The sequence below is a fragment of the Eupeodes corollae genome, chromosome 2 (assembly GCF_945859685.1).
Source record: "Eupeodes corollae chromosome 2, idEupCoro1.1, whole genome shotgun sequence".
Classification (NCBI taxonomy): Eukaryota; Metazoa; Arthropoda; class Insecta; order Diptera; family Syrphidae; genus Eupeodes; species Eupeodes corollae.
Genome location: NC_079148.1, coordinates 41,111,739 through 41,688,454, shown reverse-complemented (window position 1 = coordinate 41,688,454; position 576,716 = coordinate 41,111,739). Strand labels below are relative to the sequence as shown.

General features: G+C 33.5%; 9 protein-coding genes across 17 annotated transcripts; 5 read left to right on the top strand and 4 right to left on the bottom strand.

Annotated features, from left to right (window-relative positions):
- Positions 1–6,757: 6,757 nt before the first annotated feature.
- LOC129946918 (uncharacterized) lies at positions 6,758–12,201 on the bottom strand. Of its 2 annotated transcripts, none has more exons than XM_056057297.1 (4): positions 11,552–12,201; positions 7,686–7,847; positions 7,507–7,629; positions 6,758–7,076 (listed from the first exon to the last, which is right to left on the bottom strand). In XM_056057297.1, exons 1-4 carry the CDS (start codon positions 11,955–11,957, stop codon positions 6,847–6,849), a joined length of 921 nt encoding a protein of 306 aa, XP_055913272.1. In that variant the 5' UTR covers positions 11,958–12,201; the 3' UTR covers positions 6,758–6,846. The 2 variants fall into 2 exon arrangements, with proteins under 2 accessions (XP_055913272.1, XP_055913274.1); XM_056057299.1 differs by having other exon boundaries at positions 7,686–7,832.
- A 6,591-nt stretch (positions 12,202–18,792) lies between these two features.
- LOC129946344 (uncharacterized oxidoreductase SAR2567) lies at positions 18,793–108,043 on the top strand. 2 transcript variants are annotated; one of them, XM_056056490.1, is made up of 4 exons: positions 18,793–18,961; positions 19,277–19,490; positions 106,959–107,710; positions 107,788–108,043. In XM_056056490.1, exons 3-4 carry the CDS (start codon positions 106,969–106,971, stop codon positions 107,994–107,996), a joined length of 951 nt encoding a protein of 316 aa, XP_055912465.1. In that variant the 5' UTR covers positions 18,793–18,961; positions 19,277–19,490; positions 106,959–106,968; the 3' UTR covers positions 107,997–108,043. The 2 variants fall into 2 exon arrangements, with proteins under 2 accessions (XP_055912465.1, XP_055912464.1); XM_056056489.1 differs by having other exon boundaries at positions 18,793–19,490.
- A 763-nt stretch (positions 108,044–108,806) lies between these two features.
- Positions 108,807–115,943, bottom strand: LOC129946343 (molybdenum cofactor synthesis protein cinnamon). The gene is made up of 8 exons (XM_056056487.1): positions 115,816–115,943; positions 114,964–115,730; positions 113,949–114,127; positions 113,616–113,885; positions 113,394–113,552; positions 113,160–113,328; positions 109,276–109,377; positions 108,807–109,208 (listed from the first exon to the last, which is right to left on the bottom strand). The coding sequence occupies exons 1-8, from the start codon at positions 115,844–115,846 to the stop codon at positions 109,065–109,067; spliced, it is 1,821 nt and encodes a 606-aa protein (XP_055912462.1). The 5' UTR covers positions 115,847–115,943; the 3' UTR covers positions 108,807–109,064.
- A 2,439-nt stretch (positions 115,944–118,382) lies between these two features.
- Positions 118,383–118,985, top strand: LOC129945784 (N-alpha-acetyltransferase 38, NatC auxiliary subunit). The gene is made up of 2 exons (XM_056055705.1): positions 118,383–118,571; positions 118,631–118,985. The coding sequence occupies exons 1-2, from the start codon at positions 118,524–118,526 to the stop codon at positions 118,928–118,930; spliced, it is 348 nt and encodes a 115-aa protein (XP_055911680.1). The 5' UTR covers positions 118,383–118,523; the 3' UTR covers positions 118,931–118,985.
- LOC129945786 (cytochrome c oxidase assembly factor 6 homolog) lies at positions 118,942–119,530 on the bottom strand. The gene is made up of 2 exons (XM_056055706.1): positions 119,396–119,530; positions 118,942–119,322 (listed from the first exon to the last, which is right to left on the bottom strand). Exon 2 carries the CDS (start codon positions 119,293–119,295, stop codon positions 119,029–119,031), a length of 267 nt encoding a protein of 88 aa, XP_055911681.1. The 5' UTR covers positions 119,296–119,322; positions 119,396–119,530; the 3' UTR covers positions 118,942–119,028.
- A 10,828-nt stretch (positions 119,531–130,358) lies between these two features.
- On the top strand, positions 130,359–131,350 carry LOC129946085 (uncharacterized). Its single transcript, XM_056056115.1, has 3 exons — positions 130,359–130,507; positions 130,572–130,887; positions 130,951–131,350. Exons 1-3 carry the CDS (start codon positions 130,496–130,498, stop codon positions 131,259–131,261), a joined length of 639 nt encoding a protein of 212 aa, XP_055912090.1. The 5' UTR covers positions 130,359–130,495; the 3' UTR covers positions 131,262–131,350.
- Positions 131,351–138,610: 7,260 nt separating this feature from the next.
- LOC129947534 (leucine-rich repeat-containing protein 58) lies at positions 138,611–142,479 on the top strand. Its single transcript, XM_056058127.1, has 3 exons — positions 138,611–139,287; positions 141,753–141,969; positions 142,034–142,479. Exons 1-3 carry the CDS (start codon positions 138,794–138,796, stop codon positions 142,394–142,396), a joined length of 1,074 nt encoding a protein of 357 aa, XP_055914102.1. The 5' UTR covers positions 138,611–138,793; the 3' UTR covers positions 142,397–142,479.
- A 4,421-nt stretch (positions 142,480–146,900) lies between these two features.
- Positions 146,901–151,002, top strand: LOC129947757 (uncharacterized). The gene is made up of 3 exons (XM_056058435.1): positions 146,901–147,909; positions 147,983–148,039; positions 149,752–151,002. The coding sequence occupies exons 1-3, from the start codon at positions 146,964–146,966 to the stop codon at positions 150,882–150,884; spliced, it is 2,136 nt and encodes a 711-aa protein (XP_055914410.1). The 5' UTR covers positions 146,901–146,963; the 3' UTR covers positions 150,885–151,002.
- Positions 151,003–158,391: 7,389 nt separating this feature from the next.
- On the bottom strand, positions 158,392–402,539 carry LOC129948552 (protein sidekick). 7 transcript variants are annotated; one of them, XM_056059619.1, is made up of 18 exons: positions 401,173–402,538; positions 232,648–232,749; positions 206,596–206,772; positions 199,877–200,624; positions 199,689–199,816; positions 199,235–199,477; positions 180,146–180,265; positions 179,435–179,590; positions 174,949–175,377; positions 174,536–174,733; positions 170,066–170,083; positions 168,460–169,969; positions 166,677–168,397; positions 166,329–166,607; positions 165,971–165,994; positions 162,584–162,904; positions 162,097–162,428; positions 158,392–161,979 (listed from the first exon to the last, which is right to left on the bottom strand). In XM_056059619.1, exons 1-18 carry the CDS (start codon positions 401,327–401,329, stop codon positions 161,737–161,739), a joined length of 6,906 nt encoding a protein of 2,301 aa, XP_055915594.1. In that variant the 5' UTR covers positions 401,330–402,538; the 3' UTR covers positions 158,392–161,736. The 7 variants fall into 7 exon arrangements, with proteins under 7 accessions (XP_055915594.1, XP_055915595.1, XP_055915597.1 ...); XM_056059620.1 differs by having other exon boundaries at positions 174,536–174,721; XM_056059622.1 differs by lacking the exon at positions 165,971–165,994 and having other exon boundaries at positions 401,173–402,539.
- Positions 402,540–576,716: the final 174,177 nt, after the last annotated feature.

Here is a 576,716-nt window from a genome sequence, read left to right as displayed (position 1 = left end):
GATGTCATCCTCCCAATCTTCTCTGGATGGGAAAATAACCTTAAAACCCTTACTAAGGTTCAAAGTAGGGTGAAGTAGTCAGTGTCTACCGAGATAATAGCTGAGGCAATCAATATCGTAGTGTTGATGTGATCATAAGGTTTTGATAACCAGCTGTTCGATTCCTTCAGCCTAATAGCGCTGCAGGAAAATATGTATTTAATAAAAAAGTCGATTTGTAGAAGATCCAAAATAACGTTTAAGGCGTCCGTTGGAATAGTACGCATGGCCCCTGTGGTGCCCACGCAAGCTGTTCTCTAAACCTTCTTTAGCTTATTAATATTATAGGATTTGTTAAGAGCAGGCCACCACACAATCGCACCATATGTTAAGATTGGGCGTACTACGGCTGTGTACGTAAAAAAAATCATCTTTGACTGAAGTCCCCACTTTTTGACGAAAATTTTTCTGCAGGCGTAGAAGGCAACACAGGCCTTCTTAACCTGTACTTCAATATTTAGTTTCCAGTTTAGTTTAGGGTCGAGTATAACTCCCGAATATTTTGCACTGGAAGACAATGATAGGATTTGACACCGAACTTAACGAGCGATTCTTCTATGGATTCTGTAAGGACGTTGTTAAAAGCACCTTCTATGTCTATGAAGGTGGCAAGAGTAAATTCTTTATAATGGATTGTTTGCTGATTCTTACGGTTGGTAAAACTTATGTTTGTGACCTTGTCATTTTCCTAAGACTGGACAGTTCTGCATTCCACCAAGAAGGAAGGGTTTTACGGCTATATTTAATTAGGCAAGAAGCTCTAAAAGCTTTACTTATAGAAGTTTCAAAGGTTTTGAAAGATATATCAAGCTTCAGCATAAAGACAACAACTGGATGGTAGACTAAAAGCATATCAAAGACCAGACTTTCAAATGTTGGAGCAAACCATAAAGGAATCTTACCCCCAACAGCAGCCTCACGGAAAAGGATGGAATTCAGGAAATAAGCATTGGTTTGATCAAGAATGTCGAAAAGCTAGGAAGATTTCTTTTGCATGGTTGAAAAATGTTCGCAGTTCATCCCAAAGCTCATTCAGGATTAACTACTAAGAGGCCAATAAGGAATTTAATACGTTTGGAATGGAGCAGAACTTTCGGATTGGTTTGCAACTTTGTCAGGAGTGAGGCAAGGATGCACACTGAGTCCTACCCTCTTTTCGCTCTTCATAAATTTAATGATCTAATTGATTTCCTTTCTGGAGGAGTTGACTTTGCGGGAGAGCTTTTTAAAGCATTGATGTTAACTGATGATACAGTCTTGTTTGCTTACTCCCCAGAAACACTCCAACTTATGATAAACAAGATTTACAATTACTGTTGTTTATGGAATTTTGTTGTCAGTACTCAAAAATGTGAGTGATGATTTTTAAAAGAGGAGGTGGACGGAACGCCTCGAATGATAAGTGGGTGTTTATCGGTGAAGACATTGAATGCGTCAAGGAGTACAAATACCTAGGCGTTATCTTTTCGAGTAACCCCATTAAAGCCCTGCGATGCCAAATGGCATCGCAAAAGAAACCGAAATATATCCGTTATTTTTTCCAATTCTTTTGACCCGGTTGATCTAATTCCGTTATTTTCTTATCAGGTGAGTATGTAAGAAGTGTTATTTTCAACATTAATAGTTCGAAAGTGATTCAGTGAAGTGTAAGCTAATTTTCAAAATGGAACAATGTGTGGATCTAGAGTCTCTGCGAAAATCGCTTGCGTAAGTAACCAAAACTTGCATCTACGGTATATTTTTTCATTATTTTATTATCTAAATATATTATTTCACCTAACACAAGATAAAAACATCGAGTATATTGGTTTTTGTGTCGTGGGGAAGACCACATTTATGAGTGATGCCGTATGGCATCACTGGGCCAATATGGATGTGCTATTATTTTGCATGTTTTGTATGAGAATTTATAGGTATTATTCCAATAAATCTTTGCAGACCTGGATTTTCGCTGCAGGATGCACTGGATATCTTATTTTCGGATGCACCTGAGAGCAATGCTCCTGTTGATATTTATATCGAACCTCCTGAGCCTTGTGTTCTCACCGATGAAGAGTCTGGCAACGAGGAAGATGAGGTCCAGGACAGTCGACACTTACCTGGAAAACAACTGCTAGCCCCAGCGGAAATACATTTTGCTAACCAAATAGTCGGTGGCACGGATGAAATTATTCAAACAGAATTTCAGGATGAGCCATCAACGTCAACACCGGTGCAAAATCTCTCTGATCAGAGTTCAAAATGGTTGAAAACTCGGATGGAGAAAAAGGAAACGGGACTGACTTCCTCGTGGGTAGAAGGTGATTTTGAAAACTTGGAAAGCACCGTATTTCCGCTCCCAGATTATTGAAGCCTATAAAAACAAAACACCAACTGAAGTTTTTGAGGAGTTTTTCTATGAAAAAGTATGGGAGCATTTACGAGAAGAAACACAAAAATACATGTGTCAAAAAAATGTAAGTGATGTTGCTCCCATAACAGTCGAAGAACTCAAATGTTTTGTTGGAATTTTAATTCTAAGTGGCTATAATGTTCTGCCTTCCTGTCGTCATTATTGGGATCAGAAGTCTGACATGTATAATGAAATGGTCAGCAACGCTATGCGCCGAAATAGATTTTTATCCATTTTGAAATATATACACTGTGCTGACAATGATGCGGATTTTGATTCTTCCGACAAGGTTTGGAAGCTGCGTACACTAATCAACACCGTCAAAAAAAAGTGTATGACACGTGCCGAGCCAAGATATTGATTATGACGAAAGTATGATCAAGTATTTTGGCAGGCATCCAATGAAGCAATTCATCAGAGGTAAGCCAATCAGATTCGGATTCAAAGCCTGGTGTGTGAATTCTCCCGACGGGTACCTGGTAAATTTTGAAATCTATCAAGGAAAATTACAGAAGGTTGATCCAATACATGCATCTTTGTTTGGAAAAGCAGCCGCACCTCTGACGAAGATGCTCACAGAATTGCCAAACAGTGTCCGCGATCTTTCTTTCAACATTTTTCTTGACAACTTGTTTTGCGGGCCAAGCCTTTTTTGTTATTTGAGAGCACACAATTACTCTGCTACTGGAACTTTTCGAGAAAACAGAATATACAAATCATCATCCGGGAAAAGTTTTGCAGAAAAAAAAGTAAATTCTAAGCTCACTAAAAATAAGAAAAAAACAAAGTCCTCAAAACAAAAACAAAAACAGCAGCTTATTTCGCATAAGAAAACTTCACAACTTACCCTTCCTAGTAGATCTGAGTTTGAAAAGCAGCCAAGAGGTAGCATCGCCAGTGCAATGGAACAAAACGATGAGATTTTGTATGTTCGTTGGAGAGACAATGGTGTTGTTACGGCCGGATCTACAAAATTTGGAGTGAATCCAACAGTCCCTGTAAAACGTTACTCTCCGGAATTGAAAAAAATGTTACGGTTGAAATGCCTTCAATGATACACCGCTACAACAAAGGAATGGGAGGAACAGATCGAATGGATCAAAATATAAATGTATATCGCATCAACATCAGAAACAAGAAATGGTGGTATGGGATTTTTTCTTGGATGATCGATGCAGTCATTCAAAATTCTTGGATTCTTTCAAAAAAAACAAATAAAATAACGCAACTGAATTTTAGACGTGCTATCGTCGAAACGTATCTGACAAGGTATGCTGTGTCACGAAAAAATCCCGGACCTTCTGGAAGGTTTATTTCATCGGCAAGGGTCTTGGATGATATAAGATTTGATCGTTATGACCATTGGATTATTTCCACACCAGACAAAAAAAGGAAGAGATGTGCTGCTCCAAACTGCAAGTCTCAAACCAGAACAATGTGTAAGAAGTGCAAAGTTGGTTTATGTGTCGAATGCTTCTTAATTTTTCATTCCAAAATGTAAATTCTTTTGAAAATAAACTTTGTTTGATTTATTGTAACACAATTTGATTTTTTGTTAAATATTTATTTTCCGTTTTTAGCGAAAATCTATAGATAGCAGATAAGTGGAATGCCACCGATGCCATATGGCATCGGGCATTTCCAAAAAAATGGGTGAGCATAAATTTAAAAAAAAAAATTTTTTAGGTTCTAGAACCTATCTACAACACTCTGACCAAATATTATACAAAAATGTTAACATAAAAAAATACGGGCGCTAATGGGAAACATGGAAAAGCATCTAGTAGAAAAACTGCAAAAAAAAACAGCTATAAATATAGCATGAAAAAAAGTTTTTATGAATGTCAAGATAGCACATAGTATTAAATATAAAGTATTTGAAGCTGCAACGGAGAGTATTCTTTTGTACGGCGCCCAAGTTTGGGGATGTGAAAGGTTTCTCACTTGCAGAAACTACTAACTCACTACGTGAAAAGAGTATTTCGTCTGCCATTGAACACACCAAACTATGTTATTATGCTAGAGACAGGACTTTCACCTCTATTCGTCAAAACCCTTAAACTGCAAGCGGATTATTTACTGAAAGTTGTCAAGATGCCTGATTCCCGACTGGTCAAGAAAGTAGCACTTAAAGCAGTACCTACTTAGTAGACTTAACTACGCTCGTTTGCCAACCAGGGCTGTCGAAGTACATCAATACTGACGTACTGCTCACATGCCAAAAGTACTGCTTTTTTAAATTCACCAAATTTCTTTGATTACTGAACTCATCCATCTTAGATTCCCAGAATTTTTTTCTTTCAACATTTTAAGTAAAAAGATGAGTCCGATCACTATTCATACCTATCAGCTATCGTCATTCCGTTCTATCTCCTTTATGTTTTGGGATTTTCTGCAACGGTAAACTTAAATACAAAAACTTCATTATCATTTTCAATTTCAAGTCCATTGCATATTGTTTGTATCGTTTTGCAATTTTTTCGAAAAAAAACTCATATATAACTGATTAGACCTATATCTATTTAAAATAAAAATATCATGTACAAGTAAGTTTCGTTGTATTTTATATATTACTTGATACATTTCATTGAAAATTCTTAGATTTATAATCGAGATGAAAAAAACCACGAAAGCAGCTGAAATCAATGATTTACAATCGTCGCAGCCGTCGTCGAAGCCTTCGTCCTCGAGGTCGGTATTGTAGCCGCTGGCGTCGCGTCGTCGCCAGAAGAAACGACGTAAATTTGTCCAATAATTCCGTAGATATTGATATGAAATCAATAAAATCAAATTAATACATATCTAAGGCAGTATGTATACGTACATTATGTATTTCTTCTATTCTAAATGCAAATGATTTCGAAGGGGATTCTGAATTGAAAAATCAATTAATTCCGAACTTAATGACACAAACAAAATATATTTAACTTATTTCAGTTATGTACTAAGACTAGCAAACGAAATAAATACGGAATTTCAAGCTGAAAATCCTAGAATTCATACTTTAATGAGCACTGTAAAAGGTTTCTACAAAAACCTTATGTCAAACTTCATCAATCGAAATATTTTAATAGACCGCTCTATTGACGTTGACTTCAATGATACAAATATTCATTTTAATGTTGAAAATATCTATATCGGCCCTAAAGCCGAAATACTGATGAGAGCAAACGATAATTCTAGTATAAATGTTTTTGAAATTAAATCTAATTGTTTGAATTATTATATAAGTCTTTGTAAAGCTATTAAGAAACAGTTGGATTTTGATGACTTAGTGCTTAATGAATTGCAAAAACTTAACCCTAAATATGTAATTTAAGAATTCTTTCAGCAAAGTCTTTGTTAGGTGACTATAGCACACATCAATGTCAACCTTCACCAAATTTATTAAAAAAATATTCGAAAACTTAATGAAATAAAAAATATAGTAATTTACTGAGTTTTGCAGTACAATTTTATTTTTTTCTTAAAGAATTCAAAAATCCTAATAAATGCGCTAGTATGTACCTAATCAAAAATATATAAGTTTTTAAAAATAATACTAATACATATGTTTTAAAAAAAATGTAAAACATTTTAAAAGCCTTGTCAAAACTTGTTCCTTTAATTTAATTTTAAATTGTAAGCTTTATACATAAGGTATTTGTTTTAAAATTGAAACATAATGTACCTACTTAATTTAACTAAAAAACTGAATTCTTGTTGCATTTTTTTTAATCTTTTATTATATAATAAAAAAAATGTATACAAATTTCCTGTTTTATTTGGTTTACTGCCCCGTACTGCTATATTTTTCTGAAAGTACTGCAGGATCAAAAAGTGAAACGACAGCCCTGTTGCCAACACCTTTAATAAGAACAACTAATTTTGTTCTTATTTTGACCAACAAAAACTTTTGTTAATTGTACTACTTGTTTCATTTTTAATGAACCGTTATGAAAAATATTTTCTCCTGTGGTCTATTTAAAAGTAAATACACAAGATATTAAATTTTAGAAAAAATATAACATGATTTGTTAAAGTTATTATTTTTGAATGGCGTAAAGATGAAGGTATTTTTAGTTGCTAATGTTTTGGGCAACACTGTAAATATAATAAAAGGGTAAATTGTAATTTTAATCGTTGCTTTTAAATATATTTTTGTTTTCATAATGCACCGTTAATCATAGTTCAATTTTCAACAAGTAAGGTTCACATCACCACCCTACAAAAAAATCCTCAGCAAACAGTGTCACATTCAGCAATCATTCTAAGTTTGACGAGGAATTCACAAAAAAAGGAGTTTCCTTAGAAGTGACTTCCTCTTACTGCAGTAAACTTTTTTTCTTAAATTAAATTGTTTTTATTTATTCTTTTTTGTGAAACTCTAAATACTAAGTACATTTAAATATTTTAAGTTCTTGCACACATTTTTACTATTTTTTAGCATTGGCAATCTCTGCTCTAGTCAATTGCATTTTAAGTATTAAATGCTGTCTTTCCAATTCCTGGAATTGTTTTTTATGATCTAATTCTTGTTGAAATACTTTCGTTTGGGCTATCTCCTTTTTGATTTCTTGTTGAAGGAGTTGTTTTTGTAAATTTACAATTTCTAATTTTGCATCTTTTAACGCTTCTTCGACAAACCTTTGTTTTTTAAGTTTATCTGTGAAAATAGAAATGTAAATATTATGATTTTTATAATTGTATGGTAAAAAAATAGTTTCGAAAAATGTCTCAAACATTCAAAACTCTAATTAACAAGGATTTACTTCAAATGTATTAAAATTTAATCGTTTTAAGATACCCTTTTGAAGAAGTTCAGAAAAGTCGGATAAATACTGATATTTCGAAATCATTGTGAAATAAAATTTTCACTATCCAGCTGTTCTTTTACACGTAAGACACTATCAATAAGGTATCCGAACCGGATACCCTATCAGTTTGAGATTGAACGCAGCCGTTCAGTGCTTACACTTTACTTTTTTGAGATGACTCATTTTGACAGAACATAAATTTATGATGAGTTCCAAATGTGAACACCATAAAAACAACTACAATGACATTGCCACAAATTGGTTCCTAATCTTACTTACTTTTATTTTTGATTACTGGACCTTTCCTTGAATAATTTCCAAATCTTGAATGAAGTTTAATTGTATTTTTTGTAGGTTTTGGTAACGGACTTTTTGGTGATGCAGAAAAACAAACTTCTGGAACTATATTTTAAAATTTTAACGTAAAACCTTTTAGATATTTCAAAACTAAAGTATACCTTCAAGGTTTTCAGATGTAAGATTTTGAAATGGTTTTTCTTCGAATTCTTCATATTCTTCATACTGGATTTCATTATTTCCGAGATCTTCGTCTATGGCAGACTTATCTTCATTAGGTTCGGGTAGGGGGATTAAATTTTTGACATCTGAAATGATTGTGTCTGTTAAAAAAAAAACAGTTATTACAAACAAATTTTTATGAACTCAAGAAAAGTTTTTGATTCTGTATTCAAAAATTTTCTTAAAAAAATCGATAAGCTAATTTATTTTGATGTACTAAGACTTGAGACGATTACAATAGCGCTTGAACGTTAAACCCTGTGTGCCACCAAAAGTAAAGTTCCATACCATAAAAGTTTAATGATTATGGTCAATTCACATTCACTTGAATCTGCACCGCATACTTTTAAGAAAATACATATACTTATACACTTTCAAGCCACACAAATATTACCCGTGTTATGTTGGAAAATCTATATATAGTATAGAAGGATTTTACACGAATAACAAAAACAATATCCATAGTATGAATAACACCGATAAAAGTTGGAGGAGAATCTTACTATGGATGGGTTTTTTGAAATTTATACGAGTCTCAAATGGATCTTATGTGATTTCGTTTTCAAATGTTGGTACAATTGATATTGCATTTGTATCTCGATGGCTGTGTTCGTTGAGTAGTTGTGCATTTGGAATTATGTATATGTTTTCCATTGGGGAAACAAATCAATCTGTTATTGTTGATGTTATTAAGGTTTGTTAATGAAAATAGACTAACTGGGCTTATTTTGCAACAGAAAATAATAGGAAAGATAATTAAGCTTTTCACCAAAGATCTTTCTTAGTTTAGATTAAATAAATCTTTTTGGTGTTTCCACCGAACAAGAAGATTTAAAAATAAATAAGTTTGGCAGAACTTTCTCTAATGCAAATGGTGTTCCGATGTTTCTTATCAAGTGCAATTTAGTTTGATTCGTCTTAAACAATGAAGAACTGAATAGTTCAGCACCATATAAGAATATGCTAACTACTCCATGTCCAATTTTTTTTGTAATTTGATTTAAACAAAACTATATTTTTTGCACACAAACATGCTATTTGAAACAGACCATAATGCATTATCTGTTAAACCAACTCCTCTACAGAGGTTTTTCTTCTCAAATTTTGACTCGACTCCGATGTCTAACGGGAATCGAGTCAAATCAAGCTCATTTCAATTCGATCCAGATATATAGAGAATTAAGGAGATCTTTAAGCTCGCTTCAACACCACATGTTTATGTAGTCTACGAACAAACCCCCTCCTTGAAGCAATTGTTAATTGAACTTTTTTTATGGAATATCAATTTCCAGTTGTTTTCTTACCATTTCTTCTTGAAAATTGTCCATTTTATTAGTTTTCGTTAGTTTTTTTGCTAAGTTAATTTAAACATTTGATTTTCACAATACTTTAGTCTATTTGTGTGTTTTTTTATTATTATTCTGACAGATCTTCTTTCAGTTGTACCAAAAGGGTTTAACTAAAGGACGTTCTTATCCATCTACCTTCCCAAAATCATCATCCATTCCCACATAAACAAGGCACACCAGCCTACGTTTATGTCACCAACTTCTATCCCACCTCCCACGTTGGTTGTAATGCCTTAAAAGCTAGCAGCGGTCCTATCACCTATGCTCCTTTTCACTTTAGGTAACCTAGCTGAATTACTGTTACCGAATCCTAATCTTTTCCTTACACATCAGAATGATGAATTAACATCAACTGACTCCTCACCCTTTCTCTTCCTCCCCAACCACCTCTCATCTTTATTGGGCTGGATCTAAGGTGTTAAACGACCCGTGCCGATGATCAGACTGGCTGGGGGCCCAATTCAAAAATAGCCCAGTCTCTAACGGAGTATCCGGATACCTGGCGACCTCCGGATTAACTAGCCTTATCTGTACATGCGATTCTCTGTGCAGATGGACCTTTTTTCTTCCAATCTCGTGGGACCAAAATAAACAAATTCAACAGCAAAAATAAAATAACAAATGATACCGGTATCATTTCAGGACCGGGCGGTAGCTTGGTGTCAAAGCCTGCTGTCGTATCTCTTGCGGCCAACACAGAGAAGAGAGTAGTGGCTAACCATGGACCCTCCCTAATAAAGGTAGGTTGGCTTTAAGGCCATGTCAAACTCATGGTTTGTGGCGACCAGAGGTTTTGTGACCTATACAAGCTTGCTGTCAGCCGGTTAGGTGAAGTTTGGCCAGGTGCGAAGCTCGAGGTTGTCGCTGTGGAAGACATTCCTAGCAGACTTAGAGCCCGCATTTGGATACCGATCAAACCTGCTGGTATCGAGGACATTCTTGGAGGATGAGTCAATCCATTTTTACACCGATCGATGGGTCAAAAACAAAAGAAGGGGTTGGTGGAGGTGTGTACTCTGAACGACTGAAATTAAATTTCTCATTCCGCCCTGACCAATCATTGTAACGTGTTCCAGGTGGAACTTTTGGCGATAAAAGAAGTCTTGTCTTGGCTCAAAGAAACGTGAACATCTGATATCCGTATTTTCTCTGATAGCCAGGCCGCTATTAAATCTCTAGATTCTGTCTCTACAAACTCTATAACAGTCCATAACTGTCGATCATCTCTAATAGAGATGGCGCAACAGTTTAATAGTCACCTTTGCTGGGTGTCGGGCCATAGAGAATTTCCAGGTAACTGTAAGGCAGATGAACTCCCCAGGAACGGTACAGTACAGCTCATGCTACCACGTTTGGCAAGTACTGGCATACCAATCGCTACTTGTAAACTGCTGCTAATGCAAACGTTCAAGGTGCTTGCTCTCTTCAAGCAGATCGCATGTAAGCTCGTAAATAGGTGTCATAACCGGACACTGTCTAATAGGAAAGCCCGCCACGAGACTAGGCGTATTCTCAAATGACTTTTGCAGAAGCTGTATGGACGAGGAAGAGGAAGAAACAGTTCTTTATTCTTCTCTGCACATGCCCTGCTCAAGCTCGAAAACGCAAGAATTACCTAGGAGAATTCTTCTTTAACGAACTAAACAATCTAAATCATATCGGTTTCATCAGCCTCTCACGTTTCGTAAGGGACTCAAGCTGGTTCCATTGAGCTTAGGAGGAAGCCTCAAGATTCATGTGGTATCACAATGGGCCATTAAACTGGCCTAAGTGTGTCTGTTTCCATCTTGAACAGCCACTATAACCTAACTTAACCTGGACCAATTTTTAAATACAAAATTCTGGCTACTGCGGATCGTTTTGTTGGCAATTTCTCTGTACTGTATTATACATGGAATATCAAAAAAACGCCCTTATTTTCAACACTTTTGACAATCTTGATAGTTTATCATCTGTTGAAAATGCAGTCTAAGTAAAATCATATTCATGAAATGTCATTGGCGATTTATTTTAATCGAAATCAAAATTTGACAGATTTGAATATTGTTCAAAACAAGAACATATAAAATAAAATGAAATAAATTTTAGTATTTATCAATTTAAATAAATACATATTTTAAATAAAAAAGCTTTGTTTTCGAACTCGCGTCACAATTCCAAAAGTGGAATTGTCAAACCTTCCATTTCACACTCTTGCTATGTCAAAAGCATTCGAATGTGGAACGTTTGTTTGTACAACAATGTGGTAGCGGCACTGATGATTATTTTCTTATAACATACATTTGTTTTACAAATTGCTTTTTACCAGTCAAAAACTGTGTCATTTACATTTGACGTTTCCATAATATTTACGAGTAACTAATGTATTATTTTTTGTTCAACGAAAATTATTATCGATTCCAAGCTTAACGTACAAAAATAACCAACTATTTTTATGGGGAAGTTTCTCTACATACCACTTTGACTATGATCCGAATCAGGTGAACTATCTGGAACCGATGGAACTATCATTTCCTTAATCCTTTTTTCCAAATCCGTAAATTTGTGTGTAGTATTTATGTTTTTGCCACAATAACTTCCCAAATTATAACGTTCATACTGAATAATTCGCTCTTTTTTCCTAGTATCTCTTTTAAGAGAATCAAATTTTAATCGAAGACATTTTGCATCACGATAAACTTCTCCACTTGTATTTAGATTATTGAAATCTGTTTCAATTGTTTTCCATGTGAATTCCTTTTCTTGCCATGTTATTGCATCACATTTTTTCGACTCTACAATATTTATTTTTGACTCTATCAGAGAAATTAACAATTCAGTTTCTGGAATAGTAAAATTAACACTGCGAACACGTTTCTTCATTTTGTTATATAACTTTTCAATATTTGTTTGCGTATTTTTTTAAACTCCACTCAAAAGTACTTTAAACAAAACATACTAATATGACGGCACTGTTCCAATGAGCCTACCTGACAGATAACATTAATTTCAATCGTTCTGAAAGATACCACACGCAAAACCTCTACCACATGAATATGTTATGATTTAAAAATAATAATTTTAGCGGAAAATACGTATTTATCTGGTGATTAATTCTATTTTTATGTTGCTTAAGGTACAAACTTGAACTATATTTTAATCAAAAACACGTTGTATAGCAACAATAATCAATACAGAAAAACAAACAAAGCTGCAACAAAAAAAGTCTAGACTGAAACTGATTTTCTATACACAAGTCACAACACTTAAACATGTTTATCTGTCAGATAAGTATTAGCATGGAATGGGATAGAATGGCAAATATTAATATAGGAATGAAACAGAAAAACTTGATTTGTGGATGTGGATTGTGGACTGTAGACTATTAAATAAAGGTTCACTCACATCATTGTGTGCAACTAAATTTTGTTTTTGTTCTTTTGTAAACATGCGTCCACATACAAATGTGACGGTGCCGGTAGACGTTGTTGGATTGTATGCAATCCAGATAAATATTATTATACACAGGAATGATGTGCGTATTTTTGTTTACTGTTTTAAATTGAGTGAGGGAAGTATGTAGAGACAGGGTGGTTGCGTTTTGATTGTTGTGATTGTTTATTTATTAATTGGATGTGATTTAACTTTTATTTCGTTTTTTACAAAAATTGTTGTTATTAATTTAGTATTATTGTATACAGTTGTGTTTATAAAAATAGCAGTGCTGTTCACATTTTATTAGATTGTCAATTATTTAAGTAATGGAAATTCTTACAAAAAAAATTACGTTGTAATTTGCATCTAAGGGTGTTTCGTTTTCATATTAGAGACTTTTAGCATGAAGTTATACTCTACTTCTCCCGGTGAACACACATTATTTCAAGCTCTATGGATATAAAGTGTTCATAAAAATAGCAGTGCTTTTCATTTTATAGATAAAAAGTGTTAAAAATTCAATTTTTTTATTTTTCGGTAAGTAAATATTTCACTATTTACAGTTTTAAGTATTTGTAACATACTAGCATACAAAAAATTAATAAATATTAGCTCAAAAATTAACAATGGTACGGTTAAGACTTTGCACCGAAGAAATTCGAAAACGTATTCGAAAACTGCGTTTCGAGGAAAAAACCTACCAAAATATTCAAGACATCCTAGGCTGCTGAGCAAAAATGGTCAGTAACGCCTTAAAATAGCAAAATAAACCGAAAACGCGAGGCCCAAAAGGGATGACTACTAAAAGACCTGACAGACAAATTGTTCAATTAGCAAAACAGAACCCTTCCATAGGCTCTAGGAAAATACAAAATTTAGTTCAACTGTCTGTTAGCGCTGTCACAGTACGAAGACGTCGTTGGAAGCGAAGTTACCAGCCCGAAGTCCACGCAAGGTAACATTCTTGGCGAAAAGGCATGTGGCAAAGAGAATGGAGTTTGCCAAAGTGCAGAGAGAACAGGCAAAAGAGTTCCAGGCAGAAAGGGTTCCAAGGGTCGTCGAGAATATGTGAGAAGACCCCAAAATGCAGCAAACGATTTACGGTACACTATAAAAACAGAGAAGCATGGTGGGGGAAAATTTATGATATGGGTTTGTTTCTCATACTACGGGGTCGGGCCTATTTATCCCATCGGGGGTATAATTGATGCAACCGAGTATGTGAAAATTATCGAGGAGGTTATGTTACCTTATGTTGAAGAGGAAATGCCGTTGGTTTGGGTAAACCAACAAGACTACGACCCAAAGCGAACGTCAAAAAATGCGAAATCATGGTTTGCGCAGATGAAGTTATCCGTTATGGAGTGGCCCGCTCAATCCCCCGACCTTAACCCCTTCGAAAATTTGTGGAGGGATGTTAAGAACGCAGTTCATAAATTAAAACCCTAGAATTCGAAACATATGTGGAAAGCAGTGTGTGATTCTGGGAACGCAATACCAATCTAGATGTGTCAGGTTTTAGTGGACTCGATGTCACGTAGAAGCGAAGCAGTCATAAAAAACAATGGTTATTCAACAAAGTACTAATTGTAAGCTAACATTATTTGTATACTTTTATAAAAATTATTACAGATTTTCTTACTCCATAAGTAATAAATCCAGTACTTTGTCATGCACTGCTATTTTTGTGAAGAGCCATATAATTAAAAAACGGTTTTTACTGTGACAAAGCTAACGGTAAAAAATACTTATTTTCTGTTTTTATGAATAAAATATTTTAGTTTGTTATTAGAAGTTTAAAGATATTATAACGTTGATATTGAAGGACTTTTTGTTTTATTTGGAGAGCACTGCTTTTTTTATGAACACAACTGTATATTATTATAGTATAGTATATAGGGCTCAAAATATATGGTTGCAAATTTCACAATTTGTTTTATGGTAAAAAAAAATTGCAAGATATAATGATGACCTTTAGTTTACACTGTTGCAAAATTTGTATATACATAAGTAAACTTTGACAGGACAGCGCACAGAATTCTATACATTTTTAGAATTATTACTTAGTAGTAAATACCTTACAGAAACCATCAATTCGGGAACGTTTTTCTAAGTTTGATAAAATCAGCAAAAACAAAACAAAGCACATAATTTAAGTCTTGTTTAATAACATGGGTAAATTTTGTATCTATATTAAATAAGCAATGATGAAAACAATACATACAAAATCTTCTACAATTAAAATACGTCAAATCATGTCCGGGTACTTTCCCGAAATGACCGTTCACAGATGACGATTTCAAATAAGCGCGCCCTTTGATTATACGGCGGCCATCTTAAATGCGATCTGACTTTGTCAGTAAGAAATATTTGAGGTTACTTTGTTATTTTGCGTCATAAAAAATAATTTCATCAATAATTAAATGTAATAAATACGTTCACGAATTGACAGACTATTGATGTATGCTCTACGAATAATGAATTGAAAGGTAACTACCATTTAGATATAATTTATTTGACGTTAAACACTAGGACAGTCGGCGTTGTTATTCTTCTCTTCCTTGATTGACGTTTGACACCGAATGGCTGCATTCACTTGAAATTATTTTTGATCGATTATCGATGTGTTCACTGAAATGACTTGACCATTACGGGACAAACTTTTTTTTTCATGTAGCTAAAAATATAAAATCTTTTAGTATCCTTTGTAAAAATAGATTTTGTATAAAAAATACGGTGTATTAAGTAATGACAGGGGTTAGATAATTAAATAATATTTTGGACTTGTTCTTGAAGATTGTACATTGTACACGTTCCCGAAATGATTTTCTAAGCGTGTACATTGATTTCATTTAAAATTCACCTTATTAATAAATCATATTGTTTGATGGACCCACAAAACAGGTTAGTTTTAGTATTTTATTCATTTTTTGTTTCAATTAAGACAAAATTTAAGGCATTAAATTTCTAGCAAAGCCAATTCTGCACCTTGGTGATTTTGGGCCAGACCATTACAAAATGAATAGTTTAGATTCAGAAGCGTTCGTGTAATTTTTTTTAAAAAGGGTAATTTGAGATTCTTTCTGGAATGAGAAGATACCAATTAATATGTTTTTTTTTTTAAGACAAAGAAGAACTGTAGTTCTTATTTATCAAATTTATATCAGACGCAAAAAGGTCCTCACAGAAATAATTATAATCACCCAAAGTTTGTACATTTCCTCATCAACCATCGAAATGAAGTTGTAAAAAGTATTTCTACATTCTTCTTTGTTTTTTGCACTAGATTCATTGCTAAATTATGTGCTGTGGCAAGAGCATGGCAATTTCTAAAAGGAGAATATCCAGGGATGGGTTCGAAATCTTGTATAGATCATAATACTGTATCTCAAAATTCTGTATTTCAAAATATTGTGTGTACAAAATACTGTATGATCAATATACTGTAGCTCAAAATTCAGTATCTTAAAGTTCTGTATTTCAACATGCTCTAAATAGGTTGACAATAAAAATCGTTTGGATAATGTAAAAAAGTGCGCATTTTTGGAAGCTTAAGAGCGGAATTTTGCAAAAATACAGTATTTTTAGACTATATATTTTACTCATACACCATTTTAAGAAGAAGAATTTTGAGATACAGTATGCATGCTACGTGGCAGCCGGAAGATTCCTTTGAAAAAGTATCTTTGAATAACTTCCATATCCTCTTGAAATTGTTATCCATACATTTGATTCCCATAACAAAGCAACTGTTCACGGTAGGCTCAAAACCCTTAAATTTCGATGTAGCCTCCACGAAGCTTCTTGGAAAAAAATGTGACCACATCGAGTTAATAGCTGATTTGGCTAATACCAGTTACTCTTTAATATGATTTTTGATGTTCAAATTATGAGTGATAGTAAGATCAAGATATTTATACTCTCTAACAACTTCAATAGTGGTCCCATTTCGTACATTATTACCTGAACGGTTTTGAGGTTTAAAAAACACATTTTTAAATTTAGAAGATCCCACGAATCGCAATATTGTTTAAGTTTATTTATCTGAAGCTGCAATGGCACTGGGTTATCAGAGAACACCACTAAGTCATCATAGAGCAAAATATTCAAAGATAAATCACCATAGTTGACGCCTCCCAGTAATTAATTTTCAATATCATTGATAAAAAGAGCGAACATCAGCGGAAGGATTTTGACATAAATATACCATTTTAAAACATTGCAGACGTGTGTAATAAAAGTTCTTCATAAATCCGAATAAATTTGGAAATGAACATTTGAATTCTATATGCATCTTTTTTTGTTTTCATAATATTTGAGTCCTAAGTTAATTTTTTGTAAACAAAAATGTTAGTTTAATGTTGTTAAAAATTATCAAAAAAGTTATTTTTCGTTACATACAATTATTTTGGGGGTAACATCATTTTGTCTTAGTTTTTTGATTTAGAAAAAAGTTGTTAATTGTTCTTTTTTCAAAATTATTCTATCCATTTTGCGATTTCAAAAGTATACGGCCGGAATTCGACATCTATCAAACCATTTTTGTTTCACTTGAAAGTCTGACATTAATTATTTATTTATTTTCATCAATATGAGATTTAAAAATCTCAATTAGACTACTAGTTAAAAAATAGGCTGGGATGCGACCCACACTGATAACTTTCAATTCCATCTGTCGATTTGTCTTGCTTAAAAGTTTGTCCATATGTACTCGTATTAATTTTAACCAAATTTGCGTACTATTTTTTGTAGATTTAATTTTTTATGAAAAAACGGACTGTTGGATTTTTATATAAAAATCACTGAATATCGAAAACAATATTTTATGTGAATAAAATAAGTTTGAAACCAATATTTTTAATTTTTGAAAAGCTATTTGAGTAGAAAGTAAATTTTTACCAAGTTTTATTATTATTTTTCTTAGAGTTTTAATTTTTGTAAAAAAAACTGTCAATTCGATTTTTCTCAAAATTTTACTGAATGTTGACAACAATATATTTCGAAAGATAAAAGTAAATTAAAGATAATATCTCAAAGTTTTGAAAAGATATTTGAGACGAAAATCAATTTTTACCAACTATTGTTAAATTTTGTTTCGGTTTTTAATTTTTTGTAAAAAAACTGTCAAGTCGATTTTTTTCAAAATTTTATCGAATGTTAAAAACAATATTTCTTATAAGATAAAATTAGTTTGAAGCCAATATTTCAAATGTTTGAAAAGATATTTAAGTCGAAAATCATTTTTTACCAACTTTTGTTAATTTTTTGTAAAAAAACTGTCCATTCGATTTTTTTCTAAATTTTACTGAATGTTGACAACAATAGTTTTTGAAAGATAAAAGTTAATTAAAGCCAATATATCAAAGTTTTGAAAAGATATTTGAATCAATATTCAATTTTTACCAACTTTGAATAATGTTTTTTCTTTAAGATTTTTATTTTTTATAAAAAAAACTGTCAATTCGATTTTTCTCAAAGTTTTATCATATGTCAAAAACATTATTTTTCGTTGCACGAAGTTGTTTTGGAGATGGAATCATATTTAAGTCGTACAATTTTGGAGGTGACAAATTTTTTTTCATTTTTTTTGATTTATAAAAAAACCGTTGAATGGATTTTTTTCAAAAAATATACTTCTTTGATATCACGTTACAATATATTATATATAAAATTTAATTCAAGTCTCTAGCGTTTTTGGTTCGTAAGATATTTAGGGTTGACCAAAATGTTCAACTTTTTTTCAAACTGCTATGGTAAAAAAAAAACAACCCACGCAATTTTCTTGAGAGCCCTTTCTGCATCTTTCTGCCTTATTATCTGTATAACAAAATTTATTTGAAATCGATATCTCTTCTGGTTCTTGAGATATGATCGACGAAAAAACGTCGTGAACGTACGGACGTACGAACGTACGTACACACGCACGCACAAACATCTTTCTAAAAATCTTTTATTTCGACTCTAGGGACCTTGAAACGTCGAGAAGTGTCAAAATTTTCAATTTGACAAATCGGACCCATTACAATAACCTCCTATGGTAAGTTAACAAGCAATTATCTTAAACACATTAATGACATTCTAAAGGGCTACATACGACTCAAAAACCCCACAATAACCTCCACCACTGCTTAAGTTTATTTAAGTAAGCATAATGTATATAGATACAACAAGAAACTGGTAAGACAACTCCGAGCATACTTAGACTGACTGACAACGCTTTTTGCTGTACGCTGTTGCCGCTGTCGTGCGTTCGTTCATTCGTTGTTGTTAATTCAAAATCTACGAGACTCTGAGTATTCTTCGAAGACGGCCTGAGTCTCAGTCTCCACGTTGAATTCAAACGACCAACAACCATAAAACGTGTCCGGGTATATCACGACGTGCGACGTTATTCGCGATAGATTTGAAATTTTCTATAAACCTGGCATCGACAAAAGTTAACTTCACCTGACGTATGATTATCATTCAATTTACATCCCTCCATATTACCCCCTTCTGTTGGCACTGTCTTACCTTAACGTAGATTTTCAAAGAAGATTTACGAACTACAAAAAAGTATCTAGCTTGAAAGATACGACGACGACGCGGTTGTCGTTTTAATTGTGATAATTACTCGCTACCGCTTACAACTTAATAGGGTGTTTCCTGTGCCGTGTCAAGAATCGTTTTTGTTTTGTGTTTTGTGTTTTTATTTTTCTTAATATCTTTTTTTATTGTTTCTAAAACAATTTACAGTTTTTCTTTATAATTATTCTTACTCCAGGCAGTGCTGAATAAAAGAAAATAATTATTGAATTATAAAGTATTTTGAAAGTGTGATTGATTTGAGCTTGTATCTTTGGAATAATTGGCAAGCTCAAGCTTTTTATACCTATACATAATTAATTTTAATTAAAGGATTTCATTTATACATATTTGGAATTACGCAAAAGACAAAGTTGCATATTTGGATTTATCTTAAACCGACTTAGAACGAAAAAGGTGAGACACAGTTTGTTTACTCCATTTATTTTTAGCTAATTGTAAACAGGGTTAATTGGCATTAGGCTTACACTGATGTTTGGTTAACTTGTTATTCTAAAAGCATTCAAAACGATCTACAATGTAAGAACGCAAATGATGATGGATCGTTTCATTAAAAGTGAGGTCACCTTATTAAAAAAAAAAAACAATAATTTCGCCGGTGTTATGGTTGAGATGATATTTCATCACTCCCTCGAACTTCTCTACCGACTTCATATGGTTCGGCAATAATTTAAAATCCTTTTTAAGACAGACCCAACTCCAAAAGTTGAAATATAATTTCTTTGTCGTTTTTGATGTTTATTTCATTCATATATAAAAAATAAATTGAAGACGAGACGTAGAAAGATGGTTAGCTTTGTCACGTCTCTCTCAAAGCCGCACCCTTGACTTGAAAGGAAACATACCTAATTTTAATTTTTTATTTTTGCAATGACGAGAAGTGATGCAAAAAAATGTTGTTGTTTTTTTTAATTTTATTCAAGCATGCAAATATGGCGGTGATTTATTTGATAGAGTCATTCGTAAAAGGGTTGGTTAGACTTTTGAGATTCTCGAAGTGAGTTGATTATTTTATTATTTTAAAGATCGCTTTTGGTAGAATTTCATTTGATTTTTAATGTGTATGGCAAATTTTTTTTTGACAGGCCACATTTTATTGTAGGTACAGTCAAACTTCCCTACAGCGAATTTATACGGGACCAGAAAATTATTTTGTTCTATAGAAAATTCGTTATACAGAAATGTTTTGGTTTTACTTTTATTTAAAGAAGTCAGTAGTTTTTGTTTGGATAACATTCTTCAATTTTTGTTTTTCAACAAAATCGTCTGAAGAATTGAGAGATTCAAATAAAATAAGTCAATACGTTACTCTTCATCATTTAGCAAGCTATTCGCCTAAAAGCATTGTCGCAGTAATTCTTAGCTATTTAGAATCAATTCCAAAGCACACATACTACACCATCCCCCAACTGCAATTCGACAGAAATTTCCAGATTTCTATACCTCTCAGATCTTTTTTGGGAGAATAGGACATTCGTGGAGGATGAGTCAATCCATTTTTACACAGATGGGTCAAAAACAAAAGAAGGGGTTGGTGGAGGTGTGTACTCCGAACGACTGAAATTAAGTCTCTCATTCCGCCTTCCCAATCATTGTAGTGTGCTCCAGGCGGAACTTTTGGCCATAAAGGAAGTCTTGTCCTGGCTTAAAGAAAACGAGATATCAACATCTGATATCCGTATTTTTTATGATAGCCAACCCGCTATCAAATCTCTGGACTCTGTCTCTTCAAATTCTATAAGATTCCATAACTGTCGATCATCTCTAATGGAGATGGCACAACAGTTTGATATTCACCTTTGCTGGGTGTCGAGCCGTAGAGACATTTCAGGTAACTGTACATTACAGCCCATCCTACCACGCTTGGCACGTACTGGCATACCAATCGCTACTTGTAAACTGTTGCTAATGCAAGACGCTGTGAGGAGGGCAGGCACCAGGTAGAACATCAACACCACGTGTCAAGTCACAAAAAACATCTGGTCAACACTGGATTTAAAACGTTCAAGGTGCTTGCTCTCTCTAAGCAGATCGCATATAAATTCGATAATAGGTGTCATAACCGGACACTGTCTAATAGGAAATCACGCCACGAGACTAGGCGCACTCTTAAATGACTTTTGCAGAAGCTGTATGGACGAGGAAGAAACGGTTCTTCATCTTCTCTGCACATGCCCTGCTCTAGCTCGAAAACGCAAGAATTACCTAGGAGAATTCTTCTTTAACGATCTAAACTATCTAAATCATATCAGTAAAATCAGCCTCTCACGTTTCGTAAAGGACTCAAACTAGTTCCATTGAGCTTTGGAGGAAGCCTCAAGATTCATGTGGTATCACAACGGGCCATTAAACTGGCCTAAGTTTGTCCGTTTCCATCTTGGACAGCCACTATAACCTAACCTAACCTAACCTACTCTTCATCTTCAGGAAGGTTTGAAACACGTCAATAGCAATATCTGTTTTTAGTCAATCGTTCTTCAACTTTATTAATTATCAACAACTTTTTCTCAAATTAGATTCACTGAAGCCTGAACATAGAATGCTTCCATTTAAAATCTTGGGGAAATCCTCTTATAAGATTTTTTTTTCTCTGCATACTTAATGGAAATTCGTTATAAGGAGATCAAAATACACCAAACTTACTTACTTTACTTAAGGTGGCGCTACAGTCCGGGGCGGACCTGGGCCTCAACCAATATTCGTCTCCAGCCAGCTCGATCCCTAGCTAGCTGCAGTTTCGCACGCCAAGTTGGTTGAGGTCTTAACCCACCTGAGTGCGTCACATGAGTCGCGTTTTCCTCTACTGCACCGTCCCTCGGGATTTGTTTCACAGACCTTCCGGGCTGGAGCGTTGATGTCTATTTGCTTACATGACACAGCTATCTAAGCCGTTGGACTTTAATTCTGCTGACGAGGTCAGTGTCGCTGCACATTCTCCATCTATACGTCCGGGACCAAAAATCACCTGAAGAATTTTTCTCTCGAAGCATCCTAAGACGCTGTCATCTTTCTTTGACAGGGTCCAGGCCTCAGCGCCATAAATAAGAACCGGGATGATGAGCGTCTTATAGATGGTGATTTTAGATTTTCGAGAGAGGACTTTACTTCTCAACTGCCTTCTTAGTCCAAAGAAGCAGCGATTTGCAAGAGTTATTCTTCGTTTTATTTAGGCGCTGTTGTCGTTGTCTGTGTTAAAAGCGGTCCCTAGGTAGGCAAAGTCCTTAACTACCTCGAAGTTATAGCTGTCCATTGTGACGATTTGTCCAAGACGTCGTTGTTCAGTGTCCTTTTTTGATGACAGCATATACTTGGTCTTGCCCTCATTGACCACTAAACCCACCTTTTTCGCTTCCGTCGCAATGCTCAAAAACGCTCCACTGACATCACGATTTGATCTTCCAATTATGTCAATATCATCTACGTATCTGAGTAATTCGATGGACCTTTGGAAGATTGTGCCTCTAGTGTTGACGGTTGAGTTTTGGAAGATTGTGCCTCTAGTGTTGACGGTTGAGTTTTGCACAATTCTTTCCAGAACGATGTTCAAGAAGTCACATGACAGTGCATCGCCTTGTGTAAAACCTTTGTTGACATCAAATGCATCGGTGAGATAATTTCCGACCTTGAAAGAGCAGCGTGCATTCTCCATCGTCATTCTGCACAAACAGATAAGTTTGACAGGGATGCCAAAACTAGACATTGTTCTGTAGAGCTTTCCCTATGGTGCTGTCATACGCGGCTTTAAAATCAATAAAGAGATGATGAGTATTGATTTGAAGTTCCTGGGTTTTTTCCAAGATCTGCCGTAGTGTGAATATTTGGTCGATAGTGGACTTTCCTGGTCTAAAGCTACACTGATAAGGACCAATCAGGTTGTTGACGAATGGCTTCAGACGTTCACATAATACGGCAGAGCGGATCTTATACGCAATGTTAAGGAGACTTATGCCTCTGTAGTTGGCGCAGTTTAGAGGGTCTCCTTTCTTATGTATCAGGCACACTATGCTGAGATTCCACTCATCGGGCATGCTTTCTTCCGACCATATTTTGCAGATTAGTTGGTGCATGCTCCCTGTCAAGCCATCGCCTGCTGCTTTGAATAGTTCGGAAGCGATGCCGTCAGCTCCAGCAGCTTTGTTCGACTTAAGTTTAGATATAGCTATCTTCTCAAGGTCGGGCAGGCGGAATTTTTGATCTGCGTCGCCGAGGTTGAGTGGTTTTATCTCCCTTACAGCGGAATTCGGTTAGTCATCGCCGTTATATAATTTGGAGAAGTGGTCTCTCCATATTCTCAACATAGACTGCGGTTCTACTACGATGTTCGGAGCGAAACCGACGGTGAAAGAAGTTTCAATAAAAGATTAAGTCTTTGAATTAATTTTTAAAATATTTATTGTTAAGTAAATTGCCTGGGAAACCTTGCAATTAAGTAGGGCTAAAACCCAGGATCTTTTAAACAAAGAAACAAATCGTTATTCAAGGAAAGATAAGATGGACCGGTAACGTTTAGTCCCAAAAAAAAAATGTTAACGGTTAACGTGACCCGAGTTCGCCAAAGTCAAACGATAATTTTTTTTTTTTGAACAATGTCTCGACAACGAAATAATGTGATTCAACGGAAATAATTTTTAATCAAATAAACCAAACTATTATACTTAGCTTATTTCTCCTGCCAGATTTCCCTTCCTTCCTTAACCAATTTTTCTTCTTTTCCTCTCCTGTATCTCAAAAAGTATCTTCCAACAAATTTCCAAAATTATTCTCCTTTTTCCAAATTTTTAAAACACTTCCTCAAATTAATTTTTTTTTCCAATCAAATTTCTTTCTTCCAAAATTTACTTTTATTTCGATCTATTCGATTTCGTAGCTTATAAAAAAGTGAGTTCCCAGGCTTTTTCCAAGCCTGGATGAACCCTTTTTCTTCAAATACCCAGTGCTTTCAGCAACTCAGTGACTTGGGTTTCGGTCGCGTCATTTTTTCAGCAACGCTCAGCTTGTTTGCGTGAGTGTGCTAACGCAGTTGCAAACCCAGTAGTCTTCTCTTACTCGCACTTTAATCTCCCCAGCTTAATGCAAGTCACCCCTGAATTCGCCGCGCTCTACTCTGACTTGTAGAGTGCGGGAATGCAGTGGGTGCATTCAGCCACCTAACATCCCCGATTCAATTTTGAATGAAAGAAAAACCTTGGAACTCAAGAAATTTGATTGTTCACACTTTGCATTTTTCCCCACCGATCTTTCCCAGCAAAACAAATATAATTGTGGAAACTTGATGGAAATTAGTAAGTTTCGATTAAAAACAATTGTGGGAAGAGAAATGTGGCAGAAGTTCGATACACGCGTTTTAAAGTTATTTCGTTTGACTTTCGCGCAGATTTGGAGAAATAGAGACTTACGTTATCGTTCCATCTTGTACATTTAAGTATAATGGGGGTGTAAAAGTTGGGCTTGAAGCCATTCTCCCATGTAGTAACTTCGGCATTTGGAGACCAAGTGTCGACCGTGCCAATTTTGGTTTGCTGGAGTCAGACCATCCGTCTGACACTTATGGTGGTAATTATGCTCATTTTTTGGGAACTGGCTGTCACCCGTTCTTAGTATTTGACAAGACCGCCCGTCTGTCACCTTAGTTAAAGTGGAAAATCGACATCAATGATTATGTTTCTTTCCAAAGTACTGAGAGAGTGAACCGATGGCTGATGGACCATGGCTGCCCCTCTCTCTCTCAGTAGATTGAAGGAAACACCTGTAGGAATGGAGGAGGGAGGAACAAGTATTTGGATGACGGAGAGAATGGTTCTTGTCGCGGTAATTTTTACAAAATGTCGGTATTGCAGCGTATGTTACCGACAGTCTTTCGAAGGATTTGGTAATAGCAAAATGTCACTTTAACTATTCGCCGGATTCTGTAAAAATGTTGATTACAATGCTAAGACTAGTCGCATGCATTCCTAGCTTAAATATAAATTTTATTGACACCGAATTTTTTGGATATCAAGCGTAACTTAACAAAAATATAACATTCTGGCTTAAATTGTGATAACTTTGATAAAAGCAATCATATTTGAACGTCTGGGGCCTTTGTAACATTAAATGGCTTACGATGGTTCACAGCATCTTCGAAATTGAATTTTTCAAAACAATTAACAATAATTTATTAAATCAACTCTTGCGTACTCCTACTTATCGAGATTTACTACTTTATAACAAGTTAAATGGTCTGAAAACTAATTTACATTTAGAACTATATCTCTATTATTTTTGTTATTGTTGAAAGATTGTGCTTACTTTTGAGTCTGTATTAATTTCCCATAAGATAGTGAAGCTGTTTTCCACCTTGCGTGGGCACGAAAACCATTTTAGATAACACAACGATTTTTAAATTTAATCTAAGAATTGATAACAATTTCAGTACAAAACTGCACAAATTCGCTTGATTTTGTATTAGGAAATGATGCTCCGATCTTTCAAAGTATAATCTTTTAAAACGTACGTGGTAAAGGTAGTCCAAACAGTTCAAAACCTAATTGATTGGTAACTGTTTGTCTCTCAATGCTTTGATCGTAAAAGAAATACAATCACACGTTTTATTTTCATTTTATCAAATTATGTGACCTACATACCAAGATTTGCAAACAAAATAAACTCAAAAACATAAAATATAGAGAATATTACCAAGAAATCATAAGCTTATATATTTTTTTTAACTTTAGAAAACTACAAACAAAATTCATTGTGAAGCATGTATTTACGTACGTCAAAATTTATGTTTGACAGCTAAAATTGTGTGTTATAAAGAATGTAGAATTATAATCAGTTGACTTCAATCATATTAACTTAACTACTATAAAGCAATATGACAGAAAAAATGCCTTCCAAGAAGAATAATCTTAAGTTCTTTTTTTTGACGATTTTAGATGTGTCAATCTAAGAAGAAGTCAAGAAGTTTGACCAATCGACTACGATAGAAAAATACCAATTTAACGTCACTATTAATGACATTTATTTAAATTTGACAGTTGACATTTCAGTTGTCTTTCAGTTACAAGACCGGCTGGGTTATCATTTATCGGTTTCACTTGTTGGCATATACTGCATTTCCTAAAATATTTAGTGACGTGAACTCTCATTTTAGGCCAATAATATTTAGCTCCTACTCTAGCGAACGTTTTTCTAACCCCCATGTGCTCATCAAATGGACTATCTTGACACTCTTTCAGAACTCCTATCCTATCTTTCTTTCCGACTACTAACTTCCATTCTTCTTTATTGTCACGCAAGATCACATGATTTAACTTTACAAATTTGTATAACCTGCCATTGTCTACTCTCCAATTCGAAAAAGCTAATATGTTAGAATCAACAGAAGAAACCATCTTAGCAACCCAAGGGTCCTTATCCTCATCTGAAATCCCAGCTAACTCTGGAACTCTCCGAGATAACATGTCTGGTACTACATGTTCTTTTCCTTTCCTGTGTATGATTTCAAAATCCAACTGTTGGAGCCGAACTGCCCAACGTGCAAGTCTACCTTGTGGGTCTTTGAGATTGATCAACCAAATCAAAGAATAATTTCTTTTCCGTAGAGGAATAATTTCTTTCACTTCTATTAAGTGACCTACTTAAATAGCAAATTACTTTTTCTCCCTCTTCGAATGTTTGGGTGAGTACGGCCCCAAAGCCGTAGTCGGATGCATCTGTCTGGACATGTCAAAATTGGAGCCGTGATTAAGCATTCCTTTGCTTTTCGAAAACTATCTTCACATTCCTGTGACAAAACGAATTTCCTACTCTTTTTCAAAAAATCTGTTAACGGCCTAACTAGTGTTGCGAAATTCGGTACGAAGCGTCGGTACCATGAAATTGTCCCCATGAAACTCCTTACTTGTTTTACATTTTTAGGTGCTGGTATTCTGACCATACCATCAACATTTTCTGGGTCTACGTGTAACCCGTTTTTGTCGACTACATAACCTAAAAATTTCAGAGAAGGTCTACAAAAATTACAATTGTCGCGGCCTACTTTCAACCCGGCCTCTCGTAATCTCCTAAGAACCTCACCTAAAATCTCTAAATGTTTTTGAACTGTACCTGTGACGATAATGATATCATCCAGATACACGAAAACGAATGGCTCCAACTCAGGCCCTAACACACTATCGATGAAACGCTGCCATGTGTAATTCAAAAGAATGCCTTTTGAAAGGCACCCCTACCAGGTACCGTAAACGGTGTACTTCCGCGATTCCAATGCCATTAAGCCAGTAAGCGGACTTAATGTCTAACGATGTTAAAAATTTAGCATTCTTAAGTTTATCTAAAATAGCCGAAATTATTGGAAACGGATACACATCCCTTTCTGTGACCTGGTTAACCTTCCTAAAGTCGACACAAAACCTAAAACTGTTATCTTTTTTCCTAATGAGAACTATTGGGAAAGCCCATGGACTATTTGATTTCTTAATGACGTCCTTTTCCAACATCTCCTGAAGTTATCTATCTATGTGTTCCTATCTATGAGTGATCAGATGAAGTTTCAATGCCATGTTCTACCATTGTTGTTACTCCTAATCCTTCTGGCATATTCTTAAAAGCATTCTGGACTAAATGTTTAAGTTTCCCTTTCTGATCCTCTTCTAGTTCAGACTCCTCTGTAATAGAAGTAGTATCTATCGAGGCCAGTATCTCCTGGCACGAAAAACTCCACATGTTTGAACGTATATCTGGGACTTTACCTGATAATGCACAAAAATCGGCACCTTAAATCAAACAATTCGGTAGGTTGGGAATGACTAAGCATTCCATCAAAATTGACCTACTCTCTAAAACAATGGGTATTTTAACTATTCCTAAAACTCCTACACCTTCACCATCTGCTAAATGTACTTCCCTAGCATTTGAACTATCTTATTGTTATCCTAAACCTTTTAAAACATGTCATGCGTCCCTACAAATAATCGTTCGCGATGCCCCAAAATCTAGTAATCCTAAAAACCTAATACCATAAATATTAACTCCTACAAACGGACGTCGATCTATACCGCTTGAATCTAATGTGAAACCTAACCTAACTTTGTAAGCCAACTGGTCGCCAGCAGGCAACCTTCCTAATTCTGACGCCGGTTCTCTTGCCCTACTGGCCCAAGAGTCCGTTGCCCGTTTCCTGACGAGCAGCGTCTACAATTTTGCCTTGTGGTCCCTACATTAACACAAACAAAACAGCATATTATCGAAATGGCCTTCCCTGTTACACTTATAACAAAGATTGTTTTTATTCGGAGGGGGATCAGGATTAACCGCAACTCGAGTTTCCGAGGCGATATAAGCAACATCCGGCTCCAAAGCCGACCTGCTGCGATAAGAGGGTTGAGGAACGAAAGACTCGACATTTGCCCTAAAATCATATCCAGCTACGTTCCCGAAATTGTCATTCACGAAATGACGAATTTAAATAAGCGCGCCCTTTGATTATACGGCGGCCATCTTAAATGCGATCTGACTTTGTCAATAGGAAAATATTTGAGGTTACTTTGTTATTTCGTGTCATAAAAAAGAATTTCATTAATAATTGAATGTAATAAATACGTTCACGAATTGACAGACTATTGATGTACGCTCTACGAATAATGAATAGAAAGGTAAATACTATTTAAATATAATTAATTTGACGTTAAACAGTCTGACAGCCGGCGATGTTATTCTTCTCTTCTTCGATTGACGTTTGACACCGAATGGCTGCGTTCACTTAAAATTATTTTTGATCGATTATCGATGTGTTCACTGAAATGACTTGAGCGCTACCGGACAAACTATTTTTGCATTTTGTGGCTAAAAATAAATAATCTTTGAGTATCTTTTCTAAAACTAGATTTTGTATAAAAAATACGGTGTATTGAGTAACGAACGGGGTTAAATATTTAAATAATATTTTGGACTTGTTGTTGAAGATTGTACATAATTTTGTTCACAATTGAATCAAGACTTAAGACATTAAATTGCTAGCAAAGCCAATTTTGAACCTTGATGATTTAAGGCCTTATTTTGTGGCGTTCAATGTTGAAGATGCTTGAAAAACTCCATTTTGACTTCTTTTGATCAATTGAATTTGACACAAGAAACATGTTAAATACTAACTCAGCTATCATAAGACAAAGCAACTAAACTAAAACTAAAATAAAAACAATACAAGACCAAAAAAGTTCTTAAACATACATAATTTACTTTATGTATGTTTTGATCTACTCTTAAAATAGATTTTCAACTTATGCTTAAACTGTACATTTTTACACATAAATCAATATCTTTTAATTAAATCAACATGTTTATTGTCCATGTCCAGTCTATTGTAAATGTCATCCAATTTAAAAGTCACCCAATTTAAAACACTAACCTTTTAATCTTTCCAAGTAATATTGCTGCACCTGCATCATCATATCACGGTTTTTAAATAAAAGTGCTAGTTTGCAAACATGTGCGGTTCATAAAAGTCTTTCATGCTCCAAATTAGCCTAGTTTCCAACATTCAATATAGAAGAAAAAATCGAAAGCAAAATAATTGCAATCCATGTTATTCTTTCTTTAACCGCACCAATAACGAAAATAAATGCATGCAACGCATATGAACATCTATGTACTCTGCTAGAGCTAGTATTGTGCCTTCTAGAGGAACCATCGAAGATGGAGGCTTCAGTAAAAGCACCTAACTAACTTACCACTTAAAGATTTCAGTTGCATTTAGAGTGCTTCAATCCACTGCACCATGACCGGTACATTCTCCTTTTTAGAAAACTTAAGCATCTTATAAATGAACAAAATAAAACAACAACAATACACATACATACATACAAACGAACCATACTCTTTAATGCATGTGTATGTATGTAAATATATAAGCTCTGTTCGTCCAGAATACAAAAATGTGCAACCATTTGAAAGTCGAACAATTCTTGATTATTTTGCTTAAACGTTAGTTTTATGAGTTCATTGTGTTGTATTTTATTTCCCTCAGAGAAGTTGAATAAAGAAAAATATCAAAAATATCAAAAAGAAAAAGTCAAACGAAAGTTCTTGTTAAAAAAATATTCCCTATTAGCATTGTGTTGACATTCTGGATCGTGCTAGATTTTATCGACGTTAGCTGCCGAATGCTTGACTGAATTTTATAATTAAGTTTAAATTATGTGTCAACTGCAGTGCGAACTAACGCAGGGTTTATTTACATAAAATAATTGTACATTTTAACATTTTGATCCTATCTATCCATGAGGACATGGCTAAAAGCCGTCTTCCAAGAAGTATCAATTTTTGAGTACATTTACATAAACAAGTGGCCGCTGCATACACGATGCGAGGAGCTGTTTATATCAAACGTCATCTCAGCGATACAGCTTTTCTAATAGACTGCTTGCAGACATTGAAAAAAATTGCCAGACCAAACACTTTATGATTAATTAATTTATTCCAAAAAAGGGGTGGCAATTTTTGTAAAGAACATTATTAAATGTAAATTGCACTGTGTTTCCGCTTCCGACAGTAAAATTGAGTATGTGTTCGTAGACTTGATAGGCTCTGAAAACAAACTTCTTGTCGGAGTAGTATTCATACCAAACAATAGCACTATCTTTTTGCCTTTAATAAGCCTTTTGGAAGAAGTTTCTCTTACCTGCTCTGATGTTTTATTGTGCGGAGACTTTAACAGTAATATTTTAGTTGATACTAGTCTTCCTGAAGGGTTGAATATTTTTGGTTTGCAATCAGTAAATACTACCATGCCAACACATTTCTCAGGAAGCAGTTCAACGTTGCTCGATCTGTTCTGGATAAGTGATATTCAAAAAGTTGCACTTTATGATCAACTTTCTGCACCAGGCTTTTCAAGACATGAAATGATATTTGCATTCGATTTTCATATTTCTTCATATTTAAGAACATTCCAGTACAGGGACTTAAGAAATATTAATTTAAATGCATTGGAACACCAAGCTAGAAATGTAAACTGGGAAGCTTTGTATTATATGCATTCAAAAACGGAACAAGTATAATTCCTTAACGAAAATATTAAAAGCTTGTACGATGCTCATGTTCCTTTAAAAACAGTAAGAACTGACGTTTATAGGCCTCCTTGGTTCACTTCCAAAATACGATTTCTTATACAGAAACGTGATGAAGCTTATAAATGGTGGAAACGATATAGACTACAGGAACTAAGACAAGTTTACTGCTCCCTAAGGAATAAAGTAGTACAAAAGATAAAAGCTGCTAAGGCCACGTTTTGTTCTACACGTTTAGGTTTATCTTTGAACAAGCGTCAGTTGTGGAAGAATTTAAGAGAAATAGGCATTGGTAAACTTAAAGGTGACGCGGTTGACAATATCGATGGCAACGTCTTAAATCGTAAATTTGTTTCGTTACCATCCATACCCGTTTCCATCAACGTTGAAAGCTCAAACGATGTAAGACTGGGCGAGAGGGCCATAACCACAACCACAACATTAAGTTTTGGTTTCACCACCATAAACGCCACAAATATAGTAAAGAGCCTTTTATCTTTAAAATCTAATGCTTCTGGCGTTGATGAGATTTATCCCACATTTTTAAAATATATTTTGCCGATTCTCTTACCATACATAACTCATATTTTTAATTACATTCTTACAACAAGTGAATATCCTCCTTAAAGGAAACTTGCAAAAGTCATCCCTATCATAAAAAATTCAAAAATGAATGAATTTAGGCCCATAGCCATTTTGCCTTAGATCTCAAAAGATTTTGAAAGATTGGTACAAAGACAAATGAATGCGTATCTAAGTCGTTAACGCCAAACCACTCTGGTTTCCGTAAGAGGCATAGCTGTATTACCTCGCTCATAAATGTGACAGAAGATTTGCGACAATCGATGGATTAAGACAAAATCTCGTTTCTAGTTTTACTAGACTTTTCCAAGGCATTCGATTCGGTAGACTTCTCTGTTCTGTGCAAAAAACTTCATAGTGAGTTTAGTTTCTCATCTAAAGCTGTAGATTTAATCAAATCTTACTTGAGTGGAAGAAAACAAGCAGTTGATATAAATAACAATTTATTTGAGTTTTTGTCAACTACTAGGGGCGTTCCACAAGGGTCAATTTTGGGTCCACTCTTGTTTTCATTGTACATTAACGCACTTCCTAGTATTGTAAAGTACTGTATAATCTGTATGTACGCTGACGATGTGCAGTTGTACCTAAGTTGCAGAGTCGGTCTCATTGAACATCATGTAGCTGTTGAACTATATTTATAAAATTCCATTCGTGTTCGGTCTAATCCTGCAGCTTTTAGATCCTTCGCCCTAAGTAATGCTTCCTTCTTCTTCTGAGGTCTAGATTGGCTTATCTAAGGTTTCATTAAAATGGTTTGGTCTACTGTAGAGAAAGTACGAAAGTTTTGGAAGTGACATTTAAGAGTTTCGACTGTTAACTCAATGTTTAGCTTTGGTTTAATTCCTTTTATATTATTTGCTGCTTTCCAAAAATCTGAAGGATTGTTGCAGTTTGCAAGTTTTTTTGCTTCCGATTCAAAATGTTCCTTTTTTTTGCTCGAAGTAACTTCTTGTAGTGACTGTTGGCTGTATTGTATAGTTCCTGGAAAGTTGCGGTGTTAAATTTTCTAAACGACCTAAGGTAAGCAAATGTCTTCTGTCTCGCTTTTAAACACTCATTCCTTCCATTCAAACCATTGATTTCTGAAGTTTGTTTTTTGACTTTTATTTCCTGAAAGAGTTCGGTTTGGAATAGAGAGTTTAATTACTTCTTCTAAGTTTGACATATTACTTGTAGATCTCTCCTATAGGTTTCACCCATCGAATTGGCCCACACATATTTTGGCAGTAGCTTGAGCACACGCATGTTATCACCTTCGACACATTATGGGAAAAAATCGACTTTAAAATCTGCAATAAGGGAGCACCAGTCTACTCCTATACAGCAATAGTCAATTAAAGTTCGATGATTGCCTTTGACGTAGGTAAATTCTCCTTTTTGGTCTGACTTTGAAGTTCCATTCACTATTCTCAAGTCCAAAGAGTCCAAGAAATCCAACAGCTTACGACCACATGTGATAATGGTTGAATCTTTCGAGTTTCTTTTAATTCCTTGTCTCATGTTCGATTCACCTTCCAAATTACCAATCCTTCCATTTAAATCTCCTATCACAAGTATATTTTGAACAGTTATAAAAATATAAATCTATAACTTTGTTTATTAATAAAATAAAAACAACAATAGTTATTTTTAATTGTTAAAATCAATTTTGGATCTGGATTTTTCCGCAGATCTACAAATGTCACTTAATTTTTACATTTTTGACAGCTGTCAGTATAAACACTCTTTTCAGCGAGAAGAAAAAAAAAAGCAATATACTGAACTTTTCAATCAAAGATTCAGTCAATACAATTATATTAACAATTGAATGAAGGTAAGGTTTCTGATAAATTCATGCAGTGCTTGAACTTGAAAAATATCTTAAACCAATCCAACACACACTCTTATAATGTACAAAACTATGCATGTTCAATGTTCAAGCATACTCGTTTATACTATGTACGTACATTGGTTTCAATGTTAAGTTGTAAGATAGAAGAAAGGTTTAAGTTTCTTTTGAAAAAAAACCTGTTAAATTAATTGGTTTGTTTCAACGATTAATACTTTTTTTACTTGGCCTTACGATAATCATTGTACCCTTAGGTGATAATCGACCTGTTTTTAGATGAAATACAACCTTGTTTTAAGATCTGTTGATGATGTCTATATGTATACATTCTACATACATATTATATGTATGTAAATACAAAATTTAATTTCTACATATTAAAACGTGTGTGTTTTCGAAACATTCTAGACTCGAGAAAATTCGTCCTTTAGTGGATTCTCCTGTGTACCTACAGCTTTTTGGTAAGCTTATTTTGTCATAGACAAAGAAATTATAACTACCCATGACTGTAATTAAATCAATATAAATTCGAAACGATGTTTTTAAAGTTTAAAAAAAATCACTCTACCCGTACAAATCTCTTAAGCTTTTAAATAATTATTAGTAACTTCTTACGAATTGCACATTTCAAACTTACAATTAAAATACCTTAATTTACTCTTAAGTTTTACAATACTTAAATTGTAGGTTGATACCTTACTTACTTAAGGTGGCGCTACAGTCCTGTGTAAACTAGGGCCTCACCCAACAAACTTCTCCGTCTAGCTCGGTCCCTAGCTAGATGTCTCCAGTTTCGCGCTCCAAGTTGGGTGAGGTCACTTTCCACTTGTGCGCACCACTTGATCCGTGGTCTTCCTCTAATGCGCTGTCCTGTGGGTGTGGAATCGAAGACTTTTCTGGCCGGAGCATTTGTTTCCATGCGCTCTACATGACCCAGCCATCTTAGTCGTTGGACTTTTACCCTTCTGGCTAAGTCTACGTCACTGTACAGCCCGTACAGCTCATCGTTCCATCTTCTCCTCCACTCCCCTTTGATGCCTACGGACCGTAGATCACACGAAGAACTTTTCTCTCGAAGCGACCCAAGGTGCTTTCATCTACTTTTGTCATAGTCCACCGTATAGTAGGACGGGGATGATAAGGGCCTTATATAGCGACTGTTTGGTCCCTCAAGAGAGGATTTTACCACTCAATTGCTTTCTCAGTCCAAAGAAACAGCGGTTAGCCTAGGTAGACGAAGTCCTTGACTACCTCAAAGTTACGTCTGTTGATGGTGACGTTTTGACCAAGACGTCGGTGTTCTATGTCCTTTCTTGACGACAGCATGTACTTTGTTTTGCCTTCATTAACCGTTAAACCCATTTTAGCCGCCTCTGCCTCAATACTCACAAAAGTCCCATTGACATCACGCTGAGTTCTTCCGATTATGTCAATGTCATCAGCATATGATAGTAATTGGACTGACTTTTGAAAGGTAGTGTCTCTAGTGTTGACGTGTGAGCTCTGCACTATTCCTTCAAGCACGATATTAAAGAAATCGCATGACAGCGCATCACCTTGTCTAAATCCTTCTTTGACGTCAAAAGGTTCTTTTAAGTTGTTTCCAACCTTAATGGAGCAGCGTGAATTTTCCAAGGTCATCCTGCACAAACGAACGCGTTTGGCAGGGATGCCAAAACTAGACATGGCTTTATACAGCCCGTCCCTGTAGATGCTGTCATATGCGGCCTTGAAATCGATGAAAAGATGGTGGGTGACGATTTGGTGTTCTTGGGTTTTTCCAGGATCTGCCGTAATGTGAATATTTGATCAACTGTGGACTTTCCTGGTCTAAAACCACACTGATAAGGATCTATCAGGTTATCGACAATGGGCTTTAGACGTTCACATATTACGGCAGAGAAGATTTTATAGGCGATGTTAAATAGACTAATTCCTCTATAGTTGGTGCAGTTTGGAGGGTCTCCTTTTTTCAGGATCGGGCAAACAATACTGATGTTCCATTCATCGGGCATGCTTTCTTCCGACCATATCTTACAGATAAGTTAGTATGCTCCTTACTAACTTATCTCCACCTGCTTTAAAGAACTCGTCATTCAAGCCATCCGCTCAAGCGGCTTTATTATACATCAGCTTAGATATGGCAATCTTTACTTCGTCTAAGTCGGGAGGACGAGATTGTTGGCTTTCGTCGTCTATGTTGAATGGATCATACTGCCTGACAGTGGAATTCGGTTCGTCATCGCCGTTATACAGTCTGCGGTTCCACTATGATGTTTCCACTTTCGTCTTTGCAGCCTTCGGTTCTAGGTTTATGTACCTGTGGATTTCGTTTCACCTGTTGATAAAACTTTCGAACTTCATTCCTGCTTTTAAACCTCTCAACATCTTCTCATGCCCTCTCTTTTTCCTTCTGAGAAGTCGGTATTCCTCTTGCCTCTGCTGCTCATAGGGCTCATGAGCAGCTCTCGTCTTTTTATGCAGCGCCGCTTTGCTTGCCTGTTGTTTGGCTGCATTGGCCTGCCGACATTCCTCATCAAACCAGGGGTTCCTTGTTGGTGGATGCTTGAAACCCAGCACATCAGAAGGGGCTTCTCTGATTACCTCTTGGCAATGTTGCCAATGGTTTTCGATACATTGTATTGGCGGCAGAGAACTTCGAGAGAGGTTACTTGTAACTCGGTCGGAAAAGGATTTGGCGATCTCTTGCGATTGCAGCCGTTCGACGTTGTATCTTCTCCCAGCAACTCCCTGTTTTGCATTGGGTCTGGAAACCCAAAGTGCTACCTTGGCTACAACGAGGTAGTGGTCCGAGTCGAGTTTAATAGCTGTCACGATACAAATGCGATATTCATTGTCCAAGCAATGTGACGTCGTTTTAAAATATTCCTTCATTCCTTCAACTAAAAAGAAAAACTTGCTTCAGTTGACAGACAAAGTTAACGATTTAAAAAAAAAGTGGGACCACTATCTCACGACATCCAATTTCATACTTTTAGTTCAATATATTATTGGAACTATTGGAACCACTTCAAAATTTAACCATAGAAATCATTTTTTTGGAACTTGTTCAAATGAATTTAAAATTCGGTGATAATTGGTCTGATAATCATAAATATGACAAACTACTTGTCACCTTAGCCGATTCCACCCCAAAATAATTACGAAACAATAGATTAAACTTATACCTGAACGAGTATTAAGAAACAAGTCTCAAGACCTTCTAAAATTCAAGTTTCTTTTTAGTGATTTTTTAAAACAGTTTTTCTTTTGACTTTTGTGTTCTATGTTATTACGATAACATTTGTTTTATGTTGTTTTCTGTGTTTGTTAACTGATGTTAAATAACGCTGGTCAAAAAGACAATGCACTAAAAATGAAGCTCATAGGTAAAGTTATAAATAAATGTGCTCTTCTAAAAAGTTCTTGTACTGCACTTTTTTTCTAAAGAATTTTTATTGCTAACAATGCTTAAAGTATAACATTAAAAGAAAAACTGCAACTTTTCCATGATTTTCAAGTACCTTGACCAAGAAATTTCTCAGATTATTCTTGAGTTGCAAGAAGTGTTAGGTGAAGTACCTACATAATATAAAACACTTATACTTTTATTGAGAAACTATGAATGAAAAAGTGGCTACAGTAAGTATATTATGTATTAATTATTATTTCATTTAATTCAAATCAGAGAAATGAATTAAAGAAAATATCAGCATATACCAGAAAAAATACAACAAAAACTATTGAAAACATCGCGTGTGTACCTGAGCAAAAAACTTTCTGGCCAAAGGTCACAAAGAAACAACTTATTAAATGCAAAGGTTCAAATGTTTACATTGAATCAAGACTGGTAGATATAATATTAATGAGCTTCTTCGATCTCATTTATTGTTTAAATTGGTCATCATAAACAATAAATTAGATACTTTCGTAGACGGAGACACAGCTACTGCTACCTAGCTTAGTAATTTTGTTTTTAATAACATGATTCTTGGTATTAATATTTTTATTGAAATATAATATTGACAGAATTTGAATCCGACAGAATTACACAGCATTTATTTTTTTAATTGATGAAATGCGAGTATCAATATCTTTCGAAACAATGTTTACTTTATTAAAAGCAAAATGATATTAACGACCAGTTTATATTTCGAACACAGTGAGTCATGATATTTTAGTTCAACAACTATTGGACCATCAAAATTACAAAGAAAGTTTTTATTTTTGATATTTACCAGGTAAAAATGTGAAGGATTTACTTGGAAAGATTCTTTGATACACTTACATACACTGCCGCTCATTTGAATAGGTTGACAAATATTTTCACCTAACTGTTGGCCTGTCTTCATATGTATTACAATATTACATCTTTTTTGTTTTGTGCTTGTTTTTGGAGAAAAAAATGTGTCTTAAAGCTTACCGTTATCCTCCTATGGTAGCTAGACTAAATTTAGTCAAAAAAACAAGCATTTTTTGGCTCATCTGAATAAATTCGACAGCAAAAATTGCCGTTGGCGTTGAGTTGCGAGTTAATTGTAATTGAAATTTTATCTGTCAATAAAGTTAGTAGGTTTTTACTATTAACGGTAAAAATGGGTCGCGGAAAATCTTTAAGCGAGGAAGAAAAAGGCAAATTAAAAGCATTTCGGGAATCAGGCCTAAGCCAACGACTTATAGCGACAAAAATTAAAAGAAGTTAAAATTTGGTAGGCAGTTACTTGCGAAAATTTCCAAAATTATGGAAAAACCATGAAAGGAGGCACTTATACCGCCACATCAATGGCTGATAGACGTGCTATCATCAGAGCAGCTTCTAATTCTCATGACTCAGCGTCAAAAATAAAAATATAAACTGGTGTCAATTGCAGTTAAGCTACGGTAAAACGCGTGATTAAAAGTGCTTCTCATTTGAAGGCAGTGTTATGGTGTGGGGAGCCTTAGAGCTCCAATTTGTTACATCGAGAATGAATGGAAATTCTTATAAAGGTGTGCTAGAAAAGGCCTTCCTACAGATTTTTAAACTGTTTGCACCAATATCGTGGAAATTCCAACATGATAATGCCCCTATCCATACAGCTGTGACAGGAAGGCAGTGGATTGAGAGTCAAAATGTGGCGATGCTGGTGTGGCCCCCATACTCCCCTGACCTTAACATAATAGAGAATGTGTGGGGACTTCTCTCACGTAAAGCATACGAGTCAGGTAGGCAATTCAAAGACAAACATTCATTAATCGCAGCCATTAAAAAAGCATGGTCAGAAATTTCGCTTCAATACCTGGAAAAATTCTATAGTTCATTCCAAATCGAATTTACGAGACTATACTAAAAAGAGCTGGCAACGCTCACTATTAACTTGTGTTAAATAACCATACAATACAAAAAGGTAAAAAAAATCTTTGAATTCAAATAATTTGTATTGTTTTATTCCATTTCATCCGTTGAACCTATTCAGATGAACAAAAATAATTGCTTGTTTTTATGAATACATTAAGTCTAGCTACCGTTTGAGGATAACGGTGAGCTTTAAGACAAATTTTTATCTCCAAAAACAAGCACATATATTGCTCTTACATTTCATTTATAAAAAAATGTACCTGTTCGGATGAGCGGCAGTGTAGATATATTTTTATTTATATATTTATCAATAACAATATAAAACACTTTACTAGTTGGAGAGAGTGATCTTGAATTTGGATTAAGTTCTATTTAAAATACATTTAAAACATATCTGATCGTTTTTATACTTAACCTTTTTTTGACATTGATGTTAGGTGTGCTCAATGATTTGTTTATAGAATCTGTAGTACTCTCATGGAGTGGAACGACCGGAGTGACACTTTGGATAGGTGCTTCTACTAACAATATAGTCAATAATTTTTAGCTAATGTAAATCAAACGCTGAAGAGGCTTGACTGTCCTTCCATACCGGTTGCCGTCTAACACCCTTTGGTGGATAATTGACGTTTTGCATCTGTCATATTTTGATAATGACATTTAAGATGGTTACTTGGGGTCTGCTCCCATTACAGTTAACTAACGTAACATTAACTTTACCAGTCGTTCTTAACTCTTCGTGCCTTAACGTATTGTTGTCACATTTTGTAACAATCTACAACTTTTTTATTAGAGAAGAATTGAATGTTTAGAACTGTCAAAGTTTCAAATATTAACGTTTTGTAACAATCAACAACTTATTTATAAGAGAAGAGTTGAATGTTCAGAACTGTCAAAGTTTCAAATAGTTACGTTTTGTAACAATCTACAACTCATTTATAAGAAAAGAGTTGAATGTTTAGAACTGTCAAAGTTTCAAATATTTACGTTTTGTAACAATCTACAACTCATTTATTAGAGAAGAGTTGAATATTTAGAACTGTCAAAGTTCCGTTTTGTTACGTTACGATTTGTAACAATCTACACCTCATTTATAAGAGAGGAGTTGAATGTTTAGAATTGTCAAAGTTCCAAATAGTTACGTTTTGTAACAATCTACAACTCATTTATAAGAGAAGAGTTGAACTGTCAAAGCTTCAAATAGCTACGTTTTGTAACTATCTACAACTCATTTATAAGAGAAGAGTTGAATGTTTAGAACTGTCAAAGTTTCAAATAGTTACGTTTTTTAACAATCTACAACTCATTTATTAGAGAAGAGTTGAATGTTTAGAACTGTCAAAGTTTCAAAAAGCTACGTTTTGTAACAATCTACAACTCATTTATAAGAGAAGAGTTGAATATTTAGAACTGTCAAAGTTTAAAATAGTTACGTTTTGTAACGATCTACAACTCATTTATAAGAGAAGAGTTGAATGTTTAGAACTGTTAAAGTTTCAAATAGCTACGTTTTTTAACAATCTATGACTCATTTATAAGAGAAGAGTTGAATGTTTAGAACTGTCAAATTTTCAATCTAAAAAGTGAAATAAAGGATTTACATATATTTATGTATATTTCTAAGATTTATGCAAATTTTCTCAATCAGTTTGACAGAGCAGAAGAAAGAATGAAATATATATATAAACACAAGTCATACCCACTTAGCAATAAATTAGCATGGTTCGTTAGAAATTCTCTCATCTTAGAAATATAAACTGACCAAATGTAAAAACTTCAACAATTTGTAACAATGACACTTGAACAATTATTTTTGACGTAATAAAAATAGTTAAAGACTACTAAGCCGCCGTCAAGTAACTTATTTTGAGAAATTTGAAGTTTGGGCAAATCACCGGCGGCACTGCAGCGCCACCTGCACACCCTTCAATGTACTAAATTTCATATTACATGACAGTATTACAGATTTTATTAGGACTGACACGACTACAAAGCTTTGTATGCGGGCTGTCATATAAACCGATTTGAATACAAGAGAAATGATAACAGAGTTACCAGATATCGAAAGTTTAAATATGTCACAGCTTTGTACAAAAATTGTTTTAAAATAAAAATAAATATACAAATTTTAGATACATCATCGTAGTTCACCTTAAATAACAATTGTAATTACATAACAATTTATGTCTAACTTTGTAGTTTTAAGTAAAAAGTGAATGGTGCCCGTACCATCATTAACACCTACATTAAAAACCTGCTCGAAATTGTTTGTTAATAATATTTAGAGTGCACTGTCATTTCAAGTAGTCTTCATAGACATACTTACTTTAAAGCTGAGGTGTACAATTGAACATACACTGTTAAAATGTACATCAAATTGTATGTTTATTATGCAACGTTAACATCGGTTTGAAATGACTTGAGTATAGATATATGTATAAGGATGACGATGAAACATGCAATAAGACAATAGTAGAAAAGAAAGTAAAGCTGAAGGTGAAATTTAAACCACTAATATTGAAAAGACAGGTATTATGTTGGGTTTAGGCAGGTATAATAGGTAAAGGTATCGAGTTTTACTTCTGGAGATTGATCAATGTAACGACCGTCCGTCTCGGCGACGAAGCGCCTCGTCAAGACAAACGCATTCGCACGTTGAAGGTGGGATTAGAAAAAACATCAAACAGAAACATCACACAACATGTATTATGTTTCCAAAAGTCAGTTTTGTAAAATACATATAAATGTTTATGTCTTCAAGATATACAGTACTGTGCAAAGCATTTGCATCTAGAACCTCGAATATTTTTCATTAAAAAAAAAAGTTAAGAAAATCAAACAGCAAAATTCTTTCTTTAGTTTTGTAAACTTTTTTGATATTACGTTTTAATTGTTGGAAAAAAATTAACACTCTTCACTTTAACAAAAAATGAAAAACCAAATATTTTAATAGTTGGTAAAATTGCAGTGCAAAACGTTTGCAACTTAAATCTCACAACGAAATTCCAAACTCTTTAATTTAATTGGGTACTCTTTATTTTTTATAACGGATGTATATTTTCTTAGCATCGAAGCTAAACGGTTATTAATACCCGATTTTGAAATGTCATTCCACTGCCTCTGAATTCCAGTGAATAGGTCACTTTTGTGCTTAAAAATGTTGCTTTCAATTCCTCTCTTCACAATTTCCCACAGATTCTCTATTGAGTTTAAGTCTGGGGATTGGGGTGGCCATTGTAAAACCACAATCTTTCTTTCTGTAATCCACTTTGTGTCCAACTTCGAATTTGAGTTTGAGATCATTGGCGTGTTGTTACGTGTATTTCCCATTGGGCATAAGGCAAAGTGGTGTTACAAAGGATATCTACATAGTCTTCAGACTTCATTTTGCCCTCCACTTGTCGAATTGGCCAGATTCCTTGGCCAGAGCAGCAGCCCAAGACCAAAATTGAACCACCTCCATGTTTGACCGTCCCTTTAGTGTATTTTGGATTTAGCCTCTCACCTCTTGGCCTCCTGACATATTGTTTTCCACCTGATACCTGCATATTGAACTTTGATTCGTCAGAAAACAAGACCGTTTCCCATTTTTGGGGACTCCAACTAAGATGGCACTTTTGCTGAAAACCGCGCAATCTGGCCTGCAGTGCGTGGCGTCTGATTGGTGATGGGTCCATGGGTAAATTATTTTTTTTTGCTTCCCTGGATGATGCCGTGGCCCGTGGGGTTTCATTGGAAGAAATTTGATATTTTTCTAACATATTTTACTGTGGTGCTTAGAAGCCTTCTTCCTCTTTGATGGCATAACACATTTTCACTTTTGATGATTCTAAAAATAGTTCAGTCGTGAATAAAATATCTATTTTAATTTTTTGTTGTGATGCTCCTTTTTTGCAATCACTAAAAATTCTGTATTTTATATCCGATATTTCATTATCATTATCATTATTGCTTTTACAAAAAGCAGTGCATTTTTAGAATTTGCCTGTGGATCATTACTATAAGATTATGAGCCGTAAGTTGAATTATAAAAAAAAAAACAATAAAAATAATTTGATTGGAACAACTTTTATATAAACGAATGTTCGTTTTTTTGATAGGCGATGATAGTTGCAAAAGTTTCGCACAGTACTGTAGTAGATATTTTTATATCCCGAGGGTGAATTGCAGTAAAATATAGAGATAAGTTTCATTTGAAAGGTATTTATAGCCTGAAGACGTACATATACCCTATCGAGTTTTTGATAGAAAAGCTTAGAAGATATTCACATTTTTATGGCGCAGATTAGTGAACGTTTTTCTTTAAAATTTTAATAGAAAGCACACATTTGAAATGAGAAGTGTAAGTGTACCATAAAACTTTTATGCATTTACGTTCGTAATAATTAATTAAATATGAAATATTTAGTACTTTAATTCAACGCAGTTTTCACTTCGTTGAGCTGTCAGATTTGACGTATGGCGTTCCGAGGCATTTAATGTGCATAATATCTTAATGCAATAATAAGTAAAGAATGTAAAATGTAAATGTTTAAATATACAATAAAAATTTTAGTATGTTGTAATCTAACTTATATGTTTTTTTTTGTAATTTTATATGCAACAAAATTCAATAAGAGCATATAAAGTTAGCATTACTTACTTACTTAAGGTGGCGCTACAGTCCTGTTTGAACTAGGGCCTCACCCAACAAACTTCTCCATCTAGCTCGGTCCCTAGCCTTGACTACCTCAAAGTTACGTCTGACGATGGTGACGTTTTGACCAAGACGTCGGTGTTATATATCCTTTCTTGACTACAGCATGTACATTGTTTTGCCTTCATTAACCGTTAAACCCATTTTTGCCGCCTCTGCCTCAATACTCACAAAAGTCCCATTGACATCACGCTGATTTCTTTCGATTATGTCAATGTCATCAGCATATGCTAGTAATTGGACAAACTTTTGAAAGATAGTGTCTCTAGTGTTGACGTGTGAGCTCTGAACTATTCTTTCAAGTACGATGTTAAATAAATCGCATGACAGCACATCACCTTGTCTAAAACCTTCTTTGACATCGAAAGGTTCTTTTAATTTGGGTTTGGATTCGGTGTTCTTGGGTTTTTCTAGGATCTGCGTAATGTGTACTGTAGACTTTCCTGGACTAAAACCACACTGATAAGGACCTATCACGTTGTTGACGATAAGCTTTAGACGTTCACATATTACGGCAGAGAAGATTTTATAGGCGATGTTAAGTAGAGTTATTTCTCTATAGTTGGTGCAGTCTAGAGGGTCTCCTTTTTCAGGATCGGGCAAACAATACTGAGGTTCCATTCATCGGGCATGCTTTCTTCCGACCATATCTTACAGATAAGTTAATGCATGCTCCTAACCAACTTATCTCCAGCTGATTTAAAGAGCTTGGCATTCAAGCCTTCCGCTTCAGCATCTTTATTATACTTCAGCTTAGATATGGCAATCTTTACTTCGTCTAAGTCGGGAGGACGGGATTGTTGGCTTTCGTCGTCAATGTTGAATGGATCATTATCCTGAATGAGAGCTCAATTTGGCTCGTCGTAGCCATTAAGCAGTCTGCAGAAGTGGTTCTTTCACATCCTCAGCATTGACTGCGGTTCCACTATAATGTTTCCACTTTCGTCCTTGCAGCCTTCGGTTCTAGGTTTATGTGCCTGTGATTTTCGTTTCACTTGTTCATAAAACTTTCGAACTTCATTCCTGCTTTTAAACCTCTCATGCCCTCTCTTTTTCCTTCTGAGAAGTAGGTGTTCCTCTTGACTCTTCTGCTCATTATGCAGCGCCGCCGTTTGTAACTTGATCGGAAAAGGATTTGTCGATCCCTGGCGATTGTAGCCGTTCGACGTTGTACCTACTCCCAGCACCTCCCTGTTTTGCCTTGGGTCTGCAAACCCGAAGTGCAGGCTGTTCTTCCCGATTATTCCACCAAAGATGTTTTCCCTTCCTAGCTCGGCATTTAAATCGCCCATTACTATTTTAATATCGTAGATAGGACACTGCTCATATGTTTTGTCTAGGAGCTCGAAGAACATATCTTTGGTGTTGTCGTCTTTTTCTTCTGTGGGGCGTGCGCCCATATCAGGCTAATGTTGCCGAATTTAGCCTAAATGCGTATGGTCATAAGGCGCTCATTGATGCGCCTATAGCTCAAGACTTCTTGCCTAGGTCTGGCTCCAATGACGAAGCCGCATCCAAATAAATGCTGTTGGATGCAATCATCATTGTAAATATTGCAGTTTTTCATCCTAGAAATAACTTCAAGGATGGGTTGCCGGATAAAACCGCTCCTTAAAGGCCTGGTCTCCGAATAAGTCGAAGAAGCCCTATAACGTGTTCACAAAGTAGTTCAACCTTACTGGAACTTTAGACTCCACCGTTGATTCCATCTCGGGAATTCCTCCGCTGCCGGCTGGATAAGGAAAGGTGCCTTAGTGGAAACACCTCTTCCCCCGTCTGTTGTTTGCTGCCCCCAACAACTTTCCACTGGTATTGGAACCCAATCTCCAGTTGAGGTACTAGGCACCCGATGTTCACCACGGGGAGGTGAGAGTAGGAGTTGATAGACAGAGGTGGGTTTTGAGAAAAACCTGTGGACGCTTGTGTTCTCTTGAATGCACATGTCTACCATTTGAACATGTGCAAACTAACAGCTGATCAAAACAGCTGAGATGTTAAAAAAAAATAATCCAAAGATATCCAAGAATTTCGGGGGTATGTAGGTATCTGACAGAACAGCTGATTCAACGCATGGTTGAAAATTTAATTCAGCCTTTTGTATTTGTTGGTAAACAAAAAGCTACAAAATGTTAGTTGATGTTGTAGTTGAGGATGTTCTGTACATAAAAGACGATGAAGTTGCTATTTGCCTCCTAATTTTAGAAGGTAATTATGATCTATTTTGACTTCTAAGCTTAAATTTGTATCTGCTTTTTGTGAACAGCGGAAAGTTGTTTTTATTTTTTGACAGCTATCTATCTATCTATCTTTCTATTACCTTCACGTTTTCAAAAAGTTCTAAGTGAACACAATGCCTCTGTTACTTAAAAGTTCTCCCAATTTTTTCTTAACCTCAATTTATTTATTTTCGACGAGTAGAATGAGATGCACGCCATCATCTTTTAAAAAAAGAAGTAAGCATGAGCGACAAGTACCATAATTTAAACTAATTAGCGAAAGGTAAAGATGGTAAACGTATTTGTTACTATTTTTCAAGCAAAGAATAGTTGAAAGGTAGTAATTAGCTATTTATACTCCATTAACTATAACCAATCTTAATGTTGTGCTTTCTTTAAAAACAAACGTGCACAAAACTAATTTAATTATGGCTTTGCAGTGTGGCCGGGGGCTGCAGCCGTATGCCGGAGAAATCGGTCAACATATAGAAATTCAAGTCTACCTTCAGTAACTTTTGAATTCCTCTTAATTATTTATTGTGTTTTTGACTTAATGAGTATTTTTAAATTCAATATTTTGTATATCTTGATTTTTATTTGGGTTGATCACTTTCGGTTTTTCATTGTTTGCAGGCAATAATTTTTTAAATTTCTTTGAAACTCTAAAAACCCCACCAAGTCAGCCAACAACGTATATCAAACATTTATATGCGTTTGTACGTGGAATCGTCGAGTTGCATTATTAATAAGAAGTAAGAGAGTTTTTAATTATTTTACTTTGGTAAGACTAATTATGGCGAAGCTATGTGTACCGTACACATACGCAACAAGTAACATTAAACAAAATAAATAATAAAATTATTGAGGCTTCATAATATATTGCAATCACGATTTATGAAGCAATGGCGTTCGGCTTGAAGGCTTCGATGGTCTTATGAAGTGGAGGTATAGTATTTCAATTCAGATTCACCTTTTATTAATTCTTTGTTTTACTTTGTGACCATAATTTTTGTGGCTTAAAGTGTTTGGTCAAGCGATGGCGAAGACGCACGGGGTAAATAACTTAAAAAATTTGTATCCATGCCAATTTGAGGTCTTGACGAATTAAAATTCATTTTATTTAGGGCAATTAACTAGATTTAATGAGCATTTAAAATGCACTATGCGACACTTTCGGTTTACAGCAGTGGTATGTATGAATAATTTCCTGACCTTCACTTTTCCACTTAATACATATAGAAAAAAAGAACTTAACCAAGAATGGGTGTATCAATATTAGCGTCTTTTTAAAGTGGCAGCAAAATATCAAAAAAAGTTTAAATTGGTAAAGCAGTCCAGTAGCCTTTAAATACAAACTTCTTTTTGATAAAAGCAATGCTGCTTTCTGAATTGATTGAGAATCACTTTAACTTAAACAAAAAAAAACATAAGAAACAAAAACTTCAGGATCATTTTTTCACCATAATAGATCAATTATAGACTCATTTTATACACAGAACATAGTAAGCAGTTTAAGTGACAGTTTGTGCTTCAGGATATATTTTGTTTAACAGGTACGTCTAAATCTTTCTTCCATAGAGAAATTCACGAATCTTTCAACGAAAAATGGCATTTGACATACACATATTACATTTGACGTTAAACGAATGAAAGAAAATTTGCTTGAAACTAGAGAATTGATTAAAAGTATAATAACGTCAGAATGAAGGGAGCAGGCATATAAAAAATCCCTTCTGCCGCTTCATGTAATCATCGTTATAAGTAATTAATTGAGAGTCAAAGAGTGGTGCCAAATCTAATGGAAAATGGTTTATTATACTATCGGATTCTCTTGCAATATTTTGTCACTAGAGGGACTGTCTCATACAAATTAAAAATACAAATGTGTAAATATGTGGGCAAAGTTTTATATCTCAGACCTTTATGGCTGAAAAACAAACACGCTTTAGCTTCTACTTCACCTGACGTTTACGAGTTCAGCCATAATAATTCAATGCATGCTATCATAATGGAGCTTCGACCTTACGTTTCATTTGACAATCGTAAGGAAAAGAACGTAATGTAACGTAATGTGACTCCAAACGGAGACTCTATTTCAATTATCTAAACATTCCCTTTGTCTGACAGCTCAACAGCTGTAAAAAAAGTCAACAAATAAAATATTTGCTCTTTGGAGGGATAAAATAATAGAAATGTCATTCATACCAACCTCGAAGCAGGCCCACCGTAACGCAGTCGAAGCCGAAGCTGAAGTAATAGGTAATAGATGTCATCGATTCACCTAGACCTCCAGGGTCCATTGTGATACCACTAATGAGGTAACTCATGTAAGAGTAATGAACTTAAACAAACCATTTTGTACTTTTAATAAAGTTAGAGAGACATTTTGTATCAATCGTTGCCAGTTCACTGGTATTATCGAAGAAGGGATTACCGAGAAAGTTATTCCTTCTAATGGAAAGTGCTGGACATGTACATAGAAGGTGTTGGACCGTTTCCTCTTCCTCCTCGTCGATGCAGCTTCTACAGAAGTCATTTGTATAGACCCCTAGCCTCAGAGCATGTCTTCCTATTAGGCACTGTCCTGTTATTACTCCAATTGTAGAGCTTATACTTTGTCTGCTCAGGGATATCAAGCCTTTTGACCGTTTTAAGTTTATGCTAAGCCATATTTGCTTAGTTGCTAGGCAGATGGTATTCTGTGACCATCTAGCATTTGTTGATTCTAGAGCATATTGTTTGAGAAGATATTTTCATGTGGCAAGTGGTGTTCCTATGTTATGTTTTTATCTAACATTAGGCAGAAGTGTTCCGTTTTTGGCGAGCTCATCGGCTTTGCAATTTCCCGGAATGTTTCTGTGGCCCGGCACCCAAATGAGGTGAATATTAAACTGTTTAATCATCTCATTCAGAGATGATCGACAGTCATGGACTATTTGAGCGTTTGTAGAGACAGACGCGAGAGATTTAAGAGCGGCTTGGCTGTCCGAGAAGATTCGTATATCCTTGCAAGTTATAACGTTTTCTTTGAGCCAGGATAGTGCCTCGCCATTACTTCTGCCTTGAATACACTACATTGATTGGGAAGTCTGTATGATAGACTGAGATTCAGATGTTCCGAAAAGATACCACTTCCAACTCCGTAATCGTTCTTTGAACCGTCTGTATAGAAGTGTACCGCATTATCTTCCAGGGGTCTCTCTTCTTCCCAGGAGGATCTTGAAGGGATGGACATATGGAAGCTTTTACCGAAAACCATTTTCGGCGTGGTATAGTCTAAGCGATCTGGGATAGATCTGAAACTGTCTAAAATAGTACTATGTCCAGTATTGTTACTATTCCATTAAGAGGTGGCTCTAAGCCTCACACATGAGTTGGCTCCCACGATTTTGGAGAAGATGTCAAGAGGTGTTAGGTTTAAAAGCACTTCCAGTGCTGCGGTTGGTGTTGAGCGAAGTGCTCCTGTGATGCACATACCTGCTGACCGCTGGACTTTGATGAGCTTATTTAGATTTACCATCTTGTCCAGTGCGGTCCACCATACGACAGCTCCATAAATGAGTATCGGTCTGATTACCGAAGTGTATAGCTAGTGGGTTATTTTTGGGGAGAAGCCCCATTTTGATCCTATGGCCTTTTTACAAGTAAAAAGCGCTACCGTAGCCTTTTTTACTTTTTCGTCAATATTTCCCTTCCAATTTAGTTTTTTGACGTTGTTGAAAGCTCCTTCAATACCTAAGAACGCTACTAAGTTATATTCTTTGTATTCGAGGGAATATTCAATAATACGTACCAGCGAATGAAGTGCTGATTCTACTGATTTTCCCCTAGAGTAAGCATGTTGAGCTGTGGAAATGAGACATGGTTTTAAGTTATGTCTGATGTAAATTTCAATCAATCTTTCCAAGGTTTTAAGAAGAAAGGATGATAGGCTGATTGGTCGTAGATCTTTAGGGTTAACGTGGGAAGGTTTCCCTGCTTTAGGAATGAGGACTATTTTTGCCATTCTCCAGGCTTTGGGAATATATCTCAACCTTCAACAGCTTTTCAGAATGATTTCCAATGGTGGAATGATCATGTTTGAGCATTTTTGTAGTTCGGCCGGAATGATTCCGTCTGGTCCTGGAGATTTATATGGATCAAAGTTGTCTATGGCCCATTGCAGTTTTTCCCGCGTTATTAGATCAACTAAATCGCTTGTAGAAGCTTGAGACTCTGATGTTAAGTCGTTGACTATGTTAGAGCTGCCTAGAAAGTGTATGTCTAATAACAGATTAAGAAATTCTTCATCTGTGATAGTCCAAGTGCCTGCTTCTGTCTTTAAATCACTGGGTATTGTTGGACTTTCTGAGAGAATTTTCCTGAGTCTTGAGGCTTCTGAAGTATTTTCTATTTTACCACAAAAGTTTCTCCACTTTTCCTTAATTCTTTTTTATTTTGCTTTAGAGCTTGTTTTTATAAGTCCCAGTCAGAAGGAGATCTAGTGTACTTAGTTCTGTTGAAGAGTTTGCGACAGCTCTTTCCGAATGGTTCTGGTTCTTTACGTCACCAATAAGGTTTCTTTTCACCCTTTAAACCCTAAGCCGAAGCTGAAGCTTGTTTGTGATTCAGCCATTACGAACGCACCTCTTCTGTAAACATATTAAGCCCAAGAATACAAATGCATTTTTTATTAATGAAAACGAAAGTTTTATTTACCAAAAACACGCTAACAAAAAAAAAATAAACATAATAAAACAGTTTAACAAAAAACTTTAATCTAAAAATTATTGTTTTTGAATAATTTATGAGATAGGTATTGAATAAACTAATTCATGTTATTTACTTTGACATACCTACATACAGCTTAAAAATTTATAAATAAAATGTATCTTATCTTAACCCACAAAATGGTTCATATTAATTTGTATTAATTAAAACCGTGGGAACTTTCATTCTCGTTTGCCCTTCTTATGCGAATAATATGTAGAGGATCACGCTCAGCTGGGCGTCTGAGCCGCTCCAAGTGCCATCATATCATAATCTATTCAACTAATTAAAACCATTAATTATTATATCACTAGGGAAAATTTAAATACCTTGGCACTACTATCTTTTTCTCAGTTAATTTGTTTAATTTTTCTTTTCATAGAAGACAACAAAAAAAAGATGACTGACAGATATGAACGCATACTATAATTCCGGGCGAGGTTATGTCACTCGAGCAACCTGACTTAACCATTTGTTTTTTTTTTTTTACGTCAGTCGTGCTTCACTATTTTTGCACACCATCTTTGGCATTAAGTTACTCATAAGAAATAGTGTTGATTTGAATAGAAGAAGAAAAACGCAGCTTCAATATAATATTCGCGTTCGCTATGTAATCGCACACTCTTTACAGGTTATTGAGTTCATGTGCATGTGGTGCGGATGACAGATCATCGTCTAGTCTATACTTTTCCTACACACATAACTTTTGTTTTTGCTTGAATTGACGTTTTGCAGCTTAACTTTGCATTGGTTGTCATGGAATTATGTAAATGAGATTTGTGGAAAACATTTTAGCGTACAGTTTAAGCTCGTAGAGGATAGATACATTTGATACTTGTATATACAGATTCTGTAAGCATTTAAAAATTTGCAATTAGTTAGAAGTGAATGCTTCAACTGCAATGGAATGCAATGACACAATGAAAATAAATAATAATAATTGTTGAGTGTTACTAGGTTTGTGATTAATAATGGCCGGCATTCATTTACAAGGTTTCGAATCCACTTTGATAATCTGTATTTTAGTATGGATTGCAGCAGATTTGAATTAGGCCGTAGTTTTGTTTCCTTCAGTCTAACACCTATCGGATACGATCTAGCATTGGATAAGTTACGGAACGCAGCTATTTATAGTCAAAAATTCAAGTTGAAATAGGGTTGAATATTTATCTCAGAAAAGGAATTTTGGGTCAAACTAAATCATTTCTCGAATCAGGTTTTTATTTTTGTAAAATTTCGGCTCGAATAAACTTAAAACCAGGTAAACAGCGCCCCCATTCTTAATTCTCCCAGATTAAGTTCTTTGACATCTGCCCAGCCCCAGATATCGCTTCGGTCGTTCCTCTCCATGTGAGTAAGTACTTAAGATTTTATATACCTACAAAGTGCTAATCTTGTTGAAGAATCTTATTAAAAACAATTCAAAAATGGAACACTGATAATTTATTTAAATTGTTTCCTCGAACAGAGCTCACTCAGATTATTTATAAAATTATCGTTCCCCAATACTTCAAAAATATCTCATCAGGGAGTGGTGGAAACCTTAAAACAGAGCTGTTCGTCATCCATTTTAATCTCAACACAACATACATATTTGTTTGACAACCTGAACAACGTTTGACAGTTTCTTCCATTTATTGACAGAAAAAAAGTCATTCATACAAAAATTTCACCTTTGTCTTCCAAAAATATGTTTGCTTTAGATAGGCAAACTTAAATGCGTAGATTCGACAAAATTACAACCAGATATTTATTTATTTATCTCAAAACAAACAAAAAATTCAAGTTTAAAAAAAAGTTGATTCGCAGATACTAGGCCACCCGCACGCTACCAATCACCATCGACCAAGAGAACGACGACGACGACGCAACGCGACGCTAGCCACCTGCTAAAACCAAACCTGAAACCCACTTAACGCGATGCGAAATCAAATAAAGGTCGGATCTTGACGTGGTTTTTTGTTGGTTTTGTTTTGTTTGGTTTCGGTTTTGCTTTAGCAGCATACGTTATGGAATGCAGAAGATAGGTGTACGACAAAACCAGTTAACCGATATTTTCTCCATAAAGATTTTTGTTGTTCTTGGATAGCAAATGTATTTGTGTGTGTTTTGGTGCTTCGTTAAGAAGCGATATTTTCACTTTGCCTTTATGGAAGACAAAAATATATAAAAATTCTTTTTAAAAAAAAACAGGGTAGGATTATTTTAAAGCGTCTTGGGCCCAGAGGAAAACACATTTCGACAATGTGGTTTTTCAAAATCGGTACAGACTCTTAAAAAGTGTGCTCATTTTATTTTGTCCAATTTTGAATTTAGAAATTATATAAATTAAAAAATAAATTTTTTTAAGAGATTTTTCCCTTTTTGATCCGATTCGCCATTACAATTTGTATCTGTCATTTTAACTAATGTAGTTTTTGAAATGTTTGATGTTAAAATAAATCAAAATTGAATACAAATGTGACATCTATACCGGCGCTAGTGTTTTCAATCTTTGACTAGTTTATATGCCTAAGATTTTTGACAGAACTGCAGAATGAAATATAAATACAATTCACTATTAACTCTCACCATTTCTTCTCGTCATTTTTGAATTGTGCGGTAGAAAATATTTGAGAAATCAGATCATACAAAATAGGTCCGTTCGCGTACCCTACTAAAACATTCAAATTTTACGAAAAAATATGAAATTTAACCAAATCATGTTGGCGTATTCAAACATTTTGTATTTTTCTTAAAAGAGAGCGCCCACGAAAGAGTCAAATATTTCCCCAACCTAGGAATTTTACAGCAAGAAATTTCTTTCAGCTGATTTGTGAAAAGTGTCAAATTTGATAGAAATTGCTCGCTTTTGCTATTAGTTATAAAATTTAAAAACAAATTTTCAAAGAACAGCAACAAGACAGTAATATTGTGTGAAAAATTTGTTGTTTTCCCGTTCGTTTACTTTTTCGTAGTTTTTTTTTTGGTGAGAGAATTCTACCCCCTCTCTTTAAAATATGTCTTTTTACGAATTTTAGTGCAGAAAGTACGCGAACGGATATATTATGAGATCAGATTTCTTTCAGTAAAGGTGTGAAATTTGTATGAGAATCTTAGAGATATGAACTGGCCAAATAATAAAAAACGACATAAGGTCATGTATGACAGAACGTCAGATCTTGACAGTAGTAATAATATCACGGGAAGTTTTTCAACCCTTTAAAGACATGATGAATTTGTTCGTTCATACATACGAAAAAAACAGTCTTGTTTGAAGTGAACGCCAGAACAGAAAATTTGAAATTTAATCTTATGGCTGAAACACAAACAAGCTTCAGCTTCGGCTGACTTTTACGAGTTCAGCCATAGGAATTCAATGTATGCTATTACAATAAAGCTTCGACCTCACGTTTCATTTGACATTCGTAACGAAATAACGTAATGTTACGCAATGTGACTTCAAACGGAAGCTCTAGTTCAAATTTGCTGAACAGTTGCTTTGTCTGACAGCTCAACAGCTGTAAAAATGTCAATAAACAAAATACATTGACTTTGGAGGCTGTGAAGTGTGTAAGCTACTTTTAACTTCCCATAGGAAGTTATTGTAATGGGTCCGATTTGTCAAATCGAAAACTTTGGCACTTCTCGACGTTTCAAGGTCCCTAGAGTCGAAATAAAAGAGTTTTAGAAAGATGTCTGTGTAACGTGATATCAAAGAAGTATATTTTTGAAAAAAAAAATCCAGTTAACGATTTTTTTTGTAAATCAAAAAAACTGAAAAAAAAATTTGTCACCTCCAAATTTTACGACTAAAATATGATTTCATCTCCAAAACAATTTGGTGCAACTAAGAATAATGTTTTTGACATCTGATAAAATGCTGAGAAAAATCGAATTGACAGTTTTTGTACAAAGAATTAAAAACCTAAACAAAATTTTAAAAAAGTTGGTAAAAATTGAATATCGATTTAAATATCTTTTTAAAAACTTAAAATTAAGGCTTCAAACTTATTTTATCTAATAAGAAATATTGTTTTTAAAATTAGGACAAATTTTTGAGAAAAATCGAAAAGACAGTTTTTTTACATAAAATAAAACCCTGAACAAAATGTATAAAAGTTGGTAAAATTTTATTTTCGACTCAAAACTCTGAGATATTGGCTTTAATTTACTTTTATCTTTCAAAAAATATTGTTGTAAACATTCAGTAAAATTTTGAAAAATCGAAATGACAGTTTTAGTGCAAAAAATTAAAAACCTAAAAAAAATTTAACAAAAGTTGGTAAAAATTGATTTTCGAATCATATCTTTTCAAAAATTTGAAATATTGGCTTCAAACTAATTTTATCTTATAAGAAATATTGTTTTCAACATTCAGTAAAATTTTGAAAAAAATCGAATTGGCAGTTTTTTTTACAAAAAATAAAACTCAAAAAAAAAATACTAAAACTTGGTAAAAATTTACTTTCGACTCAAATAGCTTTTCAAAAATTAAAAATATTGAAAATATTTTTTTTCCATATTCAGTAATTTTTATATATAAAAATCCAACAGTCCGTTTCATAAAAAATAAAATCTACAAAAAATAGTACGCAAAATTGGTACGAGTACATATATGTAGATACAACTTTTAAGCAAGACAAATGGACAGATGGGATGGGAAGTTATCAGTGTGGGTCGTCCCAGCCTCTTTTTTTTTATTTTGAGAAAAAATAACCACTGCTAATGACCGAAGTGCCATTTTAGAAATGTCATATTTTAACTTTCAATGAAAGTGTCATTCAAAGCAAGCTCAAAGCAGGCCCAACGTAACGCAGACAAAGCCGAAGCTGAAGCGTGTTTGTGTTTCAGTTAAAGTGGCTGTCCGTGATGGAGTAGGACACATTCAGGCGCGTTTATTGGCCCATTGTGATAATGATAACGCATGAATCGTAACCCTTTCTTCTAAGCGCAATGGAACCAGTTTGAGTCCCTTACGTACGTAGAAGACTAATTATGTGAATATCAATTGAGATCGTTATAAGAACAATTCTTCTAGGTAGGTCTTGGGTTTCAGAGCTTCTTTTCCTTCTGCAAACCTCATTTGAGAACACGCCTAGCCAGGTAGTACGCTTTCCTATTGGACTGCCCAGTTATGGCACCGATTATCGAGCTTATATGCGATCTATTTAGAGATAGGTAACACCTTAAGAGCATTAAATCTACCTCCTTTATGCTTACCTCTTACGCTATGCATAAACAATAGTTTACATGTAGCATTAGCCACGTGGTAGAATTGTTACTCTAATAATTCTGTCGATTTCATAATTAGTGAGAGTGGTCTTGAAATACAAATACATCATTATCATTTAAAACCCAAAAACTTTATTGACAAACAAGGCTTTTAATCATCTTAGTCCGACTCTGAAAACAAAATAATCTATTCAAGTCCAAGATGAACAGTCTTCTTAGCTAGGTATAATTTTTCCACAACCAGAAGACAGCTAACAAATTAAATGTTAAAAACAAACAAGGTATTGGTTTTACATATTAACGTAAATTGTCTTCGGTATAGCACCCAGTAGCATTGAAATTCCACTTCCACCTTGTCCGTTCAAGAATTTAAGTTATGAAAAGATTCTTTCTAAACCAGTCTTATAGAAAATTGTGGTTTACCTAAGTCTAAACAAAAATAAGTTTAAATGGTATTGAATAGAATGTGTTCTTTCTCTTCTTCAATCTGTGTGGATTTTAAAACTCGTAAATAAATATTTTTTTATTAGGTTTTATTGAGTTCAGTGGATGTGAGCAATAATTCGGTCAATTACCTTTTTATATAGGAAATCAATGGTCAGAAAGTGGGTCATATCCACATGCGAGAATAAGCAGAAGCACGCTTATTGAAATCTTGCTTTAATTGTTGCATAATTAATCAAGCACTAATCGAGTGAAATCTGAAGAAATAAATTAATGGCTTTTGTTTCATTGAGTGTTTCAACTGTTATTTTATTTTTAAGAAGGCGAATTAAGTACAATTAAAAGACTTAATAATTTTTAATTTGTTTTATAAAATAAACAAAGCAAAGTGTTAGTATATTTAATTGAATCTTAGTTGGGAAATATCGACAAACTCATTGGAAATACGCACAAATTATAAACTAAAAACACTTTTCACTTCAGGGGGCCAGTTATAGTTTTCAACATTGAAACCAATCATTCCAATTTTTTTGACAAGTTGGTTTTAAGCTATCATTGAAAATGTCTGCCATTGGCATGTCATGATAGCCTGATTTGAATGAAGCATTTGAGGCTACAGCTTATCATTGAAACCAGAAATGAAAGGAACGCTTTCAGTAGAAAAATCTGCTGTTCGTGAAAATGATTCTATCACTGAAAAGTTAAAGATTAATTATAACAATGTTCTGGTTTAAATAACAACATTTTTAAGTAAAAAAATTAATTAATAGCTTAATTTTATCACCAAATATAAGAAATTTGACTCTATAATCGCTTTTGAATCTTGAAATAAAATGTTCAATGATGAAAGTCAAAGATAGTTATTTTTTTATTTAATAATGTTAACTTCATGATGTTCAAATGGTAGACATGTGCATTCAAGAGAACACAAGCGTCCACAGGTTTTTCTCAAAACCCACCTCTCTATCAACTCCTACTCTCACCTCACGGCAGTGGAGGAATTCCCGAGATGGAATCAACGGTGGAGTCTACAGATCCAGTAAGGTTGAACTACTTTGTGAACACCTTATAGGGCTTCTTCGACTTATTCGGAGCCCAGGCCTATAAGGAGCGGTTTTATCCGGCTCCCCATCCCTGAAGTTATTCTTAGGATGAAAAACTACAATATTTACTATGATGACTGCATCCAACAGCGCTTATTTTGATGCGGCTTCTTCATTGGAGCTAGACTTAGGCAAGAAGTCTTGAGCTATAGGTGCATCAATGGGCGCCTTATGACCATACGCATTAAGGCTAAATTCGGCAAAATTAGCCTGATATGCGCGCACGCCCCCATAGAAGAGAAAGACGACAACACCAAAGATATGTTCTTCGCGCTCTTAGACAAAACATATGAGCAGTGTCCTAGCTACAATATTAAAATAGTCCTGGGCGATTTTAATGCCAAGCTAGGAAGGGAAAACATCTTTGGTGGAATAATCGGGAAGAGCAGAATGCACGAGAACACTTCCGACAACGGATTCAGGCTCATAGATTTTGCTGCGGGGCAAAACGTCATGGTAACCAGTACGCGTTTTCCACACCTCAACATCCACAAAGGAACTTGGACTTCTCCAGATCAATCTACCGTCAACCAGATTGACCATATTGCGATCGACGCCAGACACGATACTAGCATCATGGATGTCCGAACTTTTCGAGGAGCTAACATCGACTCGGACCACTACCTCGTTGTAGCCAAGGTAGCACTTCATGTTTCCAGACCCAAGGCAAAACAGGGAGGTGCTGGGAGAAGGTACAACGTCGAACGGCTACAATCGCCAGAGATCGCCAAATAGTTTTCGGACCGAGTTACAAGTAACCTCTCTCGAAGTTCTCTGCTGCCAACAAAATGTATCGAAAACCATTGGCAACATTGCCAAGAGTTAATCAGAGAAGAAGCCTCTGATGTGCTGGGTTTCAAGCAGCCACCAACAAGGAACCCCTGGTTTGATGAGGAATGTCAGCAGGCAAATGCAGCCAAACAACAGGCACGCAAAGCGGCGCTGCATATAAGGACGAGAGCTGCTCATGCGCTATCTATGAGCAGAAGAGGCGAGAGGAAAACCGACTTCTCAGAAGGAAAAAGAGAGGGCATTAGAAGCGTGCGGTAGAAGTGTTGAGAGGTTTAAAAGCAGGAATGAAGTTCGAAAGTTTTATGAACAGGTGAAACGAAATTCACAGGCACATAAACCTAGAGCCGAAGGCTACAGAGACGAAAGTGGAAACATCATAGTGGAACCGCAGTCAATGCTGAGGATATGGAAGGACCACTTCTGCAGACTGTATGAAGGCGACGACGAACTGAATTCCGCTGTCCAGGCAGGATGATCCTTTCCACATAGACGACGAAAGCCAACAATCCCATCCTCCAGACTTAGACAAAGTAAAGGTTGTCATATCTAAGCTGAAGTCTAATAAATCCGCTGAAGCGGATGGCAAACTCGTCCGTTTGCGCAGGATGACCATGGAGAATTCACGCTGCTCCATAAAAGTTGGAAACAACTTAACAGAACCTTTCGATGTCAAAAAAGGTTTAAACAAGGTGATGCGCTGTCATGTGATTTTTTTAACATCTTGCTTGAAAGAATAGTGCAGCTCAAACGTCAACACTAGAGGCACTATCTTTCAAAAGTCGGTCCAATTACTAGCATATGCTGATGACATTGACATAATCGGAAGAACTCAGCCTGATGTCAATAGGACTTTTGTGAGTATTAAGACAGAGGCGGCAAAAATGGGTTTAACGGTTAATGAGGGCAAAACAAAGTCCATGCTGTCATCAAGAAAGAACATACAACACCGACGTCTTGGTCAAAACGTCACCATCGACAGACGTATCTTTGAGGCAGTCAAGGACTTCGTCTACCTAGGATCCGCTGTAAACGCAAAAAACAACACCTGCGCTGAGATCAAAGGCAGAATAACTCTTGCTAACCGCTGTTCCTTTGGACTTAGAAAGCAATTGAGTGGTAAAGTCCTCTCACAAGGAACAAGTGTAAGGTGACCTCACCCAACTTGGAGCGCGAAACTGGAGACATCTAGCTAGGGACCGAGCTAGATGGAGAAATTTGTTGGGTGAGGCCTTAGTTCACACAGGAATGAAGCCCCACCTTAAGTAAGTAAGTAAGTTTGTCTACACGTAAAACACTAACAAAAAGGTATCCGTATACCCTATCTGTCTGAGATTGAACGCAGCCAATTAATATTTTTTTCAGAGTTAAAGGCTCTGTCAGAATTCAAATGTCATAAGGACATCTTCTTTAAAGCATTGAATTAAAAAACTGCAAAATATAACATTCGAAAATTTAAATCAAAAAGATGTTTAAAGTTTAATTTTTGTGTGTCCAGTCCAGCCTAAAGTTTTCTCAATAAATATGTTGAATGTTAACAATTACAAGTGAATTAAATGTCATACAACTTATTTCATAAGACTACCAAACAAAATGTCATTGCTCTTCTGTGGCAGCTATTTATCTCATTTAATTTGCAACTTTCCAATTCCAAATAAAAAAATGTTAAAAGATCTAAAAAAAGTAAGTTGCAAATAAAATGTGTTGATTTGAAGTGTGACTAGATTTTTGAAACGCTATACTTGTCACTCTACTTAACTGTTTCTTTTTTTTGCAAAGTCCTAACCTACCTATTTTGCTACTGCACATTCAGCAATAAAATGCATAGTATATTATACACATGAGGCTAAACGCTAAACTAGGCTAATCAACGCAACGTTTTTCTGTACACATTTGTGAATGTGACGAAAATGCTAAACATAGCCGAAAGGAAAACAGACGTGTAAACAGACAATCTCGTCTTACAAGGTGGTGAAACAGTTGTCACCTCCGAAGAATTATTTAATAATAAACTCTATAAAAACATATCGATTGTCCAATTTGTTAAAGTTGATATTGTTTGTGTTTGTCTCAGAAATGTCAAAGTAGATTTGACATTTGCCGCCATTTGCAAATATTATTGAATTCTCCGATTGTGGGATAACTTTTGCAACGAGTGAAAACTTTTGCACCATCTTGTATTAAGGTTTTGTTTAGACTCGTAATACATTATCTTTGGACATCAGACTAGGTAACATAGTCTTATGGGGCAAAAACCTAATGGAAAAATATGCTTGCAGTCATTGAATTCGTAAATGCTATAATATACCAATCGACCGGCTTAAAGTGAAATCTTGTTACTAGTAAACTGGCAAACATGTACTAATAAAAGGTGTTTTTTTAAGACGTGTGGTTTCTAGGAAGAAATAAAACCCGCTCAATTTTATGTTATGTCCAAGAGTTTATGGCTTTGTTTTTAAAAATAAGGGTTTGCTATCATGTTTTAAATTTGATTTTGGACTGCTTTGGGTTTTAATAGTTTCCAGCCCCAGTTCTTGTAAGAGTTGGCCTTTGTAAGTACGTAAACCAAGAACCTTCACCAAAATTTTTCATAAAGTGGATGGGCACAGTTCCAATTGTAACGCACTCATAAGGGTCTTTTTCGATACTCTGCTCAACAGGAATAATAGCTGCTGGAATTAACAACTTTACTGGGCGATTTATGTCTATCGAATGTGATCGGAACCATTATTTTAGATTTGAAAGCTTTGTTAAGGACTGAGTGAATTCATTTTGCAATGGCAAATAAAACTAAGCATAAATCAATTGACAACTTTTATATACCAGATTAAAAGCCACACGTTTAAAAAAACACCCGTTACATTAAATACAATTCATACAAGCTAATAATATGCAATGCTTGAATACTTTTAATACTGGAAGTTATAGGGACGGATTCACATACAAATTATTATTGATGTATTATTATTATGGTAACCAATCACGTTTATCAACTTAGACCTCGAAAGTCAAAACTAAAATGTTCATACATCAAAAAAAAACTTCAAAATCTTAACAAGGTTCATCTTTTGCAATGATTTTTAAACTGAAATTTCTTTCCATTAACTGAATTATCAAAATTTATTTGAACTAAAATAAATTTGAGAAAGTTTTTGAAATTATATTGTAACAATACAATTAATGGATTTTTGATTATCATTGTTTTAACATTTATTTTAGAAAAATGGTCGAAAAATGGTTATTTAAAAATTATATTTTCATTTGATTATTAAAATTGCAGAACACATTCTGATCAATGTAAATTAACTCCAGTGGTTGGCTGGGAAATTTGGTGATGAATTAGTAGCAAATTTGTGAATAGCAACAGAAACAGAGACATTTTAAATTTTATGTAAATGGAAATAATTTAAAAAAAAAAAACTTAACTAGGGAAACTTTTTATACGCGCATTAAGAAAAGTATTGTTCCAATAGTCTATGAGCGGAAAAAATTTTGTTAACCTCAAAAAAAAATCCAACAGTTTTGAAACTTGGCACACTTACTAAGGAATGTCTGGTGATGACCCAAAAAAAAGTCCCCAAGAATCCGACGTGAGCTCTAGCGGCAGTTAAGAGAAACATGGAGTTTGTTTCAGTTTTTCACGGTTATCTCTAAAACTATTTGTCGTATCAAAAACTTTTCTTCGACAAAATTAAAGCTCATTAAATTTTAGGAAAAAAGCTTTTATTAAAATGTTCGTTTCTCTTACAGCGTTATTACAGTTATTATCAGTGAAGAGAAACATACGATTTTTTCGGTTTTTCGGGTTTATCCCAAGGCGGGCAAATACCTTTCATCATTCATTCTCAAAAGTCTGGAACGATTGATCGATATCCATATACGTGCAACAACGTTGACACATCCAGTGTCACATGGGAACATCCTGATACACTGAGAGACCTCCTCCAAAATGCACTCAATATGCTCACTAGATGGGATCATCACTACGGACCTGTTTTTAATCCCCAAAAAAACAGACCTCGTCGTTTTCAAACGAAAATACAACATCCCAGTAATTGTACCTCCTTCAATAATCCCTCCACTAATTTTAACCAATGAAGCCAAATATCTTGGTCTGATATTGGACAACAATTTTAGTTATAAATCTAATATGCAGGAAAGAGTTAAAAAAGCTACAGCACCTCTTTTCCTTTGCAAGAAAGCCATAGGAAGCAAATGGGGTTTTAAACCTCGCATAACCTACTGGCTATACACATCGGTCATCAGACCAATACTTATGTACGGTGTTCACATACTACGACAAACTCAGCAGGGCATTGAGAACCACGCCCTCAGCAGCGTTAGACACTCTCCTCCATCTGACACCCCTCGACATCTTCAATAAACAAGTGGCAGCGAGTAATGCGATAAGACTCGACGCCTAATCTCAATGGACCAACAACAACGTGGGGCACATTTTGAACCTCTTTGGTTCTATACCAAAGTACATAGACTACACTATTCCTAAACCCCTATTTGGAAAAAACTTCCAGGTATCCATTCCATCCAGAGATGAATGGGAAGACAAAAAACTCCTGGATAACAAAAGTATTCATTTTTATACATATGGATCCAAGACAAATGAGGGAGTTGGTAGTGGTGTGTACTCAGAAAAGCTTAATCTAAGCATCTCATTCCGCCTCCCTAATCATTGAAGCGTCTTTCAAATGGAAATTTAAGCGATCAAAGAAGTCCTCTCCTGGCTTAGAGAAAACGTGATATAAACTTCTGATATCCGCATCTTCTCTGACAGCCAGGCTGCTATCAAATCCCTTGACGGTGTTTCAACCAAATCTTTAACGGCCCTCGATTGTCGATCGTCTTTTATGGAGATGGCGCAGCAATTTAACCTATGTTCTGTGCCGGGCCACAGAGAAATCACGAGAAATTGTAGAACCCATGAACTCGTTAAAAATGGAACCCTCATGCCTATTTCACCTAAAAGGGAAGAGATAGGTATACCGATAGCTACATGTAAACTTATGCTAAAAGAAACAGCTTTTACGATAGCAAATTCAAGGTGGCACAATTTACCAATATGCGCAGACACAAAACTCATATGGCCTTCACTGGACCTAAAGCACTTCAAAGACTTATTATCTCAAAGCAGACTTCATATAAGCTCCCTAATAGGTGTCCTTACGGGACATTGTCTAATAGGCAGACACGCAATACGACTTGGTGTAGCCTCAAATGACTTCTGCAGGAGCTCTATGGACGAGAAGAAGAGGAAACAATCTCTCACCTTCTCTGCACTTGCCCTGCTCTTTCACTAAGACGCAAACTTCATCTGGGAGACTACCCTTTTGATAATCCCAGTGAACTAGCTAAAAAGGATATCAAATATCTTCTTCGCTTTATAAAAACCTCAAAATGGTTCGACCAGTAAGAAGTAATTATCTATATTCATGTTTTATCACAATGGGCCTTTTCTTTTGGCCTAAGGGTGTGAATTCTAATACGCAGCCACGTTAACCTTACCTTACCTATACAAAATAAATTTCATTCTTTGAGCGGAATAAGATGCATCGCTGCATCTACTTTCATATTAAAAGAAACGGACACACGAATGCAAGAGCAAACAATTAAGTGGTTTACATTTTTTTAAAGCCAACACTCTGATCTATTAGTCAATTTTTAAATCAAGTCAAAACTATGCGTTTCGGTGGGTGCAAAAAGATGTGCATGCAAAGTTTCTTTTGCATTTAAAAAAGCTGGGTTAAAGAAAAATATATCTTAATCCATATTCGATTATTACTATCAAAATAAGACTAAGTAAATACTCAAGCAAGAAAATCAATTTTATTAAAATATTTGTTTTTGGTGATTTCGTCATCATAGTTTTCAGTTTTTTCTTAAAAAAGTTGAGTTAAAAAACAGTTCTTTTTTCAAAAACTATGCATATTTTTGGCTTAATTTAAAAACCAGCTAATAGACTAAAGTGTTGGCTTTAAAAACAATGCATAAAACTTAGTTGTATGTATTACCAATATTTTTTCCCTCATTCAACGTACATATTTTTTAAAACTGCCCCTACCGCCTAAACGGGGGGAGATAAACCCCATGCTTGTTTTGAACTGTTCTATACAAATCCGTCATTACAATTTGCCGCCTGAATTGTCGTACTCTCCCCTTTTTTTAAATAAAACGCAAAGCATTTGGAACATTTCAAAAACTTTATAATTTTCTTGAACTTAAATCAAAACATGTATGTACATATGTACTTATATGAATAGAACTAGGGTTTGTTAATATGGCGACCGCACGTTTGCAAGGGTCGACTCCTTGGACCTAGATCACGTATTTTGGCTGAAACGGCAGTTATTTCTCGTTCAGTGTTTGGCTTTGAGGTTTACCAACGTCATAATCGGCTTTTTGGTATAAACCAATAACGAAATGTAACTCCGAAGAAAATAGTTTACAGACTTCAATATATTGGCTCATTTTTTAAGAAAGCTCGGTCATCAAACTTAATCTTCAAAAAATAATTTGTAAAGTGTGCTGAGTAGCTTCTGGTACCATTCTGTTAAATCCACATGTCATACAAGTGCATATCTTCCAAGTCGAGTCAATACTAATCGTCATCACAGTAACGTGACGACCGTTATTATCGACAAAAAAATAGGGCCCAATAACGGCTTTGGCACTCAAATTGAGTGGATTAAACGATGATGCATGAAGCAAATGTAGATTTCCACCCGACCGTTTCCATACCACCATTTTGCGATAAAATTCAGTTAGCTTGATCTTGTATAGACGCATTACGAAAAACACGCCATAATATAGTCTGAGCGATGTCCTTTGCTTGGAAACTTTAAGCATAATCTGGCTATTGACACTTGTAATTGCCTGAAGATTAGGACGAGAACATTGAAGTTAGGGCTCCTAAAGTTGCGGTCACCAGCTCCAAATTTCATAAGAAAATGTTTTTAATGTACTCGTTCGTCTACTTTCGCGTAATGAAAGTTTTAACTTTACTGAACACATTGGCAATGACAGTTCCATAAGAATAGTGAAAGGGTACTTTTATAAATTAAATTCAAAGCTGTCAAGTTCCAATTATGAAACTCAATAGTATGACATAAAGCCTCTGCCTAAACGGAACACTGGATGGTTCGTCTTCAATCCATAAATATTGTTGCTGTTATATCCGCAAATGAAACTTAACCGACTGTGAACAAACTAGCCCTAAGTGGAATTCGAGGGCCGCTTAAAAAACATACTCGTACATATGCAATAAAAAAAAGTACGTATACACCTGAGTGTGCATTACCGTTTCTTTATTTCCTGATAGATGTTTATATTTCTTATTTTAAGACGATTTTGTTTGAACATTGTGTTGAAATCGAATTTAGTTTTAAACAAGTAAGAATTGTTTGATTTATTTCCGTCGGGGAAGAAGCTTGAAAAAAAGTGTTGAATACCATGAATTATTCCACTTTAAACTAACTTTTATGATTGCTAATCCGTAGTTTTATTTCCTTATTCGTATTTTGTTATTTTTTTACGATTTTACAGTTTAGTTAAATAATATTTCAACTAACGCACCTAAATACCAAAAATAACAACCAACATGTTGCGAAATAATAAAGAAAACAAAGCAACATAAAGGTAATGAGTTCCTTTCTTATTTTCTTTGGAGTTAAAGTCATTCATCTACCCAAGAGTACATAACATAACACGCGTTGCACTTTCATATCGCACAAAAGGCGGATATGTACTGCAATGAATTGTATAGATTTTCTTATGTTTTTACCGCGTCGTCTACCGTGTCATTCCTAATGACCACTTGGCTTTGGTTAAACCGCATACGGGCAAACAAACGTAGATAAATAACCGTCCCGTATAGTGGTGGCGGTTTCTCTCTTAACAAATTAAAACCGCAATCAACGTTTTCATAAAATTATATATACGCTATTTTTGTGTTGAAGTTAAAACCATTTTGCGATGGCATTGTGATTGATTGTAGAGTTGCCAGAATGCATTTTTTATTTTAAGTCAATCAAATACTGTTTAAGTATGGCCAACAGAAGAGAATAAAAGGTCGTGATGCTTTCAAGAAAAAAAATATAATTTATTACTGTAGGTAATATTATTTATGTTATATTTCACCTTGTCATTGCTTTGAAGTAGGGAATATAAAGTGATGGGGCTCTGCATTGACCGGAAAGTTTTCGTTGTTGAACTTAAATGGTTATAGATACTGATCTATTAAGTAATTAAAAACCATTTATTACCCTTGTTGAGTTGAAATTTTGAAACACTTAAAAGTTTTCTTTGAAAAAAAGCTAAGGTTGTTGTTTTCATTATTCATTTTAAATAAGCAGATGTTTGGACAGCTGTCACTTTTGAAGTTGTCATCTTTTGAAATTTCACATGCTAAAACTACGCCATTACTAAAAATGGAATAGATTGAAATTTTTAAAATTTACTACATGACAGCGCTGCGCAATCACAATTGTAATAGAAAAGTTTCCTGACAGTGTTGTTTTTTTGAGATCTTGTTCGGAAGAAAGCATGCCCGATAAGTGGAATCTCTGCATAGTGTGCCCGATACATAAAAAAGGAACCCCCTAAATTGCGCCAACTACGGAGGCATCAGTCTCCTTAACATTGCATACAAGATCCTCTCTGACGTATTATGTGAACGTCTGAAGCCATTTATCAACAACCTGATAGGTCTTTATCAGTGTGGCTTCAGACCAGGAAAGTCCACTATCGACCAAATATTCACACTACGGCAGATCTTGGAAAAAACCCGAGTATGACAGCATCCATAAGCAAGAGCCCTACAGAGCAATGTCTAGTTTTGGCATTCCTGTCAAACTTATCCGTTTGTGCAGAATGACGATGTACAATACAAGCTGCTCTATCAAGGTCGGCAAAGACCTTACCGATGCATTTGATGTCAAAAAAGGTTTAAGATAAGGCAATGAAATGTCATCCGACTTCTTCAATATCATTCTGTAAAGAATTGTGCAAAACTCAACCGTCAACACTAGAGACACAATCTTCCAAAGGTCCATCCAATTACTCGGATACGCAGATGATATTTACATAAATGGAAGATCAAAGCGTGATGTCAGTGGATCGTTTTTGAGCATTCCAACGGAAGCGAAGAAGATGGGTTTAGTGGTCAGTGAGGGCAAGACCAAGTATATGCTGTCATTAAAAAAGGTTACTGAACAACAACGCGTTGGACAAAACGTCACCATGGACAGCTATTTTTTTGAGGTAGTGAAGGATTTTGCCTACCTAGGGACCGCTATTAACACAGACAACGACAGCCTGAAATCAAACGAAGAATAACTCTTGCAAATCGCTGCTTCTTTGGACTTAGAAGGCAATTGAGAAATAAATAAAAGAAATAAAGTCCTCTCTCTAACATCTAAAATCACCATCTATAAGACACTCATCATCCGGGTTCTCATTTATTTCGCCGAGGCCTGGACCCTGTCAAAGAAAGATGAGAGCGTCTTAGGATGCTTCGAGACAAAAATTCTTCGGGTTATTTTTGATCGCGTACGCATAGATGGAGAATGGAGGAGAAGATATAACGACGAAATGTCGACGAAGGTCTTCGAATCCGATCCCGAAGGACGGCGCAGTTGTGGAAGATAGCGACTCAGGTGGCGCATCCAGGTGGGAGAGGAAATCAGCCAACTTTGCGAAACTGGAGACACCTAGCCCGAGACCGAGCAAAGAAAAGAATTCTTATTTTCAATAATTTGACAAATCTTATCTAGACGTCTATCTTGATAACCTCAAAGTCTTGAGAAATTCTCTAAACGTGTAATGATAATCTTGATAAGTCTTCAAGGTATTGACGCTTTCTGAAAGTGAAATAAAGCCAAACATATATAATACGCTTCCTTGAAGTTGCAAATTTTTGGCGATTTGACATTTTTTTTAGCTTAAACTCAAAATGTCGAAGCGCCCAAAAAAAATTTTTTCAGAATGCCAAATTTTGAAACACATGACATTTTATGGGTGATATGTGAGTAAGTAATTAGGGCGTTATGATATTTTAAAATTTATTTGGGCAAATTGGCATCGATTTTCGGATTTTCTTTAAAAGTTTTTGGGCGATATGACATTTTTAATATTTTGGCGTTATTTTAATAGGCAATAAGACCAAACGCTTCTTTTAATTTGGAATGTCATAAAACCAAAAAAAGTTTTAAGGCCCAAAGGTTTGGTAGAATTGTCCAAATCGTACAAAAACAAAGTGTTAATAAAATTATTTTGAGCATTATGACATTTTTTAATCTGGTGATATGGTTTTGGGCGAAAAGACCTAACGCCTTCATAAATAAACATAGTTCTAATTTGACTAATGATTTGACACAGCCTATTTCCACTTCTTTCTCTTCTACAGGTGAAGATATTCTCTCGCAATCAGGTTCTGGTTTTAATAACGCAGAAAGTGTACCTGATAAACAAAAGAAAAAGTCTAAGAAAAGAAGCCGAGAAAACTCTGAACTTGCTAGAAATTCTACTTAATCTAAATTCTAGAAAATCTACTAAATTCTTCTAAATCCTCCCCCCCCCCCCCATCAAAAAGAACAAATGTCAACATAACCCCAATACCTACAGATCCCACCGGAACTGCCCATATACCTCAAATTGTTGTCTCAGATTTAGCTTCCAATAGTTACCCCGTTACAGGAATTGTTATAAGCAACTTCATCCCTATCAAAGCTGTCTCGAAACCAAAAATAATTTGTATATCTCGTCTGGACCCAGTTACAATGCCAGAAGATATAACTTCCCACTTAGTATCTACCAAGAGCATACCTTCCAGCTCATCCATCAGGTGTACTAAGATCAGTAAACAAAAAAGATTTGTTTCCTCTTTTAAATTAACAACGAATCCCACTTACCTTTATTCTATTTGCAACCCAAACATATGGCCCGCAGAGACTCTAGTCAAAGAGTTTAATCAAAGTCAAAAATAGGGTGTTTCTTTGAAAACCAAGTCAAAAAAACTTAACAGGCTTGCGCTCTTCTACCAAAACGTAAGGAGACTTCGTAGCAAGACTGCCGACATTTTTCTTAACTCCCAGAAACGTGGCTTAATTCAAGCTTTTCCGACACAGAACTTTTCAGTCAAGAGTTCGAAGTTTACAGAACAGTCATGTTGGTAATACACAGGATTTAGGTGAGGTGTTCTAATAGCGGTAAGAAATACATATTTCTCTTCTTCTGTATCTTTCCATTTGGATTATCAATTGAACTAGTATGTGTAAAGATAATGATACAGACTAAGACTTTTTTCATTTTAAACGTTTACATTCCTCCAAATATTTTGGAGCCTGTTTATAACGATCTCTCCTTGGCATTAGACTATCTTATAAATTTGTCCAGCTCTGACACCAATATCTTACTTCTAGGTGATTTTAATTTACCACACATTGACTGGATTCCATCCGAAGACGAATATTGCATTGAAGCCTCTCCTTCTTCTTTACAAATGGAACTATCTCTTCTCGATAAAGTCCTTTTTACTGAGTAACAGCAAACAAGCTGTAAAAATCGAATTCTCGATTTAGTCTTTTCTTCTAACGCTATAAGTTCTCTTGTTCTAGAATCAAGATCAGGAATTACTAATATTAACAAATATCACCCCCTTTTGGACATTTTTTTTTAACTTAAGTAATCACCTTACTGATCACAGTAATTCCTTTGATTGAGTATATAATTTTGATTTCAGAAGAGCTAATTTCCAGCAGTTGTCAGAAGATTGAACCATTTCTGGAATTGCTGATACACTAGGATTTTCTAACATTGACTAAGCAGTTTCAACTTTTTTTAAGATCTTTAATTATTGTTTTCAAAAAAATGTACCCATAAAGAAATCAAGAAATACAAACTTTAGCCATCCTTGGTACACGAAAGAATTGCGTTTACTGCGTAGCAAAAGAAATAAGGCATGGAAAGCGTATCTCAAGACTCTGTCTCCAAACAACTTCTCTGTTTATGTGGAATTCTTTAATGAATTTAAGTCTCTTTCTAATTTTGTATAGGCTTGTTATGTTACTGATATGGGCACCTCTTTGAAAGAGAATCTTAAAAAATGTTGGAATCTTGTAAACTCAAAGAAAAAATCAGGCTTTCCAGTTAACTTCACTTGCAAGAACCTTTCGTTAGATAAAACTTTTGATATCTCTAACGCTTTCGCAAGGAATTTCCGTGAGTCATTTGTTAATAGCCCTCAAGAAGTTGATGAAGTATATTTTGATAATCTTCACATTTTTTCGCAAACTAGCTGTAGTCACATACCTGTGCTACAGAGTAGGGTCCTTGATCTTTTATCTGCGTTGAATGATGACTGCTCAGCCGGTCCTGATGGTATTCCCCCGATAGTACTAAAAAAATGTAGAAATGCTTTAGTTGAACCCTTTACGTCTTTATTCAAACTTTCTCTAAAAACAGGCAAATTTCCCAGTATATGGAAGAAGTCATTTCTAACACCAATTTTCAATAAAGGTAACAAGTCGGATATAAGCAAATACAGGCCCATTGCAAAGCTTTCTTGCATTCCTAAATTATTTGAACAAGTTGTTTGTAAAAGTGTCGCATTTTTTAGTAAAAATCTTATTTGCGAACAGCACCATGGTTTTGTGAAAAAAAGATCAACCGTTACTAATCTCCTCACATTCTCAAACATATGTTCAAACTCTTTAGAACAAGGTTATGAAGTTGACTGTGTATACACTGATTTTTCTAAAGCTTTTGACCAACTTAGCAACGGAATTATTTTATTTAAACTTAAGGCTCTTGGTTTTCCACCATTTTAGCTTTAGGAGCAAAAGATAAGATAATCGCTCTGAAGAACCAGTTCTGCAAGAAACGTAAATAGAAGAGGTAACTGAGCTATTTATGGAACTAAACAAAAGTTACAAAAATAAAAACAAATATGGCAATGAGTAAAACAAATAGATATAATACCCCAGGTGGCAATCCAGATAAACTGGTAAATCCACTCTCTTCGGAGATCGGTCCTATGGATTCTGGGGAGGACCAATTATTGCTTCTAGGAAATAGACGGAGTTCAAAAACACTAAGAACTCCACCAAAAATATCACCAAGGGTTACTCCATCGAAACCCCCAACGCAAAAATCAAATGACATAGAAGTCATTAACGAAAAAGGAACCATCCATGAAAAGATCGAAACAAAAGATCAGCAGTGTTTCACAAAAAACAACGAGATCCACCAAGTTGAATCCGAAAATTATTTCGGTAAATGGCAAATAGAAATCTTAGCCAGAAAACAACTTGAAGCCCTTGTTGAAAGTCTTCAGCAACAAGTGAAGAGACTCGAAGAAAAAGTCAGCTTGCTCGACAAAAAGTCCGTGAAAGACAACATATCAAGTCAAAAGTCACCAGTAGTGAAAAGCCCACAAAAAACTGCTAATGAGTTTCATACTGATGAGGAAGAGCTCCTCCTTGAAACTGAAGGAAACCGAAATAAACGTAAGTCAAAGAAACGAAAAGCAGAGAGTAGCCCAGAGGCTGTTATAAAATGTCAGCAAACAGGTTCAAAATCAGATACTGCTACAAAAATGAGAGCATCCAATAAAGAAATAAGAGATTTACCCCAAAATAAGTCTCACGTTAAAGGTACCAGGCAAACTGCCCCACCCCCAATTATGATCTCCGGATTGGCAATGTTTGGCGAGCTAAAGAGCATAGTAGAAAAATGCACGAATAAGGCATGTAAATATACATCATACAATAAAGACAATTGGAAAGTCATTGTTGAAGACGCCGATGCGTATAGATCTGTCACTGAAGAATTGAACAAAAAGAAAATTCAGTGGCACTCGTACGAAAATAAAGCTACAAGATCGATAAAAGTAGTAGCAAGAGGCCTTCACTCTTCATGTGTTGCCAAAGAAATTGTCGAAGACCTTATACAAAAAGGCTTTCAAGCTCTCGATGCCAATAACCTTATTAAAAATGAGATAGTAAAAGACTCCACTGGGGTATCAACGACAAAAAAGAGATCTCTACCTTTATTTATGCTCACGTTTGAAAATAAAGAAAGTCTCGATAAGATTTATAGTATTAAATCAATTATGGGCATAGTTGTCAAAATTGAACCACTGCGAAAGTCGAAAAGTGTTCCACAATGTAAGCGCTGTCAAGCCTTTGGGCATACACAAAAATACTGCAATCGCGAGTTCGCTTGTGTTAAATGTGAAGGCAGACATGCAACCAAAAACTGTCCCATGGGCAGAGAACAGAAAGCGAAATGTGTTAATTGTCAAGGCAATCATCCTGCAAGTTACAGAGGATGTCCAGTAGCAAAAAAGTTCCAAGACACAAAAAGAAAAAACAAAACTGGGAACAAGTTTAGAAACTCAACCAACACAAAACCAGTAGTTGAAAGCAAAAAAGTAACGGTCGATAACATTACTAAAAATCAACCGGGAAAAGCAATTGCACTAAGCAAAAGTGATGAAAATAAATCCTATTCCCAGATTGTAAAAAATGTGCGGAAGAATGAGGAAACTTCTATAAAAGAAATGCTGGAACTCATCCTGAAAAGGATTGACCAACAAGATTTAAACATAAAACAGCTAAGCGAAGAAGTCGCTCTTAAAAAACAATGATGGACAGAACACTCAAAATCGCAACATGGAATGCAAATGGTCTCTTACAGCATGTATCAGAACTAAACATCTTTTTAGACATAGAGCATATAGACATTTGTTTGGTGTCCGAAACCCACCTCGCTATTGAACAAAATCTTGATAATAAATTACCAAACTATACATGTTATCACGCTCCGCACCCAGCTGACAAAGCTAGGGGAGGATCAGCAATACTTATAAAAAAGTGCTTAACACACTTTGAAGAACCAAAGTTTACTAAAGAAAACATGCAAGTAACAACAATTAGTATTGGTATAAAAAAGAAAGAATTCAAAATAGCAGCTATATACTGCCCTCCGAGGCGCTCTCCAACTGAAGAAGACTATGCAGAACTCCTACATTTGTTAGGACATAACTTCCTTGTTGGTGGCGACTTCAATGCTAAACACACCCAATGGGGATCTAGGCTCATAACAACAAAAGGTAAACGGCTATACCAAGCAGGCCGAAAATACAACTGCGAATTTTATTCTTCTGGTTCGCCAACATATTGGCCATCTGATACTAACAAAATACCAGACCTTATAGACTTTTTCGTAGTTAAAGGTATTAAACGAAATCATATAAGTGTCGAAGGTAATTATGATTTATCATCAGATCATACTCCAGTAATTTTATCACTGAGCGAAACAGAAATAATAGAAAAAAGTAATCCCAAGCTCGTGAATAACAGAACAAACTGGAACGAATTCAGAGACAAACTTGAAAATTTTATAAACCTAAGATCCCCTATGCAAACAATTGAACAAATTGATCATGAAGTAGAACAATTTATTGCTGATGTGCAGCAGGCTGCAGAAAAAAGTACTCCAACTATTTCGAATGCGAGAGAAAAAGAAATAAAATATCCTATCGAAATAAAGGAGTTGATATTGGAAAAAAGAAGAGCTAGAAGAAAATGGCAATCCACGAGATTCCCAGATGATAAGGTAGTTTTTAACCGTCTTAACAACGAATTAAAAAAAAGAATCTGTGAGTTTAAAAATGATTCACTAAGTAGATTCCTGAAAAGTCTGACGACGGATGCTTCTACAGAATACTCCTTATGGAAAGCAACTAAGCGTCTAAAAAGACCTCAGACACAAAACCCGCCGATAAAATCTCAAGATGGTAAATGGATCGGAAACCCGAAACAAAAGGCTGATCTCTTTGCTGAACATCTCGCGAATGTTTTCAAGCCATTCCCAGCAAGCACAGCTACAGATCCCTTACAGTTTGTTGACAGAAACGACGAATGTGAAATACCTTTTGTCACGCTCAAAGAAGTAAGAAGCATGTGTCAACATAAGCTGTCAAACAAAAAATCACCAGGGTACGATCTTATAACTGCTCAGGTTCTGAAAGAAATGCCTCTTATAGCCTTCAAGAAACTCCAATTTATAATAAACGCATGCCTTAAACTAAGATATGTGCCACATCATTGGAAAATTGCGGAAGTCATTGTTATACCTAAACAAGGTAAGCCACCAACAGAAGTTACATCTTACAGACCAATATCGCTTATACCAATCATGGCAAAAGTTTTTGAAAAACTGCTACTTAAAAGGCTTAACAAAATAATTGAAGAAAGAAGACTAATTCCGAGCCATCAGTTTGGATTTAGAAATAAACATTCCACGATAGACCAAGTGCATCGAATTACGGATGTTGTGGAAAAGGCACTTGAAGAAAAACAAGTATGCTCGTCTGTATTCTTAGATGTTGCTCAAGCTTTTGACAAGGTTTGGCACTTGGGACTTGAGTACAAACTGCATAGGGACTTCCCCAGGCAGTACTACGAAATACTGAAATCCTATATTACGAACCGACTCTTTAGAGTACGGTACGACCAAAATTACTCGGAACTTAAGAAAATTGAAGCCGGTGTACCACAAGGAAGTGTCCTAGGACCAACCCTGTATCTGTTATATACAAGGGATATTCCAGTGGACATCAACGCTATCATGGCCACCTTTGCTGATGATACTGCAATATTGGTGCCAGATAAATCCGTTACGAAGGCTACACAAAAATTGCAAAATGCAGTCGATAAAGTTAGTGATTGGACGCACAAATGGCGTATCAAATTAAACGAAACAAAATCGACGCATATAAACTTTACAAACAAAAACATAAACAATGTTCCAATTTTTATAAACAGTACAGAAGTACCTTACTCCAATACCGCCAAATACCTTGGAATGAATTTGGATGCAAAGCTTAAATGGAAAGAACACATCAAAAAGAAAAGAGAAGAACTAAACTTGAAGTACAGAAAAATGTACTGGTTAATAGGAAAGAACTCTGACCTTTCTATCCAGAACAAACTAATGTTATATAAGCAAGTATTGAAACCCGTTTGGACATATGGCATCCAACTATGGGGCTGTACAAAGAAAACAAATGCTGAACCCATCCAAAAATTCCAAAGCAAGGTCCTTCGTGGAATAATAAATGCCCCTTGGTATATAAGAAATAGCGATCTACATCGTGACCTTCAAATTGAAATGGTTACAGAAGTGGTTAAGAAACACGCTGTATCACACAATAAGCGGCTGCAAAGTCATACTAACTCTGAAATGGAGACCGTATTAAATGTACGAGACAATGTTCGGAGATTAAGAAGAACCAAGCCTCATGAGCTGATGGGCTAAAAGCTACGGGAAAGTGTTATAACCTTAAACTTCCCCCAATGCGATTTTAAAAATTAAGAAATAAAAATCATTTGTCGATCTTTCATAGATTGGTCCTGATTCACCGGTGGTTTTAGTGCGGTAAGAGTCCCACACTACTCGGTACCGATTCTTACCGAGTGTCTTTTGAAGATTTCCATCGGATATAAAAAAAAAAAAAAAAAAAAAAAAAAAAATTTTAGCTTTGATTAAGTCATACCTTGAAAACAGATCCTCTGAGGTAAGATTTAGAAATTGTCATTCTGAACCTTTTGTTGCTCAATCTGGTGTTCCCCAGGGAAGCCATCTTGGCCCTTTTCTGTTCATCCTGTCTATTAACAATGTATCATGTCATGTCTACGCTCAAGTGAACTTCTCATTTTTGTTGACGAAATGAAGATTTTCAAAATAATAAAGTCCACCGATGATCGTATTGTTTTACAAGCCGACATTGATTTGATAAATAAATGCGGTTCTAGCTTTTAGCTCTAATTCAATTAATCTATTTTGATTATTAATACCATATAAACATTAAAAGATATATGTCATAGACTCACAATAAACAACTTTATAGACCAAGTCTTTATTCCAACAGCATATATCCCCCTTAAATGGAGCTGCGTAGAATGTGCATTATAATAAATAATTGTTCAAATTTATTTCCTCGTCTAAAATGTTGCAATAGAAATCGTTGTGAGAATGAGTATGAGGTGCAAGTACAATGACGACGACCGAGTAATACATATCCACTAACATTACGAATAGTAGTTATTATATAGATATGCATTAAACTTTTAAAATCCCCTGAACGATCTGAAATAGTTTAAAATTAAGTTCGATATTCTCGCACAATTAAATTGTTGCGTTTATTATTTTCCACCATTGGACCAATTTCCACATCCATTGTCCATTATGGTTACGTTGATAATGTGAAACAATTGCAAATTTCACACCATTTTAATATTGAAAAGAACAAATGCAGTTTAAACGCGTAAAGCAAAAGGAATGTAAGTTTTTAAGTCAATGAAAAGTATGCAGATATACTCTCAGATTCAGATACATATAATTGGTTCCATAGAGCGATTGTGTAATATAGAGGTTTAAAGGTTGTAATTACATTCAATTTCCTTAGTTAAACGTAAATTGTTAAGTTAATAGTGTACAGGAATAATAATTTTTAACAATATTGAAATGAATATGTCCACAAATAGATTTCAATGTTATTAAAGTTGTCGTTGTCTATTGTTGAATAAAATCTTGTTTCAATATTATTTTTTCTAATTTTGTATTCAATAACATTTTATACATTTAAATTTTGTATTAAATTAGCAAGCGTAAAGATGTATATATTTTAGTATTAATGAACCAGTTATGACCTTAGAACTTTTTATTCAAACCGGATAAAAAACGAAAATTATACGTTAAGTTTAAGGTTAAAAAAGAATCTTCTTTTAATTAAAATGTATCATTTTTTTTTAAATTGAAGTGTTACGTTGACATAACTATATTTTATGAAATGTCAAAATCATGAAACCGAAAATGACTGCATTATCAATATACTGACTGGCAATCTGCCAAAAAAGAATTTTGACACGATAACTTGATTTATTGTCATGGCGAATGAGGTAATTGATAGTTATGGCTGAATCACAAACACGCTTCAGCTTCGTCTGCGTTACGGTGGGCTTGCTTCGAGGTTGCTTTGAATGACATTTCTATTATTTCATCCCTCCAAAGAGCAAATATTTTGTTTGTTGACATTTTTTACAGCTGATGAGCTGTCAGACAAAGCAAATGTTCAGATAATTGAACTACGAGTAGAGCTTCCGTTTTGAGTCACATTACGTTACATTACGTTCTTTTCCTTACGATTGTCAAACGAAACGTGAGGTCGAAGCTGGTGGTGGTAGCATGCATTGAAATCCTATGGCTGAACTCGTAAACGTCAGGTGAAGCCGAAGCTGAAGCGTGTTTGTGTTTCAGCCATTAATTTCCTGACATTGTATTGGCGTTTAAACGAAATTTGTAAAAAAAAATATGGTATGTGTTGTCAATGACGTAACATTTCACAAATATGTTTGATTTGCTGTCATAATCATAATTATGCTAAAATTCACGAAGTTCAACCGATATGATGTAAGTTCAACAATCAGCCGATATTATACCAGTTGCAATAGAATAGACATACGTTAAATCATTTTCTGTCAATGCCGTCTGCAACTGACATTTAAAAGAATCCAAAAATGTCATATTGTATTTTGTTTTATTGCTTTTTATTTTAATTCATAAACATTTCATTTTTATTCTGTAAGTTAAAAAAGCCACAATAAACTTACACATCTATTCTCCATTCAAAGTCCGCCATCAAAGTTATTCAAATCACTTGTTTTTGTTGTGTATAAGCTTTTAAACATATTTTTATGCTAAAATAAAAAAATTTGCATGATAATTAAATGCAAATTTGCTTATTAAAAACTGTGATAAATAGTTCCGCCGATATAATACCGGAATAATTATTATAACTGTTTTACCTATACATAAAGAAACTGGTCATCATCTTTGTTATTTATGCGCATAGGTGCGCACACATTAAAATGCGTTGTTTTTGTATCGAAAAATATAATTTTTAAGTAGGGTAACATAAGACACGTTTGAGTAAGGGTCAAGATATTTTTTTTAAAGGTCATCAAATTTTATTTATGATAGATTTTTTGTATGTATGAATTTTTAAGTAAAGGATGTTAAACAAAAATGTTTTCAGCTTAAAACGGCAGTGGAGGAATTCCCGAGATGGAATGAACGGTGGCGTCTACAGCTCCAGTAAGGTTGAACTACTTAGTAAACACATTATAGGGCTGCTCCGACTTATTCGGAGCCCAGGCCTATAAGGAGCGGTTTATCCGCCTCCCCATCCTTGGAGTTATACTTAGGATCTGGCACTCCAGGTTGGGGGTTGTGCTGTTGGAGTGACTTCCTGGCTACGTAAAAACTCCATAGTTGCGAAGCCTGGGATACGGAAGGATTTACTGTTGACAATGCAAACGAATTAAAGACAACGAAAGCATATCCGAAATATGCACGTGGAATGTTAGGTCCCTTAACAGACCACGTGCGGCCGAAGAATTAGCGGAGGCCCTGGACCGCTTTAAAGCAGACATCACCACCATCCAGGAAATACGATGGGATGGGCCAGGCTAAAAGAGGATGAAAAACTGCGATAGGACTGTTACCACGAAAACCAACAGCGCTTATTTGGATGCGGCTTCGTCATTGGAGCCAGACTTAAGCAAGAAGTCTTGAGCTATAGGTGCATCAATGAGCGCCTCATGACCATTCGCATCAAAGCTAAATTAGGCAAATTTGCCTGATATGCGCACACGCCCCAACAGAAAAAAAAGACGACAACACCAAAGATATGTTATTCGAGCTCCTATAGGCAATAGGCAAAACATATGAGCAGGGTCCTAGCTACGATATTAAAATAGTCCTGGGCGATTTTAATACCAAGCTAGGAAGGGAAGACATCTTTGGTGGAATAATCGGGAAAACCAGCCAGTGCGCGTTTTCCACACCACAACATCCACAAAATAACTTGGAGTTCTCCAGATCAATCTACCGTCAACCAGATTGACCATATTGCGATCGACGCCAGACACGCTTCCAGCATCATGGATGTCCGAACTTTCTGAGGAGCTAAAATCGACTCGGACCATTACCTCGTTGTAGCCAAGATAGCACTTCGGGTTTCCAGACCCAAGGCAAAACAGGGAGGTGCTGCGAGAAGATATGACGTCGAACGCCTACAATCGCCAGAGATCGCCAAATTCTTTTCCGATCAAGTTACAAACGGCGCTGCATAAAAGACGAAAGTAGCTTATGAGCTCTATGTGCTCATAAACTCTATGAGCATGAGAGCATGAGAAGCGTGCCGTCGAAGATGAGAGGTTTAAATCAGAAACAGGTGAAACGAAATTCACAGGTACTTAAACATAGAACCAAAGGCTGCAAAGACGAAAGTAGAAACATCATAGTGGAACCGCAGTCAATGCTGAGGATATGGAAGGATCACTTCTGCAGACTGTATAACGGCAACGACGAACCGAATTCCGCTGTCAGACGGGATGATGATCCATTCATAGACGACGAAAGCCAACAATTTCTTCCTCCCGACTTAGACAAAGTAAAGATTGCCATATCTTAGCAGAAGTATAATAAAGTCACTGGAGCGGATTTCTTGAATGCCGAGCCCTTTAAAGCAGCTGGAGATAAGTTGGTTAGGAGCATGCACCAACTTATCTGTAAGATATGGTCGGAAGAAAGCATTCCCGATGAATGGAACCTCAGTATTGTCCTAAAAAAAGGAAACCCTTTAAACAGCACCAACTGTAGAGAAATCAATCTACTTAACATCGCCTATAAAATCTTCTCTGCCAAAATATGTGAACGTCTAGATCCCATCGTCAACAACTTGATAGGTCTTATCAGTGTGGTCTTAGACCAGGAAAGTCTACACTCGATCAAATATTCACATTACGGCAGATCCCAAAAAAAACCCAAGGACACCAAATCGACACCCACCATTTTTTTATCGATTTCAAGGCCGCATATGACAGCATCTACAGGGACGAGCTGTATAGCGGCATGTCTAGTTTTGGCATCCCTGCCAAACTCGTTGGTTTGTGCAGCATGATCATGGAGAATTAGCGCTGCTCCATAAAGGTTGGAAACAATTTAACAGAACCTTTCGATGTCAAAAAAGGTTTTAGACAAGTTGATGCGCTGTCATGCGATTTTTTTAACATCGTGCTTGAAAGAATAGTGCAGAGCACACACGTCAACACTAGAGGCACTATTTTTCAAAAGTCTGTCAATGGGACTTTTGTGAGTATTAAGGCAGAGGCGGCAAAAATGGGTTTAACGGTTAATGAGGGCAAAACAAAGTACATGCTGTGGTCAAGAAAGGACATACAACACCGACGTCTTGGTCAAAACGTCATCATCGACAGACGTAACTTTGAGGTAGTCAAGGACCTCGCCTACCTAGGCTCCGCTGTGAACTTAGAAAACAAAACCAGCGCTTAGATCAAACACAGAATAACTCTTGCCAACCGCTGTTTCTTTGAGCTAAGAAAGCAATTGAGTGGTAAAGTCCTCTCTTGAGGGACCAAAGTGTCGCTATATAAGACCGTCAGCGCAGTAGAGGTATACCGCGGACCAGGTGGTGCGCACAAGTGGAAAGTGACCTCACCCAACTTGGAGCGCGAAACTGGAGACATCTAGAAGTTTGTTAGGTGAGGCCCTAGTACACTCAGACTGTAGCGACACCTTAAGTAAGTAAGTTGCAATAATTCACCTTTTTTGAACAATGGGCAGGTTCAGACAACATAAGTAAATTTGAACGTAAATTTTGACCAAGGCAACTACTTAGTTTTTTAAGTGTCATAAATTTCAAATTCAGAACTTTATTTCACAAACCTCTAATTGAAGTTTATAGTACAAAAACTACCAATATCATTATTGTCTACAGAACACTCCTCAGGCAAGCTACAAGTTCATCACAATTTGTATTTTGTATTGCAAAGATAGAATTCTTATTTCTTTTCTAAATTTACAAGGAACTTTTTTACAGAAAGCATTAAATTAAAGTGTGCAGAAAATAAATAAATGATAGAGTTATAAAGTTCAGCTTTTGGTTGAATTAAAAAACATGATCAATTGTCATTTTGACATAAATTGACTTGATAGTTAGGGAGATTTTTCATTTACTAACTTTAAAATAAAGTTGACTTGATTGGAAGTCAATTTTTTGACAGCTGGCCAATCAAATGCCAGAAACTTGCCTTACTTTCAAGTCCCTTAAGCATCTTGCACATGATCTACGAACTGCGAACTATGGATGTTCGCATATTTTGACTTTTCTTTCACATGAACTTTATTTCTATTTGCAGACATCGAAGAATTGTCAATTTATAATCACCCTTTTCAACAAACAAAACAAGAGGGGTATAATTTTGAGGTTAAGTTGAGCGCGAACAATTTATTCGTTGCAATGTGGATTGTATGTGGAACGCGAATAGAGATTGACAGTTCGTAGCAACCACACCGCAATTTTTTACAAAATTGTCTTGGTTCAGAGAACAAAATGCAAATTTTATTGTCCTAACATGAGTGTCAATTGGTTTCTTATAATTTAAATGTGTTTTTGTTTGAAATTGACTTTTTGAAATGTTTAAATTCACGTTTGTTCGTCCATTCTTTCATTCGTTGTTCGCTCTCATGTGCAAGGCCCTTTATGTCGTCTGAACCTACCCAATTATTAACTATTGTCATTGTTATGAATAATTGGAGTTTGTTAGAATCATTTAGGAAAAATTATTGTTAGAAATTGTTGAAAAAAATTGTTTTTATAATTTTATTTTTATGGTGCTATTTTTTAAATTAAAATAACGAAAGAAAAACTAAAGCTGCACTTTATTTGCTTGAGAATTTTAATTAATATTGATGAGACAAATAAAAGCACATGAGAATCAAATAAAGGCTTCAACGAAAACATTGTTTGATAGTTAAATGCAAATTTGTGATTTAGATAACAAATGGCTTTTAAATTCATTGTTTTATCTCAAGCCAAAAAAAAACATTACTTGTTTATACATTGTCACTTTTACAATTCAAAGCCTTAAACTCACTTCCCAAGTTGAGTTGTGGATTGTTACAAATTGTAACTATTTGACATTTCCACGATGTTATTGGAAAGTTGTGTTGACACCATCTTGTTGCAAATCATAAAAAACTTAATATTGAGGAACGACAGTAGTTACCTCAGGTTTTTTTGATCAGATGTTATTTTCATGTAAATCTCTAACAAAAAGATATCCGGGTACCCTATCTATATTAAATTGAACCCAACCACTATATGACTAATTCTGTAACTACCATTAATTTGACATTAAAAATATCGCTGTCATTGTGCAGGTTTAGACGACATAAAGGGACTTGAAAGTAAGGCAAGTTTCTTGTATCTGATTAGTCAGCTTCTAAATAATTACCTACCAATTAAGGCAACTTAAATTTAAGGTTGACTGGAAAGTTAGTACCTAAAAAAAAATCTCCCTATCAAGTCCAGTCTACTTTTGTCAAAATCCAGTTGATCATGTCTTTCCATTTTTTTAAATTTCGAGTACTTTTCTAAAAAAATGTCGGAAACCTTGAATTTTGTACTCCTTTTCGGATACAAGGGCAAAACCTATGAAAGTACGGCCATCATAAAACAAAAACCATTAACGTCATTAATTGAGGCGTCATCTCTGAATCATGCCATCAAGATCAATTCATCAAAAGTCTTTAACTTTATATCAAACATCAGATCAAGATTTTAATTTATAATTACGCATGAGCACGATTCAAATATGCTTTCAAGTGCAATACCCTTTTTTATATCTCATTCCAACTGCTCGAGCCGCAAATACAAGTCCATTCAAACAACCAAACAATGCATCACTGAAGCCACACAAAGATTGTAAAGCTGCATGGGCATGGGAAGATCAGATTAAAGTCAGGTGCATGAGATTCCAACATCAACAAATAATGGAAGGTCTTAGATACCATGCTAAATCTTTCAATAAAGATATTTTGCAGAGCTATGTACGTACGAGTACATAGGTACATACTTTGATGTTAAACATAAAAAGAAATGAAAAGTTTAGTTAATGAATAGCTACATGCTCCTCAGCAATTTGTTGTTGCTATAATTGTTGTTGGGCATCTACTATCACGGGTTTAAATCTAATATGACATGAAAGTGAAATTCAAGGTAACACCAGGCCATGGTACTTTCAAGACAAATGAGCACCTGCACTTGCACTAGCTTCATAAACAAGACTTATATATGTATCTACTGTCACTTTGAATACAAATTATGTTTAATGATATAACAAAATGGTGATTCCCATGTACATGTAACTGTGCTCGCTCAATAACTGGATATGACTTCGAAATAATTTTTTACAGGAAATGCGATCAGAATATGGCTACGATGTTTGGATACTTCCGTTTGAAGTCGCTCAACCAAATAATAGTGCTATTGAACTCTCAGCTTTCAAGTTTTTGATTTTCTAAGCCTACCATACTTTTAATTTGCAGTCTGAATAGATTTGTTTTTATATTTTTGTTTGCAAGTACCTACCAATGGCGGATCCAAGGGGGGGTCGTAGGGGTCATGACTCCCCCCCTGGGAGATAATTTGTTTGCTTTTTCGTAGGAATTCCCTTGAATTCAAAACTAATCGTATTGCGTTGATGGATATGACCCCCATTATATTTTGAATCATTTATTTTTGTATATGAAAACAACATTTATATTTTACTTCCTTAAATTTTTTTGCTAAAAGTACTACTTTTGACTGAAGATTGGACCAAAAACATAATATGAATCGGATACTCAGCCTTATTCCAAAAGCACAGCACAAATTCATCAACTTTTGATCAATTGACGATCCAGGGGGGTGTCACATGAGCCAAAAAGCTTATACAGTTAAGTTGTATAAATAAGGATTTTATCTATAGATTTATTAGTAATTTAACGACAAGCACCAAAGAGTGGTTTGCGGTCGAAAACAACTCAAATTTTAATTTTCACTCAATTTAGAATTTGAAAAAACTTTAGTCATGCTTTAAATTATTTCATAAAAATTGTTTCTAAGAAAAAGAACAAATATTCCGGTTCTTAAGAAGAAACCTTGAATAAGTGATCATGAATTTTATATTAAGTTACCTTTGAATTCCTTAAACTAGCCTTCAATTTTATTATTACATTTTTTTGACACACATGAATAGTGATTTTTGAAGTGATTTTTACTGCGACATACATAAAAGAACTATATAGCAAGCCTTGTATTAGTAAACAATTTTAAACTAGAATTTTTAACCAAATATATCATTAGGTGGAGAAGCCGAAAAAAGTGGGTACCCCGATTCCTTTCATCTGCCTGTCTTTCCTGACCCATACAGTCCAAACAATTGTGTTGATTGAAATTAAGATTTTCAGCCGATTAGATTATTTTTTGGTTCAACATGCGATTTTTCTAAAACTTTCTCTAAATTTTGTGTTCTTAATTTGACTTCTTTCTACAAGAAAAGCATATTTTCGTATTGCTCCAAAAGGGTACCATTCAAAAAATCTTAATTTTGTTTTTAAGTTTTCTCAAGAACTAATGGAACCATTTCAAAATTCTTCTCTTTCTGTGCAAGCTCTTGTCAATGATCAAATTGATGATGATTTTTTATGAAATTGATTTTTAATAAAATACTAAACTAAAAACTCGATATTTCAGGGCCAACGTTTTTTGACGAAATTTTAATGTAAAATGTTCATATAAGCGCTTTATTTAGTGCTTATACCAAAAATATTTTTAAGACAAAATTTAAAATGATTTTCGAAAAAAATAGGTTATTCTAGATTTTTTGACATTTAAATTTTTGAGAAAAACTTATTTTGCAGGTACAATTTTAAATCTTAAAATATAGGAAATATTTAAACACTCTTTTTGGAAAAAATTATCAAGTTCGTGCGTTTCATTTCTTTCAAAATTAGTTTTCTTACAAAAGATTTTAAAATGTTAATTAAATCTACTTTTGTTTCTTTGGATGCTCTAGAACTAAGATTCAAATACGAATTTTAATAATACAAATATCCCAAAAAATCAAGTGGCACTTTTGTTAAATGGCTAAGTGAAACACATAATAAAAGTTTCATTTCTATTGATATAAAAGCTTTGAAACGTGTAATTTGTGAGTACTACAAAACTTTTCTTCCCAACTTATTTGTTTACTTACCTTACTTTTTTTTAATCTAATTTTTTTAGAGAATTTATGTACTTAAATGCAAATATTTTCTTGAATTCAAGATTAATTCAATTAAGTTTTGTTGACGCCTTTATAAGATCAAAATACGAGCAAGCAGATTGATAACGATAGTAATAAGAGACTCCCGGAGATTGATTTCAAAAAAACTACATCAAAAAAAGCCCGACATTTTTTATCAGATCCTCTCTCATTTTCTGGATTTTTAAATATTTGTAGCGTTCTTTGCATTAATAGAAATGAAAACAAGAAAAGTGCGTTTTGTTTTTGGAAAAAAGCAACGTTTCTTAACAATTTCCTAAATTTCTGCGCGAAATGCACCAAAAACCCTCTAAACTATTGTATTTTAATTTTTTCTTAAATATGGCATATTTAGAAGCTGTTGGAATCTTGGAATGCTTTCATATTTGTCATCCAAATTAAATAGTAAGACTATACCTTGCTGGACAACAGTGTTCTAAATAATTTGATAACTAAAGTGAGCATTTTAGCAATTATTAAATTATGTTAGGATCCTTTACAAAACATTAAAGGACATTTTTAAGCGGTGACTAAAACCTCATCTAAGTGTGTGACCCACCCTGATGAAAAGTCTGGATCCGCCCTTGGTACCTACTTAAAAAAAATATACACTCCTTGTCAACTGAATACGCACAAGCATTTTTAAATCCTTCGTAAATTCGATCCGGCATAAAATCGTTTAGCTTTTTAATGTAATTTAACGAAATTTCGCTCCACGCCAATTTGATTGCAGAAATTAAGGTTTCTTTGTCTTCGAACTGACGACCACTCTCATAAACTTTGGGTACTAACCATCCCCAGACATTTTCTATGATGTTTAGATTAGGTGAGTACGGCGGCCATTGAAGCAACTGCACTTGTTGCTCCTCTATCCATGTTTTTATTATGCGTGCTGAGTGAATAGGCGCATTACAACGTTGGTAGGTCAAGTTTATGGGTCCAAAGATGTTAGAAAATTTAGGAAAATTTCTTTCCAAAATTACTTTATACCCAACTGTTGTCGTTTTTGATAGTACAACCTCGAGTTCAACTGTTCCATAATAACTGACTGCTCACCATATCATGACACCTTCTTCACGACTATGATGGCGCTTTAAAAATCTTTTTTCTTTTCCTAAAAAGTGAAAATAGAAGTTGAACCCATCAGGGCCATTAAAATTAAACTTTTTTTCATCTGAAAAAACTACGTGATACCATTCTTTTTTCGAACTCATGTGATGTCTTGAAAAATCTAATCGCAAAATTTTCCATCTCTCCTCAAGTGGTGGTATTTTCTTAAGTTTCATTCGTTTAAGATGGCTCGAGTTGTTGATTACTCTTAAAACTATTGAGCAACTTGCGTTGACGCCGACTTTTTGTTTTATTTTTGCCACAGAATCAGAAGAATTTGATGCACATCTTAAAATTCGTCTCTCAGCTGCTGTTGTTGCTGTTTTCTTACCTCCCTTCATGTTTTTGCCGTATGCATCTTTATTTTTCAAGTAAGAATAAAATACATTGAAACTTCGGCCAACTTTATCAGCTATTGCACATCCAGTTAGGCCTTGGTCTCTAAGTAAATCGATTTTAACTTTTTCAACACTGTTAAGACACGTAGGTTTACCCATTTTTCTTAAACTTTGAAATCAAGAATTAAATTTTACTGAAAACACTATAATCGATAATTTAAATTGTCAAGCACTTCAAAAAACTTATAAACAACGAAGAAAATGGCGTTGTACTTATTCAGTAGACTTAAAAAAAAAACTCCTACTTTGCATATAAACGGTGATTTTTTTAGAGCTTGAGAACTTTTTAAAAAAAAAAACTCATAAAATTTGCAAAATCTCATCGATTCCTTATTTGAAACGTTAGATTGGTCCATGACATTTACTTTTTAAAGATAATTTCATTTAAATGTTGACCGCGGCTGCGTCTTAGGTGGTCCATTCGGAAAGTCCAATTTTGGGTAACTTTTTCGAGCATTTCGGCCGGAATAGCCTGAATTTCTTCGGAAATGTTGTCTTCCAAAGCTGGAATAGTTGCTAGCTTATTTGTGTAGACTTTAGACTTGACGTAGCCCCACAAAAAATAGTCTAAAGGCGTCAAATCGCATGATCTTGGTTGTTGCAATTTATTTCCTTTTAAATTTACCAAAAATAAAGAAATTAAACTTTAAGACAAAACACCCGCGCGAAATATTAAAGTATGAGAAATGAATTATGCCGAACTGTCAAACAACAGCGGCGAATAAGCGAAGAGGCAAAATTGCAACAAGCAGCAAATTAAGTGCTGCCACCACGACGAGCTCAGTGAGGGGTGGGTTCAGCAATTAACAATCAATCGATGAATCGATTGATAAAGTTGCATGGAAATGTGATATCACTTTGATATCAAAATTATTACTTTAATTATAAATTGCCACAGGGGCGGTCTTACGTTTCGTAAGAAAAAGGGGCGCCAGCAATTTTTTTTTGTTCCTGAAATAAAAGAAAAGGAAATTGCAAACCCTTTTTTTTTTAAACACAAACCAAGAGAAGAAAAGAACCAATAAAACAGTACAACCAAGAAAAAAAACAAAATGGCTATCTTTTACGACAACTTTATTGATATGATGTGCCTGAGAAACCTTGCAAAGGCAGGATAAAAACTCAGGATCTTTTCAAAAAAACAACGACAAGTTTTATGGATAATGGACCGTTAAGGTCTTAATTCCCACAAGTAAAATTGGGACAAAACGAATAAACAAGTTTAACAGAAATAAACAAAATTTTACTTATCTTTTTTTTTTTTTCTCTGCAGAACCCCAAATCGATATTCCTCCTTTCCTTTCCTTCCTTTCTTTTTTTTTCCTTTTTCACTTTTCCTTTTTTTTTCTATTAACACGACACTATTAATTTTTCTGGATTATTCTCAATTTTTTGTTTCTGTCTAAGTCCGAAAGTTATCTTCACGGTTTCAAAGCTCAAAAAGAATTGACGGCCAGATTCCAAGATCTGTCCTATCTCTTCCTTTCCATCTCCCAACATTTTAGCTTTCAGCCAATGTGGAGTGGCGGATTTCAATCACTTCATCAACAGCCAATCGGAGATCGGCTTGTTGATCTCAACTTGTGATGAAATTCTCGCGATCCCGCTTACTTGCTCTTCTCTCACAGCTAAATGCAAGTCATCCTGGAATTCGCCGTCCGCTGGATTCACTTCCAGGTAACTTCGATTCCAGGAGCTGCATTCAGCCACCCCCACTTTCTTTTTCGATATCGGACAAAGACCGAGAAATTAAAAATCGAGAAAAACCTTTAAAGCAATCAACTAAACTTTAATTTTGACTTTAAGACCGCGCGAAAGGAAGGGAAAAATAACTATACTTTAAAATCTGTTACTCTACCCCCGAGTTAAGTTGCCCGCAACTTAACCGTCCATAAGTCCATAAAACTTGTCCCGTATTACATTATTTTCAAAATATTATTATATTACAATTAATCGTGAAACAAAAAAAATTAACTCTAAAAAGACAAGAATTTTACCAAAAAGATTACAAAATTTACAATTTTAAGAATTAGGTTGGGCCGTGGGCCATTCTCCAGTTGGAGTAACTTCTGATGAAACTTTACGTATCAACCAGACCGTCCATCTGGTTTGGTTTCACTTCCATGGAAACCATCCTTCTTTTGAAACCTGAAACGAGACTTGGTATTTTTTTCCTCACGAAAATGACAGAGAGAACCATGGTCAGAAGGACTATGGCCGTCCCGCTCTCTCTCATCCTCGTGTAGAAGGAATATGACAAGTGTCAAATCGAAAGTTGTAAACAAAACACAAGTGGGAAAGTGGATGCAAAATGCATCATTTTTATTAATTAAAATTAAATGTGGAAAGACATTGTTGCGTTCATTTATAACGCAACAAATCCCACCCTTTCTTCCTTGAAAAGGTGTTTGTTCATAACACAAACAAGATTACAAAAAAAAACTCTTCGTTTAAACATCACGAGATGGAAAGACTACTTACAATGGGACTTCCAATATTCATTCATTCTCCAACAACGACGTAAACGGCTTCAGATCTTTAATGTGCCAAGTGCCACGATCTTTACCGGTGTCATCTACCAGAACATAAGTCCAGGGAGATAACTTTCTAGATATTTTAAAAGGGCCGACAAACTTTGGTGCCAATTTAGCTGCGTAGTAGTTTGCAGCATCGGACAACACAAAATTTCTTCGCCATACGAGGTCATTCGGGAGATATTGAGTATCTCTCCTCCTGAGATTGTATGTCTCGGCGGATTTCTTAACCGCTACTTTTAATTTTGCAGCTATCTCTATTCTCAACTTCCTGAACCGTTCTTCAATGGTTCCTCCTTCGACTCTCCTATTCCCTTCAATACTCTCACTCCTAATACCTTCGTAATTCCCACTCGTTGACATCTCTTTCCCAAAGTTCGCATAGTACGGACTAACACCTAGAACTTCATGTTGGGAAGTGCGTATAGCACAAGCTACCTTAGCTAACTGAGAATCCCAGACTCGGTGATTCTCTGAAACATACGCTCTTAATGTTGTTTTGATAATTTGGTTAATCCTTTCGGCAGGATTAGCCTGTGGATGGTAATGCGGAGTAAACCTAATTTTCGACGAGTAACCTTCACAAAGTGTCTTCAACTCCCTACTCTTGAACTGCGGACCATTGTCACAAATGACAATTTTGGGAACTCCAAATAACAGAAAAACATTATCTTCTAACTCTTTACATACCGCCTTTGCGGTGGCTGTCCTAAGTGGAAACAATAAGGGAAATTTGGTAAGATAATCTACTACAGTTAAAATATACATAAATCCTCTGTTGGACTTAGGTAAGGGCCCTACTAAATCGACGCTAATCATCTCCCAAGGAGATGATGCTCCTACTCTCTCAGTCATAAGACCGGCTGGCTTGTCATTGATCGGTTTCACTTGTTGGCATATACTACATTTCCTAACATATTTGGTGACGTCTACTCTCATCTTAGGCCAATAATATTTAGCTCCTACTCTCGCGAACGTTTTTCTAACCCCCATGTGTCCCGCTAGTGGACTATCGTGACACTCTTTCAACACTCCTAACCTATCTTTCTTTCCGACTACTAACTTCCACTCTTCGTTATTGTCGTGCACGATCACATGATTTGACTTCACAAATTTGTATAACCTGCCATTGTCTACTCTCCAATTCGGAAAAGCTAACGGATTAGACTCAACTGACGAAACCATCTTAGCTACCCAAGGGTCCTTATCCTCATCTGAAATCCCAGCTAACTCTGGAACTCCCCGAGATAACATGTCTGGTACTACATGTTCTTTCCCTTTCCTATGAATGATTTCAAAATCAAACTGTTGGAGCCGAACTGCCCAACGTGCAAGTCTACCTTGTGGATCTTTGAGATTGCTCAACCAAATCAAAGAATAGTGATCCGTTACGACCGTAAACCGAACTCCTTCGATATAAGGTCGTAACTTCTCGACCGCCCATAAAACTGCCAAACATTCCTTTTCCGTAGTGGAATAATTTCTTTCACTTCTATTGAGTGACCTACTTAAGTAACAAATTACTTTTTCCCCCTCTTCAAATGTTTGGGTGAGTACGGCCCCGATGCCGTAGTCGGATGCATCTGTCTGAACGACAAATGGAAGCTTGAAATCTGGACATGTCAAAATTGGAGCCGTGATTAAGCATTCCTTTGCTTGACGAAAACTATCTTCACATTCCTGTGACCAAACGAATTTCCTACTCTTTTTCAACAAATCTGTTAAAGGCCTAACTAGTGTTGCGAAATTCGGTACGAAGCGTCTGTACCATGAAACTGTCCCTATGAAACTCCTAACTTGTTTTACATTTTTAGGTGCTGGTATTTTGATCATACCATCAACTTTTTCGGGGTCTACGTGTAACCCGTTTTTGTCGACTACATAACCTAAGAATTTAAGAGAAGGTCTACAAAAATTACATTTGTCGCGGCCTACTTTCAGCCCCGCCTCTCGTAATCTCCTAAGAACCTCACCTAAAATCTCTAAATGTTTTTCAAATGTACCTGTGACGATAATGATATCATCCAGATACACGAAAACGAATGGCTCCAACTCAGGCCCTAACACACTATCGATAAAACGCTGCCATGTTGCAGGCGCATTGTGTAATCCAAAAGGCATTCTTTTGAATTGAAATAGACCCCTACCAGGTACCGTAAAGGCAGTGTATTTCCGCGATTCCATTGCCATTGGAATCTGCCAGTAAGCGGACTTAATGTCCAATGATGTTAAAAATTTGGCATTCCTAAGTTTGTCTAAAATAGCCGAAATTATCGGCAACGGATACGCATCCCTTTCTGTCACCTGGTTAACCTTCCTAAAGTCGACACAAAACCTAAAACTATCATCCTTTTTCCTAATGAGAACAATTGGGGAAGCCCATGGACTATTTGATTTCTCAATGACGTCCTCTTCCAACATCTCCTGAAGTGATTTATCTATATGTTCCTGCATTGCCGGTGAAACCGGATAATACCTTTGTTTGATCGGCTCGGATGAAGTTTTAATGACATGTTCTACCATTGTTGTTACCCCTAATCCCTCTGGCATATTCTTGAAAGCATTCTCGACTAAATGTTTAAGTTTCCCTTTCTGATCCTCGTCTAACTCAGACTCCTCTGTGATAGACGTAGTATCTATCGAAGCCACTATCTCCTGGTTCGAAAAACTCCACATGTTTGAACGTAAATCCGGGACTATACCCGATAATGCCCAAAAATCGGCACCCAAAATCAAAGCATGCGGTAGGTTGGGAATGACTAAGCATTCAATCAAAATTGACCTACTCTCTACAACAATGGGTATTTTAACTATTCCTAAAACTCCTATACCTGCACCATCTGCTAAATGAACTTCCCTAATATTTGAACTATCTAATTGTAATCCTAAATCTTTTAAAACATGCCATGCGTCCCTACAAATAATCGTTCGCGATGCTCCAGAATCTAGTAATCCTAAAAACCTTAAACCATAAATATTAACTCCTAAAAACGGACGTCTATCTGTACCGCTTGAATCTAACGTGAAACCTAACCTAACTTTGTAAGCCAACTGGTCGCCAGCAGGCAACCTTCCTAACTCTGACGCCGGCGCTCTTGTCCTGCTGGCCCAAGAGTCCGTTGCCCGTTTCCCGACGAGCAGCGTCTACAATTTTGTCTTGTGGTCCCTACAGTACCACAACCAAAACAGCGCCTAGGAGCGGAACAGGAATTAGCGAAATGGCCTTCCCGGTTACACTTAAAACAACGATTGTTTCTATTCGGAGGGGGATCAGGATTAACCGCAACTCGAGTATCCGATACCGAGGCGATATAAGCAACATCCGGCTCCAAAGCCGACCTGTTGCGATAAGAGGGTGGAGGAACGAACGACTCGACATTTGCCCTAATGGTTTCCAGCCTTCTGCCCAAGGCCACCAAATCATTGACTGACTTAATGTCAGCTAAACCTAGCTGTGTCTGGTAAAATGGAGCGATATTCTTCATGAGAATAGCCAACTTCCTATTCTCACTCAGAGGCTCCGAAAAACGTTTGAAAAGAGTCTGCATGAGCGCAACGTACATGCCTATTGACTCTTCCTTACCCTGGGTTCGACGCCTGACCTCATCCAACAAGAGATCATCGTAGTTGGAGGGCAAAAACTCCAACTTCAATTCCCTAACCAACTCTTTCCATGTTGAAGCCGTGTCCCTAATCGCCCTAAACCAGAGGAGCGCCTTCCCAGTAAACAAATCCACCGCTGACCTGTAAATTGCTTCTTCCGAAACACCGCGAGCCTCCCTCAATTCTTCGATTCTTTCGATAAACGAGTTCACTGATGAACCACACCGTTCACCAGAAAACTGCACGTTCCACTTGTATGGTCGCTCGGGGTTCCGGTCACGGGGTGAATCACCCTGTATTTGGAACCCACTAGAGCTCGTTCGTTGGCCGACTGACGCAGCTGGCGCTTCCAAATCTGCTGTCGACATTGTTGATTGATTATTATTATCGTTATTATTATTCAAATTTTTAGGAGGTTCCATCACCTCCTCTACCTCAGACAATTTCGCCATCAAAAGCAAAATTTCCCCCCTTAAATCAGCTACCTCGTTAACCTCATCCGAAGATTCGGCCTTAGACCTAGAAATCCTACCCAACGACCACTCAATTTTGGTCAACACTTTCTGATAGTCCGACGACTTCGGATTTTTCGATACATTCGGAAGCAAATCCCTAATTTCCAAAACCTTCGCCCTAACCGCCTTTGAATCCTCTTCAAATGAATATGGATAGTGAGGACTATCCGAAGAAATTGAACCAGTCCGTTCCAGCATACGACTAGCCCTGAGAGTCATCCTCATCTCATCCACCTTAGACCCTTCCTTTAGGCCCCTAGCCCGCAACTCATAAACGAGTTCTTCTTTAGAAAGCCTATTTATATCCATCCTGACTAAGAAAAGTATAAATCAATTTACAAAACAAGTTTTTAATTTAAGACCGTTGATAACAAAAAATCACGACGACTATTATGCCCAATCAAACTAATAAAACGATCGATGTTTAAAACCAAGAAAATCTCAACCTCAACTTGAACCAATAAAAAAAAATAGTAGTAGAAAAAAAAATATGGTAACACCAAGAGAGTAAATTTAAATAAAATTTCCGATATCCCACAAAAGTAAGATTGTAACACCAAAAGGGTAATATTGAAATTAATTTAAAAGAATAAAAAAAAATTAATATGGTCACACCACTAAAAGATCAAATAAATTTTAATAACACCCAAAATGAAATCAATATGGTAACAATAGCAAAACCAATTCTTTTTTTAAAATTAATTTAAAGAAACGAAATAAAATTTAATATGGTAACACCAAGAAAGATCAAATAAATTTAAAAAAAAAACGTATGTAAAAAAAATTCAATATTATGGTAATAAAACAGAAGAAGAAAAAAAAAATTATATTAAAATTTATTTCAAGGAAATAAAAGAAGTTAGTATGGTAACACCAATAAAAATCCACTAAATTTTAAGAGGAACTATATAAAAAAAAATCAATATGCTAATAGCAGCAAAGAAAAATTATTTTAAAATTAAATTCAAGAAATCGAAATAAATGTTAATGTGGTAACCCCGATAGAAATCAAATAAATTTTACGAAAACCAAAAAAAAATCTGTATGGCATATAGCAAAGAAAATGATTTTAAATTTAATTTTGAAGAAGACAAGTAAATTTGATATGGTAACACCAATATAAATTATATTAAAATTATATTAAAATTAAAACAAATTCAAAACCGCACTAAAAGAGAAGAACCGCCAAAAAAAAACTTGAAATTATTAACACGCAAAAATTCTAATTGAATTGCATATGTACGAATATATATGAATTTTAATTGAGTTTTCTCAAAGATTCAAAAAAAATCTTTCTTCCTGTTCTGGGAACAGGGCAACCGAAATAAAAGACCGTTTTATTTTAATTAAAAACACTTTTATTTAAGCGTCAGATCCCTTACCGTTGGTCGGGGGAAATCATCGGCTATACGTTGATAAACTTGTGAAAAAACTAAACTAGAAAGAGATCTGGAGATCCCTTTTATATTATTAATATGCTAACGCAGCAAACCTTTGTTTGACTGCGGATGATGCAATGATTCAATATTGTCAAATACTTTTGATATCCATTTGATACTCTTGCACAAGGCTGAAGGCCAAGAAGTGCTGATATGCAATTTATGTTTATTATCGTTGCATCATCTTTGAAGAATTATTACAATGTGTTTAATTGAATTTGAAGTCAAGATTTTGCGTGGGTTTATCTTTGTTTGAAATTTGTTGGGGCGCACAAGTGTGCTTGGATATAACACCCCCCTCTTTAGATTCTTCTAAGGGTCGGAAATTGACCGTTGGAAGATTTACATTATTTATTATCTTCCTTTTCTTACTTTTTAATTTTAGATAAACATAAATTATTACAATTATTAAAATGAATGAAATGATAAAATATATTTTGAAACTTGACTTTTTATGACTATATTTCAATTCTTGTATTTCTTTTAAATTGTTTATATTTTGGTATTTTAATTCTTCAAAAGTTAATTCTTCAATTTTAGTATAATTTATATCCAATATTGTATTAGGAATTAAAAGCTCATGCTTATAATTTTTCCTTTCATATGATTTATTGTTTATTTTAACTTTACAATTTTCAAATCTAATAAGGTAGTTACCTTTAATTTTAATTTTTTGATTATTACAATTTTGATTAAGTTCTTGTAATTTTACATTAATTAATACAAGATTATTATTTCCTATTTCTAATACTTGTTCATTTATATTTTTTATAAGTTTACAATTCATTGACTTTTTAAGTATATTTTCTATACAATCATCATTTATTTTGGTTAAATTTTGTACATATTTAGTACTGTCATATATTATTTGATCTTTTGTCAGATAAAGGTGTTTGTGTATTTTTAATTGGGAATTACTATCCTTATTTGGAATGGGTTGAACGTATATCTTTTTATACAGTTCATTTGTATATTTGGGTACTTTAATTATAAATATAATATTTGTTTTATATAGGGCTAAACTGAGTTTTAACTCTTCCAAGTTATTTATATTAATGCCGTATTTATCTATTTCTTCTACAGTTAAAATATCTCTGCTGAGTATTCCTAATCTTGAAGTCATTATTATTTCTTTTATTTTTTCTATGTCTTCATGTAAATATTCGAGGTTTTCTCTTAACTTTATCTCGTACTGTATTTTAGCTATATCTTTTACGTAATCGTAGCTTTCTACAAATGTATTGATTCTTTTAATTATGTTATTAGTTTCATTATTTAAAGTTTCAGTAAGTATTTTGATTTGTTTATTAAATTTTTCATTTATTATTATTTGTTTGTTTAAATTTGTTATCTCATTATGATTGTTTGTTTCTATTATTTTTAGATGTTCTTCGATATCTTGGCGATCATTGTCGTCCATGGTTCCGTATAAAAATTTCATACCTGTTCCTAAAATATTTATTAATCCTCTTTTTTGTCTATTTGATTTAGGATGGGGTAAGAGTACTTCAAACTCTTTTCGTATTTTTGACATTTTCCTAATAAAGCTGTCATTTTCTTCTGGAATTCTTTTAACATTCCTTTCCATAATTTCTATATTTTGTTCATATTCAGTTAAATTTATTATATGAATTATAGTATCGTAACTTTCTATTAGTGGATATTCTTCTAGTTGGATTAAAGTGAATCCATTTCCCTTATTTAAGTCAATGACTTCCAATTCTGCTCGTACTTGTTTGAGGGTTATCGTAATCATCATTATTATAATTATTTTCTGCATTATCGCCATGGGTTGCAACATTTGATGCAATATCCTTATTGGATCTGAAACTGGAAGATTTTATTTGTTGATATTTTTTCTTCTTCCTAAATTGATCTTTATGAAGAATGCGATTAGGAATTTTTTTAAATCTATTTCCTTCTTGTAACGTGTATTTTTTATCAGTTTTATTAATAACTTTCACCTTTTTATGTTTAGGTACGATTTTGTTTTTTATTTTCTCTTGTTCTGTTACCTTCGCATAATTTTCGTCTATGCTTACATCTTTTCTATTTATGTTTAATTTATTTAATATTTTTATTTTATTTTCTTCAATTCGTTTATAGATTATTTCGTTGTCAATTTTATTAAAGTGAACGTCGAATGGTTTTTCTTTGGTAGTTAAATGGATTACGTTATTGTAAGATTCAAGTGCTTTTGTAGCGTGCTTTATTGGTATATCTTCTTCATTGGATAGTTGTAATTGCTGTAAGATTCTCATATGTTCATTTAGACTGCTATGAAGTCTTTCTACATCGGAATTTCCGGTGTGTCTATTAGCTGTGCAATAATGTATGATTATGTTGTTATTTTCTAAAAAGTTCTTAAATGTTTCTGATACAAATGCGTTTTCATTGTCGAGAGTAATTTTATTTGGTTTCTTCATGTATGAAAATATTCTAGTGAGAGCGTTTATTACGTCTACATAAGTTTTTGTTTTGATTGGTTCAATTGCTGCAAATTTAGAGAATTTGTCAATACATGATAAATATTTTTCTTTTTTATTAACAAACCATATATCGATATGATAGTGTTCGTTAGGACTCTTTGGAGTCTCTGTTTTTTCGTAAGGTAGTTTAATTGGGTTTCTTTCTGCTTTTGCCATACATGTTGAGCAATTGTTTATTATTTTATTAATTAAATTTTTAAGGTTCGGCATATAATATTCTCGTTTTATTTCTAAGAATATTTTTTCGATTCCTGCGTGATTATGATTTTTATGATTTCTTAATATAATTTCTCTTGCTTCTAACTCTTTTATATCTTTTAATATAATCATGCTTCTTTGTAATATTTTATTACTTAATTTATTTTCCTTTTTCCATATATCTTGGAATTTTTTAAATATTTCGTCATCTTTGACATATATGCAATTTAGTATTGTTGTATCTACTTCTTTTATTATGTTTATAAAGTCTTCTTCTTTATATTCTTTTCTACTGAATGTTATTCTTCTTTTTCCAACATGTGGGTACAAAATTTCTTGATGATCATTTTCATTGATTTCAAGAATTATTTGTCGATTAAATAAATTAACCGGTTTTTCACTAATAGGAATAAGATGTGAACTATCTGATTCAGCACTATGCTGTGTTGCTAACTCATCTTGGTTATGTAATATGACTTTATTGTCTTCTATTTTGATTCTGGAAAGTGCATCTGCTACTTTATTCTCTTTGCCTTGGATATATTCAATTTTAAAATCGTATTCTTCTAATTTTATTTTCCATCGTTGGAGTCTGGTATTTGGCTCTTTTAAATTGTGTAACCATACTAAAGGTCTATGATCTGTTTTAATAATGAATTGTCTACCGTATAGGTAATGTCTAAATTGTTTCGTTGCCCAAACTATTGCTAATAATTCCTTTTCAATTGTACTGTAATTGCACTCATGTTTATTAAGTGTTCTTGAGGCAAAACTGAGAGGTCCATGTGTTTGACTTAACACGGCTCCAATAGCAAAATTGCTGGCGTCAGTTGTTAGTGTAAATTCTTTTGAGAAGTCAGGGTGTCTATTTATTAAATCGTTAGTCATTAAAGTTTTCAGTTTATGAAAAGATTCTTTGTAATCGTGATCATTTATATTTATTTTGCTGTTTTTCTTTAGGCATAAAGTTAAAGGTTTAATTATTTTTGCATAGTCATCTATAAATTTTCTATAGTATCCTGTTAATCCAAGAAAGCTTTGTATTTCTCTTACTGTTTTTGGGATAGGAAAATTCTTTATAGTTTCAATTTTCTTTGGATTTGGTTTTACACCATTTGGGGTTACTACATGCCCTAAAAATTCTGTCTCTTTTCGTAGAAACTCAGATTTATTTAGTGATACTTTAAGATTTGCATTCTTGAGTGTCAATAAGATTTTATGGAGTGAATCCATATGTTCTTGTAGGCTAGAGGAGAATATTATGATGTCATCTAAATAAACGTAACATATTTTTCCTATGTAATCTTTCAAGACCTCATTCATGAGTCTTTGGAAAGTTGCAGGTGCATTCTTTAAACCGAATGGCATTCTTGCGAACTCATAATGTCCCGTTAATGTACTAAATGCTGTTTTTTCCCTATCTTTAGCTTCAACTTCTATTTGATAAAATCCTTTTGTAAGATCTAACGTTGTAAAATATATTGCTTGTCCTAGCTTATCTAATATCGAATCCATGTTTGGAATAGGATATTTATCTTCTTTAGTAATATTGTTTAACTTTCTATAATCTATTACTATTCGCCACTCTTTATTACCAGCGTGGTCTTCTTTTTTAGGAACGACCCAAATTGGGGCGTTATAAGGCGAAGTAGAATGTTGAATTATTTTTGATTCAAGCATCTCTTTTATTTGCCTATCCACTTCTTTTTTGTGGACCTCAGGATATCTGTATATCCTTGTATATATGGGAGAGTTATCTTCCGTTGGGATGTTATGTTTTACATGATTTGTAAAAGTTAAATCATCACCCTTTTTATAAAATGCTCCGTCGCATTCTTTTATTAATTTATATAATATTTGTTTTTCTTCTTTGTTTAAGTGATCTGTTCGCAGATCCTTTTTCACTTCATTATTTAATATGGAGTCTACAGGTTTTATTTCATTAAAATAATTGATTGTCTTTTCATATTCCTTTTCTTCATTTTCGCTGAAGAATAAAGGAATGATTTCGTCATTCAATTTCAATGTTTTATTTTTGTAATTTATTTCTCCATCATTTGGAATCAAAATATTGTTTCCAATTATTCCATTATACTCTTCATTGAAGGTGTGCACTTGGAATTCACAATCATTTTTTACAGATAGTGCAAATCTGTTTTTTGGTATTAATACATCTTTTTTTACTACTATAGGGTTTCCTGCTGTCCGTATTGTCATGGGATTGGTACGCCATTTTGTAAATTCTTTTGGAGAATCTTGTTCCCTCAAAAGGCTATTAGTTGCTCCGGTGTCAATAAGGAGTCTTAAAATTGTATTCCCCTTTTCTAATTTAATATAGGGAAGTGAGATTCCGAGGCAAAATGCCGAAAATTTGCTTGCGTTTGTTCTTTTTGTTTGTCTACGTAGTTAGCTTCATGTGCTCTCCTTACTTGGGATGAACTTGGATCGATATCCATTGGTTCAAATCTTTGAGGATACTGTCTATTTCTGTTATTATTGTTATTATTATAATTATTATTATTTGGTCTATTATAATTATTTTGATTGTTCGGCACATAAGGTTTTGGTTGCCAATTTTTATTATTTTCATTATTCCTAAATGGATTATTAGGATTTTTAAAGTTATTATTATTATTTTTATTCTTATTCTCATATCTATTTTCAAATTTTTTATTAGTATTAGTGTGCTTTTGTTTTTCATTATTAAAATCATTATTTTGTCGTGTGATAAATCCTGCTTGAGTTATCTCATGAAGTGCTGACTCCATGGTTGGGGGTTTTAATGCATATAGAATTGTTCGCATATGCGTCGGTAATCTTTCTTTGAAGATTTTAAGCGCTGTTTCGTTATTACGAGGGATATCAGAAATATTATTTTCTTGTAAACTTTTTTGGTTTAATAAGGAAAGGGTATGTTGTATGTAGTTATAAAATTTAATCGGATCGCCTCTATATTGAGAAGCTCTGAGATCCTCATATAATTGGAACGAATTTTTAAATCCACCGAAATTTTGCAAAAGCATGTTTTTTATATCAATCCATCTTGTAAGATGGGTATGAATTTCGATAGCCTGTCTGGCTCTTCCTATAAATTTACTCTTAAGAATGTTTATACACATTTTTTGAGAAATGTCATTATAAGTTAATAATGTGGGGATTATATCATCCACATTTGAAATAAAAATAGGGAGGTCTTCGGTTTTACCGTCAAAATTTTGTAATCTTTCTATATATTTAAGGGGATTTAATTCCAAAGATCTTAAATTATTATTACCTCCTACTAATGGTGGTTGTTGCGGCTGCTGTTGCTGCTCTTGCTGTTGTTGTGCTACTGATGGTTCCATGTTGTCTGCTTGTTCTTGAAAGTTTCTTTGCTGGTTATATTTAAGCTGCCTTAATTCAGCTCGTTGCGAATCTCTTCTGATTCGGTTCATCAACTTGATCTCGTTGGGGCTTTAGATCATGCCACTTACATCCACGTTGGATTCAAGTGGATTTTCCACATATAATTTGAACCATAAATTTTAAAATTTTTTTAGGTAGGTATATTTTTTTCTTTTAGTTGCACTATTTGTTGCATTTAACCTTTTTGATTTTGCTTGTTATCGTTCCTTTTGGTTTATTTTTTTTTTATTTTGTTTTTAATTTGTTTGCACATTTACTTTTATGTAAAAAAATTATATTTTTTTTTTTTATGTTCTTTTTATTTATTTATTAATTTTTCTTTTTTTCACTCACTCATTTTTTTATTTTTACTCAATTTTCAGTATAGGTTTTTTTTTTTCAATTAATTTATTAATTATAATTGTTCATCCGCCTTTAATTTCACTTCTACTCTTCCACTTTTCACTCTTCACTAAAAATTATTTCCTCTCTATGAGGCTTCGCAACATTAACCATATTCACTGGCGTTGGTTACTAAATAATTTTTCTTTTTTAATAATTTTCGATTTTCGTTCGAAAAATTATTATTTTTTTTTTTTTTTTTTGTAATTAAATTTAGTTAAATGAAATTCACGATTTTCGTTCGAAAATTAATCACTTTTGCTTTATTTAATTTGCATTTATTTTTTATTGTTAACTAAAACACGTTTTTGCATTTATTAATTTTCACAATAAAAACAAATTTTTTGGGTCGCGAAAAAAAATTTAATTCCGGTTCGACCACTGGATTACCATGTCTCTTATAATTTTCACTTATAATCTGACTGGAATCCTACCGACTGCGCCAATTTTAATTGAGTTTTCTCAAAGATTCAAAAAAAATCTTTCTTCCTGTTCTGGGAACAGGGCAACCGAAATAAAAGACCGTTTTATTTTAATTAAAAACACTTTTATTTAAGCGTCAGATCCCTTACCGTTGGTCGGGGGAAATCATCGGCTATACGTTGATAAACTTGTGAAAAAACTAAACTAGAAAGAGATCTGGAGATCCCTTTTATATTATTAATATGCTAACGCAGCAAACCTTTGTTTGACTGCGGATGATGCAATGATTCAATATTGTCAAATACTTTTGATATCCATTTGATACTCTTGCACAAGGCTGAAGGCCAAGAAGTGCTGATATGCAATTTATGTTTATTATCGTTGCATCATCTTTGAAGAATTATTACAATGTGTTTAATTGAATTTGAAGTCAAGATTTTGCGTGGGTTTATCTTTGTTTGAAATTTGTTGGGGCGCACAAGTGTGCTTGGATATAACATATGTATATAGGTAGGTAGAAGGTCACCTTCAAAATGTACCCTTAAATCTCGACTATCACGATTATAGTAAATGTATATATATATACGTTTAATATAATTAATTTTTTTAAATTTTATCAAAGAAAATATAAAAAGACTCACTCATGAAAATACCGAAAACCTTTCCAACCAACTGCACAATTTCCACCGCTGCTTCCACTCCAAGTCAAACAAGTTTTTCCGTAATTTATCTTCACAAAAATCCTGTATAAAAAGGAAAAAAAAAATTAGCAGTACCAATTGCAAATAAAAGAACAAGGAAATCACAAACTTATCTAAGCAAACAGACACCACGACACAGCACAAAATTTCCAACGCAAAGGAAACAATTTTCTTTTTACAAGCCCCACGTTGGGCGCCAATTTGTTGCAATTTATTTCCTTTTAAATTTACCAAAAATAAAGAAATTAAACTTTAAGACAAAACACCCGCGCGAAATATTAAAGTATGAGAAATGAATTATGCCGAACTGTCAAACAACAGCGGCGAATAAGCGAAGAGGCAAAATTGCAACAAGCAGCAAATTAAGTGCTGCCACCACGACGAGCTCAGTGAGGGGTGGGTTCAGCAATTAACAATCAATCGATGAATCGATTGATAAAGTTGCATGGAAATGTGATATCACTTTGATATCAAAATTATTACTTTAATTATAAATTGCCACAGGGGCGGTCTTACGTTTCGTAAGAAAAAGGGGCGCCAGCAATTTTTTTTTGTTCCTGAAATAAAAGAAAAGGAAATTGCAAACCCTTTTTTTTTTAAACACAAACCAAGAGAAGAAAAGAACCAATAAAACAGTACAACCAAGAAAAAAAACAAAATGGCTATCTTTTACGACAACTTTATTGATATGATGTGCCTGAGAAACCTTGCAAAGGCAGGATAAAAACTCAGGATCTTTTCAAAAAAACAACGACAAGTTTTATGGATAATGGACCGTTAAGGTCTTAATTCCCACAAGTAAAATTGGGACAAAACGAATAAACAAGTTTAACAGAAATAAACAAAATTTTACTTATCTTTTTTTTTTTTCTCTGCAGAACCCCAAATCGATATTCCTCCTTTCCTTTCCTTCCTTTCTTTTTTTTTCCTTTTTCACTTTTCCTTTTTTTTTTCTATTAACACGACACTATTAATTTTTCTGGATTATTCTCAATTTTTTGTTTCTGTCTAAGTCCGAAAGTTATCTTCACGGTTTCAAAGCTCAAAAAGAATTGACGGCCAGATTCCAAGATCTGTCCTATCTCTTCCTTTCCATCTCCCAACATTTTAGCTTTCAGCCAATGTGGAGTGGCGGATTTCAATCACTTCATCAACAGCCAATCGGAGATCGGCTTGTTGATCTCAACTTGTGATGAAATTCTCGCGATCCCGCTTACTTGCTCTTCTCTCACAGCTAAATGCAAGTCATCCTGGAATTCGCCGTCCGCTGGATTCACTTCCAGGTAACTTCGATTCCAGGAGCTGCATTCAGCCACCCCCACTTTCTTTTTCGATATCGGACAAAGACCGAGAAATTAAAAATCGAGAAAAACCTTTAAAGCAATCAACTAAACTTTAATTTTGACTTTAAGACCGCGCGAAAGGAAGGGAAAAATAACTATACTTTAAAATCTGTTACTCCACCCCCGAGTTAAGTTGCCCGCAACTTAACCGTCCATAAGTCCATAAAACTTGTCCCGTATTACATTATTTTCAAAATATTATTATATTACAATTAATCGTGAAACAAAAAAAATTAACTCTAAAAAGACAAGAATTTTACCAAAAAGATTACAAAATTTACAATTTTAAGAATTAGGTTGGGCCGTGGGCCATTCTCCAGTTGGAGTAACTTCTGATGAAACTTTACGTATCAACCAGACCGTCCATCTGGTTTGGTTTCACTTCCATGGAAACCATCCTTCTTTTGAAACCTGAAACGAGACTTGGTATTTTTTTCCTCACGAAAATGACAGAGAGAACCATGGTCAGAAGGACTATGGCCGTCCCGCTCTCTCTCATCCTCGTGTAGAAGGAATATGACAAGTGTCAAATCGAAAGTTGTAAACAAAACACAAGTGGGAAAGTGGATGCAAAATGCATCATTTTTATTAATTAAAATTAAATGTGGAAAGACATTGTTGCGTTCATTTATAACGCAACATGGTGGCCAACTTACCGGTCCATTCCTTGAGATGAATTGTTCTCCGAAGTTTTCCCTCAAAATGGCCATAGAATCGCGAGCTGTGTGGCATGAAGCGCCATCTTGTTGAAACCACATGTCAACCAAGTTCAGTTCTTCCATTTTTGGCAACAAAAAGTTTGTTAGCATTGAACGATAGCGATCGCCATTCACCGTAACGTTGCGTCCAACAGCATCTTTGAAAAAATACGGTCCAATGATTCCACCAGCGTACAAACCACACCAAACAGTGCATTTTTCGGGATGCATGGGCAGTTCTTGAACGGCTTCTGGTTGCTCTTCACTCCAAATGCGGCAATTTTGCTTATTTACGTAGCCATTCAACCAGAAATGAGCCTCATCGCTGAACAAAATTTGTCGATAAAAAAGCGGATTTTCTGCCAACTTTTCTAGGGCCCATTCACTGAAAATTCGACGTTGTGGCAGATCGTTCGGCTTCAGTTCTTGCACGAGCTGTATTTTATACGGTTTTACACCAAGATCTTTGCGTAAAATCTTCCATGTGGTCGAATAACACAAACCCAATTGCTGCGAACGGCGACGAATCGACATTTCACGGTCTTCAGAAACACTCTCAGAAACAGACGCAATATTCTCTTCTGTACGCACTGTACGCATTCGTGTGGTTGGTTTAATGTCCAATAAAGTAAACTGAGTGCGAAACTTGGTCACAATCGCAGTAATTGTTTGCTCACTTGGTCGATTATGTAGACCATAAATCGGACGTAAAGCGCGAAACACATTTCGAACCGAACACTGATTTTGGTTATAAAATTCAATGATTTGCAAGCGTTGCTCGTTAGTAAGTCTATTTATGATGAAATGTCAAAGCATACTGAGCATCTTTCTCTTTGACACCGTGTCTGAAATCCCGCGTGATCTGTCAAATACTAATGCATGAAAATCCTAACCTCAAAAAAATCACCCTTTACAACACTTTGCAAGTGGTTGAAGTGCTTAACATCTTAAGGGAATAGTTAGCATCAACAGATGGCATAATAACCATCACTGTTTGGAAAAAATGGATAAGGTATATTAAAAAATGTTTGTGCAAATTCAATTGACGAGGAGTGTATATTATGGTCCGTCATCCAACGTTTTTTTTTTACTTGTGCTTATTTCGTGAACATAACGTAACACTTAGCTGATGTCTGATTTGACACATAATTAGTTGTATCCTTCCGCTGAACGAATATGTTTGTGTATTTGTGATTTTGCCAAAAAATCACCTTTTCATATGAAGCTCATTTTGATCTTGGTGGGTATGTAGACAAGTAAAATTGTCGCATTTAGGGCACAGAAAACGGCCCGCATGCATAAATTCAAAAAACGAGTCACTGTTTGGTGCGGATTTTGGTCCAGAGGGATAATTGGGCCATTTTCTTCTAAAATGAGCAACGAGTGGCCGTTATAGTCAATGGCGATCCATATTGGGCCACGTTGAACGAATTTTTGTTCAAAAAAGGAGGAGGAGGATATTGGACTTTTGGTTTGAACAGAACGAGCGGCGGCGCTATGTGCCACACAACCAAAGCTTCACTCGATGTTTTTCAAAAAAAAAAGTTATTTGGCGGACCCTTAGTTTGGGAAACAATAACTCTGGAGACATGAATATGATCATCATGTCCATGTCCAATTTTTATATTTTATTGTCGGTGGAACAAGTGTCAGCTTAGTTGTCAAATAATTCCTCAAAAAAAAATTAGCTTGTTTGCACCTGTCAAAGAACAAAAAGAAAAGGAATTGATTCTCAAATATTTTAAAAATATTGTTTATGATCAAAGAAACATTTATTAAAAGAGAAGGAAGGAGATTTTTAAAATTCAGTTTTATGTGACTTTCCATAGGTAAAATAAATCAATTTATTCTTGGTCAAGATCTGTCAAAACACAAATTGTCTCTGTTTTTGCATTCCATAGGGCAAAATAAATTAATTTATTTCTGATTTAAGAACAAATCTGCTGATCTGAATTTATCGACAGATTTACCCGTTCGCAGCAATACTAATACCCTACAATTTTTAGAAAATGTTTACTTTTGAATTTGACAGCTTTGCCGCACTCGTTAACACGCACACAAAGCTGCACTTATGCAATGACAGAAAAAAAAATAATTCGAAATTTGGCGCAAGGCCACGAAAAAAAATCAATTTTGAATTAAATCTGAATTTACCCATGGAAAACTTCATTAGATTAAAAATAAATCAATTTATTTTACAAAATGGAAGTCATATAAAAGAAGAATTGAATATTTGACAGATTTGAATACAAAATGCATGAATATACATATTTTAATAAGTAGACACCCCCATTAGAATGTTTTTGAATTGAATATCATTTTTATTAATTGCAAATTTCGTAGATTTAAACATTCAAACTTTAACGATTTTTGTTTTATTTTCAGACATGCCATAATGGAGCCTATGACCGCTCTTGTTCTAGCATTTCAACTTATAGCCTTATTCTCAATAGCAGGAGCTCTAGTTCTGTACCTACTTTGTAAGGTCCGCAGTACACAGGTTAATCTCTCTGAACCACAAAGTGGCACTGTTCTAGTTACAAGTGCCGACAGTGCTTTGGGACTGCAGCTATGCACACATTTGGCTAATCGGGGATGTCGGGTATTTGCCGGAATGAAAGACTCTGTGGATTCGATTCCTGCTAAATTGCTTAGAAATTGGATTAAAATGAAAGAAGTCAATGTTGAACCTGTTCAAGGATCAATTATTCTAATGCAACTCGATGTGACACGTGAAGACATTCTACGGGAAGCTACTGAAGCTATGGGATCTCATTTGAATGCTGGTGAGCGTGGAATAAGTGCAGTGATAAACACCAGTGGATGCATTTATCGGGGAAGAATCGAGAGTCAAGATGTCCAGCAATGGGAAACAATGCTTAAGACCAATATTCTGGGATCATTGAGAGTTGCCAAGGCTTTTGTCGGTCTATTGCGACCAACTCGTGGTCGTCTTATTTATCTTGGTGCTGGGAATGATGGTGAGGAACTCGTAGCATTCAATGCATCTCGAGTTGCTGTGGAAAAATGTGCAGTTGAACTTCGCAAGGAATTACAACCGTACGGTATAAGTGTAGTAGCTTTGGACACAAATGGAATAAATGCTGATTCTCTATTCCGAGCACCGATACCGCATGGTAAGTAAATTCATTTTTTCTTTTGCCAAAACTTAATAGAACTTAATTTTATATTTTTTCTTTTTTAACTTTCTAAGTCATATCGGACTGCGAAGGAGCTCCAACACAATATTCAGCTGAAGTACTGACATCAAGTGCCTTAACAGCCATCGAACACGCTCTCTGGGACATCCGGCCAAATGAGAGATACCAATTAGCGGTGCCACAAAACAAATATAATATAACGTTGCCATGCAGGTCATCATTCCGTTTAAAAATGGACATGGGTGCCGTACAGAAGGTCTAATTTAGTTTTAGACTTTTTCGTGTTGAAAAGAAAAAACAAAAATAATTTATTATTGATAGACAAGAATTTTGTGCCATCTGTTGGCAATCGATCAAATTGATTGCAAAACAAAAGTGAAAGGCAAAATTCTTAAACGAAAAAGTTATAATTGATTTATTATTAATATTATCTTATTTAATTCATAATTTAAAAACAAAACTAAAAATATTGTCTGTTGGAATTTGTATATATCTATTATATTATAGCCAAAACATTATTTGTAAATATGCTCTTATTATAAAAACGTTAATTTTATTATTATTATTATTCTTTAAAACAAACAATTGTTTTCTTCTTTTTAAACTGTTTATTGGAAAAGTAATAAAAGACTAATAAATAAAAAAGCTGTATTACTTTCAACTAATAAAATAAATATTCCATATTTAAGTTTCAGAGGAAAGCCTGATGTTCCGTTTTCATTCTTAGAGCTTTAGTTCTTCCTATGCAAATTAGTTCATACCACAAGATATGTTTATTTTTATTCTTAAGAACGAATTGTAGGATTGTCATGTCATACGTCTTGGTTTTACCTTTGCATATACCAGCTTAACGCCTCTTGCTAGGAATTAAAAATCCTCCAAGTTTGATTACAGCATTGAAACCGTAGGCCCATCCCTGAAATTCTCGTACACAGAATTGGTTGGGAATAGTAAGCCACAAGGGCCAGTGTCTTCACAAATTCCAAGATTTGTAAGACGTGAATTTTAAGAACTTGATCAGCAGGCTTCTTATTCAACTACATACTTCTTTCATTTTAATTAAACAAAATACTTTTATACATTTGTGTTATAATTATATTGCTTTTATTATTTAAATTCTATATTCGCCTTGAATGGTAGAAAAATAATTTTGTTTTGTCTTTTTTTTCTTCGTAAATTTTATATCTTAATTATGCACTTTAGCATTACAGTAAATTCGATTGTGTACTTAAAAGTTAGAACCAATAAAGCCAAATACGTGGATGGAGATGGAAATTAAAATATTATTTTGTTTGCATTTTATAGATGCATATTTATAGATTGTTAAAAATTATTCATATTTCGATATGAAATCATAACGCAAGACAGAAGCTCTTAAAATGTCACCAGCTGATGCAACAGGTTTCTCTGCCGTTTTGCCTGGTAAATGTATAAGAACGTCAGCACCAATTATACTTTGCAACCTGCTGCTTATCTGTAAATTAATTGAGAATGTTAAATGTTATTACAAGTGGTAGTTAGATTTATTATGTATAATTAACTTGATTGCCATTGACTGAAGCATAGAGACGTCCATTTTTACTTGTCACTGAAGCACGAACATATTCTGGCCTGGGGTCAAGGTCGATGTTGTCGTTTTGAAGCTGGAAAAGTATTTTAAATAAATTTATCTGTACTCATAATTCGGGAGTATAATTAAAAAACGAGTTTATTCTTTCTTTCAGCTCTGTATCTGAGCATACTTAAAATTATAGTGAATTCGTTATGCACTTCGAACTTATAAGACGTCATATAAGTGTAGGTAAAACTTAAAAATAAGCTGAATTTATTTTAAAGGTTTTTTAGTAGGTAGAAAATTAAATTTCCAGAAGTTTGTGTCCAAATTAAAGCAAAAGAGAACAGTAACTTCACACTTCTTAAAGCTATTGGTTTTAAATAGATTTGAATACATTAAAAGCGACATCAATCTAAGACATCGAATTTAGGGTTTATTCGATGTCGCTGTGCGAATTGTTAACAACCTTTGAGGCGACATTTTTGAAGTTTGTTTCGTTTATATATTTTGGTTTTGACAATGGAAGATGGTAATATAGAATTAGTTAAACCAAATTAATTCTGCACTTGCAAATTTTTCAATTATTTTCTGTATTCGGTGTTAAGCTGTAAATTTGGCATGACTTTTGAAATCAAAGTTCTTGTTGCTGTCGAAGTTTCTGTAAGGGACACCGCAAGGTGATGTTCTATGCTCTCTCCTGTGGAACCTTGTGGTGAATGAAATCCTAACTAGTCTAGATGCGGGAAGCTTCAGAGTGATAGCCTATGCGGACGACGTTGCTATAGCAGTTTCAGGAAAACATCTTAACACCCTAAAAGAACTCTTACAAATTGCTTGGACAGACTAATACTTTGGGCTGATCGGTGTCGACTGGGTGCTAACCCTCACAAAACCGATTTGGTCTTATTTTCGAGGAGATACAAAATTCCATTTGTCAACCATCCCTAAATTAAAGGAATCCAATTAAAATTCTCAGACGAGGCTAAATACCTGGGTCTTGTCTTAGATAAAAAACTAAATTGGACACGCATCGTACAGGAAAGAGTCAAAAAAGCTACTGTAGCTCTCTTTTCTTGCAAAACAGCTATTGGTAATAAATGGGGTTTAAAACAGAGAATCAACCGATTTTAACGTAAGGTGTGGCAGTATGATGGACTGCTTTAGAGGTATAAACAGGGATAAGCTAAATAAAGTCCAACGTTCAGCTTGCCTATGTATAAGCGGATCGATTTGCACGACCGAATCTGCGGCACTGGACACCTTACTCTACCTAACACCTCGTGACATATTTAGCAAACAAATAGCTGCAAGCTCTGCTATTCGCCTCAAAGCTTCGTCGCAGTGGACTAACAACAACATTGTCCACTCCTAAATTCTTAGGTATCAATTAATTCCAAAGCACACAGACTACACTATCCCCCAACTGCAATTCGACAGATTTTTCCATATTTCTATACCTTTCAGATCTTTTTGGGAGGATAGGACATTCCTGGAAGATGAGTCAATCCATTTCTATATAGATGGGTCAAAAACAAAAGAAGGGGTTGGTGGAGGTGTGTACTCTGAACGACTGAAATTAAGTTTCTCATTCCACCTTCCCAATCATTTTAGCGTGTTCCAGGCGGAACTTTTGGCGATAAAGGAAGTCTTGTCCTGGCTCAAAGAAAACGTGATATCAACATCTGATATCCGTATTTTCTCAGATAGCTAGGCCGCTATAAAATCTCTGGACTCTGTCTCTACAAACTCTTTAACAGTCCATAACTGCCGATCTTCTCTAATGGAGATCGCACAACAGTTTAATATTTACCTTTGCTGGGTGCCGGGCCATAGGGACATTCCAGGTAACTGTAAGCAGATGAACTCGCCAGGAACGGTACAGTACAGCCCATCCTACTACGTTTATCACGTACTGGCATAGCAATCGCTACTTGTAAACTGCTGATTATGCAAGACGCTGTGAGGAGGGCAGGCACCAGGTGGAACAACATCACCACGTGTCAAGTTACAAAAAAGTTCTGGCCAACACTGGATTTAAAACACTCAAGGTGCTTGCTCTCTCTAAGCATATCGCATATAGGTGTCATAACAGGACACTGTCTAATAGGAAAGCACGCTACGAGTCTGGCTACAAAAACGAAATTAACGATCTAAATCATATCAGTACAATCAGCCTCTCACAATTCGTAAGGGACTCAAACTGGTTCCATTGAGCTTAGGAGGAAGCCTCAAGATTCATGTGGTATCACAATGGGCTATAAAACTGGCCTAAGTGTGTCCGTTTCCATCTTGGACAGACATTATAACCTAACCTAACCTGTGGCAATCCGTTTTTCCTATAAAAGTCGTTTATGAGATAATTCTACGTTTCTTATGCACCTTTGCATCTTAATTAATGTCTTTCGATGCCTTTTAATGTGTCATGTAGGTTTTTTAAGCTAATGTGTTTTTCTAATGTGCAATTGATGGTGCTCTTAAGTCTTAGGCTGGTAGAAATTAGAAAACATTAAAACCCCAAGGTTCATATTGTTTTGAACAGGCCGGCTGTTTTGGCACTAGGCGAGAAATAGATAAATGAACGCACCGATTATAACGAGTTAGCTTGTTGCTGACGTTGCCTATTAGTTATATTGTTAATATTCTCTGTGAAAAGGCGCATTAATCATACTTGATTAATTAATCGTTACAGGCCAATCTGCTAAACACTCTAGGACGAGTTTCTTACTTCTTATCCTAATAAATATGCGATAATTGTATTATCGCCTCAAGAGACATTAGACCATTGCGTCATATATAAAATTTTTCATGCCATACAAATCCAGTTGGGACGATCTTAACGACTTAAACTGGTCACTTTGCTTCCTCGATAGTGACCTAGACTCCAGGGTAATTGCACAAAATACTACAATATCAGCTAGTACACATTTCTGGTCTTTTTTAAAAAAAAATTGTACGTAACACCAAGTCATTCTTGGTTCCAACGCCCTTTAACAATAGCAATGGGTTCAGGCGACATAAGGAACTTAAAAATAAGTCAAAATTCTATTATCTGATTGGCCAGCTGTCAAAAAATTGCGTTCCAATTAAGTAATTTTCATTGGAAGGTTGTCTGGAAAGTTATTCAAGAAAAATCTCCTTAACTATCAAGTCAAGTCTACTTATGTCAAGATGACAGTTGATCATGTATTTTTTATTTAACTACACGCTGAACTTTATTACTTTGTAATTTATTTACATTCTGAACAATTCCCCTTATGAAATTGGTAAAGGAAAAAGTAATATGTATTTAAAGTGCAAAATACCAGTCGAGATGGACTTGTCTTTGCCTGAGAAGTTTTATTTATGTTTTTAATATTTTCTGCACGATTAACTGAAAGTAGAGGTTGGTGAAGTAAAGTTCCGAATTTGAAGTTGATGACACTTCATTGGCTAACTAGTTGCCTTGGTCAAGATGTACGTTCAAAGAAATCAGTATTCTACGTTGTCTTTTTACGATTGGATGAAAAACAGCATTAATTTGTCCAGCCTCCTCCTTTGCCCCCTTTTTCAAAGGTCTTGATAACACTGATCAATTTTCTGATTAAGAAATATCTTGCAGAATAAAAGCTTCTTATTACATTATTTCATCGTTTTGGATAGGCAAAGGCAATTAATAGAGTTTGGCATCAATGGCAGCGTAGGGTAAGCTCAATAAATTCTGATCTTGACAGCATTGTCCAATGAGGATTCAAAAGCCATGTAGTTTTTAAGTATGTTATGCTTTAAAAACTCTTGTCTACTATCTCTTTTCTAATCTATCTTTCTTAATGCCTTGCACTTTTCTTAATGATTATAAGAGTATTCATAAAAGGAAATTTTAAAAAGACTCACTGTTACTTGAATTGTAGCTAACTCGCACTTATCTCTTTCCCAACCAGAAGCCCAACGGACAGCTGGTAATGCAAATAAGTGGAATGTAACAAAAGCTGATACTGGATTTCCTGGCAAACCAAAGAAATACTTTCCCTTACTGGTGTTTGAAGCAAATGTCATTGGTTTTCTATAAAAAAAAGTTAAATTAAATAAAAAGGCAGATACTTGATACAAAAAAAAAAGATTACTTACCCAGGTTTCATATTAATTCTTCCAAAATTGATTTGAAAACCAAGCTTCTCTAAAACTGGTTTAATATAGTCTTTATCGCCCATTGAAACACCACCACTGCAGATAATGAAATCCACAGATTGATAAATATCTTCAACTGCAGCTTTAAGTGATTCGAAACTGAAATATTGAAAATGTCATCATATTTATTTATTTATAATAAGTCCCTTAAAATGTACTTACTCGTCTCTCAGAACACTCTTCATCATGCATTCGAAATTAAAATAAGCTAACAATTCTTCAATCATTGTTGTATTTGAATCGTAGATTTTGCCCGAAACATCCAAATCATCTGGGGCCAGCAATTCACTGCCTGTCGAAATAACAGCTATTTTTGGTTTTTTAAATTGGATCGTTTTACCAACTGAAGCTAATATTGATTTAACAACAACTTCGGAATGATCTGCACTGGGAAAGAGTTGAGTGCCTTTTCTAAGATCGCATCCAATAGGTCTTAAAGTAAAAAAAAATCTAAGGCAATTTCTTAATTTTGAATATCGTTCGTAGCTTTGGTACCTAATGTCTAAATTAGCTTGAGGATCGACAAGAATTTCGACTAAATCTTCAGCTCCTGATTTTGTAGTTCGTAAAAGTTTGGTATCTTCAATTTGAATAACACAATCTGCATGGTTGGGAATAGGAGCTCCGGTGTTTATTTTGAAACATTCATCTTCTTGAAGTTCATAGTCAGAGATCTGTAAGAGAAAAAGAACATAGGGGTACCAAATATAGGCTTGTTTAAGAAAAATCGAGGCATAGAGTCTGAAGCGAGTTTGTTAAGTAAACGGATGGAATGGAAATACTATCTGGTTTTTGTAGTACTACAGTGAACCAATTCAGGCTGTGAGCATATATTAGGAATAAGACAATTTTATTGAAAGTGGACAGTTTAAATTTTGTTTTTTCAATCTTTCATCTCATTTTATTTAAAAGATAAATACAAACTCATTTAAATACAAAAGACAAATTATTTGTTTCTGTAGTTGTCAACTGCATTTGGTTTAATTAGCTGTTATCTCTACAACTCTCGATCTTTGAGGTCATGTTCAGAAAGTTTCGAAATTCTGTGTAGCCTCAAAAGATGTTTTTCGTTATCATTTATGAAGCATTATTGTACGTCATATGACAACGATTCCAATCAGATAACAGAAGAAGTTGGCCAGAAACAAAAATTTGAATAAATTCAAACAAACATGTGGCTAGGATTTTTATGAATGAATATGAACTTCTTAGATTGATAAATTAGAATTCGACATGTGCGTTAAGCTTTTACTTGTTTTGATCGCTTTTGGTTCTTTTCATGCAATCAGTGAATTCAAAAATAAGGTAATAAAACAACACAAATGTTTACATTTTTTTTATCACAACAAGTTGTTTATATTCTACTTGATGAGTGTTTTTCCTCTCCGCTCTTGACTGCCTCAATAGATTACTTAATTAATATTTTAATTTATTATATCACAACAATCTCCCGACCGACTTTTGAAAATTTGATAAAAGAAATAAATAAATAAAAATGATTTATATGTACCTCATCTCCAGCAGCAATATAACCAACGACTTTCTTTGCACCCGAAAAACCAGATGACTTCATTGCATAACCGTCCTTAATTGATGCCCTAAATGGAGGGATATCAACAGGTGCCACATACTGGGACAAAAAGTTTGGAATGGTCCGCTGCACCACAACAATTCGGAATATAATTCCCAGAGCTTCGTGTACGGGAAGCATTGGAAATGGTGAATTTCGATCACTGGGATCGCCGGTTCCTGTTTTATGTGGACATACATGTCCTCTATCCATTCTCGAAAAACTTCCTTGAATTTCTTTGTGTGTCTTCTGGACCAAGTTAAAATCGTCGCCGATCAATTGCAACGCATGCGGCAGAACTGATCGAATAGCTTCGAAGCATTCGACTACTGCTTTTTCACTGCCTGGAAAATTAACAATCAGCGTTTTGTTAAGTATACCTGCAACGGCACGAGACAATGACCCAAACGGTGTTTTCTTGAGGCTCTCCAAAGCCATGGCCAGCACAAGTTGTGGGCATTCTTTTTGTATGACATCTTTTGTGGCTTCAGGGGTTATGTCCCTTGGTCCGAAACCAGTGCCACCAGTTGTCAAAATTGCCCGAACATTCCTAAGGGCGTATCCATTGAGTTTACTACTGATGACACTACGTTCGTCGGGTAGAATTTCAGTAATAAATTGGCATTCGCCAAATGTTTCCTTAACCAATTCCTTTAAACGCGGACCGCTCTTATCAACTGCAGTTTGCTGGTGACACGAATCACTTACTAACAAAATAAAAGAAAAATATTTACGTTTGTTATTTTCATACACTAAAATAGAATAAATTATAGTTTGTTTTTGAATATTTACTTGTTAAAACAACAAACACTGGTTGATCCATATTTGTCTTTTAATTTAGTTTTAATTTAAATTTGTATGACAGAACTGGTTTTAGAAGAAGGGCAAGGGGGTTGTATGCCATAAAAACATATGACCACAATAGGACTGTTTGCTTGCAATATTCAGAAGTCTACCGAAGTCGAGAGAGATGTTTCCTATAAAATTCTTAAGTGAATGAATTAATAATGGCCGCGTTCAACACAATACAATATATAAATCAAGATTATAGCCTTTCCACACCAAACTGAAAACCCGGTTTTCGGCGAAAAGTTTTCGAAAACTCATAAAGTGTTCACACCGAGTATTTACAAGTTTTCGTTTGACATTTAAATTTGTTTAACACCGGCTGTAAAATTTCGTATTGATGAAAAAAAACACTTCAGAATGATCCGCAGAACTTTCGATATACTCTGCAATGAACTAAAGGATCTGGAAATACAAACTTTAGCCTTATGTAGGTACTTATCAAGTTGATTTTCAGGAAGAAAAGGATCTATACGAGCTCCAAAAGAACGAATGGCATCCAGTCATTGAGTGGTTTAACATGTTATGAATTTTTTGTTCTAGATGTAAGCTACCCCTATTATAATTTGTTGTTCTAAATGTAAGCTACTCCTCAATGTTCGAAACGTCAAACATCATCGATTCATGTTCGAATAGTAAACCGTAATCGACGATTGTTTGACGTTTGGGACAGACAGTATTCCCTTCTTTTACACATTCTTTTTCTTCTTTTAAACGAGACTAGACATGCCAATAAATTGTTAAAGAGATAAAAATTCAATTAAAAAAATTAAAATAAACCTAAACCAAAAGAAATGTCGTTTTAATAAACAAACTTTTCGATACGAACCTACAAAAAACTTCCAGTATATCACCGCCCAAGATTAAATGAAAATATCCAAGTACTTTCTTTCACCAAGTGAAGATGTTTCATATGGTATGTTTTCTCTCAAGATTCAATTTTTTGAAAATTCTTGAGGTGCGAAGCTAATTGTGTAGAAAATATACGGTCAAATCAATAAAAAAAACTAAAGTGTTAGAAAAAAAATTAATTTTATTCGAAACATTTTCTTTTTTCTTGACAAACAAATTCAATCCAAAGTACTGAGCTTATGATTATTGCTTCTGCTGACCAAATGTACCTTGAAAATCACCATGTATTGTGGCCATCCAAGCAGCTTATAGGCTGGGTTGAGAAAATTCTGAACGATTTCGTGTAGGTCCTAGCCCGCTGCGACATAGCCTCCACCAGAAATTTTTTTTCATACTTATTCTTCTCCACAAATGAACTAATCGCCTTTCCCATACCTCCCAATTCCTTGTGATTGAACGGAGTTACCGGAAAGCTCTCTTTCAGGTAGTAAGCGAAAGCGTTGAACTTATTTGTGGCGACGAGTTGGAAGACGCATCGCTTGGAAACATCATTACGAACTATGAGCAAGTCTTCCTCGTCCTTCGGGTCGTTACGCCAGTAGCCATAGTGACTTTCGGTTCCTCGCTTAACAAAGAGCGTTTGAAACTTTGGAGTATCATAAAAGAACAACCAGTGCCGCAAATAGTCACCAGGGCTTTTATTCTCGACCTTGGAAAATTTTTCATATTCTGTAAAAAAAAAAACAAAAAGCAATAATTCTTGTTTTGTAAGGAAACTGTACAAATAATATTACTTACCACGACCAAATTTATTCAAAATGAAATATTTGTTTTGATAACAGCCATCAGCTGTTTGTTTACATTAATATGAGCGCTGAATTTTTCGAAAGGTTTGTTTGTTTAGTTCTAATTTGAATTGCAACTACTTTTCGAGAGGTTTTATATAAAACTTGTGGTTTACGAAAACTTGTCGTTTACCAAAAATGTATGACAAAACTTGAGTTTTCGATGTAGGTTTCGGCGAAAATCGATATTTTCGTGAAAACCGGGTTTTGGGTTTGGTGTGAAAAGCCTACTATGGTCAGTTTGTTTTGGAGATGTTCTGAAATTTGAGTTAATAAATGTATATCCTATAATAAATAATTATAATTGAAAGTACTTTCTTCTTTTGCAAAAAAATAATGCAATTACTTCGTATATTCACAATTTAGAAAATATTCCAATATTTCTACAACTTACAAATTTATTAACACATCTTTAGCAGGTTTGGTATCATTTATAAGCATTTAACTGCCTCCTGAATATGATTCCTTTTTTTTATTTACACATTCTTTGATTTTTTTTTGAAATTTTTGTAATAAATAAACATTTATCATTATATTATATGTATCGTGTGTTTAATGGCAGGAAAAATTATTTTAATTGTCTTTTAAATTGTTGTTATGAACTTGCTTACACTTACAATATTTTGTATAATGCGTCCATATTTTTTCCAAATTCAATAAAGAGAATATTTCGATTAATTTCTTAAAACAAGGTATTTATTATATTTTAATTTCTTATACCATCATGTTTTCTGCACTGAATGATTTAGAGTACGAGTTCGATTGGGGACAATTCTGTGTGATAACCTGGAACGCATCCAATAGATGACAGATGTCAAAATTTGACATTAAAAATCTCTGGTTCGTAAATTGTAATCGTTCGCTGGTCAAATTTTTATAAACAATTAATATATTTTTAACAATGTACTAAATTTCCTCCCCGTATGTGTGTATAAACTCTCGATATAACCAATAAACATGAGCAGCACCAGTTCCGAATATAATGCCGAACCCCTACAAAGAGAAGTATGTATCTGAAATTCGTTTTTATTGATTTCTCAATAGCCCCGTCTTTAATTTCTTAGCCAATAGTTCAGCGTCCCCGACCACCACCAGAAGCTCTTACCAAGGGTCGAGCAAATCTACGCAAATGGCTAGGTAAGACATTTAGGGTTGTCATAACCGACGGACGTGTACTTACCGGCTTCTTCAACTGCACCGACAAAGACGCTAACGTAGTGCTATCGATGTGCACCGAATACTTGGAAGAAGGAAAAGATGCACGAGTCCTGGGAAATGTAATGATTCCAGGAAAGCACATAGTATCAATATCAGTTGACATGCCTGCCGATCCACCAATGACATCTCAGGAATTAATACAATGACTAGCACGCAATTAGATAAAACTCTTTTCTATTTATTAAACCATTTTAATAACAATTTTAATGTGTTTTAAATAACTTAAACTACAGAACTTTGAACTTTATTTGGCTTTTTCCTTGTGTTCTAGTGGATCAAAACCTTGTTTAACTTTTTCCTTGAATTGTTCGTAGGTTCTTTTACGATCGAAATGTTTGACCCATTGTGATGGACATGAGCTTTCATATAATTTTCTTAAGTCGGCACATATTTTGGGAACAGCTTCACCACTTGTGGACTGATGACCGGGTGCATGAGCATCTAGGCATGCCCAGAAATCATCACGAGCCTTCCAGCATTTTGCTCGTTCGTCTTTTGTTGGGAAACTCATTTTATCAATGGAGGAGCTTTGGAACAACTAGTGGGATAAATGATGTTTTTAAAACTTTAAACTCTGGAAATTATTAATATAAAACTATAAACTATTTTACTTTTGCAATTTTGATCACATAACCTTCTCTATTTACGAAATTCTGGCAGCTGACACTTGAAACTTGACAGCTGGTCTTCAGAGAACAAAAGTGTATGGAAAAAGCTCTGTTTGTTTAAATTTTATTCCATTGTGTGCCACAATTTAAAACCCAGCAAAATTAAAAAAAGGTAACATTTTTCAAAAATTTAAACTTTTGGCAAACAGTAAAAACTTACACAAAATTGTTTTATAGGCTCAACTTTCCATTACCGCAGCACGAATTTCGACTCGCGGTTTTTTTTATTCGATAGATTTGTGCAAATAAATAATAACTATAGCAATTTTAGAGCGAGGAAACATTTATTTCTATTTTTAATTAATTTTTAAAGTTCACTTTTTTCCATACAAAACACTCAAAAATGGTTGATTTTGACATTTCTTCCCTGTTTTTTGTTCAGTGTTGCCATACTTGTTTTTTTTTCTTGGTAATTTCTTTTATTTTAGTGCTCAAATGGAAAAGTACTTTGCATATACCCAAACTCGCACCCACCCCAAATCCTATAGTGACCCCAAGCAGGGGGGTTGCAGGGGCCAGCATGCCCCCCCTTACATACCTAGCTCTTAGTACGCCGTGCTATCAATTAAAAAAAATATGTTTTAGGCTCAAAAAATGCAATACAAAAAAAGTAGGGTTAAGTCCGAAAAAGAAAATATTTTTTTTTATGACTTAAAGTTGTTTCCTCGCCCTTATATTTAAAACATGTTCTATTGAGACCCCTACCTAACGGTAAAAAAAATCAGAAGGAAATTCGTGCTGTGGTAATGGAAAGTCACCCCGTTTTATATTTTGAAGTATGTGCCATTTGAAGAAAATAACGCACTTCACAAGCATTTAAACCTTACTCATTTGTATGCCTATTACTTTTGTAGTCTTTGAAAAAAGGTTATTTTGTAAGGGGTAAGTTATAGCTATCATTGAAATCGATCCGAAAAAATATTTGAATCGATATTTGACGGTGTTTTCTTTTGATTAGAAATGAAAATTATATACTGATCAATCGGAAATCATACAAAGAATTTGTTTTGAGAAAAAAAGTGTAATTACGTATTTATTTTTCTCCAAAAATGTTTTCTTCTATTTTCCGGACGGAAATTCATTTTCCTGATCAGCTGATACTTTTATGTTCAAAAGTGAAACGAATGCTTCCACTGAATTGTAGTCCAATTTCACACAACTCCAATTACAGATTTCTGTCAGTAAAAATATTTCGGTGGCTTTCAATCACGATATTTTGTTCACAGACATACATTTTTAATGAAAGCTATAAACAACTTGTCAAACAATTCCAATGTTTGTTTTCAATGATTAAAAACCAATGATAGCTATAACTGGCGCCTAATAATGGGTCAAATTTAAGACCCATTTTTTGTAGGGTTCGTGGGAAGTACTTCATTTAGAGTTTAGCAGAAACTGTTGAAACCACAAAAGTTGGAAAGGGTGATTTATTATGTACTAAACTACTTAAAAATAAATATAATTGATCATCCACACTTACACACTACACTGAAAACAGGATAAAAACCTTGTAACCCGGGAACATCTCTGAAAATACAGTTTATTTATTTATTAATTATTATTCTATCAATAATAAGCAATTTATGTACATTTATTTATGTACCTTAATACTTTGTACTTACCTTTGCGACTTCGCTCATTTTAAAGTTTTATGTTGTTTTCTATAATTCCTTCCTTATCGCCGCTCTTAATAAAGTGATATATTTTGACGTTTAATGTGAAAAGTAATCGACTTTTAGAGATACAGAAACCCATTTTATCGCATTTTTCCAGTATTTCTATTCCGTTTGTTCCAGTCGATAAAGTTATCGCCTGTCAAAGTTACAGAAACCCGATTATGCGATAAAATGATTTTTTTTTCAATTCTCACCGTTTCTCGACAAGTTTTATCGCTTCGCAAGTTACAGAACATGGGTCCTGCATCTAATGTTGGTCTTAATAAAACGTTGATAACATTCTAACAAAAGGTTAAAGATGGATAAGAAACGTTTTCAACAATCATCTTTATTTTCAACTTCAAACATGGCTAAACGTTTAAGACTTTTAAAAATATAACTTTAAAATATAAAAATTAATTGAAAAAAGAAAATAATAACAAAATTTAAAATAAAAACTTTAAAACATTTGTTATTTAATGATGATAAGTTTTTAAACCAGAAAAGCGTTCTTTGACTGATAATATAAAATAAATTTGTTTATATTTTTTTGTAAAATAAAATATTAATTTAATAAAATAGAGTTTTAATTTTAAGAAAGCTTAAAATCGATGGGTGTTTTTATTTTTTCTTATTTTAGTTTATAGTTGCCTAGATAATGCTTCTGGGTATGAAAATTAAAAAAGGAAAAGAGGGGAGGTCTGTTCCTCTGAGGTGGCTTTTTTTATTATATTCTTTTTTTTTAAAGATATGTAACAGAAGATGCATATAAGAAAATAAATCATATTCTTATTATATTCTGGTATTCAAAAATTACACGAATTTTGAATAAGAAATAAATACATTTTTATTTAATTGATAAGAAAAAGGTTTTAAAAGTAAAAAAAAGATAAATGGAGTTTAAGAAACTGTATATTATTATTAGCTTTACGAATTCCATCTTTAAAGTGCCTTGCACATGAGAGCGAACAACGAATGGACGAAAATGTGATTTTACACATTTCAAAAAGTCAATTCCAAACAAAAACACATCTAAATTATATAAAAACAATTGACACCAATGTAAGCATAACAAAATTTGCTTTTTGTTCTGTAAAACAAGAAAATTTTGTAATAACAATTTGGTAGTATCGAAGTGTGGTTACTACGAACTGTCAAACTTTATTCGCGTTTCACATACCATCCACACTGCAACGAATAAATTGTTCGCGCCCAACGTAACCTCAAAACTATACCACTCTTGTTTTGTTTTTATGCGAAAGATCATGGCTGAGACAAGTATAGAAAAAAGGGTAATCGTAAATTGACAGTTTGTCTCTGTCTCCGAATAGAAAAAAAGCTCATGTGAAAGAAAAGTCAAAATGTACGAACATCCACTGATCGCAGTTCGTAGCTCATGTTCAAGATGCTTAAAGTCTGAAACCAATTGTGGAGCATTGACATAAACCTTCATCTATAACATAATAAAAAAAAAATGTAAAGATGCTCAATCTCGGGATATAATATGTGTTTTTTTTTTAAACACTGAATTGTGACTGCAAAATTTTCACCATTTTTGTAAGGAATTAAAAACATATGTTTTAGTAATGTTAAGTTATTGGAAAACAGTTTATGTAAACAAATTCATAACGGTTCAATAGGGCATATCTAGGAATATTCTTTTTCGTGATTTGGGGCTTGTTGCCACACCATAAAATGATGAACAAATAAAACTGTTCAGCAAAGTCAAGGTTCTTGCACATGAGAGCGAACAACGAATGAACGAATGGACGAACAAACGCGATTTTAAACATTTCAAAAAGTCAATTTGAAACAAAATACCTTTAAATCATAAGAAACAAATTGACGACTATGTTAGGATAATACAATTTACATTTTGTTCTCTATAGTAAGACAATTTTGTAAATTTTTTTTAATTCAACCGAAAGATGATCTTTATTACTCTATGATTTATTAATTTTCTGCACACCTTCATTTAATGCTTTCTGTAAAAATCTTTGAAATCAGAATTATATCTTTACAATACAAAATATAAATCGTGATGAACTTATACCATGCCTGAGGAGTTTTCAGTAGACAATAATGATTTTGGTAGTTTTTTTTAATATGAACTTTAAGTAGAGGTTTGTGAAGTAAAGTTCTGAATTTGCAATTTATGACACATTTGTTTCCATGCGGTCTACGTGACCCAGCCGTATTAGTCGCTGGACTTTTAACCTTCTGGCTAAGTCTACGTCGCTGTACAGCCCGTACAGCTCGTCGATCCATCTTCTCCTCCACTCCCTTTCGACACGAAGAACTTTTCTCTCGAACCGACCCAAGGTTCTTTCATCCCCTTTTGTCATAGTCCATGCTTCTACACCGTATAGGAGGACGGGGATGATGAGGGTCTTAAATAGCGACATTTTGGTCCCTCGAGAGAGGACTTTACTACTCAATTGCTTTCTTAGCCCAAAGAAACAGCGGTTAGCAAGAGTTATTCTGCGTTTGATCTGAGCGCTGGTGTTGTTTTCTGCGTTTACAGCGGAGCCTAGGTAGACGAAGTCCTTGACTGCCTCAAAGTTACGTCCGTCGATGGTGACGTTTTGACAGAGACGTCGGTGTTGTATGTACTTTCTTGACGGCAGTATATACTTTGTTTTGAACTCATTAACCATTGAACCCATTTTGGCCGCCTCTGCCTCAATACTCACAAGAGCCCCATTGACATCACGCTGAGTTATTCCGATTATGTCAATGTCATCAGCATATGCTATTAATTGGACAGACTTTTGAAAGATAGTGCCTCTAGTGTTGACGTGTGAGCTCTGCACTATTCTTTCAAGCACGATGTTTAAAAAATCACATGACAGCGCATCACCTTGTCTAAATCCTTTTTTGACATCAAAAGGTTCTTTAAAGTTGTTTCCAACCTTTATGGAGCTGCGTGAATTCTCCATGGTCATCCTGCACGAGTTTGGCAGGGATGCCAAAACTAGACTTGGAGCTAAACAGCTCGTCCCTGTCAAGGGCGGTTTCAGACTTTTCATCAGGGGGGTTCACACTCTTAGATGAGTGTAAGTAAGAGTAAAGACTCACCGCTTAAAAATGTTCTTTAATTCTTTGTAAAGTAGGCTAACAAAATTTAATAATTGCTTAAATGACGACTTTAGTTATCAAATTATTTAAGAACACTGTTGTCCAGCAAGGTATGGTCTGGATGACTAATTACATAGAAAGCATTCCAAGATTATAACAGTTTTCTAAATATGCCATATTTAAGAAAAATTTAAAATACAATAGTTTAGAGGGTTTTTGGTGCATTTCGCGCAGAAATGTAGGAAATTGATTTGATACGTTACTTTTTTCTAAAAATACAATACACTTTTCTTGTTTTCATTTCTTTTAATGCAAAAATTCAAAAGTTAAGAAAATTATTTAAAAAACATTTCAAAAAGTCAATTTGAAACAAAACACATTTAAATCATAAGAAACCAATTGACGATTATGTTAGGATACAAAATTTGCATTTTGTTCTCTATAATAAGATAATTTTGTAAAAACAATTTAGTAGTATCAAAGTGCAGTGTGTTTGCTACGAACTGACAATCTCTATTCGCGTTCCACATACAATCCACATTGCAACGGATAAATTGTTCGCGCTCAACTTAACCTCAAAATTATACCCCACTTGTTTTGTTTGTTGAAAAGGGTAATTATAAATTGACAAATTGTCGCTGTATACGAATAGAAATAAAACTCATGTGAAAGAAAAGTCAAAATATTCGAACATCCACAGTTTGCAGCTCGTAGCTCATGTGCAAGATGCTTAATGTAGCTTCCGAACAAATCACACTTTTTATAGGTTGTTTTTAAAAAACCTTTTACAATTCGAATAAAAACGTTATATGTTTTTTTTTCTTAAATAAAATTCGTGACTTTTTCCACACACAATACCTTTTTTCAATATCTGTTTTAATATTTTCAGTATCTTATTTATTTTTCAAAAATTCGTCATAAGTTGTAAGCTTTCACCTGCCCTATATTAATATATGAATGCTGCAGATTTTTTGTCAAATAGTTCTTTGCGTAAAAACTCGTTGTTTAAAAGCATGGTTATTATGAATTTGAGATGGTTTAAATTGAATTCGGGATCACTAACAAAAAAATTGCTCTAAAATGAATTATTCTAAACATAAAGGAATTATGTTCAAGGTGTTCAAAAGTTTTAGATTGAGAATTAAATACACATAAGTTAACTCATACCATAAGTTATAACTAATGAGCATTTGCAAAAATTAAGTGAGACACTAAAATGATTTAACCTTTGAGAACCCTAATTGTACATCCAGTAGATTTAGGGTACGTTGACAAGAAATGCTCAAGTTATGTAAGTTCCAGTTGGAAACCTTTCTATAATTTGGTATTACAAACTGTAGGTCAACAAAATTTACGTATACATTTTATGAATCATTATAAAAGTAAAATGCCATAATAAACTAATTGGTTATAGTTAATATAGTATAATTTAGCTAAAGAAACGTTTGTGGTACGATTATTTCCCATAATTGAAGGTGCCATAAATAAAAAGAAACGTTCTCTTTGTAGCACTCTCCCGTAACATGCGTCACTCAGCATCATTCGATTTATTAAATCCACAATCGATCTCTTTTTGTAAATGTATATAGAAACAAATATGTAGCTACTTAAACTTATGTTAATAAATCCTTTAGCAACAATAAACACATGTAATAACGCCATAAATTTGAATCTTCAATCTAACAGATGTTGCATTGCATTTATTCTCATCATCAAGAACTAAAGCATTTTTGTTGTTTCTGAAGACAATGCATCATAAACAATAGCTGTATACAATATACATGTTAACCATAATGACGTAGATAAACTTATGTACATGAAGCTTTAAGATCCAAACAATACAATGCTCTTCACCCCATCTTTTTACGTCAAAATGTACCTAGGCCAACCTTAACATTTGGTCTAGGTACCTATACGAATAAAACAAGACAGACGACCACATCAGGGTAATGCGGCACAAGTTCAAAACAACAAATGCATTTTCAAAGATTACATCAATTTTTGTGGCCTAGGATAACGAATGTGACGGCGGCGCTGGCTATGGCGTTGTTGGCGCATTGCGTTGCGTTTGCCGCTTTGGAATTGTGGCATTGTACTGACTGACGTTGACAACTTAGAGGCGGACGAAAAATTTTGTGGTTTCTTTTTTAACTTGAAAGGGGAGGTAAGTTTAATTGAAATGCGTGTACCTTACCTACCTACCTAGAATATTAGCACCTACGAGTTTAGTGCTTTTACCCACAACTATGTTAAAACGTAGTTTGAATGGTTAAAATTTAATTGTGAGAAATTAGTTTTAGGGTCAATGGCAATGGTATGCCGCAGAACTTTACTTATAACTTATGTTAGTAAGCTCTATTATAGATATAAAAGAACCATTGTTCATAATCGAGTTGCCTTACCCAAAAGTTATCGTAGAACCTGTGGCTTTTGAAAACATTTTGGCATTACATTGTCTAAAAAGGTTTACAAATTTAAATATCAATCATAAAATTGATTTGATCTTTCAAGAAACCAATCAACACTTTGTTTACATTTCATTTTGGTGCGAACTTAATTTTTTTTGATAAAAACTAGGTTACGAAATTTGAAGAAATCCGTTCTTCAATTCAGTAGTGAAAAAATGTTCTTACAAAAATCAGAAAATAAAAAAATAATATTAGTAACCAAAGAAAGCTCTTATAACAACTATTTATTACATTTTAAAAAGCAAATTTTTAAAATTAACAAAGTAAATAAAATTCTCATTTATGCTCAAAGGGGAGAAAAAAAATCAATTTAAAAAAGTTGCATCATGTATTTAAAATATTACGTATTTACGATATTAAAATAGTCCTGGGCGATTTTAATGCCAAGCTAGGAAGGGAAGACATCTTTGGTGGAATAATCGGGAAGAGCAGCCTGCACGAGAACACTTCCGACAACGGATTCAGGCTCATAGATTTTGCTGCGGGGCGAAACGTCATGGTAACCAGTACGCGTTTTCCACACCTCAACATCCACAAAGGAACTTGGACTTCTCCAGATCAATCTACCGTCAACCAGATTGACAATATTGCGATCGACGCCAGACATGCTTCCAGCATCATGGATATACGAACTTTCCGAGCAGCTAACATCCAATTGGACCACTACCTCGTTGTAGCCAAGGTAACACTTCGGATTTCCAGACCCAAGGCAAAACAGGGAGATGCTGGGAGAAGATATAACGTCGAACGGCTACAATCGCCAGAGATCGCCAAATCCTTTTCCGATCAAGTTACAAGTAACCTCTCTTGAAGTTTTCTGCCGCCAACACAATGTATCGGAAACCAGTGGCAACATTGCCAAGAGGCAATCAGAGAATCCGCCTCTGAGGTGCTGGGTTTCAAGCAGCCACCAACAAGGAACCCGTGGTTTGATGAGGAATGTCGGCAGGCAAATGCAGCCAAACAATAGGCAAAGCGGTGCTGTATAAAAGGACGAGAGCTGCTCATGAGCTCTATGAGCAGAAGAGGCGAGAGGAACGCCGACTTCTCAGAAGGAAAAAGAGAGGGCATGAGAAGCGTGCGGTCTAAGATGTTGAGAGGTTTACAAGCAGGCAGGCAGGATGATCCATTCAACATAGACGACGAAAGCCAACAATCCCGTCCTCCCAACATAGACTTAGACTTAGGCTTGAATGCCCAGCTCTTTAAAGCAGATGTAGATTAGTTTTTTAAGAGCATGCACCAACTTATCTGTAAGATATGGTCGGAAGAAAGCATGCCCGATGAATGGAACCTCAGTATTGTTTGCCCGATCCTGAAAAAAAATCTTTTCTGCCGTAATATGTGAACGTCTAAAGCCCATCGTCAACAACCTGATAGGTCCTTATCAGTGTGGTTTTAGACCAGGAAAGACCACAGTTGATCAAATATTCACATTATGGCAGATCCTGGAAAAAACTCAAGAACACCAAATCGACACCCACCATCTTTCATCGATTTCAAGGCCGCATATGACAGCATCTACGGGAACGAGCTGTATAGAGCCATGTCTAGTTTTGGCATCCCTGCCAAACTCGTCCGTTTGTGCAGGATGACCATGGAGAATTCACGCTTCTTCATAAAGGTTGGAAACAACTTAACAGAACCTTTGGATGTCAAAAAAGGTTTTAGACAAGGTGTTGCGCTGTCATGTGATTTTTTTAACATCGTGCTTGAAACAATAGTGCAGAACTCTCACGTCAACACTAGAGACACTATCTTTCAAAAGTCTGTCCAATTACTAGCATATGCTGATGACATTGACATAATCGGAACAACTCAGCGTGGTGTCAATGGGGCTTTTGTGAGTATTGAGGCAAAGAGGGCAAAAATGGGTTTAACGGTTAATGAGGGCAAAACAAAGTACATGCTGTCGTCAAGAAAGGACATACAACACCGAAGTCTTGGTCAAAACGTCACCATCGACAGACGTAACTTTGGGGTAGTCAAGGACTTCGTCTAGATAGGCTCCGCTGTAAACGCAGAAAACAACACCAGCGCTCAGATCAAACGCAGAATAACTCTTGTTAGCCGCTGTTTCCTTGTACTAAGAAAGCAATTGAGTAGTAAAGTCCTCTCTCGAGGGCCCAAAATGTTATATAAGACCCTTTTCATCCCCGTCGTGCTATACGGTGCAGAAGTATGGACTATGACAAAAGCGGATGAAAGCACCTTGGGTCGCTTCGAGAGAAAAATTCTTCGTGTGATCTGCGGTCCCGTATGCATCGAAGGGGAGTGGAGGAGAAGATGGAACGACGAACTGTACGGGCTGTACAGCGACGTAGACTTAGCCAAAGGGTAAAAGTCTAACGAATACGTCCACCCACAGGACAGCGCAGTACAGGAAGACCGCGGATCAGGTGGCGCGCACAAGAGGAAGGTGACCTTCGCTTGGAGTGCGAAACTGGAGACATCTAGCTAAGGACCGAGCTAGATGGAGATGTTTGTTGGGTGAGGTCCTAGTTCACACAGGACTGTAGCGCCACCTTAAGTAAGTAAGTATAAGTAATTAAGTAAGAAATCAATTTTCAAGTTTCTTCAAATTCAACCATGTGTTGAATCAGCTGTTCTGTCAGATACCTACATACCCCAGAAATGCTTGGATACCTTTGGATTCCTTTTTTGACATCTCAGCTGTCTTTGATCAGCTATTATTCTACACGTAGAACACTAACAAAAAGGTATGCAGATACCCTATCTGTCTGAGATTGAATGCAGCCATTTGACCTTTCTTTGGATCCCGTTAGCGCGTTGAAAAACAGGCCTGTTGTTAAAATCGATATTTTGACAGATCTGTTGTTCATAATCTGCTATAAGTCCACACTCACAATTATTTTTCTTGAATATAATTGTGGAATATTATACCTTTTTAAGTTAAGTAAATTTTTTTGAGTTTCAGAAGTTCAGTTGACGGAAATATAAAATTTAAAACAAATTTTCGTCAAGGTTAATTGTAAAATGAACATTTTTATTATTGTGTGTTCAGTGGAATGTAACTGTTGTTCAATGTCATTATGTAGTAAGAGAATACAAAGTTAAAGAGTACATTTCTGTTGATAGGTTGTTAAAAAAAACTGAAACTTTAGCTGTTTTTAGCCTCTTCGTTCATCATGATACCATTTCTGTAACAGTTGATTTTTTCAAAGTTAAAATTTGAATCGCTGATTTTCTGTAATCGGTTTCTTAATTAAAAACATATATTTCAATCTTATTGGTACCTCTTTTTAGGGTTTATGGTCGTATTATATACGCTATGTTGTTATATTTGAAATGCAAATAAAAAGCATTCAGAAACATTTAACATACGCATTGAGCTAGATATCGTACTTCTTATTCTTACTTGTTTCTTAACATAAACATAGCCCATATAACTATTGGAAGATTTTGAAATTTTGACTTGTAACTTTGGTAACTTAGACATTGTAAACAAAATTAGATACAACAAAACATGAACCCGTAGCTATAGTCAAACAAAAATTCCCATATTCAATGGATACCATTGTTACCCCCTTTAAAATTCGTGTAGGTATATATATTGTGACCATCAATAGAGGTACCTATTGTAAGTTCGTTGATGTATCTACAAAATAACTTATGTACGCAACTTCTAAATGTTTAATCGTTAAGTGTTTGAGCAAAAATATATTTTCTGCAAAGTCTGACTAATAGTTTAGATTGGCTTAAAGTCATATAAAAGCCAAGCCATTGCTATTGTACAGCATCAGTTTACGATTTGAATCTCTTGGATTAACATTAACTCCTGTAATATTATATAAACTTCTATAACTATTATAAAAGTAGAAATGAAGTGCTTTGTAAGTCATCATCATATTCCTTCAAAAGATTCTGTTAAATAAGTTAAATTTTGTTTGTGTTAAGCCTATCTTCGCCATCCTAATTGTGGCTGTATTGGTGGTAAATGCTGAACAATCAGGAGCAGATTCTAGCGCATCCGCTTCAGGACTCGAAATAGTATCTGAGAATCAGCAGAAAAAACAGGAAAAACGTGGAATTGACTATAATACTCTTGGCGGATACACTAGTGGATTGGGTGTTGATGGAAACCTAGGTGGACTTGGATACAATGGCATTCCTGGATATAATAGCGGAGTTGGCTTAACTGGCACAATTGGAGGTTACAACAGTGGATATTACAATCCATATAGCCCCATACCTAGAGTAGCTGGCCTTAGCGGTGAGTGGTATATTTTAAGCACTTTCTCGTTTCAGTATTTGAGCTTTGATTTTTTGTGTATAGGTATTTCCAGTTACAACAATCCAGGATATTACAGAAGTGGATACAATACAGGATATAATGGTTATAGTGGTTATACCGGATACAATGGTGCATATGGATACCCAACAGCTGGATATAGTGGTTCTAGATTAGCAAGCCCGTATACCCGTCAAAGTTATTACAATTCATATCCATCAAGTTATTACAACAGCCAACTTGGGAGTAGTATTGTAGGCGGTGGGTTGGGACTAGGTGTTGGTCCTACTCCAGTTCCAGTTGTTGCAGGTGGCGGCTATCAATATGGACCTGGGATTTCAGGAGGAATATACTAAACTGATTTCTTTTAAAAGAACAAAAAATTGGACAATTTATTAAAATAAAATTTTTTTTATAAAGAAACATTTTACAGATAGTTAAACAATCGTTGTTTTTTTTGTATGAGTAGTCAAATATTCAACTGTGATTTTCTATTTTAATGAATTAATTCAGCCATTAACAGTGTAATGATAAGTTGTATGACATCTAATATGCCAGAATAAGCATACACTTCATACTCCATAAAATTAAAAAGCAAAGCCGACGCTTTAACTCTACATATCAGTGAAATTGAAATGTTTAAAAGGCCAACATTTTAAACCTTTTTTTCGTTTTCCTACCAAGTAATTTACTAATTGCGTTTTATTAAAAAACGTGTATCCAAATAAAAAGTGACAGATCTTGAAAATAAACCAAGCAAAACGTCGAAACGGAAATGAAATCTCCAACTTTTGACTGGACCATTCTATCCACTGCTCTTATAAGAATAATTTTACAGATATCATATGGATTTAGCAAATAGCCAAAAGTTAAAGTAGAAATTCCGTAATTTTAACTATAGCAAATTGTTAGGAGACAGTTAGATGTTAGAATCGATTAAAATTCGCTAAATCACATTTTTGGTTAGTAAATTGCTAAAAATGTATTTAACAATTATCTTCTTTATCATGTTTATTTGTGTAACTCACTACCAAGGAATACGGCTTTTGTTTATAGAAAAATCAACAACTAAATAACCCATTTCTTTCGCAAAAAAAATCAATTCAGACAGACTTGACAAAAACAACCACGACTCAGCACATTTTATTTGATAACAAGTAAAGCTGATAAAGCAAACCGCCTGTTTCGAAAATATTTGTTGAAGGGTGTTTTTTTAAGGCATAGTTCTGAGCAATTAAATTTTAAAATATTTAAATATTAAGGGCCAGTTATAGCTATCGATGAAATCGATCCGGAAACATTTTTGAATCGATATTTAATACTGATCGATCGGAAATTACACAAAGAATTTTTGGGAGAAAAAAAGTGTAAATACGCATTTATTTTTCTCCAAAAATGTTTTTTCTATTTTCCGGACGGAAATTCATTTTCCTGAACAGCTGATAATTTTATGTTCAAAAGTGGAACGAATCGTTTCACTGATTTGTGTTCCAGTTTCACACAATTCCAATGACAGATTTCTGTCAGTACAAATTTGTCGGTGTTTTCAATCAGGAAATTTTGTTCAATGACAGAAATTTTGAATGATAGCTACAAAAATTCCAATGGTTGTTTTCAATGAGGAAAACCATTGATAGCTGTACTGCCCATAATCTCTTAAAGGCCCTATCTACAAAATTTGCATATTTAGAGTTAGGGCATTGTCTCCGATTTTTCTACATTCATTTCTAAACCTTAAATCTTCAAATAAGCCAGAAAAACACAATTTCTATAAGCCCTAACTACAAATCACGTGCATCAAAATATATAAAAAGCCCTAACTACCACATAGGGCCTCTTATAATGCACTGCATAGAGAAAGCATATTCATGTTCTTTTTTAAAAAGCCCTATGTGCAGTTAGGCCTTTTTTTCTTTTAACGTGTTGAATCTTGTCGAGTTTTTTTACGAATTTAGAATTTGATTTTGTTGGAGAGTGCGTTATTGGCCTTCAGTTGAATGCAATTTTTGATACGCAAAGGTCGTAACCTCGTTTCGTGCTTGGTCCTGTTTAACTATTTACAAATGTTGTTTTGTTTTTAGCAGAGGGCTTTATTTTTAATTTTCCTTCATATATATTATTTACAATAAGTGATTAAACATGAACCGGTCAAGAATGCTTGTTAATTTAGCTTTAAATATTAATCACAGAAAAAAAATTGAGTTAATGAAAACAGAATTAAGAAATGAAAATAAAAAAAATTGGTTGAAATGGGTCCTGATTATGTTCCCGAAAATAGTAGTGATTCAGAAAATGAAAATGTCCTTGTTTCTGCTGGTGGTACAGAGACAAACGGAGTGAATCAAGAAGAAATTGTAACATTAAATATTGAAGAAGTGGAAGAGACCAACACAGGACAGGCTGCGGAGTCCAACGATGATGGCGGAAGATTGAAGAGGAAGAGAAAAGGGCTGTCAGCCAAGAAAAACAAAGTAAAAGAAGAGAAAAAGAATCAAAAAAACATCCAATTCGACTACCGTGTGGAGAAAAATGTATTAAAAAAATGCATTTCAAATATTTTTTGAGGTAGGAGAATTGAAATAAATACTCGGTTTTGGTCTTTAGATTGGCTTGAAAGGCGACATATTACATTAAATTCAACACGCAAACAAAATACTGCTCGTGATACAAAAAAAGATAAGTTATCGTCAAGGAGAAAATTTAGCTTTATCCATTTTTTTTTTATGAACAGGGTAATATCTGTGCTGTTTGCGAAACCTTCTACCATACTACCTTAGGTTTTTCCAAGGAAAACAACAGTGTAGTTTATGACGTAATTATGACAACTCCTCAAAATTCATTGGCACCCTTTAATGATAAACGTGGACGATGTGGTCGTTCGTATCCCCGATTGGATACACAAAAAATAAAGAGTTTATTGAGGCTTACAATCCAACGATTTCTCACTATCGTCGAGAGTACGCTCCTCTACGCCGTTATCTTCTAAGTGACTTAACCAGGAAAGGTATTCGAACTTCGTACCAACATTTTTGTAAGATCGTGTCGCTTGGGCATGAGGAATGTGAGCAATGTGAAAGCCACAATCTGCATATGGCTAGCAAGCATGTGAACAACAACGTGGATATACAGATCAGCGACGAACAAGTCTGTAATATTTGTAAAGACTGGGAAAATCACAAGGACCGAGTCAAATTAACAAGAGCATAGTATCAAAAAAACAGCAAACTTGATTCCAATGAAATAGCTCCGGATACACTTGTTGTGTCTGTTGATTTGCAAAAAGTGATAATGCTAGCGCGGTTGGAAGGTTTTAAGGCTGTCATCTTTTTGAAGCGCATTATAGCTTTTAACGAAAATTTTGAGCCACTTGGAGAAAAAAGCAAAGAAATCCCATTTGTTGCAATTTGGCAGAGGGTACTTCCGGACGAAAGAAAGATGACATTGTAAGCACTTTTAACGCTTTCTTTTCTCACCATCGATAATAAATTACACTTAAGTGTATGGGTTGATGATTGCGCGGCTTAAAATAAAAATTGGGTATTATTTTCATATCTTGTAATGATTATCAATTCAGATGAGACATCTGCTACATCAATAACATTAAACTTTTTTGAACCTGTTCATATCTGCTGACAGCTTTCACCATCAGGTTGAACTCTCTATGAAACGGAAGGGAAAACTATACGATTTCCAGGATTTCTTCGATTGTGTTCAAGACGCAAACTCTTTAAAGGTTTACGTTAAGCAAATGTCTGTATCGGATTTTACGACTGGCCACCAAGACCGTATTTTTCACGATATAGCATGCATAAAATTAGAGAGAGGAAGCAAACATTTGTTCTAGAAAGTATCCTTTGAGTCAGATTTCAAAACGCTTAATTTTCTAAAAAATAAATATATGAAGTCAGGATTTTATAAGCCCGCTTCAGTCGTTCGTTCTTAACCAAGAGGAATTGCCATCGAACGAAAAAATGATATTGAAAAAAATTGTTTTCTTTGTTTCCTGAAAACCGCAAGCATTTTTGGAATAATCTTTCATTGACCGAAGCTGAACCAACTTTGGATTGAGGTAATTTAAACGAATAAATAAAAATATAAAACAATATAATGATTAATTACAGGGAGAAATAAGTTCCAGATTTGTTTGTTTACTATAAATAACCAAACCAGACGCTTTTTGAATTAAATTGTGTACAAACCTCAATTATAAAACCGAATATAAAAATATGCATTTTTTTAATTTTATTTTAATAATGCCTTTAAATTTGTATGTCATAACTCATAACTTAAATGTTTGAGACAAACTAATTTAATTTGAATTCTTATTTCATGTTTTATTGAGGATTTTTAATAAAGTATAACGTAAATTATTGTACATAGGGCCTTTTTCGTCTATGTTTTCGTCCAAAGCTAAAAAGCTATAATTGGCTATCGACGAATCGTCAAAACCCCTCAAACAATGAACACATTTAAGTGCAGAACGTTTTTCTGTTTATTTAAGAAAAAATGAGCATAAACAACTTTAATAGAAATAGACTTGAGCAAACACACTCCGTTGCAAGAACGATTTAAGTTGCACATAATGTCAAAAGTAAAATTATGGTAGATCGAAACAAAATTTATAAAGATGTACTAATTTTAAGATTTTTAAGAAATATTTAAATTTGTGTATGCCTCTTAGAGTTGGCCCGGTCTTTATTTAAATATTCAATTCACCAGAGCAAGTTTAGAAGAATAGCTATTTTACCTAAAAATGCTTAAGACTTTTCTTGAGATTTTGGTGATGACTTTCGATAATAAAGTCATTTACACTATTTTTTTCTTAAATAAATTATGGCACTAACTATTCCTATTTATATATAAGCTATTAAGGATTACCATGTAGTTTTTTTGTTAATAAGAATCAAGAAAATTTGAAATTGAAATTGAAATTGAAATTTTATAGAAAGAACTTTGTGTTTGTGGTAAAATTTAGTTTGTTAGGCTTTTGTATCAACTGGTTAAATTAGTTCACAGGAAGTTAAATATCAGTACATTTCATTTGAGTTCTAGACAACTAGCTCGTCTCGTGTTTCGTTAGGTTAGAAAAAATTGAAAACTTTGGGTGGTATGCGAAATGCTTTAGCTCAGTCTCAAAACTCATTATTTTAAGCTTTTGCTATCATTCCTATGCAAAATCGTTTTGAGACAAAACCACTAAAATGTGATCGATCTCATTTTGGAGATCTATCTCAATTGAGACATTTCCGTATGCAGAAAGAAACCATTATCTCATATAAATGAGGTAAAGCTTGTAAAATGTTGAGACTGGAAATTTGTTGTCTCAGGAACCACATTGGCTGAATATTCAAATTTGTTTGCTCCTGTTGAGTCAACAGGAAATTTTAAGAATCTTTATTGGTTTACCCCAACGCAAGTTGAAATCCTAATGAATTATTTTTTGAAAATCGCGATACTTTTCGAGGCGGTCGATTACCAAATAAGACCAGAATAATGGTGTTTTTACGATTTGTTGGTGATCCTGGCTTTTAAAGCGGTATTGGCGAAGATTTTGGAATCGATCAAAGCACTGTTTCCAGGATTATCATCGAAGTAGCTGAGAAAATTGTAATTAGGAAAGAGGAGTGAATCAAGTTTCCCAATACGGTAGAGGATAAAGTAGCTGCAACAATAATTTGGCTTAGAAAATATAAATTTCCATCCTGTATTGAAGCAATTGATTGCACTCATGTGCGAATAAAGAAAAGGTAGGTAACACAAAGCTTTAGTGATTTTAAAATTATTTACATTTTTTTTAGGTTTACACTCAATAAATATTCAAGCGACATGTGACGGAGCAGAAATGTTTACAAGTGTGGACATTTCATGGCCAGAATCGGTGCACGATTCGAGAATCTTCAAGAATTCGGATATTTGCCAGACTCTCCTTGAAAGTTCAACAAGTGTACTAATTGGCGACGAAGGCTATGGACTAACTCCATTTTTAATGACTCCGTATCGGAATCCGGTCAATGCCGCTGAAGTTAATTTTAACTATATTTTAACAAAAGAGAGCGCCATCATTGAAGGGGTGTTTGGGCAGCTCAAACAAAAATGTTCATGCTTGCAGTACAAATTAAGAGTGGCAACACGTAACGCCCCAAAAGTTATTTTTCACAATATTTCAAAGCATTCCAATACCTCTCTCATCTCTTTCCCTCAAATAATACTTCGAGGAGAGATAATTTGCTCAGAGAGGCTGGTCAGAGAAAAAGAAATGAAATTGCGATTATTTTGCTTAATCAAAATGTTATTCATTAATCATAATATTTAAAAATAAATAAAAAGAAAACGAAATCTACTTTTTTCAGAGTTTTATTTAAAAATTTAAAAGCACGTTTTGATTAAAAATTTACAAAAGAAATTTCATGTTCTGAAGTCTTGCTTTCCAGAGTTTTTAGTTAAGACTAAATTTTGCTTCAGCAAAACAATTCTTTGCAAATCTGTTTGAGAAAGCTCCCTTGTCTCCTCTGTCTCTTACTGACTTAAAATTGAATTTGAATTGTTTGAGTTCTTTCTTTTTCGAGACAAATCCTTCAAAATTTCCGTTGCGCTTGCAACGGAATTAGATGATTCCTCTCTATTAACGTCCGCCTTTTCCGCTCCTGTACATAATATTAAAAATGTATTAACATAAATTAAATAAGTGCTCGCTCTTAACTTCAAGCCTGCTTAGAACGGGATTCGAATTTCCAAATAAATCCCATAACTCTTTTTCCCAATGCTCGAGTTTAATTTTTTTGTTCCCAGTTTTGTTTTTGTCGCATTTGTCTTTAAGTCTAGTTTTAATGTTTGTTATTTTTTTAGATATTTGCTTTATTTCAATGTTTTTTCCAAATTTATTTGGTGCGCTTTTTTTCTTTTTTTTTTTTAAATCCGGAACTTGGCTTTTTGTCAAAAGAAAAGTATTTTTCTTAATAAAATTAATAAGAAAACTATTAACATCTTCGTTCTTATCCGCTACCCTTTCGCTATCACTTCTTTCACATGAAGAAGCCATTTTAGAAATTAAGGTTATTTTGAGACAAAGATAGTGAGATGAGTCAAACCTCTTGCAAACCAAAATAAACTTTGTCTCATTACAAATTCTCAATCTCATAAGCTTGAGCTCAGACTCGTAGCTCATGCCCATGAGGCTGAGTAAGTTCATTTCGCATACCACCCTTTGTCTGCTAAAATCGTTTTTGAGAAAATGTTTTCCTTTAATGAACAAATTTAAAAATTCTTCTAAAATTAGTTTTATAAAGGTGAAACTAAATACTTTTGCCAGTTATAGTAATTTCTAACGAGGTAATTAATGATGCGATGCAACATCTGCCCAAAACCTTAAAAACTTTAAATTTCAGCAACCGATTATGAATAAACCTTAGAATTTAAAAGCCCTTACTCTATTGTAGGATCAAAGCAAACTTACATGTTCTTGAAAATAAGTTATTTTTACATCCAAATAAAGAAACACCCTATACATTCCATTCCCAGATGCCAGAGCATCCCTCCTCATCTTTCCTTTCCTTATCAAATCCATATTTATTTGTGTAATATATTTTCGTGCGTTTAATTGATCTGATTTCATTTTTCACTGATAACTGCGCAGCACCAACAATCATGTTTCCATTAAATGGAGGGAGAGTTACTTACGTATATTAAGATCAAGAAGCTACAATCATCTTTCGTCTTAGTTTGAGATAGAAAGCGCCGGGCTACGGATCGCGATGTGAATCAGTTTTTTTTTTTTTTTAATTTTGAATCCAACCAACCAAAAATATTTTATATAATTTCACAACTAGTAATTAAATTTTCATAAATTTTTCATACAAAACAATAAAATTATTATATTGAAACACACAAAATGGAGGTATACACATCAGATAGCAGCGATACTGATACTCGGGAATTGAAAACAATCGATTATGGTCGTATGAATTTAACCGAGATTACCCTCGAAGATGATCTCAACTCGGAAACAAAGTCCAAATTAAAAAGTCAAAAGGACATCGAAACAATGCTTTTAAATCATAATCGTTTAAAATTTATACCACCTGCTTTAAAAAATTTTGTCAATTTAAAAGTTCTGGATTTGAGTTCAAATACCTTGACCGAATTGCCAGAGGCTGTTAGCTCATTACCGTTAGTGACATTGATTGCAAAAAATAATCTGCTTACAAATAATTCATTGCCCAAGTCGTTGGTTTCGAAAAATTCAACTTTAAAGGAGCTTAATTTGAGCGGGAATTTGTTGACACACTTTCCAGACCAGATATTGGAATTGAGATATTTGAGATATCTCTATGTGGGTGGAAATCAAATATCTAACATTTCAAAGGATATATGGAAGATGCACAGGTATTTTTTTTTTTTTTTCAAATATATGACAAAAACAAATTTGGCTTTTCTTTAAATTGTTGCAAAACCGCTTCACTGTTAGAGCTTTTTTCAGCTTGAATCTTTATTAACTTGAATTATAAAAAAAATCTTTCATTTTTCATCATTTTAAAATAATAAAAGAGATAGGAAATTGATGCTTATGATGCCAGAGAGCGAGATAAAATGATATGACGTCAAAATGCTATCAAAAATGTAAAATGTAGAAGGTCGTTACGGACAATTTGTAAAACATAACCTGAAACAGTATTGATCAACGTTGTAAAATACTTTACTAAAAATCCCACGAGCACCATGTAATTGGTTGTCCTTGTCTGTTTCATAAATAACTTAAGTCAAAAAATTACATTTCATGAAGTCGTTGAAGTTTTAACGTTCTATAATTTTATATCTTTCCTGCTTAGAAGTTAAGAATCATAAAGTGTAGCCAACGGCGTCTTTCACACGAGACTGTTTCGAATCTACGGTAAAAATCCGCACGGTGTTTATCCGTGAGCCATTGATAGTAAACTTATAAAATTAACTAAAGCTTTCACACTGAACGGAGACGTATTTTTTCCGTACGGACGATTTAAGATAGCCGTTTCAACGACTGAAGTGTACGGCGACCGTGCTGTCACCGTCATATCAGTGGCGTACGTGACTACGCAAACGCATTTTCATTCGTCAACCGTCCGTTTTTAGTAGTCACTTGTACTAAAGAAATATATGTATCTAAAATATAACCAAATGTAGACGATTCACGGGGAAAATACGTTATGTGTGAAAACAAAGTCCGTATGGAAAAAAATCGTACGGATTTTAACCGTACGGACGAGACCGTCTCGTGTAAAAGAGGTCAACGTTTTTAAATTGTATGTTCTATGTAAATATGTCCATGATTGAACGAAATGCAATAATTAAAACAACTGTTACATGTTTTGACAGCTATTGGAAAATTGTTCGATTTTTCAATTATGTCAAAATGACAGTTGTGTTTTAAGAAAACTGAATCATTTATTATTAAAGGTATCAGAATTCCAGTTAAGCTCATTCACAGATTTGGAATTCTATTCGATTTTGTTGTATCAATTGAATATTCTAACAGATTAGATAGTTGTGGTTCTAACCTTAGTAACACATGATTCCACGGAAATATTGGGCATCAGTCAAGAGTACGTACCATGCGAAACACTGGGTGACTATCACTAATTCTCTAAATTCTGTTAAAATAATTGACATTGTGCTTAATATCACAATAACCTATGTTCCGCGACATGCAACGCCAAAATTCTATGTTAAACCCTCTGTCCTACAATTCACAATCACTTTTCTCAACAAATATTACATTGTCTTGATATGATTAATATTCTTGAATACGGCAATGTTCATAAGTTAATTTTGACATTTAGGCTTTTTTCAGCAGTTCTCCATTCTTTTATGTATCAATTTCTTAAATCACCATAGTGAAGGTATTTGGAATTTTGTGGTCCACACTTTGAAACCTAATGGTATATTTTAACAAGTCCAAAAATCGAATGTGTGAAGGGCGACTCATCTTCATTATGTGCATATGTAGCTTAATTTATATATTTCCATGAGTCAATTATATTCATTAAATGCAAATTAAGACAAAGGCAACTAATCCAAATTTCATTTCTCATTAATTTAAAATCTGGAACTTGCAAATAAAAAATGAACCAATAATTAATGCTATTCAGCTTACAATTGAATAAAAAACCGAATCAGATGAATTTGAAACAATGAAAATTGGGTTTTTTGACAAACTTTCCTAAAATGTTGATATTTAATCAATACGATTTTTTTGACAGATGGCCGTTTATAAACAAGAAACTATTTTTTTGAACGGACCCATTCATGTGTGGCAACAAGAACTTTTTGTATAATTAATCATTTGCTTGAGGTTGAATGTCAATGTCAGATATGTTTGCTTTCTAATTCGAGATTGTTTAAAATATTAAAATACGTAACTACAAGTATTCTTAAGAGATAACCTCTACACTTTATGTGGTTGGTTTAATAAAAAAGTATTTAATTTTTAATTATTATTAAATATTAGGATGAGTTGAGAAAATTTTCATTTTTCACTAGTATGAAACAGAAAATGATTCATCAATAAAGATTTTTGAACTTAAGGCTTTCAATTCTAATGCTTGTGTTTATTTTAAGCACAAGTAGAAAGAAAAAGTCGGCAGTATTTTTATTTGTTGTCGTTGTAACATTACATTTCTATTCTCGTGATCAATGGAATCTCACACTTATTCCTTGAACCAACGATGATTTTTAAAATGAAAATTAGACAATATTAATTATATATAAAAAGTGTTTTAAACTAATCCTTTTGGCACAGTTAATTTACCATCATTTATTTGTGTTTCTGTAAATTTCTCTGACATTGTAAATATTAATTATCAAACATTTTTTAGTTTGCAGATTCTTTCTCTGGGTGGAAATTTGATCAACGATGTCCCTGATACTGTTGGCTGCCTGGGCCAACTTCAAGCCCTGGTTCTTTGTGATAATCTAATTGAAAGTCTTCCTACAAGTATTGCTCGTTTAAAAAATCTCAAATCTTTATTATTGCATAAGAATCGTCTTCGACATTTGCCAAAAGATATTGTGGCCCTTAAAAATTTGACAGAGGTATTTTGAGAACTCATATAAGAATATGAATATTTGAATTAACGTCTTTTTTTTAATTGTTTAGCTTAGTCTTCGTGATAACCCATTGGTGGTGAGATTTGTTCAAGAAATGGCCATTAATCCGCCATCTTTAATGGAATTATCTGCTAGAGCTGTCAAAGCAACTGCAACTAAATATGGACCAGAAGACTTACCACATACTGTTTTGGAGTATCTAAATAGTGCTAATTGCTGTGTGAATCCAAATTGCAAAGGCGTTTTCTTCGATAATCGGGTGGAACATATTAAATTTGTTGATTTTTGTGGAAAGTATCGAGTACCTTTATTGCAGTATCTATGTTCTTCAAAGTGTATACAGCCTGAAACAGAACAAAGATCAGAAGCTGGTGCAAGCGGATATTTGATGAGAAAAGTGCTTCTTGGGTAGATTTAAGAGAGAATTGTTATGTATTGGAGTGAATTTAAGAATTGTGATTGATTGATTTATTAAAGTGATTTGTGTACCTTTGAGATTAGCATTATGAAATTTAAATTGAAGCAAGAAATGAAAAACAAAATTTAGTGTGAGTAATAGTCGATAGATACTAAGGTAAGAGATTTTAATGTCACTTACTTGATAGAATTATCCAAGGTATGAAAAAGTGAATATTAGTCACTAATTTTTGGATCACCACAAAGGTCTTTTTTCAAGATAGTCATCTTTTGTCATTTCTTAAGTTCAAGATTTTGTCAGTTTATATTTGTAAGATATTTTTTTTATTTTATCAAAATCTTAAAGCTAGACAAAAATTCCTAAGAAACTAGCGTAACGATGCGGGTGCTCTAAGTTAATCCATTATCTTATAACTACTGTTTTTCGGCCGAAGAACAATTTTCATGCTAAATAATGAGAACTTATTCTAAAACTAAGAAAATTAACAAAAAAAACAAACTTGGTAACAGAGATTTCCATATTTCCTGAAATATAAACAAAATTTTGTTTACAAATAAATCGCTTTTGCTGTCAGAAATCTGAAAACAATTTTTTTTTCTCAAGAATTCCCTATCCCGTGATTCAAAAAGGATGAAAAAAAATGCGAAGCTATTTTGGGTGAAAGATGAGAATGAATAGAGAATTATGCTTATATTTCATTCTCCTGTTGTGTCAATCAGTTTGAAAAAATTCTCAAAAATCTCAGAAATATAAACTGGCTAGTTGCTACGATTTTTTTCCAATATGACGTTACATCATGTCTTTACTAAGATGGTTTTTGGAGTATAAAACAATTACGTTTTGTAACTCCACAGATTTCACAGCATATTTTAAGACAAACATTATTTACCTTGTACGTTCTTATTTTCATTATATTATTCATTTTGCGATTGAAATGTAAAAATCTTGACGCAAGTAGCTTGACAGATCAACCATTTATTACATTGTTCAGGTTTCAATGACATATGGAATTTGAATGTAAAGCAGTATTCATATGAGCGCGACCAACGAACGACGAATGAATCACAAAATGTGAGTTTATATACGTTTGAAGACATATTTCGACACAAATTCTTAACAAAACTGTTGAAAGGTTCACTTTAACCATTCTACATCCAGCATAAGATTCCATCACCTGAAACATAGTGTTACACTGAACTGAGAAAGGCTGTGGAATCATTAGCAAAAACAACTATACAGTAGCAGTAGCCACTAGAAGTACTTGTCAGCTTTACGAACTCAAATTAAGTGAATAATCTCTGGCAAATTTAAGCACACGATCTGAGAGTTATGAAGTATGGCACAAAAGACTTGGACATCTTAACAATGATGGAATGTAAAACTATCAGTATAAAGTTTGACTCCTTAAGACCACCGAAAGAAGTATGTCAAGTCGGCCCTGTAACCCCTACGTCTCATGATGATAAACGGTATGTACTTACTTTCATAGACGACTATACTCAATTTACTGCCAGTTATATCTTAGAAACGAAATCAGAAGTGTTACATTATTTCAAGTGCTTTGAAGCAATGGCAACAGTCCATTTTAATCTCAAATTGAGTAGATTCCGATTTGACAACGGAAGAGAATACATCTCCAATGAAATGAAAGACTTCTGTGAGAGCAAAGGAATTCAGTTCAAGTTCACTATTAGATATACTTCAGAACAGAACGGAGTAGCGGAAAGAATGAATCGCACTATTCTTGACAAAGCGAGGTGTTTGTTGCTTAATTGTCAACTCGGTAAGACATTCTGGCCCGAAGCAGTTCAAACAGCAGTTTACCTGTGTAATAGAAGTCCAACAGCTGGTTTGAATGGTGAAGTTCCAGCTTCACTTTGGTTTGGTGAAAAACCAAACATTGGAAAACTCAAAGTGTTTGGATGTATAGCATACCTGAGAGTCCCTAAGCAACTAATCGAAGGAAAGTTCGACTCGAGGTCACTTAAGTGCTATTTCATCGGCTATTGTCCAAATGGAAACCAAATCACCTGACCACGATGAGGAAGAGCAACTTGAAAATGATGAACTTTACGCGACACCTCAGAGATCTGAAAACATAGAAGAAACACCTAGACGAACCTCACGAAACCATGTCAAGCCACGTTACCTTGAAGACTATGCTGTTATAGCCATAGAGGAAATATATTACGCGATGCTCACCACTAGACCATATTTGAGTTTTGCTGTTAATTTCTTCAGCCAATTCCAACATGGCCAAACGGAAGCGCGATGGAGAGGGCTTAAGCGAATCCTGCACTACATCAAATCAACCTTGACCACAACTTTATGCTACAAGAAGGGCATGACTGAACATTTATCTTGCTACGTGGATGCTGACATTTGAAGTGAGGATGACCGTAAATCCACATCTGGTTTCTTGATAAAAGTCTTTGGCAATACAAGGAGACAAACCGCAGTTGCCTTATCATCAACAGAAGCCGAATATATCGCCTTGGCTAATGCAGCAGCTGATGTTATTTGGCTGAATAATCTTCTGACCGATTTTTGTATAACCAGTGAAAATCCTCCAATAATCTTAGAGGACAATCAATCATGCATACACCTACTTTCAAGATGGAAGCACAAGCGTCTAAAGCACGTTGATGTTAAATATAATTTTGTCCGAGACCTGTTCGAGAAAAGACTAATTACTGTTCAGTACGTGAGCACCAAAGAACAATAAGTCGCAGACAGTTTAACAAAACCGCTTCCGAGACCATAATTTGAAAAACTTCGTTCAGGACTTGGACTCACACAAGATGTCGATGCTGTAAGAATGTAAAATTGAGGAGGAGTGTTGAAAGCAAAAACACTCTAGTAAAGATATAAATCCTTCGTACGTATCACCCTCCAAAACCCATTTGTTTACATTGTTGTATTTGTAATGTGAACGAATTCAACGAGAAAAAATTGACGTGTTTTCACGCATCATAGACACACTTCCTGAGGTTTTTGGGGAAATTTAATAAATAAGAGGAGAAATTACACGCACACTATGAAAAAGTTTATGAGGTTGATTTCCGGTTTAGCTTGTAGGCAAACCAAAATGTCTACCGGGGATTTATATCTTTATATAGAGTGTTTTTGGTTGAAAGGTTCACTTTAACCATTCTACATCCAGCATAAGATTCCATCACCTGAAACATAGTGTTACACTGAACACATTCATCGAACATGACGTTTCTTCATCATACATGAATACATTTTTCCTTCATTCCTTTTTTTAACCTCTCGTCTCGTCACTTCGTCAGAGCAATCAACCATTTTATGTTACTTGTTTTTCAACTAAATATATGTTCGTATATTTAATAAAAGTTATAAAGTTTAATCTTCGTTTTCTTTTATTCTTTCACGGTCCTCAACAAAAACGATACCAATATATTATGTAGTTTCTATTTGATTTAAGATGCATACTTTTACTTTTATTGAAAATATCATACATTAATAAATTTAAGAAAACAAATTTATTCGTCGCGAAAAAAAATGTGCTTCATACGAACTGTCAAACTTTATTCCCGTTCCACATTATCCACACTCGCAACGAATAAAATAATCGCGCGTACTTAACCTAAAAAATCATTCTTGTTTTGGTTTCGGTGGTGAATGGTGTTCGGCTGTGGCTCCTTAAAAAAATATGTATAAAAAGGTAAAGAAAATGGATGCACATGAAATATTTTCCTGGTTTTGTTTATTAACAAGGACACCAATAACTTTTTTTTTAAACAAATATAGCTTCAACCGCATTTTCTCAATCGTTTGTTTTCAAAACAAAACATACAAAAAATCAATTGTCAAAGTCAAACTTCATTCGCAACGAATTAAAAACTCTCATGTGAAAGAAATGTCAAAATCAACGAATATTCGTTCATTCGTTGGTCGTGCTCATGTGAAAAGTGCTTTAGACTAGTTTGTAGTATCTTCTTGGCCAGAAACTGTTTTCCAATCAAGCCAACTTTATGGGAAAGTTGACTGGAAAGTTAGTCAACAAAAATCTTCCTTTCTAGTTTCTATCAAGTCATATTTTTCCTTTCAGATGAAAGCTAAGCTTCAGACCTCTTTTATTTTTATTTTTACAGCACAATTGCACATAAATTAAAGTGCAAAAATGTTCCTTGCCATTTTATAAAACAAAGTTCACTTATTCGTTACAATACAAATACAATGTATTTTGAACTTGTATCTTGTACGAGTTTTTTTGTTGATGCTTCCGTTGTTTGTACTTCTGAATGATAAACTGAATAAAAAAGATAGTGCATAAAGTTACAAGTTTAATTTTCATAAATATTTTCAATTTTGAAATATTTTACATACATACAAAATAGAAATGTGCTACCGGCGTGTTTGCTTCTGATTTGATTCTAATGTGTCAACGCAGAATTTGTCAATCTGTAGTACTAAACGAACATATCCGTATCCGTACTTTTGGCCTTACATCAAATTCACAAACGTCAAAACAACTGCGATTTGCATTCGATAAGTTATAAGATAAAATAAGAAATTCTTCAATTTAATTAATATTATGAGCGATATTATTGTTAAATCTGAAAAGGACGATGATATAGATGTCAGCAAAACTCTATCCGATTTAACTGAACTTTTACAAGAGGTAAAAAAAGAAGAACAGAAGACTTTGTCCGACGTAGAGGAGGACACACCAGAAGAAAACAACAAAACCCCGGACGAAACATTACCGGAAAGTTTCTTTGACGATTTGTATAGAGATGAACTGGAAGCAGCTAGAGACGATGAAACCACGGATGCAGATATTCAAAAGCTCCAAGAAATTATTGCCAAAAAGAAGAGAATACTTAATGGAGATGTTGAAATTCCCGAAGTTAGCGTGCGCCGAAAATCTCGAAGCCAGAGTCCAGAGCGGCACAAAAGAAAAGAACACGCACAAAATGACGAGAATCAACCAAATGAAAGTCAATCAAAACGACCAAGGACAACAACCGACTTACCCCAAGATCGAAATGAATCAACAACATCCGATAGTCGACCTAATGATGACACCAGTACTCCACAACACCCATCCGCGGCAAATGATTGTGAGCCATCATCGGTTGAACAAACTACTTCCACTGACCCAGAGTTAGAACTAGAGAATCTTCTCAAAACAGAAGATTATAACTCGGACAATGAAGAACCACCCGGAATATCATTTAACAGCAACATGCAGTCAATGTACACATTCCCCCCAAATGCGATGCCAATGGTACCGTCAATGTACAATCCAGCAGCAAACCAAATGATGCCAAATATGACTACCGGAGGTTATCCCATGATGTATAATATGGGATTTCCACCTGGATTCTATCCACCAAACATGATGAACATGCCAATGATGGGCTATGGCCTTCCACCAATGAACGCTCCACAATTAAAGGATGAGACAGAAGTTCAATGTCTTCCAGTAGTTAGTAGTACTTCGGGCTTACCCAAGATTCCATTTAAAAAAATCAAATGTAAGTTGAGATAGGAGTTGTTAATTTCATTTAATCAAAAAAATAAATATTTGTTTTTTGTATGTTATTTTAGTAGAAAAGGAAAAGGACACAACTCTGACACCACCGGCTGAGGATCCTAAAAAAAAAGGTAACTTAAATATAAAACTTAAATTGTCAACCCAATTCCTAATTTTATAACAAAGCTTCGGCAGACTTTTGTTGTTTTTATGAGGACAAAGATTGAAGCTTGTTACCGTATAGATAGCATGAAAATGTATATCGAAAAACGTCTGTATCAGCAAATTCTTTGACCCAATTTATAAAGAAATAAGGTCAGATGATTCCTCCATGCCATAAGCCGCAACAAACATTCAAACTTGTGGTTTGTATTCGCTCCACTAAAATGAATTCCTCCAATAAAATGATTTATTGATCAATATCCAACTTACTTATTTAAGGCAGCGCTGCAGTCCGGGACCTTAACCAACATGCGTCTTCAGATAGCCCTATCTGGCTGTCTCTAGTTTCGCGCGCTAAGTTGGTTAAGGTCCTCTCTTACCTCCGTGTGCTACCTGAGTTGTGGTCTTCATCTATTATGCAGTCGCTCGGGATTGTTTCAAAGAACTTCTGGGCTGGATCGTTGATGTCCATTCGTTCTACATGACCCAGCCATCTAAGTCGTTGGACTTTTATTCTTTTGACTAGACCAGTGTCGGTTTACGGGCTGTATGATTCGTCGTTGTATCTTTCTCTTCACTCTATGCAGACGGGATCAAAAATTACCCGAAAAATGTTTCTCTCGGAGCAACCTAAGAAGTTCCCATCTTGCCTTGACAAGGTCCAGGCTCAGTGCGACTTAAGTTGCTCGAGACAGTACTTTACTACTCAATTGCCTTCTGAGTCTAAAAAAGCTGTGATTTGCTTGCCGTTTAATTTCAGTGCTGGTGTCGTTGTCTGAATTTGAAACGGTACCTAGACAAAGACCTTAACTGCTTCAATCGTGACGTTTTGTGAAAGACCTTGTCGTTCAATGTCCTTTCGGGATGAAAATATATACTTGGTTTTTACCTAAATCACCACTAAACCCATTTTCTCCGCTCCCATCGCAATTCTCAAAACACTACTGACATCTCACTCTGATCTTCCAATTATGTCAATATCATCGGTATATCTGAGTAATTGAACAAACCTTTGAAAAATTATGTCTCTAGTGTTGACGGGTAAGTTTTGCACAATTCTTTCCAGAACGATTTTGGAAAAGTCGCATGACAGAGCATCTCCTTGTCTATGACCTTTTATTAACATCAAATGCATCGGTGATATCTTTTCCGACCTTAATAGAGCATTTGTGTGTATCGATTTGAAGTTCCTGGGTTTTTTTTCTAAGATCATCACATTACGGCAAATGAGAATATTTGGACAATGGTGGACTTTACTTGTCTGAAGCCATATTAATGGATAAACGGTTTCAGAGTCAGACGCTCACCTAATACGGCAGAAACGTACTGATTTTGTCTGTAGTTGGAGCAGTTCAGATGGTCTTCTTTCTTCAGGATTGGGTAAACTATTCTGTGATTGCATTCACCGGGCATGATTTCTTCCGGTATGTTGCAGATGAGTTGGTGTATACTCCTTACCAAGTCATCATCAGCTGCTTTGAAACCGTCAGCTTTTTTGGACACCAGCTTCAATATAGCTGTTTTCACTTTGTTGCGGTCGGGTAGGCAGAATTTTTGTTCTGCGTCACCTAGATAGTACAGACTCTGGTTCTGTTCTGTTCCCCTGATTGTCTGACTTGACTTATTTTGTAAAATTATTTTTTCTTTCTTATTCCCAAAATTGTTCTTGTTTTTTTTCCAGTTATTGCTGCTTGCACAAGATTATTGGAAACAATGAACATTTCCCAATCAACAGGAAAGTTTGTTTACACCTCGACAGTTACCAAAAACAATAATATGCCATTCTCCAACTCGGTCCTACAGAAAATAACAAATGTAAGTTACAATTTTCAATCCATCGGTCCGAAACAAAATCTCCAAGACTGGGGATTGAAGGGAATACCCAATGGAAATGCTGAAATCGCAAAGAAAATTTCCATGAGTGCCGACAAGTATTTTAGTAAAATCTCAGAAAATGCCAACACAATTGCCCGAAAGTTAATCAAACAAGAAGTTACTAAGGATGAGCAAAACCGACTGGCACAAGAAGAAATGGAAGTTGAAGAGACAACACTTTCGTCATATTTTAAAAACTCTATGACTCAAACTGAAGCTATAGTTTGTCGAGAATGTGTTGCTAGAAAGCGTATAGTAGGGCATGACATAGCAGTTCAGGCTTGCGTTTTTACCGGTAGCATTGGCAGCCAAACAGATCCCGAGGTGCGATTCAACGAACAATTAACCAAGGGATTGAGTGATAATCAATTGAAGGCTATGTATGAGTTTTCGTTGTTAATTCGAGAGCCTCCAAAGAATACGTCGGTAGAGCTTGTGAGATTGCGAGAGCAACTTATGAACATGTACAATTTGTCGCAAAGGCAACATAAGGGGTATGTGCCATTTATAGATGCTTCCATTTCCCATCTGGGTATGGGTCATAGTTCAGCAAGAGACCCGCGCATGGACAATCATCCTACCTCCGATCCAAGAAGATTCGCACAAGCCGATGCTCAAAATCAAACTGTACATCAGCCTCCTCCAATACAAACACCGCAACAATTCATTCCAAACTATTCTCAACATGCGATGCAGACAGTAAATCAACAAGTTCTGCCTGGTCAGTACCCCGGGCGAATGAGGAATAATGATTATGAGCATTTACAAGCTAGACCCCAAGAGCGTGCAATGCAGATGCCAAATCAACCGAGGAATATAGGTCATCCAAATCATGCTGGACAATATCCTGTTCATGCGATGCCTGAGATTCAAGATAATGAATTCGCACAGCAAGATTCGCAGATTAAACGATACGGCCGTGGCGGGCTGCGCCGGTGAGAAAATCGTTGTTCTTTAATTTGAGTCCAAAGTATTTTGAAGCTTTGCTGCTAAGAAAAAATAGTACTATGGTTAACTTTAGGTTAAGTGTTTTTTCTTTTTATAAGTTTGAACTTTCATTTAATGTCTACACAAGCAATCGAAATATAATTTGTGATGGGCTGGGTCGAAATTCTATAATTTTACTTTTTAACGAATTTCGCCGAAACGAGAGCTCGCAGAACCCTTTGGTTTGCAGTTGGGGGCAGAGAATTAAAATACCTTTCTTTTAATGTGTATTTTGATTGGTGGGAAATAGTTTTGAAAATACGACTTTTTTTCGGCAAGGGGTTAGCCTACGATTTTCTCGAAAAATTAAAAAAAATCATCTTTAGGATTAATGCATCAGTTCAAAGGTGGTCGATGGTCTGTATTATGGTGAAACCCGCATCTTGTTTGGAGGCTTGGTGGAGGAAATAGAGCAATTGAAAGATAATTTGTTAAGGGCATAGTCGAAATTCTGTAATTTTTTTTTTTATAATAAGCGCACACTCAAAGGGATAATACTACTCTTATTATGTTGACACAGTGTGAGCACTAGGAAAGGGAGAGAGGTTTTGAATTCCTGAATATTGCAATGGCTGGGAAAGACGTAGTGTGGCAAGGCATTCCACATTCGCATAGTACGGCTAAAAAACGAATCTCTTTACTGACAGCACGACCGAAATTGGGCTCGAGGGTATATTGATGAGCATTCGGAGAATCGCGAGTATTACGGTTGAACTGTTTAAGGGAGGAATGCAACTGGCTATTTCTCTAGAGCATAAACCATCAAAATAACGGTAAAAGAGGGTGAGACAAGAAACATTTCGACGATGTTCAAGTGACGTAAATGATCTTATGATGGTAATATCACCAATCAATCTAAATGCTCTACGTTCAATACTATCCAAGAGGTTTAAGTAAGTTGCAGGAGCACCAGCCTAGATATGGGAGTTAGACCCAAGTTTTAGACGTATATAAGTCTTGTAAATAACAGCCAGATCAGAGGGGAAGACAAATTTCTTGTATCGCCTTAGAAAACCCAAACATCTTAAGACCGAATTGGGTTTTCGAAGCATTAAATTGCACGCGGTTTCTTATTCCCCATTGTACATTATAAATACAATGCTGTTTAGGTCGGAATTTAATGAGCTTGTCATATTTTGTCGTTTCAGTTCCACATCCGAAGAAGAGGGGTGTGAATCTGAAAGCGAATATGAAAAGCTAGGAGTACTTTCGTCAGCGAAACAATGTATTGGATTAGATGTTGCAGACAAGAGATCATTAATAAAAATGAGAAAGAGTGTTGGAGATAAAACAGAGCCCTATGGCACACCAACATTTATTTTGTGGTTTTCAGACTTGAATCCATCCAATACAACTTGTATTGAACGATTCGAAAGGTAATAACTAATCCAATGAAAGAGGGATTCATGAAAACCGAAAGAGATCCTGATGCTAAACCCTATCAAATGCTTTGGAAATATCAAGTGCAATAATCTTACTTTCTCCAAGACTATGTAAAGATTTGCTCCACTGTTCGGTGAGATCACCAGTGGGCCTGTTGCTACGAAAGCCGTATTGTCGGTCATTAAGCAGTTTTCGATCTTCGAGATATTTCTTGAGCTGATAATTAATCAGCGTTTCCATGACCTTGAAAAGAAGAGGCGTAAGTGCAATCGGTCGGTAGTTAGAGGGTGAGGAAGATTCGCCTTTTTTAGGAATAGGCTAGACAAATGCGTTTTTCCATCCTTTTGGAACGAGACCTGAGGAGTAGGACAGATGAAAAAGCTTACGCAGTGGTTTTGCCAGCGATGAAGAACACCTCTTCAGAACAATAGCGGGGATACCATCCGGACCAGCAGATTTGTGTATGTTAAGATCTTTTAGGACTCTCGCTACAGTACGAGTGCGAAAAAAGATTTGCCCCATAGAATCATTAACTCGCTCAAGCACAGGCGAAGTCATAACACTCACTGGCAGAGTTGAATTGGCGGCGAACTGCCTAGCAAAGAGATTTGCTTTCTCTAAAGAGCTAACAAATGGAGTGTCATTCACAACGAGCGTAGGAACCGAGGAAGAGGAAGAATTCCTCATATTTTTTTACAAATTACCAAACATTTTTAGTGCCTTTAGGAGTATTTTGCCGTAGTTTTTGAGCATGTACAAATTTGGTCCGTCGAATATGGGCGTTGCAGGCCTTCCTGGCTTGCTTGAACTTATTCCGGTTTTCCTCAATTGGATTGGCTTTAAAACAACGGAAACTTACCTTCTTGGCCCTATAAGCAACCTCTTTGAAGCTCGCATAAAACCATGCGTTTTCCTTACTTCTGATGCTTTTAACCCTATAGGTACGGGATAAAAGTTCTCATTCCCAGGAGAATCAAACTTGTGATCATATCAGCGCTGGCGTCAACGTCACTATCAAGGAAGCATAGTGACCAGTTAAAGATCCTAAAAAAATAATTGAGACCGTCCCAGTTGGCTTTCTCGTATTGCCAAACGGTTCTCTTAGGAGCCCTTTTTTACACGACAAATTTGCTGATATGGCACAATGGTCAGATGTGCCTAGAGGAGATAGAACACTAATAGTGTACTTACCAGGGTCAGAGGTAAGACACAAGTCAAGAGTGGGCTCGTTGACCAACTTAGTTAGGTGGTTTAACTTAGCGAAGATCTAATCACGCACTCCTTCTTGTGTTGTCTGGCCCGAAAGTTGAAGCCATGAAGAATTGTGTACATCGAAATCGCCCGTAACAACGATTTCAGTGTGAGAATAGGACGAAACAATTCTTTGCATGGAATCAGACAAAGCATCAAATTCACGAGAAGTTGACACTCTGTCTAGATTGAAGCTTCGATAAAGGAAGCAATAGTGAATGATTTGCTTATTCACGGAAAATTTAAACCACATAAAATTGAAAAAAGAATTAGTGCAGAGACCATATTGTGGAAAATTTTACTTTTTGACGAATTTCTCCGGAACGAGACCCCGCAGAACCTTTTGGTTTGCAGTTGGGGGTGGAGATTTAAAATACCTTTCTTTTAATGTGTATTTTGATTGGGTGGGAAATAGTTTTGAAAATACGACTTTTTCTCGGCAAGGGGTTAGCCCACGATTTTCTCAAAAAATTAAAAAAAAAATTATCTTTGAGATTTATGCATCAGTTGAAAGGTGGGTCGAAGGTCTGTATTATGGTGAAAACCGCATCTTATTTGAAGGCTTGGTTGAGGAAATAGAGCAATTGAAAGATAATTTGTTTTGGGCTTGGTCGAAATTCTGTAATTTTACTTTTGACAAATTTCTCCGAATCGAGAGCTCGCAGAATCTTTTGGTTTGCAGGGCCCAGGTTCTGTAATACTGCTGGAACATAATGGTGACGGAGCCGGAGTCGTAACGGGAATACTTTTCAAAATATTAAAAGTATGCAGCTGTCACTGCTTGTCGTACGTTGCGTCCCAGCAGTAAACGTAACGAAACCGATCCTTCGTTTTACAAAAACGATATAAATTACGTGCATTTTGTTCGCATTTCATATATAGTAAAGTGAGAAATTCCCAACAAAACGAACCGCAGTGGCCAGATTTTTGTATTTAGAAATTGGTACAACAATTTGTAAAAAACATGAGGAATTCTTCCTCTTCCTCGGTTCCTACGCTTGTTGTCAATGACACTCCTTTAGTTAGCTCTATTGATAAAGCCAACTTATTCGCAAGCCAAAGCACTGCGTAAGCTTTTCCATCTATCCTATTCTTCTGGGCTCGTTCCGAGTAGTTGGAAAACTGCATTTGTTCAGCCAATTCCAAAAAAAGGCGAATCTTCTTCTCCCACAAATTACCGACCGATAGCACTAACGTCCCTTCTTTCTAAGGTCATGGAAACGCTGATTAATTATCAGCTTAAGAAATATCTTGAGGAACGGAAGCTTCTTAATGACCGGCAATACGTCTTTCGTAGCAATAGGTCCACTGGTGATCTCATGGTTCATCTCACCGAACAGTAAAACAGATCTTTACATCGTTTTGGAGAAAGTAAGATTATTGCACTTGATATTTCAAAGGCATTTGATAAAGTTTGTCATCTTGCTCTCTTATCGAAAATGCGTGCTTTCGGTATCGACGAATCTCTTCTTCGTTGGATTAGAAATTTTCTTTCGAACCGTTCAATACAAGTTGTTTTGGACGGATTCAAGTCTGAAACTCATAAAATAAACGCTGGTGTGCCCCAGGGCTCCGTTTTGTCTCCGACCCTCTTCCTCATTTTTATAAATGATCTCCTGTCTGCTACTTCTAATCCAATACATTGTTTCGCTGACGATAGCACTCTTAGCTTTTCATATTCGTTTCCAGACTCACAACCCTCCTCTTCGGATGTGGAACTGCAACGGCAAAATATGATTAGCTCATTAAATTCCGACTTACACAGCATTGTACAATGGGGAATAAAAAATCGTGTGGAATTTAATGCTTCGAAAACGCAATGCTGTCTTGCATCGTTAAAGCGAGATAAACCGTCTTTGCCACTATCTATGAGTGGCACTTGCATCAACGAAACAGAAAATCTTGACATCCTCGGAATGTGCATCAGCAACCACCTATTGTGGAGCGATCACATACGCGATGTTGCCAAAAATGCCGCAAGATGTCTAGGTTTTTTGAGACGTTGCAAGAAATTTTTTTCTCCGTCTGATCTGGCTACAATCTACAAAACCTATATACGTCCGAAACTTGAATATAACTCTCATCACTGGGCTGGTGCTCCAGTAACTTATTTAAGCCTCTTGGACAGTATTCAAAAAAGAGCTTTTAAAATGATTGGTGACATTAACATCATCAACTCGTTTACATCACTCGAACATCGACGCAAGGTTTCTTGCCTCACCCTTTTTTACCGTTATTTTAACGGACTAGGCTCTAGTGAAATAGCCAGTTGCGTTCCTCCCCTTAAACAATTTAACCGTAATACCCGCGCTTCTAGGAATGCCCATCAGTTTACCCTTGAGCCCAACTTCGGACGTACTATGAAGTACAGAGATTCTTTTTTTAGCCGTACTACGCGAATGTGGAACGCCTTGCCACGCTCTATCTTTCCCTGTCATTGCAATGTTCAGAAATTTAAAACCAATGTACACCGACACCTCCTATCCAACCCTTCCCTCTTTTCCTAATGCTCACACTGTGTCTTTGGCATATTAAAGGTATAAAAAACCCTTTTAGTGTTTGCTAATTATAAAAAAAAAAACTGAAAGAAGATCTGTCAAAATAATAATAAAAAACTTCAAAAAGGGTTTTTTTCGTAGACTACTACATTAACAAGTGGTGTTGAAGCGAGCTTGAAGCTCGCCTCAATTCTTTATATACCTGAATCGAGTTGAGATTTATATATTCTAAACTGAGATAAACTTTTTTTGGAGACATAGCAAAACATAAATATATTTTCTATTGTTTTATATTGCAAAATAAGCCCAGTTAGTTCATTTTCACTAACAAAACTAAATAATATCAACAATAATAGATTCGTTTTTTCCGCAATGGAAAACACACATGATTCGAAATGCAGAACTACTCAACGAACACAGCCATCAAAATACAATATGCAATATCATAAATGTCAAAAACCTATCCATAGTGAGATTGTACTCTAACTTTTATCGGTGTTATTCTCACTATGGGTATTGTTTTTGTTATTCGTGTAAAATCCTACTTTACTTTGGATAGATTTCCCAACAAAACACGGGTATTGTGCGAAAACGATATTTTGCATACTGTATCGCTTTTCGTTTTTGTGTATTTGTTCGTTTCTGCTTCAAATTCAACAAAATGTGATTGCATACCTCTAGGATGTCGACAGCTATAAAATATCGAAAGATGGGATCTTAAATTTTATCGATATGTAAAACTTGAGCAAATCGATAGAAGTAAGTAAGACATTAAGTGATTTAATGTATAAAATAAAGAAAAACCAAGCAAAAAAACACGTAGGTTATCTTTTAAATATTTCAACTTTATTTTCGTTGATTATTAATTAAAACTACACAAATATTAAGACAACATAAATTATCGATTGAAATAAAATTAAATATAGTAAGAAGGCTCATCACTATTAATGTGACAGATTGTTTTTGAATTCTTTGTTTTAAAAGAAAGAAAGTATTTCTATAAAATTAAAATAATTTGCTTTTATTTTCTGTAATGGACTTCAAGCAAGCTTCAGGCAGCCTCACTCACCAAAAAAGAAAACAGGAACTTAAAGTTGCTATACCAAACAACGAGTTTAAGTCTTAGTTCGTTTTTGTGATCCAAGATCCAATACCATTGTGAACTTTAATAAAATATTACCTATGTACATATGTACGAATTATTTTCTTTATGTTATGAAAAGATTTTTTGTATTGTTTTCTGAAAAATGTACATATTGCTTTTACCTTGTACATAAATGCAACGTACATAAATTAATCCGCAAAATTTCTTCTTACACCTCGAAAGTTCGAATACTCCTCATTTTACTCTTCTGTATCACTCAAAAATGCAAAATATTCACGTATCATATACATAATATAACTTTTTATAAAAAAACTTTATTTTTAGTAAAATCGTTTTTAAGTTACATGAAGCAAAGAATGTCACCCCAGTTGTAAGTAGAGAATAAAAATACCTTTCTTTGTGTATTTCGATTGGGTGGGAAATAGTTTTGAAAATACTACAATTTTTTCCGCAAGGAAATAGAGCAACCAAGGATAATTTATGATGGGCTGGATCAAAATTCTGTAATTTTACTTTTTGACGAATTTCTCCGAAACGAGAGCTAGCAGAACCTTTTGGTTTGCAGTTATTGGTAGATCATTAAAATACCTTTCTTTAAATGAACTCACTTTTTTACACACAAAGAAACTTAAAAAAACCAATGAAAGATGAGAAAGCTTCGAAACCTCAGCTTCTGCACCAACATATAATGTACCTAGTCAAAAAAATTCTAAAACAAAAAACGAAAAAGAGCCTAATAAAATCTCTACGATTGCTGACTATGAGCACAATAACAGGTCACAATTGATTGCTTTACCATAAAAAGAAAATGCGACTTACCTGCCTAGTACTACGGCTCTCTAGAAACAAACTCTTAGGCAGACACTTCTCTAGTAATAATCTGAAAAATTCAGGAAACAGCCGACTAACCTTTATCAAAGCCTCTGAATGGCTGGAACAAGAAAATCATACGTTTTCTATTATATTTTCCAGGAAGTTCAATACTCCGGGTATCACAATGGGTCTACATCGAGATCCAAAATCGTTTAAGTAGTCGTGGATTTGATAAGTTGACCAGCTTTTTAATAAAAATTATATGGTTACCTACGTAAAATATTTAAGATGATCAATATCCTTATCTCTCCAAGTTCCGAGAACTGGTAACTTTTTTCCTTAGCCAAATACCATTATTCATGTGCCGTTTCTTGATCACAGCCCAAATAAATAGCCAAAACCGTATTCATAAATTTAAATGCCATTTTATTAAGTAGTTATGTATGTTTTTGTTGTTTGTTTATTTTACGCATCTCTTATTCATTTTGTTTTTCTTTTGCATTAACAATATAATTTATTACTTACTCACAAACTTAATGACTAATTTAAAATGTTAGACTTATAGATTAAATTCTTATAAATTATTAATTGCTATTTTGTCAGAAAAATGTTCCAAACATTTGTTATGATTTTTTATATTTCTTCTGTTTTATAAAGTTGCATTAATCTCTTTACAATTAATTTATGTTTTTTTTAATTATTAGTTTTGAGCAACTGGTATTTTATTAATACTTCTATAATAATCAATTTCCAACAGGATGATGATGTAGTTTATCAAATTTTGATTTAGAAAAAAATGTTTATATTGTTGATACGTCATAATTATAGAAACAGTACAGTTGTTGTAGAAAAAGTTTGGAAATTCGAATACTCCTACATACATTTACATAAATACTAAATAGCTTTTAAGGCGTGGTGTCAAGATATACAAAATTATTCAAATTTAAATTTTTGTATCTTTTTTTTTATCATAAACAATAATCAGTCGTTTTTTGTTGTTGTAGATTAAGCAATATAATTAACTACATATTATTATGTATGTAGTATGTACTGTGTATTTTAAATATATATTATGTAGTTATAAGTAGGTATATTTTTACTTAAGATTGCATTATATGGCCTAATAGTTTTCTGCTTAGAACTACGGTTTCTACTACTTATGAACATGTCCTTATAATTTGATTTCCTTTTTTTATTTTATAAATTCTATCTAAGTAGTGTTTAGTTTATGTGAAAAATTATGATGTGAACAAATGAATAATCACACGCAAGAGTTTAATTAATTTGTTTCTTTTTGAAGTACTGACGGATACAAGAATCGATATAAGATTGTTTTTCATAAAATACTTTTATTCCTTTGTAATATTTTATTCACTTTATTGAAATTGTAGTTCAAAATACCAAAGAAATTATTATAAATAATGATTTAAATGTCATTGTTTATCAATTGATAAATAATTGACAATAGTAATAATGTTAATACTTTGTATTGATAAATTCCAAACTTAAATTCAAAAGCTTTAGGGGTCTGAATTCTTTATTCACAAAATTTGTTTCAAGGGGTTACAGGTTAAATCTATGGAAAAGCCCCAGAGAAAATTTGCCAACATACATTTTGTTTCATTGAGTGGGTACAATTTTTCATAAATGAGTTAAATTTGATAGACAACATTTGATATCAATGATCAAAGTCAATTTAATTAATGGATAATTTGTTAAAAAATATTAAATAACACTTTTTTAGTTACATGAAGAGCTAATTCAAATTTATTAATTAAACCACTTGATTATTCAAATACTCTTTAAGTACTTTAAGTCCGGACACGTTATAGTTAGACTAGAAATCTTGATGCAATTCTCTAACCCTTTTAATACTTTAACACAAACTATGTATTGGCCACCAGCCAAACCAAGTTCCTATTTTTCAAATAAAGAAAGTTGGTAGGTAATTTCCTTAATGCAAAATCAGTTACGTCCTTGATTGCTATGAAGAATAAAATTCTTGTTATAGTGGTGCGATCCACAAAAATTAACTGTAACTACTTTCTTCATATTTCTTTGGAGGAATCAAGCGTCTATACAGTGCTCTAAGGCAATAGAGCCAGTGATGGAGCCGATAACTCCACGACTTAAAATTACATACATAAATCAAAAAATTTGGTGGAAATTTAGTGAGGATGCTTTCAATTCTGCGACTCTTATTAAAATAAATAGGGCCTAGTGACTTACAACTCTTAACCATTCCTGTGTGTGAGTAATGTTGTCAGGGATTGAGGTGACCTACAATTTTAAGCCGAATCCGAACGGATAATTTAAGAAAGCACTTTTCATGACAAGAATAACTCTTGGAGAATTTGTCAATTCCTCGCAAGAGGAAATACCCGTGAAAAAAAAACTTTAGATGGCATAGGCAGGGATCGAACCCAAAACCTCTGGCATGACAGTCCATGCCACGGTATTACAACTGTGACTCTTTCTATTCTATTCTTCAAAGTTAAAAGCTAATCTTTAAGTTCTTCAAGTCTTAACGTCGTGTTTGAATTGGACACATTTTACATTAAATCATTTTAACTTCTTATAATATTTCAAGTATTTTAAAAAATTTATTTTGAAGAAGTCATAGTTTTAAAATAAAAAACGGTTGTATGGCAGGAATTGTATAGAAAGTACCGTTATTATTGAAGTTAACAAAAACTAGTTTTCCATTATAATCAGTCCGTAATCTCAATCGTAAACTTTTACAAATTCCGAAAAAAATGTTATCACAAAATCCTTTCATTAAGCAAAATTGTAAAATTGTTCATTACGGAATTTCCAAAACTTGAAGAATACTAATGTCCCTTTGTGTTGATAATTAGGACTGTAAACGTTCAAGCAAGAGATAAAGTAGTTCAGTCATTAGAGATGAGAGGATATCTTTGCAAAAAAGTTCCAACTGTGTATTTAAAGTATAATCTTAACTTGACATTTATAATCTCATATTACAAAGCAATAAAAAAATATAGTAGGACTATTATTATTATAAAATATTGACTTTTTATAATTGACATTTTAAAAAATTGAATTTTGTTTTTGAACTTTATACCATCCATATCCGTCAGTACTCTTCAACTTATTTCTAATATTTACATCCGATTGTTTTATTCATTTTTTTTGTTTACTTTGAGATTATAATTTATACTTTTTGTTTGTTTGTATAGTATATTTAGTTTTTCTTTTTAATTTTAATGTGTTAAAAAACAAATATTAAACTTAACACAAAATGATACTTAGTGGAAAAAAATGTTACTAACTTAAAATATTAATGATATGAATTCGTACATTTTTTTCTTTTATAATTTTCAGTTTGAGACGGAACTTAAATAAAATTAAATTTAGGTATTAATTTAAAACTTATGCTTCTTAAACATAAAACAATTTATTAAAATATTATATATAATAAAAAAATCTAATTTTATTTTTAAATCTTTTATCACAAGTAGAAAAAGATGGACAATCGCTTCTTAAAAAAATATCGCAATTGAATTTATTTATAAATGTGTCTATATATATAAATTAATTTAATAATTAAAGAAAATTATGCTTAAACATTAACACCATGCACATAACATACATACATACACGAAATGTAAAAGTTATAAATAGTCGCACAATTGTTTTTTTTTGTTTTTGTTATTTTTAATTTTATGTTTTGATTTAAAAAAAAAATTATATAAAACTTATCATAGATAAAAACTTAAAACTCCGTTGATTGTCAAACAAATGAGGAGAAACCTGGCAGTGGAGCTCGGGACCGGGCCATGTTATTTACAATAATCTGGCCACCGTTTAGGCTCATGACCGCACTACCTTCGGGCTCCGAATCCGTGTAGCTGGAGTAGTTTCGCACTGGTTTTTGTTTCTTCCACGATTGCCGCAGTGTATCGTTCACATTGGCATAGTGATTCACAAATGAGTGAGGATCAGACCGTACGCTCTCGTTTTCACTTTCAGAATGCTAAAATAGAAAAAAAACATAACATTAAATGTTTATACAAAGTTTACTTAAAAAAAGTAGAAACAACATTTCTGGTGAAATTTCACTTTCTACTATAAACCTCTTAAGTCATTTTACCTGTGAATCTGAAGAGCTGACTTCCGATGGTTTCTCCGTAACACTACTGTCATCGGGGTTTTCATCGTAACATTTTAAGCTCTCTTCATCGCTATGATAGGCCACAGAGGCCGGCGATGGTCGGGGAGGGCTCTTGCCCAAAGTCGAAGCCGGCGGCGGACGGTGATTTGATTTTCTTCCTAATGTTCCCAAAGTTCCACGACCCAGAGTGCCGGCACTGTTTAATGTACCAGTACCAACTCCATGTCTCGAACGATAGAGCTCAAGTGCCAGCTCTTGTCGTTCATCGATAGACATAGCCATTGATTCTTCAAGGGTTTTTTGTGCTTCTTCTGATGTTTTGTTTCGTTTTGTGGTGGGAAATGAGTTGGAGGATGAAAGAAGGAAAATACTAAGTTTTAAAAAGACATCCTTTGACATGAGTCTCAACACGAGAGACATTTTAAAATGGTTGAATATACATTCATAGAGCTATGATAACACTTACGTTTGTATTTGTAACTTTTGCTTTTAACACACAACACAGCTATGACCATGATGATAATGATGATTGAAGTTGCTGCCAATGCAACCATGAACCAGGTTTGCCGATAGAATGGTTTGTGCTGAAGATAGCCATATTCCAGGTGCAATTTAGATGGGGTTAATATTGAGTCTTTTGAATAAACTGGAAAGGATATGCCATAGCGATTGTAGGCAATAACACGGAATGTATAAGCCGTTGATGGTAGAAGACTTTGATAGCTAACTGTAAAATCTTGCATTGGACCTGTTGTTGAACGTGCTATTGTTTCCCATCTAGAGTCATCTGTAAATAGCAATATTTAAATATTATTAAGAATTAAAGACAAAATAAGAATTTAAATCAAATGTATTTTAAAAATACAGTGATACATTTACTTGCAAAAATTAAAGAAAAAAATGTGTTAACACCAAAAATTTAAAGAAACTATTTATTTTTTAATAACATTTTAGTAAAAAAAACATGAATTTTGTTTTAATCAGGACATATTTGTTGCTAAAATATGAACAGTAGTTAGGTTTATTAGTAAAACACACCAAAGTAATGAATAAAAGTCTAAGGAAACATAAACAATACCACGAATCGTCTTATATTGTTAATCTCATTTTTCATTGCATTACGCATTACCGGAACCGGAACTGGCAAAATATGTCTGCCATGAGCACAAAGCTTTTTATCATAATGTAAAATATGACGGCATTTTAAAGAGAGTCTTCAAATGGTTGCTTTTAATCTCAGACAGATGGTGTATCCGGATACCTTTTTGTTCGTACTTTACGTGTTAAGGAACAGCTGATCCAAAACAGCTGGGATGTCAAAAAAAGAATCCAAAGGCTTCCAAAGCTGCTGGAGCTGACGGCATCGCTGCCGAACTATTCAAAGCAGCAGGCGATGACTTGGTACGGAGCATGCACCAACTCATCTGCAAAATATGGTCGGAAGAAAGCATGTCCCATGATTGGAATCTCAGCATAGTGTGCCCGATACATAAGAAAGGAGACCCTCTAAACTGCGCCAACTACAGAGGCATCAGTCTCCTTAACATTGCGTATGAGATCCTCTCTGCCGTATTATGTGAACGTCTGAAGCCATTCGTCAACAACCTGATTGGTCCTTATCAGTGTAGCTTTAGACCAGGAAAGTCCACTATCGACCAAATATTCACACTACGGCAGATCTTGGAAAAAACTCAGGAGCTTCAAATCGATACCCACCATCTCTTTATCGATTTTAAAGCCGCGTATAACAGCATCTATAGGGAAGAGCTATACCGAGCAATGTCTAGTTTTGGCATCCCTGTCAAACTTATCCGTTTGTGCAGAATGACGATGGAGAATGCACGCTGCTCTATCAAGGTCGGAAAAGATCTTACCGATTCATTTGATGTCAAGAAAGGTTTCAGACAAGGCGATGCACTGTCATGCGTCTTCTTCAATATCGTTCTGGAAAGAATTGTGCAAAACTCAAACGTGAACACTAGAGGCACAATCTTCCAAAAGTCCATCCAATTATTTGGATACGCAGATGATATTGACATAATTGGAAGATCAAAGCGTGATGTCAGTGGAGCGTTTTTGAGCATTGCGACGGAAGCGTAGAAGATGGGTTTAGTGGTCAATGAGGGCAAGACCAAGTATATGCTGTCATCAAAAAAGGACACTGAACGACGACGTCTTGGAAAAAACGTCACCATGGACAGCTATAACTTTGAGGTAGTAAAGGACTAGGCACCGCTATTAATGCAGACAACGACACCAGCGCTGAAATCAAACGAAGAATAACTCTTGCAATTCTTTGGACTTAGAAGGCAATTGAGAAGTAAAGTCCTCTCTCGAGCATGTAAAATCACCATATATAAGACACTCATCATCGCGGTTCTCATCTATGGCGCTGAGGCCTGGACCCTGTCAAAGAAAGATGAGAGCGTCTTAGGATGCTTCGAGAGAAAAATTCTTCGGATGTTCTTTGGTCCCGTACGCATAGATGGAGAAGAAGATATAACGACGAACTGTACGGGCTGTACAGCGACACTGACCTAGTTAGCAGAATTAAATTCCAACGGCTTAGATGGCTAGGTCATGTAGAGCGGATGGATATCAACGCTCCAGCCCGGAAGGTCTTCAAATCCAATCCCGAGGGACGGCGCAGTAGAGGAAGACCGCGACTCAAGTGGCGCACCCAGGTGGTAGGGGACCTCAACCAACTTAGGGTGCGAAACTGGAGACAGCTAGCTAGGGACCGAGCTGGCTGGAGGCGCTTGTTGGTTGAGGCACAGGTCCGCCCCGGACTGTAGCGCCACCTTAAGTAAGTAAAGGTATCCAAGAATTTTTGGTATATGCGGGTATCTGACAGAAAAGTTGATTCAACATATGGTTGAATTTGAAGGAACCCGACAATTATTTTTAAATTGATATTTTTTTCGTTTAAAATCCAGTGAATTATTAAGGTACCCATTTTTTATTTTACGATAAATTTGTGCAGCGAAATTTGTATTTTTGTGTCCTTTTTGACCATCTGACCTATCTCAATTTAGGTATTTAACTTGTTCAATAAGGTATCTTAAAATCCAAGTATCTAGGATAGCTTATTTAACTCGAGATTGAACACAGCCAATAAGGATTTTGCACCATTAACAGTTGATATAGCGACCATGTTGTTGAAGCTTCAGCTGTCAAATTAGATGTCAATCATTCCATCTGTTTTATTCAAATGATAAAATTGTTTTCTGGGAATCTTACCGCCGTTGCCATAATAGTCCCAATAAAATCGGGACGTCTGTTTGTAGCTTAATGAATAAATTTCAATAAACTGTTTTTTTTCTGTGATAAAACACAAGATCTGCCAAAAACGGCTTCAGAAGGAGTGTGCAGAAAAATCCGTAACAGTTGACTGCGTAACGTTCCCAAAAATTGAATAAAACACTGTTAAACCCACTTAAGGGAAACAAAAAATGTCTATCTATGAGGTTTTCCACTTAAGTAAAAAGTGTTACTTAATGGAGTCCTAAAAAGTGAACAAAATTACTTAATCGGAGAATTACTATAACATAAATGTCATTTTAATAAAGAAAATTTCAATTAAATTTTGTTTTTTTTTTTTTTAAAAAAGCGTTTTTAATGAATATGAAAAATCAATGTTCTGATAACATTTTTTTTTAATATCATAATATAAAAATATTGAAAAACCTTTTAATTTAAAAAAACAAATAAATGTTATTCCAAAAAGGAATCTTTTTTCTTATTATACACAAAATAAATGACAATTAAAAATTAGTTAGTAAATAAAATGAAAGAAATTTTAAGAAAACATAAAACCAAAAGATTTTTTTTTTTTTTTCATATAAGTACTTACAAATATAAGCTGGTTCACCTCTTTCTACTCAGAGAAAGCATATTTGGGGGGAAAAAAGAATGCAAGAAATAGAATAAAAGAAACTACTATTACTCAAAGCACCTTAAACCAAAATAACAAAATTTAACTATGGGTCTCGGAGAAGTTAAGTTGATTTAAAATGAATAATTTTTATAAAATTTATCGAATTTTAAAATATTTTGTATTCTTCAATATTTTTTGAATCATAGTTAAAAACTCTTGACAAGCAACCAAATTAAATCAACTTTCTTGTGAAATTTATAAGAAAAAAGTAACTTCTGCCATGCACAAAAGTCCCAAAAATATCCCATCATATATTGAAAACTTTCAAACTTACCTCTTTTCTTGCATTCAATGTAATAGCCAAGAACGGGTCCCCGTCCGGATGGTCCATTGAGCCAATGCATTTCAACATTGGCCAAAGTTTTCGATAGAATTAAATCTCTTGGAGCCACTGGAGATCCATCTTGTGGCCCGGTAGTAACATTTTCACTCACCGCTGGTCCATAGTCTATTGTCTGAGCTCGTACCGTAAATGTGTAGGTTACTTCTTCTTCAAGATTTTGAACATGTAAACTATTTCCATTGACCTTTTGTTTTACTTGTTTGCTGAATTCTGTTGGAAATGAAAGAAAAAAAGTTTTAATACTTCTCAAGAAATGTAGAAAAAAATACAACAACTTACTTTCATTCTCTTCGGTGGTCTCGTAAGTCACAAGGTAACCGAGAATTTCCCCGTTACGCATTTTCGGAGGATCCCATGAAACTTTCAAACTTTGCATGGTTATATCTTCGAACCGGAGTGAAACTGGTGGTCCGGGAAGTCCCTGTAAGGTCTTCACTGTGATGGGAGTCGATCGTGGGCCATCGCCAGCTGGATTGAAGGCAAGAATTTGAATCCGATATTCGGTGAATTTATCGAGGAAGACAAGACTGTGTGAGGTTGCGGAAGCAGCTACTACTTCGATTTCTTCTTCATACTTTCGTCCTTCTTCAAGCTCCTGCGGGGAACTTGTCACCAGATAGAAGATCTTATAGCCCAAAAGATCACCATTTTGCATGCTCTGCTTTGGTGGTTTCCATCGAAGTCGCACTTCAGTGCTTGATAGAGGAGCCGCATCTACAGCTCTTGGCTCACCAGTGGGTACTGCTTCACCTACGTACACTGCTACTGGGGGAGATGCGGGACCTACTCCTTGAGAATTGAAAGGTAACACAACGATTTCGTAGTTTCGATCTTGCTGCAAGTCACTCAGTACAATCGATGCTTGATTGATGCCCATGACATCTTGTTTAGGAGTTGCTTGTAGAGCGGCGGGAAAGTCTGATAGCTGCTGGAAGAGAATCCGATAGCCACCGGTAGCGGAATCCCCATTCCAGAGAGATGTCTCAAGGGCATTCCATTGGACACGGACACTGGTGGTAGTTATGGGTACGACTTTAAGTCTACTCACGCCTTTCGCTGGAGCTGCGGGAAGAGTACGAACTGTTATGCTCTCTCGGCTGAAAGTCGACGGACCAAGATCGTTTGTTGCTTGGATTCTAAATTGATATATCGTGTGGGGTTTCAAAAAAGTGGCAGTGTAGGAGGCTAGACTTGGATCAACACGCTCTGGGAGTGATGTCCACGGTCCCTCATTCTCACGCATCTGAACAGTATAGTACCGTAGAGGTGCGAAACCATCACGGCCTGGTGTCCAACTGAAGGTGATCTGATGAGCCTGAATCTGACTCCGTGATATCTGAGGTGAAGATGGTGCTTGTGGCCGTTCACGGTTGTTTGTTGTGTAAACGAGAACAGAAGCCGTCTTTCCCCATCCCAACCTGGTCTGAGCTGTTACGCTGAAAATGTAGTAGCGTTCAGCTAGCAGCTGTGTTGCGCGGAAAGTCCGATCTGACGGAGGAAATTCTCGACTGTAGTTGAGATTCACACTGCCATTAAGTGAGTATGTGACTTGGTAAGCTAGAATCTCTCCATTTGGGTCTTCAGGAACGTCCCAGATAATCCTTGCAGTTGAAAACGACACATCGGGAAATGAGACATTCGATGGAGCACCTGGTGTATCCTCGAAGGTCTGCACACGAATCGGGGGAGTGCTTAGAGCTCCATCTCCAAGTCGAGTGAAAGCCAGAACTTGGATGTGGTAAACGACATACTTCTTCAATTCAGTGAGGGTTGTAGTGAAAGATGAGTTGTTAGAGATAGTCTTATGTAAAACTTGACCACCACGATTGGTGGCTGCATAATACACCTTATAGCCTTCGATTTGGCCATTCCGGTGCTCCTTTGGTACCTCTCCCCATCTAACAACAATGGTGGTCGATGATGTTGCATTAGCTTGCACTTCTAAGGGTCCAAATGATGGAACAGCCTCACGCGTACGCTCCACTGCCTTGATACTATCCCTGAAATATAACAAACAAAATTCATTAATTCAGGACAAAACTAAAGATATTCAATCACTTACTTCGAGGCTCCCACATCATTACAAGCATTCATCACTATCTCATAGACCGTCCATTCCTCAAGGGTATCCAGAACATGGGAGTTTGCCGTGTGATCCTCAATCAAGACGCTTAGAGCTGTTGTTTTGCCAATGCCAGTGGCATCAACTTGACGATAAGTTATATTATAACCCCTTGGGTTTCCAAACCATTCGGTCTGTTGTAAGGGAATCCATCGAACTCGTAGTTCCGTTGCACTCATTGCTCGAACCGTCACATTAAAAGGAGGATGCATCGGTCTGGCTTGTATGGTTTGGAAGTCTTTGGTGGGCTCGGATGGTTCCGATGCTCCCACCACATTAGTAGCAATCAGTCTTAATTTATATTGAGTGAATGGCATGAGACCAATCACTGTCAATGTGGAAGCATCGGGATCTGACACTTCATACACCGTGAACCAGGTGTTATTCCGGGCTGTTTGCGCCTCAACTCTCCACTTGGTAATTGACGAGTTTCCATCAAAACCTGGGGTAAACTGAAGAACCACTGAAAATGCCTCAATATTCGACAACGCCAATTGTGTTGGGGCATGTGGAAGAACTGGTTCGACACCAGACTGAATGGTGGCGGTTTTTGTCGGGCCAGCACCAACCTGTGTCCAGGCTTTGATCTCGAACCAATAATGGGTTGTTGCCTGAAGCTGTGTAACCCTTAAGCTGGTCTCAGTCGCAGTAAGATTTATGGACTTTAAAGTCTCCGAACGATCCTTGACCTGATATCGCACAGTGTAGCCCGTCAAAACGCCATTAACATTTTTCGGTGGCGCCCAAATCACTTTCACTGCCCGATCGGATATTTCATCAAAATGCAGGGATGCTACCTCGTCTGGGACATCTTCCAACGTCTTCACTGGAACCATTCCACTGCGGATACCATCACCGGGATCAGTGAAACACAAAACAGTAACATTGTAGGCTGTGAATTTCTCAAGGCCTCCCATGATAGTTGTTTGTTCGGCCAAGGGGTCTAGTAAACTTGGTGGGACTGTCATCATCTTCGCCTCCGACTCATGCTCCTCTCCGTCGATTATTTCATATTGCCAAGCTTGAATTTTGTAGCCTTGATTTATTCCATTGATTTGTTGAGGATTTGGTGGTTTCCACGAGACTTTGATGGCTGTCGAATTCAATGGTGAGGCTTTCGTATTTGTCGGCGGGGCTTCCGGAACGCCCTCCTTAGTCTTGATTTTCGCCCCTTCCGTGTACACTCCCACTCCCATATTATTATAGGCAGCTATTTGAACAACATAATCCTTCCAAGTTATCAATTCTTGAATCAAATAATTCCTCTGAGCCTCGTTTGTGATATTTTGATACGTCCAAGGGCTATTGTTGTATCCAAAGAGTCGATATCGAATAATATAGCCCAAAATTTGCCCATTTCGATGTTCTTCCAATGGCGGCTGCCATTGGGTGATAATCTCCGACATCGATCGTGCCGATCCAACAAATCCAACTGGAGGTCCAGATGGCGCTGTAAGTTTGAATCACAAAAATAAAAACAAAAATGATTCGTTAGAAACAAAATCAAAAGTGAGTGAGAATTTTATGTGATTTGTTTCAAATATACCTCGGTTAAGCGGTAATGCTACAATTTAAGCCATTTATTTTTGTTTCGATATTCATATACATTCAAAAATGAGAGATACATAGAAATGACATTTAGATGTAATTAGTATATATGAGTAGAATATATATATTTTTAGTTTTATACATAGTATAATGTATTTTATTTTTCTGTGGCGAGAAGGACCACATAATTGTGTTTTATTTTGATTTGGTCATATGGAATAGAAATCATATAAATTAAGACAAAATCATATCATCATGTGTAAGAGAAGAAACAGAAACGGAAACCGAAAATCAAATCAAAGTTTACGAACTAAACAAAGACATTGTTTGTTTTGAAAAAATCAAAAAGATGATTATATTAAAAGGAGGCGCAATAAAAACTCAAGAATTATTATTATATGGCATTTCTATGGATGGCACATTGAACATGCAGCGCGGCAGCACATAAAATAGGAGATGCTATATCCTTTAAAATTTCATATGGATAGATATTATAATGTCGTCCAGGTAGGAGAAGAGTTTGACTTTCTAACTTTTTAGTTAAAAAAAAAACTTTTATTAAGTTTCAAAGCAATAGAGTGTCTAAACATATATATTATATATTTTTGTTTACTGTGCAGCATATGCAATGCATAGAATAACTATTCTAACGAATATCTTACAAAAGAACAAACAAATAAAACAAAAAGTTGAACTTTTTTGTAAACTCAATAAAAAGAGAACAGAGGAATTCAAATGAAAAGTTACATGTTTGACCCATTTCAAAAAGAAGAATAAGTCAAAGAAGTTCATATTTTGTATATTTCCTCCTATATTTAAACGAAAAAACTTCTCTATGAAATTGAAGATAGGGAAGTCATCAAAACAATTTTTTTCAGATACAATATTTAGTAATCAAAAGGCATGGCAAAGTAAATAGTCACTGCTCCTTTTTTACAGACAAATACGCAGCTGATTTCCAATAACTCTAACTTCAGGACAATTAAAAGGAGATCCATTTCCCAAGACTTCAACTCCATAGCAAATGTAGTTCCTATGATGCAGGGCTTCAAAAATCAAAAAAATCTTACATACATGAAGAAATAGAATCCATCAATGAGGCGTGGTAGCCACCCCCTTTTCCATAAAACCAACATTTTAAAGCGCTGTAGAATAATACAATAAATTTAATGTATAGAGTAGTTGATATCAATTATCAACATGAAACAATCAAGGGGCGTGAAAGACGCCCACTCTTAAAAAATTATCCTTATCATTCAATCGAAAAAAAACGGTAAAAGCGGACAATTCAAAAATAGACAAAATTTGTGAAAATATTAATTATTAAATTTATTTTGGTTAATTTATTCCAAGTTTTTAGATAAATGAAACTTTTATTTGAAATTTTTAGTTTATGTAGAAGTATCTGTCGAGTTAAAGATGGATGGCTTTTGGGACATCCTGTTTTATACATATTTTACGAAACTGTAATTAACAAAAAAAAGTAGTACCCGTGGCATGATGGTTAGTGCGTTGGACTGTCATGCGAGAGGTCTTGGGTTCGATTCCTTCCCGTGCCTTCTAAAGTTGTATTCACAGGTACTGCCTATTGCGAGGAATTGACAAATTCTCCAAGAGTAAATCTTTTCATGAAAAAGTGCTTTCTAAAATTAACCGTTCGGCTTCGGCAAATAAACTGTAGGTTCCCTCCATCCCTGCAATTACTCGCACACAGGAATGTTTGAGAGTTGTGCCACCTAATTTATTTATTTTTAATTAACAAAAAAAATAATATAATACAGTAGTCCCTCGATAATGTGAACAAATCAAAACAAGGCGTTTTCAGATTTTAGATGGATTCAAATTACTGGAACTTTTTTCAATCCTCATTAAAATTATCAAAATAATCTTTATACCCATTGAATACAACTAAAAAATAAAACAAGCAATTACCAGTACACTTCATTTAAAGAACTAAAAATGAATCATTAGAATCGGTAAAATCAATTCTTCCTAAAAAAACTTGTAATTTTTTATTTGCGAACAGCTTGGCTCTTAGTTTCAGCAAACTGGAAATCGTTTCTGCTGCCAGTTCATTTTAATCTGAGTACTCAAGCAGCGTATTTGTATTTCTTTTTAGGAGCTGCAGTGACTTCGTCGGTTTCACACTCCGAAATATCCTCAGTTGGTTCAGATGCAGTTTCTTCTAGGACTACCCAGCCTCTAACTTCTTGTATCGAAATGTTTTGTTCTCTATCTATAATTGCAAGAAGATCATTAATTTCTTGCAACACTCTTTGAAGCAGAGTTTCGGACAGTGTCCTTCGTTATTGTGAAAATGGAATTAAATCTTCTTCCTCCCAGTTTTCTTTACGTGAAAGTATACATTTAAAGCACTTAGCGATAGAGGAAGCGGGAAGTTGGTCCCAAGACAATTTCAGGTTTATTACAGCATGTCTCAAGGATATTTTTTTTTATCCCAGCAGCAATGTTTTCACTTTCTGATGCAATAATTTCACTAAGCAATCGTTTTTTTGTAGTGTACCTTGACTAAGTTTGTAACATTTTGGTCCATAGGTTGAATCAAAGCGGTAACGTTTTGGGAAAAAAAACATAACTGCTATGTCTCCATCAGCGCTAGTTTGCTTTTCTTTATTGAAATGACAAGTTGCATTGTCAAGGAGCAGCAGTGTCCTTTTTTTTATCCAAGCATTTTCGCTGGATCTATAAATCTTGAAACCGGAAAACGCTCTGGAGCATTTGGACTCCCCTAAAACTATTGGAGAAAGCTTATGTGTTCCAGTTGCGTCCGTACAGGCCAAAAACGTTATCCTTTCTTTGATAGGAGGAACGAGGAAGAAGCTTCCAGTATAAGCCGGTTTTATCCGAATTATATATTTGTTGTGGAGTAAGAGACATTTCACGTATTGGTTCATGCAGTTCTTCCAAAAATGGATTAACTGCAGTTTTATTACATCATAACTTTTCGCCGCATATTTTTAATGTTCGAACACCATGCCTTCGCTTAAATTTGGTTACCGAACCTTGACTAGCTTTGAAATTCCGGGATTTTTTTTAATCGCAAATTAAACTGATTTGTTTTTCAGCAGAGAAGATCTGTTGAAACTGGAACGTGGTTCTCCCTTTGTTTTTTAGCCAGTCGAACAATGCATTCTTCATTTAAAATATTTCGGATTTCTAAGCGTCTTTCTCCTGGTCCTGATTCGAATTTTTTGCATCTAGTAGCTTTTTGGAATTAAATTTTATTTCGCAATTTTTGACCTGAACACACCATATTTTTCAGCTGGTACACAACCAGGATGTCCGGCATTTAAATCATGTAAAATTTGACACTTATCTTTTATAGATAAAACAGGGGCGATTTTGGTTTAAGTGCCATTGGTTGCATTCACAAAGCTAGTGGCTATAGTACAAAAACTACTAAATTGCACTGCTCAAAATCATGTTCAAAATTTGTTTTTTGCTTGAAAACGTTGAAGCAAAGACTAAACCACTTAATTGTAGTTTTTAAAAATAACAAAATAAACTGAAATGTATGAGAAAACATGCGTTTCCCAACAAAAGTTACATCGAGACGTAGGATGATAAGTCTAATTTCAAAACAAAAGGACAAAGAAGTCTGAAAAATATCAACTGTCAACGTAAATCATACGAAAAACAACTCTGGCAATACTCTGCTTTTTCAGACCTTCAAAATAAAAAGTATTTCAGCAGCTTAATCGTCGAAGGAGTAACTTATGTTAATTACCTACTTATTACTTCAACAAAGTAGATGAAAAAGCATTTAGATAAGAATCTTTTCATTGGCATTCTGATGTAGAAAATATAATCCCATGGACTGAAATGGCTGAACCATCTTGAATGGAACAATTTCAATTCTACGACTAAAAAAACCTTGAACCCCTTTCCAGAGAATGCCAAGGTAGAGGAGCAATTTGATTTAGGCCGAAACTTTTAACCAACTTGTCTGCTTCAACAAGCCTTAAATGCAAGTATTTAAGTAAGTTTCTGTTTCAAAGCTATTCTTAAGGGAAGTATTTAAGTAAGCTTCTATTTCAAAGCTTTTCTTTTGTAGGGAGTAGTTGTTTATTAAGTGTATGTGGAAAATTTTGTGCAAATATAATTTCCGCAAATAAAAACAAAAATTATACTCGCAATGTCATTTCTGCTTTCAATATTTACAGCTTTGTACACAAACTATCAATATTTATATAGCTTCAACAAAATTTAATTTTACTGCATTTTCTTTCTTAATCATCAAAAGCAATAAATTAAAAAATTAATCAAATTAAACTTAACCAAAAAAATTAAAATAATATATACGAAACAAATACAAAATAAATTATAAACATTACGCCTCTAAACTAATGTTTTTTTTTTAACAACAAACATAAAATACACAGGGCAAACTAAATAGCATCAATATTGGAGGGTTATAGTATCTATGGAACATTATGTTGTAACTTACCTTCTTGTGGCAGCTCTATGACGTTACTTGCTTCTGATGGTGAACCTTCACCAACTCGATTGACAGCACTCACACGGAATTGATAAACTGTGGCAGCTTTTAAATTTGTCAAAAGAATCCAACGTTGATTGGCCGAAACGTTACTAAGCTCTGTTATCCAATTTAACAATGGATCTGGTACTGGACCTACGAATTGTTCTATGAGGTTAATGATTTAAAGACGTGTCGTTGAGAGGGGGAAAGTTTCAAAGGTTTTGATTTTGAAAGGAAAAAAACACCCAAAATTGAAAGACAATATGAGAGGAATGCGGAAGGAAAAGAAAGAAAAAAAAAAACACAATAAGCCAATTTAAATTTTCACCATAATTTTTTTCTTTTTTTGCATCACTTAAAATATAAAATGTAGAACTTACCAAGTTCTGAAACTTCACGTTTCTGAACGATAAATTTCAACACCGGACTATTTCCATCGAATCCTGGTGTCCAGGATACATTTATCGCTCGCTGGCTAGGTGAGTCTAAGCGGGTGACTTTAACATTGGTCGGTGGGAATGGAAGCTCTATGACACTCAATCTAGCCGATCGGGTTTCATTGCCACCGGGTGAGGTGACAACACATGAATAAGTTCCAACATCTGAAGCACGGACTGCTTGCAGTTCGAGTGTTCCATCAGATTGAACACCAATTCGCTGGGAATTGATAATTGGTGTCGGATGTCCTTCTCGATACCAATCTATGTTGAAGGGAACTGTTGGATCACTTGAAACCTTGCATTGGAGTGAAGCTGTTAGACCGAGAAGTACTGTAGTGTCCACTGGAGGCTGAATTATTTGGGTTCGAACTAAAACAAAACAAACAAAAGTTTAGTAAATGAAAAACCTTACAATTTAACATTTTTAAGATTATAATTTATATTTAATAACATCGGTAGTTCTTCAAATCGTAAAAAATCAAAATGCTTCAAGTTCATAGCATTTCGAAATATTATGAAAAAAATAATACCACATCAAAATTGAATAATATAGAAAATTCGTTTGTTTAAAAAAAACCTAAATGTAATTAAAAATTATTAACTTTAAAATATTTCGAGTAAAAATAAAATATTTTACCATTAAAAGAAGTAAGAAATTCCTGTAATGTAAAAATTATTAGAAATACAAAAAAGTAACATCAAACGAATCTGTTGGCTAAGCAATTCTGTAACATCAAGTTTTTGAAATATAAAAAGAGTGTTGAAAACGTTTTTTTAAACTTGAGTAAATAGTTACAATTTAAATATGCAGTCGAAATTAGTACTTAAAATTAAGTCCAAAATGTGTTTTTTTAACTATGAAAGTATTAAACTATAGGTTTGCTCAAAATTTTATACAGAGTCAAATAAATAATAAAAATTTCTAGAAACTATGTAAGATACTAAAATTATTTAAATTTTGTCTAAAAGAGAGAGACAGTTTTCAGACATATTTTCAGTCTTTAGTTAGCTTTAAAATCCAAGTTTTTGGTTGTTTTTAGAATTATTAAAGTTACAAACTTTAAAAACCTGATGTGGTGGAATACTTTAAATGGGAGATTCGAATGTAGGACATATTATTTCTTAAAAAAAAACTTTTTTGCTACTACGCCCAAAAAACGTAATTTTGTCGACTAGTGTTATTTCTAAGTTCAAAATGCGAGTTTCTGAAAATCATAGAGAAATAAGGTTTTAATCAACCACAAATGTTCCTCAGTACTTTAGTATTTCATCTCAGTAATGACATTTAAGAGCTTACAAGAAGTTGAAGTTGAGCGCGGAATCAGGATGTTCAATGAACAATTAAAATCTAAAAAAATATTGATTTCATTATAAAAATCCAGAGATTGGCGGGTTATGAGTAAATCAGAGAACAAATTGACTGAACTGCTTACAAAGGTCATATTCAGAAATTGCGAAGCATATTGTGAGTTTCTATTGAAACGACGAAGTCCGCAGACATAAAGCACGGAACTGAACACAAGTCAACTTTGTTTTTCTCTCATAACTAAAAAACAAAGGACCAATGATACCCTCTTGTGGTATATCACCATTTACCGGCAGGAGTTTTTATTTGTTTGTTAAATTCAAAAGATTGTCTTCGATTTGTTTGATATGTGGACAATTGTTTGACTTTAGACAACGAAAAATTAAATTGATGTAGGAACTTTTAGGAAAGAATGGCATGGTTTACCATATAAAAGGCTTTCGATAAATCAGGATTGTTTGAGTCAATTTCTTTTCTGATGTCCTCTGAAACGATTAATAGTGCAATCAAGCGGCTATTTTTCTTTTGAAATCTGGATCGTTTAAATCGGTTTAGATTTTCATTTCAATTTTTGATTTGCATCAAATGAATTGTTTTTTAATATCAATTAAATTTATTTTATTTTAAAGAATTTCAGAATTTTTAATACATTTTTGTATTTAAAACAAAAGTAATTCTGCATCTATTTTATCTTAGAAAGCTGTATGCAAATTATTTGAAAATAAACCCGGGAATTGAAAAATGCTTTCTACTGAACAAAATTATAATTTAAAAATAGAGGCCGGGATGCGACCCACACTGATAACAATCATCCCGTCTGTCGATTTGTCTTGCTTAAAAGTTTTTCGTGTTGGGTTAAAAAAGTTGAATTATTCTTACAAATTTTAAAATTACAAACAATGTTTTTCATATAAAGAAATAGTTTAGTTTGAAAATCTAGTTTTGGCAAATAGATTTTTAGTCGAAAGCAAATGTTTACCAATTTTAGTAGCATTTCTTAAATTTTTACAAATTGGATGATTGAAATTAATTTTGAGAGATATCAAGAACTGAACATCAATTTTTACCAAATATGCGTACTATTTTTTGTAGATTATATTTTTTTATGAAAAAAACGGACTGTTGGATTTTTATAAAAAAAAAAACTACTGAATATCAAAAACAATATTTTCTGTGAAATAAAAAGAGTTTGAAGACAATATTTTTAATTGTTGAAAAGCTATTTGAGTCGAAGGTACATTTTTACCACGTTTTAGTATTGTTTTTATTTTTTGTAAAAAAAACTATTGATTAGATTTTCCTCAAAATTTTACTGAGTGTTGACAACAATATTTTTTAAAAGATTAAAGTAGTTTAAGGCCAAAATCTCAAAGTTTAAAAAGATATTTGAGTCGAAAATCAATTTTTACTAACTTGTATTAATCTTTTTATTTTTTGTTAAAAAAACTATCATCTTGTTAAAAACTATCATATTGTTAAAAAAAACTATTTTAAATCGATATCTCTTCTGGTTCTTGAGCTATGGACAACGAAACAAACGTACGCACACACCCACGAAAATACATCTTTTATTTCGACTCTAGGGACCTTGAAACGTCGATAAATATCAAAATTTTCAATTTGACAAATCGGACCAATTTTAATAACTTCCTATCTATCTTATTTTTTATGCTGACATTTTTTTCTTGTATTGATTTAGTAAAAATGTAAAAAATGTACAAAATTGAACGCAAACAAGATTCGCTTTACATTCCTTCATCCTTCATCCCTGTCTCAAATGGACTTCCATTTAAAAAGGGTGGTTAGATTTTAAGGACCGATGTCATTTAACATTTCTCAATTTCAGAGTAGTTCAGTTTTAACCATGGAAATGTACGCAATCGAAGAACACATTAACGTTATTCAGGCTTATTATGAAAACGGGCGTTAAATTAAAAATGCATATAGTTGACTTCGTGTTTGTTTCGGTCAATTTAACCGTCTAAATGTGCATATCATCGGAAAAACCGTGCAAAAATTCCAGCAAATCGGGTCTATGGGAGATGTGAAAACTCCAGTGCATTAAAGTCTTCGATTTACATGCTTACAAGATGCAAATGCCTCAAGAACTCAAGAAAGTCAATGGTCAGAATGGTGGCAAGAAAATGCAACAGTATATTATCAGTTTTCGAAGAAAATCATATTTAGTAATGAGGCATATTTTCACCTCAGTGGATTCCTCAACAAGTAGATCTGCCGCTTTTGATCGAATGCTAATCCAAGAGTGATTGTCGAAATCCAATGCACTCAAAATCGCTACCGTGAGATGATAACAAAGGGCCCGAATTGTAAGATATGGATTTAAGCGACATGTGGTTTCAACTTGCCACGCAGCTAACAAAACAATGAATTTTTTACGCCACAAATTGAAAACTCGTGTTTTATCTCGTGGCAAAGATCATGTAATGACACCATTGGAATTTTTTCTATGATCTCAATTTTGAGGTGTACCTCTGAGGTCACTGCGGGCATTTAGCCAATATTCTTCGTACATAGTTAAACCGTATCAAATTATCATTACAAAAGATATAACAATAACTTCCTTAATAATTTCTGCTTTATTCAAAATCAACATCGGCCTTAAAATTTGACGACCCGTTAAAAAAATAAAATACCCTGCAAATAGCACCTTATTGAGTCTAGGATATAACTTTATTAAAGATAAAATAAAAATACTTTACTTTCCAATATTTGAATTCCTTTGTTTTAAATGTTAAGTCACTGCCAGACACAAAAAGGTGTAAGCCTTCAAGCACGTGCGACTCTATTTCACTACCAGTGATTATTATTTTTTTATAATTAAATTAAAATCACAAATTCACTTCACTCAAGTTCAATTAACCCGACGATTCACACTTAAAAACCAAGCGAGGTGCAAACAAACAAAATAAAAATAAATTACAAAATACATAATTACCAAGGTACAAGGTACCTTATACAATGTAACAACCAAAAACAGCTCAACAAAAACAATTCAAAAATAAGCTTTTAAAATGTAAAACAAAATATATAAAAAATAAAATAAAATTAAAAACAAAAACAAAAAATATGTCGTAAGTACCTAGGATATAAAACACTTACCCAGAACTCCTAAATACGCTTCCCCGTTAACAGTTCCAGCTTCATTCGAACGGACACACGTATAAAGTCCAGCATCAGATTCGCGAATATTTGATATCAGCAAGTCCCCAGACTCCAGGATCTGTACCCGGCTCGACACTTCAACTAGTTGGGTTTCTATACACACACACGTAGGTATATATGCATCACAAAACCACCCATCACGAGTGTTTATATATTTTGAAAGGGTTGTTTTGATTTTTGGGGTTTTTGTTGTTTTTTGATGTTTTTATTGTGGTAATAGTTTTTTTTTGTGTTTTTGAAGTAGAGTGCGAGTTGGTTCGTATAGACGAGTGCCATAAGTGCGATTTTGTGTTGAAAGTTGAAGTGATGGTAGAATTTTTGTTCAAACACAATTTTCCGAACAAACAGCCAAGAGAGCAAAAAACATAAAGAAAACATAAAAGTTTGTTAGTACAAAGTTAAAACAAAATCACCGTTAGCAACTCTTGTGATATATCAAGAGAGTTAATTAAGGGATATAAAGAGAACACCAACAAATAAAAAAATGCAAAAATAAAAAAAAACAAATTCTAAAAAAATCCACACAGTGCTCTCAGACAGATGCACTTGGGCTAAGGGTTGCATTTGGGGGTTGGCTTTGGTTTGGTTTGGTTTGGATATTTCCCAGAATTTTATTTTATTCTATTTTATTTCAGAGCAATCACTTACCGTTGTACACCCATGTGATATTTGGATTTGGAGCACCAACAGCCCGGCACGAAATAGTTGCATCCTTGCCATCCAATGCGGTCACATTTAGTGGTGGTTGCTCCATAATCGGAGTCGAGGCTGTGAAGATAGAAAAAGAAAGGCTTTTCATATGAGTACAAAAAAAAGAAAACACTGCCTTGCAAATATCGCAGAATCCGAATCAGTATGTTTGAAATATTTATATGAGAATGAGTGTGGGATGTCGAAATGGTGGATGTTGGTTCAGTGGTATAAAAAAAATAGAACATGCAATGGTGATGCGGTTTAGTGCGCTTTCAAAAAAAAAAATGTATTTTATTTCAGAACGCTTCTTGTTTTTTTTTTTTAAACTATTTTTTCAACTCTACACTGTGATGATATTTAGCACGCCAATTTGCGTTTATATATAATATTTTTTTTCCTATAAATAAGTTAGAGTTGAAAATAAAAGCAAGGAAATAACACGAAATTCTGACGCGAATACAAATAACGAAAAAGAAAAATAAAACTTTACTGCACTGATATACTGCGTTTGCAGAACTATTAAAGGACAAAACAAATGCACATTGCATACTGCACGGAGTACACTTATACCTTCATACCTACATACATTTATCAACATGGAACAAAAACACAAACAAAAATACAAGATGAATAAAAGTTCATAGTAATTGGACGACGAAAAAGTAGCTGCAAATGGAAACCGGAAACGACGTAATTGGCATGGATTTGTCTGAACTTTTTTTCTTTAATTAAATATTTTTATATATGCACAGCAGATACGCTATATTCTATAAGGTACATCAAAGAATTAAAAAAAAAAACAAAAATATTTTCAAGCTACTTTACAATTTTTGGTTTAAAACAGGATATAACTTCCATGTAGGCATTTACTGTATTTTAACATTTTTAAAAACGCTAATTGGTTAATATACTATCGTTGAAAAGGCCCAAAGTTTTCCTATAACCCTGATGCAATGTTGACATTAATTGGGTTTTCACAAAAGGTATTTCCATAGTTTGGGATATGATATTTATTATAAGAAAAATGTGAAATAAAGAGACATTCAAAAAAGGGGCTTAGTTGTGAGCCGATATACTTAAATCAAAGTTGAAAATCCTTATCATTTTTTTGTGGATGAATGAAAATAATGCTGAGAATTTTGAATTTGTTCAACGGAACGTTATAGGTATAAATTATTTTCATTTTGAAATATTTTTATTACGCAGAAACAGAGTGTGAGCATTAGGGGAGGGAGTGAGGGTTTGACAGGAGGTATCGGTGCACATTGGTTTTAATCTCTGAATTTAGCAATGACTGGGAAAGACAGAGTGTTGTAAGTAATTTTACATTCGCGTAGTACGGCTAAGGAACAAATATCTGCACTTGACACTATTTTTTTACACTTCAGAATTTCAGAAAGAAGTTAGCTTTTAGCAAGCTTCAAACCACGATAAGAAAATAATACAATTAAAACCCAACACACGCACAAAATACAAAACATAATTAACATTAAATTTCAAGTTTTTGAAAAGATATTTGAATCGATATTCAATTTTTACCAACTTTGAGTAATGTTTTTTTTAGATTTTTGTTTTTTGTATATTCGATTTTTCCCAAAATTTTATCAGATGTCCAAATTATTATTCTTCGTTGCAAAAATTGTTTTGGAGATGAAATTATATTTTAGACATAAAATTTTGGAGGTGACAATTTTTTTTTTCAGTTTTTTTGATGTATAAAAAACAGTTAAATGGATTTTTTTTTTTAAAATATACTTCTTTAAAAGCACGTTACAGTATATTATGTAAAATTTAATTCAAGTCTCTAGCGTTTTTGGTTCGTCAGATATTTAGGGTTAAAAAAAAGTTTAACCTTTTTTTCAAACTGCTATGGTAAAAAAACCACCCACACCATTTTCTTGAGAGCCCTTTCTGCATCTTTCTGCCTTATTATCTGTATAAACAACATTTTTTGAAATCGATATCTCTTCTGGTTCTTGAGCTATGGACGGCGAAAAAAACGTCGCGAACGTACGTACACACGCACGCACAAATATCTTTCTAAAAATCTTTTGTTTCGACTCCAGGGACCTTGAAACGTAGAGAAATGTCAAAATTTGTAATTTGACAAATCAAGCCCATTACAATTACTTCCTATGGAAAGTTAATAAAATAATATTGTAAGAAATAAAATGCACGACTGGATCGCTCAAACTTGCTTCTCTTTACTTTCGTTTAGTTCAAGATTTAAAAAAAAAAACTTCCACAAAAGATTTGTCTTCAATAATTTAAATACTCATTTATCAAAAAACCTTAGCTTTGCAGAATTGGTTTTTGAAAATCGTTAGAGCATTTTTTTTTCTATTAATTTTGTACGTCTACATTTTCTCAATTTTTGTCTACAAATATTTTTGGTACTTATTTAGAATATAGTAATACGCATTTTATATTTGAGTTTCGTAAAAAATGTTGACCCGTTTTCGAGATATCGAATTGTGAAAAAATATATATTTTTTTAAATTCCGAAGCAAAAATGTTTAAATTTTAAATCGTCTACTATTGAGACAATATGAGAGCTTGTGCAGAATATTTTTGAAATCGGTTCATTACTTACAAACAAAACAACGGTTCTATGGGGGTATCGTTCTGGATATTGAAAAAAGTTAAGAAAAAAATGTTTAGAGAAAATTTGAAAAAAAGCCATTGGTTTATTTTTGAAAAAAAAATCGCATTTGACTTAAGACTAATCTAAGAAAAACTTTATTTTTCCAATTTTGAAATCAATCGACTCAATGGTTTGTTCTGTAGGGGTGAGGACAGAGGTACAGGTGGAATCGGGGACCCACTTTTTTCGACTTCTCTACTATATCAATGTTTCGTTTGAAAAATGCTATTTTATAAAAAATAACAGTATTTACAAAATATTAGATGTAACTATTTTTGGTTAATCAAATACCTTCTATGTAAATATTTAATACTAAAAAATAAATTAATTAAGAAGGCAATAATTTATTTTTCTACTTATTCCTTACTTTACGAACTTGAAAGCAGAAACCTTTTTCACCAAACTTTTTGTTTTGCAAATTACGTTACACCAAACGCAAAATTGCAAAGAGAAAATGTATTAAATAAAAAAGGACTTGTTATTTTCTTCCAACCAATAATAAGCTCTACATAATTATATTTAGAATTTTAAAAAGCTTTAGAGTTATATGCAAAAAGAAATTTTTATTTTCAAAGATAGAGTTTCTTTTAAAAAGTTGTAGAAAACTAATAGAAAAATGTAAGAACTGATAGATATTAATTCACTAAATTTGTTCTATGCATATTTTATCTTAATAAATACAATCTAAGATTTACTTTGCAACCTGTAAAAATACGAATTAATTGCAAAGTTGTATTTGAAAGCTGTGAATCACTTTTACTTTTCACTTTTAAAATTTTGTGAAACACATGAACTTTGCAAGATATTTTTTTTTGCAAAGTGAGAAGTGAAAAGTGTTTGGTGAAACAAGCCTGAGGTCATTATTTTGTTTTTTTTTTATTTGTATTCCTGCTTTTCAAAAACCAGCTTAGTCTTATTTAGATTTTCGAAAACATTGACATTTTATTTTGAGAAAAATATGTAAAATAATTCATATTATGCTTTTTTAAATAAGAATTTATCAATTTTTGTTTAAATTGTTATGTTTCACAAATTTACTATTTGTTTTTTATGATCGTTCTGAAAATAATGCAAGCAGTTAAATTTTTAATTATTTCCAACATCATAAATGAATATTTAGTAATTCTTAAAAAACTTGAGAAACATTCAGAGTTAATAAAAATGTTGCTCAATTAATAAATTGCATTATTTTCAAATCATAAACGAAATTAGTTAATCTAGAAACTTCTAAATATAAATAATTACTAATTAAGTAAGTAAGTAACAAATTCATTTATTAATTCAATAATTGTTTAAGTTTAAAAATTACCCATGAATTTTAAAGCTATGGCTAAGCCGTCAGCCTGGTTGACAAGAATTATAATTCTTATAAACGTTTTTTATAGATAACAATTATATAGATAAGTTTACAAATTAAACATATTCGCTAACTAAAAGCATTCTACATTTGAAGATAACTTTTAAAAATGTACTTAGTATTTTCCAGTCCTACTCGTGCAGTATTTTAAGGGTGTCTTGCATTGAAAGGTTATTTTTACCAAAGAACAAACGTCGGTGTGGCTTAAATATTGGACATATACTTATAAAATGGAAGCAGTTCTCTTTTGACTTAAGGTTGCATATTGAACAGAATTGATTAAAGCTCCCGTTGTAAGGGCATCCGTTTAAGCTGAGTAGTTCACATCTCGCATTGAAAATGAAAGAAATCTCTCGGTATGTTAAGGTATCGGTAAAGTAGTTTCTTTTCTCAAGATTGTAATTAAGCTGAGAATATAACAATCTACTGTCGGATTTACGACCATTTAGAATAAATTTTTCTCGAGTCAAGTCCTCATTCTTTCTAATTATACGGTACAGCTGTTCTTTTAAGTTGTTGGAGTTATTATAGTCCATATAAAGTGTTTCAGCACAAGCAGTACCTTTACTCCTCAACTCGTATAAAAGCATTTTTTTTCCAACCTTGAGTCGTCATGGGCTAAAGTCTTAACAATAAAATCAGCCTGCGCTTTAAGGGTAATCGTTAGGAGTTTTGGTAATCCTGTTTGCAGGTAGATTGCATAGTTTGGTGTGTTTCGAGGTTGAAGAAGTTGAAGTTGAAGAGTTTTTTTATGAAATTTTTCTGGAATTGTTCAATTTGTTCATATTCATCTGCACCCCAGACTTGACATGCGTAACAGAGCGTTGACTTTACTACCGCTTCTTGTATACTTATACTTGGCTTAAAGAACTATTCTACTATTAGTAAATACTTTTCTCCATGTACAATTCAACAAGCTTTGTGAAGTGTTAGCCCTTTTCTCTTAGATGGTTGTTGAAGTTCAAATTGTGGGTAAGTTATACGCCTGGATATTTAATTTCATTGGTTACTTCTATTAGATTTCTATTGTAGCACCACCTTTTCACGTTTTGACTACTTTCTTATTACGTGCTTGGAAGGCTTTAACGATTGAAGAAAGTGTAAAAATCTGGTCAGTTGTAGAATAGTTCCTTCTAAAACCGGCTTCAAGATTTGAAAGAATACCTTTCCTCTCTACCCATTTTTCAAGTCTCTCCACAAGTATACCGCAGAATATTTTGTCTAATATGGTCATAAATGATATGCCTCGATAGTTTTCAACAATATCAAAAGCGACTTTTTTATGAATTGGGAAGATAACTGATTTTGTGAACGCGGAGGGAATTTCGGCGTTAGCCATGATAACAATAATTACTATTCTTAAAAGCAAACAAAATTATTTAAAATATGTATCAAATATCAATATCACTAATTTTAAATATTTTACATACATTTTGATTTTAATATTTTTTGTTTACAAATAAACACATCAAACAATTTTGTATGCATTGGTTTATTGAACAATTAGTATAATTCAATGGAGATTGAAGAAATTTTAATCTTCATTTACATTATTTCCACGAGCTACCCACACACTGAATTATTTTATTTTATAATTGCATCACACATTGTATTCACATTAATTCTGAGATTTAAATAAGTTTATCTTGTACTTAGATATGCACATAAATAACAAAATAGATATGCATCTAAAGTGAATTTACATAATTTTTCACACATTTCTTAACTTTGACTTTTCTCATTATTCCATCAAGGAACAATTTACCTGCTTCGAACCATTATAAAAAGAAATAGCAGGTGATGTAGGACGCAATAAAGAGTCTAACAGTTTTTCTTACTAATTGCATAAAATTGTTGCAACCATCAACATTCTTCACAGAGTTGGATTAACAAGGGAGATAAGGCTTTAGGGCCCTTCAAAAATTAGGATACCATTTTACGAAACCAAAAGAACACAAAAACAAGTTTAAATTGAGTGATAAAAGGATTCAAATTTTCAATAACTTCTTAAGTCTTGAATTTAAAAAAAAAAACACATTAGAATATTAAACACTCAGACTTATTTTTTCAGCCTTAAGTAATTTAACAAATTTCCAATAAATGAATCAATTTCGTTCAAAACAAATTTTAAATTAAAATGAGTTTCCAAGTAAATGTAAATTAGACTTAAGGGCCTCCAATCTGCCTTTCAACGACCGTTTGTCTTTGAATTCTTGAGTTATTTCTGATGCATCTCAAGAATCTTGCAAACGACACAACTAGAACAGCAAACTATAAATGCATATAAATGTTGTAGGAGTTTGTTTGAAATAACTTTTAACAGAAAGATAATAATCTTTAAAAATAGAGTCTGTTTCTATGACGTATCCCAGAGCATACTTCTCGTACTTGATCAAAATATTCCCAGACGCATTCAAATTCAAATCGTTCAACTTTTGATGCGAATGCTTTTCTCATTAAAATGTTGCTACTCGTAAGCAGCAGCGGCGGCGGCGGCGTCTTCGTACTACATAAATTCACTTGCCATTCTTGCCACCAATTTTGCTACACATCAGGAACCACCCGCAGCTTCGTCAGTCGGAGTTGCAGCCCACGACGAGTGACGCGCCATGCAATCGACTTATTTTCCCATGACGATTCTATTTTGTGGCATGACAATTATTCTTATCTAGGTACTTTGGCGTCGTCATCATCGTAAAATGTTCGCGTCTTCTTATTGTGAAGACTAAATGTAAGCAAAAGCGGGAATTCAGTGTGACTGTCACTCAATAAAACAAGAGGCGGAAAACGAAATTTTCAACTTACAAATTAGGTTGGAAATATTTTACATATTGTTGTAGGGTTCATGTTTTTTATCCACGAAAATATTTATAGAATCTTTTATAATGATGATGCAGGTGAACACTGTATAGTGGAATTATGTATAAATACTTATTATGCTGAGGACTGATCTTGTATTTGAATAAAGACCAAAGATACACAAGTACTCTTTAAGATGAATTTTGAATTATTTTGAAAGCAATTTTCAACAATATTATTATGTATTTAGAAAGGTACGTATTAAGGCATACTTAAAGGATGCAAATTGTATGTCGTTTCCGAAGCAAAGGGTGTTTCTTTTAGTGCGCTTACTTTTGAATGAAAAGTAGTAGTTGTATAGAATCATTTACAACTGGAAAAGAAAGATACTACAGTAGACAGTGTGGGAACAATCTGAGGGTAAATACATTGGGGCATATTCATAGATGTTTGCTAAACTCTTGCTAAGTTGTTATCAATCAAGTCCAGAGTTTAGGCTATTAATAAATAAATGTAAACCTAAGTTTAGGGCTTAATCTGGGGTTTAACTATAAACATAGCAATTGCTGTGTTTAAGTTGTTATTATCACAGCCAACTGTCATATTTGATTTTTGTTGACTTGAAAAATGTCGATTGATACCAATTGAAATATGGATTTCTTAGGGGAGTTTAAGTTATTTGAATTAAGCGACAAGAGTTTTTAGGAATGATATCGTTTGGATAAAGAAACAGTCACATTTTTTAACATTATTATTATATTATACATCAAATTTGAGGAATGTCAGCACAAAACAACAAGTTTGAAAATATAACAGAAGTTTTTTGCTTTGACCTGTCATTTGAACTAGGTATAATTGTAGTAGAATAAAATTGGGGTTTAGTAAACACATCAGGAAAATTGACTATGAATAAGAGCTGTGTTTATTAAATCAACAAGCCCTAAACAATAGATCAAGAAATCACGACTTAAGTAATTCTCTATGAATACACACCATTTAATTTGATCAATTTCAATTCTTTAAGAAAAAATATTCTTGAAACAGAATATATGTAAAAAGGAGCTCTAAAAATGATAGACGATAAAGAATTGTAAATGAAACTCTTAAATGACTTAAAACACCACCAAATTGTTTCATTTACTTTTTCAATTATTTTTTTTTTGAAAGCAGCAATTTTCTAATGAAATATTCACTTAAACACTAGGACTCGAATTTCCTTAAATGCACTTAATTCCGAATGCACTCAAGAAAGTGAAGTACTAAAAGAGATGCTTTTTTCAGCCGCACATCAAGAATCCAAATTCGTTTTCCTTTCTAAATTTGTATTCCGAACGAACTTTACAATCAATGTACACCGGTGTCTTAAACGCCTTCTTATTGTCCAAACGCTTGGGGAGTGAAGTCAATAAAAAATAATGTTAAATTAAATAAACTTTTTTCAAGATAATTACTTCAAAACTTTAAGCCATATTAGTGTCAAATTCAACGCATTTAATTTAAAACCTTTTGATTAAATATATTAAACGTTTGGATTTGGTGAACTGTTTAAAAATTTAAATGAAGGAGGTTTTTTAAAGTCAGTTCAAAGGTTTTGTATAGAACTTTGGAAATAGTCGATTCAATTTATGTGACAACTTGTTAACAGCTTTTCAAAATTTAGATGTTAATTATTTGAAGCAAAAACGTGAACATTTTAGATTAATTTCTGATCATTTGACAACTCTGTTTATACAATTTCCAAACTTATTCAATTGCCCCGAAAATATAATGGCTGGAGTGATAAGAAACTTCTTAGAAGATATAAATAAAGAAGATTCATGATCTTCTATCTTCTATTGACGCTATAAAATGGCAGGTTCGGTTAAAAGAAATGAAAAATTTCGTTAGTGAAAATTAATTTAAAAATATTTATTCTTTTGCAAATAATTAATAAAGTCTACCACATAGCAGTGCATTAATTGAGCGATTTTGAAATAGGTTATAGCAGGAAATCATTTAACAAGTGAGATTTAAGGATTTTAGGCAGAACGAATTAAGATATAATTTGACAGATTTAAAATATTTTTTAATTTAAAGTTATTTCTATTTAATTCCATTTTAAAGCTAAAAAAGATGTCTATATAAATTATTAAAAACTTTGATCTGTGACTTTTTCAATACAAATATTAATAAATTGCTGTTAATTTGTTGATGAAAGATTTGTTTGTAAAAATTTGGCCCCATCGTTTGTCATATGGCTTCGAAACATTTCGATTTGGCCATAACTGTTTTTTTTTTTATTTTTACCAACGCTGCTGGTAGGTTTTTAAACAATGGCTGTGTAGACCATATTTTTAAAACATCTTGAAAAGTTCACGAAACTCTCAACCAAATAGTATTTCCTTCATTTTGATATCAATAATTTTTTCTACTTATTGGAAAATTTTAAAATTAAAAAAATATGTGTACTTTTTGTAAATACAAACTTCTTAAAAGAAACTTCAAATCCCAAGTTTAGTTTTTTTTTGGACTAAATACAATTTTTCCAACTTGTTGAATTAGGAGAACGTTTTCGGAAAGTTTTTGATTTTGTAGTTTTTTCAAAGTACAATACAATGTACAAAATAAAATAAAAAAACTAGAATCTTTAGTACGTGAAAGTGAAAAATAGAGTCTTACGAAAACTACATGATATTTTCTAGGTCTTCGAAAGTTGTCAAATACCCTTCTTGATGATAAAGTTATATTTATTTTGTTTATAATTTACATGCACTCAAGGGGTTATTAGTACCCTTTATATGTTTATATTTAAACACAGTAAGAGCATTATGAAAATAGGGAATGATTAAAGAGGAGATTTTGATGAACATTTGTTATAAAGTTCTGAACATCAAAATGGGAGGCAAAAATAGAGTTGGCTAAAGCATTTCACATTCTCGATGTGCGATTTAAGAAAGAATCTCTACGCCCGAAATTGAGCTCAAGGGTAAACTGATGAGCATTCCTGGAAGTGTGAGTATTACGGCTGAATCGTTTAAGGGGTGGAATGCAACTGGCTAATTCGACAAAACATTGTCTGTAACAATATCGATAAAACAACGAAAGGCATGAAACATTGCGGCGGTGTTCTAGCGATGTAAATGTTTCGATTATAGTTCTATCGCCTATCATTTTTAAAGCCCATTTTTGTATTCTTTCCAAGAGATTTAAACTTGTTTTAGGGGCACCTGCCCAGATATGCGAATTATATTCGAGCTTTGGACGGATGAAGGCTTTGTTAATTACAGCTAGATTAGAAGGGGCTACACTTTTCTTGCAACGTCGGAGAAATCCTAAGCACCTGGCAGCATTTCTGGCAATATCAAATTTATGATCATTCCATAAAAGGTGCTCTGTGATACACATACCGAGTACTGAAAGTTGATTAGTTTCTTGGATGCAAGTGCCACTCATAGATAGTGGCATCGGGGTGTGTTACGCTTTAACGACAGGAGACAGCATTAAATTCTACACCGTTACTGATTCCCTATTGGACAATGCTGTCAAGATCAGAATTTAATGAGGTTTTCATGGAAACGAGTATGAGAAGCTGAGGGCACTGTCGTCGGCGAAACAATTTAATCGACAGACATTAAATCTTTTATAAATATAAGGAAGAGAGTCGGAGAAAAAACGGAACCCTGGGGGACACCAGCATTTATTTTATGAATTTCAGACTTGGAACCATGCAATACAACTTGTATTGAACGGTTAAAATGGTAAAGGTAGGTACGGTTAATTTCTTATCCAACTAAGAAGAGATTCATCAATAACAAAACCACGAATTTTCGATAAGAGAGCTTGGTGCAAAACTCTATCAAATGCTTTTGAAATATGAAGTTCAATAATCTTACTTTCTCCAAAATGATGTACAGATTTGTTCCACTGTTCGGTGATATAAAATAAAAGATCACCAGTGGACCTATTGCTACGAAAGCCATACTGCAGGTCATTCTCTCTTGCAACTGCACGAGTGCGAAAGAAGATTCGTCCCATAGAATCATTTACGCTCTCAAGAACAGGAGGACTCATGACACTTTCCGGTAGCGTCGAATAACCAGCAACATGTACTGCAAGCAAATTGGCTTTATCAATCGATCTTACATAGGGAGTGTCATTGTGAACGAGCGTTGGAACCGAGGATGGCGTGGTGTTTCGTACGTTTTTTACAAATGACCAGACATTTTTACTATCTTTGGGACATTGTAGTATTTGTTTACTTAATTTCTGATCATGCAAAAATGTGGTTCGTCGAATATGACCATTACAGGTCTATCTAGCTTGTTTAAACTTATTCCGGGTTTTTTCAGTCGGGTTGGCTTTATAACAACGGAAACTTACTTCTCTGAACCTAATAACCTCTTTACAGCTCGAATCAAAATATAAGTTTTCTTGGGATTTGATAAATTCTACCCTATTCGGGATTTAAGAATTAAATTTGTTACCATATCACGTCACTATCGAGGAAGCATAGTGACCAGTTAAAGTTAATGAAGAATTCATTGAGACCGTCCCAGTTGGTTTTCTCATATTTCCAAACAGTTCTCATAGGACTTTTTTCTTTAACTGTTTTTTTTTTCAAACATGAGAATTTTACAGATACGATACAATGGTCTGATGCGCCTAGAGGCGAGCATTTATTAGGGACAGAGGTATTAAAGAAGTCTAGAGTGTTGTCGGATTGACCTGCAACGTCAGGGATTCGAGTTGGGTCATCGACAAGCTGAGTTAATTGATTTAACTCAGCAAAGATCTCAACATACCTTTCTTCCGGTGTTGACTGGCCAGGATAACGAGACCAAGAAGAATTGTATGCATTGAAATTGCCCACAATGACGATTTCAGTGTGAAGATAATGGGCAACAATTCTTTGAATGGAGTCAGACAGAGCATCCAATTCGTTTAAAGTCGTTTAAAGTCGGTCCAGATTTGGACAAAATAAAAATTATAATTTTATTAAAAATATATTTTTTTTTATTGCACTGTGTCATTTGAAATTTGCAAAAATTAGAATGAGTCAAACATTTTCAAAACAAATAAAATGTTAGATATTGAATTTTGAAAATTTTTTTGACGATCTTTTTCCTTGAGACATAAAGTTTTACATTTTTACAAAAATTAAAAAATCGAAATTTTAATCAAACATGACATTACGAAAGTAAAGAAGTGGGTCCCCCCATTCCGTCCGTTCATTTGTCTGTCTGCCTGACAACGACGCTACAACCCAAACCATTAAGTAGAATGAGTTGAAACTTAGAAATTAAGGTTTTAAGCAAATTCAAGCATATTAGGTTGTTAGCATAAACAAGTTTGTCAGTCAAAAATCAACAATTGGGATTTTCTCAAAAACCAGCCGATATAATTTTCTAAAAATATGTGTCTTAACTTGGCTTTTTTCAACAACAAATATATTTTTGTAAATTTGTCGTTTTCTTATTAAATTTTATTAAATTTTGAACTCATGAACCGATAACAATTTTATTCGGCACAATAATAATTTTTTTATAATATTTGATTATGAAAAATATCAACATTTTTGTATCGGATTTTGTTAAAAACAAATAATAATTCGATATCTCAAGATAGACAGTTAAACATTTTTTTACGAAATTCAAATTTAAAATGTGTATTATTATGTTTTTAAGTAACTTCATACCAATAATATTTTTAAATCTTAAATTTTTGTGAATATTTTTAAACAAGGGAAAGTTGGTTTTTCATTCAAGCGAACTTGGCTTTTTGTTTTGCTCCTTTAAGTTCTTCTACTTTAAACAGTTAAGAATATAAGGTGTAATAATTTTCACTTAGGCGCGTTGATGTTTGATCCTTTTTCAGTCTTGCAATTTTGCAGTTTTTTTGTTAGTTAGTTTTTCTCTTTAGTGGGTTTTACAGATGTTAGAAAATTGGATTCATTCTTAAACTTAAGAGTTTGAAAATAGTGAGAGTTGTTAATTATTCTTAAGAATTTTTACTACGGGCTTAAGCCACACGCATTTGGGCCTCACACGAAAACTGTTAAACCAAATCCGGAATTTATTATTTCAATTTTTTTACAACAACCTCACAAAATCGATTTTCCTCCAAATGCTAATCACTCTAGTAACCTACTATTATCCTATTCTCCTGCTATATGTTCCCTTTGACTTGAAATAAATTCATAGGCTTAATCCATTTATCACACGGAATAGAATTAATTTCAATTTATATTGTAAATCAATCCTTTCGCACATTAAATACCTTTGCATAATACTAAATGCAATTTAAATACATATACTAAATAATGTACACACACTTATGTACGTTACCGTTGCTTTATATTGTATATCCAATCAAATCAAACCAACTTTAACTATAATTTGTATAAAACTCAATCCATCGATTTAAGTTTGTAAATTTACGGACACCCGCCTTAAACGGACGTACAAAAACAACAACAACAGTAGGACGTCTATAGGTCTCGGGTTCTCGCCATAAAGCCAGTCTTTGTACAACAACAATAACAACAATGTGTTTCCACAAATAAATGCGTGCAATTTCAGCAACACTGCCTCATAATTACCCCCAAGGAATACTCTGTGCAGGGCAGTAAATTACCTGGTCATGCTATTTCATGTAATTGAGGTCAATGAAGTTAAATCACCATAGCCTCTGGAATCAAGGCCGTAGGAGAAAATATTTATAAACAAAAATTAAAAGGAGGGGGCTATTTAACAAGGGTTAGCTTTTTTATGTGATTTAGGTTTACAAATTTCATTGGGGAAAGAAAAAACCCAAAAACTTGAAGTAAAAACTTGTCATGTTATTAAGATAAACCCCTTTTCTTTCAACTCTCTCTGTAGAAACGGCCCTGCATGTAAAACCAAACATACAGTTGAAAACGGTCCTGCCAATTGACACAGGACGAAATGTAACATTTCTGTCAAAATGCATTATACTACAATATGCACAGCTCTCGGAAACGACTCTAGGAAATACAAAAAATAATAAAACGTAGATGAGAAGAATGAATCAGATTGTGAAGCCGAAGCGAGGCGAACCAAGAGCGACTGCATATGTTTTCCATTTCAACCGCATTATACGTCAAGTAAATTGGATTTTTCACAGGACGAAAAATATTATTTTATTTTGCTCCATTGCAACTCTGGATGATTGAGTGTGAAGATTAAAAGGCTTCATGGCTTGAATGATGTTCTGTGTGTTGCTGTTCACATTCCGTGTGAATACCTATTTTGAATCGCATTACCATAAATGTATACATACGTACATGTCTCTAGACCAATTTTGTTGGCCAATTTGGCTCGCTATAAAGTGAGCCTGGACTAAGCATATTATCTACCGGATAAATTAGTTAAAATGTGTGGTGTAGCTTCATTCATTTTTCGATTGATATTGAAGTGAAAATTTTGTTTTAGCGGGCGAGTTTGTGAAATGGCCATACAACTAGCATTTAGAATTTGATATGAGTTTTGAAATGATTATATTTTTGCATGAAACAGGAATACAAATATTCCTTTTAGCGAAATAGGGAGTTTTAAAATAGATTTTAGATACTGTTTGTAGGTTTGTTCATTTTTCGAAATGAAACAATTTTTCATTGTTGTAAAAACAAATATGTTTTGGTAGCAGATTGACTTAAAATGTTGCATAAGTGTTGAAATTATGATCCAACAAGGCTTAAAGAGGGTGGTTTTCGGACATATTCACAAGCAGTATTATGCTCTTATAGAATTTAATGAAATTTAATATTAGTACACTTGGGCGTATACGTACTTTTTTTTTCTTCTATTGTGAATAATACACTAAAGTGATTTAAGACCAACCTGATGATCTTTAGGTTGAATAATTTTGTTCAATAAAATTAATTTCGTTGCAAATGTTAATGGTGCAGTTTTAAAGCAAAATATTTTCTTTCTAGAACGAACAAAAATATGCGGATGCAACACGAAACCCCTCAATAACGTCAGTTGAAATCAATTTAACTCTGTTGAAGTGCATCTTTAATTTTGAAGAACTTTTAAAAAGCCTTTAAGTAGGGATTTCTGATCTTTTACAGTTAATAACGGACATACAATAAAAACAACGTCAAAATGTTAAATGAGTTGAGCAGCTGGTAGCTAAGGTGATTTTTGATAAATGACAGTCAAAATCAAAGAATTTAATATGTTGTCAGTGTTGTATTTGTTTTTCGGGTTCTATTGTCCAAAAAAATTCTTGGGCACTACTTCATTTTTACAGAAACAGACTTAGCCGATTTAAGACCCCCTCTAACTTTAGATTTAACTTACCTGAATTTTGAGATACGGTAGAAGCACATAACTTACTGACTGAAAAGTCATTAAAATTTGTAAGAACTTTACAACACTGAAGAGTCTTAAAATTTCGTACTACTCATTCATGTCCATCTATCGACGTTTCTAAAAGTTTAACAAAATATTGATACAAATATTTAACTTACGATACGCAAAGTTTGAAGTCAATATCTTCCTTTGTTTCCAAGTTACTTTAAAAGAAAATAATTTTTTCTCGGCGTGATTTACTGTTTCGTATGCATAAAAGCTGAGTGAAGCAGAAGAGAAACGACGAGCTGTACAGGCTGTTCAGCGACTCACGGTAATTTAGAAGAATAAAAGAGGCTGGGATACGACCCACACTGATAACTTCCCACCCCGTCCATCGATTTGTCTTGCTTAAAAGTTTGTCTATATGTACTCGTATCAATTTTTACTAAATTTGCGTAATATTTTTTGTAGATTTTATTTTTTATGAAAAAACTGACTGTTGGATTTTTATATAAAAATTACTGAATATCGAAAACAATATTTTCTGTGAAATAAAATAAGTTTGAAGCCAATATTTTTAATTTTTGTAAAGCTATTTGAGCCGTAAGTAAATTTATACAAAGTTTTAGTAATGTTTTTTTTAGAGTTTTATTAAAAACTGTCAATTCGATTTTTTTCAAAATTTTATCGAATATTAACAACAATATTTTTTGCAAGATAAAAGTAGTTTAAGCCATTATCTACAATTTTTGAAAAGATATTTGAGTCGAATATAATTTTTTACCAACTTTTGTTAATTTTGTTTCAGTTTTTCATATTTTGTAAAAAAAACTGTCTATTCGATTTTTTTTCAAAATTTTACTAAATGTTGACAACAATATTTTTTTAATGATAAAAGTAAATGAAAGCCAATATCTCAAATTTCTGAAAAAATATTTGAGCCGAAAATCAATTTTTACCAACTTTTATTAATTTTTTTTTAGATTTTTATTTTTTATAAAAAAAATTGTCAATTCGATTTTTCTCAAAATTGTATGAGATGTCTAAAACATTATTCTTTATAGCACAAAATTGTTTTGGAGATGAAATCATATTTTAGTCGTAAAAATTTGGAGGTGACAATTTTTTTTTTCAGTTTTTTTTTGTTTTTTAAAAAAAACCGTTAAATGGATTTATTTCAAAAAATATACTTCTTTCATATCACGTTACAATATATTAAATTTAATTCAAGACTCTAGCGTTTTTGGTTCGTAAGAACCCTTTCTGCATCTTTCTGCCTTATTATCTGTATTACAAAATTTATTTGAAATCGATATCTTTTCTGGTTCTTGAGCTATGGACGACGAAAAAACGTAGCGAACGTACGTACACACGCACGCACAGAGATCTTTCTAAAAATCTTTTATTTCGACTCTAGAGACCATGAAACGTCGAGAAATGTCAATGGGAAGTTAACAAGTCAAACGCTTGAGATGGCTGGGTTACGAAAAGTAGGTTGAAGCTCCAGTCCGGAAATTCTAAGAATCAACGTCCAGTAGAGCAAGGCTGTGAATTAGGTGGCGCCACAAGTGGAAAATGATCTCACCTAACTTGGAATGCGCGTAACTAAAGACATTTAGCTAAAGACAGAGCTATTTGGATGAGGCCCTTGTTCACACATCCCCATAGCGCCTTCCAACGTAAGTAAGTGATATGTTTTTTGAAGCATGGTGAGGTGATAAATATTGTTGAGGAATGTCAAAAGTTTCAATTCGACAAAATGCTAAAAATAGGCTTAAAATAACATCCTAGGAAGTTAGAGCTTGAAATATTTTCAGAACTCATTACCTTTCAAGTCAAACTTTTTATTATATGAACAAATTTTAACATTTGTAAAAGGTTCATCTGCTTTGAAAAAATTCAGTTTCCTCAATTTTGTTTCCTTTTTAAATATAACTAGCTGACCCGGCCAAGCGTTGCCGTGAATAACGTTTTTTTGTCATATTACATTCTTGTCAACTATTTAAGGAAAACTGTATTAGAACATCAGAAATGTTTTGTTACAAAGAAAGATACAACCACCTACAGATAACCAAAAGCTTCGTGGGTAACACAACTAATATTGTTCAACTTTTGAAATATGATCAAATCAAAATCTAAAACAAAAAATCTGCCATTTGTAAAAAAATATGGCGATCTTTATGACTGACAATGAATTTATTATATACGAACGAAACGGAAACCTTAACGCTGGATAAAAATTAACTGGTTTAGGATTTTAAGGGGAAGGACATTCAACTCAATTTATCAAAATTTTCGTTCGGTATCAATGAAATACGTGGCAACAGGACCACTTTTCCTTTAAACTTTCCAGTTAAAATTCTTACTTTTAAGAATATTTCCGGTGAACTTTTTGATGACGAAACGTGTACCGCTGCATAATTGAAATTGATTCAAATTAAGCAGGAGAGTAATAGGTAAACCAATCTTTAATCGAAGATTATGCGTTGGCAGTGCAGGTAAATCTAGTGAATATAAAAATTCAATTGGAAAATGTAAACTATCATTTTCATTAACAACAGTATTGATTAATTGAAAAAACATCAGATCGCCACGTAACAACTGTTGTATCTGGAAGTTAATTTCGTCAACATTAACAATTTTGGCTGCCAAAATAGCCCGACAGTTATGATCCGAGTAATTACTCTGTATATCCGGAAAAATACTCTGAATTTCCTGAAGACCAATTATCCGCAACACTGCAGTAAAATTCACTGTATTTCGTTTGGTACAAAATAATTTTAATCTGTATTTATGAAACGTTTGGAAGTTTAGAATTGAGTTGGCATGAAACTGAATAATTATTCAATCCAGTCACCAGATGTTGTCATCTGTTAGAATCTTTTGAAGCTAATAAATAATTGTGACTGTCAAATAATAGACAAATAATTTGCAATAAAATAATATAACTATCATAAATTGAGATGTAAGCTATCCTATCTTTCAAGTTATATCAAACACAAATTTGATTTAAATCGGTAAAGTAGTTTAGGAGTCTTCCGCGGGCCAACAACGTGACACATAATTTATATTTATTAAGGTACAGACTTTTATAAAATGTTGAAAGTGTTCTGAGCGGATTTTTTGTTTTAATAAAATGGAAAGTAAAGTACTTGCAACAAACAAAATACCCTACAGTAAGTTGAATTAGATTACAAAATTATCGAAACCTTATTAATGTTTTGCGGCTTCTGCTAAAAAATACAAATATTCAGGTTTAAAAGCGTCAAACGTCAGATTCCATTTTCATTATGTAAATGTTTCAACAAAGTTAGAATAACAGAATTTTTTTTAATTCAATAAATACTCGCATATTAATTAAGCTAAGCGTTATTTTTTCATACTGAATATAAATAGTATTGTAAAAAATATTATTTTAATTAGTTAATTGTTAGCCTAAATAAGCAAAATTCTTTATAATAATCAGCAAATTATTCCAACTTGATTTATGCAACTACCCCATTCCATATAAATAAATAATATTATGATGAAAACTTTTCAAACTCTTTTTTTTTGGTGACGCAAAAAAAAACAATACAAATAATTAAGCTAAATTGTGCACGACTTTTCATCATAAATAAATAATAAATTGTGCACGTGTAAGGCTAAAAAATAGGTACATTTATCATAAACGGTAGCAGGTGTGAAATAAAAATATCATCCCAACAGGTCCATTTATGAAATTAAAAATTTAAAACCAAATTTATTTTTATAAACTATTCCAACACCATAAAAAAGTAATAACATCCATTTAGAAAAAATATTGTGCAATAACCAAAAACAGTGTGTATGAGTTTTTCAAAAATTTGGTCAAATTAAAAAACAAACAATTTATTTAGGGTGCATATATGAATGTGGTTAGGTTAGTGAATTTAACTACTGGTATTTCTTAAAATTATCACCCGTACCGAAGCGAAAATCCTTGCGTCTACCAGTTGTTCCAGTATGAGATGCTCTAACACGAATAATACGCGGTTGAGCTAAGCGTTTAACCCGTTTCAAAAATTCTCTATAAAAGTTAGTAGTCTGATTCTTCATAAGCACATTATTTTTTGTGTTAGTTTCGGCATAAGCATTTTTTAGAGTATTCATATTATGTATAGCATTTTCACCAACAACGACAAGAGCATCCTTTTTAGATGAACGAGCTTCTATAAAATGGGATGAGTTACAAATAAGTTTACATTGTACAGATTTTATTTTTAAATATGGATTTATTTTTGCTCTTTAAGGAGCTGTTAGCAGGAGAAAGAAAGTTAAAGATGATTTATGGAGGTTTTATCGTTTACTTGATGCATTTTAAGTCAAACAACGAAATGACCTCCAATGTTTCAAAATACAGAAATAAAATTGACAACTCACTTTTTACTCGCAACCAAGTGTATGAAGACTTTTCACCGGCTTCATTTGATGCCAGACACTGGAACATCGACGAATCATCAATTGTCAGCTTTTTGATTACCAACGAGTTGTCCTCCTTCAGTGTGTATCTAGAAGACATTTGCATACAATTTAGAAACTTATATAAATTCTTTTCAAGTCAAACTAACCTGACATCAGCTGTATCAATGGGAATGGCATTCCGGTACCAGACAACAGCTGGCGAAGGATCACCAACAACGTCGCATGGCAACGTCACTACAGCTCCATACTCTCCATACGTCTCCGATCGCATCGGCGTAAAAAATGTCGGCGGTTCTTGAACTTCAACTTTTGCAGTTGATGTCACTGTCGGAAATCCTCCCGATCGCAGCCGCACTTGACACGTATACTCGCCGGAATGCGTCAGATTAGCCGAAAGCAGTGCCAGCGTTCGATTCCATGGATCGTTGAGTGTATGCGGCACTCCAGAGTTCTCGATCAAGATGCCGTCCTTCAACCACAGTGTTTCGATCTCGTGCAATGGCCTCGCATTCGCAATGCACTGCAGCTCAGCCACTTGTTCGCCACGCTTCAGTTTCATATCCTCCGGATGAACGATTATTTCGGGAGCTACTTCGGTGTAGGGATCGCCGCTGACATTCAAATGAATGAAGGCACTGTTCTCCTCTTTGCCCAGTTGGGTGTTGATGGCCCGGGCGCGGTATGCCTTGCGATCGGATTCATCCGAACTGAGAATTATCAGTTGGTTGGGTTTGGTGAAGGCATATTTTATGTCGTAATTGAGTGGTCCTTCTTCGGTTTGCCACATTACGGACGGCGTTGGCACTGATTCAATTGGTGGCAGATCAAAAACCGCCGGATGGCCAGAGTGCACTGCCAGACGACCCTCTTGCTGGTCCTCAAAGATGCCCATGTCTGTAAGTAGAGATATGAAAAAGAAAAATAAGTCTAAGCAAGCTGCACAGGGTTGGAAGAGACTTGGGAGAATATAGAAATAAGTAGAAACATCAAGTATCATTTTAGTAAATTAAAAGATCGATTGCATGTTCCTTGGTTTGCCTTTGCCGATTCAATTGGAGGCAATTAATGTTCTTAAATAGTATAAGCTGTGCATAAGGCATGATGCAGTAGGTACGCTACCGCTGATCCGAGTCGATGAAGACAACGACCACGACGACGACGATGCGTTCGGTCGGCTGTCTGCGTCTTCGGTGCATAGTTTTGTTTTCTGTTTCTATTTTTGGGTCATGAGAAAGCCTTCTTTTATTGTGAAGGAAGAAGTAGAAACAAAAGATGCGTTATGTATATGCAAATGAGGTCAATTAAAGAAAAATTAACTGGCATATTTTTTGTTTTTTTCATAGAAGAAGAATGTACTGTGCATATTTAATTGTTTTTAAGTGAAGACTTGTGCATCCTAAGATCATTTTTTATGTGTGTGTTGTGTTATTGTTTAGGTCATGCATGCTTTGTTAAGTTAATGGTTGTCTTAAGCAGCAGTTATTTTACACTTTCTATCTAAGTCGATGGTAGATACATTCGTATGCATTTTTTGAAAATTCAAAAGAATCACAACGAGATACGATCTAAATTTTTGAAATTTAAGTTTCTCTGAATGAAAAGTTTGTGGATTGCGAAAAGTGGATAATGATAGTGAACCATGCCGAGCTAGGATTAGCAAGTGAATAATGTTTAAACAACATACACAGGAGTTTATCTGGTCTTATGGAGCTTAGTTTCATATTTGTATGCTTACAAAACAAAAATTCTTGAATAAAAACCAAACCATGTATGTATTAAAGACATTCTTTCTCCCGTTTTTATAATTTGTCTTTAATTTTTTAAGTTATTTGCTTAAGAATGAGAATTTTGCCGAAAGCTTTTTTTGGGTGTTTTTTTTTTTTCTAAATATCAATTAAAAAAAGGTGAAAATTTTAGTTAACCCAATTTTATGTCACAGATAAAATCCTACAGTCCGGTTTTTCATAAAAACAAAATATCTAGATGCATATTCTTGTTGGTAATTTTAAATATTTTAAGAATAATTCAACTGATAACTTTTTTAACAAAATACGAAAACTTACAAACGGTTTAGCAAGACAAATCAATAGACGGGATGGGAAGTTATCAGTGTGGGTCACGTCCCAGAGTTTTTTTTTTAAATTTTAGTATGGGATGGTATTTTAACAATAAAAGACACTAGATCAAGTACTTAAGTTTATTTTGGGTGAATGGGTTCGAAAAAAGGTTGCCGGTTATCCCATGAGATCACGGACGAAGCAAAAGCTCAATTTTGGTTCAATGATTAGGTCAATAAACAAAACGTCATTATTTGGAGTCATGATAATCACCAAGTGTATGTTGAGCCACCGTTAAATCTACAACAACTGACTTACTGGATTTATGGGTTAATGCAATAATTGGTTCGTACTTTTTTAAAAATGATACTGGCCACAACGTTATGGCCAATGGTGACCGCTATAGAGCCTTTAGTGATTTTCTCTTTCGTCAATAAAATAACTATTTTGTAGTATTATTCAGCTACATTTCCCACCTTAAACAATTCAGCCCTAACTCTCGCACTTTCAGGAATGCTCGCCACTTACTTTTGAGATTAATTCCGGACGTAATGTCAAGTATAGAGATTCACATTTTAACCACACATCGAGAATGTGGAACTCTGTTTTTCTCTCTCACTTTAATATTCAAAATTTTAAGACTAATGTGCACATATTTCTCTTCCTATTTTCTTAACGCTCGCACTGTGTTTAAACATAAACATGTTAATAACCCAATAACCCTTCGAATGCCTGTAAACATAAAAAACTATAATATACAAAATCTGTATAAATATAAAACAGCTATTTATTGAAGGAAGAGTTTGGTAAACGCATTGTTTCACGTTACGGCCCCGTAAATTCGCTTTCAGGATCGTTCATCTTAATGCCACCGATAAATCTGAAATTTTTCATCACTTGAAGCAGAACATTTGATGCGTTTTTGCCGATATGCTGCCATAAATGTTGGAAAGATTCTTTGAAAATATGGTCGAAATTATATTTAAATCATAATAAAGGGTGTCCCAAAATTAACGCAAGATTTGAATAAAATAGAAAACGCCGTTTTTAGTCTTTTGATAGTTATATTTTTATTGACTCGTAAAGTACATAGGATAGGGTTATGTATGCAATAACACATCGGACAAATGGCCTCCACGGCTTAGCATGCACATGCGCACTCTTTTGTTGAAATTTTCCATGACCATTCTGCATAAATGTGGCTGAATTTCGTTGATGCAGCGTTGAATCTCCTCCTTTAATGCACGGGTGGTTGTGGGCTTGTTGACATAGACTTGTGATTTCAAATAACCCCATAAAAAGAAGTCTAATGGTGTTAAATCACACGATCAAGGAGGCCAATTTTGATCACCGGAACGAGAGAGTACACGACCTGGAAATGTCTCATGCAGTAATCGAATTGTTTCACGGGCTGTATGACATGTGGCACCGTCTAGTTGAAACCACATATTGGACACATCAATATCATCCAATTTTGGCAGAAAGAACTGTGCATGTCATGTCGCGATATCGAGCACCAGTAACAGTCACTGCTTGAACAGCATCATTTTCAAAAATATGGCCCAATTATGCCTCCAGCCCAAAATCCACACCATACAGTCACGCGTTGTGGATGCATATGTTTTTTGACAATCACATGTAGATTCTCCGAACCCCAAATGCGGCAATTTGGCGATTGACAAAGCCATCAAGATGAAAATGTGCTTCATCGCTTAGGATGATTTTGCTCGAAAAATCAGGGTCCATTTGTTGATGTTCAATAATCCATTCAACGAACTCTCTTCTCTGTCCATGGTCATTAGGCTTCAATTGTTGTGTTAATTGAATTTTGTAAGCATGAAGACACAGATCTTTGGTGAGTATACGCTGTAGAGAGGTTTTTGAAATTTGCAATTCTTGTCCACGACGTCGAATTGAGGTTCCTGGATTGTCAGCAACACTCTCACGCACTGCTTCGACATTCACATTTGAACGGCTTGTTTTTGGACCATCAGTGTGCTTGGCGTCTCCAACGGATCCAGTCTCCATGAATTTTTCAATTGATCTCTTCACAGTTGACGAAGTTAAAACACTATTCCGACCATATTTTGTATGAAATTTTCGAACTGCAGCCGCCAAGCTTTCACTATTTTTGAAATATTCTTTAATAATGAAGACACGTTGTTCTATCGTGTAACGCTCCATTTTTAATAACCCTGTACTGTTAGCTGTCAAATTGCTTTTTTCAGGGTTGCCAACACTTCACTGCACAAATGGCGGCAAATTCAAATCTTGCGTTAATTTTGGGACACCCTTTATTTCGAGTTAAGTAAATTTTATGTGACTTTACAAAAAACTATCTTTGTTTTATTCAATTTCACAGTTGTATACCTCGACAAAACACTCTTTACAAATAATAAATAAATAAATTGGGTGGCGCAACAGTCCGTTGAGAACTAGGGCCTAGTGACTTTCAACTCTCAATTATTCCTGTCTGCTAGTGCTGTTGTCAGGGATGTAGCGGACCTGCAGCTTTAAGCCGAATCCGAACGGCAAATTTGAGAAAGCACTTTTCATGACAAGAATTACTCTTGGAGAAATTGTTAATTCCTCGCAAGAGGCAGTACCCGTGAAAAAACTTTAGATGGCATAGGTAGGGATCGAACCCAAGACCTCTGGCATGACAGTCCAACGCACTAACCAGCATGGGTATTACCTTTACAAACAACACTAGTTGAAAGACTTAGGTTTTTTTGTGTGTCCTACAAAAAAAACAATACTTTTTGAAATAATTTAGATGTCCTAAATTTTTTATCTCATCAGGTTTTTGAAATATGCCATTTTAAATATGCTAAAAAACCAAAAACGGTATTTTAAAGATTAAGTTAAAGCTCAAAATATCTCTTGACAATAGATTATAGTTTGTTTTTCAAAGTACTAATTCCTCTCTTCTAGATCAATTTAAATCATTTTCGTACCATAGTAAGAGTCCGGAAATTCTCGTTAGTTATTAGTCTTTGCTTGACTCTATATGATGTTTTGAGCAAACCTTCAATTTTATGCATTCATAGTTTTGATAAATACGTTTTGCACTTAATTTTTATTGCTGATTTCGAATCTTAGATTTAATTTTAAATATTTGTTGAATTTTTAAAAAATAACCGCTTATTTCTGTTGAAAACCGTTTTAGCATAAATGGTTAAGCGTTTCTTTCAAGCTTTTGATTTATAAAGATTTATTGAACATTTTATTAAATAATATTTATAAATATTTGAACAAAATATTGAAGGGATTGATTACGGATTTGAAAAAACAATCACGGATTTTATTGTTAAAAATCTACTTTATAATTTAAAATGGCCTCAAAAAGCGTAATGTATTTTGCGAATTTGAAAAAAAAATTCAAAACGCTGACGTAATACATTCATTTTGAAGTCGGATTTCAATTTAGGCCTTTAAAACTCATTGGAAAGTGGAATTTTATTGCCAGGAAGAAAATATTTTCGTCCAATGTAATCAAATTTGTATTTCCTCAGCGACTATTAAAACCAATATTTTGCAAAAGAATAAGTTTGAAGTCAACATCTTTATTCATTTCTTTATTCGTTTGAGAAATTTGACTCAAAAATCTGTTTTTACCACATTGTGATATTATGAAAAGCAAAATTAGTTCCAAGTCGATGTTAATACTCGTTTTTGAGAAAACCCTTTTTTCTTTGGTCACAAATATTGACACCTTTTTTTCCTTTTTTTAAATACTTTTAAAATAAGTTACAAAAACTACTTTTTTAAGTCTTTTTGAAAATACTTTGAAGGGTTTACATTGGTCACGAAACATTTCTTGGTATGGGCTGTGACGTAAAAACGAACCATTAATGTTCATACAATTTTGTATATAAAATTACTGTTTCAGAACTTTTTTTAAAAATCTTTTCGGTTTTGAAAATTTTGCAAGCGAACCATTGCTTTTCGGATATCATAACAACATTCGATAAACTATTTAGTGCTCAACTTTTGAACGAAATCTTATTAAAATAAAAAACACAATTTTAACAAAATTTATTTGACACAAAAGCAGCAGTATAAATGTATTGACAAAATTAATCATTAAAAAATGTAGTAATTGCGGCTTAACTTTTCGTATTGAGATTTTGTAGTGCTAAATGCTAACTTTTAATTGTTAAAAGTTCAAAATTTAGCTTTTGAACTTAATTTTTTTCTAATATTAAAAAAATAATTAAATTTAAAATTGCAATCTGTTTGCTAAGGATTAGATTGTTTATAACAAAAAAAAACACATATAAATTATGGTAATAATCAATTTTACTTGTCCAGAGATGCAAAAACATTGAAAACTAATCTAAAAATCGGAATCAGAATATTATAAACTGAATAAGTCAAACATAATCATCTAGATTGACCTTTAACATTGATTTTAGTCCAACTTCAATTATTTGCCCCCATTTTCTTTCCAGAATCAAATGAGTTATCTGTCGATTTTGATTAAAATATCCTTCTAATAGGAACAAAATTCAAAGAATTTATTGATTTGACTAAAAGATACCAAAACAAATTGACTTGTACTCAACGTCAACACATCAATTGGAATTCTAAAATATTGATAATTTACTATATAGAAGTTCGAAAAGCTATAATAAATTTTGATTTTATCTCATAATTAAAGGTCTTCCCACACTATACACTCATATATACCTAACAATAGAATTCCAATAAGTATGTGTGGCTAGGTATAAAGTATATCAAATGTATATCAATACAAAAAAATAAAAATTCTAAAGCCTTTCAAATTCAATTTGGTATTTACTCACATGCAACAACGACATCAATTTTTTCACTAAATATAGATCCAGCATCGTTCTTGGCAATGCATTGATAGCTGCCTGCATCCTCTCGTCTGGTATTGTGTATCCGGTAGTATTGACTCGACGAATAGTCTCCAACTGGTAGACCATCCTTTAACCAACGGTACATGGGCTGTGGATATCCTGCAAAAATGAACACAAAGAAAATTCATTAAATTGGTTGGATTTTTTTTTTCATTATTTATAAATCTTTTTTAAGAAGTAATCAAACAATATTACAGAACAAGAATTACAGAAGGTTGGTTATACAGATTCATTTACGAGATCCTATGTAATTTTTTTTTCCAAAGGACGATATAATTAACACACCTTTAGCTCAAATTGCAGGAGTTTATATCGTTTTTGGAATTCAAACAATACGCTTTTATGACGTATGAGATTTAATTAATTCGTTTCAAAAGGAACTAAAGATTCTTTTTGAAATGTATGAAAAGATAGATTTAAAAGTAGCTGTTGTTATTCTCTCTGTCTCTTCGGCTATCGGTAAACTTAGCTTAACCTAAGTTAGTACTAAATAATTAAAGTTTAGTATCAGAATTGATTCGAGAGTCTTAAAAGATTGAAGAAAATAAAAATCCTGAGATGTGATTTGTGGAATTTCTTCATTCAATATTAGTTTATTTGTGAATTTGATAATTGAATGATTAGTTTTCTTTTCTGGCTCAGTTTTTCTGACAAGAGGTGATTTTTATGGAAAATAACTTTGTATACTTTTTTGAGTACAAATGTTTCCAAGAAAAATAAATCATGTTTTCATAATCAATTGAAAAACCATTTTTTTAAATTACGAAATTTCAGAAAATAGCATAAGACACAAATTTTGCACTCCTTGATGTTTTTCCTCAGAATTCATTTCATTTATTTAATCTAATTTTTTTTTTAAATTCCTGGCATGGCCGTTTCTTGTTGAGATATCGAACTTTTAATCGAAAAGAATCCCTTTCCTTATAGGCGTTATGAGTTCTTTTTCCTCAAAAACCTAAAAAATCCTCAATATTCTTTAGCTATGTTTTATCCATTTTACTTGCGACAAATAGGAACTATATGGCTAGTATTGTATTCGAACAAAATTTCGAACTCAAGATTTTAATGAAACATAACAAAAAGATTTTAGAGAAGTTCAAAAAAGTAACTCTCCCGATCAAAAAATTTACTTCTGCTAAAGCTTTTATGGTGTCTTAGTAAAATTTTATGAAAAAAATTTCATTCTTTTTATTTTTGATTTAGAAAAAATTGAAATTCAATACCTTGAAAACGGGTCATAATTTTCTTACGAAATTAAAATATAAAACTTATAATAATAAGTTTTAAACAAAAAAAAAAACACTAACGATTTTTTAAAAAATGGTTTTCGAACTAAATTTTTTGTGATAAATCAAATTAAGTTTAATTGTTCTAAAACAAACTTTTTTAACTGAGCTGATTTCCAAACCCAAATAAATATTTTGGAATTACAATAAGTAAAAATTAAAAATAACGACCCTGCCTTCAAATAAGACTATTTTTTTAATTGAAATTTTTCACTTTGCATGAAAAAATAAAGTGCATGAACCTGTTTTGCGTCAAAAAACTTTGTTTAGAAAAATGTTTTATATTTAAAAATTTGCCTTTAAAATAAGTTAGCCTACAAAATTTAAATACCATTTAATTATTTTTTTTTGGATTAAAAAAAAAAATGAAAAAAGTCCTGACGAGAATCTGGCTAAAACATAATCGACCCAATACTTTGGGGGAGCACAGGATGCCGTAAAATAAAGCCAAGTGAAATGAAACTAAATTTCAAGAATTTACTTTATTTCTCTTTTGTAAAGTGTATTAAAACGAATTTCTAAGAGTTGGAATTATTACACTTAAACAAAGTAAAATAAGCCAATTTTTTTAAATTTCACTTTCAAAAAAAAACTTTCGCATCGAAAGGTGCGTCCTGCATCTAATCTTATAGGGTTTGTTTAATACAAGTGGTATTGGTAGGGTTCAAGTCTGAAAACCAGAAAATAAATGCTGGTGTGCCACAGGGCTCTGCTTTATCTCCAACACTCTTTCTCATTTTTCTAAATGATCACCTGTTTGCAACTTCTAATCCAATACATTGTTTCGCTGGCGATAGTACTTTTAGCTTTTCATATTCGTATTCAGAATCACATCCCTTTTCTTCGGATGTGGAACTGCAACGACAGTATATGATAAGCTCATTAAATTCCGATTTAAACAACATTTTACAATGGGGAATAAAAAACTGAGTGTAATTTCAAAATAAAAAAAATTGGGTGGCGCAATAGTCCGTTGTGAACCAGGGCCTAGTAACTTACAACTCTCAACCACTCCTGTGTGCGAGTACTGTTGTCAGGAATGGAAGGGACCTTCAATTTTAGGCCGAATCCGAACGGCTAATTTGAGAAAGCACTTTTTCATGACAAGATTTACTCTTGAAGGATTTGTCAATTTCTCGGAAGAGGCAGTACCCGCGCAAATTATTTTTTTTTTAATTAAATTAAGGTGGCACAGGCAGGGATTGAACCCAAGACCCCTTGCATGTTAGTCCAACGCACTAACCATCATGCCACAGATACTACCTGCGTGGAATTTAATGCTTCGAAAACGCAATGCTGTCGTGTATTGTTAAAGCGAGATATAACCCCCTTGTCATTATCCATGGATGGCACTTGCATCGAGGAGGCTGAGCATCTCGATATTCTCAGTATGTGTATCACCAACCACCTTTTGTGAAACTATCACATACGCAATGTCGCCAAAAACGCCGGAAGATGTTTGGGTTTTCTAAGGCGATGCATGAAGTTTTTCTCCCCCTTCTGATCTGGCTGTTATTTACAAGACTTATATACGTCCAAAGCTTGAGTATAACTCCCATATCTGGGCTGGTGCTCCTGCAACTTACTTAAGCCTATTGGACAGTATTGAACGTATTAAACAGCTCAATTGCAATACTCGCGCTTCTAGGAATGATCATCAATATGCCTTCGAGCCCAACTTCCGTCGTACTGTCAACTACAGAGATTCGTTCTTTGGCCGTACTACGAGAATGTGAAAAGCCTTGCGCTACACTCTGTCTTTCCCAGCCATTGCTATATTCAGGAATTCAAAAACAAAACCGACATCTCCTTTCAACCCCTCTCTCCCTTTCCTAGTGCTTATTATAAAAAAAAAATAGTGTGCCCAAGGAGGGATGTTGCAGCATGCCCTCTCTTATGTAAGAATAATTTGGTCTTATTTATCAAAGTAATTTGGAAAGTTTAACTATGGACAACACTAGTATCACCGTATTTAACAACTAGTATATGGCAACACTATACAAAGCACTAATGTTGTCGAATAATTTCTAACAAATTAAACATATGATCAAGTTTCCATTATCATTATTTGGAATTATTGACTTTGTTAAAGTGTTATATGACAGGCTGCTGAAGATTGGCCTTATTTCACTTTCGTAAAGTACAATAAGGCCAATTTTTAAACGTTGGTCTTATTTTGCGGCACCGGAGGAATGACAGACACATGGACGAAATCCGAGAACCTAATTTTGTCGACTTCGTTACCATCGCAATGTCATGATTGATTAAAGTCTTTATGTTTTTTTTGTATTGTAGAAAGAACTCTGGAACTAACCGATGTCAAAAACGTAACTTTTTGAAGTATAAACCATTTTCAAAGTAGTATCAGTTGCTGCGTAAAATGTTTGAGCTCAATTTTTTTAATCAGTTTCTTATTTGACATAAACAAAATATCAGTTTCATTTTTAAAATTGTGTAATTATTGTATATAACATCACAATTTTTAAATTTAAAGGACTTAATGTACGTGATAATATCTCATGTACCTTGAGTTCTTTAAATAATTTCATCAAAAGTCTTTGTTTTTCATATATCAATTTCATTGTCTGTTTAACAAAATTTTCTTGAAGTTCATATTTTTAACTACTTCTTGAGATGTTAAAGACGAAAAAATGTATCCTGAATGTAAGAATTTTGATGCATTATTTATTGCGAAGTCATTACAAATAGAAGTAATTTCAAGACTTAGAACTTAGCTGTGCATGAAATGTTTACAACACAAAATCAATCAACTCTCCTGCTTCTTTTATGTTTGATTTGTTTACAAATCAAAGCGCAGAATTTTTAAATTTTTTATATAAAACGTGCCGTTATCGTAAAAACATTTCTTAGGAAAACAATAATTTCTAGGAAAATAATAAATGCTAGAAGAGTTCCAAGAACTCCAAGAAATTTTCTGATATTTAAAATAAAATCATATTTATAATCCTTCATATTATTCATGATGCAAAATGCAAATTCAAAGAACTTATATTTTATTTGATTTTATTCTTAAAGGGAGATTTTATTAAAGTGCACTTTGTCCTTTCAAGAACAACTAAAAACAAAAAAAGTACCTTTCTATCATAATACTCGCAGCTATCTATCCATATAAAAGCTATATCTTTGTGTTACAAAAATACCCATATGCAGGAAGAACTTTAGTGGAAAAGTGTGGAACATAAACTCCTAGTGTTGGTTTGGCAAATGTATAGATACCCTACCAACCTTCACCAACTATATAAACGGCATCATCATCATCATCATCGTCATGGTATCAAAATCATTTCCAAGTTCTACACAAATACCCGCACCTTTGTGGAAAAATAGTACACATAGATCGAGCCATAACAATTCAGTGAACTTAACACTCGAAGCTAACGACTTTTGACATCTTATTCCAGTTCAAAGACTTTTTCCACCAACTAACTGTGTGTTTGCCTCCTCTCTAAGTGAAGGTTTGATGATTTCAAAAATACCAAAAGCGTACCTAACCTACATTCATAGATATACTCCTAAATACATATATGAATATATTTAGAATATATAAATCGCTTTCAATTGATTTCTTTTTGAAAATAGAAGAGCAAATTACGGATGTTACAAAAGGTATACAGAGGAGGACTTGAATAGAATATTATATGGAGTGCAGTAGGAGTGCTTTGTGCTTGCATCATTGTAACAGTATCACAAGCACAAGGAACATTTTTTTGGACCACCATTTATAGAGAGCTGTATGCAAAAACTAGGGGGTAGAATATTTACAAGGATATCAAAATTCTTTTAAGGATTTATTTGATATTATATTAATGAATGCTAACAGCTTCCCCGGAGGTTTTACTTTGTCTTATTATTTTTTACTTTTTCAATTTATTTTTAAGAACAAAAGTTCTCAAATAAAATCATTTTTGAGATAATGATGAAATAACAAATAAGCAAAGGTATCATCAACAGAGGGATGGCATTTTTTTAGTGGGAAATGTTTTTTTTGCTAAAGTATTTTATTTACGATCTTTTAACCATAAATGTATGTTGCTATTTTTGCACACTTAGTTCTATGGAAGTCAATAAGTATAAAATCAAATCAAGAGTTCCACCTCGGTAATTCAAATTTACACAAGATAGCAAAGTGCATCAATTTCACTGGTAATGATCATGGAAATTCTTTGCCCAGGGTTTTATAAAATCAAGCATAAAACTTGCCTTATTAACAATAAAATTAATGTGATGTGTAAACTCTAAGTTGGAACAGAAATGTACACCTAATTCTTTAAATGTGGAGTCGCGACAGAGTTTTTGCTTTGATAAACAATAATCAAATACAGTAACGATTCGATTTTTAGTAAAAGTTATCGTCTGGCATTTTAAAGGGTTAAGGGCAAGGCTATTTTTCCCACACCAAAATGTGAAACTATCAACGTCGGCTTGTAAAAGGATACGATCATAGGTGGGCTTTATAATCTTAAGAATGTTCATGTCATCAAAATGAGAACTTCACTTGAGCGAAGCATGACGATACGTCATTAATCGACAGGATGAACAGAAAAGGACCAAGATGGCTTCCCTGCGGAACACCAGATTCAGCAACAAAAGGTTCTGGAAGACAATTTCTAAATTTTAACTTATAGGATCTGTTTTCAAGGTATGATTTGATCCAATCTAAGAAAAGTGGTGGTGGCTAAGTTGGTCAAAAGCTTTAGAAAAATCAGTGTATACACAGTCAACTTCATAACCTTGTTCTAAAGCGTTTGAACATATGTTTGAGAATGTGAGGAGATTAGTAACGGTTGATCTTTTTTTCACAAAACCATTTTGCTGTTCGCAAATAATATTTTTACTAAAATATGATACGCTTTCACAAACAACTTGTTCAAATACTTTAGGAATGCAAGAAAGCTTTGCAATGGGCCTGTAGTTTGTTATATCCACCTTGTTACCTTTCTTGAAAATTGGTGTTAGAAATGACTTCTTCCATATACTCGGAAATTTGCCTGTTTTTAGAAAAAGTTTGAATAAGAACGTAAGGGGTTCAACTAAAGCATTACTACACTTTTTAAGTACTATCGGGGGAATACCATCGGGACCATCGGAATACCAACGCGGATAAAAGATTAAGGACCGTACTCTGTAGCACAGGTATGTGACTACAGCTAGTTTGCGAAAAAGAGTGAAGATTATGAAAATATACTTCATTTACTTCTTGAGGGCTATTAACAAGTGACTCACTGAAATTTGTTGCAAAAGCGTTACAGATATCAACAGTGAAGTTAACTGGAAAGCCATCAGATTTCTTCTTTAAGTTTACAAGTTTCCAAAATTTTTTAGGATTCTCTTTCAAAGAGGTGCCCATATCAGTAACATAACAAGCCTATACAAAATTAGAAAGAGACTTAAATTCATTAAAGACTTTAACATAAAACAAAAGTTGATTGGAGACAGAGTTTTGAGATAAGTTTTCTATGCTTTATTTCTTTTGTTTCGAAGTAAACGCAATTCTTTCGTGTTCCAAGGATGGTTAAAGTTAGTATTTCTTAAAAGGTAGATTTTTTTCTATACAATTATTAAGGATCTTATAAAAAATTGAAACTGATTCCTCAATATTAGAAAATGCTAAAGTATCAGCAATTCCAGAAATGGTTAAATCTTCAGACAACAACTGGAAATTAGCTCTTTTGAAGTCAAAATTATATAAGCAATCAAAGGAATTATTGTGTTCAGTAAGGTGATTACTTAAGTCAAGAAAAATATCCAAGGGGGGTAATACTTATCAATATAAGTAGTTCCTGATCTATATTCTAGAACAAGAGTACTAATAGCGTCAGAAGAAAATACTAAATCGAGAATTCGAATTTTTGAGTTTTTAATGCAGCTTGTTTGCTGTAAGTCAGTAAGAAGGATTTTATCGAGAGAAGATAGTTCCAATTGTAAAGAAGAAAGAGAGGCTTCAAGGCAAGATTCGTCTTCCGATAGAATCCAGTCAATGTGTGGTAAATTAAAATCACCTATAAGTAAAATATTGGTGTCAGCGCAGGACAAAGTGATAACAAAGTCTAATGCTAAGGGGCATTTGCTATAAACAGACTCTATACTTTTTGAAGGAATATAAACTTTTAAAATAAAAATAGTCTTGGTCTGTACCATTATCTTTACACATACCTGTTCAATTGATAATTCAAATGGAAAATATACAGATGAAGAGAAAGCAAAGGGTATATTTTGACTATATTTTTTGTGTAGTTCAAAAGACACACTAAATGAAGTAGAAGTAGCAGATATTGTATTTATTTATTAAAATGTTTAGTATAAATTTGTGAATCTTTTTTGGTATTATTATTGTAAATACAAAACTTTTGCTTCAATATTGTTTAAACTTTATAAAATGTCAAAAAGTCTTTTTTCTTAATATACAACTATTTTATAAGTTATTTAATTTTTTGTTCTTAAACTTTTGGAGCTGACATTTTTCTAACTTTTAATGTTGTGCATGCATATTGAACTGGTAACAGATATATTTTATAAGTAAACCATTATGGTACACTTGGGCATATACGCACTTTTTTAAGTTATTGATGGATATTTATCTTATATTAATTTAACTGTCTTTAGTACTCTTTTTTTAGACATTCGTTTTTAAAATTGAAGGACAAACTACGTCTACTTCGTTCGCATCGGAAGTTATTGCAATCGGTCAGATTTGTAAAATTGAAAATGTTGATATTCCTCTACGATGCAAAGTCCCTTATCTATTAAATGGTTTTATATTTTTTCATTGGCCATATTTTCAGAACATTCAAAATTATTCTGCTTAAAAATAATAACATCAAGATATACAGAAAGGCATATTAATATTAAATATAATTAGGTTGAAGAACAGGTCTAAATCATTGCTATCGGCAAGTCATTTCAAATATGGAGGGGACCTACAGTTTGTATGCTGAATCCAAAAGTTTAATTTAGGAAAGCATTCTATGACAAAATTCACTGTCTTACGAAATGCTCTAATAGAAGCTAAGGGTCAGATAAATCGACGCCCGCTTACTCATATACCGGTGGATCCTGATTCCCAAACCTCTTACACCTAACTCAATGTTCTTCGGCAATTATAATCGTGACGTTACGGCCCATCTAATTTTTCACAAAAGTGATTTTTGCAGCAAACTTTATAGGCGCCGATGATTAAACTTAATAGAGAGACCGATAAGACGCTGGTATGCCAAATATCTGCCTGTTTTCACAAGAATATCAAAATGGTTTAAGAATAAAAAAACATTAGACATTAATGACGTTTTAGTAGTTATCGAATCAAATAAAAAAAAATGTTCAAACTGGCTTTTGGGTCATGTCAAAGGGTTTTATCCTAAGTAATCAGTTAAAAGACTCGCTGTCTTTAGCTAGGATCTTGCTTTCAGACGACGCGGAGCCCAGATCTAGTCAATTTTAAAAATCATGAACTTATATAAACTTTGTTGTTAAAATACAATCGTGAGAATAAGGTTAGGAAGTGTAAGTCATTTTTTTTATAAAATTAACAATTAACAAACAACAAAATTGTAAGTAATAATAATTAATAAAAAAAGAGGCTGGGACTCGACCCACACTGATAAAAATTCCCATTTTTAATTTTTCAAAAGCTATAAATTTATAAAGCTTAAAACTGTCAATTCGATTTTTTTCAAAATTTTACCAAATGTTGAAAACAATATTTCTTGCAAGATAAAGTTAGTTTGAAGCCAATATTTGAAATTTTTGAAAAGATATTTGAGTCGAAAATCTATTTTTACCAACTTTTGTTAAATTTTTTTAGGTTTTTAATTTTTTGTACAAAAACTATCGATTCGATTTTTTTTCAAAATTGTACTGAATATTAACAACAATATTTTTTGAAAGATAAAAGTAGTTTAAAACCAATATCTACAATTTTTCAAAAGATATTTGAGTCGAAAATCAATTTTTAATAACTTTTATACATTTTTTAGGTTTTTAATTTTTTGTAAAAAAAACTGTCAATTCGATTTTTCTCAAAATTTGTCCTAATGTTGAAAACAATATTTCTTATAAGTAAAAATTAATAAGAAGCTATTATCTAAAATTTTTGAAAAGATATTTGAATCGATATTCAATTTTTACCAACTTTGAGTAATGTTTTTTTTTAGATTTTTAAATTTTATAAAAAAAAACTGTCAATTCGATTTTTCTCAAAATTTTATCAAATGTCAAAAACATTATTCTTCGTTGCACAAAATTGTTTTGGAGATGACATCATAATTAAGTCGTAAAATTTTGGATGTGACAAATTTTTTTTTCAGTTTTTTTGATTTATAAAAAAAAGCGTTAAATGGAATTTTTCCGAAAAATATGTTTGTGTGGTATCACGTTACAAGTCTCTAGCGTTTTTGGTTCGTAAGATATTTAGGGTTAACCAACATTTTCACCTTTTTTCAAACTGCTATGGTAAAAAAACCACCCACGCAATTTCTTGAGAGCCCTTTCTGCATCTTTCTGCCTTATTATCTGTATAACAAATTTTATTTGAAGTCGATATCTCTTCTGGTTCTTGAGCTATGGACGACGGAAAAACTTCGTGAACGTACGGACGTACGAACGTACGTACACACGCACGCCCAGGCATCTTTCTAAAAATCTTTTATTTCGACTCTAGAGATCTTGAAACGTCGAGAAATTTCAAAATTTTCAATTTGACAAATCGAAACCATTACAATAACTTCCTATGAGAAGTTAAAAATAGCTCAAACTTCAATTATTGATTGCATACTTTTTGAAAATCTTTCAGTAACAATTTGGCATTTTACGAACAAATCACTTTAAAGGGCACCAATGCAAGTTATCAAAGTTAATAGCATTTCAACCCTTACAGATTTTTGAGTTTGATTTTTAAAATACTCCATAAATCAAATCGTTTTTGAAATAGTGGTTTTGTACAAAAACCATTCTTTAAATATTTTTTAAAAAGTTATAGCACACGCTATTATTTTATGTTAAAATTGAAAGCAAAATAGAATTGTAAGGAAAAGGAAAAAAAAAACATCATCCAGTCAAACGATTAGCTCATGTCCAACTATTATGGAAACCAACCATAACACAAATTTGCCATTAAGATTGTTGATGAGGGTACTTAACAAATTCTTAATTTTTAATGATTCCAATGGTATCAAAAGCTAAAACACAAATTATTCGGTCACTAAAATGAAACAAACTCCAAAACACATTTTCAAAACTTAAAACGTACCTTCCTAGTTTATTTTTCGGACCATCATTAAAAATGTAAAATAACATTTACCTTTATACAAACTTTAAAGGATGCAGGAAATTAGGTCTCTTTTTTTTAACAAAAAACACCAAAAAATAAATAAACAAACCAACACAAACAAAAAAATCAAAATAATGATAACCAGAAAATAAATATGTACGTAGTTATAGGTAGGGTGGTATAGGTAACGTCGTTAAACAGGAAGTCCATATTTATTATTAATAGGGTCATTAAATAAGGTGGAAAAGGACCTTGTGTGCATTTTGCAAACAAAGTCAAAATGACGACGACGACAAGGTGATATGCGGTCATGCTTCTAGTCTTTATATTTTGCAGCAGAGCTCCTGCCAACTGTTACGTCAAAAGTTTATACTGTCTGGCATTGGCACACCTCAGTCCAACCACAGATAAAAGATCTTCCTTGCCTCCAGCTCTCTGCAACTCTGGGGTGATATCTTCTGTTGGGAGAAGTTCAAAGGCTTTAGTTCTTGTGTTTGGCCTTAGGGTAAACAAGTGGCCATAATAGGCTATGCTCTTGCAATATGAAAGACTGAGACTCTTTCATAATAACTATACTTAAACATATACATATTTTTTTTTACAATAAATGCCTAATACCCAGAAATGAAGTATTCTATAGACAAGAGTGTTCCTCGTCATTATGTTGAATAGAGTCTGACTAGCTGCGACTTCACCTCAGTTTCAATGAAAATGGTACTTGGATTTCCCAGGCTCATATACCCTAACACACCTCTTCTATGTTAATATGTATATATGTATTATAAAGCACTGGTAAATGTAACAAAAAAGGATTCTTTTGTAAGCAAGGTGGAGATGAACCTACTTCATGACCTATAGCCTTTTGACTTGGCCACATTCATAAAGGACCAAAGAATAGTTGGGTATAGGGTAGGCATACTTACTCCTCCATATAACTATACATATTTTTTGTTTTTTTTTGTTTTACTGAATTTATTATGGGAAAATGGAGAAAATTCTTTACTTATACCACTTAGTGGATTATGTTGAAGCAGGAACATTTGAGTAAGGCGAGTCTTTAAACTAAATATGTATAATGTAAAAGTAACAAATTAACCTTTTAGTATATTATCACTTCGTTTCGTTTTACAACAAAAAAAACTCTAAAAAAAAGGTTGATTTAATTTGTTTTATGGACTTTATACCGGACTCATTTATCAACTCTCGCTCTCACTGTTCCTATACATATAATTTTTTTATCGGCGGAGCTATAAAAGCATCATTATTCATTTGGAAGCACTAAATGAAATGTATGAAAATACGTATATTTTTATACTCTTGATCATTTTATAATTTTTAAATTTACTGAAGCCATTTTATTTATTGCCGTTTTTTTTGTTATGATGGGAAATACAAATAGGCAGGAAGGCTTCTACAAATTGAGTTAGGAAAAATAAGTCAATTCTATAGGCCATAGTCTTTGTTGGAAGCCACTTATAATGACAACCCGCCGAGTCATAATTAAATAACTAATAAAATAAATAAAAATAAAGTAATTTAAAATAAGATTCATGACTTTATCGTCACTTAAGCTTTTAATTTCTCAATTTTGTTAATAAAGTTAAATTTATCTAAAGCAATAAGAATGAAGTTATCTTATAAGAGATTTCATTCTGAAAGTTGTGAAATAAGATTTTTTTCAAAGTAAAAGCAATAGATTTTTATTTCAAAATTAATTAAATTTGTCATTATCAATTCACAAAATTTGGCTGAGTTCAGTCTTTAAGGATTTTCATTGATTATAAAGCATTAGCATCTTTCACGTATCTCCAAAATGTAAAATACAAAAGTCTGTAAAAAGTAGCACCTTTAATTCAGGATTTAAAAATATACCTTCAACGTTTTTTCTTAAATTATTTTTTATTTCAATTGGCCTGGATAAATTTTGACGCCCGTGGCCGCCATTTTGTTTTGGTGACATCTGTCAAATCAAATCGTTTATAGACGCGGTGGCCCTTCACAGTCTACTTTCTGATGTTTGGTGGCCAAATCTGAGACGACGGGTTCAGTAAACAATCACACAACACCCGTACGTTCAAGGAACATAAGATCGGCCGAGAACATCGCCGCGGTCTTGAAAGTGTACGGCATAATCTGAGGCAGTCTATTCCTCGCCGGGCACAAGAACTCGGCCTTTCGCAGATTTCAACTTAGCGAATTTTGCGTCGGGACTTAGGCCTACACCCGTACAACCAAATTCAACTGACACAGGAGCTCAAAGTTCATGACCATAGACAACGCCTTTTGTTCACTGACTGGGCTTCTAATCGTTGGAAGACACCAACCCACGCATCCTCAAAAAATAACCGTTTCGTGTAAATTTTTGGTTGGCAGCGTCCTCTTTTGAAAACAACGTTAGTGAGTCAATAGCGAGCGCTACATAACGATGATAACTAATTTCTTATGGCTCAAAATGCACCTATAGACTTAGACATGTGGTTCCAGAAGGACGGCGCTACGAGCCACACAGCAAACACCACGACTTCTACACACATCATCTATCCGTCCTTATTGAAAAACCCTTAATCTCATTTTTTAATTTTTGTTTTAGTTCCTGATAAAATTTAAAAACATAATAACTGTCCTTCTGGAAGATTACAAAAATATATTTTTGTATTGAAAGAAGTCGAGTTAAGAAAAAAGTTTGAGAAAAATCGAATTTTCGATTTTTGACCAATAAATTTGTAGGGCTCCACCGTTATTTCTATCTTTAAAAAAAATGATAAATAACTAATGCAAATCTTTTGAGAATGTTAATTTAAAAGTCTGAACTCAATCAACCCAATCGTTTTGGCTGTAGGGCCGAGGACAGAGAAACAGACTGACGCAGACGGACCGAATTGCGGGACCAACTTTTTCCGACTTCTCTACCATCGTAATTTTGTGTTCGAGCTCGAAATTTTTTACGAATGCAAAACTTATCAAAATGTATACGTCGTAAAAAATATAAAGTTTAAAAGTCTAAAAGTTGTTAGATCAAAATATCACCCTAGCCAAATGGGCTCACCTTTTTTGGAGAAATTACACGGTCAGGAAATTTTTCTTGTAAAATTGCAATTATTTCGTTGCGCCATTTTTTTTTCCAAAATCTACATCGATATTTTTCAACTTCGGCTACAGAAAATTATTATTTAATGGCCAGTAACGTTATATGTTCACCTTAAGAGTTGTACCACCTTCATTCTGAAATCCATTGTTACAAGTTGAAAATGGAGATGTTTACACTTTTCAAGATTAATTTTTGGATTTTGCGGGTCTCAAATCCTAAAATTCTGCTTATTACGGTGTGTGAAAGACGAAAATTGATTTCATAACTAAAAAGAGGCTGGGATGCGACCCACACTGACAACTTCCCATCCCGTCTGTCGATTTGTGTTGCTTAAAAGTTTGTCTATATGTACTCGTATCAATTTTTACCAAATTTGCGTACTATTTTTTGTAGATTTTATTTTTTATGAAAAAACGGACTGTTGGAATTTAATATAAAAATTACTGAATATCGAAAACAATATTTTCTGTGAAATAAAATAAGTTTGAAGCCAATATTTCAAATTTTTGAAATAATATTTGAGTCGAAAAACATTTTTTACCAAATTTAAAATTTTTTTTTTAGGTTTTTATTTTTTGTAAAAAAAACTGTCAATTCGATTTTTCTCAAAATTTGTCCTAATGTTGAAAACAATATTTTTATAAGTGAAATTAGTTAACACGGTATTATCTCAAATTTTTGAAAAGATATTTGAGTGGAAAATCATTTTTTACCAACTTTTTTGAATTTTTTTTTCGGTTTTTAAGTTTTTTGTAGAAAAAACTGTCAATTGGATTTTTTTTAACAACAATATTTATTGAAAGATAAAAGTAGTTTAAAGCCAATATCTACAATTTTTAAAATAATATTTGAATCGGAAATCAATTTTTACCAACTTTTATATTTTTTTTTAGGTTTTTATTTTTTATAAAAAAAAGACAATTCGATTTTTCTCAAAATTTGTCCTAATGTTGAAAACAATATTTCTTATAAGTAAAAATAAGTGAGAAGCTATTATCTGAAGTTTTTGAAAAGATATTTGAGTCGAAAATCATTTTTTAATAACTTTTCTTAATTTTTGTTCGGTTTTTATTTTTTTGTGAAAAAACTGTCAACTCGATTTTTTTCAAAATTTTACTGAATGTTTACAACAATATTTTTTGAAAGATAAAGGTAAATTAAAGCCAAAATCTTAAAGTTTTGAAAAGATATTTGAGTCGAAAATCAATTTTTACCAAATTTTATTAATTTTGTTTAGGTTTTTATTTAAAAAAAAAAACTGTCAATTCGATTTTTCTCAACATTTTTCAGAATGTTGAAAACAATACTTCTTATAAGATAAAATAATTTTGATGCCTAACTTTCAAGTTTTTGAAAAGATATTTGAATCGATATTTAATTTTTACCAACTTTGAGTGATGTTTTTTTTAGATTTTTATTTTTTATAAAAAAAACTGAAAATTCGATTTTTCTCAAAATATTATCAGATGTCAAAAACATTATTCTTCGTTGCACAAAATTGTTTTGGAGATGAAATCATATTTTAGTCGTAAAATTTTCAAGGTGACAAATTTTGTTTTCAGTTTTTTTGATCTATACAAAAAACCGTGAAATGGATTTTTTCAAAAAATATACTTCTTTGATATTACGTTACAATATATAACATTAAATTTAATTCAAGTCTCTAGCGTTTTTGGTTCGTAAGATATTTAGGGTTAACCAAAATGTTCACCTTTTTTTAAAACTGCTATGGTAAAAAAACCACAAACGCAATTTTCTTGAGAGCCCTTTGTGCATCTTTCTGCCTTATTATCTATATAACAAAATTTATTTGAAATCGATATCTCTTCTGGTTCTTGAGCTATGATGGACGACGAAAAAACCGTCGCGAACGTACGTACACACGCACGCACAGACATCCTTCTAAAAATCTTTTATTTCGACTCAAGGGACCTTAAAACGTCGAGAAATGTCAAAATTTTCAATTTGACAAATCGGACCCATTACAATAACTTCCTATGGGAAGTTAAAAATGATGTATGATGTAAAATTCACACATTTTAATGCATTTCAAGGACTCATTAATCAGAATCGATTAGTTTACGTTCTTGTATTAAGTGAAATTTAAAAGCCGTACAAACTTAATTTTGTTTTTCGAATGCTTAATTGTAAAAATTGACGAAAAATCTAAAAACCTGGGTTTTCTTAGACGCTACAACAACAATATTCTCAGTTGTTCTTAAGAGACGTGAATGATATCGATTCATTACATCGTTTACTTTTACCAAAATCTTGAACGTGTCCACTTGTTTCACTATCGTCGACCAACCCGAAAAAATGCTTTAAGACAGACTTCTCAAAATTTTATTGTAACTGCAAAGTTTTCACCGGTTTCTGTAGTTAATTTTACCATTTTTAATGCATTTTTGAGCAATTACTGATTAATTTTTTAGAAATGTCGTAGTTTTTACTGTTAAAAAGTCAAAAAGCGATAACTTAAGAATTGAAAGCCTTACAAAAACCTGGCTATTGAAGTCGAAACTTTTCATTGGAAACCCTTTGTTACTTTTTGTTTTGTCCTGATTGATGTTGCAAACTTTGTATTATATTCGGTTTCAAAAAAGGATAATGCTAATTTAACATTAGAAATACAAATACTCATCTTCCCAGATAGTCAAGCTGCCATAAAATTATTGGACTCTGTCTCAATAAACTCACCTCTAACAGCTCGAAACTGCAAATTATCTCTTGTGGAGATGGCAGAGCAGTTCAAAACTCACTTTATTTGTGTGCTGGAAATTGTAAAGCTGCGGAATTTTCAAGAAATTGTACAACTTTACCTTTGATGGGCAACAAATCCAACATCTGCATAAATCTAGCTACTTGTAAACTTATGATAAAGCATGATACCATAAAGAAAGCAAACCACAGATTGTCTAATAGAACCACTTGTCGATCAACAAAACTCACTTGGATAGTGATTGCTGTTAAACATTCTAAGCAATTAATTTCATAGGAGTCTTTGCGAAACAGTGCTTAGGGGGTATGCATGCTTTTCAACTTGGAGATCCTGTAAACGATTTTTGGGGAAGTTATATTGATGAAGAAGAAGAGAAGAAACTTTCTATGTTCATGTCCTGATGCCCTATCAAAAAGACGAAGACTTCACCTTAGAGACTTTTACTACAGTGATCTGAAAATCTCCGACATCTATTGTCTCAAATGCATCCTAGCTTGCCCTAACTGCTTAAACGAGTAAGGTAGACCTTTAGATTCATGTGGTATCACAACGGGTTAATATTATTGGTTTTAATGTGTGTTTGTTTTTTTTTCCCTCCAATAGCCAGTTTTACCCTAACTTCACCTTACATTACAAATTTAAACTGTAAGCAGTTGGTGGGTGATAAAAGATAAAAATAGACATTACACCAGTACATGAATAAAATAATTCATCAAAAGTTCACATAAAATTGTTATCCTTTTTTATTTACTAAACAGTATTTACATAAATTAAGAATCAACTTTATTCAAAATAATATTCTCAATTAAACAATATAAAATTAGATCATTTTTGAATAGAATTATGATAAGCAATAAAAATGTTATTTTCAAATGTCTCCCACATTCTTTTAAATCAATTGCCGCAAAAACACTCCATAAATATGTATGCGTATAGAAGTACTTAAATGTTAAAATATCAATTTTAATTTTAGTCTCATTAGTTGAGTTACAAATATTGTAATTCATTTCATTAGTTATGCCATAATTTTACTTTGTTTTTCCAATTGATTTTCAACTATTCAAATTCAAAATTGCGATGTGTGTTTGTTTGTAATGAAAGTGTGTATGAAATCAGCATTTATGCTAATTTTTCAATTAAAATAAATTTAGCTACACTGGGTTGATGTTGTTTGGATTATTGGTGCGATGAGGTTGGAATTTAATTGTTGAAAATATTATTTCTATTTCGGTTTTTTATAATTAATTAATTCTAATTTAAGAATTGATACATATTTGGATATTTAGGATTGAGTGGGTAAATGATTAACGATGCAAGTACACATTTTTTGTTTAGATTTAAACTGTGTTTAGTGTTACAGTTATTTTATGTTAATATCTCCATATATGTACATTTATTCAAATAACTTCTAACTGTGAAACATAATATCATTAATTATTATGATAACTTATTGACGTATGTACTTGTTCAGGAGTGGGTAGAAAATTATCTTGTTTTTTCTGTTCCAGTTCCAAATGAAAACTCAATCAAAACGAGGTTGGAATGCGACCCAGACTGATTACATCCCATTGGTGCTTTAAGTCATGAACCCTGTATTTTTCGTAAAATAAGTTTAATTGTCATTTACGGGACTTCAGAAATGTAAATACTAAGGGTTTGTAAACGGTGATTTTTTAAGAGCTTGAGAACTTTTTTTAAAAAAAAAAAACGCATAAAATTTGCAAAATCTCATCGATTCTTTATTTGAAACGTTAGATTGGTCCATGACATTTACTTTTTGAAGATAATTTCATTTAAATGTTGACCGCGGCTGCGTCTTAGGTGGTCCATTCGGAAAGTCCAATTTTGGGTAACTTTTTCGAGCATTTCGGCCGGAATAGCCCGAATTTCTTCGGAAATGTTGTCTTCCAAAGCTGGAATAGTTGCTGGCTTATTTGTGTAGACTTTAGACTTGACGTAGCCCCACAAAAAATAGTCTAAAGGCGTCAAATCGCATGATCTTGGTGGCCAACTTACCGGTCCATTCCTTGAGATGAATTGTTCTCCGAAGTTTTCCCTCAAAATGGCCATAGAATTGCGAGCTGTGTGGCATGTAGCGCCATCTTGTTGAAACCACATGTCAACCAAGTTCAGTTCTTCCATTTTTGGCAACAAAAAGTTTGTTAGCATTGAACGATAGCGATCGCCATTCACCGTAACGTTGCGTCCAACAGCATCTTTGAAAAAAATACGGTCCAATGATTCCACCAGCGTACAAACCACACCAAACAGTGCATTTTTCGGGATGCATGGGCAGTTCTTGAACGGCTTCTGGTTGCTCTTCACTCCAAATGCGGCAATTTTGCTTATTTACGTAGCCATTCAACCAGAAATGAGCCTCATCGCTGAACAAAATTTGTCGATAAAAAAGCGGATTTTCTGCCAACTTTTCTAGGACCCATTCACTGAAAATTCGACGTTGTGGCAGATCGTTCGGCTTCAGTTCTTGCACGAGCTGTATTTTATACGGTTTTACACCAAGATCTTTGCGTAAAATCTTCCATGTGGTCGAATAACACAAACCCAATTGCTGCGAACGGCGACGAATCGACATTTCACGGTCTTCAGCAACACTCTCAGAAACAGACGCAATATTCTCTTCTGTACGCACTGTACGCATTCGTGTGGTTGGTTTAATGTCCAATAAAGTAAACTGAGTGCGAAACTTGGTCACAATCGCATTAATTGTTTGCTCACTTGGTCGATTATGTAGACCATAAATCGGACGTAAAGCGCGAAACACATTTCGAACCGAACACTGATTTTGGTAATAAAATTCAATGATTTGCAAGCGTTGCTCGTTAGTAAGCAAAGTAAAAGCATACTGAGCATCTTTCTCTTTGACACCATGTCTGAAATCCCGCGTGATCTGTCAAATACTAATGCATGAAAATCCTAACCTCAAAAAAATCACCCTTTATAAAGTTAATGATTTATCCAAGATATTTGAGTTAAAAAAAATGTTTTGTAGATAGTTTTTTGAGTCTTTGTCTTCTATAAAAAAGGCTGATTGATCCCATATAAAGTATAGTTATCCTTCCGATTAGTCGAATTAAAAAATGTTGAAATTTCCCAACGTTTTAAGGTCAATATAATCTAAATTAAAAGTTTTAAGAGCGATGTCTGTATGATGCGTGTGTACGAGTACGTACCTTCTCTTCGTCGGCCTCAAGAACTCGTGAGGATAAAGAATTCCGATATATTTGGATTTACAGAATATAGCATCAAAACATGCAGAAAGGGCATTTGCACAAACTTTACAGAATATAAGGAGGCGTGGACTTCAAAAGAAATTCATTATGTATAAAATACAATATTGTTTCTAATATTTATAAGGTATTATGGTAAAGCTCCGTTTTTACTAAAATATCTCTTAAGGTGAACTTATTTAATCATTTGCTAAATATTGTTGGTAACTTTTTGCCAGGTTTTTAGAAAAATTAAAATTACGAACTTTTTTTTTTTACAAAAAACGGAAACATATAAAAACAACTAAAAACTGAAAAAATGGTTTTCCACTCAATTATCTTATTGACAAAGCAAGATATTATTTACTTCAAACATCTTTTGTGCCACACAAATGTTGTTAATAATATTTTGTAAAACTTAGAAACATCGAAAAATGCGTTTTGTTTTAATTTTGGTGGGGGCAAAACCGCCATTTATTCGGCGTATTTCAAACTATAAACTTAATCTAACTTAAGAACTAAGTAACTTATAGCTTAGGATGAGGCTGGTGAAAGGAACAATTTTGGAGACGATGTCTTAGGAAAGTAGTGCTTACATTGAAACCAAAAAAGTTTTCATTTAAATTGACAGTTTGTAGCATTTGAGTAATGGGTTCATTTGAGCCGTAAGAGGTGTGGTGCGTGGGAAGATGAAAGAGGTGAGTATTTCTCTAATTATGAGGTTTAATGTTAAGGAAGATAGAGATATTTTTCAATGGCTTTGCTAAGGTCAGTGGAGATTAAGTAATTTAACGTATATTTTCTACACATGTGGAAATAAGAAAGAAGGAAGAAAATTCTGAAGCCGAAAACTATTTTAGAAACTTGAGAGGAAGAATACCAGGCCAAAGTGAGAATGCTTCATTCAGTTTAATTAACTTATATTTGATCAAATTTGTGGGTCGCATCCAGGCTTTGTTTTTTATTTCAGCGACCCAAATCATGAACACATTTGTACTAGAAATTTGTATTTAGGTAAAACTGAGTTGCTTATATATTTTTAGTTAAGCAATTATGAATAAAAATTTCATATAGACAAATATATTTTATTTAATTCTTCAATTTGAGTAATTTCCTTTAAAAATAATTCTAAAAATGAAAACTTAAAGGAAAAATTCAAGAATTTGGGAAAAGTATCATACTTTCTTCCTCGTACTTTAACTTAGAAAAATAGTTGCTTAAAACTTGTAAAGGTTTAAATTTCTTAAAATAATTATGGGTTTAATTAAATTAAAATTAGGTGGCTCAACAGTCCGTTTGAGAACCAAGGCCTAGTGACTTACAACTCTCAACCATTCCTATGAGCGAGTAATTGCAGGGATAGAGGGACCTACAGTTTATATGACGAATCCGAACGGCTAATTTGAGAAAGCACTTTTCATGACAAGAATTACTCTTGGAGAATTTGTCAATTCCTCACAAGATGCAGTACCCGTGCAGGCAGGGATCGAACCGAAGACCTTTTGAATGACAGTCCAACGCACTAACCATCAAGCCACGGGTACTACAACGTGGGTTTAATGCTTGTGTTAATTTTTCTATCGTTTTCAAATGCAAAAAAAAAACGTATTAATTTTTGTTATGTTTTTAAATGGTCCAATGTATTTTTTGATTTAGTGCTAATTTTTTAAAGGAACGAGAACTTTATTCTTATTAGCAACTTATAAAAAACTTTTCCTTCTAAGATTTAATGTCTTTAAAATTTAAGTTCTTGGCAATGACTGCTTTTTATAAGTCATTAGAAACACTTTATGTTTTATGCTATATATTTCATATTTGAGTGGCAAAATCTAAAATAGTAAAACAAATTTAATTTAAGCTTATTAGCCATTTATTTTGGTCATTAAAATCATCATTGGATTTCTTATGCGATTATTGAACAATTCTATCACTGACAAAAAAAATCCTCATTAAAGTCAAGCACTTGAGGTTAGAAATTATTATTGAAAGCAAAACTCATACTATTTTGTTCCAAATTACAAAACCAAAAAATCAGCTCATCCTTGAAATTTTTTTTACAAAAATTAAAAGCTCATTAAATTCACTTTGATACTAAACTTAACGAATATAGCTTTGCTAAGTCAATTTCTGATCTAAAATTTAAACTTATTTGAATTCGAATTTTTATTTTAACAAAAGTAATCCTTTTTCAGTAAAAAAATATAAAATATTACTTATAATAAAATTTTTCAAGTGGGTCTTCAAGAACTTGGCTAGAGCGGTGCAAAAAAAACTGTTCGAAAACTACACGAATTAACATTTATTTATGGCCAGGGTTTTTCTATCATAGATTACTGTTTGGCTAGAGGCGATTGGCTTACTGTTATAGAGGATTTTAAGGTACAAACCGCAAGCTATTCCGCCCACCTTCCAATAGTGACATATATGAAAATTCAAAACTTCGATTCAACGGTGATCGAACCAGTCCTAAAATATAAAAGGTTTGTAAGTCAGGTAGTAGTGTACAAGCGTAAACTCGATGCGCAAGTAAATAGTCTATCAAGCCATGTATCCTGGTCTTGTGAGCAGTGGGTTGGCTAAATAATAGAAGATATTAAAAGTTCAGCCATGCCACCCAATAGGAAACAAAATTTTACTGCTGAGTGGTTCGACTGGGAATGCATAAAACTCAGAAAACAGTCCTTTGCAATGCTTACAATTTTTAGGAAAACAAAGTCTAATTTCTTTAAATCGCTCTACCTAGATGCAAATAAAACCTATAATCTAGTATGCAAAAATAAAGAAAAAACTTTTATGGCTGGTTTAGCAATAGGTTTATCAAAATGTAAAGACTCAAAATCATTTTGGTCTACAGTGAGATTTTTAGGTGGCGTTAAAAATGTTTCAGCAACTACAATAAATTTAGAGTTACTAGCAAACCATTTCAAGGAACTTCTTAACGCGTCAACAAACTCACAACTATTTCAATATGCTTCACCTTCAATCACTATTTCAGACCTAGACGACCCTATTACAATAAATGAATTGAGCAACCCTTAAAAACAAGAAAAAAAAAAGGGAGGCGGGCTAGATGGAATTCCAGCTGAATTTTATTAAAACTCATCCCCGTCTTTCCTAAATCTTCTTCTTTATTTTTTTTAATAAGCTTCTTGAAAAAGAAGATATACCTCAGTCATTTTTAATGTGTCCAATTTTTAAAAAAAAGAAGATCCTATCTCACTAGCAAACTATAGGGGCATTTCGATTCTTCCTTGTTTGAGAAAAATATCTACCCAAATTCTATACTGCAGGCTTATGAGGTGGGTAGAAGAAAACAAATTGTTCAGCACTTTCCAAGCTGGTTTTCGCTCTGGACTTTCAACTGTGGATCAAATCTTCGCACTCTACAATATAGCAAAACGTTTCATCGATAACAAAAAAAAATTTTATGTCTTTTTCATTGATTTAAGGGCAGCATTTGATACTATCAACCGGAATTCACTAATTTATAAATTATCAAATTTAGGTATATCGAAGAAATTTTTAAGACTCTATAAACTTCTCCTCACCAGTACTTGCGCTACTGTGTCAAATGGGAGTTCCATATCCAGCTTCTTTAACACTGATTGCGGTGCGCCCCAAGGTTGCCCCTTAAGCCCGATTATGTTCGCCCTTTTCATTGACTATGTCTCCCGTGATTTTCCTGGGGGCGGGTGTAAGGTTTGGAAATCAGCTTATTAAGGTACTACTTTATGCGGACGACCTTGTTGTTTTGTCGGACAACCCCACCACATTACAGTTACAAATTAATAGACTTAAAAACTTTTGTGATAAATGGAACCTGAATACAAACACCTCAAAATCAAAAATTATGATTTTTGAATGCACCCGTCGAAGAAGAAACATGGTCATTGGATCGTGAACCTATAGAGGTGGTTAACAAATTTAAGTATTAAGGTGTTCTATTTTGTGTTCTACAAGGTCGGAAAAGATCTTACACATTCATTTGATGTCAAAAAAGGTTTTAGACAAGGCGATGCACTGTCATACGACTTCTTCAACATCGTTCTGGAAAGAATTGTGCAAAACTCAACTGTCAACACTAGAGGCACAATCTTCCAAAGGTCCATCCAATTACTCCGATACGCAGATGACATTGACATAATTGGAAGATCAAAGCGTGATATCAGTGGATCGTTTTTCGACGGAATCGAAGAAGATGGGTTTAGTGGTCAATGAGGGCAAGACCAAGTATATGCTGTCATCAAAAGAGGACACTGAACGAAGACGTCTTGGACAAAACGTCACCATGGAAAGCTATAACTTTGAGGTAGTTAAGGACTTTGTCTACCTAGGAACCGCTATTAATGCAGACAACGACACCAGCGCTGAAATCAAACGAAGAATAACTCTTCCAAATCGCTGCTTCTTTGGACTTAGAAGGCAATTGAGAAGTAAAGTCCTCTCTCGAGCATGTAAAATCACTATCTATAAGACACTCATCATCCCGGTTCTCATTTATGGCGCTGAGGCCTGGACCCTGTCAAAGAAAGATGAGAGTGTCTTAGGATGCTTCGAGAGAAAAATTCTTTGGGTGATTTTTGGTCCCGTACGCATAGATGGAGAATGGAGGAGAAGATATAACGACGAACTGTACAGGCTGTACAGCGACACTGACCTAGTTAGCAAAATTAAAGTCCAACGGCTTTGATGGCTAGGTTATGTAGAGCGGATGGACATCAACGCTCCAGCCCGGAAATTCTTCGAATCCAATCCCGAGGGACGGCGGCTTAGTAGAGTAAGACCGCGACTCAGGTGGCGCACCCAAGTGGGAGAGGACCTCAACCAACTTGGTGTGCGAAACTTGAGTCAGCTAGCTAGGGACCGAGCTGGCTGGAGACGCATGTTGGTTGAGGCCCAGGTCCGCCCCGGACTGTAGCGCCACCTTAAGTAAGTAAGTAAGTATTTTGTAGCAATCTAGATTTCCGGTCCCATGTTAAGGAAAAATGCTTATCGGCTAAAACTGCAATAAACCTTATATGGAACACAATTTTCTGCAGTAAGTACATATGCATCTCAGCTAAGTTTAGAGTTTTTGAAGCTACTATAAACTCATGATTATGCTATGCCAGTCAAGTTTTTGGTTACCAAGATCTCGATGAATTTGAGATAGTGCAACGCTTCTTTTTTAAACGAATATTTAAACTTCCAAACTATGCACCAACTTACATGTGGAATCAGGGATCCCTCCAATTTTTCTAAAAAATCTTAAATTTAATACCGATTACATAATAGAAGTAATGTAAAGGTCAAATAAAAATCTTCAAAAGCAAATGATAGATTTCGCATTCAGAAGGAATTTATCGCCGTTTAAAGAATGATATGAAATAGCAAATGCGCGAGGATTTAATCTTAACCTTGGTACAACTTCTCTTGGTAATTGGAAAGATAGGTTTTATAAATGTATTGCGTTGGTTGGTGATTCATTGTATCTCAAGTTCTTGAATAGGGCTCGAACCTCTCCAAGCAGATTGGTCTATAAGCAACTCAATCACACTTTGTTTGTAAACAATTATTTTAATAGTAATATTTTTGCAAATCAAATAGGTACTTTAAAGTTTAAAGCAAGAACTGAGATGCTAAATCTGAATTACAAACCTCACAGAAATGATAATCCCAGGTGTAACCTCTGCAATCGAAATGAAATCGAAGATGTCAACAACTTTTTAGCAGTTTGTCCAATTCTACTAGAACTCTGAAGACTTTTTTCAATCACCAGGAAGCGAAACAAATTTTAAACGGAGAGTGGGGTTGGAAGGACCTTTACAATTTTATTGATCATGCCTTAGATTCCCGAAACAGTTTTTTAGAGTAATTTTAAATTTTTAAATATATGTATATTTAGGTATCATGATCTAAGATGTAAATAGGAAATATATATTATAAACTTGGATATTATGCAATATTCAATTTATTTATTAAATTGTCTACATAATCTATTTTAAACTACAATCTTAAACTTTCTTTTTTTTATTCTCGATAAATTTTCAGGCAGACGGCAAATATATTTTTTGCCATGCTAATGTTCTTATAAAATTTTTCAAATGTATTTCGAGTTTTGGTCAAATAAAGAATTTATAATAATATAATAACTACTCGAAAATAGAAAAAACTGTTTCAAATAAACAGTTTAAAATATTTTTATGTTTTCAAATTTGGTACCTCGATTCGGTAGGAGAACTTTTAGGTAGATGAGAAAACCTTAAATGTTTATATTTTTACTAAAAGATACCAACATTTAAGACTATAATTAATAATCATATGCTTATATAAATAAATTGTTGTTAACTTAAGTACATTATATAATTAATCCAAAGATTGCAACTTACCTAACGCATGGCATTGTAGAATTTTCGTCCTCCCTTCACTCACAATAGAGCCAGAAGATGAAGGTTGTGTTGTAAATCTTGGCGCTTGTATTTGTGGACCATCTGCAAAAATAAAAAAACAACAGAGAAGAATAAGTAATTAATTTCAAAACGACTTAAGCATAACATTTTTGTTTGTCTTTTTTTTTTCAAAATATGACAGTTCTAAGCTTTTTATATTGTGTATACGCTTCTTTTTAATGTTGCTCTTTGCAATATTTATGAGTTTTTAAATCCCAAGGATTCAGGTACCTTCTTCAGCTAAAATATAAAAAAAAACATGTACTTTAAATGTTTAGTTATACTTTCATTTAAAGCAGAACAAAAACAAAAAAACAGAGGACCAAATAAATTACTTCCCTTCAAAACAACGAGGTCGAGCTTGAACTTTTGTCAATATATACAAACCTATGTACGTTCAAAAATAAAAAAAAAAACCTAAAAACACTATATTCAAATTGGTGTTTTGTGTATTGTATACTATGTGGTGGCTGCACTTGAAGCTTAAGTCCGGTCGAATAAAATTCATTGCACTAGCTAGCCAAGCCAAGCCACCTAGGTAACTGCTGTATATGTAGCTATTCGTATTTTCCAAATACTCTATCTCTAAACTGCAATTCGATTGGACATTTTCGTTTTGCATTTTTGTTTTATTTATTTAGGCCAAATGACCGCAATGGAATTCCGCTCTAGGTGAAATTAAATAAATAAATAATAATGTCGAGAGGATTTAAAGGTGTTTTTCTGTACTGTGTTTATACTGTTTGTTTGAAATTCACACCAATTTTGATTAAAATTCCACTCTTGCGGATATTTCAAACCAACATGTATTATTATACTCTATGGGTATATAGATGGAGAAGCATCAGGATATTGTTTTCGAAAGCAAAAACGTGTCAAACAAAGCTTTAGAATTTGGAATATAGAAAATATGTATGTTCGGTACCCATGTTCTGTACAGTGAATATATCAACAATCTACATATTAAGAAGTATCTATGTCTAAATCGAATTGAGTAGAGTCAGGTTTTGAGTTTTTGACATTTGATTTTGATACTTTTGTGTTATTTTTTTGGAAAAATAATAATGCAATTGGTATGTTTTGTTTTGGTTTAGAGTTTAGACGTTTAGTGACTCACGGACAGCTAATTAAAACTGAATGCATGGAATCACATACTTTAGCGTTTTGATCTACCTACATAAACTTGAATTTGAAAATATTTTATATCAACACACATGATTTGATAAAATAAGGATCGAATTCGAAACATGAATATGGAAAGGGGTACAGATCGAATTATGATTATGATGTTTTTGTTTTGAAGTGTTTCCAGCTACTCACAGCACGCAATCCCCTCCCAAAAAAAGGCTAATTTTCAAATTAAGTCATTTTAAGAAAAATTGTAAGCGTATTGCTGATAATCATTACATTACATTGAATTACATCATGTAATGTTCAAATCAATTTTTAAACTCTGATTTTGAAAAATATGAGCTCAAAGAGTTTTACCATTTCGGGCGCAGTTTTTACATTAAATTAGATGTTCAAAAATTTAAGAATTGTATATAAAGAAATGCTTAAGCCGAAACTAATAGCAGAGAGAAAGGTTTCGATATTTCAAAAGAGACGACTCCAGTAGAAGATCGTGTTTTGATTCTTTAGAGCTATCGTAATGTTCTTATAAACGATCTGTGTTGAGTGAAGGTAAAAATATGTACGTCAAGCTGATTAATGAAATGACCCAAAGACCTCAAACTCATAACAAAGAACCTTATTGATCTATGTCAAGATATTTGGGACACTGTTATTGTTTTAGAGAATTTAAGTTGGTGTATATTGGAGATGGGAAAGAGAACCAAAGTAAAGACTGAGCTGTGAATGCATCTTACAGATGTATCGAAAACAAGAAATAAAGGAAGTCGCTGGAGGCTTTTACCTACGACTTCTATAAAATATATAAGAGCGCACTGTGCTAGAACTTTTCGGTGAAACTTGAAAATGCATTTTTCAACAGGACAATGTCCCTTATAGCTATCCATCCATAACTATAAGGGCCAGTGTTGCCACAAGCTGAAATGAAAAGTCGCTAGGCTAACCCCTAAAAGTCGCTAGATTGGCTGAAATTTTGCAGACAAAAAGTCGATAGAAAAATTGTAAAATAAAGTTAATTAATTTTTGAATAACTTTATTTTTGTTTCAAAAATTCAAAGTTATTTAACAAACAAACTTAGAGCTAGAGTAACAAAAAACAAATAAAGGTAAAACAAAAAATAATTCAGTCTCATCGTTAATAGGTATTTAGGTATCTAGATAATCCTTACTTAGTATTTATTCTGAATCACATACAAAAAGATCACTATCGATTTCTTCAATATTCTCAGTTGCAAGAACTTCAACAGCATTATTTTTAAATACATTTGTTTTCAAAACGTTTTCCGGTAGTTCATAGAAATGACAGTTTTTGTTAAGTATTTTAAGCTGATTTCGAATAAGAATGCTAGAATTTAAAGTTTTTGTTGACAATTTATTTCTGGTTTTATTTTTCACAAGGTTCAACGTACTACAAATGCGCTGAACTTCAGCATTAGAATGGGGAAGTGACATCACAGTCTTAATAATTCTTGATAAGTATTGACACCCGCTGCATCTTTTTACTTTGAAACTTCCATCTCCAGTATTGGAATTACGAAAATGTCAAATTAATTTAAATGCCAAGGATGTACAATGCTTGGCTTCAAAAGTCGCTACACATGTCGTCTAGATCCATATGGTTCAGTTAGGGGTTGTGTAGCGCTCGCTGTAGACGGTAATCGCCTCACTAACGCCGTTTTCAAAAAAGTACGGACAAGTTACGCCACGGCGCCGGGCGGCCCAAAATCTACACCAAACTGTAATTTTTTGAGGATGCATTATTACCTGGTGAACCTCGCTTGGTTTGGTGTGGTCTCATGTATGACAATTTTGCTTGTTAACACAGCTATTCATCCAAAAATGAGCCTTGTCACCAAAGATGATTTTTCGGTCAAAATTGGATTTCTCTTCCATACGATTTGAAGCCCAACCCAGTCAGCGAACAAACGGTGTCTTCTATGGTCATGAACTTTGAGCTTCTGGGTCAGTTGGATCTTGTACGGGTGTAGACCCAAGTCCCGATGCAAAATTCACCAAATTGAAGTCTGCGAAAATACGAGTTTTTGTGTACCGTGAGGAATAGACTGCCTCGGGTTCTGCTGTTCACTTTCACGTACCGCGGCGATGTTATCGGCCGATCTTGCGTTCCTTGAACGTACGGGTGTTCGCTTTTTGTTTTCTGAACTTTGAAGAGTCAACTGCAAAGGACCACCACGTCTACCGTAAAATGGGCGCCCATTTTTATAATAAAGTTTTATCATTTCAACGTGCTGTTCAATAGTGTAACTTGCCAATTTGGCTTAAACAACCTATTGAAGATTGGGTCTCAGGAACTCTACATTTTATATTTCAATATTGGACTTTTTCTGAAATAACCAATTTCCAAAAAAATGTATGTTTTTTAAAAAGTGAATGAATGCATCTGGAGATCGCTTATTGCACGACGAACCCCTGAGAAAATTGTCCCTGTTATTAAAGAATCGTACAACAATGCAAGGTGTTGTGTGTTGCACAATGGACAGCTTTCCGACTCTCCTTCGATGTGCGTCAAGGAGTGAGACAAGGAGATGTCTTGTCATGAATTCTGTTTTTCTGGCGATTGACGATGTGTTGACTGCCACGGTGGGTACAAATGAAAGACACGGTATCCAATGGAGTCTGTTTAACAAGCTTAGCCACATATATTATGCTGACGATATATGTCTCATGGCTAACAACACGGCAGACTTAAAGATGTGTCATTCACTGCAATTAAATGGAGAGGTGGCTGGCTTAAGGATTAACACAAATAAGACCAAAGTAATGACCACGGACCAACGCACACAAGTTATTCTAAGCCAGGGGACCATAGAAGAGGCTGAGCAGTTTAATTATCTGCGAAGTTTTATAGTTTTCTATGGCGGAACGGACCTGGATGTTAACAGTAGAATAAACAAAGCCCGTAGTGCATTTGGAATCCTTTCTCCTAGCAAAATATTGCTACGCACCAAGTTGAAACTCTTCGAATCCAACGTCAAATTAGTGCTGTTATATGCTTCTGAAACATGGAAATGCTCTGCCAACATCTCTAGCAGACTACAAGCTTTCGTTAACCGTTGGATGGGCCATACACTGAAGAAACCGGACGACAATATAGCAGAACAATCCGTCCAATGGAATCCCCAGGGTAATAGACGCGTTGGAAGGAGGCTCGGTCTCAAGGTTTTCAATAGTGGCCACAGCTGAGGTCAGTTGCGGTGAATCGGGAGAGGTGGAAGTATCTTGTTACTGCCTTATGCTCCTGGAGGTGTTAAAGCCGGACAACATATATAAAAGTCAAACAAAAATGATGACATTTGTGAAAAATTAATAAATAAATTGGGTGGCGCAACAGTCCGTAGAGAACCAGAGCCTAGTGACTTACAACTCTCAACCATGCCCGTGTGCGAGTAATGTTGTCAGGAATGGAGGGGACCTACAGTTTAATATGCCGAATCCGATCGGCTAATTTGAGAAAGCACTTTTTCATGACAAGAGTTGGAGAATTTGTCAATTCCTCGCACCCGTGAAAAAACTTAAGATGGCATAGGCAGGGATCGAACCCAAGACCTCTGTCAGGACAGTCCAACGCACTAACCATCTTGCCACGGGCACACATTTTTGATCATCAAATATTTTTTCAACAAATTGTAGAAAACTGTATCGGTTCGTTTAAACCTTAATTTTCAAGTTTGAACTGCATCTAATCAATGGTTTGGGCTGTATTGGCGAGGACAGACATTCAGACAGGCGGACGAAATGAATCGCGGAACCCACTTTTCTGACTATTCTATCATCGTTATGTCATGTTTGATTAAAATCATGATATCAAAATATGCATAGTTCATGTGTTGCAAGTAAAGATGAAACAAATTGTATTCAGGATCTTAAAGCCTTAAAGGGGTTTGATGTGCAAAATATTGTTTTTTAACTTCCCATAGGAAGTTATTGTAATGGGTCCGATTTGTCAAATTGAAAATTTCGACATTTCTCGACGTTTCATGGTCGCTAGAGTCGAAATAAAGGATTTTTAGAAAGATGTCTGTTCGTGCGTGTGTACGTACGTTCGCGACGTTTTTTTCGTCCCCCATAGCTCAAGAACCAGAAGAGATAACAACTTCAAATAAATGTTGTTATACAGATAATAAGGCAGAAAGATGCAAAAAGGACTCTCAAGAAAATTGCGTGGGTGTTTTTTTTTACCATAGCAGTTTGAAAAAAAGGTGAACATTTTGGTGAACCCTAAATATCTTACGAACAAAAAACGCTAGAAACTTGAATTACATTTTTTATAATATATTGTAACGTGATACCAAAGAAGTATATTTTTTGAAAAAAATCCATTCAACGGTTTTTTTATACACTTAAAAAAAACTGAAAATAAAAAATTTGTCACCTCCAAATTTTATGACTAAAGTATGATTTCATCTCCAAAACAATTTTGTGCAACGAAAAATAATGTTTTTAACATCAGATAAAATTTTGAGAAAAATCGAATTGACAGTTTTTTTTTATAAAAAATAAAAATCTAAAAAAAACATTACTCAAAGTTGGTAAAAATTAAATATCGATTCAAATATCTTTTCAAAAACTTGAAATTTAGACTTCAAGCTTATTTTATCTTATAACAAATATTGTTTTCAACATTTTGAAAAATGTTGAGAAAAATCGAATTGACAGTCTTTAAAAAAAAAATAAAAACCTAAAAAAAATGTATAAAAGTTGGTAAAAATTGATTTTCGACTCAAATATCTCAAAACTTTGAGATATTGGCTTTAATTAAGTTTTATCTTTCAAAAAATATTGTTGTCAACATTCAGTTAAAGTTTGAAGAAAATCGAACTGACAGTTTTTTTTACAAAAAATTAAAAACCGAAAAAAAAATTTACAAAAGTTGGTAAAAAATGATTTTTGACTCAAATATCTCTTAAAAACTTTGAGATAATAGCTTCTTACTAATTTTTTCTTATAAGAAATATTGTTTTCAACATTAGGCCAAATTTTGAGAAAAATCGAATTGACAGTTTTTTTTTTTTAAATAAAAACCAAGAAAAAAATTTATAAAAGTTGGTAAAAATTTACTTACGACTCAAATAGCTTTTTAAAAATTAAAAATATTGGCTTCAAACTTATTTTATTTCACAGAAAATATTGTTTTCGATATTCAGTAATTTTTATATAAAAATCCAACAGTCCGTTTTTTCATAAAAAATAAAATCTGCAAAAAATAGTACGCAAATTTGTTAAAAATTGATACGAGTAAATATAGACAAACTTTTAAGCAAGACAAATCGACAGACGGGATGGGAAGTTATCAGTGTGGGTCGCATCCCAGCCTCTGTTTTTATTTATGAACCAGTTAAGTGCATGAGGTTAACCGAAGGACCTTTTAGACTGGGTAGATATCGTCTGCTTGGAGGTAAAAGTCACGAAAATTAAATTTTCGTACACTCTGAGTCAAGTGTTAATTTAAAAAAAAAGGTAAGATAATTCAAAATAAGTTTAAAAAAGGAATTGAGTTGAAATTTTGAATGCTTCCAGTTTTTTTGCTCTCCGGAAAATTTTTGATTTTGTTACTTAACGACTTTTACCTCCAAGCAGGCGATATTATGACGTTATTCTTTTCACTAAATTTTTGGGTGAAGATAAATGATGCTGCACCAATAAAGTTTAAATCATTTATTATAAATTCTATTTTGTATTTGTTCTCTCATCGATATCACTTATTAGTGGAACCTGGAGCCTTTATCTCTTGCATGTGGGGTGAAACAAAATCAAAAACTCAATTAATAATAAAACGAATATTGGTTTTTGATTGAATGAATATAAATAGGAATATTGAAATATATTTTATGCACCATTAATAAAATTCTATTATGATGCAAATATCAATCAACAACACAATAATTTATCTGACCCACAATTCTTAATTGCTCTTTATTGAATGATTCTTTATTGTTGTTGTTTTATTTTGTATATTTAAATTAAATTAATTGTTTTTGAATTGATCAATTTTTGAGTTTAAAAAAATATATGTACGTTTATTTAAACCGAACACAACAAAAAACAATCAAACAAAAATTGTCTAACCATAATAATTATAACGTCGTTTTATATTCAATTAGTTTTTGTTTTCTTTTATGTTCAAGACATTGGAGCATTTCCACAAAATGTTGTGTCAGATTGTTAAGAGATTTTCTTGTACTTTTACTTTTTTGCATTTTCATATTTCAGGATGTTATTGTTATTGTCAAATTTCCATTTGTTGATGTGACAGAGTGACGGCGCAGTATCATAATCCAAGTTTCTCACGTATCAATTAACATTTTGTTCTGCTTGTCAAATTTGAAATGTCTTTTCTTGCTTCTTTCAGAAATAAAAGAAACATCAACTTTTTTTTTTGGCGGTGTGATGCTTATGGTGTGTTATGTGTTGGAAATTCTGACAAATTTAAGAACAGATGATGCCGGTTGTGGAACTGAGGTGTCATAATTTGGATCTGGCACGTTTCACTGTTGCCTTACTTTATTCTGTTTCTTTTATGACAATGTGCTACAATTATTTGAGATAGGTACATGTATTTTTAAGGAGGCAAGATGGTTTGCGTATATAATTATTTAAGGAAGAAATGTCTCATTTCGAAGGACAGACACTCAAGCTGAACATAAAACTAAAATGCACGGATGAATCGCACGTAATTATTATTTTAAGCAAATGATAGCTTCAAATAAAACTTCTGGCACTTGCATTAAAAAAAGCGTAGAAACATTTTCCTAAAAAAATATTGGAAAGTCTACAAGGAATGGATTTTTTTTTTAATTAGTTAAAATAACTAAGAACAGTTTCAGCTTAAAGCTAAGTAAGACATTTTATTACTTGCGACATATAGGAACTATATGGCAAGTTTTGCATTCGTGCAAAATTTCGAACTCGAGATTTTAATCAAACATGATATTACGATGGTAGACAAGTCGAAAAAAGTGGGTCCCGCGATTCCGTCCGGTCGGTTTTGTCTGTCTGTCCACGCTCCTACAGCCTAAACCATTGGGTCGATTGAGTTCAAACTTGGAAGTTAAGGTTTTGAGCAGATTCGCGTTAGGCGTTTTTTTCATTTTTTTTTTAAGATCAAAACTAACAGTGGCCACCATACAATATTTTTGGTCAAAAAACGAAAATTCGAATTTTCTCAAAAACAAACCGATAGATTTTCTTTAAATTTTCTTTAAAATTTTATTTTTTAACTTGGCTTCTTTTAATAAGAAAAACAAATTTTTGTATTGCTCAGGAAAGGTACCGCTCATAGAACCGTTATTTTGTTTTTTAATTTTCTCAGCCATTTATAAACCGATTTCAATAATTTTTTTTCTGAATAAGCTCTTATATTGCTTTAACAATATTTGATTATCAAAAGTGCAATTTTTTATTGTTTAGATTTTTAAAAAAATATTGAATTTTATTTTTTCAAAATTCGATATCTCAAAAACGTTTCAACATTTTTTTCCGAAATTCAAACGTATAGCGTATATTAACAATTTCTAAACAACTGCGTACCAAAAATATTTTTCGAACAAAATTGAAAAATTTTATTTATAAAAAATTAATTTAAAAAAAAACCGCTCTAACGATTTTCATAAAAAAAATTTGAAAAATGAAATGTTTTTTTATTTATAAAATGGCATTTAAATTTTTGAAGACAAACTTATTTTTCGGGTGAAATTTTGAACATTAAAATATTTTTTTTTAATATTTTTACTATGCATGAGCCCGAAAGAGCGCATTATTTTGACAAAATTGTAATTGCATTCCTATCTTTAATCCAAATTAATGCATTCGGTACACATTTATATGATATATTTAATCAACAATATATTTTGAACTGTCTATCAAGAAGTATTATTTTGGTAACTTTGTATATGAGACTTTAAAATATTATTCTTTACGACTAAGGTTGTTTCACACATGATTTACCTGCCTTCGACTATATAAAAGAATAAATACTTAGTACCTACAAGTTAAAGAAACGGGCAAGAAAGAGTATATGTATTTTCTATTAGAATCACTTTTAATATTTTTATATTTTATAGGTACACATTATATCTATTTATAAAGGTATTACGTACAACTTCTACAATTACTGCTTACTTGTCACTTCATAACTAAAATCCAAAACGCACAAGAGCCTGACTGTAAACAACGCATGAACAGCAATACAGGTACAAGTACGAGTACCTGTTCGTACTCTTGTTATTTTTTTTAAACTTTAACAAAATAAATATGTAAACTGAACGTAAAAACTTCATGTTAGCGCTGAAAACTTATAGTAAAGAAGGAATGTAGTATGTACCTTTTAGCTACCAATAACATTCCTTCATTATCATCATAAACATGGTTTTATCTATCTATCTGCATAAAGCTAAGCTCGCCAATGAACTATTCTTTATTCGTTTTAGGCATCTACCTACCTGTTACCTAACTACACAACCAATAGGCGATCGCTTTAAAATTTAAACATTCATGGTCATGCCTCTTTCTTATCTTGGTTCTTCTAATATGAAGTTACAATAAAGCTATCTAAAAGAAAAAAGCTTTTAAGGAACAAGTTGAATCTATATCGAACGCATCGTAGCTTTATACATAATAGAAACCATTTTTTATATACAAAGATCGTACCGAAGTAAAAGCAGACTTATGAATGTAAATAAAAACAAATATCGGTAAAAGATCCTAAACAGCTGACTTAAGCATGCAAAAGTTTGTTTCATCCCCTTATTAGATACAATACTAAGCCATTTTGTTTTTTATATAAAGTGCATTGATATATGTAAATAAAACAAAAACAAATTCATTAACCTTCATATGGAAGCTCTCTATGTGAAAATATATACAAGGATAGACTCAAGTAGAATGAAGGAAATTGTGTAGACTTTTTGGGTCGAAAATTAATTACCTCCCTTATTCTGCTGGCTGCTTATGGGAATGGAAATAATATTTTTCTCGCGCTTCCGCTGAATTTCTCCACTTTCGATACTAACGCCACGCCAACGACTCTACATCTGGTCGCCCTAAAAGTTTCTGCTCATGAGAGTACTATGGTTTTCACTATGTACAATTGTACATAATGGCATTTATATCTTTGAAGACAAACTTAATTTACAGGTATATTTTTAAATCCTATATAAGTACTTTTTTAAACATACTCTTAGCATACAGGAGCAAGTTCGTGCGACCCAGTCGTGCATTTTATTTGATCATTTTTATAGGTAAGGAATTTTAAGGATGCCATACAATTTCATTGCCAACATTTCAATAAGTAAGTGATTGTTAAAAATAATAAGAAAACTGAATAAAACTAAAACTTATTATTAAAACCTTAAAAAAAATTTAAAACTTTACAGAATACAAAAAAAAAGAATATTTTGGAACCAAAAGTTTGCATTACGAAAAGGAAATTTTTTAGTAACGACATAAGGAACTACGTAATGTCAATTCAGGATATTAATCAAACATAACATTTTAATGGTACAGAAGTAAAAAAAAGGACTTCCGATTCCGTTCATCTGTCGTCGCCCCTACGGGCTAAACCATTGGGGAAGTTGAGTTAAAATTTGGAAGTTAAAATTTTAAGCAGAACCGTGCTACTTAGGCGTTTTTTAAATACAAAATAAGAGTAGTCACCATTAAACATTTTTTGGCCAAAAATCGATAACTCAAATTTATTTAAAAACGAACCAATAGATTTGTATGAAATTTTCTCTAACATTTTTCTTTCAACTTGGCTTCTTTCAACTAAAAGGTTCCCCCATACCGTTTTTTTGTTGTTATTAAATTTTCGCAGGTACTTGTTAATAGATTTCAATAATTTTTAATTGTTTTTTCCCACAAGCTTTTATATTATTATAACAATATTTGACAATCAAAAATGTCAACATTCTTTTTGCGATTTTTAAAAAATATTTTATTTTTCAAAATTCGATATCTCAAAATCGAGTTGTAATTCGGGTTTAGGTGTTTAGGGATTTAATCAAGAAACGAACTTCTACCTTCTCAAACCTAGGTTAGGTTAGGTTAACGTGGCTGCGGATTTAGAATCCACACACTTAAGCCAAAAGAAAAGGCCCATTGTGATACCACATTAATCTAGAGAATTACTTCTTACTAGTCGAACCATTTTGAGCTTTTTATAAAGCAGAGAAGATATTTGATATCCTTTTTAGCTAGTTCACTGGGATTATCAAAGAAGTAGTCTTTCAAATGAAGAATTGCGTCTTAGTGAAAGAGCAGGGCAAGTGCAGAGAAGGTGAGAGATTGTTTCCTCTTCTTTTCGTCCATAGAGCTCCTGCAGAAGTCATTTGAGGCTACACCAAGTCGTATTGCGTGTCTGCCTATGAGACAGTGTCCCGTAAGGACACCTATTAGGCGCTTTAGGGGTCCAGCGAAGGCCATATGAGTTTTGTGGCTGCGCATGTTGTTAAATTGGGCCACCTAGAATTTGATATCGCAACAGCTGTTTCTTTTAGCATAAGTTTACATGTAGCTATCGGTAAACCTATCTCCTCCTTTTCAGGTGAAGTAGGCATGACGGTTTCATTTTTAGCGAGTTCATCGGTTCTACAATTTCCCGTGATGTCTCTGTGGCCCGGCACCCAACATAGGTGAATGTTAAATTGCTGCGCCATCTCCATAAGAGACGATTGACAATCGAGGGCCGTTTGAGATTTGGTTGAGACACCGTCAAGAGATTTAATAGCAGCCTGACTGTCCGAGAAGATGCGGATATCAGAAGTTAATATCACGTTTTCTTTTAGTCAGGAGAGAACCTCTTTGAACGCTAAAATTTTCGCTTGGAAGACGCTTCAATGATTAGGTAGGCGGAATAAGATGCTTAGATTAGCTTTTCTGAGTACACACCACTACCAACTCCCTCATTTGTCTTGGATCCATCTGTATAAAAATTAATACTTTTGTTATCCAGGAGTTTTTTGTCTTCCCATTCATCTCTAGATGGAATGGATACCTCGAAGTTTTTTCCAAATAGGGGTTTAGGAATAGTGTAGTCTAAGTCTATATATGTATAGAACCAAAGAGGTTCAAAATGATGGAGTGCCCCACATTGTTGTTGGTCCATTGAGATGAGTCGTCGAATCTTATCGCTGTACTCGCTGCCACTTGTTTACTGAATATGTCGAGGGGTGTAAGATGGAGGAGAGTGTTTAACGCTGTTGAGGGTGTGATTCTCAATGCCCCGCTTATGCGGAGACATGTGACTTTCTTCAGTGCAGTCCACCATACTGCAACCTCGTACATAAGTATTGGTCAGATGACCGATGTGTACAGCCAGTGGATTATGCGAGGTTGAAAACCCCATTTGCTTCCTATGGCTTTCTTGTAAAGGAAAAGAGCTGCTGTAGCTTTTTTTACGCGTTCCTATATATTAGATTTCCAACTTAATTTCGTATCTAATATCAGACCAAGATATTTGGCTTCATTCTGTTTTTTGAGGATTAATACTAAGTCCGCAGTGATCAGCCCATCTAGTGAGCATTTTGAAGGAGGTCTCTCAGTGTATTAGGATTTTCAAACGTATGCCAAGACTAAAATTCTACGTCATTTAGCATTTCAAATGGATTTGCTCAGGACTTATAACTTCACGCTTTTCTACACAAAACAAAAGGCTTTAAATATTATAAATTTTAGTCTTCTTCCTCTAATTTAAAATAAAACAGTTGAAGCTCACGAATTATACAAAACACACATATTAAATCTTTCCGGTAAAAATGGCAAAGAATTTTGTTGCGGATAAAGGCAGATAGGTAGTGCGTAGAAATGTCATACTAGAGGTCTTGGGTTTAATGCAAGCCCGTGCTACTCAATACTTTACAAGGGTACTGCCTCTTGCGAGAAATTGACAAATCGGATTTTCATCGAAAAATCATCTTCAGCAACGAGGTTCGTTTCTGGCTGAATGGCTTCGTCAATAAACAAAATCTGCGGTATTTGTAAGGTTATTGGTTTGGTGTGATTCATGGGCAAGCGGCGCCATTGGGCCGTACTTCTTCCTCGATGATCAAGACTCGCACGTTACTCTGAATGGAGATCGTTACCGTTCAATGATAACTGAATATTTGTAGCCCCAATTGGATGATATGAACTTGGAGGACAGGACGGCGCCACAAGCTTCGAATGTCACAATCAATTTATTGGAAACCAAGTTTGGAGAACGTGTTATCTCACGAAATGGTCCAGTCGCTTCGGCCGTGCGATTTGACGCCATTAGACTATTTTCTGTGGGTCTACGTCAAATTTATGGGCTATTCCAACAAGCCAGCGACGATTGATGAACTTCGTTCAAATATCGAACGTAATATTGCAGCAGTATAGGCCTATTTATTGTTGTACCCGTGGCATGATGGTAAGTGCGTTGTACTGTCATGCGAGAGGTATTGGGTTCGATGCTTTCTCAAATTAGCCGTTTGGTTTCGGCATATAAACTGTAGGTCCCTTCTATACCTGCAATTACTCGCACACAGGAATGGTTGAGAGTTGTAAGTCAGTAGGCTCTGGTTCACTACGGACTGTTGCGCCACCTGATTTACGTTAACATTAATAAAGAATTGTATTAATATCAAGACCCGTTTTTGTTTTATTTAAAAAAATACTTTTGTAACGCTCTTATTTGAAAAACCCAATATTTCTTTGACTTCTTCATCATAAAAACAGAATATTTTTGTTGCCACCTTTAACTTAATACAAACACTAAATACTTAAATATTACTGTTTAAAAGTATACGATAATCATAAAATGAATCTAAATGGATAAAATTCATCAAAAAATGGACCCGAAATACCACTCTTAAAACAATAAACCACAAAGTTCCCACATAAATGATTTTCATAAAATTTCGCAATTTCAAGGACGAACCTTTTAGCCGTATTCCCTTGTAATTCTACCCCATCTCAATTCGAGCTTTTATTTCCCATGGAATCTTCTTTTATTCGAATGCTCGAAGTCTATAAACAAATTTCAAGGGCAGCAATAACTTTTTTTTACAGTACCCACATAAGTACCAGAGATTAAAAGGAATCGAGTAATATTCATGAACATGAAATTCATATATTTGAAAAACCTAGTTAGAGCTAAACAGTATCAACATGGTCGTATTAAGTACCTAGACCTACCTAAGTTCTCAAGAAACAAAATAAAGATTCTTTTGTTGCTAAAAAACAATCAAAATATACTAAATATACATTTCATTGCGTATGTGTAATTGTAAAGCATGGATTTTTACTTTAGTAAAAATAAAATAAAAAAATAATAAATAAATTGTTGTGTGCAGGTACCTACTTAGGTACTTATACCTAGGTTCGTTTTTATGATGTTCACGTGTCAAAAGAAAATTTACTAAAACTTTTCGATCTTAGCCATGCAGCTACCGACGACGGCGACGATAACAGTCATGCAACATACGTTTGCTACATTTTATTTTAAGTTACATTCAAATCGACATAAGAAAAAAGGAAATAAGTTTAATAGCTCAAACGAATGTTGGAAGTAGTTAACTTAAACAAAAATGATGCATTGATTTTAACGAAAGCAAGGAAATGAAAAAAAGTACGTATACGCCCAAGTGAACCATTCAAATAATACTAAGGTGTTTTTGGTACTTTATTTATAGATTGACTGTATATTTTTTAAAAGACAGCAGATCAACATTAAAAGCCAACAAATAAAGCAAAGATATTTCCAATTAATTCAAAGATATTTAATTAAAAGGAAGATTTAAAATAGTATTGATGATTCTAAGAATGAAATAAAATATTCTTAAACATTTTTTAATCAATCAGCATCAAAGTTATATGAACAAATTCTTATCACATACAATTTCCAAATAAATGTACCAACAATACCAATAAGTTCCAAAATTAAATAAATACTTTCATTCTTTTGAACACAAATATTAAAAAATACTTTATTCAGACTTTTGGAATTACAATAATTTTCATTGATTTCAACGTTATTAATTTTCTCTTTGCTTCTTTAAGCTTTCATTGAAAATGGGATAATTTATACATATGTATGTATGTACAAACGTGTAGGTAAAACGTTCCTGGCAAATTTATTTATATATAATTTTTATAAATGCACAAGTTGTTGGAAAATTTTTATTTTTCCAATTTTCATTTTTATAATCATCATCATGATGAGGTATGCGTGATGCACGGATCCTGTTTCATGCAATAATTAACACGTGGCTCAATAAAAACAAAGGAAAGTCGTTAAAATTTTATGTGGTGTTGGTTCATTAACACTCTACATCGATTGATTGATTCCCATTGTTTCTTTAATGTTCTTTTAATCGATATTTACACTATTTTTAATACTTTACTCAATGAATTTTACATTTACAAAGTTTTTTTTACAAAGCTTTTTGTAAATAATGAGATTTTTTGATAAATTGAAACTTCTGACTATCGAACCAATCTGTTCTGATCACAATCTATCGATTAGAACTGTAGTACATATGAATATGTTTCTGAATTAAAGGAAGCTCATAATACTGGTAGAACGTCGTAGAACGCACTGTGTGTGTATTATGTAGTCCACACCAAATTAATTATTTTTATTACTCTGTGAATTGTATAATGAAGTACCCGAAGATGAAGGAAATAAAATCCTTTTAATTTCTTTCCCAGCACACTGCACAGATTTTACACTTTCATATATAATTTTTTGAGTTGAAAAGAAAAATACAAAATAAAATGAGTACCTTCCTCCACCTTACTTGATGCCTTATTAACTATGCTGTGTGAGCTTGAATAATATTTTATTTGTTAATAACATGCAGCAAAAATAATATATTATAAGTTCATTATAAACGGGTAAAATAATTTACTGCGTATGAAAGTTGAGAGTAAATATTTGGGTTGCTTTATTGAATCAATGATGTTTTTTAAGTTCAATATTTATAGATCAAATGTGAAAATATAAAAATATTTGATGAATAACAACAAAGGATTCGAAATATCCTTCTTTCAAATAAAAGTGTAGTAAAGGGGAAAGTACCAGAATCCGAAAATAGGCCAAACTTCTCACAAAGAATTAAAAGTGTAATTTTCTTGCTTTGTACTAAAGAACTAGGTCATTTTATGAGACTTATTAAAATAATCGAACTCAAGATTAAAATAATGTTTTTTTTTTTGTATTGCACCGGCACTCAAGGGGATATGAATACCCTTATAATGATTAAACACAGTGCGAGCATTTACGAAGGGAGGATTAGAAAGGAGATACCGGTGCAAATTGGTTTTGAATGTCTGCACATTGTAATGTGTGGGAAATATTGAGTCTGGTAAAGCATTCGACATTCGTGAAGTGTGACTAAATAACGAATCTCTGTACTTTACAGTACGCTCGAAATTGGGCTCAAGGGTGAAGTGATGAGCATTCCTAGAAGAACGGGTATTACGGTTGAGTTGTTTGAGGGAAGGAATTCAACTGGGCTATTTCATTAGAGCATTGCTTATGGAAGTAGCGATAAAATAATGAGAGACATGAAACCTTACAACGATGCTCGAGAGATGCAAAAGTTTCAGTTAGACAACGGTCACCTTTCATTTTAAGAGCTCTCTGTTGAATTCTGATATGGGAATTGTACTCAAGTTTCGGACGAATGCAGGCTTTGTAAATAATAGCCAGGTCAGAAAGGTTAACTGGTTGCATCGTCTGAGAAAACCTGAATCAAAAATGTGATCACTCCACAGCAATTGGTTTGTAATGCACATACCTAGGACTGATAGCTGTGTAGTCTCCTCGATGGAAGTACCACTGATGAATAGTGGCATTGGAGGAGGGTTACGCTTTTTCGACAGTAGACAGCATTGATTTTTTGAGGCACTAAATTCTACACGGTTTTTGATTCCCCATAAGACTATGCTGTCAAGATCAAAATTTAATGAGCTTATCATACGCCTCCGTTGAAAGTCCACACCCGAAGAACATGATTGATAATCTAAGAACTAATATGAAAACTGGAGGTACTGTCATCTGTTATCAGCAAAACAATTTAGAGGGTTAGAAATTTCAGACAAAAGATCATTTATAAAAATAAGAAAGAGCTTCGGTGACAAAACGGAGCCCTGAGGCACACCAGCGTTTATTTTGTAGATATCAGATTCCAATACTACTCGAATTGAACATTCCGAAAGGTAATTTCTAACCCAACAAAGAAGAGATTCATTAATACCAAAAGCACACATTTTAAATAAATAACAAAGCTTGACGCCGAGTTCTATCAAATGCCTGACAAATATCAAGTGCAATGATCTTGCCTTCTCCTAAGCGATGTAAAGATTTGTTACACTGCTCGGTAAGATAAACCACGAGAACACCAGTGGATCTATTGCAAGGAAAGCCATGCTTTCGGTTATTCAGAATATTCCGTTCTTCAAGATATTTCTGAAGCTTTTTCATTTATTTCTTAAACTTAATTTAATCAACGTTTCCATGAGTTAAGAAATGAGGGACTTAAGTGCAATTCGACGATAGTAAGAAGGGGATGAGGATTCGCCTTGTTTTGGGGCAGGCTAGACAAATTCAGATAAAAAAGATTACGCAGTGTTGAATAACACCCTTCAGAACAATAGCGGGGATATTAGCCGGGAAAGCGGATTTGTGAATGTCAAGATCTTTTAGTATTCTAGCCTTTGTACGAGTGCGAAAGAAGATTCGTCCCACAGACTTGTTTACGCTTTCAAGTACAGGAGGAGTCATGTCACTCCTTGGAAGCTTCCAGCAAACTATATGCCGCAAGTAAATTAACTTAATTAATCGAGCTTACAATGTGAGTGTCATTAAAGACAAGCATAGGAACTGACGAAAACGTAGTTCCACATATTTTTCACAAATGACCAGAAATCTTTACTTTAAGACATTGTAGTATTTTTTGCCATAATTTCTGGTCATACAAAAATTAAATGATAAAAGAGAATGCTAAAAAAGTGAGTCCCGAAGTTCAATCGGTATAAGTTTATTAACTTCATATAGGAAGTTATTGTAATGGGTCTGATTTGTCAAATTGAAAATTTTGACATTTCTTGACGTTTCAAGGTCCCCTAGTGTCGAAAGAAAAGATTTTACGTTCGCAACGTTTTTTCGTCGTCCATAGCTCAAGAACCAGAAGAGATATCAATTTCAAATAAATTTTGTTATTTAGATAATAAGGCAGAAAAATGCAGAAAGGGCTCTCAAGAAAATTGCGTGAGTGGTTTTTTTACCATAGCAGTTTGAAAAAAAGATGAACATTTTGGTTAACTCTTAATATCTTACGAACTTAAAACGCTAGAGACTTGAATTGAATTTTATATAATATATTGTAACGTGATATCAAAGAAATATATTTTTTGAAAAAAAAATCCATTTAACGTTTTTTTATAAATCAAAAAAACTGAAAAAAAAAAAATTGTCACCTCCAAAATCTCTATCTCTAAAACTATTTTGTGCAACGAAGAATAATGTTTTTGACATCTGATAAAGTTTTGAGAAAAATCGAATTGGCAGTTTTTTTTACAAAAAATAAAAACCTAAACAAAAATTAATAAAAGTTGGTAAAAGTTGATTTTCGGCTCAAATATCTTTTCAAAAATTTGATATATTGGCTTCAAACTAATTTTATTTCACAGAAAATATTGTTTTTAGTATTTTACAAAAAATAGTACGCAAATTTGGTAAAAATTCATACGAGTACATATAGACAAACTTTTAAGCGAGACAAATCGACAGACGAGATGTGAAGTTATCAGTGTGGGTCGCATTGCAGCCTCTTTTTTTATTTTACTTTAAGCCTAAAATTAAAGTGAGTATTTTTATGTTTTTGAACTATTAAATTTTTAAAGATTTTCAATAAGAAGGTACATTTTGAATAGTCCATTTTGTGAGAAAATGTCAGTTTTGAAGCTGTCATTTTTTGACATTTGACAAGTACAAACTACGCCATTACTCAAAACGGAACCATACACACTTAAATAACGCATTGAAATTGTAAACATTCACTACAAAGGCAGTTTTTCAAGAAGTCAATATCTTTAACAGAGATCTGGTAATTTAACTAATTTTTCTTTTGGAGATGAGTGAAAGATAATGTAAAAACCTTTACTATAAAAGTACAACCATTGCCGCCTTTTTAAATATATATCATTTTTTAATATCAAAGTAAAAGCTTTTATTGGACAATCTTTTATGTTACAAATTCTTCGTCTGCTTATAAATTTGACGTTTTTCCAATACTCACCCCTTTTTCTTTTCAATTGCTGTTCCAGTAATTAAATTGTTTGCATGTGTATCTAGATACATTTGTTGTTCCTAATCATGTAAATCCTTAATCATACATTTCTATACACATCAGCAGAAACAAATGTTTATATGTATGTAAATATTTATTAGAGGTTTACAACCTCTTCTTATTTTCTCTCTTTTGTTCATGGCACTAATCAGCCGATTAAGTATTTAGCTTATTGTGTCTCTTCTTTTTGTTTGTATGGCAGGTACCTACAGGTCATGACTTTTACATTGCAAAATAAAAGACAAGTATCTTAAAAGTAGATATACATATACATATACTTGTTTCACCCTATTTATCTTGTTGCTAATTAACGGTCATTGTCGTAAACCATGTGAATAAATGCAATGTCAGTCACCGTCACACTACCTTTAAGAAAAAACAACTTCGAAGACATGTGAATATAAGCTGGAAAAAGGTTTATCTTTTCATAAGTTCTCGAAGGGGGTATGAATTTCGAAATATTTAAAAAAAAACAAAAAGCTTTAATTTTCTTCGTTTCAAGCCTCTGATAGTGGAATTTGTTGTAGGTATAAAAACTTGTTAGTTTTATTAATAATTTTAAACGTGATCAATTATAAGTGGTAACCTATATCTAGTCTTAAAACAAGCACTTTAAAGTAAATGCATTAAATAGTTTTAACCAGTTGGAAATAAAAACATTGTCTTTAATATTTTCTTGGGTACGGTATTATCGATTTTGAAATCAGTAAAACAAATTTAATTCGAAACACTTGAAGCACTACTACTTCATATACTATGTACAAATATTTTGTGTTAATTTAAAGATATTGTATCTTACTAAGTAATTGCAATAAATGTATACTAAAACTATCAGGTTTTAACCTAAATTTCAATTAACTTCAATTCACCAAAACAAGTATATAGATTGTATTGAAGTCCAATATTTAGTTGTTTAGTAGTTGCTTTACTTTAAAGCAATACCAATTGCGATGTAAGGTCATTCAAATTTCCAAATGCATAATATTTTTAAAATAAATTTCAAAATTTATAAAATTAAAAAAAAATCTTGTAGGTCATCAACTATTAAGCTAAATTTATGTTGCAGTATTCTTTTATGATGACCAAGGCTCTGCTGATAATTTTGTTAAATTAATTTCATTGAATTTAAAATTTTGAGTTAAATTAATTTCATTGAATTTGTTTAAGTATTTTCTACTTTACTAAAGTTTATGCTCTGAATTTATTTAGAACATTTTTTCGAGAGTTAATCCTTTCAAAAAGTCAAAAGAAGAAAAGTATTAAGAGTTATTTGAGACTCAAAGACTCAGAACTATTTTTGTAGGCTTTTGTTATTAATTCAAAAAAATAACTTAAGAAGATTTTTTTTAAAGTTTTATACAAGCTGTCGAAATCTTCTTTTTTTCAAAGAAAAAAAAATGATCTTATGTATTTTTTTAAGACTATTGAGATGGAAAAAAGCTATTAGTTGCTTTTTAACTCATGTGTTATATATGAAGTATTGGTTACTAACCACAATGTTTACTATTTTTTATTTGTCTATAGTATGAAACTATATGTCCTAGCTACGATATGCCAAGCTAGGAAGGGAGTTCCCCAGATCTATCTACCGTCAAACAATTTGACCATATTGCCATCGACGCTAGACACGCTTTCAACATCATAGAAGTCCGAACTTTTCGATTAGCTATCATCGACTCGGACCACTTTTTCATTGTGACCAAGGTTGCACTTCGGGTTTCCACACCCAAGGCAAAAGAGGGAGATGCTGGGAGAAAGTACAACGTTGAACGGCTACAATCGCAAGAGATCGCCAAATCCTTTTTCGACCGAGTTACAAGTAACCTCTTTTGAAGTTCTCTGCCGCCAACACAATGTATCGAGAAGTAGTGGCAACATTTCCAAGATGCAATCAGATAAGCCGGCTCTGAAGTGCTGGGTTTCAAGCAACTACCAACAAGGAACCCCTGGTTTAATGAGCAATGTCGACAGGCAAATGCAGCCAAACAACAGGCGCCCAAAGCGGCACTGCATAAAAGGACGAGAGCTACTCATGAGCTCTATGAGCAGAAGAGGCGAGAGGAACACCGACTTCTCAAAAGAAAAAGAGAGAGCATGAGAAGCGTGCGTTCAAAGATGTTGAGAGGTTTAAAAGCAGGAATGAAGTGAAGAGCCGAAGACTGCAAAGACGAAAGTGGAAACATCATAGTGACACGGCAGTCAATGGTGAGGATATGGAAGGACCAGTTCTGCAGACTGTATAATTCCGCTTGTCAGGCAGGATGATTCATTCAACATAGACAACGAAAGCCAACAATCCCGTCCTCCCAACTTGGACGAAATAAAGATTGCCTAAGCTGAAGTCTAAAAAACCACTGGAGCGGGTGGCTTGAATGTTGACCTCTTACCTGTAAGATATGGTCGGAAAAAAGCATGCCCGATGAATGTAACCTCAGTATTGTTTGACCGATATTGAAAAAGGGAGACCTTACAAAATCTTCTCTTCCGTAATATGTGAACGTCTAAGGCCCATCGTCAAAAACCTGATAGGTCCTTATCAGTGTGGTTTTAGACCAGGAAAGTCCACAGTCGATCAAATATTCACGTTACGGCAGGTCCTGGAAAAAACCCCAAGAACACCAAATCGACACCCACTATCTTTTCATCGATTTCAAGGCCGCATATATCAGCATCTACAGGAACGAGCTGTAACTCTGAGGTAGTTAAGGCCTTTGTCTAACTTGCTTACCGCTGTTTCTTTGGGCTAAGAAAGCAATTGAGTAGCAAAGCCCTCTCTCGAAAGACCAAAGTATCGCTAAACATGGTCTATGATTAAAGCGACGCAGACTAAGCTAGAAGTGTAAAAGTCCAACGACTAAGATGGCTGGGTCACGAAGAGCGCATTGATATTCTCCGGCCCAGAAAGCCTTCGAATCCAGAGCCACAGGACAGCACATTGGAGGAAGACTGCGGATCAGTTGGAGCGCACAAGTGGAAAGTGACCTCACAGGACTCTCGTTTAAAGGAGTGAGAGATATAAAGAGTGTATTGTTATGCTGTGAGCTCAGAACTGTTAGTTCTTGGCGGCAGGAGTTTACAAGCTTGCAATTGATTACTGTGGCAGAATACGATTTTATTACTGCTTGGTTATCAATGAAAATGGTGGTATCAGTTCATTGAGACCTGTTTTGTAGAGTTTGTCATTGCCAATACCTAGGCTTGCAAGACATTGCTTTGATCAGGGCCCTATTTCATAAACATTGACAGGTGACAATTCTACAAATTTGTCACACTTATGTGACAAGTTTTCATTGCATAACGTATTGACAGGTGACAAAATTGTTAGTTAAATACAACGACAATTTTGTCGTAACAATTTTGTCGTTGTCAAGGTATGACAATTTCGTCGTGACAAATGACAAATTTGTCACTTTCATATTTTGGCAATATTTTTTAACGTACATAAGAAAGTGAATTGATCTACAGTATTATTTATTTACAAATTGTGTATGCATGTATATTGTATGTACATAAAAAAATTGTGGGATGCTGAAGGTGATGACCGATTTTTAACAAAATATATTCTGCTGTTGTTTTGCAGACGCGAAATTTTTCCTTAAATTGATAATCACTTAATGAAGCGAAATTATTGTTTATCCTTTGTCTAAAAACTGAAGGGTGGCGTACCTCGCGTTTGTCGTCACTTTCAATTGAAAGCATTATATTAAAATAAAATTGTCATCTTACTACCGAAACTCAATTGCCTGTCACAATTGTCAACTATATACTGACAAAATTCTAATTTGTACCATTTTTTCTGTTTCTTAAAAAAATTGTCACTACAAATTTGTCGGGGAATTTGTGACAATTTTTAAAAATATCCCTGACAATTCATTGTCATGACAATTTTTTTATGATCCGAAATTTTGACAACTTTGTAAAATTGTCAGGGAATTTTACAAAGTTGTCAATTTTTTTATGGGACCGAATTTATACAATTGTCAGGTTTGTCATTTACAAATTGTCACCTGTCACCTGTCGCACCTGTCAATATTTATGAAATAGGGCCCAGGGAGTCTAAAAGAGTTGTCAAAATCGAGTGTTTCAGAAACGAAACTTGCATCCGTTTTTGAGCCATCAATATATATGGATATTATCGCCTGACTTATGTGTGGGAGATTGTTCACCCATTCGTTACTATCAGGGAGACAACTAGGGTTTTTTGAAATTCAGAAACAAATTCATGTAGTCTGTGCCAACTTTGTACCCTATGTATTCATGAATAAACCTCGCGTGCCCGATGTGGCTGCTTTCCCAGAAATTTGTCTGGCTTAGCCGTAAGACGCTGTTTCATTTACATAAAGGTACAGGGATAGAAGATTGAGTATTGCTTCCAATCCTCCAGTGGGAGGGTTCCTCATCGCTTCTGTTATGACTATGCATTCTCTGTACTCCTGTGAGAGTTCATCGATTTTAAGCTTCCTCTTAAGTAATCCAACATACGAGTACCATGCTACCATAAGTAATAAGTAGTTTGATGATTGAAGTGTGCACGCATTCACAGTATGATTTTAGGACTTGATCTCCAGTCTTTATTGAAGATCCTTTTACATAATTAGAATATGATATGAGTTTTTTTTTATATCTCTCCAATGCATTTGGACAGAAGATCAGACTTGTCTCTGGGATCTTTTAAGGCATTCAGATGGATTCAATATATTAAGTGGGGTATTTTGTATTTTTCTTTTATTACCTTCCCATAGGAAGTTATTGTAATAGGTCCGATTTGTCAAATTGAAAAAAAAAAACAATTTTGTGCACCGAAAAACAAAGTTTTTAACATCTAGTAAAATTTTAAGAAAAATCGAATTGACAGTTTTTTTATCACAAATAAAAACCCAAAAAAAAAACATCACTCAAAGTTGGTAAAAATTGATTTTTGTTTCAAATATCTTTTAAAATTGTTCAGATTATAGCTTTCAACTAATTTTATCTTATAAGAAATATTGTTTTCAACATTCGGATAAATTTTGAGAAAACTCGAATTGATATTTTTTTTACAAAAAATAAAAACATAAACAAAAAAATTAATAAAAGTTGATAAAAATTGATTTTCGACTCAAATATCTTTTTAAAAGGGTTAGATATTCGATTTAAACTACTTTTATATTTGAAAAAATATTGTTATCAACATTCAGTAAAATTTTGAGAAAAATCTTACTAAAAGGTTTTTTTTTACAAAAAATAAAAACCTAACAAGAAAGAACAACACTAAAACTTCGTCAAAATGTACTTTCGATTCAAATAGCTTTTCAAAAATTGAAAATATTGTCTTCAAACTCTTTTTATTTCACAGAAAATATTATTTTCGATATTCACCATTTTTTTTTATATAAAAATCCAACAGTACGTTTTTTCATAAAAAAATAAAATCTACGAAAAGTAGTACACAAATTTGGTAAAAATTGATGTTCGGTTCTTGATATCTCTCAAATTAATTTCATTCATCCAATTTGTAAAAATTAAAGAAATGCTACTAAAATTGGTAAAAATTAGTTTTCGACTAAAAATCTATTTAACAAAACCAGATTTTAAAATTAAACTATTTCTTTATATGAAAAATATTGTTGGTAATTTTAAAATTTGTAAGAATAATTCAATTAGCAACTTTTTTAACCCAACACGAAAACCTACAAACTTTTCGTTTTTGACGGTGTTAAAAGTCAATCCACAGTTTTTTGCCCATGTATATATTTTTGATAAAGCTAGGTTTAGTTGTTAAATTTAAGGAACCTTAAAAATTGAAGAAATATCAACACTTTTCAATTCGAAAAACCAAACCAATTAAAGATTTCCAAGTTTATTTCTTCACAAAAATTGTAAAAGAATTTAAAAAAGTCCATATATCAGTTAAAATGTTGAAAAATCTGTTTAACTATCTATGTTAAGTGCCTTATTAAACATTTATTTATTTGAAGAAAGAGTTTATATTTAAAACATTGATTTAAAAATAAAACTAGTGTTTTTGGTTTTCGGTTAAACCATAATAAGAATGATAAGCATTCACACTTTTTTGGTTTAGATAGTAAATAAGCCAATCATCACTTCAAAGATCTTTTATAGTGTAGATATTTATTTTTTAAGAAAAAGTTCATATCACACTTATCATTTTTCAATTCTGCAGATGGTCACCTCAATCAGACTCCATTAATAAATCAAGAGAAGAAAAAACATGACTAAAGGTATAACAACTTAAAAAACGCACAAGAAGCCATAAAAATGTTCATAAATGCGACAGTTATGTCTTTGTCATCAACCCTTTTCCAATGAACTCCAGCTTTGAGATTGAGACTGCCGGATTTCACTTTCTTCTTCTTGAAATATGAGAAATATGAATACGTTAAGGTATTCATATACTCGTATACATATGTAAAATATAATATTTAAAGAGAAAAGATATCTTAACACACCGTTGATCAAAGTTTAATTATAGTTAATCAACCCTAACCAATGGAATTTTGTACATACATAGGTACTTAATTAAAAATATGATTCATATCCAATCAATTTTGTATGCGGTAAAATAAATACATTTTACAATATCCGTCGTCGTCGGATGTAGTGTGTCATACTTTTTGATAACATAGGGTCTGTTTTATTAATTTTTAATTGTGTGACTGTAAAATCAAACATTTCAAAAACATTCTGTTGACAAATTAGGAACAACAAGAAACACAAGTTTTTATTGACAGATGAAAAATAGGAAAGGTGAAATCACACAACTTGTGTCAGCAGTAAAAATTTATTGAGCGTACAAATGTTCGTCACCATAAATTAATGTGCTTTTAATTTGTTTAAAAAGGTGGGTATACATGTCTTTTTATGAATAAGCTTTTCCTACATTTCATAATTTTCCCATGTTTTTGAGCTATTTGAGTTTGTATCAAGTCAAATAAAAAAGGACTTAATCCTTCAAAACAATATAGCTAATTTACGTAAGGAAGGTAGGTGTTTCAAACATGAATGATTTATGACAAAAACAAAACTTCGGACAACACAAAAGTTCTTGATATGGTCACGAAACATGTTAATTATTTTGTTCTTGAATAAGAAAAGAAAAATTGTTTTTAGTATACATTTTTGGTTTACTTGAACTCTAAACATATAAAAAAGTAATCCCTTGTGAAATTCAGGCAATAAAACCGCCCTAATTTCAAACTAGACATCTCAGCCTAAAGGGTGCAGATGAATATGTAGCTATTACATTATATACCATAGACACATAGATTCATACTCCGAGGTATAGACATAGCATTTCAGCCCAAAATGTTTTGGAATTCGGCCAAAAGATTAATTCCGTGATTTGTTTTGTATTTTTGTCTGCATTGCATGAACTGAAAACTGAACACAACTTCTTTGTCTATATGTAAGGGAGACATACAAGTTCATAGTACATAAGTAAAACATTATTGAATGTGAAAATTATACACCAGGTTTTCATCATTACAATATAAATGAAGTTTTCTATTTTGAAAATTATTTGATTCTTTTATTTAACCCTACATAATTATAAAATCCAAGACAAAGTAGCTTAAGAGTCAATCTTAATGGATGGAAAGGTTTATAAATTACAAATTGAATGTCATTCGCCTTAAGTTCATACAAAGCTACATAGATATATAAAAGCACTTAAGTCTAAAGAGGATATATTTAGAATAAAAGTTTTTGTGCTTTCAAGAGTAAAAATTATGTTAAAAATTCTTATTTGGTATCCTTTAAAAGAGAAGAACTTCAAAGCCGGCCGAACCGAAATTTTCTCTAATATCGTCGAGACAAGTACACCTTACATACTTATGAATATGTAGGGTGATGGTTATACTTGTCCCGGTATAATATTTCTTTGTCATAGGAAAGGAAGAGAGCCTTGAGAAAAGTTTTCCCAAGCATAAACAATAAGAATAGAAAATATTGGTATTGAATTATATGAAGAAGCTAGCGCGGCATGACATAACTAAATAAATTAAGGGATGGATACTTTTTGAGAAGTCTGGAAATAACTTCTTACTACTATGAGTGAGAAAGGAAGGAAGGATGGTGGTGGGGATGGCGTTAAATTTGAATGTATTTTATACAGTTTTTTGATTTATAATGTTCATGTGCGTTTTTCTGTATAGTTTAGTTTCTAGTAGAATGTGTCACCCCAAATATTGCATCACATTACACCGAATATCAAATTGAAAATGCTTTAATATTGAAAAAGCAAAAAGATGAAATTGATATTATGCAATAAAGTGTTTTTGGAATCCTTTGAAATATGTGCACATACATGTGTAGTTATCATGTCATTGAATATATCTAACATTTGTTTCAAAATATAAAGAGATACATAACATGTTTTACATTTGTTTCAATTCGTTTCAGAGCACAGATGTGCTAAATGTGGTTTGGTTTGTGTCTTCTTGAGAAATTGGAAATTATGGAGAAATGATTTTCTGCTTTTATCTACCAAAAATGTTGCAATATCAATATGACAAATGAAGGGTGACAATTGTTCCTTTTCAAGTATTTGTATTACTTTGAGTTCACTCTCAAATGATGTTCGAGCGCTAAAACTTAAACAACATAATTTAGGAAAGTAGTTGTATAATAAATTATTTTATTACTGCTGGACTTCGTAATTTGTTTATTAGGTAATAAAGTTAAGCTTGTTCTTTTAAAGCAGTTTTCTTTAATAGTATTGACTGTAAACAGAATCATTTCATATTAAATTCGTATAACAAAATATTGCACGACTTACAGGTTACAAAACAAAACATAAAAAAGAGGCTGGGACGCGACCCACACTGTTAACTTCCCATCCCTTCTGTCGATTTGTCTTGCTTAAAAGTAGTTGTAGGTTTTCGTGTTGAGTTAAAAAGTTGTCAGTTGAATTATTCGTACAAATTTTAAATTACTAACAATATTTTTCATATAAGGAAAAAGTTGTGTTTGAAAATCTAGTTTTGTGAAAAAGATTTTTTTTATTTTATTTTTTATTTTTTTATTTATTTATCTACAAGCGATTTGCTTAACAGATGCAATTACAAAAATTTATTTAAAATATAAATTTACACAATAATTCAATTTTAAATCTATCTCGAGATAAATGAAAATCAAAAATAACACATTCTTCATTGAATGAGGAAATTGCTCGTGATATTGGTTTATTTTTTCCATAATTTGTTCTATGCAGTTTTTCAAAAAGAAAACAACTTGTTCTTAACTGTCTAGATGGTACATAAATGGAAATCTGAGAAAGCAAAAACGGACTTTTTAAAGGATAGCAAAGTATATCTCTCACAAACATTAAATCATGAATTATTCTTCTAGGGTTCTAGAGATTTTATCCCGAGCAATTGGCAACTAGCTTTATAGTCTGGACTAAAATTCCAAAGCATTTTACGAAACACAAATTTAGTAAACCGCCTTTGGATCTGTTCAATTCTATCAGAATGAACCCTATAGCATGGGTTCCAAATCACATCAGCATATTCGATTGTTGACCTAACTAGTGAGGTATAAAGGGTTAGTAAAACATAAGGATCCGTAAAATCCTTACTATACCTTTTAATGAAGCTAACTAGGGTGTTCGCCTTAGCCACAATGAAATCTATATGCTTTTTTGGAGAAAAAGTATTGTCAAAAATAACGCCTAGATCTTTGATATTGTTAACTTTAGTCAAAAGATTGAATTCGATTTTATATGGAAAATTAAGAGCTAATGCAGATTTGAAAAATGATATAGCTTGACATTTTCCATTATTAAGATTCATTCTGTTCAAAGAACACCACGTAGAAATATGGTCCAAATCTTGTTGAACTCTTACACAATTATCAATGGTTTTAATTTTTAAGTACAATTTTAAATCATCAGCAAATAGTAGTTAATTACAATGTTGTATTATGTCAACTATATCATTAACATATATCAGTAAAAGTAAAGGGCCAAGATGACTCCCTTGCGGAACGCCGGAGGTACATTTTATACTTCTTGAAACTTTGTTGTCAATAATTACTCGTTGAGTTCTGGTTTCTAAATACGAAGAAATCCATTGAAGCATCTCAGAATGAAAACCAAAATACTGAACGTTTTTCAGTAAAATAATATGATCTACCAAATCAAAAGCTTTACTAAAGTCGGTGTAAATAGCATCTACTTGACATTCATTCTCCATTGTATTTGGGACATATGAAGAGAAAACAGCCAAATTAGTCACAGTAGACCGACCTGATACGAAGCCATGTTGTCACTCAGATAAGCATTCCTTTATCATTTTCTATTTAATCTTGAATCGAACTTTCGAGAAGTTTGGGGATGACTGAGAGCTTGCAGATTCCTCTATATTTTCTACTATATTTTTAGAACCTGTCTTGAATATAGGAACAAAAAATGCTTCTTTCCATTCTGGTAAAAAGAACCCCATGGAAAATGAGTTGTTGAACAATTTCAACAGAGGCAAACAAAGAGAATCACTACAATTTTTCAAACCGTTTGATGGTATTCCATCGGCATCGCAACTATTATTTATTTTAAGGGCGTGAAGCGCTACTGAAACCTCATCGAAAGTCAATTCCATTGAACCAATGTCAACTTTTTCTTGTTTGAAACAATAGTAATAATTGGGGAGCAGTAAACAGACTCAAAGAAGTTAGCAAAAAGTTTCAAATGAGTATCAACATTTGAGGAATTGACTCCTTTATAATTAACATCTTGAGGAATCCCAGATGAATTTCTTTTATTATTATTATTTTATTATTTTTTATATTGTTTTCAATATATTGACAATGTAATTTCTGTAGAGGAACTTATTTAATACTGAAAAATCTGTTACTAAAAACCATATAATCACTGTGGTATTCTGTTATTTTAAATTTTGCTAATGGTTTATTTTTAATATTTGTATGGTGTAAAAGCCTTTTGTTTTACCATAAAGGTTTCAAAGATTTCCGTTTTTGTACACGCGGGACAAATTGATTAAAGTCCATAAACAAAATTTCTGTAAAACGATTATAATCGCGTCCTAAGTCAAACAAATTTAGTTCAATATTCCAATCAACGCCAGAAAAGACATTTCCTAGTTCAATGAAGTTAGTTTTTGAAAAATTAAATGAATTTACATAAGACTTGGCTTCGATTTGTCGGTAATCGTACATAACAATGTTAATAACAATTTTTTTATGGTGAAGAAAATTATTAAGTAAATAAAATGGAGCTTCAATAACACTAACGTAAAATTCATCAGAGCAAATAAAAACAAGATCTAATATTTTCTTTAAACAATTAGTAAGAGAATTAACTTGGAAAAGGCCTAATGAGCAAATAAAACCAATAAAAAATTTCAAAATCTCGATTTAAATTACAAGCAATAAGCGTTTTTTTCATTTTGGGACCATGCTCAAACAATATCTGATAAATTAAAATCACCAAATACACTTAAATTATCCAAAACTGAGCATTTACAATTTATAAATTCAATATTTTGAACATGCCTTTCATATAAATCTAAACTACTTTTTGGAGGAACAAAGCTTACTATAAAATAAAGATGATGTTTTGCACCAGTCTTACAGTCTTAACACGAACGCAGATTTGTTCAAGGAGAGTAATTTCATCACTGGAAAGTGTAGTAGTAGCATTTCTTAATTTTTTACAAATTGGATGAATGAAATTGATTTGAAAAATATCAAGAACCGAACATGTTTTTTGTAAAAAACTAACTTTGAGTAATGTTTTTTTAGGTTTTTATTTTTTATAAAAAAAACTGTTATTCTGATTTTATTGCTATGGTAAAAAAAACCACCTACGTACCGACGCACGAACGTACACATGCAAGAACAGACATCGTTCTAAAAATCTTTGATTTCGACTTTAGGAACCTTGAAACGTCGAAAAATGTAAACATTTTCAATTTGCCAAATGGAACCCATTACAATAACTTCCTATGGGAAGTTTAAAAGTCTACACAACAATTACGAAAAAATTGATTCCTTAAAGACAACCTCTTAAGGGAGGTTTATCAAGCTAGAAACACCAGAAATTTTAGTGTGAAGGGTTTTTCATTGCCAATAGTTAAAACATTGTTATGATTGTTATGACCACTAAAGTCCATTGTCAAATTCGATTCGAATTATTAACCCTTTAAGATGAAAAGCATATAATTCAATGGGCCAACATTTCCAAAATGGTAAAATAATTGCTAATGATAAGAATAGCTGGTTTATTAACCTTTGATTTACTTTTTATAAATCGTCCGTTTTTGACAAACACGATTTTAAAAATCACTTGAAAATCTAATTTTTCCGGTTGGGTAGTTAGGAAATATTAATTATGTAGTTAGAAAAGGGTGATTTTTTTAGCTATTATCTTTTTGGCAACACTGGTTATAACAGCTGACGCTCGCTTAGAGTTTTGTCGATCATCTCAAACATCTTCAGTTCGTTCTGGAATTTAACCATGAATCGTCTTACAAACGAACAACGTTTGCAAATTATTGAATTTTATTCGCGTGATCTGTTAAGAAAGTTCATTGCGTGCTTCTTCCATTTTAGGGTCAGTCAGAAGCAGCTATTCGGAATAAGTAAATAAACAAAATTGTCGATTTTGGTAGAAGCATTGCAAGAGCTACCAATTTATCCAGAAAAAGTTACAGTTTGGTCCGGTTTATGGGCTTGTGGCATCATTGGACCACTTCTTCGTAACCGAACTTTATGTGGTGAGCGCTACTGTGAGATGATATATAATTTTTGTTTGCCCAAAATATAAGAGCTTGACTTGCATGACATTTGGTTTCAACAATACGGTGTCACATGCCACACAACACACGCCTAGATCGTGCGATTTAACGCCTTTAGACTATTTTTTGTGGAGCTATGTTAAAGTTCATGTCTATACAGACAAGCCCGCTTCAATGTGAGTGATATACCGGCCGAAATATTGGAAAGAGTATGTATAAATTGGACTAAGCGGATGGACCATTTGAGGCGCGGTCAGGGTCAACATTTGCTTGAAATAATCTTCAAACATTAAATTTCATGGACCGTACTATCGATTCAAATATAGATTCTATGCATTTTTCTGAACTGTATGTGTTTTTTTTTTAACTTTCGTATAGCTTTAAAAAATTAACCCTATATATACTGAAGTTGACAATAAGCAAATAATATTTATTTCAAAAATAAAGTTTAGTTCGATTTTAAGGGCTGATTTTGAATGTAAACCGCACTTAAACGTCCCTTGACCATTTAAAGCGTCCGTCATGAATGGTCAGAATGTGTAAAAAAATCATCTTCAGTCATGAGGCACATCTTTAGTTCAGAGGATTCGTCAATAAATAGAATTTCCGCATTTGGGCAAATGATAATCCAAGAGTGAGCAACATTGAGCCGTATTTTTTTTCTAAAATGAGGCCAGTCAGTTAGTTAATTTGAATGGTGTTCCTGAGATGATAACTAACTTCTTATGGCTCGAATTTAGAAGATATGGATATTGCTGACATGTGGTTTCAATAAAACGGTTACATTCTAACACAGCTAACAAAAAGATGGTTGTTTTGCGTGGTGGCGTTGTCAATTGGCCTCAAATATCATGTGATTTGCAACGTTGTACTTCTTTCTTTAGAATGATTTGAAAAAAAAGTATACTTCGATAACCCAGCCACAATTTAATGGCTAAAGGGTGAGATAATTCGCAAAAAAATAGCGGCATAGAACCTCAATTATTCCTAAGCGAAAAAATGGGGACTACAGAATTGATTTTCTCAGCAAAAAAATCAAAACTTTTATTGTTTTATTCGCAATTTCAAGTGATAGACTTGCATCTTCGGCTTGAATTTGCTTAAAATAAAAGACTTTTCAATGAAGTATTTTGAAAATCTCATATGGTTGATGTGTTAAGGTTAGATTGGAGTGGCTGTCCGAGCTCATCGGCTTTGCAATTTCCCGGAATGTCTTTGTGGCCCAGCATCCAAATGAGGTGAATTTTAAACTGTTCCGTCATCTCATTCAAAAATGATCGACAATCGTGGACTATTTGAGAGTTTGTGGAGAACGGTTTGGCTGTCCGAGAAGATTCGTATATCCTTGCAAGATAGAACGTTTTGTTTGAGCCAGGATAGTGTTTCTTTAATCACCATTACTTCTGCCTGGAATACACTACATTGATTGGGAAGTCTATATGATAGGCTGAGATTCAGTTGTTCCGAATAGATACCACTTCCAACTCCGTGATCGGTCTTTGAACCGTCAGTATAGAAGTGTACCGCATCGTCTTCTAAGGGTCTCTCTTCTTCCCAGGAGGATCTAGAAGGGATGGACACATGGAAGCTTTTACCGAATACCATTTTTGGGGTGGTATAGTCTAAGCGATCTGGGATAGATCTGAAACTGTCTAGAATACCAAAAATGTTTCTCCAAAAAGACCTCTTCAAAAATCAAATGGGGTGGCGCAACAGTCCGTTATGAACCAGGGCCTAGTGACTTACAACAGTCTAAACCATTCCTGGGTGGGAGTACTGTTGTCAGGAATGGTAGGGACCTAAAATTTTAGGCAAAATCCGAACGGCTAGTTTTGAGAAAGCACTTTTTCATGACAAGAATTACTCTTTAAAGATTTTTCAATTCCTAGGGCAGTACCCGCGAAAACTAATTGTTTTAAATTAAGGTGGCACAGGCAGGGATTGAACCCAAGACCCCTTGCATGACAGTCCAACGCACTAACCATCATGCCACGGGTACTGAAGACCTCTTACTCTTCCTTAATTCTTTATTATATTGCTTAAGAGCTTGTTTGTATAAGTCCCAGTCAGAAGGTGATCTAGTGTTGATGTGTCTCGAGATTTGATTATTCAAAATATATCATCAAAACGCTTTTTATCTTAATAAGTTATTGGAAGGACACATTTTTTTTTACATGAATTAGGCATTTGGTATGTATCTAAGTCAACAGAAATAAACTCGGCTAACATTAGAAAAAACATTCACATTAGTTTTCATAATTTAATGATTCTACATTAAAATGGTTCAACAAGCCGAAACTGGACATTTTATTGGATTTTAAACAAAACATGGTCAATATCAATTACTCCTTTCTATTATTAAATTCAATAGATATTTCATAGAAATATTCAAAAACAGATGACAAGAATAACAATTGACTATTGTACCCATTGAAAAATGTAAATTCAATGCGTTGTATGGTGGTGCCTTAACTTTTTTGTCCGCTATTTTTCAAATTGATTTACAAAAATTGATTTTTCCTATGTGCAATTCATAAAATATCACATAATAAACTCACTATAATAATAAATGTGTCAGAAAAATATATCAATATTCTTTTTCAACAATCCGCATCTGCACTATGCAACTAGCAACCATCCCAACTGCAACCAGTATAATATACGAGTAACGTATATTGTAGGTATGGGGCTTACAAGCAAGCTCAATGTTTTGAAATTCGATATTCCTTCTTTATCGACAACAATAACATCCTATAAATGCCACTTCAGTGTGCCATCAAAAAAATACTTTATCCCAAGTTGAAGTAGGTGCATTGAATCGAAAAATTGAAACCTACTTGACACCTGAAACTCATCGTTTTCGATAAAATGTATTTCATTCTCTTTCTCACCTCAAAAGCATCTTTTTCTCTCTTTCAGTTTAGTTTATAAAATGAAAACCTTCAAAACATCTGTTGTTTTAAGAGTTGAATCTTTCTTATACTATATAAACAGTAATTCGCTTTCGTATGCAAATATATCGTTCAAATGGATCATGTTACAGCTTACAGAGTACAACAAACCACAAGAGCGGACTGTACAGAACAAAATGAAGAAATACCCATGCACAACAGAAGACTGAAGATGTAAGCATTTCAAAACCACAGTAGTCAAGATAATCCTGGGGCATTCGTCTAGTCTTTCTTATACCTACTGCTGCTGCGGCTGATGCTGCTGTAGCTGTAAAACAAAAGACTAAAAGACACAAGACTACTAGCCTTTTAAAGGTACCATTTTTGGATACGAACGACACCGACCAACCAACCGTAGACCGACGACGGACGCACCGCACGGACCAGGATGAGGATGACACTTAATCCCTCCATCCATTTTTATAAAGATTTATTTTTGTTGGCTCTTTAATAAACTCGTCCCGAACTCGTACCCAGTTACTATATCTCAATATTTTACATGATATCAATGTTCTTTCTAAATTACGCATTGGAACTGACGAAGAATAATTATACGTACTAAAAAGGTTGGATCTACATAATATGCACCAGGCGGCTCGGCGGGTATTTAGAGTTTTTTGTATGGTTTCCATAACCTCGAGCTCGTTTCGGTATATTCTGATGCTTCACTTTCAGACACGTGGTTTTCCTTTGTCCAATAAATTCTGGTCGGCGGGGTGACGCGACGGCAGCGGTGAAGTGTATTTGCGTTGAAAATGATGCTTCCGGAAATTTATTAAAATAAAAAAGAAAATAATGCCTGTGTGCGTTGCTTGAGGATTATTTTAAAATTAGACTTGGTGTGTTTACGCAGTTCATATCCAATAAATTGGGCTTTGCTTTTTCTTTGATTATATTTTCAAAACATTACAGGGTGTACCTTGCAGAAAACGATTGATAAAGACTAGAATTGAATATTGAATTCTAAGCACTAAGCAGTTACATAAATAATCATACCTGAAAAACTACCTTTTTTTACTCAGTACAAAATTTAAACCAACTTTGGAAAAAAACATTTTTGGGTGTTTTTGGGAGAAGTTTAACAGCTTCCACTAAAAAGCAACTTTTGACATGAAAATTTTAACTGTTCGAAACATATGAAACAATTTTATCAGAAATTTAACTTAAAATTTACATATAGCAAGTTTAATTATACTATACCTCCCTTTACCCGCTGTGTTTGGAGGAAAAGATCATACGGGAATTTTCGGAGTCTTTGTACACTTTAGTAGCTTATTAAACACAGGTATTTTAAGTCAATTTCTAAATGTATGATAATTTAGTAATTTAATAATTACAGTCTCCGTATCCATAGTTTAAAGTTTGATGATCAAAAATATTTTTAAATATTTAAGTGACTCCTTCCTTTTTAAAGACCGTTTTTAAGAAGTTGAATGAGGAATAACTGACCTTACAAAACAGAAAAAATAAAACTTAATACCGAGTTAATATGTTTTTACCTTAAAATATTTTTAGTCAATATTTTTGGTGAACATTTTTGATAGCGGTTTCTTAAAATTGAGTATGCATGAGTACATAACAATTTTTTTAAATTTCAGTACATTGAAAACGGGGATACATTTTTTTTTTAATTTATTTTTTGAATGTGTTTTAAGCAATACCGAAAACAAATTTGTTTAAAAAAATCACTTTCATCTTTTAAACACAAAATATTTTTTGAGAATAAAAATAATTAATGTTTTACTACAAACAAAATATTTCATACGAATATAGAAAAAGTACTTTGAAATTTTCAGTTTTTAAAATCCTTTTTCCTTATTTCTATTCATATTTCAAAACTTTTGTATTTTTTCAAATCGTTTTGTTTTTTATTTAACTTAGATCACCCTGTTTCGAATCCAAGATTATTCAAAACAAACAAACAAGAAATTTTTGTTCAATGTCCCAAAGGTATTCGGCTTAAGGTTATAAAGTCTAAAACAGATGAGAGAATTTATTGGTATTTCGGTCAAACCAACTAGAACGTTTGTTTTAATTATATCTTGAATGTGATGGAAAAAGATCAAAACGTCATTATAAATAAAATAATAATTTGTTTTTTTCTTGTTTATTCAAAGACAAATCAATGTAGACAGGAGTACTTCATTATCAAAGGAATTTCTTTATTCCAATTCTTGGATGATTAAAGGATTCCTATTTTTTCAGTAGGGAGTAAGAGACTATATAACTTTTAAGAATAAGGGAGTTTGGTATATTTACTTAAGTTTTGATTATTTTTATTCTTTACAAAATTTAGAATGCAGTAATATTTTAAAGTAACGAAATGTAAACGCTTATCCCTGGCCCTTCCCTACAATACTTTAGTAAGACCCCAACAAAGCGTGAAATATCTTGGTGGTAAGGCATTCCACATTCGTGTAGTATGGCTAAAGAGCGAATCTCTGTATTTCACAGTACGACCGAAGTTGGGTTAGAGGGTATAATGATGAGCATTTCTAGAAGCGCGAGTATTACTGTTGAACTGTTTAAGGGGAGAAATGCAACTGGCTATTTCATAGAGCATAAGCCGTTAAAATAACGGTAAAAAAGGGTCAGACAAGAGACCTTACGACCTTATCATCTATCAATTTAAATGCTCTACGTTCAATACTATCCAAGAGACTTAAGTAAGTTGCAAGAGTACCAGCCCAGAGATGGGAGTTATACTCAAGCTTTGGACGTATATAAGTCTTGTATATAACATCCAGATCAGAAAGAGTGAAATATTTTTTGCAAAGCGTAAGGAAACTCAAACACATTGCGGCATTTTCGGCGACATCGCGTATGTGATCATTCCACAAGAGGTGGTTGGTGACACACATACCGAGAATATCGAGGTGTTGTTAAGGTCGGAATTAAATGAGCTTATCATATTTTGTCGTTGCAGTTCCACATCCGAAGAAGAGGGATGTGAGTCTGAAAACGAATATGAAAAGCTAAGAGTACCATCGTCAGGGAAACAATGTATTGGATTAGATGTTGCAGACAGAAGATCATTAATAAAAATGAGAAAGAGTGTTGGAGATAAAACAGAGCCCTGGGGTGGAATCGGCTAAGGTGATTGTTGATAAATGACCATCAAAATGATAGAATTTGATCTACATAAGGTGATAGTCAAATTGATACCTAAAAAGCTATCACAAAAAAATGTGATAGTCGTTTTCAAACAAATTTGTTTATTCCGAATAGAGCTACCAGACGCTTACACAAACGACTGGAAAATTTTCTTAGTTCACTTTGTTTCTTTTAAAAAACACATTCCTGTGACCGACAAAGCTTACGACATTCGAAAAAAGTAAGAAAAGTAACAATTTTATTCAAAATCAGCCAATTTGAAACATTTATTTAGATATTTTATAAGAATCAATTTAAAATTTCACCAAGGCAACAACGAATTTTGACAATTTGAATCTGATATTGTTCAATCGAATTGAATTGAGTTGAATCATCTTACGCAGACGGAATGAAAATGATAGTCAATTTGACTATCAAAAAATTGATAGTCAACAATCACCTTAGCCGATTCCACCCCTGGGGCACACCAGCATTTATATTATGGTTTTCAGACTTTCCATTCAATACAACTTGTATTGAACGATCCGAAAGGCAATTACTGATCCAATGAAGGAGGGATTCATGGAAACCGAAAGCACGTATTTTCGACAAGAGAGCCTGATGCCAAACCCTATCAAATGCTTTTGAAATATCAAGTGCAATAATCTTACTTTCTCCAAAACTATGTAATAATTTGTTTCACTGTTCTGTGAGATGAACCATGAGATCACCAGTGGACCTTTTGCTACGAAAGCCGTATTGCCGGTCATTAAGAAGCTTTCGATCTTCAAGATATTTCTTGAGCTGATAATTAATCAGCGTTTCCATGACCTTGGAAAGAAGAGACGTAAGTGCAATCGGTCGGTAGTTAGAGGGTGAGGAAGATTCGCCTTTTTGGGGAATAGGCTGGACAAATGCGGTTTTCCATCCGCTCGGAACTAGACCTGAGGAGTAGGACAGATGAAAATGCTTACGCAGTGATTTTGCCAGCGTTGAAGAACAATTCTTCAGAACAATAGCGGGGATACCATCTGGACTCTTGCCACAGTACGAGCGTGAAAAAATATTGGTCGCATAGAATTACTAACTCGCTCAAGTACAGGCAGAGTCATAACACTCACTGGCAGCGTTGAATTGGCGGCGAACTTCCTAGCAAAGAGATTTGCTTTTTCTAAAGAGCTAACAAGTGGGGTGTCATTCACACCGAGCGTAGGAACCAAGAAAGTGGAAGAATTCATCATATTTTTTACAAATGAGCAAACATTTTTACTTCCTTTAGGGCATTGTCGTATTTTTACCGTAATTTTTGGTCATGTAAAAAATTTGGTCCGTCGAATATGGGCGTTACAGGCCTTCCTGGCTTGTTTGAACTTTTTCCGGCTTTCCTCAGTACGGTTGGCTTCATAGCAACGATAACTTACCTCTTTGGCCCTAATAACCTCTTTACAGCTCGCATCAAATTAAGCGTTTTCCTAAGGTCTGATACTTTTAACCCTGTTCGGTATAAAAGTTCTCATTCATAGGAGAATTAAACTTGTGATCATATCAGTGCTGGGGTCAACGTCACTATCAAGGAAGCATAGTGACCAGTTAAAGATCCTGAAGTAATTATTGAGACCGTCCCAGTTGGCTTTCTCGTATTGCCAAACGGTTCTCTTAGGAGCTCTATCTTTAACTGGAGAGTTTTTACACGAGAAATTTGCTGATAAAACACAATGGTCAGATGTGCCTAGAGGAGATAGAACACTAATAGTGTACTTACCAGCGTCAGAGGCAAGACACAAGTCAAGAGTGGGCTCGTTGACCAGCTGAGTTTAGTCGTTCAACTCAGCGAAGATTTCTGCACACACTCCATCGGGTGTTGTCTGGCCTGAATGTTGAAGCCATGAAGAATTGTGTACATTGAAATTGCCGTAACAACGATTTCAGTGCGAGGATAGGACGAAACAATTCCTTGGATGGAATCAGGCAAAGCATCAAATTCACGAGAAGTTGATACTCTGTCTAAATTTGGGCTTCGATAAAGGAAACAGTAGTGAATGATTTGCTTATTTACGGAGAATTTAAACCACATACAATTAAAAAAGGAACTGGTGCAAATACCATATTATGGTAAGAGCTGATAAGCAACATCATTCCTAATGTATATGGCGAGGCCATGGTGGGAAAAGAATAAAGGCACCAAGCTATACCCATGAATAAAAAATTCAGCAGGATCAGAATCCTCACCTACTCCGGTTTCACTTAGTTCCAAAACAGCTGGCCTGTAAGAGACAGTATGGGGGTATGCCAACAAAAAATTTGTCCTTAGATTTAAATTCAACTAACAAGCTAAATACACACTTTTTTTACGCAAAAAGGCGTTCTTCAAACTCGGGCAAAGCTTTTGCTTTAAAGCAACTCATTCGCCCTATTCTAACCTACTGTTTCCTTTACACAATAAAAGCCATCTACATAAAAAGATCCAAGTTTTTGAACGTAAGGTTCTCCGAGCACTCACTCTATAGGAAGACAGGTCTATAAATTATCATTGAAGATAAATGAAAAAAAATACCTTCTAACAAAAATATGTACACATTTTTCAAACAAATTAGTAGAAAACAGCTTAAAAATTAAATTTCAATTCTGAACTTTTCGAAGTTCTTTTTATCACGATTTGGATCATTACACAAAAACTGACTCCTGGAATTCTTAGAGTACCAATTAGAATTATTTAATTTGGACCGAATATGAGCCTGTTATTTTTTTAATCTAAAATGTATCTCAACATTTTGTGTTAGTATCTCAACTAAAATATGATTCAGAAAATTACAGGTTCCAAAAAGTATTACAAAATCTAAAAATCAACAGCCTCATATTAAAGCATAGCTGTCATGGCCATTATAACATAGTTTGTTTACATTGTCTTGAGAATATGATGCAAGGTAAACAAAGATACGACCTAATAACGTATACTTTTTTTTTAATATGATGCTTTCATGGCAAAATGTGCCCATCTATTAAAATAATGATTTTCTACACTGGCCCATTAGCCACGTAGCCAGGGGTAATATCTTTACATTTTTGTTGTTTGTAGTTTCAAGTCAGATGCAGACATCTTTCATTAGTACAGACCTATAGTAGATTGTATTTGTTGTTGGTGTGCTTAGATTGTTTTTCCAACCTCTGCGTTTTGGAAAATAAAAAAATACATACACATATCTAAAAGCGGAAGAAATAGAAATGAGTAGAAAAGCAATGTAGCTATTCATTATATTTCACGGATGCGTTATTTATCGTGCTTTGAACACAAAAATAAAAAAAATCATTAAACACACCACAGTGATTGTGTCTGGAGATAAAGCAAAATAAAAAATATGTACTCTTATATACATATTATGTACATAAAAATAGAACGATACATATGTATTTTATGTGCGCAATGTTTATTTGAAATTAGAAATTGTTTTAAGCTTGACGTTGCAAGTTGCAATGCACATGTGCTGTTGATAGAGCATTGTAGCACCCCTTTAGTTAAAATTCAAACCATACATTCTTTCATTGAAAGTTGAGTTTTTCATTTTAAATTTTAAAAACTAGAGACAACAAAAAATGGGGGTATTGTATTTTTTTTGGCCAAAAAAATTTACAGGAATATGGTTTCTGATCAATTTCAGCCTATCTGCAGTAAATTGTGGAATTTTCCACAAAATTTATATTTTTTACCATTTTTATACTACACATAAAATGGTAAGAAATGTTCTTCAAAAATACTTAGATATTTTAATTTTCTTGTTAACAATAAAATATTTTGTTTTTTAATCTGACCTTTAATTTGAAAATTCCACCCGTAAAATCTTTTAGAACCTTGACACATATCTAACCAACTGAAATTCTTCGAAGAAATTTCTGATTTTCAAAAATTTTTATGGAATGTAAAATTTGTTTGAAGTTAAAAAAAATCAAGTAAAAGAACTATTATTTTAAAGTGATTAAAATGAAAATGGCGGTTGTGCATCGTTTTTTCGTTAACGTCTTTTTTAAAATGGTCCATGACCGGACTAAGTGCTTCTTAATTTTTTAAAGTGAGTTGATGAATTTGAATGTTTTCCTTCCTTCAACTGCTGGATTTTTTTTGATATACTCGTATTTATTGGCGAACTTCTTAAGTAAAAATGTAAAATTTGAATATACAAAAAACTAAACTCTTCTTTGATAAATAATCAACTACTCAATTTTGAAAAAAAAAACTTAAGTACTCCGATGAAGCATATTCCACATGCATACAGTTATGGACATTAAAATAGACACAGCGACAGTTGCTAAGATTTTGGAAATTAATTAATTCTAAGGAAAACGTGGGTCGCGGTAAGAATTGTTCCCTAGAAGAGAAAGCTGTTATTTTAGTTCATCAAAGTGAGGGAAAATCTTTGACAGAAATAGCCAGAATAATGAGCAGATCTCTCAAGTTGATTACAAATGCAATTTGACCGATGTGAGCCAGAAGGGAAAGCCAAGCAAAAGAACCCCAAGAGAAGACTGAAAGATCATTTGCGTCTCAAAAAAGAGGCTGGGATGCGACCCACACTGATAACTTCCCATCCCGTCTATCGCTTTGTCTTGCTTAAAAGTTTGTCTATTTATGAACTCGTATCAATTTTAACCAAATTTGAGTACTATTTTTTGTAGATTTTATTTTTTATGAAAAAACGGACTGTTGGATTTTTATATAAAAATTACTGAATATTGAAAACAATTTTTTCTGTGAAATAAAATAAGTTTGAAGCCAATATTTCAAATTTTTGAAAAGATATTTGAGCGGAAGTAAATTTTTACCAAGTTTTAGTATTGATTTTTTTTAGAGTTTTATTTTTTGTAAAAAAACTGTCAAATAGATTTTTTTCAAAATTTTAACGAATGTTGAAAACAATATTTCTTATAAGACAAAATTATACATGCCGTGTAGCATGTAGAAAATTACCTTCACTCTGGGTTCAAGCCGACTGCTGTAAAACAGCCTTTTCGTCAAAACGAAGGCTCATCTGGCCTTGGTCACAGCAGCATTTATATGTCGGTCGAAATATAAATACTGATCTAACCAGATACCGAGGTACTTCCCTACATTTTTGCTCGCTAATGGCTGCCCGTGAAGATCAACGATGACCATATTTTTTATAACACAAAATTAGCTTGGAGCCAATATATCAAATTTTTAAAAAGATATTTGAGTCGGAAATCATTTTTTACCAACTTTTGTTAATTTTTTTCGGTTTTTAATTTTTTGTAAAAAAAACGGTCAATTTGATTTTAAATTTTACTGAATGTTGACAACAATTTTTTGTGAATGATAAAAGTAAAAATTAAAGCCAATATTTCAAATTTTTGGAAAGATATTTGAGTCGAAAATCAATTTTTACCAACTTTTATACATATTTTTTAGGTTTTTATTTTTTGTAAAAAAAACTGTCAATTCGATTTTTCTCAAAATTTGTCCTAATGTTGAAAACAATATTTCTTATAAGCAAAAATTAATAAGAAGCTATTACCTCAAATTTTTGAAAAGATATTTAGTCGAGAATCATTTTTTACCTACTTTTGTTAATTTTTTTTTTGGTTTTTAATTTTTTGTAAAAAAACTGTCAAATCTAATTTTTTCAAAATTTTACTGAATGTTGACAACAATAATTTTTGAAAGATAAAAGTAAATTAAAGCCAATATCTCAAAAATTTGAGAAGATTTTCTTGTCCAAACTTTAAATGCGAATATCTCGCTTAAAACGCATCTAAAAGGTATCAAAGTCGGCACCTAATGGACAATTTTTGAACTCCAATATTTCTTGATCTAGACCACCTAGATGGCTGAAATTTCAGGATTGTGATCTAGGAATCATTCCCTTTCCATTGGTGTGCCTACCTTTCTGCATCTTTCTGCCTTATTATCTGTACAACAAAATTTATTTGAAATCGATATCGCTTCTGGTTCTTGAGCTATGGACAACGAAAAAAACGTACACACGCACGCACAGGCATCTTTCTAAAAATCTTTTATTTCGACTCCAGGGACCTTGAAACGTCGAAAAATGTCAAAATTTTCAATTTGACAAATCGGACCCATTACAATAACTTCCTATGGGAAGTTAAAAAAAAATTAAATCCAAAAATATATTTCACATGCACTTGCTTTATTTGTAACGATTACTTGGGATTTCTCAATTAACTAATTTTAAGTACTCGATCAGTGAAGAAACAAAATTGCTGTTGATTGATCGGCTTAAATTAAGACTTTGTAAAATACGGTAAAATACGATATGGCGTTAGTGGAATATCTATTTCCCAAGATTGTCGACAAATAGACAAACCTGGGATGTTGTCAAAACTACAGGTTTTTTAGTTGTTTTTGAGCGATCCATACGGTTCCGGTTCTTCACATAACTAAATTGTTCCCTCAACTCCAATTCTACTGCTGCCGGTAGTAGTAGTAGAAAACCTAAAAATGCTTAGTTTTTCGAACTGTGACTGCTAAATATTCACAATTTTTGTAGTGAATTTCAACGATTTAATTTTGTTTTTAAAACGTATATCGCTTCATTTTTAGTAATGGCATAATTTTAACTTGACGAATTTTAAAAGACGACATATTCAAAAGCTCGGCAGCTTAAATAGAGCTCTACTCAAAATAAAGCCTCTCATTGAAAACCCATTTATAACTAACTCAAATTTGACATAAGTGAACTTATGGTATTTTACCTTGTGGCGACACAGAAATAATAAGTGGAAATATTATGACTAAGTTGTGAATTTTCTACATAATGCTCCTCCCAACTCTACACGACGCCTTTATACACCACCAATAAATAATACTATTAAAATAACTAATTACCCATATAGCCCTCGTATAAAACAACCTTCAAAAGGCTTATAAAAGGTTAGACAAAAGCCACACTACACGTTGAAACTTTTAGGCCCACATTTATATACGAAAATAATATTACTTAACATTATGTTCACTATATTATTTGATATTTTGTTCCTCTTAATTGAGGGCTCAAAGCAACCCAAAATAATTATCATCTAATACATTATACCTTCCTAAAGTCTATATGGATAATATGCCTATTCAGTCTAGAGTCTGCTAATGAAAGTCAACTTAAACGTAGACGACAACATTTTAGTTGACATATAGCTCCTTAATATTTATAAATGTATAGTATTCTCTTACATTTATTTTTGAGCATTAAATTAACACCATCGTCTTCTCTTCATTCAAGTTATGATGATAATTAATCCTCTTGAAACAAAGTCATACGATGTTATTAAATAAATTATTTATATTCTAATGAATAACAAAGACCCGAGTAAGTAAGTGTTCTCCAAAATGGCTTCTTATGTTGTTTATTTTCATTTTTACAAAAATTTAATTTTCAACAGGTAGCTGTTATAGAACGAGGCTCTATATATTTCCACACTCCCATTCAGGTGAAGCTATAACAAAACTTTATAAATATATGAAGGGTAAGGTACCTATAATGAAAGTTCTGAACTCAACCTTTTCTCGATTATTTACTCTCAAGGGAAATAAACCCCTTTTATTTCAAATTGGATTTGCCCTTTTTCGTCTTTAAATAAATTCAATTCAAAGGTCTATCAGGCAGCAAGTATATATTCGTACTCTAGCAAAGGTATCTGTAAATTGGAGATATAAAAACAAGCAAAGCATGTTATAATTTTTAAATTAATTAATTAATTAGGGTATCGAAAAGAAAAGATACTCAACTTTGCTATACCTATATGAACTGAACATAGATACGTATATTTTAAACAACCCTCTTCCGGTCCATTAAATCCCAGATTCTTATAGATACCTTCCTATATTGATAGCCAAATATATATGCATTTACTTAGGTATGGCAAATTTAATTGAATTAGCAAAAGTCTAGAATTTATTTGATCAAAATCGGGTTCATCCATTCAACTTTTATAGCTGTGTTAGAATGTTGGCAGTTTTTAAATGTTCAGTCAGATTGAAAACAAAGAATATCATTTGGATGAATGTTTTTCATAATTGATGAAAACAATGTGGGAATGATTCTCTTTTTGAAATTGTTCTTTTCCAACTGACAAAGTTAGTCGCATGTTGCCGGCATCATTCTTAATTAGGATATTTAACAGAATTTGCCCTTTGTCTTACAACGGTCAAGCACGTAGGCGTCAAGAGTACTTAAAACTATGCTGTTTTTTTTTAATTTTCATTTTGAAGTAACAATTGGCTGTGACACGCGTGACGCGTGACATATGCCATTATGCACATCATACGGGCTTGAATAAATCTTTGTAGTAAGTACCGCCATAAAAATTATGGTGACCATATTTTAGATGATTACATCTTTATCATTACTGCTTATGCATATTGATAGTATTTTAATGCATTTTAAAATTGTATTTTTAAACATATTAGGGTATTTTAATGTTTAAAAATAGTAAAAAATAAAATACTCGACTAGGTCGCTCCAACTTGCTCATTTTTTTTTTTTTATATATATATATATATATATATATTTTATTGTAGCAGTAATTATTTACATTTTTTCTTATAATTATATTGCACAATTTACAGAGATTTAGTATAACCCTACTTTACTTCTGAAAAAAATAACAATTTTATATAAAATTATCACAGTTTAACATAACAAACAAATCGAAGGAAAAAGCTACAAAAAAAAACCTTCTTCAAATTTTTATGAAACATGGTTATCCAAGATTGGGGAGAATAGGAGGCTGGGAAGCATCGAAAAACGCTAATCTCAAAAATGCTTTACAAGTAAATAAATAAATACAATCAAAATAGAAAAAGGAAATATGTTAACAACCAAAAATAGATAGATAAATAAATACATAAATAAATAAATAAATAAATAATTAAATAAAAATCAAACAAAATAAATAATTACAATAATAATTAGAATAATAAACAAATAATCAAACAAACAAATGCATAAACATTTAAATAAATAAAAACAATAAAAAGAAAGTAAATATGATAAGATACAAAAATAAATAAATAAATAAAGAAGGACAGAAATAAATAAATATATGTAGGTATATATTAATAATAATAAATAAATAAATAAATAAGTATATAAAAAAATAAATAAATAAATAAATAAATAAATAAATAAATAAATAAGTAAATAAATAAAAAAATAAATAAATAAATAAATAAATAAATAAATAAATAAATAAATAAATAAGTACTAATTAAAGCTTTAACCATTTTTTTTAAGTTTTTATTTTTACATATTTTTTTTTTAATTTTTTTTTTGTTTTTTTTTTTTTTTTATTTCTAAATAGCCAAATTTGAGATAAGGTGGTTTTCCGATAGTCTGCAAGATGCATTATATCGCTCAAACAAATCACTTGTTCTAAATGAAACTTTTTCAATTTTGGCAAGTAAGTGGAGATCTTCCGTAGAATAGTGCCATGGCAGATTTAACATCATTTTTAGTATTTTATTTTGGGTTCTTTGTAATCGAAGTAAATGGCTATTAGCACATTTACCCCAAACAGGTGACCCATATAGCATGATACTTTGAAAGATAACCTTAAAAATGATGAGCTTATTTTCAACACTAAGTTTTGATTTCCTGTTGATAAACGGATATAGAATTTTTATAGCTAAGTTCACCTTTTTGATTGCTTCTTGTATATTAACACCAAAAGTAAGTGTTTTGTCTAGGTGTACTCCTAAATATTTAGTACTCGATTTCCATTCTGTTGGAATACCATTAATTTGAAGCATATTGGTGGGTAAAAAACAAGCTTTTCTTTTTCTAGTGAAAAAGAAGGCTTGAGTTTTCCCAGCATTTATTTTAATCTTCCAATCATTAAAGTACGTTTGCACAATATTCAGCGCAGATTGCAAGTTGGTTTCGATGTTAAAACCAACTGAATCTGATGAATACAAACACGTATCGTCTGCAAAAATAGCTGATTTACAGTTTGTTAACGTCGGGAAATCATAAGTAAATATGGTATACAATACAGGACCAAGAACTGATCCTTGTGGTACACCTGCAAGGATTTCATATAGATCAGAGTAGGAACCGTTTACTGATACTTTAAAAAATCTTTCAGCTAAAAAGGAATTTATCATTTTTATAATGAAAATTGGAAAATCCAGAACTAAGAGTTTGTGGAGAAGGCCTTTATGCCACACAGTGTCAAAAGCCTTCTCTACATCTAATAAGACCAGACCAGTACTTTTCCCTACTGCAAAATTACTTTTTATGTCATTCGTTATTCGATGCACTTGATGCACTGTGCTATGACAACTTCTAAAACCAAATTGTTCCGCTGGAAGGATATTATGCTCGTTCAAATGCAAAACTATTTTATTTTTTATGAGTTTCTCAAGACCTTTACTCAGAGAACTGAGTAAACTAATAGGTCTATAGCTAGAACTTATAGAAGGATTTTTTCCAGGTTTTTGAATGGGAATTATTTTTGCTATTTTCCATTGCCTTGGAAAATAACCTATTTTAAAGCAAGCAGAAAAAATGACTTGTAAAAATTTTATACCTGTTCTGGGCAGTTTTTTTAACATAATATTTTTCAAATCATCGAGTCCTGGACTCTTCGAATTTTTAAGGCCACCAAGTACAGTTTTTACATCCTGTACTGTAATTGTATCTTCGCTAAATTGAAATTGTTGAGATCTTATAATTTCCATTGATTGCTCTACAGCAATTTCAGTAGAACTACTGCTCGAAACGTTGTTACCTAATTGATGATTTTCAAAAAATTCATGAGCCAAAGCGTTTGCTTTTTCAAGATTTGTCAATAAAACTGAGTTTCCAGTTTTTAACGCTGGAATCTGACTGTTTTTTTTCTTAACTATTTTGACAAGGTTCCAAAATGGCTTACTGGCTTTATCTAATGTTTGTAGCCTCGCGTTCCACTTTTTATTTTTTGTGCTCTTGAGTAGAAAATTTTATTAAATTATTAAGAACTTTAACTTCAGATAGATAAAAAGTTGCTCATTTTTTCAAAGAATCTGATTGAAAATATTTTTAGTATACTGTTATTAAGAGCTTTTTAGTATACGTTTTACATTTCAATCTGTTAAGAAATTTTGCCCCATTTTTGAGCTATCGAATTTCGAAAAAAATGTTCAATATTTTTTAAAATAATATTTAAAATATGAACAATGAGATGTTTGATCATTAAATATTGTTGAGACAGTACAAGAGCTTGTGTAGACAAAAATTAATGAAATCAGTTGATTAGTTATTGAGAAAAATTAAATACTCAATAACGGTTCTTTGAAGGGTTCCCATCTGGAACAATAAAAACATTTTTTTTTGAAAGAATTCAAATTAAGAAACAAAAAATTAGAGCAAATTAAAACAAAATCTATTGGTTCGCTTTTGAGAAAATTCAAAATTTAGATTTTTTCCTAAAAATTTGTATGTTGAATACTGTTACTTTTACTCGTAAAAAAAATGAAAGAAAAAATCCTAAATCAGCTTAAAACCTTAATTTCAAAGTTTAAACTCAATCAAACCAATGGTGGTGAACCCACTTTATGAGACTTGTCTACCATCGTAATGTCATATTTAATTGAATTCGAGTTTTCGCCCCTGTTTTGATTTATCCATTTAACCACGAAGCCACGATCTAAACCGAATAGCTAATATACTACATGTTATTCGGAGTTCTTTGTACGAGCGGTTTTTGCCGTGATATTAAACTTTAAGGGGTTAAGCTACCTTATAAATTTCAACTTATCTTATATTATTCTCAAAATTGTTGTGCCAAAATATTATGGCAAAGAAAAACCTTTAAAACTCGGTTTTTAAGTTTTTGTATTGTAAAATTGCTCATGATTTTCTACGAATCAGAACTTCAAACGGTCTATCTCAACGCTAACTTTTTTACGTTTTCTAGACTCATAACTCTAACAATATTTTCAATCACATTTTAATTTTAAATACATACAGATATAGACATTAATATAGAAACACCAAACAGAGTTTTAAAAACTCAATTTTTTATTGACTTAAACATTTTTAACTTCCCATAGGAGGTTATTGTAATGAGTCCGATTTGTCCAATTGAAAATTTTGACATTTCTCGACGTTTCAAGGTCCCTAGAGTCGAAATAAAAGATTTTTAGAAAGATGTCTGTGCGTGCGTGTCCGTATGTCCGTACGTTCGCGATGTTTTTTTTTCGTCGTCCATAGCTCAAGAACCAGAAGAGATATTTATTTCAAATAAATGTTGTTATACAGATAGTAAGGCAAAAAGATGCAGAAACGGCTCTCAAAAAAATTGCGTGGATGGTTTTTTTTACCATAGCTGTTTTAATTTAATTTTATATAATATATTGTAACGTGATATCAAAAAAGTATATAAAATATAAATTGATTTATTTTTGATCTAAGATCGAGATTTAAGTCAGATTTACCCCTTTTAGCACTAAAACTAATGCAGCAATAAAAACATTTTTAGCTGGAAATTCGACAGCTCTTGCTCTTCTGAAATCGTTAATATGTACACGAAGTTGCTCCAATCCAATCGTGTTCCAAGCACCAAGAAAAAATAAAATTTTTTTAAGGTAATCTGTATTTACCCATGGAAAACTCTATAGGAAAAAGAATATTGAGCGCTACGTAGTTAAGCCAAGAATTCAAAAAGTGGAATTAAAATAATTAAGAACTAGTTGTAACGATCAGAAGAAAAAACTTTTATTGAGTTTTGTAATATGTTCAAGATTTGAGCTTGTTATCAATACTTTATTCAATTCAGGTGAAATGTATTAAATAGAATTCTCGGATTTCTTATGAAATGGATTTATTTAGAATTTGAGACTAGACAATATATTTACAGAGGCACCTATCGGGTTAAGATTTTGCAATGTTTTTGGTGAATAAGTAGACTTGTGAATATTGATAATTTGGATCTAAAATTGTAGGCCACATGTTAATTATACGTATTGTGGATTGTCAATACGTATAAGACGACGTTTTATTGGTAACAAAAAAACGTTTTATTATTAATAAACCTTAACTTTGCATATATAAATACAAAAAATATTACAAGTATCCGAAAATCCAGAAACTCTACTTGAACCACTTTCTTCTTTTCCAATTATTCAAATTATATAAAATTATTTCAGAAATCGTAATCAGTTTTAGTATAGATAGATAGTTTATTGATTTTGTTTAAATTTTACAATGGTTTGTTACCGCACATTTTACAATATAGTGATTTGATACAATGTATCTTTCAGCTAAAATAGTATTTTTATAAGTTTTATAAATTATCAATAGGATTTATATAATTTTGACCGGAGGAAAAAACAATAAAAACCTCCATTTAATGTAAGAATATAATAAAATCATAAAGCTAATGACTAGTAAGGGTATGAAGTCTATCAGGTTAACAGATGAACCAATAAATGAATAAATTATAATTTGTTAACAATAAGTATGAATAAATATATAATAAATTACATAAAAATGTAAGTAATTGTATAAATAGAATAAAATAAAATAAATAAATAAATAATTTAAACAAAAATAATAAGTAAATAAATAAATAAATAAGTAAGTAACTAAATAAATAAGCAAAGCAAAAATTAACAAATAAATAAATAAATACATACATAAATAAATAAATATATAAATAATTAATCAAATAAACAAAGAGACAATAAATAACTAATAATTAAATACATGCATTTATAAATCAGTTTACATTAATACATACATACATATCACAGGTAATTTAATTTTGATTATTAAGTTCACTAACCAAATAGTTCTCAGCAAGATCAAGTCGATCAAAGAATTTTGTTGTTAGTTTAATTAATCTATCTTCGATCAATTCTACATTCGCCTTTACGTGGAGATCTGAGGTGGAATGATGCCATGGTAGATTGAGCATCATTTTTAAAACTTTATTTTGAGCAACTTGTAGTTTTTTTATATGAGTTTTAGCTGCGCTTTTCCATACTGGACAACCGTACAAAAGAATTGCGTGAAATATAACCTTACAAATTACGTTTTTATTCTCGACTGAAAGTAAAGACTTCCTATTACTAAAAGGGAACAGCAGTTTGGTTGCTATCTTGACTATTTTAGTGATTGTGAAATATGGTTATTGAATGTTAATTTAGAATTAAGGAAGATACCGAGATATTTCACTTGATTGTCCCAAGAAACCGCTCTACCTAAAATTTGCAAATTATTGCTTGGGAGATAACAAGCTTTTCAACAAGCTAACAAGCTGAAAAAGATGGCTTGTAACTTCTCAGCATTAAGTTTGATTTTCCATCGGTTGTGTAGATAAGGTGGAAAATTGAGGGAAATCATTTTATAAATAATACCATTGTGCCAAACTGAGTCGAACGCTTTTTCGATGTCTAACAATATCATTCCAGTAGATATACCTTGGGAGCGATTGCTTTTAATTAAGTTACGAAGCACTTGATGAGATGAACTGTGGTATCTCCTGAAACAAAATTGTTCATTTGGATATAAGTTGTTATCAGTTATTGTTTTAGCAATTTTGTTTTTAATTATTTTCTCATATATTTTGCTGATATTGCTGAGTAAACTGATTGGTCTATAACTTTCAGTCCTAACAGAGTTTTTGCCGGCTTTGAGAATTGGTATTACTTCACCTACTTTCCAAGTAGTAGGAAAGTATTGCATTTTCAAGCAAGCATTTATGACGAATGTAAGGAAGAATATTCCGATTTTAGGCAACATTTTTAAAAATAGATTTTTAACTTGATCGAGCCCACTAGATTTTCTTGTTTTAAGATGTGTGAACAACTGCAGCTACTTCTTCTTGAGTAGCTAACATATTTTGTGGTGTGTCAAAAATCACCTAGATTAAGTTTTGAATAGTTGTATGTACCAGATGATCTGTTGAAACATCGCCTAGGTGTTGTGCTACAGAATGGTTTTGGGAGAAAGTAAGAGCAAGAGCATTTGCTTTTTCCAAATCCGTATAATGGATTATTGAATCGTTTTTCGGAAAAGGAACCTGTCGATGTTTGTTTTTTACAATTTTTACAATATTCCACAAGGGTTTAGCATTTTTCTCTAAATAAGATTTTTTTTGTTTAGTAATTCATAAGAGATTTGGCGATTCAAATATGTGACGTTATCACGATAAATAGGTTGGCGATATCTTTGCCAGTTTCTTCTTTGATTGTTTCTATTTTTTATAAGTTCCAATATATGCGGCGAGAGACTTTGGGGAAATGGTTTTTTAATAACTTTTGGAACAGATCGATTAACAGAGGCAATAATGTCTTGAGTAAAGTTATGCACAATGTTATCAACTTCATTCTTGCTGCTTACACTTTCTAGACCAGTAGGAATATTTCGAAGTTTACTTTTTAAAATTGACCTAAAACGTGTCCAGTTTGCATTTTTGAAATCTAGGTAATGTAGTGCTTGTTCTATTCCCGATCAAAGAAGTTCACATAATACAGGATAATGATCAGAGCTGAGTTCATTTAAAGTAATTGGTGAGGTTAATTGACTAGACACATTTGTTACAAAAATATCGAGAACAGAGGGACTTCCACGAGAAATATTGGGGACATGATTAGGACTGGGAGGAAACAGCAAATTTACTGGTAAAGTATTGGACAGATCATATAAAATATTTCCAAAGAAGTTTGACCTAATGCATTTAGATGTATTCCGTAACAAATACATGAATAATCAAATTCAGAAATATCTTAAAAATTTAAATCCAAAAGTTACTAAAAGTAAATAAATCAAAAAAGGAATGATATTTTGTAATAGTTTTAGAAATCCTGTTTATAATTGAGGTTCTTGAGATATGGCCGATGATAAAATATGTCCAAAACATACGGACTTGGAAACATACAAACGTACTAACACACACCCAAAAACAGCATTGAATTAGATTCCTGTATCAGTTTTTATCAAAATATCCTTATGACCTTAAAATATTTCAAAAAAAATGTGGTAATTGAGTTCTCTTCGTGCCTAATTCAAGTATTTTTTTAAATTAATCACAAAGTAATCATTCAAAAGAAACGATTACTTTTGAAAAAGTAACTAAAGTAACGATTATCTAGAAGAAGCTACTTTTCACATTGCTACTTAAAATGCATTAAAATGAGACGAGTTTTAATGTAAAAATCGTTTTCAGTGATGGGTCCTATTTTCAACTCGGAGACTACGTTAATAAACAAAATTATTACATTTGGCACTCAGAATATCTAATAAATATTTGTTAAAGAACTTTTCAATATAAATATTTGTTAAAGAACTTTTCAATATAAATATTTGTTAAAGAACTTTTCAATCACTGTATCACTGTTTGTTGTTATTTCAAATTCTTAAAGCGAATCTAAGCCAAAAATGTTATATTTACGCTTTCTTGACGTTCTGAATTCTTGTGGGATCTGTCATTATGCCTGTTAAATTTTTGTGTTTGTGCGATAAAATATAAACTTCAAAATGTAGCAGTACCCAAAATAAAAAGAAATTTTGCCGGAATGCCAAAATGTTGAAACACATGACATTTTTTGGGAGACAAGTCAATCAGTAATTTGGGTGTTATGACACTTTAAAATTGATGACATTGATTTTGGGGTTTGTGGTACTTTGTTCTGAAAAAGGCCATTTTCGGGTGATATGACATTTTTTTAATATTTTATCGTTTTTGGGCAAGGCCTCATGATTGTCATTGTTTGTTCGTTATTTTTATAAACATGTTCTAGCGAAATAGCCAGTTGCATTCCTCCAATTAAACAATTCAACCGTAATACCCGTACTGCTAGAAATGCCCATCAATTCTCCTTGAGCCTAATTTCACACGTACTGTTAAGTACAGAGAATCTTTCTTTAGCCGCACTACACGAATGTGGAATGCTTTACTGGCACAATATTTTCCACTCATTACAATGTGCAGACATTCAAAACCAATGTGAATCGGTTACTATTTTCCTATCCTATCCTCCTAATTGGTATAAGGGTACTTATAACCCTTTTAGTACGCGCACGAGATAAAAAAAAAGAATACCGAACGCTTCTTTTTTATATTGCCCAAATAACACAAAAACAAAATGTCAATAAAATTGTTTTGAGCGCTAAGACATTTTTAATTTGGACGTTTGGTTTTTTGGAAAAAGACCTAACGCCGATTTTTTTTTAGACGTGAAATTTAAAATCAGGCAGTTTTTTTTCGAAATTGCTCTATTTGACAGCTGCCAATTGATTTATGGTCAGTTTAGTTTGCATTTTATAATAGACTTAATCCGAAACAACGTTTACAAATCGACCAAAATAATGGAACGAATCGCGTGACGTGACGCACCGAAACATTGTTGAAGAAAAGTTTTGGTGAGCGCGTTATTAGCTAGAAACGATTGATGCCTTGGAAGAGAATGTTCGGCAGAATAGTGTTGATTTACGGTGTCAGTTCCTGCAAAGAAATGGTCGAAAAATTTAGTTTTTGGCTGAAACTTTTTCGAGACAGCTTAGGCATCCACTTGCCGAAATCATTTTTATAACGTTTTGTTATAGCTAAGGCAATTGACATAAAATTGAATAAAATGTGTTTATTTCTCTCCGAAAAACAAACCTTTAAAAAACACCTTTCACAAAAACTTTTGTATTTGACTTAAAAGCAAAAAACACCAAATTGGTAAAAAACAGTGTTCAGACTTCAGGCTAAAATACCCTTGTAACATTTATATGAATTAATAATACGTATAAAGGTGTACAATCTATAATATGTATATGAAAACTTCAAAAAGTTTCTATGTCTCTAGGACAGTTTGATGGATTGGATATAGGGTATTTTCCAGGAATAGTTATTTTAACCGCAAATGGGGCCAACAACATAAGTTTCCTTTTATATCATGTACATAATCTTGGTACCTACTAACCAACTTTTCACTTTCTATAATAACAATTATTACTACCCTTCTATGAACCCAAACTTATATAAAATAGAGAGTTCACAAAGAGTAATCTTTTATACCTATAAACAGTACATTGTACATTTATGCCATCATGTAAAGGATTATTGTATATTAAACTAACGTTCCATATACAACATTGTACGATCATATATCTCATAAAATTCATATTTTACTACTCACATATAATTGTATACCTTTAGCTAATAGGTACCTACCTATACTGGATAATTTCAAGCTTATGTAAAAGGTCTTTTGAAACATTTTTACCTTAAGGTTCACAGTTCATTTCCTGGGATGTCGATTAAGGAACAAGGTACATTATACTAACCCACATAAGTAGTACACAAAACATAGTACTGCACTTACTCACCTGAAAGAAGAAACAAAAGGAGAAAAGGTTAAGAGAATGGTAACACGGTAAAAAGTTAATTTATTTTTTCTTAAATATTTTTATATGAATATGCAAATAGGTAATGTTTTCTTTTTGTTTAAAAAGAAAAATAATATATTTATTTGAGAGTTTTTTCATGTTCATAAGGTACACGGACAAAATTTTGAAAAAAGCCATTGGATGAATTACAAATTAGGTAAAAATAAAAATGAAGACCATCATTCCCTACACCTAAGATGAGCAAGTGGGTGCAAGGTGAATGAGCTTCTCCTGGATGCACCCTATAAGTATAAACTAAGAAAATAATAAAAATAACTAAACGAAAAAATGAAGGGGATATATATTACCTCAAGACATCTATGTTGTAGTCAGAGAGGGTTCTTTTTTGTCTACGTATGTATGTACGTTATCTAAGCTTAATTTAGTTTGAAAAAGTATGATGCACTGCACTGGAAAGAGTACACCATCATATACACTTATGGACTCCTAGATAAGAAGTCTTCAGTATACTGTACTTGAACTGTTTTAAAGTTAAAAAAGTTTTTTTGAGAAGGGTTGACGGAAATATTCATATATGGGGGATAGGCCGCATTTGTTTTATATTTTTTCTTCCTTCGTCATTATTTTGTCATGAATATTTTACTTTCATATAAAACTTCAGATACAAAAAAAAATAAGTTTTAAACTTTCTTAATCAATCAATTTCAAAAAAGAAATTGGGAATTATTAAGTGGGTATTGTTTGATTATACTTAAGTTAGTGTTTAAAGTTGAACCCGCAAGCGACAGTCTAAAAAATGTATTAATAAAATATCGTTTTTCTATCCTCGTTTCAATGAGATGATATTTATTTTCTTTTTTCGAATACAAAATATTGTTTCATATTTCTAGTTTTGTTTAACTTGCAGCTTTTACATAACACATCTTACATACAGGGGGATATACTATTGGTTTGTATAGGTTTTTTGGTGTCGTGAAATAAGGCAATTTTTAGCAATTCGTCATATTGCACAATCATTAAGTGAAATAGGACTAACATATTTTTACCAAAGCGAAGAAATAGTGAATTGTGAGAGTAAGCAATGAGACTTGTTTGATGAAACCAATTTTTGAAATTTGGACTTTACAAGGTTTTTTAGACACTTATTAATGTTTCCCGTTCGGAGCCTCTGCGCAACGAAATAAGTCTTTTAATTCTTTTGAACAATTTTGGGAAGTATTGAAAATTCTTTTCCAAACTACGTGTTAGTTTGAAGTCCAAAAATTATTTAAAAAAAAAAAAAAAATTTGGTTGAAATCAACCTACTGTTTGCAAGATTTTGCAAATTGATTGTGAGACTGGTAGACTTCTGGCCCTCATCGTTAACGGTGTGCATGAACTAGAATGATAATACCGTACCTATGAACTCGCTATTGGTCTTAACAGGTCAACATTTCATGCACTAGACTAAGGAGATTTTATTTTTCTTCGGTAAAGAGGCCGAGAACAATAGTTTTGTTTATGGTGGTTAAAAGCTATGTTAACAGTAATATTGTATACTGAAGCGCTATTGATCTTTTGCACAACTTATTCCCAAATCGTGTTATCAGTATTTTTGACTTGATATAATTAAAGCCAAATCAGCGATTATAAATACGCAAATTTATGTAAAATGTAACTTGCCTAAGAGACTTGTCTGAAGGCATGGAATGAGAAACGGCACATTATTATTTTTTAAGAGTCGATAAGTCTAGTTTGCAACATTAATATATCACGATAACTTCATGTTAAAACGAATAATAAAAAGAGCCTGAGTTGTGACCCTCACTGGTAACTTCCAATCCCGTCTGCTGATTTGTCTTGTTTAAAAGGTTATGTCTTTGTAAATGCATGTTTTCGTGCTTTGTTTAAAAAGTTGTCAGTTCAATTATTCTAAAAAAAAATTTAATTATTTTGTAGTCGAAAACCAATTTTTACCAACTTTAGTAGGTTAGGTTAGGTTTGAGTAGCTGTCCAGATGTCATTGACGCACGTAGACCTCAAGGGACCATTGTGATACCACTAATGAGGTTACTCATGGGAGAGTAATGAACTTAAACAAACCATTTCGTACTTTTAATAAAGTTAGAGAGACGTTTTGTGTCAATCGTTGCCAGTTCACTGCTATTATCGAAGAAGGGACTACCGAGAAAGTTATTCCTTCTAATGGAAAGAGCTGGACATGTACATAGAAGGTGTTGGACTGTATCCTCTTCCTCCTCGTCCATGCATCTTCTACAGAAGTCATTTGTGTAGACCCCTAGCCTCAGAGCATGTTTTCCTATGAGTCAGTGTCCTGTTAGTACTCCAATTGTAGAGCTTATACTTTGTCTGCTCAAGGATATCAAGCCTTTTGACCGTTTTAAGACTATGCTTGGCCATATTTGCTTGGTTACTAGGCAGGTGGTACTCTGAGACCATATTGTTTGAGAAGATATTTGCATGTAGCAAGTGGTGTTCCTATGTTATGTTTTTGGCTAATATTAGGCAGAAGTGTTCCGTTTTTGGTGAGCTCATCGGCTTTGGAATTTCCCGGAATGTCTCTGTGGACCTGCACCCAAATGAGGTGAATATTAAACTGGTGCGTCATCTCATTCAGAGATGATCGGCAATCGTGGAATAATTGAGAGTTTGTGGAGACAGACGCGAGAGATTTAAGAGCGGTTTAGCTGTCCGGGAAGATTCGTATATCCTTACAAGATATAACGTTTTCTTTGAGCCAGGATAGTGCCTCTTTAATCGCCATTACTTCTGCCTGGAATACACTACATTGATTGGGAAGTCTGTATGATAGACTGAGATTCAGTTGTTCCGTATAGATACCACTTTCAACTCCGTGATCGGTCTTTGAACCGTCTGTATAGAAGTGTACCGCATCGTCTCCCAGGGGTCTCTCTTCTTCCCAGGAGGATCTTGAAGGGTTGGACACATGGAAGCTTTTACCAAATACCATTTTTGGGGTGGTATAGTCTAAGCGATCTGGGATAGATCTGAAATTGTCTAGAATAGTAGTATGTCCAGTATTGTTACTGTTCCATTGATAGGTGGCTCTAAGCCTCTCACATGAGTTGGCTGCCACCATTTTGGAGAAGATAGCAAGAGGTGTTAGGTTTAAAAGCACTTCCAGTGCTGCGGTTGGTGTTGAGCGAAGTGCTCCTGTGAGGCACATACCTGCTGACCGCTGGACTTTGATGAGCTTATTTAGATTTACTATCTTGTCCAGTGCGGTCTACCATACGACAACTCCATAAATGAGTATCGGTCTGATTACCGAAGTGTATAGCCAGTGGGTTATTTTTGGGGAGAAGCCCCATTTTGATCCTATGGCCTTTTTACAAGTAAAAAGCGCTACAGTAGCCTTTTTTACTCTTTCATTAATATTTGCCTTCCAATTTAGTTTTTTGTCTAAAATGAGAACTAAATATTTAGCTTGGTCGGAAAAGCTTAATGGTATTCCTTTAATCTTGGGTGGGCTAATCTGAGGAATGTTGTACCTTCTCGAAAGGAGTATTAGTTCTGTTTTATGTGGATTGACGTCCAAGCCACATTGCGTAGCTCATTTTGTTAGCCTTTTTAAGGCATTCTGTAGGAGTTCCGAGAAGTTGGGGGTGTTTTGCAAATACAGATATTGCAACGTCGTCAGCATAGGCATTAATCTTGAAACCCTCTGCTTCCAATGATGTAAGTAGGTCGTTTACTACCATGTTCCATAAAAGAGGCGAAAGGACCCCACCTTGGGGGGTGCCTCGATTCACCGATCTGGTGGTAGTAAAACGTCTCATGCTAGAAGTTATTGTCCTGCTTTTGAGCATGAGACTTATAAGATCTATGAGTTGTTTCTCTAATTTCAGCTTATCCATTGATGTTTTGATCGCCTGGTAACTGACGTTGTTAAAAGCTCCTTCAATATCTAGGAACGCTACTAGGTTATATTCTTTGTATTCAAGGGAATATTCAATAATACGTATCAGTTAATGAAGTGCTGATTCTACTGAGTTTCCCTTAGAGTAAGCATGTTGAGCTGTGGAAATGAGACATGGTCTTAAGTTATGTCTGATGTAAATTTCAATCAATCTTTCCAAGGTTTTAAGAAGGAAGGATGAACAGCTGATTGGTCGTAGATCTTAAGGGTTAACGTGGGAGGGTTTCCCTGCTTTAGAAATGAAGACTATTTTTGCCATTCTCCAGGCTTTGGGAATATATCTCAAATTTAAACAGCTTTAGTAATCATTTGCGTACTTTTTGTGTAGATTTTATTTTTTTATGAAAAAACTGACTGTTTGATTTTAAGCCCATATCTTCAATTTTTAAAAATATCTTGAGTTGAAAGTTAATTTTTACCAAGTTTTAGTATTGCTTTTTACAGGTTTTTATTTTTTGTAAAAAAATTTGTCAAATTTTCAATTTATAATTAATTAAATTAATTTGGACATAAAATGATTTTTTGTATCATAAAATATTTGAGGTGACAACTATTTTTTTTTTCAGTTTTTTTTGATTTATATGAATCGGAGTTTTTCCAAGAACATAATTGTTTGGTATCACGTTACAATATATAATATAAAATGTAATTTAAGCCGCTAGTTTTTTTTGGTTAACTAAAATTTTCACCTTACTAAATTATTTTGAGTCGATATCTCTACTGGTTTTTTAGCTATGGACGAGGAAAAAACTTCCGGAACGTACGGACGTACTAACATCGATATCTCGAAATGTCAAAATTTTCAATTCGACAAATCGAACCGATTACAATAACTTTCTATGGGAAGTGAAAAATGTTCTTTCGCAAATATTGGTAAGTTTTCGAAAGCAACGACGACAATCAAGTACTTAACATGTACCCTTGGGCGTATACGCACTTTTTTTTATAATCTGGTGTAAATTAATACCGTTAAAATATGATATACTTAGAATTCAAACCAATCAGATTTTCGAGAAAGCAGAAGTTGCAAAACTGCTCTTCTACTTGTTGTAGATGATATTCGAAGATCGATGGGCACTAATTGTGCTACTTTTTTAACGTTGTAATACTTTTCCAAAGCGTTTGACTCGGTTGAACACTTTAAACTTTGTAAAAAGCTTAGAGATGATTTCGGTTTTTCTTCTTATGCAGTAAAACTTTTGCACTCATACTTAACCGATCGTCATCAATGTGTGGCTGTGGGAAACCAGTTGTCTGGCAGACTTGCAGTCCCTGCAGGAGTGCCACAGGATTCCATTCTTGGGCCGCTATTATTTTCGCTATTTCGCTTTTCGCTCCTATTATGGTCAACCCAAAAGTATGTTCCTGTCAAAACTAAGATGTTGCTTGTCAAAGCACTCCTGCTACCTATTTTTTTGTACGTATGTGAAGTTTTCTGTTGTGTTGACTCCTCAACAAGGCGAAAACTTAATGTCTTATACAACAATCATGCAAGATACATCTTTAATATAAGATATTTCGAGCATATTTCTAGTAACTCAAAACAAATAATGCGTCTGACTTTCGATAATCTCTTAAAGTTTAGGTCCCTTATCCATTTACATGTAATTATGCAGTCTCGTGAACCTGAGTACTTGTACAACCGATTAGTTTTTGGAAGTTCACTTAGACCCGCGATCCTAATTCAACCCAGATTTTATTGCCTGCAATCAGAGCGTACGTTTTTTGTCGTTGGGTTGGCAAAAGTTTTATGACTTAGATGACCAATCACTTCCGATCTGATCAAGAAAAAATGATTTTACTTGGACTTTTCTAGTATATGGGATATTGTTACATTAAAAAACTACAACAACTTAAAAAATTTAAGCTTGACTTTTTTAACTTCTAGCATGTATAAAAAGATCTACTGTGCGACGCGAAAAGCGAACGCTGTGCTCTATAATTGATTTGAATGTTTCCTCTTAGTTTTGTTCATTTAAGTATTTTAAAAGATCAATATTTTGAATTAAAAAAAAAAATCCAAAATAAACAACAAAAGGCTTTGGATGTTTTTTGGAAAGCTTAATTTCTAGTACTTTAAAAATACCTAAGAAAGTATCCAAAATTTGGCGTGGAACAACAAAATTAGGGGAAGGGGCGAAAGGTTCAATTTTATTCAAACTGATGTCCTTTTTTTTTTTTTTAGAAAAGTCTTGCATAGACGTTGTAGCTTAAGGAGTAAGTAAGACACAACAAATTTTAGAAAATGTTGTCATATTAAATTTTAGTACGTTTAATAAAATAATATTTTTAAGTGGCGATTTTTGTTTAAATGTTTGGAAGTATATTTAAAAAAAAGTTTAAGAGTAAGCAATAGCAAAATGGAATGGTTGTGGAATTGGACATTATTTAAAAACTACCAGAAGGATTTATGGCACAGTAACTTGTTCTTAAATTAAGGTTTAATCCAAAAGTATTTTATTAAAATGGGGGTTACAAGGTTTGTGATTTTTCTGTGGTACCTAAAATGTCTTTGGTTTTTTGTGAACAGCGCTCATGTGATGCCACTAGTTAAATGAGCTCTAAATTATTTATTCAGTTTTTTCAGTAGTTTTTTTCAGGAAAGTCAGTTTCTCATTATATATGTTGAATATTAAGACAACTGTCCTCAAAAAATATAAATTAATATACAAACATATTGCTATTTGTTTTTTTTATTTAAAGCTATTTATATAAAACGTGAAGACAACCAAAATGTTACCTATATTCAAAAACCTCGTAGGTATGACTTAAAAAGGCCAGTGACATTTTTCCAGGTAAACAAAAAAAACTTACTGCTGTTGTATCTTTTAGCCCTTTAAAATATTTTGGAACATTTGTTGTTTACAAACAAAATATAAGAAAAAAAAATTAAAATAAATACAAATAACATTACGAACCATCTCAAACGTAAAGAGGTCTGGAGTGAAGTTCCTGATGCTTTACGACAACGTATCCGGACCGCATTTGTATACCAACATATATATGCACCTATATCATCCATCTTCTTCCCAAGTAGGAACCTATCTACATATATGTCGCCGTCAAACATATACATGTTCATAAACTCTAAACAACACACTATAGTTCTTTTGCCGTAAGCTTTAAGTATAGGTATACATACATACGTTCCAAACCACCATCCCAACCAAAAACCAACGAAACGCTTTGTATGAAGGTAAGTAAAGGTACGTCATGTCTGAAGTACACCTAGAGTCACTCCATTTCGGTTGGATGGTTTTTCAGAAGATCCCAGGGAAATTTTCCACAACTTTCAGGTTTAAATATTTACTTTCCGGCAGCAGTGCAAAGCTGAGAACACATCACGGACGGATACCAAACAGAAGAGAGCATCACTTTAAGACGACAAAAAATAAAATACAAACAAAAAAAAATAGGTAAATCGGAGTTGGAGTTGGAGCCCCAACAGCATTTTCCATACTATCTACTTTATATTATGGTTAGAGGTAAGTATAAGGCACATAGTGCTAGATCTCAACCTCAACAAAGCATCCCATCGAGAAGATAACCAAGATGATGGAATGAGGAAAAGCCACTTATTATAGAGGCGTCTGCCAAGTGGTCTTACTTTCTTGAAGTTTTCTATATCTAGATCTAGGGATATGTATGTTTCTATAGGTTGTTGTATATTATAGGTATGTCCGCATATTATACAGGATTGGATGCAGTTTTATTTTTAATTAACAGATGTCTGCGTGGTTCATTAAATAATTATCGTTAGTGTTTTGATGAGAAAGCGTGCATCAGAAATGAGTCAAGCAAAAGATATTACGTATATGCGGTTGATGGGATGTGACATAGCAATTAAAATTTTGCACAACACCCATCATACCAGTTACGAGACAAGACGAGAAAACGAGAAGGTTCCTATATATCTTATAAGATTCTATAAATCTATTGGTTAATTAATGGTATACGTCATCGTATCGTTTAAAATTATTATGCTGTTATGTTGGTAAGGTACTTAGGTAGGTACATATATGTATTCTTACCGCTTCCTATGTTAAATAAATAATTATTGTGAAACTTCATTTGGTTAAGGTTATCAATTTATTTTCAATATTATTGTAACTCAAACATTAAAGTAAGCTCGTATATACCTAAGATGAGTATTTGCTTATGGTATTTTCAAGGACAGAATTCTAGCAAAATTTTGATTAATGTTTGTAATTTGTTATTATGTTATCTAACTGCAGGTGTGTAGTTTTATTACTGAGAGACCTTTAGAATTTGTTCTTCTCTATGATACAAATATATACCTATAAGAAAATATACTAACAAAGGTAAAGAATAGATCAATATTAGTAATTTTTTTTTTGATGTTGAAAGTTTCACACAACTTGTCATATACTCTTAAAAGCACCTTTTCTGAATGACTTGTTAACTCATCGTTGGTAATGATGCAGTATATAATGATGACTTTGAAAATATCAACTTACTTTAAAAAGTTCTAAAAGACTGAAGTATTTAACATTTCTAGTATTTTTGATATTTTTGCTAGAGTCCCACAAGGATGCATCTTCAGTACTATTTTATTTAGACTGTTTATTGATGTTTCCTGATGTAGTAAATCTTGCTTGAAATCAAATAAAGGTCCTGCTTTATGTTTGACTCCTTGGTTTCGCTACAGGAACATCCTTTTGCCCTCCAATTACAAATAAATAGGCTACAAATATACTGTGAGACATGGGATCTTCATATAAACGTCATTAGGAAAAATCATAATGAATTGAAGGTTTCAATCTTAAGTTTGGAAAACAAGCAATGTGGCCAAGATTTGTCGCTTTTCTTAAATCCCAACATTAGTCTTGTCCCCAAATATATATCAGGCTTTTAACGCGACAGTAAATTTTCAATTTTTCAAAAGCTATTTGAGTCGAAAGTAAATTTTTAACAAGTTTTAGGATTGTTTTTTTTTTTTTTAAGTTTTATTTTTTGTAAAAAAAACTGTCATTTCGATTTTTTTCAAAATTTTATCGAATGTTGAAAACAATATTTCTTATAAGATAAAATTAGTTTCAAGCCAATATTTTAAATTTTTGAAAAGATATTTGAGTCGAAAATCAATTTTTACCAACTTTTATAAATTTTTTTTTAGGTTATTATTTTTTGTAAAAAAAACTGTCAATTCGATTTTTCCCTAATATTGTAATAATGTTGAAAACAATATTTCTTATAAGTAAAAATTAGATTGAAGCCAAAATTTCAAATTTTTGAAAAGATATTTGAGTCGAAAATCAATTTTTACCAACTTTTGTTAATTTTTTTTTAGGTTTTTAATTTTTTGTACAAAAATTGTCAATTCGATTTTTTTCAAAATTTTACCGAATGTTGAAAACAATATTTCTTATAAGATAAAATTAGTTTGAAGCCAATATTTTAAATTTTTGAAAAGATATTTTAGTCGAAAAGCAATTTTTACCAACTTTTACAAATTTAGATTATTATTTTTTGTACAAAAAAACTGTCAATTCGATTTTTCCCTAAATTTGTAATGATGTTGAAAACAATATTTCTTATAAGCAAAAATTAGTTTGAAGCCAAAATTTCAATTTTTTGAAAAGATATTGGAGTCGAAAATCAATTTTTACCAACTTTTGTTTTTATTTTTTAGGTTTTTAATTTTTTGTACAAAAATTGTCAATTTGATTTTTTTCAAAATTTTATCGAATGTTGAAAACAATATTTCTTACAACATAAAGTTAGTTTGAAGCCAATATTTTAAATTTTTGAAAAGATATTTTAGTCGAAAATCAATTTTTACTAACTTTTATAAATTTCTTTTTAGGTTATTATTTTTTGTAAAAAAAACTGTCAATTCGATTTTTCCCTAAATTTGTAATATTGTTGAAAACAATATTTCTTATAAGTAAAAATTAGTAAGAAGCTATTATCTTAAATTTTTGAAAAGATATCATTTTTTAAAAACTTTTGGTAATTTTTTGTTCGGTTTTTATTTTTTTGTAAAAAAACTGTCAAATCGATTTTTTTCAAAATTTTACTGAATGTTGACAACAATATTTCTTGAAAGATAAAAGTAAATTAAAGCCAATATTTCAAAGTTTTGAAAAGATATTTGAGTCGAAAATCAATTTTTCCCAACTTTTTTATTTTTTGTAAGAAAACTGTCAATTTGATTTTTCTCAAAATTTTATCAGATTCTTCGTTGCACAAAATTCTTTTGGAGATGAAATCATATTTTCGTAGTAAAATTTTGGAGGTGACAAATTTTTTTTTCAGTTTTTTTTGATTTAAAAAAAAACCTTAAATGGATTTTTTTCCAAAAATATACTTTTTTGATATCACGTTACATTTCATTATATAAAATTTAATTCAAGTCTCTAGCGTTTTTGGTTCGTAAGATATTTAGGGTTAACCAAAATGTTCACCTTTTTTTCAAGCTACTATGGTATAAAAACCACCCACGGAATTTTCTTCAGAGCTCTTTCTGCATCTTTCTGCCTTATTTTCTGTATAACAAAATTTATTTGAAATCAGTATCTCTTCTGATTCTTGAGCTATGGACGACGAAAAAAACGTCGCGAACGTACGGACGTACGGACGCACAGACATCTTTCTAAAAATCTTTTATTTCGACTCTAGGGACCTGGAAACGTCGAGAAATGTATAAAATAACTCCCTGTGGGAAGTTAATAAAACACATATACAAAATTTTGTTTCCTAGTATTTATTTTGTGTTAAAAAGCTTGAATGTTGACATTCTGTGTGAAACACTACATCTTTTAAATGATTACCACGAGAATTGTTGCAAGCATCGATTCTTTTAAGGTAATTTTTGACACATATTTTAGCCATAACTTGACGAATTAGTCTGCATACACACGGTCTTTCGCGTAACCCCACAAAAAAATGTCTAGCGGTGTCAAATTGCATGATCCTGGTGGCCGGTTGATATTGCCACGACAAGAAATGACTCTTGCAATTAAGCCATATTCGCTCGTATTGTGTCTGATGTGGCACCGTCTTGTTGAAACCACATATTCTCTAAGTGTATTCTTTAATAGCAGGCAAAAAAAGCAAGCGGAACGATGACGCACGGATCTTATAATATCTGTAACCAATCTCTTCAAATTTCTTCATAATTTTGCCAATTGTTTGCGTAATTGGACGATTATGTAAACCTTAATCTCTTCTTAAAGGACGATATGTGGCTGTGACAGAATCACCATTTTTGTAGTAGGTTTAAAAATTTGTACGCGTTGTGCATAAATGTCAGGCTTTCAAGTGAAAACAAAATTATTTTAACAACTTAGTTTGGCAGATATCGAATTCCAGCCCTATTTTTTTGAAACCTCAAAATGGCCCAAATGGATGACCCTTAATATTTATATTTATTTGATTAAAAGCCATAAATTTAGATTTAAAAACTGCAAATAGTTTTTAAAAAGTATGTAGTTTTCTTTATACAAAATTTCAAATAAATATCTTACAACAATTTTTTTTTAAGTCATTTAAGATATAAATAATATATTTTCGCAACAAATTGACAACATTTTGAATTCATTTCTGAACCAAACATTTTTCCTAAAATACCATCCGTCCTAAACTTTTAAAATAGCATCCTACAAATTTCAGTAGTACTGCTCATGTTAATGACAGTTTTCACAGAGATTGTAAAATACAATTTTTAAGTTCAATAAAAACTTCATAATCGTTCTTACTTGATTCTTAGTATAACTTTTCATTGAAAACATTATGCACATGTAATTTTCTTCAAAAAATGCAGTCACTTGGAAGTATATACAAACTGCTTGAAAAAATAATGTTTTCGCACATGAATAACATCGAAACGAAAAATATAAAGTTTATTTGAATGCATCGCATGTCTCGAGAAAGATTTATAGGATGTTACAACGTAAACATATAAATAAGAAGTTTCACTTTTTCCTTTAATTTCAGTAGCCTAAACCTTAAGATTAAAATAGTTTTTCAACTTTCGTTCGAATATTTTTTTTTAACGAAAAAAAAAAGACTAAAATGTGATCCAGATTCATGAATGATTAGAGCCATTTCTACACCATGTGGAAAGAGCTAATTGAAAGCCATTAGTTCAGGGAGATTAACCATGGTAGCTACCTATATGACGTATGCTAGAATTTCAAGTCTCTTAAGGCTCGAGTTAAAAACGAGCTCATCTACACCATTTTAGTTATATTTCCAACACTGACTCTGCATTTCAAAGGATACTCAAATTGAGGAAGCATACAGAGGAGGACACATACGAGTATCTTTGAATTACAATAAAATTTTTTCTACATCTTTAATGAGTAGCCTCAATTTTCTATTTCTTTTTTTTGTTGTCTAATATGGAAATGTCTTTCAAACTTCTTAACCTATTATCCAATCAAGGACCAAATGACATCTGTGTCCCATATGACACTCCTATGTTACATTGGCGACATCTAGCACACAATCTTGATACATACCATATGCTATACATGCCCAATTTTCAGGAAGGCATTTCGAAATGTAGGTAGGTACATACGTATAAACGAGTGTTCTTGATGCATCGGTAGGTACCTTATTTAGCTCCATACAAATATGTATGCTCAATTGTCTATGCCTTCAAGAAAAATAAATGATTGAACATTTTTACTCTCGCTCTTGCCCATCACAGAAGAAAATCAGAATGACAATTATTACGAGTATTATACGAGAGCTACAAATGAAACTAGAGCAGAAAAAAGGAACAAAATTAAGGAAGAACACAAAAAGACTTACAAAAAAAACATTAAACGAAAACCCTCTTATAAAATGCCTATTCCTGTATAAGGTACCTGACAGAAAAAGGACATCTGAAAGACTGCTTTATATGCCCTAACTATTAGAAAAAGGAACACCCATTGCACTTGTTTTTGTTTCCTTTCACATTTACAGTTTTTCTGTTTCCATGCATCGTATATCAGGATGAAGAGTTTCACCAGGCAAACGAAAAATAAGACAAGAACGAAAAAAAAACATCTTTATGTCGCCGACGGACAGTGGGGTGTTTATGTCGAGAAATAAGGACAAAAATTGGTAGGAATTTCTGTTGACATAAATATTCCAATATTTTTTGGTGAATTATGAATATTTCAGTATTTTTGTTTTTGTAAAAGCATACATGAAAGACTGTGTTCTTTTTGAAAATAGCCATATAAGCTGTGTGTTAATTGACTACTAATTAGAAACAAAGAGTTGATTTCTTGATTACAGTTTCTATTTGTTATTTATTCTTATTCTTATTCTTATTCTTATTCTTATTCTTATTCTTATTCTTATTCTTATTCTTATTCTTATTCTTATTCTTATTCTTATTCTTATTCTTATTCTTATTCTTATTCTTATTCTTATTCTTATTCTTATTCTTATTCTTATTCTTATTTTTATTCTTATTCTTATTCTTATTCTTATTCTTATTCTTATTCTTATTCTTATTCTTATTCTTATTCTTATTCTTATTCTTATTCTTATTCTTATTCTTATTCTTATTCTTATTCTTATTCTTATTCTTATTCTTATTCTTATTCTTATTCTTATTCTTATTCTTATTCTTATTCTTATTCTTATTCTTATTCTTATTCTTCTTCTTATTCTTATTCTTATTCTTATTCTTATTCTTATTCTTATTCTTATTCTTATTCTTATTCTTATTCTTATTCTTATTCTTATTCTTATTCTTATTCTTATTCTCATTATTTTTTTTTAAAGAAACATCAGGTTTTAATCTTGAATTTGATATTTTGAATTTAGTCACTAAACTATTAAATATTAAAATCTGAAAATATAAAAATAATTAAAGTTATTTCCCATACTGAAGGGCCTTCATTATGAAACTTTACTTAGAGTATCTATGTTATTGGTAAGTAGGCTAGAGGTTCATGATTTTTGGTCAAGCTAAAGATTAATTAATAAAGTTAGAAGAAGAATCCTACAGAATAAACAACTTAAATTAGTTCCGACTTAAACATCTTGAGAACAAAAATGATACACAATTGTTTAATTGATATTTGATAAAATGAAATCTTCAGTTGTAAGTTTCAGAAAAAATTATAAGACAAAAATACTTCCAAAAACTCGTAAACATTTTTTTGAACTCTAATATCAATAAAAACAATAAAAACGTACTTTAAACTTATTATATTGATTACATCCAATTTAAAATCAAATTGACAAGTTTTTTTCAAAAGAAAATCAAAATCCTTTACAAGTTGGTAAATAATAATAAACCATTCGAGAATTATATCAGAAAAAAATTATTATTTTAAAAATGATTGCTAATTTTTTTTAGGAATATCACATTGAATAAGAACTACAAAATAACTTTCAATTGTTTTAACGTCTCGAACATGTAAACATAAAACAGATTCAACTTCCGACTTTAAAATCAATATCTCACATCAGGTTTTTTTTAGATACAACCTTTGATAATTCTCTTATTTATATATTTATTCATGAAGCATTTTTTTTTAATAAATTTGTTGGTATTTTCAAATCTACATGCATTAACCTTAAAAGAACGATGAATCATTTTTACTCAAAGGGTTTCTAACATAAAAACCCAAAACGGTTTAAAAGCAATTTTTCTCTTATAACAAATTAGTAGTTTTTTAGTTAAAACATCAAGTTTTTGGAATATAAATTAAGTGGGGCAACATTCCGTTAAGAACTAGGGCCCACTGATTTATGACCCTCAACCATTCTTCTGTTCAAGTTATGTTATCAGGAATGGAGGGGACCTACAGTTTTTAAGCCAAATCCAAGCGGCTGATTTGAGAAAGCACTTTTGTTGACAAGAATTACTCTTGGAGAATTTGCCACTTCCTCGCAAGAGGCAGTACCCGTGGAAAAAAAAAAACTTTAGATGGCACAAACAGAACCCAAGGCATGTAGCATGAAAGTCCAACGCTCTATCCATCATGCCACGGGTACTAAATTTGGCATAAAATGCACGACCGGATAGTAAGAAATGGCACCTATATCCAAGGAGTCAGTTTGAAAATAATACCTATCTATTATTTAAGATTGAAAAATATATCTCCAAAATAATTTTGTTTTCAAAAATTTCAATGCCAATTGGTTTCTCAAAAAAAAACTCAAGTTTTCAGATTTTTTTCTTTTAATTATTTTTAATGAAAATCCATAGAATCGTTTTTGAGAGCATTCGAATTTTCCATGTTTGACTAAAAAGTTTGTCTACTGTCATTTTGGATCTTAAAAACAAACTTTTACCAAACTTGCGTACTACTTTTTGTAGATTTTAACTTTTATGAAATAACGTACAGTTGGATTTTTATATAAAAATTATTGAATATCGAAAACAATTTTTTCCGTGAAATAAAATTAGTTTGAAGCCAATATTTTTAATTTTTGAAAAGATATTTGAGTCGAAAATCAATTTTTACCAACTTTTATACTGTCAATTCGATTTTTCCCAAAATTTGTCCTAATGTTGAAAACAATATTTGTTATAAGTAAAAATTAGTTGGAAGCCTAAATTTCAAGTTTTTGAAAATGATTGAATCGATATTCAATGTTTAACAACTTTGAGTAATGTTTTTTTAGATTTTTATTTTTTATAAAAAAAACTGTCAATTCGATTTTTAGGGTTAACCAAAATTTTTACCTTTTTTTTAAACTGCTATGGTAAAAAAAACCACCCACGCAATTTTCTTGAGAGCCCTTTCTGCATCTTTCTGCCTTATTATCTGAATAACAAAATTTATTTGAAGTCGATATCTCTTCTAGTTCTTGAGCTATGGACGACACACGCACGCACAGACATCTTTCTAAAAATCTTTTATTTCGACTCTAGGGACCTTGAAACGTCGAGCAATTTCAAAATTTTCAATTTGACAAATCGGACCCATTTCACTAACTTCCTATGGGATGTTAACGTCTTAAACAAATCTGCTTAAAATTTTAATTTCCAAGTTCGAATAAATTCAATGGACCCAATGGTTTGGGCTGCAGGGGCGTGGCAGTCAGACGGAATCGGGAGCCTTGTTTACCATCATAATGTTTTGCTTGATTAAAATCACGAGCTCTTAATTTTTTACAAATGGAAAACTTCCTTTTATGTCGCCTGTCGAAAAATATAAAAATACTGTTAAAAGCGGATATTTAAATTTTTGAGGAGAAATAGCTTAAATCACAGTTTGGATTCGAAATCAGTACTAAATGTTAACTCTAAAACGAATTATTCAAAAAGATAAAGTAATAACAAGGTTTTTCAAATTTTAGATAACGTCAAATAAAGACTAATAACTCATCTCATAACTGTTTTTCGTCGAAAAAGATTTGTACTTTAAAAAATCATCATACAATTCATTGTTAAAAGATATGCTGTCTTTTAATTTCATCCTTTAAAAAAGTATTACTTTGTTTATGTAACAGAAAAAAACGTAATTTTTACGACCAGTGTAATCGGAAGTATATATATGAAAAATCAAGTGCAAGTTTTTAAAAACAATAATGGTAGGTTTCAATATCATACAGGTCTCTTTTTAATTTTTGAGCAACAAAAAAATGTGCAGTAATAAATAATTTTTGGTCAAATATTAATTGAAAAAACCCTTATGTAATGTCACCGTCTGCAAATGAGAAGAAAAAAACAACAAGAGAATACATTTTCCTTAAAACCATTTTTCTTAACTCACATGATGCTTCGTTTCTCGGAAGAGATCACAGACGCCATCTCTTGTTCTATTTACAGTTAAACCGACGTAATTGAATACCACATCCGTTGCAGTTCTTCCTCATTTATTTAGCAGAAAAATACCACACAAACAAAAAACCAACAACAACAACAACTCCGAGACGAAACAACCAGAAGAAAAAAAGATATATATATACACTACTTCAAACCTAAGGAACATGAGACACATATCTCACATAATGAAACCAAAAATCCTGTCAATTAATGTCCCGGTTCCCTTATAAGGCGAGAAGGGACTAGGGACCTTCCACCATACCACTGCCGCACCGCGCTGGCCGGGACAGACACAACAAAAAAAAAGCGAATCCTCCAGGTCCGGTGAATTTTCTTTTTTCCTGTTTAAAAGTTTTAAAGTGTATCTGTTTAACGGGTGGTTACAAAAAGGGAACAAACCTTACCTGTATATCTAAAGAATTTAAGCACCTGTATAAATCTTAAACTGGATTTTCTGATAAGTACATTTTTAAGAGTGTTCCCATCTGTAGAAGATTCTTTAAAGTAGTTTTTTCTATTATCCATTTCGTTTCAAACAAAAATTTAACAAAGAAACAAACACCAACAACAAGAACAACAAATACAACAAATCCTTAAAAAAAAGATGGTACTATACAATCGAAGACGACGACCAAGTGAACAAAAAGTGGTTTTTCCCTTATATTTTATAGCACCGTGTCGTCGTCGTAGCATCATCACATCGCATCATAATGGTTATATAGTAAAACCTGTTAATGGCAGCTTGAATAGGAATATGGCAGTGTATGTGATTGTTATGTGGCAGAAACAAAGCATCCAAAACGATTTCATAAATGGAAGGCGAAGACATCTTCCTTCGTTCGTCCTTCGTTCATAAACCAATAGTTTGTTGTTGTTGATAATAGAAACAACATATTATTGTACTAGTCCTTATTTTGTTTTTTATGTTTTAAGCTGAATTGGTGCCGATTTGAAGTAAGTTACAAGGAAAGAACCAACCTTATTGAATTCAGCACTTGTATCATCGGGAAGGAATTGCTCACTCTTGAAAATAAAACTTCTACAGGGTGTTGTGGGCACACATTTTGAACATATTGTAGTTTTTTGAAAATTTCGTTGTTTCTTACCGGAAATTCCTTTAATTAAGCATTAAGGTTGATTAATTAAACTTAGAAGACTCCTCTGAAGAAGTTTTTATAATTGGTCTGATTTACCAAATTGAAAATTTTGACATTTCTCAATCTCTCTAGAATCAAAATAAAACGTCTGTGTGACGTGTTTACGTAGGTACGTTTCTGATACCTTTTTTCGCCGACCACATCTCAAGAACGGCCAAACATATCAACTTCAAAACATTATGTTTTAGAGATAATAACAACAAAAGAAAGGACAATTAAAGGAATTGGTGACGCCACTTATTTTGTTTTTAATATTTTTTTTAGAACAATCCAATCGAAAGTTTTTTATTCTGAAAAATAAAAATCTAGAAAAAAAACTACACCAAATTGATAAAAACTGATTTAAGACTTGAATATCTCGAGCATCAATGAAGGTATTGACTTCAGAATTATTTCATTCTATACATAATATTCGAGAAAGGAGATCTTCTGAACTTCGCTAAAACAGAGGCATCAGTCTCCTGAACATCGCTTATAAAACTTTTCTGTCATATTATGTGAACGTCTGAAGTCGTTTGTCAACAACCTAATAGGTCGATATCATTGTAGCTTCAGACCTGGTAAGTCCACTATTGACCAAATAGTCACATTATGGCAGCTCTAGGAAAAAGCCCAGGAACTTTAAATCGACAACCTCTATCTTTTCAAGAAACGCGTATGACAGCAGCTTCTATGGGAAGGAGTTTTAACGATCAATGTCTAAGTTTGGCATCCTGGTGAAACAAACTATCTATGTCGTAAAAGATATCAGCCATGCGTTTATTGTCCATAAAGGATTTAGACAAGTCAATGCACTGGCATGCGATTTCTTTAACCTCGTTCTGGAAACAATTGTGCAAAACTCAACCATCAAGACTAGGGACACAATCTTCCAAAGGTTCATCCAATTACTCGGAACTGATATTGAAATAATTGGAAGATCAAATCGTTATGTCACTGGTGAGCATTTCTACGGAAGCAGAGAATACTAGTTTAGTGGTATATAAGGGCAGGACCAAATATTTGCTGTCATCAAAAAAGGACATTGAACGACGACGTCTTAGACAAAAAGTCGTCATGGACCCTTATAACTTTGAGGTAGTAAAGGACTTTTTCTACCTAAACAACGCTATTTATTCAGACAACGACAAGAGCGTTGAAATCAAACCAAGAATATCTCTTGCAAATCGGTGTTTCCTTGGACTAAGAAGGCAATTGAGTATTAAAGTCCTCTCTCAAGCATCTAAATCACCATCTTTAAGACACTCATCAGCCCGGTTTACATTAATGGCGCTGAGGGTTGGATGAGAGCGTTTTAGGATGCTTCTTTTTAAGTAAACGGGTTTTGAATTTAAGTATTGAAGGTAGGACAAATGATTCCGATTTGCTACTACTCTTCTTCAAAGGCGTTATTTCAATACTGCATTTCTTTGTTGCCAAGACTCATAAGTCAGACAGTTTTTGACTTGAAATTTTAACCTTTCAAAAAAGAAAACTTCATCGCAAAATCGCTTCATTATCGCCACTATAAATCATTTTGAAGTACGTGTATTTCCGAAAAACAAATCTCCAAAATACCAAATTTTTCGACTTCAAAGGTGCCAAAACCTCTCATAAGCTACCTTTGCGGAACCACGATGGCCATAGCAATAAAAGACCAGAGGAAACACAACCAAAGCATTTTCTAGACTCAGTTAGTATGGAAATTTTGTAATTTTTAGCTTGACTTAAAAACAAATTTCATATTATGTAGGTATATACCGTAAGTCGTAGGCAAGGAACTCTTATGTTTGGTCTATATATGGGATTAGTAGAAACAGTGATTTTAAATAAAGGATTAAATTCAAAATACCGGCCGGTCAACCAACAATGCAATTTTGTAAAAGCACCAGGAAAACAAATTTTATAGGTAACGATAAAAGGTATGGGTATGGGTAAGTTAGATAGGTATAGCAATAGGTACGAGAACAAACTGCTTTAGGTCAGATTATAAATTCACCATGATATAGACCCTATATATCACGAACTACTGCAAGGTTGTTAACTCAAATTAAAAACAAACAGCCTGTAGAAGCTTTTGTATACATCCACAAATACTTATAGTTACGTATACCACACATACATACATACAAACATAGGATATTGGAAAGGTACTAGTTATTGTTATTGGGCTGGAATTTGGTAAGCTTTTCAGGACTCTGTATACAACACAATGTTCGTTAACTTCGTAGACTCTTGTTTATTGTTTTTTTTTTTTTTTTGATTTTTTGTTTTTCCTTGCAATTATTAAAGGAATTGCTTACATTTGTCATTTATGCATCTCGAGTATGGTGTTAGTATCGATTTTAAAATATGAAGTACTTCAAATCTACTCATGTTTTCAGGAGAGGATGTGTTGGTTTTTGACTTTAGGAAAGGATAAATTTAGGATTTCAAATTGAGGTGATTGACATTTATACATGCATAGTTATATAGGATTTTCTAGTTGTTGTTAAAGGACTTAAAAGTTTGTTCCTGGTTCAGAGAGTATTTTAGCCAAAGGGGAAATACAGTATAATTTTAGAGATAAATGAAATCAATGTTTTAGATGTTGATGAAAACAGAAACTAAACATCAAAAGTTTTCAAAAATTTAATTTAGGCTTTCAAAATTATTACTTAAACTAACCGTAGGCTAAATAGAAAAGGAGAAACAAGGTTTTTAAGAGAATCAAATAATAAGGGAAATTAAAAAGCTATACATTAGGGTGTTTTATTTTGTGCGAATTTAATTTTGCTTTTTGTTGGAAATGTCAAAAAAAATCATTTTCTGAAAATGCAATCCTTGAATAGTAATACAATTTAGAGTGGTTTATTGTGATATTATTCCTTCAATGTTATGATATTTACTAAAAATTGGAGTAGCTGTTATCCCCTACAGCCAATTTTTTAAGGAATAAAATAACTCGTAATTAGGATTTTATTGTTAGAAGTTTTTGATCCTGTACATTTTTTAAATTAATGCAAGAAAACCTAACATTGATGAAAAACCAAACAATTAGAACTTCTTTAATGTCAATATAGCCTCGTAGAAAAATCAGTACAATTTTAGAGCGTAGAGCCTTATTTTAAGGTTTGGGTTGCTTAACACTATAATTTTTTAAACAGGTATTTTTTAACTTACGTATTTTTTAACATTTTTAAACCCATTTTATTTATTACTCAAGTTATTTTTTCAACCTGGGTTATATTTTTATAATTGTAATTTTTTTACACTGGTTTTTTTATAGCCCAGGGTATTTTTCAACCCATGTTAATTTGTAACTAAGGTTTGTTGTTCACCGTAATTTTGAAATCCAGGTTATTTTGCAAGCAGTTTAACCCTGGATATTTTGTAACACAGGATAATTGTCAACTCTTGGTTATTATTATTAAATAGCTATAATTATTTTAGAAGGCACATTCAAACTTTTTAAAATTATTAAAAATCAATTAAATTGGGTTCATACCTTCTTTATTATTTTAATTTTCTTAATTTACCTAAATACCTTTTAACATTTATATGAGAAAAGACATCATGTTTTCTTTTCATCACAAACTTTGTTTTCGTTATAAACTATAAACCTACATTTTTGATTGATATGGGTTTTTGTTCTGGTATCAGCTGAGACGGTTTGGGTTTACACTGCCTGGAAAAACATTCCGCACTGTTCATCCCCTTGCTAAGCTCATCTTAAGACTGCTCGTAACATAAGAAAGAACTCATCCCAAGAATTATGAAATACAGGGAAATTAACTTAAAGAAATGGTTTGTGCACTCGATTAGTTCCTTCAAATACACAAACCATTTCTAGTGATGTATTATTTACCCAGTATTTCATATCTATTTATTTCATCAAAAAAAGCATAAATAAATAAATAAATTACGCAACAATCCGTAGAGAACCAGGGCTTAGTGACTTACAACTTTCACCCAATCTTGTGTGCGAGTAATTGCAGAAATGGAAAGGACCTATAGTTTATATGCCGAATCCGAACGGCTAATTTGAGAAAGCACTTTTTCATGACAACAATTACTCTTGGAGAAATTGTCAATTCAAACAGATAACATTTTTTTCTTAAAATTATCTCTTCTTAAGAACATATTAAATCCAAGAACACAACCAACGGAGGTTGCTTGCCTTGAACAAAGTGTTTTCATTATTTCAGTTATTGACACCGTGAAAAGGGACAAAGAAAAGACAAAAGAGCAAAGAAGGACAACTTTATTATTAATTAGATCTCTGGCAAACATTGTTTCAAAATAAGACTTCCGAACTAGGTATTGGATCCCTAATTACAAATATCTCGAGTTGTAAGAGGGCATATTGATGTTCCGACGCAAAGTCCTTATAACTATTCTAGTGAATCGTCTTTAGATTCTTTCAATTCTGAAAAACAACAGTATTCTAAAATTGATCTAACAATGCGATCTCAATGTAAAAGGATCAGTAAATTCTTTTGAATTTCTACAAATAACACCAAGTATAGAACTGGCTCTGGATGTAGTCAAAGTTAACTTTGTGTCAAAAACAATTGCAAGATTTTGTTTGCCCTTGTTAATAAAATACCACTAATTTCGTAATCGAATGTAATCAGGCATTTACATTTAGAAATATTAAGATGAAGATCGTTTTGCTACACCAAACAAAAAAATTGGATAAATCTTTTTGAAGATTATCACATTCTAAGACTTATTCAATGCTTAGAAAAAGTTTAAGATTATCCGTATACATTAAGCACTTACAATGATTGAAATATTAAGGCATATCGTTGATAAAAATAAAAAAAGAAACAAGAGGGGCCCTAAATGGCTTCCTTGGGGGACACCAGAAATAACAACTAAATGATTCGATTAATTGATCTCAATACGAACATACTTAGTTCTACCAGTGAGATACGAACCAAGCCATCTTAATAAAATTGAATAAAAAACCTAAGTTTTTTTCCATCGCTATTGCGAAATAAGTGCAGACTACATCACACTGGAAAACTTTCTCGAAAGAATCTATCACATAGTTACCAAAGATAGTAAGATTTCTTGAAGTAAATCTCCCAGCAATAAAATCATGTTGCAGTGGGGAAATAGTTTCCTTTAAAAGAAAAAACTAATTTGTTATAAGCAATTTTTTCAAAAAGTTTAGGAATTGCTGAAACTTTGCAAATGTGCAATGCAAAGAAGCCTATTTTCTTGGCCCATATTAATAATACCCGTGATTTGTTGGAAAACCTATCAATATTATAGTAGGGTTTTACACAAATAACAAAAAGCGAAATTCACAGTATAAATACTACCGATAAAAGTTAAAGTAGAATCTTACTACGGATGGGTTTTTGACTTTTATACGAGTCTTGAATGGATCTTATGTGATCTCGTTTTCAAATATTGGTAAGATTGATATGGCATTAGTATCTCGATGGCTGTGTTCGTTGAGTGGTGGTGCATTTGGAATCATGTGTTTTCTATTGCGGACAAAAATTAATCAGTTAATGTTAATATTATTTAATTTTTTTAATGAAAATGGACTAATTGGGCTTATTTTGCAAGAGAAAACAATCGAAAAAAAATTAAAAAGGTTAATCTAAGTTTAGATTAAATTAATCTAGTTGGTGTTTCCAACGCAGAAGAAGATTGAAAAATGATAAAGTTTAACAGCACTTCCTAAAACGAAAATAGTGTTTCGATGTTTCTTATGAAGTGCAAGTGAGATAGTTTGATTCGTGTTAACAAATAAAAAACTGAATAGTTTAGCACCATATAAGAATATGCTACCCACTTCATGTCCATTTACTTTTATTTGAAAACAAAATATATTTTTTATACACAAACATGCAAATAAACAGACCATAATGCATTATCTGTAAAACCTACTCCTCTAGACAGTTTTTTCTTCACAAATTTGGACTCGACTTCGATCTCCGACCGGAATCGAGTCGAGTCAAGCTCATTTCAACTTGATTCATGCATATAAAGAACTAGAGCGAGCTTCAAGCTCAATTAAACACTACATGTTAATGTAGTACTCTACGAACAAACCCCCTTCTTGAAGTTTTTATTTTATGTCAAAGCTGCAATAGTTAAATGAACTTTTTTTATAGAATCTCAATTTCCAGATGTTTTCTTACTTTTCTTTTTGAAAACTGTCCATTTTATTAAATTTTTTACTCAAGTTAATTTTAACTTTTAATGTTCACAAAAATTAAGTCTATTTGCTGTTTTTTATTATTATTATGCTGATTGCTTTTTTTTCAGTTGTACCAATTTTTGAATACCAAAATGTGGCTACTGCCGATGGGTTTTCTTGGGAATTTTCTACTATACTATTTGTAGAATGCCAAAAAAACGCGGGTAATATATTAAAAATTTAAGTTTATACGCAAAATAATACATTTTTATTCAATAAATATACAATTCGCAAAGTCTGCACAAAATTCTCTTCCCTTTCCCTTTTTCGGAAAATAAGTTTAAGAGTCAGTACATAAAAATTAAAGATTTCTAAGTATAAATTGAAATTAACACTTACTTTTTTCAAGCTACATTATCTAAGTTCTGTGTATGTAAAAATAGTATCCATGTATATCTGTTAGATACTTTTTGCATTTTTGTATTAAACCGCTTAAAACTGCACAAAAACTAAAAATATATTTCTTATAAAACCCCTGAAACTTTATGTAAAATTCAGTATAATTCGTGTTCAGTTGCATTAAAATTTCAAACAATTTACAAAAAAAAAAAGAATATTTTTCAAAGAGCTTGATACGTTGTGTACATCGCCCCTTTCCTCAATGTATTCCATTTAATGTATAAAACTTCGAATTGCATCCAGCTGCAACTTGAGGTGTTATAATCTGATATCTCGTGTATTATCTCGTATATACAGTTATTGTTAGTTTTGGGTTAGTGTATTTTATTAATACAAGAATGAAACAAAAAAAAAACATATCTCTTTAATCCAACAGACAACCGTCGACGAACGAAGCAGAGAATAGAAATGTTTTTCCATGACCTATAGTAACAAATTGCATCAGATCGAAATTCCATAACACGTTCAAGCAATTCTTCATTGTTTTTTCAATCTATTTCCACTCTGGCCGATTGTGTTACACATATTTTGAAATGTTTAATGAATTTTAAGAAGTTCTAGTCTTTCTTAACCTTTTTTTCTTCAAATTGAATAATAGAAAATAATAAAACAGAACGATACAAAATTTACAATAATCGATATAGGAAAAGTAAGATGAAAATTCCAAAAATTTCATATCTTAAAAAAGTTACAAAAAAATCAACTTAACTTCTCAAACTATATGATTTCATGTTAAAATTGAAACCACTGTTCCGACTGTGAAATACCACCAAAGAGTTTAACAACAGCACCAAAAATAACAAAAAAAAAAGCAAGGACCAACACTGGAACCATAGTTATTCGTGTTTTGCATCGTGGCTATCCCTGCCCAGGACCGACAGAATAGGATTAGATTTTTTTATCCCACTTGTATCCATCGCATCGTTCTGTTGATCAATTACTCTTGTCCCCTAACACTGGAGACTGGACGCACCACCACGAGACGGGAGACGGTGCCTTTTTTATGTTCTATACATGTAACAACTATGACTATATGAGACCAGCGAAACTGAGCTGAAGCTGAAGCAGGAGCATGCTGCGTTGTGCCAAAAAAATTCCTTAATGGTTTCGGAATTGGAACGCAATGTTGGATATGATGCCGGACATTTTTTCGGTTTTTTGGTTTATTTTCATTTTTTTTTTACATAAAACGGAAAATGTTACAAAATAAAGAAAAACACAGGAACCGGATTCAATTTGTCGCTGCTAACTGTTCAGTTGTCCATATTAATATAATTTTCCTTGTATGCATAGTCATGTACCTTCGTAGATATTTTTTTTAATTTTTGTGACAAGGGTTATTGAGCAAATTCCTTGGATATTTGACAGAGAATAATATCGATGCGATATATATCTATATATATAAAATATAAATGTATATAAAATTGTTAAAACTAAACACGAATTCATTAACTAAGCGCAGTAATCCTTTAAATTGCATTAGTTGCTCATTGCGTGTCAGTGAAAGGAATTAACATTTCTAGCTTGCATTGCATGACGGTGGATATGCATTTTTTAAATCAGGCGAATAGTATTAATTACATATTTTTCTGACTTGTTTTTTAATTAATTTAATTAAAAATTCATGTTTGTTTTTATTTAAATTATTTTTTAGATTATTTAGTTTTTTTTTATTTGACCAATTATTCAAATGTATGAATTATAAAACATCTAGACATTCTCATTCCTTTTCATTCTTTTCTTTTAAATGTGAATTTATTTAAAAAATAAAAGTAAATTTTATTCATAAATTATTTAAATTAAATCAATATAAATTTAAAGCTTTTTCACTTTTAAAATCAATTTTAAAATATTTTGTGATAATAGTTATAAATATAAACAAGGTAGCGCAAAAATGTTAAATAGAAGTCATTTTATCGCTATTCTCCAATAAAGACACATATGTATGCAAAATGGTTTGACCCAATAAGCTCTATCATCTTGAAATTTTATGAATCTAATAAGTGTATGAATTATAATTTGCAAATTTTTCGTGAAAGTAATTTTTCTTATAGAATTTTCCGCTAACAATTGTAAGCAATATGCATTTGTGGGAAAAATTGCTGACAAAAAACACGCATCGAAAATATGTTTCAATTAATTGCATACTTGAACAAAAATTTTAAATATTATTTGTAACTAGTTATCCATTTTGTGCTTTTAAAAGTATAGAATTCGACATCTGTTAAACTAAGTTTTTAAATTATTTGTTTTTTAGTTGAAAGTCTGATATTTACGAAAATCATCACTTAACTGTCGTAGAACGAAAATTTTCGTGTTTGGGGTTCTGATAATCCTCAAGTAATTGACGAGAGGTAATTACTACTTACTTACTTACTTAAGGTGGCGCTACAGTCCGGGGCGGACCTGGGCCTCAACCAACAAGCGTCTCTCCAGCTGTCTCCAGTTTCGCACGCCAAGTTGGTTGAGGTCCTCTCCCACCTGGGTGCGCCACCTGAGTCGCGGTCTTCCTCTACTGCGCCGTCCCTCGGGATTGGATTCGAAGACCTTCCGGGCTGGAGCGTTGATGTCCATCCGCTCTACATGACCTAGCCATCTAAGCCGTTGGACTTTAATTCTGCTAACTAGGTCAGTGTCGCTGTATAGCCCGTACAGTTCGTCGTTATATCTTCTCCTCCATTCTCCATCTATGCGTACGGGACCAAAAATCAGGGTCCAGGCCTCAGCGCCATAAATGAGAACTGGGATGATGAGTGTCTTATAGATGGTGATTTTGACGAGAGGTAATTACATCCTCATAAAGTCACTGCTTGGTGCGCAATTTGGTCCGGGCGTATGATTGGACCTTACTTCTTAGAAAACGACAATGAAACTACTTTCACGGTCATATGATAACCACTTTTTTGTGCTTCTATTATAGAATACAACTAGGAAAATATGTGGTTTCAACAAGACAATGCCACATGCCACACAACTCAAGCTAATATGGCTTTATTGCAAGAGACATTTCCTGGCTTCGTAATTTCTTGTCGTGGCGATATGAACAGGCCACCAAGATCATGCGATTTGACACCACTGGACTTTTTTTTGTAGGACTACACGAAAAACCCTTTTTTGTTGATAAAACTTAAACATTTAAAATCCAACATTCGTTACCACGCATAAAGCTGTCGAAAACTTTCTCAAAAGAATCGATGCTTGCAACAATTCGCGTAGTGGTCATTTGAATAATGTGATGTTTCACACATAATGTTACAACGTTCAATAATAAAAAAAAAACAAGAAAAATAAAATATTTTATATGTGTTCTATTTAAGTTTACTTTTGAAACCGCAAAATGGATAACCCGTTATTTTTTTAAATTGATTTTTAATAAATGCTGCTTTAAAAACTTTAAATGTGTATATCGACGGTTAACTATGAATACCTCCTATGTCGCATTTTGCAACTTTTACAGGAGACACAAAAAACTGATCAAAACAAAATCGTATCGTAATGAAATTTGACAGAGTTTTAATAATTTTGAATCTCTACTATGTGAAATAGTGTTTAATGCTAAAAATTGTAATTTTCATAAGAAAAAAGAACTTAGGAGATATTCATATATAAAAAAATACTTTTTATGCTGATAAGAGGAATTCATTTATTGATTTAAAATGATGATACTTATAGCAATAGGAAACGGAAACTTAAAAAAATAATAAATACAATTTATTACAACAAAAACTAACACATTATAACAAATTATAACAAAGCGCTAACACTCAATTGGGGGCTTGTTTTTGTTGCTTGTAAATCCATAGTGAGCACGATAGCGTTTAAATTTTCTGCCATTTTTTTATCGTTTGCCATTTACAGCCTTGCATGTTCTTTTGATCGAATGTGAGATTCATATTCCTCGGCAGTAGTTGTTTTCTGTCGGAATTTTGTGCAAAGATCACATTGATCTTTTTTAAGCTAATAGAGGGATATATTCATGCTATCAAATACTTCTCGAAATTTTTTTTATTGAGAGAGAATCAACCTTGTGTAAACTGCAATGCTCTTTTTAGAAATCAAACAAACTTTGTTGGGATACAAACTGTGGCTCAAGAAAAAGCTTCGATGAATCTTTTCAAGAGTAATGTGATGGGAGCTTTGGTAATTGTTCCAAGAAATTCTTCAGAAAATCATTTTTGATTTTTCTTTCAGAATTATCATTACTATCATAATATTTAAAGCATGCATCGAAAAGGAACTTTTTTTTACCCAAAAGTGAATAGTATGATCTCCAATGCAAATTGTGTTCATAAACATTTGTCGACAAACTTGCAATTTTGTACCTGAAAGGGTTTATTTGTGAAAAGTGTTATTTGGATTAAAAGTTATAAATAAATGTTGCTACCTTTTTCATTTGGGGGTAAAAAATAAAAAAAAAACTTTGAGACCTTCTTGAGTGCTCTGCAAAAATCTGCCTTCTTGAAACTTCCAATTGTTGGACGTGGTTGCAAACGAAAACTTTCCGTTGCGACCAATCTATTTTAGTCCAAAAAAATTCAAAAATTGAGGCCCTATTGGCTTCAGTAAACGTACTACAGAATAGTTTTGAAGATTTTTTACAGTATTCGGAAGAAAAAGAAGCACCAATGACTCTGGCTTTTCGAATCGTATCTTGTTTAATAATTTTATTTTTCCATGAATATCCAAGTTATTGAAGTCCTTGCATTCGAAGTTGCTTGTTTTTTTTCTGTTTCCAATTTGAATCATTGGCCTTTTTACTTCTAAGTCTTCCATCTTGCATGTCACCATACTCACAATCGTTTGACAAAATGTTGTCCATTTTCTGGTACTTGAAGATCGAGCAGTGCATCTAATGTTTCTTCAAGTAAAAGCTCATTGTTTTCTATAGTTTCCGATGTATTATTAAGACACGACTCGTCAGTCATTTCGTTGTGGAGGCTGGCTCAATGAACATTTCATTGGTACTGGAAAAGATGCTGTTCACCGGATCAATAGTCATTTTGATGGTTCTGGGAAAGATAGAAGCCGTTTGAGCCCGCGCCATTTCGAGGCATTTCTTCGCTCGAGAGCACATTTTGCTTTTTAATAATAAATTAAAAGAGCATTCTAGATCTATAAATTAATTAACCTACCAAGAAGGGTCTATAAAAACATTAATTTGTGGTACGACGAGTCATTAACTTATTTAAGAACTGAAATAAAAAAATGAAAATTTCAATACAAATCCGTTGACAGGAAATGTTATGGTACCAGTTGTAACAAACAGAATACCTCCTATCATACTTTGCACAAGTTCTGTGAGTTTAATTGTTTATAATTGTAATAAAATCGAAAAACTTTATAACTATGGTACTACAAAAACACTAATTTCTTCAAAAACCAGAAAAAAAAAACTAAACAAATACTTACATTAAATAAAATATGAAGCAAAAACTTCTTGTGGGAAATGTGATGATAGCAGATATTTTAGGCGCCAAGATGATAGGAGGTATTAAAAAATGACAATAATAATATTTTGACAGCTGCTGGAGACAGCGATGCAGATGGTAATTCTTAACAAAACTATATCAAAAAGTGATTTTCAAAAAAAATGTTTGTTAGAACGTATTCATAGTTAACCGTTGATATTCTTGCTTTTTTCTTCCTTAATAATAATTTTATTGATTACTATTATTTTTACATTTGGAAAACAAAATTAGGTAAAACAACTGGTCAGTATTTCTTTAAAACGATACTGGCCAGAACGTTACAGTCAATGGTCAACGCTTTAGAGAAATGATTATTGACTTTTTTTCGATCATAAATTTAACATCTCCTGCACATGATAGCTGCGGTTTCCAGAACTCATACAACTCTTGTTCACAATTGATATATTAAAGTAAACGATTGGTTACCACATATTTTCACGTAACGGATTAATAAATTAAGAATATATGAAGTCGTAAGTCCACTTACGAAAAAATTGACCACTTGGAGGGTGACATTCGTTATTGCCAATACACGGCCAAAAATGTTGGAAAAAGTAATTCGGAAACAGGACCTCTAGATGAGATTAAACGTTCGAGTCTTTATATTTTTCTTATGGTAGAAACCTTTAATTTTTTCATTGGTAAACTTCGTACAAATTGTGCATTAGTTTGAACATTAGTTCAAAAAAAAAATATTTAAATTAAAAGTTAAAAAAAAAATTCTAGACTTAGTCACTTGTTTATTTAGTCTTGGTGGCAAACATATTTTACAATAATGTTAAAAAACTAATGAAAAATGGTTAGTTCTATCCTAAAACTCGAATTGAAGGCTCTAATTATTTCAGAGGAAACTCAAAATATATGAACAAAAATCGTTATTTCTCAAAAAATTTCTTTCAAAACTGTTAAAAAATACATTTTAGCGAAAAACAAACTTTATGAAATTCAACATATTTGAATTTCAATACATGTTTTTACTTTGATTTAAGTCTCTGGTTTGATTAGTCACTTTTTTTGTACAAGACAAATTTTTAAAATTTTGTACAAATTGTTAATATTTAAAAAAAATGTAGCAATATTTTTTCCATATTATCAATTTGAGTTTTCTGCTATGCTCCATAAAAAACAACTGCGAACAGATTCATTAAAAAGCTGATACGATATAAAATACACGACTGGAGCGCACGAACTTGCTTTTACATTAAATTTTCGTAAAAAAATTACCCGTCTTTTAAACTATAAACTTTCTAAAAAATATAATAATAATATTTTTCTTGAAAATAAAAAAAATCCAATGGAATTATTGATCATCAAATTTTATTGAGACAGTTTGGAGACAAAAATTCAAATCAGTCCATTAGTTCTTTCAAAAACTTTAAAACAAAATAACGGTACTGTGGGGGGTTCCCTTCTGGAGCAATATAAAAATATATTTTTTTCATTGAAAGAAGCCAAGTTAAAACAAATTTTAAACAAAAAATATAAAAAAAATATCGGTACGTTTTTGAGAATTGCCAATTTTTTACCAAAAAACTACTGATTATTTTAGACTTTTCAAGTTTGAAATTAATCGACCCAATGGTTTGGGCTTTAGCAGCAAGGACAAATAGACGGGCGGAATCTGGGGAAGCAGTTTCTTCAAATTCTTTTCCATATCGGTATTTTATGTTTGAGTAAAATCACGAGTTAAATTTTTTTTCGAATGCTTGGCATATGTTTTCTATGTGTCGCAAGTAAGAATGGTAAACATTTGTTTTTTCTTTAATATCAATTTGAGATCTCTGTTATTCACGGTAAGAAAACAATTGCTCCCAAAGTTGTTTAAAATTTTATCTGGAACCCGAACACAATTTATAAAAATCAAAATCGTTTAGATCGGTTTTTGAGATTTTTTATTCGGTCTCAATAGTATTGAACTTTTAGAAAATTACAAAAAACTCGTATAAAGGTACAAATAATTTAGGAAATTTTAACCTTTTGTTAGCGGTTTTGTAAAAACTCGCACAACATGCATCAAAGTTGTTTACTTTGTATCTTCATTTATCCATACATTTTCACTACAATGAATAGTGGCTTACTAATTTTTCAAAATTTTTGGAAAGATAAAATATTTACATGACTCCAGTTTTGGTCTACATTATTTTGAGCCGCCTTGCGTTTTAATGATTTCCAAATTAAATAAATAACGTTCAAAATACATTAATAGACAAAAATTACTTTCTTGACTTCTATACATCATAGAAATATGTATTTATTATGACAAAAGTTCTGTGAAAATGGTACACAAATATTGTGCTGACTTTTATTAGGGCTTAGGTATATTTTATACATAGATACGAGTATGTAAGTACACAAATCAATGTAAGTAAAATTACCCTCAATTTAAACTTCATTAGGTCTCGTAAAATGTCTTTTCTTTTTCAATTACCACTTGGTTAACTTCAAGATCATCTCAGAAAATAGCGTGCTATATAAAGAAATTAATAAATAATAATCAACCTTGAGGCTTTTGTAAAATGATACTATGTATATCTTCGCATATTGCAATGAATTTCCCATTGATTGGATTAGTGTGGAAGTAAAGACAACAACAACAAACAAAAAAAAACATGGAGAAAACATCGTGAAAGTATAATTTATAAATAAATAAGCGAAATTGATCTTTGAATGCGTCACGATGCTTTTTCTGATGAATCAATATCTTGGTCATTTGAACACGTATAAAAATTATTGGTTAGACTCGTACTGTGATTCAACATTATGTGAAAGTAAAAACATATTTTTCACTTCCCCAGAGAATTGAAATTTACACGAAAATCAATTTATGGTAAAACAGTAGTTTAATTATACTTCGAATATTACCGCATGCAATTTAAAAAGTACCCACCTAATACCACATAATTAGCTTCCCTAACTCCTGTATTCTACTCCATCAAAAACACAATGCTAAATAAATTGTTCATTATTTATAGCATTTATTAGAAGGTAAGTATATATGCAGTATGGTAACAATAAAGACTTTTAAAGTTCCCATACCTGTATCTAGGTAGCTTTGTCGAAAATACCAGTTTTGTTGCTGCACATTCATCAGCCTGACCACATAGCAAATGCACAATAGCTTCTGCGGAATGCATCTCGAAATAGGTATATAAAACGACCATTTCAAACCACACAAAGCTTCCATCAAAAAGGCTCACAAATGAGTCAAGAGAAGAGTACTGTATAGGTAGGTTTAACCTGATGGGTGAATCATTATTATGCTCAGCTTAGCTCAGTATGGGGGCTTCAATGGAATGCCAAAAGCCATAAACCAAACCAAACCAAACCAAGGTGATTTAATCGAGTGACATACCCTACCTTTGCGATGCCTTCAAAAAGAGAAAGAGAGAAGAGCCATGCGATGGCTTTTGAATATTGGCTTACTTGATGGCTGGTTATAGTGGTTGCAGGCAGCATCATCATCAGTAACACTCAATCATCAAGACATTTCCATTCGTGACACATAGTTTTTCGATTTTTTGGTTTGAAAACCAGTTGGACATTTTGAAATTCAACCTAGCTTTTCGTAGATGAGGAAGAACACTTAAGTAATTTTGAAATATTTTTAAACCACACTCAGTAAAATGGTCAAGGGATCAGCGCAAAAGATCAATTATGAGTTTGTGGTAACTTGAGAGAGTGATGTTTAAGTGATGATAAAGAATTTTGAGGTCAATGATAGGGTAATTAGACGAATTAAAGTTGTATGGAAGAGGCCTACAATTGCTTGATAGATAAATAATTCGCAAGGCGTGAGAGTTCGTACTTCATCAAGAATGACTTGGATGACCTTTATTAAACGAATTTTTGAAAGAACTCTTCTTTGTTTGATATATTTTTAGTCAGTTGAGAGAAGGTAAAACAGAAATCGAAAATAAGTCACAAATAGATTTAATGATTCCAGGAAAATCAAATTGGTAACATATGAAAGGGATGTACAAAGGTACCGAGGTTACCTTTGTATTGCATTCGTGTTATTTGTATGCTTCTGCTTTTATTTGAATTTCAGTCCAACTCAAAACCTAGATACGTTTATAGGTACCCATCAGACATTTTCTATTGAAATTTTCCCAGAGTACTATGTGATTTTATTCACCCGACTAGAGATACTAAATTGAGTATATAGCTGGGTCCTTCATATGTAACCTATGAACTTTGACAAAAGCTACACAACTTTTTTTTTGTTGTAAATGAAATGAATTTTTGAAAATATCAAAGGTAGAAATGATAAAAAATTGACAAAACACAAAAACTTAAAAAATATTTTGTTCACAAAAAGAGAAAAACACTTCAATTAATATGATTCCAGGAATTAGCTCTAAAATTGAGTTCAAACTAAAAATTATAAAAATGTTTATAGGAGCTTTTAACTTCCTGAGAGATTCATTAGTAAAAACAAAAGGAAAAAACAAGTTTTTTGATATCTTAAATTCGTCAGTTACATAATTTTACATTTTTTAACAATTTAATTATTCCATTTTTTCCCCTTTTTGCTATTCTTGTAATTTGAAAAAAAAAAAAATAAAATATAAACGACATAAAAAGGAACAACACGATTGAAAAACTTTACTGTGGGAACTTTTACTTTTTTTGTTTTTGGTTGTTGTTTTGTTTTGATGAATTGTTCGAACGTTTAGGGAATGAAAAACAGGACAGACACAGCACGGAACAGAAAAGAACAGAATAGCGAAAGATTTACAATACCTTTAGAAGTAAACAAAAACAAACAAATCCAAAAATTTATATGCATGATTTTACACTGAAAGAAAAATTAAACAAAGTCCTATTGATTTATTGAAAATTTCGAAAGTTATCGACTTTTCAAAAAGTCGTTTACACAAAGAAATTTAAAGAAAAGTAACTGAAAAAAAAATGAAGATGTTGATAATTTTAATTTAATACTAACTAAATTTTAACTTGCAGATTTGAGGATTGGAATTCAACATCTTTCAGTTGAACTGACATTTCGGAAAATGGTTCGCTTAATTATTATAGAACGAATGAAAATTGTTAAAACTTACAACAAAAATGGTAATTCTGCCACAGATTATGGTTAACATAATCGTTAAAACCACTGAAAATATCGCTGCTGTAAGTAAAATTGCTGCCGAAGTCTCGAATTTTTCGATTCCTCGTCGTTCTTAGGAATAAGGACCGTCTTACGGCACATTATGGCGTATTTTGCATTTGGATCTACACCTACATTCATATAAAGTCCAGCTTACACTACAACTGAAGCCAGCTGACCATTCACAACTTCGTAGATATGTCGAATGGGTTCTTGAACAACTGGCGTCGGACGGCGATTTTTCGAACAATATTTTATCCAGGGAACCCTCAAGTAATTAAAAGGAGGCCACTACATCCACAAAAAGTCACTGTTTGGTGCACTCTTTGGTCCGGAGTAGCGATTGAACACCTCTTCTTTGAAAACGACCATGGAACGACTGCCATTTTCAATTCGGTGCGTTTTGGTCAGACTAAACCCGACTTTTTTATCTGCTATAGAGGAATAGGACTTGGAGAATATGTGGTTTCAACAAACGGTGCCACATGCCATACAACTCGAGCGAAGATGGCTTTATTGCAAAGAGACATTTCCTGATCGCTATACAAAAGACCATGTTAATGCAGATAAACCTTAACTCTAGTGCACTTATTAGATAACGTTTGTTAAGTTACGGCTGCGATACCGCTCAACATGTGTCAAAAAGTGGTCAACAATTACATCAAAAGAATCGATGCTTGCAACGTCATTTGAATTACGTAGCGTTTCAAACATAATGCCAACGTTTAATCTTTATAATAAAAAGAAAACATCATAACCAAAATATTTTATGTGTGTTTTATTTATGTTTATTTTTAAAACAGCAAAATGGATAACCCTGTGTAGTTATAGTGATTAGTAAGAGTGAATTTTGAGTCTAGTACAAAACTAAGGTCAAAAAAACTGGATTCTCTTTTGAAACGTGACGAATTTAACATTTTATCAACATTTATTGTACAAGGTGTCTCAAAAAAAGTTCACATTTAAATATTTTTTTAAAAGAAAAGACTTAGCTTTATTGAAAAAATGTTTATTTTATATTGAAGTACACTGTTTGGGAATTTATTTTTTAAAAATAACATCGTCAAAATGTAAGCCGTTGCTCTCTCGGTATTCATTTAGTCGGGCACTAAAATTGCATATGACAGCTCGGCAGGTAGTCTCCGTGATGGGCTCCCATTTCATGACGGATATTTTCTTTTAATTGTGCCAGGGAAGTCGGTTAATTAGCGTAAACTTTTGATTTGACATAACCCCACAGGAAAAAATCCATAGGCGTTAAATCGGGACTTCGTGGAGGCCAATTTATGCCACCTGTTCGGAAAAATTTCTCGAACTCGAGGCAGAGATCTGTTGGACGTGTGTAAAGTTGCTCCATCCTGCTGGAACCATGTTCTTTGGTTGTAACCAGGAAAGTTTTGATCGTCTAACATCTCCACATAACGCTCTGAATTCACTGTGAGTGTGCATCCCCTTCCATTTTCAAAAAAGTAAGGTACGACAATTTCTCGCGCCGACATCGCTGCTCATACGGTGACTTTGGGTGAATGTAGCGGTTTCTGATGTTTTTGTTTTGGGTTGGTTGCACTTCAGTAACGACAATTTTGAAGGTGAAAATGGGATTCATCGGAAAACAAGATGTTGGTGAACGTTGGAAAGCGCTCAATCATCTGATTAACAAAGGCAAGCCTCTGACCACCATCTTGAGGCTTCAGTTTTTCCACTAACTGAATTTTGTACGGGTGTAAAATGCGGCATAATGAAGATCTGTGCATATTTAAAGCAACAGCACGCTTCCGAATCGAGAGGTTTGGATCATTTCGAATAGACTGATTAACACTGTCTACGTTTTCGGCTGTTCTTGATGTTCTTGGCCGCCCAGATTTTGGTTTCTCCAGAGTTGACCCAGTCTCTTCAAACTTCTCAACCCATTTTGCAATGAGTAGAGTGCTAGACGCGTCATTTAAGTGACGAATATGTCGAATACTGGGGAATTTTTTACGCGCTACAGTCGCCGAATTACCGTTTTTGTACGCACAACGCACGGTCCGCACCAGAGAAACGATCCATAGCGACTAAATTCCCAAGAGCTGACATACCCCCCGAGCCCCTCAGAATAGTTGCTTCGCGTAATAAGATAAGCAAATGTAAACTTACTTTTGAGACACCTTGTATTACGTTTGCGTGTAAAATAAATGGTTTTACAATTATTGTCAATATTTAAAATCAAACGATTTTTATTGCACTTATCCCAAAATTTATTTAGGTCTTTGTGTAGCTATTAAAAAACAAGACGCAAGTCGATAATAAACAAAATAAACAGCAATGGACCAAAGTGACTCCCTTGAGGTACACCAAAATTTACTTTTAATCGAAGCTTTTTAAATGGAAGCTTATATGACGAAATATTACTTCACAGTTTGTTTTTAATGCATCCAAACAAAAAGTAGAGAATTGTAATAAATTAGTATTTGGAGACTTTTTTCTCAAATCCATATTGATCTTCAGATATAACAGATGAAGAAGAAGTATGAATATTTCCAAAGATCTGGGAACTTGGAATATTTCAGGGACTCGTTGAAAAGGAGAAGCAATGAGAAAGGAAAAAAGGACTGAAACATTCTTTTAGCTTTAAAATATTGTAACTTAGAGAGTCCTCATAAATCTAAGCTGACTGTTATCTTTTGTGTTATGATAAATATGAGAAGAGTTGCTGGAAGATTAAAAACTCCAAAGGCAGTTTTAAAATTATCTGCAAACATGTTCAAAATGGACTCTGAATGATGGCTTGAAGAATTTTGAAATATTATACTTGTTGGATATCCAATAAATTTAAGTTTACTGCTAACGTATCTCCAAAACATATGGGGGTTCATTTTTAGATCACAATCAGTATTCTTAATGAATTGAGAGTACAAAAAGTTTGAATAAGTCACAAAGTCGTATTGCAGTTCTTGGTTAACTTTTAGAGACTTATCACTCTTTGATAGATTTCTCAAGAATTCTCTTTCGGACAATTCAAAAGGATTACAAAAATACGAAGCTATTTTGATTGCTGTAGTACCCGTGGCATGATGGTTAGTGCGTTGGACTGTCATGCAAGGGGGCTTGGGTTCAATCCCTGCCTGTGCCACCTTAATTTTAAAAAAAAAATAATTTTCGCGGGTATTGCCTCTTGCGAGGAATTGACAAATCCTTCAAGAGAAATTCTTGTCATGAAAAAGTGCTTTCTCAAACTAGTCGTTCGGATTCGGCCTAAAAAAATTGTAGGTCCCTTCCATTCCTGACAACAGTACTCGCACACAGGAATGGTTGAGAGTTGTAAGTCACTAGGCCCTGGTTCACAACGGACTGTTGCGCCACCCCATTTCATTTTCATTTCATTTTCATTTCATTTTCATTTCATTTTCATTTTGATTGCTACGACAGTTGCTATTTACACAGCTATTACTTTAAAAATTGATATTTACAAGTCAAGACTTCGCAAATAAAAAGCACTATACACGCTGCACAACTTATTGGAACTGTTAACATTCAATAAAAAAATTGAGCTAAAAAACATTCATGATCGTTTCAATTCTCATGAAAAATAAGGTCTATGTCAATGCTTCACAATCCAATAAAGCCTTAAAGATTGAATTAGTGAATCTAAATTAATGAGAATTTTTATGAAAAATATGTGGTGCTGCAACTGAGCAAAATGTACCTTAATTATCATTTTCAATTATGGATGGCTTCCTTTCCTCAATGAAATAAATATCCATTGATTTCGTTTCAAAAAAAACTCGCTTTAAATATAAAAACGAAACCTATAATTGGAAAACTCAGCACTAAAAGTTTGTAAAAATAGTATTTTTGTTTAAAAACCTAAAGAAATGTATGGATTGGTATTATTTACAATATTTTATAAACTTTGATTCGATAAGTTTTGGAAATCTAAAGCTTTGTAAACTTCAAAATCTAATATCCCAAAAAATATTAACTTCAGTCATTTTGTAGGATGATAGGGGACAAACAACAATTTAAAAAAAAAGTGGTTTAGTGTCCAATATTACCTCTTTAAAAAAAGATTAAAATAAACCCCATTTTCCACTTTCCGAGAGCGTTCATTCCTGAAGAAAACTCTACTATAAAATAAAAAAGTTCAAAGTGTACGTGTACTTAAAATTCCGCCCTTAATATTAATTTTAAGGGCTCAAATTTTCAGCGAGCGATCGAAAAAATATCATACACAACCAAGTTGTGAATTTACCTTTATTAAGTTATCTCATTTAAATACCCAACAATTTTGTTCCGTGTATCAAAGACAATAATATACAAAGAAAATTCAACTCGATATAATTTTGAATAAATTCCACTCAGACTTTAGGACACAGAAATATTTTTGTCCACTAAAGAAGCAGAACTATTCCAACTCTTTTTCCAGCAACAACAACCTCAGCTGCACCCTACAGAGTCAAGTGTCTTGAACGAATCAAGTTATAGGGTTATCATCTTTTATCCCGAACAAAGGCGCATCTGTGTTCATTTAAAGTTTTGTTTATAATAATTCTTTCAAGCCATTTGACCATCAACTCGCAGTCTGACTAAGTCTTTCTACTCTGTTGGAATGTAATTAAAAAAAATTATCCGATGACCCTTTATATGTTTATACCCTCGTATATATTCCCATGAGATGCCACGATGATGGGCAAGACCAAAGACTGGTACATATTTAATTTATACAATCTTGATTTTGATTAAACATTAGACATGTAGACGTAAAGAGATATAAAATAAATTGTTCTTATAATCTGAGAACAAAGATCGGAGTTTCTTTGTTCCCGGTAATAGTTGAAAATATACATTTTAGGCAGCAAGCCAGGTAGGTTAGATAGGTACCAACACTATATGGAAGTTCGATGATATTCTTTTGTCTATAAAATCTATTATTTTGATATTGAATCGATTAATTAATTTATGCATTAATTGTTTAAATTGGTTTTGTTTACACACATAATTAGATGTTTAAAGTTGATATGAATTAATAAAGATAAAATAGCTATAGGTGTATATTTTGATCTATCAATCAAAGGTCATGTTCGTCATTGTCATAAAGGAATATCTATACCAATATTATTCTAAGACGTTGCGTATGGAATGGTTCTGTATACATTCGATTTACCTGAATCATTGTTTACTTTCAATTAAATACGCATTATTATGGTCTTTAAGTGGAAAAGCGGACTGTTTTGGAGTGCGGATAAACAAAAGGCAGTCAAATTTGATTAGCTATCTGAATAAATAAACTAAGTCTATAAATAAAACAAATACCAGACTAAACATTTTCACTAACAAAGTAATTTAATATTTCTACAAATAAGACATCGCTATTTCAAAAAAAAAAAACGTCAAGAAAGTGTTTTTTGAACGAGGGCTTTCCAGGTCAAGAGCTGGAATGTCAACAAAAATAAAACATATGTATTAGGGTTTTGGATATTGAGTAAGGAATTTTGGAGACTTTCTTGTGTATTAAAGTACTTTAAAAAAGAGCCTTTGAATATTTGGTCTTGAGTTTAAAAAAGCAGAAACTCTTTATTTTTATAATAAAAAATTAAATTCTTCATCTAAAAAACCCTCCTAACTAACAGAGTAAGTGTTCAATTCAGTTCTTAAAATTAAGGATTATTGATTGAAATGACTAGATACACATTCTTGGATACCTTGGAAATTGAGACTTGTTTTATTCTTCATTGGTTTTGTGATAAAAATATTTTAAATGTACATAATAAATGGTCTCACAATAATGGCCAAAAAAGAAAAGAAAACGACCGAAAAGAAATTGAAGGCCCCAGAGAATTCTCAATTATTATATCTAATTAATTAACTATCATTTGAAGACAATTACAAGTTCTAATCAAATATTATTTCAAGGTTTTATATCTGTCTTATACGAATCGAGAACAAATGTCTTCTCATCATTCCGAAAAAAAACAACAAAATTCTGCGAACGACAAGGAATTTAAAACAAAGAAGATTGTTCTTAAGAAATCAAATCAATCATTGATGTACTCGTTTAAGCTTTGTCTTTTGAAATCAAATCAATTATAGATGGATAAAGATATTTCTAGAATTTTATGGGTGTACTTGAATTCTCATTTTCACTTATGTAAGTACTTTCATATGTAATGCATGGAATTCAATTGAATTAATTAAATTTAAGGACACAATGGTGCAGGGAAGAGAGACAGTCGAGGATTCATATAGTTTAAAATATTTCTCGAATTGTTTTCTTATTCTTGGAAGTTTGGCATTAAACATTGTTAAGTTAGTGAAGTTGCAAGGACTGAAATAAGTTACATATTTTATATGCTAGATATTTGAAATAGTTTTGAATTATAATGTTGGATAGGATATTATTTGCAGAATGAAATATCAGTACGATTTCGATTAATGCCAACACGACAGGTCCTTTTCTAGTCCAAGAAAGGTATTACATAATTTACTTCGAACATATTTGACAAAGATGAACCATGGAAGAGAGTGTAGGTTTCTGATTTTCTAAAAGTCTAAAAAGGGTCATGAACAGTTTTGCTCTATAAATAGGCTATGGGTTTTTTTAAAAAAAAGTTTAGCAACAAATCAAAGCTTTACAGTAATGTTAAGAAAACGTCACTTAATTCCATAGAGTTGATAGATTTAGAGAAAAATAGTGAAAACTATTTTTAATAAAATATTTTTCTAGGGTAGAATAATGTTTTTAAAAAACTGAAGTGATGTTCAAAATGAGTTTTCAAAGACTTGAACAGGTTGTTTTTTTAATAACGTTCTGGGAATTTTTACGAAGTAAAGCACTTTGTATATAATTTTCAGGACTATGGCCGTAAACAAAAAATAGATATATCAAAGGCATTTGATAAATTCCGACGTCTTGCTCTTTTATGGGAAGCGTGTGCCTTTGGTATCGAAGAATCCCTTCTTTGTTAGGTAAGCCTTTTTTTTAAATCGTCTTATACAAGTTGCTTGAGACGGATTTAAGCCTTAAAATTACAATATGCTCCTCATTTTTATGAATGATCGCCCATCTGCAACTTCTAATCAAACTAATTGTGGTACTGACGATAGCATATCCGACCTTCGCAGTATTGTACAATAGGATATAAGAAACTGCTTAGAAATTAATACTTAGAAACCGAAATGGTGTCTTGTGTCATAAAAGCGAGATATACCACCCTATGAGTGGCAACTGTATCAATGAAACTGAACCTCTTTTGAAAAGATCAAATAGGCGATAACGCCAAAATGAAGCTCTATCTTTCCTTGTGATTGCAATGAAAACGAGTCCCTTTATTCGTAAAAGTTCAATTATAGAATTTTCCATTTGCTGCTCACATAAAAGAATTACAAAACCCTTTTAAAGTGTGCTTATTCCAAAAAAAAAAAGAAAAATTAGAGCTGTTTATTTTGAATTCAATTTTAATGGTCAAATTCAATCTAGTGATGTGCCCTTCTTAAAAGGCTTTTTCCTAACCTACAAATTTAATTGTTTTCTGATGGCTCTAGCAAAATTTGATAAGATTTTTAACGAACATTTTCAAATTTGATTCAAGCAATTCCACTTTAGCCACTTTAACCTAACCTAACCTATCACAACGGACCATACTTTGGTCTAAGTGTGTTGGACTTCCCCACCAACAGCCACTTTAACTTAATTCCACTTAAGTCCTTTTTTAAATTCTCATAGGAAGTTATTGTAATCGGTCCGAAAATTAATCGAAAATTTTGACGATTCTCGACGTTTCAAGGTCCCTAGAGTCGCAATAAATGATTTTAGAAAGTTGTCTGTGCGAGCAAGTGTACGTACGATCGTACTGTCGTACGTCAGAAAGTTCGGGAAGTTTTTTTCGTCGTCCGATATCGACTTCAAATAAATGTTCTTATTCTTATATAGATAATAATGCAGAAAATGCAGAAAGGACCCTAAAACAAATTGAGCGATTGATTTTTTTAATAAAGCAATTTAAAAAAAGAGGCTAGGATGCGACTCACACTGATAACTTCCCATTTCGTCTGTCGATTTGTGTTGCTTAAGAGTTTGTCTGTAAGTACTCGTAAAATTTTTTCCAATTTTGCGTACTATTTTTTGTAGATTTTATTTTTTATGAAAAAACGGACTGTTGGATTTGTATATAAAAATTACTGAATATCGAAAATAAGATTTTCTGTGAAATAAAATCAGTTTGAAGCCAATATTTTTAATTTTTGAAAAGCTATTTGAGTCGAAAGTAAATTTTTACCATCATTTGTTATTTTTTTTATGTTTTTAATTTTTTGTACAAAAACTGTCAATTCGATTTTTTTCAAAATTTTACTTAACGTTAAAAACAATATTTTTTATAAGATAAAATTAGTTTGAAGCCAATTGCTACAATTTTTGAAAAGACATTTGAGTCATTGAGACATTTTTTCGGTTTTTAATTTTTGTAAAAAAAACTGTTAATTCCATTTTTCTCAAAATTTTATCAGATGTCAAAAACATTATTCTTCGTTGCACAAAATTGTTTTGGAGATGAAATCATATTTAAGTCTTAAAATTTTGGAGGTGATTTTCCAGTTTTTTCGATTTATAAAAAAAACCGTTAAATGGAATTTTTCAAAAAAAAATATACTTTTTTGGTATCACGTTACAGTTTGTTATATACAATTTAATTCAAGTCTCTAGCGTTTTTGGTTCGTATGATATTTAGGGTTAACCAAAATTTTCACCTTTTTTTTCAAACTGCTATGGTAAAAAAACCACCCACGTAATTTTCTTTAGAGCAGTTTCTGCATCTTTCTGCCTTATTATCTGTTTAACAAAATTTATTTGAAATCGATATCTCTTCTGGTTCTTGAGCTATGGAGGACGAAAAAAAACGTCGCGAACGTACGGACGTACGGACGTGCAAACGTACGTACACACGCACGCACAGACATCTTTCTAAAAAAATTTTATTTCGACTCTAGGGACCTTAAAACGTCGAGAAATGTCAAAATTTTCAATTTGACAAATCGGACCCATTACAATAACTTCCTATGGGAAGTTAAAAAGGTGAACATTTTGGAAAAAAAATCCAATCAACGTTTTTTTTTTTTCAAAATGAAAAAAGCTGAAAAAAAATAACTGTCATCTCGAATATTTTTCAAACCAAAAAATTATTTTACCTCCAAAATAATTTTGTGCAACGAAGAATAACGTTTTTGTAATCTGGTAAAATTAAAAAAAAAAAAACGAACTGACAGTTTTTTTTATAAAACTAAAAAATACATTACTAATAGTTGGGAAAATTCTTTTTCGACTCAAATATCTTTTCTAAAAAATTGAGATATTGGCTTCAAAATAATTTTATTAAAAATTCGAATTGACAGTTTTATTACAAAAAATAAAAAAGAAACAATACTAAAACTTGGTCAGAATTTGCTTTCGTTTCTAATTTCTTTTCAAAATTATTGGATAATTTTTTCTAACAGAAAATATTGTTTTCGACATTGAGTAATTTGTTTTACAAAAATCCAAAAGTCCGTTTTTTTTATACAAAAATAAAATCTACAACAAACGGTAGGTAAATTTAATAGGCATTGATTTTCGGTTCTTCTTATTTCCCGAACAATAGAAGTTATTGACTTCAAATCAATTTCATTCATCCGTTTTGTATTTGCTTATAGAAGAAATACAGTACAGCCTCTCTAGTCCGGACACATAAGGTTTCTACCGGAATAGCGAAATGTCTGGACTTATAGAGAAAAAAATAAATACAATGGACAACCGAAAACTTATCAAAAACTTTTAATTACAAATAGAAGTACATATGCACTTATATACATGTACATACGTATGTAGGAAACATGAACGCATTTTAATTTTTTTTAAAGAGTAGGAGAGCACGTGTTAATTTTTGGTTGGAACGCTTTATTTAAAAACATCTTTTCAGCTTTTTCGCGTAACCTCTTTAGGAGAAGGATATCCATTTAAGATGCATTATTTTGTTCGGCCCACTGAATGCCCTTGGCAAATATCTTCCTTGCTTCATTGTTTGAAATTTTCGAAACTTCTTTGTTTACATTTTCATCTTCACTGTCTTCTTCTTCAGCTTCAGTAACATTTTTCTGAATTTGTAAAGTGGACTGAATAATGTCATTATCAGAAAAGTCGTAGGAGACTTCATTTTGACCAGTTGGCCATTTATTGATTTCATATGTGGATGTGTCAATATTCGGATCAATTATTCTTATCATTTCATGAATTCTATTTAAATCATCAAGCAAAGAATTCGAGTTAAATTGTTGGCGTAACGGTGAAAGTGGTATAAGGTTTTGATTATTCCATTAGGATGCCAGTTCTGGCCATAATATTGACCAACTTTTTTTTTAAATATTTTTCTCTCCGATACCTTTCCAAGCTGAATCTAAAAAATTAACAGCCTCTCGCAAATTAAATTTTTTTAAGACTGCTGCAATGTTTTTATCATCTTCCAGTAGAAAGTGGGTCAACAACTGCTTTCTATATGCTACCTTTATATTTTGAATTAAATTTTGATCCATCGGCTGGAATATTGCTGTACAATTAGGCGGTAAAAATAAGACTCTTAAGTTCGGATCAAAGTTTATTTCGTCTTCTTTAGCATGAGATGGGGCGTTATCCCAAACCAAAAGTGCTTTCAACGGCATGTTAATCTCTGTCACAAACTTTTTCACACTTGGAATAAAATTATGCTTGAACCAATCAAACACAAATCGTTGTAGACATCCAGCCTTTTTTGGTAGCTTTATATGCTACTGGAAAATTAACGTTTTTAAAATCCCTCGAATAAACTGATTTTCCGATAACTAAGAAGGGTAACTTATGATTTCCTGCTGCGTTAGAAAATGGCATAAAAGTAACGCGATCTTTGGATATTCTACTGCCAGGACCAGAATTTTCATTCCCATGAACCCATGTCATTCCTGGAAGAACCCTCCATAAGCCAGCTGATTCATCAGCATTATATACCTGTTCTTCACTTATGTTCATTTCTTGAACAAGTTTTAACAAATTTTCTTGAAAAGGCTTAACAGCAGCAATTTCGCTGGATACTTTTTCGCAACAAATCTTAAGGCATCGAATTAAATGTCGCAATTTAAATTTTTCCAACCAACCAGAACTTGCTGCAAAATCTTCCTTACCTGTCATCTCTTTGTTAAAGAATTTGGTTTTGGTTTGAATCATATCTGTTGAAATTGGTACATGATGATTTCTTTATTGGATGAACCATGTCATCAAAGCTTCTTCTACCGCTGGGTGTTCACCTTGTCTGATAATTTTTGTCTGTCCTTAAAGCAATTGCTAAATGATCTTAGACCTTAAATTTAAGACCTTTTGTAAGCGTACCTGATCCTTGAAATATGTTAAATACAAATTTCCGAATTTTCATCGTATTCATTTTTATATCAAAAACAGTTGACTTTGAGACTTTGAAAATTTCTGTTACTTGCCTGACTGATTTGTCAGTTTCTATATCATCCAATATTTTACATTTCTCAAAAAGTGTCAAAGTAACATGCTTTCTTTTCTTTGTAGAAGCCATAATAAGTAATAACTTATGTTTTAAAAATTTTCAATGAGAAATTTAAATTACACCAAAAAATATGCCTTATCCTTAAAGAAAGCTCACGAGGAAATGTAACAGAATAAATTTGCTACGATTAAAATTTCTAGATTCCAGAGCCAACTACAAGCGACAATAGCATTTTAATACGCTGTCCGGACTGCAGAGGTAAACTTTTGAAAGTGTCCGAAACATAGAGATGTTCGGACTACTGAAGTGTCCGGGCTAGCGAGTGTCCGGACTAGCGAGGCTGTACTGTACAAACTTTTCAAAAATGCTACTAAAATTGATTTTCGAATAAAAATCTTTTAACAAACTATTCAAGAACTGACTTTAATGCTTCCAAACAAATTCAACTTAAATAACATTTTAAATATTAAAGAATTGTCTCTTTGAAAAATGACATAAATTTTGAAGAGTCGTGTTCAAATGTGGAAAATTTAGTTTAAAATTTCGTATTTTATAGAACTTTTAAAATTTAAAAACTTTAAAGAAAGGTACATTTTTTTTTTCTTAAATTGAAAGATATAATAATTTCATGCAATTACATTAATTCGCACGGTATGTTAAGATACTACCTTATAGATTATAAGTGGTCAGAATGTTTTCAAAATGCTTCAACAAAAAAAATAATTATTGATTACGTATACCAACACACAAACGCTTATTATGAATTCTATTTCTACATCAACTACTTCAACTTTATGCATAAATTATGTGAGGTATTCTGTGGAACTCCTTCCTTAAGGGTTGTTACTTTTCCCACTTACTATTATTTTTTTTTAAGTTAAAAGGGTGACAGCTGTGCTAAGATTATAATCATAATAGCTTAAATTATATATATGCAAGGTACTGTCATTTTTCTATCAAGGAAAGAACCATAATTAAAAAAAAAGAAGAAAATAAAATGCCCTCTCTCTGCATGTTGCATATGCAATTTTACAACCATTTGGTCTTTTCGAGTCCGATCATCAATTCGTATAAATTTTCTTTTTATCTTGGGTGCAGTTTTTGGCGGGAATGTAAAGTAGTTCATACATAGAATGTGCATAGTACGATGAGTGCATTATGCGTAACGCCAGGTGGTTAAGTGGTAAGACAAGGCCGCACCTAAGGGATATGGTATGCATTCTTTTTTTAGGTTTTTTTTTACGTGCAAACGAATTATTTTTAGTTCTTAATTTCAGGGTTGAATGAATAATCTTGATCAATATGAGAAATTGGATTTGAAACAAAAACAACGTGGTCACTTATTTTAATTTGAAATATTTCGTTTTAATGAAATTTAAAGGACAACAAAAAATATTTATTTTGCCGTGCAATTGTGGCATGAGAAAAAAATGTATATTGTTTAAGAAAAAAAATTACTGGTATCTTAAAATATTAGATCTGAATATAAGAAACTCATCAAGTCGAAATGCTTTTTGATTTTTTCATAAGACATCATACGACAGCATTTAAAAAAAAAAGATTCCAAAAATTTGGTTGTTCATTTATGCTTCTACCCCTGAGGATGATTTGTTTTCAATTTTTTAATTTAAAAAAAACACCTTAATTACTTACTCAACAATCAAACTACTAAACTTTTACTCATTAGGCACAGAATACAGATATTATGGTATAACAATGGAACCTTTTGAAATAAATATAACCACACTATTCCCACAGAAAATTATGATAAAATATTTTTGAATTTTCAATGGTTTCTAAAACTATCCCTCTCTCTGGTCTATATTTTGAACCTATTCCAATTAAAAATTCATAACTTAAAATGTATCCTCTTGTCGCCTTACCATCAATTTAGGGCGAAAAAACAAAACACACAAAATATCCATATCCATGGATCCATCCCTATACAATATACATACATAAGTAGTAAACTACGGACACCTATTTGTGGCAACACTTTGGCTGCAACATATAGGTACCTAACTTACCTGGTTTTATATAACAAGGGGTGGTGGTTATGGTTATGGTTATGGTGGTGCGGAGCAGAGCGGATATATCAAAATTTTTAAAAAGGGGGGATAAAATTCTAAAGAGAAAACCAGGTAACCTAGATTTTTACAAAATACATTAAGGTTTAATAATTAATTCCCCAGATGGGCTTCACAAAACAGGCCACAATCACGCGATATATCGTTGCCGACTAACATCAAACACTTTAGAGTCCTTTTTTTATATTTTGTTGAAATTGATGTTTTGTTTGAATAAATAAACTATGTACATTGTATATAAAGTTTTATAAAATTGTTATATATACTCTATAAGTAGCAATACCAATAGTTTACTTGGGTATGTTAACTTCTACAGCGTATTTATGTTAATTTAACAGATGTAACATCCAGATTGCTTACCTGTAAAGATATAGAAGAAATAATTATAATCAATAATTTGTTTCATAAAATGTTTTAAAAAAAATGGAAACATTGGAAATGACATGCAACAAGCAGACGCAAAAGGGATTTGTCCTTTGATATTTATGATCCTCAGTTAAGGATATTCCTATACAAATAAATGAAGATCCAAATAAAACTAGTACAAAGTTTTAATATTTTAAACAAGAAAAAAACATTTAAGTTTTGTCCATTTAATTGAGGGTTCCTTGATTAGATTGATCGCATTAAAATGTTCAATACTCTTTCATGATTAAAACTATTTGCGCAACATTTTAAAAGATTTAGTAAAATTTTTTAGCCGTTTTAAGCAATTTACTAACCTTCGAAGATGATTTAGCTAGTTTTAAACGATCCTAACATCTTACTATCTCTTACATGGGAGGATTCAGACTTTTAATCAGGGGGGGGGAGGTGTGTTGTCACACACTTAGGAATCTGACAAAATTTAAATAACACAATGTGTATCTTAACCTTACATTTACAGATTTGAATTAAAGTGGCGACTTTAGTTATAAAATTATTTTAGAACACTGTTGTCCAGTAAGGTATGGTCCAAATATTTAATTTGGATGACTTCCTACATAAGAAAGCATTCCAATACTCCCACAGTTTTCTTAATATACCATATTTAAGAGCTAAAAGAAAATGGTTTAGAGGGTTGCTGGTGAATTTCACGCAGAAATGTAAGAAATTGTTTTGAAATTTAGCTTTTTTTTGAAAATAAAATATACATTTTTTTTTTCCATTTCTATTAATAAGAAGAACGCTTCAAAAATTCAAGAGAGACGATCTGATATGAAGAACTGTCGGGCTTTATTTGACGTAGTTTTTTCCGAATTAATTTTCGGGAGTCTATTATTAACTTCCCATAGGAAGTTATTGTAATGGGACCGATTTGTCAAATTGAAAATTTTGACATTTCTCGACGTTTCAAGGTCCCTAGAGTCGAACTAAAAGATTTTAAGAAAAATGTCTGTAAGTGCGTGTCTACGTACGTTCGTACGTCCGTACGTTCGGGACGTTTCGTCGTAAAAAGCTCAAGAACCAGAAGAGATATCGATATCAAATAAATTTTGTTATACAGGTATTAAGCCAGAAAGATGCGGAAAGGGCCCTCAAGAAAATTGCGTTGGTGGTTTTTTTTACCATATCAGTTTGAAAAAAGGTGACAATATTGGTTAACCCTAAATATCTTACGAACCAAAAACGCTAGAGACTTAAATAAAATTTTATATAATATATTGTAACGTGATTTCAAAGAAGTTTTTTTTTTTTTTGAAAAAAATCCATATAATGTTTTTTTTTATAAATCAAAAACAACTGAAAAAAAATGTGTCACCTCAAAAATTTTACGACTAAAATATGATTTCATCTCCAAAACAATTTTGTGCAATGAAGAATAATGTTTTTGACATCTGATAAAATTTTGAGAAAAATCGAATTGACAGTTTTTTTTATAAAAAATAAGACCCTAAAAAATACATTACTCAAAGTTGGTAAAAATTAAATATCGATTCAAATATCTTTTCAAAAACTTGAAATTTAGGCTTCAAACTTATATTATCTTGTAAAAAATACTGTTTCTAAAATTAAAGCAAATTTTAAGAAAAATCGAATTGACTCTTTTTACAAAAAAATAAAAACCTAAACAAAAATTAATAAAAGTCGGTAAAAATAGATTTTCGACTCAAGTATCTTTTCCAAACTTTGAGATATTGGCTTTACTTAAAATTTTTCAAAAAATATTGTTGTCAATTCAGGCAAATTTTGAAAAAATCGAATTGACAGTTTTTTTTTACAAAAAATGAAAACCTAAAAAAAATGTATAAAAGTTGATAAAAATTGATTTTCGACTCAAATATCTTTTCAAAAATTGTAGATATTGGGTTTAAAATACTTCTTTCTTTCAAAAAATATTGTTGTTAACATTCAGTGAAATTTAAAAAAAATCGAATGGACAGTTTTTGTACAAAAAATTAAAAACCTAGACAAAATTTAACAAAAGTTGGTAAAAATTGATTTTCGACTCAAATATCTTTTCAAAAATTTGAAATATTGGCTTCAAACTAATTTTATCTTATAAGAAATATTGTTTTCAACAATCGATAAATCGAATATACCGTTTTTTTTACAAAAAATAAAACTCAAAAAAGAAACAATACTAAAACTTATTAAAAATTTACTTTCGACTCAAATAGCTTTTCAAAAATTAAAAATATTAGTTTCAAACTTATTTTATTTCACAGAAAATACTATTTCAATAATTTTTATATAAAAATCCAAAAAAAAGTACGCAAATTTGGTAAAAATTGATACGAGTACCTGCACATAGACAAACTTTTAAGCAAATCGACAGACGGGATGAGAAGTTATCAGTCTGGGTCGCATCCCAGCCTCTTTTTACTATAGCTTTCGGTCTGCTTACTCGTATTTTGACCGAAAGGAGTCAACAAAACTTACAAATTGTAGAGAGAAAAATGCTTGGTTTTTGAACTCACGAATTACACGTTTCAAAATCTCTTTTCATTTCAAATCTCAAGACAGCTTTTATATCAATAAATATCAAACGCTTATTATGTTTTTCAATTCGCCATTAGTTTAACAAGTGTCACTTTTTCTGTTTTTGGGACATTTATATCATTGAAATTCGTGTTTAAATCTCAGTTCTAGACATTTTTTAAATAATTAATATTCAACAGAAAATCAATTTTAAAAGAAATAAAATGAACGACTGGGTCCCTAGAGCTTGCTAATGTCTTCCAAAAAGTCTGTTTAAAAATATTTTCTATATTTTAAGATTTAAAATGTGACTTATTTTTTTTTCAAAAATCATTTTAAATTTTGCCTTAAAAATATTTTTGGAAAGCACTTAATAAAGTGTTTAAAGATATAAATTTTACATTTTTATTTCGTTTTCGAGTTTTGTAAAAACAATTTTTTTTTAAATAAAAAAAAATGAAAGTTTTGATCATCATCATTTAACAAAAAAAAGAAGATTATTAAAATCGGTCCATTAGCTCTTAAGAAACCTTAAAAAAATTAAGGTCTTATGGAGGGTACCCTTCTTGAGTAATATCAAAATATGTTTTTCTTGTAGGAAGAAGGCAAATTAAGAATACAAAATTAAGAGAAAGCATAACTAAAGTTTTTTTTCAAATCCTAAATTGAGTGAAAACAAAAATGTTAGTTCTTTTTTGACAGCAAACCACTTTTTGGTGAATGTTGTTAAATTATTAACAAGTTTTTAGATGAAATCTTCATTTAACAACTTGACTGTATAAGCTTTATGGCTCATATGACCCTACCCCTAGATCGTCTATTGGTCAAAAGTTGATGATTCTGTGCTTTTGGAATAGGGCTGAATATTTAATTCATATTATATTCTTTGTCCAGTCTTCAGTTAAAAGCAGTATTTTCAGCAACACAGTTTAAGGAAGAAAAACACAAATTTTGTTTACATATGCAAAAAATTAATAATTCAAAATATAATGGTGGTTTCCTTGAAGGGAATTCCTTCGAAAAAAAAAAATTATAATCCAGGGAGGGAGTCATGACCTCTACGACCCCTCCTCCCCCCTGGATACACCATTGATCTCTTAAAATTTTGCAAAAGCTAAAAAGACGAAATGATTTCTTTAACTTTTAGCAATTTGATAAGTTCATATGGCATCTGTTGGATGGCCTAGTTAACAGTTGGGAATTCTAATTAAAAGGTCCGTTTATGCGTATTTCTTCGGTTTTTATTCAAAGCTTACATCCAATACTATTACTATTATATTTACTATATTATTAAAATATCGCGGACAAAGAAAACAGAGTGCATTCTTCATCTTGTCTCAAGAGTCTGCATTACTAACAACAAAAATCTTCTATCATAATTAAGATCGGTATTACCATTTTTTGAGAATTGTTAAATCTAAAGAATTTAATTGAATATTTTTAACCCTATCAATTAGTTTTTTTTTATGTGTCAGGATTCCAAATAAATAAACAATTCTCCAACAGAGGACGACAATTGAACAATAATTTCCTTTCAAAGTGAAAGGATCCTTAACATTATCAAAATTTCTTTAAAAAAAATACCGTATAATTAAATTAAATGACTATCTTCAAGAACATATGAAAAACTGTTTAGGGATTTGATTCCAAATCACCAATTTTCACATATGTGTTAACCATAATTTTTAATTTCCCATAGTAAGTTATTGTTATTGATTTGTCAAATTGAAAATTTTGACATTTCTCGACATCCGTACGTCCGTACGTTCGCAACGTTTTTGTCGTCGTCCATAGCTCAAGAACCAGAAGAGATATCGATTTCAAATAAATTTTGTTATACAGATAATAAGGCAGAAAGATGCAGAAAGGGCTCTCAAGAAAATTGCATGGGTGGTTTTTTTACCATAGCAGTTTGAAAAAGAGGTGAAAATTGTGGTTAACCCTAAACATCTTACGAACCAAAAACGCTAGAGGCTTCAATTAAATTTCATATAATAATTTTTTATAAATCAAAAAAACTGAACAAAAAATTTGTCACCTCCAAAATTGTACGACTTAAATATGATTTCATCTCCAAAACAATTTTGTGCAACGAAGAATAATAACATCTGATGAAATTTTGAGAAAAATCGAATTGACAGTTTTTTTTATAAAAAATAAAAATCTAATAAAAACATTACTCAAAGTTGGTAAAAATTGAATATTAATTCAAATATCTTTTCAAAAACTTGAAATTTAGGCTTCAAACTTATTTTCTCCCATAGGAAATATTGTTTTCAACATTCTGAAAAATGTTGAGAAAAATCGAGTTGACAGTTTAAAAAAAAAAAAAAAAATAAAAACTTAAAAAAAAAATTAATAAAACTTGGTAAAAATTGATTTTCGACTTAAATATCTTTTCAAAAATTGTAGATTTTGGTTTTAAACTACTTTTATCTTTCAAAAAATAACATTCAGTAAAATTTTGAAAAAGATTGAATTGACAGTTTTTTTACAAAAAATAAAACTCTAAAAAACAGTACTAAAACTTGGTAAAAATTTACTTCGACTCAAATAGCGAGTACATTTAGACAACCTTTTAAGCAAGACAAATCAACAGACGGGATGGGAAGTTATAAGTGTGGGTCACAGAGAATGAATTTGATACATTTTATATCTTATACATTTTGAATGCAGGCAATATTTTTTAATTTTATATTTTTCATATATTAATTATAAAATGTATCGTCCATAGAAAAATTATTAATAAGCCATGCACCATCTCAAAATGATATGAAACAAAAACTAGTTTTTACAGTTTTTGTCCATTGTAAATAAATAATAGCTCAATAAATTAAGCAAAAAATTAAAATTTAAAAGAAGACGTTAAATTGTTCATAAAAAATTCTGAATTCGTTCCAAAGAAAAAGATCCAAGCTGTTCTACTATTAAATTTTTTTCAAAATACATTTTTATATTTTCTGATTCATTATCTTTATTCTGGGCGTAATTTTCTGGAGTAATTTTAATAATATATCAAAAAAATGTTCAAATCAAAAATGAAATTTTGTATGCAAACCTAACATTATCTAAACTGTCTTTTAAGCATAATATTTCCGAACAAATTCCATACCAGAACCCACTTAAAAATTAATATTTTGATGCCACAGCAACTGTTTAAATTTTCATAACTCATTGTGATAGCAATTTTTGAATGGAGAAGATTACGGATTTGAGAACAACAAATCCGTAATCTTCACAGATACCCAAAAGGCGCCTTCCACAACTAATCGTAATTTTATCCATGGACCTTCTCACAGTTCGAAAATCTTCAGGATAACCAGAGACTTACTCTATTGGATTTTAGTGCACTCCTATTCTTGCATTAAGGTCGCTAAGCAGCATTAAATTAGAAAAATTAGTTACATTTAAAAAATCTTGCAATACTGAAAAGTCGTGACTCCAATTATTGCAATCCAAATGTAGAAAGGATCATGCCTACACAATATTTTAAAGACTACACAACAATTTAACATTTTGAACTTAACGACATTTTTTAGATTACATTTGACTGCACATAAAATCCCTCCTACCAAAATTGCTATTTCTAATTGCAGGGATACATTTAACAACATAGTTGTTAAAATAGTTTAAGAACTGGGTTTTCTTACCCTCTTCAAAAAGAGTTTCGATTAAAATAATAATATCAAAATTAGAAACAAAGTTAAAGAAATCTGAAGTAATGAGTTTGTTTTTAAGACTAGAGCAATTATAAGATAAGACGTTTAGATTTTACAAATAATTATTTTGACACACGGCAACACTATCCCATAGTGGACGACTCCTACTACGTTGACTACCACTTGGTACGAGTAATTCACGTTGAGATGGCGCTCTTGATAGTTGAGAGTTGTTAAAGTAATGCTGGCCGGCTTCTCGGAACACGTTTTTGACAAGTGATAGTTGCGAAGAAGCTGAGACAGGCAAGACATCTTGTTTCGCGGCAATGTCTTTTAGCTTTGATGAAATTCAATTATCTAATTTTTCCAATATATTATTAGCAGAAAAGAATAAATTTTATAGGAGCACAAGAGAGACACAACTTAATTCTTTTGACAGATGTCAATCATAATTTTTACTGCTGTAAAAAGCCAAAGTCGTAAGACATATTTTTGAAAAAATTGTTTGTCTTTTATAAACTTCTCATATAAAATTATTGTAATTTGTCGAATTAAAATGTTTAAAATTTTTCGACGCTTCAAGGTCCCTGGAACCTAAATAAAAAGTTTTAAGTGATTGCATGGATATTTTGTCTACTGCCATATCTCAAGAACCTTTAGAGATATTGATTTTAAATAAATTTCGATTTACAGATAATAAAAGATGCAGAAAAGACTTTTAAAAAAACTGTTTACTATAGCAATTAAAAAAAAGGTAAAAAATTTGTTTGAAACCAAAAATCTCTGATCTTAAATCTCATTAACAGTTTTCTTACCAGAAAAAAATAGAAACCTAAAAAGAACAATATTAAAAGTTGATATAAATTTATTTTTGTTTAAATAACTTTTTAAAAATACAAAAGATATTGGTCTAAGAACTGTACATTCAGTAAAATTTTTATAAAAATCCAACAGTCAATTTAAATCTACAAAAACATTAAAATCTATAAAAATCCAACAGTTAAGTTTTCCATAAAAATTAAAATTTACAAAAAACACTACACAAAATTTTTAAAAAATGATGTTCGGTTTCGATATCATTTTCTTGTTAATGGAATATAATGGTATTAGAAATATCCATTCATATGAAATAAAAACTTTTAACACATTTGCTAAAATTTGTAAAAATTGGTTTTCGACTAAACTTTTCAGGATTTTGTCCAGATATTGAAGATATTGAAATCTTATATTAATACCATATAAGTTATTTTCTTTTTTAGAAAAATTAAGGCTAGAATTTTTTTTACAAAACACGAAAATCTACAAAAACAACCATAAACTGATAAGAAATGGTTTACGACTATATTATGAGAACAAAGAAATATGTTGACTTCAAATTTTGTGTCTCACACAAAATATTGGTATTAATATTTTGAAAAAAGTTTTGAACAGACTGAGAAGTTATAAGTGTGGGTTGCATCCCAGCCTCTTTTTTTCAATATTGAAATTAAAAATACTAAAGCAAACCGAATCACTAATTTTTTTATACTCAAATGTTTTTCAAATGATTGTGAAGTTCTTAAAAGTCTTCCTATTACTGCTCTAAAAACTGAAAATCGTTAAATACATTTTTTCAAAATCTCAATTTTTATATAATATATCAAAAAATGTATGTAAATTTGAATATTTTTATTTTTGTCGTATTTTCATACAAATTTTGTTAATTATGTATAAAATATTGGTAAGAAATTAAATCTTGTAAAATTTAAGAAAACGTTTAACTAAAGTACAAATTTGTAGAACTAAAAGAAAATCAAGAAAGTTAGGATTTTCAACAAAAGTAAACTTTGAATCCTATGAAAGATTTTGGGTTTATCGCAACATTAACATTTACAAAAAACTTGACAAATTTTGTTTCCCTCAATTTTGTTATAGTTTTTTTTTCCTAGTTTCACAAGGACATGGGAGGAAAAACTCAAAATGGGGAGGCATTAGCATTGTAATCAAAACTCAGAACAATAAAATTTCAATTTTTCCTTGTCCCCAGTGTTGTTCATTTTGATCGTGCTTCAATGGATATTTCGAAATTTTGTTGAGAACATAAATATCCATCAGCAAAAAAATCTTCTACCTGCAGCAATAAATTTCCCCTTAGTTTTTCAACATCAGATAAATACGAAAATAGAAACCTACATTACATAAATCGTTTTGAAATCTAATAAAACTTTTAAGCATTTTTTTTCTCTGATGCTATAATGTCAATTGTCACGTACTCAACACATCATCAATTTTGTAGTTTGTGAGGGTGTGAAGGAAAAGCGCATTTTTCATTTCATCAAAGAAGTTTCGTTCTAGTTATGTACCTTAAGGGAAAAATTATGTAATTACTCTTCTTTTACATAATCATGCACCAGATGACGTTGAAATCTTATACCTACATACATAATATTGAAAGTGCAAAGTAAATATGTATTTTTTTTGAAAGCATGTACTTATATGAAGCTTGTTAGATTCAAGCCCGGGCAATTTCCTGGAACATATCTGAATTAAAACAAACATACACAACATTATAAATATTTTGTGTGCTTATTTTTAGAACTTAAAATAAACCAAAACAAAAAAGAAAGAAAAGAGGGAACTTAAAGGAAGCATTTGACTTCGATGATGGTGAAGCTGAAGCTGATGCCTGATGATGGTGCATCCATATCATCAGATGTTTGCAATTACGCGATTTTCTAACAGTTTTTTCATTTTGAAATTTAAAAAAAAATGTGTTTCTCATTTTCATTGATGTTGTTTTGAGATTACGGAAAAATGCGGAAGCATTTTCTTTTAAGGAACATCTAGTTAAAGAAAACTATTATTACTGTTTTATGGTTGTGTGCGAATGGGGTTTATAAGTGTGTGTGTATGTCTAATGAAGAACGCAAACTAAACAAGTGAAATATTGTTTTGGGATGGTGCGCTATCTCTTTGATTTATGAATTTGTGCCTGGGTATGTACGGTGTCTTAGACGAATGTATACAAAAAGCTTGTCAGTTAAGCAAATCAGAATGGTGGTGCTGTAGTAATAATAATAAACCAATAATGGCTGATTTAATCGGACACAAGGAAACATTAATGGGATAGTTTTATAGATGGATGGATTTTAAGTCCACATACACCTGGATTTCACCAAGGTGGTACATTTTAAGCAACTAAAATTAGTAAAACAAACAAATTATCAATCAACCAGAAAAAGTTTATTTTAGTAACCTAAAAGCATCTGCTATAAGATGGTTTTAAGTTTATAATTTTAATCTTAATTTTAGTTTTTTTATTAGTGCAACCCCAATAATAAAGCACATTTAAGCATTTTTCAGGCGTAAGGGCCTTTTTATGTATATTTACTTCAACTTCAGTTTGAATTTAAATGGGAAGACCCCGGGACGTAATCGGCAAAGAATTTTGTACAACAGTTCATTTATCGAAATAAAAATTTGAAATTAAAACTATTTTTGAATATAAGGAAATTCTACATACATAACTCATTATATAATAGTCAAGTAATTGTTATTGATTACTTAATAATGAAGTTAGTAAAAGCATTCCTCAAAAACGATTGAAATAACCTGAAAAAAGGCTGGCACCTACCATTTCACTGTTGCCCTTAAAACATTTATATAAGTTCAGGCTGAAGAACTTCTAAAAGTATACCTATACAATCAAAAAATAAAGTTCAAGGTGTTCTTCGAAAAATATGTTCGAGACATTCATTCAATTTCATAATTTGTTTTTAATTTTTCGGACAAAATTTTCGAAAGAATTAGGGACTTGACAAAGACTACACGATAATTTTTTTTAAGATATTTGACATGAAAAATAGTTTTAATCACCTTTTGGTTGTGTATTTTTTAATAATTGTAAAATTTGTGTAAAACTTCTGTCAGAAAAATTTTTGTAAAAAACTAACCATATGTCAAAACGTCATTTTTTGTGGTAGTATTTGGTTTAAAAAATATTATTTTTTTCTCAGAAATTTCGATCTACAAAATTAATATTTTTTAGCTGTTTTCAATTCCTGTATAACATCGTAAAGTGTAGAATAAAATTTAATTGAAGTCAGATATTTTTGGTTCCTAAGATATTATAGAAAAGAACGTGGTTAGCTAAATTTTTTTGAAAATGCTTTATGCAACTTTCGCTGTTCTTATCTTGAATACAAAATTAATTTGAAGCTTATATATAGACTCGTTCTTGAAATGTGTAGAATTAATGATGAATGTACAAAGGTTTCCCATATAATTTTTTTGAGAAAATGATACAAAGTTCTTCATATGCGAACCTTTCTCTCCGGATTTCAGGTTTTCTGGTATTTTTACTTGGGACATATGAAAACTATATGAAAAGTATTGCATTCGTTAAAATGTTCGGACTCGAGATTCCAATCAAATGAAAAAAATTGGGTCTCCTGCTTCCGTCCGTCTGTCTGCTTTTCTGCCTGTCCTCGCCTCAACACAAAAATAATTTGGCTGATTGACTTAAGAATAAAAATATGAGTAGTACTCATACAAAATTTGTGGGCAAAAATCAAAAATTCAAAATGTCTCAAAAACGAACCAATAGATTTTTGTAAAATTTTCTTTAAAATTCGTTTTCTTAACTTGGCTTCTATCAATAAAAAAATGCATTTTTGTTTTGCCCAGAATGATGCCATTTTGATTTATATATATATATGTTTTAATATATTCTAAATAACTGCATATACAAATATTTTTAGACAAAAATGTACATACAAAAATTCATTAAAAAAAAAGGTTCTAAAGATTTTCAAAAATATTAAGTTTTTTTAAAAATCAAATTTAAACTTATATCTAAAATTAGGTGCCATTTTTAAACAAAATTTGTGTATAGATTGTCATATATTGTTGTCTTATAATATTCGGGATTCTGTTCCTAGCAAAAAGGCCCAAACCTTTCCTGCAGGATTTCAGGTTTTTTAGCGTTTTATAAAACAAAATGACGCTATTAAATAAATTGCTAAAGTTTCTTATTTTCTAAAAATAAAATAAATAATAAAATATTTTTTTCACTAATGTTGAAGTTTTTGCAGTGTTTTCAAACTAAAAGAGTACTATTTTAGATTCCACTCTTTATTCTAAAAAGGGAACTTCTTTACTTTTTCAAACATATTTTGTTCTTCAAAACTTACTTTTCTTCAAAACAAATTTTGCGTGGGGATGTACAAAATATAATTGCTTTTTTTAAATGTTTACAAGTTCAAAAAATTATTTGCTTTAGCATTAATTATTTGAAATTTGCGTTTTGCATAAAAAAAGTGAACTATGTATTTCACCGTTAAAAAACCTTAAAAGTAAAACGCTCAAATATGGAACTAGACTTTGTATGTCGACTTTTGATATATGTTCAACTTTTGATAAAAAGTTCAACGTTTAAGGGCGATTTTCAACTTTTTCAAACTTGATTTTTTTTCGTATTTTATTTCCAACAATTTAAATTTATTCAATTAAGTCATAGAAGTCCAAAACTAAGGGACAACGTAGCAATAACCTAAAACAGTTTTTAAAATAAAAATAAATGAAACGTCGAGAAATATCGAAATTTTAAATTTTTGACAAATCGGACCCATTACAATAACTTCCTATGGGAAGTTAATAAATAAGGTGGCGCAACAGTCCGTTGAGAACTAGGGTCGAGTGACTTGCAATTCTCAACCACAGATATAAGGCGATTCCAAACATTTATGAAAGTACGTTTCATGACAAAAATTATTTTTGGAGGGTTAATCAATTCCTCGCAAGGAGCAGTACTTGTCAAAATACTTTAGATGGCACAGTCAGGATTTGAAACCGAGATCTTATGACAGCACTACGCAACGGGTACTTTTACTAAAATTTAAAACATAAGTTTTATTTGTAGACAGAGTCTTTGGATACAGAAGTAAATTCATACGATCCAGTCGTGCACTTTAGTTTTTGAGATATTCAATATAAAAATGGTTTTTACCAAACTTTGGCAGTGCACCTTTTTAATATTTTTTTTGTAAAAAAAAATGTTCAACTAAATTTTTGTAAAAAATTAGATAACGACATGTGGAAAAAAATTGTTTGAAGGGTATATTCTCATTTCTGTTATTTCGATCTGAAATATTATTTTTTTAGTTGTATTTTTGAAGACTGATATTTGAAATATTTTTATATTTATTTCGATTTCTGTTTAATTTAAAAGTGTAGAATCAAATTAAATTTGAATTCAAGTTTTGTCATTTTTGGTTTATATACATAGGTAGGTAGGTATAAATGGCGATCTCAAGGCAACCTAGCCTGAGATCCAATTAGCGCTGTAGTTCGCCGTTTTGATACCAAAAACTCGTTTGACCTTTGATTGAAAGGGATAGATTGATAGAGAAGCTTCATAGCGATTATGTTAGAGCCATTTTGTCGCATTGAGAAAAAAAAATAGGTATCTAATCTTTGTCTCAGATAGCTCATCGAGTTCTTGAAAGAATGCTTTTCCAAAGTATTTCATTCTAGTGTTTGCCAAAGCAGGACATTTGCAGAGGAAATGGACTATCATTTCACTTTCTCTTTGGTCACTACAACTTCGGCAAAAGGTGTTTTAAGAGATACCCAACTTCTCTGCATGAACTTCTATAGGCCAATGTCCGGTACAAACAGCAACAACCCTGGCTTTGTCTTGCCTTGGCCTGCACAGAAGTTCGTTTGTACGGGTTTTATTACAGGTGGGCCATATCTTCCTAGATATAATGCAGTTGGGTAAATTGCTCCACCTTCGGTTTGATTCAGTTTGGTAGATAGAAAAGATTTTACCCTTCATAGCACCAAGAGGAATGTTAACCATTTCCGCAAGTGAGCTTTAAAGGGCCGATCCTTGCCTGGCTAGCTCGTCAGCCCGTTCATTTCCCACGATAACACTATGGCCCGGAACCCAGATCAGGGTGACACCGAGGTTAATATTCAGGCTCACAAGCTCATCGCGACATTGCTGGACCAATTTAGATGAGGATATGGCCGAGTTAATGGCTTTGACAGCTGCCTGACTGTCTGTAAAGATAGCCACATTACGGTTTTGGTTTGGGTTTTGTTTAAGTATCTTACATGCCTCCCTTATTGCCAGCAGTTCAGCCTGAAAAATGCTAGCAAAGTCTGGAGGCCTAAAGGATTTAGCTACATTTAGGGACTCAGAAAAGATCCCAGAACCAACTCCGCACTCCATCTTTGAGCCGTCAGTAAAGATGGTTGTGTCGAAACCTTTCGACACGATGGAATCCTCCCAATCTTCTCTCGATGGGAAAATAACCTTAAAACCCTTACTAAGGCTCAAAGTAGGAGTGCAGTAGTCAGTGTCTACCGAGATAATATCTGAGGGAATCAATTTCGTTGTGTTGCTGTGACCATAAGGTTTTGATAACCAGCTGTTTGATTCCTTCAACTTAATAGCGTTGCAGGAAACTATCTATTTAATAAAAATGTCGATTGGTAGAAGATCCAAAATAACTTTTAAGGCGTCCGTTGGGCAGGTACGCATGGCCCCTGTGGTGCCCGCGCAAGCTGTTCTCTGAACCTTCTTTAGCTTATCAATATTATAGGCTTTGCCGGCCACCACACAATCGAACCATATGTAAAGATTGGACGTACTACGGCTGTGTACGTCCATAAAATCATCTTCGACTGAAGTCCCCACTTTTTGCCGAAAGTTTTGCTGCAGGCGTAGAAGGCAACACAGGCCTTCTTAATCCGTACTTCAATATTTAGTTTCCAGTTTAGTTTAGGGTCGAGAATAACTCCCACATATTTTGCACTGGAAGACAATGATAGGATTTGACCGTTGAGTCGAGGTAGCGTGAAGGGCGGTACTTTAGTTTTGGTGGTAAAGAGCAACAGTTCAGTTTTACTTTGGTTAACTCATAGTCCACAACTAGCGGCCAGTTGCTAACTTTCTTAAAAGCTGACTCCGTGATTTCACTAATCACAGAGGTGTACTTTCCTGGCACCAATAGCACCAAATCATCCGCGTAGGCTACCGCCTTCACTCCAAATCTCTCTAATTTAACAAGAATTGTATCCATGACTAGAAGCCATAGAAGAGGCAAAAGGACACCCCCCTGGGGTGTTCCCCTACTCACGTGTTTTGTTGCGATTGTATTGCCTAGAGAGGCTCGAATCTTCCAACCACTGAGCATGGAAATAATCCATTCTCGAATGAAGTCTTCTACACCGAACTTAACGAGCGATTCTTCTATGGATTCAGTTAGGACGTTGTTAAAAGCACCTTCTATGTCTAGGAAGGTGGCAAGAGTAAATTCTTTATAATGGATTGATTTTTCTACAGTACGCACTACCTCATGGACGGCAGTCTCCGTAGATTTGCCCTTAAGATAAGCATGCTGAGAGCATTCGAGAGGTCGTCCAACTAGGATTTCTCTAACATAGTAATCAAGAATGCGCTCCAAGGTTTTAAGCACAAAAGATGTTAAGCTTATTGGTCTGAAATCCTTCGCGGATTCGTGACCTCGCCTACCCACTTTCGGGATAAAAACTACTTTGACCTATCTCCACGACATGGGCACATGTTTGAGAAGGAGACATCCTTTGAAAATTTGTTCCAGCCATGGAGCTGCCACATCATGCAACTTTTGAAGCATAACTGGCAGTATGCCATTAATGCCTGGGGATTTATATGGAGAAAAATTATTGATGGCCCACAAAATATTTTCTCTGGTTATAGCGCAATTGACTTGCTCCATATGAGCTACGTTTAGCTCTGTGGTTTCAAGCAATTCGGGGTTATCACTCTTGCAACCCGGAAAGTGCGTCTTCATCAGTAGCTCAAGAGATTCGGCTGGAGAGGCTGTCCAGGTTCCATCAGGCTTTTTTAGAAATAAAGGATTACAATGTTATGTCGATAAAACTTTGGCGAGGCTTGCGGAGTCCTTTATGTCTTCGATAGATTGACAGTATTCTCTCCAGTCTTGTCTTTTGGCTGAAGTCTTTATACGGTTGGTAAAACTTATGTTTGTGGCAGATATTGAAAATAGTCCTCGTCATTTTCCTAAGACTCGACAGTTCTTCATTCCACCACGAAGGAAGGATTGTACGGCTATATTTAACTGGGCAAGAGACTCTAAAAGCTTAACTTATAGAAGTTTCAAAGGTTTTCACCTTTGATTCAAGGTCTCCTATCGATTCAGTGAGACTCGGTAAGTTGCTTAGTTTGGAATTCGCAATTTGACTGAATTTCGTCAAGTCAGTTCTTTTGGGATTTCTGTAAGGTGGAGGGTTTTTTGAAAGAAGAATCCACTTGTGATCTGAAAACGAATTCAAAGGGGAAACTCTCCAATTCTCCACTAATAAATTACGGTTTTTTACTAAAGTAGCATCAAGCACATCCACGAAAGTGGGAGTATTGCCTCTGTTACAAATGGTCATATTATTTTCAATAATAAAATCAAAAAGTGACTCACCTCGGTCATTGATCACAGAACTACCCCAAAGGGTTTATGTACATACTTAAATATAACTTGGCAATCTGAATTGAAAGTGTTTTTTTTTTTAATGTGAAGAGTCGGCTCGTTCTTCAAATATGGAGAGTTAATGATAAACTTACGAACGTTTGCAAGATTTTTTTAAAGATAACGTCGAAAAGTTGTTCATATAAGGTTCTGGAAAAAGACCCAAGTCTTTTTTTTAGGATTTCAGACTCTGACATATTTTATTCTAAATATCTTATAGCTTACTTTTTATTTCAAAAGGTTCTTTAAATTGTTGGTAAAAGGATCATTAAAAAATGTCTTTAGTAAAAACACAGTTTAAAATTCGATATTGTAATATGAATCATTCATGAATAATGAACTTCTGAAGTGTTACCAATATAAAAAGAGTACTATTTTCGATATCTACCCATATTTTTAAAAGTGAACTTCTTAAAATATTTGTTCGAATTGATTTTGTCTTTTATTCTTCTTCAAAATAAACCTTGCAATAAACACAATGTAATTGTTTTTTTTTTTTAATTTTTACTAATATCAAAAAACTGCTGATTTTCGTTTTGTAAATTAAACCACCTTTGAAAATCTAAAAATAAAATACTCAAAATTTCAAACTAGAACTTTTAGTTGGGCTACATTCTAGTATTGAATAATTAATAAAAGTTTCGATATTTTCGAACTTTTGAAAACTTGACTTTTATTCCGGATTGATTCCAGGCAATTTTAGTCTTAGTCAAAACGGATTTTAAGTTTTAGAAGTAGAAAAATAAGAGACAAATTACCAATAATTTCTTTTTAAAATTAAATTTTTTTTAAATTTGGAAAGAGTGTGCACCTTTTAACACACCCAATTATGTTTTGAATATTGATGTCCAGGACCATTAATAAATAAATAAGTCAACACCCAATTACCTCACAACAATGATGTCCTTTTAACCAAATCACTAAATTATATAAAGAAGTATAGATAGGAATGTGAGAAATTTCCTAACTTCGTTACTGACCTTGCTTTCTTTTGTAACGATTTCTAATTTTCAAAAGAACACACTTTTCCATCGGAGCAGCAGCAGCAGAGTGAAAAACGCCAATTTAATTAAAAAAATATTGATTCGTTTGACACGATATATCTTATGCAAAGCTATTCTCAAAACAGAAAATTGAAATTCTTCATTTCAACCCAAGTCGCGTCCGTCGTCGTCGACGTTCGTCTTCTTCATCAACTCTACAAATATGTATACATAACTATACCTGTCGTTTTGTTAGATTGTAATTGAACTTAATTTCCATGGAAAGGACTCGAATTTCTTATACGAGGATGTATCTATACAATAAATCGATAGAAATAACAATCCTCACAGCAGGAATTCGAGACAAATATCGATAAAGAACAAATATTTGTAATTTGTGATATAAGGTAACATAAAATTATCTATGTATAGGTATATTATGTATTTCAAAAACATACATAAATATACCTTTGTATTTAGATATTTTAATAATAAGGTAGATGAATGAATGAAGTAATATATTATGTATATTTATTACGTATTTTCTACTTTGATTGTGTTTTTGTAATTTATTATTCTTTCGTTGTTGGATTTGAAATAATTGGATTTCCTTACTTATGTGACTTAACTCAAATCCGGGAATCACCTTAATTTCAAAAATAAGTCTCCTTATTAGATTGTTATAGATAAAAATGTTCTTTTAATTTATAAGCAGATACAGTATCTAACTTATACACTATACTTATAGTGTCATTTGCTGTTTTTTTATTTATATTTTTATTAAATTTGTAGATACAACAGTTGGTAGATACTTTATATGGATTTTTCTTGTTCTAGTTTCATAATCTCATAGTTTGATAAGGGAAGATAAGATATAGTTTGTTGACTTTGTTGCTTTCATATGACAAAGTACAGCTAAACTTTAATATAGGTAACATACTTTTTGAATGAATAACTATCTTCATTTTTGTTCCTATTTAACAATGGCTTGCATTGTATTTTATAATACACATCAGATCGTCGTCTTACACTATTTCTTCCCCAATTATGGTGGTGGTAAAATGTTTTTTCTTTTTTATTCATAGTTCAATGGTTTCATTTATTTTATAATTGACTAAAAAGTAGGACATCTTGAGAGATAGTAAAATTTGTCTACAAACAAAATACAAACATCCAAAGTATGTTCATGCTCACATTAGGGAAAAGATACTTTCCGATTAGATTTTTGTATTTTAATTTATGTTAATGGCTTTTATAACGAGTTGGCATCGTATTGATTTAAAAATTAAACAAAAAAAAAAAAGACACACACAATTTCGATTATTTACAACAACCACACTTTATGACCTGAACTCATTTGAAAATAAAATTTTATAATGGTTATCATTGTGCGATGAAATATTAAACTGATAAGAGATACAAGTCTAATATTGATGAACTCAAAAAGTCAAACGAAAATCATATAAATTTGTTGGAGGTTCAAATCCAACTTCTCATTATTATGATTATGGAGGAAGTTTAAGAAACTCGTTCATCTCGGGTTAAGTGGCATTTTGTTGGTGGTTTATTTTTCCACTGTGCATTTTTTATAGTTAGAGTGTAATCTAATAAAATGTTGGTGTTATTATGTTGTTTGTAAAAAGTCGATAAGTGTTTAGAATTTCTTTTTGTTTATCAACAATTGGTACAGAAAATAACCTAAGAAACTTTAGAGCTTTGACCACCTTTGACTTCTTACACTTATAATCCTTGGTATTTTGAAAGGGTATATTACAAAATTCTGTAACTAATCTGAAAAATAGCATAATTCTAAAACATCGAAGTGATTTTACTTTTTCAGCCTTTAAGCGTTTTGAAGATGCTTATTTTTACGCTGTTAGGAGCAGTAAGATTTTATTGCCCAAAAACATAACTCACAAAATGAAAACCTAAAAAACAAATGTTTTCTGAATAATAAGCAAAATAGCCATAAGGTCCAAAAGAAATTTCAAAACACAGCACAGACCCATATTGATTTATTTTGTTGGCAAAGATCTCTTAACCGAATGACAATATAACCAAAAATAAGTTTCAAACAATACAATTTCAGGGTGCCCCACAATTTACTTTTAAAAAGAGTTTTACTAAACATATTTTTTTAACCAACTTTTAACATCTTTTAAAGTAGTGTGTATTTAAGTGTCAGAAAGAGCCTCAGATAAGAAATAAGTGGATCCAATAGTGTTTATAGTGGTGTGATAACAAACAAGTATATTTTTGGAAACAATTCAATTAACCCTTTTTTCTTGAATCAAAAAAAAAATTAAAAAAATAATTGTCACCTCGAATACTTTACGAACAAAAAATTAATAAATACTTTTATGCAACTAAGAATAAGGTTTTTGACATCCATTAACTTTTTGAGAAAAATCGAATTTATAGTTTTTTATAAAAAATAAACACTAAAAAACATCAATAAAGGTTGGTAAAAATATATTTTCGTCTAGGATATCATTTCGAAAATTCAAGATATTGGCTTCAAACAAATTTCGTCAGATAAAATTATTGTTGTCAAGGTCCAGTAAAATTTTAAGAAAAATCTAAAGAACAGTTTTTTTTTACAAAAAAAAATAAAAACTAAAGAAAATCATAACTCAAATTTGGTAAAAATTGGTATTCGACTCAAATATCTTCTTTAAAAATTTTACAAATTGGCTTCAAACTAATTTTATCTTATACAAAATATTTTGTTCGACAATGGTTAAAAGTTTTATAAAAATCCGAAAATCAGTTTTTTTCATGATAATTAACAAAAATAGAATTTTTAACTTTCTATAGGAAGTAATGGCTCCGATTTGTCAAATTGAATATTTTGACATTTCTCGACGTTTCGAGGTCCCTAGAGTGGAAATAAAAGATTTTGAGAAAGATGTCAGTGCGTGCGTGTGTACGAACGTTCGTACGTCCGTACGTTCGCGACGTTTTTTTCGTCGTCCATAGCTCAAGAACCAGAAGAGATGTCGATTTCAAATAAATTTTGTTATACAGATAATAAGGCAGAAAGATGCAGAAAGAGCTCTCAAGAAAATTGGGTTGGTGGTTTTTTTACCATATCAAAAAAAAAACTGAAAACAAAAATTTTTCGCTTCCAAAATTTTACGACTAAAATATGATTTCCTCTCCAAAACAATTTTGTGCAACGAAGAATAATGTTTTTGACATCTGATAAAATTTTGAGAAAAATCGAACTGACAGTTTTTTTAACAAAAAATAAAAACCTAAAAAAAATTAATAAAAGTTAGTAAAAATTGATTTTCGACTCAAATATCTTGTCCAAACTTTGAGATATTGGCTTTAATTTACTTTTATCTTTTAACAAATATCGTTGTCAACATTCAGTAAAATTTTGAAAGAAATCTAATTGACAGTTTTTTTTTTTAAATTAACAAAAGTTGGTTAAAGATGATTTTCGACTCAAATATCTTTTCAAAAACTTGAGATTATAGCTTCTAACTAATTTTTACTGATCAGAAATGTTGTTTTCAACATTCGATAAAATTTTGAGAAAAATCGAATTGATAGTCCTGTTTTTTTTGTTGGCAAAAATCTCTTTACCAAATGAGAATATAAATAAAACTGTTTTTTAGCTTGAATTTTTTCTTCGAGGCTTTTCAAATAATACAATTACAGGGTGGCCCACAATTTACTTGTAAAGTTATTGAAAAGGACTTAAACACAATAGGCTATTGACTTGTTGTTTATTTTAAAACCAAGACTGCACAAATTTTATGGTACTTTTCGTTAGTCGAACACTTTTTTTCGAAAAATCATATCTAATGTTGAATTGTTAACTCCACTAATCTTTGCTCACTATTATCAAACTTTCTCGTTTTCAAAATATTCTTTAAAACTATTAATTTTTTTAAAAACTATTTTACAACAGCTTTTGAAAAGAAAAGTGCTAAAACAGTCAAATTCTATTGAAGGACGATGTCAATGTACAAAATCAGACATTTTTGAATTTATGATGAATTAAAATTCATGTTATTTACATAAGAAGTTATTGTAATCGGTCCGATTTGTTGAATTGAAAATTTTGACATTTCTCGGCATTTCAAAGTCCCTAGAGTCGAAATAAAAGACTATTAGAGAGATCTCTGTGCGTGTGTAAGTTCTTTCGTACGTCTATACGTCCGGATGTTCGTACGTTCCGAAAGTTTTTTTCGGCGCACATAGCTCAAGAACCAGTAGAGATATCGACTTCAAATAACTTTTGCTATGCAGATAATAATGCTGAAAGATGCAGAAAGGAAAGATGGGAAAGGAAAAATTGAGTTTGTGGTTTTTTTAATATACCAGTTTTAAAAAAGGTGAACAATTTGGTTAACTCCAAATACCAGTAACCAATAACCATAGCGACTTGAATTTTATTTTATATTATGTATTATAGCGTGATACCAAAAAAGTTTATTTTTGGAAACAATGCAATTAACTTTTTTTTAAATAAAAAAAAAAAACAAAAAAAAAATAATTGTCACCTCGAATATTTTACGAACAAAAAATGAGTTGATATTCAAAATACTTTTTTGCAACGAAGAATATCGTTTTTGACATCTAAAAAAACATATCTAAAAGTTGGTAAAAATAGATTTTCGAGTCAAATATCCTTTCAAAAATTCGTCTGATAAAATATTGTTGTCAACGTCCAGTAAAATTTTGAGAAAAATCTAAATAACAGTTTTTTTTACAAAAAAATAAAAAAAAAACTAAGGAAAACCTTTACTAAAAGTCCGTAAAAATTGATTTTTGATTCAAATATCTATTCAAAAATTTGAGATATTGGCTTCAAACTAATTTTATCTTAAAGAACTTATTATGTTCGACATTCAGTAAAAACTTTATAAAAATCCTAGAATCAGTTTTTTTTTTCATAAAAATCAGAATCTAAAAGAAGCTTTTTCTACTAAAATTGGTAAAATTGTTTTCCGACTAAAAATCTTGTTAACAAAAATAGATTTTGAACTATTTCATTAAATTTTTTTGGTAGTGCTTTAGTAATTTTAAAAAAATCGAACACCTACAAAACTGTTTAAAAAGGTAAATTGGCATCGGGATGGGAACTGTCCCAGCTTTTTTACTTCTTCATTTTCAAAGCGGTTCATTTATTTGTGTACTAGTTTTTGACAACTTTTCAAAACAAACTATTTTTCAAATGAAAATATCTCTTTGCTTATTACTGAAATGTTGAGAAATGTCTGCTTGAAATAATTTTATCATTGGTATTTCCAAGCTCAAGCTATTCGTAAGAATACCTTTCAGAATTTGTTTTTTCTGATAAATGATTTCTTTATCAATAAATTCATAACAATTGTCTTTACAATACTACTGAAGTTTTGAATAAATTAAATATAAATAAATTGGGTGGCGCAACAGTCCGTTGAGAACTAGGGCCTAGTGACTAACAACTCCCAACCTTTTCATGATAAGAGTTACTCTTCGAAAATGGGTTCATGCAAGAGGCAGTATCCGTAAAAAGACTTTAGATGGCATAGGCAGGGATGAAACCCAAGACCTCTGGCATGACAGTCCAACGCACTTACCATCGTGCTACGGGTACTACACTGAAGTTTTGACACTGTTCCAAAATAAACTAACATTTGTGTCCATGTTTGGAAAAAAAACGAAGACCAAAAATGATTTTTCTAGCGGGAATACAATGTAAAATTTTTAGTTTTCCGATATTTAGAAATATTTGGGTTTCTAGTTAATCAAAAAAAAAAAAACAATTTTACTTGGATAAATTTTTTGGCTTGTAGAAAAGCGAATCAAAACTTATACATTTTTTTAAATAAAATCTTTAAAAATGTGAGTTTTTTCAGCATTAGCATTTTTTAAACTTTATACATTTTTTGGAAACTTTTTTGACTTTACATTAGATGGAAAATATCCGGATATAAGAAGAATATACCTTGATTTCTGATTTACCATTTTCTTGATAAGTAATCGCATGATTTGAATAAAATAAAATTTATTTGAATGTTGGTCTTTGATTAAAAATGTCATTCAATTCAGTGAAATTAAAACAAAAGGTCTTTCAAACTCATTGAAGGACAAAGAAGGTATTTAGATTTATGACCCTGTACTATTCCCGTAAATTGAACCTGCTAATTTTTCCAACTCTTTTGTTTTTTTCCACAACTCATTCTTTATTTAATTTTACTCCGTTCATCATCATCATCATCATTACCATTACCACAACCAACCAACCAACCAACCAAATCCATGTCCGTCTGCTGCCAGCAGCCGCTCTGACAGTTTGCACACAGGGAAGAATACTGATTTAACGATTCCAATTAAAAATATTATCTGCATTCCACAAAATGTATTCATCAAACAGACAATCCCATTCCTGTATATGCATAAAACCTAATCCATCGGACAATCCATTGATTAAAACAATTTATATTCATATTCAAATTTTTAACCATTGCTGCTTGCTCATTTTGTCCAATGTCCATCGTCTATATATACCTTTGCCGTAGTTCTTCATCGTTCGTCGCGTTGAGGCCGTCAACATAGTCACAGTCATCGTTCTTTTTGACGGCCACCGAAGACCAAACATTGATCTATTCAAAGTGTCCCCCTGGCTTTGTCTTTACACAGACGACAGACATATTTTTGTTCTACAGTCACATACATACATCATATCCCTTTCCGCTGCAGACAAATTTAATGGACGTTAAGAAAAAAGGAAAACTAAAGAATCGTTAAAAAAATTATATTATTTGAGTTTAAGTGTTTTAAGAAGTTCGATCACGTACACTGTGCGCTACGCCCGCAAACAACCAGGTACCCTACCCAACCCACCATACCTACATTTGCTCTTTGACTTCAAATAAGGTATTTTATCTTCTATCGATGAGAACGTCTATTAATTCTATCAAGAGCTATAAGATGTACACGTTCTACCATAAGCAATATCAGGCTATAAGGAAGGAGGGACACAATACTCGTATATTGAACGCCAAACTTCCTACTCGTACTCGAAGTATGTGTATTCGGGAAGAACAACATTGGGAATGCATGTTGCATGTTTTTCGTTAAGGAATCCCAAACGATATAATTATACCATTTTAGTTTTTCTTAGCGTCACATGACATTTAAAGTCATGTTTCAATGCGGTACGGTGTGTGGCATAAGAATTAAAAAAAGAAAAAAAAAATGTATTATAAACTAAACGAGAGGAGGGTACATAAGTTAATAATATTTAGGTTGCCATAGAAGTGCCATGCGGCTCTTATAATGACAGGTTTCTTTGGTGCTTATCCTTAGCATAAAGTTTGGCCCCTTTTTTGGAGTTGGGTTTCATGCATTATGAAATAGGGTAAATCATTCAAAGTATTTTCATTCCTTTCCTGACCATTTTGTTGGAAACTTTGACAGATGACATTTCAAGCATACAATTTGTGATTGTGAGTGATGGTGACTTTAAGCGTGCTAAACATAGAAAATGTTTAGTTTTTGGAAAAGTACAAATTCTATGTGTTTTTTATAAAACTTTTGTCCATTTAAGTACATTTAACGTATTTTTTTTAAATTTTGTTTTTTTTTTTTTTATTACAGAAGTAGATTTAATTTAAAAATGTTAATTAATTAACAAAAAAAGAATTGCGAAAATGTTTTTTTTAAGAAAAAATTATAATTGTAGTGTTCATTTTTAAAGCATGCCAAACATTGTATGATTTACGCTATGAAAACAAAAATGGTTAACAAAATATTAAATAACTGTTTTTCATAATCGGAACAAATTTCATAGATACGTTTTTACAGTATGTGCATGAGGGAGCTTAGATAATAGGTAGTAAACGGGTCTTGGTACGCATGATGTCAGATTATAACTGTATAGTTACAAAAAATAGTAGTTTGTGTTTTAAAGAAGGGTGTATCTGTTCTGAAGTGTAAATATGCGACATTTGTGTTGCAACAGTGGCAAATAATGTGGTAGTTTGTTAACTTTTTACTGGCTAAGAAAGAATTAATAATGGGAACGATATTTCTTTGTGTGTGAAAATGACAAATATTTTAAGAACACTAGTTTTGACTTGAGAACGAGCTTCACACTTTAAACAAAATTTTAACCAAATGATGTTAAAAGAAGAGAAGAATAGGAACATCATTTTTAAGTTTTGTTTTGAAGACCGATATTTTTGTCAATTAATGTCGTATTGTGATATCCTCAAGAGAAATTGTATTCAAAAACAGTCATAAAAGATTTATCTACATACATCACTCGAAAAAATAGGTTTTTCTTGATAAAAGTTGTGAGTAAACACTAAAGCCCATCTTATAAAGAAAGGGTGGTTAAATTTTAAGGGCCGATATTGAATGTAAACCACTCCTAAATATCAATATTTCTCATTTTCTGACAGATTCAATTCAAAGGTATTCAGGCTTACTTTGAAAAGGGACTTGCAATCGCTTGCAATCAGCAAACCGAGTCTGTTAATGTGAAAACACTACTGATCGTACTGCAGAAAGTATTGCTGCTGTTCGCGATATTGTGGCTGAAGACCAGTCCACCTCAACTCGTCGTCGTGCCCAACAATTACATCTCTAACTCTCGTTGTTGATGAATATTTTGCATTTCGACCCTTACAAGGTGTAGCTGACGCAAGAACTAAGTCCTCTTGACGGTTTCAAGCTTCGTCAAGGATCAGAATGGTGGCAAAAAATGGCAAAAGATGATCAATTTTCGAAGAAAATCATCTTCAGTAATGAGGCAAATTTTCACTTCAGTTGATTCGTCAATAAAAAGAATTGCAGCATTAAGGTGAATGATAATCGAAGAGTGATTGCCCAAAAACTAAAAAAACTAATGCACGAACAAAGAGTGACATTTAGTGTGGTTTATGGGATGGCGGAAAAATCGGGGCGTATTTTTTTTTAAATGTTTAAAATGAGACCGGTCAGACATAATGAGATAATAACGAACTTTTTATGGTCCGCTTTGAAAGATATGGATGTGGACGATATGTGGTGTCACTAACCACACAGCAAATAAAAAAAAAAGAGGTGGGGATGCGACCCACACTGAAAACTTCCCATCCCGTCTGTCGATTTGTCTTGCTTAAAAGTTTGTCTATATGTACTCATATCAATTTTTACCAAATTTGCGTACTATTTTTTGTAGATTTTATTTTTTATAAAAAACGGACTGTTGGATTTTTATATAAAAATTACTGAATATCAAAAACAATATTTTCTGTGAAATAAAATAAGTTTGAAGCCAATGTTTCAAATTTTTGAAAAGTTATTTGAGCCGAAAGTAAATTTTTACCAAGTTTTAGTATTGCTTTTTTTTAGAGTTTTATTTTTTGTAAACAAACTGTCGGTTCGAATTTTTTAAAAATTTTACCAAATGTTAAAAACAATATTTCTTATGAGATAAAATAAGGTTGAAGCCTAAATTTCAAGTTTTTGAAAAGATATTTGAATCGATATTCAATTTTTACGAGCTTTGAGTAATGTTTTTTTTAGATTTTTATTTTTTATAAAAAAAACTGTCAATTCGATTTTTCTCAAAATTTTATTAGATGTCAAAAACATTATTCTTCGTTGCAAAAAATTGTTTTAGAGTTGAAATCATATTTCAGTCGTAAAATTTTGAAGGTGACAATTTTTTTTTCAGTTTTATTGATTTATAAAAAAAAAACGTTATATTGATTTTTTTCAAAAAATATACTTGTTTTGTATCACGTTACAATTTATTATATAAAATTTAATTCAAGTCTCTAGCGTCTATAGATATTTAGGGTTAACCAAAATGTTCACCTTTTTTTCAAACTTCTATGGAAAAAAAAAACCACCCACGCAATTTTCTTGAGAGCGCTTTCTGCATCTTTCTGCCTTATTATCTGTATAACAAAATTTATTTGAAGTTGATATCTCTTCTGGTTCTTGAGCTATGGAGGACGAAAAAAACGTCGTGAACGTACGGACATACGGACGTACGGACGTACGAGTACGAACGCACGTACACACGCACGCACAGACATCTTTCTAAAAATCTTTTCGACTCTAGGGACCTTGAAACGTCGAGAAATGTCAAAATTTTCAATTTGACAAATCGGACCCATTACAATAACTTCCTATGGGAAGTTAAAAAACAAATCGACAGACGGGATGGAAAGTTATCAGTGTGGGTCGCATCCCAGAGTCTTTTTTTTAGAAAAATGCAATCGCAAGTTTTGTATTCTGAAAAATAAAAATCTAGACAAGATACTACACAAAATTGATAAAAACTACAGAGGCATGAGTCTCCTGAACATCGCGTATGAGATCTTTTTTCGTATTATGTTAACATCTGAAGTCTTTCGTCAACAACGTGAGAGGTCCAAATCAGTGTGGCTTTAGACCAGAAAAGTTCACTATTGAGCAAATATTCACATTACGGAAGATCTTGGAAAAGCTCAGGAACTTCAAATCGATAGCCACTATCTCTTTATCCTTAGACGATTCAGAGCTGTTGCGGATATAATAGAACCATTAATTAATTTTAAAATAAAACAAAATTGGAGATATTGTCTATGTTGAGAAAGTGTAGGGAGGTTTATTAGCAAAAGTCTCTAAGAATAAGGAGGTGGTGTGAATATTTGGGAAAACGGAAGAAAACGTTCCCAAATGTTCAAATGGTAGATATGTGCATTCAAGAGGACACAAGCGTCCACAGGTTTTTCTCAAAACCCACCTCTGTCTAACTCCTACTCTCACCTCCCCGCGGTGAACATCGGGTGCCTAGTACCTCAACTGGAGATTGGGTTCCAACCCCAGTGGAAAGTTGTTGGGGGCAGCAAACGAGAGAGGGGGGGCACCTAACTAAGGCACCTCACCTTATCCAGGCGGCAGCGGACGAATTCTCGAAATGGAATCAACGGTGGCGTCTACAGTTCCAGTAAGGTTGAACTACTTAGTGAATACCTTATAGGGCTTCTTCGACAAATTCGGAGCCCAGGCCTGTAAGGAGCGGTTTATCCGGCTCCCCTTACTTGGAGTTATACTAAGGATCTGGCCCTCCAGGTTGGGGGTTGTGCCGTCGGGGTGACTTCCTGGCCACGTACAAAATATCTTTAGTTGCGAAGCACCAACAAGCCTCGGATACAGACGGATAAACTGCTGCAAGGCAGATATTACAGCCATCCAAGAAGTGCGATGGGATGGACCGGGCAAACGCAAACTAAAAGACTGCGATATCTACTACGGCGACTGCTACCGAGAACAAAGACAGCGTCTATTTAGGTGTGGATTTGTTGTTGGAACTAGGCTCAGGCAAAAAGTCTTGAGTTTCAACAGTGTGAGCGAGCGCATCACGACAATCCGCATCAAGGCTAAATTCGCCAACATAAGCCTAATATGCGCGCACGCCCCAACAGAGGAGAAAGATGAAGACACCAAAGATATGTTCTTCGAGCTCTTGGACAAGACATATGAGAAGTGCTCTGGCTATGACATTAAAATTGTCTTAGGCGATTTTAATGCCAAGCTAGAAAGAAACGACATCTTTGGTGACATAATCGGGAGATACAGCCTGCACGACATAACGGATTCAAGCTGATCGATTTCGCTTCGGGGCGAGACGTTCTGGTAGCTAGTACGCAATTCACACATCTCACTATCCACAAGGGGACATGGAAATCTCCTGATCAATCAACCGTCAACCAGATTGACCACATTGCGATCGAAGCACGACACTTCTCCAATATCCAGGATATCCGAACATTCCGAGAGGCCAACATTGACTCGGACCACTACCTCGTTTTAACCAAGGTACGGCTACGGATATCCCGATCCAAGCCAAAACAAGGAAGTACTGTGAGAAGATTCGACGTTAGACGGCTACAATCGCAAGAGATTGCCATGTCCTTTTCCGAAGAGCTCTACCGAGCAATGTCTGGTTCTGGCATCCCTGTCAAACTTATCCGTTTGTGCAGAATGACGATGGAGAATGCACGCTGCTCTATCAAGGTCGGAAAAGATCTTACCGAAGGTTTTAGATAAGGCGATGCACTGTCATGCGACTTCTTCAACATCGTTCTGGAAAGAATTGTGCAAAACTTAACTGTCAACACTAGAGGCACAATCAAAGGTCCATCCAATTACTCGGATACGCAGATGACATTGACATAATTGGAAGATCAAAACGTGATGTCAGTGGAGCGTTTTTGACCATTGCGACGGAAGCGAAGAAGATGGGTTTAGTGGTCAATGAGGGTAAGACCAATTCTAACGACTTTGTCTACCTAGGCACCGCTATTAATGCAGACAACGACACCAGCGATGAAATCAAACAAAGAATAACTCTTGCAAATCGCTGCTTCTTTGGACTTAGAATGTAATTGAGAAGTAAAGTCCTCTCTCGAGCATGTAAAATCACCATCTATAAGAAACTCATCATCCCGGTTCTGTCAAAGAAAGATGAGAGCGTCTTAGGATGCTTCGAGAGAAAAATTCTTCGGGTGATTTTTGGTCCCGTAGCATAGATGGAGAATGGAGGAGAAGATATAACGACGAACTGTACGGGCTGCACAGCGACACGGCTTAGATGGCTAGGTCATGTAGGGCGGATGGACATCAACGCTCCAGCCCGGAAAGTCTTCGAATCCAATCCCGAGGGACGGCGCAGTAGAGGAAGACCGCGACTCAGGTGGCGCACCCAGGTGGGAGAGGACCTCTTGGCGTGCGAAACTGGAGACAGCTAGCTAGGGACGGAGCTGGCTGGAGACGCATGTTGGTTGAGGCCCAGGTCCGCCTGGTCTGTAGCGCTACCTTAAGTAAGTAAGTAAGGAAGAAAACGAAGACAAAAACGCATAAATCTTTTTTCGATACTTTCAAGTCTGTCAATATGGACTGAATAGTATTGTGCCCATATAACACATCTGTATTCAAGTATTGGCCTGACAAATGACAAAGACGTTTTAAGACGTAGGGGTCACGAAAGTCACGAGAAAAACGTTTAATAAAACATAGAATTTGTTAGCTTTTTTAACTATAAAGTTATAATGGTCACAGAACGTTAATTTATAGTCAAAAATCAGAGAAAACGGAAAGCTTACAAAGGGAGGATGAATCTAATAAATAGTTATAATCTATAATTGTTTTTTTTTTTTTTTGTGTAAAACACATAGTTTTACATTTGTCAATATTCAATAAAAGTCGGTTTTTATTGCATTATTCCCTTAAACTAGGAAGATCTTCTTGAAGCTGTGAGCAGTCATTAATTAGTTCAATTAGATAGATTTGAAAATTTTAATGTCATCAGCGTATATTAAAACGGAGGAGTTTTTTATAACGGATGCTATGTCATTTATATATGAGATAAATAATAAAGGACCTAAATGGCTACCCTTTGGAATACCAGAATTGACGTAAAATTGGTCGGAGAATTAATTTCTGAATATATATAACTTCTATAACTTCTGTTCTTAAGATAAGACGAGATCCACGTCAAGAATTTGTCGTTAAACCCTAAGGCCTCAAGTTTATGGACTAAAGTCTTGTGGCACAATTTGTCAAAGGCTTTACTGAAGTCTGTGAATACGCAATCTACTTGCTTACGATCTTTGAAGGAGTCAAGGCAGAAAGAAGTGAAGTGAAGCAGGTTTGTAATTGTTCATTTATTCTGGACGAAACCATGTTGATTTTCACATACAATTGAATTACAATTAAAGGATAACGTCTTACAGATAATGGACTCAAATAGTTTGGGGATACCGGAAAGGCCGATAATTCGTTATTTCATTCTTAGACCCTTTTTTATGAATCGGAGTTATAAACGCACTTTTCCATAATAGTGGGAAAATTGAGCTTCTAAGAGAGATAAATGAGACACACATTTTTTTTAAAACACATGATGGTACTCCATCAGGACCAGGGTGAAAACAGTCATCAAGTTCTGAGACACAACGAACAATTGAATCCTCACATATTGTCAAGTCAAGTGAGTTAAGGTGAGGATAATTTTGGGCTGGAAAGAACGAATCTGAAAATCTGAAAAGAAGAAGGTACGTCGAAAGCATCTTTGAAGAAATTAGCAAACATATTTGAAATTATTTGGGAGTCATGACTTGTTGTGTTATTGAAAGACATAGAGATTGGGTAACCGTCAGTTTTTCTTTTACTTTTCACGAAATCCCAGAAGTTTTTTGGGGTCTGTTTCAATTCATTTTCAATTTTTATAATATAGTCAGAGTATAGAATATTGGAGTAGTCAATGAAAATATTTTTAAGTTCGGAGCAAATCCTGAAGTCTTCTTCTGCTCTAGTTTTACTAAATTTTAGCCATGCCTTATTTCTTTTATTTTTTAAGTTTTTTAATTGAGTGTCAAACCATGGTGGAGTTTTAGATTTATAGCGAGATTTCCGTAATGGCGTAGTTTCTTAAAAACAGTTAAAAAGAATTCTATTAAAATTTAGACACATGTCATCAATATTACGATTTAGGAGCAGTTGATTCCAGTCAACATTACACAATTTTTAAAAATGAATTCAAGTTTTTCATTTGATGTATTAGGGATATTGCACACAATTATATTCAGTGATATATTTAAAGCTGGATGGTAACGGTCTTCTTCTACTAATTTAACATCGGCTGGAGATACAGCTACGTCAGTATTTATCGTTTCAGAGAAAAGTATTAGGTCCAAATATTTGTTGTAATGATTGGCAACCCCATTAAATTAAACAAGTCAACAAGAAGCTAAACCATCGATAATTGTGAATTCATTGGTGCTCGTAGGACTGATAGGTGTAAAATAGTTGAAATCTGATGATTTTGTCCAGTTGAGGTTCGGAAGATTGAAATCACCTACGATCAGCAGTTCATCATTAGGTTCCATTTGGTCGTGGATTTGGTAGATCTTGGAGGTATATATACTGAGATGATAAAGGGATAACCTGTTTCCAATTTGATTTTAATACATAGCATTTTGACGTCAGAAAGATCAAAAGTATCAACCAAAGTGCATATAAGGTAGTTTTTTACCGCGAATTTGTACGACAAATTCAATGGTCGTGTTGCGATGTCAATTGGCTGCCAAGATCATGCAATTTGACATCGTTGGATTTCTTTTTTTATTTGATAGAAAAGGTGCAACAATTTAAGAGCTAATGAATAAGACTCAGGCTTATCGAAAATTTAGAATGAACCATCGAATGGAGGTGTGCCATCGAGCTCACGAACTCCATTTGGCTGATATTTTGTGATATACTTCATTAAACATACCAATATTATCATAAAAAAAAAGAAATGACAGTAATTTCTAAAGTGTCTGAGTTTTATTCCAAATCAATATCGGCCCTTAAAATTTAACCATCTTTAATGATTTTTTTTTATATTGTGTAAGTTTTTCTTAAAGGGGTGTTTATTTTTACGAATGGTATATAATCGGGCAATACTTTTTTTTTGGATTTGGTATTTTTGACAGCTGTCACTTAAATTGTGCTCAGTTTGATTTTCCATTTCATAACGAATAGACTTAGGTTGAAGAACGCTTGCAAATCAGGCAAATGAAACTTTCGATGGTTATTAAGCATTGTGGGCGTGTGGCATTTCCTCCAAGATCGTGCGATTTAATAACGCTGACTATTTTTGAAGTCACTGGTCTAATTAGACAATCTTGAGGCGATGGACACCTTGGAAGATCATATTAGGAGCGTAATTAATAATTGCTCCAGAAAGTGGACAAAAATTGGGACTCTTGGCTGGAATTTATTCGAACAAGCCGTGGTGGCCACTTCTACGAAATCATATTTAAAACTTAATGGCAAGCCTTTATCATTATATTAGAGCAAATTTCTAGCAATGAAATATTTGTATGCCTTAGATTTCTTCTTGAAAAACGACATGTTTAAAAAAAAAACAATTTTTATTGAAGGGTTTTCCAATAAGAGGTTTTATTTTGAATATCCAGTTATTTAGGCAACTTTCACTTTCAAAAATGTCACCTTTTGATATTATATAAGTAAAAACTACCTTTTCACTAAAAATGCAATAATTCAAAATTCAACAATAGATTGAAAGTGTTAAGATCCACTTCAAAAATTTTAAAAATTTTGCAGTCACAGTTCGCAGTTTTTAAAAAAAATTTCTCAACTGTCTTGTTTTTCGAAGCGATGATCATAATTGGCTAATGAAGTGTTGTGATTTATAAGCTAAAAACTTTTGTATTTAGGTAATATGAAAAATATTGTCTTTGTCAAAACTACACAATCGACATACAGCAGCAATTGTGCTAATTTGTCATAGAAATTTTCAACTTTTCGTCAACTTCCATTGATTTATTCTTAAATTTGAAAACAACATTTTGAAAACAAAATGAGAACAGATTTTCAAATTCAAAAATTAGAATAAATTGTATTTAAATTTTTTTTTCGAACTCACTGTTAAAAAATATTTTCTTGTATTTTAAAAAACCTTCTAAGAAAATTCATTTTTATTTAAACTTTCCTTAAGTCATGTTTTCAGAAAATGATACATTCTTACCAAAACAAAGAATTTTAAAGAAAAAACCCATTGAGCTGTCTCTGTTCATATAATACATTTTAAGGATCTCCCATCTAAATAAAAGTCTTAGGAAGCTTACCAAACATTTTCTCCCCCTTTATTTCTTGAATTTTTCAATTGTTCTTTTAAATAAATTGTTATGAAACCGAAGTAGACTTTTACATATGAAGGTACTTCTAGGTAAATTATATTTTTCTTGTGAAATAAAATGTGATGGTAGTTGAAAAAGTCATTTCGAAGTTTAAGAAATTGAAAAAAATATACTTAAAGAAAAACAAATTCAAAACAAAAGTGAAATGGCTTCAATGCATTTTGTCTACACGGAAGTAACTCAATTAGCACAGAAAATTATATCAGCAGCAGCAGCGTGCTTTCTGCATATGTATATGTATAGCTGAACCAAGTGGATAACCACTTGCTTATTTGTTTGTTGTAATTAAAACAATAATACGGTAGGTAAATGAAGTGAAAAGGTGGTTCCGACGAACATGATGAGGGTTGTACAGTACATAGGTACAATTGAGAGTTACAACTTCTCGTCCTTATAGAGGACATTTTTGTGTTCAAGTGTCTCGTCATGTTTTCCAAACTCATACCTTTATATCAAAAAATATATGTATGACTACAAAAACAAAAGACACCCATCAGACTTGGATCCTCATTGCGTTACGTCGACGACCGACGCTGGCTGGCGTATCCGTGTCGGTCGCTTGTCCCCATCACCAAGTTGAAAATTATTCTCGTGACAACTGACATTGTAAATTTAAACAAGCATCCAGGGCACTGCCGCCATTTTTCTCTCATACCAACCGTTTATAGTCAGGTGCATGCAGTACTGTCATTATCCGTTTCCGGTCTTTACAGCATTCCAACGAGGTATTCTCGCATGATGATAACTCCTTTGGCAGGGCTTCGTGCTGCTGCTGCTTGCTGTTGGGACTTAAACTTGTGCTAGTGTTGTGGTACTGGTGCTGGTGGTGCTTCTGCTGGTGGCATAGCACACCTTCATCAAAGGTGAAGTAGAAGAATTGTAAAGAGAAGGAGGAGGAACTCAAGTGGAAGACAAATGCGCATTTAAGCCTTATTTGCGGTATTCAGTCGAAGGAGTGCGTCCTTTCCCGCGGTTTCGTGTAAAAAATACGTATATACAAGACCAAGAGAGTGCTTGTATATTGCTTCGTTGAGTTCAAGTGGATTTTATTCGTCGCGTACCTATACATGGTCGTCTAATAGTTCGAAGACAAAAAGTTGTCAAACAAAATAAGATGTTTGGCTAATTTAAGTATTTCTGGCTAAGCATTTCTTTGTTCGATATAAACATCATTCTTTTAATCTTAATGGAAAATGAGGTTTACTTTCATAGACAGCTTTTCACAAATAAGTAAAAAGAATGTACAAAATTTGTGTCCTTCTCTAAGCTTTCAATACAATACTAGAAATTATACCTTTTTTTCTTTAAGACGGTAAGTCAAGCCTTGAAAAACAATAATACTTTTTTTAATAATTCCGAAGAAGAGCAACCGAAGCTATTTCAAGAGAAGTTGTATGAGTTTGGTCAATATTTTGCCACAAGAATCACAACACTACCTTCAAGACTATAGCAATAATCGTATCTATGAGCTGCTTTAAGGCATTTATTTTGATATTCTGTAAAATATCAGGTCTTTCGTTTAATTGATTCAACTCTACGTAAGGAGCCAACATATAAATAAATATCAATGCATAAACGTTGAGAAGATTGTAAATAATAATAAATGTATATGTGTATAATACAATTTGCTTCTTTTTTTGCCAACTGGCATAGATGGTCAGATTACAGCCATTTTGATTTAAGGTTGGGCTTGGAAAAATTGTTTTTCATATTACTAAGAGATAAGGTAATATCTTTGAATTATAAAATATTGCATTACATTTTTTTGTTGAGTCCCAATGGTAATAAAATAAAAACGTTTTAAATTCAAAATCGAATTAAATGAATTTACTTTATTAAGGTTGAAAGTTTTACAAAGGCTGTTAGACTTTTGAAGCTAAAGGAATGTTGAATGATTTTATAGTACTCGTACTAGTAAAAAGTATATCAATGTTATCGTCTGATCCAATTCGATGGGTCATGACAAGATTATGCTTCTTTAACAGAATTTATAATTTTATGGGACAAAACTAAAATCAAGGCTCAGAGTACCTAAAAAAGTTGAATTTGTTGGTAAGCAAAATATGCAGTGTTTTGTAATTATATTTTTCTCTTAACTCTGTCAGTATTGGAAGAACTATTATACAAAGAAAATTTTGTACTAGGCTGTCCAACAGCAGTTCCGAAAAAGTGAAATCAAAAATGGTATACTGAGGCGTATACGTAATATTTTAATTTTATTGGAAACGTTTTTAAAGTTGTTAAAATTTTAATCAAGCTGTCTTAGTTTCGTCATAAATATTGGTTAAAAGTTTACTATAATCTGTAACGTTCAAGCTTAAACCTGGGATGCGACCCACACTGATAACTTCCCAGCCACGTACGTCAGTCGATTTTTCTCAAAAACTTTACAAAATATTATTACCAATATTTTGTGTGAGATAATAATATTGAAGTCAGTATCTTTCGTTATTTCTTTTTAAACTTAAGTCGAAACCCATTTCATATCACGTGTTTGTTGTTTTTGTAGAATTTCCTGTTTTGTAAAATAAGTTGTCAATTGAATATTTATAAAAAAAATTAAACTAAAAGTTAGCAACAATTATTTGCATATGATAAAATAAGTTTAATTTCAAAATCTGTTTTTGTTAACTAAACTTTTTGTCGAGACCCAATTTGTACAAATTTTATTATTATTCTGCCAAGCTTAGAATTTTTAGAAAAATTATATTCATAAGAATATGAAATATTCATAAATTAGACTTTTCAGGTTTCTTATATCTTTGACTGGCTTTAAAAGTTAAATTGTTAAATTCTGTAAGATGAGTTAAAAAATATATATAAGATACTTTCGTGCTCAAGAAGTAATGATTTATTTTCATTTGAATGGGTAACTTTATGAACGTGTTTAAGACCCAAATTGCCATTTTTTTGTGTTGAATTGCAGTTGAAAACTTATGGCTTCTTCAAAGAAAAGGGCATTTTTTCTAGTTTCAAAATTTGGTACTAAGTATTTTATTTTTGAACTCTTTTTTCTTATGACGGCATATTCCTTCTGTTTGGTGATTTAATCGTAACTTAGCCTTGATTAAAAATATTTTTTGATGTTTTGGTTTGTTTTAACCATTGAAAAAGGCTTTGTTTTTTTACCATATTTTATATGATGTTTTCTTGAAGTTTTGAAATTTTTAATTCCAAATGTTTGTATTTTTAAATTTTACACTTGCGTCCGGGATTCTATATTTCGTAAGAAGGTAACGATTTTGATCAATTTTAATCAACTAAGTCTTCTAATATAATAACGGGTTATCCATTTTGCACTTTCAAAAGTATGGGGATGGAATTTGACATCCTTCAAACTAAGTTCTTAAGTCAATTACTACTTTAAGTTGAAAGTCTGACATTTACGAAAATGAATCGCTTAACTACCGCACAACGCATACAATTTTTGAAAACCTACTACAAAAATGGTGATTCTGTCACAGCCACATATAGTGCTCTAAGAGGAGATTATGTTTTATATAATCGTCCATCTACACAAGCAATTGGCAAAATTGTGAAGAAATTTGAAGAAACTGGATTGGTTACAGATATTGTAAGCCTTGTGAATGATCGTTTCGATCGTACCACTGAAAATATCGTTGCAAGTAAAAGTGTTACCGAAGACCCGAATGTGTCGATTCCTCGTCGTTCTCAGGAATAAGGACTGTTTTCCTGCACATTATGTCGTATTTTGCATCTCGATCTATACCTTCATCCATATAAATTCCAGCTAACACAAGAACTAAAGGAGCTGACCTTCACAACGTCGTAGATTCATCAAATGGGTGCTTGAACAAGACAGTGGACGGCGATTTTTTTCAGCGTCGAAGCTTATTTCTGACTCGGTGGGTATGTTAAAAAACAAAATTTTTGTATTTGGGGTTCTAAGAATCCTCAAGTAATTGAAGAGACAACATTAAATAGGTGGATTCTTTGGCCCGCAGGTATGATTGGACGTTACTTCTTCAGAAACGACGATGAAAGGACTGTCACCTTCAATTCGGAGTGTTATGGCCATATGATAACCGATTTTTTTTTGCCTGCTATTGAAGAATACAAATTGGAGAATATGTTGTTCCAACACGACGGTGCCACATCCCACACAACTCGAGGAAATATGACTATTGCAAGAGACATTTCCTGGCTGCGTTATTTCCTGTCGTGACGATATCAATCCGCCATCAAGGTAATGCAGTTTGACACCACTGGACCTGATTTGGTGGGGCTACGCGAAAGATCGTTTTTACTTTTTATGCAGATAAAATTTTAAGTACTAAGTACCTACATAATCCAACATTAGTCAAGTTATGGCTGAGATAACGCCCAATGTGTCTCAAAAGACGGTCGACAACTACCTCAAAAGAATCGATGCTTGCAACAGTTCGCGTGGTAGTCTTTTAAATGATTTTGTGCTTCACACATAATGTCAAAGTTCAAATTTTATAATAAAAGGAAATATCATGTAAAATAAAATTTTATACGTGTTTTATTTACGTTTATTTTTGAAACCGTAAAATGGATAAGCCTGTATTAGAAGTAAGGATCTTTCCAGAAGCATTTATAAAATATGAAACCTTTATAATTCTTGCAAAACAGAGTACTATTCGTGTTGACACTTATACCATCGAATTCTCTTTTAAATTACGCATTTCAGTCAGTAAGAAAGCATTTTAAACTTTTAATTTGTATTTTCAAGACTTTATTATGAAATTGTATCCTTTTTGTTGTTGAATTATAGAAACAGAAAGTAAAGTTGATTATACATAATTTAAAATTTGGAGCAAGTATCAAATCCATTGACATGCTATACATGGACTACTAGTGGTATGAATTTTCCATACAAAATTTGAATAAAAATGGTTCCACTTCAAATTAACTACACTAGCCCTTTCAGGCACAGTGGCAGAAAAAAGTTATGAAATATTTAGCGACATCGGTTTGTATTTAGTTGAGCTAAGCTTTTTTTGACATAGAAAGTATTGACATCTAGTATAATTTGTTGACGACAAACGATGCCATGTTTTTTTTTTTGCTGTGAGCAGTGCTGTCGTTTTAAAAATTTCAAGAGCAGTATTTTTCTATCATTTTGGGGAGTATTTTCTTGAATTGAAAAAACAACAAACACATGCTTGGCCCATGAACAAAATTAAAAACTGAAAATAATAATTTCCAAATTCGAAGTTAATTGGCCAATGGCGAAGGTTAATGTTCCGAAAACAGACAAATAGAGGAATGTTAGTCGTACCAAATTTTTGCTTTCACTGCTAAAAGCCAACATTTTAAAATAATATAGTTGAAATAAATAATTTAAATTCATCATTTTTTTTTTATTAAATAAGAAATTGACAGTTTAAATTATATTTTACATCAACATACATGTTTGAGTATTCATGAATAAATTTAATTCATTATTGTAAATTCGATGTTTCATATTTTCAGTTGCAAACATTAAGGGGCCAATTATAGCTACCATTGAAATCGATCCAGAAAAAATTTTTGACGATGATTAGAAAAGAAAATTATATAATCCTACACCGGAAATCACACTTCAATGTTCACAATTCTTGTTGGCTTCGTCATTCTGGCCAATCAACACCGGAAGGAAGGTATGTTGAGATCTTTGGTGAGTTAAATCAATTAACTCAGCTTGTCGATGAGCAAACTCGAATCCCTGACGTTGCAGGTCAATCCGCCAACACCCTAGACTTGTTTCTAACCTCTGACCCTAACAAATACACAATCAGTGTATTACTGCCTCTAGGCACATCAGACCATTGTATCGTATCTGCAAAATTCTCATGTCTAAAAAACCCAGTTAAAGAAAAAACTCCTATGAGAACCGTTTGGCAATATGAAAAAGCCAACTGGGACGGTCTCAATGAATTCTTCAGGAACTATTCTTCCTCGATAGTGACGTGAATTCCAGCGCAGATATGGTTACAAATTTAATTCTTTGTGGAATGAGAAATTTTATCCCGAACAGGGTAAAACCTATCAAACCCAAAGTTTGACAAAAATGATGACAGGTGCTTAGGATTTCTCTGACGGTGCAAGAAATTTTCCACCTCTACTGATCTGGCTGTAATTTACAAAGCCTTCATCCGTCCAAAGCTTGGATATAATTCGCATATCTGGGCAGGTGCCCCTAAAACAAGTTTAAAATTATTGGATAGAATACAAAAAAGGGCTTTAAAAATGACAGGCGATAGAACTATAATCGAAACATTAATCGAAACATTTACATGGCTAGAACACCGCCGCAATGTTTCATGCCTTTCGTTGTTTTATCGATATTTTTACAAACAATGTTCTGTTGAACTAGCCAGTTACATTCCACCCCTTAAACGATTCAGCCGTAATTCTCGCACTTCCAAGAATGCTCATTAGATTACCCTTGAGCTCAATTTCGGGCGTACTGTCAAGATATAGAGATTCTTTCTTAAATCGCACTTCAAGAATGTGGAATGCTTTAGCCAACTCTGTTTTTCTCTCCCAATTTGATGTTCAGAACTTTAAAACCAATGTGCACCGGTATCTCCTTTTAAATCATTCCTTATTTTCTTTATGCTCGCACTGTGTTTAAATATAAACATGTAAAGAGTACTAATAACCCCTTGAGTGCCTGCAAATTATAAAAACAAAAAAACACAAGAATTTTTTTTTTAAGAAAAAAAAAGTGTAATTGCGCAGTTATTTTTTTTTACAACGGACGGAAATTCATTTTCCTGTACAGCTGATACTTTATGTTCAAAAGTGAAACGAATAGTTCCACTGATTTGTGTTCCAATTTCACACAATTCGAATAATAGATTTCTGTCAGTAAAATTTTGTCGGTGGATTTCAATCGGGAAATTTTTTCAATGACAGAAATGTTTAAGGATAGCTACAAATGACCTGTCAAAAAAATTCCAATGTTTGTTTGCAATCATGGAAACCAATGAAAGCTATAACTGGCGCCTTATACAATGTTTTGTTTTTTTCGATTAAAGTTTTCGATTGCTCCCATTTTTCGGTGAAATTGTTTTAAAGAAGTTCCAGGCATTCACCGTTTCTAACTTAAGTGAATTTTATCTTTTATAAAGCTTACATCTGAAAATTTTCTTTCTGCTGTTGCACTATTATTGGGGCATTATATTTTAAATTTTGTTTTTTATTGTAAGCCAAATACAAATTTCTTTTCCGTTTGATTTTGGGGAGTAGTTTTCGTCCGTGAAAACAGTAAAATACTACTATAGTAGTAAGAACGACAGCAGTGGCTGTGAGTATTAAATTTAAATGTTACAAAATTTTTCCGCATAGCTTTCTTTTGCGCTAGTGTTTTGTCCGTTAAAAATGGAACCATAGTGAAGTTGGCTACTAGCAGTCCATGTACAGTATGTCAATGATCAAATCATATCAAATTTGTTTATATGCGTAAAAGGGAATTTTTTTGTAGAACTTGTTCACTAGTTTGTTTGTTTTCCCTCTTTTTTTTGTAAGATATTGTAAAAATTGAGAATTTCTACTCTTTATGTCAAATTGACTTATGACTGATTTTTTATATAGATAGCATTTATAAATGTGATATCATAGCAGACAGTATACAAATACCTATAATACAAAAATGTGAAGTGTAAATAAATTATAGACATAAACACCATTCAAAGCAATTAAAGTTTAACATAATATCCACCTGACGATTCATTGGAAATCAACAATTTTGCTGTTCATTTTTGAATTCAATGTAAAAAACGTGAATGAGAATTTTTTACTGAATGAAAAGGCGCTTAAAGTACATTCCAATAAAATTACTCATGTCAGCAAAAATTATCTGGTAAACCAAAAAAAAAAATCATAATTAACAAAATAAAACAACAACAAACAACAAACTTAGTCATACATTTTGTACGTCTCTTAATGTAGGAACGAGTATAACCTACTTCCTTCAGCGCCACCTAACGTCAACGTCATCGTCATTACCGGATCGACAAGTTTGTCTCTATATTTCCATCAATATTATTGTTTCTCTTTTCCCTTCCTCATCTCTGCTGTCTCTATGACTGAAGCTCATAATAGGTATAGCCTATCCAAAGAGTTGTGTTGAAGTTGTTGAATGGCGTCAACAATTGACTGACAATACACAGGGAGCAATTATTACTACTTATAGAAGGTATTGCAAAACAACAACAATAGGATAAAAATGCAATTGCAGAAGCTGCGGGTTCAGCAATTTTTTCGTATTTAAACTTTTTTTATTTCAATCCAGAGCCAGACGATGTTATGTCGTCAGTTGAAATTCTATATTAAGTTTTCTTAAACACTCAATGACCTTAATAATGAGAGTGACCGCATTGAACTTTCTAAACTATGACATTTCCACACTATGGGTGGGTTGGGTATATCATAGGTACTTTCATAGAAGTATGTCAATATGTGGAAGAACTAATTATTGGATTTTTTAGTTTTTTTTTTCTGTGCATCGAGATCAACTTTTTGAACTTTATTTTATTTTCAATTGCATAACAGTTTTTCCCGCCCAATTGACAAATACAAAAAGTTCTCCTTAACTTATTCTAGTTTATTTTTGTCTACTTTACAGTTGGGATTTGTTTTTTCAATGTAGATTCACCTATCAGGAGAAAAACAATAAACCAGGAACGGATTTTGGTTGTCAGAAGTTAAAAAGTTGGACTATTATTTGGGGATTCCGTGTTTCTTAAAAAGAGCAAGCGTTTTCTTTTTTCTATTATGGTCATGTCTTTATAACATTAATTTTGTTTTCAATTTTAAAATAAAAAAGAAAATTCATTTGGGCAGCACTTAGCATCTTATCTATCTCACTAGTAGAAGAGAGCCTACTAGCTAACTAAGTTACCGGTAATTATATGTTGAATAGATTTCCTGACGAAATTTGTAAGTTTATTTTTGTATGATTTATTTTTGAAATGTTTTAAGTTTTTTTAGTTTTCCTCCATATTTTTGTCTGAAATGTGTCCTTAAGAGAAATTAGTTAAAACATAAAGAAGAACTTTAGAGCTCTGTTAATGATGTGTAGTACACAACTCCATGATATAAAAAAAGAGGCTGGGATGCGACCCACACTGATAACTTCTCTATGTACTCGTATCAATTTTTATCAAATTTACGTACTATTTTTTGTAGATTTTATTTTTTATAAAAAACGGACTGTTTGATTTTTATATAAAAATTACTGAATATCGAAAATAATATTTTCTGTGAAATAAAAGAAGTTTTAAGCCAATATTTTTAATTTTTGAAAAGCTATTTGAGTCGAAAGTAAATTTTTACCATCTTTTGTTAATTTTTTTTATGTTTTTACTTTTTTGTAAAAAAAAACTGTCATTTTTTTTTCAAAATTTTACTGAATGTCGACAAGAATATTTTTTGAAAGATTAAAGTAAATTAAAGCCAATATCTCAAATTTTTGAAAAGATATTTCAGTCGAAAATCATTTTTTACCAACTTTTGTTAGTTTTTTCGGTTATAAATTTTTTGTACAAAAACTGTCAATTCGATTTTTTTTTCAAGATTTTACTGAATATTAACAACAGTAAATTTTGAAACATAAGAGTAGTTTAAAGCCAACATTTCACATTTTTTAAAAGATATTTGAGTGGAAAATCAATTTTTACCAACTTTTATACATTTTTTTTAGGTTTTAATTTTTTCTAAGAAAACTGTCAATTCGATTTTTTTCAAGATTTTACTGAATGTTGACAACAATATTTTTTAAAATAAAAAAGTAAATTAAAGCCAATATCTCAAAGTTTTGAAAAGCCATTTAAGTCGAAAATAAATTTTTACCAACTTTATACATTTTTTTTTAGGTTTTTATTTTTTCTAAGAAAACTGTCAATTCGATTTTTATCAAAATTTGAAATAGTGTTGAAAACAATATTTTTTATATGTAAAATTTGTTAGAAGCTATTATCTCAAATTTTTGAGAAAGATATTTGAGTCGAAAATTATTTTTTACCAACTTTTGTTATTTTTTTTCGGTTTTTAATTTTTTGTAAAAAAAATGTCAATTCGATTTTTTTCAAAACTTTACTGAATATTGACAACAATATTTTTTGAAAGATAAAAGTAAATAAAAGCTAATATCTCAAAGTTTTGAAAAGATATTTGAGTCGAAAATCAATTTTTACCAACTTTTATTAATTTGTTTAGGTTTTTATTTTTTGTAAAAAAAACTGTCGATTCGATTTTTCTCAAAATTTTACCGAATGTTGAAAACAATATTTCTTATAAGATAAAATTAGTTTGAAGCCAATTTTTCAAAGTTTCGAAAAGATATTTGAGTCGAAAATCAATTTTTACCAACTTTTGATATTTTTTTTTCGTTTTTTATTTTTTTGTAAAAAACTATCAATTCGATTTTTTTCAAAATCTTACTGCATGTTAACAACAATATTTTTTAAAAGATTAAAGTAGTTTAAAGCCAATATCTCAAAGTTTTGAAAAGATATTTGAGTCGATATTCAATTTTTACCAACTTTTGATATTTTTTTTCGTTTTTTATTTTTTTGTAAAAAAACTATCAATTCGATTTTTTTCAAAATCTTACTGCATGTTAACAACAATATTTTTTAAAAGATGAAAGTAAATTTAAGCCAATATCTAAAATTTTTGAAAAGATATTTGAGTCGAAAATCAATTTTTGCCAACTTTTAAACATTTTTTTAGGTTTTTATTTTTTGTAAAAAAACTGTCAATTCGATTTTTCTCAACATTTTTCAGAATATTGAAGACAATATTTTTTATAAGATTAAATAAGTTTGAAGCCTAAATTTCAAGTTTTTGAAAAGATATTTTAATCGATATTCAATTTTTACCAACTTTGAGTAATGTTTTTTTAGATTTTTATTTTTTATAAAAAAACTGTCTATTCGATTTTTCTCAAAATTTTATCAGATGTCAAAAACATTATTCTTCGTGGCACCAAATTTCTTTGGACATGAAATCATATTTTAGTCGTAAAATTTTGGAGGTGACACATTTTTTGTCAGTGTTTTTGATTTATAAAAATTTTATTTTCTTTTTCAAAAAATATACTTTTTTGATATAACGTTACAATATATTATATAAAATTTAATTCAAGTCTCTAGTGTTTTTGGTTCGTAAGATATTTAGGGTAAACCAAAATGTTCACCTTTTTTTAAACTGCTATGGTAAAAAAACACCCATGTAATTTTCTTGAGAGCTATTTCCCCATTTTTCTGCAATATTATAAACAATTTATTTGAAGTTGTTATCTCATCTTGGTCTTGAGCTATGGACGACGATAAAAACGTCCGAACGTACAGACGTAAGAACACACGCACGAACAGACATCTTTCTAAAAATCTTTTATTTCGACTCTAGGGACCTTGAAACGTCGAAAAAATTCAAAATTTTCAGTTTGACAAATCGGACCCATTACAATAACTTTCTATGGGAAGTTAAAAAAAAAACTTTTAAAAGACATTTAAGAAAAAAAAATATTTTTGCTAAATCCACCCCTGCTAGATTACATATACAATAAGTTGTCATCATTAAGTACAAAGTGAGATCAGACACTGCCATGCCATACCAGCCATCATGGCCGTAGGAAGGCATTCCAGTTTTAGATTTGTTTACTGTGTCAGGTGTCTGACTCTTCCCACTGAACTCACAACTGACACCAAACCAGACGACTTAATCAAATTTCAAACAGCTTTCGTTATCTTTTAGCCTTGCAAAATAAATACAAAAAAAATCATCACAATAATGACAGAGGAAGGAAAAACCATATGAAAAACATAGACACAGTTATTATTTTCTGTTTTGATTTTAGTTTTAGTTATTTTGTCTTTTTTTTTAAGGCTCTTGTCTAGATAATGAAAAGCAAGCTCATATAGTTTCGAAAATAAAAACAAAACACAAATATTGAAAATAGCCTACAGTGCTATATTGCAGTTGCATATATGCATGCATCTAAAAGATACCTGCTACTGATTTGAATATAATATAAAATAAAAGAGTGTTGGGTTTCCAAAATTTACTCTGGGCATTCCAATTTCAATTGTTTGGAGTAGACTGAGAGAGAGATAGACAAAGATTGAAAGAGATAGAGAGAGATGTTTGCAGTAAGTATAAAATGCTGCATTGTGCTGCATGCATTTTCCAACTTCATGATTGTATCTTATTTCATGCTTGTGAATAAGTTTTGTATCTTTTTTTAAAGGTTTTTTATTTTTGTTGCCGGCCACTCACCAAATCACCGTTGTTTATCCCACAGATTGTGCATATTTGGTCGGGTGGTGAGCGAACTTGTTACTTCTCCTGACATAAGAATGCAGCAAATGGCGAAAATGTGGTAACACAACTTGAACACCATTTTTGGATTGCAATGGAAATAAAATATTATGCACATGGCTATCGGGTATAAGAAGTATGTATGTTTGTAGGTAGTTTATATTTTTGTATGTTTACTTTAAATATTTCTTTTGTTCTTTAGCAGAAGAAAAATTCAAAAAGATTTACATAGATATTTATTTAAATGTGTACATTGGAAGGTATATTTAGATATATGTAGATACTTTGCAAGACAATAAGAAACGAAGACCAAAAGTTTATGAAGTCGAAAGCTAAACTGAACATACAGTTTTGAAAACACATGTTTTTGTTGACATAACCAATTTGTCTTGTGGTTATGTGTACGAGTACGAGTATCTAAATCTTGGAGTTCTGGAGTTTAACAGCTCCATAACTAATTCAATCTGAATCTGTAAAACACGAGCAGTGCGGGAGTAAGGGATGAAAAATGGAATTTTATTGTGATTTGAATTTATGGTTGTTGTAAAATGTAAATATTATGGCATTGGTTTTGTTGAGAGTCTGAGAAAATTGTCTGATCATCGGATGGCTGGAGTTAATATAGTGATTCCTGAGTTATAATGCGAATATGTACATTGACACTATTTTGAAGTTTGAAGAAATTTAAAACAAAGTTAGTACATTGAGGAAGAATATTTGATATTTCAGTGAACAAGGATATTTCTAAAAGCAAGAATACAGAAGTGTAGAAATGTAGTGTGATCTTCCAGATAGTTGCATTCTTTTTCCTTGAAATGAATTCGAACAATAGGTTCATAAATGGTTTGTTAGAAAATGGGTGGTTACATTTTAAATCTCAACGAACTGATTATTATTTTTGGAAAATGAAAATACAAACAATTTTAAAATTTAAAAAAAATCTGACTTTAAGTACATTTAACACTAAGATTTTTAAAAAAGAGACTAATTTTTACTTATCTAGTTAATAAAATTATATATAAAATATAAATATAAATGTAAACAACTATATGAGTTGTCAAAAATTATTGTGGCCCAGAAAAAAAATTGTAAAAGCGGTTTTCATTAAAAAAAAAATGTTTAATTGTTGAGTTAATAACGAGTGATTTTTTTTAGATGCGTGGACTTAAATTTCGAAATACTTTTGTTGGAGTTGGTCTTTCTGACAGCTGTCACTGATTTAGGCTCATTTTGATTGGTCATTTTATAAGAAATGGACTATTACTTCTAACAATTTTGGCAAATCGTTCAAATTTCGGTTCGCGCAACGCATCAATTTATTAAGGGAAACTTTTAGAGGGCCTCAAGATGGTGCGGCTCTTGACTATTTTTGGTGGAGTAATGTGGAGTCGCTTGTCTGCGATGATAAACCCAAAACGACAGAAGCATTGAAAGAGAACATACGACGGATTATTGCTGACTTACGCCTAAAAGTGGGCCCATACGTCAAGTAGTTGTTGAAAATTCGTCTTCGTGTTTGAGCCAGCCGAAGCTGACACTTGCCCAAAATTATTAACTTCCCATAGGAAGTAATTGTAATCGGTCCGATTTGTGGAATTGAAAATTGTGACATTTATCAACTTTCAAGGTCCCTAGAGCCTAAATGAAAGATTTTTAGAGAGTGCGTGTTGACGTACGTACGGGAAGTTTTTTTCGTCGTCCATATCTCAATAACTAGTAGAGATATCGACTTCTAGATAATTTTTTTAATGCAGAAAGGACTCTTAAACAAATTGAGTGGATGTTTTTTTGTCATAGCAGTTTAAAAAAAAAGTTGGTTAACCAAAAATATCTCACGAACCAATAAAAAAAAAACTAAAAAATACATAATTGTGACCTAGAATATTTTAGGAACAAAAAATTATTTTATCTGTAAAATTATTTTATGCAAGAAAAAATAACGTTTTTGACATCTGGTATAATTTTGAGAAGAATCGAATTGACAGCTTTTTGATGATGTTCGTGTGATGCGACGCGTTGATATCACAAGAAGGAAGGTGAAATATTAACTACTGTAGTTGCCAAAATGAGTTTAGGCTTGTTCAGCTTGTTCGGAACGATAAAGTGGAACTCCCAATACTCCACCTCGTTAAGTGACTGTAGACCAAGGATCTCAAGGCACTTCCAGTGCTTAGGTCCAGCTAAGCGCTTAGTCAAAACGTCAGCTCCCATTTCCTCAGTCCTCAAGTAATGAAGATGAATGTTGTTGTTAGGTAATGCTTCCCGCACATGATGATGATGTTTTGTACGGGAATGAAACACTGGATTCAAAGCTAGTTTCTGAGCTCTCATGTTATCACAAAGGATCGACACATCCTTCACAGGCGACTCAAATCCAAGTTCTCTGATGAATTTTTGCAGATAAATACCTTCCTTAACAGACTCTGTGAGACTCATATATTCTGCTTCGATGGAAGAGAGTGCAACGGTCCTCTGTTTACGTGACTCCACCGGCGAGGATGAAAGCATACCCAATGTACGAGCGCCTATCATTCGGGCAATATCCTTAATCTGCATCCACCATACCTGTCAATCCGGTTTCCGATGCATTGATACATCAAACCTTTGTTCTTGGTACCCTGAAGATAGCGCAAGACTCCCTTTAAAACCTTTAAACTGACTTAACAAACTTACAGCGTAAGCGATATCGGGGCGAGTACCCATTTCCAGGTACATAATCGATCCTACAAGCTCACGATATGGCACCTTCCCTTGATCACGGTCAACTGCTACCGAGTTGGAGTTGTTCGCTGCACCGACACACATCGGAGTTGAAACTGGTTTACTATCTGCCATCCCGAATCTCTGTACCACATCACCTATGTAACCTTGTTGATGTATGGAGTATCCATCAACTCTTTTGATGAACTCTAGACCTAGGCAACATTGAACTTTACCAAGGTCCTTAAGGGCAAATGTTTTCAACAAACTCTCGTTAACTTGTTTAACATCACTGGCATTCCGAGAGATGACGAGAATATCATCCACGTAGACAAGTACGATAAGCATGTATCCCCCTGAACCACGCACGTATACACAAGGGGCAGACTTCGTAGGATGTAGTCCAAAACGCTGCAGTTCTTTGTTAAGTCTCTAGTACCAGCATCGTCCTGCCTCACGCAGGCCGTAAGGCGCCTTCTAAGGTAAACACACTTTGTTGCCTTGTTGAATTTTAGCAAGCATTCTTTTTGCTTTGCTTTGTTTTAATCAAGCCATCCTTTACGTTCCTTAGGATAAATTGAAGAGATTCCAGCGTCATGTCAGGAATTTCCATAAATATCTTCTCTGAAAGTCGTCCATTCAAATAGCCAGCCGTGATATCAAGCTGGTGAATAGTCATCCCATATTGCGATGCAATAGCCGTGGCTAAATGTATGGAACTCAATCGGGTCATTGGAGGGAATGTTTCCTCGAAGTCTACGCCAGGTCGTTGAGCGAACCCCACTTGCAGTGCTTGTTCCTAAGCACCATCCTGCTATCAATGACTTTGTCTACCGAAGATCTGCTATGATGAATTTCAATTCAGTTGCCATAGCTTCGTAGCATTCTCTAGCGTCAATACCGGAAACAGCTACATCAAGGCCTATCTCGGCCAGCAGCCCGTACTCGAAAGTGATACAATACTCTTTTCTAGGTCTTCCAGACAAACCGGTCTTGATTTTGCAAGGTCTACCTGGAACTCTCTTGGTGGACCTATCGGATTGTTGCCTGAATCGAAAAATTCGGAATCATCTGAATCGGATGCCATTACCGTCTCGTCAGGAACCTCTGCCTCTGTCTGAACATTGTCGCTGAGAACTATGTCATCACCGCCTGTCTCAATCAGAGTCAATGGCAATTCCACCATTTGATGTTGCGTACTACCAGGAATTTCCTACGAATTACTTTCCAAGAACTTGACATCTCGTGAAATAACTCCTTGGCGTTTGTCTGATATCCCTACCCCCTGTATCCGTTATTTTCTTTTAGATAACCGAGGAAAATACCTTCGTCAGACTGATGGACAAGATTATATTAGACTTGGTTTTGATCATACTTACACCACTTTGTGTGTACTGATGGATCCTTCGCACCTGGAGCTGGTGCGGGACTAGCACCATTTACGTATTCCCAGGCATCATTTTTGATGAGGAGTGCCTCCATATGCATCCGCCAGGTATTATAATGGTCCTTGTTAAGGGTTTCAATTTTTGTTATGCCTGTTGCATTATACCGAATACCGAACAAAATGGAGGATATCCATATCTGTAGAATATTCTAGTTCGGGCAATCCACTGGGCCCATAACCTGTTGGAAATGAGTATACAATTGAAAATGATGTTCGAGTGATGCGACGCGTTGATATCACAAGAAGGAAGTTAAAACATTAACGACTGTAGCTGTCAGATGGCAAAATGAGTTTAAGCTTCAGAGTGACACAGAACGATAAAGTAGAACTCCAATATTCTCGATATTCAGTAAAATTCTTATAAAAAGCCAACAGTAAGTTTTTTTTCATACAAAATTCAAATCTACAAAAAATAATACGCAAATGCTACTAAAATTGGTAAAAAGTGGTTTTCAACTAACAAACTCGTTAGCAAAAATAGATTTTTAAATCAAACTATTATTTGGAATAATTCAACTGAAAACTTTTTTAAAAAACCACAAAAACCTACAAATCCTTCAAGCAAGATAAATCGGCAGACGGAATGGGAAGTTATCAGCTATGAGGATGCGACCCAATTCCAGTCTCTTTTTAACTTCCCATAGGAAGTTATTGTAATGGGTCCGATTTGTCAAATTGAAAATTTTGACATTTCTCGACGTTTTAAGATCACTAGAGTCGAAATAAAAGATTTTTAGAAAGATGTCAATACGTGCGTGTGTGGACGTAAGTTCGCGACGTTTTTTTCGTCGTCCATAGTTTTCCAGAAGAGATATCGATTTCAAATAAATTTTGTTATACAGATAATAGGGCAGAAAGATGCAGAAAGGGCTCTCAAGAAAATTAAGTGGGTGGTTTTTTTACCATAGCGGTTTGAAAAAAAGGTGAACATTTTGGTTAACCCTAAATATCTTACGAACCAAAAACGCTACCGGCTTGAATTGAATTTTATATAGTATATTGTAACGTGATATCTAAAAAGTATATTTTTTTTGAAAAAATCCATTTAACGGTTTTTTTATAAATCAAAAAAACTGAAAAAAAAATTTGTAACCTCCAAAATTTTACGATTAAAATATGATTTCATTTCCAACACAACTTTGTGCAACGAAGACTAATGTTTTTGACATCTGATAAAATTGTGAGAAAAATCGAATTGACAGTTTTTTTTATAAAAATTTTATAAAAATTTTTTACAAAAAATAAAAACCTAAAAAAAAGTAAAAAAGTTGGTAAAAATTGATCTTCGACTCGAATATCTTTTCAAAACTTTGAGATATTGGTTTTAATTTACTTTTATCTTTCAAAACCTATTCTTGTCAACATTCAGTAATATTTTGAAAAAAATCGAATTGTTAGTTTTTTTTTATAAAAAATAAAAATCTAAAAAAAACATTACTCAAAGTTGGTAAAAATTGAATATTGATTCAAATATCTTTTCAAAAACTTGAAATTTAGGCTTTGAACTTATTTTATCTTATCAGAAATATATTTTTCAACATTCTTAAAAATGTTGAGAAAAATCGAATTGACATTTTTTTTAACAAAAAAGTACAAAAGTTGGTAAAACTTGATTTTCGACTCAAATATCTTTTAAAAAATTTGAGATATTGGTTTTAATTTACTTTTATCTTTCAAAACTATTCTTGTCAACATTCAGTAATATTTTGAAAAAAATCGAATTGACAGTTTTTTTACAAAAAAATAAAAACCGACAAAAATTAACAAAAGGTGGAAAAAATGATTTTTGACTCAAATATCTTTTCAAACATTGGAAATAATACCTTCTAACTAATTTGTACTTATAAGAAACATTGTTTTCAACATAAGGACAAATTTTGAGAAAAATCAAATTGACAGTTTTTTTTACAAAAAATAAAAACCTAAAAAAATAATAAAAGTTGGTAAAAATTGATTTTCGACTCAAATAGCTTTTCAAAAATTAAAAATATTGGCTTCATACTTATTTTATTTCACAGAAAATATTGTTTTCGATATTCACTAATTTTGATATAAAAATCTAACAGTCCGTTTTTTCATAAAAAATAAAATCTACAGAAAATAATACGCAAATTAGGTAAAAATTGATACGAGTACATTTAGACAAACTTTAAAGCAAGACAAGTCGAAAGACGGGATAGGAAGTTATCCTTTATATTGAAGCTAAATTCTTTACCCATAACATTAAATTAGATGCGTTTTATTACTTGAAAACTACAAGTCTACAAAACCTTCAGAGAATTTTTGGGAAGATTATTTTTTAAACACTGTTTTTGGTGATCAAAAATTCATGTAAACCTTTTAAATTCTTCTAAAAAAAATTTATCAAATCATCATATGTACAATGTCATCGAGTTTGTTTTCTATCAAACTTTACTTTGAATTAAAAAGTTATCAAATGAAAATCATTAGTATGAGTTTATAAATAACACTCGTCAATTAAGATTTATGTTGACTTTGATAACATCTACTTTGCCAAAGTTGTCGTTTCTTATTCGACAATCAGTGAGTTCTTTTTAATGATTTGTTTATTTACAAACTAAAAACATAAATAGCACCGGCAGTCTCCAATCTCCAGCCGTTTCGGTTCCTAAAAATGGTACAAAAGTTTTTCTTCTTAAAATAAACTGGCTTTGCCAGTCAAAGGAATTAAATAAATTAATTTAAACTTAAAAACAACAATTTTAATTTTATTTTGTTTTCTTTATATTTTTGTTTATATTTAAACAAATCTTTTGAACTTCAAAACGATTTGTAAAATGATTTGCTAAATTTGAATATTTCACTAATTCAAAAGTAAAACTTTTCATTCAGAAAAAGAAATAAAAGAACAAAGTTCCTAGCCTACCTGTTTATGTACAATTCTACTTAAAACAGCTTCCTTACTTTATGTTTTCTAAAGTTTCCATTTCTCTAGGAATACGTTTGTGTGTGTTTTGTGTTGATAAAAAAATCCTTATTATGAAAGCAATTAAAATTAACGATAAGAAACTTAGTCGAAGTAAAAAATACAAAAATAATGCAAATAATATTTGAATTTAAAGGACAACTTTTGAAAAATAATAAACTCAAGGTTTGTTATATAAAAATGGCCAATTAATTAAGAAAGCAAAACTTTAGTTTAAAAAAAAGTTTTATTGAAAGAAAGTTATTTGTCACAGACACTTCGACACAAAGCTTTTTAATTGAAGCTGAAAATTGTTTATTGAGTGCGTACAGAGTGTGAATTATTAAACTAATAATGTTTCCATTATGTTCACACAAATTGAAAAGGATTCCTTTGAAATTTAATATTAATCCTGTTAAGAGTTTAACTTCTTCAATACGCAATCAATAATAATTACATAGATAGATCCAAAGACTCTTGCGAAGAGGTGTGAGATATAAATTCTAAGAAGGCAAAATATCAGTTAAGTAGGTACTTAAAATCGTATGTCCTTGAAAATGAATGAAGAGAAGAGTGAAATAAATAATTTGGAAGCGAGTATCTTTTTAATTAAGTTCTTTGAAATTAAATCCACTTTTATTGGCTTCTTAGACTTGTTGCTTTTTAAAATACCTAAAAATAGGACTCGATTGACAAGCTCCTGCCAAAAAGGTCACTAATGCAATGTGAGATAGCTTTCACTTACGAACAAAGTTAATTAATACTTTAAATTCATTACAAGCTTTTATCCAGAAGATCCATCAAGAATATCCTTCAAGTTTATTAACAAACAAATAACAAAAAATTACTAAGCTAAATATTTACATTATCATCATTATCCCATAATTATGTTTGATTATCCAAGACATTAAGTAGGGTTTTTATACTTAGTGATTCCATAACTCACGCTTATAATATCCACGAGATTTTACTTAAAAACAACCGAGTAAAAATAAAATCACTCAAATTCTGACACACGATATATCCCGTTTAAGGATACGAAAAAAGTATGTATACTCGTATGTATAAGAATATCCTTCGATTTGGCAGTTAGGTAATAAAATATTATTCTCGCACCAGGTGTTATATATTTTTTCCTTTTTTGCCTTTGTTCATGCCCCTTAAAAGGAAGTAGGTAGGTAGTCCTTGCCCTTTTCCTTAAGTATAAGGATGTAGGCATTGCATTGAGAAAGTCTTTCGGTTATAAACAAATTTCGCCTTTTTATTCTTCATTAATTTTGTTGGAAAAAAAAGTTGGTATTCAAGTTCAAGGGAATTTGTTTAACGACCTATGCCTACGTAGATGTAGTTGGATTATTTGACACTGACACTCTTCTTGTCAATTGGGAGAGGTATGTTTGTATGTCTTCTACTCATATTGGAGAAAGGACACAATTTTAGGGTTTTCTTTTTTGTTGTTATTTTTATTGAACACAAGACAAACTTGGATTCCTTTTTTGCCTTTTATATAGTTTGCCAAGTTTTATACTTGTTTAAGTGAACTTAACCAGTTCAAGAGTGATTCCGGAGTTTAATCGTAATGGATATTTGAGCTGTGTTTTGAGTAGCGGAAATTTGTAAATGTTTATTTTTACTGGAATTTCTTTTAAAAAATTTGTAGAGTCTCTTTTCCTGGAATTTATTTTTAATTAAAAAAGAATGAGTAGAACAGGAGGTGAGAAGGGTTGAAGGGGTAATATTTTTATATTTATTTTTAATATTTTTAGATTCGATGAAGCTTAAAAATATTGATTTGTTGACACATAAAATTAATAAATGCGTGAATTTTGGTAGTGGCATATTAATAAAACATAAAAGGTGGTTCCTCATGATTTAAGGCTTCAAATACTTTTTTTTTTGAATAATGTTCAGTGATTCTAATGTCATTTTTTTAAAGATTTTTAAATAAGTTTTCCCATCGATTTCAAGGCCGCATATGACAGCTACTACAGGGACGAGCTGTCTCTATACAGCTCGTCCATGTCTAGTTTTGGCATCCCTGCCAAACTAGTCCGTTTGTGCAGGATGACCATGGAGAATTCACGCTGCTCCATAAAGGTTGGAAGCAACTTTACAGAAATTTTCGATGTCAAAAAAGGTTTTAGACAAGGCGATGCGCTGTCTTGTGATTTTTTAACATCGTGCTTGAAAAAATAGTGCAGAGCTCACACGTCAACACTAGAGGCACTATCTTTCAAAAGTCTGTCCAATTACTGGCATATGCTGATGACATTAACATAATCGGAAGAACTCAGTGTGATGTCAATGGGGCTTTTGAGACAGAGGCGGCAAAAATGGGTTTAACGGTTAATCAGGACAAAACAAAGTAAAGGGTGATTTTTTTGAGGTTAGGATTTCCATGCATTAGTATTTGACAGATCACGCGGGATTTCAGACATGGTGTCAAAGAGAAAGATGCTCAGTATGTTTTGACATTTCATCATGAATAGACTTACTAACGAGCAACGCTTGCAAATCATTGAATTTTATTACCAAAATCAGTGTTCGGTTCGAAATGTGTTTCGGGCTTTACGTCTGATTTATGGTCTACATAATCGACCAAGTGAGCAAACAATTAATGCGATTGTGACCAAGTTTCGCACTCAGTTTACTTTATTGGACATTAAACCAACCACACGAATGCGTACAGTGCGTACAGAAGAGAATATTGCGTCTGTTTCTGAGAGTGTTGCTGAAGACCGTGAAATGTCGATTCGTCGCCGTTCGCAGCAATTGGGTTTGTGTTATTCGACCACATGGAAGATTTTACGCAAAGATCTTGGTGTAAAACCGTATAAAATACAGCTCGTGCAAGAACTGAATGGGCCCTAGAAAAGTTGGCAGAAAATCCGCTTTTTTATCGACAAATTTTCTGGTTGAATGGCTACGTAAATAAGCAAAATTGCCGCATTTGGAGGGAAGAGCAACCAGAAGCCGTTCAAGAACTGCCCATGCATCACGAAAAATGCACTGTTTGGTGTGGTTTGTACGCTGGTGGAATCATTGGACCGCATTTTTTCAAAGATGCTGTTGGACGCAACGTTACGGTGAATGGCGATCGCTATCGTTCAATGCTAACAAACTTTTTGTTGCCAAAAATGGAAGAACTGAACTTGGTTGACATGTGGTTTCAACAAGATGGCGCTACATGCCACACAGCTCGCGATTCTATGGCCATTTTGTGGGAAAACTTCGGAGAACAATTCATCTCAAGGAATGGACCGTTAAGTTGGCCACCAAGATCATGCGATTTGACGCCTCTAGACTATTTTTTGTGGGGCTACGTCAAGGCTAAAGTCTACACAAATAAGCCAGCAACTATTCCAGCTTTGGAAGACAACATTTCCGAAGAAATTCGGGCTATTCCGGCCGAAATGCTCGAAAAAGTTACCCAAAATTGGACTTTCCGAATGGACCACCTAAGACGCAGCCGCGCTCAACATTTAAATGAAATTATCTTCAAAAAGTAAATGTCATGGACCAATCTAACGTTTCAAATAAAGAATCGATGAGATTTTGCAAATTGTATGCGTTTTTTTTTTTTAAAGTTCTCAAGCTCTTAAAAAATCACCGTTTACATGCTGTCGTCAAGAGAGAACATATAACACCGACGTCTTGGTCAAAACGTCACCATCGACAGACGTAACTTTGAGGTAGTCAAGGACTTCGTCTATCTAGGCTCCGCTGTAAACGCCGAAAACAACACCAGCGCTGAGATCAAACGCAGAATAACTCTTGCTAATGACTGTTTCTTTGGGCTAAGAAAGCAATTGAGTGCTAAAGTCCTCTCTGGAGGGACCAAAGTGTTGCTATATAAGACCCTTATCATCCCGCTCTGTTATACGGTGCAGAAGCATGGACTATGACAAAAGCAGATGAAAGCACCTTGGGTCGCTTTGAGAGAAAAGTTCTTCGTGTGATCTACGGTCCCGTATGCATCGAAGGGGAGTGGAGGAGAAGATGGAACGACGAGCTGTACGGTCTGTACAGCGACGTAGACTTAGCCAGAAGATTAAAAGTCCAACGACTAAGACGGCTGGGTCACGTAGAGCGCATGGAAACCAATGCTCCTGCCCGGAAAGTCTTCGAATTCACACCCACAGGACAGCGCAGTAGAGGAAGACTGCGGATCAGGTAGCGCGCACAAGTGGAAGGTGACCTCACCCAACTTAGAGCGCGAAACTGGAGACATCTAGCTAGGCACCGAGCCAGATGGAGAAGTTTGTTGGGTGAGGCCCTAGTTTACACAGGACTGTAGCGCCACCTAAAGTAAGTAAATAAGTTTTTTCAAAAGGCCGTTACCAAGCCCGTCCGTCTGTTTGTCTATCCTCGCCCATACATCCCCAAATATTGTGTCGATTGAGCAAGAACTTGGAAATAAGGTTTTACGCAGATTCGTGTTAGGCGATTTTTAAATGTTTTGAGATCAAAAATAACAGATACAAATTTTTCCACCAAAAATCGCAAGTTCGAAATTTCTAAAAAACTAACCGATAGATTTTTTATTATTTTTTTTAAACTTGGCTTCTTTCAGTTAAAACAAATTTTTAGGTTTTGCTCCAGAAGCGTACCCCCCCCCCCCTTCCATAGAAACGTTGTTCTGTTTTTTAATTTGTATCAAAAACTCATGAACCGATTTCAATAATCTGTCTATGAAAAAGCTCTGATATTTTCTAAATCATATTTGATGATCAAAATGTCAACATATTAAAAACATTTTTTTCTTTAAAATTCCATATCTCAAAAACGGATCTACAATTTTTCACGAAAATTTTATATAAACAGTATAGTAATATATTTTAAAAATTTGCGTACCAAAAATATTTTTAAATAATAAATGAAAAATTTTACAAACACAAAATTTACTTTAAAAAAAGCGACTCTAACGATTTTCAAAAAAAAAAACTGAAAACTTAAGGTTTTCTTGAGAAATCGAATGACATTAAAATAAGACAAACTTATTTTGTGGGTATATTTTTAAATCTTTAATTAAAGATACTCCATATTTTTAAACAAACTCTTTGAATACCGGAACAAGTTCATGCGAACCAGTCGTACATTTTATTTAAATTCGAACTAAATAGAAATAATTTTTGACCTCAAATGATATTTTGGTTTTTTTTAATAAAATAATGATTGCAAATTGTTGTAAAATTGGATAAATATCTTTATTTGAAAACTGAAAACCAAAAGTTTTACAATATATTTATTTGTAAGTGTAAGTGAAATACTCAACTATAGGCCAATTTCGATCTTATCAGCTGTTGAAAAATGTCTTGAAGAAGTTGTCTTAAGACGACTAAACAAGTTCATTGAAAAACACTGCTTCCTGCAACCCAATCATTATGGTTTTCAAAAAGGTAAAAATACGGGAAGACTTCTTGGCGAATTCTGTAATACTATTAATATGAGTCTCAATAAAAACCATCACGTATTGGTTATGTTCGTAAACTTCAGCAAGGCATTCGACACGTTGAGTCACACTAAACTTTTGGATGTCCTTAACAGAATTGGCATTAGGGGAACTCTATGGAAATGGATGAAGAGCTATCTCATGGGAAGAACTTTTAGAGATAAGGTTGGAAGTTCATGGGGTAAAGAATGAAGTTGCACACATGGTGTACCACACGGGTCAAAAAGCACAGCTTTTGCTTATGCAGACGATATAGCTATTGTTGTCAGACACATGTGGCTTGAAACCGCGATTTCTACGATGCAACAGGAGTTTGATAAAGTCACTTGATGGCAAATTAAGAAAGTCAAGTTTTCTATAAATGCAAGGTACATGTACAAGGTAAAGGAAAACAATCAACTAACTGTCTATAACCCCTAATTGGTAGTTGTTTTAAGTGCATATGAACCAACTTTGAGAGGTGATTGTACTACAAACCTAACACATCTGACAAAATCACTAAAAAATTATGAAAGATAAGAGAATAATGATAACTTTATAACTTTTAAGTTTAAATACTTAATTGAATTAACACACATTCATATTTGAAGACATCGATGGCTATCTACTTTATGTATTTACCGGCTTTTGACGGAAATGAATAAAAAGAAATTTAATGACAGGTAAGTAACAAGTTTATGGACTGGTTTGAGAGGTTAAAAATTATAAATAAAACTAGTTTTTTTTTGTTTACAATGCTTAGCCATAAATGGCTGAAGCGGTAGATAATATAGAAAAATTTAAACTTTACTTATTTCAACTTTTGTTTTCAACATAAAAAATAATAAGCAAAACAAACAAATACATTGTAGTGGATAAATTTATAATAACTGAATGTATTAACCTCATTTTTTAAGTAATACTTAAAGGTTTTTTTTGGACGTGCAATTTTCAAAAAAAATAACGTCTTTAATTTAGCTTTTTTGTTTAAAAAAGATTTTGTCAATCGTCTCGGACTTATCTAGAGGCCACGCTAGCCATTGCCACAGTCCTACGCACGGTTGCCAGTTTTTTCTTACTTGGTCGCATGGTCATTTTTAATTGAAAAAAACTCGACTCTATTCTCAAAAATAAAATGCAAGTCCAAATTACTTTTTATTTGTAAACGGTACATAAATGTATTTAATTGAATGCACCACATAACAAATGCAAGATCACGATCATTGAATGTACACGCTGAATGTATTCATTTCACATTTTATTGACAGATGGCTCAACATCTCAAAATCATCACATCTCAAGATCATAATCTTACTGATAAAATGGACGTGTCAGACTTTTGGGAAAAGGTCGGTTATCATAAAAATGGTTTATATATTGTGATTTAAAAAAAAAAAAAGTAGGGAAGCGACCCACACTGATAACTTCAAATCCCGTCTGCCAATTTGTATTGCTTAAATGGTTTGCAGGCTTTGGTGCTTTGTTAAAAAAGTTTCAGTTGAGTTACTCTAACAAATTTAAAAATTACCAACAATATTTTGAATATGATGAAATAGTTTGATTTCAAAATCTATTTTTGTTGTAAGATTTAACTTTTTTTATGAAAAAAACTGACTGTTTGATTCATATAAAAAAATTACGGAATGTCGGAAACAATATTTTTAAAAGAAATTAATTTGAAGCCAATATTTTTTTTAATTTTTGAAAAGATATTTGTTGAAAGTAAATTTTTACCAAGTAATTTTTTTTTAAGTTTTTATATTTTATAAAAAAAATTATGAGGTTCTTATTTTCCAAGAGCCTATGGTAGGGATCTATTTTGCTAGCTGAACAATTTTTCTGTCAGTTCTTTCAGTAGGCATCTTTTTTGGGCCTAGGGTTCTCGGTTTATTTTGCCGTTGCTGAGCAGCCTTGGATATTTTGCTAGGATTTTCCTTCCAAACGCAGTTTTCGAATTTTTCGGTGCACAATCTTGCCAGTCTCATTGTTAACTTTCCATAGGAAGTTATTGCATGGGTCCGTTTTGCCAAATTAAAAATTTTGACATTTCTCGACGTTTCAAGGTCCCTAGAGTCGAAATAAAAGATTTTTAGGAAGGTGTCTGGGCGTGCGTGTGTACGTACGTTCGTACGTCCATAGCTCAAGAACAAGAAGAGATATCGATTTCAGATAAATTTTGTTATACAGATAATGAGGCAGAAAGATGCAGAACGGGCTCTCAAGAAAATTGCATGGGTGGTTTTTTTTACCATAGCAGTTTGAAAAAAGGTAAACATTTTGGTTAACCCTAAATATCTTACGAACCAAAAACGCTAGAGACTTGAATTAAATTTTAAATAATATATTGTAACGTGATATCAATGAAGTATATATTTTGAAAAAAATCCATTTAACGGTTTTTTTTTTAAATACAAAAAAAACTGACAAAAAAATGTGTCAACTCCAAAATTTTACGACTCAAATATGATTTCATCTCCATAACAATTTTGTGCAACGAAGAATAATGTTTTTGACATCTGGTAAAATTTTGAGAAAAATCGAATTGATAGTTTTAAAATAAATAAAAATCTAAAAAAATCATTACTCAAAGTTGGTAAAAATTGAATATCGATTCAAATATCTTTTCAAAAACTTGAAATTTAGGCTTCAAACTTATTTTACCTTATAAGAAATATTATTCTCAAACTTAGGACAAGTTTTGAGAAAAATCTAACTGACAGTTTTTTTACAACAAATAAAAACCTAAAAAAAATTTATAAAAATTGGTAAAAAATGATTTCGACTCAAATATCTTTTCAAAAATTGTAGATATTGGCTTTAAACTACTTTTATCTTTTAATAACTATTGTTGTTAACATTGAGTAAAATTTTGAAAAAAAAAATCGAATTGACAGAGTTTTTGTACAAAAAATTAAAAACCAAAAAAAAATTAACAAAAATTGTTAAAAAAATGATTTTCGACTCAAATATCTTTTAAAAATTTGAAATAATAGCTTCTTACTAACTTTTACGTATAAGAAATATTGTTTTCAACATTAGGACAAATTTTGAGAAAAATCGAATTGATAGTTTTTTTTTTAAAAAAACCGAAACAAAATTAACAAAAGTTGGTAAAAAACGATTTTCGACTCAAATATTTTGTCAAAAAAATGAAAGAATAGCTTCTAACTAATTTTTACTTATAAGAAATATTGTTTTCAACAATCGGTAAATTTTGAAAAAAAAATCGAATTGACAATTTTTTTACAAAAAATAAGAACCTAAAAACAAAATGTATAAAAGGTGGTAACAATTGATTTTCGACTCAAATAACTTTTCAATACTTTGAGATATTAGCTTTAATTTACTTTTTTTCTTTCAAAAAATATTGTTGTTAACATTCAGTAAAATTTTGAAAAAAATCGAATTGACAGTTTTCTTACAAAAAATAAAACTCTAAAAGAAAACAATACTAAAACTTGGTAAAAATTTAATTTCGACTCAAAAAGCTTTTCAAAAATTAAAAATATTGGCTTCAAACTTATTTTATTTCACAGAAAATATTGTTTTCGATATTCAGTAATTTTTATATAAAAATCCAACAGTCCGTTTTTTCATAAAAAATAGAATCTACGCAAATTTGGTAAAAATTGATACGAGTACATATAGACAAACTTTTAAGCAAGACAAATCGACAGACAGATGGGAAGTTATCAGTGTGGGTCGAATCCTAGCTTTTTTTTTATTTTTGAGCTAATATTTATTAATTTTTTATATGCTAGTATGTTACAAATACTTAAAACTTTAAATAGTGAATTATTTACTTATAGGAAAATAAAACAAATTGAATTTTTAACACTTTTTACTTATAAAATCAAGAGCACTGCTATTTTTATGAACACTCTATATCCAGAGAGTTTGAAATAATGTGTGTTCACCGGGAAAAGTAGAGCATTACTTCAAGCTAAAAGTCTCTAATATGAAAACGAAAGACCGTTAATTTTTTTTAAGAATTTCCGTCATTTAAATAATTGACAATCTAATAAAACGTGACCACCACTTCTATTTTTATGAACACAGCTGTAGGTAGTTTTTGTATGCTATAATTTCTAAAATGTTTTTAAGTTCTTGAAGCTTTCAAGCCTTAGCAAAGAAACAATGGATTTCGATGAAATTTATTGAATGTGGTCTTTACTTTTTGGTTTAAAGTTGTGCTCTAATTTTTATTTTTAACAAAAGAACCAAATGATGATAAAGGAAGAATTCTATGGAACACAAAATAACTGCTATTGATTATCCGAAATAAATTATACTTAGCTTCCTCTTAATACTCCTGCCTTCTAAAAGCCTTTTTCATACGACAGGAAACAAAATTAAGAACAATAAAATCAATCGAAATATGTACATATGTATACCTATCTACCTACCAAAAACTAAACCAACATAAACAATAAAAAGGAAGAATAAGAAGAAAGAGAGGCCCAACACCCAATTAAATTTACAGCTATTCGAGTACAAGTTTGAATTTCCTCAAAATATACCAACCTATACACCAACAATAAATAAACAACACCAATAAACTGAGTTCAAAATTAAAATACCTTCCAAACGATCTTCGAAAACCCAAAAGGAGGCCCTTGAGAAATTATATGAAAGATGAATGTACTTCTATACCTATCTAACCTATGCACTATATAAGCTATAACTATACTTTTAAATATATATTGAAACAAAAATAAAAAACTGCAGCATACCTGTACAACTACATGGATAAATATTTCCAAAGAGCACGATCACAAAACAGGTAATCCACAAATGCGCCTTTGTTATCCTTTTGCTTTGAAAACTTGAAGAGGAATGCCGCAGTCGCAGCCTCAGTCTCAGCCTCAGCCGCCTCTCTCGTTCCTCCATCGTTGGTTGTTGTAGTTTTTGTGTTGAAGTTTTTATTATTTAACGGAATTATTAAGAAGATGGATGAAAATTTAAATTAACTTTCTTTTAATTACAAATTTACAAAAAAAGATCTAATTTAACTTTAGTAACATTTTAAATAATTTATTTTATTTATTTATGTTTTTCTTTTTTGTTTGCTTCTTTTAATGACGTAGCATATTTAGCACAATACAAATTTAAACGATCTTCATGCGTTGTTTTGTGTTGTTGTTGTTATCTCGCTCTCACACTCAAAAATACAACATAGATAGACTACGAGTAAAAACACGTTTTCACCCCGTTTACCCGGCGACTGCGGCTGTAGCATGAACTCACAAACACTTTTAAAACACCTGGGTCACACCTTTGCCGTGAGAATAGGAAAAACAATGAATTTGTAGGTATTTGTGCAAAGAGCCCCCTTCCTTTTTCCCTGGTCAACATTCAACACACCTGCACCTGAGCGGATCCGATCTGAGCGCCGATCGCCAAACTAAAAGCTAGGCAAGCCGAATGGGAATGGAACACACTTTTAAACCACACAAGGTACACAAATACAAAAGGGAACGATCCAACGAACCTCTTTTTCTTTTCGTTTACATTTTCTTGATAAATAAACTTATAATTTATTTTCTCTCTCTCTCTCTTTTAATTAAAAACTATATTCAACACTTCAATTTTATTTCCAGAGATATTTTTGAATGAATTCGAGGAAATTGCTTTTGTTGCCTTCGATTCCTTTTATATTAAATTTTCACTTAAAGTAAACAGAGCTAGAGGTGGTACCGACAGCCATCTCTTTGGAACTTAATAAACATTTATGGTTTTAACTTATTTTTTCTTTTATTATCATACACACCGCCTTTGGAACACACAAATTAGAAACAAAGACAAGCCACCTGTTGATTCATCTGGTCTCGTTGTTGGTGTCATGGGTTAAAATGTAATTCCCTAAGGACTTCTCACAAAATCTCATTATCACTTCCTATTCATTTATTTGCCTTTGAGCTTTTATTTTGTTTATCAAATGATTTTGTAATTACAATAATTAACGTTAGAATGAGCGAAATTTCGGCGCGATAAATTAAATTTAGGTGAAGAATTTTTAGCCCGACCGTTATTTCCCATCCATGGACACAACAGAAACACACATCGCGCAACGACGACGGACAAAACCAAACTGAGTGCCTTAGGTTTTGTGATTGAGTGGAATACCTTTGACAAAAACCGGTTGCAATGAAAATACTCAGTTTTGGATGTGTTGTTTTTGAGTGGAAAGCTGGCAGCGCCAAATGTGTGGTGTGGTTGATAGGAGAACTAATGGTATCTACATGTTTATGTTTGGCATAGACAGGTGTTGAGTGTTGAGAGAGTTTATAAACATAACATGGATACAATGAATTTCTTGTACTCATGTTTATGTTGCTAGAGTTCCAATTTGAAATTATTTTTATTGTTTGTTGCAAGAATAAGTAACGCCTTGAGGGTGTTTTCTATTAACGGTTTTCTTCATTACTAAAAAAGAAGCTGGAATGCGACCCATACTGATAACTTCCCATCCCGTCTGTCGATTTGTCTTGCTTAAAAGTTTGTCTATAAATTTTGACCAAATTTGCGTCCTATTTTTTGATTTTATTTTTTTATTAAAAAACGGACTGTTGGATTTTATATAATAATTACTGTGAAATAAAATAAGTTTGAAGCCAATATTTTTAAAATTTGAACAAATTTAAGTCGAAAGTAAATTTTTACCAAGTTTTAGTATTGTTTTTTTTTCAAAGTTTTTTTGTAAAAAAACTGTCAATTCGATTTTTTTTTAAATTTTACTGAATGTTGACAACAATATTTTTTGAAAGATAAAAGTAGTTTAAAGCCAATATCTACAATTTTTGAAAAGATATTTGAGTCAAAAATCAATTTTTAAAAACTTTTGTGAATTTTTTTAGGTTTTTAATTTTTTGTAAAAAAACTGTGAATTCGATTTTTTTTTCAAAATTTTACTAAATGTTAACAACAATGTTTTTTGAAAGATGAAGTAGTTTAAAGCCAATTTCTACAATTTTTGAAAAGATATTTTTACCAACTTTTATACGTTTTTGTTTAGGTTTTTATTTTTTGTAAAAAAACTTTGAATTTGATTTTTCTCAAAATTTGTCCTTATGTTGAAAACAATATTTCTTATAAGTAAAAATTAGTAAAAAGCTATTATCTTAAATTTTTAAGAAGATATTTGAGTCGAAAATCATTTTTTACCAACTTTTGTTAATTTTTCTGTAAATAAACTGTCAATTCGATTTTTTTCAACATTTTGCAGAATGTGGAAAACAATATTATTTCTTATCAGATAAAATAAGTTTAAGTTCCTAAATTTCAAGTTTTTGAAAAGATATTTGAATCGATATTCAATTTTTTTTTTAGATTTTTATTTTTTATAAAAAAAACTGTCAATTCTATTTTTCTTAAAATTTTATCAGATGTCAAAAACATTATTCTTCGTTGCACAAAATTGTTTTGGAGATGAAATAATATTTTAGTCGTAAAATTTTGGAGTTGACAATTTTTTTTTCAGTTTTTTTGATTTATAAAAAACCGTTAAATGGATTTTTTTCAAAAAATATATTTCTTTGATATCACGTTACAATATATTATATAAAATTTAATTCAAGTCTCTATCGTTTTTGGTTCGTAAGATATTTAGGGTTAACCAAAATGTTCACCTTTATTCTTGAGAGCCCTTTCTGCATATACAAGAATTTCAATATCACTCAAAATGTAATATTTCGAGATTAAGGCAATTGAAGACTTGGTTTTTGCGAAAAAAACCGTATTTAAGACGACAAAAGTGTAACAAAAAGGACTCTTGAGTTTATAAGTAAGAAGAGATATCGATGCAAATTTTTAAGAAAAATTAAAAAAACAAAATGTCACTCCGTACCCGTGGCATAATGGTTAGTGCGTTGGAATGTCATGCAAGGGGTCTTGGGTTCAATCCCTGCCTGTGCCACTTTAATTTAAAAAAAAAATTAATTTGCGCGGGTACTGCCTCTTGCGAGGAATTGACAAATCCTTCAAGAGTCATGAAAAAGTGCTTTCTCAAATTATCCGTACGGATTCGACTTAAAATTGTAGGTCCCTTCCATTCCTGACAACGGTACTCGCACACAGGAATGGTTGAGAGTTGTAAGTCACTAGGCCCTGGTTCACAACGTACTGTTGCGCCACCCCATTTGATTTGATTTTTGAAATGTCACTCCAGATGTAAACTAAACTTGAAAACGACAAATTTTGACTTATGACGATATTGTAGCAACATTTACTTATGTAAGCTCGATTGATAAAGACAGTTTTGCTTGCAGCACAGTTTTATGTTAATTCGACGCTACCAGAGAGTGACAAGAGTCCTCCTGTTCTCAAGAGCGAAAACAATTTTGTTGGACACATGTTCTTTTGCTCTCGAAGAGTTGCAAGAGTACTGAAGGACCTTGACATCCACAAATCCGCTGGCTCGGATAGTATTCCCCCAAATTTTCTGAACAGTTGTTTTTCAACGCTGGTATCCATTTTTCCTACTCTACAGGTCTCTTTTCGAGCGGATGAAAAACAGCATTTGGCCTGTCCATAAACGTCCCTTCTTTCCAAGGTCCATGGAAATGCTGATTAATTATCAGCTTGAGAAATATCTCGAAGAACGGAAGCTTCTTAATCACCGACAATATGACTTTCATAGCAATATTCAGGAATTCAAAACTAAGTCAGTTCAGGAATTCCTTTTCCAAGTGGTCACACTGTGTCTTTACATAATAAGAGGGTAGTTATATTCCCTTGAGTGCGCGCTTATCATAGAAAAAAATCCACTCATGGTTTATCTCACCGAACAGTGGAACAGCTGGTGTTCCACAGGGCACCGTTTTGTCTCCGACTCTCTTACTTATATTCATAAATGGTCTCTTGTCTGCCACTTCTTATCTATTAGAAGTGTTTCGCCGATGACAGTACCCTCAGCTTTTCATATTCGTTTCTAGATTCACATCCTTGTCCTTCGGATATGGAACTTCAACGGCGGCGTGTGATAAGCTCATTAAATTCCGCTCTTGACAGCATTCTCCGTAGACCGTGTAGAATGTAATGCTTCAAAAATTCAATATTGCCAAAATTGCTGCTATAGCTGCTTACGACTTCTCCGATAGTGCAAGAAATTTTTCACCCTTTCTGATCTGGATGTAATTTACAAAGCCTTCATTCGTCCAAAATAAAAAGCGGTAGAACTATAACCAAAACAATTACGTCACTTGAACACCGCCGTAATGTTTCACGCCTTACGTTGCTCGCTGATATTTTTATAAAAAGTGTTCTGTAGAATTAGACAGTTGTGTTCCCCCTCAAGCAATTCAGCTGTAATACTTGTCTTTCTAGGAATACACATCAGTTTAACATTGAGCTCAATTTCGGACGTACTATCAAGTATAGAGATCCTTTTTTTTAACCGCACATCGAGAATGTGAAATGCTTTACTCAAATATGTTTTTCCCTATCATATTCATATTCAAAACTTTAGACCAAAGTTCATCGGTATCTCCTCTTTAATCCTTCCCTATTTTATTAAGGCTCGTACTGTGTTTAAACTTTAGTCATGTTCAGGGTATTTATAACCCCTTGAGTGCCCTTTAATTATAAAAATGTAAGCGGTTTGTTTAATATTAAAAGATAACACTTTTTATTCAAAATGTACAGAAAGTTTTGGTCAGACATAATTTTGTGTTCATTTTTTTGAAAACTTTGTCTTAATTAAGCTTAAATACTTACATACGAGTACATAACTTGCGTGGATCCAAAACACATGGTTCTAAATAAGATTTCAAGAATAGTCGAATGTTTGTATTTGTTATTTCCTTAAAATGATTTAAAAATTTAAGTGATTTTTAGGTGTTACTTTCTTCATAATTTAATAAAATCATTTTTATACTAAATTTTCATATACGCAAATATTTTGATTTTTGTTTTGTCAATTGATTGAGACAATTTTAAGTTTTTTTTAAATTGAGGCACTCAAAGGGTAGGATAGGCATATTCAAAAAATTCTTACCAGATTTAACAGCAAATAAAAAAACTGCAAGACTTAGTCCTAAAAATTAAGATTTTAAGTGTGAAATAAATTTGTCTTGAATTTTTTTTTTTGAAAAGCGTTTCGAGTGCTTTCATTTTTCAGTTGATAGACAGAGGTGGGTTTTGAGAAAAAGAACCTGTAGACGCTTGTGTCCTCTTGAATACACATGTCATTTGAACATCAAGACAAGACATATTAGGAGTGCCCTGGCTATGACATTAAAATTGTATTAGGAGATTTTTATGTCAAGCTAGGAAGAGAAGACATCTTCGGTGGCATAATCGGGAGATATGGAAATCTTCTGATCAATCAACCGTCAACCAGATTGACCACATTGCGATCGACGCACGACACTTCAACAGTATACAGGATATCCGAACTTTCCTAGGAGCCAACATTGACTCGGACCACTACCTCGTTGTAGCCAAGGTACGGCTACGGATATCCCGATCCAAGCTAAAACAAGCAAGTACTGTGAGAAAATTCTACGGCTACAATCGCAAGAGACTGCCATGTCCTTTTCCGATCGTGGCTCTAGTAACCTCTTAAGGAGTCCTTTGCTGCCTGCACTAAGCATTGAAAACCAGTGGCACATTTGCCTTGCAGCGATCAGGGGAACATCGAAGTAGAATCGCAGTCGATGTTGAGAATATGGAAAGATCACTTCTCCAAATTATATAATGGCGATGACGAACCAAATTCCGCTGTAAGGGATAGAACCACTCAACCTAGGCGACGCAGATCAACAATTCTGCCTACCCGACCTTGACGAAGTGAAGATAGCTATAAATAAACTTAAGTCAAACAAAGCTCCTAGAGCTGGCGGCATCGCTGCCGAACTATTCAAAGCAGCAGGTGATGACTTGGTACGGAGCATGCACCAACTCATCTGCAAAATATGGTCGGAAGAAAGCATGCCCGATGAGTGGAATGACGATGGAGAATGACGATGGAGAATGCACGCTGATCTATCAAGGTCGGAAAAGATCTAACCGATGCATTTGATGTCAAAAAAGGTTTTAGACAAGGCGATGCACTGTCATGCGACTTCTTCAACATCGTTCTGGAAAGAATTGTGCAAAACTCAACCGTCAACACTAGAGCCACATTCTTCCAAAGGTCCATCCAATTACTCGGATACGCAGATGATATTGACATAATTGGAAGATCAAAGCTTAAAGACAGTGGAGCGTTTTTGAGCATTGCGACGGAAGTGAATAAGATGGGTTTAGTGGTCAATGAGGGCAAGACCAAGTATATGCTGTCATCAAAAAAGGACATCAAACAACGACGTATTGGACAAAACGTCACCATGGACAGCTATAACTTTGAGGTAGTTACGGACTTTGTCTACCTAGACACCGCTATTAACACGACAACAACATCAGCGCTGAAATCAAACGAAGAATAACTCTTGCAAATCGCTGCTTCTTTGGACTTAGAAGGCAATTGAGAAGTAAAGTCCTCTCTCGGGCATCTAGAATCACCATCTATAAGACACTCCTTATCCCGGTTCTCACTTATGGCGCTGAGGCCTGGACCCTGTCAAAGAAAGATGAGAGCGTCTTAGGATGCTTCGAGAGAAAAATTCTTCGGGTGATTTTTGGTCCCGTACGCAAAGATGGAATATAGGAGAAGATATAACGACGAACTGTACGGGCTGTACAGCGACACTGACCTAGGTAGCAGAATTAAAGTCCAACTAGGTCATGTAGAGCGAATGGACATCAACGCTCCAGCCCAGAAGGTCTTCGAATCCAATCCCGAGGGACGGCGCAGGAGAGGAAGACCGCGACTCAGGTGGTGCAACGTGGTTGAAAAGGACCTCATCCAACTTGGCGTCCGAAACTGGAGACAGCTAGCTAGTGACTGAGCTGGCTGAAGACGCATGTTGGTTGAGGCCCAGGTCCGCCCGGACTGTAGCCCCACCTTAAGTAAGTAAGTATCAAGATCATTAGTCGAAAACTTATTTTTACCAATTTAAGTAGCATTTCTTGAAATTCTGTATTTCCTTTATAAACAAATAGCTACTGATTAACAACAAAATTTAGCACAGTATGGAATCATCTATTCACGAGACATCAAGAATTGAATATTAATTTGTACCAATATTGTGTTCTACGTTTTCTTATTTTTTAATTTGGTGAAATATTGACAGTTGTATTTTTATAAAAATTTTACTAAATGTCGAAAACTACATTTTCTATAAGATGAAATTAGTTTGAAGCTAATGTTTTCAAATTTTGAAAACATATTTGAGTCGAAAACCAGTTTTGCCAAGTTTTTGTAAAAAAAGCAATCAATTCGATCTTTCCCAAAGCTTGACTGAATGTTGAAAACTATAGTTCTTAAAATTAAATTAGACTGAAGCTAATATCTTAAATTTTTGAAAAGATATTTGAGTCGAAAATCAATGTTAACCAACTTTTAGTAATTTCTTATTCAGGTTTTATTTGTCAATTGTCAAAATTGTCAATTCCATTTTTTTTAAAATTTTGCTAGTTTTCAAAACATTTTTAGAAGAAATTTGATACAAAATTCGTAAGTTATAATTTTCTACTTTTTTGGGAAACACATTTCACTTCACATTTTACTTTAAAAACTGTCCTCAATTATTCTTAAATTTCAATAGCTTAGAAATTCTGATGAAGGAAAAATAAAATTCGAAAATTATAATTTTCTCTTAACTACAAGTACTTTCCAACATAATTATAAATATTGCAGTTTTTTTATGAATTTATTATTTTCCTTTAAACCTTTCAAGTTCAACCACAAAAGTTAAAAAAAAACAACTTATTTGTAGAGATAAAATATTTTTAAAATGTTAAATAAATTTGACTGACTACAGTATTTAAATAAGCAGACGAGTAGTCTTTGAATAAAATACCAGCATATGTTTGAAGGTAACCATAACTTCTTAATTGAATTTCGAGACCGTAAGGTAATGTCTAATTAAACCAAAACCATGTACCCACAAAACAGAAAAATATTAGAAAACACATAACAACATTGCGATATTAAAAGAGGAGAAGATGTTTTGGATTGGGGTAGTTGTATATTTTATGTTGCTAAAACGACCCATATTCATACGAGAGGTTTCTTATTCTTATTTATGTTTTATGTGGTTAAATGAGCTTTATTTTCCAGACATGATGCACTCAGCACAACAGCTAAAGAGCAATGAAAGATCCTAGTATTTTGCGGTGTAAAAATGAGGTTGGAATAAACAGTGAAGAAGAAATAGCCCTGAATAATTAAAAAAAAAAGTATGAAGTTTTCTTTCTGTAGATGCATTTTTAAAATTATGATTAAAAAAGGACTTTGAAATATAAATGGAATTTTATATCAATTATATCTGTTTTCAAATTTTCAATAATGCTTGAAAGTAGGTGTTTTAGAAAGACATAATATCTTTTAATAATATTTAAGACTTAAGCATCTTTAAATTAACTATAGGAAGTTTCCTTTTTATAATTAAATTGCGCAATAAGAAATGCGTGCAATAAAACACTTCAATGCAAGTTACAAGTTTTTTTGAATATAGAAACTTATTTAAAATAACATATTTTGTACCATAAAAGAAAATTCAGAGTAAAATTAAATTCGAAAAAAATGTCATTAAAATTATACCTTGTTGGATTAAACAATTCAAAATATAATTACTTGACTACAACTTTTAATTGAAAAAATTCTAATATTAAAAAAATGATGTACCTGGAATTACCAAGCTTAGGTTCTGCAAAAATGGTGCTCTTTTTGGAAAACCAACATGATCTAACATCTGTTTTGTTCAAATTGCATCATTTTTAGTTCATATATTCATAATTTTGTCCTCCATATTTTAAAAGGCAGTATGTTTCTCTTAATGCAAACAATTTGCATAATGCACGAATAGGTTAGGTTAGGTTAAAGTGGCTGTTGGTTGGGAAGTCCAACACACTTAGACCAAAGTATGGTCCGTTGTGATACCACATGGATCAGTTGATTAGCTTTACTCGTAGAACTCCTCCGAATGAAGCGTAGGAGACAAATAATGTCGGTTTTTAAAAGATCGCTGATATCGTTAAAGTAGTAGTCTCCAAGGTGGATTCTACGTCTTCGTGATAAGACAGGACATGTGCACAGAATATGAGAGATTGTCTCCTCCAACTACTCGTCCATGCAACTCCTACAAAAATCATTTGCAGGGACTAAAAGTCGAATAGCATGCCTTCCTATCAAGCAGTGCCCAGTCAGGTGGTGTTATTCCACCTGAAGTTTGTTTTCCCTATGGTATCTTGCTTTAACATGAGTTTACACGGAGCTAAAGGGATACCTATGCTAGCATTGTTAGCCAGCAGAGGTAAAGTTGGTCCGCGGTATTAGATGGAACAGAACATCAAGTGAGGCGGAGGGGATAGAGCGAAGTGCTCCTCCCATACACAGGCAGGCTGTTCGTTGGACTTTGCTGAGTTTATCGCGATTTGTCGCTATATTTATCGCCGTCAACCATACCGCTACTCCATAAGTAAGGATCGGCCTTATGACCGAGATATATAGCCAGTGTGTAATGCGGGGCTGTAGGCCCCATTTATTACCAATAGCCTTTTTACAGGTGAACAGAGCTACTGTGGCCTTGTTTATTCTCTCTTAAGACCCAAGTATTTTTCTTTTTCAGAGAATTTAAGTGGTACACCGTTTATGAGGGGAGGGTTAATGAGTGGGACTTTGTATATCCTTGTGAAGAGGACAAGGTTGGTTTTTTGTGGGTTAACGCCTAGTCCACACCGTTTTGCCAATCTGGTGAGCTTATTTAAAGCGTTTTGTAAGAGTTCTTTTAGTATATTGGGATGTTTACCCGCTACTGCAATAGCAACTCGTCCGCATAAGCAAACACTCTGTATCCCTCTTCTCCTAGAGTAATAAGTAATTCATTTATTACTAAGTTCCGGAGGAGAGGTGATAGGACACCACCTTGTGGCGTACTCCTGCTGACACCCCTTTGTGCAGTAAAAACGCCCAGTTTTAAATTGATAATCCTGCTTATCAGCATCTGATTAATCAATTCGCTGATCGACATATCTAGCTTCAGAGATGTCAATACCCGTGCAATTGCAGATGTGTCGACATTGTTTGATGCACCTTCTATAATTAAGAAGGCAACTAAGGTGTACTCTTTATGATGGAGGGAATATTCGATTGTACGTACTATACTGTGTAGAGCCGTTTCAACTGATTTCCCTTTGTTGTAGGCGTGTAGAGCCTTTGAAAGGAGGGACTTATCAATACTTGCCCTAAAGTGGATATCGATCAAACGTTGAAAAGTTTTGAGAAGGAATGATGATAAGCTGATAGGTCTCAGGTCTTTAGGGTTATCGTGGCTGGATTTTCCAGCTTTTGGAATAAAAATGACTTTAACTTGTCTCCAAGACATCGGGATGTATGCCAATTTAAGGCATCCCTTGAAGATGTTAATGCACTAATACTGGTTATTGATTTGGTTTACAATTTTTCATCAATTCGTGAAAAATTAATTTTGTAGTCTAATTTTGAATTGCAACATATAGGAACTATATGATAAGTATTCATAAATAAATAAGTTAAGTGGTGCAACCAGTTGGAACTAGGGATTATTCACTCAGGGATGGAGAGAACCTACAATTTGAAGCCGAATCCGAACGTCTTAATTAAAAAAAAAACACTTTTCATGTCAAAACTAGTCTTGGAGGATTTTTCAATGTTCAATTCCTCGCAAGAAGCAATACCCGAGAAAAAAAACTTTATATGTCACAGCCAAGGATTGAAAGCAGGATATGACCCCACGTGTACTACAACAAGTATTCCCTACGTGATGGTAGAGAAGTCGAAAAAAGTGGATCCCCGATTTCGGCCGTCTGTCAGTCCACGTCCCTACAGCCCAAAGCATTGGGTCAATTGAGTTCAAACATGCAATTTAAGTTTTTATGAAGATTTGCGTTAGGTGTTTTTTTTTAATTTGTTTTAAAAGACTAAAAGTAAGAGTGGGCCCAGCCCACACAAATTTGTTGGTGGAAATTTAATTTTTTCCAAAAACGAAACTATAGGCTTTTGATATTTTTTCAACTTGTCGTCTTTTGATAAAAAAATAAATATTAATGAATTGATCCAGAAGGGTACCAAAAATAGAACTGTTATTTCTTTTTTAAAAAAAAACATTAAACTTTTTTTTCAAAATTCGATATCTCGATAACGTGACGACATTTTTTTATGATGAAAATATAAAAATAAACGTTTAGAAATACTGCATAATTAAAATATTTTAAATAAAAATTAAAAAATTGTATATAAACAACATTGATTTAAAACAAACCGTTCTAACGATTTTAAAGTTTTTTTTTGAAATTAAATGTGGTTTAAGTTTTTGAAGACTAATCTTAAAGTATAGGAACTATTTTTCAACAGACTCTTTGGATACAGGACAAGGTAGTGCGATCCAGTCTTCTATTTTATTTTAATTGTAAAGAACTTTTAATTTTAAGAGCCATTCAACTTCATTTTAATTTTAAAACTGTAAATAAACGCACATTCAAATATTATATTAAAACCTTTACGTTTTTACTTTTTTATAATAAAATTGTTTTTGAAAAAAATCATTTTTACATTCAAATTATTCTGTAGTAGTAAATTATGTAATTTTTAACTTCCCATAGAAAGTTATTGTAAATCGATTTGTCAAATTAAAAATTTTGACATTTCTCGACGTTTGCTGCACAGATTATGACATAAACAAATGAAGAAGGGACTTTTGGAAAAAATGAGTGTGGGTTTTTTTGTAATAAATTAAAATAAAATTTGTAAAAATATCTATGATTATATAAAATGTTGCGACCAAGACATGATATTACCTGCAAAAATATTTGATGCATCAAAAAATGTCGTTTCGAAATAATCGAAACTATACGTTTATTCTACAAAAAATAAGACACTACTGTCAACGTTTTTAAAAATTGATTTTTGGCTCAAAAACCTTAGAAAAATTTTAAGGTATTGGTTTAAAATTAATTTCATCTTATAAAAAAAAATTGTTTAACATTTGGTACATTTTTTTACAAAAATCTAATAGACAGTTTTGTTTGTTACAAATAACAATATGTATACCCCTATTTTGTAAAAACTGATTTTTAACTTGAACATCTCGAGAACAATTAAGGGTATTTACTTAAAAATAATTTGTTCCTATACAAAATACGGTTTTTAGCATAACATGCATTTCTAATAAACTTCAAATCAGAATTTCATATGTAAAATAAAACTTAAACCCGCTCCAAAAACATTTTATCTGATGTCTTAAGGAATTGGACATTTTAAACTTCCCATAGGAAGTTATTGTAATGGGTCCGATTTGTCAAATTGAAAATTTTGACATTTCTCGACGTTTTAAAGTCCCTAGAGTCGTACGTTCGTGGCGTTTTTTCGTCGTCCATAGCTCAAGAACCAGAAGAGATATCGATTTCAAATAAATTTTGTTATACATATAATAAGGCAAAAAGATGCAGAAAGGGCTCTCAAGAAAATTGCGTGGGTGCTTTTTTTTTACCATAGCAGTTTGAAAAAAAGGTGAACAATTTGGTTAACCCTAAATATCTTACGAACCAAAAACGCTAGAGACTTGAATTAAATTGCATATAGTACATTGTAACGTGACATCAAAGAAGTATATTTTTTAAAAAAATCCAATGAACGGTATTTTTTATAAATGAAAATAAGTGAAAAAAAAATTGGCACCTCGGAAATTTTACTACTGAAATAAGATTCCATCTCCAAAACAATTTTGTGCAACAAAAAATAATGCTTTTGACATCTGACAAAATTTTGAGAAAAATCGAATTGGCAGTTTTTTTAATGAAAAATAAAAATCTAAAAAAACATTACTCAAAGTTGGTTTAAATTGAATATCGATTCAAATATCTTATCAACAACTTGAAATTAAGGCTTCAAACTTATTTTACCTTATAAAAAATATTGTTTTCAATATTCTGGAAAATGTTGAGAAAAATCGACAGTTTTTTTTACAAAAAATAAAAAACTAAAAAAAAAAAATTAAAGTTGGTGAAAAATGATTTTCGACTCAAAAATCTTTTCAAAATTTTGAGATATTGGCTTTAATTTACTTTTGTCTTCCAAAAAATATTGTTTTTAACATTCAGTAACATTTTGAAAAAAATCGAATTGACAGTTTTTGTACAAAAAATTAAAAACCTAAAAAAAAATTAACAAAAGTTGGTAAAAATTGATTTTCGACTCAAATATCTTTTTAAAAATTTTAAATATTGGCTTCAAACTAATTTTATCTTCTAAGAAATATTGTTTTTAACATTCATGAAAAAAATCGAATTGACAGTTTTTTTTTACAAAAAATAGAACTCTAAATAAAACAATACTAAAACTTGGTAAAAATTTACTTTCGATTCAAATAGCTTTTCAAAAATTAAAAATATTGGCTTCAAACTTATTTTATTTCACAGAAAATATTGTTTTCGATATTCAGTAATTTTATAGAAAATCCAACAGTCCGTTTTTTCATAAAAAATAAAATCTACAAAAAATAGTACGCAAATTTGGTAAAAATTGATACGAGTACTTTATAGACAAACTTTAAAGCAAGACAAATCGACAGGCGGGATGGGAAGTTTTCAGTGTGGGTCGCGTCCAAGCCTTTTTTTTTTTGTTACGCTTCAGGATTTGGACAGTTTAGTGAAATACATCTTCTCTCACTCGTAGATTACGTAAGGATGATAATATTGGTAAATCCGCTCTGTGGTACGAGTTCACCTTCATCTAAATCTCCTCTACGGTGTATTTATCAAGAAAATAGTTCATCGCCTCCAAATTGTGATTTAGCTTACTGTGAATTGCTCTGTGCAGAGACCCAGTTGCTTCGTTAAGGCATTTTAACCATCCACTTTTGCAATATGGTACAGTAACTCTTTTCAGTGATTGAAATCAAAGTTATCTATATTAGGGTCCATCTCACAATCCCTATAGCAAGTTTCATCCTTTCTGCATACCATCCTGACCTCTCCCGAATAGCTTGAAGTGCCACTATCTTTGGTAACCTGTCATTATCCATATTCATGATTTTGAGCACATAATCAATCTGAATTCGAAAAATTCGTACAAAGAGTGGCTGCAGTGCCGTTTCGAACATAACTAACTTTATATAGTTCGGTGTGTTTGGTGGCTGCCGAAAGCCTCTTTTAACATAGAAGCGTAATAATTTTTTCCAATTCTTTATATTGTTTCACTCCCCATACGTGAGCTACATAGAACATGATTGATTCTTTTCCTGCTTTAAAAACAGTGTACTTACTTTTGTTTGAGAAACTACTCTAACATGCGTTGATATCGGCCTTTCCATATTTAAATTTTTTTGTCAAGTTCACTCCAAATTATATTCTCACCATTTTAGTACCATTTTTCATAACTCCTCCGTTCTTAAAAATCATGATCTTAGACTTTTTCATGTTTACTATTAAGTTCCATATTTTACAGTACTCAAAAATCAAACTTATTTTATGAGAAACAAAATATTGTTCTTTACTTTAGTTAACTTCTTGGAAATATTCAATCGACTTTTTTTTACAAGAAAATAAAACAAGAATTTTGCCCAAAGTTCTGTTGATATTTTTTAGCTTATTTAAATATTTTTTTGAAGTAATTATAGAATATTCAAAACCACATATTTTTTTTAAAAAAAGGTCTTACAATTTGTTCACTTATCATAATTTACAATAAGATGTATCAACAGTCACTGAACATTATGTTTATTATTTTTACATATTTTATTATTCACTTAAAACTACTTCTGATTAAGACTAATGATACGTAAATCGAGTTCTGTATTTTTAAGAAACTTTAAAAACCAATCTTTGTAAAAATGCAAATTTCAAAAATACCGTACTCTAAAATTAGGAATTCTCATATGCAGTATTATGAGACACAGTCTTTTTTATGAAGGTTTTTGACAAAACAGTATTATCTGCTATCATACAAAATGTTGATTATATTGTATTTTTAGTATTGGTGGCGCTTTAGCTGGATAAGAAGCAGGGCTTAGTGAGGTGCAACTCTCAACCATTCCTGTGAGCGAGTAATATCAACGATGGAGAAAACCTATAGTTCTTGTAGCGATTTCAATGCAATTTTTATGTCTTGAAGTACCCATGCATGAACCGTTGGGTGGCATAGACAGGGATTGAACGCAAACCTCTGGCATAACAGTCCTACGCACTAACAATAACACCATGGGTACTACTTTTTACGTGTTGCGTGTACCGAAAAAAGTCCATTACACCATTTTAACTTTAAATACAAAAGTTTTCATCTAAATCTGATCTGGCAATAATTGTTCTTCAAAGAAAAGTACATACATTTACGTACATGTGTATTATTATAAAGTAGATACCGTTATAACTACCAAAATCCAAACTTGTTCAAGCCTTAAAAAAGAGGTCACACACATGTCAAAAGAACAAAAGAAAACGCCTTTCAATTTCAGTTTCATTCTACAATAATATAAATACCATCCATAGCATATAGCCGTACATATGGTTTTTTACATATGTACTGTGTAAACACTCATGTTTTGTGAAGACAAAAAACAAGACTACAGAACACAGAACCAGAGAACAGAGAACAGAACAGCAGAAGTAATTAGCCTTATAAATCTTTTGGGGACAACGCAATACATCTTATGTTACGGATTTTCATTTCCATTCCAGATGAAATAAATTCGTATACGAATATCTTGGGAATGTTCTTTTTATTTTGTCAAGGCGTCAGGGGCCACTTGTTGGCTTAACTTGCACTTATTGCTGCTTCGGTGGCATTTTAAAATTATGTTGATTCTGTGCTCTAAATAGCAAGGGCATATTATAAAGCTTTTTGCAGAGAGCAGAGAAAGTTCTGATAAAAATGCTTTAATAATATTATGTCGTCTTATTAAGGAAGGGGCTAGAGCAGAATGCGAGACATAAATGCACGCGACAATGCATATAAATGTTTTATTTTTTTCTTTAAGCTTTTTGTGGAAAAAAATGTTAATCTCTGAAAAGATGACGACGACGACGAAGACGTGGTAATCTTTTGAAATTAATGTGTGAAGAAAAAGTTAATCCCTTTTGTGTCGCAGTAGGTAACTATTTTCCTCTTAAACGTTTTAATTGCCATGCTGCATAAGAGTTGAACATTAATTAGACATTAAAGTAAGTTGCCAGGCTGTGCCAACTTAGATCTGGGCATCTCACGATTTAACATATTAATTTGAGTCAAAATCATCAAAAGAATCCAATTTAAAAGTTTCATTATTATTATCATAGAAAAATCTTAAAAATCATTCTCAACCAAGACTCAAAAAAAAGATAGTCCCGTCACTCTTCTATAGATCTCAATCTGTCAGTTAAGACTTATTTTCAATAGAGCATACAATTTATTGGCGATATGGGTATCAGAAACAGATTTCCTTCCCAATAATATACATACATATTTCTAACTGTATATAATTTGACCTCATGCCATTACGTCTACCACAAAATGTCAGTGTCCATGTCCATCTGATTGTAGGTTACATATAAAAGACAAGTATGTATAGAATGTATATCGATGTCTGAAAAGTAAAGTCCATACGGCCACATGATAAATTAGTGCAAGACTTTTCGCATATGGGTCATGCCTCAAGTCTATAGAGAACATTACTCCTCAGACCACTCAAAGCCTCTCTGTCTGCATTGCAACTTGCAACAATTGATGTAACTAATAGACAAATAGATATAAACACTCCGTTGCAACTGATTAACGTCACATGGTATTTATGAATTTTCAACAAAATATTGACAATGTCAATACAAATTTTTAAAAATTAGACTAGGATGCAACCCACCCTGGTTCTTAACATTACTTAAGGAACTTCAAATGGTTTAAACTGAGAGATATTGGAAATCGAGATATTCGAAATTTTAAACCCATTTTTCTAGTTACTAATTTCTTGTTAAGGTTCCTTCGATGGATTTTTCATGAAAACGCGATATAAGAAAAATTTTATGAAAAAAAAAATTAAGGAAAAAAATGGCAAATATTATTAACAAACAATAAAAGTAGTTTGGAGCCAGAATAATAATTTTTCTTGGTACATTGAGCTTAAAGACAATTTTAACCAATGTTTAGATTTTGTGTTCTTTTTTTCTGTACAATGTTATAATGTTCAAAATAAAATTTAATTTAGCATTGAAAATATTTTTTTCCTTTATAGACCTTAGCGACATAAGCTTTTGGAATTTTGTTTTTACTTAACTTCTGTATACAAAACTTCCAACGCCACCTTAGGACTACGGCGAATGTTAAAACAAATCTCTATGATAATACTATAGATCGGATTTTTTTTTTTAAATTCAATGTCATTCATTTTGTACCTATTTAGAATTTTCTAATTTCACAATACAAATTATAACCGATCTCATAGAGACCACGAACTTCTAAAATTTCATCAGGTTTATATTACTTAACAGACAAAAATATAGAAACATACAAGTAAATTGAGAAAAACATTTTTACGGTTTCAAAAAAGTTCTAGAAGATTGTTGAAAAGCGAAATTTGATATTATTTTACTCTAAATAAATAAAATGCACGACTAGGTCGAACGAACCTGCTCATGCATATGTTTAAAAATATTTAAAAATGGACCTGAAAAATAAAAATATTTTTGGTATGCAGCTGTTTCGTGCATATAAATATACATTTTACATTTTAATTTCATTTAAAAATATTGACGTCTTGACTTTTTGATCATTAAATATTATTAAGACAGTATAAGAGTTTGTTAAGAAAAAAACATATTGAAATCGGTTCATTAATTGTTCAGAAAATCTAAAAACAAAATAACGGTTCATAAGGGATACCCTTCTGGAGCAGTACACAAATACTTACTTACTAACTTAAGATGGCGCTACAGTCCGGAGCGGACCTGGGCCACAACCAACATGCGTCTCCAGCCAGCTCGGTCCCTAGCTAGCTGTCTCCAGTTTCGCTGATGTCCATTCACTCTACATTACAGAGCCATCTTAGCCGTTGGGCTTTAATTCTAATAACTAGATCAGTGTCACTGTACAGCCCGTACAGTTTGACGTTATATCTTCTCCTCCATTCTCCATCTATGCGTACGGGACCAAAAATCACCGAAGAATTTTTATCTCGAAGCATCCTAAGACGCTCTCGTCTTTCTTTGACAGGGTCCAGGCCTCCTTCGATTCCGTCGCAATGCTCAAAACCGCTCCACTGACATCATGCTTTGATCTTTCAATTATGTCAATATCATCTGCGTATCCGAGTAATTGGACCTTTGGAAGATTGTGCCTCGAGTGTTGACGGTTGAGTTTTGCACAGTTCTTTCTAGAACGATATTAAAGAAGTCGCATGACAGTGCATCGCTTTGACTAAAAACCATTGTTGACATCAAACGCATCGGTAAGATCTTTTCCGACCTTGATAGAGCAGCGTGCATTCTCCATCGTCATTCTGCACGAACGGATAAGTTTGACAGGGATGCCAAAACTAGAGATTGCTCTGCAGAGCTCTTCCCTATGGATTCTGTCATACGCGGCTTTAAAATCGATAAAGAGGTGGTGGGTACCGATTTGAAGTTCCTGGGTTTTTTCTACGAACTGCTAGTGTGAATATTTGTTTTATAGTGGACTTTCCTGGTCTGAAGACAGACTGATAAGAACCTATTAGGTTGTTGACGATCGGCTTTAGACGTTCACATAATACGGCAGAAAGGATCTTATATGAAATGAGGGGACTGATGCCTTTGTATTTGGTGCAGTTTAGAGGGTCTACTTTCTTATGTATCGGGCACACTATGTGAGATTCCACTCATCGGGCATGCAGTACACAAATATTTTTTTTAATTAAAAGTAACCAAGTTTAGTAGTACCCGTGGCATGATGGTTAGTGCGATGGACTGTCATGCGAGAAGTCTTGGGTTCGATCCCTGCCTATACCAGCTTAAGTTTTTTTCACGGGTACTGCCTCTTGCGAGGAATTGACAAATTCTTCAAGAGTAATTCTTGTCATGAAAATTGCTTTCTCAAATTTGCGGTTCGGATTCGGCTTAAAACTGTAGGTCCCCTCCATCCGTGACAACAATACTCGCACACAGGAATGGTTGAGAGTTGTCAATCACTAGGTCCTAGTTCACAAACGGACTGTTGCGCCACGCAAGTTATTTTATTTAAAACCTAGTCAAGAAACATTTTTTTGAAGAAAATTGCATAAAAACTTATCGGTATGTTTTTGAACAAATTTAAATTTTTGAATTTTGACAACAAATTTATATATTTGTAAATTTTGCATATCTAATTAAATCCTTAACTTTCAAATTTGAACTTATTTGATACAATGGTTTAAGCTGTAGAGGGAAAGACTGACAGATGGATAGAATGTGGAGGCACACACTTTTTTCGACTTCTTTAACATCGTTATGTCGTGTTTGATTAAAATCTGGAATGGATTGTTTATGAATGTAATACTTGCCATATAGTTTCTATATTCATGTCTATTAACATGTCCTCTACCAATGAATTCTTGACAATTGACGGTCTTTCCTCTTGTTAACTAAGCCAATTTATTGGGATTGCCAACAACTTTAACAAAATATTGGACCTTATATTCTTCTCGGACGCACTCAATGCTGATATTGGTGTAAATTCAGCCAATACCCTACTTGTCGAAGAAGGCCGACATAACCCAGCATTAGAACTATCTTTTAATGTTAATAATTGTTCCAAAGATAATCTTGAATTTAACTTAAAAAAAAATACAGACTTAATGTTCCAGATGGTGTACCTTCTTATATTTTGAAAAAATGCGCATCCTATTTATCCTATCCTCTTCATATTCTTTTTAATGAATTGCTTCAATCTTTATTTTTTTTACTGAAATTTGGAAAACTTGCTTTATAACACCGATACATAAAAGGGGTAGTAAAAATGAAATACAAAATTATCGTCCCGTTGCAAAATTGTCCGTCATCCCTAAGTTATTCGAATCCATTATTTGTTAAGTCATATCGTTTAATTGTAAGTCTTTAATTTGTGACAGTCAACACTTTTTTTTGGTTCAAAATAAGTCAACAGTTACTAACCTCTTTCATTTTAGTTCATTTTGTTTAGATTCGTTTGAAAAACGGAAACAAGTTGATTGTGTCTTCACAGACTTCAGTAACGCCTTTGATAAATTGTACCATAAAACGTTAACTTCCAAACTTAAATCCCAAGGCTTTAGCGATAAATTTGTTGGTTGGCTTTCGTCGTACTTATATAACAGATCATACAGCGTAGTTTTTAGGAATGACCACTTATCATATTTTTATACCAACTCTGGCGTACCCCAAGGTAGCCACTTAGGACCTTTACTGTTTATTTTAAACGTTAACGACTTACATTCTATTATAAAACTCTCATCCGTTTTAATCTACGCTGATGACATTAAAATTTTCAAACGTATCGACTCACTTGACGACTGTTTACTCCTACAAGATGATCTAAATAGTTTTCGCGAATGGTGTTTTATAAATAAGCTTTAACTAAACATAGACAAATATAAATCAATGTGTTTTACACGCAAACAAAAAGTTTTGACTTTCAATTATCAATTAGACTCTTTTTCTTTGACTAAACTCTCTACTTTCTCTGACCTAGTGTTATTCTTGACCCAAAATTAGCTTAATTAAAACAGCAAATAAGACATTTGGATTTATAAAACGGTTTTCACATGATTTTCACGACCCAAATATTCTTAAACTTTTTTATATATCATTTGTAAGATCAATATTGGAATATGGCTGAATAATATGGGCTCCCTTTTATTCAGTCCATATAAACAGAATATAGAAGGAGTACAAAGAAGATTCATGTGCTTCTGCCTCCGTTTCTTCCCATGGTCCAATAGGCTCGAACTTCCACGCTACAATCATAGGCCTACGTTCTTAATCTTCCATCGCTTTCTAAACATAGGTAATATTCAGCTATACTTTTTTATAAAATTAATCAATGGGTCAGTCGTATCACCATCAATTTTGGAACAATTAAACTTTATTTATAGTCGTTCAAGGATTAGAAGAAAAATTCCCTTACGTCCTACATCAAGCAGATCGAACTATGATAAAAACAGTCCCCTTAACCAATTGATTTCAGTTAACAACAAGTATTACTTTTTGGTAAGCGGATGATTTTAAAAGTTAAACATTTAAATTCAATATTTTCAACACATTTTTTTTTGCAAATTGCTTAAAGCATTGTAAATCTATTAATCTAAGAATAAATGTAGGTAATATTAGTCTTAAGTTTCTAACGCTAGTTTGTTTAACGAATTCAAAAAATAATGATGCCGAAAGAAGAATTTAATGAAAATAACATGAAAACTTGTTAATATTTTTTTGTAGTACCCTTATTTCTTATATCGGCCCCACATCGTTGCTTCATAGAATCCACCAAAGCCTGACATTTCTCCAACGGTGGGTTTTGAAACTGCATCTATCTGCCCAGAGGTTTCTATTGGATTTTGGTCAGGTGATTGGAAAGGCCAGTCCAAAACAGAAATATTATTGACCTGAAAAGACTCCTTAGATTTTTTGCTGGTATGTTTTGGGTCTTTGTCTTGTTGGAAGACCCATCTGATTGTCATTTCCTTCTCTGCGTAACGCAGCATGCTGATCCATCACACCATTTATACGGTATATGTGGCCTACCCCATGATATGAGAAGGAACCCCATACCATAATGTTAGAGTCACCATGTTTTATGTTTTTTTTCGGGTATACCTAGACACGTACTCAGCATGTAGTGAGCGTCAAAAATATTTACGGTAACCAAGGCTGCTAATAAAACAATTTTGGTTTCATCCATCAGTAGGCAAAAGGACTAAGGCCTTCGAGCATTTTATAATCGTTTTTACCGATTTTGGAAATAAAAGTTTTTTTTTCTGCGGTGCGATTCAGGATTTTCTTAATATTTATTTGCGTTTGAAACATTTTTAGAGATTTACGAGTAAAGAGTGTTTTGGATATTCAAATAAGTGTAGTGTTTACTACGGCTACTACTACCATGTAAATACTATGTGGCCTTGAAAGCTTACCTTAAAACTTAAAATTATTATAATTTAAATATTCACACAAGATTATTTTTTTAATAGAAACAAATTTTAAGGTGTCAATAATTTTTTTGTTTCAAAAGTTCTATAATTTTATAAATATTAAAAAAAAAGTTTGTTTTGCACAAACAAAAATAAATTTGCCTTGAAGTACTTGAATCTTAAATTCAAGAAAATACAACAAAATTTAAAACGTACAGCTTTTCAATTTCATTTTTTAGAAAATGCTTTTTTAAAATAAATACTCACCTCAAATAATTTAAAATTTTCTAGTTTTATAAACTGTCAATTGCACTGGAGTCGGAGTGTAATTCAAGAGGAAACTTTAACTTCCAAAGCATGTACACAGAATATACAAGGATACAAATTTGAAATTTGTTAGTTGTTGAGTGGTTTCTGTTCGATTAGATTGACAAAGCGTATAGATTCAGCAATACAGAGTAGTGAACAATGTCCTTTAATCTCAATGGTGACCCTGACATATTTTCCCTTGTTTGTCTTTTGATTACATATGTGAATTTGAATCTATATATGAATTGAAGGACTTAATTCTTTTAAAATATCCCTATATTTAAATTATCAGCTATAAAGCATCAGTAAATTTTGATGTATTGGTATTTAAGAATTGTAATTGTATGAACAACAGAAATGGAGTTTTATGTCTTTTGTAACCGACATTTTTCTATAAACAAAATGTTTTAAAATAAAATACTTTCTCTTTTTTTAGGTATCAAAAAGTTTTTCGCTTTCAAACATTGATTTCAAAAAATTCAAATACAAAGGAATATTGAATAAAAAATATTTCTTTTTGATATAAAGTTAAATCTTATTTTTTATATCATCCCCAAAATCCGTGCCAAAAAAATAAATAAATCTATATGTATTTTTTTTTTAAATGTTCGACTGCCAAAAGCAAACATTTAAGGATTAGATTTGAGGAAGAACCAGGTAGGTAGGTATATAAACGGCAAAAGAGTTCGTTGCATCTTAAGTGGATTCCCGGTCTAAAGGGTGTGCTTACACTTTAAAATACCCGATTTGACTAGTTGAAGAAGAAGGACCATGCTTTCCGCTGTTCGTCGTCGTTGTCGTTCGTCGCTTTAGATATATGTATAATATAGGATCTGGTACTGGTGCCGTATTGGGTAGACAAAATATTTTATATAGCTATAGCTATATGGATATCTAACTTTATAGACATATAAAAGCAGTCATGCATCTTCCTTAATAATATGCACATGAATAACTTTCCAATACCTTGAGCTAGGATAATATTTTCTTTTTTTTTTTATTTCTCTTTAACATTTTCTATATAGGTAGGTTTTTTTGTACCTACGTACATATTACGCTCTAGTACTTACCGCAGGCAGAGACAAATCGGAATTAAATGATCTCGAATTTGAATAATTCACGCGACTTTTAGAAGTTTTAATAAATCAATTTTTCTTTATATAAATTTAAAGGATATAAAGATAGGTATGGGTCTATAAATGTTGGTATTAAATGGGATTTTATTCAAAGGATTTGGAGTATTTTTTTTGGTAAATTTTTTGTTTGGGAAAAGTTGTACGTTTATTTATTCTCCTATGGAGTTTACCACAAAGAATATTTAATCCAGTTCATTTTATCCAATTCGTATTAAATGGAAGTATTTTTACAAAAAGTTGGATATTCTAAGAGTTTCAATAACATACATTGACTCAAAACAGAACAAATTTGTTACCTTCATGAAATTTTGTGAAAACGTTTACTTATAATATGAGATTTAAGGAGATTGAAGAACCAAAAGAGGCTTTAAAAATGTCAAGTATGGAAACTTGGAAAGTTTGTTTCCAGGGGGATGTAATTTTTTGTGTAAAATAGAAAAATATATAATAATGAACCTCAAATCAGAAGAAGTAATTGAACCCTTTTAATATATTTTGAATTCTTAAAACGAAAAATGTTTGGTTTTACCTTCTAAGCTTCCAGTAAAAGGTTGACTTAAAAAATCTTACTTATAAGATAATGGATGTAAAAACGGAAATACGGATGTTCAAATGGTAGACATGTGCATTCAAGAGGACACAAGCGTCACAGGTTTTTCTTAAAACCAACCTCTGTCTATCAACTCCTACTCTCACCTCCAAGTGGGGAATATCGGGTGCCTAGTGCCTCAACTGGAGATTGGGTTCCAACCCCAGTGGAAAGTTGTTGGGGGCAGCAAACGAGAGAGGTGAGGAGAGGTGTTTCCACTAAGGCACCTCTCCTTATCCAGACGGCAGCGGAGGAATTCCCGAGATGGAATCAACGGTGGCGTCTACAGTTCCAGTAAGGTTGAACTACTTAGTGAACACCTTTTAGGGCTTCTTCGACTTATTCGAAGCCCAGGCCTGTAAGGAGCGGTATTATCCGGCTCCCCATCCTTGGAGTTATACTAAGGATCTGGCCCTCCAGGTTAGGGGTTGTGTTGTGCCGTCGGGGTGACTTCCTGGCCACGTAAAAAATAATTTTCGTTTCAAAGCACCAACAGCCTGCACGACAACACTTCCGACAACGGATTTAGGCTAATAGATTTTGCTGCGGGGCGAAACGTCATGGTAGCCAGTACGCGTTTTCCACACCTCAACATCCACAAAGAAATTTAGACCTCTTCAGATCCATCTACCATCAACCAGATTGACCATATTGCGATCGATGCCAGACATGCTTCCAGCATCATAGATGTACGAACTTTTCGAGGAGATAACATTGACTCGGACCACTACCTCGTTGTAGCACTTCGGATTTCCAGACCCAAGGCAAAACAGGAAGGTACTGGGAGAAGGTACAACGTCAAACGGCTACAATCGCCAGAGATCGCAAAATCCTTTCCGACCGAGTTACAAGTAACCTCTCCCGAAGTTCTCTGCCGCCAACACAATGTATCGAAAACCAGTGGCAACATTGCCAAGATGCAATCAGAGAAGCCGCCTCTGATGTGCTGGATATCAAACAGCCACCAACAAGGAACCCGTGGTTTGATGAGGAATGCCGGCAGGCAAATGCAGCCAAACAACAGGCACGCAAGGCGGCGCTGCATGAAAGGACGAGAGCTGCTCATGAGCTCTATGAGCAGAAGATTCGAGAGGAACGCCGAAAAAGGAAAAAGAGAGGGCATGAGAATCGTGCGGTCGAAGATGTTGAGAGGTATAAAAGCAGGAATGAGGTTCGAAAGTTTTATGAACAGGTGAAACGAAATTCACAGGTACATAAACCTAGAACCGAAGGCTGCAAAGACGAAAGTGGAAACATCATAGTGGAACCGCAGTCAATGCTGAGGATATGAAAGAACCACTTCTGCAGACTGTATAACGGCGACGAAGAACTGAATTCCGCTGTCAGGCAGGATGATCCATTCAATATAGATGATGAAAACCAACAATCCCGTCCTCCCGACTTAGACGAAGTAAAGATTGTCATATCTAAGTTGAAGTATAATAAAGCCGCTGGAGCGGATGGCTTGAAAGCCGAGCTCTTTAAAGCAGCTGAAGATAAGTTGGTTAGGAGCATGCACCAACTTATCTGTAAGATATGGTCGGAAGAAAGCAATCCCGATGAATGAAACCTCAGTATTGTTTGCCCGATCCTGAAAAAAGGAGACCCTCTAAACTGCACCAATAATGGAGTAATCAGTCTACTTAACATCGCATATAAAATCTTCTTTGCCATAATATGTGAACGTCTAAAGCCCATCGTCAACAACCTGATAGGTCCTTATCAGTGTGGTTTTAGACAAGGAAAGTCCACAGTTGATCAAATATTCACATTACGGCAGATCCTGGAAAAAACCCATGAACACCAAATGGACACCCACCATCTTTTCATCGATTTCAAGACCGCATATGATAGCATATACAGGGACGAGCTGTATAGAGCCATGTCTAGTTTTGGCATCCCTGCCAAACTAGTCCGTTTGTGCAGGATGGCCATGTAGAATTCACGCTGCTCCATAAAAGTTGGAAACAACTTAACAGAACCTTTCGATTTCAAAAAAGGTTTTAGACAAGGTGGTGCGCTGTCATGTGATTTTTTTAACATCGTGCTTGAAATAATAGTGCAGAGCTCACACGTCAACACTAGAGACACTATCTTTCAAAAGTCTGTCCAATTACTGGCATATGCTAATGACATTGACATAATCGGAAGAACTCAGTGTGATGTCAATGGGTCTTTGTGAGTATTGAGGCAGAGGCGGCAAAAATGGGTTTAACGGTTAATGAGGGCAAAACAAAGTACATTCTGTCGTCAAGAAAGGATATACAACACCGATGTCTTGGTCAAAACTTTGAGGTAGTCAAGGACTTCGTCTACCTAGGCTCCGCTGTAAACGAAGAAAACAACACCAGCGCTGAGATCAAACGCAGAATAACTTTTGCTAACCGCTGTTTCTTTGGACTAAGAAAGCAATTGAGTGGTAAAGTCCTCTCTCGAGGGACCAAAGTGTTGCTATATAAGACCCTTATCATCCCCGTCCTGTTATACGGTGCAGAAGCATAGACTATGACAAAAGCGAATGAAAGCACCTTGGGTCGCTTCGAGAGAAAATTTCTTCGTGTGATCTATGGTCCCGTATGCATCGAAGGGGAGTGGAGGAGAAGATGGAACGACGAGCTTTACGGGCTGTACAGCGACGTAGACTTAGCCAGAAGGGTAAAACTCCAACAACTAAGATGGCTGGGTCACGTAGAGCGCATGAAAACCAATGCTCCTGCCTGGAAAGTCTTCGAATCCACACCCACAGGACAGCGCAGAAGAGGAAGACCGCGGATCAGGTAGCGCGCACAAGTGGAAGGTGACCTTACCGAATTTGGAGCGCGAAACTTGAGACATCTAGCTAGGGACTAGATGGAGAAGTTTATTGGGTGAGGCCCTACTTCACACAGGACTGTAGCGCCACATTAAGTAAGTAAGCAAGTTAGTATGAAATAAAGTTTTTAGAGAGGGAATACAAATAAACGTATGTTGATGTCATATAGATAGATGACAAGGGAATATATAAATATTGAAGATAGTGTCTTTAAGAACTCTTTAAAATCAGGAGAAGTAATTTGACCCGTTTTAAACAAAACCTCAAAAAATCTTAAAACTTTTATTTGTGCTTAAGCCATTTAAAAAGAGTGAATTATTCAAAATAATGGGTTGCCACCAACATGCTTTATTAAACAATTTGACAGCTACTAACAAACGGAAGAAATTGAAGAAAGAAACTTTGTCTTATTTTAGAATTCAAGGTCATGTGGGATGAAGCAATTTGTCACTCAATTAGTCGAAACAAACTTCAGCTGTGTTTGCTAAAACCAGACAATTTCCATATCTTACAGTTCACACAAGAAGAAATCCTTAATTATTGTCAGTTAACTTTCCAGTTAATAAGCACACCTCTTAAAACGTGGAAGACACATTGTTTAAGATATCAGACCACGTTAGAACTCGATTACGAATCTAAGCTTAAATTTAATTGATTTTAGATGATATTCGAAATTTATACGGCGTTTGGTCTTTTCGGTCAAAACCATTACGCCCAATTCCTCAAACGGAAATTGGCTACAAAGCTTCAAAATCGAAATGTAAGTTGTGATTTTAAATAAAAGAATTTTTAATTATGGGTTTTATGTCATTGGAGCTTTGTGACATTTATTTCGAGCATTTATTTCGGCTATTATGATTTTTATTATTTATTAACTACACCTAACAAAAATCATAAAATGATGATATGGAGCCCATAAAGAGCAACGTAGGTAAATATCACTTAGAAAACGTCACAAAACCCAAATAAAAGATTATATCACCCCATCCAATGTCGTTACCCAATTTTAGAAATGTCCTAACGCCCAGAAGATTTTGGGTGGATGTGAGGTTTTTTGTTGCCCTCTCAAACACCACTGCTTGGACTCACCATAGGATTTGGGATAGGTGCGAAGTTAATGTATGCAAAGGTTCCTAGTATAAACCTCGCATAGTGAGAATGCGCCCAAGCAGGGTGGTTGCATATTTCACTGTTTGTTCAGTGGGTACTAGCAATATGAGCACTTTGGTTTTATTTCACTTTCGCCTAATTGAGCTTTTTAAAAGTAAAATTAAGCCAAACATATTTCTAACGCTCTTGACATTCTGAGTTTTTTGGCGATCTGATATCTTTTTCGTTTAATGTATTTAGGCAATTAAATTTAAAGCTTAAAATGTCTTAGTGCCCAAAATAAACAAAAATTTTGTCAGAATGCCCAAATTTTAAAACACATGACATTTTTTGGTCGATATCTCATAATATATATTATAATATGTATTTAAAAAAATGTTGGGAAAAATGACATTGATTTTGGTTTTTGTGCGATAGATCCTTTTTTGGGCGATATGACATTTTCAAAATTTGTATTGGTCAAAATTTTCTTTTTCTTTGGAATTTTAAAAAAACTTTAAATGGCAAAAGTTCTGTAATATTACCAAAATCGTACAACAACAAAAGGTCAAGAGAATTGTTTTCGGCGCTTTTATTTTTTTTTGGGGAAAAGACCTAACTCGAATTTATATTAAAATATTTTTGAATCATTTTCTTCTTTATGTAAGTATTCAAATAAATTTCTTCCGATATGACTGTGAAGGAATTCAATCTAAATATTGTTTTTCAACAAATTTATCGTTTTCTAAATAGAATTCATTTTATGGAAATCATAAGGCAATTTCAAAAATTGTCATACAAAACTGTGTTTTAAGAATGTTTATAAAAGTTAAGTTAGTAAAAAAAGAACAATTTCATAACAACAACTGATTTTAAAAACAATATTTTCGTGAGATACAAATTTTTTGAGTTTCCTTGAAGGTTTACAAAAATTATTTAATGGAGTATTTTTTAAACTATCCTAATTATCGAATTTTAAGTTTTCACTCTTCATGACGTTTAAAAGTCCCTAGAACCGTTTTAAAGAGTTGTTATGTTGTTACGTACGTTTCTACGTCTGAAAATTCCTTTTGTCGACTTCTAAAAATAGCCGAATTATCGAATTTTAAGTTTTCACTCTTCATGACTTTTAAAATTCCCTAGAACCGTTTTAAAAAGTTGTTCTGTTGTTACGTACGTTTCTACGTCTGAAAATTCCTTTTGTCGACTTCTAAAAATAGCCGAATTATCGAATTTTAAGTTTTCACTCTTCATGACTTTTAAAATTCCCTAGAACCGTTTTAAAGAGTTGTTCTTTTTATACGTCTGAAAATTCTTTTTGTCGACCTGTAAAATTAGCAATCAACTTCAAATATAAAACTAAATCAAGCAACGGCCTAATCACTGATAAAGCTTCGGTTCCCATCGATCACCGAGATCAAGCATCAGTGAGCGTGGTTAGTAGAAAGATGGAGGACCGTCTCGAAACCTACCGCGTGCTGTTGTCATGTGTTCTTTCTTTCTGTTGTTCTTTCTCTTCTGTCCTTCTGTCTTGTATTAATGTCTTGTGTTGTTATCACCTTACATAGCCTTAGTTGCTCAAGGTGCTGTGTTCTCTAGTAGTGTGAAATGTAATGTAATGTAATGTAAAACTAAATCAAAGCGTAGAGAACAAACATTTAATATTGTTTTCAAACTTTTATTAAAAATATTGAAGAAGAAAATTTTACTCTTATCATTATACAGAATGTTTAAAATAACACTATACACGAATAACTCCTAAGCTTCTTAGCTTCGTAAATGAGAATGACTATGGCTCCGATTACATTACCGTTTAAACCTCGACAATCGCACTTTTCATTTTCAAATCATGATAATATGATGAGAAAAAACACCTAATTTTGTAGAAACTTTAATTTCTTATAAAAAAGGTTTTAAAATATTTTATACCAAAATCAAACTTAAATTCATTCCTACTACACTACTGAATTCTTAAATTTTCTAAAAGGACATCTCCACAAAAAATATTTAAGAAAAATTCAGCAACATATTATAACAACAACAAATTGGCATCCTGTTAATAATTCTAATTAGACTTAACATTATAGAACATCTTTGCCCAAACTTTTGTGACAAATTTACTCCGAAATTCGAGGTAACTTCTACCTATAGCCAATACATCAGATAAATATAATTACATCTCCAATAACGCATATTGCTAACTTTAAACTTTATTTTCGTAGAAGCTCTGTCATTACGAAATCCACCATAGTCTATAGCTCCCCATGCATCGTAATTATTAATTAAAATACCCAATATACGTATGTTCCATCATATCTATACCTAACCTACTCAACTCATTTCATTACGATTGTACCTTACCTACCTTACATAAAATATATACGTTACGTATAGTTCTCCATAACGTTTGAGCCAAAAATTCCTCAAAATAATTTATTATGGGAAATATACTGGTGCAATATTCTGGAAAATTATTTTAGGAAGTTATTTCTTAGAGAGGATATAAACAAGTTTTATTGGATGTTATAATAAGATTACAAGGCGGTGCATGTTGTGTATAAGCTTTTTGAATATGGTTTAAGGATTTGAACTCAAATTAATTTTGCTGATTAACAACTTCTGAAGAAGGAATTATCACACGAAATATCGTCGTTAAGCTGGTGGATTTCAAGAAAAGGTACAAATTAAAAGAAATATTGATTCCTAGGAAAAAATTGCAAGTCACAATTCTAATTAAGTGTCTGTATATTTAAGAGAATAGATAGTTGAACAAAATTAAAGTAAGACAAGGTAATAAAAAGATTACTCTTTGAGTAGGTAAACCTAACATAAAGTCTTAATTTGAAATTGAGTGGAGTTAATTAGTTGAAAGTGAACAATACTTATCCATTTAATTGCTTTTAAATTGCATGGTTCTTTGTATGTGAAATTAACACTGCACGCACATGCACTTAATTTATTCATTAAAATTAATAAACATAATTTAATTAATTGAGAAATCTTCTTGGATTATATATTAAATGTTGTTTTGTTCTAACAGTTCTTTTAAAATGTATTTCCTAACTTAAATCTGGATGATTCTTTATCTCTTTTAAAGTTGAAGTTGGAAAAACTCAAATGGGCTATTAAGAGCTTTAAGCCATATAAATCTGCAGGTCCGGATGGATAATTCCAGCTGAACTGCAATAAAATGCAAGTTTTCTAATACCCATCCTAGAAAACATCTTCAAGGGATGCCTTTAATTAGCATACATCCCGATGTCTTGGAGACAAGTTAAAGTCGTTTTCATTCCAAAAGCTGGAGAATCCAGCCACGTTAACCCTAAAGACCTAAGACCTATCAGCTTATCATCATTCCTTCTCAAAACTTTTGAACGTTTGATCGATATCCACTTAATGGCAAGTATTGATAAGTCCCTTCTTTCAAATGCTCAACACGCCTACAACAAAGGCAAATCAGTTGAAGCGGCTCTACACAGTATAGTACGTTTCATCGAATATTCCCTCCATCATGAAGAGTACAATGTCGACACATTTGCAATTGCACGTGTATTGACATCTCTGAAGGTAGATAAGTCGATCAGCGAATTGATTAATCAGATTCTGATAAGCAGGATTATCAATTCAAAACTGGGCGATTTTACTTTACAAAGGGGTGTCAGCAGGAGAACGCCACAAGGTGGTGTCCTATCCCTTCTCTTTTGGAACTTAGTAATAAATGAATTACTAATTACACTAGAAAGAGAGGGATACAGAGTGTTTGCTTATGCGGACGATGTTGCTATTGCACTAACGGGTAAACATCCCAATATACTAAAAGAACTGTTACAAAACGCTTTAAATAAGCTCACCAGATTGGCAAATGGGTGTGGACCAGGCGATAACCCACGAAATCCCGACCTTTTCCTTTTTACAAGGAAATACAAAGTGCCACTCATTGACCCTCCCCTCATAAACGATGTACCACTTAAATTCCCTGAACAAGCAAAATACTTGGGTCTCATTTTGGATAAGCAATTAAGTTGGAAACCTTATATTCAAGAGAGAATAAACAAGGCCAGAGTAGCCCTGTTCACCTGTAAAAACACCATTGGTAATAAATGTGGCCTATAGCCCCGCATTACACACTGGCTATATATCTCGGTCATAAGGCCGATCCTTACATATGGAGTAGCGGTATGGTGGACGGCGTTAAAAATAGCGACAAATCGCTATAAATTCAGCAAAGTCCAACGAACAACCTGCCTGTGTATGGGAGGAGCATTTCGCTCTACCCCCTCCGCCTCACTTGAATTTCTGTTCCATTTAATACCGCTGGACATTTTCAGCAAGCAAACGGCTGCTAATACAGCCATACGGCTTCAAGCCTCCTCTCTGTGGATCAATAGTTGAATTGGCCACACCACTATTTGGAACTCGTGCAGAACTATAAACAGTAATATTGACTACACCATACCCCATCCTCAGTTTAATAACTATAGCTTCAAAGTGACTATACCTCCCAGGTCTTCTTTGGAGAATACATCATTCTTAAACGATGATCCTATAAACTTTTATACAGGCGGATCAAAAACGGAGGATGGGGTTGGTGGAGGCGTATACTCAGATCATTGTAGCGTGTTCCAAGCTGAAATCCTGGGTATAAAAGAAGTCCTATCATTTCTTAGAGAAAACGTTATATTAACTAATGATATACGCATCTTCTCGGATAGCCAAGCTGAGTTAAAGTCTCTTGAATCTGTCTTCACTAACTCACTAACAGCCCTAAATTGTCATTCATCTCTTACGGAGGTGGCTACACAGTTCAACATTCACCTTTTGTGGGTGCCGGGCCAAAGAGACATTCCAGCTGACGAACTTGCAAAAAGCGGAACAACTTTACCTCTACTGGCTCACAATTCTAGCATAGGTATCCCCTGGCTACATGTAAACTCATGTTAAAGCAAGATACCATAGAGAAACCAAACTACAGGTGGAATAACACCACCACCTGCTTAGCGACAAAACTAATTTGGCCTAATCTTAGCGCCAGGCGCTCAAAACAATTAATCTCTCTTAGTAGATTGCACATTAGCTACGTTATTGGTGTCCTGACTGGCACTGCTTGATAGGAAGGCATGCTATTCGACTTGGAGCCCCTGTAAATGATTTTTGTAGGAGTTGCATGGACGAGGAGTAGGAGGAGACAATCTCTGATCTTCTGTGCCCATGCCCTGCCTTATCACAAAGACGTAGAATCCACCTTGGAGACTACTGCTTCAACGATACGAGCAATCTAAAAAATTCTGACATTATTTGTCTCCTACGCTTCATTTGGAGCTCTAATTGGTTCGACGAGTTAAGCTGATCAACTGATCCGTGTGGTATCACAACAGACTATACTTTGGTCTAAGTGTGTTGGACTTCCCAACCAACAGCCACTTTAACCTAACCTACTATTCGTCACAAAAGACAAAGAAAACGTTAAGTATGAACAATTGCTAAGTCCTCTCAGCTCATTTCAATTCTCAAGCATTTCAAAAACATTGTCTACAATTCTCTCTATTTTCTTGAACAACATGGCTTCTTAAAAAGCAGATCCACTTATTGAATATTACTGAATATTACTTACCAAGATTACTGAATTTGTGTCGAAAACTCCAAACGAACTAGAGAAATTAAATGAAGTGATAGTTATCCACTATAGACTTTAGCCTTTGATGGAATTAGTCGCCAAATTATTTATCTTAAACTCAAAGCCCTTGATTTCCCACCCCTTTTTATTCCACGTCTCAGATCATACCTAGAGAACCACCGATATGGAGTTGTTTTCAGGTTCTCGATCTCCGATCCCATTTATGCAATTTCAGGAGTTCCTCAAGGGAGCAACCTTGGTCCTTTGATATTTTTCATAACTATCACCGACGCTATTAATGTCATTGATTATTCAACTGTCTCTATTTAAGGTGATGATATGAAAATAACAAACATTATTTTCACTCCATCTGATTCGGTCTTACTCCAAAATAGTCTTGACTCATTTTTCTCTCGAAGCATCCTAAGACGCTCTCATCTTTCTTTGACAGGGTCCAGGCCTTAGCGCCATAAATGAGAACCGGGATGATGAGTGCCTTATAGATGGTGGTTTTAGATGCTCGAGAGAGGACTTTACTTCTCAATTGCCTTCTAAATCCAAAGAAGAAGCGATTTGCAAGACTTATTCTTCAATTGATTTCAGCGCTGTTGTCGTTGTCTGTGTTTATAGCGATGCCTAGATAGACAAAGTCCTTAACTACCTCGAAATTATAGCTGTCCATGGTGACGTTTTGTCCAAGACGTCGTCGTTCAGTGTCCTTTTTTAATGACAGCATATACTTGGCCTTGCCCTCATTGACCACTAAACCCATCTTCTTCGCTTCCGTCGCAATGCTCAAAAACGATCCACTGACATCACGCTTTGATCTTCCAATTATGTCAATATCATCTGCGTATACGAGTAATTGGATGGACTTTTGGAAGATTGTGTCTCTAGTGTTGACGGTTAAGTTTTACACAGTTCTTTCCAGAATGATATTGAAGAAGTCGTATGACAGTGCATCGCCTTGCCTAAAATCTTTCCGAGTCAATGGTGTTTTGATCAGGAGATTGATTGATCAGGAGATTTCCATGTCAACTTGTGGATATTGAGATGTGTGAACTGCGTACTAGCTACCAGAACGTCTCGCCCCGCAGCGAAATCGACCAGCCTGAATCCGTTTTCGGAGGTGGTGTCGTGCAGGCTGTATCTCCCGATTATGCCACCAAATATGTCTTTTCTTCCTAGATTGGCATTAAAATCTCCTAAGACAATTTTAATGTCATAGCCAGGGCACTGCCCATATGTCTTGTCCAAGAGCTCGAAGAATATGTCTTTGGTGTCAACTTTCTCCTCTGTTGGGTCATGCACGCATATTAGGCTTATGTTGGCGAATTTAGCCTTGATGCGGATTGTCGTGATGCGCTCGCTCACACTGTTGAAACTCAATACTCAATACCGTCCGTATCCGAGGCTTGTTGGTGCTTCGCAACTAAAGGTATTTTTTTACGTGGCTAGAAAGTCACCCCGAACGGAACAACCCCCAACCTGGAGGGCCAGATTTTTAGTATAACTACAAGGAAAGTGAGCCGGATAAACCGCTCCTTACAGGCCTGGGCTCCGAATATGGCGAAGAAGCCCTATAAGGTGTTCACGAAGTAGTTCAACCTTACTGGAACTGTAGAGATGTATTCCATCTCGAGAATTCGTCCGTTAAATAAATAAATTAGGTGGCTTAACAGTCCTTTAAGAACTAGGGCCTAATGACTTACAACTCTCATCCATTCCTGTGTGCGAGATCTGTTATCAGAGATGGAGGGGACCTACAGTTTTTAAGCCGAATCCGAACGACTTATTTTGAGATATTTTTTTTCATGACGAGAACTACTCTTGGAGGAATTTTCAATTCCTCGAAAGAGGCAATTTGCTACTCAAACGTGGATCTAATGAATTCTCGAAATCCTATGTCACTAAATCCCTACACAATACCTGTGTCAGATCTCTCCTTGAATACGTCTTCCTTGGCGTGATAATCTATTTCTAGTATCAGTGTTAAATCTTAATATAAATAAACATTAAATTAATTGTCTGCCACTTATCCGTTGGTAGAAAGGCTCTCGGTAGGGAGAAAAAGGGTTAAAAAATGTTAGATAAATAAAGTTAATTCATCAAAGCTGATTTTTGCTTTAGTGATGCAAAATACTTTTTTTAGGTAACATATCAAAAAGGCAGACAATTTCGATTGTACGAAGATGGTGGCAGGCAGCGAGGAAGGTCGAAAAAATAAGTGATTAATGAAGTCATTTCATTAAGGTGTCAAGTAAAACTTTTCAAATGGTTACAAGTACTTTACCATTTTTTCAGAAAATATTCCTTTTTATTCTAATCCAAGGAGCGTCAGACAGACTCTTCTCTTTCGCCTTTATCATCACCATGCCTTAGAAGCAATCTGTACAACTCATTCTAAGTTTTTATTAAGTTTTTTTTTCGTAAGAAACTAATTTAATTCAGGCGGGCCGAATTTACACACGTGTGAAAATAGATCGTCATTTTTAGCTATTGTCAGGCGAAATGAAATTTTATGAAATTTTAAAATTTTGAAACAAAATCTGTAAACCGTGTGAACAATTTTTCAGTGGAAGTTTTTTTTTAGAATATTTCCAATTCATTCTCAGGTATTTTCAGAGTACAGAAATTTGACAATCGTTACTAACCCTAGTTTAAGACTGAACTAACGGTCTAGTGACAGTTGCCGTATAGCAACAATATATTCCTAAGCAGTAATAAAGCCTAATAAAAGGAAACTCAAATATTGTTCTCGAGAAAGTAAAAAAGACATAAAATAAATCATTCCAAACATTTCCGTTTATATCTCTTTAAGATCCCACCCATAAATAAATTGTGACGATATTGGACCAGGAATGCAGCATTTTAAAAGAAATCTTTAAGTTAAATAACTTTTATTGTACCTTATGCATTAAATATGGGAAAACATTTAAATCTGTCATTTACATCAAAATCACGCCCCTCATTTAAGTACATCATCCAGTTGGTACCTATCTTACCTTCCCTACATAACATACCTAACCTACTTACACATTTTTTTTTCTTTTTTCATCATCTTAAATCCCATTTGGTTTTACTGTAACGTGCGATGTGACAGAATGTGGAAGATCGTCATCCATAAATCCACTATTCACACGTATCAATTAACAAAACATAAAATATCCAACTGTCAAACGAAATTTCATGTTCACAGCTTGGAGCTTGGAACATCTTGATGCTTTGGTGATTTATATAAATTTTACTGCTGGCATAATCTGACACGCGCCATAAAGCAGATGAGGGATGATGTTTTGAGGATTTAAGGTGTATGTTGTCGGCGGCGGCGTTCGTCATCTTCCACTCGCTCGTCACTCGTCCTATAAATGTAGCCCATGTGGCACGATTTGCTTTTTATGATATTTTAATGACTTTTCCACATTTTGGGATGTTTTTCTTAAGATAGTTTTTTTTTGTGTCTTGAAATAAGGACTACATAAGTGCACTTCTTACTTATTCTAAGATGAAGTGCCAACAAGTCATTTAACTACCTAAATTTTATGTAAAGTTAGAAAATAGTCATAAAAAATGAAATTTTAAGGAATATGTAGATATATTGAAAAGAGTAATAAAAATTCTGGAGTGAGGATAAACATGTTCATTGGGATCATAAACGATTTGTAAACATTTGGAATCTCTAAAAATATGAAAACAAAATTTAGAACCTGTTGATGAGGTTTAAAACTTATTAAATGTGGCTTTGTTTTAAATTATAACAACTTGAAAATGTCAAAGTTTCAACTAAGATCTCTTACTTTGTAAGGCTCCAAAATGATCTTTAAATTCAAAAACATTGTTTTCCAGCCCCCTAATTCAATTTTCCTGTCATATTTTGTTGATATCAAAAATATTAAATCGAACATTATTTTAACAGGTGTTGATTTTTTGAAACAGGGGTAAGCTAAAAACTTTAACATTTTAATGTAGGAACCAACGACAATTATGAGACTTTGAGGCCTTCTTTTCAAAATATTTTAATTTTTAAACACATGTTAAATCATTAACAGAAATTTATGGGACCACATCAATATCTTCGGCTTTTCTATGATGTTTTTTTTTTTAATTGTAACATAAAAATCTAAACAACCACATCTTGCAGTAATATATATTTTTGAAAATAATGTTGCGTAACCAAAAATACTATTTCAAAAAATCAAAATAAAACCCATTAGTATGGAAATAATTCCATCTTTTTCTATGGTAAAAAGGGATTTTTTTCTGAACTAAATTTTAAGAAAGCAATGAGCTGGAAGCAACATCAATTAAACTAATGACAAGTCCACCCCATAATAGGGAAATGTCATAAGATTTACATTGTGATTTTAAGCAACTGCTTTATTCGGGAATATATGACTTCCTCAATTCATTGGACCAAAATTATGACTACGAGTATATGGAAATATTTGTTACCCTTAGATTTTAAGAGCCCGAAATAGTTTTGAGCGTGTGAAATAATCTGACTCTGTTTTGTTCAAAGATATGGAACTGTCAAAAAAGAGATTCATATCGTTAATGTCAATATCAAATAAGGTTGAAAAATACCTTGTGGCAAAAATTTCCATAAGAAAACGTTACGAATTCAGCAACCAAAAACTTAAACTCTCAATAATTTGTGTATCTCATCAATTCAGCTAGTGTTAGTTCCAAAAAGTTAATAATTAAAAAGAGGCTGATAACTTCCCATCCCGTCTATATATTTGTCTTGCTTAAAAGTTTGTCTTTATGTACTCGTACCAAATTTTACCAAATTTGCGTAGGTACTATTTTTTGTAGATTTTATTTTTTATGAACAAACAGACTGTTGGATTTTTATATAAAAATTACTGAACATCGAAAACAATATTTTCTGTGAAATAAAATAAGTTTGAAGGCAATATTTTTAATTTTTGAAAAGCTTTTGAGTCGAAAGTAAATTTTTAACAAGTTTTAGTATTGTATTTTCTTAGAGTTTTATTTTTTGTAAAAATACTGTCAATTCGATTTTTTTCAAAATTTTATCGAATGTTGAAAACAATATTTCTTATAAGATAAAATTAGTTTTAAGCCTTACTTACTTACTTACTTAAGGTGGCGCTACAGTCCGGGGCGGACCTGGGCCTCAACCAACATGCGTCTCCAGACAGCTCGGCCCCTAGCTAGCTGTCTCCAGTTTCGCACGCCAAGTTAGTTGATGTCCATCCGCTCTACATGACTTAGCCATCTAAGCCGTTGGACTTTAATTCTGCTAACTAGGTCAGTGTCGCTTTACAGCCCGTACAGTTTGTCGTTATATCTTCTCCTCCATTCTCCATCTATGCATAGGGGACCATAAATCACCAAAAGAATTTTTCTCTCGAAGCATCCTAAGTGGCTCTCATCTTTCTTTCACAGGGTCCAGGCCTCAGCACCATAAATGAGAACCGGAATGATGAGTGTCTTATCGATGGTCATTTTAGATGCTCGAGAGAAGACTTACTTCTCAATTGCCTTCTAAGTCCAAAGAAGCAGCGATTTGCAAGAGTTATTCTTCGTTTGATTTTAGCGCTGGTGTCGTTGTCTGTATTAATAGCGGTGCCTAGGTAGACAAAGTCCTTAACTACTAAAAAGCAATAGCTGTTCAGTGTCCATGGTGACGTTTTTTCCAAGACTTCGTTGTTCAGTGTCCTTTTTTGATGACAGCATATACTTGGTCTTGCCCTCATTGACCACTAAACTCATCTTCTTCACTTCCGTCGCAATGCTCAAAAACGCTCCACTGACTTCGCGCTTTGATCTTCCAATTATGTCAATGTCATCTGCGTATCCGAGTAATTGGATGGACCTTTGGAAGAATGTGCCTCTAGTGTTGACCGTTGAGTTTTGCACAGTTCTTTCCAGAACGATGTTGAAGAAGTCGCATGACAGTGCATCGCCTTGTCTAAAACCTTTTTTGACATCAAACCCATCGGTAAGATCTTTTCCGACATTGATAGAGCAGCGCGCATTCTTCATTGTCATTCTGCACAAACGGATAAGTTTAACAGCGATGCCAAAACTAGACATTGCTCTGTAGGGCTCTTCCCTATGGATGCTGTCATACGCGGCTTAAAATCGATGAAGAGATGGTGGGTGTCGATTTGAAGCTCCTGGGTTTTTTCCAAGATCTGCCGTAGTGTGAATATTTGGTCGATAGTGGACTTTCCTGGTCTGAAGCCACACTGATAAGGACCAATTAGGTTGTTGACGAATGGCTTCAGACGTTCACATAGTTCGACAGTGACGATCTTATACGCAATGTTAAGGAGTTGGCGCAATTTAGAGGATCTCCTTTCTTTTGTATCGGGCATACTATGCTGAGATTCTACTCATCGGGCATGCTTTCTTCCGACCATATTTTGCAGATGAGTTGGTGCATGCTCCGTACCAAGTCGTCGCCTGCTGCTTTTAATAGTTCGGCATGGATGTCGAAGATATAGCTATCTTCACTTCGTCAAGGTCGGGTAGGCGGAATTGTTGATCTGCGTCGCCGAGGTTGAGTGGTTCTATCTCCCTTACAGCGGAATTCGGTTCGTCTTCGCCGTTATATAATTTGTAGAAGTGATCTTTCCATATTCTCAGCATCGACTGCGGTTCTAGTACGATGTTCCCCTGATCGTCTTTAAAGGCTTCCGTTCGTGGCTGGTACCCTTGGCTACAACGAGGTAGTGGTTCGAGTCAATGTTCGCCCCTAGGAAAGTTCGGATATCCTGTATACTGGAAGTGCCCGACCCGAAGTTCATTGTCCTTATTTCGTTTGCGTGGGTTGTCAACAGTGAATTCGTCCGTATCAAAAGCTTGTTGGTGCTTCGAAACTATGATGTTTTTACGTGGCCAAGAAGTCACCCCGACGGCACAACCCCCAACCTGGAGGGCCAGATCCTTAGTATAACTCTAAGGAAGGGGATCCGGATAAACCGCTCCTTACAGGCCTGGGCTCCGAATAAGTCGAAGAAATCCTATAAGGTGTGCACTTAGTAGTTCAACCTTACTGGAACTGTAGACGCCACCGTTGATTCCATCTCGAGAATTCGTCCGCTGCCGCCTGGATAAGGAGAGGTGCCTTAGTGGCAACACCTCTCCTCCCTCTCTCGTTTGCTGCCCCAAACAACTTTCCATTGCGGTTGGAACCCAATTACCAGTTGAAGTACTAGGAACACGATGTTCACCGAGGGGAGGTGAGAGTAGGAGTCGATAGTCAGAGATCGGTTTTGAGAAAAACCTGTGGACGCTTGTGTCCTCTTGAATGCACATGTCTACCATTTGAACATCCGATTCAACACCATTGGACTTTTTTCTTTGGGAATATTTGCCACCAACAATTTAAGGATTAGTCAGCAACAAATCAAGAGCTAAGGGATGAGATAATTCGGCACATTAACGACGTAGAACCACAATTATGCCCCTCGTTTGAAGCATTGGATAAAAGTGCTCCGATGTTTTATCCCTTTCACAATTGAATCATACCAATATTATCATTATAAAAAGAAATGGCAGTAATTGCATAAATAATTTGTGTTTTATTCAAAATCAACATCGGCCCTTAAAATTTAACCATCCAATATTATCAAATTATAAGTAAATAATACTTTGTGCACTTAATTACAATTCCCCGTCAAAAGTTACTGTCAAGTTCCTAATGACATGAGAAAAACAGGAAAACATAGCACAGTTCGAACTTCTTAACTTATAAGAATTATAAATCATATCATCTCAAATCGTTTTCTAAAATATTCAAAATTTAAGAATTAATTCAATAAGAATTTAAATAATAAATATTGCAACTTAATTGTTACTGTGATAAACACTTGTTGCTTCACCATTATAAATTTTGTATTAAGAGATCATAAAACACCCATTGAGGGACATCTTCAATAGCCAAAGCCCATACTCTACCATGATAGTTGAATTTTTGTTTAACTAAGTTTTTGTTAGTTTTTTAAAGTTCATCGTGTCATAAAATCTCCTAACTTTTGAAAACCAAACCAGAAGAAGGATTTTCCATTTAATATTGTATGCCACATAGAATGCAGAAGGTGACTTTTATATAAATTAAATTCAAACAGAAAAATAAAAGTAAAATCGTTTTTATTGGAATTCTGACAGAATATTTAAAATAAGGACAACCAAATCCTTTCTGTTTTCCTTTTTTGTTTTATTCTTTTTTCATTTTTAACCTTTCCTTATATTCTAGGAAGTGTTTTGACATGGAAAACATATCATTTTAATAGTTTGGCGAAGTTTCAAAATTCTTTGTGACAGTTGTTGTTGTTATTGTTGTTATACCTAAGTTGAAATGGAGGACCTTTTCATGATGGAAACTAAAACAGTGTAGGTACGTATACAAAGAGAGAGAGAGACTATATGTAGGTATTTTCCGGATTTTTGTTGAATAATTTCTGTAAACTGGGCTAAAAGCTTATAATTTAAGAACATTTAAGTTCGAAAGAATATTTTAAATATTAAAAGGAAATAGAGCAGAAGGGTAGATGGGGTTTATTAATAAAAGACTTCATGTTTTTAAGCTTGGAAAAGATTATTTTCATCTACTTATTCGACTTAAAGAGTCTTTGAATACTTGTGGGTATTTTGAATTCTTGAATAATTTAGCTTCTTGTGGAATAGTATCTAGACCATTAAGCCAAAAGCTCTGCAGACTGTCAAAAATATGTTTCAGCTTTATAATTTGGATGAAATTATAAACTTTAAAGATGAAGAAGAAAAGGTATGAAGGTATATAAATGATTAAAAAAAACAAACTCGAGCCCAAGGCTAGGTTCCCATGTTCTCTTCATGAATCATTTTCATTGCTCTTGGATTTCTGTGGATATTGTTTTCCTTCAACATACTTCTTATACTCGAATATCTTGTTTGTCGGTTCCTTTAGTATTGGTGTTGCCTGAATTTTCCAGATAAATTCATTTCTTATTCCAACAAACAAAGACTTTTTATTCTTTTTGTTTGTATTTGTTTTAATTTTGAAAACAAACAGTTTGTATAATTTTTGTTCTTTTCTTTAAGGAAGTGAAAAGTATGTAATTGCATTGCATACATGTCCATCATTTCGTCTTCGAGTCTTCTCTTATAAATAAAAGGGTTAAGGGACTAAGCAAACACAATGTTGGTTGGTTATGGGTAGACGACTTGCTTTGTCTTTGATCAACAACAACTTAAAACAAAGTTAAATTTGCCTTAAGTGTTTTTTAGCTGCAAAACTTTTGTGTGTTGTTTATTCTTTTTGGTGAATGCTACTGCCACAGGATAGCGCTCCTTTTAAGAATCACAGAAGTGTATTATCTTTACAAACAATATTTAATTTTAATTTTTGGTCTTAAAATTTATTGTTACTTGTTAAAAATAAACTTTGGAAAGTTTTTTTTTGAAGGCAGAAAAAGATGACAGCATTTGTGTGTAAATGTTATAACCATTTTGTATAAACAATTGTCTTGACTAAGAGGGAGAATAAAATTGGCTTATTAAATTAACCTAACTCAAATGAAGATTTTATAAAGAAGAGACTTTGGTAAGAATAATGAAATCCAAGATTTAGATAACCTCATAGTTCTGAAAACGCACCAGAATTCAAAAACCTTTTTGTTTCATAATTTGTGCACTCAAAAGCGGTTATAGATAATCCCTGACATACTTAAACAAAGTGCATAATTAGATAATGCATTCCACATTCTTGATGTCCGGATAAGAAAAGCATAAGCTCGGCAATATATCAGAAATCGAAATTAAGGTTAAGCTAATGGAAATTCATAAATGTTAGAGTGTAAAGGCTGAATTGTGTTAGGAGTGAAAGGCAACTGGCTACTTGCATAGAATGGAGGATCCAGGGGGGTCTTAGGGCCCCTCCCCCTTTTATATAATTTTTTGTATTTTTGTAGGAATTAACTTCAATTGAAAACTAATCGTATTAAATTAATAGATATTACCTACATTATATATTGAATTATTTATTTTTAACTTCCCATAGAAAGTTATTGTATTGTTACATTTCTCGACGTTTCAAGGTCCCTAGAGTCGAAATAAAAGATTTTTAGAAAGATGTCTGTGTGTGCGTGTGTACGGACGTTCGTACATCCGTACGTTCGCGACGTTTTTTTCGTCGTCCATAGCTCAAGAACCAGAAGAGATATCGATTTCAAATAAATTTTGTTATACAGATAATAAGGCAGAAAGATGCAGAAATGGCTCTCAAAAAATTTGCGTGGGTGGTTTATAGCAGTTTGAAAAAAAGGTGAAAATTTTGCACCTGAATATCTTATGAACCAAAAACGATAGAGACTTGAATTAAATTTTATATAATATATTATAACGCGATATCAAAGAAATATATTTTATGACAAAAATCCATTTAACGGTTTTTTTATAAATCAAAAAAACTGAAAAAAAAATGTTTCACTTCCAAAATTTTACGACTAAAATATGATTTCATCTCCAAAACAATTTTTTGCAACGAGATATAATGTTTTTGACATCTGATACAATTTTGAGAAAAATCGGATTGACAGTTTTAAAAAAAAAATAAATAATCTAAGAAAAACATTACTCAAAGTTGGTAAAAATTGAATATCGTTTCAAATATCTTTTTAAACAACTTGAAGTTTAGGCTTCCAAATTATTTTATCTTATAAAAAATATTGTTTTCAACATTCTGAAAATGTTGAGAAAAATTGAATTGACAGTTTATAAACCTAAACAAAAAATTAATAAAAGTTGGTCAAAATTGATTTTCGACTCAAATATCTTTTTAAAACTTTGAGATATTAGCTTTAATTTTCTTTTATTTTTCAAAAAATATTAATGTCAACATTCGGTACAATTTAAAAAAAATCGAATTGGCAGTTTTTTTACAAAAAACCAAAAAAAAATTAACAAAAGTTGGTAAAAATTGATTTTCGATTTAAATATCTTTCCAAAAATTTGAAATATTGTCTTACCAACATTGACTCGGACCACTACCTCGTTGTAGCCAAGGGCGAAACCCTTGGTTTGACGACGAATGCCGGCAAGCGCACGCATCGAAACAACAGGCATACAAAAGGGTGCTGCACAAAACGACTAGAGCTGCTCGCAAGCTCTACAAGCAGAAGAGGAGAGAGAAACACCGGCTTCTTAGATGGAAAAAAGAGAGCATGAGAATCGCACGATCAAGGAGATAGAGGGATGTCACAACAGGAATGAGGTTCGTAAATTTTACCAAAAGGTAAAAAAAACCTCCCAAGGTTACCAGCAACGAACCGAAGTCTGTAAAGACGATCAGGGGAACATCGTAGTAGAACCGCAGTCGATGCTGAGAATATGGAAAGATCACTTCTCCAAATTATATAACGGCGAAGACCAACCGAATTCCGCTGTAAGGGAGATAGAACCACTCAACCTCGGCGACGCAGATCAACAATTCCGCCTACCCGACCTTGACGAAGTGAAGATAGCTATATCTTCGACATCCATGCCGAACTATTAAAAGCAGCAGGCGACGACTTGGTACGGAGCATGCACCAACTCATCTGCAAAATATGGTCGGAAGAAAGCATGCCCGATGAGGGAATCTCAGCATAGTGTGCCCGATACTTGAGAAAGGAGACCCTCTAAGCTGCGCCAACTACAGAGGCATCAGTCTCCTTAATATTGCATATAAGATCCTCTCTGCCGTATTATGTGAACGTCTGAAGCCTTTCGTCAACAACCTGATTGGTTCTTATCAGTGTGGCTTCAGACCAGGAAAGTCCACTATAAACCAAATATTCACACTACGGCAGATCTTGGAAAAAACCCAGGAGCTTCAAATCGATACCCACCATCTCTTTTAAAGCCGCGTATGACAGCATCCATAGGGAAGAGCTCTACCGAGCAATGTCTAGTTTTGGCATCCCTGTCAAACTTATCCGTTTGTGCAGAATGACGATGGAGAGTGCACGCTGCTCTATCAAGGTCGGAAAAGATCTTACCGATGCATTTGATGTCAAAAAAGGTTTTAGACAAGGCGATGCACTGTAATGCGAAAACATCGTTCTGGAAACAATTGTGAAGAACTCAACCGTCAACACTAAAGGCACAATCTTAAAAAGGTACATCCAATTACTCGGATACGCAGATGATATTGACATAATTGGAAGATCAAAGCGTGATGTCAGTGGAGCGTTTTTGAAGCGAAGAAGATGGGTTTAGTGGTCAATGAGGGCAAGACCAAGTATATGCTGTCATCAAAAAAGGACACTGAACGACGACGTCTTGGACAGAACGTTACCATGAACAGCTATAACTTTGAGGTAGTTAAGGACTTTGTCTAACTAGGCACCGCTATTAATGCAGACAACGACACCAGCGCTGAAATCAAACGAAGAATAACTCTTGCAAATCGCTGCTTCTTTGGACTTCGAAGGCAATTGAGAAGTAAAGTCCTCTCTCGAGCATGTAAAATCACCATCTATAAGACACTCATCATCCCGGTTCTCATTTACGGTGGTGAGGCCTGAACCCTGTCAAAGAAAGATGAGAGTGTCTTAGGATGCTTCGAGAGAAAAATTCTTCGGGTGATTTTTGGTCCCATACGCATAGATGGAGAATGGAGGAGAAGATATAACGACGAACTATACTGGCTGTACCGCGACACTGACCTAGGTAGCAGAATTAAAGTCCAAAGGCTTAGATGGCTAGGTTATGTAGATGGAATGGACATCAATGCTCCAGCCATTGAGAAGTTCTTCGAATCCAATACCGAGGGATGGCACAGTAGATGAAGACCGCGACTCAGGTGGTGCACCCAGGTGGGAGAGGACCTCAACCAACTTGGCGTGCGAAACTGGAGACAGCTAGCTAGGGATCTAGCTGGATGGAGACGCATGTTGGTTGAGGCCGAGGTCCACCCCGGACTGTAGCGCCACCTTAAGTAAGTAAGTAAGTGTTGAATCCCATGATGTTGTTGACATCGCACCACGTGAGATAACAACGCGGCCATTGAATTCATCGTACGATACAGCCATTGTTTCATTGTGGCAAGTGGCAACGCACCGTCCTGTTGAAACTATATATCGTCCACATGCATAACATATACAGCAATAGCTGCAACAACTGCATCAACTTGAACGACTGAATCAAATGCAGCGACAACATCAACTGGGACAGTCAAATCAACTGTAATATCTGCATAAACTGCAACAACTGCAACAACTACAACAACTGCAATAAACGCATCATTTTCATTAATACACCAATTGCAATTATAGATCAATTTCTTCAACTGCAATAATATATTGATTAAAATAACTGAATCAAATGTAGGAACTACAGCAACATCAGGAACGGTATCAACTTCATCAATTGAAGCAACTGAATTAATTACAGAAACTCTATCAATATTAAAGGCAAAAACTGCAATAACATCATCAACTGCAACTACAGAAACTGCAGTAATTGAAGCAACTGAAATATTTGCAACAACTGCAATAACAGCGACAATTACTTCAACTGCAACTTACCTATGTACCACTGAAACTATGAAAAGTGAAACAACTGTATCAACTGCATAAACTTTAATAATTGTATCAACTGCAACAACTCAATTAACTGCAGTAACTTAATTAACTACAAATTAACTGCATTATCAACTGCAACTATCAACTGCGTCCACTCCAAGAATTTCCAAAACTAAATCAACTTGCATCAATTGCATTAACTGCAGTAATAGCTCTAATCGCAGTTACTGCAACAACTACATTAACTACAGTAATAAAGCCAATAATTGACTATTGGAGCCTCAGAGCCCATACTACTCAGTCTCCACCAATATTAAACGTCCTTGCCGAAACAATGTGCTTGATGATTTTAACTTTTCGCTAGGAAATCAAAATTGCTGTATTTAAATCGATTTGTTCAAAGTTTTTTCATAAGAACTTTAAGTAAACGCCGACAGCCGTCAAATCAGTTAAGCGCATAAAAACATTAATTCTGTTGTGTTTTATTAAAATCCAAAAAATTCTATAGCTTAAATGAGGAGTTAGGTTAGAAAGGTATGTCTGGGTATATATACACCTTATAACTTCGCGGAGATATTTACGCAAGCAAAACAAAACTTGCAAGTTCATAATATTTTGTAGCACAATCATGCGGCAAAGTTGTTCGTTTGGGAAAATGAAATTCAAGTTGAAGGATAGTTGCTATATAGTTGGTAAATTAGTTTGCTCATTCCATCTCATCGTATTATTTCACTTTTCTTTTTGAGTTTTCTACCAACCAACACCAACACCAACAAGACGCAGGATGCAGGACGCAGCGATACATTAGAAATGAAAAACTTATATCTGACCATATAGAAAGTATTTTACTAATTTTTCATCCTGTCTATTTTGTTGAGTGCTTAGTCACGTGAAATGATGAAGGGGCAACCTTAATGAATGCTTCACTGGTATGCACAGACATAACACATTCATATAAATACTGTATGTACGGAATAGCAGAAGTATACAACAACTGATACTGTAACTTAGTGCTTAGGGTGTATTTTTCCGTGGCAGGTGCATTAGTTAGGTTTAAGTGTTTTTCTTGAGTAAAACTTAAAATGAGTAGGAAAACAAAACTTAAAAAAAAAAACAATTTTTCAGAATGACGATGGAACTTGAGAATAAAATTACATTCTTGAATTTTTAATGAAACTATTTTAATTGATTGGTCCAATTTATTTAACATGATAACTTACTTGAGCTTTCTTTTCTGTAGGAAGTTTCAATCGAAGTGAGTTGAATGAATTTTAAGATGCAACAAGTTCAATAAGACCTAGCTTTTTTTTAGAAAATCTTTCACTCGCTCATATTTATTACTATGTAAGTTCCTCATTATTTCTTTCAAATCCTTACCTTAAAGCAATTCAAACTAATAATTATAGTGATCTGTAGCTAATTTAATAGAGCCACCAGGTATGCAACAGGGACCCTACCATACCCTTTCTATTAATTTAAGTGTTTCCTGACAAGCCATTAACATTTTCATAAACTTATTAAATATATAATTTCAACTTTGAAAAAAACACCAACTTACTATTTCAATGAACTCAAACAAACAAAACTGTTTTATAACAGAAACCCAACAAAATCCTCAATGTTATCATAAATTTTGAATAAAAACTCCCCACATTCCGAATGGCAAACAAACGAAATCTAACCTAAGGGTAAACTTTTTAGGGTACTTGAAAATGGAATAAACATTGTCTGGCTGTGTGGCTGCATTTAAATTTAAACCGGAAATGAATTTCTTCTGCAAATATAATAATTGTAAAAGAGTTTATTATTATAGGTATAAGTATATAGGAGTACTTGCCAACATTGTTATTTAAAAACACATTATACAAAAAGAACTCTAGGGAAGGTACTAAGTTTATAGTCGGAAGGAATTAATTGAAGAGAATGTTTTGACTATTGGGGTAGATTATCATTTTTATGGTTTTTGGAAGAGTTTTGGAACACGCTATCGTTTAATGAAATTCAATATTTTTTTGAACAAGAAGCCATGAGTGAAGATTTTTTAAGTCATAACAACTACATTAATGTGAGAGTGATAAAAATGGGGCTTAAGCTTACATAAGGATTTTTTAAAGTTTTTTTAGTATTTTGTGAAGAGATGTATTAGAAGTGATTGAACTGAAAGTTATTCTAAAAGTATTTCAAGGATTTAAATTGTTAATGCCAGTACCCGTGGCATGATGGTTAGTGCGTTGGACTGTTCCGAACGAACGCTTGGAGTTGAAGGAATACGTTGCAATGCATTCTTATAATTACAGTAAGATGCGTTGGCCTCTTTTCATCAACGCCCTAGAGAGAGAACTTCGTTCAAGTGACATAGCCATACCAAACAACAGAAACCTGACAAAGACAGAAATTGACCAACATTTACAACAGATGGACGAAACAATAAAACGAACGATGGAACGGACAATACCAAAGTACAAAGAACGGGACCAAATGGACGCTTACAGAAACGCGACTATTGACGCACTGCAAAGGCACAAGAGTGGCTTACTGACAAGACTCAAAAACTTGTACAGACGACTTAGGTTAGGTCACTGAAGTCGTCAATAAAATGTCAATCTTTTGATTAAGGAGAACTAAAGGTTATCAAATAACAAGTACTGGGACCGCAAGATCCGGTCAGTTAATTCGAGTGACCCTAGTATGGTCATTAAAATCAACAAGAAATCAACATTAAAAGACCGCTGTGGTTCATCCTCTCCCGAAAAAGAGAAAGGACAACTCCAACCCGTCAAATCTTCGGTCGATAAGTCTTCTTCCGAGCATCAGCAAAGTTTTCGAAAAAATCATTAATAGGGCTCTGACTAAGTGGGCTGCGGACAACAAAATAATTCCGGATAAACAGTTCGGGTTCAAGGCGGATCATGACAAAATTCATGCTGCGTCTAAACTCGTTTCTGATATCCAATGGAATAAATCAAAACAACAATGCACAGGTGCTGTTCTGGTTGATTTGAAAAACGCCTTTGACACCGTATGGTTAGAGGGTCTTTACCTAAAACTAACGGTAGAAAGTTTGTTGTCAAAAGTGGCAATGTAACTTCTACCACAACATTCTCAATTAAAAATGGTCTTCAACAGGGAGCGGTGAATTCGCCAATTCTCTTCAGCATTTACACCAGCGATCTGATAGGTAGTCTTACAAAGGCAATTGCGTACGCCGACGATCTAATTGCGTACAGAACGGCCCGAAAGGTTGAGGTTATTAGAATTCTCTTGCAGCGTGATTTCGACAAGATTCAGCGATATTGCGACGACTGGAAACTGAAAATAAATGTCCAGAAGTCGGAGACGATTCCCTTCCGGACTCCGTTGGCTAGGGCCACGAGGGATACGTGCAAGAATTGGAGCAAGATGGTCATCGTTGATCTTCACGGGCAGCTATTAGCGAGCAGTGTAGTGAAGTACCTCGGTATCTGGTTAGATCAGTATTTATATTTCGACAGACATATAAATACTGCTCTGACCAGGGCCAGAGGAGCCTTCGCTCTTACAAAACGGCCGTTTTATAGCAGTCGGCTTGACCCCAGAGTAAAGGTAATTTGCTACATGGCCCTCATACGGCCAATGACCGCTTATGGTTGTCCTGTGTGGTTCAACGTTGCCCCTTCCCAGATGGAAAGTTTCGTAAGTTATGGATAATTAGGCTAGTTTTATGAATTTTTATCTAGCTTTAAGATAGTTTTAAGAATGAACTAAAAAAAATGAATTAAAAAAAAAGTGCGTTGGACTGTCATGCAAGCGGTCTTGAGTTCAATCCCTGCCTGTGCCACTTTAATTTAAAAAAAAAATTCGCGGGTACTGCCTCTTGCGAGGAATTGACAAATCCTTCAAGAGTAATTCTTATCATGAAAAAGTGCTTTCTCAAATTAGCTGTTCGGATTCGGCCTAAAACTGTAGGTCCCTTTCATTTCTGACAACAGTACTCGCACACAGGAATGGATGAGAGTTGTAAGTCACTAGGCCCTGGTTCACAACGGACTGTTGCCTAATTCCGTCCGTCCCCCATAGAGCCGTTGCTTTGTTTTTAAGCATTCTCAAGAGCTAGTGAACCGATTTAAAATGTTCCTGTTCACGCTTTTATGCTGCCTTTAAAAGGGTTTTTCTTTTGGATCAAAAAAAAAAAATGTAATTATTTTTTTTTTCAAAATTAAATATCACGAAAACGATTCAACATTTTTTAATGAAATTTCATTATAGCAACAATATTTATAAGCTATACAATATTCTTTTAAGAACAAAGTGAAAAAATGTAAAGGTTTGTTCAATAAGGGCGGGTAGATGTTAAAATAGAACAAAACAAGCTGTGTGTGAGGTATTAAAAAACTATTTGTTTTGTATTTGAAGGACGCATTAAGTGTGGAATATGACATCATTCAAATGTCCGCCTCGAATTCTCATGGTAACACGGACCCGAGTGGTCCAATTATCAATGACTCTTTCGCATAGATCCGGCTGAATTTGAGCGACATTCACCTTTAGGTCATCGGTCGATTGTGGTTTATTTCCATAGACCTGCGACTTCAAGAAACCCCACCTTCAAATCGCATGCCCTTTGTGGCCAATTCACATCACCCCTACAAGAGATAACCTCACCCTCAAATCGGTTATGCGAAATGTCAATCGTGGCGTTTGCTGTGTGAGAAGTAACGCCGCGCGCCGTTCTGCTGGAACCACATGTAGTCTATGTCCATATGGTTCAATTTGGGCCCTAAGAAATTAGTTATCATATACTTATGTAGTGCTCCCTGTTGTTCTTCTCGTCACTAAAGATGATTTTTCGGACAAAATTGGGGTACTCTTCGAAACAATTCGAAGCCCAGTCAGCGAACAAACGGGCGGCGGCGTTGTCTATGGTCATTAACTTTGAGCTCCTGGGTCAGTTGGATCTTGTACGGTTGTAGGCTGAACTCCCGACGCAAAATTTGACAAGTTGTAGTCTTGCGAAAGGCCGAGTTCTTGTGCACGGCTAGACTGCCTTTGGTCCTGCTGCTTTAACAAACTGCGGCTATGTTCTCGGCCGATATTGCGTTCCTTAAACGTAGGAATGTTGGCTGATTGTTTACGCGCAACGTTTGAAAGTTCTGTTCAATTGTGTAACTTGTCATCATGATGTGGCATAAACAACTGAATAATAAACAAAAGATTTGACAGATGTCACCAAAACAAAATGGCCGCCACCGGGCTCCAAAATATACCCGCGCCAATTGAGAACCCTTTATATTATATAAAGTATTACCATATTAAAAAAAAAACGCTCGTAACGATTTTCGAACAAAAAAATAATAAATCAAGGTTTTTTTTTTATTATTTGAATGGCATTTAAATTTTGAAAACATGCTTATTTTATAGGTAATTTTTTAATTTTAAAATAAAGTCATACTCTTGTATATAGAGTCTTTGGATGAAGGATTAAGTTCATGCGACCCAGTCGTGCACTTTCTTTTATAACAAGTTAATTTTCTCATATAAAGAAATTGAAAAGTGTGCAATTGAAAATTTATGTTAAAAACTTAGTAAGTATTTTTGGTAGGACTTTGATAAAAAACATTTTTTTAATGTTGCAAAATATTAACAGAAATATTTTGGCTATTATTTACATAAGTCAAAATTAAATTTTAAATTTCACGCTTTATTTCTGTAAAATACAATGTATGTTTTTTTTTAGTAGTTTTCCAAAATACCAAAAAAATATTATAAATTGCGTAGGTACAATGGTTCTGTGGGTAATGTAATTTTGTTTGTGTAACATATTCAAGGTGACAAATTTTTTATATTTTAAGTTAATTTTATTTTTAAAATGTTTTAACATGTTCGTTAAATAAATTGTTTATAATAATTTGTTTTTTCTTGCGACAAATAGTATTTTTATGGCAAGTATTGCATTCGTACAAAATTTCGAAATCGAGATATTAATCAAGAATGACATTTCGACGGCAGAGAAGTCGAAAAAAGTTTGTCTTGCAGTCTGTCCTCGGCCCTACAGCCCAACGCATTCTATCGATTAAATACAAGCTTGGATATTAAGGTTTTAAGCAGATTCGACAATAGTAATATACAAATATTTTGGTCAAATATCGAAAATTCGAAGTTACTCAAAAACGAATCCATAGATTTTTATTAAATTTTCTCTAAATGTTTTCTTCTTAATAACTTAAATAAGGAACTGATTTCAATCATTATTTGTCTAAATAATGTTTGATTTGAAAAAAAATATTAAATTTTTTTTCGAAATTTTATACCTCAGAAACTGGTAATAATTTTTTTTCGAAAACCAAATTTAAAACGTGTATCAATAAGGTCTTAATAATTGCATACTAAAAATATTTTAAAACCAAATTTAAAAATATTATATATTCAAAATTAATAAAAAAAAAAACACAATAACGACATGTAAATAAAATTTTTGAAAAATCAAGGTTTTCTCAGGTACATCTTTAAATCTTAAAACACAGAAAATATCCTTAAACATACTCTTTTAAAATATGAGCAATTTCGTGCTAGCCAGTTGTGCATTTTGCTTTTCATTTCCTCGGGTGAATCGATTAAAAAAGTCGGTCTTCCAACTCTGTTTCTTTGTAGTGCTCAACAGAAATGAACTACAAGTTATAAATTGGAATGTATCTCATCACATTTGATAAAGTTTCCGGATCACTTAAGATATGGAAAATGTGAAAAAAGAGCTGATCGTCACCATTTTTCCTAAAAAAAATTATTATAGATGCAAATTTGACTAATGGTAGTTTAACTTGGGAAAAACTATACCAGCAGAAAAAGAATAACTTATTTTCATTGCTGAAAAATAATCATTAAAACAAGCGTTGACATTGTATTATTCTTTTTGCTTCATATTCCTTCTCAAGCTTCTGCCACGTTAAAAGCTTAAAAATTCGCGAGTGCAGCTAACACCACCAGAGGGTTCACTGGCAATGGTATGAATAAGAATTTGTACGATATGATTCGAATTTAAGAGCACAAAATAATGGATTAAAGATATGTCCCTTAAACGCGCAGAGTTTGACCAATAAATTAGGGGAATTTAGGTACCTGTTTGTGGAATCTAAGATAGATATTGTATCTGTGTCTGAAACCTGGTTTCAACCAGGAATTTGTGATGATTTTTATAGTTTGAAGGGTTTCAAAATTTTCCGAGCCGATAGAAAGTTCAGTTGTGGGGGAGGTGCCGCTTTGTTTGTGCGTGACGGGATAAGTTGTAAATTAAGATGCAAATTTGATGACGACTGTTCTTGAATATGTCTTTGTCAGTATTGTTTGTCATTCTGAAAATGTTTTAGTTGGATCAGTTAACAGACCATGCAACCATATAAGCATAATACCATTGGTTACGACGTTCTTGCTTTTCTTATTATATACTGTGTGGTAATTTCAACTGTAATCTGTTGGATAAGCGTTTAGCTGAAAATTTTCTTAATGTGTTTAAGTCGCTGAATCTGAGTCCCGTTAACTGTTTCACTGCTAACCACTGGACCAAATGGACCCTAAGTTCTTGAGACTACTGCTTCCATATATACTGCGCTATATTACCTACATATTTAACAGCATATTGACTACTTCCGAGTTTCCTTTAGAATGCAAGAAGGCTAAGATTATTCCCATACCCAAAAAGCAAACAGGTACTGCTACAGAATTTCGGCCGATTTCCATTCTTCCGTTTCTTTCGAAGTTGTTTGAAAAACTATTCCTTGGGCAGATTTTAAAATATATTACAATCAAATTATTCAAAAGCTTTTGATACTGTTTACCAAGGTTACAATGCGTGGTGGCCAATGGATACTCATCGACATTTCTCAATGTTTTGAGTGGAGTGCCACAGGGATCTATCCTTGGACCAATCCTCTTTTCACTTTGAATAAATGATTTACCACAAGTTAAAAACGATGCCGTAGCTTTAATGAATGAGGATCCGCATTTCACAGTGTTCAAAAAAGAACGATCCGCACCTTAACCCTGTCAAATCTACATCCCTCCCCATCTATTGCAAAAACTTTGATCTATCGAGTATAAACCTATTGAAACTTGACGACGAAACCATTGAATATGTTAGCACTGCTAGAAACCTAGGAGTAGTATTCAATCACACTCTCACTTGGGATGACCACCTTAATAGTGCCATTGGTAAAGTCTATGAAAGTCTCCGCCTTCTTCAATTCACTCGAAATTTCATCCCGATCAAAACTAAACTGCTACTTGCTAAGGCCCTTATACTACCAATTGTGAAATCTTTTGTAAACTAGACTATGTGACTAGCCGCAAATTGAATGTGGCTTACAACAATATTGCCTGCTATATTTATAATCTACATCGTTATGATCACATAACAATTTTTGGGGTACGGATTTCTGGTTGTAGCCTAGATAGTTTAATAAACTTTCGATCTCTGAGTTACCTGCATGAAATCATCCAAACACAACAACCTGATTATCTATATGGTAAGCTGAATTTCCCTCATTCAACAAGGTCTTTTGCTTTAATATTACCCCGATACAATTTTCTAAACACTCTGAAATTAATGTAAAGGCTTGCAACACTTTATAAGACTCATGTCCTACCTTGTTAGCGATTTTTGAAATAAATAAAATACAAAATACAAATACATTGTAAATCTGTTAAATTCAAATTTAGGTTATTTTTATAGAAAAATAGTTGGAAAATAAAATGTTTTCCACAATTTTTGTTTTACATCTATTTTTCGTTTTTGATGGTAATTTAACCAAAATCAAGGGAACCACTATTTTATTGAAAAACTAGCTCTTCCATTTTTAACGAATTAAGTAAATTCCTTAAAAGTATCTTGAATCATAAAACAAATTTTCAAATACGACATAAAACTACAGGTTCCCTCCCCTTCCTCATAACAACATAAAAATGTTTGAAAATTGCACATAGCTTGTAAGTCACTTAAGCTGTTACACCGCCAAATTTATTTATTTGTTTTTTTTTTTCATAAAAAAGGTGTTAACTCGTAACTCAAATGGAACTTTTTGAAATATCTCTCCAAACAGCAACATTTGACGATGAACTCTTAAGAGCAAGTTCTTATGCCCATCTGATGTTGAAGATATACTTCTTTCTTAAGTTTCTCTCCTAACTTTTCGACTTGGTCGTTGCGTTGGTGACCATCGACTTGCAACTCTTTTTAGCATCAAAAGTAAAGTTTTCTTTAGGTGTTTGGTCATACCCTTATTATATATAGTACGTTCTCTTAAGATACTCGAAGTCAATGCTATATTTATATATTTCTATAGGTATAGAAAAAGAACACGGGTGAATAGCAAACATCACGTTAAGATGGAGACATTTACAAACACTTTTTAAATGATGCCATTTTATGCAGCCGTTCGTTAAGACAAAGAACAGAATACAAAAGAACTTTAAATGATATAAAGATACAGATTAAGACGTATCTTTAACTTTTCTTGGAGGAAGACAATTGTATTTAAAAATGTATATGAACTTAGTTTTCAAGAGAAGTTAATTAAGCAGAAAGCAATTATTATTTTTCAATTTATTCTGTGTTGAATAGTTAATAATTAAATAATTAAAAAACAAAAAATTTGCTCAAAATTATATTTTTAACTTAGTAATTTGGATGAATTTAGTATTTAAAGATATTGCAACCGGTCTGTTACGAGAAATTTAATCTTAGATAATCTTCTTAGAAAGATGGCTGTGAGTTTATATGTGCATACGTAAGTTTCTACGCTAGTACGTTTAGGATATCTTCATTCTTCGTACATATTTTATATACGGGCATTTTTTATAATCTAAATCAAATATTTTAACTTATGTTTTTTAGACATGTTGTTTTTTACAAAGAAGAAAGAGGCTGGGATGCGACCCTCACTAATAACTTTCCATCCAGTCTGTCGATTCCTCTTGATTTTAAAAAGTAACTAACAATATTTTGCATACAATGAAATAGTTTGATTTCAAAATCTATTTTTGTTAAGGAGATTTTTAGTCGAAAACCAATTTTTACCGATGTTAGTAGAATTTATCGAGAGGCACTTTTTTTAAAACTTTTGAATGTCGGCATATCTCCAAAATTATCAATATTTTAAGAGCTTTTTAGCTAAAGATTCAATAGCCGTTTGGGATGGAGAATGCCTTTCCGAAGATTTCAGTTCTTCAATTGGCCTACGAGTAAAACAAGGTTGTGCGTTGAGTACTCTTTTATTCAGTCTATTTATTGAGGATTTAGGGTGAAATGTTCCGGGCATATTGTATGCCCAGAATATGATATCGTACTTTTATCGGTATCCCCAGACCAACTCCAAGAAATAATCGTCAAACTTGGAAAATACTGCGATGCATGTAATTTATCAGTGAACCTTAGCAAATCTAACATAATGATCTTCAAGGAAGATACGCTAGTTATGAAAAATGGAAGTACCTGTATTAGGAAGTTCAAGTTGTTAAGGAAGTTAAAAACCTCGGTGTGACTATAACAAGTTACCTTTGTATGAAAAAGCATATCAAGTTAAAACTTCAGGATGCGAAGGCTGCCCTCTGCGTTTCCTGGAAAAGCTGCATTGCACATAAATGCATCCACCACTCAGCAAAATATAAACTGTTTCAAGCTGTGGAAAAATGTATTATGCTTTACTTCTCGCAAGTGTGGGGCTACAAGGAATATGAGGATGTGGAAAAATGATTTCGTTTCTTTTTGAAGTGAGTCTTTGCTAACCTATCAACAACGCCTAATTATTTGCTTCATATCGAAACAGGTTCGACACCGTTGCTCATCGACACGCTAAGATTCATTTCGATTGCGTTATCAAAATACTCATCAAGCCTGGTCAATAGCGTATTAAAATTTATCACCATAAATCGACTTAATATTGTAGAAACTTCGATCGATCTTGCTGATTTTACGGGTGAATCGATCGAATTTGATTTGGACAATCTAACAGGTTTTAAGGAAGTCTTTACTCCCTTGTTATGAAATTGGATGAGAAATATAGGCAAAATTTCATCAACCAGGCCAAAGCATCGCAGTATAGAAACATCTATAGTAATTTGGAGTTTAATCTTGGAGAATCAAACTACTGCGACGACAAGAACTCAACAGATATGATTTCTTCAATTCTACGAGCCAAAGGTGAGATACTTTCTCTGAACTTCAAACTTCACAGACCAAACCTGCCTATCGGGTGCCAACTCTGCAACACCCATGAGAGAGAGAATATCGGACACTTTTTAGGTTTTGTTCTAATTATCCAAGAAATTCGTCGAGACATTTTTGGGAAGAACCAATTTGAAGCTGAAGATGTAATCCAAACTCTTAATGGAGCGAAAGGTTGGGATAAACTTCACAAATTCCTCCAATGCGCAATGGCTTACAGAAAAAGAATTCTTATAGAGAGCTTTTAATTTTCCCAGTGCATTTAAATTTTATTATTTTTCTTTTTGCTGTATCTCTTCATTGAAATTTAAATTATTTTTATATTAACTTGTTTAAAATTAATTTCCAGTAATTTAATTTATTAATCCATTTAATCTCACTTTTTATCTTTATTGTTTTGTTTGTTCTCGCTATCACATTTTTTTTTTATAATTAGCAAACACTAAAAAGGGTTTTTCATACCTTTAATATGCCAAAGATACAGTGTGAGCATTAGGAAAAGAGGGAAGGGTTGGATAGGAGGTGTCGGTGTAATTTGCTTGCATGCACGCAAAGTTGGTTGAGGTCCTCTCCCTCCTGGGTGCGCCATCTGAGTCGCGGTCTTCCGCTACTGCGCCGTAACTCGGGATTGGATTCGAAGACCTTCCGGGCTGGAGCGTTGATGTCTATCCGCTCTACATGACCTAGCCATCTAAGCCGTTTGACTTTAATTCTTCTAACTAGGTCAGTGTCGCTGTAAAGCCCCTACAGTTCGTCGTTATATCTTCTTCTCCATTCTCCATTTGTGTACGGGACCAAAAATCACCCGAAGATGATGAGTGTCTTATAGATGAAGATTTTAGATGCTCGAGAGAGGATTTTACTTCTCATTTGCCTTCATTGACCACTAAACCCATCTTCTTCGCTTCCGTCGCAATGCTCAAAAACGCTCCACTGACATCACGCTTTGATCTTTTAATTATGTCAATATCATCTGCGTATCCGAGTAATTGGATGGACCTTTGGAAGAATGTGCCTCTAGTGTTGACGGTTGAGTTCTTCACAATTCTTTCCAGAACGATGTTGAAGAAGTCGCATGACAGTGCATCGCCTTGTCTAAAACCTTTTTTGACATCAAATGCATCGGTAAGATCTTTTCCGACCTTGATAGAGCAGCGTGCATTCTCCATCGTCATTCTGCACAAACGGATAAGTTTGATAAGGATGCCAAAACTAGACATTGCTCGGTAGAGCTCCTCAATATAGATGCTGTCATACGCGGCTTTAAAATCGATAAAGAGATGGTGGGTATCGATTTGAAGCTCCTGTGTTTTTTCCAAGATCTGCCGTAGTGTGAATATTTGGTCGATAGTGGACTTTCCTGGTCTGAAGCCACACTGATAAGGACCAATCAGGTTGTTGACGAATGGCTTCAAACGTTTACATAATACGTTAGAGAGGATTTTATACGCAATGTTAAGGAAACTGATGCCTCTGTAGTTGGCGCAGTTTAGAGGGTCTCCTTTCTTATGCATCGGGCACACTATGCTGAGATTCCAGTCATCGGACATGCTTTCTTCGGACCATATTTTGCAGATGAGTTGGTGCATGCTCCCTACTAAGTCATCGCCTGCTTCTTTGAAAAGTTCGGCAGCGATGTCGTCAGCTCCAACAGCTTTGTTTGACTTAAGTTTAGATATAGATATCTTCACTTCGTCAAGGTCGGGTAGGCGGAATTGTTGATCTATGTCGCCCAGGTTGAGTGGTTCTATCTCCCTTACAGCGGAATTCGGTTCGTCATCGCCGTTATATAATTTGGAGAAGTGGTCTTTCCATATTCTCAACATAGACTGCGGTTCTACAACAATGTTCCCCTGATCGTCTTACAGATTTCGGTTCGTGACTGGTACCCCTGGGAGTTTTTTTTTGTACCTTTTGGTAAAATTTACAACCTCATTCCTGTTGTGACATCCCTCTATCTCCTCGATCGCGTGCTTCTCATGCTCTCTTTTTTTCCATCTTAGAAGACAGTGTTCCTCTCTCCTCTTCTGCTCGTAAAGCTCGCGTGTAGCTCTGGTCCTTTTGTGCAGCGGCGTTTTGTATGCCTCTTGTTTTGCTGTGTGCGCTTGCCGGCATTCGTCGTCAAACTAGGGGTTTCGCTGTGGTGACTGTGTGAAACCTATAGCACTTCAAAGGCGGCATCTCTGATGGCTGCAAGGCAATGTTGCCACTGGTTTTCAATGCTTTATGCAGGAAGCATAGGACTCCTTAAGAGGTTATTAGAGACTCGATCGGAAAAGGACATGGCAGTCTCTTGCGATTGTAGCCGTCTAACGTTCTCACAGTACTTCCTTGTTTTGGCTTGGATCAGGATATCCGTAGTCGTACCTTGGCTACAACGAAGTAGTGGTCCGAGTCAATGTTGGTCTCTCGGAATGTTCGGATATCCTGGATACTGGAGAAGTGTCGTGCGTCGATCGCAATGTGGTCAATCTGGTTGACGGTTGACGGTTGATTGATCAGAAGATTTCCATGTCCCCTTGTGGATATTTAGATGTGTGAACTGCGTACTAGGTACTAGAACGTTTCGTCCCGCAGCGAAATCGACCAGCCTGAATCCTTTGTCGGAGGTGGTGTCGTGTAGGCTGTATCTCCCGATTATGCCACCAAAGATGTCTTCTCTTCCTAGCTTGGCATTAAAATCTCCTAACACAATTTTAATGTCATAGCCAGGGCACTGCTCATAGGTCTTGTCCAAGGGCTCGAAGAATATGTCTTTGGTGTCTTTATCTTTCTCCTCTGTTGGAGCATGCGCGCATATTAGGCTTATATTGGCGAATTTAGCCTTGATGCGGATTGTAGTGATGCGCTCGCTCACACTCTTGAAACTCAAGACTTTTTGCCTGAGTCTAGTTCCAACACCAAATCCACACCCAAATAGAAGCTGTCTTTGTTCTCGGTAGCAGTCGCCGTAGTGTACATCGCAGTCTTTTAGTTTGCGTTTGCCTAGTGCATCCCATCGCACTTCTTGGATGGCGGTAATATCTGCCTTGCAGCAGTTTAGGGCTTCCGCTAATTGTTCGGCTGCACGGGTCTGTTAAGGGACCTAACATTCCACGTACATATCCGAAGTTCGTTGTCCTTATTTCGTTTGCGTGGGTTGTCAACAGTGAATCCGTCTGTATCCGAGGCTTGTTGGTGCTTCGAAACTTAAGGTATTTTTTACGTGGCCAGGAAGTCATCCCGACGGCACAACCCCCAACCTGGAGAGCCAGATCCTTAGTATAACTATAAAGGGGAGCCGGATAAACCGCTCCTTACAGGCCTGGGCTCCGAATATGTCAAAGAAGGTGTTCACTAAGTAGTTCAACCTTACTGGAACTGTAGACGCCACCGTTGATTCCATCCATTCGTCCGCTGCCTCCTGGATAAGGAGAGGTGCCTTAGTGGAAACACCTCCCCCCCACTGGGGTTGGAACCCAATCCCCTGTTAAGGTACTAGGCACCCGATGTTCACCGCGGGGAGGTGGGAGTAGGAGTTGATAGACAGAGGTGGGTTTTGAGAAAAACCTGTGTCCTCTTGAATGCACATGTCTACCATTTGAACATCCTCACTTTAGATATCATTTTCAATTTTTAAGAGCACTAATGAGAAGTTATCAGTGATGACCACACTATAAAATTTTCATTATAATTTATATTTTAAATTCAAAGAAAAATTAATTTATTTGAAATCCTTAGTTCAACTCCCATTTGTTTTTGTCATGCTTCGAATTTCAAGAAAAATTTCAATTTTACCACTAAGTAAGTACGCGTGGGTTAGTTCTTTTTTTCCCTGATTTTAATTCATAAAAACACACTTTCCTTGTTCCATATTACGTGTCAACGAACAATATGTATGTAGCTTATAGCGGTTAATTTTCTTAATCCCTTTTTCAAACCCACCGGCACGTGCCGTGTTCCATGATGGATACCATAAATAAATGTACCTTCCTACTTAAATAAGCGACAGAAAATTTGGGCTCGAAGTTAAACCACAATGCTCATGTTTTCTAATGCTTGTCTCTTATATACACTTCATTTTATATATATGTACTCGTAGGTACCCACTTAATTTGGATTAAAATTGAATCTTGATTTTTTGAGAGATGGGTGGAACGCCATTATCACACAACCCTCACTTGCACTGTGACTATGGTAAACACCATTGTCAAATTTATGTGTCCTTAAATGGGACATGGCACGCGTATATTTATATTATTCTTCGTATCTAAATAGGAATTTATCTATTATAATACAAAATACTTATTCTTATACCTATATCCTTTTAAAAATTTTGCAGATTGCGGTAAACTACCCTTAAGGATTGTGAAATGTGTGTGGAATGCGCAGATAAACGCATTAAGATTATTCAAATCATCGCATTTTGGGATTCTGCTGTAAAGTAATAAAATAATGATTTCCAAAATGACTTCTCAGATCCATTTTTCTGCAACTGAATAAACCCCAGAAAAATGCAGTTAAATTACCGAGACGGGAAAACTACAAAACATCGATGGATTGAAAAGAAGAATTATTAAGCTAAATGTTGAATTATAGAAAATGTTGAAACAAACAAAAACTTAGAACCACAAAAAATATCATTTATAGATTCTATATAAAAAAAGGATGTGTTCCACTTAGAAATAAGGGAGTTTGCTTCTTCACCCTTATAATTCGTTTTCATATAAGAAATAATTGCTATGTAATAAGTTTTATTTTTCATTTATTTCCAACATAATCACGATTATAGTGTACGAGGATATTTATAGAGTCATCGGAAAACGTGTCTAATGCTTGTTCCGTGAAAGCAATTTCCGGAAAATCTTCTTCGTTTATAGTTGCTACTTCATCGTCATATGTAGCAAGTCTTAAGTGTAAATGTATTTTAAGAACTTTATTATAAAATCACCCAGAAACATGTTTGTACATCGTATGCATGTACTATACATACGTTACTTACACGTTACGCTATTAAAAAACAAGCTTCTGATGTGGAAAATGTGTGAAATTATGTACTATTTTCTCATATTTATCGAATAACACATGTGTTTTCCTTTGATGCACTTTTCAGGTTAGGTATATACCGTAAATGCTTTTATTTTGTGTTTAGATTGGTAGGATTTTAATGATGATGTTTGTATTTATTTCCATGTGAAATGTTGATTTAAGGGAGGTTCAAAACAAATAAATAGGTAGTTTTGATTTATGTTTGCAAGGTACATCGAATGAAATGAAATTTTAAATAGACTGATTATCACATCAAGTCAACAAGAGAATTGTCCTTGTTATGAGACTTGACTATGTAATATTTGAAGAATATAGTTAGTTAGTTAGTTATAATGGCTTTATATTTCAAAATATTAAAGATTATAAACTGTTATTATATATACTTAAGTCTAAATGGTTTGGCCTATGGCCGTCTACCAGATCGACATTTCGAATGTAAATATTTATATCAATAAAGCTACAAAAAAAGATCTTATTATTTACATATATGTAATTATAATTTTGATTTTAAAAATTTTCTTCGATTATGGAATTTCGCAGCAACAACATAATTATTCAATACATCTCATCCTCTCTCCCCGTTTAATATACCAATCAACTCGTAATCATTCAGGCAGCTCTTCTCAAAATAACTTATTCGAAACTCCTTTAAAACAGGGCACATTGCAATGAAATGACAGGTATCTTCTCGCGTTGCCAAGCTCTCCCACTCCACCATCATTGATCCTCTCGTCCGAATCATGTTATTAAAAATGATTTTTGGAAATCTTTCATTCTTTATCTCCATAACAACATAGTTAAAAGAGTGTCCATTATCATAGGTGGTGTCCCCATTTCTAAATAAAGCATATACTTACTTACTTACTTAAGGTGGCGCTACAGTCCGGGGCGGACCTGGGCCTCAACCAACAAGCGTCTCCAGCCAGCTCGGTCCCTAGCTAGCTGTCTCCAGTTTCGCACGCCAAGTTGGTTGAGGTCCTCTCCCACCTGGGTGCGCCACCTGAGTCGCGGTCTTCCTCTACTGCGCCGTCCCTCGGGATTGGATTCGAAGACCTTCCGGGCTGGAGCGTTGATGTCCATCCGCTCTACATGACCTAGCCATCTAAGCCGTTGGACTTTGATTCTGCTAACTAGGTTAGTGTCGCTGTACAGCCCGTACAGCTCGTCGTTATATCTTCTCCTCCATTCTCCATCTATGCGTACGGGACCAAAAATCACCCGAAGAATTTTTCTCTCGAAGCATCCTAAGACGCTCTCATCTTTCTTTGACAGGGTCCAGGCCTCAGCGCCAAAAATGAGAACCGGGATGATGAGTGTCTTATAGATGGTGATTTTACATGCTCGAGAGAGGACTTTACTTCTCAATTGCCTTCTAAGTCCAAAGAAGCAGCGATTTGCAAGAGTTATTCTTCGTTTGATTTCAACGCTGGTGTCGTTGTCTGCATTAATAGCGGTGCCTAGGTAGACAAAGTCCTTAAATACCTCAAAGTTATAGCTGTCCATGGTGACGTTTTGTCCAAGACGTCGTCGTTCAGTGTCCTTTTTTGATGACAGCATATACTTGGTCTTGCCCTCATTGACCACTAAACCCATCTTCTTCGCTTCCGTCGCAATGCTCAAAACCGCTCCACTGACATCATGCTTTTATCTTCCAATATCATCTGCGTATCCGAGTAATTGGATGGATCTTTGGAAGATTGTGCCTCTAGTGTTGACGGTTGAGTTTTGCGAATTTAGCCTTGATGCGGATTGTCGTGATGCGCTCGCTCACACTGTTGAAACTCAAGACTTTTTGCCTGAGCCTAGTTCCAACAACAAATCCACACCCAAATAGACGCTGTCTTTGTTCTCCGTAGCAGTCGCCGTAGTAGATATCGCAGTCTTTTAGTTTGCGTTTACCCGGTCCATCCCATCGCACTTCTTGGATGGCTGTAATATCTGCCTTGCAGCAGTTTAGGGCTTCCGCTAATTGTTCGGCTGCACGTGGTCTGTAAAGGGACCTAACATTCCACGTACATATCCGAAGTTCGTTGTCCTTATTTCGTTTGCGTGGGTTGTCAACAGTGAATCCGTCCGTATCCGAGGCTTGTTGTTGCTTCGAAACTATGATGTTTTTACGTGGCCAGGAAGTCACCCCGACGGCACAACCCCCAACCTGGAGGGCCAGATCCTTAGAATAACTCCAAGGAAGGGGAGCCGGATGAACCGCTCCTTATAGGCCTGGGCTCCGAATATGTCGAAGAAGCCCTATAAGGTGTTCACTAAGTAGTTCGACCTTACTGGAACTGTAGACGCCACCGTTGATTCTATCTCGAGAATTCGTCCGTTGCCGCCTGGATAAGAAGAGGTGCCTTAGTGGAAACACCTCTCCCCCCCTCTCTCGTTTGCTGCCCCCAACAACTTTCCACTGGGGTTGGAACCCAATCTCCTGTTGAGGTACTAGGCACCCGATGTTCACCGCGGGGAGGTGAGAGTAGGAGTTGATAGACAGAGGTGGGTTTTGAGAAAAACCTGTGGACGCTTGTGTCCTCTTGAATGCACATGTCTACCATTTGAACATCAAATAAAGCATATAGTTTGGGTTATTTTTTGATAGACGAAAAATCCTTTTTAAAAAGTATCAAACAAATGTCTCTACAGCTTCGAAAGAAAGATAACCCCAGACTTGCGTTCCATATAAAAGAATCGACGCTGCTATAGAGCGGAATAACCTTTGCTTTGCACTATGTTCGATGTAATTGTTCTTGATGCATCGCTCCCATACAGCAGAAACCGCTCGTTTTGCTTCGGATAATTTTCCGTCATGGTACCTCTTCATGTTGAGGTTTGAAGTTATAAGGACCCCAAGGTATTTGTACTCTAGCACAGTTTCCACAGCATCTTCTTTAAAGGCCCAATTTTTGTTTTTCGAGAGTCTGCCCCCTCCTCCTCTGAACAGCATCATTTTATATTTTTGTAAGTTTACTACCAGATTCCAGTGTTTGCAGTAATCTCCTAGTCTATTCATCATAAGTTGCATTCCAACCACCGTTTCAGCAAAGAAGACTATATCATCTGCATACATAAGCGCAGGAATCGTTGTTCCTCCAACTTGTATTCCACCTCTGACTGTATCCGTTATGTCATTAATGAACAGCACAAGAAGCAAAACACTTAGAATACAGCCTTGTTTTAGGCCCATTGTTGTTGGAAACTCCTCTGATAGAGCAACTCCATCCCATACGCATTCTGTGTTCATATTGTACAACGCTCTCAGAATATTAATAATACTACTGGACAGTCCTATAACTCAAATAATTTATAGAAAAGCGCTTCTCGCACAATTGAGTCAAAGGCTGCAGGGAAATCAACAAAGAACGCATATAATTTCTTCTTTTTGTTCAAGTAAGTATCAGCAATATTGCAAATTAAAAATATATGGTCTGCTGTCGAGTAATTTTTTTCGGAATCCCGCCTGGTATCGGACAAAATTTTCTCTCATTAACCCATTGAGTTAGCCTTCTGTGAATCAGACCGTTAAATAGTTTAGCACTGGTGTTAAGGAAGGAAATCCCCATGTAGTTTAATGGATCTTCGTGGTTTCCTTTTTTGAGGAGAGGATATATAATTGCTTTTTTTAAAGCTGTCGGGAACTGCTGCATGTTCGAAGATTCGGTTAAATTCAATGGTTAACAATGAAATGAAGTCATCTGTTGCGTTTTTGAAGAATTCAAAAGAAATACGGTCATTACCAAGGGCTTTATTCACTTTGGAGTTCGATATGACTTCTTGTAATTCCTGAAACTCAAAAGGAGCGTCTAGAAATTCATCCAGGATTAGTGGTTCAGCATATTGGGCCAGTGGTGAAATTATCTCTGAATTGAGGAGGTTTTGGAAGTGCTTTTTTAAACTTGTTCTTGCAGGCCTTAAGCGATGATATTTCTTCCATCATTAACGTTTTTCACAGCTCTCCAGAAATCGGTTGAACAACGTGTACTATTGATAACTTCTATATTTCTTCTCTCAAAAGCTGCCTTTTTCTTGTAACACTATTGTTTGAACTCCCTATTTGCCTGTGGGTACAATGCCCTTAATTCTTGCGAGTTGTGTTTTCGAAGAAGCTTTAAAAATCTAAAGGATTTCTTCCTAGATTGAAGGCAATCAAAATGAATCCACTCTTGCTTAAAACTCGTTTTATTTCTTGGCGAAGGACTTTGAGGTTTAGAGCTCTTAATAATGCTTGTCAGAGAGTTTATATCCACTAGAATATTTGAATTTCTGAGTTTTTCGAGTTCTTCAGTTAAATTCCTTTGGTGGATGAGTCTATTTTTGTCTTTCCAGTGTAGTTTCGGGACAAGGTTTAACTGTCTTGCACTATCAGAAATATCCGCTACAAGTGACTTCGAGTGGAATATGGTCGGAGAAAGTCTTGATTCCTATCTTAAAATTGCTTAGAATATTATTCCACACACCAGACGTAAAGCAATAGTCAATAACAGAAGAAGCTGTACCTCTAATAAAAGTAAACTCTCCTTCGGAGTCTCCTGAGCTGCTTCCATTCCATACATGACAGTAGAAGGTATCAGCAAGCTCCAAAATATTTACTCCCTTACTGCATACTGCATCCTCATAGATTTACGATTTGAATTTATGTTCGGAAAATGCGTACTGATGAAATTATTTTGTGACACGCCAATCCTGGCATTAAAGTCACCTATAAGCATCACATTTGACGCATCTGTATCTTGCAGTGTGTCACTAAGTTTTTCAAAATCTCGTTGCCAGTGGTTGCAATTTAAGTACATAGGTATTATATGCATTTTGTCATTGCCAATTTTAATATCCAGCAAGTACGACTCTCCAGATCTCTTCCAATTAAACTGTAGATCCATCAAGCTTTTACGATAATCAAAAGTTTAAGTTCATTGTATCCTTGACATGCACCTTTCGTATCCGCAAAAGTTTGGCTTGCTTTTGACGCATATTAAATGGGAAATCTTTATGAATGATAACATTTCTCCCTCTTAGAGATCCAGAATTTCTTAGCGTGCTCCACACTTTTTCACGGGACTTCATCTTTAAGGTTACAGTTTTGGGTGTTGTGGCTCCTAACACTAAAAGCGGAGTAGACGATAGTATCCGGATTACTCTCGTTTAAAAGGTTGCAACAAATGGATTTAGCAGATTCGCACGCATCTGCATTCTGCTTAAAAGGTAAGCAAACTACTAAGTTTGATTTCATGCTTTTTTTGGAGTAACTTGTCAAACTGTTCCTCAAGCATCTTGTTCCGATTTTCTAGTTGGGTCACTCTTTGGTTTACCTCTTCATAGCGCGTTTTCAAACTAGCAAAGTCGACATGTAGGTGTTCCAAGACAGATTTACTTGCAAGATGACTTAAAAGCTCATCACTTTTCTCCTTGAGCAGATGCGTCATAATCGTTTCAAGATTTTTTTCTGATGGGGTTCCCATTGCACAAAGGTTGTCTTTTTTCAAGAAACTCGAGTGAAGTTTTTCGTTTTGTGGGTGTTCTGGCGAAAAAGTCGAGGCTGCCTCAACCGAATACGATGATTTTAAAGAAGTTAAAAAAAATGGAAAACACTTAATATAAAACTAAAATTAATTCAATTCAATTTAATAATCATTCCAGTTTTATACTCGAATTTTGTAAAAAAAAAACATTTAACGAATCGAGAACTGAAAAACTTGGAGGAAATATTATTGGAAGTGGTTCCCAAACTCTAAAACTATTTGGATTAAGAAAAGCACCTGAAATTTAATTAAAAATCTAAGCGGCAACAATATAATACACTCGAACACATTTCCACATAAGTCGTATATTTTTGATCTTTGAAAAATAATGCGATACAATTTTTTAGCAAATTAAATTCATTACAGAATAAAGGGTGATTTGTTTACTATTATTTTTTTGGCAACACTGATTTAAACAGCTGACGCACGCTTCGTGATGAATTATCAAAATGCGTGCGGTGTTAAGAAAGTTTAGGATCCACTTTTTTACCGTGTTCATCGACGAAGCTCATATTTGGCTCAAAAGGTACGTAAATAAGCAGAGTTGTCGATTTTGGAGTAAAGTGCCAGAAGCATTCCAAGAGCTACCAATGTATCAAGAATAAGTCACAATTTGGTGCGGTTTATGGGCTGGTGGCATCATTGGACCGTACTTCTTCAAAGATGATGCGAATCGTAACGTAACTGTGAATGGTGAGCTCTACCATGATATGATATCCAACTTTTTTTTGTTCAAAATGCAAGAGGTTGACTTGGATGACATGATGTTTCAGCAAGACGTTTCCACATGCCAACCAGCACGCGCAACATTGGACTTATTGAGAGGCGAGAGTGGTGAACATATTATTTCACATTCTGGATCGGTCAATTGGCCGCCTAGATCGTGCAATTTAAACAACTTAGACTGTTTTTTGTGGGTTTATCTTAAAGCTCATATCTATACAGACAAACCCGCTTCAATTGACGCATTAGAAGACAACATTGAAGCATTTATTCGTGAGATACCTTCCGAGTATGCCAAAATTGGACTAAGCGGATGGATCATTTGAGGCGCAGTTACGGTGCACATTTTCATGAAATAATATGGACAGTATTATCGATTCAAATAAAAATTCCATGCATTTTTCTCAATTTTATGTTTTCTTTTTTGAAAAACTTTCCTATGGCTTTTAAAAAATCCCCATTTATTTCTCGAAAATATTTTGAGTGGTTTTGCTATTTTTTAAAAGCTATAACATGATTTAAAATCGGACAAATTTTGTAACAGAAGATGGCAGATCCTTAATTTTTCATGAATTTGTGTCTTTCTGTTTTTTTTTTTTTTTATAACAGTTCAGAGTCTACAACGGATGGATACCACGATGATCAATATTTTCACACATCATTGTAATCTGTATTTTAACGATCAACACAGGAAAATGTAACTATAGGAAAATTTGTTGGTCAATTATCGAAAATTCGATTTTTTCAAAAACGAACCGAGAGATTTTTTTCAAATTTTCTCTAAGATTTTGTTTCTTAACTTGGACTTTTTTTTTCTAAATACAAAAAAAATAGTATTATTCGTTCATAAATGTCAAAATTCGATATATCAAAAACAAGTCCATATTTCTTGAAGAAAATCAAAGTATGTAGGTATATACAAAATTAATTTAAAAAAGCAACCCAAATGATTTTCAAACCCAATTTTTTGAAAAATATTTTTATTTTTTGCGAAATCAAATGACGTTTAAATTTTCAATTTACATACATTTTTAAATATCAACTTATGAGTACTTTCTTACAAAAAACTCTTTGAAAATAGTAGCAAGTTCGTGTAAAATATTTTCAAAAATTCTGTATTTTTACCTTTTTTTGTATAGTATACGCGCACTCAAGGGGATATGAATACCCTTATCATGATTAATCACAGTGCGAGCAATTAAGAAGGTTTTGAATGTCTGCACATTTTAATGAGTTTGAAACATTCAGTCTGGTAAAGCATTCTACATTAGTGTGGTGCGACTGAAAAAAGAATCTCTGTTCTTTACAGTACGTCCGAAATTGGGCTCAAGTGTAAACTGATGAGCATTCCTATAGGAACGGGTATTACGGTTGAATTGTTTGAGGCGAAGAATGCAACTGGCTATTTCATTAGAGCATTGTTTATGAAAGTAGCAATAAAATAATGACAGGCATGAAACCTTACGAACGGTGCTCGAGAGATACAAAAGTTTAAGTAAGACAACGGTCACCTATCATCTTTAGAGCTCTCTTTTGAATTTTGTCCAAGAGACTCGAGTGGGTTTTAGGGGCACCTGCCCAAATATGGGAATTGTACTTAAATTTTGGACGAATAAAGGCTTTATAAATTATAGCCAGATCAGAAGGGGTAAAACACTTCTTGCATCGTCGGAGAAAACATCATTTATAAAAATGAGGAAGAGCGTCGGAGACAAAACAGAGCCCTGGGGCACACTAGCGTTTATTTTGTGAATATCATATTTGAACCCGTCCAACACTACTTTAATTGAACGGTCCGAATGGTAATTTCTAACCCAACGAAGAAGGGATTCATCAATACTAAATGCACGCATTTTCGATAAGAGAGCTTCTTGCCAAACTCTATCAAATGCCTTTGAAATATCAAGTGCAATAATCTTACTTTCTCCAAAACGATGTAAAGACTTGTTCCACTGTTCGGTGAGATAAACCATGAGATCACCAGTGGATCTATTGCAACGAAAGCAATACTGCTGGTCATTAAGAAGCTTCCGTTCTTCAAGATATTTCTTAAGCTGAAAATTTATCAGTATTTCCATGACCTTGGAAAGAAGGGATGTAAGTGCAATTGGACGATAGTTGGATGGTGAGGAGGATTCGTCTTTTTTATGGACAGGCTGGACAAATGCAGTTTTCCATCCACTCGGGAAGAGACCTGTAGCATAGGACAGATGGAAAAGCTTACGCAGTGGTTTTGCAAGCGTTGAAGAACACCTCTTCAGAACAATAGCGGGGATACTATCCGGGCCAGCGGATTTGTGAATATCAAGATTTTTAAGTACTCTAGTAACTGAACGAGTGCGAAAGAAGATCCGTCCCATAAATTCGTTTACGCTTTCAAGTACAGGCGGAGTCATGTCACTCATTGGCAGCATCGAATTAACAGCAAACTGTGCTGCAAGCAAATTGGATTTATCAATCGCGCTTACGTAGGGAGTTTTACAAATGACCAGAAATTTGTACTACCATTGGGACATTGTAGTATTTTTTGCCGTAATTTGTGATCATGCAAAAATTTAATGCGTCGTATATGTCCGTTACAGGTCTTTCTAGCTTGTTTGAACTTATTCCGGTTTTTCTCAGTGGGGTTAACTTTATAAATCTCTTATCCTAATTACTTCTTTACAGCTCGAATCAAATCATGAGTTTTCTTTAGGTTTGATAAATTTTAACCTATTTGGGATAAAATTTCTCATTCCAAAGAATTAATTTTGTGACCATATTTACGCTGGAATCTATCGCACTATAGAGGAAGCAAAGTGACCAGTTAAAGTTCCTGAAGAATTCACTGAGACCGCCCCAGTTAGCTTTCTCATATTGCCAAACGGTTCTCGTAGGTGTTTTAACTTTAACTGGTTTTTTTTGGCATGAGAAATTTGCAAATATGACACAATGGTCTGATGAGCCTAGAGGCGATAATACACTGACAGTATATTTATTAGAATCCGAAGTAAGAAACAAGTCTAGAGTGTTGGCGGATTGACCTGCAACGTCAGGAATTTGAGTTGGTTCGTCAACTAACTGAGTTAGTTGGTTTAACTCAGCAAAAATCTCGACATACATGCTCTTATTTTGCCAAATTGCAATTACTTTTTTCTTGACAACTTCTATACCTTCGTAATTCTAAAAAAAAAAAATATTTCTTTGATTTTTAAGATTGTTCATTTTAAAACTTCCTTAGAAATACTCAAAGCTTTTAAATATACAGTTATGGGAAACCGTTGTGATTCTAAGCTCAATCGAAAACAAGAAAAAAAAACTCATGTTCTTGGATTTAAAATGGCATGAGGAACACATAGTTTTATCTAAACAGCTTAAGCTTCTAATTTTGATTGTATACATTCTATAAGGTTCTATATATGACTATTTGGCAGATTAGGAATTAGGCTTTTTCCCTTTTTTGTTTATTTTTTAAATTTTTTAAACCCTTTCAAAAGAGTTAAGATTCATATTTATTTTGTATATTTTCACTTATTAAAAATAAATTTGCTATGCATAATTGGTCTATAGGTCAAAATTGTACACAATGTAAAGTCAAATATCAGTTCGCATAAGTTACTTTAGTTGAGGCGAGTCACTCTTGTGCTAAAACTGTTAATTCCGATAAAATCCCTGAAGCATTTCCCACAACAATTTCTCTATGCCTTTAAAAGTAATGAAGAAATCTCTTCCAACACAATTTGGAACTTAATAATAATATAGTTATTTTTGAAATTCAGCCTGACTCCAATTGTCAACAATTACATTGAATGTAATACTTTAACGTCTTTGATTAATTTCTTACTTAGTTAATTTGCAGCCGATAAGCCGTTCGGAATCGGCATAAAAACTGTAGGTCCCCTCCATTCCTGACAACATTACTCGCACACAGAAATGGTTGAGAGTTGTAAGTCACTAGGCCCTGGTTCTTCACTGGACTGTTGCGCCACCCAATTTATATTTTTATTTAGTTAATTTGCAGTGCTGATTTCTGCTATGAACGGTCTAAACATAAATTCTTCCACGCTCTTTTAAGGATAATAGATGGCAGCTTGGAAAATAAGTAAGATACTGAACATTTTTAAACGCAATATCGAAGCAAGGGATTGTAGATTTGTAAAATCATCACGTATTAGTGAAAACAAAAAACACTTTATGAATTAACATAGCTTTAAAAAATTAAATATACATTTTTTTAATTATAAAGGTTATGTCTCACTAACCTGACGAGATAGATTGATTTTGAAGTCGGATTCGAACAAAGACAATCAAAATCTTAGAAAAAGAATAATTTGATTGCCCCTTACTTAACATTTTTAACCAGAATTATCAATAGTTTATTCAAATGCTTTAGCATTTAAATTACTGGGCACAAATTTGTGTTATTTTCATAAATAAATTAACAATTACAGATTTAAATTTCTTAAATTATTTTTGCTGTGTTAATACAACAATTTAATTTTTCGTTGTAAAAATGAGCATAAAAAAAGATTTCAATATAAAATATTTAATTTTTTTCATATTTCTTTCGCTTTTTTAAATTTGTATCCTACTTTTTAAACCTACAGATGCCTTTTTTAAAACCAAGTCTAAAACATAAAAATAAAGATACCATGTTCTGTGCCAGATAAATGTGCTCATTATCTAATAACATGTCTCTAATGAACTTCGTACCAATTTGTTGAGATATTCCAACATCATACATCTAAAAATATATACCATCATGTTTTGTTTGTATATTACAAAATGTGCTTCCTGTATTTATATAGTCCATGGGATTAAGTAATAAAAAAGTACGTATTTTCTCGCTTATATAAATACATACATACATACATACATGCAGTTTTGTCCTTATATCCTCTTTTTATGTTCATGTTCACTATGTAGTGTAATATCTAGGTGGTATATTTGCTTATAGTTCTTTTTCTATTTGTATTTTATATAAAAAAATAAACATGTCCTGATATCATGTCAGGAAAAAATACATAATTTTTAAGTTATAACATACTACGGCACGTGAGTTAGCATAAGTTAGAAAGGATGTGCAGATTGTAGAATTTAAATTATTTATTCTGTTTTTATTCTGTGTGATGTGGTTTAAATTTTAAAGAACAGACAAAAGGAAAAACCCACAGGAAAAATCAAGTCAAATATATGTATAGGTACAGAAGGAGAAAATTTAAAACGGTTTTAAACATACATCATACATGCGTTAGAAATCCTTATGTTTACATTTAGATTTTTCTTACAACTTACTTACTAAAGATGTTTATGTATTTTGACACAAAAAAGAAAAAAAAATATAGAATAAATGTCTGCCTATTCTTCATTTTCCGGTACTAATTTTAACAAATAAGGTGGGTTACAAATTAACCCGGGTTATAAAATAACCTGTGTTGGAGAATAACGTGTACAAGGAAATTACTATGGTTTTAAAATAACTTGGGTTATAAAATAATCTGGGTTATAAAGTAAAATGGATTATAAAATAACCTTGGTTAAATATAAATAAATTATGTGGCGCAACAGTTCGTTCAAAACTAGAGCCTAGTGACTTAAAACTCTAAACCATTCATGTTTGTAAATAATGTTGTCAGGGATGGAGTTGACCTACAGTTTAAAGCCGCATCAGAACGGCTAATTTGAGAAAGCACTTTTCATGATAAGAATAACTCTTGAAAGATTTGTCAATTCCTCGCAATAAGCCGTAAACAAAACTTTAGATGGCACAAGCAGGAATTGAACCTAGAAGCTCTGCCAAGACAGTTAAACGCACTTTTTTTTCTTTAATTCGTTTTTATTAATTCAATCTTAAACTTATCATAAAGCTAGACAAAAATTCATAAAACTAGCCTAATTATTCCTAACTTACAACTAACTTAATGGTCCCATACGGACGCTCTGGGTTAAACAATAAAACTAATGACTTTCAGCCCTAAGATCTATTTTAACTTCAATTCTATTTTACTAATTTTTGTATTCATTAGAAAATTTAAAAAACTAATATCAATATGCTTTTTGTGCCACCATGCCTATTATACTTAAACTAAACCCTAAAACTATAAAACAAGTATGTAAGCCGGCCAAGGCTTAAGACCCCATCCCGACTACCCACTATCAAGTGACGATTGAAGCCACCAAAACTGGTTCTCCTGCTTCACCCTATCAGTTCAGTCCCGTTCGGACACAGCCCTACTGAACCGAAGGAGCTCTGCTCCGCCTTGTGCCATGACGTCCCGATTGTACGGGAGTCGCCTATCCACGGTTCTTCGTCTGACGTGGTTGATTAACGGAACTGCCAATCTATCCTGTATCAGACCGCATCTACCTAAGAAGAGGAATTCCTCTGGTGGAATGAAGCCGCTCAAGCGTGCACTTTAAAAATACTCGTCGTTCGGATAGAACGCCCCGAAAATTAAATTGTTGGTCGAAGACATAGCTCTTGCAATGTGACCTCGAACGAGTTTTATCACGAAATTGTCAATTCTGTTGATTCGAGCCCCGTAAAAATGCACATAAGAATTTCGGCTGTTCGATATAAGCCGGTACAGCGTCGAAAACACTGACGCTCGAACACTCGAAACCTCTCCATCTGGGAAGGGGCAATGTTGAACCACACAGGACAACCATACACGATCATTGGCCGTATGAGGGCCATGTAGCAAATTACCTTCACTCTGAAATCAAGCCGACTAGTCGCGACTGCTAAAAAACAGCCGTTTCGTCAGAGCAAAGGCTCCTCTGGCCCTGGTCAGAACGGTTTATTAGAGTCAAGAAGAACTGACTCTAACTATAATCAAGGCTAGATTTTAAGGTCCAGAGGCCTCAGGGCTATAAAGGAGCGGAGGCCCCCACGCCCCAGATTATTTTCAAAATAAAGTAAACCAATTTTTTTTTCATTCGAATTTTTCAACAAATAATTAATTCTGAAACCAAGTAGATTTCTTTAGTATTGAACAAACACATAAAAACATAAACGGAAAAAAGAATTATCTGAAATTTTATGGTTAACGAACGGAATCTTTCGAGCTTTTTTCACCAAAAATCGTTGATGATTTCGTTGAAATCCAGTTCTCGGAGTAAATCGCTTTTAATGCGCAGAAGAGAAAGCTTCGATAGGCGGTTTTGTCCCATTGTGGTTCGAAGCCAATTTTTACAAATTTTCATTTTTGAAAATGAGCGGTATCCAGTGCAATTTGTTACCATCAAAACCAAATACATTCTAGATGGGAATGAAGAGAAATTATGATTTTCAAGAATTCGGTAGTAAAAAAATTCTGACGATTGATATGTTTCATAGTCCTTTTTTTTTTTTGTATAAGTCAATCAAAGACACAAATTGAACCAACACATTACCAAGACTAAGCTCGAAATGATTTACATTTGTTGCACAATGTTCGCAAGTTTATAGGTTTTCAGACGCATGAGAATGAATCAAAATCCGGGATTCCCCGCTACAAGCACGCATTTCAAGGGACTCTTGTCAACGCTGCGACGGAACGTACACTCATACAGAGAAAAAACGGGCTAAAAACATGTGTCTACAGCCAGCTTGGTCCCTAGCTAGCTGTCTCCAGTTTCTCACGCCAAGTTAGTTGAGGTCCTCTCCCACCTGGGTGCGCCACCTGAGTCGCGGTCTGCCTCTACTGCGCCGTCCCACGGGATTAGATTCGAAGACCTTCTGGGTTGGAGCGTTGATGTCCATCCGCTCTACATGACCCTGCCATCTAAGCCGTTGGACTTTAATTCTGCTAACTAGGTCAATGTCGCTGTACAGCCCGTACAGTTCATCGTTATATCTTCTCCTCCATTCTCCATCTATGTATACGGGACCAAAAATCACCCGAAGAATTTTTCTCTCGAAACATCCTAAGACGTTCTTATCTTTCTTTGACAGGGTGCAGGTCTCAGCGCTATAAATGAGAACCGGGATGATGAGTGTCTTATAGATGGTGATTGTCACTTTACTTCTCAATTGCATTCTAATTCCAAAGAAGCAGCAGCAAGAGTTATTCTTTATTTGGTTTTAGCTTTCTGTGTTAACAGCGGTGCCTAGTTAGACAAAGTCCTTAAATACCTCAAAGTAATAGCTGTCCAGTGTTCATGGTGAGGTTTTTTCCAAGACGTCGTTGTTCAATGTCCTTTTTTGATGCAAGCATATACTTGGTCTTGCCCTCATTGACCAATAAACACATCTTCTTCGCTTCCGTCGCAATGCTCAAAAACGCTCCACTGACATCACGCTTCCAATTCTTCTTCCAATTATGTCAATATCATCTGCGTATCCGAGTAATAGGATGGACCTTTGGAAGATTGTGCCTTTAGTGTTGACGGTTGAGTTTTGCACAATTCTGCACAATTCTTCAAAACGATGTTGAAGAAGTCGCATGACAGTGCATCGCCTAGTCTGAACCTTTTTTGACATCAAACAGCGTGCATTCTCCATTATTATTTTGCACAAACAGATAAGTTTGACAGGGATGCCAAAACTAGAGATTGCTCTGTAGAGCTCTTCCCTATAGTTACTGTCATACGTAGCTTTAGAATTGATAATTGAATTGAGATGTTGGGTATCGATTTGAAGTTCCTGGGTTTTTTTCCAAGATCTGCCGTAGTGTGAATATTTGGTCGATAGTGGACTTTCCTGGTCTGAAGCCACACTGATAAGGACCAATCAGGTTGTTGACGAATGGCTTCAGACGTTAACAAAATACGGCAGAGAGGATCTTATACGCAATGTTAAGGAGACTGATGCCTCTGTAGTTGGCGCAGTTTAGAGGGTCTCCTTTCTTATGAATCGGGCACACTATGCTGAGATTCCACTTACGGGCATGCTGTCTTCTGAACATATTTTGCCTGCTGCTTTTAATAGTTCGGCAGCGATGTCGTCAGCTCCAGCAGCTTTTTTTGACATCAGTTTAGATATAGCTATCTTTACTTCGTTGAGATCGGGTAGGCGGAATTGTTGATATGCGTCGCCTAGGTTGAGTGGTTCTATCTCATTTACAGTGCAATTCGGTTCGTCATCGTCGTTATATAATTTGGAGAAGTGGTCTTTCCATATTCTCAGCATCGACTGCGGTTCTACTACGATGTTCCCTTGATAGTCTTTATAAGCTTCGGTTCGTGGCTGGTACCCTTGGGAGGTTTTGTTGTACCTTTTGGTAAAATTTACGAACTTCATTCCTGTTGTGACATCCCTCTATCTACTTGATAAGAAGCCGGTGTTCCTCTCTCCTCTTCTGCTCGTAGAGCTCGTGAGCAGCTCTGGTACTTCTGTGCAGCGCCGTTTTGTGCGCTTGCCGGTATTTGCCGTTAAACCAGGGGTTTCTCTGTGGTGGCCGTGTGAAACCTAGCACTTCAGAGCCGGCATCTCCGATGGATGCAAGGCAATGTTGCCACTGGTTTTCAATGGTTAATGCAGGCAGCATAGGACTCGTCTAACGTCGAAACTTCTCACAGTACTTAATTGTTTTGGCTTAGACCGGAATATCCGAAGCCGTTCCTTGGCTACAACGAGGTAGTGGTCAATGTTAGCCCCTCGGAAAGTTCGGATATCCTGTATACTGGAAAAGTGTCCGACCCGGAGTTCGTTGTCCTTATTTCGTTTGCTGGGGTTGTCAACAGTGAATCCGTCTGTATCCAAGGCTTGTTGGTTTTTCGCAACTAATGTATTTTTGTATGTGGTCAGGGAATCACCCCAACGGCACACCCCCCAATCGGAGGGCCAGGTCCTTAGTATAACTGCAAGGACACTCCTTATAGACCTGAGCAACGAATAAGTCGTTAAAGCCCTATAAGGTGTTCACTAAGTAGTTCAACCTTACTGGAACTGTAGATGCCACCGTTGATTCCATCTCGAGAATTCGTCTTCTGCCTTCTGGATAAGGAAAGGTGCCTTAGTGGAAACACCTGTCCTCCCTCTCTCGTTTTCTGCCCCAAACAACTTTCCACTGCGGTTGGAACCCAATCTCCAGTTGAAGTACTAGGCACCCGATGTTCACCGAGGGGAGGTGAGAGTAGGAGTCGATAGTCAGAGATCGGTTTTGAGAAAAACCTGTGCACGCTTGTGTCCTCTTGAATGCACATGTCTACCATTTGAACATCAGCAATTAATTTATATTTACATATTTTTAAAAGAAAACAAAATTATCGAGACACGAAATCGAATACCCAATCTACCACCACACTCAGCCATTAAGTGATTTAGGTACTCCCTCAAGATGGGTAGTGAATTACTAGTGCTTCTTATTAGAGCCATTTAAGATTTTGCTATTTCACTGATTGCCTGATTGGAGTAAACAAATATAGATCATTGATTTCTGTTATTTAAGATTAATATAATTACATAATCATGTATGTACAAAGTACTACAGGCTGTAGGTAAGGGTAAAAGAGCAAACAAATACGTATCAAAGGAAAGATGTTTACTAGTGTTTACTAGTTGGAATTTGATACAAACATATTCACAAGTCTCTATTGTGGGGCCCCCCGTTTGTGGAGGCCTCGGAGCTTCCGCCCAGTTGCCCTACCCTCAATCCACCCATAACAACAATAGTTTACGAAAAATAAAGTTTATTTTGAGTTGTAAAGCAAAATTTAATTAGTGGGGATTGGTGGAGAGGTTCGCTAGTAATCTTATTTTTTTAAAAACTGATTTCTACAATTAAAAATTGTAATGTTTTTTTATTTAATAAACTCTTGTGTTGTTTTGTTTTGTGAGTTGGGTGATTTATCTTTTTTAGGGAAAAACAACGTGACTTTCATACTTCTCTCCTGAAAAACTAAAAAAAACTCACTTATGTTGCTTTTTCTCCTGACCACGGAATATTTACTGCAAATTTTTGTACAATGAACTTTATAAATGACAACTAATTTGACAGATGTGACCTTTATAATTTGACCGCAATCAATACTGTGCAAGTTTAAAATTCCCTATTGGAAAACACTTCTTGAATCCTTCAGATAGAAACAACTTTCCGTTCTCTTACCAAAATTAAAAAATACAAATATCTTTCTAAAATTATTACATGGTTATTTCCTTAAAATTAAAAAAAGGTAAGACAAAGGTTAAGATTAATAAATAAACAAAATAAGACATTTTGTGTTCTCAATTCAGGACTAGGTGGGGTATCTACAATGTATACATTTATACTGTTTTCTATGGTCTTATTGATTAATATTTCACTTGTCAACACTTTGAACGTTCACTAAAATAATTTATTTTTAGTACCAACACACAATAAAGATGTTGTCTTCAGATAAATATATGTATTTACATTCTTATCACTTTAAAACCTTTAATTAAAAAGGTTATAAGGATTCTAACAGAAAGTATATTGTTGGCACATTTTTCCCATCAATCAAAAGAAACAGTCTAAAACACAAGGCCAAAAATAATTATATAGCTGATGTATAGGATTTAGTTATGAAAGTAAAAATAAATGACGTAGAACTTGCTTCCACTTGAACTAAAGCCTAAAAGCCAAATTTTATTCAATTAATTATTTTCATATACTATGTATCGATCGTTAATTGTTTTATAAGTTTCTATTTGTATATAACACAAATTGGCTTTAAGTTGAAATCTTAATGAAGTTATAACAAATTCGAACATAAAGCTGACAACGCCAAAAAAGCTTTAACATAACAACTATGAATTCTATACTTTATGAACGACGAGGCTTGATTTTGGTGTTCATAAAAATTGTCCATCAAAAATTTGTTTATAATCAGAGATATGGAAAAGTGTATAAACAATCATTGAAATTTAAACATTTACCTCAAATATTTGTGTAGTTTTTTAATTAAGTTTTAGGGAAAATGTCAAGGAATTGAATTAACAGATGAATGCAATTCTCTCGAGATTTTAGTTAAACTTGAAATTACGGTGACAAAGAAGTCAAGAAAAGTGGGTCTGGTAATTCCGTCCGCCAATATAATTGGGGCTATTGAATTCAAACTTAGTAAAAATGTTTCAAGAAGATTTAGGTTAGGCGTGTTTTCAATTTCTGTTAAAGGCCATTAGTAACAGTAGCGCATATAAAACAGTTTTAGACATGTGCATTCAAGAGGAGACTAGCGTCCACAGGTTTTTCTTAAAACCCACCTCTGTCTATCAACTCCTACTCTCAGCTCCCCGTGGTGAACATCGGGTGCCTAGTACCTCAACTGGAGATTGGGTTCCAACCCCAGTGGAAAGTTGTCGGTGGCAGCAAACAAGTGAGGGGGAGAGGTGTTTCCAATAAGGCACCTCTCCTTATCCAGATGGTAGCGGAGGAATTCCCGAGATAGAATCAACGGTGGCGTCTAGAGTTCCAGTAAGTTTGAACTACTTAGTGAACACCTTATAGGGCTTCTTCGACTTATTCGGAGCCCAGGCCTGTAAGGAGCGGTTTTATCCAGCTCCCAATCCTTGGAGTTATACTTACGATCTGGCCCTCCAGGTTGGGGGTTGTGCGTTGGGGTGACTTCCTGGCCATGTAAAAGCTTTCATAGTGCCTCGGAAACGGACGGATTTACTGTTGACAACCAACGCAAACGAATAAGGGACAACGAACTTGGTATATGCACGTGGAATGTTAGGTCCCTTAACAGACCACGTGTGGCCGAAGAATTAGCGGAGGCCCTAGACGGCTATAAAGCAGATATCACCGCCATCCAGGAAATACGATGGGATGGGTCGAGCAAAAAGAGGATGAAAAACTGCGATATTTACTATGGTCACTACTACCACGAAGACCAGCAGCGCTTATTTGGATGCGGACCTAGGCAATAAATCTTGAGCTATATGTGCATCAATGAGCGCCTCATGACCATACGCATCAATGCTAAATTCGGCAACATTAGCCTGATATGCGCGCACGCCTCCACAGAAGAGAAAGACGACAACACCAAATCGAGCTCCTAGACAAAACATATGAGCAGTGTCCTAGCTACGATATTAAAATAGTCCTGGGCGATTTTAATTCCAAGCTAGGAAGGGAAGACATCTTTGGTGGAATAATCGGGAAGAAAAGCCTGCACGACAACACTTCCGACAACGGATTCAGGCTCATAGATTTTGCTGCGGGGTGAAACGTCATGGTAGCCAGTACTCTCCAAAGGAACTTCGGCTTCTCCAGATCAATCTACCGTCAACCAGATTGACCATATTGCGATCGACGCCAGACACGCTTCCAGCATCATGGATGTACGAACTTTCCGAGGAGCTAACATCGACTCGGACCACTACCTCGTTGTAGCCAAGGTAGCACTTCGGATTTCCAGACCCAAGACAAAACAGGGAGGTGCTGGGAGAATGTACAACGACGAACGGCTACAATCGCCAAAGATCGCCAAATGCTTTTCCGACCGAGTTACAAGTAACTTCTCGCGAAGTTCTCTGCCACAAAGTATCGAAAACCAGTGGCAACATTGCCAAGATGCAATCAGAGAAGCCACCTCTGATGTGCTGGATTTCAAACAGCCACCAACAAGGAACCCCTGGTTTGATGAAGAATATCGGCAGGCAAATGCAGCCAAACAACAGGCATGCAAAGCGGCGCTGCATGAAAGGACGAGAGCTGCTCATGAGCTCTATGAGCAGAAGATGCGAGAGGAACGCCAACTTCTCAGAAGGAAAAGGGGAGGGCATGAGAAGCGTGCGGTCGAAGATGTTGAGCAGGAATGAAGTTCGAAAGTCTTATGAACAGGTGAAACGAAATTCACAGGTACATAAACCTAGAACCGAAGGCTGCAAAGACGAAAGTGGAAACATCATAGTGGAATCGCAGTCAATGCTGAGGATATGGAAGGACCACTTCTGCAGACTGTATAACGGCGACGAAGAACTGAGTTCCGCTGTCAGACAGGATGACCCATTCGATATAGACGACGAAAGCCAATAATCCCGTCCTCCCGACTTAGACGAAGTAAAGATTGTCATATCTCAGCTTAAGTATAATAAAGCCGCTGAAACAGCTGGAGAAAAGTTATTTATTTCTCTGCCGTAATATGTCAACGTCTAAAGCCCATCGTCAACAGCCTGATAGGTCCTTATCAGTGTGGTTTTAGACCAGGAAAGTCCACAGTTGATCAAATATTCACACTACGGCAGATCCTGGAAAAAACCCAAGAACACCAAATGGACATCCACCATCTTTTCATCGATTTCAAGGCCGCATATGACAGCATCTACAGGGACGAGCTGTATAGAGCAATGTCAAGTTTTGGCAAACCGCCAAACTCGTCCGTTTGTGCAGGATGACCATGGAGAATTCACGCTGCTCCATAAAAGTTGGAAACAACTTAACAGAACCTTTCGATGTCAAAAAAGGGTTTAGACAAGGTGATGCGCTGTCATGTGATTGTTTAACATAGTGCGTGAAAGAATAGTGCAGAGCTCACACGTCAACACTAGAGGCACTATCTTTCAAAAGTCTGTCCAATTACTGGCATTTGCTGATGACATTGACATAAGTGGAAGAACTCAGCGTGATGTCAATGGGGCTTGGTTGAGTATTGAGGCAGAGGCGGCAAAAAAGAGTTTAACGGTTAATGAGGGCAAAACAAAGTACATGCTGTCGTCTAGAAAGGACATACAACACCGACGTCTTGGTCAAAACGTCTTGGTCACCTTCGACAGACGTAACTTTGAGATAGTCCAAAATACTTCGTCTACCTAGGCTCCGCTGTAAACGCAGAAAACAACACCAGCGCTGAGATCAAACGCAGAATAACTCTTGCTAACCGCTGTTTCTTTGGACTTAGAAAGCAATTGAGTGGTAAAGTCCTCTCTCGAGGGACCAAAGTGTTGCTATATAAGACCCTTATCATCCCCGTCCTGCTATATGGTGCAGAAGCATGGACTATGACAAAAGCGGATGAAATCACCTTAGGTCGCTTCGAGAGAATCTACGGTCCCGTATGCATCGAAGTGGAGTGGAGGAGAAGATGGAACTACGGGCTGTATATGATCTTATAAAGCCAATAGGGCCAAATTTTTTTAATTTGGATTCAGTGATATGAAAAACTTCTGATTTTTATTGAATGATGCAATTGAACAGTGTATGTAATTGCTGGGTATTAAAAGTCAAAATAATAAAATTTGAGGTCATTCTCTCAAGAGGCGTGGTACCCACCCACTTTTCATGTATATGTTATGCTCGTAATGATAAAATAAACTGAGATGAAAGTGTGGAAGTCTATTCAAAGGCAAAGATTTTAAATCGGAGGTTATACATTCATGAATAATGGAGTTTTATTAGAATGGTTATCATTCAAATAGAACGGTTATAATTCGAACTAAGCGTAAAGATCTCAATTCTTTGCGAGGTGTGCTTATTACTCAAGTTGTTTGTTTACAGTAGAACTTGAGTCCTTTTTTTAATATTAATGTTTTTTGTGTGCTAGTTTGGTCTTCGAAAAGGTAAATTTTGGGATATTTAAAGCAGTTTTTTTACCACTTTTTATTTTTAAATTTCCATACAAAGTTATTATTACAATAAATGTCCAATTTTTCGAATTAAACATTTTGACATTTCTCGACGTTTCAAGGTCCCTAGAGTCGAACTAAAAGATTTTTAGAAGGATGTCTGGGTTGTTGCGGATGTACAAATATTGACATCCGCGGAAGCGGATTTTAGAATTTATTAAATAAAAACAATTTTAAGTCCGTAAATAAAGGAAAATTGTATTAATTATCTTTGCGTTTAATAATCAAATTTAAAAATGGGTGAGTTATATTTAATAAAAAGCAAGATTGCAGCCTTCTCAGACTTCAATCTGTTTCTTAGTGGATCGTATATTAACCCAGCTCCACTAAATAGTTGTTCGCTGGGAACACTGGCTGGTGGAGGTGATAAATACCTCAGTGCAACTTTGGAGAGTCTTTTAAAGTCTGTTTGATGGACTTTCTACCAATCAAGTGGATATCCAATTCTAGTTTTTTTTTCGGTAACATGCTAACTCCCTTCGGAGAAGTGGACTAGCGTTGTCAGATTCTAATTCACCTTCGTCTTCAGTTGATGAATCTAGCATCATTGCCATATCGCTTCTGAAGCAAGCCTTGTAACTTAAACCTGACGGTCCTGGTTGTTTACATTTGTTGACAACGTAGAAGAACTGGTGCCTAATTGATCATTTATCACCTTTAGAATTACATCTTTTATACTTTCCTCGGTGATGGGTTTGAAAAATGTATGCTTAAAGCGAGGGTATGTTGAAATCCCATACAAATCGTTGTCTTCCAAAGATGAAAATTTTGTTGAAAAATGAGTTTTAAGGCTGTCAGCCGAATGGCATCAGTGTCCTATGGTTTTGATAAGTATTCATCAAGTTTTTTCTTTTAATATTCGGAAAAATTAAAAAAATAAATTTGAAAATAAATTCTTAAAACTGATACAAATGAAACTAGAAAATAAACAGGGTGCGTTAATCCTATTTAAACATTATTACAGAAATTTTAAAAACAAAAAAGATCTATTGAAATAAAATAAATTATAATTTTTCTCCAATAAAAATATAACGAAGTTCTGTAGAGCACGTTTCATTTTTCTTAATACCGAAAAAAAGGACTAAAATATTTAAGTTTTTGCCCGCATACAACAAGTTAATTAAATTTTTATACTCGCACTCAAAGTGAATTGTATTATGTAGATATATGTGTTCCTACCTACATATGTATGTATGTATGAACAAAATAACTTTATTCAATTTAGCGACACAATGGGAAACTTTTACTGTTTTAATGCAGAGCAGAACCTATGTCCTTATGTATATTTCTACATAAAACAGAAAAATAGTTTCTATATTTTTATAGCCTCTACTTTGCTTCTGATTATGGCGGTCGCTAGTTTGATAGTGGTAGTGGATGGCGGAGCAACTGCTGTGAACCAATATAATATAAAATGAATGTAGGTAGAAGAGTGACGGTAAATGTTAAAAAGTCAGTGCAATTTCAGTCCAGATTCAGAGAGGTGGTCGGGAACAAACCAACAGAACAAACCGCATGGTTTTGTTTAACTTTTCACACTCTATAACCACATCATCAACTGGCACCTTGATTGTTCACACACAGAGAGAGAACTGATTGAAAAGTTTTTCCATCTTCCTAGCCTCAACACCCTTTTTGAAATCATCAATGCACTTTGCCCTTTGCATATCCTGTTAGTTTCCTTTTTTCATATTATAATATTGTACATACCTCCAGTTGGAAGGTAGGTTGTTTCGAACTTCGTCTTCTTTTATTTTTTAAATAAATTAAATCAAAGTTTACAATGAAAAAAGGACAAAAAAAAGAAAACAAATATAGTAAGCGAAAATCTAGAGAACAGGAAGTCGAGAATCAAAGCTTATTTAGACGTTGGTGGTTGGTGGAAGCCAATATGATGGTCTGCGTCCTGCAATACGGCTTGTACTGTGGTGGCTAGAAAACTATAAAATCAGTGGAAGCTGTGCCTCGGTCCGTCGCGTCGGCTTAACCAAAAATATTTATTCTTTAAAGCTTTTGTTCATATTCATTTTTAATAAATGCAATTGGCCAGGAGAACAACAACTAGACTGAAAACGAAGGAATTTAATAGGTGTTTTGACCTGAAAACCAGACAACGCCAGGGGGAAATTTTTATATAGTAAAGTGAAAAGTACGATTGGAGAAATTTTTAATTTAAAATTTTCAACATATAACTTACACAACCTGCACTTCACATGCACAGTATTGAAAGGAAAATCAACTTAAATTTACTTTGAATTCAAAAGCAATTATGTAACATTCAAAAAAATTCTTAAAAAATTTAAAAAAATTTCTTAAAAAAGGTATTTTTGTAACCTTAACCTTAAGAATAAAAAATGTTGTAGAATTTAATCTGTTCAAGATATTAACTTTCGAAACACAAATGTAATACAAATAAATAGATGGAGACCATTTTTGTAATCAAATCTGAATCGAAAACAATATTTTCTGTGATATAAAATAAGTTTGAAGCCAATATTTTTTAAAAGCTATGTGAGTCGAAAGTAAATTTTTACCAAGTTTTAGTAGTATTTTTTGTTTTTAGTTTTTTGTACAAATACTGTCAATTCCAGTTTTATTTAAAATTTAACTGAATGTTAACAACAATATGTTTTGAAAGAAGTTTAAGGCCAATATCTACAATTTTTGAAAAGATATTTGAGTCGAAAATCAATTTTTTACCAACTTTTATACATTTTTTTTAGGTTTTAATTTTTTATAAAAAAAACTGTCAATTAGATTTTTCTCAAAATTTTATCAGATGTCAAAAACGTTATTCTTCGTTGCACAAAATTGTTTTAGAGATTAAATCATCTTTTGGTCGTAAAATTTTCTAGGTGACAAATTTTTTACACACGCACGCCCAGACATCTTTCTTAAAATCTTTTATTTCGACTCTAGGGACCTTGAAACGTCGAGAAATGTCAAAATTTTCAATTTGACAAATCGGAACCATTACAATAACTTCTTATGGGAAGTTAAAAATAAATTGATGGACCAGATCGCACCAACTTGTTCCTTAATCCAAAATATCAGTTTACAAATAGAAAGTGTATTTAAATATTTAAAAATTTACTTATAAAATAAATTTGTCTTAAAAAATTTAAATTTCATTTAATTATTTAAAAAAAATCAATTTATAATTTGTTTTTGAAAATCGTTAGAGCCTTTTTTTTAAATTAATTTTTTGCATAAATTCAATTTCAGCTAAAAAAATATTTGTAGCTAGTAGTTTTTTAAAACCTATTAATATACGTTTCACACTTAATTTTCGATAAAAAAATTAAGCCGGTTTTGAGATATCGGATTTAAAATAAATCATTTTTTTTTTACATCCAAAAAAACAAAATATGACAATTTTGATCAGAGCAGGGCATGTGCAGAGAAGATGAAGAACCGTTTCTTCCTCTTCCTCGTCCATACAGCTTCTACAAAAGTCATTTGAGAATACGCCTAGTCTCGTGGCGTGCTTTCCTATTAGACAGTGTCCGGTTATGACACCTATTATCGAGCTTATATGCGATCTGCTTAGAGAGAGCAAGCACCTTGAACGTTTTAAATCCAGTGTTGGCCAGATGTTTTTTGTGGCTTGACACGTTGTGATGTTGGTCCACCTGGTGCCTGCTTTCCTCACAGCGTCTTGCATTAGCAGCAGTTTACAAGTAGCGATTGGAATGCCAGTACTTGCCAAACGTGGTAGGATGGGCTCCCGGCGAGTTTATCTGCATTACAGTTACCTGGAATGTCTCTATGGCCAGGCACCTAGCAAAGGTGAAGATGCACTGTTGTGCATCTCCATTAGAGATGATCGACAGTTATGAACTGTTATAGAGAAAATACCTGGCTATCAGAGAAAATACGGATATCAGATGTTTATATCACGTTCTCTATGAGCCAAGACAAGACTTCTTTTTTCGCCAAAAGTTCCGCTTGGAACACGTTATAATGATTGGGAAGGCGGAATGAGAGACTTAATTTCAGTCGTTCAGAGTACACACCACCACCAACCCCTTCTTTTGTTTTGGACCCATCTGTGTGAAAATGGATTGACCCATCTTCCAAGTATTCCTGGAAATTTATGTCGAACTGCGGTTGGTATAGTCTGTGTGTTTTGGAATGGATTCTAAATACCTTAGAATTACGGAGTGGCCAATGTTGTTTATAATACACTGCGACGAAGCTTTGAGGTGAATAGCAGAACTTGCAGCTATTTGTCTGCTAAATATATCAAGAGGAGTTAGGTAGAGTAAGGTGTCCAGTGCCACAGATGGGGTCGTGCGATGCGATCCGCTTATGAAAGGCAAGCTGAACGTTGGACTTTATTTAATTTGTCGTGGTTTATAGCTTTCTTTAAAGAGTCCACTATGCTGCCACACCGGTCTGATTACCGATGTGTATAGCCAATGCGTGATTCTGGGTTGTAAACCCCATTTATTAATAATAGCTTTTTTGCAAGAAAAGAGAGCTACAGTAGCTTTTTTGACTATTTGGGTCTTAAAAACAGAAAAAAACACCTTACTCGTAAAGAAAAATCAGAAAAACCCCGAAAATTTCGAACTTTTTTTGGTTGTTGGTATTTTGAATCATGTTCTACGATTTTAAGGCAAATGATTTAAAAAACATTGGGTTTTTTCAGTAGATCTTCAGCATTTCAATTAAAAAAAAAAAAAAAATTAATACTGAAATTACAAAAATAGACTATTTGTAGTTAACAATAACTCTCGAATAGAAGTTTGGGAAAGTATGTCAAAAATCGGGGCAAATCAAGCTAACCTAGTTTTCTTTATTTTGAGCCCCATCCCATATCAGTGTTTTTTTTACTTTAAACAGGAAGTTGTTGTTATGGGTCAGCTTCGTCGAATTGAAAATTTTGACATTTCTCGACGAAAAAGAATGTTTAACCCAAAAATAAAAACTTAAAAAAAAAAACATTACTATAAGTTGGTAAAAATTGATTTCCAACTCAAATATCTTTTTAAGGCTTTAAGATACTGGCTTTAAACTAATTTTCTGTCATACGCAATAGTGTTTTCAATATTCGGTAAAATTTTGAGAAAAATCTAATTGCCTAAAACTTAGTAAAAATTTAATTTCGACTTAAATATCTTTTCATAAATTAAAAATATTGGCTTCAAACTTATTTTTTTTCACAGAAAATAATGTTTTCGACGTTCAGATCTACAAAGAATAGAACACAAAATTGGTAAAAATTGATGCTGGGTTTTCGATACCTCGTGAACAATAGAAAACATTTACTTCAAATCAATTTCATTCATCCAACTTGTATTTGTTTATATAAGAAATAATTTTTTCAAGGAATGCTTCTAAAATTGGTAAAAACTGGTTTTCGTCTAAAAATCTCGTTAACAAAAAAAAACTTAATTTCGAAATCAAACTATTTTATTATAAGCAAAATATTGTTGGTAATTTTTAATTTTGTAGAATAATTCAACTGACGGTTTTTTTAACAAAACACGAAATCCTACAAACCCAGAAAAATCGGCCTCCGGGATGTAAGTTATCAGTGTGAGTAGGATCCCAGCCTCTTTTTTTTAATACAATCATGTTCTACGGTTTTTAAGCATATAATTTAAAAATATTGAGTTATTTCTGTAGATCAAAACGGTTTTCAGAATACAGTTGTTCAAAAATTAGGTAAAATATGTTCATCATTAGTTTATCAGGTATTGTCGATTTTAACCCTAATTAGACTATTTTCTCAATCATAAACACACTCAAAGATTTCAAGCTCTTTGTCTCTGTGTGCCCAATACTTTCCTTTACTTTAGTAAATGTTAATATTTTTTGCTTATAAATTTAGTTTCTTCAATAAAAACACGTCACTTCAATCAAAATTTTAAAGAAATAAAAAGGTATTTATATTTATCAAAAAATTGTTCTCTAAATAATCGTTCGTTGGGCCAATCCAAAAAAAAACGTCTTAATAAGATAATAACATTAAAATGTGAAAAATGGACTTTCAAAAAATTTGCAAAGGTGTTTTTCGACAAAAACAATTTGTTATTACTTTGTTCATGAATGGTTGAAATTTACAAAAATAAGGACCGAATTTTGTATAACTCAAAAAAATTTAAAATTTTGATTCAGTATTAACATTTTAGGAAGATACAACTAATAGCTTTTTCACTCCAAACCCAAAACCGAGTTTGGCAAAAAGTTTTCGAAAACCCGAAAATCGTTTACACCGAACATTTAAACGTTTTTATTTGAAATTTAAATTTGTTAAACACAATTTTGTATTGATGAAAAAATGTGTGAGTAAAAAGTAATGACTATTGCATGATCTGGAAATGCAAGATATTAGGTACTTATTAATTTGATTTTCAGGAAGACAAAGATCTATACGAGCTCCAAAAGAACGAATGGGATCCCGTCATTGAGTGGTTTAACAAATATTTCGATACGAACATATAAAAAACTCGCAGTATATCATCACCACTGTCTCGGATGACACAGGAAAGATGTTCTATATAGTATGTATTCTCTCAAGATTCAATTTTTTGAAAATTCTTGAAGTGCAAACATTCTCCCAAGGATTTGTCTTTGCCCTCGGCACCCTTAAGTCGGCAATCCTTTTCTGTGCTGTGATAGATCAGCATATCAGCGCAGCCAAGACAGTAACACTAGCTCGTCTCGAAGAAGAATTTCAACTGAAGTTCTGGGGTCGGGTGGAATGGGCTCACGTCATGAACCAACAAAAACTATAAGCTCGCTTGGCTGCTGCTATCCTCTTTTTTCACTTCAACCGGTCCGAACTATTTAGTAAGGAGAAGCTAACTGTCGAAAAAATATATCATAGAATCAACAACAAACAAAACTGTTAGAATAAAAATTAATTTTATTTAAAACATTTTCTTCTTCTTTCACAACAAATTCAATCCAAAATACTGAGCTTCTGTTGCCCAAATTTTCCTTCAAAATCGCCATATATTGTGCCCGTCGGCGTAACTTATAGGCGAGGTTGTGAAGCTTATGAACGATTTCATGTAGGTTCTTATGGCCCGAGGAAAAAAGGTCAACTACTAGTTTCAGATTCGTACCTAAATCACACTCATTCAAAGCGATCACTGAAGCTGTTATGATGGGCTACAATTTCTCCATGACTATCTCTTAGGTTTCTTCCTTTGAGGGCTCGCCTGGCTTGTCCAAAGCACTGAGGATCTTCTTGATGTTGGAATCACTGTCCATCAAGGGGCGATAGCCCACTGGAACAACGATTCCCACATTGTGGAATTTTTTGGCGCAAATTTTCCTAGCCCGCTGCGACTTACCCTCGACCAGAGATTTTCTTTCATACTTATTCCACAAATGAACTTATTGCCTTTCTCATATCTCCCAAACCCTTGTGATTGAACAGAGTGACCCCAAAGTCTTTCTCCAGGTAGTTAGCGAAAGCTTCGAACACATTTGTGTCGACAAGTTCCAAGACGCATCACTTGGAAATGTCATTACGAACTATGAGCAAGTCTTCCTCGTCCTTTGGGTCGGTAGCCATAGTGAATTCCGGTTCCTCGCTTAAAAAAGAGTGTTGAAGACTCTGGAGGATCAGGAAAGATCCACCAGTGCCGCAAATAGTACGGGATTTTATTCTCGACTTTTTTTTGTAAAGAAGCCGTCAGCTGTTTTGTTTACTTTAATTTGAGCGCTGAATGTTTTGAAAGGTTTGTTTGTTTAGTTCAACTTTGAATTGTTTCGAGAGGCTTATATAAAACTTGTGGTTTACGAAAAATTATGGTTTACCAAAAATGTTTGGGAAAACTTGAGTTTCCGATGTAGGTTTTCGGCCAAAACCGATAATTTCGCAAAAACCGGGTTTTGGACTTGGTGTGAAAAGCCTATAAACATGTATTGAGCCTTATTGTAAATGCAAATCAAAAGCACATTGCTGTTGTATAAAACCACTTATGCCTTAGTTTGAATTATTAATTCTGCATAAGATAAGACATGACAAAAGCAATCAAGACATTTAATGTTGTAGTTTTCTTTTGTTAAGTTGAAAATGTTAACTATTACTGAAAATGATATTTTTAAGGCCTGTTTAAATTTTTTGATTGTTTAAAAAAAAAATCTTTCAAAATCCCTAATAAAAAATTTAGAAAAGACATTGTTATTTCTAATTTATAAGTACATTTTTCAAAAATACTGCAAATTGGTTAAATATCTGAAGTATCTTGACTTTAAAATAGCTCAAACTTTAATAACAGGTGCATTTTTTTAAGACACTAATTAGAAGTTATTACTGTGGGATTTTTTAATTCCCTCATCCCTTAAAAACAAAGCTTTCTTTCATCAAATTTAAACATAATTTTCCATCCGCCACATCCTTGGTTACCTGCAAAGTATCAATTTATTTGACATGGCTCACCATGGACGTAGAATATCCTTCACAAAAATTGCTGCAGCAACTACAACTAAAGCTACTGTTCAACGAATGGACATGAACAACAACAAAACTTAAATTTTTAGGTTGGTACGAGGATATTGCGTGTCTACTGTCTACCCCCAAAAACCCGCAATGTAATAATTATAACTCACAAAAATGCTGCCAAAACTGACAAAGAAATTGCAAACTATTTGCTCTACTAACACACACAAACTACTTGTACCACATCATACCCTATACCATTCCACAATGTCTGGATTAGTGTTATGGATACATTATCTATATAAAGCACTATAACATGGTATATATTACAAGGACTTTAAAGAGCTTTTAAGGATGACAATGTCTGGTTTTATTATAACCTGTAAAGTTGTGTATATTCTTAGCAAATTTTGTTAAGAGAGCTTGTATAAGTTTTGGTCGGTGTAGTTAGCTTAGATATAGTAAATTAAGTTGGTTAGAAATGCTTGTACTCAGAAATTCATATTATGATAACATTGTTGTTAAAATTTAGAAAAAAGATTGTCCTCTTGAAATGCACACTGTGAGCTTTGAATGTGGAATAAGTACATTTGTATTAATTTTAAGTAAGAATTCAGTCGGAGTGTTGATTGTAGAGGCTTTGTATTTATCATTATTATATAGTGTTTCCAATAAGAGGTTTCATTGTGAATAGCCCAATATTTGGAGAGCATTCTCATAAGAAGGCATAATTTGTTCACTTTTGATAATTTAAAACTACGGCATTATTAAATGTAAAACAAAACTTCTTCAGCAAAGCACTGAAATTGCCAAATATGTCTACAAATATTGATTAATTTTATAACCAAGCATAGCTGAATGTACTGAATTAAGCATGCTGAATGAAGATTTATGAGCGTAAGCCTATGATTGTAGGGTGGAAGTTCGAGCCTATTGGACCATGGGAAGAAATGGAGCCAGAAGCGGATGAATCTTCTTTGTACTCCTTCTATTCTGTTTATATAGACTGAATAAAAGGGAGCCGATATTATGCAGCCATATTCCAGTATTGGTCTTACAAATGATATAAAGAGATGTTTAAGAATATAAGGGTCGCGAAAATCACGTGAAAACCGTTTTATAAATCCGAGTGTCGTATTTGCTTTTTTAATAATATATTCATAGTTACTTGTAAAAGTTAATTTTGAGTTAAGAATAACACCTAGGTCAGAGAAAGTAGAGAGTTAAGTCAAAGAAGAAGAGTCTAATTGATAATTGAAAGTCAAAACTTTTTTTTTGCGTGTACAACACATTCTCAAAGCCTTCTTGGACAAAAATAAATTTTTCAGAGATAATCAATTTGGATTTTGATCAGGAATGTCAACCGAAGACTCTGTTTTAAGGCTGTGTACTCAATTATATAGCAGTTTAAATTGCAACAAAACTACCATGGCTCTTTTCGTTGATATGACTAAGGCCTTTGATATGGTTGACCACGAGTTCTGTTAAACAAACTGTATAATGCTGGTTTTCGAGGTGTTATATTTAAATGACTTCAATCCTTCTTAAAGGAAAGAGAACAAAAAGTAAATGTGGAACTTTTATCAATTCACTTCCTTTAAAAAATGGAGTCCCACAAGGCTCTGTTCTCGGTCCATTATTTTTTTTTTAATTTATATAAATTCTCTTTTCAATCTTAGATTAAATGGTTCCCCAACTGCCTTTGCAGATAATATAGCATACAGTACATATAGACAAGACGGGATGGGAAGTTATCAGTGTGAGTCGCATCCCAGCCTCTTTTTAATTTTTGAAAATCGACTCAAATAGTCGAAAGTAAATTTTTACCAAGTTTTAGTATTGTTTTTCTTGGAGTTTTATTTTTTGTAAAAAAAACTGTCAATTCGATTTTTTTCAAAATTATGTCGAATGTTGAAAACAATATTTCTTATAAGAAAAAATTAGTTTGAAGCCAATTTTTCAAATTTTTTAAATGATATTTAAATCGAAAATCAATTTTTACCAACTTTTGTTAAATTTTGTTTAGGTTTTTAATTTTTTGCAAAGAAACTGACAATTTGATTTTTTTCTTATCTTATTTTTACCAACTTTTGTTAAATTTTGTTTAGGTTTTTAATTTTTTGCAAAGAAACTGACAATTTGATTTATTTCAACATTTTTCAGAATGTTGAAAACAATATTTTTTGTAAGATAAAATAAGATTTAAGCCCAAATTTCAAGGTTTTGAAAAGATATTTGAATCGATATTCAATTTTTACCAACTTTAAGTAATGTTTTTTTTAGATTTGTATTTATTATAAAAAAAAACTGTCAATTAGATTTTTCTCAAAATTGTATCAGATGTCAAAAACATTATTCTTCGTTGCACAAAATTGGTTTGGAGATGAAATCTTATTTTAGTCGTAAAATTTTGGAGGTGACAAATTTTTTTTTTCAGTTTTTTTGATTTATAAAAAAAAACGTTAAATGGATTTTTTTTCAAAAAATATATTTGTTTGGTATCACGTTACAATATATTATATAAAATTTAATTCAAGTCTCAAGCGTTTTTGGTTCGTAAGATATTTAAGGTTAACCAAAATTTTCACCTTTTTTTCAAACTGCTACGGTAAAAAAAACACCCACTCAATTTTCTTGAGAGCCCTTTCTGCATTTTTCTGCCTTATTATCTGTATAACAAAATTATTCCAAATTGATATGTCTTCTGGTTCTTGAGCTATGGACTACAAAAAAAAACGTCGCGAACGTACGAACGTACGTACAAACGCACGCACAGACATCTTTCTAAAAATCTTTTATTTCGACTCTAGGGACCTTGAAACGTCGAGAAATGTCAAAATTTTTAATTTGACATATCCGACCCATTAAAAGAATTTCCTATGGGAAGTTCATAAATTTAACAAGAAGTTATGGGCAAAATCCATGTTATAGGATTTAGATATAGGAAATCTAATTGAGATTTTTTTGTTTTAAGAAAACTTAAAATTTTTAAAAGATGTAATACAATCACTTTCTTGCAAAATATGTTGTACCAAAAACTGCTCTAGACGTTTAAAATCGAACTTAAAGAAAACATCAATTAATTTTTGAAAATTATTTTGGGTCTTCTCTTAAAAAGTTATCACACTCACAGCAACATCAACCCCCCATTCGCCCCGTGAGAAAATATGTTCCTTTAGTATAAACAATGCGTACCTATGCTAAATTGCAGAAAACATTTGTATTAATCTAAGAATTTATTCATTTTGAGAAGTTAAAATTCTTTTAATTTTGTTCAATATCTTTTGAATTTTTTAGCTAAGAATTCCGATAAATTGGCAAAATCTTGGGAAAATTGCAGAACAACTTCCAATACCTAGATTTTGGACAGACAAAAAAACATTAAAAAATAAATGTAATGCATACATAGTCATAATAAATCATATGGAAAGGCTGAAAGTCTAATTTAAAAACGATGTAGTAGGATTGCGTATGTCTTAATATTTTTGAAATAATTGTATATCTGTTTTCAATCAGTTTTTTATAAATTTGCCCTGCAGCTTGGAGGGGAGGAAATATGCCACCCTTTCTGAACGATTATTATCTTGAGCTCAACCCACAGGCTCTAACTTTTTGATGCACCATTAACCAATTAAACCTATTCTATTAAATGAGGTTCTCAAAATATGGCTTATCGAAAATGTCAAAGAAATATGTAGTTAATAACCTTAACAGCATAATGACTTCTTAAATGCTTGTATTTTTCTTAAATTATTTTTGGATTTCTTAAATGCAATTTAAATTGTTTAAATATTAAAATAGAATAAATTTACTTACAAATTTAAAAATATATTGTTGCTATTATATATTCAAATAACTGACATAAAAAATTCTTTTTCAACACTACCGATACCGAGTTCGACGGCGAGATGCGAAGCGATGAGTTAAATATAAAAAATTCAAATTTCACTTATTTAAAACAAAAAACACTTCAAGACCTTTTTCCTTTAAAATTTAACTTTAATACACACTTATTATTTCTATTCACTTTTTTACTGCACAATAAGAGACAAACTAAACACCAAAAAGAACAGATTCCAATTTTCAAATTTAACCGCCATTTAACATTACAACAATTACCTTCCGAACGAACCAACTAACGGACTCGCTGAGCTACGTGTAAAATGAAACTAAAGAATTGAATTCTAATTGACAAATTACAATTTAAAACACTTAATCTTGAGATTTCTTTATATTTTCTTACAGAAACATTAAATTTATCGCTTACTTACAAGTTTGTATAAAATATTTGTATCACAAATAATAAAATAAATATTTCAATTGATTTGTTTGCTTTTCAATTCGAGTAACAACACGATCGCGAGCATAAGAATTTTAGAAACTGTTACCGGAACTTCGAATTAACAAAGAAAAAAGATGGAGAGTGAAAAGAAAGAGAAGTAGAAGAATATGTAATTGCGAATGGCGGCGAATTTGTTGGAATTTGCAGGAAATTGATGGTCGCGTTCATCATATCATCTTTTTTGGTTTTAAATGCAGGTTAATGGCTAAGCCGGATAGAAAGATGAATGAAAGATTGAATTCAAATGGGATCGTAGTGAAATTCATTCATAAAAATAATTTTAATTGTAAAATAATTATATATTCTTAATACAAATAAAACAACAGGCTGCAGAAATGAACCACACAAAATTGACACCCTATGAACAAATAGGCTGGGATGCAACACACACTATAAAATTACCCCTTACTTAACATTTTGTATAAAATGTTTGAATCGCACATAATAAAATAAATATTTTAATTAATTTGTTTCCTTTTTAATTCGAATCGTTTAGTAATCGACTACTAGGAACTGACTGCAACCTCTGGTTAACGAAGATAAAGAAGAATGAATATGAAGGGAATTTGTGATGGCGGATGGCGGCTATTCTGGTAAATTAGGAAATGGGTATGGGATTGTTGGTCTCGTTTTTCTTACCTTCGATTTTCGGTTGAAATGCATAAGGGGTATTCAAGATTCGATGCATCTAAACCTGGTTTCGTAATATATGTATATGTATGTTGAATAAAATCGTACAACCCTTTTGCGCCTTACTATGCCCTGGTCTTATGTCAACAGTTTAATACGACGTAAAATAACATTTGCAATAATTATGTACATTATATGTATTTGACTACAAATGTCACTGCATTACATTTACATCTCTTATTCATTTCTAAAAATCTAGTATCATATCTTATATCAACCTGATGGGAGCGGAAAGTGGGATTGTAATGTAAGAAAGTCGACGGATGAGAATTTTGTATGATTTAGGACATCAGTCAAGAAGAAGATTTTCTTCTTCAAATGTAACATTTACCTATAACTATTTTGAAAACCCACAATACAAATACTTTGTAAAAGCATCTGAGGCAGAAGCCGCTCCTAAATATCAAGCTATCAGCTTGTTAAGAGGATTTTTTTTTGACAGGAGGAAATCTTCAAAAGACATTTGGCAATATTCGACAGCAAGTATTGTGGGACTCTTAACCACTAAAACCACCTCTTTATCAGGACCAATCTTGAAGGATCGATTTCCGATTTTTCTTTCTTAACTTTGTACAATCACTTTGGGGGAAGTTTAAACTTTTAATTCCCATGCTTTATTTTTAGACCATAAGCACATGAGGCTTGGTTCTTCTTAATCTCCGAACATGGTTTCTTATATTCAAGAAGGACTCCATTTCAGAATTAGTATGACTTTGCAGTCTCCGGTTGTGCGATACAGCGTATTTTTTAAACAACTTCTGTTACCATTTCTCTTTGTAAGTCACGATGTAGATCGGTCTTTCTTATGTACCAAGGTGCATTAACTATTCCACGAAGGACTTTGTTTTGGAATTTTTGGATGGTTTCGGTATTTGTTTTCTTTGTACAGCACCATAATTGGATTTAATAGGTCCAACCAGGCTTTAGTACTTGATTAAACAGCATTATTTTGTTTTGGATTGATAAATCAGAGTTGTTACCAAGCAACCAGTACATTTTTCTATATTTCAAGTTTAGTTCTTCTCTTTTCTTTTTGATGTGCTCTTTCCACTTAATCTTTGCATCCAAAGTAATTCCAAGATATTTGGCCATACTGGCGTAAGGTACAGCTTGATTATTAATGATTATTGGAATATTGTTTATCTTTATATTTATATGTGAAGATTTTGTTTCATTGAGTTTGATACGCCTATTTTGGTCCAAGCTCTCACTGTGTCGACGGCATTTTGTAGTTTTACTGCTGCCTTAGAGACACATTTGTCGGGTACCAAAATTGCGGTATCATTTGCAAAAGAAGCCATTATGGCGTGATTACCAACTGGAATATCCCTTGTGTATAGTAAATACAAGGTAGGACCTAGGACACTTTCTTGTGGTACACTGGCTTCTATTTTCTTCAATTCCGAGTATTCTTGATCGTACCTTACTCTAAACAAGCGGTCTGAGATGTACGATTTTAATATTTCAAAGTACTGCCTGGGAAGATCCCTTTGCAGTTTGTACCCAAGTCCCTCATGCCAAACCTTGTCAAAAGCTTGAGCAACATCTAAGAAAATAGCTGAACATACTTGCTTTTCTTCTAATGCTTTTTCTATTACATCCGATATTCTATGAACTTGGTCTATAGTGGAATGTTTATTTCTAAAGCCAAACTGATGGTTTGGGATTAACCTTCTTTCTTCTATGGTTTTGCTATTTGCTAAGTCTCTTCAGAAGTAGTTTTTCAAAAACTTTTGCCATAGTTGGTATAAGCGATATTGGTCTGTAAGCAGTCACTTCTGTTAGTGGTTTAGCTTGCTTTGTTATGACAATTACTTCAGCAATTTTCCAATGGTGTGGGGCATACCGGTGCTTAAGGCATGCATTTGTTATATATTTTAGTTTTATGAAGGCTTTCAATGGCATTTCTTTCACAACCTGAGCAGTAATTAAATCGTAACCTGGTGATTTTTTATTTGATAGTTGATGTATACAGTATACACATACTTTTTATTTCCTTAAGTCTTACAATTGGTATTTCACTTTCATCTATCTTATCAACAAACTGTAAGCTATTTTCAGCAGCGTTTCATGAGTATGGCTTAAAAATTTTCGCAAGATGTTCAGCGAAAAGGTTAGCTTTTTCTTTTCATTTCCCTTCTTGAGATTTTAAGGGTGAGTTTTGTAACTTTGGCCTTTTCAGGCGCTTGGCTGCTTTCCATAGCGAAAAATCGGTTAAAGCATCAGTCGTTAAATTCCTAAGAAATGTACTGAGAGAATCATTTTTGAATTTGTAAATTTGTTTTTTAAGATTGTTGGTTATACGGTTAGTTAGAGGAAAATGAAAAATATAATTTGTCCTTACAGTTAATTTGCATATCGTCCTTCATGATAACTACATCTGCAGCATCTTACAGTCCAATTAAATAAAATTTTGCCGAAGCCAAGTCATTTAACAACAAAAATGTCAAATAACGAACAATTTCTGACAGTGTTGAAAAGATTAAAAAAGTGCGTTCCTGTGCTAGTAAGAAAATTTAACTGAAATTATAATAGAATTGTTGCACCAGATTATAAAAACTCTTCGAAATATAAAGAACTAATGATAGAGTTCGATCCAGTTACATTAGCAGGTTCAGTCGACGTAATGGACTTGAAAGTAAGGCAAATTTCAAGTATCTGATTGGCCAGCTGCCAAAAAATTGCATTCCAATTAAAGCAACTTCATTGACCGCTTACTGGAAAGTTTAGTCTAGAAAAATCACAAATGATCATGTTTTTTTCATTCAACTGAACGATTTATGTATTTAATTTCTGAACAATTTCATTTAATGTTTTGTGTAAAAGGGTTCCTTGTCAAATTCGAAAAGAAATAAGTAATATTTCTTCACTGACAAAATGCAATTTGTGATGGATTTCTAGCTTGTTTGAGGATTGTTTTATAAACAATAATGTTTTTGACATTTTGTGTACGATAATTTGAGGTTAGTGAAGTAAAGTTGCAAGTTTTAAATGTATGACACATACAACACTACTAGCTGCCTTGGTCAAAATTTATGTTCAAAGAATGCAGTCGACTGCAAATGAAGTCCTTATGTCTCAACCTGCACATTGGAAAATGAATTTTAGACATCATTTATATAAAATGATTATTTTGTTGTAACAGTTTTAAAAAAAAAAATAACAAAACTAAGCAAAATTAACTTTGAAAACAAAGAACACGATTGCGGCATATTCTTCCCATATTTTTAACACGAATATAGAGTCTAAATTTAACATCCAGGTTAGACACATTTGCTATTCACAAAGGATTTGGTCAGCTTTGTTTAGTAAGAAAAGAATTTAAGGTATATTCTACTATAATTCTGGTACAATTTTACTTCAAGTTCACAAAAATTTCTTGTACAACAAAAAAAAATATAACGGAAAATCTTTGTGTTGTTGATTTTTGTTAAGCAGTGCTTTCGTGTTTGTTGGGCGGTACCATTTTAACATTCAGCAAAATATATAAAAATCTTGATCGATTGTTAAGTCTACTGACATTTAAATTTTTGTTTTTGCTTTAAATCTTTCAAATAAAATGTATTGTTATGTAGTTTTTCAATTATTTTGTCTATTTTTGACGTTTTATAGAGTTAAGAACAGCTTAAGCAAAGGTTCTGTTACATTTATCTTTAGACCATAGACTTTTTATTAAAAATGGGCTATGAATACTATTAAATAATGTTAAGTTTATCTAAAATAAAATTTCTGAAAGAACTATTTATTTTGTCCCATTGACCTAAAACTTCTTCAACCGGAAACCAACTATTGAAGTTTAAGTTGTGTGCAATTTTAACAAAATCCAATAGAAAGTTTTTTTGTATTTTATACAAAAAACTTCAAATAAAAATTGATTTTGACTTATATATGCAAATATCTTTAGAAACAAAATGGCAAAATTATTTCAATTGAAAACTCGTTGCACCGTTTTATTTTGTTGAAAAAAAAAACAACAAATAAACCATTAATTTAACAACATATAAACATTTAACAACATATAACAAATAAACCATTGATTTAACACTCCTAATATTTCATTAAAACAGCTTCAATTATTGCTGATTGTATACATTTTTAATTCCTTAAATGACAATTTATAGCAAAACATTATTATTTAAAGAGAAATAATTCAAGTTAATAATGTTGTGGGTTGCATTCAAACCCTATTTATTCATAGGGTTTCAATTTTGTGTGGTTCATTTCTACAAACTGTTGCTTTATTTTTATTAAACAGATATTAATTTTACAATTAAAAATATTTTTATTTTTGAATTTCACTACAATTCCATTTGAATTCAATCTTTCATGCATCTTTCTTTCCGGCCTTGCAATTTGCCTGCATTTAAAACCAAAAAAGATGATATGATGAACGCGACCATCAATTTCCTGCAAATTCCAACAAATTCGCCGCCATATTCGCAATTACATATTCTTCTACTTCTCTTTCTTTTCGCTCTCCATCTTTTTTCCTTGTTAATTCGAAGTTCCGGTAGTAGTTTAAGTTTTTAAAATTCTTATGCTCGTGATCGTGTTGTAACTCGAATTGAAAAGCAAACAAATCAATTAAAATTCTAATTTTATTGTGTGTGGTATAAAATAACATTAACAATGTGGTAAAGATAAAGTTTATGCTAAATAATATCAAATAATTCAAAAGTTAGGTGTTTTCTTTTATAAATTCTGGGTTAGAATTCAATTCATTGATTTCATTCATCGCGTAGCTCAGCGGGTCCGTTAGTTGGTCGGTTCGGAAAGTAGGTACATACATATGTAGATGTTGTAATGTTAATTGGCGGTTAAATTTGAAAATTAAAATTTTGTTCTTTGGTGATTAGTTTACCTGTCATTGTGCAATAAAAAAGGGAACAGATAAAATAAATGTATGTTGAAGTGAAGTGATTTTTTTATAATTATTTAAATTGGAATTTAATTGAATTTTCTTCATATATTCAACAAATCTCGTCGCTTCTCCTGGTCGGTATCGCGTTCCGTTTCGGTAGTGCTTAGAAAGAAGTTGATTTTCTATGTTGGTTGGTTGCTGTACAATTTAAAAATAATAATTTATTCAAATAGGTAAGTTGCTTTATTTAGTTTTAGTTTAAAAATAAATGAAGTTCATTCATGTTCGAAGAATAACTGTTTCTTCCGAAAAAGCATAGGTATGCATATTAAATAAAAGCTATAGAGCGGATCCTTTAGCATAGTAATCATACATTTTATTTATTTTAAACAAATTTTGTCTAGGTCTTTTATTAAAATACATAATTTGAAGTAATTTTTTGTAAAATGAGAAATTAAAAGTGCTAAAAATTCCTAATTCATAAAATATACGTTTCAAAAATAATTTTCTTGAAAATATTTTCCTTAAATGAATAAAATAAATCTAATTTTGGCATGATGTTTCAAAAAACAACATAAAACACATTTTTAAACTTACTTACTTACTAACATGCGTCCCCAGCCAGCTCGGTCCCTAGCTAGCTGTTTCCAGTTTCGCACGGCAAGTTGGTTGAGGTCCTCTCAAACCTGGGTGCGCCACCTTAGTCGCGGTCTTCCTCTACTGCGCCGTCCCTCGGGATTGGATTCGAAGATCTTCCGGGCTGGAGCGTTGATATCCATTCACTCTACATGACAGAGCCATCTAAGACGTTGGACTTTAATTCTGCTAACTATGTCAGTGTCGCTGTACAGGTCGTACAGTTTGTCGTTATATCTTCTCCTCCATTCTCCATCTATGCGTACGGGACCAAAAATCACCCGAAGAATTTTTCTCTCGGAGCATCCTAAGACGCTCTCGTCTTTCTTTGATAGGTTCCACGCCTCAGCGCCATAAATGAAAACCGGGATGATGACTGATGAGTGTCTTATAGATGGTGATTTTAGATGCTCGAGAGAGGACTTTACTTCTCAATTTCCTTCTAAGTACAAAGAAGCATCGATTTGCAAGAGCTATTCTTCGTTTGATTTCAGCGCTGGTGTCGTTGTCTGTGTTAATAGAGGTGCCTAGGTAGACAAAGTCCGTAACTACCTCGAAGTTATAGCTATCCATGGTGACGTTTTGTCCAAGACGTCGTCGTTCTGTGTCCTTTTTTGATGACAGCATATACTTGGTCTTGCCCTCATTGACTACTAAACCCATCTTCTTCGCTTCCGTCGCAATGCTCAAAAACGCTCCACTGACATCACGCTTTGATCTTCCAATTATGTCAATATCATCTGCGTATCCGAGTAATTGGATGGACCTTTGGAAGATTGTGCCTCTAGCGTTGAAGGTTGAGTTTTGCACAATTCTTTCCAGAACGATATGCATGCCAGTGCATCGACTTGTCTAAAAGCTTTTTGACATCAAATGCATCGGTGAGATCTTTTCCGACCTTGATAGTGCAGCGTGCATTCTTCATTCTCTTTCTGCACAAACGGATAAGTTTAACAGCGGTGTCAAAACTAGATATTGCTCTGTAGAGCTCTTCCCTATGGATGCTGTTAAACGCGGCTTTAAAATCGATAAAGAGGTGATGGGTATCGATTTGAAGTTCCTGGGTTTTTTCAAGATCTGCCGTAGTGTGAATATTTGGTCGATAGTGGACTTTCCTGGGCTGAAGCCAAACCGATAAGGACCTATCGGGTTGTTGACGAATGGCTTAAGACGATCACATAATACGGCAGAGAGGATCTTATACGCAATGTTAAGGAGACTGATGCCTCTGTAGTTGGCGCAGTTAAGAGGGTCTCCTTTCTTATGTATCGGGCACACTATGCTCAGATTCCACTCATCGGGCATGCGTTCTTCCGACCAAATGTAAGTAACTAGCTGGTGCATGCTCTTTACTAGATGTGCTCCAGCGTACTTAAAAAGCTCCGCCGCTTTGTTCGACTTCAGCCTGGTGATGGCTAGTTTGATTTCACTCATGTCGGGTGAGTGAAGCTCTAGATCGTCAACCAAATAGATTTGACGTGGCTGCTCGCCGGCGGAATCGCTGACTTCATCACCATTAAGCAACTTTTTAAAATTATCTCTCCAGATTTTTATCATTGACTACGATGTTTTCTTTTTAACTCTTCTATAAAAGCTCCGCACCTGTTTCCTGTTAAAACATCCCTGGATCTCCTCGACTTCAGAGAGGTTCTCATCTGTTCTCTTATCGACGTAGAGCTGGCGGGAAGATCGTGTCCTCCTTTGCTGCCATAATCTGTATGTCTCCGTTTTAGCTTCGTTTGCCTGAGCACTTTCGGAGTCAAACCAGGGGTTCCTTGGTGGTGGCTGTGAGAAACCTAACACCTCTTCTGCAGCATTCTTAATGGATTGTTTGCAAAGCTGCCAGTGGGTCTCTGGGCAAATCCCGTCCGTTTAGGGTTTCTCGCAAGCTCTAGTGATACTCGGTCGGCAAAGGCAGTGACAGTATCCACCTGCTGCAGTCTTCCAACATTGAGTCTTCTCCTCGAGGTTATTGTCCGCCTAAGAGCTTTCATGGATATTCGTACGCTCAGTTTAGCATAAACTAGGTAGTGGTCGGAATTTGTGTTGCTGGTCTGTACGTACGAACGCGAAGTATGCTAAAGGAATGTCTTCTGCCAATAGCAACATGATCGATTGGGTTGCATGTTATATTCTATTACCGAATACCGATATCTGGGTGAGGGAATCTGGTGCTACTCAACACTATGTTTTTCTCGGATAGAAAGTCGATACCTTAGCCTGAGTCCGTTACGAGATTTGATGTCATTTAGGCTATTTCTTCATTGACATACCAAAGATGCCTTCCTTACCAATTTTGGCGTTAAAATCTTCCAGGAGAATTTTAATCACCAAGTTAAGAAACTACAATTAAATGGTTTTGACGGTACCCCACTACAATGTTTTCTGCCCTTCAAATTGCTAGGAAAATAATTTTGAAAATAGGTGACTTGGATTCGAATCTCATAACAAATCTTTACGGTGTTCTTGAAGGTTGTCATTTAGGTCCACCGCTGTTTGATATATTCATCAATGATTAAACATCAGTCTTCATTCACTTTGAAAGCAAATAACTGTTCAATCTTTAATCATCAGTTGTTGAATCATTTGCAATCCTGACAAAAGAAAACTAAATAGGATTGAATATATTCAAACAGATTTCTTTAGATTTTCTCTGACACTGTTCTCAACAAATAGTAATAACGAAAATCTGTGAATCATTTATCGTAGATTGAATGAATAAAATTAATAAATAAATTCAATTAAAAAATGGAATTTACAAAAATCCTGTTTTCTTGTTTGTCATTAAATATTCTTTTTTTAAAAATTCTATTAGTTAGTAACTCGTGCCTGCTAAGAATTGAAAAATTATTTTTCTGGCTTTCCAAAAACAAATTATCTTAGACTTTTTGTAATTTTGAAGACGGTTTGTTTGATATAAAAATTATTAAAAAGGAGACATTTTGAAGCCTTTTACAGTTTTTTTGTCTTAAGATTTAAAATAATAAAAGTTTAAAAATTCACCTAACTTTAACATAACATATACAAAATCTACTTTCTTCTTCTCTTTTTGGTGACAGAGTGAGAGGGGAGTGTTTGCCAATTAAGGACAACTATACTTTGATGTTTTTAAAAGAATCTTAATTATGCATTTTAAGTCATATCAAATATTTATAGTTATTTGTCCTTTTTTAAGGTTCATCCTTATTATATAAAAAATAGTTTAATGACACAAGACCATCAACCTTAATGAGCGTTTTGCTTCACACAAACACAAAAAAAACACACCATCATCCTGCAAACACATCCATATACATATGTACCTTCACTACCTATAGAAATATTTTCAGAGGCAGGTGGTGCACACTACATTGCTCTAAGGACTTTTATTTTTATTATTTTAGCGACAACTGAAATTATAAAACGACGAACATACTCGGATGTACTTTATGTTTAATGACTGTGTGGATTTTTTAATGAAATTTTCGTCATTACATACCTACGAATATATGTACATTGATCGTTTTGTAATTAGAAATGTATTTCATGTCCGTATATCAAATAAATGTAAGACCTCATAAAATCTTCATGTGACATGAATAATATAAAAAAAAGGGTAAATATGAGATGTTCCAATTTTGTGTTTTATTTTGATACCTTAAAAGATGAGTATTTTTTGAAATAAAATCAATTAATATTTATTTTAATACAAAGGGAAAGGTATGCCATTAAAAATTAAAAAACAAACATCAACGAAATGGCCGTCACGACTACGGATAAGCGCCATTAATTCCTACGATTAATACAAATGGACAGGGAGTTCGAAATATAACTCCTATATTTTAGTGGTTTAAAAGTAGTCGAAGGTCACAGTACTTTATTCATATCAAAATTCGACCCTTCAACTAATGCTCTTGACACTAAGAACTATATTCAAAAAAGTTTGGTTTCTCAACAACCATGAAAGTAAAGAAATTGATCCATCGCAACTATTCGAAATATGCATGTTTCAAACTCTATCTTTGGACTTCTCAACTCTGTTTCTATGTGTCCTAGTGGTATAATACCACGAATTTGAAAATAAGCAAGTCAGCACAAGAATATCATCCTCTAACCATTTTCGCAATATCCAGACAATGCCACATTATCAAAGAAGCAGCTTCAAAAAATTCTAATCTATTATCAAAATGTCAACGGACTACGGACAAAGATCAATAAGGTCTACAAAAATATAACCACTCTACCACACGACTGAAACTTGGTTAAACAATACATTCTTGGATAAGGAACTCTTCGATTCGAATTATCAAGTGTACGGACGTGATAGACATTGCTTAAATGACATCAGGAGGAGGTGGACTTATGCTTTGAAGGTAAAACAAATACAAACATATAGGTTTTAATCTCCCAAGAAGGCCTCTCTACCAAACGTGAGGCACTTATGGAAATATTATTGAAATTTTATGATGGCCTTGGAAAACTCCTCAAAAAGTGAGAGAAGACCTAACACCTTTTACGTCGTTTATCTCTTCAAAACGACTATCTCATATCCAAAAATCTCGTGCAGATATGAAGAAATACTATCGCTCCTAACCTAAAGACCACTAAACCTAAATAACTTAGCCTTTACTATCAAAATGTAAGAGGGTTAAGGTCTAAAACGTCTGCCGTCTTTAATAACTCCCAAAACCTTCCTTATGACATCTTTGCCCTTACCGAAACCAACCTCACACCCTGAACTCTTCACTAACGACTATTCCATCTATCGAATGGATGTCGTGGAATATGCAAGCAATACACACGGTCGTGGTGTGCTTTTAGCTATCGCTAGTAATTTTGAAAGTTCATTACTCCGTATTCCCACTTCAATCGAATTTGAAAGTGTATCAGCTAAGGTAAATAATAAAAAAAAAAAAAAAAAAAAAAAAAAAAAAAAAAAAAAAAAAAATAATTTTCGCGGGTACTGCCTCTTGCGAGGAATTGACAAATCCTTCAAGAGTAATTCTTGTCATGAAAAAGTGCTTTCTCAAAACTAGCCGTTCGGATTCGGCCCAAAATTGTAGGTCCCTTCCATTCCTGACAACAGTACTCGCACACAGGAATGGTTGAGAGTTGTAAGTCACTAGGCCCTGGTTCACAACGGACTGTTGCGCCACCCCATTTGATTTGATCAGCTAAGGTTACACTCCCTAAGTTTTGTTTTTTTGTCCTTTGTTATTATATTCGACCAGCCCAACAAAATAAAGCATACCAAGCCGCTGTTAATGCCATTGATTAACTGCTTGAACTAGTGCAACCTAATGATTTGATCATCGTTCTTAGAGACTTTCATTTTCTCCATCTCAATTGGTCCACCTCAGATGATCCGATATCCTTCTTTCCAACTAACATCTCTTCTGAATCTGAATCGCTGTTTATTGATCGTCTGTGTGACTGTGGTCTTTTTCAACTAAATGCAGTTACAAACTTTAAGGGGAGACACCTCGATCTCATATTCTCAACTGAATTGCGATAACTGTGTTGTATTCGCGAGCCCTCACCTTCTCTCAACTTTAGATCGCTATCATCCTCCCCTTGATCACTCCTTCCCCATTGAATTTGAAAACAACTTTTTTGAAATGGAGAATTACTGTTATGATTTTCGTAGGGTTGATTTCTCCAAACTTAACAATCTTCTCAGCTCAGCCGACTTTGAATTAAGATCCCTCCACTTAACAGTTGATTCCCTTACAAATTGGTTTTAATTGATTCTTTCGTACGGTATTGAAGAATTAGTACCGTTCTCTCGTTAAGAAGACTTCACCTCTGCTCCCCCTTGGTACAACAGAGAGCTCCGTAGCCTTAGAAATACCCGTAACAAACTTTAGAAGATCTTTTTACAGTCCAAATCTGATACTGATCACAACCACTATCTTCTCGCCATAATTCTTTCTCTGAATTAAGGGAATCTCTTTTTAACCAATACCTTAACCAAATGGAAAATAACCTTATTTCTGATGCAATTAAATTTTTCAAGTTTATAAATGTCAAACGCAAATCTGATGGGTTTCCACCTTAAATGAGTTTCTCCAACATTATCTCCTCTGATCCAATAACCATATGAGATCTATTTGAAAATTACTTTAGCAAATCGTATACTGAACATCTGCATGATCCTGATCCACACTACTTTTGTTATTTAGATGGTTGCACTCAAAACTCCCTTTCATCGTTTACAGTAACTGAAGGAATGGTACTTGCCAAAATCGTAACAGTCAAAGAAAACGTTAGCCCTGATGGCGTCCCATCAGTAGTTCTAAAAAAATTTATACATTCTCTGTCAAAGCCTCTAACTGCACTCTTTGAACTCTCTCTTTCCCAAGGTGTGTCTCCTCATATATGGAAAGATTCATTTAAATTTCCCATTCATAAACAAGGCAATAAATTAAATTAACAATTATAGACCTATTGCTAAACTTTCATGCATTCTAAAACTTTTTGAAAGCTTAGTTTATGACTCCGTTTATTTCCATTGCAAGCCTTTATTCTCCCCCGCTCAACATGGTTTTCTTAAAGGTAAATCCACTACGACTAACTTAATTGAATGTATATCCAAAGTTTTGTCAGCCCTTGAGAATGGCAAAGAAGCTGATTACAGCAAATGCTTTGATAGGATATCCCATCAGATAATTTATCTCAAACTAAGAGCCCTAGGCTTTTCATCTATATTTATAAACTGGATAAGCTCTCAGTCTCCAGTCGTATACATGCAACTTCTGGAGTCCCACAAGGTAGTCACCTTGGCCCCCTTTTCTTCGTCTTATCTGTTAACGATGTCTGTCTTAAATTAAAAAACTCAGATATCCTAATGCTTGCGGATGATATAAGAAAATTTTTAAGATTTTAATGATCTTAATATCTTTTTTTGTTTGGTGCATGCATAATTTCCTAGAGTTGAATGTAGGAAAATATAAACAAATGACCTTTTCGCGCAAACAAATCCCATCTCATAGAGTATACTTCTTCCTTAAAAACGCCGTTAACGTAGTCGATTCTATCAGAGATCTTGGTATTATGTGTGACAAACACCTGAATTTCCATTCCCATTTTGTCCAAATTATTAATAAAGCTAATAGATCTCTCGGTTTCATTAAGAGATAGTCAAAAGAATTTTCCAACCCCTATGTAACTAAAGCGCTTTATATTTCCCGAGTCCGTCCTCATCTTGAATATGCATGCCAAGTATGGTCTCCCTTTTATGAAAACCATTCACTCAGAATTGAAAATGTTCAAAAACGATGATACATCAAACTTGCCTCCTTATGCCGATCGACTAAAACTGATAGGTTTGCAGCCCTTATATTATATTAGACGCAAAAAAGCTGATATATTATTGGCTCACCGAAAACCGCGCAATATTTCCAAATCTCCTCCATGGTTTGACTCTTGCTTAAAAAACTTAAAAAATAAAAGAAACGAGGTCTGGATTAAATATAATAAAACAAAAGCTGATAATGACTTGGTAATATACAATGAGTTAAAAAATATTTTTATTGTTTATTGATATTCAGATATTCGTTATAATGACTTTATTTTAAATACTGAAATCGACATAAAAAACAACCAAAAAAACTTTTGGAGCTATGTTAATAGTAAGAGAAATACTGACGGGTATCTAAACTGCTTGTTTTTTAACAACGAACTTAGCCATGACTCTAGATGCTTTCGAAGTAGCGAACCCCTGTTCAAACGCCTGAGTCAGTGGCCCTCTCACAAAATTTCCCTCATTTGAATTCAATTAGTCTTTGGATTTCTGAAGATGAAATAGTTCGCAAAGCTTCAGATGGTGTACCTTCTTATATTTTGAAAAATGCGCATCCTATTTATCCTTCATCTTCATATTCTTTTTAATGAATCGCTTAAATCTTCAATTTTTCCTGAAATTTGGAAAACTTCGTTCATAACACCGATACATAAAAAGGGTAGTAAAATTTGAATACAAAATGATCGTCCCGTTGCAAAACGAATCCATTATTTGTAAAGTCATATCGTTTAATTGTAAGTCCTTAATTTGTGACAGTCAACATGGTTTTGTTCAAAATAAGTCAACAGTTACTAACCTCTTTCATTTCAGTTCATTTTGTTTAGATTCGTTTGAAAAACGGAAACAAATTGACTCTGTCTTCACAGACTTCAGTAAGGCCTTTGATATATTGTGCCATAAAACGTTAACTTCCAAACTTAAATCCCAAGGCTTTAACGATAAATTTGTTGGTTGGCTTTTGTCGTACGTATATAATAGATCAAACAGCGTAGTTTTTAGGAATGACCAGTCATCATATTTTAAATTTGTATATCAACTCTGGCGTACCACAAGAAAGCCACTTAGGACCTTTGCTGTTTATTTTAACGACTTACCTTCTATTATAAAACACTTATCTGTTTTAATTTACGCTGATGACATTAAAATTTTCAAACGTATCGATCGACTCACTTGACGACTGAACAAGATGATAGTTTTTGCAAATGGTGTTTTATAAATAAGCTTTTACTAAACATAGACAAATGTAATTTTTATTTTTTTTATTTTTTTAAACTTAAAGTTATAGATACAATATAAATGTTTTTAGATTGAATGAAATTAGTGAACATTCAGTGTTGAATGACACGCCAAATAAATTAATTCAAGTAATATCTGATGTGGGGTGACAATCAGAGTTTAATTATTTCAAAAATATTAAGTTAATAATAAAAGTAATCTTTGAGCAAAAAATTGAATAAATTATTTCTAAAAATAAACTTAACAATTCAAAAATAATATACTGTAAAATAAAAAACAGAAAGCAAATATTTAAACTATGTATGTTTGTACTGCTTAATAGGATAAGGTTCTGAAGGTGTGAATAGCCAATCTCTAATTTTTTTCAAAAAAGATCTAAAAAAAGTAGTTTGTCCTATAAATAACGGTAATTTATTAAATAGTTTTGGAGCTGTAACTGTGAAAAAAAGGGAGAAATGTGTTCTACGTGCGAGTGGTACAATAACAAGATGTGAGTTATTTATACTCAGACTGTAAAGCTGTGAGTTTCTAGTTGGAATATCACCACTTTGTTTGGTAAAATTTGCAATTCTTGGTATAAAGGCCAACTTTCAGCAAAACGGTTTTTATTACAAATTATTCTTATTGTATGTTTTTGAGCTAACATAAGGGGTCTAAGAGTATTTGCGTATGATCCACCCCAGCTGTAAATTCCGTACTGAAGCTTTGAATACGCAAGACCGTAATAAATTACTTTTAACACTTTTTTCGAGCAAAATGGTTTTATGAGGTACATTTTACGAGTAACCAACATCATGTGTGATTTCAAGGAGCGAATATGTTCTTTCCAATTTAATTTAAAATCGATTAGAACACCCAAGTATTTTAATTTCATCACTGAATCAATTAAGTAACTATAGGAACATAAACTATGAAATTAAAAATTAAGTTCACCACTTTTATGAATAGGTAAGCAAAATTGTTTACAGTTATGGGCATGAAAGCAAAGGTTATAATCAAAAAGACTGTTATCAGAAAGTTTAAAAGTTACTAACTTAGTTTTCTTGCTTATAATTAGCTTACGACCAGCAAACCATGTCCTAAGGATTCCTAAATCTTCTTCAATTTTGGCCACACATTCAAAAATAGTATTAAATTGATATGTGTATGCTAAAACGTCGCGAACGTACGAACGTACGTACAAACGCACGCACAGACATCTTTCTAAAAATCTTTTATTTCGACTCTAGGGACCTTGAAACGTCGAGAAATGTCAAAATTTTCAATTTGACAAATCGGACCCATTACAATAACTTCCTATGGGAAGTTAAAAAAGAGTAACTATAATATTGATAATTTTTAAAGAATAATAAATTATAATATTTACGAAACGAATTTAATTATGTAATTATATTATAATTCATAACTTTTTGTTTGAATACATGTTTTGGAACTTCAAGATCGATTATATCTACATATTGTTTAAAAGTAGGCAAGTTTTTGTAATTGGCTTATTAAGTCCGTAATTAATCGAGTGTTGGGCTGTAAAAAAGAATTACTAACCCTCAAACAACGAGCTGGAGTATGTTTGATAAATAGTGCACGTAATTAAAACGTCTCTTGCAAGGGAAATCAAGAAATAGGTTCTCTTAATCTCAAGAGGTTTTATATCTATCAACATGCACCGAGATTTATACTCTGGTAAGGGCAGAATAGGTCGAACAAAACTGATAAAGAGGGACTTAACTGTATAAGGACATTTAAATTCGCTGGAATTTCTAAACATAAATAGGAGCAAGCAGAATTACCTCTTGACACGATGTAATCTACATGCATTCTGAAAACCAGTTTGGAATCGAATACATTTCCCAAATCCTTATGATTAGAAACTCCTACAGGACACTTACAAATAAACAATAGTTAAAGATAATAGGATATAAAGATTTAGTAAGCGTGAGAACACAACATTTATTGATATTCAATCCAAAATCATTTAATCATCTTGGAGCCATTTACCGTCAGAGATTGAATTTATGAGCCTGTGTACATCTTCACGTCATCTGCGAAAATCAAACATTTTGAATCTAAAATAAATGTCGGTAAGTCGCTTACGAAAAGTAAAAACAATAGAGGACCCAAGCGACTGCCTTGCGGAACTCCGGAGTTATTTGAAATTGCCACTGTTTTCATGGAACCGATTTTAATGATTTGAATTCTATTTAATCCAGTCAAACATCTGAGAATGAAAACCTAGCGATTTGAGTTTATTCAATAATATTTCATGGCTTACCCTATGCCTTTGAAAAGTCAGTAAAAATGACATGAACTTGGCTTCTTTTTTCAATTGCGTTTATACAAATTTATATCAGTGGATTTTCCACTAATAAATTCATGTTGAAAGGATGAGATATGGTTTTTATCTGCATCATACATTTTAATTTTTACCAAAGATTCAAAAACTTTAGGGATCAATTGAAGTTTTGCGATTGGCCTGTAGTTTTCAATTGTTGTTTTAATCCTGATTTATGAATGGGTGTAATCTATGAACTCTTCAAACATCAAGAAAAACATCATTGCTAAGCGATAAATTGAACATTTTTTGAAGTGGTTTTGATAAGCAAATTTTTGCAGTTTTTTAAAAATATCTCAGGTATGTTATCAGGAAACAAACTCAAGTTACTGTCTAAATTGACCAGGGCAGCGAGAATTTCATTTTCTGATATGGACATTATACCAATATCAGTAATAGCTGCTGTGATATCATAGTCAATCTCAGAGTGAACTGGATTGGTTAAGAAATTTGATCGAATTTGACCTTGTATAGGAAGCATTTTAAGCGAGATATTCGCATTTTAAGTTTGGACATGGATTGTTGCCCATAACTTCTTGTAAAATTGGTCTTATTGAAAGACAGGCACAGCTATGGAAACAAAATCAACAAAAGACACTTTATTTTTTGTCAGTTCTGTGTATTTCGTTCCGATGTTATAGCCCATATATGAAATCGATTCTCATCGAGATAACAAGACCAAATTCCTGCAGGACCGACCTGTTTAAAAATAGTTTGAGACGTGAGTAATAATAACTATACACACATACACAGATGTATACGTATTCGTTTATATTTGATTGAAATAAAATTGGATAACAAAAGGGCTATAATATGTCCTTTCAAATAAATCAAATCCTTTGAGACAAACCCGACAATGAAAAAGGTGTCGTTCAAGAATAAGCCAAAGTTACTTTGTTAACTTATGTACGTTTTAGGACGTTTTAAAGAAACTAATTCAATGTATTTTCTTAAATAGGGTGTTTCAAAATTAAAGTTAGAAAAAGTTCGTTACCGTAAAAAAGGCAACAGAGAAAATTTTGAAATTTGTTGAGAGTATAACTTCAATATATTTTTTTTCCAAATTTTTGAACATCATTCTTCGAAATTCAACGTAAGAAGGAATACTGAACACACAAACTTACTCAGAAATCTCTTTGAAAATCATGGATTTAAATTCTAAAAACCTCGAAACGTCGAGAAATTTTAATGTTTTTAATTTCGCAAATGTGGTTGATACCATATAATATGCTCACAAGGTAAAGTGGCTTAAGTCGTTTTTTAAAAAAATATGTAAGGAGAACCGTTTTGAGTAGAAACATGAAAATTGGACACAAACATTATAATTTTCGTCTCTTTTTCTATGCATTTAAGGACTAAGAAAATAAGTTTAATTAAAGTTTTTATAAGCAAAATTTGTCACTTAAGCCCTTCTACCTTTTTCTTATTTGAATATTAAATTGGCTTATATTACTTAAGCCGGTTTTCCGAATTTCGTTTTAATTCTTGCGTGAGCTTTAATGCTATCATCATCATCTTCGTCAAATGATTCTTCAGACATCATATCCGTGGCGAATGTAGATCTCAAATCTGTAATGATTGTATCTGTCAGGGTATTGACACTGGTTATAGCTGTTTCATTAGCCACAACTGGTACAAATATCTCGATTTCTATATTAAATAAAGCGAAAGTTGACTTAAATTCATTCACCTAGATAATATATCTATAAGATTTTACCATCAAACTATCTAGGACAAGTTGAAGTTCGTAGGTTCTCCACAGAGCAAATTCTAAATATATGTAAGTTTTATTTGTAAACAGTCTTTACCGAACTACAAAAATGCTCTGACATGATCATTCCACCATTGGAAATCATTCTGACAAACTGTTTAAGGTTGAGATATATTCCCAAAGCCTGGAGAATTGCAGAAGTAGTGTTCATTCCTAAAGCAGGGAAACTTCAACCCTAAAGATCTACGACCAATCAGCCTATCATCCTTCCTTCTTAAAACCTTGGAAAGATTGATTGAAATTTACATCAAACATTACTTAAAACCATGTCTCATTTCCACAGCTCAACGTGCTTACTCTAAGGGAAAATCAGTAGAATTAGCATTTCACTCGCTAGTACGTACTATTGAACATTCCCTCGAATACAAAGAATATAACTTGGTAGCGTTCCTAGATATTGAAGGAACTTCCAACAACGTCAATTACTAGGCGATCACAACAGCAATGGATAAGCTGAAATTAGAGAAATCACTCATAGATCTCATAAGTCTCATGCTCAAAAGCAGGATTATAACTTCTAGCATGAGAAGTTTTACTACCACCAGATCGGTGAATCGAATTACCCCCCAATGTAGGGTCCTTTCGCCTCTTTTATGGAACATGGTAGTAAACGACCTACTAACATCATTGGAAGGAGAAGGTTTCAGGGTGATTGCCTATGCTGACGAAGTTGCAATATCTGTATCTGGGAAACACCCCCAAGTTCTCTCGGAACTCCTACAAAATGTCTAAAATAGGCTAACAAAATGGGCTAAGCAATGTGGATTGGACGTCAAACCACATGAAACAGAATTAATACTCCTTTCGAGAAGATATAAAATTCCTCAAATTAGCCCATCCAAGATAAAAGGAATACCATTAAGCTTTTCCGACCAAGCTAAATATTTAGGCCTCGTTTTAGACAAAAAACTAAATTGGAAGGCAAATATTGATGAAAGAGTAAGAAAGGCTGCTGCTTCTCCCCAAAAATAACCCACTGGCTATACACTTTGGTAATCAAGCTATACACTCATTTATGGAGCTGTCGTATGGTGAACCGCACTGGACAAGATGGTAAATCTAAAAAGATCATCAAAGTCCAGCGGTCAGCAGGTGTGTACTGGAAGTGCTTTTAAACCTAACTCCTCTTGACATCTTCTCCAAAATGGTGGCAGCCAACTAATACGTGAGGCTTAGAGCCACCTCTCAATAGACCAGTAACAATACTGGACATACTACTATCCTAGACAGTTTTAGATCTATCCTAGATCGCTTAGACTATACCACCCCAAAAATGGTATTCGGTAAAAGTTTCCATGTGTCCATTTCTTCAAGTTCCTCCTGAGAAGAAGAGAGACCCCTGGAAGACGATGCGGTACTCTTCTATACAGACGGTTCAAAGACAGATCATAGAGTTGGAGGTAGTATCTTTTCTATCCTATAGACTTCCTAATCAATGCAGTGTATTCCAGGCCGAAGTAATGGCGATTAAAGAAGCACTATCCTGGCTCAAAGAAAACGTTATATCTTGTAAGGATATACGAATCTTCTTAGACAGCCGAGCCGCTCCTAAATCTCTCGTGTCTGTCTCCACAAACTCTCAATTAGTACACGATTGTCGATCATCTCTGAATGAGATGACGGAACAGTTCACCTAATTTAAGTGCCGGGCAACAGAGACATTTCGGGAAATTGCAAAGCCGATGAGCTCGCCAAAAAATGAACACTTTTACCTAAGTGGAACACCACTTGCTACATGTAAATATCCTCTCAATCAACAAATGCTGCCTAGCAACCAAGCAAATATGGCCAAGTATAGACTTAAAACGGTCAAAAGACTTGATATCCCTGAGCAGACAAAGTATAAGCTCTACAATTGGAGTAATAACAGCACACTGCCTCATAGGAGGACATGCTCTGAGGCTAGGGGTCTACACAAATGACTTCTGTAGAAGCTGCATGGACGAGGAGGAAGAGGAAACAGTCCAACACCTTCTATGTACATGTCCAGCACTCTCCATTAGAAGGAATAACTTTCTCGGTAATCCCTTCTTCGATAATACCAGTGAACTGGCAACGATTGACACAAAACGTCTCTCTAACTTTATTAAAAGTACGAAATGGTTTGTTTAAGTTCATTACTCTCACTTTGGTAACTTCATTAGTGGTATCACAATGGACCCTTGAGGTCTACGTGCGTAAATGACATCTGGACAGCCACTCCAACCTAACCTGACCTTTAATAAATTTCATCACTCCAAGAATCAGAAATATTTTATATAAACCACGCCCCTTGCCGAATTACATAAAAATGTTTATACATTGACTCCTTGAACTCTGCGTAGTTTCAATATCATGCCTTGTATATCTTTGTAGGTGGATACCACGCCTCCTAAATCGAAATTCGTTATTTTTCCCGTTTTATTTGCTGAATTCTGGCTAATAAAGCACGCATTTTTTTCTTTCCAATTTCCACATACAATATACAATCACTATAAAATTTTCTCAAGAAACATCTTTTTACAACCATAAATCTTGTGGTTAGTATTTCAAAGTTGAATTTCCATTTTACCTGTGTATTTAAAACTTCAATTCACAAGAAAAGCTTTTTTTTAGGGATAGAGTAATTCTCTCAGCACAATTTTGTAACCACTTCCCTAACTCTTCTTACTTGTTTATTTATAGTAACGTTGTTTTTATTTTTTAAACTAACTCTTAAAAATGAGGGTGGTTAAAGAACATGTTGGTGTTCTTCTATATTTTGAACAAGAACACACAACATTAAATATCGTATAGCCGCCCGCCCTCAAGTATCTTAAAAGCAAATTCACATCTATCTTTGTTCTTTTGGTTAATTTTTTTGTTTGGAATTCAACTTTTTTCTTATGGATATTCCCAGTTGTGGGGGTAAAAGTACTGAACAACTATATTATTGTATCCATTATCCTGAGGGTGTTAGAAGTTTATTTTTATGGTACTGCATGGAACCTGGATGGAATCAATTTTGTTTTTATTTAGAGATTTTCAAACCCTAATAGTTTATTTCCCTTGTTTTTAATTTTCAAACAAAATTGTTTCTGTAAGTAAAATTATAGCTACGAGTCTGTTTCCATTTCTTGGGAAGATTCATTGATATTTACTTTTATTGTGTATCTTTGAATTCGGTTATAGGTTTCTTCATATAAATCAAATTCGATATTTGTCCCAACATTTCGCGTTTTCAATTTTAACATACTGGCAAACCAATCAATTTTATATTTATCTTAACAACCTAGTTTAGTTTATGGAGCAAAATGTTCAGGTTTTGAATATTCATTCAGCCAAAAAAACAAACACGTTATGTTAGGCTTACTCAGTTATTTAACAATCTTTTTTAGCACTGATATGGACCATTTGTTTTTGTGCCACCCCATGTTCAAAAGTTTAGAAAATCAAGTTCAATTGGTTGTGGTGATGGCTTTTCTGAATTCAATCTGATGTTTTTTTAACCAATACCTATACCAAACGTGGATATTGGCTAAAATTGCGCCTAGAGTCACAATTTATTTTTGTTTTCAAGTTCCACGTTGAAAATATCGACGGTACATGGACACACAGGCCCAAGGAAAAACATATCGAAGTTCCCAATATTTGAGAGCACACTCTGCAGCTATTGAAAATATACACAAATTATAAAATAATCATTCTAATTTTGTATACGCTTGTTATGTTACGGATATGGGCACCTCTTTGAAAGAGAATCTTTACAATTTTTGGAATCTTATAAACTTAAAGAAAAAATCAGATGGCTTTCAAGTTAACTTCACTTACAAGAACCTTTCGTTAGATAAAACTGTTGATATCTGTAACGCTTTTGCAACAAATTTCCGTGAGTCATTTGTTAATAGCCCTCAAGAAGTTGTTGAAGTATATTTTCATAATCTTCACTCCTTTTCGCAAGCTAGCTGTATTCACATCCCTGTGCTACAGAGTACGGTCCTTGATCTTTTATCTGCGTTGAATGATGACTGCTTAGCCGGTCCCGATGCAATGCTTTAGTTGAACCCCTTACGTTCTTAATCAAACTTTCTCTGAAAACAGGCAAATTTCCCATTATATTGATCATATCTAACACCAATTTTCAAGAAAGGTAACAAGTCGGATATAACAAACTACAGGCTCATTGCAAAGCTTTCTTGCATTCCTAAATAGTTTGAACAAGTTTTGTGTGAGAGTTTATCAATTTTTTTGTAAAAACCGACCGTTACTAATCTCCTCGCATTCTCAAATATATGTTCAAACGCCCTTAGAATAAAATTATGAAGTTGACTGTGTATACACTGACTTTTCTAAAGCTTTTGGCCAACTTAGCCACGGAATCATTTTATTTAAACTCAAAGCTCTTGGTTTTCCACCATTTTTCTTAGATTGGATCAAATCATACCTTGAAAACAGATGCTATGAGTTAAAATTTAGAAATTGCCTTTCAGAACCTTTTGTTTCTCAATCTGGTGTTCAACAGGGAAGCCATCTTGGCCCTTCTCTGTTCATCCTGTCGATTAACGACGCATCGTCATGTCTACGTTCAAGTGAAGTTCTCATTTTTTAATGACATGAACATTTTTAAGATTATAAAGTCCAACCATCGTATCCTTTAACAAACCGAAGTTGATTGTTTCACATTTAGTGTGGGAAAAATAACCTTGCCCTCAACCCTTCAAAATGTCAGACGATCACTTTTACTAAAAAGAGGCTGGGATGCGACCCACACTGATAACTTCCCATCCCACCTGTCGATTTGTCTTGCTTAAAAGTTTTTCTATATGTACTGGTACTCGTATCAATTTTTACCAAATTTGCATACTATTTTTTGTAGATTTTATTTTTAATGAAAAAAAGGACTGTTGGATTTTTATATAAAAATTACTGAATATCGAAAACAATATTTTCTGTGAAACAAAATCAGTTTATATTTGGAAAAGCTATTTGAGTCGAAGGTAAATTTTTAACAACTTTTGTTAATTTTTTTTAGGTTTTTGATTTTTTGTACAAAAACTGTCAATTCGATTTTTTTTTCAAAATTTGACTGAATGTTAGTAACAATATTTTTTAAAAGATAAAAGTAAATTAAAGCCAATATCTCAAAGTTTTGAAAAGATATTTAAGTCGAAAATCAATTTTTACCAACTTTTATTAATTTTGTTTAGGTTTTAATTTTTGTAAAAAAAAATGTCAATTCGATTTTCTCAACATTTTTCAGAATGTTGAAAACAATAAATCTTATAAGATAAAATCAGTTTGAAACCTAAATTTTAAGTTTTTGAAAAGATATTTGAATCGATATTCAATTTTTACCAACTTTGAGTTGTGTTTCTTTTAGATTTTTATTTTTTATAAAAAAACTTTCAATTCTCAAAATTTTATCAGATGTCGAAAACATTATTCTTCGTTGCACAAAATTGTTTTGGAGATGAAATCATATTTTAATCGTAAAGTTTTGGAGGTGACAAATTTTTTTTCAGATTTTTTGATATATAAAAAACCGTTAAATGGATTTTTTTTAAATATATTTCTTTGATATCACGTTACAATATATTATATACAATTTAATTCAAGTCTATGTGAAACTCAAGACTTTTTGCCTGAGTATAGCTCCAACAACAAATCCACACCCAAATAGACGCTGTCTTTGTTCTCGGTAGCAGTCGCCGTAGTAAACATCGCAGTCTTTTAGTTTGCGTTTGCCCGGTCCATCTCATCGCACTTCTTGGATGGCGGTAATATCTGCATTGCAGCTGTTTAGGGCTTCCGCTAATTGTTCGGCTGCACGTGGTCTGTTAAGGGACCTAACATTCCACGTACAGATCAAAAGTTCGTTGTCCTTATTTCGCTTGCGTGGGTTGTCAACAGTGAATCCGTCCGGATCCGGGGCTTGTTGGTGCTTCGCAACTAAAGGTATTTTTTGCGTGGCCAGGAAGTTACACCGACGACATATCCCCCAACCTGGAGGACCAGATCCTTAGTATAACTCCAAGGACGGGGAGCCGGATAAACCGCTCCTTACAGGCCTGGGCTCCGAATATGTCGAAAAAGCCCTCAAAAATTTGATATTATGGCTTCCAACTAATATTAACTTATAAGAAATATTGTTTTCAACATTCGAAAAAACTTTGAGAAAAATTGAATTTATAGTTTTTTTTACAAAAAATAAAACCTAAACAAAAAAGTTAATAAAAGTCAGTAAAAATTGATTTTTAACTCAAATATCTTTTCAAAACTTTAAGATATTGGCTTTTAACTACTTTTATCTTTTAAAAAATACTTTTTGCAATATCCAGTAAAATTTGAGAAAAATCGAATGGATAGTTTTTTTTACAAAAAATGAAAACCTAACAAAAAAACAATGCCAAAACTTGGTAAAAATTTGTTTTCCCCTAAAAATCTATTTAACAAAACTAGATTTTCAAACTAAACTATTTCTAAATATGAAAAATATTGTTGGTAAATTCAAAATTTTTTAAGGATAATTCAACTAACAACTTTTTAAACCCAACACGAAAAATTACAAACTTTTAAGCGAGACAATTCGACAGTCGGAATGGGAAGTTATCAGTGTGGGTCGCATCCCAGCCTCTTTTTTAAACTGTTTTTAGATTTAAATATCTTGCAGATCTTTCTGTTCCCATGTACCCCAAGTTTGGACATATGTATGTATGTATGTATATGATACAGGATCGGATTTCATTACTGTTTCCCAAAACTCCTTACGATGAAAATTCCAACATGACATTATGATGGTTGAAAAAAGTGGGTTCATGATTCCGTCCATCTGTCTGTCTTTCTGCCCTCGACCCTACAACCCAAACCAATGGATCGATTGTGTTCAAATTTTGTTAATTAAGGCAAGAACCCATAGAACCTTTTTTTAAGTTATCCTAGAGAACTAATCAACCGTTTTCAATAATTTTCATCTACAAAGCCTAACACTGTCTCAATAATATTTGATGATCAAAAATGTCAATGTTTTTATTTTTGAATTTTAAAAAAGTATTGAATTTGATACCTTGAAAACATATCATCATTTTTTACGACATTGAAATGTAAAAAGTAAAAACTGAGCTCTAAATGACAGCATACCAAGTATATTTTTAAACTAAAATTGCAAAAGTTTATATTTACAGAAATAATTTAAAAAAAACAGCTCGAATGATTTTCAAATACAAATTTTGAAAATAAAATAGCGTTTAAATTTTTGAAAACAAACTTCTTTTGCAAGTACATTTTTAAATCTTAAAATACAGAACATATTTTTAAACAGGCCCTTTGAATACAAGAGCAAATCCGTACGATCCATAAGTGCATTTTATTTTTTTTAAACAAACGAGAATTGTTCTTATATTTTATTTTTAATTCACTATTGCTTAAAAAGCAATTGAGAAGTAAAGCCCTCTCTCGAGCAAGTGTCGCTACATCAGACCCTATTATCCCCTGTCCTGCTATACAATGCAGAAGCTTAAACTATGAACATTTTTTGTCCAATCACAGAAATTTTCAATGATAGCCACAACCAAACAGTCAAGAAAATTTCAATGATAGCTGGCCCCTCAGCCTATTTCCAGTATTTTGAAATACAGAATTTTAACCTCCAGTATTTTGTAATACACAATTTAAATAAAAAGTACTATGACCAATAGAGTATTTCAACCAAAACCCATATGAACCATTATAACAAAATTTAAATTTTGGAAATATCTTGCTAAATTTTATTGAAATTTTTCACCAAATTTGCCCAAAATAATCGTGTTTGAAATTTCCTTACTTTATAAAAGTTCATCAACCTTTTTTTATTTTAACAAACGTTGTGTCAACTTAAATCTAATCTAACGACTCAGAGTGTTGAATGAGGAATTGTTATTCCCTGTAGCCACTGCGACTTTTGCGGCTTATGAATAACTCAACGCGTAAACAACAAAGTCATGAAAATCCGTTGGTTATATTTTATTTTGGCTTAATTGGTAGCTTCAAGGAATCACTTCCCTCGAATATTTGTTTTCAGGTATTTTGTCAAAATTATTAATTGAATATTTGAAGGATTAAAATATGTAGTAGTTGTATGATGAGTTGTATGTTTAGGTTTGAAGAAAAGATTAAATGTACGCAAACCCAATTTGCCTTGCAGCACCACACTAACCCTTAGGTTAAAAGCAAGAAATACTTTTGAGCTTTGATTCCCAACTCGGAAATAATAAAAAGCTATCAGATACTAAAATCAATTCTCCAAGCTCATTAGCTTGCCGATTGAGACTTATAAAAACTAACGACCATAGTTAAGAAAAAATAACCTTGATCCAACTACAATATAATAATTTCGCAAGTCTACGAAGAACTCTAATCCCTATTTGACAGGTGATGACGAATAAATATATACAAATAAGAACTTCTGCAAACAACGACACCTCAGAAATTACCTGACATTACCAACTCAGTAACATTACTTAACCACATTACATACAAATAAATGCGTGCAGTTAGCTTCAGCAAAGGACTCATATAATTATTATGCCCAAGGAATACTCAGGCACAAAACCATACCATTCTTTGCAGGCCACAGTAAATAACCTGGTTTTCATAATAATTTCGTGTAATTGAGGTCAATGAAGTTGAATCACATTTCCCGAAACTGCCTGTCGGAATTATTTTCGCAACTCGCAACTTAACTTGCGGGCAAACGTAACGTAATGAAACATTTGGTCAACATATGAAAGTACCTGAAGGTTGTATACTTTCATAATCAACAACAACAATGAAAAAGAATTGTTGAGGGGGTGCGGAATGGAAGGATAATCAAAATGTGAATTGTATGAATAAATACGATTGCCATTTCCAAGAACGCCGCATTCAACGAGTGTGTGCCGCATGTAAATTGGATTTTTCGCATAAGGAAGGTATTTTTTCTGTTGTTGTTATTTGCCTTTGTTTTCAATCATCATTCGGTTCTCGGTTTGTGTTAACTTTTAAAACACTTTTACTCACATTCAATATTATGAAGAAGAAAAACCATCGAAGTGAATATCAGACAGTTTTTAAACTTTTAATAAAGCAGATTTTGGTAACGTTTAAAGTCTTGAAGAGGAATTGATGCATTGTTGAAAAAATGAATCGAGTCGTGAGACTCAATGTCGGAATTGAAGTTTACTTGGGTTTCAAATGTCTCTTCATTTTCGTAAAGTATAAGAATTGAATTCGAACACGAATTTATTCATTTTTGAAAAAGTGAGTCGTGAGGGGTACAAAGAAACTTCCTAATTTCGGTCAGGTTTCGTTCAAATCGCAGCAATGTCGAAATTGAAATTTACTAGAGTTTCAAGGGTCTCTTCATTTTTGTGAAGTTTAAGGATTAACTCGTCTTAAGAGACCAAAAAACCGATACAATTTTATAATTTTTATGAAACACAGAAATAATTATAAAACTTTTAGGGTTCAATTGTTCATACCTTCATTATTTGGTGAAAATTTGTTCACACTTATTTTTGGTTTTTAATATTGTTTAAATAGTCTTATAAGACCTTGTGTGCACACCGTAAGTTTTAGACCGCCAAAAGTCGCGACAACCGGTTTTTTAAATTATACTTATTTCTATAGTTCCAATATCACCTTTACCAAAATTTTCGAGCATACAATTTGCTAGATCATTTTTTCATACACATTTTGTGCTCTCGAGACGCTTTGAAAATATTCAAAATAATGTACTAAGAATGCCCAATTCTATGTCTATATGTACTCGTGTCAATTTTTACCAAATTTTCGTACTACTTTTTGAAGATTTTATTTTTTATGAAAAAACAGACAGTTGGATTTTTATATAAAAATTACTGAATATCAAAAACAATACTTTTTGTGAAATAAAATAAGTTTGAAGCCAATATTTGTAATTTTTGAAAAGCTATTTGAGTCGAAAGTAAATTTTTACCAAGTTTTAGCATTGTTTTTTTTAGAGTTTTATTTTTTGTAAAAAAACTGTCAATTCGATTTTTTTTTTTTAAATTGTATCGAATGCTGAAAACAATATTTCTTATAAGATAAAATTAGTTCGAAGCCAATATTTCAAAGTTTTGAAAAGATATTTGATTCGAAAATCATTTTTACCAACTTTTGTTAATTTTTTTCTGTTTTTAATTTTTTGTAATAAAAACTGTCAATTCGATTTTTTTCAAAATTTTACTGAATGTTGACAACAATATTTTTTGAAAGATAAAAGTAAATTTAATCCAATATCTCAAAGTTTTGAAAAGATATTTGAGTCAAAAATGAATTTTTACCAACTGTCATTAATTTTTTTTTTAGGTTTTTAGTTTTTGTAAAAAAAGTGTCAATTTTATTTTTCTCAAAATTTGTCCTAATATTGAAAACAATATTTCTTATAAGATAAAATTAGTTCGAAGCCAATATTTCAAATTTTTGAAAAGATATTTGAGTCGAAAATCAGTTTTTACCAACTTTTATACATTTTTTTAGGATTTCATTTTTTGTAAAAAAAACTGTCAATTTGATTTTTTCAACATTTTTCAGAATGTGTTTCTTATAAGATTAAATAAGCTTGAAGCCTAAGATTCAAGTTTTTGGAAAGACATTTAATTTTTATGAACTTTGAGTAATGTTTTTTTCAGATTTTAATTTTTTATAAAAAAAACTGTCAATTAGATTTTTCTCAAAATTTTATCAGATGTCAAAAACATTATTCTTCGTTGCACAAAATTGTTTTGGAGATGAAATCATATTTCAGTCGTAAAATTTTGGAAGTTTCAAATTTTTTTTCAGTTTTATTGATTTATAAAAAAACCGTTATATTGACTTTTTTTCAAAAAATATACCTGTTTGGTATCACGTTATAATATATTATATAAAATTTAATAAAAGTCTCTAGCGTTTCTGGATCGTAAAATATTTAAGGTTAACCAAAATTTTCACCTTTTTTTCAAAATGCTATGGTAAAAAAACCGCATTCGCAATTTTCTTCAGAGCCCTTTCTGCATCTTTTTGCCTTTTTATCTTTAAAACAAAATTATTTGAAGTCTTTTCTGGTTCTTGAGCTATGGAAGACGAAAAAAGATAAAGTATTTGAGAAAATTCCTAGGTATCGCCTTACAGTTTGGATTAACCCTAAGAAAATTCTTAAGGAATTCCAAGCGGGTTTCCGAAACGGCAATTCAACAAAAAACACCATTTTTGTTTTAAAAAGTATTGTGGAAACACTCTTGCAGCAGAAAAAGAAGCTATACGTTCTAATTATAGACTTTAAGGCCGCCTTCGATACTATAGATAAAAGAGCCTTGTTTTACAAGCTGTTCAACAAGATAACTTCAAAAAAATTGCAAGTGCAAGAAAACCTTTATGAAGGAAATATAACTGCGCTGTGGAATGGTAAGGAGAGTAAAAGAATAAGGTCCATTGAATCGGTATTTGTTTTCCCTGTTTATCGATGACATTATTAACGATTTACTTGAAATAGAGTTTGCTGGAACCAAGATAAAAGCACTTCTATCTGCCGGAAATAGAAACCCATTTTAAGGAGAAACTGTAAAAGCCAAAGTGCAATAAGCGCTACTTCTGTTGAAACTGTCAAAAAATGACTAAGGTTTTAAGTCAAAAGATGTTTTGAATCACCGAAAAACCCGCCAAATTATGTGATTATAATTGAAACCGGACTCTCTTCGCACTTTATCAAAACGCTTAAGCTTGATATTGACTATTTTTGGAAAGTTTTTTACTTATAGCTCTGTAAACTATTCAAAAAGAGAGTCTTTGGTTTGGGTAGTTAAGGAAGCTGGCTGAATATTGTGATATGAATTTTTTCCCTTAACGTGTAGTCATGCAAAGGAATAGATTTCAAAAATGCACACTATGATCTCATCGCCAAATAAGACGAAAAACAGACTTGAATGTATCCATCAAGCCACTTACTGCGTTTTTCAACACAATCTTTGTGAACAAAATTATTAACCTTCCGTAGGAAATTATTGTAATGGTTCTGATTTGTCGAATTGAAAATTTTGACATTTCTCGACGTTTCAAGGTCCCCAGAGTCAAAATAAAAGATTTTTGTAAGGATATCTGTGATTGCGTGTGCACGTAAGTTCGCGACGTTTTTTGGTCGCGCATACCTCAATAACCAGAAGAAATATCGGCTTCAAATAAATTTTGTTGTACAGATAATAATCAGGGAGAAAGATGCAGAAAGCGCTCTCAAGAAAATTGAGTGGGTGGTTTTTTAACAGAGCAAATTGAAAAAAAAGATGAAAATTTTGGTTAACCCAAAAAAATATCTCACGAACCAATAACGCTAGAGGCTTGAATTAAATTTTATATTATATATTGTAACGCGATACCGAACAAACATATTTTTGGAAAAAAATCCAACTAACCATTGTTTTTATAAATCGAAAACTAAACTGAAAAATACTTTTGTCACCCCGAAAATTTTTACGAAAAAAACTGATTTCATCTCCAAAACAGTTTTGGCCAACGAAAAAAAAACGTTTTTAATATCGTGTACAATTTTGACAAAAATCAAGTTGACTTTTTTACAATTAAAAACTCTAAAAAAACATTACTCAAAATTGGTAAAAATTTAATTTCTTCTTTTCAAAACTTTGAGATATTGGCTTTAAACTTCTTTTAACTTTTAAGAAAAATTGTTTTCAACTGTTCTTGAGAGCGTAAATGATTCTATGGGACGAATCTTCTTTCGCACTCGTGCAGTCGAAAGAGTACTGAAAGACCTTGACATACACAAATCCGCTGGCCCGGATAGTATTCCCCCTATTGTTCTGAAGAGTTGTTCTTCAAAGCTGGCAAAACCACTGCGTAAGCTTTTCCATCTGTCCTATTCTACAGGCCTCTTCCCAAGTGCATGAAAAACTGCATTTGTCCAGCTTTTCCCTAAAAAAGGCGAATCCTCCTCTCTCTCAAACTATCGTCCAACTGCACTTACGTCCCTTCTTTCTAAGGTCATGGAAACGCTGATTAATTTTCAGCTTAAGAAATATCTTGAAGAACGGAAGCTTCTTAATGACCGACAGTATGGCTTTCGTAGCAATAGGAACAGTGGAACAAATCTTTACATCGTTTTGGAGAAAGTAAGGGTTTGGCATCAGGCTCTCTTATCGAAAATGCGTGCTTTTGGTATTGATGAATCTCTTCTTCTTTGGGTTAGAAATTACCTTTCTAACCGTTCAATACAAGTAGTATTGGATGGTTTCAAGTCTGAAATTCATAAAATAAATGCTGGTGTACCCCAGGGCTCCGTTTTGTCTCCGACTCTCTTCCTAATGTTCATAAACGATCTTTTGTCTGTCACTTCTAATCGACTAAACTGTTTCGCCGAACGACAGCACCCTCAGCTTTTCATATTCGTTTCTAGATTCACATCCTTGTCCTTCGGATGTGAAATTTAAACGGCAGCGTATGATAAGCTCATTAAATTCTGATCTTGACAGCATCGTCCAATGGGGAATCAAAAACAGTGTAGAATTTAATGCTTCGAAAACTCAAGCGTAACCCACCCCCGATGCCGCTATCCATGAGCTACACTTGCATTAAGCAAACTAATCAACTTTCAGTACTCTTTATGAATATCACAGATCAATTCTTATGGAATGATCACATATTCGATACCGCCAAAAATGCTGCCAGGTGCTTAGGATTTCTGCGAAGATTCAAGAAATTTTTCACCTCTTCTGATCTGGCTATAATCTACACAGCTTTTATCCGTCCAAAGCTTGAATATAATTCACATATCTGGGCAGGTGCCCCCAAAACAAGTTTAAATCTCTTGGATAGAATTCAAAAAAGGGCTTTAAAAATTATAGACGACAGAACTATAATCGAAACATTTACATCGCTAGAACACCGTCGCAATATTTCATGCCTTTCGTTAGTTTACAGATATTTTTAAAAACAATGTTCTGTCGAATTAGCCAGTTGCATTCCACCCCTTAAACAATTCAGCCGTAATACTCGCACTTCTAGGAATGCTCATCAGTTTACCCTTGAGCTCAATTTCGGGCGTACTGTCAAGTACTCTGTTTTTCCCTCCCATTTTGATGTTCAGAACTTTAAGACCAATGTGCACCGGTATCTCCTTTTAAATCCTTCCCTATTTTCTTAACGCTCGCACTGTGTTTAAATATAAACATATAAAGGGTACTAATAACCTCTTGAGTGCTTGTGAATATAAAAAAAAAAAAATAATTCGAAACAATTTTGAGAAAAAATCAAATAAGCAGTTTTTCTACAAAAATTAAAAACCCAAACAAAAAATTAATAAAACTTGGGAAAATTGATTTTCGACTCAAATATATTTTCAAAACTTTAAGATATTGGCTTTAAACAACTTTTATCGTTTAAAAAATATTGTTTTCAACATTCGGAAACATTTTGAGAAAAATCGAATTCACAGTATTTTTTCAAAAAATAAAAACTTAAGAGAAAATTGAACAAGAAATATTAAAAATTGACTTTCGACACAACTATTAAAAAAGATTATTTTCCACATTCGGAACAATTTTGAAAAAAATTGAATTCACAGTTTTTTACAAAAATTTAAAACTTAAACAAAGCAATTAATAAACGTTCTTAAAAATTGATTTTGGACCCAAATATCTTTTCAAAGCTTTGAGATATTGGCATTAAACTATTTTTATCTTTTAAAAAATATTGTTGTTAACATTCAGAAAAAAAAATTGTAAACAAATTGGCAGTTTTTTTTTACAAAAAACTTAAACCTAAAAAAAAAACTCAAAGTTGTTAAAAATTGATTTTCGACTCAAATATCTTTTCAAAAATTTTAGATTATGGCTTCAAACTACTTTTATCTTTTAAAAAATATTATTTTGAACATTCAAAATCATTTTGAGAAAATCGAATTCACAGTTTAAAAAAATAAAAATAAAAAATAGCTTTTCAAAAATTAAAAACTGACGGGATGAGAGTTTTCAGTGTCGCATCCCAGCCTCTTTTTTTAAGATTCAGTCTAATTAAAAATTAATATCGGCTACTTTTAATATAGGAGAAAAGTTATCTTCCAATAATTTGCACGCTTTACAACATGTCGTTGTGAGAAGACACTATGCATTTCATCGGAAAGTGACTAATCCTGAAAGCAGTAAGAAGAAACTTTCTTGGCAGTAATGTATTAAGCAATATTGAGGAAATAGCTCTTCTTAACTGCTGTGGCGATGTAACACAGCTATACTCAAACTATTAAACAACCATGTCTTATAGAATTAAAATCATTAATAAAGCCTTTTAATACCAACCTCTATCAATATATATGTTTACTTTTTTATATTTCTCATTTTTTTCTTATAATAAAAATCTTAACGATCTCACTTAAATTATGTCAATCGGGCAGACGGCAAAGCCATGCTTGACAGATTTGTGTATATAAATAAATGTTAATTGATATGTTGAAAATGTAATAAATCTTAAGAATGTTTGCTCATATTTTTTTATTTATTAAAAAAATGTTAGTAATTTTAAATTTTGTTAACATTATAGATTTAAAAAAAACTGTATCGATATTTTAACCATATGATATTATTTTGTCATTCTAATCAAAAAATCGATGGAAATATAACGAAATAACATTTCCTTGTCAATTAAAATTTTTAGAGACCTTGAAATGTCCAGAAACGTCATTTTTTCAATTCGACATTTAATGGAAAGTTAAAAACATACAAATTTAGCAAACTGATTTCTCTTCCTTTTATCATTTATCTTTTTATACGTACAGACAATAAAACATTTCTTTCATCCTTTAAAGGATTTTTTGTGTGTATTCAAATCATAGAGACAATCTTTATTTCTTTGAATGTACATACATACATACATGTGAAGATATATTCCTATTCTTATGAGTAGATTTGTAGAAGTATTATGTTGGACTCAGATGTTGTTACGTTTAAATCAAAGAATAGATTAGAAAATTTTCAACCTTACATGTGATACTCGTTATGTGTCATCTTCAGATAAAAAAATAATTAATAATTTCTATAGATCAATATATTATTATAAAACTCTTATACCCTACCCATACAGTATCGTGTATGAGTTTCTAGAATTATCATGCTATTCATCCATGTTGCGTATACTTCTTGCTTTTCTGTTTTCATGAAAAGCTTTAATTTAACGAAAGACTGATTGAAAATTCTGTTTAAAATCTAATTCAAATGTGTTATTTTATTCCTTAAACTTTACTATCAAACTAAGGTTTTGTTAAAGAAGTTGATATTGTTGGGATAATTGGTCAAGCTTTGATCCTTAGTGACGGTAAAAGCTGGCACCCGTGAAACATATGTAATTCCATCCTTTTGGTAACATAATCAAATTGTTTTTGTAGTATTCAAAACCTACTAATATTCTAGGCATGAGCCAGGTCATTTACTGACACGTTATTTTAATGATAAGATGTTAATAATATGCAATTAGGATGATTTAAAATTAAAAAAGAGGCTAGAATTATACCCACACTGATAACTTCCCATCCCGTCTGTCAATTTGTCTTGCTTAAAGTTTTTCAACTTTTGTTGGAAAAGTTGTTAGTTAAATTATTCTTAAAAATTTAAAAATTATCAAAAATATTTTGCATATAGTTTGATTTCAAAATCTAATTTTACTAAAATTAACTTGAATTAAATTGTATATAATATATTGTAATGTAAATCAAAGAAGTATATTTTTTTGAAAAAAAAGCCATTTAACGTTTTTTTATAAATCAAAAAAACTGAAAAAAAATGTGTCACCTCCTGTCTTTTCAAAACTTTGAGATATTGGCTTCAATTTACTTTTATCTTTCAAACATTTTTACTGTCAACATTCAGTAAAATTTTGAAAAAAAATCGAATGGACAGTTTTTTTTACAAACAATTAAAAACCGAAAAAAATTAACAAAAGTTGGTAAAAAATGATTTTCGACTCAAATATCTTTTCAAAAATTTGAGATAATAGCTTAAACTAATTTTTGCTTATAACAAATATTGTTTTCAACATTAGGACAAATTTTGAGAAAAATCGAATTGACAATTTTCTTACAAAAAATAAAAACCTAAAACAAAATGTATAAAAGTTGGTAAAAATTGATTTTCGACTCAAATAGCTCTTCAAAAATTTGAAATAATGGCTTCAAACTAATTTTATTTTATAAGAAATATTGTTTTCAACATTCGATAAAATTTTGAAAAAAACCGAATTACATTTTGTTAACAAAAAATAAAACTAAGAATTAACAATACTTAAACTTGGTAAAAATGTTCAAATATTCAAAATATGGGTTTCAAACTTATTTTATTTCACAGCAAATATTGTTTTAGATATTCAGTAATTTTTATATAAAAATCCAACAGTCCGTTTTTTCATAAAAAATAAAATCTACAAAAAATAGTACGCGAATTTGGTAAAAATTGATACGAGTACCAGTACATATAGACAAACTTTTAAACAAGACAAATCGACAAACGGGATGGGAAGTTATCAGTGTGGGTCGCATCCCAGTCTCTTTTTTCTATTGTTTTCTCTTGCAAAATAAGCCCAGTAAGTTCATTTTCATTAACAAAATTAATAATATCAACAGTAACAGATTGATTTTTTTCCCCAATTTAAAACACATGATTCCAAATGCACAAGTACTCAACGAACACAGCCATCGAGATACAAATACAATATTAATCGTACCAAAATTCGAGACTCATATAAATGCCGAAAACCCATCCGTAGTAAGATTCTACTTTAACTTTTATCGGTAGTATTCATACTGTGGATATTGTTTTTGTTACTCGTGTAAAACCCTTTTATACTATTGATAGATTTTCAAACAAAACACCGGTAATATTTTCTGTGAGATAAAATAAGTTTTAAGCGAAGTTTTTTTAATTTTTAAGAAGATATTTGAGTCAAAAGTAAATTTTTACCAACTTGTATAATTGTTTTATTTAAGTTTTCATTTTTCGTAAAAAAACTGAAAATTCGTTTTTTTTTTCAAAATTTGACTAAATGTTGAAAAGAATAGGTAGGTAAGTAGAAATGGCGATCTCAAGGCAAGGAATAGGTAGGTAAGTAGAAATGGCGATCTCAAGGCAACCTAGCCTGAGATCCAATTAGCACTGTAGTGCGCCGTTTTGATACCAAAAACTCGTTTGACCTTTGATTGAAAGGGATAGATTGATAGAGAAGCTTCATAGCGATTATGTTAGAGCCATTTTGTCGCATTGAGAAAAAAGATTAGGTCTCTAATCTTTGTCTCTAATCTTTGTTTCAGATAGCTCATCAAGTTCTTGAAAGAATGCTTTTCCAAAGTATTTCATTCTAGTGTTTGCCAAAGCAGGAAATTTGCAGAGGAGATGGATTATCGTTTCACTTTCTCTTTGGTCAGTACAGCTATGGCAAAAGGTGTTGTAAGAGATACCCAACTTCTCTGCATGAACTCCTATAGGCCAATGTCCGGTACAAACCGCAACAACCCTGGCTATGTCTTGCCTTGGCCTGCAGAGAAGATCGTTTGTACGGGCTTTGTTATAGGTGGGCCATATCTTCCTAGATATAATGCAGTTGGGTAAATTGCTCCACCTTCGGTTTGATTCAGTTTGGTAGATAGAAAAGATTTTACTCTTCATAGCACCAAGAGAAATGTTAACCATTTCCGCAAGTGAGCTATGAAGGGCCGATCCTTGCCTGGCTAGCTCGTCAGCCTTCATTTCCCACGACACCACTATGGCCCGGAACCCAGATCAGGGTGACACCGAGGTAAATATTCAGGCTCGCAAGCTATTCGCGACATTGCTGGACCAATTTAGATGAAGATATGGCCTAGTTAATGGCTTTGACAGCTGCCTGACTGTCTGTAAAGATAGCCACATTTCGGTTTTGGTTTGGGCTTTGTTTAAGTATCTTATACATGCCCCCTTATTGAAATCAAGCTTTTGCATTATTGGTTCGTGAAAAATGATAGATAGATAAAAAGATAGATACAAAATTTTATTTTCTGAATATTAACAATTTCATGGTTTTCGTAATAATATAAATTAAATGAATGAATATTCATGAATTATTAGTTTTCTATACCTTAAGCGTTTTTTAAATAATTGTAAAGTTGTAAATAGTTTTGGCCATTCAGGATTTCTAGGAACTGATCACTGTTAGTTTTTTCGCTTCCAAGGAATCTTTTTCTGTAAGTTCGGAAACAAGGACACACTCCTACAAAATGATAGGTATTTTCAGTAGCGTCAAGGTTGCAGATCGTACAAATTCCATCTGTTTTATTTTTAAATGCTCGTGCATTGAGGTTCTACACCTGGACTTTAATACCATACTTATCATTTCACTCGAGTTACTATCATTGAAATAGTTTGGTGCCTTAGCATAGTTCAAGTTGCAATATTCGTCATGGAATCGTGATTGTAGAGCTCTATTAGTGTGTTCTGACCAATGCCTTTCAAAAAGTTTTCGCAAGTTTCTGCGTGCCGTGCCTTCTACATACACTTAGTGTTCTAGTCAAACTGATTGTTCAGATCGTTAAACAGTTCTGAACATTTGTAAGCCCAGTAGATCTTTTTTCTTACTATGATATCCATAAGTGTTCTTGGCAGTCTGTTTTCAGGGAGCGTGCTTACCCTTTGGATGTATTTAAAGTAGAGTTTCAGTGCCGTAATATAAGCTTTTCTTAGACCAATTTCAATATTGAGAACGTAGTTTGGCATGTTATTAGGAAGGGAGAAGAAGTTTTTAATGAAAAACCTTTACAACTTTTCAACTTCGTCATTCTCCGAATATCCCCAAACTTGGGCACAGTAATTCGCTATAGACTTTGAAGCAGCTTCGTGTATTTTGAATTTATCTGAGTGTTGTATGTTCTTATTTCTGATAAAGTTTGACCAAGTAGCATTAATTGGATTCTTAGACATTACTAGCCTTTTCGTAAGATGATCCGTCCACGACATATTGAATGTGAGATTTACTCCTAGGTACTTGAAATTGTTAGATATTTTGATCTCGGTGTAGTTGTACTTCCATTTTTCTTCAGCTGCTCGACGTCCACCATTTCGAAAAATAACCATTTCTGATTCTGTTAGGTTCACATGCAGTTGCCATTTGGAACAATAATTTGCAAAGCTGTTTATCATTATCTGTAGGGAAGCAGGATTATCTGAGAGTAGCACTATGTCGCCTGCGTAAAGTAGAGCTTTTACCGATACTCCTTCCATAGAAACTCCACACGGCATCGCAGAAACAAGGTCGTTTAAGAACAAGATAAATAGCAGAGCGCTTAGAATACAACCTTGTTTCACACCTTGATTAATAGGGAAGAAGTCACTGATATGAGTGCCGTTCCATACTGTAGCAGTTTTGTTGGTATAGAGTGCTTTAAGAATCAATACCATTTTTGTAGATATACCTAACTGTGTCAATTTGTAGAACAATGCGTTTCTGTTAATATTGTCGAACGCAGCTTTCAAATCTATGAAAAACCCATACAGTTTATTTTTCCGGTTAAGCTGAAGGCTTATAAGGCAGGAGAGATTGAAGATTTTGTCCGTGGCTAAGTAGTTTTCTCTGTATGCAGCTTGGATTCGATTAAAAATTCGCTTCGACCCATTGGCTTAGTCTATTCAGAAGAACAGTTGTGAACAGCTTATATATAGTGTCCATTAAAGGCAGACCACGGTAGTTAGCTACATCCTTGGGATTTCCTTTCTTAAAAAGAGGGAATATTATTGATCTTTTGAACGAGTCCGGAAGTGGATCCGAGAATCCTAAAGATCTACGACCTATTATCATTCCTTCTGAAGACCCTAGAAAGATTGATTGATATCCATTTTACTCCATTTTATCCATTTACTCAAAACAGGGCGACTCTTCTAGCAGACGATTAGTAGAGGGATACCGCAACGTGGTGTTCTATCCCCTTTCCTCTGAAACCTAGTGGTGTATGAAATCCTAACTAGTCTGGATGCAGAGGGTTTCGGAGTGATAGCCTATGCGGACGACGTTCCTATAGCAGTTTCAGGAAAGCATCTTAACATCCTAAAAGAACTCTTGCAAAATGCCTCGGACAGACCAATACTTTGGGCTGATCGGTGTGGACTGGGTGTTAACCCACACAAAACCGATTTGGTCTTATTTTCGAGGAGATACAAAATTCCATTTGTCAACACCCCCCATATTAAAGGAATCCAATTAAAATTCTCAGACGAGGCTAAATACTTGGGTCTAGTCTTAGATAAAATATAAAAACTAAATTGGAAACGCAACGTTCAGGAAAGAGTCAAAAAAGCTACTGCAGCTCTCTTTTCTTGCAAAAAAGCTATTGGTAATAAATGGGGTTTACAGCCCAGAATCACGCATTGCTTATACACATCGGTAATCAGACCGATTTCAACGTACGGTGTGCAGTATGGTGGACTGCTTTAGAGAAAGGTATAAACAGGGATAAGTTAAATAAAGTCCAACGTTCAGCCTGCCTAAGTATAAGCGGATCGCTTCGCATCTGCCGCACTGGACACTTTACTCTACCTAACAGCTCTTGACATATTTAGCAAACAAATAGCTGCAAGCTCTGCTGTTCGCCTCGAGGCTTCGTCGCAGTGGACTGACAACAACATTGGCCACTCCGTAATTCTTAGGATAAATTCCAAAGCACACAGACTACACCATCCCCCAACTGCAACGTGTCAGAAACTTCCAGATTTTTATATCTCCCAGGTCTTTTTGGGAGGATAGGACATTCTTGGATGATGAGTCAATCCACTTTTACACAGATGGGTCAAAAACAAAAGAAGGGGTTGATGGAGGTGTGTACTCTGAAAGACTGGAATTAAGTCTCTCATTTCGCCTTCCCAATCATTGTTGCCTGTTCCAAGCGGAACTTTTGGCGATAAAGGAAGTCTTGTCCTGGCTTAAAGAAAATGTGATATCAACATCTGATATCCGTATTTTCTCTGATAGCCAGGCTGCTAGCAAATCTCTGGACTCTGTCTCTACAAACTCTATAACAGTCCATAACTGTCGATCATCTCTAATGGAGATGGCGCAACAGTTTAATATTAACCTTTGCTGGGTGCCGGGCCATAGAGACATTCCAGGTAACTGTAAGGCAGATGAACTCGCCAGGAACGGTACAGTACAGCCCATGCTACCATGTTTGGCAAGTACTGGCATACCAATCGCTACGTGTAAACTGCTGCTAAAGCAAGACACTGTGAGGAGGGCAGGCACTATGTGGAACAACGTCACCACGTGTCAAATCACAAAAAACATCTGGCCAACACTGGATTTAAAACGTTCAAGGTGCTTGCTCTAAGCAGATCGCATATAAGCTCGATAATAGGTGTCATAACCGGAAACTGTCTAATAGGAAAGCACGCCACGAGACTAGACGTATTCTCAAATGACTTTTGCATAAGCTGTATGAAGCTGTCTGCACATGCCTGCTCTAGCTCGAAAACGCAAGAATTATCTAGGAGAATTCTTCTTTAACGATCTAAACGATCTAAATCATATTAGCAGAATCAGCCTCTCACGTTTCGTAAGGGACTCAAACATTGAGCTTAGGAGGAAGCCTCAAGATTCATGTGGTATCACAATGGGCCATTAAACTGGTCTAAGTGTGTCCGTTTCCATCTTGGACAGCCACTATAACCTAACCTATCCTAACCTACAGCATATAAGTAATTTAAGCTTTCATGTTTTAAATGATTCTGACAAGATTTTTTCATTTATTCAAGATCTGCATAAGTATATGCATAGATTATTTGCATGATTTGAACCTTTAAATTAATATAAAATTATAAGACTCAATAGTTAGAACTTACTTCTTAATAAAAAATGAAAACTTCAAAATGTACCTAGAAGTTTTAGATCTTTATACATAAATATATAAGCACATTGCACATATATGATTCTTTTCCCTTTTGTCTCCATTGAATTGAAGCAGTACAGTTAACTAGGTAAGGTACGATAAGTACATATATAGGTTAATATACCTTGTACCTTAATCGACATCCAGGAAATGAACTGTGAACTTTGAGGTATAAAATCGTCCCCAATGTGAACCGAATATATAAGATGAAATTATCCAGGATAATAAAACATGAATGATGTGGTAAGATACAATATACTATAAAATGTATATACGTAGATATAGAGGTTATATCATAAAGACTGAGAAGAAGGTACGTTGGATGCAAGGAAACCAAAGATACAAAAGATGAGCCTTCTTCTGGCTCCTATGAACATTAACCTCCATTTATTAAGTGTATAGAATATACATTTTATTATTTATACATGTATTCAGTCAGTCTGTACAGGTAGGTACAATTATTATAAAATTCAACTTTGGCTTTGAAAGGATAAATATGTATGTTTGTATAGGTACTACGGCGACGTGAAGGAAGAAAAAAAAAAAACATGGATAGATGTTGGCCTCGTTGTGTCGGTCGGTCGTGGTTGTCGGTGAAATAAGTTTCACATCGTCGTTGTCGTTCCGTTGGTCGTATCTATCATTCAGCCTTAGAGGATTTAAAATTTGTTGAAATTTCGATATGCAAATTATAATGTTACCGGGCTATAAATGATATTTAAATGAAATTTACACAGTATTTTTTGTATATTAGGTAAAATTAAACAGATGCCATGGTTGTTGGACATATTTTTTCTTTTAGTTTTTTAAACAAGATGAGAATCAAAGTATGAACGTACATTAGTGGACAAAAAATAGGGGGTGGGGGTAGAAAAGGACAAGAATTGAATTATTGATGGCCACGAGGCAATAAAAGTCTCATCTTGATTTTCTCTTGGCGTTGTCTCAGTCTCGTCTCATCAATCTTTTCATGAAACCAACACTAATCTTTCTAGGTGGAAATCAAGAGGCTATTCTATAAAATTTTGAGATTTGCAAAGACAGTCGCCAATCTCGTCAATCTTTTCAGTCTTGTATTGAATCAGCACATAAAATATCTTTTATCTTGAGTTTACTGATAAAGTTGATTGCTTACAAATTTTCTACAATACTTAAAAAATTTATTTTGAATTCAATGCCAGTTTTTATTTTTGCAATATCAACAATTTTCAGATAAAAGTTTTACTCTGGAATTGCCGAATTGGACATAGGGAACATTTTCCACTTTGCGAAAAATAGTATCCTGCAAAGTAAAGTGCAAAGTATTTAACACAATTTGAAAAGTGAAAAGACTTTTCAATTTTTCGGAGTGAAAAGTATAAGTGTTTCACCAATTTAAAATACACTTACTTACTTAATTAAGGTGGCGCTACAGTCCGGGGCGGACCTGGGCCTCAACCAACAAGCGTCTCCAGCCAGCTCGGTCCCTAGCTAGCTGTCTCCAGTTTCGCATGCCAAGTTGAGGTCCTCTCAAACCTGGGTGCACCACCTGAGTCGCGGTCTTCCCTCTTCAGCGCCGTCCCTTGGGATTGGATTCGAAGACCTTCCGGGCTGGAGCGTTGATGTCCATTCGCTCTACATGACCCAGCCATCTAAGCCGTTGGACTTTAATTCTGCTAACTAGGTCAGTGTCGCTGTACAACCCGTACATTTCATCGTTATATCTTCTCCTCCATTCTCCATCTATGCGTACGGGACCAAAAATCACCCGAAGAATTTTTCTCTCGAAGCATCCTAAGACGCTCCCATCTTTCTTTGACGGGTCCAGGCCTTAGCACCATAAATGAGAACCGGGATGATGAGTGTCTTATAGATGGTGATTTTAGATGCTCGAGAGAGCATATATTTGGTCTTGCCCTCATTGACCACTAAACCCATCTTCTTCGCTTCCGACGCAATGCTCAAAAACGCTCCACTGACATCACGCTTTGATCTTCCAATTATGTCAATATCATCTGCTTATCCGAGTAATTGGATTGACCTTTGGAAGATTGTGCCTCTAGTGTTGACGGTTGAGTTTTGCACAATTCTTTCCAGAACGATGTTGAAGAAGTCACATGACAGTGCATCGCCTTTGCATCGCCTTGTCTAAACCTTTTTTGACATCAAACGCATCGGTAAGATCTTTTCCGACTTTAGCAGAGCAGTGTGCATTATCAATCGTCATTCCTCACAAACGGATAAGTTTGACAGGGATGCCAAAACTAGACATTGCTCTGAAGAGCTCTTCCCTATAGATGCGGCTTTAAAATCGATAAAGAGATGGTGGGTATCGATTTGAAGCTCCTGGTTTTTTTCCAAGATCTGCCGTAGTGTGAATATTTGGTCGATAGTAGACTTTCCTGGTCTGAAGCCACACTGATAAGGACCTATCAGATTGTTGACGAACGGCTTCAGATGTTCACATAATACGGCAGAGAGGGTCTTATATGCATTGTTAAGGAGACTGATGCCTCTGTTGTTGGGCAAACTATGCTGAGATTCTACTCATCGGACATGCTTTCTTCCGACCATATTTTGCAGATGAGTTGGTGCATACTCCCTACCAAGTCATTGCCTGCTGCGGTTCATCATCGCTGTTATATAATTTGGAGAGGTGGTCGTCCTTACAGGCTTCGGTTCGTGGCTGGTACCCTTGGGAGGTTTTTTTTTTACCTTTTGATTAAATTAACGCACCTCATTCCTGTTGTGACATCCCTCTATCTCCTCGATCACGAGGTCTCATGCTCCCTTTTTTCCATCTAAAAATCCGGTGTTCCTCTCTCCTCTTCTGTTTGTAGAGCTCGAGAGCAGCTCTGGTCCTTCTGTGCCATATTTTACTTGCCTTCGCCTATATAAAAGAATAAATACTTAGTACTAGCTAAAGAAACGTACAAATAAACGAAATAAGTCCATGTTTGCGCTTAAAACTTGTAGGAAAGAAGAAATTTGATTGAATTTTAGTAAGTACCTTCTACCTACCAATAACATTCCTTCATTGTCATCACAAACATGTCATTATCTATCTATCTGCATAAAGCTAAGCACGCCTATTCTTTATTCGTTTTAAAAACCTACCTAACTACACAATCAATAGGCGATCGCCTTACAATTTAAACATACATGTTCTGCCTCTTTCTTATCTTCAGATAATTTATTTTCCATCCTGATTCTTCTAATATGAAATTAAAATAAACTTATCCAAAGGAAAAAGCTTTGAACGAAATAGTTGAATACACACACAATTGTTTTCGTTAGGTATGCTTACAAGTATTTTTCATTTCTGGGATGAAATGTCCTAGGATGAGTTGTATCTTGGAATGAATCGCGGTTTTTTAACAAGTAAAATGGCATTTATATCTTTGAAGACAAACTTATTTTGCAGGTATATTTTAAAATCTTACATAGGTATTTTTTTTAAACAGACTCTTTGCATACAAGAGCAAGTTCGTGGGACCCAGTCGTGCATTCTATTTTTCTTAATTTTCAATAAATTTTAATTTTGTATAACGTTATATTGAGTAAAATAAAGCTTTTATTAATTTGATATTATTATTTATTTGTGGTTAAAATAAACCAACATTTGTACAATTTTTTAAACGGCAATAGTAAAAAACCACCAACTAATTTATTTTAAGAGTCATTTGTGATGTATATAAATATCGATAAACACCCTCAAAACATTTCTCGTACCTACGTAGATACCATATATCTTCTATAAATGTCAACATTTTCTATCCGTTTAATCGAACCGAGCACCATGGGGGAGTTAAAACAATTTCAATTGACTACTTTCAAAGCGTTGTCTCATAAAAATCACCCTTAATGATTGAATTATAATGAGAAGAAAACTTGTAGCCGATCAAGTTTCAATCATTTATCTGATAGGATTTGTAACTGAACATAAAGAAAGATAAGCTCCTTTAAGCCATCAGATGGTCTTGCCTTCTAAACCTTCTTCAAATTACACTAAAAAAAACACAAACAACAAAAAGAAAGAAGACAAAAATACCGAATGGAATGAAGTCTCGTTATCCTGCCGGATATTGTTCATCTCCATCCATCCATGCAAATGGTGAAAAGATTTTTATTTGATTTTACTCCTATGCAAGGATTACGTTTATTAAAGTGCATTTTGTCCTTTTTATGCATTTGATGCACGACCAGGAAGACTTCACAGTGTGTCACATGAAGAGCCAGGAGGAGTCCTTACAAAAACGAAAGAAGAAGAGGAAACTATCTTTTGAGTATAAAGACACGGTTAAGATAATACTTTCGTGCAAATCTTCAAGGCAAATGCATTCAAACTTCACTCTAGGAGATTGTGAGTCGTATGTGATGCTTGTGGTGATGGAACATATAAACGCCTAGTGGCTCTATACGCTATATATGGAACGGTGTGCGCTGATGGACGTAAAGGTATCCTTCTCAAGATATTATACCTACCTACCTTTTGAATGGCACAATCACAAAACCCAACTATCTTCCATCGAAATCCTTATTCCCAAAGTTTTACACAAGTGCACCAGGCACACATTGAGTAGAGCAAGAGCAAGATCCTTTAAAATAACAATTCAGTGAACTTAAGACTAAAAGCTAAAGGCTTTCGACTCCTTTTTTGTTCCAGTTCAATGAATTGCCTCAACAGTTGGCATAATGTTGAATGTCTTTTTATTTTTTGATAAATCGTTAGAATTTATTATCTTTTACTTTTCTAAATCGCAAAGCAAATACTTATAATAAGAGTTATACGAATGTTAGAAGACGAAAAGGACTTGAATGGAATATAAATACTGATGCATCAGAGAGATCGACTTTATATATATAGGTACATCTATAGAGTGTCTATATTGTTCTTACGGAGTACGGAAGGACCTTTTCAAGGTATCAGATAATAAAATGTCCCCTTTTAATATGGAATTATAATTCCTCAAGTGCAATTAGTTATGGATATAGGTATTCTGAAGGCATAATGGCAGAAGATTAAAGTTCAATTAAAGAGGAGAATAAGTTTGAATTCCTTAATAGAGAAAAGACAGAGTTGATTTACTGTGAAAAAGAAACCATGTATTTTATAAAATTCAAGACAGTGATGATGGAATAGTGCAGAAAAAAAAATATTCGGCATTTCGTCTGTCGGTTTATGCGGGCCTATAGGACTTTTGTAGTTAGAGCAAAAGTTAAAATGATTTCAAAGATGTGTTTGAAACTTAAGAATCTTGAATATTCCTTTAAATAAATCTTAAATGATACAGATTTAAAAGTAATAACCACAATAATTACAAATTTAATTATTAACATAAGATTTGAATAGAATATAAATCTGGTCACGAGACGAGATGAAAGAAATTTGTATTAGGCTTGCCTCAGTCTCGTGTAACTGAGCCTTGTTTCGATTCCGGTTATATTACTATTAATATTTTTCAAGCAGGACCCGTGGAAAGATGTTAAGTGCGTTGGACTGTCATGCCAGAGGTCTAAGGTCCGATCCCTGCCTATGGCACCTAACCTTTTTTTACTGGTATTACCTCTTGATGCTTGGAACAGAGGGTACTAAGAACATCTTAAGTGAAAAATGCAGGCCTGGGGCCCTTCTATCTAATTCGATTCTATAGTAAAAATGTTCAAATTCAAAAAAATCACTACTCTGTTAAAAATATAAGCAAGTTCTAAAACCGAAAATCGAACAGCTGTAGTAGTGCAAATTTTTTTTGTTTTCTTAACGCAAAATTGGTACTACCTACTGCTAAGGTTAATGTCAAATTCGTGCGAATTCGAATACCAAATTATCATGATGAAGCAACCAGATTTATCCAAGGGGTATTTAAAAACACTCGAAGAAAGACAAAAATCTAATCATTTGTGGACCAATTTATCCGAAGTTTTAAATGCTGTAGGGCCCCCGCAGCGTGATGCAGTGGGATAAAAAAAGGTATAAGAAATAAAAACATTGAGAAATTCTTTTATTTTATAATTTTTTTTTCTGAGGTTTGGGCTGACTTTGTCCGGAACTGGTGGTGGTCCGCCTAAATATCATTCCCTTATTCTATTAGACGAAAAGGTCAGTGAGTATGTTTAATGCTGCAAGGCAGATATTACCGCCATCTAAGAAGTGCGATGGGATGGACCGGGCAGACGCAAACTAAAAGACTGCGATGTATACTACGGCAACTGCTACCGAGAACAAAGACAGCGTCTATTAAGGTGTGGATTTGTTGTTGGAACTAGACTCAGGCAAAAAGTCTTGAGTTTCAACAGTGTGAGCGAGCGCATCACGACAATCCGCATCAAGGCTAAATTCGCCAACATAAGCCTAATATGCGCGCATGCCCCAACAGAGCAGAAAGATGAAGACACCAAAGACATATTCTTCGAGCTCTTAGACAAGACATATTAGCAGTGCCCTGGCTATGACATTAAAATTGTCTTAGGAGATATGAATGCCAAGCTAGGAAGAGAAGACATCTTTGGTGGCATAATCGGGAGATACAGCCTGCACGGGCGAGACGTTCTGGTAGCCAGTACGCAATTCACACATCTCAATATTAACAAGGGGATATGGAAATCTTCTGATCAATCAACCGTCAACAAGATTGACCACATTGCGATCGGGGGACGACACTTCTCCAGTCTACAGGATATCCGAACTTTCCGAGAGGCCAACATTGACTCGGACCACTACCTCGTTGTAACCAAGGTACGGCTACGGATATACCAATCCAAGCCAAAACAAGGAAGTACTGAGAGAAGATTCGACGTTAGACGGCTACAATCGCAAGAGACTGCCATGTCCTTTTCCGATCGAGTCTCTAGTAACCTCTTAAGGAGTCCTATCCTGCCTGCATTAAGCATCAAAAACCAGTGGCAACATTTCCTTGCATCCATTAGAGATGCCGCCTCTGAAGTGCTAGGTTTAACATGTCCACCACAGAGAAACCCCTAGTTTGACGACGAATACCGGCAAGCGCACAAAACGGCGCTGCACAGAAATACCAGAGCTGCTCACGAGCTCTACGAGCATAAGAGGAGAGAGAAACACCGGCTTCTTAGATGAAAAAAAAGAGAGCACGAGAAGCGTGCGATCGAGTAGATAGAGGGATGTCACAACAGGAATGAGGTTTGTAAATTTTACCAAAAGGTAAAAAAAACCTCACAAGGGTATCAGTCACGAACCAAAACCTGAAAGGACGATCAGGGGAACATTGTTGTAGAACTGCAGTCTACGTTGAGAATAGGGAAAGACCACTTCTCCAAATTACAAAACAGCGATGACGAACCGAATTCCGCTGTAAGGGAGATAGAATCACTCAACCCAGCCGACGCAGATAAACAATTCCGCCTACCCGACCTTGACGAAGTGATGATGGCTATATCTAAACTAAATTCAAACAAAGCTGCTGGAGCTAACGACATCGCTGCCTAACTATTCAAAGTAGCAGGCGATGACTTGGTAGGGAGCATGCACCAACTCATCTGAAAAATATGGTCGCAGGAAAGCATGCCCGATGAGTGGAATCTCATAAGACCGAATCGTATAAGACCGTTTCTGCCGTATTATGTGAACGTTTGAAGCCGTTCGTCAACAACCTGATAGGTCCTTATCAATGTGGCTTCAGACCAGGAAAGTCCACTATCAACCAAATATCCACACTACGGCAGATCTTGGAAAAACCCAGGAACTTCAAATCGATACCCACCACCTCTTTATCGATTTTAAAGCCGCGTATGACAGCATTCATAGGTAAGAGCTCTACAGAGCAATGTCTTGTTTTGGCATCGCTGTTAAACTTATTCGTTTGTGCAGAATGACGATGGAGAATGCACGGTGCTCTATCAAGGTTGGAAAAGATCTCACCGATGCATTTGATGTCAAAAAAGGTTTTAGACAAGGCGATGCACTGTCAAGCGATTTCTTCAACATCGTTCTGGAAAGAATTGTGAAGAACTCAACCGTCCGTAATTGAAAGATCAAAGCGTGATGTCAGTGGAGCGTTTTTGAGCATTGCAACGGAAGTGAAGAAGATGGGTTTAGTGGTAAATGAGGGTAAGACCAAGTATATTCTTTCATTTATGGCGCTGAGGCCTGGACCCTGTCAAAGAAAGATGAGAGCGTCTTAGAATGCTTCGAGAGAAAAATTCTTCGGGTGATTGTTGGTCCCATACGTATAAATGGAGAATGGAGGAGAAGATATAACAACGAACTGTACGGGCTGTACAGCGTCTCTGAATTAGTCAGCAGAATAAAAGTCCAACGGCTTAGATGGCTGGGTCATGTAGAGCGAACGCTCCAGCCCGGAAAATCTTCGAATCCAATTACGAGGGCCGGCGCAGTAGAGGAAGACCGCGATTCAGTTGGCGCACTCAGATCGGTGAAGACCTCAACCAACTTGGCATGCGAAACTGGAAACAGCTAGCTAGGGACCAAGCTTGCTGGAGACTCATGTTGGTTAAGGCCAGGTCCGCCCTGGACTGCAGCGCCACCTTAAGTAAGTAAGTAAGTTATTTACAGCTTATTAATACGCGTTTTGCAATTGAATTCCCTAAAAACTGATGCCCCAATTTCGAGATATCACATTTCCAAAAAAATTTTAATAATGTTTTTAAAGATCGAAAATAAAAACAATGACATTTTTGATCCTTAAATATTATTAAAACAGTATTAAGCTTTTGCAGAAAAAAGAATTGAAATCGGTTCATTAATTCTGGAGAAACGGTAGCGAAGCGTAAAAAGTGGGTCCCCGATTCCATCCGTCTGTCGGTCTGTCTGTCTGTCCTCGTCTCTACAGCCCAAACCATTGGGTGGATTGAGTTAAAAAGTTGAAAATTAAGGTTTTAAGCCGGCAACGGCCTAGTTAATGATAAAGCATCGGTTTACATCGATAACCGAAATCAAACATTAGTGAGCGTGGTTAGTAGACAGATGGGGGGGCCGGCCGTCTCGAAACCTACCGCGTGCTGTTGTCATGTGTTCTTTCTGTCTGCTCTTTCTCTTCTGTACTTCTGTTTTGTATTAATGTCTTGTGTTGTTATCACCTTTCATAGTCTAGTCGCTCAAGGTGCTGTGTTCTCTACTCTGTACATTTATGTGCTGAGTAGTGTGTGTAATGTAAGGTTCTAAGCCGATTCGCGTTAGGCGTTGAGATCAAAAATAAGAGCAGTTCCCAAAAATATTTGTTGGCCAAAAATCTTAAATTCGGCTCTTAAGTTAGTAATCTATATACACCAACATAGTTTTTATGGTGACAGATTTACTTACTTACTTAAGATGGCAGTACAGTCCTGACTGAACTAGGGCCTCACCCAACAAACTTTTCCATCTAGCTCGGTCTCTAGATAGATGTTTTAAGTCTTGAGCTCCAAGTTCGGTGAGGTGACTTTCCACTTGTGCGCTTCACCTGATCCGCGGTCTTCCTCTACTGCACTGTTTTTTGTGTGTTGATTCGAAGGCTTTGACAGATTTATTCATTTAAAAATGTTTTCGAAAATCGTTTAAGAACCATGAAAATAAGTATTAGTTGTATTCTAATCCATTTTCGAAAGAAAAACACACTAGACCTAAATTAAATTTATTTGGAATGAATAAATCTTTATAAAAATGTGAATTGCGTGTTCTTATCACAATCAATTAAAGTAAATTAAATGAAAACTTCTTTCAACTTACATGCTACATATTATTATGATATGGGTAATATATTAGCTGAAAAGGTGTTCCTAAGAGTCATGGAAAAAAGCATATACAATAAAAAAGTTGAATAACCTAGTTATTGTTATACGTTGAGAGTTGACAATCACATACAAGTATGTAGGAATATGTATGTGTTACATATACTCAATTTCAGTTGGCACACATAATCCTTGTAATACACGCGATGTCATTGTAAGAGATAATATCAAACATTTATTGTTCTTTTAATATTAACCCTGATGTTTTATTTGGATTAATAAAAAACAAAACAATAAAAATAGAAATAATAATAAAAATGCTGGTATGTACCTAATGTTGTTGTTTCTTTTTTATGGACATATTTTATTCAAGGTGAATATCATCACATAGGACCTTATACCTTATATGGCCCAAATTACATGTGAGTACCTATTTATTAACCATCTAATAGCTATATCGACGTTTTTCTCTAAGGACAGTAAGTTAATGATATCGTTTGAGAAAAGATATAATAAATGTACTTTCTACAGTACAAATTTCGATAGCAAGTAAGACTTCAACATTTTCGCAAAACTTTTAGTAGGTGTTAAGTGTTTACATAGGGTTCTCTTGATTTTATCGCCTTACCGAGCGTCACTTAATCTTATATCAATTATATCTCGTATGGGAATGGGTCATAAAGACGCAGATTATTTTTAGTATTGTTTTATGTAAGTTTTGAATACAAATATTTTGGTACTTTTTATTTATTTATCATCAAATCATATACATTTTTATCCTATCACCCCTAATAACAATTTAAGTGTTTTTCGGTATGACAAATATTCAAACAAAGAAGTCATCAGTATAATAGGATTTTCCAATAAGAAGTTTCATTTTCATATTTAAATACCAACTATTTTTTTTAAGAACATTTTTCGGTTCTTTATGCCATTTACTACGTTTGAAGATATTGAATTGATGGATCTCGGTTTTCTTTAAAAAAAACAAGTGTTTCGTTGCCTTTGTTAAACTAACCCCAATTTTTGTAGTAAATATTAAAAATGTATATGCATTGTAAAATACTGCATCTCTTGATTTTTATTAATAGTCAACATTTTGGCATATTAAATGTCAAAAGATGATACCTTTAATAGCTAAAACTGACCAAACAACGAGCTATTCTAAATTAAACCTTTTATTGTAACAAGTCGGACACAAAAAACTACAGGCTCATTGCAAAGCTTTCTTGCATTCCTAAATTGTTTGAACAAGTTTTTTGTGAAAGTGTAGCATTTTTTAGTAAAACTTTACCGTTACTAATCTCTTCACATTCTCAAACATATATTCAAACGCTTTAGAACAAGGTTATGAAGTTGACTGTGTTTACACTGACTTCTCTAAAGCTTTTGACCATCTTAGCAACGGAATTATTTTATTTATTTTATTCCACCATTTTTCTTAGATTCGATCAAATCATGCCTTGAAAAATTGTCATTCTGAACTCTTGCTCAATTTGGTGTTCCTCAGGGAAGCCATCTTGGCCCTTTTCTTTTCATTCTGTCTATTAACGACGGATCGTCATGTCTACGTTCAAGTGAAGTTCTCATTTTTTGCTGATGATATGAACATTTTTAAGATTATACAGTCCACCCGTGATCGTATCCTTTTACAAGCAGACATTGATAGTTTCACATTTTGGGCTATTTTTCTCGCCTTACCCTCAACCCTTTAAAATGCCTGACGATACTAACAAACGAATCGTTAGTGTATTTGATTATTGTTTATCACAGCAAAAACTCTGTCGTGTCTCCACATTTAAAGATTTTGGTGTTTATTTCTGTTCCAACTTAGAGTTTACACATCACATTAATTTGATTGTCAATAAGGCAAGTTCTATGCTTGGTTTTATAAAACGCTGGGTAAAGGAGTTCAATGATCCCTATGTTACTCTTTCTTTGTACAATTGCCATGTTCGTCCTCATCTTGAATATGCTTCGCAGGTTTGGACTCCCTATTACGAAATTCATAAAAAACGAATTGAATCAATTCAACATAATTTTATTCACTAAAGGGTCTTCCTTGGGAAGACGCTTGCTAGTCGTTGGCTCAACGCAAACTTAACTTGGTTCAGCGAAAATATGTCCTTTTTTTTTAAGGCAGAAAACCTTCATCTTTTTAAGAAAATACTTCATACAATTTTTGTCCTCAGTTGATAAACTATTTTAATTAATTATTTGATCATTTTATGTATGTGTAAAATAATTACTTAAAATGAGGATTTTCTTTTATTGACTTATGAATATTCTTATTTTTTAATAAACTTGTCTTATATTAAAATTTTGAAAACTTCCCATCACGTCTTTCAATTAGTCTTGATAAAAAGATTTGTAGGTTTTCGTGTTTTGTTTAAAAAGTTGTTGGTTAAATTATTTTAAAAAATAAATTAAAAACTACCAACAATATATGATTAAGTAGTTTGATTTCAAAATCTTTTTTTGATGACTTTTTTAGTCGAAAACCAATTTTCACCACTTTAAGTAGCATTTTTGAAAGTTTTCACTCCTTTTATAAACAAATACTGAACAGATTTTTCTAAGAAAATTTATCACAGAATGAAATCATTTTGAAGACAACACCTTCTTTTATTGGCGAGATATCGACATCAATTTTCACCAATTTTGCGTACTACTCATTGTAGATTTTAATTTGTATGAAAAAACTGACTGTCGGATTTTTATAAAAATAGTACTGAGTGTCAAAAACAATGTTTTCTATAAGGTGAACTAAGTTTGACAAAAATACCTTAAATTTTAAAAAAGATATTTAAGTCGAAAGTAAATTTTTACCAACTTTTAATATTGTTTTATTTTTAGGTTATTATTTTTTGTTAAAAAAAATCTGTTAACTCGATTTTTCTCAAAATTGTTTGCGAATATTGAGAACAATATTTCTTATAAGATAAAATTAGTTTGAAGAAATAATCTTGAATTTTTAAAAAGATATTTGAGTCGAAAATCAATTTTTACCAACTTTTAGTAATGTTTTTTTTAGGTTTTTATGTTTTTATAAAAAAATGTCAATTAGATTTGTCTCAAAATTTTACCAGATGTCAAAAACGTTATCTCTCGTTGCATAAGATTGTTTTGGAGAAAAATGATTTTCGACTCAAATATCTTTTTAAAAATTTGAGATAATAGTTTTTTTTATTAATTTTTACTTATAAGAAATATTGTTTTCAACATTAGGACAAATTTTGAGAAAGTTCGAATTGACATTTTTTTTACAAACAAATAAAACCTAAAACAAAATGTATAAAAGTTGGTAAAAATTTATTTTCGACTTAAACATCTTTTCAAAAATTGTAGATTTTGGTTTTAAACTACTTTTATCTTTCAAAAAATAACATTCAGTAAAATTTTGAAAAAGATTGAATTGACAGTTTTTTTACAAAAAATAAAACTCTAAAAGAACAATACTAAAAGTTTCGACTCAAATAGCTTTTCAAAAATTAAAAATATTGGCTTCAAACTTATTTTATTTCTTATTTTATATTCAGTAATTTCTATATAAAAATCCAGTCCGTTTTTTCATAAAAAATAAAATCTACAAAAAAAGGACACAAATTTAGGAAAAATTGATACGATTACGTATAGACAAACTTTTAAGCCAGACAAATTGACAGACGGTATGTGGAAGTTATCAGTGTGGGTTGCATCCCAGCCTCTTTTTTATATTAGTTTTGAAATCATTAATTAAGCTTCTAAAAAAATCATCACTTAATATTAGGTAAAACGAAGTTTCTTTTTAAGTTTAAAAAAATGTTTAGTCCCATTGCCGTTCATCTAAATAAGTTCACTGTTTTTCGTACCTTACTTGAAGAATATTTGAATATTCGCTTGGTTTGTTTCGGATAAAGTACTTTCTATTTAATATTATAGGTTAATAGGTTTTAAAGTAAAAAAAAATTAACTTAGAGGGCCACATCAGTGTCTAATAGACGTGCAATTATCAGAGCTGCTTTAGTGTTAAAAATTAGCCTTGAAACTGGTGTAACGTGTAGTTTGCCGACGGTGAAATTTATTAAGGATGCAAAAACATTCAAACAGGAAAAAAAACAAATTCCGAATGGCTGCAACTATTTCTTTTATAGAACTTCGAAGAAAAACATTATTAAATCCGTCTTAATAGCTGTGATGGGGAGCAATTTACTATTATGAACCCTTTAAGCTACAATTGCTGCACCGCGAATGAATGATAATGTGTACAAAGTTGTATTGCAAAAGGACTTTCCAAACATCTTTCACCTTTTTGAATTAATACAATGGTCATTCCGGGATAATAATGCTCCTATCCATAAACGGGGTCGGTAAAAGAATGGATCGAAGGTCAAAATGTAGTGTTAGAATGGCTATCTATACTCCCCTAATCTTAAGGTCGTCGTTGAAAACGTTTGGGAAAAGTTTGTTTTTTTGAAACAAATTAAGTTAAGTTAAGCTGGTCAGTGAGAATAACCCAATGTGGGGATGTATTTGATCTTTTTCCAAACGAATTTTACGATAAAACTAAGTAAGAGTGTCGAGTTCTTAGTTTTTTTTTACAAATTTACTAGCTGACCCGACAAACGTTGCTTTGTCACATAAATAATTTCTAGAGAATATTCTGCTGGCAATTAATAACATATTGTGAGTGTGTAAAGATGTGGTAAAAGTGGAAGAGGTATAGAGAACTGTAAACGGTGACAAAATATTAAAATAACAAATCATCAAACATTTTTTTTGTATTTATTAAAAACTAATTCTTTAAAATTATATGCATACCGCCAATTATGACAATACTGAAAAAACAGTATCAATCCCTTAATGCAACAGAGTGTACAATATTTTGTGTGGTCCCATCCTTCCCCAATTCCAACAAACTGGATGGTTTTCTCACTCGAGAACACGCCTCGTATAATTTTCCGTATAAAATACATAATGTGCTTAAATCTAAGCCTCAGACAGACATCGTTTGGCCTTGAGACTTATTGATAGTCAGCGCAAATTCCAATCTAATTGGAAATTGAAGGCGTTTGAATAAAATTGGCACATCTGTGTATATAATAGGGATTCGTGGTAATAACATTTTTTCAACTTGGAATTGTTATTTAGAACTAACGCCACGACATAATTTTTAATTTCTAATCGCGTGCCAATGCACAATCGTGGTGGGTTCAAATTACGAAGCAAAATTATCGGGGTCCAACCTTAAGTTCAAAACTATTATTAAAAATTCAGTTGGGTAATTTACAGCTTCGGTAGCTTCACAAACTGTATCAATAGATTTGTATGACATCTTGAGATTTAATTCGTTGACATCCACATTTTTTGCTGCTAAAAGTGCTCTTTCTGCCAGCCACTTATGGTTTGTATATTGTCTGTGTACATCAGGAAATATCTGGTCAATGAGTGAGAGCATCTTGTGAATCAATAATCTTGCAGAAATCAACTGGTAATTTTATGCATCCAGTTTCATCTGTAGTAGCTTTTCCGTCGAATATACCTAACATTGATTTTGAGAATGTTTCAGCGGATTGATCTTGAATCATATTTTAAACACACATATTTAATTTCAATTGTACTTTTTTAACATTATGCCACAGTGGGGGTGATTTTAAGCACGCATTGATCTAATCAGCCTACGTGGAATCACTTGAAAGGAGTAACACAGTGTTCAACTCCTCAACGAATGTTTGTGTGCCATAGACATAGTGCATTTATCACAGACGATAATTTTACACTCTTTCAGCACTGTGGCCATGTATGATTGTTTTTTTTTGTTGCACACCGCGTCTGGGTTACTTTGAATATTTAGTGGCAGTTTAAATGCTGAATGAGCAGTTCTGCCTCCATTCAATAAAGTTGCAACAATCTCAGAAGATGCAACAGCCAATACGAAAGAATCATTTGAACGTATTTAAGCAAGAATTAGCCTAAATAAGGAATGTTTTGCCAGTTAAGTAACCAGTCACCTGGTTACTTACTTAAGGTGGCGATAAAGTCCGGGGCGGACCTGGGCCTCAACCAACAAGCGTCTCCAGCCAGCTCGGTCCCTAGCTAGCTGTCTCCAGTTTCACACGCCAAATTGGTTGAGGTCTTTACCCACCTGAGTACGCCACTTGAGTCGCGGTCTTCCTCTATTGCGCCGTCCCTCGTAATTGGATTCGAAGATCTTCCGGGCTGGAGCGTTGATGTCCATTCACTCTACATGACCTAGCCATCTTAGCCGTTGGACTTTAATTCTGCTAACTAGGTCAGTGTAGCTGTACAACCCGTACAGTTTGTCGTTATATCTTCTTTTCCATTCTCCATCTATGCGTACGGGACCAAAAATCACCCGAAGAATTTTTCTCTCGAAGCATCCTAAGATGCTCTCATCTTTCTTTGACAGGTGCCAGTCCTCAGCGCCATAAATAGGTATTGGGATAATGAGTTTCTTATAGATGTTGATTTTAGATGCTCGAGAGAGCATTTACTTGGTCTTGCCATCATTGACCACTAAACCCATCTTCTACGCTTCCGTCGCAATGCTTAAAAACGTTCCACTGATCTTCCAATTATGTCAATATAATCTGCGTATCCGAATAATTGGATAGACCTTTGGAATATTGTGCCTCTAGTGTTGACGGTTGAGTTTTGCACAATTCTTTCCAGAACGATGTTGAAGAAGTCGCATGACAGTGCATCGCCTTGTCTAAACCGTCTTTACAGGCTTCGGTTCGTGGGAGATTTTTTTTTACCTTTTGGTTAAATTAACGACTCTCATTCCTGTTGTGACATCCCTCTATCTTCTCGATCGCACGCTTCTCATGCTCTCTTTTTTTCATCTAAGAAGCCGGTGTTCCTCTCTCCTCCTCTGCTCGTAGAGCTCGCGAGCAGCTCTAGTCCTTTTGTGCAGCGCCGTTTTGTATGCCTCTTGTTTCGCTGTGTGCGCTTGCCGGCATTCGTCGTCAAACCAGGGGTTTCGCTGTGGTGGCCGTGTGAAACCTAGCACTTTAGAGGCGGCATCTCTGATGGATGCAAGACAATGTTGCCACTGCTTTTCAATGCTTAATGCAGGAAGCATAGTATTCCTTAAGAGGTTATGAGAGACTCGATCGGAAAAGGACATGGCAGTCTCTTGCGATTGTAGCCGTCTAACGTCGACTCTTCTCACAGTACTTCCTTGTTTTGGCTTGGATCGGGATATCCCTAGCCGTATCTTGGCTACAACGAGGTAGTGGTCAGAGTCAATGTTGCCCCTCTCGCAATGTTCGGATATCCTGTATACTGGAGAAGTGTCGTGCGTCGATCGCAATGTGGTCTATCTTGTTGACGGTTGAGTGATCAGAAGATTTCCATGTCCCCTTGTGGATATTGAGATGTGTGAATTGCGTACTTGCTACCAGAACGTCTCACCCCGCAGCGAAATCGACCAGCCTGAATCCGTTGTCGGAGGTGGTGTCGTGCAGGCTGTATCTCCCGATTATCCCACCAAAGATGTCTTCTCTTCCTAGCTTGGCAGATTGGCATTAACATCTCCTACAAAATGTAATAGCCAGGGCACTGCTCATAGGTCTTGTCCAAGAGCTCGAAGAATATGTCTTTGGTGTCTTCATCTTTCTCCTCTATTGGAGCATGCGCATATTAAGCTTATGTTGGCGAATTTAGCCTTGATGCGGATTGTCGTGATGCGCTCGCTCACACTGTTGAAACTCAAGACTTTTTGCCTGAGCCTAGTTCCAACAACAAATCCACACCCAAATAGACGCTGTCTTTGTTCTCGGTAGGAGTCGCCGTAGTAGATATCGCAGTCTTTTAGTTTGTGTTTGCCCGGTCCATCCCATTGCACTTCTTGGATGGCTGTAATATCTGCCTTGCAGCAGTTTAGGGCTTCCGCTAATATTTCGGCTGCACGTGGTCCGTTAAGGGACCTAACATTCCACGTAAATATCCGTAGTTCGTTGTCCTTATTTCGTTTGCGTGGGGTGTCAACAGTGAATCCGTCCGTATCCGAGGGTTGTTGGTGCTTCGAAACTTAAGGTATTTTGTACGTGGCCAGGAAGTCACCCCGACGGCACAACCCCCAAAGTGGAGGGCCAGATCCTTAGTATAACTCCAAGGAAGGGGAGCCGGATATACCGCTCCTTACAGGCCTGGGCTCCGAATATGTCGAAGAAGCCCTATAAGGTGTTCACTAAGTAGTTCAACCTTACTGGAACTGTAGACGCCACCGTTGATTCCATCTCGAGAATTCGTCCGCTGCCGCCTGGATAAGGAGAGGTGCCTTAGTGGAAACACCTTTCTCCCCCTCTCTCATTCGCTGCCCCCAACAACTTTTCACTGGGGTTGGAACCCAATCTCCAGTAGAGGTACTAGGCATCCGATGTTTACCGCGAGGAGGTGAGAGTAGGAGTTGATAGACAGAGGTGGGTTTGAGAAAAACCTGTGGACGCTTGGGTCCTCTTGAATGCACATGTCTTCCATTTGAACATCCACTTCAACTTGGTATATCCAAAAAAAGAATCCACCTTGTCCTGCCGAAACTCCGAGCATGATGTGGTCATAAATCGTTCTTTGTTCTTCATCCATTAGTGGGACATTGCGAGCAACAATCGCTGCCATTTCTTCAGTATTGTATTGTAGTTCACGATTCAATTCAGTGTTTATTAAATAAGATGCACTTTGATTTGGTGAATGCATATCGAAATGAATGAGTGGTAAGTTGGCAATGATAATGCAAAGATCCTCAATAGCAATCGTGTACGATATTTATGCAATTAAACAACAGCACTTAGGAATATACAAAATAGATAAAAACCTATTCTCAGATCTACCGAATGTATATGCAAAATTTCATTGAAATTGGTTAAGCCGTTTCGGAGGAGTTTTTATTTATTAGATTTGAGATATCAATACAATAATTTTTATTTAAACATATTTTATTTTTAAAAAAATCCTCTAACTTTGAACATTTGAACTTTTTCTTGGGCTATTTCTATTATATCCTTCAATATCTTGAATTATTTCGTCCAAATTTGCTACGCACAATAACGAAAATTATACGCAAATTTCAATCTTCTATAATTGCCGTTCTTGGCACTGTGTGTATGTTTAATGAAGCGTACCCAAAGGGTCATCCATCATGTTCAATTGAAATTCTATTAAAACTGACTTTAATACCTTACCAAATAATTTAATAATCAATATGAGTAAATTTCCTTATATCTGCTCTAAGATGAATGGAGAATAAGCTTTGGCATTTGAGAGTATTTTGTAACGTGGTATATTTGTCATACACAAAACCAAATGCATTTATATTAGTTGATTTCTATTTGACATTTATATTATTCAATCAATTGATTCAAATACATACATAATATTCGTTTAGTATATTATTTGATCTAAAATAATAATTGGATTTCAAGAAATTAGCCTTCCAACAACTATTATGAAGATATAGTTTATTTTGGTATACGAATAATTATTGATTACATGATGTATGGATTGACCTAAACTAACTATTCGAAATGAACTATAATAATTATATAAACGAATTGTTGACATAATTTCTTAATAAATTAATAATATATACCTAGACATATATATTTATTACATAAGAAATAACTTTCGTAATGAATAAAAGAATTTGTGGTTGAAACCTTCTTTGATTTCGCATGAAAGGACACAAACGTGCGGTTAGAGTTCATTAAAATGATCAATTATATTGATAGATTTTGCTTAAAAAAATAAACAAGCACAAGAAAGTATTAAAGTCTGCAAACATCAAAATTATGAAACACAAGAAAACTATATTAAAAAACTAGAATGAAAAAGTACACTCTTTAAAAACAAAATGCACCACTTGTCCACGCAACCTTGTATCCAAAGAGTATGTTTAAAAATATTATAAGATTAAAAAACGTATCTGCAAAATAATTTGTATTCAAAAATTTAAATGCAATTTAATTAAACAAAAAAACACAAAATTATTATTTTTTGAACATCATAGGTAGGTAGAAATAGCGATTTCAAGGCAACCTAGCCTGAGATCCAATTAGCGCTGTAGTGCGCCGTTTTGATACCAAAAACTCGTTTGACCTTTGATTGAAAATGATAGATTGATAGAGAAGCTTCATAGCGATTATGTTAGAGCCATTTTGTCGCATTGAGAAAAAATATTAGGTCTCTAATCTATGTCTCAGATAGCTCATCAAGTTCTTGAAGGAATGCTTTTCCAAAGTGTTTCATTCTGGTGTTTGCCAAAGCAGGACATTTGCAGAGGAAATGGTTTATCGTTTCAATTTCTCTTTGGTCACTACAGCTACGGCAAAAGGTGTTATAAGAGATACCCAACTTCTCTTCATGAACTCCTTTAGGCCAATGTCCGGTACAAACCGCAACAATACTGGCTATGTCTTTCCTTGGCCTGCAAAGAAGATCGTTTGTATACGGGTTTTGTTATAGGAGGGCCATATCTTCCTAGATATAATGCAGTTGTTTTACCCTTCATAGCACCAAAAGGAATGTTAACCATTTCCGCAAGTGGGCTATGAAGGGCCGATCCTTACCTGGCTAGCTCGTCAGCCCGTTCATTTCCCACGATACCACTATGCCCCGGAACCCAGATCAAGGTGACACCGAGGTTAATATTCAGGCTCGCAAGCTCATCGCGATATTGCTGGACCAATTTAGATGAGGATATGGCCGAGTTAATGGCTTTGACAGCTGCCTGACTGTCTGTAAGGATAGCCACATTTCGGTTTTGGTTTAGGTTTTGTTTAAGTATCCTACATGCCTCCCTTATTGCCAGGAGTTCAGCATAAAAAATCTAGCAAAATCAGGAAGCCTAAAGGATTTGGCTACATTAAGGGACTCAGAAAAGATCCCAGAACCAACTCCGCACTCCATCTTTGAGCCGTCAGTAAAGCTGGTTGTGTTGAAACCTATCGACACGATGTCATCCTCCCAATCTTCTCTTGATGGGAAAAAAACCTTAAAACCCTTACTAAGATCCAAAGTAGGAGTGCAGTAGTCAGTGTCTACCGAGATAATATCTGAGGGAATCAATTTCGTAGTGTTGCTGTGACCATAAGGTTTTGACAACCAGCTATTTGATTCCTTCAGCCTAATAGCGCTGCAGGAAACTATGTATTTAATAAAAAGGTCGATTGGTAGAAGATCCAAAATAACGTTTAAGGCGTCCGTTGGGCAAGTACGCATGGCCCCTGTGGTGCCTACGCAAGCTGTTCTCTGAACCTTCTTTAGCTTATTAATATTATAGGCTTTGCTAAGAGCAGGCCCCCACACAAACGTCCAAAAACCATCTTCGACTAAAGTCCCCACTTTTTGCCGAAAGATTTGCTGCAGGCGTAGAAGGCAACACAGGCCTTCTTAACCCGTACTTCAATATTTAGTTTCCAGTTTAGTTAAGGGTTGAGTATAACTCCCAAATATTTTGCACTGGAATACAATGATAGGATTTGACCGTTGAGTCGATGTAGCGTGAAGGGCGGTACTTTAGTTTTGGTGGTAAAGAGCAACAGTTCAGTTTTACTTTGGTTAACTCCTAGTCCACTACTATTGGCCCAGTTGCTAACTTTCTTCAAAGCTGACTCCGTGATTTGACTAATCACAGAGGTGTACTTTCCTGACACCAATAGCACCAAATCATCCGCATAGGCTACCGCCTTCACTCCACATCTCTCTAATTTAACGAGAATTGTATCCATGACCAAAAGCCATAGAAGAAGCGATAGGACAGCACCCTGGGGTGTTCCTCGTGTTTTGTTGCGATTGTATTGCCTAGAGTGGCTCGAATCTTCCTACCACTGAGCATGGAAATAATCCATTCTCGAATGAAGTCTTCTACACCGAACTTAACAAGCGATTCTTCTATGGATTCTGTAAGGACGTTCGTTGTTAAAAGCACTTTCTATGTCTAGGAAGGTGGCAAGAGTAAATTCTTTATAATGGATTGTTTGTTCTTCAGTACGCTCTACTTTATGGAGGTCAGTCTCCGTAGATTTGCCCTAAAGATAAGCATGCTGAGAGCTTTCGAGAGGTCGTATAACTAGTATTTCTCTAATATGGTAATCAAGAATGCGCTCCAAGGTTTTAAGCACAAAAGATGTTAAACTTATTGGTCTGAAATCCTTCGCGGATTAGTGACCTCGCCTACCCATTTTTGGGATAAAAATCATAAAAGCGTTTTTCTTAAATAAATTTTGTACCAAAAAATGTGTTTTTAATTTTGTTTTAAAAATATTGTTGGTATGCAGCTATTTAGAACTCATTAATAAACATTTTATATTTGACTGCCGTAGAAAAATAAATTCGTGGGGGAACTGAATTGATCTATTGGTTTGGGTTGTAAGGACGTAGACAGACAGACTGACTTACGGAATCGGAGAACACACTTTTATCGACTTCCTACCATCGTAATGGCATGCAATTATAAAATTATAAAAAGTATGGTTAAAATTCTGTTTGATACTGTATATATTCATAATACTGTATGGTTAATATACTGTATCTCAAAATGCTGTGTTGTCATAATACTGTATCTGATAATACTGTATCTTAAAATTCTTCTTCTCAAGATGTTGTATGAGCAAAACATTATCTAAAAATACTGTATTTTTGAAAAATTCCGCTCTTTATTTACCATTGTAGAGAACAACAAAAGCAGAACTCGATTTTTGTATGTATGTACAGTACATATGTACATTATATCATTTATTAAAACTCCAAAAAAGTATACCAAAATTCTGATTTCCAACATGCTGTAAAAGGGTTACAAATAAAAATCGGTTTGATAATGTAAAAAAGTGCGCACTTTTCCATTAAAACCGCACATTTCCCTAGGAAATGAAAAACATCTTCTCTTTCACTGAGGTTACACAAACTACATAAGATTGGGAGATCCTCTCTGTGTGGCATATAATTCAGTTGAAGAAGTTCAGCACGCAGTCTCAACATCGATGAAATTTCTTCCACACAATTCTCATCTCTTAAGTAGTTTTTTGGGCCTAGATTATGACAAAGTTGAGTTTAGATTACTCTGTGGTTAGACTGACTGCATAAGCTTCTCGTCAACGAAGGCAATAAGCTCAGTTTACCCCTCCATTCATTGAGATTTCCAACATGCAGGTTCAGTTCGATATAACACCATTGCGCGAGCTCCTTCTATTCCTCATACCAACTGAGACTTCGGTTGATTACGTGCAAACTTTTATAACATAGTCTACCTGACTTTTCAGCGTCTGAATAAAGAGTGGTGAGAGACCAGTTTCTAATGCAACTACGTAGTTTGGTGTGTTGGATGGCAGATGAAATATCCTTTTGATAAAAAATCTCAGCAACTTTTCTACGCAATCGTATTGTTTGTAACTCCATACTTGCGATGCATAAAATAGTACTGATTCTGACACTGCTTCAAATACACGAAACTTACAGCTATGCGCAATACTTTTGTTGGAAAAACACTTTTTCCAAGTAGCTCCAATCGCACTCTTGGCCTTAGAGAGTTTTTCATTAAGATGTTTTTATATTCCCACATCTACCGTTAAAGTCGCCTGCTAAGAGAACGTTCGGATTTTCATTTGACATCATAAAATCATACAATATCTTGAAGTCATAGTCCCATCTATTGCAGTTTAGGTATATCGGTAAGATTATAAGTTTTTGGTTTCCAATTTTCAAGCGTATAAATGTAATTTGATTACTGGTTTCAAAGTTGTAGGATACATTTTTTATAGTTTTTTTGATTCCAAAAAAGCAACCTCCACTCGCCCTTCCTCTCGTTCCCGTTTCCACATCTGATTCCCAAACAAAATCGAAGTTCCTAAATTTATTTTCAAATTTATCATATTCTACTTCAGTTACAAAGGTTTCAAACAAAAATACAAAATCATAGCTGTTAACATAGTTATAAAAGCAACTAAATAAGGTCTTATTGGTTAGACCTGATACATTATAAGAAAGAACTGAATAATTACAATTATTACTTGTTATATTTTATTATTTAATTATTATTAGGTTACGATAACATTTAATACGGTAGACGGCATTTTTACTAAAAATTACAATTTGAGCTACTTGGGTTATTAAAAGAACGGCTACTATTCGACTCCATTGTGTTTCACGCATAAGTATTAGCTGCGGTGAAAGCAAGAACCTCTGTACCATCCCCGATCAGTTGTTGAAGAAAAGTCAATCCATCAGAACTGTCACTCGCAAGATTGTTGTTTTTATGAAAGTAAAATGTGATTTCATTTAATTTTAATGTTTCGCCTCTAATAAGTGGTTTTAAATCCTTGTTTTTAGCTGTTATGTTGTTTCTCAGGTTGATTATTCTTTTCCAACGTTCTCTTGCTGCCATGGAAAAGTCCTTGGGCATCGAAATACCAGTGCTAACAAAATTTGCCCTAGTCTTTATAGCAATTGAATTGCATCATTTTTGTCTTGCAACTCGACAATAATATTTGCAACATTTCCATTCGAGTGGAGCTCGCGTACACTTCGAATTTTGTCAACATTGTCAGACCGTAACATTTCAAGACAAAGAGATTTCGTTTTTTCAATGGAGCTAACACCATTTTGTTTTGGCAATTGAACAATTACATTCTGCTCCTTGGACTTTTTTTCGAGCATCTCCACCTGTCGCTCCAAGGTCGAACATCGTGTCTGTATGTTTTCCAGCTGTGTTTGCACCGATTTGTTACTTTGTTGAAGCTGATACAATTCAGTGCTAATACCCTCCATGTCCGCCTTCGTTGCCATTTTTTTTCAGTTTATCATCAAGAAGCGACGACACGGACGATTGGATTAATAATCTTAGATCGTCAACTGCCAAATTCCCGATCACCATTCTCGACAAATCGATGATAATAAGGGAGTTGGAGTTAAGCCTGCCTCTATGCTGCCTCTTTGCTGAATTATCATTATTATTTTTTTTTGTGTTGGGAATTGTTAGGGGGCGTTCGTCTCAAGGACATTTTGGAGTAAATATGCTTATTAGTCTACTTAATCTAACACCAACTCTCACCTATGTATTTAGCCCCAGAACGCTTTTAACACTTTGCCATGATAATTGTTTTCACTTTATTAACAAGAATGGCGCAGTTGGTCATATTGTACTTTGACAAAGTGAAATAAGGCCAATATTTTGAGAAATAAGACCAACTTATTTGTAAAGTGTGTATAAAAATCGAGGTATATTATTTGATTCGGGGAAATTGAGAGGTTGAGTATATGCAGATAATATTGTTAAAAGATAAATAAACAAATTTGGTTTAATTATACCTTCACCTAAATGTAATAAGATTAACTGCTGGAATTAAGCAGTAATGTTGTTGCTCTATGTCTTTTATAATTTTACGAAATTCATCTTCAAGGTCTTGAATAGAATAGTGGAAAATTGGCATAGACATTATATTTTACATCTGCGAAAAAAGAAAAACCTAAGTGTTAAATCACAAGAAATTTCGTGCTCATAAAAAAAAGTATCAGAGCATGGAATCGAGCAATTTATTCAACACCAGCTTCATCAGCAAATAAGTCAGGTTCATATTAGTTTTATGGTATCCGCGGTTTTTTCCATGTTGTTGTTTCTAACAACACCACTAGTCCAAAACACGCATCAAACATAAACATATTTAGAATCTTTTTAACAATAGTTATTCTTGGATTTTTGAGTCCTATTTCCTCTGTCCATCATCACTGAAAATGATTTTTCGATAATTCAGATCGTTTTGATGCACTTCAAGAAGCAGCCGAAATACAACATTGATATAGTGAATTTGCGAATTTAACTTAATCTATGCATTATTAAAGTAAAGTTTAAGTTCCTTTCCCATTTGTTTCGTGTTATCAATACTTTTTATTTCTCGCGGCAACTGAGTTGACAAAGAACTGACGTTCAGATGTTAGACAATGAAAACGCGTAATTACTAGATCACGACATCTGTTAGAGTTGAAAAAGTTTAATTCATTGTAATCCTCAGGTTGGCGGGTTAGAAGTATGTCAGAGAACAAGGTTATTGTGCGGAATTTTATAAAATTCTCAAACGACATCCCAAGAAGTTGGGATGTATACTGCGAAACTCTATCGTAACGTGGCAGCCCGTGAATAAATCTAATTGCGCTATTAAATGCAACCGTTAATTTCCTTTTACTCTCGAAGTCTAACTTACAAAAAATGTCACAGCCGTAAGTAAGCAGAGGTATAATCAGCGTTTTCACTAGCAGAATTCTAATTGTTAAAGGAATAATGTGCTGTGTTGACCATAGCATGCGTAGGACACCATACGATTTCCCAATTGTGTTGTTTATATGATGTGTCCAGGTAAGGCTGCGGTTAAAAACTACAACTAAATATTTAGCTGAGTCGACATAAGCAAAAGGACAGTTATTCAAAAGGATTGCTGGAAAGTAAGACACATCAATTTTGTTTTTTGAAACCACGAGACACTTTGATTTCTTTGGGTTAAGAAGTAAGCAGTTATCAACCGACCAACGCTCAATCAAGCTTAAGTCCTCATTTATACAAGCTGCAGAGTGTTCAATACGTCCCAATGGGAAGCTCAAATAGAGTTGGGTGTCATCAGCATACAGGCGTATTGAACATTTTTTTACAATTGAAGGAAGTTATTTAACATGGATTGAAAACAACAACGGGCCAAGAATCGAACCTTGCGGAACACCCCTAACGATAGGTAAGAAGTTGGATTGCTAGGAGGTTAATAGACTGAACAGATTAAGAAACTCATTCATTTGTTTTTGTATAATTTTCTCAAAAACTTTTGATAAAAATGGCAATATTGAGATTGGCCTTAATTCTTGGCCAATCTCCTTTTGAAGTTTTTGGAATGGGTAATACTTTTGCCCTTTTCCATTGTGTTGGGAATTCATTTTGTACCAAGATGGAATTAAAAATATGGGTAATAACGGGAAAGAGCGTTGGTAAAATAATTTTCAAAAACGAAGGGTGCATATTATCAAGGCCTATAGCATTAGACTTAATAGAGAGGAGTGCTTCTACAACATCCTCCGCAGTTATTGCAGAAAACATAAATTTGAGTTTGAGGTATGCGATCAAAAAATCTCTTCACAATATTGTATGGGAGCTAACGATTGCTGGTTAATAATTGGGTAAGAAACGAAAGATTTGTTGAGAGCGTTGATGTCTATGTCTTCAGCCAAACCACAAGATACTTTGCCAACACCGATATTTTTAAATTTTTTCCAAATTTGCTTACTTCCTAAAGACGCGTTGATACGAGTTGCATACAAAGCAGATTTTGCCTTACGAATTGTTTGAACAGTTTTGTTGCGCAAAGAGGTAAATTTTTGGTGAAAGCTGTCACGACGAAAGAGTTTCCACCGTCTATAGGCTAGGTCACGCTGTCTCATCAAAGAACGTATGTCATTTGTGAACCATGGTTTGTTGTGAGGAGCGCAGCTTTTGGTTTTTAAGGTTACATGGCTCTCAAATAATCTATTCACCCTGCTATTCAGAAAATCTACCTGCTCGCTGGGGGATCGGATTTCCATGATATTATTTCAGTTTATGCTTCTAAGATCCATTTCAAGTGAAGTATAATTGATTTATGCAATAAGTGCGGTGGTAGTTTCTCAGAAAGTATACTTAAATTAGGAAACGGAAAATTTTCTACTACAATTGCAAACAGCTCCCAAGAACTGTTGGATATTGAATTGGCTCAAACTGTTCACAGTCTAGAAATTCTTATAGACACAATCTATCCCGACATCAACAATCTTACAGTAAGAACGGCTAGTTTTGAGAAAGCAATTTTTCATGACAAGAATTACTCTTGGAAAATTTGTCAATTCCTCGCAAGAGGCTGTACCCGTGAATAAAACTTTAGGTGGCACACGCAGGGAATGAACCCAAGACCTATTGCATGACAGTCCAACGAACTAACCATCATGCCACGGGTACTACGATGATACCAACTGATTTGTCCATATATTTTAAAAGGTTACAGTTCCCTTTAAAAAGATCCTTTGCTTTGATAAATAAATCGCAGGGACAAACTTTTTCATAGTTGGTATCGACTTGAGGAAAGAGTGCTTTTCCCAAGGGCAATTGTGTGTGGCACTTTCTCGAGTAGGATCTCCTGAAAATCAATACGTTTTGTTCCCACCTACAAATACCAAAGCCAACGTAGTGTACAGGGAGTCTTTAAAATAATTATACGATTTTTTTCTGATTTCGTGATTCATGGTCGTTTTAATTAGTATGCTTATAAGTTAAATATCTGTATTGAAAAATTTACTTCTTACCTAAAAAAGCTTTTTTTCCAAAAAAAAAATTGTGTTTAATCAAGCACTACTAAGCCTATCAAAATCGTCTCGGAGCCAAATTTATTCTAAAGCTTTAAAGGAATCTGCTCTTTTTTGAAAAATTCCAGATCTGTCGAATATTTTAAAATCCAAAATCCTACAATTTTTTTGAATATATAACTTAAATTCCTTGTACTATGGATATTATGTGAAGCTTAAAGGTAAGTTCATTTACACACAAAATATCTTCAAACGTATGCAAAAATGAAAAAATTCAATTTTCCCAGACTGTTATAAATACTGAGCAAAAAAGAAAAAGGGCTTTTAAATGCGCATTTGTCTTCCACTTGAGTTCTTTCCTTTAAATTCTTCTGAATCACGTTTAATGAAGTTCTGCACTGCAGCTCCGTTCGAATCAAAGGAAAGTTATATCCTTATCATCATGATGCGGGAACACCTTGTTGGAAAATGCTGTTAACACCAGAAATGGATAAAGACAATATTCTATACCTTACCCATCTACTATACGTACCTATAATGATGAATGCATCTATTTGCAGGTGTACTTATGTGGAGGTATTTATACTTAAATTGAAGAAAGGACAAGGGGAAGATGAATAAAATTCTTTGTCCAGGATATTTGTATAAATTTGCAATGTCACTTATCACGACTGAGACGATGACAAAAAGTAACGCTGAGACAATCGATGGGATGAGTTGTGATAATGTGTTTTTAGTCCTTGATGCTCTTTTTATTCCCTTCACCGCCGCCGCCGCCGGACGGGATGAAGTTATAAACACTGTGTGTGTTCAGCGATTTATGTGATACACATTTAAGATGTTAATATTAATTTCGTTTTATTTATATTCAATGAAACTTATCTTTAATAATTTATTTACTTTGTAGGTGTACTGCTAAATTCATATATGTATATGTCATTAAAAATATGTAGGTACTTAGGTCATCGGGCCTGTGAAAAAAATGTATAAAACCAACCTTACTAAAAAAATTTGAATGCTTAACTTTAATGTCCATTGATGTCGTTGGTGGTTATACAGGAAATATAATGTCGTTCCAAAACCATAGGGAGTAGACAAAAGCATATAACACGCCGACGTTCAGGTTGAGAAACTTTATGCATATTAACAACCACTTAGTGTGATATTGTATGTATAGGTATGTTTTGTATATGTGCTTTTATTTATTAAAGCTGTTTGAGTTTTCTTTCAATTTTCGTTTAAGTCCTGTTCTCACAATGTTTTATGACTTCCATTGCTACCCTTGAAAAGTTAAACCAAATAAGAATATACATATTTTGGGACTGCCAAATTCCCAATTGATACATTTTGAAAAATATACAGTTAACTGTTTTGCATAAATATGTTCACGACTTATAGTAAATTCAATATTTTTAATTTTTTGTTATTCGTTTTAATTGAGTATTTAAACTTTAACGAAATTAAAAAAAAAAAAAACATTTTTAAATAATATTTTTTTTAATGTTTGAGTTAAAAATAATATTATTGGCACATTTTTGTAATGAAAAAAGAACTGAGAGGTACACTGGGCGAATACTTACTAGTCTTTAATTTTTAGTTAGAACATTGTCGGTGTACGTTCGTTTTTTTGTGTGACATATCTTAGTTTTTAAGTTTTTAAGAAAATGTTAAAACATCAATTTCAAATAAATATTATTTAATAACACTGAGATGTGCAAACTTGTCAGTTTTTGATTTTTTTTTGTATATGAAACATTAGCTTGAAGTTCAAATAAGTATGAGTTTAAAAAAACATGAATTCATAATTTAAAAAAAAAAAATAAAAACATACAAAATTTGTATGAAAAAAATAATATTGTGTTTAATCTGGTAAAATTAAAAAAAAAAAAAACAAGGACTTAAAAAAGTGATATTTAAATTTAAAATAAAGTGTTTTCTAATATTTTCTAAACATATAAAAATCAAGATTTAAAATGCGCCCTTGGATGGAATCGGCTAAGGTGATTGTTGACTATCATTTTCATTCCGTCTGTGTAAGATGATTCAACTCAATTCAATTCGATTGAACAATTTCAGATTCAAATTGTCAAAATTCGTTGTTGCCTTGGTGAAATTTTAAATTGATTCTTATAAAATATCTAAATAAAGGTTTCAAATTGGCTGATTTTGAATAAAATTCTTACTTTTGTTGCTCTTTATCGAATGTCGTAAGCTTTGTCGGTCACAGGAATGTGTTCTTTAAAAGAAACAAAATGAACCAAGAAAATTTTCCAGTCGTTTGTGTAAGCGTCTGGTAGCTCTATTCGGAATAAACAAATTTGTTTGAAAACGACTATCACATTTTTTTATGATAGCTTTTTAGGTATCAATTTGACTATCACCTTATGTAGATCAAATTCGATCATTTTGATTGTCATTTATCAACAATCTCCTTAGCCGATTACACCCCTTATGTTCAAGAAGAATAATGTTCTTAATAACTGTAAAGGTTACAAAAACCAACTGACATCACGAATATTCCTGCAGAAAACAGCTTCAACTTGAATACACTATAGCTGTTTACTTTCAAGACATTAAAAAGAAAACCTAGATCTTGTAAATAAAAACCTTTTGCAAAAACGGTCTTTAAGTCAACACTTTTTCAAAATAGTTCTATATAGGTTTAACCTTATTTTCCATCTAAAATAAATTGAAGAAATTTTGTTAAGCTACATAAAAAGATTAATTTAAAATAATGAAGTAAATGCTTCAAAAATAAACAGATTTTAGCCATGACTACAAGACTTTGACTTGTTCTGATGTTTTCTTAGGTTTCAATATGTTTTTTTTTAAAGCTTTCTCATTAATATTAGGTGATCAGAAATTAAAAAAATCTAAAAATAAGGCTGGGATTGGACCCACGCTGATAACTTAAAATCCCGTTTGTCATTTTTGTCTTATTAAAAAGTTTGTAGGTTTTTTTGCTTTGGTAAAAATGTTGTCAGTTAAATTAAAAGCTATTAACAATATTTTGTATATGATGAAATAGTTTTACGTCAAAATCTATTAGCGTTAACATTATTTTCAGTCGAAACCAAATTTTTATCAATTTGAGTAGCATTTTTTAAAAGTTTTTTTTAAAGTTTTTAGTTAAAAAAAAACGTTCAATTCAATTTTTCTCACAATTTTACTGAATTTTGAAAACAATATTTCTTGTAAGATAAAATAAGTTTAAAGCCAATATTTTAAATTTTTGAAAAGATGTTTGAATCGATATTCAATTTTTACCAACTTTGAGTAATTTTTTTTTTTTTAACTTCCCATAGGAAGTTATTGTAATGGGTCCGATTTGTCAAATTGAAAATTTTGACATTTCTCGACGTTTCAAGGTCCCTAGAGTCGAAATAAAAGATTTTTAGAAAGATGTCTGTGCGTGTGTGTGTACGTAGGTTCGTACGTCCGTACGTCCGTAAGTCCGTACGTCCGTACGTCTGTACGTCCGTACGTCCATACGTTCGCGACGTTCGCGAAGTTTTTTTCGTCGTCCATAGCTCAAGAACCAGAAGAGATATCAACTTCAAATAAATTTTATTATACAGATAATAAGGCAGAAAGATGCAGAAAGGGCTCTCAAGAAAATTGCGTGGGTGGTTTTTTTACCATAGCAGTTAAAAAAAAAGGTGAAAATTTTGGTTAACCCTAAATATCTTACGAACCAAAAACGCTAGAGACTTAAATTAAATTTTATATAATAAACTGTAACGTGATCTCAAAGAAGTATATTTTTTGAAAAAAATTTATCTAACGGTTTTTTTTCTAAATCAAAAAAACTGAAAAAAAAAATTTGTCACCTCCTAAACTTAACGACTAACGTATGATTTCATCTTCAAAACAATTTTGAGCAACGGAGAAAAATGTTTTTAAAATCTGATAAAATTTTGAGAAAAATCGAATTGACAGTTTTTTTTATAAAAAATAAAAATCTAAAAAAAACATTACTCAAAGTTCGTAAAAATTAAATATCGATTCAAATATCTTTTCAAAAACTTGAAATTTAGACTTCAAGCTTGTTTCATCTTATAAGAAATATTGTTTTCAACATTCAGTAAAATTTTGAGAAAAATCGAATTGACGGTTTTTTTACAAAAAATAAAAACCTAAAAAAAAATTAATAAAAGTTGGTAAAAATTGATTTTCGACTCAAATATCTTTTCAAAACTTTGAGATATTGGCTTTAATTTACTTGTATCTTTCAAAGAATATTGTTGTCAACATTCAGTAAAATTTTGAACAAAATCGAATTGACAGTTTTTTTTATAAAAAATTAAAAATCGAACAAAAATTAACAAAAGTTGGTAAAAATTGAATATGGATTCAAATATCTTGAAAGTTAGGCTTCAAACTTATTTTATCTTATAAGAAATATTATTTTAAGCATTCTGAAAGATGTTGAGAAAAATCGAGTTGACAGTTTTTTTACAAAAAAATAAAAACCTTAAAAAAAATTTATAAAAAAAATTGATTTTCGACTCAAACATCTTTTCAAAAATTGTAGATATTGGCTTTTACCTACTTTTATCTTTCAAAAACTATTGTTGTTAACATTTAGTAAAATTTTGAAAAAAAAATCAAATTGATGGTTTTTGTACAAAAAATTAAATACCTAAAAAAAAATTTAACAAAAGTTGGTAAAAATTGATTTTCGACTCAATTATCTTTTCAAAACTATAAAATATTGGCTTCAAACTAATTTTATCTTATAGAAAATATTGTTTTCAACATTCGATAGAATTTTGAAAAAAAATCGAATTGACGGTTTTTTTACAAAAAATAAAACTCTAATGTCCGATTTCATAAACAAACACTAAAAGTACTTTTATCTAAAACCTTTTTAAATTTTATCAGGCCTTCAAATTTGTTCAGTTTCACCAAGCTAAAAATGGGAAATTTCAGGGATATTTTTGTTAAAATAGAGTTCTCCTCACAACCCTGTAAAAAGAAAACCTCTTTTTTCTTTCTATTAAGCGAATTGTTTGAGAAAAAATGAGAAAGCATTATATGTTGAAATAAATGACAAGAATGTCAAAATAAAACAGAGTAAACAAATCAAAAACAAACGTTTGAGTAATCGTGTGGCTTGGTCGGTGGCGTATAACTATATATGATGTTCTTCTTCGTCAGATGAAGATGACGAATCTAATATTCGAATTAAAAACTAAAATCATAAAAATAATATTATAAATAGTAATGTAATGTTGAATTGGTTAACCTATTCATTCCGTATCTAAAAATATTGAGAATAAACATTTTACCAAGTAAAACATCAGCTGTCAACCTGCCATTTTCATTTTTTAATGACACTTTTAAAATTTAATGAGCCAAAAGAGGGCATTTAGTTTTAAAAGGGGTTTAAAAGCTTATTTACTTTAAAAACGCTTGGTGAAACCAAAATATCCTATTTTCCAGTTTAAAATCTTGTTAAATATTTGTTTATGAAATTGGGCATAAAAAAAAAAACAATACTAAAACTTGGTCAAAATTTACTTTCGACTCAAATAACTTTTCAAAAATTAAAAATATTGGCTTCAAACTTATTTTATTTTACAGAAAATATTGTATTCGATATTCAGTGATTTTTATAAAAAAATCCAACAGTCCGTTTTTTCATAAAAAATAAAATCTATAAAAAATAGTACGCAAATTTGGTAAAAATTGATACGAGTACATATAGACAAACTTTTAAGCAAGACAAATCGACAGACGGGATGGGAAGTTATCAGTGTGGGTCGCATCCCAGCCTCTTTTTAGATTTTTATGTCCATTCGATTTTTCTCAAAATTGTATCAGATGTCAAAAACATTATTTTTCGTTGCGCAACATTATTTTGAAGATGAAATCATATTTTAGTCTTAAAATTTTTTTAGTTCTCAAATTTTTTTTGAGACCCTTTCTGCATCTTTCTGCTTTATTATCTGTTTAACAAAATTTATTTGAAGTCGATATCTCTTCTGGTTCTTGAGCTATGGACGACGAAAAAAACGTTGAACGTACCTACACACGCACGCACAGACATCTTTCTAAAAATCTTTTATTTCGACTCTAGGGACTTTGAAACGTCGAGAAATGTCAAAATTTTCAATTTGACAAATCGGTCCCATTACAATAACTTCCTATGGGAAGTTAAAAATGTCCTTTTTTTCTTAGAACCATATTAACATTATTTTTTAACAAAAATGGAACCATTTACCAGCGAGAGAGTCTGTCTTAAATCTACAGGCTTTAATTTGTAAAAAAAAACTTGTTTTTAACCAACAATAAGGAAATGTGTTAAGTATGGCAATCATAAGATTCTTAATGGTATTCAAAATTCCCTTTTGGCTAAATTTTGATAACAGAGGGGTTCTTCCATTTAGCTAAGTGCTTATTGTGAAGGTATACTTGCCTATTAGGCACATCGAACAGCTACTTTTCCTCAACTTAAGTATTTCGTTCTTCCTAATTGAAATTAATTTAAAACTTCCCAGATAGTGACATCCTTAAAGAGGTACGCTGCTATCTGTGAACGATAAAATTTCATCATCAGGTGGCGATAAATGAAGTTCTATCTTGAAATGATTTTCGTTAACAGTTTTTGTCATCATTTTCGCATTTTCATGATTATTGATTATATCATCGACTTAATTCAATTTAAATAAATATATATGTTTGTAGTACAGCTGCAAATTCAAAGTCTATTAGTCTTTTATTAATATACCGTTTATTATATATATTTAGCTCATAAAGTGTTAAAAACTATTAAGGAATTAAAAATCATTAATGGCTTCTCACACATTTATGTAGGTTTAATGTAGTGTGGGTATAAATGAGATTATCATTTTTTTTTAATTCACAAAAAAGGAAAATATGTATTTTTAAATAATTTAATTTCTGGGTAATGAGTTGTGGTTTCGTTTTGTTTTTAAAATCGTAATTTTACATTAAATCAACTAGGAATGATAATGATATCTGCTTGTTGTGGTTAGTATATTGTATCAATATCATGATTGCATAATTGGTGCTACTGTTTCAATAATTTACTTGTTTTTTTATGGTTTTTTGTTGTTGTTTATTTTGTTTATTTGTGGGTTGTGGTTTTTTTGAAAACTTATAAATTGATGATTATATTAATTAAGCAAATGAAAGCATATATCTAAGATGGAATCAGTTTAAAAAATAAATAGACAATGTACATTTATCCAAACTCAACATTTAAAAAAATAATATCATACATTTCAAGAAATGATTATGCACATTTATTGTAGTTCAATTTTCGTCACCTGAGTTCTATCTTGGTCTATGTCCTTTTTTCAAAATGTTGAAAAATCGAATCGAAACAGAGGTCATTTTGGATATTGAACAAAGTTATATGGAGTGAAGATAAGTTGATAAAATTATTGGATATTATACAAAAAACCTAATATTGAACAAGACAGAAATTAAAAAGGATATTATAGGAAACCAGAGGTTTTTCTATTAAATTGAAAAATAACAATTTTATTATTCAAATAAGATTTCATTAGGTTCGCTGAAGGGTACTATGAAAGGAGACAACAAAATTTTGAATTTTTAGAAAAAAAACTTTATTTCACAAATAAAAGATTTATTTCTCAACAAAGCTTTGAATAATTTATTTTTTAAACAAAAAATAAAGGACAAATTCTTTTAAATTTGTATGTATTATT

What these genes read in the sequence shown, in the direction of transcription:
- LOC129946918 (XM_056057297.1), bottom strand. Translation starts at nt 11,957, where the DNA reads ATGAAGAAACGTGTTCGCAGTGTTAATTTTACTATTCCAGAAACTGAA. An exon ending in TTCGGATCATAGTCAAAGTG is followed by an intron (nt 7,848 to 11,551) that starts GTATGTAGAGAA and finishes TTTTTTTAACAG; the next exon opens with ACACAATCATTTCAGATGTC. An exon ending in TCCAGTAATCAAAAATAAAA is followed by an intron (nt 7,077 to 7,506) that starts GTAAGTAAGATT and finishes CTATTTTCACAG; the next exon opens with ATAAACTTAAAAAACAAAGG.
- LOC129946344 (XM_056056490.1), top strand. Translation starts at nt 106,969, where the DNA reads ATGGAGCCTATGACCGCTCTTGTTCTAGCATTTCAACTTATAGCCTTA. An exon ending in CCGAGCACCGATACCGCATG is followed by an intron (nt 107,711 to 107,787) that starts GTAAGTAAATTC and finishes TAACTTTCTAAG; the next exon opens with TCATATCGGACTGCGAAGGA.
- LOC129946343 (XM_056056487.1), bottom strand. Translation starts at nt 115,846, where the DNA reads ATGGATCAACCAGTGTTTGTTGTTTTAACAA. An exon ending in CAAGCTAATTTAGACATTAG is followed by an intron (nt 113,886 to 113,948) that starts GTACCAAAGCTA and finishes TTTTACTTTAAG; the next exon opens with ACCTATTGGATGCGATCTTA. An exon ending in TAGCTACAATTCAAGTAACA is followed by an intron (nt 109,378 to 113,159) that starts GTGAGTCTTTTT and finishes ATACTTTTCCAG; the next exon opens with CTTCAAAACGACAACATCGA.
- LOC129945784 (XM_056055705.1), top strand. Translation starts at nt 118,524, where the DNA reads ATGAGCAGCACCAGTTCCGAATATAATGCCGAACCCCTACAAAGAGAA. An exon ending in CCGAACCCCTACAAAGAGAA is followed by an intron (nt 118,572 to 118,630) that starts GTATGTATCTGA and finishes TTAATTTCTTAG; the next exon opens with CCAATAGTTCAGCGTCCCCG.
- LOC129945786 (XM_056055706.1), bottom strand. Translation starts at nt 119,295, where the DNA reads ATGAGTTTCCCAACAAAAGACGAACGAGCAAAATGCTGGAAGGCTCGT.
- LOC129946085 (XM_056056115.1), top strand. An exon ending in TAGAGTAGCTGGCCTTAGCG is followed by an intron (nt 130,888 to 130,950) that starts GTGAGTGGTATA and finishes TTTTGTGTATAG; the next exon opens with GTATTTCCAGTTACAACAAT.
- LOC129947534 (XM_056058127.1), top strand. Translation starts at nt 138,794, where the DNA reads ATGGAGGTATACACATCAGATAGCAGCGATACTGATACTCGGGAATTG. An exon ending in GATATATGGAAGATGCACAG is followed by an intron (nt 139,288 to 141,752) that starts GTATTTTTTTTT and finishes AACATTTTTTAG; the next exon opens with TTTGCAGATTCTTTCTCTGG. An exon ending in CCCTTAAAAATTTGACAGAG is followed by an intron (nt 141,970 to 142,033) that starts GTATTTTGAGAA and finishes TTAATTGTTTAG; the next exon opens with CTTAGTCTTCGTGATAACCC.
- LOC129947757 (XM_056058435.1), top strand. Translation starts at nt 146,964, where the DNA reads ATGAGCGATATTATTGTTAAATCTGAAAAGGACGATGATATAGATGTC. An exon ending in TCCATTTAAAAAAATCAAAT is followed by an intron (nt 147,910 to 147,982) that starts GTAAGTTGAGAT and finishes ATGTTATTTTAG; the next exon opens with TAGAAAAGGAAAAGGACACA. An exon ending in TGAGGATCCTAAAAAAAAAG is followed by an intron (nt 148,040 to 149,751) that starts GTAACTTAAATA and finishes TTTTTTTTCCAG; the next exon opens with TTATTGCTGCTTGCACAAGA.
- LOC129948552 (XM_056059619.1), bottom strand. Translation starts at nt 401,329, where the DNA reads ATGGAGGAACGAGAGAGGCGGCTGAGGCTGAGACTGAGGCTGCGACTG. An exon ending in ACGCAAGGATTTTCGCTTCG is followed by an intron (nt 180,266 to 199,234) that starts GTACGGGTGATA and finishes CTATCTTCACAG; the next exon opens with CCTCGACTCCGATTATGGAG. An exon ending in CATTGAATGCAAGAAAAGAG is followed by an intron (nt 165,995 to 166,328) that starts GTAAGTTTGAAA and finishes TTCTCTGAGTAG; the next exon opens with AAAGAGGTGAACCAGCTTAT.